This window comes from Somniosus microcephalus, unplaced genomic scaffold (genome assembly GCF_052327205.1).
Source record: "Somniosus microcephalus isolate GS21.2 unplaced genomic scaffold, FLI_Smic_1.0 unresolved_chr4, whole genome shotgun sequence".
NCBI lineage: Eukaryota > Metazoa > Chordata > Chondrichthyes > Squaliformes > Somniosidae > Somniosus > Somniosus microcephalus.
In genome coordinates this window covers 42,640,920-43,087,626 of record NW_028225182.1, presented here as the reverse complement: position 1 = coordinate 43,087,626, position 446,707 = coordinate 42,640,920, and the positions used below count along the sequence as shown (strand labels likewise).

Genomic DNA, 446,707 nt, shown 5'->3' with positions numbered 1-446,707 from the left:
GGTGGAGCGGGGAGGGGGGAGGGAGGGGTGGAGCGGGGAGGGGGGAGGGAGGGGTGGAGCGGGGAGGGGGAGAGAGGGGTGGAGCGGGGAGGGGGAGAGAGGGGTGGAGTGGGGAGGGGGAGAGAGGGGTGGAGTGGGGAGGGGGAGAGAGGGGTGGAGTGGGGAGGGGGAGAGAGGGGTGGAGTGGGGAGGGGGAGAGAGGGGTGGAGTGGGGAGGGGGAGAGAGGGGTGGAGTGGGGAGGGGGAGAGAGGGGTGGAGTGGGGAGGGGGAGAGAGGGGTGGAGTGGGGAGGGGGAGAGAGGGGGGTGGAGTGGGGAGGGGGAGAGAGGGGGGTGGAGTGGGGAGGGGGAGAGAAGGGTGGAGTGGGGAGGAGGGAGGGGTGGAGCGGGGAGGGGGGGAGGGAGGGGTGGAGCGGGGAGGGGGAGAGAGGGGTGGAGCGGGGAGGGGGAGAGAGGGGTGGAGCGGGGAGGGGGAGAGAGGGGTGGAGTGGGGAGGGGGAGAGAGAGGGGTGGAGTGGGGAGGGGGAGAGAGAGGGGTGGAGTGGGGAGGGGGTGAGTGTGGAGGAAGAGAGGGATGAGGTGGGTAGGGGGAGAGGGGGGGTTGGCTTGGGAGAGGGGCGAGTGGGTTCATGAGTGAGGGAGCGTGCAAATTAAAATGCTCTGTATCCAGCAGGAACAGACCGACACTGCTCGACAAAATATCCCCATACCCATTGCTGCCCACTATTAGAATATTGTGAAGCGCAGGGTAAAGCTGTGTCCAATTCCAACTGTGTATCTCGACATGTCCGCTCATGCCCCCTATTCACCCACCTACCCAATGTGCGCCAGCCCACACAAAAGGCGCCCCACCTACTGCGCCAGCATGGCACTCCGCCCCAGCCATCGAGCGTCCTATCAGAGTCAGGCTGGCGTGTTGTGCCAATTAGCCCCAGACCGCGACGGTTTCACGCTAGCGGCCTGTGCCCACTAGGCACTGGATTGAGACTGCCCAACTCATCTCACGGAGAGCCCTGGCAGCCAGCAGAGAGAGAGGACGGTGACAAGTCTGCTCGCTACTGACAGACGAGTGAGTGAACGAGAGATTTTATAGGGCCGTGCCAGATACGTGAACTAGTTTTTATGCCCAGGGACAATGAATGGGTTGGTATTCTTGGCCGCTAAGCGAACAGTTAATCTACAACACCATTGACAATAGGACATAAGAAATAGGGAGAGAGATCGGCCTTACTGCCCCTCGAGCCTGCTCCACCATTCAATAAGATCCTGGCTGATCTTCGACCTCAACTCCACTTTCCCGCCCTATCTCCATATCCCCTGATTCCCTAGAGTCCAAACATCGATCTCTGTCTTGAATAGACTCAACGACTCAGCATCCACAGCCCCCTGGGGCAGAGAATTCCAAAGATTCACAACCCTCTGAGTGAAGAAATTCCTCCTCATCTCAGTCCTAAATGGCCGACCCCTTATCCTGAGACTGTGACCCCTGGTTCTAGACACTCCAGCCAGGGGGAAACATCCTCTCAGCATCTACCCTGTCAATCCCCCTCAGGACAAGGTGTAAACTAGTAAAAGGCAAACAAGCCGATGTCAAGAACCATTTCGTGCAGTGATTAACGCTGGAAATGGGGTCCCAGGTGGGATGCAAAACCCTCCTGGAATCATTCAAGAGCGAGTTGGACAGTGCGATGGGAAGAACTGTAGGTTAGTATGGAAGGGTGAGCTAGATGAGCCGAACTGCCTTCCTCACCTGTACTTAGTTTGTGAAGGGACTTTCACCCTGTAGGCTTTGAACCTGATCGCAGGAGTGCCGTACTCAAGCTATCACCCAGTGCCTCGTGACAGTTTCCTCCTTTAATCCGACGCCGCAGCCGTTTGCATTTGACTTTCACCCCCTTTTTATTTCTTTCCCCACCCCACCGATTATCCTCTAGGAACATAGCAACGGGAGGAGGCCATTTAGCCCCTCGAGCCTGCTCCGCTATTCAATGAGATCGTGGCTGATCTGTGACCTAACTCCATATACCCGCCTTTGTTCCATATCCCTTAAGAGTGTAATGTAGCCAAGTTTGCGGATGATACAAAGATGGGTGGGAAAGCAAGTTGTGCAAAGGACTCAAAGAATCTGCAAAGGGATATAGACAGGCTAATTGAGTCAGCAAACATTTGGCAGATGGAGTGTAATGTAGGAAAGTGCGAGGTTATCCACTTTGGCAGGAAAAATAAAAAAGCAAATTATTATTTAAATGGCGAGAGATTACAAAATGCTACAGTTCAGAGGGACCTGGGGGTCCTTGTGCATGAAACACAAAAAGTTAGCATGCAGGTGCAGCAAGTAATCAAAAAGGCAAATGGAATGTTGGCCTTTATTTCAAGGGGGTTGGGGTATAAAAGCAGGGAAGTCCTGCTACAACTGTACAGGATATTGGTGAGACCACACCTGGAGTACTGCGTACAGTTTTGGTCTCCGTATTTAAGGAAGGATATACTTGCATTGGAGGCAGTTCAGAGACGGTTCACTAGGTTGATTCCTGAGATGAAGGGGTCGACTTATGAAGAAAGGTTGAGCAGGTTGGGCCTATACTCATTGGAATTTAGAAGAATGAGAGGGGATCTTATTGAAACATATAAGATACTGAGGGGGCTCGACAGGGTAGATGCAGAGAGGATGTTTCCCCTTGTGGGGAAATCTAGAACTCGGGGGCACAGTCTCAGAATAAAGGGTCGCCCTTTTAGAACGGAGATGAGGAGGAATTTCTTCTCTCAGAGGGTCGTAAATCTGTGGAATTCTCTGCCCCAGAGAGCCGTGAAGGCTGGGTCATTAAATACATTTAAGGTGGAGATAGACAGATTTTTGCAAGATAAGGGAGTGAAGGGTTATGGGGAGCGGGCGGGGAAGTGGCTTTGAGCCCAAGATCAGCCATGATCTTACTGAATGGCGGAGCAGGCTCAAGGGGCCAAGTGGCCTATTCCTGCTCCTATTTCTTATGTTCTTAGAGTTCCAAACCTCTACCACCCTTTGTGTGTAGAAGTGTTTCCAAATTTCACTCCTGAAAGGTCTGGCTCTAATTTTTAGACTATGCCCCCCAGTCCTAGACTCCCCAACCAGCGGAAATAGTTTCTCTCTCTCTACCCTATCAGTTCCCCTTAATATCTTGAAAACTTCAATCAAATATCCTCTTAACCTTCTAAATTCCAGGGAATACAACCCTAGTTTGTGTAATCTCTCCTCGTAATTTAACCCTTGGAGTCCGGGTATCATTCTGGTAAACCTACGCTACATTCCCTCCAAGGCCAATATATCCTTCCTAAGGTGTGGTGCCCGGAACTGATCACAGTGCTCCAGGTGTGGTCTAACCAGGGTTTTGTATAGCGGTTGCATAACTTCTACCCCCTCCTCTCATCAGTACACCACACGGGTAACCTGTGCCTAAGTTTCTTACAAGTGTCACCGGGCAGTACCAGGGGGAGGACCAAGGGGAAAATAGGAACATATATTAATGATCTAGACAAGGGAACTAGATGTAATATCTCCAAATTTTCAGACGACACAAAGCTGGGTGGGCGAGTGTGCTGCGAGGAGGATGCCGAGAAACTCCAGGATGATTTGGACAGGTTGGGTGATTGGGCAAAAGCATGGCAGATGCAATATAATGTGGATAAATGTGAGGTTATCCACTTTGGTGGCAAAAACAGGAAGGCAGATTATTATCTGAATGACAATAGATTGGGAGAAGGGGCAGTGCAACGAGACCTGGGTGTCCTTGTGCACCAGTCGCTGAAGGTAAGCATGCAGGTGCAGCAGGTGGTTAAGAAAGCAAATGGTATGTTGGCCTTTGTAGCGAGAGGGTTCGAGTACAAGAACAAGGATGTCTTGCTGCAGTTGTACAGGGCCTTGGTGAGACCACAGCTTGAGTATTGTGTGCAGTTTTGGTCGCCTTATTTGAGGAAGGATATTCTTGCCATGGAAGGAGTGCAGCGAAGATTCACCAGGCTGATACCTGAGATGGCAGGAATGACGTATGAGGAGAGATTGGGTCGATTGGGCTTGTACTCGCTGGAGTTTAGAAGAATGAGAGGGGATCTCATTGAAACTTATAAAATACTGGCAGGACTGGACAGACTAGATGCAGGAAGGATGTTCCCGATGGTCAGGGAGTCCAGAACCAGGGGTCACAGTCTAAGGATAAGGAGTAAGCCATTTAGGACAGAGATGAGGAGGAATTTCTTCACCCAGAGAGTGGTGAACCTGTGGAATTCTCTACCACAGAAGGCAGTTGAGGCCAATTCATTAAATATATTCAAGAAGGAGTTAGATATATTTCTTAAGGCTAAAGGGATCAAGGGATATGGGGAGAAAGCAGGGACCGGGTACTGAACTTGGATGATCAGCCATGATCGCGTTGAATGGCGGAGCAGGCTCGAGGGGCCGAATGGCCTACTCCTGCTATCTTCTATATGTTTCTATGAGGCGGCCATTCAGCCCCTCGAGCCTGTTCCGCCATTCAATGAGATCATGGCTGATCTGTATCTTGCCTTCATTCCTTCATTTACCCGGGAAGAGATAGCATACGAGACAAGAGGTCCAATTGCCTCGTCCTTCCTCTCCGCCCTATACTACCTATCATGGCTCCCCCCTCACAAGATCTGGATCCCATTGCAGAATGCTGTCGAAGACACTGGGCGCCCGTGCCACGGGACGGTCACCGCACTGGCGCTCATTTCTGCGGTGGGCCCGCAAGCTTTGGCCAACAGAAGGTGCGCTTCAGCCCACGGGCCTGGTGGCCTGCGGGCTACCAGGGGCTAACCTTGAGGGGGGTGAGAGGTCAGAGGGGGGACGGGCTGTAAACGCGCCGCGCCAGGCTTCCACTGCCGTCCACTTACCCAGCCGGTGAGGAGTCCGCCACCGGGTGAAGCTGCATGGTCAGCTCTCCGAGTTTGGTGAAGGCGGCCCCGGCCGCAGAAAATATCTCGCCCACCTGCAAGGTCAAAGGGCGGGTGAGTGTTCAGCGTGAGCCGCAATCTGATCAGACAGTGCACCGGGAGGGGCGAGAGGCAAAACAAACCCTCCTCCCTCACCCCCAACTCCACTGCCCCACAGACACAGTCTCTCCGCACCTCGGCTCCCCCTCCATCCATTGCCAATTGGGCAGCCTCCGCCCGATCTACAAGCACGCCTCGTCCCCAGGCTCAAGTGCACTGTACCAGGCCGTGATCTATCTCTCTACCTCCCCTACCACTGTGTACAGATGCTCTGCTGGACCATGGCAGTAAAGCCTCACTGGCGCACCTGGCCCGGGTGGTGAGCCCAGGGCAGTGCCACGCATAATATGACCCGGGGCCACTTGCAATTGGCCTCCCCTCCGAATCTGCCTCCTCCCCCACCGACCTGCAGCCCAAGGTAGGCTCACTGCTCCAGGTACCCCTGGATTTCAGTCACAGTCTCCTTCATTGGGTGACATTTAGAGCGGGGATTCTGTGCTGTTCCCTCTGGCAAGAGGCGAGGAGGGCTTCCTACAAAAGGGTATGTCCATCGAAGGTTCCATAAGGCAACTGAAAGGGCCCCGATAAATCTTAGGACTCATAGCGGGAAGAAGTGCCACCGATTGGCAACTGCAGAGACAGATCACTGTGTGTGGGGGAATCACAGGCACAGCCTCCCCGTCCCATCACTGTGAGTGGGGGGAATCACAGACACAGACCCCCGTCCCATCACTGTGTGTGGGGGAATCACAGGCACAGACACCCGTCCCATCACTGTGTGTGGGGGAATCACAGACAGACCCGTGTCCCATCACTGTGTGGGGGGGAATCACAGACACAGACCCACGTCCCATCACTATGTATGGGGGAATCACAGAGACAGACCTGCATCCCATCACTGTGTAAAGTCAACATCTTAAGCAAATAACAGAGTCCTTTTGTGTCCAGTCTGTACACTCAGCTGCTCAGATACAAAACTGAAGCAGAGTTCAAAGGGTCTTGCAGTTTGGCGTCCGCTTTTCTCAACTCTTAACCCCCACCCCACCACAACTGGATGGCACAGTAATGTGGAGCTTCAGAGCAGAGATCTTGGCCACGATTCACCAAGCAGCACCATACAATGGGGGCAGCCAAATACTTCTGCACTGGGGGCAGGGGAAGGAGGGGATGAGGAAAACACTGCTACACACAAAGGGTGGTAGAAGTTTGGAACTCTCTTCCGCAAAGGGCAAATGATACCAGATCAATTGTTAATTTTAAACTGGAGATTGATAGTTTTGTTAACCAAAGGCATTAAGGGATATGGGGCAAAGGTGGGTACACCGAGTTAAGTCGCAGATCAGCCATGATCTCACTGAATGGTGGAGCAGGCTCGAGGAGGCTGAATGGCCTCCTCCTGCTGCTGTGTTCCTACGAAAGACAAGGGGGAGAGGAACGTGGTGGGGAGGTGCACAAGGGAGAGGGGAATGCATGTGCACGCTCATAACTCTCAATTCGAGGCCGCCGTGCACTAAGCCGCCATCATTCGACTTAACCTCACGTCCTCCTCGACTCTTTTCGCTGCATTTATAGGCTCGCCCGGGTATAACCGGTTTTAAGACGGCGACCCTTACCTTCGTCGACGCCGAAGTCATCCTGAGGGTCGCCCTTCTGACCTTTCTACGTGCAAGTCGGGCAAAACAACGGGCGAGCGAGCGGATTCGATCACGGTTTGCAGTCGGTCTAAAACAACTTCGGCACGGACCAAAATTCGAACCGGGCTGGTGCCAACGATGACGACTCGCCAAATGCCTGGCGTGGGGAGGGGAGTGGCACAAGTGCAAAAATATTCCCTTACCCTCTTGTTAAAAAGCTCAATTTAAACTCAATGCTGCAAATGGGATTTATTTATTTATTAAACTCCCACAAGATTTTGCAAAGTGTGGGTCCCAAAATGCTGCTTCTTATATATATATATATGCAATCTTTAATTTCTTCCTGGTGCAATTGGCAGGGATTTCTTTTTGCCAATGCAGTTAGCAGGGTTTTATTCTCAGTTTTACCCCCTCCACAGCCCTTTTGCAATGTAATTTTAGATTGTAATTAGGATTAAATGTTACTGAATTCACTCAGCGGGTTTGCAATGCACCAGGAGCTGTCGTCAGGGCCCCGGATCCGCAAATCAGGCACTCTGCCCTCCCCCAGGCTGTTTTCCCCGCTCCCCCGCTCAAAAAACAGTCCCAGGATTCCCAGCCCTGGACTAGGCCGCGTCTCCCACAGCAACAGCCCGCCTCCAACCCAGGCTTCGGTCTGATTGGACCGCCACCCGCCATACTCCGTGTTGATTGGCTAGCTGGCACATCAAGAGTCAAACGTTTCAGGTCTCTGACCCTTCGTCAGAATGTTCTCATTGGACCTCCTCGCTCCATTCTCAGCTTTCATTGGCTACGCTGCACGTCAATCACTAATGAAACACGCCCTCTCAACCCAGACGCGTTCTCATTGGACTGCCTCCCTCCATTCTCCACTATGATTGGCTACAGTCCACGTCAATCAATAGTCGATCCGCCTCCTGAAACCAGCTTCGTTCTCATTGGACCGTCTCCCTCCAGTCTGCCCTTTGATTGTCTCAACTGCATGTCAATCAATGAGCAAACCCGCCCACTCTCCCCGACCCCAGTCTCGTCCTCATTGGCCTGTCTCCCTGCGCGCTCCTTCTTGATTGGCTAGCTTGAACGTCAATTGAAAAATCAAAACCCCACGTCAATTGAAAAATCAAAACCCCGCCTTTATCACCGCGCTTATCGGAATATTTACAAAGCGGGATCGGAGGTCCCGCCTCTTCGACTGTGCCCAATGAAAGGTGAGCATTGCGTTGATTGACAGAGAATCTTTCCCAGTTGATTGGCATCTACGACTGCCCAATCAAAGAGCTAGCCCCGCCCTCTCTGGGCAAGGTAGCAGCGCCACCAGGCGCTGGGAGGCCGGTAAGAGCAGACAGGCTGGCAGGACTTGAAATAGTCAACAGGCCTCATGTCAAAGTTCAATTCATTACTGGCATAGGTAGAAGCATAGAAGATAGGAGCAGGAGAAGGCCATTCGGCCCCTCGAGCCTGCTCCACCATTCAATGAGATCATGGCTGATCATCCACATTCAGTACCCTGTCCCTGCCTTCTCCCCATATCCCTTTAGCCTTAAGAAATATATCCAACTCCTTCTTGAATATATTTAATGAATTGGCCTCTACTGCCCTCTGTGGTAGAGAATTCCACAGGTTCACCACTCTCTGGGTGAAGAAATTCCTCCTCATCTGTCCTAAATGGCCGACCCCTTATCCTTAGACTGTGACCCCTGGTTCTGGACTCCCCCGCCATCGGGAACATCCTTCCTGCATCTAGTCTGTCCAGGCCTGACAGAATTTTATAAGCTTCAATGAGATCCCCTCTCAATCTTCTAAACTCCAGTGAGTACAAGCCCAATCGACACAATCTCTCCTCATACGTCATTCCTGACATCCCAGGTATCAGCCTGGTGAATCTTCGCTGCACTCCCTCCATGGCAAGAACATCCTTCCTCAGATAAGGTACTACTTATATCATTCTTTATAGAATAGAATCTTACAGAACAGAAGGAGGACATTCGGCCTGTTGTGCCAGTGCCGGCTCTTTGTAAGAGCTATCCAATCAGTCCCACATACAAGAACATAAGAAATAGGAACAGCAGGAGGTCAGTTCAGCCCCTCGAGCCTGTTCCGCCATTCAATGAGATCATGGCTGATCTGCAACCGAACTCCATAAACACGCCTTTGCCCCATATCCCTTAATACCTTTGGTTAACAAAAAGCTATCAATCTCCGATTTAAAATTAGCAATTGATCTAGCATCAATTGCCCTTCGCGGAAGAGAGTTTGAAACTTCTACCACCCTTTGTGTGTAGAAGTGTTTCCTAATTCCACTCCTGAAAGGTCTGGCTCTAATTTTTAGACTATGCCCCCCTAGTCCTAGACTCCCCAACAAGCAGAAATAGTTTCCCTCTATCTACCCTATCAGTGCCCCTTAATATCTTGAATACTTCAATCAAATCACCCCTTAACCTGCTAAATCCCAGGGAATACGAACATATGAATTAGGAGCAGGAGTAGGCCACTCGGCCCTTCGAGCTGCTCTGCCATTCAATAAGATCATGGTTGATCCGATTACCCCACATTCCCGCCTACCCCCGATAACTTTTCACCCCCTTGCTTACCAAGAATCTATCTACCTCTGCCTTAAAAATATTCAAAGACTCTGCTTCCACCGCCCTCTGAGGAAGAGAGTTCCAAAGACTCACGACCCTCTGAGAAAAAAATTTCTCCTCATCTCTGTCTTAAATTGGCGACACCTTATTTTTAAACAGTGACCCCTAGTTCTAGATTCTCCCACAAGAGGAAACATCCTCTCCACATCCACCCTGTCCAGACCCCTCGGGATCTTATATGTTTCAATCAAGTCACCTCTTACTCTTCTAAACTCCAGCGGATACAAGCCTAGCCTGTCCAACCTTTCCTCATAAGACAACCCGCCCATTCCAGGTATTAGTCTAGTAAACCTTCTCTGAACTGCTTCCAACGCATTTACATCCTTCCTTAAATAAGGAGACCAATACTGTACACAGTACTCCAGATGTGGTCTCACCAATGCCCTGTATAACTAAAGCATAACCTCCCTACCTTTGTATTCAACTCCCCTCGCAATAAACAATAACATTCTATTAGCTTTCCTAATTACTTGCTGTACCTGCATACTAACCTTTTGCAATTCATGCACTCGGACACCCAGATCCCTCTGCATCTCAGAGCTCTGCAATCTCTCACCATTTAGATAATATGCTTCTTTTTTATTCTTCCTGCCAAAATGGACAACTTCACATTTTCCCACATTATACTCCATTTGCCAGATCTTTGCCCACTCACTTAACCTATCTATATCCCTTTGTAGCCTCCTTGTGTCCCCTTCACAATTTACTTTCCCACCTATCTTTGTGTCATCAGCAAATTTAGCAACCGTACTTTCGGTCCCTTCATCCAAGTCATTTATATAAATGGTAAAAAGTTGAGGCTCCAGCACTGATCCCTGTGGCACACCACTCGTTACATCTTGCCAATCAGAAAATGACCCATTTATGCCTACTCTCGGTTTCCTGTTAGCTAACCAATCTTCTATCCATGCCAACATGTTACCCCCTACACCATGAGCTTTTATTTTCCGCAATAACCTTTGATGTGGCACCTTATCAAATGCCTTCTGGAAACCTAAGTACAGTACATCCACCGGTTCCCCTTTATCCACAGCACATGTTACTTCCTCAGAGAACTCCAATAAATTGGTTAAACATGATTTCCCTTTCACAAAACCATGTTGACTCTGCCTGATTACTTTGAACTTTTCCAAGTGCCCTGCTAGAACGTCTTTAATAATAGCTTCTAACATCTTCCCTACGACAGATGGTAAGCTAACTGGCCTGTAGTTTCCTGCTTTCTGTCTCCCTCCCTTTTTGAATAAAGGAGTTACATTCGCTATTTTCCAATCTAACGGGACCTTCCCCGAATCTAGGGAATTTTGGATAATTAAAACCAACGCATCAACTATCTCACTAGCCACTTCTTTTAAGGCCCTAGGATGAAGTCCATCAGGACCCGGGGACTTGTCAGCCCGCAGCTCCAACAATTTGCTCAGTACCACTTCCCTGGTGATTAAAATTTTCCTGAGTTCCTCCCTCCCTTCCATTTCCTGATTTGCAGCTATTTCTGGGACAATCCGGGACAAAATTTACAGTCACTTGGACAACTTGACTATCAATCTAAAACCTTGTGTCGAGTGTTGGTTTAAATTACTCCACAAGGTTCAGCATAACTTCCTTGCTATTTCTTACTCTAGTGCTATCTGTCTCTCCCAATCCTTTGTGCACCTTGTTTCTCCTTTCTAATGCTACATCCTGGTGCCCATCCCCCTGACAAATTAGTTTAAACCCCCCCCCCCGCCCCCCACGAGGACATTGGTCCCAGTTCTGTTGAGGTGCAACCCGTCCAGCCTGTACAGGTCCCACCTCCCCCAGTACCAATCCCAATGTCCCAGGAACCTAAAGCCCTCCCTCATCTCTCCAGCTACGCATTCATCTGTTCTATCCTCCTACTTCTATACTCACAAGCTCGTGGCACCGGGAGTAATCCGGAGATTACTACCTTTGAGGTCCTGCTTTTTAATCTCTTTCCTAGCTCCTTAAAATCTACCGGCAGGACCTCATCCCTCTTTCTACCTATGTCGTTGATACAGATTTGGGCCACGACCCTTCCCCCTCAGAATGTTCTGCAGCCGCTCAGTGACATCCTTAACCCTGGCACCAGGGAGGCAACATAGCATCCTGGAATCACTTCTGCGGCCGCAGAAACGCTTGTCTGTTCTAACTATCGAATCTCCTATTACTATTGCTTTCCCGATCTTCCTCCTTCCCCCCTCCTGTACAGCTGAGCCACCTGCGGTGCCATGGACTTGGCTCCTGAAACGTGCTGTCCACGAAGCTCTCAGCCTCGCGGATGCTCCGCAGTGACGCCAGCTGCTGCTCAAGCTCCGAAACCCGGAGCTCGAGCTCCTCCAGCGGACGTCACTTCCTGCATGTGGTTGTCCAGGACACGGGATGCATCCTGGATTTCCCACACGGCACATGATGTGCATTCCACGGGACTGAGCTGGCCTGCCATGCCTCTACTTAATAGACTATTAAGTAACTTAACAGAAATAAACTTAAGGCTTAAAAAAAATCCCTAACTACTCACCAATCAGCTCCTTCCTTTGCACTGACGTCACTTACCTCGCTCCCCGACGCTCGCGCTCCCTCCGGGTTTGTGGGCCTACCTTTATCTGAGGCCACTCCTCTCGCTGTTCCGCTCTCGTGTCTATTAACTTAGAGACCTTGGGTTCTGTGGCTCCACTCCTCCTTTTCAGTCAGACATCTCCACCGCCTTCCTCCTCTCCACCGATTCCTGCGCTCACAAAATTCCTCCACGCTGCTTGCGATTCACTCAGTTTGCGTTCTCCCAGCTCTGTGCTCAAGCTCAATTTTAAAATTCTCATCCTCGTTTTCAAATCCCTCCCCCTCCCCATCTCTGTAATCTCCGACAGCCCCACAACCCTCCGCGATCTCTGCGCTCCTCCAATTCTGCCCTCTTGAGCTTCCCCAATTTTAATCGCTCCACCATTGGCGGCAGTGCCTTCAGCAGCCGCCGAGGCCGAGCTCTGGAATTCCCTCCCTGTACGTCTCCGCTTCTCTCTCTCTCTCCTCCCTCCCCCCCCCCACCCACCCCCCCCCCCCCTTTAAGCCGTTCCTTAAAACCAACCTCTTTTCTGCCCCAATAGCTCCTTATGTGACTCAGTGTCAAATTTTGTTTAATAATCGCTCCTGTGAAGCACCTTGGGTCGTTTTATTACGTTAAAGGCACTGTATAAATGCAAGTTGTCATTGTCATAATACTGCTCTGTGAAGAATAGCTATACAGGAAACTTTCGATTTACCGGCACCTAAATAACCCGAAATCTCGGTTAACCAGCAAAATTCAGGAGTAGGTTCAGGTAAGTTTTATTACTTGCCTTCCTCCATCTGTTGCTGTGCAAGGGTGTGGCTGCAGCTGTTGCTAAGCTACAGAGACACTTGGAACTTGTGGCCATTGTTCTGAACCTGTTGCTAAGCAACAGGGTTTGTTGCTTTATACGGAGCTCTCAGCTCTCCGTATCTTTTACTATAGCTTTCGGTTATCCGGAATTTTTGATGAACCGGCACCGAAAAAAAGCTTCCTGTACATTACATCCTGAGGACGACCCAATTTATTTCAGGAAGGGTCAGAACAGGCGAAAAACTGCTTAACCGAAAGAACTCCAAATTTCATCCATTTTATTGCATCTCTCTGGTTTCCAAATAATGGATCATTTATATGTGAAAGAACAGGTGGTGTTTTCCCACACCATTAACATCAAGACATAAAGCTATTCATCAATTCATAGATCTAAAAAAAGACCCAAAAATAACACCTACACAGCTTCTCATACACAGATACTGCCTCGTGACACACAAGGTCCTACATCAACATTTGCGGACTTCTGTCGCTTAGAACAATTGGTCGTGAAGGAGTGGGATTGAAGAGGAAAGGGGGAGTCTCCTAAAAATCGATGGGAGGGGGAAAACACGGGGCTGCACACGAGACACAGTGGGATGCAAGCTCGGTGCTCCGACAGGTACAGGACAGGCAACGTTTGGTGCCCATGGGAATGTAAGCCAGTCTTCTCTTCCCCTCTGGCTTTAATCTTCAGGGAAAGGGGGTGGAAGGGAAAACAAAAAGAGGGACTTCCTCGGCAGCAACATTCCCGCCGCACCCATTCAGGACCGATCGGGCCTGCGGGCTCTCGTCCCCAACTCCAAGGAAGCCCGTCTCCATGGCAACGAGTGCCAACCGATTGAGAGGAGGCCACGGATATGCGACTCAAAAGCCTGCTCCCATTCCCCAACTTTCGTAGAAAGACGAGGGGAAAAGAGACGGCAGCTGCCGTGGTCCATTTACGGGGTTAGCATTAGACCCAAACACTACCCCAGGTCTTTCATTTCACCCCCTCCGGCCTTCCCTCAGCGCCCTGCATTTTAGGCTTTCAATACCACTGGTCTGCCATGGCCTACGGGCGGCCATTTTAGGTGGGTGGGATGAATGGGATCAGAGGGGTGGGATGAATGGGATCAGAGGGGTGACTGAAGGACATCCGAGGGAGGGAGCGAGAATCTCTCGACAAGGGGCCGCCCCCTTCCAATTCAATCCCCACTCCGCACACGATATCACAAACAAACAGTTCATTAAATTTATTTGAACACATCTTGGTTTCCCCCACCCCCCATATTATTTAATTTTCAAGTACAATTTTTTTTTTAAATCAAAAACACACCACTTTATTTAAAAGGTAACAGCGGTCGCTTAAAGGGGGGGGGGGGGGGGCGGCGGGTTAAATAAATAACACAGCGGGCTAGCGCACCATGTACTCCTTGCGTTTGTTGAGGCGGATCTGACAGAATGAGAAGCCGCCCAGGACGATATAGATTCCGGCCGCAATGAAGCAGTTGTAGCTGACTTGTTCGTAGAGCCGGTAGATTCTCTGCGGGGGAGTTTTACTGTGGGAGGGGCACAAACAGCAACAAAATGGGTTAAGCACAGAACTACAGAGCTCTAATTTGAATATCTCGCACCCCCCTCACCCCAAACCCCGTTCTGGATTCCTCCCCACCCCCCCCAAACTCCACTAGATCATAAAGAACAAGAGAAGGCCCTTCAGCCCCTTCGAGCCCGTTCCGCCATTCAATTAGATCAAAGCTGATCTGTAGCTTAACTCATCCACCCGCCTTGGTTCCGTATCCTTTTAACACCCTTGCCTGACAAAATTCCATCAATCTCAGTCTTGAAAGCTCCAATTGACCCCCAGCCTTGACAGCTTTTTTGGGGGGGGTGGGGAAAGAGTTTTCCAGATTTCCACTACCCTTTGTGTGAAGACGTGCTTCCTGACATCAGCCCTGAACGGCCTGGCTCTAATTTTAAGGTTCTGCCCCCTTGTTCTGGACTCCCCCAACCAAAGGAAATAGGGTCGAGAGAGAGAGAGAAACTATCAACTCCTTTAATCATCTTGAACACCTCGACTAGATTACCTTAATCTTGTATACTCGAGGGAATACAAGCCTAGTCGGTGCAACCTGTTCTCGTAATTTAAGCCTTTTAGCCCCCTTATCATTCTGGTGAATCTGCGCTGCCCCCCCTCCAGGGCCAGTATATCCTTCCTGAGGAGCGGGGCCCAGAACTGAAGGCAGTTACTCCTGATGGGGTCTGAAGCATAAATTCCACCCCTTTGCATTACAGTCCCCTTTGAGATAAAGGCCAACACAGCATTACATAAGAACATAAGAAATAGGAGCCAGGAGTCGGCCATTCAGCCCCTCGAGCCTGCTCCGCCATTCAATAAGATCATGGCTGATCTGATCTTGGCCTCAACTCCACTTCCCTGCCCGCTCCCCATAACCCTCGACTCCCCTGTAGCTCCAATATCTGTCCATCTCCACCTTGAATATCTTCAACGACCCAGCCTCCACAGCTCTCTGGGGTAGAGAATTCCAAAGATTCACGACCCTCCGAGAAGAAAAAATTCCTCCTCATTTCCGATTTAAATGGGTGACCCCTTATCCTGAAACTATGCCTCCTAGTTCTAGATTCCCCCACGAGGGGAAACATCCTCCCTGCATCTACCCTGTCGAGCCCCCTCAGAATCTTATGTTTCAATAAGATCCCCTCTCATTCTTCTAAATTCCAATGAGTATAGGCCCAACCTGCTCAACCTTTCCTCAAGACAACCCCTTCATCTCCGGAATCAACTTAGTGAACCTTCTCTGAACTGCCTCCAATGCAAGTATATCCTTCCTTAAATAAGGAGACCAAAACTGCACGCAGTACTCCAGGTGTGGTCTCACCAACGCCCTGTACAGTTGTAGCAAGACTTCCCTACTTTTATACTCCATCCCCCTTGCAATAAAAGGTCAATATTCTATTTGCCTTCCTAATTACTTGCTGTACCTGCATGCTAACTTTGTGTGTTTCATGTACAGGAAACTTTCGATTTACCGGCACCTAAATAACCGGAAATCTCGGTTAACCGGCAAAATTCAGGAGTAGGTTTTACTTCATATTGTACTTGCCTTCCTCGATCTGTTGCTGTGCAAGGGTGTGGCTGCAGCTGTTGCTAAGCTACAGAGACGCTTGGAACTTGTGGCCATTGTTCTGCACTTGTTGCTAAGCAACAGGGTTTGTTGCTTTATACGGAGCTGTCAGCTCTCTGTATCTTTTACTATAGCGTTCGGTTATCCGGAATTTTTGATGAACCGCCACCACATCGGTCCCGGATAAAAAAAAAAAGTTTCCTGTACGAGGACACCCAGATCCTTCTGTACCGCAGCATTATGTAGTCTCTCTCCATTTAAATAATATTTTGCTTTTTATTCTTCCTCCCAAAGTGGATAACCTCACATTTTCCCACATTATACTCCATCTGCCAAATTTTTGCCCACTCACTTAACCTAATCTATATTAGCCTTTTTAATTGCTTTTTGTACTTGTGCACAATTCCAACCTGTAACCCCCCTCAGCTGCCTGGCCATAATTCACAATTGAGTCCCAACAACTGTCGTCGGACTATTTGACCACGAGGGGAGAAAGGGTGCCTCACAGTCAAACCTAATCTTGCCCCACCCCACTCCACTTACTCTTGAAAGTCCTCCTCGGTGAATGGAACATCTTCAATCAAGACGGCCGAGTGGATGTTAAAGAAGATTCCCAGGAGGACCTGGAATACGACGGTGAAAACAGACCTGTTAGACGGTCGGCCTCAGACAACACCGCCAACAGTCCCCCCCTGCCCCCACCCCACAAATAGCGCCAGCTTAAACCCTCCGCCCCCGTGGACAGCACCACATAACAACACCAACACCATTTGGCCCATCAAATCCGTCCCTTTTTGACACGTCAACTTCCTCTCAGCAAATCCGCCAATCCCTATTCTCTCCAGAAACACAACTCATTCCGACTTATTCCATAACCCAGTTGGGGTGGGGGTGAGGAAGTTCTGCTGAGATGCAGACAGAAGCAGCCCCAGTCGCCTAGCTTTTCAATTCCGGAGAAACCGGGGAAATCACCTTCACATAGAAACATAGAAGATAGGTGCAGGAGTAGGCCATTCGGCCCCTCGAGCCTGCTCCGCCATTCAATAAGATCATGGCTGATCATCCAAACTAAGTACCCTGTCCCTGCCTTCTCCCCATATCCCTTGATCCCTTTAGCCTTAAGAAATATATCTAACTCCTTCTTGAATATATTTAATGAATTGGCCTCAACTGCCTTTTGTGGTAGAGAATTCCACAGGTTCACCACTCTCTGGGTGAAGAAATTCCTCCTCATTTCTGTCCTAAATGGCCTACCACTTATCTTTAGACTGTGACTCCTGGTTCTGGACTCCCCCACTGTTCACTATTGTCCCCCTCCAGGGGCTCCCAGCCTCGCCCCCGGCACAAAGGGGCTCCCGGCCTCATCCCATCACACCCGGCCCTGCCCCAGCACAAAGGGGCTCCCGGCCTCTTCCCATTGTTAGAAGCCCGAAACTACCCACAGTCATTTTTTTTTTTTTTTTTAATAAATTTAAATTTATTCCACAGATTCTGAGTGACGTTAGCAAGTCCACATTTCGTTCTCATCACCGGCTACCCAGAGAGTGCTCTCGGTGAAGTCTGAGCAACACGTTATACACAACATTCTGTCCCAATTCCTCCTCTGATATAATCCATTACCTCGCTGGTCTCCTTGCTGCAGTTAGTGAAGCATTCTGCCCCACTCCAGAGACTGGAGCACAAAATCCAGGCTCACACTCCCAGTGCCGCACTGTCGGAGGTGCCGAATTTTGGATGAGATGTTAAAACGACTGACCTCTCAGGTGGACGTAAAAGATCCCGTGACGCTATTGGAACAAGGTGGGGCGGGGGAGGAGAAGGGAGTTCTCCTCCGTGTCCTGGGCCAATATTTATCCCTCAATCAACATCACAAAAACAGATTATCTGGTCATTATCTCATTGCTGTTTGTGCGAGCTTGCTGTGCGCAAATTGGCTGCCGCGTTTCCTACATTGCAACAGTGACCACACTTCAAAAAGTACTGTAAAGCACTTTGGGATGTCCTGAGATTGTGAAAGGCGCTGTAGAAATGCAAGTCTTTTTTTATAACGTATAAATATCTTAAAAATTCCAGAGAGGCCGAGAATAGATTCATACTTTTCTGACTTTTACCCCATCCTAGCTTGAAATCTCAGAAAGCCTGAAGGGAGTGCGAAGGGGAGAAGAACAAAGGGAAGGACATCAGCACTGTAGGGAGCTGAAACCGTTCACCATAAACGGAGGGGGCGTGGGCTGCCTCCAGTGACTCGGCTCCCACGCAATTCTCTCCAGATTTGGTCTGGGGATGTGGGCGTCACTGGCAAGGCCGCATTTGTTGCCCGTCCCTCGATGCCTCATAGAAACATACAAACATAGAAGATAGGAGCAGGAGTAGGCCATTCGGCCCCTCGAGCCTGCTCCGCCATTCAATGAGATCATGGCTGATCATCCAAATTCAATACCCTGTCCCTGCTTTCTCCCCCATATCCCTTGATCCCTTTAGCCTTAAGAAATATATCTAACTCCTTCTTGAATATATTTAATGAATTGGCCTCAACTACCTTCTGTGGTAGAGAAGGTGGTGGTGGCCGACCCTTGAGGATTGCCCTGGCATCTCCCGGGGGGGAGGCCGTGTGACTGGATGATTCTTGAGTGTCAAATCGGGTAATGAAGAGTCTACGGGAAGGCGGGGCACCACGAGGATGGGCACTTTGGGCGAGCAAGGGCGGGAGCGGGGCAGTTGGAGGTCAGAGGTCATGCGAAGACACTTCCAGGCATACGTTCAACCAGAGTTCGCAACCCCTGGGTAGCAGTGGGCCTTCTGCTCGCTCGGGTCACTCGACCACCAAGTCAACCTCATTGTGGGGTGGGATGGGAGCCCAGAGCGGGTTCCCTTCCCTGAAGGACAGGAGCGATACAGTTGGCTTCGAGACACAATGTGGCAGCTTTCAGGGTCACATTTTCCTGACCAGAATTATTGAACACACGATCTAGGCCGACATACCAGTGCAGCACTAGACCGGTTTTGATCGCAATGTAGCATAAGTCCCGGGGTCAGTGCTTGACGGAGCTGGTTCCTGGATGGACTGATCTGGTTTAGACTCCAAACACAGAAGTCCCGTATTGAGCAGGGCATTCTCCAGTTCTCCTGGGTTTTCCTTGCTGTGGGAGCTGGTGTTTTGGTTAGTGAGAGAGTCCTTGCTGTGGGAGCTGGTGTTTTGGTTAGAGAGAGTCCTTGCTGTGGGAGCTGGTGTTTTGGTTAGAGAGTCCTTGCTGTGGGGAGCTGGTGTTTTGGTTAGTGAGAGAGTCCTTGCTGTGGGAGCTGGCGTTTTGGTTAGAGAGAGTCCTTGCTGTGGGAGCTGGTGTTTTGGTTAGTGAGTCCTTGCTGTGGGAGCTGGTGTTTTGGTTAGCGAGAGAGTCCTTGCTGTGGGAGCTGGTGTTTTGGTTAGCGAGAGAGAGTCCTTGCTGTGGGAGCTGGTGTTTTGGTTAGCGAGAGAGTCCTTGCTGTGGGAGCTGGTGTTTTGGTTAGCGAGAGAGTCCTTGCTGTGGGAGCTGGTGTTTTGGTTAGCAAGAGAGAGTCCTTGCTGTGGGAGCTGGTGTTTTGGTTAGCGAGAGAGTCCTTGCTGTGGGAGCTGGTGTTTTGGTTAGCGAGAGAGTCCTTGCTGTGGGAGCTGGTGTTTTGGTTAGCAAGAGAGAGTCCTTGCTGTGGGAGCTGGTGTTTTGGTTAGCGAGAGAGTCCTTGCTGTGGGAGCTGGTGTTTTGGTTAGCAAGAGTAAATCAGTTTCTAGGTCTGTCTCTCTCTCTCCGCACCACTGGACACAGTGAATGAGGCGCTCAGGAATGCCCGACGCCTGGAGACACCAGAGCAGAGTCCAGTGCCATCAGCTCGCCGGAGGAGCAGGCCGAGAACACCAGCATCGTAGTGAGGGAGTTCTGCCCGTTGGAGCCGACACATTCGGACTGAATAAATCAAGATCCCGTTGTGGCGGATTTTTAACACTTTCTTTTAAATGACACCGAGGGTTGTGGAATGCACTGGTGACTGAAGCAGAGACCACATCAACATTGAAGAATAGAATCAGAGAATGAACCAGCACAGAAGGAGGCCATTCAGCCCATCGAGTCTGCACTGGCTCTTTTGAAGAGCAATCCAGTTAGTCCCACTACCTCCCCCCCCCCAACCTTTTCCATATCCCGGCAACTTTTTTCTCCCTTCAAGTATTTATCCAAGTCCCCTTTGAGGACTACTATTGGATCTGTATCCACCGCCCGATCGGGCAGCGCATTCCAAATCCTAACCGCTCGGTGAAGTTTTTCCCCCCCTCGCGTCACTTACTGGGGGCTGATTCGCACACAAAGCAGTCCGCCCGCATCCCACACCCTCTCCCCCCCCCAGCTGTCCCTGCACCAGACAGAAAGCCTCTCACACCTCACTCCCGGGCACCCTGTTTTGGGGGGGGGGGGGGGGGGGGGGGGGGGGGGGGGGGGTGGGGGGGCAGGCAGTGGGGGAAAGCAGAGGACCACAGAGTGTTAGACTCAATGCCGGTTGCAGGGCAATGAACCATCTGCATTTCAAGAGGGCATCTGCGCCGAGAACAGACAGTGGTTTACACAAGAACACGAGAACTAGGAGCAGGAGTAGGCTGTACGGCCCCTCGAGCCTGCTCTGCCATTCAATAAGATCATGGCTGATCTTCGACCTCAACTCCACCTTCCCACCCAATTCCCATATCCCTTGATTTCCTTAGAGTCCAAAAATCTATCGATCTCTGCCTTGAATATACTCAACGACTGAGCCTCCACAGCCCTCTGGGGTAGAAAATTCCAAAGATTCATCACCCACTGAGTGAAGAAATTTCTCCTCATCTCAGTCCTAAATGGCCGACCCCTTATCCTGAGACTGTGCCCCCTGGTTCTAGACTCCAGCCAGGGGGAAACAATCTCTCAGCATCTACCCTGTCAATCCCCCTCAGAATCTTATAGGAGATCACCTCTCATTCTTCTAAACTCCAGAGAGTATAGGCCCATTCTACTCAATCTAAGCAACTAGTTTTTGAATAAAATAAACAAATAATAAATTTAGCACATCAGAACCTGGACTGCACTCATCAAGTGTGTGTGGGGTGAGGATAGGTCTTGCTACGATGGATCACCTGGTTGACCAGCCGGCTCAAGTGTCTGTGATCATACTGGGCTGACTCAGGCGAGATACCATAGGGTGGCTGGCACCACTTGAAGGAGAGGCAGGAATCACCACGGGGGTTGAGTCACCTGTGCGGTGAGGGCCCTTTAATCCGCCTCGCCCACGCAATACTCCCTTCAGCTCCGACTGGCACGGAGCAAGTACAAGGCGTGCTGGAAGTGCGGGGGGGTGGGGGGGAACGGTTAGCCTTAAAAAGGAACTGTGCTCACCCAGCACGTCGCACCCGCACACAGCCCTGCACAGTTAAAGCACAGCCGAAAGTGCAGGCACAAAGTCGGCCTTCGATTCAGCCCCAGCCGCCCTCCAGCACGCCACAAGTCCACACTGCCTCTTGCTGTGATGGCTCACTTGGTTGAACAGGCTCAGTAACGATTCAGTCAACACACAGGCATTTGACTGTAAGGGACATGCCTAGGAAACAAATGAGGAAGAGCGGGAGAGAAAGACAAGACTTGCATTTATATAGCGCCTTTCACAACCTCAGGACACCCCAAAGCACTTTACAGCCAATGAAGTACTTTTTTTTTTGAAGTGTAGTCACTGTTGTACCGATATCTTGTTTTGCACACTTTGTACAAAAACAATAAATTGCAGGACAACGGAGTATTACAGTTTAAACAATTTTAATGAAGCATCAGGTTTGACCTGACTCACAGCAGTACAGCACCGTGTGGACAAGATGGAGTCAGGACCCTGGGTCCTCCAAAACAATAGCAGTCCTTACAGATGCCTGCAGACCAGTGACAACTCAGCATGTGAGCATGTGTACCGATATTGTTTTCTTGTTGGCCTCTGCGGAGCAGGCTCGAGGGGCCGAATGGCCTACTCCTGCTCCTATTTCTTATGTTCTATGGTTTGGATTCAAGAATTGGGCGGTTGGGCTGGGCAAGGAGGAGGTTGCCCCTCGAGGTGAAGTCACCAGTATCAGGCCGTTGAAGACTCGAAGCTACAAGGTGCCCCTGCTGTCAACGGGGCAGTCGAGGCCGGCCTGGGCAGGTAGTGACTTTACAGTAAACAGACAGCAGGCTTTTCATTGTGTGTTGCGGAGGGGAGGGAGGGGGGGATGTGGGTCACCCAGGCCAAGCAGGAACATGCAGAAGAATTCAGACCAGATTTGATCCCACACAGCAGGCCTGGCCAGGGCCCAGAAGCAGGTCACCTGGTCAGTCCCTGCAGAGAGCATGGCTTGAGGAACATCGAGAATGAAGAACAGAAACTAACATTAAAGAGGAACTCTTTCGCTGGAGAGAGGCTTCACAGGAGAGTAAATCAGACAAAATGTTGACACCGAGCCACATAAGATAATATTAGGGCAGGTGACCAAAAGCTTGGTCAAAGAGGTCGGTTTTAAGCAGCATCTAAAAAGGAGAGAGAGGAGCTTAGGGCTGAGGTAGCTGAAGGCACGGCCACCAATGGTGGAGGTGAAGGAAATCGGGGATGCTCGAGGCGCCAGAATTGGAGGAGCGCAGATATTGCAGAAGGTTGTGTGGCTGGAGGCGGTTAGAGATAGGAAGGGGATGAGGCCATGGAGGGATTTGAGCAAGAGGTTGTGAATTTTAAAAAATCGAGGCATTGCCAGACCAGGAGCCAATGTAGGTCAGCGAGCCCAAGGGGTGATGTGTGCCCAGGATTCTGACATAGGGTCATCGACCTGAATCATTAACCCTTCCATTCCCCTTCTCCACAGCTGCTGCCTAACCTGTGGAGCATTTCAGGCATTTTCTCTTTTTATTCCCCTAGATGCTCAAAATGTGCTCGCTGACACACACTGGCTCCCAGTCCGGCAATGCCTCAATTTTAAAATCCTCACCCTGGTTTTCAAATCCCACCATGGGCTCGCCCCTCCCTATCTCTGCAACCTCCTCCAGCCCCACAACCCTCCGAGATCTCTGCGCTCCTCCAATTCTGGTCTCTTGCACATCCCCGGTTTTAAAAATCGCTCCACCATTGGCGGCCGTGCCTTCAGCTGCCTGGGCCCTAAGCTCTGAAATTCCCTCCTTAAACCTCTCCGCCTCTCTCTCTCCTCCAAGAGTCTCCTTAAAATCTACCTCTTTCCTGTCCCAATAGCTCCTTGTGGTTTGGTGTCTAATTTTGCCCGATAACTCTCCCGTGAAGCGCCTTGGGACGTTTTACAATGTTAAATGCGCTGTATAAATGCAAGTTGTTGTTATATTCAGGGAGGGCTGGCTGGGCACACCAGCAGTTCGAGATTTACTAGTTTTATTCAGCGAGCCTTCCTGAAGGAAACCTCCTCTGGCCAAGTCGGGTAAGCAACAGTTGAGGATGACAATTGGGATAGGAGGTGGATCAGCCAGTCCTACTCCTCATCCAATGACCGCGCCCCCCCCCCCCCCGGCCGCCTCTCCCACCTCCCCCCAACATGTGTAGACATGAGTCAAGGGCAGGATTGGGCTCAGCTGTGATGGCCTCCGCAGTCGAAGAGCCTGCCAATTCATAGGGCGATGGGAGGGGAGAAGGCACGTTTGGGAATTAATCCCATCGGCAGTCAGCACAGAAAAAGGAAGAAAAGGGCTTGTATTTATATTAGCGTCTTTCACGACCTCGAGACGTCCCAAAGCCCTTCACAGCCAATGAAGTACTTTTGCATTCACGATAATAAAAACCAGCTGGCACCAAGGGAGCCACAAATTACCTGTGTCTACCTCACCCACGCCAAGAACACCTCTCACAACCAGCAAGCTCGATGCACAGAAACAAGCAGCACCTCCCTATGAAACCCCCCCCCACACACACATTGCACTGATAATGGAAATAATCAGGGGAAACAGCACTGAAATTCCACAGGGCAAATCACCCTCAAAATTCTGGGCACTGAGGGGGGGGGGGGGGGGGGGGTGTAGTAGTCCTGGGTACCCTGGACAACCAGGGGGGGTTCGATATGGACTGTGGGTTTAATTTTTTCCTCCAGTCTTGTTTCTCACTATTACTTCCATTATCAAGGCAGATTGCCTCCAGTTTTGAGCTAAACCATCAGCCCCTTGCAGAAAAAAAAACCAAAGTACCATTGGCGAGGAGGAAGGGGGGGGCAAGACCAGGGGAAGAAGTGAAATTGACACAGGACAGGGCCTTTGCCCAAGTCAGTTTCCTCTCTATTGCCCAGAGTGTTGGGGAGGGGAGAGAGAGTGCAATGGACTCACCAGCATGATGACTCCCCAGATACTGAGGACAATGCCACAGGCTGCCAACTTGGGTCCACAACACAGCAAAGACGCCATCTCCCAGTTGCCCAGCTCCAGTCCCTCTCTGCCTCTTCCTAGGAAGAATTATGCTACAAACTCCAGCTGATTGTGAAATGTATCAACCCTGGCACCACTCACTAACAGAGAGGAGAAGGGGGGGGTGGATTTGCACCAACAAGTACAAACACAACAGGACCAACAGACAGCCGCACCCCTCACCAACACAGCCCCCGCTGAATCCACTGCGAACAAGCTGCATTTGGATATCAATTATTTTATTCAAGAGAGCTCCTTTTCCTGCCTGAATTGACGTTGCTTTGAGCCTGGCCTCCCCTCCCTGCCTGTAAAGTGGTACAGTCCTAGACCGGATCACATGATCCAGGAAGCTGTCATGTGATATTTAAAGGGGGAATGGTGGTTTGGGAAGGGGAGCGTTTGTAGGAGGGGATTGGGTTTTTGTTTTTGCTGTTTGTTTTTAATAACCATATGTATTTCAGTTTAAAATTAATTTTATTTGTTATGTTCATTTTTTTAATTGAAGAATTATTGTCTATAGACCAAAATTGTAGTGCTCCCAGGAAGAACGTGTTAACAACGAGTTCCAGTTGATTTCTTCCTATTTCTCCAAGATTTTATAATAGTGAAACAGAATTCTGTGTATAATCTGTTAATTGCTATGTGTTTTTGGTGAGACCTGTCTTTTGCTTTGTGAAAAATTGCCTTCTGTTTTTAGTCTAACAGTAAATGTTAAAGGGCATAACAACAGAAAATGCTGGAAAAACTCAGCAGGCCAGGCAACATCCGTGGAGAGAAATTAGAGTCAACGTTTCGGGTCAAACCCTTTGTCAAGACTGGAAAGGCACAGGAAATGAAATAGATCGAAAGGCCGGGCTGGGAGAGAACAAAAGAGAAGAGACATTAAGAGGTATTCAAAACGAGACGAGATGGTGATCGGACTAGTGGAGACAAAAGACGGCTCTAGATTAGGTGTGAAACGTGCTGGCAGAATGGGAGACAGTTGCCATGTGGGAGAGAGGAAAAGTGGGGGGGGGGAAAGGCCAAAACAAAAGTGTGGATAAAAAGTAAGTAAAAATGTAATGGGGGCCGAGGTTATGATCTGAAATTGTTGAACTCGATATTGAGTCCGGAAGGCTGTAAAGTGCCTAATCGGAAGATGAGGTGCTGTTCCTCGAGCTTACGCTGAGCTTCAGTGGGACAATGCAAGAGTCCGAGTACAGTGAGGTCTGAGTGGGAATGGGGCGGTGAATTAAAATGACAGGCGACCGGAAGTAAAGGGCCTTTATTGCAAGGGGTACAAGAGTGAGGAAGTCTTGCTACAATTGTACAGGGCCTTGGTGAGACCACACCTGGAGTACTGTGCACAGTTTTGGACTCCTTATCTAAGGAAGAATATACTTGCCTTGGAGGCGGTGCAACGAAGGTTCACTAGATTGATTCCTGGGATGAGAGGGCTGTCCTATGAGGAGAGATTGAGTAGATTGGGCCGATACTCTCTGGAGTTTAGAAGAATGAGAGGTGATCTCATTGAAACCAATAAGGATCTGAAGGGGGGATTGACAGGTGGACACTGAGAGGCTGTTTCCCCCTGGCTGGAGATTCTAGAACCAGGGGTCACCGTCTCAGGATAAGGGGTCGGCCATTTAGGACTGAGATGAGGAGGAATATCTTCACTCAGGGAGTGGTGAATCTTTGGAATTCTTTGCCTCAAAGCGCTGTGGATGCTGAGTCTTTGAGTATATTCAAGGCTGAGATTGATTAGATTTTTGGACTCTAGGGGAATCAAGGGATATGGGGATCGGGCGGGAAAGTGGAGTTGATGTCAAAGGTCAGCTGTGATCTTATTGAATGGCGGAGCAGGCTCGAGAGGCCGTATGGCCTACTCCTGCTCTTGCTACTTATGTTATTCTTACCCTGCTAGTAGTCAGTGCTTTCAGGTTAGGGGGAACAACAGGCAGTACAAGAAACTTTCGATTTACCGGCACCTAAATAACCGGAAGTCTCGGTTAACCGGCAAAATTCAGGAGTAGGTTCAGGTAACTTTTATTACTTGCCTTCCTCCATCTGTTGCTGTGCAAGGGTGTGGCTGCAGCTGTTGCTAAGCTACAGAGACGCTTGCAACTTGTGGCCATTGTTCTGAAGCTGTTGCTAAGCAACAGGGTTTGTTGCTTTATACGGAGCTCTCAGCTCTGTATCTTTTTTACTATAGCTTTCGGTTATCCGGAATTTTTGATGAACCGGCACCACGTCGGTCCCGTCGGTGCCGGATAAAAGAAAGTTTCCTGTATACTGTTCCAAATACTATTTCTCATCTCTGCTGTAACATTCACTGCGCTGCTAAGTGTGCTCTGGGATCATTGCATGCTGTCTACCTGTTAAATCAGTAATCTACAGGCTCCACTTAAATACGTAACCAGAGACGACAAGATAAAAGCATCTGAGTGCGGAATTACATAGAAAATCACAACACAAACAGCTATTTCGGCCAAACCCGGTCATGCCAGAGAATCCCCTGCAATGGCTTCTCTTCCCGCTTCTGCACCATTACAACAACAACTTGTATTTATATGGCGCCTTTAACGTAGTAAAACGTCCCAAGGCGCTTCACAGAAGCGTTACCAAACAAAATTTGTCACCAAGCCACAGAAGGAGATATTGGGGCTGATGACCAAAAACTTGGCAGGCTTTAAGGAGCGTCTTAAAGGGGGAGAGAGAGGTAGAGAAGCGGAGAGGTTTAGGGAGGGAATTCCGGAGTTTGGGGCCTTGGCAGCTGAAGGCACGGCATCCGATGGTGGGGCGATTAAGATAGGGGATGCTCAAGAGGCCAGAACAGGAGGAGCGCAGAGATCTCGGAGGGTTGTGGGGCTGGAGGGATTTGAAAACCAGGATGAGACTTTCAAAATCGAGGCGTTGCTTAACCGGAAGCCAATGTAGGTCAGCCTACTAGAAACAGCCTACCCCGTCCCATCCTTCCATAATTTTACACACTTGAATCACATCACCCAGAAATCTCCATTGTCTAACGAAAAAAGGCCCATTTTTCAATCCCTTTTTGGATTTGGATTTCCTCATACCAGGCAGCATCCTAGTGAATCTGTATTGTCCGCTCACTAAAGCCGCAATATCGGTCCATTTGTGTGAAGCCCAATGCTGCACACACTACTCTAACTGAGGTCTTATTATGGTTTTATATAGAAGGAAGATGGTAAACAAATAACAAACTGTACAACAGCTTTCACACCTTCAGGAAGTCCCAAAGCACATACAACCAATGAAGTACTTTTGAAGCGCAGTCATGTCGGTGAATACAGCAGCCAATTTGCACACAGCAAGCTCCCACAAACAGCACTGAGAGAAATGACCAGATAATCTGTTTTTAGTGATGTTGGTTGAGGGATAAATGCTGGCCAGGATATGGGGGAGCACTCCCCTGCTCTTCTTCGGATCTTTTACATTCACCTGAACAGGCCGGCGGAGCCTCGGCTTAACGTCTCACCTGAAAGACAGCACCTCCGACCGTGCGGCACTCCCTCAGCACTGCACCGAAGCGCCAGCTTGGATTGTGTGCTCAAGTCTTTGAAGTGGGGCGTGATCCCATGACCTCTTGGCTCGGAGAAGAATGCCTACGAGCAAGTAAGTGGTCCAAGTCCTCCCCAGGGCCACCGTAAACTGCCACGGCGGGTGTTCTGAGGATCTCCCTGCCTCCTCGACCTGCAGATTTGCTTTTTAATCATAACAAAAGTGCTGTTTGTTCAATCTCTGATGCTGAGGGGTGATCTAGTAGAGGACTTTAAGACCATGAAAGGGTTTGAGAGATGTTTCCACTTGCTGGCGAGACCAGAACGAGAGATCACTAATAATTCGAATCAGGAATTAAGGAGTAACTTCTTTACCCAGAGAGTGGTGAGAATGTGGAACTCGCTACCACAGGGAGTGGTTGAGGCGAATAGCAGAGATGCATTTAAGGGGAAGCTGGATAAACACATGAGGGAGAAAGGATATGTTGATATGTAAAAAGTTGGGAGCATAAACCCCGGCATAGGCTGGATGGCCTGTTTCTGTATTGCGAATACCATGTATGTAAAACTATATAAAACCTTCTGTGTGTTTGACAGCATGGCGGACCAGTCACAGAGTGAGCCTTCACTTCCTGTTCGCAAACCCTGCCCTACCAATCCAGTGCCGAGAGACAGAATGGGAAACGTGGAGCAAAAACACAATGCGGGAAATCTGAAGCAAAAACAGAAAATGCCGGAGGCTCTCGGTACATCTGGTGGCAGTTCTGACGAAGGGTCATCGACCTGAAACGTTAACTCGGTTTCTCTCTCCACAGATGCTGCCTGAGTTGCTGAGTGTTTCCAGCATTTTCTGTTTTTATTTCAGATTTTCAACATCCGCAGTATTTTGCTTTTGCAGTCTGGGAGTTGTAGTTTCCCAGGGCCACACTGGTGCAGTCTGGGAGTTGTAGTCTCCATGGGTGCCACTGGTGCAGTCTGGGAGTTGTAGTCTCCCAGGGCCACACTGATGCAGTCTGGGAGTTGTAGTCTCCCAGGGCCACACTGGTGCAGTCTGGGAGTTGTCGTCTCCCAGGGCCACACTGGTGCAGTCTGGGAGTTGTAGTTTCCCAGGGCCACACTGGTGCAGTCTGGGAGTTGTAGTCTCCCAGGGCCACACTGATGCAGTCTGGGAGTTGTAGTCTCCCAGGGCCACACTGGTGCAGTCTGGGAGTTGTAGTCTCCCAGGGCCACACTGTTGCAGTCTGGGAGTTGTAGTCTCCCAGGGCCACACTGATGCAGCCTGGGAGTTGTGGTCTCCATGGGTGACACTGGTGCAGTCTGGGAGCTGTAGTCTCCCAAGGCCACACTGATGCATTCTGGGAGTTGTAGTTTCCATGGGTGACACAGGTGCAGTCTGGGAGTTGTAGTCTCCCAGGGCCACACTGATGCAGTCTGGGAGTTGTAGTTTCCATGGGTGACACTGGTGCAGTCTGGGAGTTGTAGTCTCCATGGGTGACACTGGTGCAGTCTGGGAGTTGTAGTCTCCCAGGGCCACGCTGGTGCAGTCTGGGAGTTGTAGTCTCCATGGGTGACACTGGTGCAGTCTGGGAGTTTTGGTCTCCATGGGTGACACTGATGCAATCTGGGAGTTGTAGTCTCCCAGGGCCACACTGATGCAGTCTGGGAGTTGTAGTCTCCATGGGTGACACTGGTGCAGTCTGGGAGTTGTAGTCTCCCAGGGCCACACTGGTGCAGTCTGGGAGTTGTAGTCTCTATGGGTGACACTGGTGCAGTCTGGGAGTTGTAGTCTCCATGGGTGACACTGGTGCAGTCTGGGAGTTGTGGTCTCCATAGGTGACACTGGGGCAGTCTGGGAGTTGTAGTCTCCCAGGGCCACACTGATGCAGTCTGGGAGTTGTAGTCTCTATGGGTGACACTGGTGCAGTCTGGGAGTTGTAGTCTCCATGGGTGACACTGGTGCAGTCTGGGAGTTGTGGTCTCCATGGGTGACACTGGTGCAGTCTGGGAGCTGTAGTCTCCCAAGGCCACACTGATGCATTCTGGGAGTTGTAGTTTCCATGGGTGACACAGGTGCAGTCTGGGAGTTGTAGTCTCCCAGGGCCACACTGATGCAGTCTGGGAGTTGTAGTTTCCATGGGTGACACTGGTGCAGTCTGGGAGTTGTAGTCTCCATGGGTGACACTGGTGCAGTCTGGGAGTTGTAGTCTCCCAGGGCCACGCTGGTGCAGTCTGGGAGTTGTAGTCTCCATGGGTGACACTGGTGCAGTCTGGGAGTTTTGGTCTCCATGGGTGACACTGATGCAATCTGGGAGTTGTAGTCTCCCAGGGCCACACTGATGCAGTCTGGGAGTTGTAGTCTCCATGGGTGACACTGGTGCAGTCTGGGAGTTGTAGTCTCCCAGGGCCACACTGGTGCAGTCTGGGAGTTGTAGTCTCTATGGGTGACACTGGTGCAGTCTGGGAGTTGTAGTCTCCATGGGTGACACTGGTGCAGTCTGGGAGTTGTGGTCTCCATAGGTGACACTGGGGCAGTCTGGGAGTTGTAGTCTCCCAGGGCCACACTGATGCAGTCTGGGAGTTGTAGTCTCTATGGGTGACACTGGTGCAGTCTGGGAGTTGTAGTCTCCATGGGTGACACTGGTGCAGTCTGGGAGTTGTGGTCTCCATAGGTGACACTGGGGCAGTCTGGGAGTTGTAGTCTCCCAGGGCCACACTGATGCTGTCTGGGAGTTGTAGTCTCCATGGGTGACACTGGTGCAGTCTGGGTGTTGTAGTCTCCCAGGGCCACACTGATGCAGTCTGGGAGTTGTAGTCTCCATGGGTGACACTGGTGCAGTCTGGGAGTTGTAGTCTCCCAGGGCCACACTGATGTAGTCTGGGAGTTGTAGTCTCCATGGGTGACACTGGTGCAGTCTGGGAGTTGTAGTTTCTCAGGGCCACACTGGTGCAGTCTGGGAGTTGTGGTCTCCCAGGGCCACACTGATGCAGTCTGGGAGTTGTCCAGGGCCACACTGGTGCAGTCTGGGAGTTGTAGTCTCCCAGGGCCACACTGATGCAGTCTGGGAGTTGTAGTCTCCATGGGTGACACTGGTGCAGTCTGGGTGTTGTTCAGGGCGACACTGGTGCAGTCTGGGAGTTGTAGTTTCCATGGGTGACACTGATGCAATCTGGGAGTTGTAGTCTCCAAGGGCCACGCTGGTGCAGTCTGGGAGTTGTAGTCTCCAAGGGCCACGCTGGTGCAGTCTGGGAGTTGTAGTCTCCCAGGGCCACACTGGTGCAGTCTGGGAGTTGTAGTCTCCCAGGGCCACTCTGATGCAGTCTGGGAGTTGTAGTTTCCCAGGGCCACACTGGTGCAGTCTGGGAGTTGTAGTCTCCCAGGGCCACTCTGATGCAGTCTGGGAGTTGTAGTTTCCCAGGGCCACACTGATGCAGTCTGGGAGTTGTAGTCTCCCAGGGCCACACTGATGCAGCCTGGGAGTTGTGGTCTCCATGGGTGACACTGGTGCAGTCTGGGAGTTGTAGTCTCCCAAGGCCACACTGATGCATTCTGGGAGTTGTAGTTTCCATGGGTGACACAGGTGCAGTCTGGGAGTTGTAGTCTCCCAGGGCCACACTGATGCAGTCTGGGAGTTGTAGTTTCCATGGGTGACACTGGTGCAGTCTGGGAGTTGTAGTCTCCATGGGTGACTCTGGTGCAGTCTGGGAGTTGTAGTCTCCCAGGGCCACGCTGGTGCAGTCTGGGAGTTGTAGACTCCATGGGTGACACTGGTGCAGTCTGGGAGTTGTGGTCTCTATGGGTGACACTGGTGCAGTCTGGGAGTTGTAGTCTCCATGGGTGACACTGGGGCAGTCTGGGAGTTGTGGTCTCCATGGGTGACACTGGTGCAGTCTGGGAGTTGTGGTCTCCATGGGTGACACTGATGCAATCTGGGAGTTGTAGTCTCCCAGGGCCACACTGATGCAGTCTGGGAGTTGTAGTCTCCATGGGTGACACTGGTGCAGTCTGGGAGTTGTGGTCTCCATAGGTGACACTGGGGCAGTCTGGGAGTTGTAGTCTCCATAGGTGACACTGGGGCAGTCTGGGTGTTGTAGTCTCCCAGGGCCACACTGATGCAGTCTGGGAGTTGTAGTCTCCATGGGTGACACTGGTGCAGTCTGGGAGTTGTAGTCTCCCAGGGCCACACTGATGCAGTCTGGGAGTTGTAGTCTCCATGGGTGACACTGGTGCAGTCTGGGAGTTGTAGTCTCCCAGGGCCACACTGATGTAGTCTGGGAGTTGTAGTCTCCATGGGTGACACTGGTGCAGTCTGGGAGTTGTGGTCTCCATAGGTGACACTGGGGCAGTCTGGGAGTTGTAGGCTCCATAGGTGACACTGGGGCAGTCTGGGAGTTGTAGTTTCTCAGGGCCACACTGGTGCAGTCTGGGAGTTGTGGTCTCCCAGGGCCACACTGATGCAGTCTGGGAGTTGTCCAGGGCCACACTGGTGCAGTCTGGGAGTTGTAGTCTCCATGGGTGACACTGGTGCAGTCTGGGTGTTGTCCAGGGCGACACTGGTGCAGTCTGGGAGTTGTAGTTTCCATGGGTGACACTGATGCAATCTGGGAGTTGTAGTCTCCAAGGGCCACGCTGGTGCAGTCTGGGAGTTGTAGTCTCCAAGGGCCACGCTGGTGCAGTCTGGGAGTTGTAGTCTCCCAGGGCCACACTGGTGCAGTCTGGGAGTTGTAGTCTCCCAGGGCCACTCTGATGCAGTCTGGGAGTTGTAGTTTCCCAGGGCCACACTGGTGCAGTCTGGGAGTTGTAGTCTCCCAGGGCCACTCTGATACAGTCTGGGAGTTGTAGTTTCCCAGGGCCACACTGATGCAGTCTGGGAGTTGTAGTCTCCCAGGGCCACACTGATGCAGCCTGGGAGTTGTGGTCTCCATGGGTGACACTGGTGCAGTCTGGGAGTTGTAGTCTCCCAAGGCCACACTGATGCATTCTGGGAGTTGTAGTTTCCATGGGTGACACAGGTGCAGTCTGGGAGTTGTAGTCTCCCAGGGCCACACTGATGCAGTCTGGGAGTTGTAGTTTCCATGGGTGACACTGGTGCAGTCTGGGAGTTGTAGTCTCCATGGGTGACTCTGGTGCAGTCTGGGAGTTGTAGTCTCCCAGGGCCACGCTGGTGCAGTCTGGGAGTTGTAGACTCCATGGGTGACACTGGGGCAGTCTGGGAGTTGTAGGCTCCATAGGTGACACTGGGGCAGTCTGGGAGTTGTAGTTTCTCAGGGCCACACTGGTGCAGTCTGGGAGTTGTGGTCTCCCAGGGCCACACTGATGCAGTCTGGGAGTTGTCCAGGGCCACACTGGTGCAGTCTGGGAGTTGTAGTCTCCATGGGTGACACTGGTGCAGTCTGGGTGTTGTCCAGGGCGACACTGGTGCAGTCTGGGAGTTGTAGTTTCCATGGGTGACACTGATGCAATCTGGGAGTTGTAGTCTCCAAGGGCCACGCTGGTGCAGTCTGGGAGTTGTAGTCTCCCAGGGCCACACTGGTGCAGTCTGGGAGTTGTAGTCTCCCAGGGCCACTCTGATGCAGTCTGGGAGTTGTAGTTTCCCAGGGCCACACTGATGCAGCCTGGGAGTTGTGGTCTCCATGGGTGACACTGGTGCAGTCTGGGAGTTGGAGTCTCCCAAGGCCACACTGATGCATTCTGGGAGTTGTAGTTTCCATGGGTGACACTGGTGCAGTCTGGGAGTTGTAGTCTCCATGGGTGACTCTGGTGCAGTCTGGGAGTTGTAGTCTCCCAGGGCCACGCTGGTGCAGTCTGGGAGTTGTAGACTCCATGGGTGACACTGGTGCAGTCTGGGAGTTGTGGTCTCTATGGGTGACACTGGTGCAGTCTGGGAGTTGTAGTCTCCATGGGTGACACTGATGCAGTCTGGGAGTTGTGGTCTCCATAGGTGACACTGGGGCAGTCTGGGTGTTGTAGTCTCCCAGGGCCACACTGATGCAGTCTGGGAGTTGTAGTCTCCCAGGGCCACACTGGTGCAGTCTGGGAGTTGTAGTCTCCCAGGACCACACTGGTGCAGTCTGGGAGTTGTAGTTTCCCAGGGCCACACTGGTGCAGTCTGGGAGTTGTAGTTTCCCAGGGCCACACTGGTGCAGTCTGGGAGTTGTAGTTTCCCAGGGCCACACTGGTGCAGTCTGGGAGTTGTAGTTTCCCAGGGCCACACTGATGCAGTCTGGGAGTTGTAGTCTCCCAGGGCCACACTGGTGCAGTCTGGGAGTTGTCTCCCAGGGCCACTCTGATGCAGTCTGGGAGTTGTAGTTTCCCAGGGCCACACTGATGCAGTCTGGGAGTTGTAGTCTCCCAGGGCCACACTGATGCAGTCTGGGAGTTGTAGTCTCGCCGGGCTGCACTGATGCAGTCTGGGAGTTGTAGTTTCCCAGGGTGACAGTGGTGCAGTCTGGGAGTTGTAGTCTCCCAGGGCCACACTGATGCAGTCTGGGAGTCCTGTTTGAGCCTCTCCACCCAGGGACTTGGCAATAAGCAAAATTTAAGTCTTGGGCTTTTAATCCAGAGATAAACCTCTGTACGAAAACCATCAGAAAGACATTTCAAATGCATAAAAAATCAACTGAATAGGTCAGTTTAATAAAATTATTGTGAAGAGCTGTCCAATTAGTCCCACTCCCCAAAGCCCTGCAAATGTTTCCTTTTTGAAGTATTTATCCAAATCCCTTTTGAAAGTTACTATTGAATCTGCTTCCACTGCCCTTTCAGGCAGCGCATTCCAGATCACAACAACTCGCTGCGTAAAAAAACAATTCTCCTCATCTCCCCCTCTGGTTCTTTTGCCAATGATCATAAATCTGTGTCCTCTGGCTACCGACCCTCCTGCCACTGGAAACGGTTTCTCCCACTACTCTATCAAAACCCTATATAATTTTGAACGTCTGTATTAAATCTCCTCTTAACCGTCTCTGCTCTAAGGAGAACAACCCCAGCTTCTCCAGTCTCTCCACGTAACTGAAGTCCCTCATCCCCTGGTACCATTCTGGTCAATCTCCCCTTAACCTTCTCTGCTCTAAGGAGAACAACCCCAGCTTCTCCAGTCTATCCAAGTAACTGTAATTCCTCATCCCCTGGTACCATTCTGGTCAATCTCCCCTTAACCTTCTCTGCTCTAACGAGAACAACCCCAGTTTCTCCAGTCTATCCATGTAACTGAAGTCCCTCATCCCCTGGTACCATTCTGGTCAATCTCCACTTAACCTTCTCTGCTCTGAGGAGAACAACCCCAGTTTCTCTAAGTCTCTCCACGTAACTGAAGTCCCTCATCCCTGGTACCATTCCAGTAAATCTCCTCTGCACCATCTCCAAGGCCTCGACCTCCTTCCTAAAGCCCGGTGCCCAGAATTGGACCCAGTCCGCCAGCTGAGGCCTAACCAGTGATCTATAAAGGCTTAGCATATTACAGGACTTGTGGTATCGGGATCCACACAGCTTCATATCACCTCTCATCAAAGACACAACAGTTGGAATTCTGTACTTTATTGATTATCAACAGTTCAGAAAGGAAAGTGGAAAATCACAGTAAATAGTATTCTTAAATCAACAATTCAGAGGTAGTGCTGGCACAGATACCTTCTAATCCATGTTAATAGTACTGAAAGAATCACTGTAGTATCTGTGCCTTACGTCACGTCAACACTTATCGTTCCGTAAGTGTAGGGGATTGATTCACTGATCGATGATGGCGTTCATGAGGAAAAGGCGTCGCAATTCTATAGCATCTTATCACAAACCTTGGCAAAAACCGCTTCGCATACACCATGAAGTGCGGTCATTGTTGTGCGTTCAAACGCTGCAGCCATTTTGAATAATCAGGCGATCGGCTCGTGTCCTGTTTCTTCAGGTGGTGTTGGTTGAGGGAGGAATGTTGGCCCAGGTCACCAGGAGACCCCCCCCTTGCTCTTCTCTTGTCGTGGGATCGTTAGCCCTCCACACTGAACAGGCAGTTCGGCCTGAGGTACCATTACAGACCTCGGTCTCCCGCGTCCCTTTCCAAACAGCTATTTGGACCTCCACTTACTTTCTGTCTCTGTCTGGAAACTTTCTTTTACACCTGCTACGGTTCCCCCAGCTATCAGTCTTGCCCAAATCCCCTCACTTAAATGGCAATGATTATTGTGAAGGGCTGTGCAATTCGCCCCACTCTCCCAGCTCTTTCCCCGCGTAATACGTTCCACACGCTGCACTAGCTTCTGATTTAATAACTTCAACCTGATTTCCACTGTTAGCCGTGCATTCTGCTGAGTCCCTGATCTGGATTCAGTTCCGTTCCTCGGAGAACACTGATGAAATCTTTCTTTGGGCCAGGTGACAGCAACTTGGCAGGCTTTTGTTCAGGCCCACCATGGCGAGTGGGGTGTTGGGTTGAGCAGCCAGGACCTTGCGCAGGCCTACGAAGGGGTGGGGTGGGAGGTGGAAATTTTCCCACCCCACCTCACCAAAAATTGCTGTTTAGCAGGCACTACAGAGGCCACCTTCATTTAGAGGCTGTGGGAGGCCCCTTCCCCCCCCCCCAACTTTCTCCTTCTCCCCTCCACCCGCCCTCCTCCCCATCTCCCTCCCTCCCCCACCCTCCTGCCCTCTCCACGCTCCCCCGCCCTCATCCCCTCCTTCACCCCTCCTCCCATCTCCTTCCTCCGCTCCCCCGCCCTCCTCCCTCCTCCCCATCTCCCTCCCTCCTCCCCATCTCCCTCCCTCCTCCCCATCTCCCTCCCTCCTCCCCATCTCCCTCCCTCCTCCACCTCCCCCATCCTCACCTCCCTCACACCCACCCTTCTCCCCTCTCCTCCCTCCCCCCGCCCTCATTCCCTCCTTCACACTGCCCTCCTCCCCACGCCCTCCTTCACCCCTCCTCCCCCTCCTCCTTCACCCCTCCTCCAACCCCCCACCCTCCTCCCCTCTCCCCCATCACCCCACCCTCCTCTCTTCTCCCCCATCCCCCTCCCTCCCCCCACCCTCCTCCAACTCCCCTGCCCTCCCTCCTTCTCACTTCCCTCTTCTCTCCCCCCCCCAGCTCAGATACTGACGCTGTTTTCGACGTTGGAAGGCTGCAGGTATTGGTACTTGAGGGCCAGGCTCTCGTTGCGTTCCTGGATATGTCTTTCAATCTGCTTCAGCTCTTCCTGAAACTCCGTAATGACTTTCTTGGCACCTTCCTCGGTGAAGTATTCCTCCTCAAAGTAGCCCAGCAACAGCTGAAGATACATTGGGTGGATCTTATTATAGATGCTCATCACAAGCTCGATCCCCAGCTCCCAAACCTCCCAGCCCCAACGCTTCAATGTTTAATAGACCGCACTGCTCCAGCATCATTCAAAGGACCCTCAGCTGTGTATGTATATGTGGTGTGTGTCATTTAACAGGGTACATAAGAACATAAGAACAGAAGAAACAGGAGCAGGAGTAGGCCAATCGGCCCCTCGAGCCTGCTCCGCCATTCAATAAGATCATGGCTGATCTGATCCTAACCGCCAATCTACTATCACAGAACCATCTCCTGAATCTAACAGAATTAGACACACGAAATAGGAGCAGGATCAGGCTACACGGCCCCTGGGCCCGCTCCGCTACCCACAGGGCCATGACCGATCCGAACCCAGGCTCATGTCCAAATTCCTGCCCGCTCCCCGTAACCCTTAATTCCCTTTACTTCTAGGAAACTGTCTATTTCTGTTTTAAATTTATGTAATGATGTAGCTTCTACAGCTTTTTGGGGCAGCATATTCCATGGACCTACCACCCTCTGAGTGAAGTAGTTCCTCCTCATCTCAGTTTTGAAAGAGCAGCCCCTTATTCTAAGACTATGCCCCCTAGTTCTAGTTTCACCCATCATCGGGAACATCCTCCCCGCATCCACCCGATCCAACCCCTTCACAATTTTATATGTTTCAATAAGATCGCCTCTCATTCTTCTGAACTCCAATGAGTAGAGTCCCAATCTACTCAACCTCTCCTCATATGTCCATCCCCTCATCCCCGGGATTAACCGAGTGAACCTTCTTTGTACTGACTCGAGAGCAAGTATGTCCATTCTTAAGTATGGCCACCAAAACTGTATGCAGTATTCCAGGTGCGGTCTCACCAATACCTTGAACAACTGAAGCAATACCTCCCTATTTTTATATTCTATCCCCCTAGCAATGAAAGCCAACATTCCATTGGCCTTCTTAATCACTTGCTGCACCTGCATACTAACCTTTTGAGTTTCGTGCACCAGGACCCCCAGATCCCTTTGTACTTCAGTACGGTAGCATAGTGGTGATGTTACTAGTAATCCAAAGGCTTGGACTAATAATCTAATGGACAAATGAGTTCAAATCCCACCACAGCAGCTGGGGAATTTAATTTTTTTTAAATATTCGTTCATGGGATGTGAGCGTCGCTGGCAAGGCCAGCATTTATTGCCCATCCCTAATTGCTTTCGAGAAGGTGGTGGTGAGCCGCCTTCTTGAACCGCTGCAGTCCGTGTGGTGAAGGTACACCCACAGTGCTGTTAGGGAGGGAGTTCCAGGATTTTGACCCAGCGACGATGAAGGATCGGCCAATATACTTCCAAGTCAGAATGGTGTGTGTGACTTGGAGGGGAACTTGGAGGTGGTGGTGTTCCCGTGCGCCTGCTGCCCTTGTCCTTCTAGGTGGAAGAGGTCGTGGGTTTGGGAGGGGCTGCCGAAGAAGCCTTGGCGAGTTGCTGCAGTGCATCTTGTAGATGGTACACACTGCAGCCATGGTGCGCCGGTGGTGGAGGGAGTGAATGTCTAAGGTGGTGGATGGGGTGCCAATCAAGCGGGCTGCTTTGTCCTGGATGGTGTCGAGCTTCTTGAATGTTGTTGGGGCTGCACTCATCCAGGCACGTGGAGAGTATTCCATCACACTCCTTAATTAAATAAACCCGGGAGTAAAAGAAAAGCTAGTTCCAGTAATGGTGACCGTGTAACTACCGGATTGTCGTAAAAACCCATCTGGTTCACTAATGTTAGGGAAGGAAATCTACTGTCCTTACCCGGTCTGGCCTATATGTGACTCCAGACCCACAGCAATGTGGTTGACTCTTAACTGCCCCTCTACAATGGCCGAGCGAGTCACTCAGTTGTCAAGAAGGCGGCTCACCACCACCTTCTCAAGGGCGATTAGGGATGGGCAATAAATGCCGGCCTTGCCAGCGATGCCCACATCTCATAAATGGATAAAAAAAAATGTGTGTGTGTATGTGGTGTGTGTATATGACTCTATATGCACGAGGGCAGCTGTGCAATACACCCGTGAGCGTTTCCATTGAGAGACGTCACTTCTTGTCGGCTCGTGTGGGTTCCTCACCTTGTTGGGAAGCGGTCGGCCCAGGTGCCACGTGAAGGCCATCTGGATGGCGGACTGGCTCATGTCGGGTAAGGTTTCCATGAGGTGCTCGATTGGGAAGTCGTCCTTGACGGCTGGGGGAGGCTGCCGCATTGTACAGGGGCTGTTTGGCACCCAGCAGCTCCAGTCATACTGCCAGGAGAAGGGAGTCAAAGGTCAAGGGTCATAGTGTAAAGCAACCACATTAAGAAATCGGGCTGGGGTGTCCAAAATTATAAGGGATTTTGATAAGGTACAACTGAGAGGGAAATGGCTGTTTGGTGAGTCAGTAACTAGAGGGCATCAATTTAACATCATCATCACACGAACGATGGGAGAGGTTAGAATGGAAGCTCTTTCAGAGAGCCAGCACAGGTAGGAAGGGCCGAATGGCCTCTTTCTGTGTTATAAGATTCTCTGATTCTATGCCAACAACAAGCATGGCAGTTGGGGTCTGATATTACAGTATCAGCTTTTAACCGTTCACCTCTTCCCCCATCCTACCTGGCCTCCCTCCCTTGACCTCATCTAAATCCTGCCCCTCACCCTATTCTCCCTCACCCTATCCTCTCTCACCCGCCCCTCACCCTATCCTCTCTCACCCGCCCCTCACCCTATCCTCTCTCACCCTATCCTCTCTCACCCGCCCCTCACCCTATCCTCTCTCACCCGCCCCTCACCCTATCCTCTCTCACCCGCCCCTCACCCTATCCTCTCTCACCCGCCCCTCACCCTATCCTCTCTCACCCTATCCTCTCTCACCCTATCCTCTCTCACCCTATCCTCTCTCACCCTATCCTCTCTCACCCTATCCTCTCTCACCCGCCCCTCACCCTATCCTCTCTCACCCGCCCCTCACCCTATCCTCTCTCACCCTATCCTCTCTCACCCGCCCCTCACCCTATCCTCTCTCACCCTATCCTCTCTCACCCGCCCCTCACCCCATCCTCTCTCACCCCATCCTCTCTCACCCGCCCCTCACCCCATCCTCTCTCATCCCTTCCCGCCCCTCACCCCATCCTCTCTCACCCCATCATACCCCTCAGCCCATCCTCCCTCACCCTAACCTACCTGATCTAGCCCCCCCTCAGCCACACCACCCCTGACCCCTTCCCTTGCCCCACCCTCCCTGACCTCTCCCCTTGCCCCATCCTCCCTGAACCTCACTCCCCTGCCCTCCCCGCCCCGAGCTTCCATCTTCACTGATTTCCCCATCTCTCAGGGCACTGAGGTCGAGATCATCGCCCTTTTACAAGCCCTCATAGGGCCTCTGCCTCACCCCCAGCCCACCTCTGCAACCTGCTCCACCTCTCCATCCCAGCTTGACCCCGCCATGCCTCCAGTTCTGGTCTATTTGAGCATTCTCCCTTCACCTGCTCCAGCATCATTCAAAGAGCCCTCAGCTATATAGAATTTTCCCACCCTCTTCATTACCTCACTGCCCACCTTCCAAAATCTCCTGGAAATCTACCTTCGACTGTGCCTTTGACCTCCTCCCCTACCCCTTCCGCTTACTGCTCAGTGGCCATTCCCCACATGAAGTGCCTTGGGCTGTTTTGGCACATTGAACTCTCTCTATAAGTCTAAGTTGAGGTTGAACTGTTGAACTAACCCCCGATGAGGCCATTCCTTTCATGGCTGTCAATGCTTCTCATGATTTTTTCCTCACCATTTTCCTCCGAGCTCCATCTCTCCGATTGGGGCCTGGGTGCAGCACATGTAGTGGGTTTGGACGGAGGGGGAACGCACATATACGCAAGGGGAATCCACCTGATTTAGCTCCGCTCTCCGTGCCCGGGCCATCCTACAGGACCAGGAAAATCTGTCCCGGAGACTCCATGCTGGGTTGTGTTCCCACCGGTGTCCAATGCCATCCCGCACTTTGCCCACTCAAGAGCATCGGCAGGCTACTCATCCATGGGGACCATCACAGCCACGCCCGAGTGTGCGTCTGCCCGCGCACTTCCGTCAGGGGCCACAGGGCGAGCGGGCAAGAGTCCTAACCCTGGCTGGATTCGCCCTCCCTGGTGTTAGGGTGCTGAGGGCACACTATTAGGGCACCCTAACTGCTGCCCACCTCCAGGCTTGATATCAGACAACTCAGCACAGACCAGGGGCTCGAACCTGGGCTTGCTGGTGGTCTATCACTTCCACATTGGGCTTCCATACTCACCAAAAATGGACAATAGCGGGGGGGTTTCGGAGGGGCCGGGGGGGGAGTTAAGCCAAAGCCTTAGAGCCAACTGACATTGAACATTCAGTAAGTGGATGTAAATCTTTCTTCAGGACAGATGGCAGCAATTTGACAAGCTTTTGTTCAGACCCACCATGGGGGGTGGCGGGAGCTGTGCTGGGGGGGGGGTTGGGGGCTGTGCTGGGGCGGGTGGGGTGTTGGGATTGAGCAGCCAGGGCCTTGCACAGGCCTAGAAAGGGGTGGGAGGTGGAAATTGCCCCACCCCTCAAAAATTGCTGTTTAGCAGGCAGTACAGAGGCTGCCTTCATTTAGATGCCGTGCGAGGCCCCCTCCTTCCCTATTTTCTCCTCCTCCCCTCCCCTCCCCCGCTCCCTCCCCTTCTCCTCCCCTCCCTCCTTCTCCCCTCCCTCCTACTCCCCCCCTTCCCCACTCCCTCCTTCTCTCCCTCCCTCCCCTCGTTCCTCCCCTCCTTCCCCCCGCTCCCTCCTTCTCTCCCTCCTCCCCTCGTTCCTCCCCTCCTTCCCCGCTCCCTCCTTCTCTCCTCCCTCCCCTCGCTCCTCCCCTCCTTCCCTGCTCCCTCCTTCTTCCCTCCCTCCCCCTCGCTCCTCCCCTCTTTCCCGTTACCTCCTTCTTCCCTTCTCCTCCCCTCCTTCCCCGCTCCCTCCTTCTCCCCTCCCTCCCCCTCGCTCCTCCCCTCTTTCCCGCTACCTCCTTCTCCCCTCCCTTCTCCCTCCCCTCGCTCCTCCCCTCGCTCCTCCCTCTTTCCCGCTACCACCTTCTCCTCTCCCTTCTCCCTCCCTTCGCTCCTCCCCTCCTTCCCCGCTCCCTCCTTCTTCCCTCCCTCCCCTCGCTCCTCCTCTCTTTCCTGCTACCTCCTTCTCCCCTCCTTCTCCGCTCCCTCCTTCTTCCCTCCCTCCCCTTCTCCTTCACTCCCTTCCCTCATCTCCTCCCTCTAAATCCCTCCCCCCTCCCTGTAAAGTCGTTACCTGCCCGTTATTCACGGCAGCGTGTTGAGCGGAGCACGTGAAGATCACCATGGTGAAGAACTTGAGCAGCTCTTCTCTGGAGCGAAGGGTCACTGGGATTTCTGAAACGACCCCACAAAATAAAGATACGTTAGACGAGACACAACAACGATTGGATCGGAGGAGACTCAAGGATCTGTCTTCGGGGACCCCAATGGCACAAATCCTTTTGCTTTGTTTTTTTTTGTTACACAGAGCTACAAAGAACTTGCAGCACAGAAACAGGCCATTCGGCCCAACTGGTCCGTGCCGGTGTTTGTGCTCCACACCAGCCTCCTCCCACCCCTCTTCATCTCACCCCATCAACATAACCTTCTATTCCTTTCTCCGTCATGTATGTATCTACCATCTCTGCTGTTCACCTCAACCACTCCCTGTGGCGGCGAGTTCCACATTCTAACCACTCTCTGGGTAAAGAAGTTCCTCCTGAATTCCCCATTGGGTGTGGTTGGGGTTGGGGGTTCAAACACCCACCCCCTCCCCCCCCCCTCCCAAAATTGTGCCTTCCCTTGATCCCTCCGCGATCTCTGCGTTCCTTCAATTCTGGCCTCTTGCCCATCCCCGATTTTCATTGCCCCACCATCAGCGGCCGTGCCTTCAGTAGCCCAGGCCCTAAACTCTGGAATTCCCTCCCTAAACCTCTCTCCCTCCCTCTCCTCCTTTAAGACGCTCCTTAAAGTCTACCTCTTTGACCAAGCTTTTGGTCACCTGTCCTAATATCTCCTTACGTAACTCAGTGTCAGATTTTGTTTGATAAACGCTCCGGTGAAGCGCCTTGGGATATTTGACTACGTTAAAGGCGCTATATAAATGCAAGTTGTTGTTTATTTGAATTGTTAGAGTAACATGAAGTAATAATGATACCATTGAAACTGAGATTCCAATTTGAAAAATAGATCTTTTGAAGCCGCTTTGTTTGGCCTGGCAAACATTACCCCTCCCCCACCCCCAGAGAAACATCTTACCCCCGTCCTAAATGGCCGACCCCTTCATTCTGAGATTGTGACCCCTGGTTCTTGACTCCCCATCCAGGTGAAACAGCCTCTCAGCATCTACCCTGTCAAGCCCCTTAAGAATGTTATACCTTTCAAGGAGACCACCTCTCATTCTTCTAAACTCTAGGGAATATAGGCCAATGTTACTCAATCTCTCCTCATAGGACAATCCCCCCATCCCAGGAACCAGTCTGGTAATAGTGAGCATCCGCAGGCCGTTCCACCACGATTGGCAAATGTAAGAAGTCACACAACACCAGGTTATAGTCCAACAGTTTTATTTGAAATCAGTCATCAGATTTCAAATAAAACTGTTGGACTATAACCTGGTGTTGTGTGACTTCTTACACTTGTCCACCCCAGTCCAACACCGGCATCTCCACACCATGGCCACGATTGGCATCACAGCTGAGCTAGGGTCACCAGGAGCAGTAACCCCGGCTGATATTTCACCCATCCTTTCCCCAAGGTACTCTGGCCAGATGAACTGTCCCAACAACTGTCCCGGCTGAGCATGGGCTACGGGACCCAACGGAGACCTTCCTATTCTGCATGGCTCACTGGGAGGCACATTTAACCCCCGAGGCATCGGCGGAGCCATAAACCGCTCCTCAAATCACACCGATCTTGCTATCCCCTTAGAGCATAAGAACATAAGAAGTAAGAGCAGGAGTAGGCCATATGGCCCCTCGAGCCTGCTCCTCCATTCAATAAGATCATGGCTGATCATCGACCTCAACTCCACTTTCCTGCCCGATCTCCATATCCCTTGATTCCCCTAGAGTCCAAAAACCTATCGATCTCGGCCTTGAATATACTCAAAGACTCAGCCCTCTGGGGCAGAGAATTCCAAAGATTCACAGCCCTCTGAGTGAAGAAATTCCCCCTCATCTCAGTCTTAAATGGCCGACCCTTTATCCTGAGACTGTGCCCCCTAGTTCTAGACTCTCCAGCCAGGGGGAAACAACCTCTCAGCATCTACCCTGTCAATCCCCCTCAGAATCTTGTATGTTTCAATGAGATCACCTCTCATTCTTCTAAACTCCAGAGAGTATAGGCCCATTCTACACAATCTCTCATCATAGGACAGCCCTCTCATCCCAGGAATCAATCTAGTGAACCTTCGTTGCACCGCCTCCAAGGCAAGTATATCCTTCCTTAGATAAGGAGACCAGAACTGTGCACAGTACTCCAGGTGTGGTCTCACCAAGGCCCTGTACAATTGCAGCAAGACTTCCTTACTCTTATACTCCAGCCCCCTTGCAATAACGGCCAACATACCATTTGCCTTCCTTATTGCTTGCTGTACCTGCATGCTAGCTTTCTGTGTTTCTTGCATGAGGACACCTTGTTCACACTCTGCCTCCCTCTACCTCGATGCATTTGCTCCTCTTCCCAATTATTCCTCAGACGGTTGCTTTCACTTACCAATTCCGGGAAGGTCCTCAAATCCCTCCTGGACGAGGTCCTTAAGCCAAGCCTGTAGCTCCACGTCCTCGAGCACTTCCTGGTCACTTTTGTAGTAGAGCCCCGTAATGCCTTTGACATACCTGGAGAACAAGGCATCTGTTAGATGTTTTCCTCCCCCTCCAATTGTCTCCCGCTCGCCCAGCGCTGACTCTTCCTGGGGTGGGGGCTGGGAGGTCCTCCATAGATACAGGCAGACCTCCACATCCTCACTCTCATGGGCAACGATGAGTTTCACGTGGGCATTTAACTTGTGGGGGTGGCATCCAGTGGCTCACTGGGTAGCACCCTCGCCTCTGAGTCAGAAGGTTGTGGGTTCATAGTCCCACTCCAGAGAGTTGAGCACAAAAATCTAGGCTGACACTCCCAGTGCAGTACTGAGGGAGCGCTGCACTGTCAGAGGTGCCGTCTTTCGGATCAAATGTTAAACCGAGGCCCTGTCTGCTCTCTCAGGTGGATGTAAAAGATCCCATGGGACTATTTCGAAGAAGAGCAGGGGAGTTCTCCCCGGTGTCATGGCAAATATTTATCCCTCAATCAACATCACTAAAACGGATGATCTGGTCATTATCACATTGTGGGAGCTTGCTGTGCGCAAATTGGCCACCGCACTGCCTACACTCCCCTCCCCCCCACTCTCTTCAGCACCTTGCCTCACCCTGATAGAGCTGGATGAACATAGGAACAGGAGGAGGCCATTCAGCCCCTTGAACCTGGTCCACCATTCAATGATATCATGGCTGATCTGTGACCTAAACTCCATTTACCGTCTTTGCCCCGTATCCCTTAATACCCTTTGACATGAACCTTGTCATTCATGTGGAAAGACTTATGAAATGATACTGGGCGGCCTGCTGGTGGCGCTGTCCAGGGAGAGTATAAATACTCGGGCATGGGCCCAGCTTGCTCAGGACATTCTTTAACAGGAACTAGTGAAGGACACAACTAGACCTCCATGTTGAAAAACAGTTGATTAAAGCCTTGTTTAATACTCAGGCCAAGTGCCTAGTAGTTTTCTTAAGTCACCTTTGGTTAACAAAAATCTATAAATCTCAGATTTAAAATTAATAATTGATCTAGGCATTTACGGAAGAGAGTTCCAAACCTCTGCCACCCTTTGTGTTTCCTAACTTCACTCCTGGCTCTAACTTTTAGGCTCTGTCCCCCTAGTCCTAAACTCCCCAACCAGCAGAAATAATTTCTCTCTATCTACCCTATCAGTTCCCCTTAATACCTTGAAAACTTCGAGACTAGGATCTCACCACCTAAAAGGAGGGGAGATTGCGGCTGTAATGACACCTATTTGTCCAGCACCTGTGGTTACATTCAGTTGTTAAAGGCACTAGATAAATGCAAGGTTCTTGTAATCCAGGACAAAGCATCCATCCACCACCTTAAACATTCACTCCCTCCACCACCGGCGCACCGTGGCTGCAGTGTGTACCATCTACAAGATGCACTGCAGCAACTCGCCAAGGCTCCTTCGCCAGCACCTCCCAAACCCACAAACTTTACCACCTAGACGGACAAGGGCAGCAGGCGCACGGGAACACCACCACCTCCAAGTTCCCCTCCGAGTCACACACCATCCTGACTTGGAAATATATCGGGCCATTCCTTCATCGTCACTGGCTCAAAATTCTGGAACTCCCTCCCTAACAGCACTGTGGAAGCACCTTCACCACACGGTCTGCAGCGGTTCAAGAAGGCGGCTCACCACCACCTTCTCAAGGGCGACTAGGGGATGGGCAATAAATGCCGGCCTTGCCAGCGACGCCCAAATCTTGTGAATTAATTCATAAATAATCCAGCTCCCTGAGTCTTAGAAGGAACTTACCTGTTTATTGCAAACCAGAGTTGGAGGCCATCCTCTTGGTAATAGTATTCTTTTAACCCCTCGACCCCACGCACCATCAGGTTGTCTGGCAGGCACAGGGCTTTGTAGGTGAATGATTGAAACGCTCTCTGTGCAATCACATCCTGACCAGCTCCTCCAGAAGCAACCACCTTGAGAACGGAAGTGGGAGGGAAAAGAATAGCATAAGATGGATACCCTATTCGCTTGTACATAGGGTTAGGATTTGGTTTAATCTCATGTGATTAAGGTTTTTTGTTTTCTTTTAATTTGTGGATGGCTTGCGGGTTTGGACGGTAGCTGGACATAATGGCGCGGATTTTTGCGATAGGACTAACGGTGAGGCTATCAGCACTCACCGTTATTAAGGAGTAAATCGGACAGCAACTTCTGGCGCCGGCACATACGCAATGAGACGCGGAAATTTGGACGTTGATCTCTGAGCTGCCCCGCTCCGCCACAAGCTTCACTACACCAGTATCTCGCCAAGAGGCCCGACGTTAAAACGCATGAAGGGCCTGAATCGCGGTACTTACCCAAGAGATACCCACTAAGCACGCTGTTGCTTGTCCTGCTCACACCTGCCACATATCCTCCTGTAGCGGGCGCTGCGCTGAAAAGATGCTCTAATAACCGTAAGTTGCCACTCAAAATCCTGCGAAAAGTCTGGGGCAGCTGTCAGCGTGATGAAAGTTAGGGCTGGTGCAATCAGGTGGAAGTGAATATTTAACAGTGTGTTAAGTCTTAATTACTGTCAAGCAACCTCTCTGGCTAGGTGTAAGTGAATATTTAACAACGTGATAAGGCTTAATTATTGTCAAACAACCTCTCTGGCCCTGAAAACGAAATGTTACAAGTGTGGAGTCTCATTCCCTCGGAATTTAATTATTGTTGGAGATTTTTAAAAAATTAAAATAATTAGTTTTTTTACTTTTTCTTTCTGTCTCTTTTATCTCTCTCTCTCTCTTAATATCATATTTCTTTCTGACTCATAGTTGACTCAGAGACTAGGGTCCTGAATTTAAATAAAGGAAACTACGATGGTATGAGGCGCGAGTTGGGTAGGATTGATTGGGGAATGTTACTCAAAGGGTTGACGGTAGATAGGCAATGGCAAACATTCAAAAATCGCTTGGATGAGCTACAGAATTTGTTCATCCCCGTTTGGCATAAAAATAAAACAAAAAAGGTGACTCAACTGTGGCTAACAAGGGAAATTAGGGATAGCATAAGATCCAAGGAGAGGACATATAAATTGGCCAGAAAAAGCAGTAAACCTGAGGATTGGGAGCAGTTTCAGATTCAGCAAAGAAGGACAAAGGGATTAATTAAGAGGGGGAAAATAGAGTATGAGAGTAAGCTTTCAGGGAACATAAAAACTGACTGTAAAAGCTTTTATAGATATGTGAAGAGAAAAAGATTGGTGAAGTCTAACCGGACTAGACAGACTAGATGCAGGAAGGATGTTCCCGATGGCGGGGGAGTCCAGAACCAGAGGTCACAGTCTAAGGATAAGGGGTAAGCCATTTAGGACAGAGATGAGGAGGAATTTCTTCACCCAGAGAGTGGTGAACCTACGGAATTCTCTACCACAGAAGGCAGTGGAGGCCAATTCATTAAATATATTCAAGAAGGAGTTAGATATATTTCTTAAGGCTAAAGGGATCAAGCGATATGGGGAGAAGGCAGGGACAGGGTACTGAATTTGGATGATCAGCCATGATCTCATTGAATGGCGGAGCAGGCTCGAGGGGCCGAATGGCCTACTCCTGCTCCTATCTTCTATGTTTCTATGTTTCTATGTTTAAGCAGCCTTTTATACAACATTTTGGTACATGGTTCTGGACTCCCCGGCCATCGGGAAGATCCTTCCTGCTTCTAGTCTGTCTAGTCCTGTTAGAATTTTATAAGTTTCAATGAGATCCCCTCTCATTCTTCTAAACTCTAGCGAGTATAAGCCCAATTGACCCAATCTCTCCTCATACGTCATTCCTGCCATCCCAGGTATCAGTCTGGTGAATCTTCGCTGCACTCCCTCCATGGCATAAAATTTTGTATCATTGGAGAGAAGCCTGGCTAGACCGATAGCCGGTTGTCTCCCCACCGGTGCGAATGAAGACTGCTCGAACCCTCGAACGCAGACCTGGTGTCGAGTGATCATTTCAAATACTCCACTTCACAAGGGTTCCACACAAATTCTACAGAAGAGAAGAGAGAAGAGATGGCTTACTCTGGTAATGACGCCGGTCTTGCCCAGGAGGTCGCTTCTGGCCCGGGTGTTTATCTCCAGCGTGTACTTCGTGTGCGGCATCAGGAGCTGAAAACATTGAGAGGCAAAAAAAAGCGTCGTGAGGTCAACTTGATCCAGAGCAACTTCGCGGACCAGCTTTGTAACTGCAATCTTTCCTCACAACTCAAGTCTCCCTCTGACATTAGGGGATGGGATAGTCTTATTCAAAATCACCAGAGAAGGGGGTGAAATTGGGAGGCGATGCCTACCATTGGCTCACCACCCGACCTGAATTTCCCTCCCCTTGGCCCTGCTGTTTCCCCCACCCGCAGATGGAATGGGCAGGACCATGGTTCAGGCCTATCTCCCTACCGTTTGCCGCTCCCTAGGATGAGCACGGAGGAAGGCCCAGGGTAGCACCGGAACTGGGCCCAGAATGGAGGGAGAAAGCCCAGTAATGCCTCACATGCTGAAGGCCCGTGGTTCAGTCGACCACCGGGAGCTGTCTTGGTTTGGCCCCCCGCCACTAGGCACCCCCGTGTACCTTCCTGCGGGGGGGCAGTTGGCAGACTCCTACTTGGTGACAGAAATCCTAGTGGCAGCTCAGCACAGAGAGATAGAAAGACACATCCCACCCACTTCTCGCCTCCCTTGCCTACCGTCCCTCTCACTCCTCCCCCCCCAGGGTGAACCAAACCAATCTTGTCTCAGTGGGTCGCACTCTCACTCTCTGAGTCAGACGGATGTGGGTTCAATCGCACTCCAGAGACTTGAGCACATTATCCAGGCCGACGCTCCCAGTGCCAGTACTGAGGGAGTGCCGCACTGTCGGAGGAACGGTCTTTCAGATGAGACGTTTGTTCAAGAAACATAGAAACATTGAAGATAGGAGCAGGAGTAGGCCATTCGGCCTCTCGAGCCTGCTCCGCCATTCAATGCGATCATGGCTGATCATGGAAGCTCAGCACCACCTTCTCAAGGGCGATTAGGGACGGGCAAATCTGCATGCTGAAGGTAAGCATGCAGGTGCAGCAGGCGGTGAAGAAGGCAAATGGTATGTTGGCCTTCATAGCGAGAGGGTTTGAGTACAGGAGCAAGGATGTCCTGCTGCAGTTGTACAGGGCCTTGGTGAGACCACACCTTGAGTATTGTGTGCAGTTTTGGTCGCCTTATCTGAGGAAGGATGTTCTTGCCATGGAAGGAGTTCAGCGAAGATTCACCAGACTGATACCTGGGATGGCAGGAATGACGTATGAGGAGAGATTGGGTCGATTGGGCTTATACTCGCTGGAGTTTAGAAGAATGAGAGGGGATCTCATTGAAACTTATAAAATTCTGACAGGACTAGACAGACTAGATGCAGAAAGGATGTTCCCGATGGCAGGGGAGTCCAGAACCAGGGGACACAGTCTAAGGATAAGGGGTAAGCCATTTAGGACAGAGATGAGGAGGAATTTCTTCACCCAGAGAGTGGTGAACCTGTGGAATTCTCTACCACAGAAGACGGTTGAGGCCAAGTCTTTAAATATATTCAAGAAGGAGTTGGATATATTTCTTAAGGCTAAAGGGATCAAGGGATATGGGGAGAAGGCAGGGACAGGGTACTGAGTTTGGATGATCAGCCATGATCTCATCGAATGGCGGAGCAGGCTCAAGGGGCCGAATGGCCTACTCCTGCTCCTATCTTCTATGTTTCTATGTTTCTAGCGCCCGGGCACGGCGATGTTTGCGCCGCTCGTGAAATTAGCTAGACATTTTGCGGCGGCGCTAAACACTGCCGCAATGATCTCCTGCGCCGGCAGATTGTGACGTCAGTTGAGTGCGCAACGCCCCGGTAGCGCCCCGGACCGGATATTGAGTGGCGCCCCCTGCCTTACCGCCTGCCGCTAGCAACGACAGGTTGAGGGGGAGCGTTTTGCAGTCGGGAAGGGACTGGGGGAGCGCTATTTAAAGGTGGCCACTTCCTGCCTTTTTTTGTTGGTGACATTTTTGCACCACGCAGTCTGAGCGAGAGAGAGACTTCTGGAGAGATTCAACGCTGTGTGAAGGAGTTTTGGGTACAGAGCAGCACTTTGCAGGTTTATTTTGATTTGCCCTTCCTTGCTTCGCCAGCGCTCTGAGGTAGCGCCTCGCTCCTCGGCCTTTGCGCCTTAAGACAGGTGTGAAGCGCCTGATTTAGCGCTGCAATCACCTCCAGGGGCGATAAAAGCCAAGTTTGTTGTCGGAGGCGATAATTAGCGCCAGACGCTAAACTTTGTGCCCGGCCGATAATGGTGCCCCAAACGGGGCGATACTGAATTATTCCCCCATTATCTGGCCATTGATTTCATTGCTGTTTGCTGTCCGCAAATTGGCTGCCGCGTTTCCTACACTGCATCAGTGACCGCACTTCAAAAGTACTGCACTGTTATGAAGCGTTTTGGGAAGGCCTGATGTTGTGAAAGGCGCCGTAGAAATGCAAGTCTTTCTTTTTTAATATTCTTCATGGAAGACTGACTGAAGGGCGTGTTATGTTATAGAGAAGCTTGGCTGATAATATTAATCGTATTTTGTTAAATTACCATGACTGGATCAAATTGCCCACAGGCTACAGGTTCTCAGTCACCGGTGGCGTCTCGCATGTCCCTTACCTTGAAGATAGGGTGCACAGCAGGCAGCTGCCTCAAGGTCGCGATACAGAAGGCTTCCCCCATCAGGTGGGTTGCGCACAGGTGGTAGACAATCTGATGCACCTGGAAATCGGAACTCCGCACCCAGATCTTGGCCAGAAGCCAGGCATTTTCCGGATCCGAGGGCAGGAAAATGGGATTATTGATTCCCGGGACTTGCCCAAGCTGTTGATGTAGAATGTTTAAGAAATTAGTGAATTTTGAGGATTGAACTGGAAAGATTCCCCCCCCCCCCCGTCGCACCCCCGCCGATTTCTGCTCCTCCTGAAGGTGCTGACTCACACATTCTCTCTTTCTCTGTCTGTCTCTATCCCTCTCTCTTTTCCTCCTTCTGTTTTCTGAATTGTTTTCCTGTCTTTTTCTTCTCATCTGTTTTCATTCTCTGTGTCACTTGGTTGCTCTCTCTCCCCGTCCCTGTCTGTCTCACTCTGTTTCTTTGTGACCTCTGCCTATATATCCCCCTGCGTGTGTCTGTCTCTCTTTTTCTCTCTCCCCCTTTCCACTATCTTTGTGTCTTTCTATCTCTCTCACTTTCTGCCCGGTATGTGTCGTTCTTTCTGCCACTCTCCCTTTCTCTCTGTTGTCTATCTGTTTCTCTCTCTGTAAATGTCTCTCTCTCTGTTCTCTTCTGTCTTTCTAGCTCAGTGTTTCTCTCTCCCTCTCTCCCTATGTGTCTATCTGTCTCTCTTTCTCTCTCTATTTCTCTGTCTCTCACTCTCTCTCTCCTCTCCCTGTCTTTCTATCCCATTCTCTCTCTCTCTGTCTATTTGTCTCTCTGCACTCTCTCTGCCTTTTTAACTCGCTGTTTCTGCCTCTGTTTCTCCGTATGACTCTCTCTCTCTCTCTCTCTGCTCTCCCTCTCTCTCCTTCTCTCTGTATGTCTATCTGTCTCTCTCTTTCTCTGTATGTCTCTCTCTGCTTGCTCTGTCTTTCTATCTCGGTGTCTCTCTCTTTCTCTAAGTCTATCTGTCCCTCTTTCTCTCTCTGCTCTGTGTCTTTCTATCTCTCGGTGTTTCTTTCTGTCTATCCCTTTACCTTAAGTTCTACACCCTGAGGGGTAGAGTGGCCCACCTGCGGCGAGACTGGTACAGAAGGAAATGGCATTTAAGAAGCCCGATCTGTCCCACCACCTACCTGGATAGCGATGGGCATCAGCCTGTTCTTGGGATCCTGGTACAGCAGGCAGATTGGTGCTGCCATGTGCTGCTGACTTCCTTTTATCACATTGGCAGGAACTCCATCCAAGATCTTGTAATCCACGATGTAAATGTTTCCTTTCTGTAACGAACAAAGGAAAGTCCAGACTGTTTGTACATTGAGCAGGCGTGAGGCAGGATTCGCCAACAGGGAGAAGACGGGATGAATTTTTGTCTTCAGCAATCCTTGCACAGAACATCACACATTCGGGAATTCAGCTGGATAAAATGATCTAACCCGTGCTGTACCTGCCCTGGGAGTGTTTGATGGGACAGTGTAGAGGGAGCTTTACTCTGTATCTAACCCGTGCTGTACCTGCCTGGGAGTGTTTGATGGGACAGTGTAGAGGGAGCTTTACTCGGTATCTAACCCGTGCTGTACCTGCCTGGGAGTGTTTGATGGGACAGTGTAGATGGAGCTTTACTTTGTATCTAACCCCGTGCTGTACCTGCCCTGGGAGTGTTTGATGGGACAGTGTAGAGGGAGCTTTACTCTGTATCTAACCCGTGCTGTACCTGCCTAGGGAGTGCTGGATGGGACAGTGTAGAGGGAGATTTACTCTGCATCTAACCCGTGCTGTACCTGCCCTGGGAGTGTTTGATGGGACAGTGTAGAGGGAGCTTTACTCTGCATCTAACCCGTGCTGTACCTGCCCAGGGAGTGTTTGATGGGACAGTGTAGAGGGAGCTTTACTCTGTATCTAACCCGTGCTGTACCTGCCCAGGGAGTGTTTGATGGGACAGTGTAGAGGGAGCTTTACTCTGTATCTAACCCGTGCTGTACCTGCCCAGGGAGTGTTTGATGGGACAGTGTAGAGGGAGCTTTACTCTGCATCTAACCCGTGCTGTACCTGCCCTGGGAGTGTTTGATGGGACAGTGTAGAGGGAGCTTTACTCTGTATCTAACCCGTGCTGTACCTGCCTGGGAGTGTTTGATGGGACAGTGTAGAGGGAGCTTTACTCGGTATCTAACCCGTGCTGTACCTGCCTGGGAGTGTTTGATGGGACAGTGTAGATGGAGCTTTACTTTGTATCTAACCCCGTGCTGTACCTGCCCTGGGAGTGTTTGATGGGACAGTGTAGAGGGAGCTTTACTCTGTATCTAACCCGTGCTGTACCTGCCTAGGGAGTGCTGGATGGGACAGTGTAGAGGGAGCTTTACTCTGCATCTAACCCGTGCTGTACCTGCCCTGGGAGTGTTTGATGGGACAGTGTAGAGGGAGCTTTACTCTGCATCTAACCCGTGCTGTACCTGCCCAGGGAGTGTTTGATGGGACAGTGTAGAGGGAGCTTTACTCTGTATCTAACCCGTGCTGTACCTGCCCAGGGAGTGTTTGATGGGACAGTGTAGAGGGAGCTTTACTCTGTATCTAACCCGTGCTGTACCTGCCCAGGGAGTGTTTGATGGGACAGTGTAGAGGGAGCTTTACTCTGCATCTAACCCGTGCTGTACCTGCCCTGGGAGTGTTTGATGGGACAGTGTAGAGGGAGCTTTACTCTGTATCTAACCCGTGCTGTACCTGCCCAGGGAGTGTTTGATGGGACAGTGTAGAGGGAGCTTTACTCTGCATCTAACCCGTACTGTACCTGCCCTGGGAATGTGTGATGGGACAGTGTAGAGGGAGCTTTACTCTGTATCTAACCCAAGCTGTACCTGCCCTGGGAGTGTTTGATGGGACAGTGCAGAGGGAGCTTTACTCTGTATCTAACCCGTGCTGTACCTGCCCTGGGAGTGTTTGTTGGGACAGTGTAGAGGGAGCTTTACTCTGTATCTAACCTGTGCTGTACCTGCTCTGGGAATGTTGGTGGGACAGTGCAGAGGGAGCTTTACTCTGTATTTAACCTGTGCTGTACCTGCCCTGGGAGCGTTTGATGGGACAGTGTAGAGGGAGCTTTACTCTGTATCTAACCCGTACTGTACCTGCCCTGGGAATGTGTGATGGGACAGTGTAGATGCAGCTTTACTCTGTATCTAACCTGTGCTGTACCTGCTCTGGGAATGTTTGGTGGGACAGAGTAGAGGGAGCTTTACTCTGTATCTAACCCGTGCTGTACCTGCCCTGGGAGTGTTTGTTGGGAGAGTGTAGAGGGAGCTTTACTCTGCATCTAACCTGTGCTGTACCGGCTCTGGGAATGTTTGGTGGGACAGTGCAGAGGGAGCTTTACTCTGTATTTAACCCGTGCTGTAGCTGCCCTGGGAGCATTTGATGGGACAGTGTAGAGGGAGCTTTACTCTGTATCTAACCCGTGCTGTACCTGCCCTGGGAGTGTTTGATGGGACAGTGGAGAGGGAGCTTTACTCTGTATCTAACCCGTGCTGTACCTGCCCCGGGAGTGTTTGATGGGACAGTGTAGAGGGAGCTTTACCCTGTATCTAACCCGTGCTGTACCTATTCTGAGAGTGTTTGATGGGACAGTGTAGAATGAGTTTTACTCTGTATCTAACCCATTCTGCACCTGCACTGGGAGTGTTTGATGGGACAGTGTAGAGGGAGCTTTACTCTGTATCTAACCCGTGCTGTACCTGCCCTGGGAGTGTTTGATGGGACAGTGCAGAGGGAGCTTTACTCTGTAGCTAACCCGTGCTGTACCTGCCCTGGGAGTGTTTGATGGGACAGTGTAGAGGGAGCTTTACCCTGTATCTAACCCGTGCTGTACCTGTTCTGAGAGTGTTTGATGGGACAGTGTAGAGTGAGTTTTACTCTGTATATAACCCATTCTGTACCTGCACTGGGAGTATTTAATGGGACAGTGTAGAGGGAGCTTTACTTTATATCTAACCCGTGCTGTACCTGCCCTGGGAGTGTTTGTTGGGACAGTGTAGAGGGAGCTTTACTCTGTATCTAACCTGTGCTGTACCTGCTCTGGGAATGTTGGTGGGACAGTGCAGAGGGAGCTTTACTCTGTATTTAACCTGTGCTGTACCTGCCCTGGGAGCGTTTGATGGGACAGTGTAGAGGGAGCTTTACTCTGTATCTAACCCGTGCTGTACCTGCCCCGGGAGTATTTGATGGGACAGTGTAGAGGGAGCTTTACTCTGTATCTAACCCGTACTGTACCTGCCGTGGGAATGTGTGATGGGACAGTGTAGATGCAGCTTTACTCTGTATCTAACCTGTGCTGTACCTGCTCTGGGAATGTTTGGTGGGACAGTGTAGAGGGAGCTTTACTCTGTATCTAACCCGTGCTGTACCTGCCCTGGGAGTGTTTGTTGGGAGAGTGCAGAGGGAGCTTTACTCTGTATTTAACCTGTGCTGTACCGGCTCTGGGAATGTTTGGTGGGACAGTGCAGAGGGAGCTTTACTCTGTATCTAACCCGTGCTGTACCTGCCCCGGGAGCATTTGATGGGACAGTGTAGAGGGAGCTTTACTCTGTATCTAACCCGTGCTGTACCTGCCCCGGGAGTGTTTGATGGGACAGTGTAGAGGGAGCTTTACCCTGTATCTAACCCATGCTGTACCTATTCTGAGAGTGTTTGATGGGACAGTGTAGAATGAGTTTTACTCTGTATCTAACCCATTCTGCACCTGCACTGGGAGTGTTTGATGGGACAGTATAGAGGGAGCTTTACTCTGTATCTAACCCTTGCTGTACCTGCCCAGGGAGTGTTTGATGGGACAGCGTAGGGGGAGCTTTACTCTGTATCTAACCCGTACTGTACCTGCCCTGGGAATGTGTGATGGGACAGTGTAGATGCAGCTTTACTCTGTATCTAACCCAAGCTGTACCTGCCCTGGGAATGTTTGGTGGGACAGTGTAGAGGGAGCTTTACTCTGCATCTAACCCGTGCTGTACCTGCCCTGGGAGTGTTTGTTGGGACAGTGTAGAGGGAGCTTTACTCTGTATCTAACCTGTGCTGTACCTGCTCTGGGAGTGTTTGATGGGACAGTGTAGAGGGAGCTTTACTCTGTATCTAACCCGTACTGTACCTGCCCTGGGAATGTGTGATGGGACAGTGTAGATGCAGCTTTACTCTGTATCTAACCCAAGCTGTACCTGCCCTGGGAGTGTTTGTTGGGACAGTGCAGAGGGAGCTTTACTCTGTATTTAACCTGTGCTGTACCTGCCCTGGGAGCGTTTGATGGGACAGTGTAGAGGGAGCTTTACTCTGTATCTAACCCGTGCTGTACCTGCCCCGGGAGTATTTAATGGGACAGTGTAGAGGGAGCTTTACTTTATATCTAACCCGTGCTGTACCTGCCCTGGGAGTGTTTGTTGGGACAGTGTAGAGGGAGCTTTACTCTGTATCTAACCTGTGCTGTACCTGCTCTGGGAATGTTGGTGGGACAGTGCAGAGGGAGCTTTACTCTGTATTTAACCTGTGCTGTACCTGCCCTGGGAGCGTTTGATGGGACAGTGTAGAAGGAGCTTTACTCTGTATCTAACCCGTGCTGTACCTGCCCCGGGAGTATTTGATGGGACAGTGTAGAGGGAGCTTTACTCTGTATCTAACCCGTACTGTACCTGCCGTGGGAATGTGTGATGGGACAGTGTAGATGCAGCTTTACTCTGTATCTAACCTGTGCTGTACCTGCTCTGGGAATGTTTGGTGGGACAGTGTAGAGGGAGGTTTACTCTGTATCTAACCCGTGCTGTACCTGCCCTGGGAGTGTTTGTTGGGAGAGTGCAGAGGGAGCTTTACTCTGTATTTAACCTGTGCTGTACCGGCTCTGGGAATGTTTGGTGGGACAGTGCAGAGGGAGCTTTACTCTGTATCTAACCCGTGCTGTACCTGCCCCGGGAGCATTTGATGGGACAGTGTAGAGGGAGCTTTACTCTGTATCTAACCCGTGCTGTACCTGCCCCGGGAGTGTTTGATGGGACAGTGTAGAGGGAGCTTTACCCTGTATCTAACCCATGCTGTACCTATTCTGAGAGTGTTTGATGGGACAGTGTAGAATGAGTTTTACTCTGTATCTAACCCATTCTGCACCTGCACTGGGAGTGTTTGATGGGACAGTATAGAGGGAGCTTTACTCTGTATCTAACCCTTGCTGTACCTGCCCAGGGAGTGTTTGATGGGACAGCGTAGGGGGAGCTTTACTCTGTATCTAACCCGTACTGTACCTGCCCTGGGAATGTGTGATGGGACAGTGTAGATGCAGCTTTACTCTGTATCTAACCCAAGCTGTACCTGCCCTGGGAATGTTTGGTGGGACAGTGTAGAGGGAGCTTTACCCTGCATCTAACCCGTGCTGTACCTGCCCTGGGAGTGTTTGTTGGGACAGTGTAGAGGGAGCTTTACTCTGTATCTAACCTGTGCTGTACCTGCTCTGGGACTGTTTGATGGGACAGTGTAGAGGGAGCTTTACTCTGTATCTAACCCGTACTGTACCTGCCCTGGGAATGTGTGATGGGACAGTGTAGATGCAGCTTTACTCTGTATCTAACCCAAGCTGTACCTGCCCTGGGAGTGTTTGTTGGGACAGTGCAGAGGGAGCTTTACTCTGTATTTAACCTGTGCTGTACCTGCCCTGGGAGCGTTTGATGGGACAGTGTAGAGGGAGCTTTACTCTGTATCTAACCCGTGCTGTACCTGCCCCGGGAGTATTTGATGGGACAGTGTAGAGGGAGCTTTACTCTGTATCTAACCCGTACTGTACCTGCCCTGGGAATGTGTGATGGGACAGTGCAGATGCAGCTTTACTCTGTATCTAACCTGTGCTGTACCTGCTCTGGGAATGTTTGGTGGGACAGTGTAGTGGGAGCTTTACTCTGTATCTAACCCGTGCTGTACCTGCCCTGGGAGTGTTTGTTGGGAGAGTGTAGAGGGAGCTCTACTCTGCATCTAACCTGTGCTGTACCGGCTCTGGGAATGTTTGGTGGGACAGTGCAGAGGGAGCTTTACTCTGTATTTAACCCATGCTGTACCTGCCCTGGGAGCATTTGATGGGACAGTGTAGAGGGAGCTTTACTCTGTATCTAACCCGTGCTGTACCTGCCCTGGGAGTGTTTGATGGGACAGTGTAGAGGGAGCTTTACTCTGTATCTAACCCGTGCTGTACCTGCCCTGGGAGTGTTTGATGGGACAGTGTAGAGGGAGCTTTACCCTGTATCTAACCCGTGCTGTACCTATTCTGAGAGTGTTTGATGGGACAGTGTAGAATGAGTTTTACTCTGTATCTAACCCATTCTGCACCTGCACTGGGAGTGTTTGATGGGACAGTGTAGAGGGAGCTTTACTCTGTATCTAACACGTGCTGTACCTGCCCTGGGAGTGTTTGATGGGACAGTGTAGAGGGAGCTTTACTCTGTATCTAACACGTGCTGTACCTGCCCTGGTACTGTTTGATGGGACAGTGTAGAGGGAGCTTTACTCTGTATCTAACCCGTGCTGTACCTGCCCTGGGAGTGTTTGATGGGACAGTCTAGAGGGAGATTTACTCTGTATCTACCCCGTGCTGTACCTGCCCTGGGACTGTTTGATGGGACAGTGTAGAGTGAGTTTTACTCTGTATCTAACCCATTCTGTACCTGCACTGGGAGTATTTAATGGGACAGTGTAGAGGGAGCTTTACCCTATATCTAACCCGTGCTGTACCTGCCCTGGGAGTGTTTGTTGGGACAGTGCAGAGGGAGCTTTACTCTGTATCTAACCTGTGCTGTACCTGCTCTGGGAATGTTGGTGGTACAGTGCAGAGGGATCTTTACTCTGTATTTAACCTGTGCTGTACCTGCCCTGGGAGCGTTTGATGGGACAGTGTAGAGGGAGCTTTACTCTGTATCTAACCCGTGCTGTACCTGCCCCGGGAGTATTTGATGGGACAGTGTAGAGGGAGCTTTACTCTGTATCTCACCCGTACTGTACCTGCCCTGGGAATGTGTGATGGGACAGTGTAGATGCAGCTTTACTCTGTATCTAACCTGTGCTGTACCTGCTCTGGGAATGTTTGGTGGGACAGTGTAGAGGGAGCTTTACTCTGTATCTAACCCGTGCTGTACCTGCCCTGGGAGTGTTTGTTGGGAGAGTGTAGAGGGAGCTTTACTCTGTATCTAACCTGTGCTGTACCGGCTCTGGGAATGTTTGGTGGGACAGTGCAGAGGGAGCTTTACTCTGTATTTAACCCGTGCTGTACCTGCCCTGGGAGCATTTGATGGGACAGTGTAGAGGGAGCTTTACTCTGTATCTAACCCGTGCTGTACCTGCCCTGGGAGTGTTTGATGGGACAGTGTAGAGGGAGCTTTACTCTGTATCTAACCCGTGCTGTACCTGCCCCGGGAGTGTTTGATGGGACAGTGTCGAGGGAGCTTTACCCTGTATCTAACCCGTGCTGTACCTATTCTGAGAGTGTTTGATGGGACAGTGTAGAAGGAGCTTTACTCTGTATCTAACCCGTACTGTACCTGCCCTGGGAATGTGTGATGGGACAGTGTAGATGCAGCTTTACTCTGTATCTAACCCAAGCTGTACCTGCCCTGGGAATGTTTGGTGGGACAGTGTAGAGGGAGCTTTACTCTGCATCTAACCCGTGCTGTACCTGCCCTGGCAGTGTTTGTTGGGACAGTGTAGAGGGAGCTTTACTCTGTATCTAACCTGTGCTGTACCTGCTCTGGGAGTGTTTGATGGGACAGTGTAGAGGGAGCTTTACTCTGTATCTAACCCGTACCGTACCTGCCCTGGGAATGTGTGATGGGACAGTGTAGATGCAGCTTTACTCTGTATCTAACCCAAGCTGTACCTGCCCTGGGAATGTTTGGTGGGACAGTGTAGAGGGAGCTTTACTCTGTATCTAACCCGTGCTGTACCTGCCCTGGGAGTGTTTGTTGGGACAGTGTAGAGGGAGCTTTACTCTGTATCTAACCTGTGCTGTACCTGCTCTGGGAATGTTGGTGGGACAGTGCAGAGGGAGCTTTACTCTGTATTTAACCTGTGCTGTACCTGCCCTGGGAGCGTTTGATGGGACAGTGTAGAGGGAGCTTTACTCTGTATCTAACCCGTGCTGTACCTGCCCCGGGAGTATTTGATGGGACAGTGTAGAGGGAGCTTTACTCTGTATCTAACCTGTACTGTACCTGCCCTGGGAATGTGTGATGGGACAGTGTTGATGCAGCTTTACTCTGTATCTAACCTGTGCTGTACCTGCTCTGGGAATGTTTGGCGGGACAGTGTAGAGGGAGCTTTACTCCGTATCTAACCCGTGCTGTACCTGCCCTGGGAGTGTTTGTTGGGAGAGTGTAGAGGGAGCTCTACTCTGCATCTAACCTGTGCTGTACCGGCTCTGGGAATGTTTGGTGGGACAGTGCAGAGGGAGCTTTACTCTGTGTTTAACCCGTGCTGTACCTGCCCTGGGAGCATTTGATGGGACAGTGTAGAGGGAGCTTTACTCTGTATCTAACCCGTGCTGTACCTGCCCTGGGAGTGTTTGATGGGACAGTGTAGAGGGAGCTTTACTCTGTATCTAACCCGTGCTGTACCTGCCCCGGGAGTGTTTGATGGGACAGTGTAGAGGGAGCTTTACCCTGTATCTAACCCGTGCTGTACCTATTCTGAGAGTGTTTGATGGGACAGTGTAGAATGAGTTTTACTCTGTATCTAACCCATTCTGCACCTGCACTGGGAGTGTTTGATGGGACAGTGTAGAGGGAGCTTTACTCTGTATCTAACCCGTGCTGTACCTGCCCTGGGAGTGTTTGATGGGACAGTGTAGAGGGAGCTTTACTCTGTATCTAACCCGTGCTGTACCTGCCCCGGGAGTGTTTGATGGGACAGTGTCGAGGGAGCTTTACCCTGTATCTAACCCGTGCTGTACCTATTCTGAGAGTGTTTGATGGGACAGTGTAGAAGGAGCTTTACTCTGTATCTAACCCGTACTGTACCTGCCCTGGGAATGTGTGATGGGACAGTGTAGATGCAGCTTTACTCTGTATCTAACCCAAGCTGTACCTGCCCTGGGAATGTTTGGTGGGACAGTGTAGAGGGAGCTTTACTCTGCATCTAACCCGTGCTGTACCTGCCCTGGCAGTGTTTGTTGGGACAGTGTAGAGGGAGCTTTACTCTGTATCTAACCTGTGCTGTACCTGCTCTGGGAGTGTTTGATGGGACAGTGTAGAGGGAGCTTTACTCTGTATCTAACCCGTACCGTACCTGCCCTGGGAATGTGTGATGGGACAGTGTAGATGCAGCTTTACTCTGTATCTAACCCAAGCTGTACCTGCCCTGGGAATGTTTGGTGGGACAGTGTAGAGGGAGCTTTACTCTGTATCTAACCCGTGCTGTACCTGCCCTGGGAGTGTTTGTTGGGACAGTGTAGAGGGAGCTTTACTCTGTATCTAACCTGTGCTGTACCTGCTCTGGGAATGTTGGTGGGACAGTGCAGAGGGAGCTTTACTCTGTATTTAACCTGTGCTGTACCTGCCCTGGGAGCGTTTGATGGGACAGTGTAGAGGGAGCTTTACTCTGTATCTAACCCGTGCTGTACCTGCCCCGGGAGTATTTGATGGGACAGTGTAGAGGGAGCTTTACTCTGTATCTAACCTGTACTGTACCTGCCCTGGGAATGTGTGATGGGACAGTGTTGATGCAGCTTTACTCTGTATCTAACCTGTGCTGTACCTGCTCTGGGAATGTTTGGCGGGACAGTGTAGAGGGAGCTTTACTCTGTATCTAACCCGTGCTGTACCTGCCCTGGGAGTGTTTGTTGGGAGAGTGTAGAGGGAGCTCTACTCTGCATCTAACCTGTGCTGTACCGGCTCTGGGAATGTTTGGTGGGACAGTGCAGAGGGAGCTTTACTCTGTGTTTAACCCGTGCTGTACCTGCCCTGGGAGCATTTGATGGGACAGTGTAGAGGGAGCTTTACTCTGTATCTAACCCGTGCTGTACCTGCCCTGGGAGTGTTTGATGGGACAGTGTAGAGGGAGCTTTACTCTGTATCTAACCCGTGCTGTACCTGCCCCGGGAGTGTTTGATGGGACAGTGTAGAGGGAGCTTTACCCTGTATCTAACCCGTGCTGTACCTATTCTGAGAGTGTTTGATGGGACAGTGTAGAATGAGTTTTACTCTGTATCTAACCCATTCTGCACCTGCACTGGGAGTGTTTGATGGGACAGTGTAGAGGGAGCTTTACTCTGTATCTAACCCGTGCTGTACCTGCCCTGGGACTGTTTGATGGGACAGTGTAGAGGGAGCTTTACTCTGTATCTAACCCGTGCTGTACCTGCCCTGGGAGTGTTTGATGGGACAGTGCAGAGGGAGCTTTACTCTGTAGCTAACCCGTGCTGTACCTGCCCTGGGAGTGTTTGATGGGACAGTCTAGAGGGAGCTTTACTCTATATCTACCCCGTGCTGTACCTGCCCTGGGACTGTTTGATGGGACAGTGTAGAGGGAGCTTTACCCTGTATCTAACCCGTGCTGTACCTGTTCTGAGAGTGTTTGATGGGACAGTGTAGAGTGAGTTTTACTCTGTATCTAACCCATTCTGTACCTGCACTGGGAGTATTTAATGGGACAATGTAGAGCGAGCTTTACTCTATATCTAACCCGTGCTGTACCTGCCCTGGGAGTGTTTGTTGGGACAGTGCAGAGGGAGCTTTACTCTGTATCTAACCTGTGCTGTACCTGCTCTGGGAATGTTGGTGATACAGTGCAGAGGGATCTTTACTCTGTATTTAACCTGTGCTGTACCTGCCCTGGGAGCGTTTGATGGGACAGTGTAGAGGGAGCTTTACTCTGTATCTAACCCGTGCTGTACCTGCCCCGGGAGTATTTGATGGGACAGTGTAGAGGGAGCTTTACTCTGTATCTAACCCGTACTGTACCTGCCCTGGGAATGTGTGATGGGACAGTGTAGATGCAGCTTTACTCTGTATCTAACCTGTGCTGTACCTGCTCTGGGAATGTTTGGTGGGACAGTATAGAGGGAGCTTTACTCTGTATCTAACCCGTGCTATACGTGCCCTGGGAGTGTTTGTTGGGAGAGTGTAGAGGGAGCTTTACTCTGTATCTAACCTGTGCTGTACCGGCTCTGGGAATGTTTGGTGGGACAGTGCAGAGGGAGCTTTACTCTGTATTTAACCCGTGCTGTACCTGCCCTGGGAGCATTTGATGGGACATTGTAGAGGGAGCTTTACTCTGTATCTAACCCGTGCTGTACCTGCCCTGGGAGTGTTTGATGGGACAGTGTAGAGGGAGCTTTACTCTGTATCTAACCCGTGCTGTACCTGCCCTGGGAGTGTTTGATGGGACAGTGTAGAGGGAGCTTTACTCTGTATCTCACCCGTGCTGTACCTGCCCTGGGAGTGTTTGATGGGACAGTGCAGAGGGTGCTTTACTCTGTAGCTAACCCGTGCTGTACCTGCCCTGGCAGTGTTTGATTGGACAGCCTAGAGGGAGCTTTACTCTGTATCTACCCCGTGCTGTACCTGCCCTGGGACTGTTTGATGGGACAGTGTAGAGGGAGCTTTACCCTGTATCTAACCCGTGCTGTACCTGTTCTGAGAGTGTTTGATGGGACAGTGTAGAGTGAGTTTTACTCTGTATCTAACCCATTCTGTACCTGCACTGGGAGTATTTAATGGGACAGTGTAGAGGGAGCTTTACTCTATATCTAACCCGTGCTGTACCTGCCCTGGGAGTGTTTAATGGGACAGTGTAGAAGGAGCATCTACCAAGAGGATGACTTAGGTCTTGCCAATGTCTTTTTACTCTGAGCATCAATTTAATAATCCAATTTATTAGCTGTGAAGGGCTTTGGGAAATCCTGAGGATATGAAAGATGCTAAATAATTGAAGGTGCGGGGCAGGCATGATGGACCAGCTGGTCTTTTCCTATCCAACAACTTTGTATATTTCTAAAGAAGTCACAGTCTGTCTCCATTTCCTTCTCTCGCTGAAGTTTCAAGGGACAGAGTTGGAAAGAAAAAGAAAGACTTGCATTTATATAGTGCCTTTCACCACCTCAGGACATCCTGAAGTGCTTTCCAGCCAATTAAGTACTTTTGAAGTGGAGTCACTGTTGTAATGTAGGAAACACAGCAGCCAATTTGCGCACAGCAAGCTCCCACAAACAGCAATTTGATAATGACCCGATAATCTGCTTTAGGTGTTGATTGAGGGATAATTATTGGCCCCAGGACACCAGACAGAACTCCCATGCTCTTCTTCAGAATACTGGCCACCGGACCTTTTACGTCCACCTGAGAGAGCAGGCGGGGCCTCGGTTTTACGTCTCATCCAAAAGACGGCACCTCCGACAGTGCGGCACTCCCTCAGCACTGCAGCGTCAGCCTAGATTTTTCCTGTCAAGTCCCTGGAGTGGGACTATGAACCCACAACCATTCTGACTCAGAGGCGAGAGTGCTACCCACTGAGCCATGGCTGACACTGTAAGGAAAAAGAAAAACTTGCCTTTCACCACCTCAGGACGTCCCAAAGCGCTTTACAGCCAATGAAGTACTTTTTTTCCCCCCAAGTGTAGTCACTGTTGTAATGTAAGACAGGTGACGTCACACACACACACCTTAATTTCCTGTTCCAGTGTGGATCCCCCGAGCGACTTGCAGACCATGTCATTCGTTACCGGAAACTTCTTTGGCATTTCCCTGCACCTCTCGATCATGCATGGGTTGCTGCCGTTTTTGAACTGGTAGCCAAAAAACCAATCTTCCTTCCAGTGATTCACCACAAAGTCTGGGCAGGAAAAGAGTGGGACGGGGAAAAATAAATTCATTAAAGGAGCAGTATGGCTTCCAGGCGCAGTACATTCTACTGAATTGTCCCATGACCCTAAATGCAAGGAAGAGATAAAGCCACATAGTGGGCCCCGATTTTAACTCCAGGTGGATTCCCCGCTCAGGCCTGAGTTAAAATTACAGTCGGGGCGCAAAGATGTCATCGGGCCGCAACGTGCATGTGTAAAGGAGGACCCTGTTGGCTCCGGGTGCCTGTCCTTGCTACCTGCTCAGGAGAGCAGGTTAAAATTGCAGATGTTGCGATCATGGCGGCTTTCAGAGCGGTTAAGAGCCAGGGCGATTTTAACTGCCCGCCCGCCAGATTTCTGCTGAGCGAGTAGGGTTAAAATTGCCCCCCCGTGCGATCTCTGCTGTGTTGGAGCTCTGATTAGAGGCAGCCATTTTGTGCAGAACCTGTCTTCCTGTGACATCATGGAGTCACAGGTATTGTGGGTAGATTTCCCCACTCTAAACAATGTCCTCTCGCGCAATTACTGTGTGCAGGCCTCACCCTTCCAAATTTCTTTTCCTGGTAAATCCCAGGTGAAGAGTCAAGGCCCTTAGTGTAGGACACCCATGGTTGATGGTAATAGGAGTGAAGATGAGGTCAGTCAGAGACTCATGGTTAGATGACTCCCAGGTTGGGATTCAAAAGCCTGTCGATTGTAGGATGAAGGCAACACTGAGGGAAGTAAAGAGTTCCACAGTTTTGAGATTGTGGGAAAGATTAAGTAGGAGATGGTGCATTAAGTCTTGATTTTAACTGAGTGAAGATCCAGGGAGACGGAAGAGTGTGTCGGGGGGGGGGGGGGTGGATTTGGAGTTTAGGAGGAACAAGAGAGGCAAGTTCAGAGAGATGACCATAGTAGGGTTGATAAAAGAGAGCGAGAGATAAGAAAGGTTGTAAGGGAAAGAGAGGACGTGGGGGCCGCAGAGAAGGTTGAAGACATTGGGCTAGAAATTCAGTAGGCTTTGCGCCCAGTTTTCGCCCAAAGAGGGCTTTTGCGCCACATGCTGAGATTGCGCCGATATTCAGCGCTGCGGTAATGGCGGTGTTAGCCAGTAGCGCTGCGCCGCCACTGATGACGTCATCGGTGTGCGCAGTGCCCCGCTACCGGCCCGACCGCCATATTTAGTTGCGGCCGCCTCTCCCGCAGCGGCCGCAAACAGTGATCTGAAAACGGGGCCGTCCTCCAGCCTTAGTGGGGTGAGTTAAGGCGGAGGTGCGGCCGGCCGCTTTTTCGGCGGCTGCCTGCCCGCACCTCCTTCCCCGGCCTCCTCCACCACCCCCCCGCGCGGCATTGCCGGCTGTTTTCCGGGAGCCCGGCACTTCTCCGTGGTGCTGGGCTCATTTGCCGGCACAAGCGAGCGGCGATCTCGCTGTTGCAGGCACCTCCCCCTTAAGAGAGGGAGGAAGGCCTGCAGTACCGCAGCCTGCCGCTCCGCAGCGGGTGGCGCTGCGGCACCTAGCGCGCCGAAATTCAGTTTCAGCGCCCCAAGCGGGGGCGGCCACACCCTTGAATAGCGGCCGGCTTCGACTTGGGGCGCTGAAACTGAATTTCCGGCGGGCGCAAGTGGCTCCACGCACAGCGGTAAATTCTGGGCGCAAGCGAGCTGGCGGGCCCAAACTGAATTTCTAGGCCATTGTCTCTGAAATTCTAACAAGGGTTTCCCAGGTCTACCGTCAGAGTTGGGGCGGAATATACGTGGAATCTGCAAGGAAATTTGAGGTCATTGTGTCAGTCTATAGAATTCCCAATCTCAGGGTCTTTATGTTAGTCTATAGAATTCCCAATCTCAGGGTCTTTATGTTAGTCTATAGAATTCCCAATCTCAGGGTGGTTGTATTAGTCAATAGAATTCCCAATCTCAGGGTGGTTGTATTAGTCAATAGAATTCCCAATCTCAGGACCATTGTGTCAGTCTATAGAAATCCCAATCTCCGGCCAATTGCATTAATCCATACAATTTCCAATCTCTTACTTCCTGTAGGACTCTTAACTCGCCAGAAAATCTTCTGAAAACTTTCCAGACTATCCCAGGAATTTCCAAACATGTTCACAAACTTCTTCAGGAAAAGTTCCCCTAAACTGAGCAAACGGACAATGATTAACTTCTTCAGCATCACGTCTTGCACTCTGCTCCTTACCGCCTGTCCCAAGGATGCTTGTCCCATGTGGCCCCCCTTCCTCCGATACCTCACCAAAATGGTCAGTGTGTGGCTAGATAGTCATCAGGCTATTTGACCATAGAAGGATCCAAAACCGAGCTCAACATCCAGATACCTTGCACTGGTCTACAATGACCTACATTGGCTCCAGGTTAAGCAACGCCTCGATTTCAAAATTCTCATCCTTGTTTTCAAATCCCTCCATGGCCTCGCCTCTCCCTATCTCTGTAATCTCCTTCAGATCCACAACCGCCGCCCCCCCCACCCCGAGATATCTGCGCTCTTCTAATTCTGTCCTCTTCAGCATCCCTGATTATAATCGTTCAAGCATTGGTGGCCGTGCCTTCTGTTGCCTGGGCCTTAAGCACTGGAATTCCCTGCCTAAACCTCTCCGCCTCTCTTTCCTCCTTTAAGATGCTCCTTAAAACCTACCTCTTTGACCAAGTTTTTGGTCCCCTGTCCCAATGTTATTGTTGTTGGTGGTGATCCCCCTCCCTAGAACAGGGGTGCTGAGGTCAAGTGTAGCACTCCAAGTGCTGCCTTGAAGGAGATCAGCCAACCCACCATCGAACCTGGGTCCTTCCTCATCCATATGGCTGTGTCCATGCCAGGACCCACTGAGCCATTCTGGGTTGTTTCTCCAAAAGCCTTTGGGCCAATCAGGACCTTGAGAGTGTCAGCCTTGGCTCAGTGGGTAGCAACCTCGCCTCTGAGTCAGAAGGTCGTGGGTTCAAGTTCCACCCCCGAGACTTGAGAGCAAAATCTACGCTGACACTCCCAGTGCAGTACTGAGGGAGTTCCACACTGTCGGAGGTGCCGTCTTTTGGATGAGACGTTAAACCGAGGCCCCATCTGCTCTCTCAGGTGGACATAAAAGAACCCATGGGCACTATTTCGAAGAAGAGCAGGGGAGTTCTCCCCGGTGTTCTGGGGCCAATAGTTATCCCTCAACCAACATCACTAAAAACAGATGATCCGGTCATTATCACGTTGCTGTTTGTGGGAGCTTGCTGTGCGCAAATTGGCTGCCACGTTTCCTACATTACAACAGTGACTACACTCCAAAAATTGGCTGTAAAGGACTTTGGGACATCATGAGGTCATGAAAGGCGCTGTAGAAATGCAAGTTCTTTCTTCCTTTATCACTCCCTGCCTGTAACGTCCTCCTTCCTGTTTCTGTATTCTGACTGCCATGTGAAGGGGGAGTACTGCATGACTATGACACTCACGCTAGGTGCAAGGAGTTTTCGAAGTCAGAGCGCTTGTCGTTGTCAAATTTGACGTCTTGGTGAAGGTCATCCTCTGTCTCTGCGTCAATGCACTTGGTCACACCTTGCTTCCAGACTTTCCACCTACAATACGTGAAGGAATTCTTGTCAGCACCTTCTGTGGACAACGGGTACACATTTACTCCCCTCATATCAGCGACCCCGAGGGGGCTGGGCTGTGGGATGATTGTCATGGTTCCTCCCACCCTAGGGTTACCAACTCTGATTGGGCATCTTCCTGGAGGTCTGATCACATGACCTTCTCTGCCTCCAACCGCCCCCCACCCCCACACTCCCGCCATTGGTCAAGCAACATGTCCATCCTCACGAAGCCCCGCCTTCCTAATCAAATCGGAAATTCAATAGACTCTTCCTTATCTAATTGGATGATTCTTGACTGTCAGTCAAATGGCCCTTTCCCCCCCCCCCCATGTCCAATATTTTTATCACTAAAATATTTAATAAAAAACACAATTCTTTAATTCTTTAATGTTTCTCCTGGGTGTTACTTGCAGCAGTGTCCTGGGGACTAGTCTCCAGTTCCTGGAGTCTCCAGGCCATTCCTGGAGCGTTGGCGACCTCTATCCCATTCCACTTGGGAGGAGGAAGTTGGGTATACAAGGCAAGAATGAGAAGGGTCTAGGAATCAGACCACAGCACTTTGCCTCTTACTCCTCTCTCTTACATCCATCTTCCCCCTTCTCTCCCAGAGTGAGAGGAGCTACAATCCCATCTTGGCGCTGCACCCAGGATCTTTACGGTGAGCAGAACTCCCTTGCCTTCTCTTCCGCAACTCTCTCCATCGGTCCCTTATTCATCCACTATCTGTCCATCTTATTGTCTTTCCTCCTCTGTCTCTATCATTCTCTCTCCATTTCTCTCTATCTTGTTCATCATCTCTGTCGCTCTGACTCCACCTTCCTCTCTCGCCCCCCTCTCCATCTTTCTCTCTCACTCCCGCTCCGCCTTTCTCTCTCGCTCTCTCTCTCTCATCATTTTTTCACTCTGTCTCCCCCTTTCTCAGTCTTTATCTCAGTCTCCCTCCCTCTTTCTTTACGCAATCTCTCAATTTCTTTCTTTCTCTCTCTCTCCGTCCCACTATCTGCCTCCACTTCTCTCTCGTTCAGTCTCTTTCTCTCTCAAACTGATTTTCTCTCTCTGCTTCCCTCCTGCTGACTGCTTCCTCCCGCCCCCAGTGTAATAGGAGCAGTCGCTCACCACCCAGCTAAGATCAGCGAACTCAGCAAAGAGCAGGAGTTGAACCTGCGAACATTCCACTCTGCGCAGCTCTCCCACTGCGGGAGCAGCAACAATGGCCCAGAAATTCGGGTCGGGGGCTTCCCGCGGGTGCAAGCCCCCGACCTGCACTTACCTACCGCGCCGGCCGTTGAGCTGTGACCCGCGTGGAATTCCGATCCTGGGCCTCCTCCAACTGCCGGCGCGCAGTGCTTGCGTATCCCAGGGGCGCAGTTAGTTCGATGCGTCCCCTGGCATCACGTGGGCCATGGAGAGCCAATGGTAGCAGGGAATGCTTCATTCATAAGTTTGACAGGAAGAGCTGTCAAACCTATAAATACTATAAGCCCCAAAACATCACTAAAACTTCAAATTAATTTTTTTTTTAAATCACATTTTTAAAATAACTATAAATTACATGAAATAACTATTTTAAACAATAATTTAAATTTTTGAAAAAATGAATTACATTTTCTAACGGGGCTAAAAATAAACTTACCTTTCTTTAAAGTATTTAAAAATAATAAACTTGTGGAAAAAATGTTTTAATTTTAATTAATTCACCACTTACCTTGTTAAAAGCAGGCCTTGCGACTGCTTTTTACATGTCTAACTCATGGAGACTTACCCTCCCGGAGAAACCTGGAAAAAAAACGTTAGTTCAATGCGCACGCGCTGCCTCTCCCGTGCACGTGTTCCACCTCTGAACCCCTTCTTTCAGGGGAACAGAAGTTCCGGTTTCCCGCGCATGCGCAGTGCATGCACGAAACCGGCACTTCCATTGGGCCTACGGGTGAGTACCCCGTGCGTGCTCACCCGTGGAGACCCGAATTTCTGGGCCATTGTTTTAAGTGAATTTTCATGGTGAACTAATGCTTTTCTTCCAACTAATATTTCAGAGGACCGTCCCCTGCCACCACCGCCCCCACCACCATCCCTCCCCCACCCCCGAACTCTACTGACACCTCCAATATCCACACAAAGGAATATTAGAATTGCTGAACAACAAAAGACCAAGGTTCTTCTAGTCCACCTTCTACCATCCTGGTCGTCGCACGATACAACGATAATGGATAGCAAAATACTGCAGATGTTGGAAATCCGAAATAAGAACAGAAAATGCTGGAAAAACTCAGCAGGTCAGGCAACATCCGTGGAGAGAAATTTGAGTTGACGTTTCGGGTCGAACCCTTCTTCAAAACTGGAAAGAAAAGAAAATAGATCGAAGGCAGGGCTGCGATTGGACAAAAGAAGTGAAAGAAACAAAAGAGCTAGCCGAGATGGTAATAGGCTGAGATTAGGTGTAAAGTGTACTGGCAGGGCAAGAGATAGCTGCCAGGTGTGAGAGAGAAACAAAAGGAAAGGGGGGGGGGGGAAAGGAGTGGAAAAATTACAAGAAAAAATGTGTAATAGGGGCCGAGGTTATGATCTGAAATTGTTGAACTCTTTCATTCACTTTGCCTCCAATTTACACCCTTCCCTCACCTTCACATGGTCCATCTCTGACTCTTCCCTTCCCTTCCTCGACTTCTCTGTCTCCATCTCTGGGGATAGGTTATCGACCAACATTCACTACAAGCCCACTGACTCCCACAGCTACCTGGACTACACTTCCTCCCACCCTGCCTCCTGTAAGGACTCTATTCCATTCTCCCAGTTTCTCCGTCTCCGCCGTATCTGCTCCGACGATGCCACCTTCCACACCAGTGCTTCAGACATGTCTTCCTTTTTCCGCAACCGAGGATTCCCCTCTACCGTGGTTGACACTGCCCTCGACCGTGTCAGTTCTATCTCCCGCACTTCTGCCCTCACCCCTGCCCCTCCCTCCCGGAACCATGATAGGGTTCCCCTTGTCCTCACCTTTCACCCCACCAGCCTCCACATTCAACGGATCATCCTCCGGCATTTCCGCTACCTCCAAAGTGATCCCACCACCAAACGTATCTTCCCCTCCCCTCCCCATTCCGTAGGGACCGCTCCCTCCGAGACACCCTAGTCCACTCCTCTATCACCCCAAACAGCCCTTCCCCTTCGCCTGGCACCTTCCCGTGCAAGCGGAGGAAATGTAACACCTGCCCCTATACCTCCCCCCTTCCCACTGTCCAGGGCCCCAAACACCCCTTCCAGGTGAAACAGCGATTTACTTGTACTTCTCGCAATCTAGTATACTGTATTTGCTGCTCACGATGCGGTCTCCTCTACATTGGGGAGACCAAACGCAGATTGGGCGACCGCTTTGCGGAACACCTCCGTTCAGTCCGTAAGGGTGACCCCGAGCTTCCGGTCGCCTGTCATTTTAATTCACCGCTCCATTCCCACTCGGACCTCACTGTCCTTGGCCTCTTGTATTGTTCCATGGAAGCTCAACGTAAACTCGAGGAACAGCACCTCATCTTCCGATTAGGCACTCTGCAGCCTTCCGGACTCAATATCGAGTTCAACAATTTCAGATCATAACCTCGGCCCCTATTACACATTTTTTCTTGTAATTTTTCCACTCCTTTCCCCCCCCTTTCCTTTTGTTTCTCTCTCACACCTGGCAGCTATCTCTTGCCCTGCCAGTACACTTTACACCCAATCTCAGCCTATTACCATCTCGTCTAGCTCTTTTGTTTCTTTCACTTCTTTTGTCCGATCGCAGCCCTGCCTTCGATCTATTTTCTTTTCTTTCCAGTTTTGAAGAAGGGTTCGACCTGAAACGTTAACTCAAATTTCTCTCCACGGATGTTGCCTGACCTGCTGAGTTTTTCCAGCATTTTCTGTTGTTACAACGAAAATGGAGTTGTGGACCAATCATGGCAATCAATCTCTCTCATTTAGTCTACAACAGACCCAGACAGGAGGTGAGGCAACTCCCAGCGGTGGAGACCTTTGGGAACCCGAGGTCCAAAGTCACCTCCTCGCCGAGCATGCAACACTCACCAGACATCCTGTCTCCAATTACTCAGATACTCTCTCTCAAATTGTTAACTGACACTGGCTAGATTGGGCGGCTCTCTGAGAGCGATTCTCAACGTTAATTTGTGCCATGGTTTAGCTAAGTTGGTGCTGTGGACTCGTACACACTGAATTCAGGCTGCCCGATATTGATGTCAGATGGGAGCCTGCCAGAGGGAGGAGATTCTCATGGCAAAAGACTGGGCTGGACACGACGTGAAAGTGGGCTCCCGCCTGCACCACATGGAGGTTAGATGCCAGAATCAATTTACGGTAAATACTGATGGGGAACACCTTTCTCCTGGTTCCCAATGAGCTGCCATTCCGCAGGCCCAAGGGTCGCACCATTCGGCATTACCTGTACAGCTTCTGTCTCTCCTCCAGTTCCTTCTGACGATTGGACTGAAGTATGGGCAACTTGTCATCGTAGGGTCGCTTGGCTGTGGAAACCAAAGCATTATTAATATATACATATATAAGGGCTGGTATTCTCTATAACATACACAGGGGCTGCTATTCTCTATAACATACACAGGGGCTGCTATTCTCTATAATATACACAGGGGCTGCTATTCTCTATAACATACACAGGGGCTGCTATTCCCTATAACATACACAGGGGCTGCTATTCTCTATAATATACACAGGGGCTGCTATTCCCTATAATATACACAGGGGCTGCTATTCTCTATATTATACAGAGGGGCTGGTATTCCCTATAATATACACAGGGGCGGCAATTCTCTATAATATACATAGGGGCTGGTATTCCCTATAATATACACACAGGCTGGTATTCTCTATAATATACACAGTGGCTGCTATTCTCTATAATATACACAGGGGCTGCTATTCTCTATATTAAACAGAGGGGCTGGTATTCCCTATAATATACACAGGGGCTGCAATTCTCTATAATATACACAGGGGCTGCTATTTCCTATAATATACACAGGGGCTGCTATTCTCTATAATATACACAGGGGCTGCTATTCTCTATAATATACACAGGGGCTGCTATTCCCTACAATATACACAGGGGCTGGTATTCCCTATAATATACACAGGGGCTGCTATTGTCTATAATATACACAGGGGCTGCTATTCCCTATAATATACACAGGGGCTGCTATTGTCTATAATATACACAGGGGCTGCTATTCCCTATAATATACACAGGGGCTGTTATTCTCTATAATATACACATGGGCTGCTATTCTCTATAATATACACAGGGGCTGCTATTCTCTATAATATACACAGGGGCTGCGATTCCCTATAATATACACAGGGGCTGGTATTCGCTATAATATACACAGGGGCTGCTATTCTCTATAATATACACAGGGGCTGCTATTCTCTATAATATACACAGGGGCTGCTATTCTCTATAATATACACAGGGGCTGCTATTCTCTATAATATACACAGGGGCTGCTATTCTCTATAATATACACAGGGGCTGCTATTCTCTATAATATACACAGGGGCTGGTATTCTCTATAATATACACAGGGGCTGGTATTCCCTATAATATACACAGGGGCTGCTATTCTCTATAATATACACAGGGGCTGCTATTCTCTATCTATAATATACACAGGGGCTGCAATTCTCTATAATATACACAGGGGCTGCTATTCTCTATAATATACACAGGGGCTGGTATTCCCTATAATATACACAGGGGCTGCTATTCTCTATAATATACACAGGGGCTGCTATTCTCTATAATATACACAGGGGCTGCTATTCCCTATAATATACACAGGGGCTGCTATTCTCTATAATATACACAGGGGCTGCTATTATCTATAATATACACAGGGGCTGCTATTCTCTATAATATACACAGGAGCTGCAATTCTCTATAATATACACAGGGGCTGCTATTCTCTATAATATACACAGGGCTGCTATTCTCTATAATATACACAGGGGCTGCTATTCTCTATGATATACACAGGGCTGCTATTCTCTATAATATACACATGGGCTGCTATTCTCTATAATATACACAGGGCTGCTATTCTCTATAATATACACAGGAGCTGCAATTCTCTATAATATACACAGGGGCTGCTATTCTCTATAATATACACAGGGCTGCTATTCTCTATAATATACACAGGGGCTGCTATTCTCTATGATATACACAGGGGCTGCTATTCTCTATAATATACACAGGGGCTGCTATTCTCTATAATATACACAGGGGCTGCTATTCTCTATAATATACACAGGGGCTGCTATTCTCTATAATATACACAGGGGCTGCTATTCTCTACAATATACACAGGGCTGCTATTCTCTATAATATACACAGGGCTGCTATTCTCTACAATATACACTGGGGCTGGTATTCTCTACAATATACACAGGGGCTGGTATTCTCTATAATATACACAGGCTGGTATTCTCTATAATATATTGCATGGTAAATGCAGTATAATGTGGATAAATGCGAGGTTATCCACTTCGGTGGCAAAAACAGGAAGACAGATTATTGTCTGAACGTCAATAGATTGGGAAAAGGGGAAGTGCAACGAGACCTGCGTGTCCTTGTGCACCAATCGCTGAAGGTAAGCATGCAGGTGCAGCAGGTGGTTAAGAAGGCAAATGGTATGTTGGCCTTCAACGCGAGAGGGTTCGAGTACAGGAGCAAGGATGTCTTGCTGCAGTTGTACAGGATGGTGAGACCACACCTTGAGTATTGTGTGCAGTTTTGGTCACCTTATCTGAGGAAGGGTGTTCTTGCCATGGAGAGAGAGCAGCGAAGATTCACCAGACTGATACCTGGGATGGCAGGAATGACGTATGAGGAGAGATTGGGTCGATTAGGCTTATATTCACTAGAGTTTAGAAGAATGAGAGGGGATCTCATTGAAACTTATATAATTCTAACAGGACTAGACAGATTAGATGCAGGAAGGATGTTCCCGATGGCAGGGAAGTCCAGAACCAGGGGTCACAGTCTAAGGATAAGGTTTAAGCCATTTAGGACAGAAATGAGGAGGAATTTCTTCACCCAAAGAGTGGTGAACATGTGGAATTCTCTACCACACAAGGCAGTTGAGGCCAATTCATTAAGTATATTCAAGAAGGAGTTGGATATATTTCTTAATGCTAGAGGGATCAAGGGAGATGGGGAGAAAGCAGGGACAGGGTACTGAATTTGCATGATCAGCCATGATCTCATTAAATGGTGGAACAGGCTCGAGGGGCCGAATGGCCTACTCCTGCTCCTATCTTCTATGTTTCTATGTTTCTATACATAAAAGCTGCTATTCTCTATAATATACTTAGGGGGTACTATTCTCTGTAATATACACGGGGGTACTATTCTCTATAATATATAGAGGGGCTGGTATTCTCTATAGTTTGCACAGGGACTACGATTCTCTATAATATACACAGGGGCTGCGATTCTCTATAATATACACAGGGGCTGCTATTCCCTATAATAAACACAAGGGCTGCTATTCTCTATAATATACACAGGGGCTGCTATTTCCTATAATATACACAGGGGCTGCTATTCTCTATAATATACACAGGGGCTGCTATTCTCTATAACATACACAGGGGATGCTATTCTCTATAATATACACAGGGGCTGCAATTCTCTATAATATACACAGGGGCTGCTATTCTCTATAATATACACAGGGGCTGCAATTCTCTGTAATATACACAGAGGCTGCTATTCTCTATAATATACACAGGGGCTGCTATTCTCTATAATATACACAGGGGCTGCTATTCTCTATAATATACACAGGGGCTGCAATTCTCTATAATATACACAGGGGCTGCTATTCCCTATAATATACACAGGGCTGCAATTCTCTATAATATACACAGGGGCTGCTATTCCCTCTAATATACACTGGGGCTGCTATTCCCTACAATATACACAGGGGCTGCTATTCCCTATAATATACACCGGGGCTGCTATTCTCTATAATATACACAGGGCTGTTATTATCTATAATATACACACGAGCTGCTATTCTCTATAATATACACCGGGGCTGTTATTCTCTATAATATACACAGGGGCTGCTATTCTCTATAATATACACAGGGGCTGCTATTCGCTATAATATACACAGGGGCTGCTATTCCCTATAATATACACAGGGGCTGCTATTCTCTATAATATACACAGGGACTGCTGTTCCCTATAATATACACAGGGACGTCTATTCTCTATAATATACACAGGGGCTGCTTTTCCCGATAATATACACAGGGGCTGCTATTCCCTACAATATACACAGGGGTTGCTATTCCCTATAATATACACAGGGGCTGCTATTCCCTATAATATACACAGGGGCTGCAAATCTCTATAATATTTACAAGGGCTGCTATTCTCTATAATATACACACGGGCTGCTATTCCCTATAATATACACAGGAGCTGCTATTCCCTATAATATACACAGGGGCTGCTATTCCCTATAATATACACAGGGGCTGCTATTCTCTATAATATACGCAGGGGCTGCTATTCTCTATAATATACGCAGGGGCTGCTATTCTCTATAATATACACAGGGGCTGCTATTCTCTATAATATACACCGTGCCTGCTATTTCCTATAATATACCCAGAGGCTGCTATTCTCTATAATATACACAGGGGCTGCTATTCGCTATAATATACACAGGTGCTGCTATTCTCTATAATATACACAGGGGCTGCTATTCTCTGTAATATACACAGGGGCTGCTATTGTCTATAATATACACAGGGGCTGGTATTCTCTATAATATACATAGGGGCTGCTAATCTCTATAATATACATAGGCTCTGCTATTCTCTATAATATACACAGGGGCGGCAATTCTCTATAATATACACAGGGGCTGCTATTCTCTATAATATACACCGGGGCTGCTATTCTCTATAATATACACAGGGGCGGCTATTCTCTATAATATACACAGGGGCTGCAATTTCCTATAATATACACAGAGGCTGCTATTCGCTATAATATACACAGGGGCTGCTATTCTCTATAACATACACAGGGGCTGCTATTCTCTATAATATACACAGGGGCTGCTATTCTCTATAATATACACAGGGGCGGCTATTCTCTATAATATACACAGGGGCTGCTATTTCCTATAATATACACAGAGGCTGCTATTCGCTATAATATTCACAGATGCTGCTATTCTTTATAATATACACAGGGGCTGCTATTCGCTATAATATACACAGGGCTGATATTCTCTATACTATACACAGGGGTTGCTATTCGCTATAATATACACAGAGGCTACTATTCCCTATAATATACACAGGGGCTGCTGTTCTGTATAATATACACAGGGGCTGCTATTCCCTTAATATACACAGGGGCTACTATTCCCTATAAAGAAACGGGGGCTGCTATTCTCTGTAATATACACATGGGCTGCTATTCCCTATAATGTACACAGGGGCTGCTATTCTCTACAATATACACAGGGGCTGCTAATCTCTATAATATACACAGGGGCTGCTATTTTCTATAATATACACAGGGGCTGCTATTCTCTCTAATATACACAGGGGCTGCTATTCTCTATAATATACACAGGTGCTGCTATTCACTATAATATACACAGGGGCTGCTATTCCCTATAATATACACAGGGGCTGCTATTCTCTATAATATACACAGGGGCAGCTATTCTCTAATATACACAGGAGCTGCTATTCTCTATAATATACACAGGGGCTGCTATTCCCCCTAATATACACAGGGGCTGCTATTCTCTATAATATACACAGGGGCTGCCATTCCCTATAATATACACAGGGGCTGCTATTCTCTATAATATACACAGGGGCTGCTATTTCCTATAATATACACAGGGGCTGCTATTCTCTATAATATACACTGGGGCAGCTATTCCCTATAATATACACAGGGGCTGCTATTCTCTATAATATACACGGTGCAGCTATTCTCTAATATACACAGGAGCTGTTATTCCCTATAATATACACAGGTGCTGCTATTCTCTATAATAAACACTGGGGCTGCTATTCCCTATAATATACACAGGGGATGCTATTCTCTATAATATACACAGGGGCTGCTATTCCCTATAATATACACAGGGGCTGCTATTCTCTATAATATACACAGGGGCTGCTATTCCCTATAATATACACAGGGGCTGCTATTCTCTATAATATACACAGGGTCTGCTATTTCCTATAATATACACAGGGGCTGCTATTCTCTATAATATACTCTGGGGCTGCTATTCCCTATAATATACACAGGGGCTGCTATTCTCTATAATATACACTGGGGCTGCTATTCCCTATAATATACACAGGGGCTGCTATTCTCTATAATATACACAGGGGCTGCTATTCCCTATAATATACACAGGGACTGCTATTCTCTATAATATACACAGGGGCTGCTATTCTCTATAATATACACAGGGGCTGCTATTTCCTATAATATAGACAGGGGCTGCTATTCTCTATAATATACTCTGGGGCTGCTATTCCCTATAATATACACAGGGGCTGCTATTCTCTATAATATACACTGTGGCTGCAATTCCCTATAATATACACAGAGGCTGCTATTCTCTATAATATACACAGGGGCTGCTATTCCCTATAATATACACAGGGACTGCTATTCTCTATAATATACACAGGGGCTGCTATTCTCTATAATATACACAGGGGCTGCTATTCTCTATAATATACACAGGGGCTGTTATTCTCTATAATATACAGAGGGGCTTCTATTCCCTATAATATACACAGGGGCTGCTATTCTCTATAATATACACAGGGGCTGTTATTCTCTATAATATACAGAGGGGCTGCTATTCCCTATAACATACACAGGGGCTGCTATTCTCTATAATATACACAGGGACTGCTATTCTCTATGATATACACAGGGGCTGCTATTCTCTATAATATACACAGGGGCTGCTATTCTCTATAATGTACACAGGGGCTGCAATTCTCTATAATATACACAGGGGCTGCTATTCTCTATAATATACACAGGGGCTGCAATTCTCTATATTATATACAGGGGCTGCTATTCCCTATAATATACACAGGGCTGCAATTCTCTATAATATACACAGGGACTGCTATTCCCTCTAATATATACTGGGGCTGCTATTCTCTATAATATACACATGGGCTGCTATTCTCTATAATATACACAGGGGCTGCTATTCCCTATAATATACACAGGGGCTGCTATTCCGTACAATATACACAGGGGCTGCTATTCCCTATAATATACACCGGGGCTGCTATTCTCTATAATATACACTGAGGCTGCTATTCCCTATAATATACACAGGGGATGCTATTCTCTATAATATACACACGGGCTGCTATTCTCTATAATATACACAGGGGCTGCTATTCTCTATAATATACACAGGGCTGCTATTCTCTATAATATACACAGGGCTGCTATTCCCTATAATATACACAGGGGTTGCTATTCCCTATAATATACACAGGGGCTGCTATTCCCTATAATATACACAGGGGCTGCTATTCTCTATAATATACACAGGGGCTGCTATTCTCTATAATATACACGGGGCTGCTATTCTCTATAATATACACAGGGGCTGCTATTCTCTATAATATACACAGTGGCTGCTCTTCTCTAATATACACAGGAGCTGCTATTCTCTATAATATACACAGGGACTGCTGTTCCCTATAATTTACACAGGGACTTCTATTCTCTATAATATACACAGGGTCTGCTTTTCCCTATAATATACACAGGGGCTACTATTCCCTATAATATACACAGGGGCTGCAAATCTCTATAAGGTACACAGGGGCTGCTATTCGCTATATTATACACAGGGGCTGCTATTCCCTATAATATACACAGGGGCTGCTATTCCCTATAACATACACAGGGGCTGCTATTCTCTACATTATACACAGGGGCTGCTATTCTCTATAATATACGCAGGGGCTGCTATTCTCTATAATATACACAGGGGCTGCTATTCTCTATAATATACACCGTGGCTGCTATTTCTTATAATATACACAGAGGCTGCTATTCTCTATAATATACACAGGGGCTGCTATTCTCTATAATATACACAGGGGCTGCTATTCTCTATAATATGCACAGGGGCTGCTATTCTCTATAATATACACAGGGGCTGCTATTCCCTATAATATACACAGGGGCTGCTATTCCCTATAATATACACAGGGGCTGCTATTCTCTATAATATACACAGGGGCAGCTATTCTGTAATATACACAGGAGCTGCTATTCTCTATAATATACACAGGGGCTGCTATTCCCTATAATATACACAGGGACTGCTATTCTCTATAATATACAGAGGGGCTGCTTTTCCCTATAATATACACAGGGGCTGCTATTTCCTATAGTATCCACAGAGGCTGCTATTCTCTATAATATACACAGAGGCTGCTATTCTCTATAATATACACAGCGGCTGCTATTCTCTATAATATACGCAGGGGCTGCTATTCTCTATAATATACATAGGGGCTGCTATTCTCTTTAATATACACAGGGGCTGCTATTCTTTATAATATACACAGAGGCTGCTATTCTCTATAATATACACAGGGGCTGCTATTCTCTATAATATACACAGGGGCTGCTATTCTCTATAATATACACTGGGGCAGCTATTCCCTATAATATACACAGGGGCTGCTATTCTCTATAATATACACGGTGCAGCTATTCTCTAATATACACAGGAGCTGTTATTCCCTAAAATATACACAGGTGCTGCTATTCTCTATAATATACACTGGGGCTGCTATTCCCTATAATATACACAGGGGATGCTATTCTCTATAATATACACAGGGGCTGCTATTCCCTATAATATACACAGGGGCTGCTATTCTCTATAATATACACAGGGGCTGCTATTCCCTATAATATACACAGGGGCTGCTATTCTCTATAATATACTCTGGGGCTGCTATTCCCTATAATATACACAGGGGCTGCTATTCTCTATAATATACACTGTGGCTGCAATTCCCTATAATATACACAGAGGCTGCTATTCTCTATAATATACACAGGGGCTGCTATTCCCTATAATATACACAGGGACTGCTATTCTCTATAATATACACAGGGGCTGCTATTCTCTATAATATACACAGGGGCTGTTATTCTCTATAATATACAGAGGGGCTTCTATTCCCTATAATATACACAGGGGCTGCTATTCTCTATAATATACACAGGGGCTGTTATTCTCTATAATATACAGAGGGGCTGCTATTCCCTATAACATACACAGGGGCTGCTATTCTCTATAATATACACAGGGGCTGCTATTCTCTATAATATACACAGGGGCTGCTATTCTCTATAATATACACAGGGGCTGCTATTCTCTATAATGTACACAGGGGCTGCAATTCTCTATAATATACACAGGGGCTGCTATTCTCTATAATATACACAGGGGCTGCAATTCTCTATATTATATACAGAGGCTGCTATTCCCTATAATATACACAGGGCTGCAATTCTCTATAATATACACAGGGGCTGCTATTCCCTCTAATATATACTGGGGCTGCTATTCTCTATAATATACACATGGGCTGCTATTCTCTATAATATACACAGGGGCTGCTATTCCCTATAATATACACAGGGGCTGCTATTCCGTACAATATACACAGGGGCTGCTATTCCCTATAATATACACCGGGGCTGCTATTCTCTATAATATACACTGGGGCTGCTATTCCCTATAATATACACAGGGGATGCTATTCTCTATAATATACACACGGGCTGCTATTCTCTATAATATACACAGGGGCTGCTATTCTCTATGATATACACAGGGGCTGCTATTCTCTATAATATACACAGGGGTTGCTATTCCCTATAATATACACAGGGGCTGCTATTCCCTATAATATACACAGGGGCTGCTATTCTCTATAATATACACAGGGGCTGCTATTCTCTATAATATACACGGGGCTGCTATTCTCTATAATATACACAGGGGCTGCTATTCTCTATAATATACACAGTGGCTGCTCTTCTCTAATATACACAGGAGCTGCTATTCTCTATAATATACACAGGGACTGCTGTTCCCTATAATTTACACAGGGACTTCTATTCTCTATAATATACACAGGGTCTGCTTTTCCCTATAATATACACAGGGGCTACTATTCCCTATAATATACACAGGGGCTGCAAATCTCTATAATGTACACAGGGGCTGCTATTCGCTATATTATACACAGGGGCTGCTATTCCCTATAATATACACAGGGGCTGCTATTCCCTATAACATACACAGGGGCTGCTATTCTCTACATTATGCACAGGGGCTGCTATTCTCTATAATATACGCAGGGGCTGCTATTCTCTATAATATACACAGGGGCTGCTATTCTCTATAATATACACCGTGGCTGCTATTTCTTATAATATACACAGAGGCTGCTATTCTCTATAATATACACAGGGGCTGCTATTCTCTATAATATACACAGGGGCTGCTATTCTCTTTAATATGCACAGGGGCTGCTATTCTCTATAATATACACAGGGGCTGCTATTCCCTATAATATACACAGGGGCTGCTATTCCCTATAATATACACAGGGACTGCTATTCTCTATAATATACACAGGGGCTGCTATTCTGTAATATACACAGGAGCTGCTATTCTCTATAATATAAACAGGGGCTGCTATTCCCTATAATATACACAGGGACTGCTATTCTCTATAATATACACAGGGGCTGCTTTTCCCTATAATATACACAGGGGCTGCTATTTCCTATAGTATCCACAGAGGCTGCTATTCTCTATAATATACACAGAGGCTGCTATTCTCTATAATATACACAGGGGCTGCTATTCTCTATAATATACGCAGGGGCTGCTATTCTCTATAATATACACAGGGGCTGCTATTCTCTTTAATATACACAGGGGCTGCTATTCTCTATAATATACACAGAGGCTGCTATTCTCTATAATATACACAGGGGCTGCTATTCTCTATAATATACACAGGGGCTGCTATTCTCTATAATATACACAGGGGCTGCTATTCTCTATAATATACACAGGGGCTGCTATTCTCTATAATATACGCAGGGGCTGCTATTCTCTATAATATACACAGGGGCTGCTATTCTCTTTAATATACACAGTGGCTGCTATTCTCTATAATATACACAGAGGCTGCTATTCTCTATAATATACACAGGGGCTGCTATTCTCTATAATATACGCAGGGGCTGCTATTCTCTATAATATACACAGGGGCTGCTATTCTCTTTAATATACACAGGGGCTGCTATTCTCTTTAATATACACAGGGGCTGCTATTCTCTATAATATACACAGGGGCTGCTATTCTCTTTAATATACACAGGGGCTACTATTCCCTATAATATACACAGCAGCTGCTATTCTGTATGATACACACAGGGGCTGCTATTCCCTTAATATACACAGGGGCTACTATTACCTATAATATAAACGGTGGCTGCTATTCTCTGTAATATACACAGGGGCTGCTATTCCCTATAATATTCCACAGACTCCTCGATCGGTACAAAGATTTTAATACAAACCAGGAAAAGGCTCCAGACGCCTTCATTACGAGGCCTCCTGATTGGCCTAATCCCCATTAAGCAGGGACTTGCATTTATATTGCGCCTTTCACACTCTCAGGACACCCCAGTACACTTCACAATGAACTACTTATGAAGTGGAGTCAGCACTGTTTTGTGGGGAAATGCCAATTTGTGCACAGCAAGACCTCACAAATGAGTTGAATGACTGTTAATCTGCTTTTGATAGTGTTGGTTGATGGCGGTGTGTTGGCCCAGGATGCTGGGTGAACTCCCCATTTCTTCCTTCAATGGTTCCATGGGATCTTCTGCGTCCACCTGAGTGGGCAGGAGAGGCCTCGGTTTCAGGGCAAATTTTGTCTGACAGCACTCCTGTGAAGCGCCTTGGGGCGTTTTACTACGTTAAAGGTGCTGTATTAATGCAAGTTGTTGTTGTTAACGTCTCATCTGAAAGGCGGCACCTCTGACAATGCAGAACTCCCTCAGTGCTGCACTGGAGTGTCAGCTCACGTGCTCGAAGTGGGGTCTGAACCCACAACCAGTCCGACTCAGTGTTGAGAGTGCTGTCAATCGAGCCAAATTGGCACTTGCCCAATTAAGGAGAATGTAGTTGTCGATGGTTATAGGACCAGTGGAAACCATTGCAGTCCATCTGGCCAGCCCCAAAATTCGACTCTCTCCACTCCTCCCTCTGTCTCATACCCCTCGCCAGCCTTTGCGTCAAGTACTGGAGTTTGAGCCAACGCTATTCCAATGCCGTCCTGGCTGGCCTCCCATCTTTCTCCCTCCATAAACTTGAGCACATCCAAAGCCCGTGTCCTAACTCGCACAACGTCCCATTCACCCATCACCCCTGTGCTCGCTGATTTACGTTGGGTCCCCGGTCCAGCAACCCCTCGATTTGAAAATTCTCATCCTTGTTTTCAAATCCCTCCATGGCCTCACCCCGCTCTCCCCCCCCCCCCCCACTATCTCTGTAACCTCCTCCAGCCCTAAAATCCTCCGACATCTCTGCACTCATCTAATTCTGGCCTCTTGCGTGTCCCCGATTTTAATCGCTCCACTATTAGTGGCCGTGCCTTCAGCAGCTTAGGACCCAAGTTCTGGAATTCCCTGCCTAAACCTCTCCGCCTCTCTCTCTCCTCCTTTAAGACGCTCCTTAAAACCTACCTCTTTGACCAAGCTTTTGGCCACCTGTTCTGATATCTCCTTATGTGGCTAGGCGTTACATTTTGTCTGATAATCGCTCCTGTGCTGCACCTTGGGATGTTTTACCACGTTAAAGGCGCTATATAAATGCAAGTTGTTGTTGCTGTTGTCCCACGCTGTTCTGTATTCACAGTCTTACCTGTTCCTTCTCGAACACAGACAGCGACGTTCTCACTCAGCCACCTGTAGCAGGGGAAGTGGAGTGTGTCACCCGAGGGGGTTTGCACTGTCACATATCGGCAAAACCAGTCGTCCTCCACCAGGAACTTCACTTTGTCCAACAGCACCCACCAGATGGAACCCAGGTCCTTCTCACTTTTGACTTCGTATTCGTCCACCTGGCCAATCAAAGCAGAGCGCATGTTAGAAAAGAAAGGATAGCGAGGCACTGGAGAAAGTGCAAAAAAAATAAAGATTGACAAGGATGAGAGCAGAACTGAGAGGGTACAGCTGTCAGGAACGACTGAACCAGCTGGGGCTCTTTCCTCTAGGAAAGAGCCAACTGAGGGGTGACTAATGTTCCTTCTAATTTGCACCCTAAGTGCACGGCCCCATTACAATTGGTGGAGTGGTAAATAGCGAGGAGGGAAGTCTCAGGCTACAGGACGATATTAGATGGGTTGGTCAGATGGGCAGAACAGTGGCAAATGGAATTTAACCCTGAAAAGTGTGAGGTGATGCATTTTGGGAGGACTAACAAGGCAAGGGAATACACAATGAATATTAGGACCCTAGGAAGGACAGAGGATCAGAGGGACCTTGGTGTGCACGTACATAAATCCCTGAAGGCAGCAGGACAGGTAGATAAGGTGGTTAAAAAGCCACATGGGATACTTGCCTTCATTAGCCGAGGCATAGAATATAAGAGCAGGGAGGTTATGATGGAGCTGTACAAAACGCTAGTTAGGCCACAGCTGGAATACTGTGTGCAGTTCTGGTCGCCACACTATAGGAAGGAGGTGATTGCATTGGAGAGGGTGTAGAGGAGATTCACCAGGATGTTACCTGGGCTGGAGCGCTTCAGCTATGAAGAGAGACTGGACAGGCTGGGGTTGTTTTCCTTAGAGCAGAGAAGGCTGAGGGGGGACCTGATTGGGGTGTACAAAATTATGAGGGGCATAGATAGGGTAGATAGAAAGGAACTTTTCCCCCTTAGTAGAGGGGTCAATAACCAGGGGGCATAGTTTCAAGGTAAGGGGCAGGAGGTTTAGAGGGGATTTGAGGAAAAACTTTTTCACCCAGAGGGTGTTTGGAATCTGGAACTCACTGCCTGAAAGGGTGGTAGAGGCAGGAACCCTCAACATTCAAGAAGCATTTAGATGAGCACTTGAAACGCCATAGCATACAAGGCTACGGACCAAGTACTGGAAAATGAGATTAGAATAGACAGGGCTTGATGGCCGGCGCGGACACGATGGGCCGAAGGGCCTCTTTCTGTGCTGTATAACGCTATGAATCTATGACTCTTGCTGTGCATGCGCTGTGCCTTCCAGCGGAACAGCTGGCGAGCGACCTGTGTGGGACCTCCTGACTGCTGTGCGGCCTTACATTGGGGGCGACCTGATAGAGGTCTTCAAAATTATGAAGAGGGGTTCGCTAGGGTAGACGTAGAGGAGATGTCTCCACTTGTGCGGGAGACCAGAACTAGGGTCCGTGAATATAACATAGTCACTAATAAATCCAATCGTGAATTCAGGAGAAACTTCTTTACCCAGAGAGTGGCGAGAATGTGGAACTCGCTACTACACGGAGTGAGTGGTGAGGCGAATAGTATAGATGCATTTAGTAGGAAGCCAGATAAGTACATGAGGGAGAAAGGAATAGAGGGATATGTTGATACGGTTAGATGAAGCAGGGTGGGAGGAGAATCGTGTGGAGCACAAACGCAGGCACAGGCAAGTTGGGCCGAATGGTCGATTTCTGCGCTGTGAATTCTATCTAATTTGTGCACAGCAAGCTCCCACAAACAGCAATGAGATAAATGACCAGATAATCAGTTTGAGGTGGCGTTAGTGGAGGAGGAACTGTTGGCCAGGGCCACCTTACAGAAAGGGCTTGCATTTAGATGGAGCCTTGCACAGCTTGAGCCACCGTGGGCCACTCGCACAAGCTCATGGGGTGAAGTGTTGCGTGGCAACATCCCGGGAATGTCAGCCGAAAACGGGCTCAGGGCGACCGCCGGTCGGACTGGGAAACCCGGCAGCGAGCGGGTCTCTCACCGCTGCCCCGACCTCCAAAAGACAGTGGCCTAGAAATTCAGTATAGCCACTTTTGGGGCGGTAAAGTCGGGCGGGCGCTAAAGTTAGCGCCCGCCGGAAAGTGGAGGCCACTTCGCCGAAATTCAGAGGCTTTGGCCAAGGAGTTTGGGCGAGCGCTGAAACTGGCGTTGCACTCCTATCTTTAGGCGCTAAGCCGGCGGTGCGGACTGATAACGCCGAGGCCGGGCGCAGTGCAGGTGCGGTCATGTTTTGATTGACAGCAGACACCCTGACGCCGGCCAGCTCTTAAAGGGGGAAGGGTCGACTTTGTCTGCAGCCACGCCCTGGATAGTGGAGCCCTGCAGCTAGGCCTGAACACTGCTGGTGGACCCAAATAGCGCCTGAAGCCATGCAGAAGGCCCGTGAACGAGCGCAGCGCTTCTCGGAGCATGCTTTGAGGGTGCTGCTTAGGGGGTTGGAAAAGAACAGAGAGATCTTGTGCCCGGACAGTGGCAAGAAGGCTCCCAGGAGGCAGTACAGGAGAGCCTGGAGGGAAATCGCCCTGAGGGTGTCAGCCAACAGCGATGCCCCCAGGACTGCTGACCAATGCCGCAAGAAGTTCAACGACCTCAGTCGGTTGGTTCCAGTGTCCTCCTCATCCTTGCATGTGCACCTCACATTATGGGCAAAGGGACCTCAAAGGCCTAATGGCCAGCCCTCCTCCCGCAGCTATGGCACTGGCATGATCATCAATAGCACTCTCTGCACTTAACACACTGGCCAAGCTATTCAACCATGGGAGGCAGTGCACACAACAACAGGGCACCACACTGTACTTAGAGGCCATCCTTTCTCTTGCAGGCCAAGCTGGCGCGGAATTTGAAGAGCCAGACTGTCACCGGGGGAGGCCGTCCCCAGTTCCAGCAGCTCAGTCAGCTGGAGGAGAGCGTGGCTCGACTCGTGCGTGGCCGGGTGACTGGCCCCGTTGCTATTGGAGATGCTGACCCTGTGCTGGGACCCAATGGTAAGGACATGACCATTTGGACCTCTCTGGTTCCCCTTGCGCTTCAGATCTACATCCTTTGCCACTGTCCCACCAATGCGCATAATGGCACTACTCATGCCTCCCTCGCTGGCGCCCTGTCCTCACTCTAAAGCTACTCTTGTGCCTTCCTGCTTTCAGCTGGTGAGGAGGAGGTCCCTGAAGCTGAGAGTGCCAGTCCCTCGGAAGAGGAGGACGACGAGGACCAAGAGGAAGGCGGCACATCGGGGGAACCCTCATCCGCGCCAGGGGATGGCAATGGAGGGGACACGTCTTGCCTGGAGGAGAGCCAGGGGGAAGTGTTGCAGGGGGGTGTAGCTCCTGGGCCCAGTGGCGTCCAGGCACGCGGGAAGGGTCGGGCAGCTCGGCGGCCTTCTCCCCAGAGGGAGAGTCCGCCCTCCAGTCCGGAGACGGTCCTCGCCCAGGAGGTGCGCCTCCTTGATGAAATGTCCGCGGCCTCGGAGCAGCGCCACAACGAGTTCATGGGGGTTGTGGGACAGTTGCCTCAGGCCATTGAGTCCCTGGCTCATAGTGTGGCCAATTTCGGGGACTCACAGGCCAGGGGTGTCGAGCAACTCGCGGCAGCACAGGCCAGGGGTGTCGAGCAACTCGCGGCAGCACAGGCCAGGGGTGTCGACCAACTCGCGGCAGCACAGGACGCGAGTCGCGAGTTCATGAGTGGTGCCGTCCAGACACTGGCTGATCTGATGCGGGCACAGACCAGGGCAGTTCGCGCACTCACTTCTGCCACACTCGCTGTGTCACGGCAGCATCGCCAGGGCACCCGCCGCCCTGCTGCAGCACAGCGGTCTGGCCTCCACCAGATTGCTGCGCTTGCTGCAGTGCCAGGCCGGCCGAGTGCCAGTGTCTCTGGCGACCAGCGAGCGCCTGGCATCAGCCAGCTTGCCCCCATTGCTGCAGCTGCCACTGCCACTCCCCCAGCCAAGGTGCGACGAGCTGCTGGAGAGACTGATGCTGGCCAGCCACAGCTGCAGCAGTCAGCAGCCGGCCCCTCCAGGGCCGGACCTCGTCTAGGCCGACCCCCAAGGGCATCTGCCGTCACGCATTGTGCCCCTCAGGAGCCTTCCCCCAGCCTTGCAACACCCACAGGGCCCAGGTTGAGGCGGAGCAACAGGTCGGGCAGGGGCCGGAGAAGCCTGCACAAGGACTCGCCCTCTCGGCACACCAAGTAGAGTGTGTTGCCAACTGTTTTTTTTATATGGGGGTGTTTGTGTTCTGGAGGGGGGGGGCTTATTTTGGTAAGGCCGAAGATGAAGGCAAATGTTTTTTTATATGGGGGTGTTTGTGTTCTGGAGGGGGGGGGCTTATTTTGGTAAGGCCGAGGATGAAGGCCAATTGGAAGGACAATTTTTGTTATTCCTCCCCAGGTTGTGGGAGTGAGATATGTTTTTGACTGTTTTTTGGGGGTCTTGTCTGTTTTTCTGTTTCATGTGGGAAGGGCCCTGAGTTTGTTCAATAAAGCTTTTTATTTATTCAGCTTGTCCAGGTGTCATGTTTCAAGTGGTTGTTGCGTTAACCGGCTGAGGGCTTGCGGAGCGGCTGCATTCAGGTGCGTTCATTGCCACAAGCCATTCCCTGACAGGGGGCCTAGAAGTGTCGTTCAATAAGCCGCCGGCGGACGGCCCTTGGACCTTGTGGCTCCCTCCTGGGCTGGTACTCCTCCTCCTCCTCCTCCTCCTCATGGTCCTCCTGCTCGTCCTCCTGAGGTGGTGGTCCAACGCGAGGTGGCAGTGCCTGAGTCCTGCGGATAGCCAGGTTGTGCAGCATGCAGCAAGCGACGACGAACTGGGAGACTCTATCCGGCGAATACTGTAGAGATCCGCCGGAACGATCCAGGCAGCGGAACCGTTGCTTGAGGACGCCAATCGTTTGCTCTATGATGTTCCTTGTGGCTTGATGGCTTTCGTTGTATGCCTCCTCCGCAGGGGTCCTGGGCGCGCGGAGCGGGGCCATGAGCCATGTACACAAAGGGTAGCCCTTGTCCCCAATAAGCCATCCCCTTGGTGGAGGCTGTGCCTGGAACATGTCAGCCACAGTAGTCTGGCGCAGGATAAATGCATCGTGGCTGCTTCCTGGAAAGCGGGCATTGACAGCTAGGATGCGCTGCCTGTGGTCACACACCAGCTGTACATTGAGGGAATGGTAGCCCTTCCGGTTGCGGTAATCCTCGGCATTGTCGATAGGTGCCCGCATAGCCACATGCGTGCAGTCAATGGCGCCCTGCACCATGGGGAAGTCGGCGATCCTGGCAAATCCGACTGCACACTGCTCCTGCCTCTCTAGGGTCATGGGGAAGGAGATGAATTGGTGTCTCCTTGCGAAAAGGGCATCGGTGACCTGCCGGATGCAGCGATGCACGGCGAACTGGGAGATGTTCGCTATGTCCCCAGCAGCGGCTTGGAAGGAGCCGCTTGCATAAAAATTCAGAGCCACCGTGACCTTCACTTCCACCGACAGAGACGTCCTGCACATCAGCTGTGGACGCAGATCTCTGTGAAGCAGCTGGCAGATCTCTGCAGCCACCTCCCTTCTGAAGCGCAGCCTCTTAACACAATGCACAGCAGTCATGGTGAGATAGGACACCTGCTGCCGGTATTCCCTGAGTGGGTAAGGCCTACGTTGCCGACGCCTGATGGCCCCTCTGCGTCTAGGCATGGCTGGCCCTCCCACACAGCATCTGCGAGCCCTTCGCACATAATGCTGGAACTGAGGGTTGGAACCCCATGCAGCCCCCATAATAAACTTGCAAACAGTGAAATCACAATGAGTCTAATTTCCAAGCTCTGGCCAGAAGCCAAAAATACCTCTCCTATGTTGTCCCAAATCAGTAAGGTCTGTTCCTTGGTCTCTGTCCCGAAATCCAAAGCACTAAAGTCATGGCAGCAAAATGGCTGTCCTTTATAGTTCAGTCTAAGTGCCCTTTAATTAGCGCTCCCCGAGGCCCGCAGGGCCTCTGCTGCATTCCAGTTCACAGTTCTTAACAGCGCCACGCCCACATTGGGCGGGCGCCACTGAATTTCCGGTTTGGGGCGCACAAACAGCGTTGCATGACGAAATGACGTCATAAGCTGCGCGTGCAGCTGAGCGGGCGCAAACACTTTGCGCCGGCGCTAAATGTCAACTGAAGTTGGGCGTAGGCGCAGTTCGGACTGCGCCCGGGCGCTAAGTGCCTAGCGCTGGAAATCTACCCCTCTTAAGGCGTTAACGGCTGGCGAACGCTACTGAATTTCTAGGCCGGTGACTTTACCCAGCGCCATTGCCGTTTTGAGTGAGACAGACATGACGGGGAGGAATTGAGGGCACAGTCAATGTGAGAGCACCCGGGGGGGGGTGGTGGGGGGGGCACGTGCTTAGTCAGGGCAGGATGTTTCTCAAGTCAGGTTATGGCTCTCATTTGTTAAAAGGGTTAATTGCACCAGACTTGTCCTGACCTGCATAAGAGAGCAAAGCATACCTCACACACGCGATCTTTCCGATTCGCCAGCATTACTCGCGAGTGACCTGGGTTCTGGAGCGTGGCTGCTCATCTGGCAAGCCGCCCTACCCTGTTAAGGCCACCGCCGAACTGCTCCTTGTGAGGAGGTGGTGCTCTAAATCGGCAACCCCCGGGGGTGGGGTGGGGGGAGTGGTGACTGTAACCGTTTGTAAACTCCTGAGCTCAACCAGAGGCTAATTGGTTGCCGCGTGTAAAAATCTGCCTCCAGGTCAGGAGAGCCCAGCAGCAAATAAGCTTCTTTCTTTTTTCTCTCTGGAGATCTGTTTTTGCACCCGTGACAGAGTGCGAGACTTTGGAGCGTGCCGCCTGGATTCTGGCATCTGGAAGGTGCCGCCGAGAGTGTGGCCCCGCGAGTGTGAGAGAAGGACTGTGACAACAGCACTGTGACACCCCGGAGTGTGACACCTTGGAGTGTGACAACAGCACTGTGACACCCCGGAGTGTGACACCTTGGAGTGTGACAACAGCACTGTGACACCCCGGAGTGTGACACCCCGGAGTGTGACACCTTGGAGTGTGACAACAGCACTGTGACACCCCGGAGTGTGACACCCTGGAGTGTGACACCTTGGAGTGTGGCAACAGCACTGTGACACCCCGGAGTGTGACACCCTGGAGTGTGACACCTTGGAGTGTGACAACAGCACTGTGACACCCCGGAGTGTGACACCCTGGAGTGTGACACCTTGGAGTGTGACAACAGCACTGTGACACCCTGGAGTGTGACACCTTGGAGTGTGACAACAGCACTGTGACACCCTGGAGTGTGACACCTTGGACTGTGATGCCTGGAGTGTGGTGTTCACTACCTGAAAGACTTTTATATTTATATAGTAGATAAATGTGAAGCAAGTTGAGATTAAAATGCTTCAGAGACGTCGTTAGACGCTTTTGAAATGCAAGCCTCCCTATGCTACAACTTAAATTCCATGGAACTGCATCTGGCTGCAAAGTAAGCACAGATTGTCCAAACCAATTCCTGTTTGTACAGGACTCCTGATCCAAATGTAACACTGAGAGGCTAAGTGTTGGTCATCTTGTTTTCAAATCTCTCCATGGCCTCGCCCCCCCCGCCGCATCCCTATCTCTGTAACCTCCTCCAGCCCTACAACCCTCCGAGATCTCTGCGCTCCTTCAATTCTGGCCTCTTGCGCAACCCCGATTTTAATCATAGAAACATAGAAGCATAGAAGATAGGAGCAGGAGTAGGCCATTCGGCCCCTCGAGCCTGCTCCGCCATTTAATGAGATCATGGCTGATCATCCAAATCCAGTACCCTGTCCCTGCTTTCTCCCCATATCCCTTGATCCCTTTAGCCTCAAGAAATATATCCAACTCTTCTTGAATATATTTAATGAATTGGCCTCCACTGCCTTCTGTGGTAGAGAATTCCACAGGTTCACCACTCTATGGGTGAAGAAATTCCTCCTCATTCCTGTCCTAAATGGCTTACCCCTTATCCTTAGACTGTGACCCCTGGTTCTGGACTCCCCGACCATCGGGAACATCCTTCCTGCATCTAGTCTGTCCAGTCCTGTCAGAATTTTATAAGTTTCAATCGCTCCACCATTGGGGGCCGTGCCTTCAGCTGCCCGGGCCCTAAGCTCTGGAATTCCCTCCCTAAACCTCTCCACCTCTCTCTCCTTCTTTAAGACGCTCCTTAATACCTCCCTCTTTGATTAAGCTTTTTGTCATCTGTCCTAATGGCCCAGGAATTTGGGTCGGGGGCTTCCCGCGGGTGCAAGCCCCCGACCTGCACTTACCTAGCGCGCCGGCCGTTGAGCTGTGGGCCCGCGTGGAATTCCGATCCGGGGCCTCCTCCAGCTGCCGGCGCGCAGTGCTTGCGTATCCCAGGGGCGCAGTTAGTTCGATGCGTCCCCTGGGATCACGTGGGCCATGGAGAGCCAATCGGAGCAGGGAATGCTCCATTCATAAGATTGATAGGAAGACCTGTCAAAACTTAGAAATACTACGGCCCCAAAACATCACTAAAACTGCAAATAAATTTTTTAAAAATTACATTTTTTAAATAAACTATAAATTACATGAAATAACTATTTTAAACAATAATTTAAATTTTTGAAAAAAATAATTTTATTTTCTAACGGGGCTAAAAATAATCTTACCTTGCTTTAAAGTATTTAAAAATGATACCTTTGGAAAAAATGTTTTAATTTTAATGAATTCACCACTTACCTTGTAAAAAGCAGGCCTTGCGACTGCTTTTTACACGTCTAACTTCTGGAGACTTACCCTCCCGGGAAAACGTGTAAAAAAAACGTAAGTTCGATGCGCACGCGCAGCCTCTCCCACGCACGCGATCCACCTCTTAACCCCTTCGTTCAGGGGAACGGAAGTTCCGGTTTCCCGCGCATGCGCAGTGCATGCAGGAAACCGGCGCTTCCGTTGGGCTTACGGGTGAGTACCCCGTGCGTACTCACCCGTGGAGACCCGAATTTCTGGGCCATTATCTCCTTAATGTGGCTCGGTGTCAAATTTTGTTTGATAACGTCTTGGGAAGTTTTACTATCTTAAAGGCGTGGTATCAGTGCAAATTGTTGTTATCGTTGTTGGTCGCAGGGTAGAACGTTCCAACAATTGGCTCTTTGTGACTCCACACACTTTGCGTCTTCTCTTTAAATGGCTCCCTCGGGGAGCAGAACGTTCTAGAAGGCGGATAGGGAAGTTTTTTTTTTCTGCGAACAAAACCTGTCTGTTCGGCCTGTTTACCATTTGGCTGGTACGCCAAGTCAAACATCCCTGGAGAAGTCGGCCTGTGTGTGCCTGCAGGGTGCGGTTTTAAGGCATTCAGCGGTACACAGGGGCCACTCTGTACCCAACCTCTTTCACGGTTCATTCACAAAAAGCAACCCGTCTGGTAGGAAACCAGGGTCATTCAGGGGCTCGGTGGTCACATGACTGTGAGTGGGTCAGTCGCAGAATTAACTCATGGAGGAAAAATTCAGTGTCGCCCCGTTTGGGGCGCGATTATCGTCCGTGCGCAAAGTTTAACGCTAAGTATCGCCTCCAACTGCAAACTTGGCTTTTATCACCCCTGGAGGTGATTGGAGTGCTAAATCAGGTGCTACCCACCTGTCTTAAGGCGCTAACACCGAGGAGCGAGGCGCTACCTCAGAGCGCTGGCGAAGCTCATGTGATGTCAGTCAGCAATGTAACACAGACACACTGGCGCCGGCCAGTTCTTAAAGGGGAGGGTCGATCTTGCTCTCCAGCCACACCCTGCTCATTGCAGCCTTGAATCTCGGCCTGGAGAGACCTGTACATCAAATCTGCTGGAAAGAACAATGGAGAGGCCCAGGGAAAGAGCTCAGAGTGCAGCCCCCACCGTCTCTTCTAAATCGATACAAGGAAGGGCAACTCAAAATGAACCTGCAAAGTGCTGCTCAGTACCCAAAACTCCTTCACACAGCGTTGAAACTCTCCAGAAGTCTCTCTCTCTCTCTCTCTCAGAATGCGTGGTGCAAAAATGTCACCAACAAAAAAAGGCAGGAAGCGGTCGCCTTGAAATAGCGCTCCCCCAGTTCCTTCCTGACTGCAGGACGCACCCCTCAACCTGTCGTTGCTAGTAGCAGGCGGTAAGGCAAGGGGGCGCCACTCAATATCCGGTCCGGGGCGCAACCGGGGCGTTGCACGCGCGACTGACGTCACGATCTGCGGGCGCAGGAGATCGTGGCGGTAGTGTTTAGCGCAGCCGCAAAATGTCTAGTTAATTTCGTGAGCGGTGCAAACATCGCCGTGCCCGGGCGCTAGTTGTTGTGCGCCCCATTAGCGCCCTCTTAAGGCGCTAACGGGTGGCGCAAACCAACTGAATTTTTCCACCATGGAATTTTAAAGCAAGAAAGAACTTGCTGCCTTTAACGTAGTAAAACGTCCCAAGGTGCTTCACAGGAGCGTTAGCGAACCAAATTTGACACGGAGCCACAAAAGGAAATATTGGGACAGATGACCAAAAGCTTGGTCAAAGAGGTAGGTTTTACGGAGTGTCTTAAAGGAGGAGAGAGAGGGGGGAGAGAGGCGGAGAGGTTTAGGGAGGGAATTCCAGAGCTTAGCGCCCAGGCAGCTGAAGGCACGGCCGCCAATGGTGGAGCAATTAAAATCAGGGAAGCGCAAGAGGCCAGAATTGGAGGAGTGCAGAGATCTCAGGCCAACTTCAAAGATGGCGGCGGGCGGGGGGTGGCGGGGGGTCTTGTCCTCAGGATAATTTTTTGAAGAAGCGATTTTGTACTCGTACCCACTTTGAGGGGTCTCTAATCAGTCCAGAAATGAACTTGTCTCCACCCCATTTCATCAACTCCCTAGCCAGACTTGGATGTCGGGCTGATGCAGTATTTGAAAGGGATCGCCCGGATATGCAAACAAGTTTGATCAAACAGCAATCACCAATAAAGATAATGGCCCTTGTAATTCATTCTTTAAACCCCTGCTGAGCTTATCTCACGTGGAAATCTTATTCTTTCTTGGTGTGTGGGCGTCGCTGACAAGGCCAGCATTTATTGCCCATCCCTAGTCACCCTCGAGAAGGTGGTGGTGAGCCTCCTTCTTGAACCGCTGCAGTCCATGTGGTAAAGGTGCTCCCACAGTGCTGTTAGGGAGGGAGCTCCAGGATTTTGACCCAGCGACGATGAAGGAACGGCCGATATATTTCCAACTCAGGATGGTGTGTGACTTGGAGGGGAACTTGGAGCTGGCGGTGTTCCCATGCGCCTGCTGCCCTTGTCCTTCTAGGTGGAAGAGGTCGCGGGTTTGGGAGGCGCTGCCGAAGAAGCCTTGGCGAGTTGCTGCAGTGCATCTTGTAGATGGTACACACTGCAGCCACGGTGCGCCAGTGGTGGGGGGAGGGAACCTTTGAGGACTCACTCTAGCAAAGACCCACTCCAACGCCTCACAGTCATAGGCTAGTCATCCCCTCCGGCCTGTTCCGCCATTCAATTAAATTAAACCTTAACTCCATTTTCCTGTCTTAGCGCCATATGCCATGATACACAACCTTTAAGGGGGAAGAGTTCAGACTTCCACAACCCTTTGTGTGAAGAGGTGCTTCCTGATTTTACTCCTAAACAGCCTGGCTCTAATTTTAAGACTATGCCCCTTCGTTAATGATTCCCCCCACCAGAGGAAATAATTTCTCCACATCTACCCTATCGAATCCTTTTAACATCTTCAACACCTCGATCAGATCACCCCTCAATCTTCTAAACTCAAGGGAATACAAGCCAAGTTTACTCATCATTTAACCCTTTTAGTCCCGGTATCATTCTGGTGAATCTGCGCTGCACCCCCTCCAAGACCAATACAGATAGAATTATAGACCAGTACAACACAGAAGGAGGCCATTTGGACCATCGAGTCTGTGAACATAAAAAACAGGAGCAGGAGTAGGCCATTCGGCCCCTCGAGCCTGCTCCGCCATTCAATAAGATCATGGCTGATCAGACCTTGCCCTCAACTCCACTTTCCCGCTCTCTCCCCGTACCCCTGGACCCTCCTGTAGTTCAACTGTCTGTCAATCTCCGCCTTGAATATATTCACTGACTCCGCCTCCACAGCTCTCTGGGGTAGAGAATTCCAAAGATTCCCGACCCTCTGAGTGAAGAAATTCCTCCTCATCTCCGTCTTAAATGGGCGACCCCTTATTCTGAAACTATGCCCCCTAGTTCTAGATTGCCTTGTCAGCGACGCCCACACACCAAGAAAGAATAAGATTTCCATGTGGGATAAGCTCAGCAGGGGTTCAAAGAATGAATTACAAGGGCCATTATCTTTATTGGCGATTGCTGTTTGATCAAACTTGTTTGCATATCCGGGCGTTCCCTTTCAAATACTGCATCAGCCCAACATCCAAGTCTGGCTAGGAAGTTGATGAAAGGGGGTGGAAACATCCTCTCAGCGTCTACCCTGTCGAGCCCCCTCAGAATCTTATGTTTCAATAAGATCCCCTCTCATTCTTCTAAACTCCAATGAGTATAGGCCCAACCTGCTCAACCTTTCCTCATAAGGCAACCCCCTCATCTCAGGAATCAGCCTTGTGAACCTTTTCTGAATGGCCTCCAATGCAAGTATATCCCTCCTTAAATAAAGGTGACCAAAACTGTACGCAGTACTCCAGGTGTGGTCTCACCAACGCCCTGTACAGTTGTAGCAAGACTTCCCTACTTTTATATTCCATTCCCTTTGCAATAAAGGCCAATATTCCATTAGCCTTCCTAATTACTTGCTGCACCTGCATGCTAACTTTTTGTGTTTCATGTACGAGATCTCTGCCGGCTCTTTCGAAGAGCAATCCGGTTATTCCCACTCCCCCCGCTCTTTCCCTGTATCCCTGCAATTTTTTTTTTCTCCTTCAAGCATCAATACACCCCAACTCTTTACAATCTACATTAACGATTTGGAGGAGGGGACCGAGTGCAACATATCCAAGTTTGTTGACGATACAAAGATGGGAGGGAAAGCAGTGAGTGAGGAGGACATAAAAAACCTGCAAAAGGACATAGACAGGCTAAGTGAGTGGGCAGAGATTTGGCAGATGGAATATAATGTTGGAAAGTGTGAGGTTATGCACTTTGGCAGAAAAAATCAAAGAGCAAGTTATTATCTAAATGGAGAGAAACTGCAAAGTGCTACAGTACAAAGGGATAGAGTCATAGAGTCATAGAGTCATAGAGTTTTACAGCGCAGAAAGAGGCCCTTCGGCCCATCGTGTCTGCGCCGCCCATCAATCCCTGTCCAGTCTAATCCCATTTTCCAGCATTTGGTCCATAGCCTTGTATGCAATGGCATTTCAAGTGCCCATCCAAATGCTTCTTGAATGTTGTGAGGGTTCCTGCCTCTACCACCCTTTCAGGCAGTGAGTTCCAGCTTCCAACCACCCTCTGGGTGAAAAAGTTCCTCCTCAAATCCCCTCTAAATCTCCTGCCCCTTACCCTGAATCTATGCCCCCTTGTTATTGACCCCCCTACTAAGGGGAAAAGTTCCTCTTTATCTACCCTATCTATGCCCCTCATCATTTTGTACACCTCAATCAGGTCCCCCCTCAGCCTCCTTTGCTCCAAGGAAAACAACCCCAGCCTGTTTAGTCTTTCTTCATAGCTGAGGCGCTCCATCCCAGGTAACATCCTGGTGAATCTTCTCTGCACCCTCTCCAAAGCAATCACATCCTTCCTATAGTGTGGTGACCAGAACTGCACACAGTACTCCAGCTGTGGCCTCACCAGTGTTTTGTACAGCTCCATCATAACCTCCCTGCTCTCATATTCTATGCCTCTGCTAATGAAGGCAAGTATCCCATATGCCTTTTTAACCACCTTATCTACCTGTTCCGCTGCCTTCAGGGATCTATGTACATGTACACCAAGGTCCCTCTGACCCTCTGTACTTCCTAGGGTCCTACCACTCATTGTGTATTCCCTTGCCTTATTTGTCCGTCCAAAATGCATCACCTCGCACTTTTCCGGGTTAAATTCCATTTGCCACTTTTCCGCCCATCTGACCAACCCGTTAATATCGTCCTGTAGCCTGAGGCTTTCCTCCTCGCAATTTACCACCCCACCAATTTTCGTGTCATCCGCGAACTTACTGATCATACCCTTTACATTCTCATCCAAATCATTAATGTAGATCACAAACAGCAAGGGACCCAGCACCGATCCCTGAGGTACCCCACTGGACACAGGCTTCCAGTCACAAAAGCAACCTTCGACCATCACCCTCTGCCTCCTGCCACTCAGCCAGTTTAGGATCCAACGCGCCAAGGCCCCCTGGATCCCATGGGCTCTTACCTTCTTGACCAGCCTCCTATGCGGGACTTTGTCAAAAGCTTGGATCTGGGGGTCCTGGTGCATGAAACACAGAAGGTTAGTATGCAGGTACAGCAGGTGATCAGGAAGGCCAATGGAATCTTGGCTTTTATTGCAAGGGGGATGGAGTATAAAAATAGGGAAGTCTTGCTGCAGTTATACAGGGTATTGGTGAGGCCACACCTGGAATACTGCGTGCAGTTTTGGTTTCCATATTTAAGAAAAGATATACTTGCTCTCGAGGTGGTTCAGAGAAGGTTCACTCGGTTGATTCCGGAGATGAGGGTGTTGACATATGAGGAAAAGTTAAGTAGGTTGGGCCTCTACTCATTGGAGTTCAGAAGAATGAGAGGCGATTTTATCGAAACATATAAGATTGTGAGGGGGCTTGATCGGGTGGATGCGGTGAGGATGTTTCCACTGATGGGTGAGACTAGAACTAGGGGGCAATAATCTTAGAATAAGGGGCTGCCCTTTCAAAACTGAGATGAGGAGAAACTTCTTCACTCAGAGGGTGGTAAATCTATGGAATTTGCTACCTCAGAGAGCTGTGGAAGCTGCGACATTAAATAAATTTAAAATGGAGATAGGCAGTTTCCTAGCTGATAAGGGAATTAGGGGTTACGGGGAGAGGGCAGGGAAGTGGACGTGAGTCTAGGTTCAGATCGGCCATGATCCTATTGAATGGCGGAGCAGGCCCGAGGGGCCGTATGGCCTACTCCTGCTCCTACTTCTTATGTTCTTATGTTATGTTCTTCCTGAGGTGTGGTGCCCCGAACTGAACGCAGTTACCCCAGATGGGGATCGGACCATGGCTCTATACTACTGAAGCATCACTTCCTCCACCTTTGTAATCAGGCCCTCCTTGAGATTAAGGCACCCAGGCCAATCAAAATGCGGGGTGGGGGGGTGGGGGGTCATTCAAGAGCGGGTTTCCGACAAGCTGCCAGCCCAGGACGGATGAGGCTGGCGCGCGCTGCCCCTGCCCTTTTGACAGATGAGGCAAAAAAACGAGCAACCGGCCGTCTCCGGGGTATGGGCACTGCCCACACTACAGGTTGCATAACACAAAACAGCTCAGGAATGCGCGAGTGTGCCCTGCCAAATTGGGACCGGTGCAAAAAGCAAACATGAATGTGATACATTTTACAACCGCCCTGTATTTACCAAGGGCTCAGGGAACAAAAATTCTGGAGGTAGGAATCGCCCTTCTCAAGCAGAAAGATAAGAAGAGATTGCAGAATTTCGCCCTAACTAACAACCCGCTAGCAAACTGGCAACTTTCACCAACACGCGTTCTGCTGCGAGCTGTTCATTAACGGGGAAAGTTCATTCATTAACGGAGGGAAGGGCTCCCACCTCCACAGGGTTCGATTGCACCGAGCTTGTTCCAAATAGTAACACTTCCCTCTCCCGAGCCGGGCTGGGGAAAGATCAGCAGGACGGCAGCACAGCGTGTGAAGGTTCAGTACTAAAGATGCTATCATTACACACTCACACTCACACTCACACTCACTCACACACACAAACTCACTCACACACTCACTCACACACAAACTCACTCACACACAAACTCACTCACACTCACTCACACACTCACACAAACTCACTCACTCACACAAACTCACTCACACTCACTCACACACTCACACAAACTCACACTCACTCACACTCACTCACACTCACTCACACTCACACACACTCACTCACACACTCACTCACACTCACTCACACTCACTCACACAAACTCACTCACACACAAACTCACTCACACTCACTCACACTCACACAAACTCACTCACACATTCACACACAAACTCACTCACACACACTCACACTCACACACAAACTCACTCACACACACTCACTCACACTCACACAATAATTCACTCACACACACTCACACTCACTCACACTCACTCACACATTCACACACTCACACTTACACACACTCACACTCACGCACACTCACACTCTCTCTCACACTCACACACACTCACAAACTCACTCACACTCACACATACTCACACACTCACTCACAGGCACACACACACACACTCTCACACACACTTACTCACACTTACTCACACTCACGCTTACACACTCATACACTCACATTTAATCACACACATTCGCACTTACACACACACACACATTCACACACACTCACACTTACACACACTCACTCACACTCACACTCACTCACTCACACTCACACTCACTCACACTCACACACTCACACACACATTCACACACTCACACTTACACTCACTCACACTTACACTCACTCACACGCACACTCTCTCTCAGACTCACACACACTCACTCACACTCACTCACACACTCACTCACACTCACACTCACTCACACACTCACTGGCACACACACACACTCTCTCTCAGACTCACACACACTCACACACTCACAAACTCACTCACACTCAGAATCACAGAATCACAGAAACCCCACAGTGCAGATAGAGGCCATTTCGGCCCATCGAGCCTGCACCGACACATATCCCACCCAATCCCCATAACCCCTACATCAACACATATCCCACCCTATTCCCGTAACCCCACGTATTTAATCCCCCTAACACTAAGGGTCAATTTATCATAGCCAATCAACCTAACCCGCACATCTTTGGACCGTGGGAGGAAACCGGAGCACCCGGAGGAAACCCACGCAAACACGGGGAGAATGTGCAAACTCCACACAGACAGTCACCCGAGGCCGGATTCGAACCCGGGTCCCTGGCGCTGTGAGGCAACAGTGCTAACCACTATGCCACCGTGCTGCCCTCACACATACTCACACACTCACTCACAGGCACACACACACACACACACACTCTCACACTCACACACACTCACACTCAAACACACTCTCTCACACACACTTACGCACACTTACACACACTCACGCTTACACACTCATACACTCACATTTAATCACACACACTCGCAGTTACACACACTCATACACACATTCACACACACTCACGCACACTCACTCACATTCACTCACACACACACACTCTCTTTCACACACACACACACTCACTCACACTCACACACTCACTCACTCACAGGCACACACACACACTCACACACACTCACACTCAAACACCCTCTCTCACACACACACTTACTCACACTTACACACACTCACGCTTACACACACTCACTCACTCACACACATGCACACGCACACACATGCATGCACACACTCACGCTTACATGCACACACACACTCACTCAAACACTCTCTCACACACACACTTACTCACACTCACACTTACACACACACACTCATACACTCACGTTTACACACACACTCACATTTACACACACACACCACACATTTACACTCACACTTACACACTCACCACACACTTTCACACACTCACACACGCAGACACACACACACGCACTCAAACACACACACTCACATCCACTCACGCACAGACACGCTCACACTTACACACCCACCACACACTTACACACACTCAAACACACTCACACACACTCACATCCATTCACACACACTCACACTCACCCACTCAAACACACTCACATCCACTCACACGCACAGACACACTCTCACACAGGCACACTCACACTCACTCACACACACACACACACACACACACACACACACACACTCGCACACTCTCACCCTCACACAAACTTACACTTCCCCTCTCCAGGTCATTCTGCAGCCACTTATCCAGGTTTGTTCTCTGGCTCGCTCCGCCCTCTCCTATCAGCGTGACGTAGATGTAGTTGTTTGTTCCCGAGTAGTACGATGTGCCTGTAGCCACTGTGACTTTGTAGGTGAACATTTCCACAAGGTGTGGGGAATGGTAAGAAAGTGCTCCTGGCCGTAGTAGAAGCAGCTCCAGAATGAATCAGTACGAGGGCAGGACTAGTCCACACACAGTCAGTACTGGGTAACATCATTGGGCAAAGCTTCGATAGGCAGGGCTAGCAACCATTGGACAGATCCCAGGTGTGAGGTGAAATGCATACCTGCTGGTACAGGCACTTCTTTGTTCTGTAACATGAGACGCCCACTGCTATTCCTGGATTGTAGGATCAGCCCTCATGGTTTAAAAGGTCCATCTGCTGCCCTGCCTACCACAATCCTTCATTACTCTTCGACCTTCCTGCTCTCCTGCCATCCTCCCAGGCTTCACTCCTTCTTCCACAGCTTCCCTCTGTGCCTCCCTTGGCATCCTACGAAGGGCCCATCGAGGCACTCGTCGCTGCCACCTTACGAGCAGCAACTGTCCCATCCTACTCTCTCGTCGACCTCCCCGCCCAGCACGCCCACTGGGGGCTAATCTTGCCAATCTCCTCCCCGTCCAACTCACCCCTCCCCAGCGCTGACCCTGTGGACGCTGGCAGTAGATCAGCCATCACCGACCCTCTCCGCATCCCCCTCCAGAATGTCGGTTCCCTTGCAAACAAGGCCCCTTGCCATCCATGAGCTTATTGTGGATGATTGCAACGACATCATGGCCCTGACGGAAACTTGGCTGAGGGGTGATGACACCTTCCACTTAAATGAAGCTTCCCCGCCCGGCTATACCTTCCACCACTTGCCCCGCTCAGACCGCTGTGGTGGCGGTGTGGATCTCATCACCAAATCACACCTTGGTCTCTCCCCCTACTCCTCCGACACTTTCTCCTCCTTTGAGCATCTCACCTTATTCCACCCCTCTCACCTCTCATTTAAAATTCTCGTTCTCTACCGCCCACCCAAGTACCATAAAAATTTTATTACCAAGATATCTTCACTGTTCTCCTCCCTCAGCCTCTGCACCGAACGACTTCTCATCCTCAGCGATTTCAACCTCAATCTCAAATCATCATGCTCTCTCTCCACCAGCCTCCTATCCTCCCTTAGTCTCTCCCTCCATGTAAACTCCCCAACTCATATTCATGGCCACCCCCTCGACCTTGCCGTCTCTCGTAGCCTCGCTACTCCCATCATGCCAATCTCAGATAAGGCCATCTCTGACCACATCCTCGTATCGCTCTCCACCCACATCCCCCTTCCACACCCCCTCCAACCCTGTGTCCACCCCTGGAAAAAACTCTCTCCCAACTCTCTTACAACTGCACTTGTGAAATCCCAACTGTCCAGTCTTTGGCCCTCCATTCACCATGACATTCCTGCAGCTACCGATCTGCTCAACCACACCCTCACCACCACCTTTGATGCCCTAGTCTCTACTAAAACAACTACCTTCTCTCACCCTGGCCATTCCCCCCTGGTACGGTCCCCATCTTCACTCCCTTAAGTCCAAGGGACGCAGACTCGAACGGATATGGCGGACAACAGGTTTAGCCATTCACCGCCAGATCTGGCTGGACCACATAAAGCACTATCGGGCCCTGCTCTCCTCTGCTAAAATTGCCCACTATAGTAATCTGGGATGTTATGATTAAGGTTATCCACCAGGTGGTGCTGTAGCCAATTCGGCTGCTAAGGTCAGGGGTTGCTTCCTGTTAAGGTCAGGGGTTAGCTTCCTGCTAAGGTCAGCAAAGGTGCAATGCCTGGAAGAAGGCCTGCCTGGCTGTCTCGCAGTCGTTCAATAAAGTACTCGTCTTAATCCTCATACCTCGCCTCTTCGAGTTCCTTGTCTCACTACATGGATTTATCACATTTGGCGATGAGGTAAAACAGGACCCTGAATAAGAGAGCATGGCTGCCACGGTAGGAACGGTCTCCGCTTTTGATATTCAAGCACAAACTTGGGAGGAATACTGTGAAGTGTTGGGTTATTTTTTCGAAGCAAATGAAATAAATGATGCCGGAAAAAGGAAAGCCATTCTGCTTAGTTCAGTGGGAAGCCAAACCTACAGTTTGATGAAGAACCTGCTCAGTCCCGAAAAGCCTGGAGACAAATCATTTGTTGAATTAGTGGCTGTGCTAAAAGAACATTTCAACCCTAAGCCTAGTGAGATTGTACAGCGGTTGAAGTTTAATTCAAGGAACAGGAAAGAGGAAGAGAGTGTAATGGACTATGTAGCAGTGTTGCATAAATTGGCACAAGATTGCAATTATGGGAACAACCTGAAGGAAATGCTGAGAGATAGGCTAGTTTGCGGAATAATGGACGACCGAATGCAGCGCAGATTATTATCCGAGACTGGGCTTACTTATGAAAAAGCATTGGAACTTGCTCAAGCCATAGAGACAGCGAACCGAGATGTAAAAGAAATACAGGGTTCAGACAGGGCTAATGCTACGCAAGTTGCAGGTCAGGTTGTTGTGCACAAGTTGAACATGCGTCAGAAACCACAACGTGAGCATGTGAAGGCATGTTATAGATACAAGGGCGATCACCTGGCGAGTGAATGCCGGTTTCTGGAGGAAAAGTGCTACAAGTGTGGGGAAACAAGGACACATAAAACGAGCTTGCAGGGCGAAATCACCTGTGGAGGAATCCAAACCAAAAGGGGGAGGACAGCAAAACCATGGAGAAGATTGCACTTAGATTATGCGGGTCCATTCATGGGGAAGATGTTCCTCATAATCATTGATGCACATTCCAAATGGATGGATGTTTATCCTGTAAATTCTGCTTCCGCCACTACTACTATAGACTGCCTGCGTCGGAGCTTCAGTAATCAAGGGCTACTGGAGATCGTGGTGAGTGACAATGCCACTTGTTTTGTGAGTACAGAGACAAAAGAGTTCTTGAGAAAAAATGGCATAGTGCAGGTGACCTCGGCCTCATATCATCCATCCTCAAATGGACTTGCGGAGAGAGCCGTACAAACATTTAAAGAGATGATGAAAAAAAGTGCAGAAGGGAGTTTAGCAGCCAAAGTGTCACGGGTTCTGTTCAGCTACAGAATAACACCTCAATCCACCACAGGACCCTCTCCTGCTGAGATGTTATTAGGTCGTAGACTACGCTCCACTCTTGACCTTGTCCACCCAGACCTAAAAAGGAAAATGGAAAACAGACAAAACAAGCAAAAAGAGAACCATGACAAAAGAACAAAGAGCCGAAGTTTTGGAGAAGGAGATGTGGTCCTTACCAGGAATTTCAGTTATGGACCCAAGTGGATCCCTGGTTTCATAGACTCAATGACTGGTCCCGTATCATACAAGGTCATGTTGGGTGATGGTAGGGTAGTACGCAGACATGTAGATCAGATACTTACCAGACAAGGGGAATTTGAAATGAAGGTTCCAGATGCAATGACTGAAGACAGGGTTGCCCCCAGTTATCCAAGTGCATCTGTGGTGCCACCACCAGGGACAGAGACAATTTCACAGAAACCCATTCATCAAGAGGAAACCATCGTTGCAGAGTCAGATACTCCGAGCACTGCTCAGGAGCAGCTGGTGGCTTCACCACAAACAAGCAGGGACTTTACTGACAGACGTTCACAAAGGGCTCGCAAGCCACCAGAGAGATTGATACTGACCTGTTAGATTCGTCAAGTATGGAACATGGTGAATGGAGACTTCTTATGTGACCCTTAGGAATGGTTGTTTGTTAAGAAATTCATACTGAAATCTTAAGGGGGGAGGGATATAGTAATCTGGGATGTTATGATTAAGGTTATCCACCAGGTGGTGCTGTAGCCAATGCTGCTGCTAAGGTCAGGGGCTGCTTCCTGTTAAGGTCAGGGGTTAGCTTCCTGCTAAGGTCAGCAAAGGTGCAATGCCTGGAAGCAGGCCTGCCTGGTTGTCTCGCAGTCGTTCAATAAAGTACTCGTCTTAATCCTCATACCTCGCCTCTTCGAGTTCCTTGTCTTACTACATGGATTTAGCACACCCACTATTCCAGAATCATTCTGGAATGCAAAGATAGACCCCGGCTTCTATTCTCTACTACTAACCGTCTTCTTAAACCCCTCTCCCCTGTCTCCTCCACCCTAACCTCCGACAACAAGTGTGAGGAGCTCATGGACTTTTTTGTCTCTAAGATTGAGCGCATCTGTTCAGCTGCCTCTGCCACTTCCCTTCCTTGCCCTAACCCACCGGGCCAAATTTCCTCTAAGGTTCCCCCCCTGCCCTAGCCCTGAACTCATATCTTTCTCCAGCTTCTCTCCGATCTCCCCTCATGACCTCTCCATGCTCATCTTGTCCATGGGACCCACTTCCTGATCCCTCGACCCTATTCCCACCAAACTGTTGACCACCCAACTTCCTTTTCTGGCTCCCTTGTTAGCTGACATTGTTAACGGTACTGTCCCTCTCTCCCTCAAATCTGCCATCAGCACGCCCTCCTCAAAAAAACAACTCTTGACCCCACAGTCCTTTCAAACTATCGCCCCATCTCCAACCTCTCTTTCCTCTCCAAAGTCCTTGAACGTGTTGTCGCCCCACAAATTCATGCCCATCTTTCCCGCAACTCCATGTTTGAATCCTCTAATCAGGTTTCCGCCCTTGCCACAGTACCGAAATGGCTCTCATTAAAGTCACAAATGATATCCTTTGTGACTGTGACAAAAGTAAACTATCTCTCCTCATCCTTCTTGACTTGTCTTCAGCCTTTGACACGGTTGACCACTCCATCCTCCTCCAACGCCTCTCCGCCGTCGTCCAGCTGGGTGGGACTGCACTCGCCTGGTTCCAGTCGTATCTAACTAATCGTAGCCAAAGAATCTCCTGCAACGGCTTCTCTTCCCGCTCCCGCATCGTTACCTCTGGTGTCCCCCAAGGATCTATCCTTGGCCCCCTCCTATTTCTCATCTACATGCGGCCCCTTGGCGACATCATCTGAAAACACAGCGTCAGTTTCCACATGTAGGTTAACTACACCCAGCTCTACCTCACTACCTCTTCTCTCGACCCCTCCACGGTCTCTAAATTGTCAGACTGCTTGTCCGACATACAGTTCTGGATGAGCAAAAATTTTCTCCAATTAAATATTGGGATAACCGAAGCCATTGTTTTCGGTCCCCGCCTCAAACTCTGTTCCCTAGCCACTGACTCCTTCCCTTTCCCTAACATCTGTCTGAGACTGAACCACACTGTTCGCAACCTTAGACCCTGAAATGAGCTTCCGGCCACATATCTGCAGCATAACAAAGATCGCCTACTTCTACCTCCGTAACATCGCCTGTCTCCGCCCCTTGCCTCAGCTCATCCGCTGCTGAAACCCTCATCCATGCCTTTGTTACCTCTAGGCTTGACTATTCCAACGCACTCCTGGCCGTCCTCCCACATTCCACCCTACGTAAACTTGAGGTCATCCAAAACTCAGCTGCCTGTGTCCTAACTCGCACCAAGTTCCGTTCACCCATCACCCCTGTGCTCACTGACCTACATTGGCTCCTGGTTAAGCAGCGCCTTGATTTCAAAATTCTCATCCTTGTTTTCAAATCCCTCCGTGGCCCTCGCCACCTCCCTATCTCTGTAATCTCCTCCAGCCCCACAACCCCCCGAGATATCTGCGCTCCTCTAATTCTGCCCTCTTGAGCATCCCTGATTATAATCAACTATTGGTGGCCGTGCCTTCTGTTGCCTGGGCCCTAAGCTCTGGAATTCATAAGAACATAAGAAATAGGAGCAGGAGTAGGCCATTTGGCCCCTCGAGCCTGCTCCGCCATTTAATAAGATCATGGCTGATCTGATCTTGGGCTCAGCTCCACTTCCCCACCCGCTCCCCATAACCCTTCACTCCCTTATCTTGTAAAAATCTGTTTATCTCCACCTTAAATGTATTTAATGAGCCAGCCTCCACGGCTCTCTGGGGCAGAGAATTCCACAGATTTACGACCCTCTGAGAGAAGAAATTCCTCCTCATCTCAGTTTTAAAAGGGCGACCCTTTATTCTGAAACTGTGCCCCTGAGTTCTAGATTCCCCCATGAGGGGAAGCATCTTCTCTGCATCTATCTTGTCGAGCCCCCTCAGTATTTTATATGCTTCAATACCCTGCCCAAACATCTCCGACTCGCTACCTCTCTTTCCTCCTTTAAGACGCGTCTTAAACCCTACCTCTTTGACCAAGCGTTTGGTCACCTGCCCTAATTTCTCCTTATGTGGCTCGGTGTCAAATTTTTTTGTCTTATAATACTCCTGTGAAGCACCTTGGGACGTTTTACTACGTTAAAGGCGCTATATAAATACAAGTTGTCGTTGACGTCTCCTTTTGATCTACAGTGAAGTCAGTCTGTGGACGGACAATCAAAAATCGCCTTCATCGCCGTTAGATTGCGCTTTTTCGCACCCAGAAATGACAGGATGAATACTTACTGAGCTGCTGTGACACTCTGTCCTTTTTTTAAAATAATTCATTCTCGGGATGTGGACGTCGCTGGCAATTTTTGCTCCCACAAACAGCGATTTTAGCCCTGAGAAGCTGGTGGTGGGCCCCCTTCTTGAACCGCTGCAGTGTGGCGGTTTGACAGAACGGAGTGGCCTGGCGAGGCCACTTCAGGGGGCTGTTAGGAGTCAATGGTAGAGTGAACCCATTTATAGCCCCAGTGCTTGCTGAGTGTCTGTGAGCTCTTTTTGGCCAACTGCCCTCTCCCTGGGCCTTGGTGTCAAATACTGACCTACGCCTCTACGTGAATTCAATTTGGCAAATGTAACCCATCAAGGGAGCTTAAATAAAAGAAAGAGTTGCATTTCTAGAGCGCCTTTCACAACCTCCGGCTGTCCCAGAATGCTTTACAGCCAATTAAGTACTTTTTTGAAGAGCAGCCACTGTTGTAATGTGGGAAACGCAGAAGCCAATTTGCGCACAGCATGATCCCACAAACAGCAATGTGATAATGGCCAGATAATCTGTTTTGGTGAAGTTGGTTGAGGGGTAAATATTGGCCCCAGGACACCCCTGCTCTTCTTTGAAATAGTGCCGTGGGATCTTTTACGTCCACCTGAGAGGACAGACGGGGTCTTGGCTTAATGGTTCAGCCAAAAGACGGCACCTCCGAGAATGCAGCACTCCCCCAGTACTGCCCCTCCGAGAATGCAGCACTCCCTTAGTACTGCCCCTCCGAGAATGCAGCACTCCCTTAGTACTGCCCCTCCGAGAATGCAGCACTCCCTCAGTACTGCCCCTCCAAGAATGCAGCACTCCCTTAGTACTGCCCCTCCGAGAATGCAACGTTCCCTCAGTACTGCCCCTCCGAGAATGCAGCGCTCCCTCAGTACTGCCCCTCCGAGAATGCAGCACTCCCTTAGTACTGCCCCTCCGAGAATGCAGCGCTCCCTCAGTACTGCCCCTCCGAGAATGCAGCGCTCCCTCAGGACTGCCCCTCCGAGAATGCAGCGCTCCCTCAGTACTGCCCCTCCGAGAATGCAGCACTCCCTTAGTGCTGCCCCTCCGAGAATGCAGCACTCCCTCAGTACTGCCCCTCCAAGAATGCAGCACTCCTTCAGTACTGCCCCTCCGAGAATGCAGCACTCCCTCAGTACTGCCCCTCCGAGAATGCAGCACTCCTTCAGTACTGCCCCTCCGAGAATGCAGCACTCCCTCAGTACTGCCCCTCCGAGAATGCAACACTCCCTCAGTACTGCCCCTCCGAGAATGCAGCACTCCCTCAGTACTGCCCCTCCGAGAATGCAGCGCTCCCTCAGTACTGCCCCTCCGAGAATGCAGCACTCCCTCAGTACTGCCCCTCCGAGAATGCAGCACTCCTTCAGTACTGCCCCTCCGAGAATGCAGCACTCCCTCAGTACTGCACTGGAGTATCAGCCTGGATTTTTGAGCTCAAGTCTCTGGAGTGGGACTTGAACCCATGACCTTCTGCCTCAAAGGCGAGGGTTGCTACCCACTGAACCATGGCTAATAAGGAATAACTATTAATCATTTCACACAACGTGCACTTGGTTGGGATCAGTCACACATTGGTATCACCTACAGCTCTAGAGAGAGTCTAGGTTAAAGCCAGTGTCTTCCTTGAGCACAGGCAAGGGGACTGGATGACTGGAGGCTGGCAGCTTGTCGGGCCACCTGCTCTTGACTGGCGCTCTCGAGTGCCCCCCCTTGTTTGACATGGGGGCCTTGATCTCAAGGGTATCAGTGATACCTGCCCTGCTGTATGCCTCAGAGACATGGACCATGTACAGCAGGCACCTCAAAGAACTGGAGTGGTACCACCAACGCTGCCTCCGCAAGATCCTGCAAATCCATTGGCAGGATAGGCGCACCAACGTCAGTGTTCTTGCTCAGGCCAACATCCCCAGCATTGAAGCTCTGACAACGCTCAATCAGCTCCTGTTTGGACACCATTCACACCTTTGATTGCTGTGATTATCTCTCTGCCGAGGTGTGATAAATGGCAGTTAGAAAGATTACCTGTAATCATCTGGCAATATTCTCTGACTATATAATCTGTGTCTATAGGCATCTCTCCACTTCACCTGACGAAGGAGCAGCGCTCCGAACGCTCGTGATTTCAAATAAAACTGTTGGACTATAACCTGGTGTTGTGTGACTTCTTACATCTGTCCACCCCAGTCCAACAGCAGCATCTCCGCACCTTGAATGTACTCAATGATTCAGCCTCCACAGCCCATGGAGTAGAGAATTCCAAAGATTCTCAACCCTCTGAGTGAAGAATTAACTGTGACAAGTGCGGCGTCTCATTCCTTCAGCTTTTAACTGTTGGAGATTTTTTAAATGTCAAATTCTTAAATTGAATTTTTTCTTACTTGTCCTTTCCGTCTTTTTTAAAAATCAGAATCATAAGAAATAGGAGCAGGAGTCGGCCATTCGGCCCCTCGAGCCTGCTCCGCCATTCAATAAGGTCACGGCTGATCTTCTACCTCATCTCCACTTTCCTGCACTATCCCCATATCCCTTGATTCCCTTAATATTCAAAAATCTATCGATCTCTGTCTTGAGTATACTCAACGATTCAGCCTCCACAGCCCTCTGGGGTAGAGGATTCCAAAGATTCTCAACCCTCTGAGTGAAGAAATTTCTCCTCATCTCAGTCCTAAATGGCCGCCCCCTTATCCTAAGACTGTGACCCCTGGTTCTAGACTCCCCAGCCAGAGGAATCAGCCTCTCAGCAGCCACTCGCTCAGAATCTTAGATGTTTCAATGAGATCACCTCTCATGCTTCTAAACTCCAGAGAGTATCGGCCCAATCTGCTCACTCTCTCCTCATAGGACAACCCTTTCATCCCGGGAATGGCAGGAATGACGTATGAGGAGAGATTGTGTCGATTGGGCTTATACTCACTGGAGTTTAGAAGATTGAGAGGGGATCTCATCGAAACCTATAAAATTCTGTCAGGCCTGGACAGACTAGATGCAGGAAGGATGTTCCCGATGGCCGGGGAGTCCAGAACCAGGGGTCACAGTCTAAGGATAAGGGGTAAGCCATTTAGGACAGAGATGAGGAGGAATTTCTTCACCCAGAGAGTGGTGAACCTGTGGAATTCTCTACCACAGAGGGCGGTGGAGGCCAGTTCATTAAATATATTCAAGAAAGAGTTGGATATATTTCTTAAGGCTAAAGGGATCAAGGGATATGGGGAGAAGGCAGGGACAGGGTACTGAATTTGGATGATCAGCCATGATCTCATTGAATGGCGGAGCAGGCTCGAGGGGCCGAATGGCCTACTCCTGCTCCTATCTTCTTTGTTTCTATGTTTCTAGTGGACCTTTGTTGCACTTCCTGTAAGGCAAATATATCCTTCCTTAGGTAAGGAGACCAAAACTGTACACAATACTCCAGGTGTGGTCTCACCAAAGCCCTATATAATTGTAGCAAGACTTGTATACTCTTATACTCCACCCCCCTTGCAATAAAGGTTAACATACCATTTACTTTTCTAATCGCTTGCTGTACCTGCATGTTAACTTTCTGTGATTTGTTGTAGAAGGACACCCAAGGACATGAGCTGACATTCCTGTACAGTACTGAGGGGGGAGTGCTGCGTTGTCAGAGTTACCGTCTCTCTCTTGGATGGGACACTCAACTGAGGTCAAATGGGCGTTGAAGATCTCATGGTGCTATTAGAAGAAGAATCCTCCTGACGTCCGGCCAATAACCAAATGGCTCCAGAGAATTCTACTCAATCTCTTCTCATAGGACAACAAAGATAAAAACATGACTAAGATATTCCTGGGAAGAATTTTTTTTTATTGACAAATGTGGGCATCATTGGCAAGGCCAACATGTGTCGCCCATCCATAATTGCCCTTGAGAAAGTGGTGGTGAGCCGCCTTTTTGAACCACCATAGACCAATTCTTACTGTAATTTTTCATAGTGGTTTGATGCAACAGAGGGGTTTGCTAGGATAGTTCAGAGGTCAGTTAAGAGTCAACCACATTGTTGTGGGTCTGGAGTCACATATGGACCCAGACCAGATAAAGACAAAGAACTTAAGAACATAAGAAGTAAGAGCAGGAGTAGGCCATACGGCCCCTCGAGCCTGCTCCGCCATTCAATGAGACCATGGCTGATCTTCTACCTCAACTCCACTTTCCTGCCCGATCTCCATATCCCATATCCTAGAGTCCAAAAATCGATCTGTCTCAGCCTTGAATATACTCAAAGACTCAGCATTCACATGGGGCAGAGAATTCCAAAGATTCACAACCCTCCGAGTGAAGAAATTCCTCCTCATCTCGGTCCTAAATGTTCGACCCCTTATCCTGAGACTGTGCCCCCTAGTTCTAGACACTCCAGCCAGGGGGAAACAGCCTCTCAGCATCTACCCCTGTCAATCTCCCCCTCAGAATCTTGTATGTTTCAATGAGATCACCTCTCATTCTTCTAAACTCCAGAGAGTACAGGCCCATTCTACACAATCTCTCATCATAGGACAACCCTCTCATCCCAGGAATCAATCCAGTGAACTTTCGTTGCACCGCAGATTTCCTTCCCTAAAGGACATCAGTGAACCAGATGGGTTTTTACGACAATCACGGCCACCATTACTGATACTAGCTTTTTATCCCCGATTCACAAACTGCTGTGGTGGGATTTGAACTGACGTCTACTCAGATTATTAGTCCAGGTTTGCTGGATTACTAGTCCAGCAAGCACTACACTACCGTATCACCCTTTGCCGACATAACAATACTATTCAAAGGTGTGAGCTGCTTCAGTGGAGCAAAAGAGGAACGAAAAATGAAAGAACTTGCCTTTAGCCGGCGCTTTTCACATCCGTGGGACGTCCTGCAGCGCTTCACGTGGCAGCCAGTTTGCGCACAGCAAGCTCCCACAAAACAGCAATGAGATGGAGAACCAGCTGAAAACAGAAAATGACGGAAACACTCAGCAGGTCAGGCAGCGTCAGTGGAGAGAGGAAGGTAGAGTTAACGTTTCAGGTTGCTGAACTTTCGTCAGAATAGATAGTCTGCGCTTGGCGGCCTTGGTTGAGGAATAATGGTTGGAGCACTTCCCCTGTTACGCTTCGATAAAGTGGCAGGTAACATTCGCGCCACTCAAGTGCCAGGCGATGACTGTCTCCAACAAGCATGAGTCTAAACACCACCCCTTGACATTCAACGGCATTAACATCGCCGAATCCCCCACCATCAACATCCTGGGGTCACCATTGACCAAAAACTTAACTAGACCAGCCATATAAATACTGTGGCAACAAGAGCAGGTTAGAGGTTAGGTATTCTGCAGCGAGTGTCTCAACTCCTGACTCCCCAAAACCTTTCCACCATCTACAAGGCACAAGTCAGGAGTGTGATGGAAAACTCTCCACTTGCCTGGATGAGTGCAGCTCCAACAACACTCAAGAAGCTCGACACCATCCAGGACAAAGCAGCCACGCTTGATTGGCACCCCATCCACCACCTTAAACATTCACTCCCTCCACCACCGGCGCACTGTGGCTACAGTGTGTACCATCTACAAGATGCATTGCAGCAACTCGCCAAGGCTTCTTCGGCAGCACCTCTCAAATCTGCGACCTCTTCCACTTGGAAGGACAAGGGCAGCAGGCCCATACCACCACCTCCAAGTTCCCCTCCAAGTCACACACCATCCTGACTTAGAAGTATATCACCGATCTTTCATCGTCGCTGGGTCAAAATCCTTGAACTCCCTACCTAACAGCACTGTGGGAGTACCATCGCCGCATGGACTGCAGCGGTTCAAGAAGGCGGCTCACCACCACCTTCTCAAGGGTAATTAGGGATGGGCAATAAATGCTGGCCTTGCCAGCGATGCCCACATCCCATAAACGAATTTAAAAAAATGCTCAAAACCTCATTTGTTTTCTCTCACTCTCCTCTCTGAAGTGAAACTTCACCAGGGAGCATGTCCGAGCATGAAACAACAAGCTATTAGGAATTAGCCAGTTGACTGGGTTTATGGATTCCTCCATGGCCTCGCCCCCTTCCTATCTCCGTAACCTCCTCCAGCCCCTACAACCCACCCTGAGATCTCCACGCTCCTCCAATTCTGGCCTCTTGCGCAACCCCGATTTTAATCGCTCCACCATTGGCGGCTGTGTCTTCAGCAATGTGATGAAATATTCCATTCATCACTCATCAGTATTTCTCTGCCGGTGACTGTGGTTGGTTTCAGTTTCATTTCCATTGTATTGTACTGTGTGTAGGACTCCGCCCATACCTGGCTCCTATGTAAGCTGGCCCAGCCTGCAGCACATCCAGTACGGCAGACCTCTGGATGGAAGATACATTCTCCTCTGTGTGTTACCTTCTAAGTCAATAAAAGCCTTGTTTTGTTTCGCTAACATCGAGTCTCGGATTTATTGAGGCACATCAATTTTATTGACTTAATTTTCAACACAATGGATCAACTCTTGAAACCCGAACGTTTGGATTTGGACCAGCATGCTTCGGACGCATTGGCACGCTTCGGACACTGGTTTATGTGTATGGAATTCTTCCTGGACAATTCCGCAGCCGTCAAAGACGCTACGGACGCTGCGAGTATGAAACTCGGAATTCTGCGGAATTGGGTAAGCCACCGGGTTTACCCCCTCATCCAAGACGCCGACACGTACCCGGCCGCCTGCGACATCTTAAAGGCGCATTACCAGCAGCCTACGAATGAGGTGTATGCTAGGCATCTGCTCGCTACTCGCGCACAGCGACTTGGGGAATCGGTGGAGGAGTTCCTAGGCACCCTGAAAACGCTTGGCAAAGACTGCAAGTGCCAAGATGTAAAAGCCGCAGTGTACACTGACGAGCTTGTTCGCGATGCCTTTATCACAGGCCTCAGCTCCACTTACATCCGGCAGAGACTGCTGGAAAAAACGGGATTGGACCTGAAACAGGCTGCGGACACAGCACGATCCCTGGATGTGGCCCAGAGAAACTCGGACGCCTACTCTTCAGCCCGCGCCATCCACGCCGCCACGTGTGCACCAAGGGCGCCGCCATCTTGGAAGGCATCTTCCCCGCCCAGCAGCCCGACACCGTCGGGGCCCCGCTCTCCCCCCAGAAGCCCTACGACAGCCGCGACGCGTCGGGGACCCAACTGCTACTTCTGCGGGCAGCCGAAGCACACCAGAAACCTGTGCCCGGCGAAAGGCACCACCTGCTTTAAGTGCGGTAAGAAGGGGCACTTCGGGAAGGTGTGCAGAGGGAACCCCACCGGAAAACCCGCCACCGCCGCATGTGCGCCGTGGGAGCGGCCATCTTGGACGCCATCTTGCCCGACCTCGTGGGGTCCGCCATTTTGTGAGCAGACAGCGTGGACGCCATCTTGTCTCGATCAGGGCCCTACAGTGGCATTGGTCACAGTGGACCAGACCAGGCCGCACCCGCTATCCAAATCAATGGTGGACATCGAGGTAAACGGGTGCAGGGTTAAATGTTTAATTGACAGTGGAAGCACGGAGAGTTTTATTCACCCTGAACTGGTACAACAACTCTCCCTAAAGGTGGTCCGTACTCAGGGTAACATCTCTATGGCTGATAAAACCCAGACATCGACCATTATGGGTTACTGCACGGTACAATTGTCCGTTAACGGAACTGTATACGATAATTTTAAAGTATTAATCATGAAGAATCTATGTGCGAGCGTGATCTTGGGCCTGGATTTCCAGTGCTACCACCAAAGCATCACGCTCAATTACGGTGGGTCCCAGCCGCCCCTCACAGTGTGCGGTCTGGCTACCCTGAAGGTAAAGCCGCCTTCGCTATTCGCGAACCTTACCCCTAACTGCCGGCCAATAGCGACCAAAAGCAGGAGGTACAGCTGGGAGGACAGGCGGTTTATCGCGACCGAGGTAGACAGGCTCCTGAAAGAGCGCATTATTGAACGCAGCAATAGCCCGTGGCGCGCCCAAGTGGTGGTGGTAAGGGGTAGCGAGAAGAAACGGATGGTGATCGACTATAGCCAAACGATCAACAGGTACACCCAACTAGACGCCTACCCGCTACCCCGCATATCAGAAATGGTGAACCAAATCGCCCAATACCGGGTGTTCTCCACCATCGACCTCAAGTCAGCGTACCACCAGCTCCCTATCAGACCAGAGGACCGCCCGTACACCGCCTTCGAGGCGAACGGACGCCTCTACCAATTCCTCAGAGTCCCCTTTGGGGTGACGAATGGGGTCTCGGTCTTCCAGAGGGAGATGGACCGCATGGTCGATGACCACCACTTGCAGGCAACCTTCCCCTACCTCGACAACGTCACCATCTGCGGTCACAACCAGCAGGGTCACGACTCGAACCTCGAGAGGTTCCTGAAAACCGCACAAAAACTCAACCTCACCTACAATGAGGACAAGTGCGTTTACAACACCACGCGCCTCTGCATACTAGGCAGTGTGGTGGAGAATGGGGAAATCAGACCAGACCCCGACCGATTGCGCCCCCTACGGGAGCTGCCCCTGCCCAACACTCCCAAAGCCCTGAAAAGGTGCCTGGGGTTATTTTCTTATTATTCCCAATGGGTCCCCAACTACTCCGACAAAGCCCGCCCCCTCTTGAAAGCATCCTCTTTTCCGCTCTCTGCTGAGGCCCATGCCACCTTCAAAAGCATTAAGCAGGATATTGAGCGGGCCACGCTACAGGCAGTGGACGAGAACACCCCCTTTCAAGTGGAAAGTGATGCGTCTGACTTTGCCTTGGCGGCCACCCTCAACCAGGCGGGGCGGCCCGTAGCTTTCTTCTCGAGGACCCTCCAAGGGCCCGAGATCAGACACTCCTCCGTAGAAAAGGAGGCCCAAGCCATCGTGGAGGCAGTGCGCCACTGGCGCCACTACCTAGCCGGCAAACGCTTCACCCTACTTACCGACTAGCAGTCGGTAGCGTTTATGTTCAATAATAAACAGAGGGAGAAGATTAAAAATGATAAGATTCTTAGGTGGCGGATCGAGCTCTCCACCTTCGATTATGACATCATTTACCGGCCAGGGGCCCTTTACGAATCCCCCGACGCCCTCTCAGGAGGGATGTGTGCCAGCGCCACCGGGGATCGGCTACAGACCCTCCACAATGACCTCTGCCACCCAGGGGTCACGCGGCTGTTCCACTTCATAAAGTCCCGCAACTTACCCTACTCGATTGAGGAAGTTCGGTCCCTGACCAGGAACTGTCGCACTTGTGCTGAGTGCAAGCCTCGGTTCTACCGCCCAGATAGAGCCCACTTAATCAAAGCTACACGGCCCTTTGAGCGGCTCAGCTTAGATTTCAAGGGCCCCCTCCCGTCCGTCGACCGCAATGTTTACGTCCTGAACATTGTGGACGAATACTCTCGTTTCCCATTCGCCTTCCCCTGCCCAGACATGACCAGTGCCACGGTCATTAAATGCCTCAACAGCCTGTTCTGCCTGTTCGGTATGCCGAGCTACATCCATACGGATAGGGGGGCGTCCTTCATGAGTGAAGAGCTACGCCAGTACATGCTGTCCAGGGGGATCGCCACGAGCCGTACCACAAGCTACAACCCCCGGGGTAACGGTCAAGTGGAGCGAGAGAACGGGACAGTATGGAAAGCAGTCACTCTAGCTCTAAGGACCAAAGGCCTCCCTATCTCCCGCTGGCAGGAAGTCCTCCCAGATGTGCTCCATTCGATACGGTCGCTATTGTGTACTGCCACTAATGCCACGCCTCACGAGCGAATGTTTGTCTTTCCCCGGAAACCCACCTCAAGCGTATCCATGCCATCATAGCTCTCCACCCCAGGTCCGGTATTCATGCGAAGGCATGTGAGGGGCCACAAGACGGACCCTCTCGTGGAGTCAGTGCAACTACTCCACGCCAACCCCCAATACGAGTATGTCCGGCACGCCGACGGAAGGGAGGACACCGTGTCCATAAAAGACGTCGCCCCAGCCGGTAACGACAACAACCACGACAACAGCAGCAACAACGACCACAGCAACTCTTACCCACCCACTACTCTTTCATCACCCCCGGAAGAACATCGACCAACGGTACCCCGACGAACTACCCCTTCAACAACCCTGGCGGCACCCCCGGCAGAGACCCAGGAGGCCACCGGGGACACCCAGCCGACACCCGCGGCACCACAACAGCCACGTCGGTCGCAGAGGACTATCAAACCCCCGAACATACTAAATCTATAGAAGGGGTGAATGTGATGAAATATTCCATTCATCACTCATCAGTATTTCTCTGCCTGTGACTGTGGTTGGTTTCAGTTTCATTTCCATTGTATTGTACTGTGTGTAGGGCTCCGCCCATACCTGGCTCCTATGTAAGCTGGCCCAGCCTGCAGCACATCCAGTACGGCAGACCTCTGGATGGAAGATACATTCTCCTCTGTGTGTTACCTTCTAAGTCAATAAAAGCCTTGTTTTGTTTCGCTAACATCGAGTCTCGGATTTATTGAGGCACATCAAGCTGCCTAGGCCCTAAGCTTTGGAATTGCCTCCCTAAACCTCTCCGCCTCTCTCTCCTCCTTTAAGTCGCTCCTTAAAACCTGAGTTTATGCGGCACCGATGATTTTGTCTTGGTGTCTCTCAGGAGCAGAGTCAGATTAAGAAGAGGTCACTGCAGTGATGGGATGGCTCAAGATTTGGCCCGTGTTTCTCAATAACAACAACTTGCATTTATTTAATGTAGTAAAACATCCCAGGGCACTTCACAGGAGCGTTACCAAACAAAATGTGACCCGAGCCACGTTAGGAGATATTAGGACAGGTGACCAAAAGCTTGGGCAAAGAGGTAGGTTTTAAAGAGCAACTTGAAAGAGGCGAGAGAGGCGGAGAGGTTTAGGGAGGGAATTCCAGAGCTTGGGGCCAAGCGGTTGAAGGCACGGCCGCCAATGGTGGAGCGATTAAAATCAGGGATGCGCAAAGAGGCCAGAATTGGAGGAGCGCTGAGATCTCTGAGGGTTGTAGGGATGGAGGAGGTTACAGGGATAGGGAGGGGCGAGGCCGTGGAACTGCGTGTGAGAGATTACAGAGACCACAACTTACCCTGTCTCACGCGTTATGTGTTTTTTTTCCAAGAATAAAGGAAGTAATTTGAGAGGAGGCCTTGAATGCAATATTTACAGAAATTGCTGGGTGCAGTTAAATGTGCCTTAATTGCAAATTCAATTCAAAGGAATATCTCTTGCCCCAACACGCAGGGAACTGCAGGGCCTCTGAAGCAGTACTGGAGCCGCTGTACCTGCATCAAGATCAGGCCCGCACTGATCTTGAAGGGTCAGAGGATCTCAGCATTATGTTTCTGGCCACCACAATGCCCAGTGGGGCTCCTCACGAGGCTAGAAATCTCCAAGTGTCTCATCTCCTGACTCCCCAAAGCCTTTCCACCATCTACAAGGCGCAAGTAAGGAGTGTGATGGAATACTCTCCACTTGCCTGGATGAGTGCAGCTCCAACAGCACTCAAGAAGCTCGACACCATCCGGGACAAAGCAGCCTTAAACATTCACTCCCTCCACCACCGGCGCACCGTGGCTGCAGTGTGTACCATCTACAAGATGCATTGCAGCAACTCGCCAAGGCTTCTTCGGCAGCAACTCTCAAATCCGTGACCTCTTCCACCTAGAAGGACAAGGGAGCAGGCGCATGGGAACACCACCACCTCCAAGTTCCCCTCCAAGTCACACACCATGCTGACTTAGAAGTATATCGCCGATCCTTCATCGTCGCTGGGTCAAAATCCTGGAAATCCCTACCTAACGGCACTGTGAGAGCACCTTCACTTAGAAACATAGAGACATAGAAGATAGGAGCAGGAGTAGGCCATTCGGCCCCTCGAGCCTGCTCCGCCATTCAATGAGATCATGGCTGATCATCCAAATTCAGTACCCTGTCCCTGCCTTCTCCCCATATCCCTCGATCCCTTTAGCCTTAAGAAATATATCTAACTCCTTCTTGAATATATTTAATGAATTGGCCTCCACTGCCTTCTGTGGTAGAGAATTCCACAGGTTCACCACTCTCTGGGTGAAGAAATTCCTCTTCATCTCTGTCCTAAATGGCTTACCCCTTATCCTTAGACTGTGACCCCTGGTTCTGGACTCCCCGGCCATCGGGAATATCATTCCTGCATCTATTCTGTCCAGTCCTGTTAAAATTTTATAAATTTCAATGTGATCCTCTCTCATTCTTCTAAACTCCAGCGAGTATAAGCCCAATCGACCCAATCTCTCCTCATACGTCATTCCTGCCATCCCAGGTATCAGTCTGGTGAATCTTCGCTACACTCCCTCCATGGCAATAACATCCTTCCTCAGATAAGGCGACCAAAACTGCACACAATACTCAAGATGTGGTCTCACCAAGGCCCTGTACAACAGCAGCAAAACATCCTTGTACCTGTACTCGAACCCTCTCGCTATGAAGGCCAACATACCATTTGCCTTCTTAACCACCTGCTGCACCTGCATGCTTAATTTCAGCGACTGGTGCACAAGGACATCCAGGTCTTGTTGCACTTCCCCTTCTCTCAATCTATTGCCGTTCAGATAATAATCTGCCTTCCTGTTTTCGCCACCAAAGTGGATAACCTCATTTTTATCCACATTATACTGCACCTGCCATGCTTCTGCCCAATCACCCAACCTGTCCAAATCATACTGGAGTTTCTCGGCATCCTCCTCACAGCACACATGCCCACCCAGCTTTGTGTCGTCTGCAAACTTGGAGATATTACATCTAGTTCCCTCGTCTAGGTCATCAATATATATTGTGAATAACTGGCATCCTAGGACCGATCCCTGCGGTTTTCCACTAGGCACTGCCTGCCACTCGGAAAAAGACCCGTTTATTCCAACTCTTTGCTTCCTGTCTGCCAACCAGTTCTCTATCCAAGTCAGTACCTTGCCCCCAATCCCATGTGCCTTAAATTTACACGCTAATCTCTTATGCGGGACCTTATTGAAAGCCTTCTGAAAGTCCAAATACACCACATCCACTGGTTCTCCCTTATCTATTCTACCAGTTACATCCTCAAAAAATTCCACTAGATTAGTCAAGCATGATTTACCTTTTGTAAATCCATGTTGACTTTGTCCGATCCTGTCACTGTTTTCCAAGTGCTCTGCTATTACATCTTTTATAATGGACTCTAGCATTTTCCCCACTACCGATGTAAGGCTTACCGGTCTATAATTCCCCGTTTTCTCTCTACCACCCTTTTTGAATAGTGGGGTAACATTAGCTACCCACCAATCCATGGGAACTGTTCCAGAGTCTATCAAATTTTGGAAGATGACTAGCAATGCATCTACTATTTCTGGGGCCACTTCCTTAAGCACCCTAGGATGTAGATTATCAGGCTCTGGGGATTTATCGGCATTCAATCCCGTCAATTTCCCTAACACCATGTCCCTACAAATACTGATTTCATTCAGTTCCTCCCTCTCATTAGACCCTATGTTCCCCGACATCTCTGGGAGGTTATTTGTGTCCTCCTTTGTGAACACAGAATGTATGTATTTAATTGGTGTGCCATTTCTTTGTTCCCCATTATAAATTCCCCTGATTCTGACTGCAATGGACCCACGCTTGACTTCACCAATCTTTTTCTCTTCACATATCTATAAAAGGTTTTACAGTCAGTTTTTATGTTCCCTGAAAGCTTACTCTCACACTCTATTTTCCCACTCTTAATTAATCCCTTTGTCCTCCTTTGCTGAATCCTAAACTGCTCCCAATCCTCAGGTTTACTGCTTTTTCTGGCCAATTTAAATGTCCTTTCCTTGGATCTTATGCTATCCCTAATTTCCCTTGTTAGCCACAGTTGAGTCACATTTTTGTTTTATTGTTATGCCAAAAAGGGATGAACAAATTCTGTAGTTCATCCATGCGATCTCTGAATGTTTGCCATTGCCTATCCACCGTCAACCCTTTGAGTAACATTCCCCAATCAATCCTACCCAACTCGCGCCTCATACCATCGTAGTTTCCTCTATTTCAGTTCAGGACCCTAGTCTCTGTGTCAACTAATTCACTCTCCATCTTCATGAAGAATTGTATCATATTATAATCGCTCCGACCGAAGGGACCTCGCACAACAAGATTGCTAATTATTCCTTTCTCATTACATAATACCCAGTCTAAGATGGCCTGCTCTCTAGTTGGTTCCTCAACATATTGGTCCAGGAAACCATACACTCCAGGAATTCCTCCTCCACAGTATTGTTACTAATTTGGTTAGCCCAATCTATATGTAGATTAAAGTCAACCATGATAACTGCTGTGCCCTTATTGTACGCGTCTCTAATTTCCCATTTAATGCCATCCCCAACCTCCGCGTTACTGTTTGGAGGTCTGTATACCACTCCCACTAACGTTTTCTGCCCCTTGGTATTTCTCCGTTCTAACCGTACAGATTCCACATCATCAGAGCTAATACCCTTCCTTTCAATTGTGTTAATCCCCTCTTTAACCAGCAATGCTACCCCACCTCCTTTACCTTTTTGCCTAACTTTCCTGAATATTGAATACCCCTGGATGTTGAGTTCCCAGCCTTGGTCACCCTGGAGCCATGTTTCCGTAATCCCTATCATATCATATCCGTTTACCTCTATTTGCGCAGCTAATTCATCCACCTTATTACGAATGCTCCTCGCATTAAGACAGAAGGCCTTCAGGCTTGTTTTTTAACACTCTTACACCTTTTAGAATTATTATTTACTGTGGCCATGTTTGATTTAAACCCTTGATTTCTCTGACTGCCATCTTTGTTTTTCTCTTTCCTGTCTTTTGCTTCTATCCTTGTTTCCCTTTCCTCTTTCTCCCTGCTCAGTTTCCCAACCCCCTGACATTTTAGTTTAAACCCTCCCCCAGAGCACTAGCAAACACTCCCCCTAGGACATCAGTCCCGGTCCTGCCCATGTGCAAACCGTCCAGTTTGTACTGGTCCCACCTCCCCCAGAACCGGTTCCAATGTCCCAGGAATTTGAATCCCTCCCCCTCACACCATTCCTCTAGCCACGTATTCATCTGAAATATCCTTCTATTTCTACTCTGACTAGCATGTGGCACTGGTAGCAATCCTGAGATTACTACCTTTGAGGTCCTATTTTTTAATTTACCTCCTAACTCCCTATATTCAGCATTTAGGACCTCATCACATTTTTTACCTATATCGTTGGTACCTATATGCATCACAACAACTGGTTGTTCACCCTCCCCTTCCAAAATGTTCTGCAGCCGCTCTGAGACATCCTTGACCCTTGCACCAGGGAGGCAACATACCATCCTGGAGTCACATTTACGGCCGCAGAAACGCCTATCTATTCACCTTACATTAGAATCCCCTATTATTATTCACCACATGGACTGCAGCGGTTCAAGAAGGTGGCTCACCACCACCTTCTCAAGGGCAATCAGGGATGGGCAATAAATGCCGGCATTGCCAGCGACGCCCACATCCCATAAACGTATTATAAAAAAAGCTCAGAACCTTATTTGTTTTCTCTCACTCTTCTCGCTGAAGTGAAACTTCACCAGGGAGCATGTCCGAGCACGAAACAACAAGCTATTAGGAATTAGCCGGGTGACTGGGTTTATGGATCCCTCCACGGCCTCGCATCCTTCCTATCTCCGTAACCTCCTCCAGCCCCTACAACCCACCCCGAGATCTCTGCGCTCCTCCAATTCTGGCCTCTTGCACATCCCCGATTTTAATCACTCCACCATTGGCGGCCGTGCCTTCAGCTGCCTAGGCCCTAAGCTTTGGAATTGCCTCCCTAAGCCTCTCCGCCTCTCTCTCCTCCTTTAAGTCGCTCCTTAAAACCTGAGTTTATGCTGCACCGATGATTTTGTCTTGGTGTCTCTCAGGAGCAGAGTCAGATTAAGAAGAGGTCACGGCAGTGATGGGATGGCTCAAGATTTGGCCCGTGTTTCTCAATAACAACAACGTGCATTTATTTAATGTAGTAAAACGTCCCAGGGCGCTTCACAGGAGCGTTACCAAACAAAATGTGACCCAAGCCACGTTAGGAGATATTAGGACAGGTGACCAAAAGCTTGGTCAAAGAGGTAGGTTTTAAGGAGCAACTTGAAAGAGGAGAGAGAGGCGGAGAGGTTTAGGGAGGGAATTCCAGAACTTGGGGCCAAGCGGTTGAAGGCACGACTGCCAATGGTGGAGCGATTAAAATCGGGGATGCGCAAAGAGGCCAGAATTGGAAGAGCGCAGAGATCTCTGAGAGTTGTAGGGATGGAGGAGGTTACAGGGATAGGGAGGGGCGAGGCCGTGGAACTGCGTGTGAGAGATTACAGAGGCCACAACTTACCCTTTCTCAAGCTTTATATGTTTTTTTCCAAGAACAAAGGATGTAATTTGAGAGGAGGCCTTGAATACAATGTTTACAGAAATTGCTGGGGGCAGTTAAATGTGCCTTAGTTGCAAATTCAATTCAAAGGAATATCTCTTGCCCCAACACGTAGGGAACTGCAGGGCCTCTGAAGCAATACTGGAGCCACCGTACCTGCATCAAGATCAGGCCCACACTGATCTTGAAGGGTCAGAGGATCTCAGCATTATGTTTCTGGCCACCTCAATGCCCAGTGGGGCTCCTCACGAGGCTAGAAATCTCCAAGTGTCTCATCTCCTGACTCCCCAAAGCCTTTCCACCATCTACAAGGTGCAACTAAGGAGTGTGATGGAATACTCTCCACTTGCCTGGATGAGTGCAGCTCCAACAACACTCAAGAAGATCGACACCATCCTGGAAAAAGCAGCCTTAAACATTCATTCCTCCACCACCGGCGCACCGTGGCTGCAGTGTGTACCATCTACAAGATGCATTGCAGCAACTCGCCAAGGCTTCTTCGGCAGCAACTCTCAAATCCGTGACCTCTTCCATCTGGAAGGACAAGGGAGCAGGCGCATGGGAACACCACCACCTGCAAGTTCCCCTCCAAGTCACACACCATCCTGACTTAGAAGTATATCACCGATCCTTCATCGTCGCTGGGTCAAAATCCTGGAAATCCCTACCTAACTGTAGGGCGTTTCTCTTGCTTGTTCTGGGCTCCTGCCAGGCTTTGTGCAATAATTACCCTTGAGTGGTTCGACCCACTCTCCCCTACGGTTCTAGACCTTGGACTTAGATGCAGAGAACTGTAGTGCAGAGAAAGGACTCAATAGACCAGGTTGAATAGCACGAAATGGATGCTTTTATTTTTAAACAGTTTGAAGCATTACAAAATACATGTCATAGGCACAGATTAAAGTAACTACAATCATGCACAAATTTATGAACTTGACTCTATGGAAATGGGAAACACATGGCACTTCGTAAAAGGGGAAACACATTACGATTTAACCTTACTCCCTCCCCTAAATACCTAAACTAAGTTTCGATTTGAGGAACTCGGGATCATGCTCACCACTATCAGAATCGCAAAAAGGGGTTCGCAATCTTTTAGCGCAGCTTTCCGTCGTCACGTGGACCTGGAAACTTCTGGCGCAGTTGATATTCTCTCTCTCTCTCTCGAGGCGGCGGGGTAGACACAGCCTCGATGAGCGCTCGTCAAGGTTGAGATCCACTATTGTGGATTTGGGTTCATGGAGCAGTCCCTGCCACCAATGTGATATTGAAGAAATGGATGCACGTGTTGAGGCCTTGCCTGGCTAGGCTCGGAACGTCCTTTTTATCCGACCTGGATCGTCGTTTTTTTCCCGAGGGTGTCTTCTCCTTCGGCCTGGGTCGTCGATGATCTCCCGACAACAGCACCCGGGCCACCCTCGTCGTCTTCCCGTCGTGGCCGAGCCTTGTCTGGCTGAACACCGATCGTGTCCCGAAATCGAAGTGCTGCCTTGCACTGAAAAGTCCGTCCGAAGTGTCCTCGAAAAGAAGAAACGTCTTGGTCGAATTCCGAAGAAGTGAAACGTGAACTTGATCCTGGATCTGTGTAACCGTAACCGCAACTTTGATGGACTTTCAATCCATAGTTATACCCTTTTGGGACAGTCTTATCTCCCGCCAAATCATAGTCCTGTCTTTGTATTAATTTTGGCGGGCAGAAATCTCTGCAGGGCCTTTTTGTCTTGTAACGGGAGCCGGTGATAACTTAACTGGCCTTCCTGGCCGATAATGTCTTTTAATGTCTTTTACATTGTCACCGTGACTCGGTTCGCATATTGAATGTTTGCCATTGCCTATCCACCGTCAACCCTTTGAGTAACATTCCCCAATCAATCCTACCCAACTCGCGCCTCATACCATCGTAGTTTCCTCTATTTCAGTTCAGGACCCTAGTCTCTGTGTCAACTAATTCACTCTCCATCTTCATGAAGAATTGTATCATATTATAATCGCTCCGACCGAAGGGACCTCGCACAACAAGATTGCTAATTATTCCTTTCTCATTACATAATACCCAGTCTAAGATGGCCTGCTCTCTAGTTGGTTCCTCAACATATTGGTCCAGGAAACCATACACTCCAGGAATTCCTCCTCCACAGTATTGTTACTAATTTGGTTAGCCCAATCTATATGTAGATTAAAGTCAACCATGATAACTGCTGTGCCCTTATTGTACGCGTCTCTAATTTCCCGTTTAATGCCATCCCCAACCTCCGCGTTACTGTTTGGAGGTCTGTATACCACTCCCACTAACGTTTTCTGCCCCTTGGTATTTCTCCGTTCTAACCGTACAGATTCCACATCATCAGAGCTAATACCCTTCCTTTCAATTGTGTTAATCCCCTCTTTAACCAGCAATGCTACCCCACCTCCTTTACCTTTTTGCCTAACTTTCCTGAATATTGAATACCCCTGGATGTTGAGTTCCCAGCCTTGGTCACCCTGGAGCCATGTTTCCGTAATCCCTATCATATCATATCCGTTTACCTCTATTTGCGCAGCTAATTCATCCACCTTATTACGAATGCTCCTCGCATTAAGACAGAAGGCCTTCAGGCTTGTTTTTTAACACTCTTACACCTTTTAGAATTATTATTTACTGTGGCCATGTTTGATTTAAACCCTTGATTTCTCTGACTGCCATCTTTGTTTTTCTCTTTCCTGTCTTTTGCTTCTATCCTTGTTTCCCTTTCCTCTTTCTCCCTGCTCAGTTTCCCAACCCCCTGCCATTTTAGTTTAAACTCTCCCCCAGAGCACTAGCAAACACTCCCCCTAGGACATCAGTCCCGGTCCTGCCCATGTGCAAACCGTCCAGTTTGTACTGGTCCCACCTCCCCCAGAACCGGTTCCAATGTCCCAGGAATTTGAATCCCTCCCCCTCACACCATTCCTCTAGCCACGTATTCATCTGAAATATCCTTCTATTTCTACTCTGACTAGCATGTGGCACTGGTAGCAATCCTGAGATTACTACCTTTGAGGTCCTATTTTTTAATTTACCTCCTAACTCCCTATATTCAGCATTTAGGACCTCATCACATTTTTTACCTATATCGTTGGTACCTATATGCATCACAACAACTGGTTGTTCACCCTCCCCTTCCAAAATGTTCTGCAGCCGCTCTGAGACATCCTTGACCCTTGCACCAGGGAGGCAACATACCATCCTGGAGTCACATTTACGGCCGCAGAAACGCCTATCTATTCACCTTACATTAGAATCCCCTATTATTATTCACCACATGGACTGCAGCGGTTCAAGAAGGCGGCTCACCACCACCTTCTCAAGGGTAATCAGGGATGGGCAATAAATGCCGGCATTGCCAGCGACGCCCACATCCCATAAACGTATTATAAAAAAAGCTCAGAACCTTATTTGTTTTCTCTCACTCTTCTCGCTGAAGTGAAACTTCACCAGGGAGCATGTCCGAGCACGAAACAACAAGCTATTAGGAATTAGCCGGGTGACTGGGTTTATGGATCCCTCCACGGCCTCGCATCCTTCCTATCTCCGTAACCTCCTCCAGCCCCTACAACCCACCCCGAGATCTCTGCGCTCCTCCAATTCTGGCCTCTTGCACATCCCCGATTTTAATCACTCCACCATTGGCGGCCGTGCCTTCAGCTGCCTAGGCCCTAAGCTTTGGAATTGCCTCCCTAAACCTCTCCGCCTCTCTCTCCTCCTTTAAGTCGTTCCTTAAAACCTGAGTTTATGCGGCACCGATGATTTTGTCTTGGTGTCTCTCAGGAGCAGAGTCAGATTAAGAAGAGGTCACGGCAGTGATGGGATGGCTCAAGATTTGGCCCGTGTTTCTCAATAACAACAACTTGCATTTATTTAATGTAGTAAAACGTCCCAGGGCGCTTCACAGGAGCGTTACCAAACAAAATGTGACCCAAGCCACGTTAGGAGATATTAGGACAGGTGACCAAAAGCTTGGTCAAAGAGATAGGTTTTAAGGAGCAACTTGAAAGAGGAGAGAGAGGCGGAGAGGTTTAGGGAGGGAATTCCAGAACTTGGGGCCAAGCGGTTGAAGGCACGACTGCCAATGGTGGAGCGATTAAAATCGGGGATGCGCAAAGAGGCCAGAATTGGAAGAGCGCAGAGATCTCTGAGAGTTGTAGGGATGGAGGAGGTTACAGGGATAGGGAGGGGCGAGGCCGTGGAACTGCGTGTGAGAGATTACAGAGGCCACAACTTACCCTTTCTCAAGCTTTATATGTTTTTTTCCAAGAACAAAGGATGTAATTTGAGAGGAGGCCTTGAATGCAATGTTTACAGAAATTGCTGGGGGCAGTTAAATGTGCCTTAGTTGCAAATTCAATTCAAAGGAATATCTCTTGCCCCAACACGCAGGGAACTGCAGGGCCTCTGAAGCAGTACTGGAGCCGCCGTACCTGCATCAAGATCAGGCCCACACTGATCTTGAAGGGTCAGAGGATCTCAGCATTATGTTTCTGGCCACCTCAATGCCCAGTGGGGCTCCTCACGAGGCTAGAAATCTCCAAGTGTCTCATCTCCTGACTCCCCAAAGCCTTTCCACCATCTACAAGGTGCAACTAAGGAGTGTGATGGAATACTCTCCACTTGCCTGGATGAGTGCAGCTCCAACAACACTCAAGAAGATCGACACCATCCTGGAAAAAGCAGCCTTAAACATTCATTCCTCCACCACCGGCGCACCGTGGCTGCAGTGTGTACCATCTACAAGATGCATTGCAGCAACTCGCCAAGGCTTCTTCGGCAGCAACTCTCAAATCCGTGACCTCTTCCATCTGGAAGGACAAGGGAGCAGGCGCATGGGAACACCACCACCTGCAAGTTCCCCTCCAAGTCACACACCATCCTGACTTAGAAGTATATCGCCGATCCTTCATCGTCGCTGGGTCAAAATCCTGGAAATCCCTACCTAACTGTAGGGCGTTTCTCTTGCTTGTTCTGGGCTCCTGCCAGGTTTTGTGCAATAATTACCCTTGAATGGTTCGACCCACTCTCCCCTACGGTTCTAGACCTTGGACTTAGATGCAGAGAACTGTAGTGCAGAGAAAGGACTCAATAGACCAGGTTGAATAGCACGAAATGGATGCTTTTATTTTTAAACAGTTTGAAGCATTACAAAATACATGTCATAGGCACAGATTAAAGTAACTACAATCATGCACAAATTTATGAACTTGACTCTATGGAAATGGGGAACACACGGCACGTCGTAAAAGGGGAAACACATTACGATTTAACCTTACTCCCTCCCCTAAATACCTAAACTAAGTTTCGATTTGAGGAACTCGGGATCATGCTCACCACTATCAGAATCGCAAAAAGGGGTTCGCAATCTTTTAGCGCAGCTTTCCGTCGTCACGTGGACCTGGAAACTTCTGGCGCAGTTGATATTCTCTCTCTCTCTCTCTCTCTCGAGGTGGCGGGGTAGACACAGCCTCGATGAGCGCTCGTCAAGGTTGAGATCCACTATTGTGGATTTGGGTTCATGGAGCAGTCCCTGCCACCAATGTGATATTGAAGAAATGGATGCACGTGTCGAGGCCTTGCCTGGCTAGGCTCGGAATGCCCTTTTTATCCGACCTGGATCGTCGGTTTTTTCCCGAGGGTGTCTTCTCCTTCGGCCTGGGTCGTCGATGATCTCCCGACAACAGCACCCGGGCCACCCTCGTCGTCTTCCCGTCGTGGCCAAGCCTTGCCTGGCTGAACACCGATCGTGTCCCGAAATCGAAGTGCTGCCTTGCACTGAAAAGTCCGTCCGAAGCGTCCTCGAAAAGAAGAAACGTCTTGGTCGAATTCCGAAGAAGTGAAACGTGAACTTGATCCTGGATCTGTGTGACCGTAACCGCAACTTTGATGGACTTTCAATCCATAGTTATACCCTTTTGGGACAGTCTTATCTCCCGCCAAATCATAGTCCTGTCTTTGTATTAATTTTGGCGGGCAGAAATCTCTGCAGGGCCTTTTTGTCTTGTAACGGGAGCCGGTGATAACTTAACTGGCCTTCCTGGCCGATAATGTCTTTTAATGTCTTTTACATTGTCACCATGACTCGGTTCGCATATTGATCGGTCTGGAGATTTCCCTTGATGGCTGTTAAATGGTTTCTCCTTTTTACATTAAATGGGTATAAGTGTTCATGCATTATCCGCCCACATCTTGATGGGCCCCATCCTGTTTGCCTGAAACCGTCCTGTACTTAGAATCCATTGAATATGTATGCTGTTTCCCTGAGTTTCGGTTTCCCGATACTGGCTTTCGCGGGCTTACTGTTTTCAATCCACAAGCCTGTCTGGCTTGCAGTAACAGAAATCAAATGGTCCAGAAACTGATCACGAGGCCCCGCGGCCATTTTGTATGCCCGTTTATCAAAGGTTTTTCTGTGCAAGCTTACTTTGGTCAATAAACTGTCTTATTTTATCCTGTTTTCTTGCGTGATTATTGCTGAAAATTTCGAATCTTACAAACGGCACTGTGGGAGTACCTTCACTTAGAAACATAGAAACATAGAAGATAGGAGCAGGAGTAGGCCATTCGGCCCCTCGAGCCTGTTCCGCCATTCAATGAGATCATGGCTGATCATCCAATTTCAGTACCCTGTCCCTGCTTTCTCCCCATACCCCTTGATCCCCTTAGCCTTAAGAAATGTATCTAACTCCTTCTTGAATATATTTAATGAATTGGCCTCAACTGCCCTCTGTGGTAGAGAATTCCACAGGTTCACCACTCTCTGGGTGAAGAAATTCCTCCTCATCTCAGTCCTAAATGGCTTACCCCTTATCCTTAGACTGTGACCCCTGGTTCTGGACTCCCCGGCCATCGGGAATATCATTCCTGAATCTAGTCTGTCTAGTCCTGTTAAAATTATATAAGTTTCAATGAGATCCCCTCTCATTCTTCTAAACTCCAGCGAGTATCAGCCCAATTGACCCAATCTCTCCTCATACGTCATTACTGCCATCCCAGTTATCAGTCTAGTGAATCTTCGCTGCACTCCCTCCATGGCAATAACGTCCTTCCTCAGATAAGGTGACCAAAACTGCACACAATACTCAAGATGCGGTCTCACCAAGGCCCTGTACAACAGCAGCAAAACATCCTTGTTCCTGTACTCGAATCCTCTCGCTACGAAGGCCAACATACCATTTGCCTTCTTAACCACCTGCTGCACCTGCATACTTACATTCGGCGACTGCTGCACAAGGACATCCAGGTCTTGTTGCACTTCCCCTTCTCTCAATCTATTGCCGTTCAGATAGGAATCTGCCTTCCTGTTTTTGCCACCAAAGTGGATAACCTCGCATTTATCCACATTGTACTGCACCTGCCATGCTTCTGCCCAATCACCCAACCTGTCCAAATCATACTGGAGTTTCTCGGCATCCTCCTCACAGCACACACGCCCACCCAGCTTTGTGTCGTCTGCAAACTTGGAGATATTACATCTAGTTCCCTCGTCTAGGTCATCAATATATATTGTGAATAGCTGGGATCCTAGGACCAATCCCTGCAGTTTTCCACTAGGCACTGCCTGCCACTCGGAAAAAGACCCGTTTATTCCAACTCTTTGCTTCCTGTCTGCCAACCAGTTCTCTATCCAAGTCAGTACCTTGCCCCCAATCCCATGTGCCTTAACTTTACACGCTAATTTCTTATGCGGGTCCTTATTGAAAGCCTTCTGAAAGTCCAAATACACCACATCCACTGGTTCTCCCTTATCTATTCTACCAGATACATCCTCAAAATATTCCAGTAGATTAGTCAAACACGATTTACCTTTTGTAAATCCATGTTGACTTTGTCCGATCCTGTCACTGTTTTCCAAGTGCTCTGCTATTACATCTTTTATAATGGACTCCAGCATTTTCCCCACTACCGATGTAAGGCTTACCGGTCTATATTTCCCCATTTTCTCTCTACCACCTTTTTTGGATAGTGGGGTAACATTAGCTACCCTCCAATCCATGGGAACTGTTCCAGAGTCTATCAAATTTTGGAAGATGGCTAGCAATGCATCTACTATTTCTAGGGCCACTTCCTTAAGTACCCTAGGATGTAGATTATCAGGCCCTGGGGATTTATCGGCCTTCAATCCCGTCAATTTCCCTAACACCATTTCCCTACAAATACTGATTTCTTTCAGTTCCTCCCTCTCATTAGACCCTATGTTCCCGACATCTCTGGGAGGTTATGTGTCCTCCTTTGTGAACACAGAATGTATGTATTTAATTGGTCTGCCATTTCTTTGTTCCCCATTATAAATTTCCCTGATTCTGACTGCAAGGGATCTAAGCTTGACTTCACCAATCTTTTTCTCTTCACATATCTATAAATGCTTTTACTGTCAGTTTTTATGTTTCCTGCAAGCTTACTCTCATACTCTATTTTCCCACTCTTAATTAATCCCTTTGTCCTCCTTTGCTGAATCCTAAACTGCTCCCAATCCTCAGGTTTACTGCTTTTTCTGGCCAATTTATATGTCCTCTCCTTGGATCTTATGCTATCCTGAATTTCCCTTGTTAGCCACAGTTGAGCCACCTTTTTTGTTTTATTGTTATGCCAAACAGGGATGAACAAATTCTGTAGTTCATCCATACGATCTTTGAATGTTTGCCATTGCCTATCCACCGTCAACCCTTTGAGTAACATTCCCCAATCAATCCTGCCCATCTCGCGCCTCATACCATCATAGTTTCCTTTATTTAAATTCAGGACCTTAGTCTCTGTGTCAACTAATCCACTCTCCATCTTCATGAAGAATTGTATCATATTATGTTCACTCCGACCCAAGGGGCCTCGCACAACAAGATTGCTAATTATTCCTTTCTCATTACATAATACCCAGTCTAAGATGGCCTGATCTCTAGTTGGTTCCTCAACATAGTGGTCCAGGAAACCATACACTCCAGGAATTCCTCCTCCACAGTATTGTTACTAATTTGGTTAGCCCAATCTATATGCAGATTAAAGTCACCCATGATAACTGCTGTGCCCTTATTGTATGCGTCTCTAATTTCCTGTTTAATGCCATCCCCAACCTCCGCGTTACTGTTTGGAGGTCTGTATACCACTCCCACTAACGTTTTCTGCCCCTTGGTATTTCTCAGTTCTACCCATACAGATTCCACATCATCAGAGCTAATATCCTTCCTTTCAATTGTGTTAATCCCCTCTTTAACCAGCAATGCTACCCCACCTCCTTTTCCTTTTTGCCTATCTTTCCTGAATATTGAATACCCCTGGATGTTGAGTTCCCAGCCTTGGTCACCCTGGAGCCATGTTTCCGTAATCCCAATCATATCATATCCGTTTACCTCTATTTGCGCAGCTAATTCATCCACCTTATTATGAATGCTCCTCGCATTAAGACAGAAGGCCTTCATGCTTGTTTTTTTAACACTCTTACACCTTTTAGAATTATTATTTACTGTGGCCATGTTTGATTTAAACCCTTGATTTCTCTGACTGCCATCTTTGTTTTTCTCTTTCCTGTCTTTTGCTTCTATCCTTGTTTCCCTTTCCTCTGTCTCCCTGCTCAGGTTCCCAACCCCCTGGCATTTTAGTTTAAACCCTCCCCCAGAGCACTAGCAAACACTTCCCCTAGGACATCGGTCCCGGCCCTGCCCAGGTGCAAACCGTCCAGTTTGTACTGGTCCCACTTCCCACAGAACCGGTTCCAATGTCCTAGGAATTTGAATCCCTCCCCCTTGCACCATTCCTTTAGCCACGTATTCATCTGAAATATCCTTCTATTTCTACTCTGACTAGCACATGGCACTGGTAGCAATCCTGAGATTACTGCCTTTGAGGTCCTATTTTTTAATTTACCTCCTAACTCCCTATATTCAGCTTTTAGGACCTCATCCCATTTTTTACCTATATCGTTGGTACCTATATGCATCACGACAACTGGTTGTTCACCCTCCCCTTCCAAGATGTTCTGCAGCTGCTCTGAGACATCCTTGACCCTTGCACCAGGGAGGCAACATACCATCCTGGAGTCACATTTGCGGCCGCAGAAACGCCTATCTATTCCCCTTACATTAGAATCCCCTATTACTATTCACCACACGGACTGCAGCGGTTCAAGAAGGCGGCTCACCACCACCTTCTCAAGGGCAATTAGGGATGGGCAATAAATGTCGGCCTTGCCAGCGACACCCACATTCCATAAACGTATTTAAAAAAAGCTCAAAACCTTATTTGTGTTCTCTCACTCTCCTCTCTGAAGTGAAACTTCACCAGGGAGCATGTCCGAGCACGAAACAACAAGCTATTAGGAATTAGTCGGGTGACTGGGTTTATGGATCCCTCCACGGCCTCGCCCCCTTCCTATCTCCGTAACCTCCTCCAGCCCCTACAACCCACCCCGAGATCTCCGCGCTCCTCCAATTCTGGCCTCTTGCGCATCCCCGATTTTAATCGCTCCACCATTGGCGGCCGTGCCTTCAGCTGCCTAGGCCCTAAGCTTTGGAATTGCCTCCCTAAACCTCTCCGCCTCTCTCTCCTCCTTTAAGTCGCTCCTTAAAACCTGAGTTTATGCGGCACCGATGATTTTGTCTTGGTGTCTCTCAGGAGCAGAGTCAGATTAAGAAGAGGTCACTGCAGTGATGGGATGGCTCAAGATTTGGCCCGTGTTTCTCAATAACAACAACTTTCATTTATTTAATGTAGTAAAACGTCCCAGGGCACTTCACAGGAGCGTTACCAAACAAAATGTGACCCGAGCCATGTAAGGAGATATTAGGACAGGTGACCAAAAGTTTGGGCAAAGAGGTAGGTTTTACAGAGCAACTTGAAAGAGGAGAGAGAGGCGGAGAGGTTTAGGGAGGGAATTCCAGAGCTTGGGGCCAAGCGGTTGAAGGCACGGCCGCCAATGGTGGAGCGATTAAAATCAGGGATGCGCAAGAGGCCAGAATTGGAGGAGCGCTGAGATCTCTAAGGGTTGTAGGGATGGAGGAGGTCACAGGGATAGGGAGGGGAGAGGATGTGGAACTGCATGTGAGAGATTACAGAGACCACAACTTACCCTTTCTCAAGCTTTATATGTTTTTTTCCAAGAATAAAGGAAGTAATTTGAGAGGAGGCCTTGAATGCAATGTTTACAGAAACTGCTGGGGGCAGTTAAATGTGCCTTAATTGCAAATTCAATTCAAAGGAATATCTCTTGCCCCAACACGCAGGGAACTGCAGGGCCTCTGAAGCAATACTGGAGCCGCCGTGCCTGCATCAAGATCAGGCCCACGCTGATCTTGAAGGGTCAGAGGATCTCAGCATTATCTTTCTGGCTGCCTCGATGCCCAGTGGGGCTCCTCTCGAGGCTAGAAATCTCCATGTGTCTCATCTCTTGACTCCCCAAAGCCTTTCCACCATCTACAAGGCACAAGTCAGGAGTGCGACGGAATACTTTCCGCTTGCCTGGACGAGCGCAGCTCCAACAACACTCAAGAAGCTCGACACCGTCCAGGACAAAGCAGCCCGCTCGATCGACACCCCAATCCATCAACTTGGACACGCGTAGCCAGAAGAAAGATGGCGGCCTCCCCACACCAAGCCCTGCAGCGGGTAGTCAAAACTGCCCAGCGCATTACCGGCACCCGGCTACCAACCATAGAGCACATATACCAGAAACGCTGTTTACGGAGGTCACGGTCCATCATCAAAGACCCTACCCACCCCAGCCACAGTCTGTTCGCCCTCCTGCCACCTGGGAGACGCTACAGGTGCATTCGCACCCGTACAACCAGATTTAGGAACAGCTTCTTTCCCAGGGCTATCATCCTACTGAACTCCACAAATAAACTCTAAAGCCTGCACATCTGCCAATGCACTTTATTATGGTTATGTTTATGTTAATGTATTACAAGCCAAATGTATGTTGAATGTTTAAATGTCTTAATCTAAATGTACACTCTCGGGAGCCGCAAGCCTACATTTCGTTGTACTGCACTTGTGCACTAACAATGACAATAAAAGTTGATTTGATTTGATTTGAGTCCCTTGTCATTCGTTGCCTTTGGGCGCACCAGCGTCACCTAGCTCACTCTGTGGAACTGCGATTAGATTCCACTGCCACAACACAACCACGGGGCTTGGGATCACAAGCTGAAGCTGGGCAGGAGGAGGGCCACTCGGCCCATCTTAACTCATCTGTCCAAGACACTGACAGCAAAGGCTGCTCAAACTGTGCCCTTGCGTCTCATACAGCCCCAATCACTACCAGTCAGGCCAGTTTGGAGTTCATGGGATCAGAGGTTTGGAAAAGGCTGTTGCCTGAATTGGTGGACAAATCCTAAATCTGCCCCAAGATCTGTTAGTATCAGCAAGTTGAGACATCTGGCAAGTAATGGGGGGGGACGGAGATTTAAACTTTATACATGTTACACATCTAGTGACCCTCAAAGACGCTCCTGACCCACAGCATCCAATGGGCCATGACTCCAGGGATTTGAGCACAAAAATCCAGACCAACATTCCCGTACAGTTACTGAGGGAGTGCTGCACTGCTGGAGGTGTCGTCTTTTGGATGAGATGTTAAACCAAGGCCCCCACGCCCCCCCACCGTCTGCCCTCCCAGGCGGATGTAAAAGATCCCATGCCGCTATTTTGAGTTCTCCCTGGTGTCCTGGGGCCAATATTTATCCCTCATCTGACATCACTCAAAAACAGACGATCTGGTCATCATCACATTGCTGTTTGTGGGAGCTTGCTGTGCGCAAATTGGCTGCCACATTTCCCACATTACAACAGTTGACTACACCTCAAAAAAAGTACTTCCTTGGCTGTAAAGCGCTTTGGGAAGTTCTGAGGTTGAGAAAGGCGCTATAGAAATGCAAACTCTTTCTTTTTATTTCTTTACACAAGGCTGTTTCCAGAGCGGGACTCCCCCTAGAGTTGGTGTCCCCTTTTTGCACCCCACCTCGGGGGGAGCAGGTCCCACTCGGGCTGCTGGGCTCCGCCATTGAGACTGAGGCTCGGGGTGAAAACTGTCAGGACCGGTTCCGCGCATTTACCTTTGGTTAAAACCAGCGGCCTTGGCCAGGCGGGTTGAGGGTCTGCGATGCCGTCGGTTCAAGTCCCACCGTGGCAAGTCATGAGACTGAATTCAGTAAATCTGGGGGCTGGTCCGATGAATAAAAGACCGTTTTACTACCTTAGAGGCGCTGCATAAATGCAAGTTGCTGTTGTTGCATGATACATAGGGTTCAATAATACTGAGGTGCGCCAAACACGTGTTCCCCATGTGGCGAGACCATGGAGGGATTTGAAAATAAGGATGAGGATTTTAAAATTAAAAAAAAGACTTTGGATGTCCCAAAGCACTTTACAGCCAATTAAGTACTTTTTGAAGTGTGTTCACTGTTGTAATGTAGGAAACGCAGCAGCTAATTTATGCACAGCAGGATCCCACAAACAGCAATGTGATAATGGCCAGATAATCTGTTTTGGTTATGTTGATTGAGGGATAAATATTGGCCCCACGACATAACTCCCCTGCCCTTTGTCAAAATAGTGGCCGTGGGATCTTTTACGTCCAGCTGAGAGAGCAGACAGGGCCTCAGTTTAATGTCTCATCCGAAAGGCGGCACCTGCCAACAGCGCAGCGCTCCCTCGGTACTGCACTGGGAGCGTCAGCTTAGATTTCCGCGCTTGAGTTTCCGAAGCAGGATTTAAACCCACAACAATTCTGACTCAGAGACTAGTGGGCTACCCAATGAGCCACAGCTGACACTGTATTAAGGTGCTGCCGGACCGGACCAGCAAGCACAGGGGTGATGGGTGAATGGGACTTGGAGTGAGGTAAGATACGGGCAGCAGAGTTCTGGATGAGCTTAAGTTAGCAGGACAGGTAGATAAGGTGATTAAGAAGGCATACTTTCCTTTATTAGCCGAGGCACAGAATACAAGAGCAGGGGGGATTATGCTTGAACTGTATAAAGCACTAGTTAGGCCGCACCTAGAGTGCTGAGTGCAGTTCTGGTCACCACATTACAGGAAGGATTTGATTGCACCAGAGGGGGTGCAGAGGAGATTTACGAGGAAGTTGCCAGGGCTGGGGAATTTTAGCTATGAGGAAAGATTGGATAGGGTGGGGTTGTTTTCTTTGGATCAGAGGAGGCTGAGGGGAGATTTAATTGAGGTGTATAAAATTATGAAGGGCCTAGATAGAGTGGATGGGAAGGACCTATTTCCCTCAGCAGAGAGGTCAGTAACCAGGGGGCACCGATTTAAAGTAATTGGTCGGAGATCTAGAGGGGATTTGAGGGGAAATTTCTTCACCCAGAGGGTGGTGGGGGTCTGGAACTCACTGCCTGAAAGGGTGGGAGAGGCAGAAACTCTCATCACATTTAAAAAGTACTTGGATGTGCACTTGAAGTGCCGTAACCTACAGGGCTACGGACCAAGAGCTGGAAAGTGGGATTAGGCTGGAACGCTCTTTGTCGTCCGGCACGGACACAATGCTGTAAATTTCCATGATTCTACGAAGTTTATGGGGATTATTAAAAGAAAAAGTTTTACTGGACCGGAGATAAGAAGGCTGGTGTTTTGTCACCGGGGTTTGCTTGAAAGGAGTGGCAGCTGTTCTTGTTGATTCTTTAAATACCTTTACGTTCGGAAAGTCACATCAAGGTGGGTTGAACTTTGGAACGCCTGCTGACAGGACAATTATCACGGCCAGACACTGCAACTTCACACCTGAACAAACCAGTCCCACCGCCAGAGGGGAACGGATCGCCTCCCAACCCCTTAAGGTCAACCCGACTCGCTTGCTGTGGGGGTTAAGGTGCAGTCGCTCATGCTGGCTACACGGAGCAAAATCTAAAACCCAGTGCTACCTTAAAAGAAAGAGTCCTCGCCTCACAAGAATTAGCACAAGGCCGGTTACAAGTGCAAAAAAAAAGTCACAGTCAAATTGGAAAACTGCTAATGTAACACCCTTATTTAAAAAGGGTAGTAGGCAGAAGGCTGGAAACTATAGACCTGTTAGCCTTACATCTATGGTTGGTAAAATTTTGGAGTCCATTATTAAGGAGACAGTAACGGGACATTTGGATAAACATAATTTAATAGGACAAAGTCAGCATGGTTTTATGAAGGGGAAGTCATGTTTGACAAATTTAGTTGAGTTATTTGAGGACGTAACACACAGGGTGGATAAAGGGGAACCAGTGGACGTAGTGTATTTAGACTTCCAAAAGGCATTTGACAAGGTGCCACACAAAAGATTATTGCTCAAGATAAATAATCACGGGATTGGGGGTAATATTCTGGCATGGGTGGAGGATTGGTTATCTAACAGAAAGCAGAGAGTTGGGATAAATGGTTAATTCTCAGACTGGCAATCAGTAACTAGTGGTGTTCCGCAGGGGTCAGTGCTGGGTCCCCAACTCTTTACAATCTATATTAACGATTTGGAGGAGGGGACCGAGTGTAACATATCAAAGTTTGCAGATGATACAAAGATGGGAGGGAAAGTAGTGAGTGAGGAGGACATAAAAAACCTGCAAAGGGACATAGACAGGCTAAGTAAGTGGGCAGAGATTTGGCAGATGGAATACAATACTGGAAAGTGTGAGGTTATGCACTTTGGCAGGAAAAATCATCGAGCAAGTTATTATCTTAATGGCAAGAAACTGGAAAGTACTGCAGTACAAAGGGATCTGGGGGTCCTGGTGCACGAAATTCAAAAAGTTAGTATGCAGGTGCAGCAGGTGATCAAGAAGGCCAATGGAATGTTGGCTTTTATTGCTAGGGGGATAGAATATAAAAACAGGGAGGTATTGTTGCAGTTATACAAGATATTGGTGAGACCGCACCTGGAATACTGCATACAGTTTTGGTGTCCATACTTAAGAAAAGACATACTTGCTCTCGAGGCAGTACAAAGAAGGTTCACTCAGTTAATCCCGGGGATGAGGGGGTGGACATATGAGGAGAGGTTGAGTAGATTGGGACTCTACTCATTGGAGTTCAGAAGAATGAGAGGTGATCTTATTGAAACATATAAGATTGTGAAGGGGCTTGTGTATTGATTTCTTTGTGGGTTCAATGACGAGACATTTATGAAAGAGAATGTCTTTTAATCTAAAGTCTGTTCAACTCTTTTAACAGCATTTACAGGAGACATCAAGCTAGTGATGCATCTAGAACGAAACTGAAACTAAACTGAACTGCCTTGCTTGTCTCGGTCACATGCCCTCTGCTGGTCAGGCAGAAGCAATCAATACATGCAAACATGCTGATAAGGCATCGTAATCAAACAGGCAAATACCATCTCTATTTGCTGATATCATTACATCTCCTTTTCTTAAAACAAAAGTATTTTACTTTTAACTAACAACATGTTTTCTTTGTATTAATCTGCATTTTAACTGTAACACTTAATGAACTTACATTATCATTATCATGATCAAGGTTTTTTAACCTTGCTTTGTGTGTTCACATGAAATATGTCAATACACTAGAACTTGAAGAAAGAATAAGATAACATTAGTTCCTTCTATAACAATAGTCCTTAAATTTGCTCAATGAGTCTCTCAGGAGTCTCCACATGTCTTGAGGATTTTCTGATTGATTGTCCTTGAATCTGAGTTGTTGCCTCAGATGATTGGTTCTCAGCTGTGTGATCAGGTTGTTCAACAGTATCAGTCTCTTGACCTGCTGTGGCTGGTCCCATGAGAAGATCTTGATGATTTCTTCTCAAAACAGCACCCTCATCTGTCTGAATGGTGTATGATCTTGGTTGAACTTCACTCAGGACAGTTCCCTTCTGAGTCCATGTGTTTGTTTTGTCTTTCAACCTTACTTGGTCACCAGTGTGGAGTTCAGGTAGGTTTTGTGTTCCTCTGTCATAGTAGTACTTTTGCTTTTCTTTCTGTTGCTCTTTGAACTTCCTCACTTTCTCCCCCTCTTTTGTTTTCAGGAGGTTCTCCGGGATGGGTAGGTTTGACCTTAGCCGACGTCCCATCAGGAGTTGGGCTGGTGACTTACCACACTCGTGCGGCGTTGTGCGGTATACAAGCATGCTTTGGTAGAAGTCAGTTCCACTGTCTTTTGCCTTGTACATCAGTCTTTTCACTGTCTGGACCAATTTTTCCACTAGTCCATTGGACTGTGGCTAGTGAGGACTTGACGTTGTGTGGACAAAGTCCCACTCTTTGGCAAAGTGTCGGAAACTTGCATTGTAAAACTGGGGTCCGTTGTCTGTGAAGACCTCGCTTGCCACGCCATGTCTGGAGAACATGGCTTTCATACATGTTATCACAGCATCTGCAGTGGTGGTGTACAATCTACAAACCTCTGGATACAGGGAGTAATAGTCTGTGACTACAAGATAGTCCTTCCCTTGACATACGAATAGGTCAGCGCCTACCTTCTGGTAAGGTCTGTCTGGCGCTGGGTGTGGCTTTAGTGGTTCTACCGGATTGCTTGCTCGATATTTCAGGCACATTGTGCAGTTTGACACCTCATTTGTCACATCTTGGTTGATTCGTGGCCAGTACATCACCTCTCGTGCTCTTTTCTTACACTTTTCGATTCCCAGATGTCCTCCATGGATCTTTTTTAACATCTCTTTTCTCAGACTCTTTGGGATAACTATTTTACTTCCTTTGTAGATGATGTCTTCGACCACTGATAGTTCCGCCCTGCAGTTCCAGCACTCTGCCATGTCAGGTGAGCAGTCTTGCTTCATGTTGGGCCATCCATCCAAGATGCTTTTCCCAGGTCTAGATCTTGCTCTCTTAGCAGTCTTTCCCTTAGACCCTTATCCGGAATACCACACACCAGTCTGTCTTTTATCAGCGAGTCTGTCAGTCCCCCAAATTCACACGATTTGCTTCTGTTTCTCAGTTCAGTCACATACTGATCAATAGTCTCTCCCGTTTTCTGTACACATGTGAAAAATCTGTGCCTCCCAAACGTCACGTTACGAAATGCAAACATGCTGATAAGGCATCATAATCAAAGAGGCAAATACCATCTCTATTTGCTGATATCATTACAGCTTGATCGGGTGGATGTGGTGAGGATGTTCCCAATGATGGGTGAACTAGGGGGCATAATCTTAGAATAAGGGGCTGCTCTTTCAAAACTGAGATGAGGAGAAACTTCTTCACTCAGAGGGTAGTAGGTCTGTGGAATTTACTGCCCCAGAAAGCTGTGGAAGCTACATCATTATATAAATTTAAAACAGAAATAGACAGTTTCCTAGAAGTAAAGGGAATTAGGGGTTACGGGGAGAGGGCAGGGAATTGGACATGAGTCTAGGTTCGGATCGGTCATGGTGCTGTGGGTGGCGGAGTGGGCCCAGGGGCCGTGTAGCCTGGTCCTGCTCCTACTTCTTGTGTTCTAATTCTGTGTTAGATTTCAGGAGATGGTTCTATTCACAGGGATTAGTGGAGACCTTGGGAACAGGCTGCCAGCTAGGAGTCCTTCAAAAGTAAATTGGGCCTGTTCCTGGCTGGGGTGGAGATCACCTTTTACAGAAGGTAAGTACTGCAGGAAATACAGGGACAGAGTGATCTTCTGGACGAGTTTCTATCGCCTAGATGGGTCAGAGAGGAATTTCCCAGATTTTTTCTCCCAAATTGGCCATTGGGTTTTTTATCTGGTTTTTCGCCTCTCCCGGGAGATCACATGGGTTCGGGTGGGATGGAGAGTGGAAGTAGATTTGAGGTTAGGATCAGATCAGCCATGATCTTATTGAATGGTGGAGCAGGCTCGAGGGGCCGATTGGCCTACTCCTGCTCCTATTTTTATGTTCTTATGTTCTTATGTAAAGTAAAGAAACCACTTCATTTGTAGAATGCTCCAGAATGCAGGCAGTTTTATTTTAATTCAATGGGTTGTGGGTTCGAGTCCCACTTAACATCCAGTAATCAGCACTCATTGTCTCCAGCAGCAGCAGACGACGATATCTGTGATATTTCTGGTTTTGGTGATGAAATATCAAAGGGGGGAATGTAGCACCTGCTTTCTGGCCATTTTTATGAACCATATTTTATATCCAAAACCCCAAGAAAGAATTGTACTGTTGGGCAAGCTTGTGGGAGTGGCTTAGGGAATAGGATTGCAAGCCAGGCTAACCTGACTAAGGTGCATTCACATGCAAATGGCCATCTCACACGGACAGGCTGGGAACCCAGGTCGATTGACGTCATCACCATCTAACATGATTACTGGGACCAATACCCCGAGAGGTAACTCAGAGACACTATCAATAAAACACAGTCCCAACCGAAACTGGTGGAAGGCAGGAGATGGCCAGGCCATTGTCTTCCAAGAGATAAGCCAGTTAAGCAAGTTCGGTTTGAGATTGAAACCCATTACCTGCTAATGGGGGCCATCAACTCAGGAAATGACAGACATTCAGTAATCAGCACTCATTGTCTCTCCAGGTGCCAGGCCTGGGAACGGGGAAATGGAATATCATTTTTCACAAAGATTTCAAAGGTCATGAGTCACTCCAGGCCACAGGGGGGTCCAGACAGATCACCTGAGTCAATACATCGATCAATATTGGCGGGAGGAAAAGGCGATGGGTTTTGGGTATATCAGGAGCCGTTCGGGGGCTGCTCTTTTTCTCCTCCTCAGCGTCAGTCTGACACCACCAGGAGCTGAGCGCTGCTCTTCATCCCTCCTCAACGGACCTCGACTCAAACTGGAACTAGGATACCGCGTCGGCGGTACGGAACCAGGAGCGAGACGTACAGGAAGAAGCTGCAAGCAAGACAATGAGGGTGAGCATATTGCCTGTGCCTACACATCCACAAGACCACTTAGCTGTGTGAGGGAGTGATTGTAAGTTCCAACCAAACCTTAGAGGGGATTAGTGCTGGGGTCCTGTGTTAGTTTATTTCATGGGAGGGTTCTTTTATTAGACAGCGGTAATTTAGCACGGTAAGACTTGTTGGACAAGCCAGGGTTGTATTGTTTTGTACTGTTACGAGTGTTAGTGTTAATCCTATTAAACACAATATGGTTGAGCTCAAACGGGTGTCCGAGGCTGATCTGTCCATCTAATCCCTATCGTCCAGAACTTGTAGTAAGAGGTGTGGTTTTCGGTGCGCTCGAGAAAACTACTTATATCTCTCAACCAACACCTAAAACAGATTGGGGGAGAAACTCGGTATCGCCCCGTTTGAGGCGCAATTATCAGCCGGGCGCAAGGTTTAGCGCCTGGCGCTAATTATCGCCTCCGACTGCAAACTTGGCTTCTCTCGCCCCTGGAGGTGATTGGAGCGCTAAATCAGGTGCTGCACACCTCTCTTAAGGTGCTAACGCCGAGGAGCGAGGCGCTAATTCAGAGCGCTGGCGAAGCTCATGTGATGTCAGTCAGCAATGGAACACGGACACACTGGCGCCGGCCAGTTCTTAAAGGGGAGGGTCGATCTTGCTCTCCATCCACACCCTGCTCATTGCAGCCTTGAATCTCAGCCTGGAGAGACCTGTACATCAAATCTGCTGGAAAGAACAATGGAGAGGCCCAGGGAAAGAGCTCAGAGTGCAGCCCCCACAGTCTCTTCTAAATCGATACAAGGAAGGGCAACTCAAAATGAACCTGCAAAGTGCTGCTCAGTACCCAAAACTCCTTCACACAGCGTTGAATCTCTCCAGAAGTCTCTCTCTCTCGCTTAGAATGCCTGTTGCAAAAATGTCACCGACAAAAAAAGGCAGGAAGCGGCCGCCTTTAAATAGCGCTCCCCCAGTCCCTTCCCAACTACAAAACGCTCCCCTCAACCTGTCATTGCTAGTGGCAGGCGGTAAGGCAGGGGGCGCCACTCAATATCCAGTCCGGGGGGCTACCGGGGCGTTGCACACTCGACTGACGTCACAATCTGCGGGCGCAGGAGATCGTGGCGGTAGTGTTTAGCGACGCCGCAAAATGTCTAGTTAATTTCGTGAGCAGCGCAAACATCGTCGCGTACGGGCGCTAGTTGCTTTGCGCCCCATTAGCGCACTCTTAAGGCGCTAACAGGAGGCACAAACCAACTGAATTTTCCCTCATTATCTGGTCATTGTCACTTTGCTTGTTGTGGGAGCTTGCTGTGTACAATTTGGCTGCCGCGTTTCCCTAACAGGTCCCACCTCCCCCAGAACCAGCCCCAATGCCCCAGGAATCTGAAGCCCTCCCTCCTGCACCATCTCTCTAGCCACGCATTCATCTGTTCTATCCTCCTATTTCGATACTCACTAGCACGTGGCACCAGGAGTAATCTGGAAATTACTACCTTTGAGGTCCTGCTTTTTAATCTCTTTCCTAACTCCCTGCAATCTGCCTGCAGGACCTCATCCCTCTTTCAGCCTACGTCGCTGGTACCGATATGGACAACAACCTCTGGCTGTTCACCCTCCCCTCTCAGAATGTCCTGCAGCCGTTCAGTGACACCCTTGACCCTGGCACCAGGGAGGCAACATACCATCCTGGAGTCACGTCTGTGGCCGCAGAAACGCCTGTTGTAATGTATATACCTTTAAGGGGGGAACTATCATGTATACTGCAGTACCGGCAGTGACCACACCTGTATATAACACTGAGTAGTAATCTGTACAGATCAGTTCCAGTGTGAGCCACGTTTAGTAAACACCTGTTATACCGTTCTCCTGCAGTCTGTGTCTTATTATACACAGACACAACATTGGCGACGAGGCAAGTTCGAACCTACCTGCAACTCTGCATCACCTCCCAGGGATTCGTTCCTGGAGATCAGTGGATTGGAGGTCAAGGCCAGAGACTCGGGCGTCGACCACGGGCAACCACCCAGTCATCCAGCAGAGACTCGAGAATTGCAGGGGAGGCTGTCGAGAGCCAGGCTTGGCTTTCCAGTCGAGGTGGTCCAGCAAAACGGGCTGGCAACAGGCAGTGCGCTGACCCTTCACGGACAGCGGCAGACTAGAGCCCGACCAAGCGGCACAGCAAAGGGCCGAGCAGCGTCGACGGGGGAGAGAGAGAGAGGGCAGAGCGCACAGGGCGCAGCCGGTGTTCAGGGGCCAAGCAGCGTCGAAGAGAGGGAGAGAGAGACGCGCAGAAACCCGCGAGCTGCCGCCATTGCCACGAGGACCGCCGAGAGCGGCGTTGGCAGCAGTGCGAGAGAAGCGTGCGAAACCTACAGGGCGCCGCCATTGCCAAGAGAACCGCTGGGAGCAGCGTTGGCAGCAGCGGGGGAGGAAGGAAAGCGTGGGAGATGCCATTTAAGCCATTGGGAGATGCCATTTTAAACCACACCCAAAATGCCGAGGAGTGGCAGTATCACCGCATTTGACAATGAAGTCGAAGATTGGACTACATATGTCGAACGAATAGAGGTATACTGCAAGGCAAATAAGGTGTCAGATGACAAGAAAGCGTCGGTATTGTTAAATTTAATGGGTGCAAAGACGTATGGTTTATTACGAAATCTAGTAACCCCAACGAAGCCAATGGAAAAGAGTTTTGAAGACATAGTAACGATACTACAGGAACATTTAAACCCCATGTAATGATATCAGCAAATAGAGATGGTATTTGCCTGTTTGATTATGATGCCTTACTAGCATGTTTGCATGTATTGATTGCTTGTGCCTGACCAGCAGAGGGCATGTGACCGAGACAAGCAAGGCAGTTGAGTTTGGTTTCAGTTTCGTTCTAGATGCATCACAAGCATCGTGTCTCCTGTAAATGCTGTTAAAAGAGTTGAACAAGCTTTAGATTAAAAGTCATTCTCTTTCATAAATGTCTCGTCATTGAACCCACAAAGAAATCAATACACCCCACACCGCTGCTGATAGCAGAAAGATTCAAGTTTCACAAACGGAACCAGCATAAGGATGAAAGCAATGCTGATTATTTAACAGAACTGTGCAAACTATCGAAACACTGCCAGTTCGGAGCAGGACTGGCAGACACCTTAAGGGACAAGTTTGTCTGCGGGCTCCAGAGTGAAGGAATCCAGAAACGACTACTTTCAAAAAAGGACCTGACGCTAGAACAGACTTTCAGCATGGCAGTATCCTATGAAGCAGCAGCACGGGGAGCTGCGGAAATACAACAGAAACCACAAGAATACAGCGCTAACGAAATGGCGTATGGAGCCGAAAAGTGCTATCGCTGCGGCAGAACAACCCATGAGCAGAAGGACTGCTGGTTTAAAGACAAAATATGCAGGCAATGCGGGAAAATGGGACATATAGCAAGAGTCTGCAGGTCAGGAAAGAAGACCAACATGACAAGAACTACTAAGGAACAGTACAGGAAAGTAAAGAAACTGACAGATAGTAGTTCAGAAGATCAGGAGAGTGATAAGGACTCCGGGAGCAGGCGACTAAGTTGTTTAAAGTTACACAACGTGATCGCAAAAGAAGATCACCGAACCATTTGGGTCACCCTCATGATAGCAGGGTCCCCAGTGAAGATGGAATTGGACACAGGATCAGCCCTAACTGTCATGAATCGACGAGACTATGAGCGGCTATTCTCACACATACCCTTAAAGGACACGTCCATTGTATTGAAGACATACACGGGGCAAAAGGTCTACCCCAGAGGAAAAATAAGGGTGCCAGTTGAATATAACGGAAAGGAAACACAGAAACTATACATGTGTATACTACGAGATGGAGGACCACCATTATTGGGACGTGAATGGATCCGAAGACTACAATTGGATTGGCATTCCATTGTGGCACTAACTGTGACTGACAAAAAAGATGGTGACGTCGCACCTGGACGTCTGTCACAAATTCTATCTGACGCGGAAGAGGTGTTCCAACAAGGACTTGGGACTCTAACAGGAGTAAAGGCAACCATAAAGATTGAGGATAACGCAACCCCAAAATTTTTCAAGGCCAGACCGGTGCCATACGCGATACACCCAGCTGTGGAAGCTGAACTGGAGAGTCTGGAGCGTTCGGGGGTGCTGTCTAAGGTGGACTGGAGCGAGTGGGCCACACCCATCGTTCCTGTAATGAAGAAAGCATTGAGCAGCACGCCTGGGGAGCCAAGGAAGGTTCGCATCTGTGGGGACTTCAAGGTGACTGTGAACCCAGTCCTGCACACAGTACAGTATCCGCTTCCGCGGATAGAAGATATTTTCGCCTCACTATCTGGAGGGAAACGTTTTACAAAGATTGACCTGGCTCAAGCGTATCTACAAATGGAGGTGGAAGAAGGATCTAGGAAATACCTCATGATAAACACTCACAAAGGCCTTTACCAGTACAATCGACTGGTATTTGGGGTAGCATCGGCCCCGGCTATGTGGCAGAGGGCAATGGAACAAGTCCTGCAAGGGATCCCGGGGACCCAGTGTTATTTGGACGACATCCTGGTTACAGGCGAAAATGAAAATGAACACCTTGCCAACCTGGAACAGGTGCTCACGAGATTGCAGGAATATGGGCTACGAGCCAACCGTCTCAAATGCGAGTTCTTCAGGAGACAAATCTCGTATTGTGGCCACATAATTGATGAGGAAGGGTTGCATAAGTCGCCGGACAAGATTGAGGCTGTAGTCAAGGCTCCAGCACCAGAAAATGTGTCGCAACTGAGGTCGTTCCTCGGGTTGGTGAACTACTACCATAAGTTCTTGCCGAATTTATCTACAATTCTGCATCCACTGAACGCCCTCCTTCAAACTGGTGTAACATGGAAATGGAGTGATGAGTGTAAGCGTGCCTTTCAGGAATGTAAATACCAAATCACTTCAAAAGAAGTATTGGCCCACTACAACCCAACACTACCGATTCGGTTGGCATGTGATGCGTCACCTTATGGCATTGGAGCGGTGCTGTCACACAAATTCCGTGACGGTTCAGAGAGACCAATAGCCTTTGCATTGCGCTCGCTAACCTCAGCCGAGCGTAACTATGCCCAGATTGACAGGGAGGCCCTCAGCCTGGTGTGGGGGGTGAAGAAGTTCAATCACTATCTGCACGGGCAGAAATTCACCCTACTGACTGATCATCAACCCCTGGTCTCAATTTTTAACCCAAAGAAGGGCGTTCCGGTGATGACGGCGCAACGGCTGCAAAGATGGTCACTTTTTCTAGGGGCACATCAGTATGACATAGAGTACAAAGGTACGAAACAACATGGAAACGCTGATGGGCTGTCGCGCCTACCGTTGCCTACGGCGGAAGAAGCACCTGCAGTGGACCCGGTGGAGATATTCCATGCGACCATAGTCGAATGTTTGCCTGTTACAAACGCAAGTATTGAGAAGGAAACCCGAAATGACACGACACTCTCTCGGGTCTATGATTTGACGGTGAAGGGATGGCCAGCATATGGCGACTCACTGTTGCCAGCATTCTCGCCAAGGAGGGAACAGCTGTCAGTGTGCCGGGGAACCTTGCTGTGTGGATCCCGAGTGGTAATTCCACCCAAGTTGAGAGATAGAGTACTCAATGAGCTTCACGAGGGTCATCTGGGAGGGGTAAAAATGAAGAGCCTAGCCAGGGCGTTTGTGTGGTGGCCGGGAATCAATAAAGAAATCGAGGATATGACCAAGAGATGCACAGGATGCCAGAAGGTCCAAAACGCTCCACCACAGGCCCCGCTACATCCATGGGAGTGGCCCTCATCTCCATGGCAACGGGTACACATTGATTTCGCTGGTCCATTTATGGACTCAATGTTTCTACTCGCTGTGGACGCCCATTTGAAATGGCCAGAGGTCATTAAAATGTCCTCCACCACCACGGAGAAAACTATTGCAGTCCTAAGGACCATCTTCGCCAGGAATGGGTTGCCAGAACAGATCTGTTCCGACAATGGCCCACAGTTTGTGTCTGAGGATTTCCGGAGGTTCCTGAAGAATAATGGGGTAAAACATTACACATCTGCCCCACATCATCCAGCCACAAATGGATTGGCTGAGAGGTTTGTTCAGACCTTTAAAAAGGCCATAAAGGCAATGTATAATGATGACATACCACTGCAACACAAGGTGGTGTAAGATTCAAAATTTTCAGTAATTAATCACGCAAGAAAATAGGGTTAATAAGACAGTTTATTGACCAAAAGAAGCTTGTACAGAAATACCTTTGATAAAAGGGCATACAAAATGGCCGCCGGACCTCGTGATCAGTTTCTGAGACCATTTGATTTCTGTTACTGCAAGCCAGACAGGCTTGTGGATTGAGGACAGTAAGCCCGCGAAAGCCAGTATCGGGAAACCGAAACTCATGGAACTGAGCATACATACTAATTAGATTCTAAGTACAGGACAGTTTTGGGTAACAGGATGAGGCCCATCAAGAAATGAGCGGACAATTGAACGAACACTTAAACCCATTTACTGTACAAAGGAAAACCGTTTGACAGCCATCGAGGGCAATCTCCAGACCGATCAACATACAAACCGAGTTACGGTGACAAAGTAAAAGACATTATCGGCCCAGGAAGGCAGTTAAGCTATCACCGGCTCCCGTTACAAAGACAAAGCGCCCCTGCAGAGATTTCTGCCCGCCAAAAATATTACAAAGACTAGACTATGATTTGGCGGGAGATAAGACTGTCCCAAAAAGGTATAACTGGATTGAAAGGTCCATCAGGGGGCTTCACTTCGGTTTTCATTTCTTCAACGCTTGGGAGTACGCTTCGTAGCTTGGCTTCACTTCGGTTTCGGAACGTGGTCGGTGTTCGGCCAGGCAAGGCTCGGCCACGACGGGAAGACGACGAGGGTGTCCCGGGTACTTTTGTCGGGAGATCATCGACGACCCAGGCCGAAGAAGAAGACACCCTCAGAAGGATAATTATGACGGTATAAAGAAAGCTTTTTTTGGGACCAGCGACCCGCCCCGAGGAAGACCATCGGGAGATCGACGACCCAGGCCGAAGAAGAAGACACTCAGGGCCTAGCACTCCAGTGCCTCAACATCCCATTCGGTAACGGACCTTCCGTGTGCATCCATTTCTACAACATCACATCGGTAGCAGAGTCTCCAAGGTGCATCCAGTTCTTCGGCAGCCTTTCAGTAAAGGTAACACAGGTTTAACGGATTCATCCATGACGAGCGCTCATCAAGGCTGTATCTGCTGCTGCATCGCGTAAGAAAAACAAGCTGCGCCAGAAGTTTCCAAAGCCACGTGACGATGGAAAGCTGTGCCAAAAAGGCTGCGAACCCCCTTTTCGCGAATCTGAAAGTGGTGAGCATGATCCCGAGTTCCTTAAGTCGAAACTTAGTCTAGGTCTAGGGGAGGGGTTTAAGGGTAATCGTAATGTGTTTCCCCTTTTACGATGTGTCGTGTGTTTCCCATTTCCATCGAGTTAAGTTTATCGATATGTGCATGCTTGTAGTTACTTTAATCTGTGCTTATGACATGTATTTTGTAATGCTGCAAACTGTTTAATAATAAAAGCATCCATTTCGTGCTATTCAACCTGGTCTATTGAGTTTTTCTCTGCACTACAGTTCCCTGCACCTAAGTCCAAGGTCTAGAACCGTAGGGAAGAGTGGGTCGAACCACTCAAGGGTAATTATTGCACGAAGCCTGGTAGGAGACCAGAACGAGCAAGAGAAACCCCCTACAGTGGATAACTTCCTGTTTGCTTACCGGAATGCGACACATGCAGTAACCAACCAAACTCCAGCTGTACTGTTTTTCAACCGGAGACTAAGATGTCGCTTGGATTTGCTCAAACCAAACATAAGACGAGATGCTGAGGATAAGCAGTTCCAGCACATAAATGAGAAGCCAACCAGGAGCTTCAAGATAGGGCAACCAGTCTTGGCCTGCGACTACCGAGCAGAAAAATGGCAGCCAGGCACGATATGCGCACAGCAGGGACCACTAATGTACACAGTGGACGTTGGAGAGAGCATCGTGAGACGCCATGCTGACCAGATTCTAGAGTCACAGGAACAAGCCAAACCTGTACCACAAGCATGTGCACCTGGTAATGAGCCCGAAGTACAGATTGCGTCTACCTCAGAAGCAGGGGTATTGGAAGCTGACGTACCAACCAATGACAATGAGCCAGAATTGACTCCACCGCCAGAACAGGATACTCGAGAAAGGCGCTATCCAGTCCGGATCAGGAAGCCTCCTCAAAGACTGAACTTATAAATGACTATTTCAGTTAATGTATATATTACTGAGAAAATTGTAATTGTAATTAGTTATTATTTCAAATCAAATCAAATCAACTTTTATTGTCATTGTTAGTGCACAAGTGCAGTACAACGAAATGTAGGCTTGCGGCTCCCGAGAGTGTACAATTTGGATTAGGACACTTAAACATTTCAACATACATTTGTACATATATATTAGCATAAATATGACCATAATAAAATGCATCGGCAGATGTGCAGGCTTTAGTGTTTATTTGTGGAGTTCAGTAGGATGACAGCCCTGGGAAAGAAGCTGTTAAATGAATGTTATGTACTGTTTATCTAAAAGGGGAGGAATTGTTGCGTATGTACCTTTAAGGGAATAACTGGTCTTAGACTGCAGTACCAGCAGTGACCACCCCTGTATAAAAGGCCCTAGCAGGCTTCTGTAGTTTCAGTTTCAAGCTGCCTCTTGTTCAGTAAAGTACCTGTTAAACTGTTCTCCCGAAGTCCATGTATTATTGAGGCGCGGACTTTACACATCCACAGTGCTATTCTACATCAACAGTTGCGTCGAGGTCGTCACGACCCACAAAAATATCAGGACATACCCCAACCAGAAACCCTGGATGAATGGGGAGGTCCGCTCGCTGTTGAAAGCACGCGACGTAGCATTTAAATCTGGCGACGCGGCGGCTTACAGTGCAGCTAGGACCAACCTAAAAAAGGGTATCAGGACTGCCAAAAGGAAACAGACACTGCAGATTGAGGATTATTTCCACAACAACTTGGACCCCCGGCGCATGTGGCAAGGCATCCTGTCCATCACTGACTACAAGAGTAAAAACACCAGCCCCCCGGTTAGTGATGCCTCCCTTCCGGAGGAGCTTAACAACTTCTATGCTCGCTTTGACAGGGACAACAGGGAGCCGGCTACCAAAGCCTCACCACCCCCGGAAGACCAGGTGCTCACTCTGTCGACCTCCGACATAAGGGGTGTTCTACGCGGAGTGATCACACGTAAGGCTGCTGGACCTGATAGCATCCCTGGACGGGTACTCAAGGAATGTGCTGATCAGCTGGCTGATGTCTTCACCGCCATCTTCAATCTGTCATTGGCCCAGGCAGTAGTCCCTACATGCTTCAAGACCGCTACCATTATTCCTGTGCCAAAGCAAACGGCTGTGACGTGTCTGAACGACTATCGACCTGTCGCACTCACACCCATCATAATTAAATGTTTCGAGAGACTGGTCCTGGCTCACATCAAAGCCAGTGTTCCCGCCTCTCTTGACCAACACCAGTTTGCCTATCGTGCAAACAGATCAATGGAGGATGCAATCACAACTGCTCTACACTCTGCATTGAATCACTTAGACGGTAAAGAGACCTACATCAGAATGCTGTTCATAGATTACAGCTCAGCATTCAACACTATCGTCCCCAACAAGCTGGCCACCAAACTCCACACTCTTGGCCTGAACACTTCCCTTTGCAACTGGACCCTGGACTTCCTAACTAACAGACCCCAGTCTGTCAAATTAGGTAACCACACCTCCCCCCCCCGACCCTGAACACGGGGGCCCCACAGGGTTGTGTGCTGAGCCCCCTCCTCTACTCCCTCTTCACCCACGACTGTGTGGCTGTTCATGGTTCCAACACCATCATCAAGTTTGCGGATGATACCACGGTGGTAGGCCAGATCACCAACAACGATGAGTCAGCCTACAGGGAGGAGGTCCAGCATCTCGTGAAGTGGTGCGCCGATAACAACCTGGCCCTTAACATCAAGAAAACCAAGGAAATCATTGTGGACTTCAGGAAGTCTAAAGGCGGAAATCACACCCCCATCCACATCCATGGGGCTGTGGTGGAAAGGGCGGACAGCTTTAAGTTCCTCGGAGTCCACATCACGGAAGACCTCTCCTGGTCCCTCAATACCTCCTCTCTGGTGAAGAAGGCCCAGCAGCGCCTATATTTCCTAAGGAGGCTGAAGGGATGTAACCTGTCACCCCTGATCCTCTCTAACTTTTACCGCTGCACAATAGAGAGCATCCTGACGAACTGTATCACAGTATGGTATGGCAGCTGTAGCTCCTATGACCGGAAAGCCCTACAGCGGGTAGTCAAAACTGCCCAACGCATTACCGGCACCCGGCTACCGACCATAGAGCACATATACCAGAAACGCTGTTTACGGAGGTCACTGACCATCATCAAAGACCCTACCCACCCCAGCCACAGCCTGTTCGCCCCCCTGCCATCTGGGAGATGCTACAGATGCATTCGCACCTGAACGACCAGATTTAGGAACAGCTTCTTTCCCAGGGCTGTCATCCTACTGAACTCCACAAATAAACTCTAAAGCCTGCACATCTGCCAATGCACTTTATTATGTTTATGTTAATGTATTACAAGCCAAATGAATGTTGAATGTTTAAATGTCTTAATCTAAATGTACACTCTCAGGAGCCGCAAGCCTACATTTCGTTGTACTGCACTTGTGCACTAACAATGACAATAAAGTTGATTATATTATTATATTATCTATGGCTCGCCTCTGAGCCACAGTCCCCTGTATTCGGATGTCCCAGGCATATCCCAGCCTGCTTGTCGGGACCTCTGCCTTGGCCGAAAATGTTGGTTTTAAACTGTATAGGGCAATCCAATTTTTGGTAAAATGTGGTTGTGGATTTTCTAACCCTACACTAGCTATACTGTCACCTACTACAACCACCTTCCTTTTTACTCCCCCCACTTGAACGGCTTCCTGTACCAGCTGTTGTCCAAAAAAATGGGGGTAGAGGTTGTGATCTGAAATTGTTGAACTCGATGTTGAGTGTGGAGGGCTGTAAAGTGCATAATTGTTGGAACAGTGTAGGAGGACGAGGACAGAGAGGTCAGAGTGGGGGTGGGGCGGAGAATTAAGTGACAAGCGACAGGAAGCTCGGGGTCATGCTTGGGGACCGAAAAGGCCATCTGGCCCATATATTCTCACTGCTCTCCAGTGAGGAAGACAAGCAAAGAAGAAAAGATATACTTGCTCTCGAGACGGTTCAGAGAAGGTTCACTCGGTTGATACCGGAGATGAGGGGGTTGACGTATGAGGAAAGGTTGAGTAGGTTGGGCCCCTACTCATTGGAGTTCAGAAGAATGAGAGACGATCTTATCGAAACATATAAGATTGTGAGGGGGCTTGATCGGGTGGATGCAGTGAGGATGTTTCCACTGATGGGTGAGACTAGAACTAGGGGGCATAATCTTAGAATAAGGTTTATTTGAAATCACAAGCTTTCGGAGCGCTGCTCCTTCGTCAGGTGAAGGAGCAGCGCTCCGAAAGCTTGTGATTTCAAATAAAGCTGTTGGACTATAACCTGGTGTTGTGTGACTTCTTACATTTGTCCACCCCAGTCCAACTCCGGCATCGCCACACCTTAGAATAAGGGGCTGCCCTTTCAAAACTGAGATGAGGAGAAACTTCTTCACTCAGAGGGTAGTAAATCTATGGAATTTGCTACCCCAGAGAGCTGTGGAAGCTGCAACATTAAATAATTTAAAACAGAGATAGACAGTTTCCTAGCAGATAAGGGAATTAGGGGTTACGGGGAGAGGGCAGGGAAGTGGACGTGAGTCTAGGTTCGGATCAGCCATGATCCTATTGAATGGCGGAGCAGGCCCGAGGGGCCGTATGGCCTACTCCTGCTCCTACTTCTTATGTTCTTATGTTCTTATAACACTGAGCTGGGTCCCCTGAAATTGCAAGACCAGTTATTGTGCCCCGTGTCCTAACTCACACCAAGTCCCGTTCAACCATCGCCCCCTGTGCTCGCTGACCTACGTTGGCTCCCGGTCCGGCAACGCCTCGATTTTACAATTCTCGGTATTGTTTTCCAAATCCCTCCATGGCCTCGCCCCCTCCCTATCGCTGTAGTCTCCTCCAGCCCTACATCCCGCCCCCCCTCCCCGAAATCTCTGCGCTCCTCCAATTATGGCCTCGAGAGCATCCCCGATTTTCATCGCTCCACCATTGGCGGCCGTGCCTTCAGCTGCCTGGGCCCCAAGCTCTGGAATTCCCTCCCTAAACCTCTCCCGCCTCTCTCTCCTCCTTCAAGACGCTCCTTAAAACCTACCGCTTTGACCAAACTTTAGGTCACTTGCCCTACTGTAAGTTGATGAAGGATCAAAACACTTGGTTGTATCCCATTAACTGCTCCCTGAACGTCCAAATTCCCATCCACTACTCCATCTCTCAGACCCTCAGTCAATTTCTCTATCCAGTTTCCGCGGAGGGTCATGTTGAGGCAAGTGGGATGTCGAAAATTCTCTCCTCGGTCAGGCCTGTTCTTTGCTGCCCTCTACTGGCTCCTCTGCGTCAATGCAAAAATTCTTCTGCCTGTTCACAAATTCCTCCAAGGCCTCATTGCACCCCTCTGCTGCATCGCAGCTTGCACCCCGCGACCCTGGACAGCTCTGTGCGTTGCCTCTGCTCCGCCATCCCAGCCCTGCTGTCTCCCTGATCCGCTACCGCCCCACCCTTCATTCTTCCAGTGTCAGCCACGGCTCACGGGGTAGCACCCTCGCCTCTGAGTCACAAGCCTGCGAGGTTCAAGTCCCACTCCAGAGACTTGAGAACAAAAGTCGAGGCTGACACTGCAGTGCAGTGCTGCACTGTTGGAGGTGCCGGCTATTTGGCACCATTTTGAAGAAGAGCAGGAGGAGTTGTCCCATTGTCCTCTCCAATATTAATCTCTCAATCAACATCACTAAAAAAAACAGATGATCTGGGTCATTATCACATTGCTGTTTGTGGGAGCTTGCTGTGCGCAAATTGGCTGCCGCGTTTCCCACATCACAACAGTGACTGCGCTTCAAAAAAAGTACTTAATTGGCTGTAAAGCGCTTTGGGACGTCCTGAGGATGTGAAAGGCGCTATAGAAATGCAAGTCTTTCTTTCTTCCCCCTGCAGGGACAGGGACTTCCCGCATTGGAGTGCAGCTCGTAGGCTGCAGGCGTGCGTGCGACTAACCGGCACACGCTCCCAGGGGGGCGAGGCTCCGTGGCGTGAGGGCGCACTTGGAAACTTCACCTAATTGTACATGTGACGGCCAGAGAGCTTAATGGTGTCATGCAGAATCAAAGATGGCTTATTATTACTTAACCCACCGGCATGGACCTCAGTGGGGAGAACATAAGAACATAAGAAATAGGAGCAGGAGTCGGCCATTTGGCCTCTCGAGCCTGCTCCGCCATTCAATAAGATTATGGCTGATCATCGACCTCATCTCCACTTTCCTGCACTACTCCCATATCCCTTGATTCCCTTAATATTCAAAAATCTATCCACCTCAGCCTTGAATATACTCAATGACTGAGCCTCCACAGCCCTCTGGGGTAGAGAATTCCAAAGATTCACCACCCTCTGAGTGAAGAAATATTTCCTCATCTCAGTCCTAAATGGCCGACCCCTTTGTTACATTGTTATGGTATCACATTGTTAAATGGAACTACTTTGGTATGGAACTACTTTGGTATGGTGTAGTTATATTGCTATGTGGCACACTGTGCACGGGCAGTGCACAGTGCAGCGTCGGACATCTTGTATCACTCCGCACCATGCAGCAGCACAGAAACAAAGCAGAAATACAGCTAAGTAAAAGCAGTAACTAAAAGGAGCTAAAAGTGTCTGTATTATTTATAGTATAAGAACACAAGGAGACACAACATGGTGGCAGCGGTATAAGTGAGTACAAATTGTGCTAAACGAACTACGAATAAGACGAAAAGTGATTTTATGAGCTGCTTGTGAGTGCCGGTGTCTGCGTTGATTGAGATTGAATAGTACGGGAAAGTAAAATGATGGCTGCCGCTGCACTGACTGTGCAAATGCAACCCCTCATGAACTGGGAAGCCGACGATATAGTAGAAGCATTCCGCAAGTTCAAACAGAAATGTGAGCTTACATTCAAAAGCTTCCTGAAGGGTACTACCAACGAGGAAAAGGTTAGTTACATTCTGTTGTGGACAGGAGAAAAAGGCCTAGATTTGTATAATAGCTGGAGTTTGACTGAAGAGGAAAAAGAAAACCCTGCGACAATTTTTGACAAATTCAGCAACCATCTAGAGCCTAAATCCAATCACCGTATACACAGATACAAATTCCAGAGTCTAAGACAGGAACCCGGTGAAACAGCTGACAATTTCCTGACAAGGCTGAGAAATGAAGCCAGCAAGTGTAAATTTAAGGAAATGGAGGAAAGGCTTGTGGACCAGCTGATATGGGGGTCAGCGCATGTAGAGGTACAAAAAGCTCTGATAGGAAAAGAAAAGCTCGGAATAACAGAGGCTATGGATACTGCGAGAGCTCATGAAGCCATGAAGCAGCAAATTAAAATGCTGATTTCTCAAATGGCTGACATGCGGATGGCTTCTGAGATGGACAACAGAGTGGATGCATACATAGAAACAGAGAAACATAGAAGATAGGAGCAGGAGTAGGCCATTTGGCCCTTCGAGCCTGCTCCACCATTCAATGAGATCATGGCTGATCATTCAAATTCAGTACCCTGTCCCTGCCTTCTTTCAATATCCCTTGATCACTTTAGCCTTAAGAAATATATCCAACTCTTTCTTGAATATATTTAATGAACTGGCCTCCACAGCCCTCTGTGGCAGAGAATTCCACAGGTTCACCACTCTCTGGGTGAAGAAATTCCTCCTCATTTCAGTCCTAAATGGCCTACCCCTTATCCTTAGACTGTGACCCCTGGTTCTGGACTCCCCGGCCATCGGGAACATCCTTCCTGCATCCAATCTGTCTAGTCCTGTTAGAATTTTATAAGTTTCAATGAGATCCCCTCTCATTCTTCTAAACTCCAGCGAGTATAAGCCCAATCGACCCAATCTCTCCTCATCAAAGAGTGTACAGAGTTTGAGTTCATGAGTTTGATTCAGAAGTCTTATGTGAGACAATTCTAAAAATATATAGATTTATTAAAGAACCGACATGTAATTTATAGTTGGTGAGTCAATTGCAACATTAACAGTTCCAAAAAGAGAAAGCTTACAATTCTATTATCAGAGAACCTTACTCTCAAATCTTAACTTCACTACAGTTTTACAGTTCTTAGTTTTATTCAGGATATCCACCAAAATCAAATACCTTTGATCCCTGAGGTACAAAGAGTTGGAGACTTACAGAACCGCCTCTGAAGCCGAGAATTGCCTTGCTCCTTTAAAGTGAGTCTACTATCCCATTTGAGAGTTCAATATTTATACCCTTTTCCAGTGGCATTTCCTTTAAGGTTTTCTGCTGATGTAAGCTAATTATCTCTAGTCATTTTTCTGCTGACCCCTGCAATTCTTAGTCACCTCAGCTGGTAGCACTACAGAATTATGTCTCTTCTCTAGGTGTTCTAAGTTTACCATAAAAAACGGTGTAACAGCAGGTGTGTTTTACTTGATGTCATTTTTACCTAGGCAGATGTTTGTGCTTCTTTGCGAAGTGTAAATTAGAACACCTTGTACAGGGTGAACCATTGTCCTGTTCCCAAAGGTTCAGCCTACCGGAGCCTTTAACCTTCTGTTTCAATAAGGTTATTGATTCAGTGTCAACAACTTATCTTATCTCTATAGCCAGAATGCTTTCACAGCTTTTTCATAGTTAGGTTTCTAGATTTCCAGACCCAGTTTGTCATGTTTTAATAAGTCCAGAATTCTTTCATCGAATGGTGTATTTTTCTGAATAGGTTAGATGGCTTATTCCTTCACAACCACACCAACCTCCTCCAACGCCTCTCCTCCATTGCCCAGCTGGGTGGGACTACATAGGCCATACGGCATTGAAACAAACCATTTGGTCCAACCAGTCAATGCTGGCATTTATGCTCCACTCGAGTCTCCTACCCTCTTTCCTCATCTAACTCTATCAGCATAACCCTCTATTCCCTTCACCCTCATCTGCTTATCTAGCCTCCTCCTGGTTCCATTCTTATCCATTCGGTCATAGCAAGAGAATCCCCTGCAATGGCTTCTTTTCCTGCTCCCACACCATTACTTCTGTTAGCTCTATCCTTGGTCCCCTCCTATTTCTCATCTGCATGCTGCCCCTCGACGACATCTTCCAAATAACACAACGCCAGGTTCCACATGTAGGCTGACAACACCCAGCTCAAACTCACCACCACCTCTCTCGACCTCTCCGCCGTCTCTGATTTGTCACACTGCTTGTCCGACGTCCAGTATTGGAGGAGCAGAAATTTTCTCCAATTAAATATTGGGAAGATCGAAGCCATTGTCTGTGGTCGCCACCACATCTCCGTTCCCTGGCCACTGACTCCAGCCCCCTCCCTGGCAAATGTCTGAGGATGAACCAGACCGTTCGCAAGCTTGGTGTTGTATTTGACCCTGAAATGAGCTTCCGACCACATGTCCGCTCCATCAGCAAGACCGCCTGCTTTCACCTCCGTAATGCCGCCCAACACCGCCCTGCCTCGGCTCATCCGCTGCTGAAACCCTCATCCTTTGTTACCTCTAGACTTGACTTTTCCAAAGCTCTCCTGGCTGGCTTTCCTTCTTCCCCCCCGACATAAATTGAGCTCATCCAAAACTCTGCTGCCCCGTGTCCTAACTCACACCAAGCCCCCTTCACCCATCACCCCTGTGCTTCCTGACCAACACTGGTTCCTGGTCAAATTCCACAGGAACTTTCAAAGGGCATTTGAACATGTACTTGAAGAGGACTAATTTGCAGGGCTATGGGGAGAAAGCTGGGGGAGTGGGACTAAATTGGACAGCTCTTTCAAAGAGCCGGCGGTACAGGCACGACGGGCCGAATGAACACAAGAACATAAGAAGTAGGAGCAGGAGTAGGCCATACGGCCCCTCAGGCCTGCTCCGCCATTCAATATGATCATGGCTGATCCGAATCTAGACTCACGTCCACTTCCCTGCCCTCGCCTCGTAACCCCTAATTCCCTATCTGCTAGGAAACTGTCTATCTCCGTTTTAAATTTATTTAATGTCGCAGCTTCCACAGCTCTCTGGGGTAGCAAATTCCATAGATTTACTACCCTCTGAGTGAAGAAGTTTCTCCTCATCTCAGTTTTGAAAGGGCAGCCCCTTATTCTAAGATTATGCCCCCTAGTTCTAGTCTCACCCATCAGTGGAAACATCCTCACCGCATCCACCCGATCAAGCTCCCTCACAATCTTATATGTTTTGATAAGATCGCCTCTCATTCTTCTGAACTCCAATGAGTAGAGGCCCAACCTACTCAACCTTTCCTCATACGTCAACCCCCTCATCTCTGGAATCAACCGAGTGAACCTTCTCTGAACCGCCTCGAGAGCAAGTATATCTTTTCTTAAATATGGAAACCAAAACTGTACGCAGTATTCCAGGTGTGGCCTCACCAATACCCTGTATAACTGCAGCAAGACTTCCCTGTTTTTATACTCCATCCCCCTCGCAATAAAAGCCAAGATTCCATTGGCCTTCCTGATCACCTGCTGCACCTGCATACTAACCTTCTGTGTTTCATGCACCAGGACCCCCAGATCCCTTTGTACTGTAGCACTTTGCAATTTCTCTCCATTTAGATAATAACTTGCTCTTTGATTTTTTCTGCCAAAGTGCATAACCTCACACTTTCCAACATTATATTGCATCTGTCAAATCTCTGCCCACTCACTTAGCCTGTCTATGTCCTTTTGCAGGTTTTTTATGTCCTCCTCACTCACTGCTTTCCCTGCCATCTTTGTATCGTCGGCAAACTTGGATATGTTGCACTCGGTCCCTTCCTCCAAATCGTTAATATAGATTGTAAAGAGTTACTGATTGCCAGCCCGGGAATGAACCATTTATCCCAACTCTTTGTTTTCTGTTAGATAGGAGGTTATGGCCTCCTTCTGTGCTGTAAGATTCGATGATTCTAGGACACTGCTGTTAACTCTGTCAAAGGAGCAAACTGTTAATCTGAACTCTTACACGGGATTGTTGTATGACATCTGTTACCTCGACGGAAGCTATGATTCTCAGAGGGGCGCATCTCAGCACTTTGGCACATAAGATGCACTGCAGACTGTCAGCCTCTGTCGGACCATGGCTCAGGGTCAGCCTTACTTAAAGTAACAGGTGAACAATAGCGGGAGACGATACAGCAGCTCGCACCGTCGTTTACAGAATTGTTAACACTTGCTACAAAAACAGCCAAAACTACTGGTTAGCTGAGGCCTAACCAGGGGTCTGTGAAGGTTATCCATGACTCCCTTGTCTGTGCAGTCAATGACCCATGATCTCCACCATTGACCCTTGTCATAGTTCATGGGGTCAAGGGGTAGGTCATCCTATTTGCCTGCTTTCAGCAAGGCTGGGTGGGGTGGGGTGTTTCTAGACTTTCCTCACAAAGTGACTGGAAAGTTCAGCAAAGTGTCTCAGGCCAGAGGGCTCCAGATGCCCCCGTACAAAGGGGCCCATTTTAAAATGGTGAAAATGTTATTTTTTTTACTTTCTTTTGTTCTTTGGGGGTCCAGGCCGCATTCCTGGTCTCGATTGGCAGGTGGGGCCCTCCAATGCCAGTATACCTGCTCTCACCAGGGGCACCAGTCCCGGCCATACACTGAGTGCCTGAGTAGGCATGGGAGTCAGGAACACCGATGTTCCAAGACCCTGCCCCCCTCACGCTCCCCTATATAGAACTGAGAGCTTACACCTGTCATACATCGCAACTTCTAAAAGAAGTAACTCAGGAAGTACTACTGAACGGCCAGCTGAGGGTGCTGTCCGAGGAGTATAAATACTCGGGCGTGGGCCCAACTTGGCCAGAGACAATCTGGAAACAGGAAGCTAGTGACTACTAACTAGACCTCCATGTTTTGTTACAAGTCGATTAAAGCCTTGCTTTATGTACAACCAAGTGCGTAGTGAGTCTTTATTACGTCAACACCCATCAGGAAAGATCGACCAGAACTGAGAGCTTATACCCATCGAAAAGATCGACCAGAACTGAGAGGTTATACCCATCAGGCAAGATCGACCAGAGCTGTGAGGTTATACCCATCAGGCAAGATCGACCAGAGCTGTGAGGTTATACCCATCAGGCAAGATCGACCAGAGCTGTGAGGTTATACCCATCAGGCAAGATCGACCAGAGCTGTGAGGTTATACCCATCAGGCAAGATCGACCAGAGCTGTGAGGTTATACCCATCAGGCAAGATCGACCAGAGCTGTGAGGTTATACCCATCAGGCAAGATCGACCAGAGCTGTGAGGTTATACCCATCAGGCAAGATCGACCAGAGCTGTGAGGTTATACCCATCAGGCAAGATCGACCAGAGCTGTGAGGTTATACCCATCAGGCAAGATCGACCAGAGCTGTGAGGTTATACCTGTAATGATATCAGCAAATAGTGATGGTATTTGCCTGTTTGATTATGATGCCTTACCAGCATAGTTGCCTGATTGATTACTTATGCCTGACCAGCAGAGGGCATGTGACAGAGACAAGCAGTTTAGTTTTGTTTTTGTTTTATATGGTGTCTCCTGTAAATGCTGTTAACCAGAGTTGAACAAACTTTAGATTAAAAGACATTCTCTTTCATAAATGTCTCATCATTGAACCCACAAAGAAATCGATACAGTACCCATCAGGCAAGATCGACCAGAACTGTGAGGTTATATCCATCAGGCAAGATCGATCAGAACTGAGAGGTTATACCCATCGAAAGATCGACCAGAACTGAGAGGTTATACCCATCAGGCAAGATCGACCAGAGCTGTGAGGTTATACCCATCAGGCAAGATCGACCAGAGCTGTGAGGTGCTACCTATTATACCTACAGTTAGAAGGACTTGTTTCTGAGTTTGAAGTTAAGGTGCATTGTAGGAGCAGAGTTGACGGAGCTTTAGTGTGCATCTGACCCATTATACCTTGGATATAGTTATATTAAACTTAAGTAGAACCTTTATTAGACCACACTTGAAAAGTTCTGATCTCCATATTGTGAAAAGGATATAGAGGCACTGGAGAAGGTGCAAAATAGATTTACTAGAATGATACGGGAACTGCGAGCTTATACCTAGCAGGAAAGACTGAACCGGCTGAGGCTCTTTACTCTTAAAAGGGGAAGACTTGAGGGGGTGACCTGATCGAGGTCTTTAAATTATGAAAGGGTTTGTTAGGGTGGACGTAGAGAAGATGTTTCCACTTGTGGGGGAGACCAGAACTAGGGGCTATAAATGTAAGATAGCCACTAATAAATCCAATAGGGAATTCAGGAGAAACTTCTTCACAAGTAGAAATATCTTCTTTACTCAGAGAGTGGTTAGAATGTGGAACATGGAGTGGTTGAGGCGACAAGCGTAGATGCATTTAAGGGGAAGCTAGATAAACACCTGAGGGAGAAAGACAGAAGAATATGTTGATGGGGTGGGAGGAGGCTCGTGTGGAGCAGAAACACTGGCACGGACCAGTTGGGCCGAATGGCCTGTTTCTGTGCTGTAAATACTATGTAAGATTGCTATGGGGGAAAAATTGGGTTGATTTGCGCCTCCCATTAGCGCCCCCGGGGCCCTGGGCTCGGCGCCACTTACGCCTCCCGCATAATTCAGCGGGAGGTTAACGGTAGCCGGTAGCGACCCGTAGCACCGCGGCTCCAGCTATTACGCCATCGCCGTGCGCAACGTCCCGCTCACACCCCCTGACCTACCGCCGGACGATATGTCCGACAGGGTCAGGGTGGTGTTTTTGCAGCCGCGGCGGCGCAAACTAAAGGGCAGGTGCCGGGCGGCCATTTTTGTTTTCGGCCGCATGCCAGCACCCGCCCCCTTCCACTTTTTCATGCGGGGTGCCGGCCGTGATTGGTCAACCTGGCACCCCTCTCCCCAGTGGTCCAGTAGGGCCCAAGTGCGTGCTGCACGAGGCCCCTCCCCTTTAATCAGGGGTGGTAGGCCTGTAATACCGCCGCGCTACGTGCCGACGCATGTGGCACCGTTGCATTGAGCGCGGCGATATTCAATGGTAGCGCCCCAGGAAGGAGGGGCTGTGTCCCTGCTTGGGGCACTACCACTGAATTTACGGCGCAGGGGTGCTAACTTTTTCGCAGCGCTAAAAGTAGCGTCCCGGCAAAGTTAGCGCCCCAAAGGGGGCGCCACTGAATTTTTCCCCCTATGTATGTTACCATTCCATATTTTTACAGACACACTGGAGGTGAAACTATGGCATAAGGTGTGTCACACAGAAAAAATTACTACATTGTAGGAATGTCTAGTTCCAATCAAAAAGACTGAGGTCCACTCAGGCGATCAAATAAACGAGGTTTAATGAAAAGTAACAGAGTTTAACGGATAACTACAGGAGAACATCGAATATAGGTCTAGTCAGTTCGGAGACTCCACGAGGACTGCTAGGGCGGTCCCGTGGCTGACGTCATGACGTCATCACGTTTTTCCCGCCGGTGGGGGATCACGTGATGAACGGCGTGACGTCATCGCGTTTACCCGCGCTATTAAAGTGATCGCGCTCTGTACATGTAAACAGTGAAAACAAAGATACAGACTCAGGCTGTAGCCAACATATTATTAAAGGGAATTATATACTGGTATACCTATCAATTCGTCCAATGAAAAGCGACGAGTTAGGAAAGTAACTATAGGTTTTTATTGACTAAATAACAGAGCCCACCCTCATGGGCGATCGGATCCAACAAGGAGGAATACCAGCCAGTCGACTACCTTTATACCTGGGCAGGTAGGTGGAGCCATGGGCGGAGTCAGTGATGGTCAGCCCAGGTATAACAGTGTGACAAGAGGCGACCTCGTATAGTGATACAACAGTGAGAACAGTGATAACAATATAACAGTGAAACTATAGTGTAACGATAGTGAACGATAAAAGTGGTTTACCACATTCACCCCTTCTTTAGATTTGAGTCCGGCGGGGTGAAGTGTACTACCAGTTCTGGTATGTCAGTCTGTCCGGAGGCCTCGTAAGCCGCTCCGATCGTCACAGTGGCGGTGTTGCATTATCCGGTGTTAATGCTGGTGTCTGCGTGGTCGGCGAAGGCTCGTGGGGTTCCGGCATGCCGTCTACCTGGGCTGGAATTGGGGGGGGGGTGGGGGGGGTAAAGGTGGTGTCTCCGGAGTGCCCGAGGGTGCGAGGTCTCGTAAGGAGACAGTATCCTCCCGCCCGTCTGGGTAAGCCACGTAGGCGTACTGGGGGTTGGCGTGCAGGAGGTTCACCATCTCGACCAGGGGGTCCGTTTTATGGGCCCTCATGTGCTTTCGCAGCAGGACGGGCCCCGGAGAGGTCAGCCAGGTTGGTAGAGTGGTTCCCGTAGTCGACTTCCTGGGGAAAACAAACATTCGTTCATGGGGGGTGGCGTTAACGGCAGTGCAAAGTAGTGACCGGATGGAATGCAGCGCTGTCGGGAGGACTTCCTGCCAGCGGGAGGTTGGGAGGCCCTTAGACTTTAAGGCTAAGATGACGGCCTTCCAGACAGTCGCATTCTCTCTTTCCACCTGGCCGTTCCCTCGGGGGTTGTAGCTGGTGGTCCTGCTTGCTGCAATACCTCTCGCTAGTAGGAACTGGCGGAGTTCCTCGCTCATGAAGGAGGAGCCCCGGTCACTATGTATATAGTTCGGGAACCCGAACAAGGCGAAGAGTTCGTTCAGGCATTTAATGACCGTGGTACTGGTCATGTCTGGGCAGGGGAAGGCAAAGGGGAAACGGGAGTACTCATCAACGATGTTGAGGAAGTACACATTACGGTCGGATGACGGTAGGGGCCCCTTAAAGTCGATGCTCAGGCGCTCGAAGGGGCGGGTGGCCTTGATCAGGCTTGCTTTGTCCGGCTGATAGAAGTGCGGTTTGCACTCGGCACAGGTCTGGCAGTTCCTGGTCATGGTCCTGACCTCCTCGATGGAGTAGGTCAGGTTGCGGGCCTTAATGAAATGGTAAAGTCTGGTGACCCCGGGGTGGCAGAGGTCGTTGTGGAGGGTCTGAAGTCTATCAATATGCGCGCTGGCGCATGTAATTCGTGAAATAGCATCAGGGGGTTCGTTCAGCTTACCTGGCCGGTACAAGATCTCATAATCGTAGGTGGATAGCTCGATTCTCCACCTCAAGATCTTGTCATTCTTGATTTTGCCCCTCAGCTTGTTATTAAACATGAAAGCGACCGAACGCTGGTCGGTGAGGAGGGTAAATCGTTTGCCTGCCAGGTAATGCCTCCAGCGTCGTACTGCCTCCACGATCGCCTGGGCTTCCTTCTCGACCGACGAGTGTCGGATCTCAGGGCCCTGTAGGGTCCTTGAGAAGAAGGCCACCGGCCTCCCCTCCTGGTTAAGGGTAGCGGCTAGGGCGAAGTCGGATGCATCGCTCTCCACTTGGAAGGGGATGGACTCATCCACTGCGTGCATTGTGGCCTTGGCTATGTCTCCCTTAATGAGGGAGAAGGCCGCGCACGCCTCCTCCGTGAGGGGGAAGGATGTGGACTTCATGAGGGGTCTGGCTTTGTCCGCATAATTGGGCACCCATTGGGCATAGTAGGCGAAGAGTCCCAGGGTTCTCTTAAGTGCCTTAGGACAGTGGGGGAGGGGTAGCTCCATGAGGGGGCGCATTCTTTCGGGGTCGGGGCCGATGACTCCGTTCTCTACTACACAGCCGAGGATAGCAAGGCGCGAGGTGTTAAACACGCATTTCTCCTTATTGTAGGTGAGGTTCAGCCGTTGGGCCGTACGGAGGAATTTCTCCAGATTCACATCATGGTCCTGCCGGTCGCGGCCGCAGATGGTGACGTTATCTAGATAAGGGAACGTGGCCTGCAGTCCGTTCTGGTCGACCATCCGGTCCATCTCCCTTTGGAAGACCGACACCCCGTTGGTGACACCGAAGGGGACCCTAAGGAAGTGGTAGAGGCGCCCGTTCGCCTCGAAGGCGGTATACTGGCGGTCCTCCGGGCTGATAGGGAGTTGGTGGTAGGCCGACTTAAGGTCGATGGTCGAGAATACGCGGTATTGTGCAATCTGATTGACCATGTCAGATATGCGGGGAAGGGGGTATGCGTCCAGCTGGGTGTACCTGTTTATGGTCTGGCTGTAGTCGATGACCAAGCGATTTTTATCGCCGGTCTTAACGACCACGACCTGGGCATGCCAGGGGCTGCTGCTCCCCTCGATGATGCCCTCTTTCAAGAGGCGCCGCACCTCATAGCTAATGAAGGCCCTGTCCCCGGCGCTGTACCGCCTGCTCTTGGTAGCGACGGGTTTGCAGTCGGGGGTTAGGTTAGCGAACAGGGAAGGTGGCGGGACCTTGAGGGTGGATAGGCTGCAGGTGTTACACGGTGGGCGGTTTAACATCCGCTGGTTGTCGACTGTGAGTGGGGGGAGGGGTCCACCGTATGCTAGGGTGACACTTTGGAGGTGGGATTGGAAGTCCAGCCCTAGTAGGATGGCAGCGCAGAGCTGGGGGAGGACGAGGAGTTTAAAGTTTTTATACTCCGTACCCTTAACCGACAGGGTCACAACACAGTAGCCACTGATGTCCGTGGCGTGGGACCTTGATGCCATCGAGATTCGGTTGCGCGTTGGCAGGACGGGGAGGGAGTAGTGGCTCACCGTGTCTGGGTGGATGAAGCTCTCCGTGCTTCCGCTGTCGAACAGGCAGGTCGTGGTGTGGCCGTTTACTTTGATGTCCATCATCGACTTGGACAGGTGGTGCGGGCGGGTTTGATCCAGAGTGACGGAGGCTAGTGTGTAGCTGAGCGAGTCGTTGTCGTCTGCGGGTGAGGCGGTCGTCGGGTCTGGAGGCACGGTGGCAGTCGAGCGTGGTGGGTAAAATGGCGTCTCCCACGAGGTTGGACAAAATGGCTGCCCCCATAACTCACATGAGGCACTATTGGGGTCGGTTGCCTTGATCAAAGATGGCCGCCCCCATGACTCACGTGTGGAGATGCTGGCCTCTGTTGCCTTGAAGGAAGATGGCCGCCCCCACAGTTCGCATGCGGCACTGCTGGCCTCTGAAGATCCACTTCTGCAGGCCTTAGCAAGGTGGCCTTTCTTCCTGCAGGTTGAGCAGGTGGAGTTCCTAGCTGGGCAGCGCGACCTCGGGTGTTTCTCCTGGCCGCAGAAAAAGCAGCCGCGGGGGTCCGATGTCGGAGCCGGTACCGGGGGTGGCGGTCCCGATCGGGTCCGGGACGCCGACGCTGAGGTAGGTCCCGGGGGCGGCGTGGTGAAGGGTATTGCGGTAGGGGTCGGGCCCGAGTCCCAGGGTCGCGAACAGTACCTGGAGAACGCCTCCTGGTCCCGATGGGCCACCTCCAGGGAGAGAGCGAGGGCTGCAGCTTTGTCCAGGTCGAGGTCCTTTGCTTCCAGTAATCACTGCCGTGAGTAGTCGGACCGTAGGCCTTTCACGAAGGCATCGCGGACGTTGTCTTCCGTATTTTCTGCCGCCGTTACTGCTTTAAAGTTACAGTCTCTGCCGAGTGCTTGTAGCACCCGTAAAAATTCCTCCACCGGCTCCCCTGGCAGTTGCGGGCGGGACCTTAGGAGGTGCCTGGTATACATGGGGTTTACCGGGGTTTGGTACTGTCTTTTCAGCCGGTTGATGGCGTCCTCGTATGTTTTAAGGTCCCGGATGAGCGCGAATACTTTAGGGCTCAGTTGGGCGTTCAGAACTTTTAGCTTGGATCTCTGAGGCACGTTGGACTCTTCCAGGTAGGCTTCAAAGCAGCCCAGCCAGTGATCGAAGTCGAGGGCTGCGTTCGCTGCCCGTGGATTTAGATCCAGGTACGGTGGTCTGAGGGCTCGCAGCCAAGCCGGCTGTTGTGATTGTTGCGGCTCGGCGTCTGAAGGCTGCTGTGGCTGTTGTGGCGGGGCGTCTGGATGAGACATCTTAAAATTTAGTCAATAAAATTGATATACCTATCAATTCGTCCAATGAAAAGCGACGAGTTAGGAAAGTAACTATAGGTTTTTATTGACTAAATAACAGAGCCCACCCTCATGGGCGATCGGATCCAACAAGGAGGAATACCAGCCAGTCGACTACCTTTATACCTGGGCAGGTAGGTGGAGCCATGGGCGGAGTCAGTGATGGTCAGCCCAGGTATAACAGTGTGACAAGAGGCGACCTCGTATAGTGATACAACAGTGAGAACAGTGATAACAATATAACAGTGATAACTATAGTGTAACGATAGTGAACGATAAAAGTGGTTTACCACATATACAATTGATTGGAGTCCCTTAGTGGCTTCGCCATAACATCACAATAATCCTAACATTGCTTTACAGGGTTGAAAGCTCCCGGGTAACTTATCAGGGATCTGGGAGGCACCCGCACTACCTTCCCCGAGCCTGGCCGCTCTGCCCATTAGATGGTGATGCTGTTCTCGATGTTCACGGGACGCAGGTAATCGTATTTCAGGTCCAGGCCCTCGTTGCGCTCCTGGATTGCGCGATCGATTGTCTTCAGCTCTTCCTGAAACCCCCTGATGACATCCTTCACCGCCCCTTCGGTGAAATACTCCTCATAATCACCGAGTTCTCTCTGCATGAAAAAATAAATGATTTGTATTCAGTCGGGGACGGGCACGGTCAGCTAGAAATTGGGGCAGCTTCATACTGCGGGGACCACACTCACTAGGAACTGGGGCGAGGCCGACAAACTCATTTCACACAGGGTCCTTACATCCAGCGGACCAAGGTAATGTTCATCCCCACAGTCTGACCACTGAACACACTGCACCTGAATTTCTTTAAAAGGGTCCCGACATTGACACATGACCGATTGCTTCAATTTCCCTACATATGGATGTTACTCTAACTGGTCTGTAATTACCAACCTCATGCCTTACTCTTTTTTCCACCATTGGCACTACATTTGCCTTCCTCCAGTCCTCAGGAACTGCTCCAGTATTTATGGAGCTGTGAAAAATACCAACTGGGGAACTTCACCACCGGCACAACGTGGCTGCATTGTGTACCGTCTACAAGATGCACTGCAGCAACACGCCAAGGAACATAAGAAGTAGGAGCAAGAGTTGGCCATATGGCCCCTCGAGCCTGCTCCGCCATTCAATAAGATTATGGCTGATCTTCAACCTCATCTCCACTTTCCCGCCCTATCCTTCCCCAGAAATTAGCTAAAGTTCCTTAGAGAATGGGACTGGGGAATTAATAATGGGAAACCGGGAAATAGCAGAGACTTTGAACAAATATTTTTTATCAGTCTTCACGGTAGAAGACACTTAAAGCATCCCAATAATAATTGATAATCAAGGGGCTATAGGGGAGGAGGAACTTAAAACAATGACCATCACAAAAGAAAAAGTACTAGGCAAACTAATGGGACTGTAGGCTGACAAGTCCCCTGGACCTGATGGCCTACACCCTAGGGTCTTAAAAGAAGTGGCTGCAGAGATGGTGGATGCATTGGTTGTAATCTTCCAAAATTCCCTAGATTCTGGAGAGGTCCCAGCAGATTGGAAAACTGCAAATGTAACACCCTTATTCAAGAAAGGAGGGAGACAGAAAGCAGGAAACTATAGACCAGTTAGCCTAACATCTGTCATTGGGAAAATGCTGGAATCCATTATTAAGGAAGTAATAGCAGGACATTTAGAAAATCATAATACAATCAAGCAGAGTCAACATGGTTTTATGAAAGGGAAATCGTGTTTGACAAATTTACTAGAGTTCTTTGAGGATGTAATGGGCAGGGTGGATAAAGGGGAACCAGTAGATGTAGTGTGTTTGGAGTTGCAGAAGGCATTCGATAAGGTGCCACATAAAAGGTTACTGCACAAGATAAGAGCTCACGGGGTTGGGGGGAATATATTAGCGTGGATAGAGGATTGGCTAACTAACAGAAAACAAAGAGTTGAGATAAATGGGTCATTTTCCGGTTGGCAAACTGTAACTAGTGGGGTGCCACAAGAATCAGTGCTGGGGCCTCAACTATTTAAAATCTATATTAATGACTTGGATGAAGGGTCATGTGTACTGTAGCCAAATTTGCTGATGATGCAAAGATAGATGGGAAAGCAAGTTGTGAGGATGACACAAAAGGAATGATTTTGCCAGCCCTGGGGAGGTGGGACTACCGGGAAAATGGCAGAACCTGGGGGCAGGTACCCATCACACCCCTAACCCGCACCCGTGCTGGGTCCCGTCTCCTGGAGGCGGGAAGGGGATGACAGCCACTTAACTGCTTGTTAACAGGTAGTTACCAGGCAGTTAAGAGGATTATCCCCATTTTTGCAGCAGAGGTGCGGGCTTCCCGATGTCGGGAAACCCCGCCAGGGTCACCGAGGCGAGCAGTGGGTCTGCGGGGGTCGAGGGGTGCAAAAGTGCGCTGTGAAGGTAAGTGATGGGTGCAAATGTGGAGAGGTAAGTATGTGAGGTGAGTGGAAAGTGATAGGAAAAGTTTCCTTACCTTGCAGGCATCAACTGTTGGGGAACCGGAGACTCCCCGCATCTCACCGGCAGAGATGACAGATGGCTGCTGTATTCTCCGATGCAACAACCATCTAATTTCTGCTCACAAAGAGGTTTGATGAGGTCTTGAATACAAGGACTCACCAAACAACGTAGAATGTCAGTGTTTGAGAGTTTCACAGAGCTGTCAAACGATGACAATTCATCTGTCAAAGATTTCTCTGTAACCGGCTTCCCTTTAATTGGCCTGCTAAACCCGCTGGGCGGGCTTAACAAGGTCAATCAAGGGAAAATAGCGTGGGTTGGCCACAAGTTGATGGAGGCGGGGCTAAAACCTGACAAGCAGCAGTCCCGCCTCCAACACGCCCCCATTGGCAAAATCGCCTCCAAAGAGTTTGCAAAGGAATGTAGAGAGGTTAAGTGAGTGGGCAAAAATTTGGCAGATGGGGTATAATGTGGGAAAATGTGAGGTTATCTACTTTGGTAGGAAAATTAAAAAAGCAAATTATTATTTAAATGGAGAGAGATTACATAATGCTGCGGTACAGAGGGATCTGGGGGTCCTAGTACATCAAACACAAAAAGTTAGCATGCAGTTACAGCAAGTAATTAGGAAGGGAAGTGGAATGTTGGCCTTTATTGCTGGGGGATGGAGTATAAAAGTAGGGAAGTCTTGCTACAACTGTACAGGGCGCTGGTGAGACCACACCTGGAGTACTGCGTACAGTTTTGGTCTCCTTATTTAAGGAGAGATATACTTGCATTGGAGGCAGTTCAGAGAAGGTTCACGAGGTTGATTCCTGTGATGAAGGGGTTGTCTTATGAAGAAAGGTTGAGCAGGTTGGGCCTATACTCATTGGAGTTTAGAAGAATGAGAGGGGATCTTATTGAAACATAAGATTCTGAGGGGGATTGACAGGGTAGATGCTGAGAGGATGTTTCCCCTCGTGGGGGATTCTAGAACCAGGGGGCATAGTTTCAGGATAAGGGGTCGCCCATTTAAAACAGAGATGAGGACGAAATTCTTCTCAGAGGGTGGTGAATCTTTGGAATTCTCTACCCCAGAGAGCTGTGGAGGCGGAGTCAGTGAATATATTCAAGGCGGAGATAGACAGATACTTGAGCTACAGGGGAGTCAAGGGTTATGATCTTATTGAATGGCGGGGCAGGCTCGAGGGGCCGAATGGCCTATTCCTGCTCCTATTGCTGATGTCTTATGTTCTTATATCCCTTGATTCACTTAGTGTCCAAAAATCTATGGATCTCAGCCTTGAATATACTCAATGACTGAGCGTCCACAGTCCTCGGGGGCAGAGAATTCCAAAGATTCACAACCCTCTGAATGAAGAAATTTCTCATCTCAGTAGTAAATGGCCGCCCCCCTAATCCTGAGACTATACCCCGTAGTTCTAGACTCTCCAGCCAGGGGGAAACAACCTCTCAGCATCTACCCTGTCAAGCTCTCTCAGAATCTTACATGTTTCAATGAGATCACCTCTCATTCTTCTAAACTCCAGAGAGTATAGGCCCATTCTACACAATCTCTCCTCATAGGACAACCCTCTCATCCCAGGAATCAACTAGTGAACTTCTTCGACAGCACCTCTTAAACCTGCAACCTCTACCACCTAGAAGGACAAGGGCAGCAGGCTCATGGGAACACCACCACCTCCAAGTTCCCCTCCACGTCACACAGCATCCTGACTATATCGCTGTTCCTTCATCGTCGCTGGGTAAAAATCCTGGAACTCCCTCCCTAACAGCTCTGTGGGAGTACCTTCACCCCACGGACTGCAGTGGTTCAAGAAGGCGGCTCACCGCCACCTTCTCAAAGGGCAATAAACGCTGGCCTTGCCAAAAACACCCATATCCCGTGAATGAATAAATAAAAAATATATAATTTCCTTGAGGTTTCTGCGATGTGTCCGTCTGGTCCAGGAGCCGTGTGGATATTCAATCTGTCCAGTTCCTGTTACTAACTCCTACATATTTTATGGATCGCTTTGCCCCATATGCTATGACTGGAATTCTCTGCGGTCCTCCTTTGTGAAAACTGACATGAAGAATCCATTCAATATAACGGACACATCCTGATCTGTAAAAGCCTCACCCAGTTTATCCATTAAAGGAAAGAACTTGCATTTATATAGCGCCTTTCACCACCTCAGGATGTCCCAAAATGCTTTACAACCAATGAAGTAATTTTTGAAGTGTGGTCGCTGTTGTAATGTCAGAAATGCGGCAGCCAATTTGCGCACAGCAAGCTCCCACAATCAGCAACGTGACAACGACCAGATCATCTGTTTTGGTGATGTTGATTAAGGGATAAAGATTGGCCACATGTTCTTTGACCTTCCTTCTGTCATTAACAAAGTTGGAAAAAAAAATTCTGGTCCCTCTGCGTCAGCAGAGCACCCCCTCCTGTGACATTTTTCCATTTCCCACACCAGCTGCCCTGTGGTCTCCCTGAAGCTGCGATTTTAATGCCAATTATTACAAAGTATGTACAGCACAGAAACAGGCCATTCAGCCCAACAGGTCCAACCCAGTGTCATACCACATGAGCCTCCTCCCACCTCTCTTCATCTAACCCCATCAGCATATCCTTCTATTCCTTTCTCCCTCATGTGTTTATCCAGCTTCCCCTTAAATACATTTATACCATTCGCTTCAACCACTCCCTGTGGTAGCGAGTTCCACATTCTCACCACTCTCTGGGTGAAGAAGTTTCTCCTGAATTCCCGATTGGATTTATTAGTGACTATCTTACATTGATGCCCCTAGTTCTGGTATCCCCCACAAGTAGAAACATCTTCTCTACGTCTACCCTAACAAAACCCCCTCATAATCTCAAAGACCTCTATCAGGTCACCCCTCAGCCTTCTCTTTTTCAAGGGAAAGAGACCCAGCCTGTTGAATCTTTCCTGATGGGTAATTAGTGTTGAATTAGGGGTTGTTGGTCCAGATTCACATGGACTGAATTGACACTGTCCAACCCATTTTCAGATGTTTATTTGTCGATTGATATACAAGGAGTGGAGAATCAAAATTCAAGTAGGACCCCTACAGCCCACTGGGAGGAGACTTTAGTCTCACCAGGCTGGGCTGGATCAGAAACAAAGTCAGTACCACTGCCCCAGGACACAGACTGTTGAAAACATAACAGCAATGGACAGGAAGAAATATCATATTGTAAATGCATTTCAGAGTCTACTTTGAGCAGGATTCCTGATAGGACGCCCTCCCTTCCTTCAGAAGTGGGTAAGACCTCACAGCCACGCCTTTGTTATCTCTAGACTTGACTCTTCCAACACTCTCCTGGCCGGCCTACCATCTCCCACCCTCCATAAACTTCAGCTCATCCCAAACTCTGCTGCCTGCATCCTAACTGGCACCAGGTCCCGTTCGCCCATCACCCCATGTGGTCACGGACCTACATTGGCTCCCGATCCGGCAACGCCTCAGTTTTAAAATTCTCATCCTTGTTTTCCATGGTCTCGCCCCCCTCCCTATCTCTGTCACCTCCTCCCGCCCTACAACACTCCGAGATCTCTGCGCTCCTCCAATTCTGCCCTCTTGAGCATCCCTGATTTTAATCGCTCCACCATTGGTGGCCGTGCCTTCTGTTGCCTAGGTCCAAAGCTCTGGAATTCCCTCCCTAAACCTCTCCGCCTCTCTACCTCTCTCTCCTCCTTTAAGACGTTCCTCAAAACCTACCTCTCTGACCAAGCTGTTTGTCATCTGTCCTGATATCTCCTCGTGTGGCTCGGTGTCCAATTTTGTTTGATAACGCTCCTGTGAGGCACCTTGGGATGTTTCACTATGTTAAAGGCGCTGTATAAATGCAGGTTGTTGTTGTTGAGTTGACTTGTCTATTCCTTACCTTTCCAGGCGATGGGCGACTAAGGGTCCAGGTGATTGCCATCTGGATGCAGGACTGGGTGATCTCCGGCAGGGATTCCATGATGTGCTCCATAGTCACTGTCCCCTTGGTGGTGGGAGGAGGTTTCCTTATCGAGCAGGGCGAGTTAGGCACCCAGGCACCCCAGTCGTACTGTTGAGTGACGGAAGGAAAATCAAATTCAGTAAGTTGGAAAGACAGAAATATTCTTTGTTTACAACCCATCTTTCACAATCTCAGGCCATCGCAAAGTGCTTCACAGCTGGCGCTGCCAAACTTCTCGAATTGTCCAGGAGTCTTCAGAATGGGTGGGCACCGCCGCTAGCAACCCAGGAGAAAAGTACTTTGCGTTCACACTTGCGTGCCTGTGTACATCTTTTGTTTCTTTACTTGTCCCATTACCACCCACTTTTGACTTGAACCATCATCCCGTTTGTCATTTAATCACTTCCGCCTTCAACCCGATCTCAGACTTTCCCTTTTGTTCTTTCCCCCCCCCCCCCGCCGCAACCTTCCTCATTGAAGCACATAAGATTATGAGGGGGATTGACAGGGTAGATGCTGAGAGGTTGTTTCCCCTGGCTGGAGTGTCTAGAACTAGGGGGCATAGTCTCAAGATAAGGGGTCGTCCATTTAGGACTGAGATGAGGAGGAATTTCTTCTCTCAGAGGATTGTGAATCTTTGGAATTCTGTGCCCCAGAGGGCTGTGAATGCTCAGTCGTTGAGTATATTCAAGGCTGAGATAGATAGATTTTTGGACTCTAGGGGAATCGAGGGATATGGGGATCGGGCGGGAAAGTGGAGTTGAGGTCGATGATCAGCCATGATCTTTTTGAATGGCAGAGCAGGCTCGAGGGGCCGTATGGCCGACTCCTGCTCCTAATTCTTATATTCTTATGTTCACCCTCTTTCCCTGCCTCTGTGCTTGCTTAAAACCTGGTACATCTGCTGAAGGGCCGATCACCAGAGGTCACAGATTTAAGGTGATTGGCAAAAGAACCAGAGGTGACATGAGGAAAGACATTTGTATTTGTACTGATAATGCTAGAGACACAAAATCTTCTTTACTGTTATTCCCATCCCCTTGGAAAACCTTTCCCCCTCTAGCCAGCCTCTCATCTTCCATAGAATCATAGCATCATCGAATGGTTACAGCACAGTAGGAGGCCATTCGGCCCGTCGAGTCCGTGCCGGCTCTCTGCAAGAGCACTTCAGCCAGTCCCACTCCCGCGCCCTTTCTCCGTAGCCCTGCACATTGTTTTCCTTCAGGTACTTATCCAATACCCTTTTGAAAGCCGTGATTGAATCTGCCTCCACCACCCTCTCAGGCAGTGAATTCCAAATCCTAACCACTCGCTGCGTAAAAAAGTATTTCCTCCTGTCGCCTTTGGATCTTCTGCCAATCTCCTTAAATCTGTGTCCTCTGGTTCTCGACCCATCCACCAATGGAAACAGTTTCTCTCTATCTAATCTGTCTAGACCCCTCGTGATTTTGAACACCTCTATCAAATCTCCGCTCAATATTCTCTGCTCCAAGGAGAGCAACCCCAGCTTCTCTAGTCTACCCACGTAACTGAAGTCCCTCATCCCTGGAACCATTCTTGTAAATCTTTTCTGCACCCTCTCTAAGGCCTTCACTTCCTTCCTAAAGTGCAGTGCCCAGGATTGGACACCGTACTCCGGTTGTGGCTGAACCAGTGTTTTATAAAGGATCATCATAACTTCCTTGCTTTTGTACTCTATCCCTCGATTTATGAAGCCCAGGATCCCGTATGCTTTTTTAACCACTTTCTCAACCTGCCCTGCCGCCTTCAACGATTTCTGCACATATACCCCCAGGTCTCTCTGTACCTGCACCCCCTTTAGAATTGTACCCTTCAGTTTATATTGCCTCTCCTCGTTCTTCTTACCAAAATGTATCATTTCTCACTTTTCTGCGTTAAACTTCATCTGCCACCTGTCCGCCCATCTCACCAGCCAGTCTATGTCTTCTTGAAGTCTGTCACTATCCTCCTCACTGTTCACTATACTTCAAAGTTTTGAGTCATCTGCAAATTTTGAAATAGTGCCCTGTACACCCAAGTCCAAATCATTAATATATACCAAGAAAAGCAGCGGCCCCAGTACCGACCCCTGGGGAACACCACTGTGTACCTCTGTCCGAAAAACAACCGTTCACCACTACACACTGTTTCCTGTCACTTAGTCAATTTCCTCGCCAATTTCATATCCATGGGCTTCAACTTTGCTGGCAAGTCTATTATGTGAAACTATCAAACGCCTTTTGGAAGTCCATGTACACCACATCAACCACATTGCCCTCATCAACCCTCTCTGATACCTCATCAAAAAATTCAATCAAATTAGTTAAACACGATTTGCCTTTAACAAATCTGTGCTGGCTTCCATTAATTAATCCATACTTGTCCAAGTGACTGTTAATTTTGTCCCGGATTATCGTTTCTAAAAGCTTCCCCACTGCCGAGGTTAAGATGACTGGCCTATAGTTGTTGGGTTTATCCTTACACCCTTTTTTGAATAAAGGTGTACTCATTTGCAATTCTCCAGTCCTCTGGCACCACCCCCGTATCCAAGAAGGATTGGAAGATTATGGCCAGTACCTCCGCAATTTCTACCTTTACTTCCCGCACCATCCTAGGATGCATCCCATCCAGTCCTGGTGACTTATCTATGTGAAGTACAGCCGGCCTTTCTGGTACCTCCACTTTATCAATTTTTATCCCGTCCAATATCTCAATACCTCCTCTTCCACCCTTCATAAACTTCAGCTGCGCTGCCCATATCCTAACTCGCACCAAGTCCCGTTCACCCATCACCCCTGTGCTCGCTGACCTACATTGGCTGCCTCTCCGGTAAAACCTTGATTTTAAAATTCTCATCCTTGTTTTCAAATCCCACCATGGCCCCACCCCATCCCTATCTCTGTAACCTCCTCCCGCCCTACAACCCTCCGAGATCTCTGTGCTCCTCCAGTGCTGGCCTCTTGCGCATCCCCGATTTTAATCGCTCCACCATTGGCGGCTGTGCCTTCACCTGCCGAGGCCCTAAGCTCTGGAATTCGCTCCCTAAACCTCTCCACCTCTCTACGTCTCTACCTCTCTACCTCTCTCTGCTCTAAGAGGCTCCTTTAAACCAACCTCTTTGACCAAGCTTTTGGTAATCTGTCCTAATATCTCCTTATGTGGCGCAATGTCAAATTTTGCCTGTCAGTGGTCCTGTGGAAGCGCCTTGGGACGTTTTGCTGTGTTAAGGGAAAGTTGTTGTTGTTATTGTTGTTGTTGTCTTCAACACGCACAGAAACCAGCAGTTCCCCTCATCCACCATTATCTTGGCCTAATGACCACTCTTTTGTGCGAGGCTGGTCTATCTGTCTGTGTGTCTGTCTGTGTGTCCCCCTCTCTGCCCCTCTCTGTCTCCATCTCTCTCTGTCACTCCCTCTCTTTGTCTGCATGTGTGAATGTTTGGCGACAACAGGTTGGAGCTCAATTGCGATGATTCTGCAGTTCAACAGCCCACCAACACTCAATCTCTAGGCCTCACTCAGCAAGAATGGTCACTTGAGTGAGGTGCCAAAGAGTGCCAGCGTCAGTAGAATTGTAACTCACCCCTCGAGGAGAGAAGGGGAGAAAAGGGCAGGTAAAGTTAAATAAACCAACAACAAAACTGCACAGAGAGTCTGAGCAATGTGGAAGGGTTACCTGTCCATTATTCACGGCCGTGTGCTGGGCACTGCAGGTGAAGATCACCATGGTGAGGAACTTGCAGAGTTCAATCCTGGTACTGAATGATGTCGGAATTCCTAAAAATATCAACACAGTTTGAAAAACAAAATTGACTGGTTGCCTTGGAGACCAAATCGAGGGAGGTTCATTCTGCACCTACCTGGGCAGCACTTGCACTGGGAGTGCTGAGTGAGGGGGTGTTCACGATTGTCCCTCAATCTTTATGAGGACAAAAACAAGTCAAACCTCCCTCAATATCCATAAGAACATAAGAAATAGGAGCAGGAGTCGGCCATTCGGCCCATCGAGCCTGTTCTGCCATTCAATGGCTGATCTTTGACCTCAGCTCCACTTCCCCTTCCGATCCCCGTATCCCTTGATTCCCTTAGTGCCTCTACTGTCCCATTGAACTCTCTCACCCAGGGGAGGAACATCCATCATTGCTTAAAACCTATGGGGAAATGAGGAGAACTTTCTTCACACAGAGGATTGTTAAGATCTGGAACACACTGCCGCAAAGGCTGGTGGAATCAGAGTCCATAGGAACTTTCAAAATTGGATAAGAACATAAGAAATAGGAGCAGGAGTAGGCCAATCGGCCCCTCGAGCCTGCTCCGCCATTCAATAAGATCATGGCTGATCTGATCCTAACCGCCAATCTACTATCACAGAACCATCTCCTGAATCTAACAGAATTAGACGCACGAAATAGGAGCAGGATCAGGCTACACGGCCCCTGGGCCCGCTCCGCTACCCACAGGGCCATGACCGATCCGAACCTAGACTCGTCCAAATTCCTGCCCGCTCCCCGTAACCCTTAATTCCCTTTACTTCTAGGAAACTGTCTATTTCTGTTTTAAATTTATGTAATGATGTAGCTTCTACAGCTTTTTGGGGCAGCATATTCCATGGACCTACCACCCTCTGAGTGAAGTAGTTCTTCCTCATCTCAGTTTTGAAAGAGCAGCCCCTTATTCTAAGACTACGCCCCCTAGTTCTAGTTTCACCCATCATCGGGAACATCCTCCCCGCATCCACCCAACCCAACCCCTTCACAATCTTATATGTTTCAATAAGATCGCCTCTCATTCTTCTGAACTCCAATGAGTAGAGTCCCAATCTACTCAACCTCTCCTCATATGTCCATCCCCTCATCCCCGGGATTAACCGAGTGAACCTTCTTTGTGCTGACTCGAGAGCAAGTATGTCTTCTCTAAGACAACCAAATGTGTATTTGAAGAGGACTAATTTGCAGGGTTATAGGGAGAAAGCCGGGGCTTGGGACTTATTGTTTTTTGCAAAGAGCCGGCACAGGCACGATGGGCCGAAAGGCCTCCTATGCTGTACGATTCGATGATTCTATGATATCAGAGAGAGAATCCTGGTCCTGAGACTCTTTGAAAGGTAAGGGCTCCATTGGCAGCAGTTTCCGCTCAGGCACCAGTTTACATTCACTTACCCGAGTTTTTAAGATCTTGAAATCCAACTTCAGTGAGGTCCTTAATCCAGGCCTGAAGCTCAGGATCATCCTTTACCTGCTGGTCATTCTCATAGTAGAACGACACAATCTTGGTGACAAACCTGAAGGTCACATTCAGACGTGTAAAGGATTAGTCGCGAGTGCAAAAACACTTTACACGCTATGTACAGTCTTCAGCTTTTTCAAATTCATTCTAGGGATGTGGGCATTAATGGCAAGGCTGGCATTGATTTACAATCCCTAGTTTCCCTGAGGAGGTGGTGATGAACTGCCTGCTCGAGCCACAGTAGACCATGTGGTGAAGGTGCTCCCACAATGCTGTTAAGTCGGGAGTTCCAGGATTTTGACCCACCAACGGTGAAGGAACGGCCGATATATGTCCCAAGTCGGGGTGGTGTGTGACTTGGAGGGGAAGCTGGAAGTGATTGTGTCGCTATGCACCTGCTGCCCTTGTCCTTCTAGGTGGTGGAGGTCGCGGGTTTGGGAGATGCTGCAGTGCATCTTATAGATAGTGGAGGGATGGACCTGTGTCAGCCGTGGCTCGGTGGGTAGCACCCTCGCCTCTGAATGACAAGGCTGTGGGCTCGAGTCCCACTCCAGAGACTTGAGCACAAATATCTAGGCTGACACACCAGTGCAGTACTGAAAGAGATGTGCTGTCTTTCAGATGAGCCGTTAAACCGAGGCCTCCTCTGTTCTCTCAGGTGGACGTAAAAGACCCTATGGCACTATTTCGAAGAGGAACAGGGAAGTTATCCCTGGTGTCCTGGCCAATATTTATCCCTCAATCAAAATCACTAAAACAGATGATCTGCTCATTATCACATTGCTGTTTGTGGGAGCTTGCTGTGCACAAATTGGCTGCTGCGTTTCCTACATTACAACAGTGACTACACTTCAAACAGTACTTCATTGGCTGTAAAGCGCATTGAGACATCCGGTGGTCGTGAATGGCACTACATAAATGCAAGTCTTTCTATCTTTTTATGGACATTTGTGATGAGTGGACAAGGTGCCAATCACGTGGACTGCTTTGTCCCGGATGTTGTTGACCTTCTTGAGTGTTGTTGCAGCTGCATCTATCCAGGCAAGTGGAGAGTATTCCATCATAGGAATAGGAACATAGGAACAGGTGGAGGCCATTCAGCCCCTTGGCTGTGTTCCACCATTCAATTGGATCACGGCTGATCTGTATCTTGACTCCATTTACCTGCCTTGGTTCGGTAACCCTTAATACCCTTGCCTAACAAAAATCTATCTCAGTTTTGAAATTTTCAACTGACCCTCAGCATCAACAGCTTTTTGGGGGCGAGAGTTCCAGATTTCCGCTGTCCCTTGTGTGAAGAAGTGCTTCCTGACATCACCCCTGAGCGGCCTGGCTCTAATTTTAAGGTTACGCCCCAATTGTTCTGGACTCCCCCCACCAGAGGAAATAGTTTCTCTCTCTCTACCCGATCAAATCCTTTAATCATCTTAAACACCTCAGTTAGATCACCCCTTAATCTTCTACACTCGAGGGAATACAAGCCCAGTCTCTGCAACCTGTTCTTATAATTTAACCCTTTTAGTCCCGGCATCATTCTACGCTGCCCCCCCTCCAAGGCCAATACACCCTTCCCGAGGTGCGGTGCCCAGAACAGTTACTCCAGATGAGCTCTAACCAGAGCTTTATACAACTGGAACATAACTTCCACCCCTTTGTATTCCAGCCCCCTCGAGATGAAGGCCTACATTCCATTAGCCTTTTAAATTATTTTTTGTACCTGTCTACTAGCCTTTAGTGGTTTATGTACACGGATCCCTAAATCTCTCGGCTCCTCCACAGTTCCCAGCTCCTCACCATTTAGTAAATACTCTGATCGATCTTTCTTGGGTCCAAAGTGGACGACCTCACACTTTCCCACATTGAACTCCATCTGCCACAGTTTTGCCCACTCGCTTAATCTATTAATGTCCCTCTGCAACTTTCTGCTGCCGTCTACTGTGCCACCTAACTTAGTGTCATCAGCAAACTTGGATATACGGCTCTCTATACCTTCATCTAAGTCTTTGATAAATATAGTGAAAAGCTGATCCCAGTACAGATCCCTGGGGGACACCACTAGTCACATCCTGCCAATTGGAGTAAATAGCCATTATCCCTACTCTCTGTCTCCTACCTCCTAACCAATTCCCTATCCAAGCCAATAGGTTGCCTCCAATCCATGCGCTTCCATTTTTCCTAACAGTCTCTCGTGTGGAACCTTATCAAATGTCTTCTGGAAGTCCATATAAATAACATCCGGAGACACTCCCTTATCTACCACATTAGTGACCTCCTCAAAAAATTCAACTGGGTTAGTTATACATGACTTACCCTTTACAAATCCATGCTGGCTCTCTCTGATCAGTTCATAGTTGGCCAAGTGCTCAGTCACTCTGCCCCTATTAACAGGTTCTAGTAACTTCCCCACACCTGACGTTAGACTAATAGGTCTATAATTTCCTGTGAGACCTCTCCCGCCATTCTTGAATAATGGAGAGACATTGGCAATTTACCGATCCAAGGGGACAATTTCTGAATCAAGGGAGTGTTGGAAGATCACACTCCTGACTTGAGCTTTGTAGGTGGTGGAGAGATTTTGGGGAGTGATGAGGTGAGCCACTCGCCGCAGAATACCCAGGTTAAAGGTCATCAGCATTTGGAGTGATAAAATATCCACTAAAGGACCGTCACACATGATGAGAACAATAATCACGGAACAAGAAAAGGCCATTCAGCTCAACCAAACCATCCGAGGAGGGGACCGGAATCAAGCTTTTGGTCTCCAGTCCTAATATCTCCTTATGTGGCTCGGTGTCAAATTTCCTCTGATTACACGCCTGTGAAGCACCCTGGGACGTTTCACTCCATTAACGGTGCTTTATAAATGCAAGTTGTTGTTGTTCCATGGGTGATAGAGCCTTTACAGGGGAACAAGGCTTTGATTGTTCTTTTGTAATGTTTACTGAACCTTTCAGTCTGTATTTTGATGAGACCTTTTTCCATATTCATAACATTTGTTATTCCAATGAAAGAAATCTTTACACGAGGCTGGGGTGCTTTTCTCTAGAAAAGAGAAGACTCAGGGGTGACCTGATAGAGGTCTTTAAGGTGACTAATAAATCCAATAGACAATTCAGGAGAAACTTCTTTACCCAGAGAGTGGTGAGAATGTGGAACTCGCCACCACAGTGAGTGGTTGAGTCGAATCACATAGATGCATTTAAGGGGAAGCTAGATAAGTACATGAGGGAGAAAGGAATACAAGGATATGCTTATGGTGTGAGATGAAGAAGGGTGGGAGCATAAACACTGGCATGGACCAGTTGGGCCGAATGGCCTGTTTCTGTGCTGTAAATACCTAGGGGTAAAATTTGGGTAGCAGTCCCCTTTGGCACTAATTTTAGCGCCCCAAAAAAGTTAGAGCCCCCACGGCCGATTTTTCCAGGTAGCGCCCCGAGAGGGAGGAGTAGCGTCCCGCCTCCCTCTTGGGGCGCTGCGAGCCAATATCGCAGCGCTATGTGCCACAGCGCCATGCGCTGCAGCACGTCGCACTGTGGTACTGCAGGCCTTCCTCCCCTTCTTAAAGGGGAGGGGCCTGGCGCAGCGCGACCCGGCGCCCAGCTGGGCCGCCAGGGATCGGGAGAGCCGGCAAAAGAGCCAGGCACTCCTCTTGAGTGCCGGGCTCACGGAGAGCAACCGGCACCCCGTGGGGGGGCTTCACGGGGGCCGGGGATGGCAACGGGGGCAAGTGCTGGCAGGCGGCGAGCAAGAAAAATGGCCGCCCACCACCTTTCCTTTAACTAGCGCTACCCTGGCCGCTGATAGGTCTCCATGAACCCGGCGGACGTACTGTCCAGCGGTAAGTCGGGGAGCGCCACCCAGTATTTCAGCTGGGGCGTGAGCAGGGCGCTGCGCACGGCGATGACATCATTGCCAGCGGCGCAGCACAGCGCCGTGCCGCGCTAACAGTGAGTGCCATCGCTAACCTCCCGCTGAATTTCAAGGTGCAAATCAATCGAATTTAGCCTCCCTAGTAATTTAGTACAATTCTGCAAGAGGTTTGTTCTCTTTTTCCGTCAGTGTCCATTTGGAATGGGAGCTCTATGGGTGATGGAGCCCTTACAGAGGAACAGGCTTTGAGTGTTATTTTTGTTGTAATGTTTACTGTACCTTTGAGTCAGCGTTTTGATGAGGCAGTTTTTTTTCATATTTCTAAAACTTTTAATCAAAATATTCTTGTGAAAGAAATTTGGGGGTCACTTTTTTTCCTACTCCTCAAAATTCTGTTTTTCGTAGTTGAAGCGGCACAAGACAAACGAAGGCATGCGAGGGAGGTCACCAGGCACCGCATCATATATTCACACTTTGGCGCACTTACCTGCCCGTGACTGAGGAGAACTACCTCAGATTGCTCACCATCAGCAGGAGGCCGGATATAGCACCTGCAGAAAGGTCACCGACAGTCCAGAGACTCCATGCTGGAGCCGAGTCTTGGAAAATTCACTCTACTGCGTTCTGTAGAGTTAGTGATTACCATGGGGTTTGAATTATGGCAGCGAATATTGTCTATACACTGGGCCCTGGGAGCTTTCCACTCACAAACACCTCACTGGAAGAACCCTCATCTATCACTTACTTGTGAATCGCAGACCATATCTGCAGACCGTCATCTTTATAATAGTAGCCCTTTAGTTCACTGACTCCACGGTGTTCCAGGCTGTCTGGTAGGCACAATGATTGGTAGGTGATGGCGAGGAACTCTCTCTGACATAGCAAAAGGTAACCCTTAGCTCCGACACTAAATATCTTTGGAGAAAACAAAAGAGACGATTAAAGTCTACATGTTGGCGGCAACAGGTCAGGCTTGTGCTGAGATTGGATGGACACTGGACTGTACAGATTGTTTTGTTTATTTTACTGAGAAACTGAGGTAAAAGACTGAAGAGCACAGTGTGAGATGCCATGGTGCAAAAGAAATATTGAATGAGATTTACAACAACAGCTTACATTTATATAGCGCCTTTAGCGGAGTAAACCGTCCCAAGGTGTTTCACAGGAGTGATTAACAAACAAAATTTGACAGCGAGCCACTTGAGGAGATATTAGGACAGGTGACCAAAAGCTTGGTCAAAGAGTTAGGTTTTAACGAGCGTCTTAAAGCAGGAGTGAGAGACGGAGCAGTTTAGGGAGGGAATTCGAGAGCTTAGGGCCCCGGCAGCTGAAGGCACGGCCGCCAACGGTGGAGTGATTTAAATTGAGGATTCAAAAGAGGCCAAAATTGGAGGAGTGCAGAGATAGGGAGGGGCGACGCGTGGAGGGATTTGAAAACAAGGATGACAATTTTAAAATCGAGTCGTTGCTTAACCGGGAACCAATGTATATCAGCAAGGACAGGGGTGATGAATGAACGGGACTTGGTGTGAGTTAGGACACGGGCAGCAGGGATTTGGATGTGCTCAAGTTTATGGAGGGTGGAAGCATAGAAACATAGAAACATAGAAGATAGGAGCAGGAGTAGGAGTAGGCCATTCGGCCCCTCGAGCCTGCTCCGCCATTTAATGAGATCATGGCTGATCATCCAAATTCAGTACCCTGTCCCTGCTTTCTCCTCATATCCCTTGATCCCTTTAAGCTCAAGAAATCTATTCATCTCCTTCTTGAATATATTTAATGAACTGGCCTCAACTGCCCTGTGTGGCAGAGAATTCCACAGGTTCACCACTCTCTGGGTGAAGAAATTCCTCCTCATCTCTGTCCTAAATGGCTTACCCCTTATCCTTAGACTGTGACCCCTGGTTCTGGACTCCCCGACCATCGGGAAAATCCTTCCTGCATCTAGTCTGTCTAGTCCTGTAAGAATTTTATAAGTTTCAATGAGATCCCCTCTCATTCTTCTAAACTCTAGAGAATATAAGACTAATCGACCCAATCTCTCCTCATACGTCATTCCTGCCATCCTAGGTATCAGTCTGGTGAATCATCGCTGCACTCTCTCCATGGCAAGAACATCCTTCCTCAGATAAGGCGACCAAAACTGCACACAATACTCAAGGTGTGGTCTCACCAAGGCCTTGTACAACTGCAGCAAGACTTCCTTGCTCCTGTACTCAAATTCCCTCGCTATGAAGGCCAACATACCATTTGTCTTCTTAACCGTCTGGTGCACCTGCATGCTTACCTTCAGCGACTGGTGCACAAGAACACCCAGTTCTCATTGCACTTCCCCTTTTCCCAATCTGTTGCCGTTCAGATAATAACCTGTCTTCCTGTTTTTGCCACCGAAGTGGATAACCTCGCATTTATCCACATTATACTGCATTTGCCATGTATTATGTCCGTGAATAATTGAGACACGGACTGCAGGAGTGGAACAAAATAAGTCTTTACTGGTGGAAGTCAATAGTGAAGCTAAAAACACAGAGGCTCACTAGTGCCTTTTATACAGGGGTGGTCACTGCCAGTACTGCAGTCTAAGACCAGTTATTCTCTTAAAGGTACATACACAACAATTCCTCCCCTTTTAGATAAACAGTACATAACATTCATTTAACAACTAAATGATAACTAATTACAATCACAATTACTGTTGCTAGATACATTGGTTAAGTTTAAGCAATTATAAGTTCAGTCTTTGAGGAGGCTTCCTGATTCTGTCTGGATAACGCCTCTTTGGGGTATCAGGTTCTTCTGGCAATGTTGAGTCGGGATCAATGTCGTTGTTTGGTTCATCTGCTTCCAATATTACCGGTTCTGCGGTAGCTGCAATTGGAACATCGATTTCATTACCAGGTGTGTCAGATCGTGGTGTGGAGTTGACGTTTTCCAGTGACTCTAGAATCTGGTCAACATGGCGTCTTACAATGCTCTCCCCAACATCCACGGTATACATGAGAGGTCCTTGCCGTGTACAAATCGTTCCTGGCTGCCATTTCTCAGTGCGGTAGTCCCGGGCCAAAACTGGTTGACCTATCTTAAAACTCCTGGTCGGCCTTTCATTCATATTCTGAAACTGCCTGTTCTCCACATCTCTTCGGACGTTTGGCTTAACCAAATCCAAGCGGCATCGTAGTCTTCGATTGAAGAACATCATGGCTGGAGTTTGGTTGGTAACCGCATGTGTCGCATTCCGGTAGGCAAACAAGAAGTTGTCCACCTTGTGTTGTAGGGGTATATCTTCATTACACATTGCCTTGATAGCCTTCTTGAATGTTTGGACAAACCTCTCGGCCAATCCAATAGTGGCTGGATGATATGGGGCAGATGTGTAATGCTTAACACCATTGTTCTTTAAGAACCTCCGGAACTCTTCAGACACAAACTGTGGTCCATTGTCAGAGCAAATCTGTTCAGGCAGCCCATTCCTGGCGAATATGGTTCGTAAAACTGTGATAGTTCTTTCCGTGGTGGTTGAGGACATTTTTATTACCTCTGGCCACTTTGAATGTGCATCCACCGCAATTAAAAACATCGAGTCCATGAAGGGACCAGCAAAATCAATGTGCACCCTTTGCCATGGAGATGAGGGCCACTCCCATGGATGCAGAGGAGCTTGTGGTGGGGCGTTTTGGACCTCCTGGCATCCTGCACAGCTCTTGGTCATCTCTTCGATTTCCCTATCGATTCCCGGCCACCACACAAACGCTCTGGCTAAGTTCTTCATTTTTACCCCACCCAGATGACCCTCATGAAGCTCATTGAGCATTCTATCCGTCAACTTAGGTGGAATTACTACTCTGGATCCACACATCAAGGTTCCTCTGCACACTGACAACTGTTCTCTTCTCGGCGAGAATGCTGGCAGCAGTGGTTCGCCATGTGCTGGCCATCCCTTCACCGTTAAATCATAGACCCGTGATAGTGTCGGGTCATTCCGTGTTTCCTTTTCTATGTTTGCATTCATCACAGGGAGACATTCGACTATGGTCGAGTGGAATAACTCCATTGGATCCACTGCAAGGTCTTCTTCTTCCACCGTCGGCAACGGTAGACGTGACAATCCATCAGCATTTCCATGCTGTTTAGTTCCTTTGTACTCGATGTCATATTGGTGTGCCCCTAGGAAAAGGGACCATCTCTGCAGCCGTTGTGCTGTCATTATCGGTACGCCCTTCTGAGGGTTGAAAATGGAGACAAGAGGTTGATGATCGGTTAGTAGAGTAAATTTTTGACCGTGCAGGTAGTGATTGAACTTCTTCACCCCCCACAATAGGCTGAGGGCCTCTCTGTCAATCTGGGCGTAGTTACGCTCGGCAGAAGTTAACGAGCATGACGCAAAAGCTATCGGCCTCTCTAAACCATCAAGGAATTTATGTGACAGTACCGCCCCAATGCCGTAGGGAGATGCATCACACACCAGTCTGATCGGCAGTGCTGGGTTGTAGTGAGCCAATACTTCCCTTGAAGTGATTAAGTCCTTACTCTTCTGAAAAGCACGCTTACAATCATCGCTCCATTTCCATGCTACCCCCGTTCGTAGCAGGGCGTTCAGTGGGTGCAGAATTGTCGACAAATTCAGCAAAAACTTATGATAGTAATTCACCAATCCGAGGAATGACCTCAGTTGCGACACATTTTCAGGCGCTGGGGCCTTAACAACCGCTTCAATTTTGTCAGGGGACTTATGTAGCCCCTCTTCATCAATCACGTGGCCACAATACGATATCTGTTTCTTAAAAAATTCGCACTTGGGGCGGTTGGCTCGCAGCCCATGTTCCCGTAGTCTAGTGAGCACCTGTTCTAGGTTGTTAAGGTGTTCACTGTCATCTTCACCTGTCACAAGGATGTCGTCCAAGTAACACTGAGTCCCTGGAATCCCTTGCAGTACTTGTTCCATCGCTCTTTGCCATATCGCCGGAGCCGATGCTACTCCGAATACCAATCGATGATACTGGTAAAGACCTTTGTGAGTGTTTATCGTGAGATACTTCCTAGAGGACTCTTCAACCTCCATCTGCAAATATGCTTGTGCTAGGTCAATTTTTGTAAAACGCTTCCCTCCAGACAGTGAGGCGAAGATGTCTTCTATCCTTGGAAGAGGATATTGTACTGTGTGAATGACTGGGTTCACCGTCACCTTGAAATCCCCACAGATGCGAATCTTCCTTGGCTCCCCGGACATATTGCTTAACGTTTTCTTCATGACAAGAACAATGGGTGTCGCCCACTTGCTCCAGTCGACCTTAGACAACACGCCCACCTTCTCCAGATTCTCCAGCTCTGCCTCGACGGCTGGGCGAATTGCATATGGTACCGGTCTTGCTTTGAAAAACTTGGGAACTGCATTCTCTTCTATTTTTATCGAGGCGGTTACACCTTTAAGCGTGCCCAGTTCTTGTTGAAATACCTCTTTGGCGTTAGCTAAGATTGTTGACAATCGTCCAGGAGTGACGTCTTTATCTTTTTTACCGTCCACCGTCATTGCATGAATGGAGTGCCAATCTAAGTTTATCTTCCTGATCCATTCCCATCCCAATAACGGCGGTCCACCATTTGGCAGTATGTAGAGATACAATTTCCGTATTTTCTTGCCATTGTATTTGACAGGCACCCTTATTTTCCCTCTGGGGTATACTTTTTGCCCCGTATACGTCGTCAAGACGATGGATGTCTCTCTCAAGAGTATGTGTGAAAATAGCCGCTCGTAGTCTCGTCGATTCATGACGGTTAGCGCTGATCCTGTATCCAATTCCATTTTAACTTGGGACCCTGCTATCGTGAGGGTGACCCAAATGGTTCGGTGATCCTCTTTTGCGATTACATTGTGAAGTTTGAGACAGCTTAGTCTCCTGTTCCCGGATTCACTATCGCTCATCTGGTCTTCGGAACTACTGTCCGTCATCTTTTGTACTTTCTTGTACGGTTCCTTAGTAGCCTTTTTGTTGTCGCTGGTCTTCTTCCCAGACCGGCAAACTCGTGCAATGTGTCCAATCTTCCCGCATTGTCTGCATATTTTGTCTTTGGACCAGCAGTCCTTCTGGTCATGGTTAGTTCTGCCGCAGCGATAACATTTTGCAAATCCCCGTGTCATTTCGTGGGTGCCGTATTCCTGTGGTTTTTGTTGAATTTCTGCAGCTCCCCTGGCTGCTGCTTCATACGATACTGCCACGCTGAAAGCCTTATCTAGCGTCAGCTCTTTCTCTGCGAATAACTTCTTCTGTGTTCCTTCACTCAGGAGTCCACAGACAAATTTGTCCCGTAGGGTATGTGCCAGTCCTGCTCCGAACTGGCAGTGCTTTGATAGCTTGCGTAGTTCCGTAAGATACTCAGCATTGCTCTCATCTTTGTGCTGAGTTCTCCTGTGGAATTTAAATCTTTCTGCTATCAACAGCGGTGCAGGGTTTAGGTGTTCCTGTAGGACAGCAACAATTTCGTTAAAACTCTTCGTCTTCGGTTTGGCTGGAGTAATCAGGTCCCGCAATAGGCTGTACGTTCTAGCGCCCATTAAGTTTAGCAATATCGATGCCTTTTTCTGCTCCGCTATTTCGTTTGCCTCGCAATATACCTCGACTCTTTCCACATACGTGGTCCAGTCCTCTATTGTATTATCAAAAGCAGTGATACAGCCAGTCTTCAGCATCTTGCAAATCTAAAATGGCGGCTCCTGCGCTTTGCCTTCTTCCCCGCTGTTGTTAGCGCTGCTTTCCACGGTTTCTTGCGCGTTTAATATTTTTAAAAAATTATTTTCCCATCGTGGAGCGGACCCTCTGGGACACTTCCCTCCCTCTTCTTCGGTCCGAACGCTGCCCGGCTTTGAAGCACCGGCCGCGCCCTGTGTGCTCCACCCTCTCTCTCTCTTTGCTTCCCGACTCGCTGCCCAGCCCTGTTACAGAGCCACCCGATCGAGCTCTAGCCCGCCGCAGCCCAGGAAGGATCAGTGCACTACCTGCCACCAGCCCGATTAGCTGGGAAACCACAGACTGGGAAACCAAGCCTGGCTCTTGACAGTCTCTCCTGCAAGTTTTCAAACCGACGATTTGGAGGGCGGTTGCCCACGGTCGACGCCCGTTTCTCGAGTTTCTGTAGATTCTATTTTTTTCTTTCTTCTGGCTTCGACCTTCAAAAACGTCGTCTGAGGTGCTGCCGAGTTGCAGGTAAGTTCGTTTCTTACTCGTCGCCAGTATTACGTCCGTGAATAATTGAGACACAGACTGCAGGAGTGGAACAAAATAAGTCTTTACTGGTGGAAGTCAATAGTGAAACTAAAAACACAGAGGCTCTCTAGCACCTTTTATACAGGGGTGGTCACTGCCGGTACTGCAGTCTGAGACCAGTTATTCTCTTAAAGGTACATACACAACACCATGCATCTGCCCAATCGCCCAACCTGTCCAAATCGTACTGGAATTTCTCTGCTTCATCCTCAAAGCACACACGCCCACCCAGCTTTGTGTTGTCTGCAAACTTGGAGATATTACATCGAGTTCCCTCGACTAGATCATTAATATATATTGTGAATAGCTGGGGTCCAAGGACCGATCCCTGCGGTACCCCACTAGTCACTGCCTGCCATTCGGAAAAAGACCCGTTTATTCCAACTCTTTGCTTCCTGTCTGCCAACCAGTTCTCTATCCAAGACAATACCTTACCCCCAATCCCATGTGCTTTAAATTTACATGCTAATCTCTTATGCGGGACCTTATCGAAAGCCTTCTGAAAGTCCAAATACACCACATCCACTGGTTCTTCCTTATCTATTCTACCAGTCACATCCTCCAAAAGTTCCAGTAGATTAGTCAACCATGATTTACCTTTTGTAAATCCATGTTGACTTTGTCCGATCCTGTCACTGTTTTCCAAGTCTGCTGCTATTACATCTTTTATAATGGACTCTAGCATTTTCCCCACTACCGATGTCAGGCTTACCAGTCTATAATTCCCCATTTTCCCTCTACCACCCTTCTTAAATAGTGGGGTTACATTACCTATCCTCCAATCCATGGGAACTGTTCCAGTGTCTATTGAATTTTGGAAGATGACCAGCAATGCATCTACTATTTCTAGGGCCACTTCCTTAAGTACCTTAGGATGTAGATTATCAGGCCCTGGGGATTTATCGGCCTTCAATCCCATCAATTTCCCTAACACCATGGCCTAGAAATTCAGTTGGTTGCGCCAGCCGTTAGCGCCTTAGGAGGAGTAGATGTCGGGCGCTAGGCGGCTAGCGGCCGGGCGCAGCGCGATCTGCGCCTCGCCCCAACTTCACTAGAGATTTAGCGGCGGCGCAAAGTCTTTGCGCACGGTCAGCTGCGCGCGCAGATCATGACGTCATTTCCTCGTGCAACGCCCTTTGTGCGCCCCCAACCGGAAATTCAGTCGCGACGCCCCATTGTGCGCCTGGCACCCCTAGCGACTGTTAGAGTGGAACGGTGCTCAGTCGATGCGGGGCGCGGGGGGCGCAATTTAAAGGGCACTCCCCCTGCACTATAAAAGGCTGCCATTTCGCAGCACTCCTTCTTGAGAAACGGATCTTTGGAGAGAGACCAATGTAGTGTATGTAACCGTTCTACCTTTAAGAGAACTATTGTATGTAACCGTCCACCTTTAAGAGAACTATTTTAGGTGTTGCACTACTTTATCTTGGCTGCGGTATACTTTAATACCGGTGGTGACCACACCGGTATATAAGTGCTGTGTAATGAGTGATTGGGCAGATTCGCCCTGACCTTCGAATAGTAAAGTCCTGTTAAAGTTACTCTTGTAGTCTGTGTATTAATTCACCATATAACCCACAGACTTTACAGTGGCGACGAGTTCGATCTTACCCTGTGGCAGCGATACATCCGAAGCAGTTAACGAGCGTCGAGAAGAGGCATCCGCCCTCGTCGTTCTGCTCAGAGAAGACTCGAGTCTGCAGAGCAAGGAAGAAGGAAGGATTCAGACACGAAGCCTTCCATCAGCAACAGGCTGTTATTGTCCCTTCTGCCACGGCGGTGAGTGAGCCGATCAGCCAAGAGAAGCAAGTCGGCCACGTTGACTGTGAGTAGGGGGAAAATAAAAAGAAACGGAGGATAAGGGCGGTGAACTCGACCACGGTCGGGGGAAAGGAGCCGGACAGAAGTCGGGCCCAGAGGCGCTGAGACTGGGGCAGCGTAGGGCACGGAAGCCGTGGTACAAGCGGGAACGCAGCCGGTGTGAGAGACCGGGCTACAAGCGGGAACGCAGCCGGTGTGAGAGACCGGGCTACAAGCGGGCTGGGAGACGCAACAGCGTCGTGAGACAGCTCGACCGCGACCGGCGAAAGGCCGGGCAGCTACCGAGGCCGCGAGGCGCTGCGACCGGGATCGTAAGGCGCGGGAAGAAATAAAAATAAGAAACCGCGGAGAACTCAGCCGCAGCCGGGGGAGGAAAGGACCGGACTGCGAGAGGGCTGGGAGGCGCGATTGGAAGCCGCTGAGGGAGAGACAGAGCCCGAGCGAACGGGAGAGACAGAGCCGAGCGAGGGAGACCGAGGAGATTCAGCCAGCGGCTGGAACTGTTCACCGTCAACGGGTTGTCCCCAGCGCCGGTTGCCCTGCCGAGAAAAGGGAACAAGGAACGCACTGAAGCCGGCGCGCAGGCTGCGAACTCCAAAAGCCAGCGGTCGTCGCCCGAAGGAAAGCTTACCCCTCCCGCCAGGGGAAGAAACGCGGGAAGCCGCCAGTAGGCGGGGAAGAAGACAGAAGCGGGAAACCGCCATTTTGAAAGTGGGCGGGGAAGAAGACAAGCGCGGGAAACCGCCATTTTTGGAAAAAAAAAGTAACGAACAAATTCGTTGTGGTTTCTCAAAAAGATAGTGAAGATGCCTAAGCATGGTAACATCAACAACTTCGATTCCGAGGTGGAAGATTGGGCCACGTACGTAGAACGCATCGAGATATATTGTGAGGCCAATAAAATAGCAGATGATGATAAAGCTCTCACCTTATTAAAAGCAATGGGGGCAAAGACATACGGGCTATTGAAGCATCTTCTATCACCAGCTAAACCGGCGGATCAGACTTTCGCTGATATTGTTGCTGTCCTGAAGGATCATTTGAACCCCACACCGCTGATTTTGGCGGAACGATTCAAATTTTATGCGAGAACGCAACAGAAAGAGGAAAGCAACGCGGAATACTTGGTCGAACTGCGTAGACTAGCGAAATACTGCCAGTTTGGGGAAAATCTGACAGAGGCATTGAGAGACAAGTTCGTGTGTGGGTTGTCGAAGGAAGGAACACAAAAGCGACTGCTCGAAGAGAACGATCTTACACTTGACAAGGCTGTCCTTATTGCAGCATCACACGAAGCAGCCGCGAGAGGCACTGCGGAAAGGCAGCTGAAGGCAGCGGTACTCAGCGTGGATCAAATGACTTCGGGTACAACAAAATGTTATCGTTGTGGGAAGACAACACACGACCAGAACCAATGCTGGTTTAAAAACCAGGAATGTAGAAAATGTGGCAAGCTTGGTCACATAGCTAAAGTATGCCGGTCAGGAAAGAAGACCAACAACAGAAAAAAGTCACCGCAGGAAAAGTACAGCAAGGTACACAAGGTGGCTGAGAAGAGTTCAGATGAACAGAATTCGGATTCAGACCCGAACGGCCAGGAACTGGGTAGTCTGAGAATTCACAATGTGAGTAAGGAAGCTGACCTACAAACTATCTGGGTCACACTAAAAGTAGCCGGAGTCCAAGTGAAAATGGAATTGGACACAGGATCAGCCCTATCAGTCATAAATCGAAGGGATTACAACCGGCTATTCTCACATATACCCTTGAGAGATACCAAGATCGTATTGCAGACATACACGGGGCATAAAGTATACCCCATGGGAAAGATACAAGTCAAGGTGAGAGACAGGGGCAAAGAACACCAAGGAATGGACTTATATGTACTACCTGAGGGAGGTCCACCACTTCTGGGATGGGAGTGGATCAGGGAAATAAACATGGAATGGCACTACCTAAAAGCAATAACGAGTGAGAACTCGGTGAAGACAATCAGCTCAGACTCTGAAACGGATGACGACAAGACCAGCCCAGGTGCGAAAGGCAAGTCTAAAATGGACTTGCTGACTAAGGTTGGAAAAACGAAGGAGTGCATAAATACTGATGCTTCAAAGGAGAACAAAGTTTCAGAACAGAATTCCACTGAACAACAACAACATAGTTTGGCAGAGAATTCTGAGTCTGTCCAGTCTACAGACATGCACAAGTCTGAGGAACACTGGGCTCGAACTCAACTCCATTTCAAATTACAACAGCAATTAGAACAATTGAGTTGCCGTCTCGAGCAAGAGATAAAAGCAATGAAAACGTTCTTTGACACAGAGTGGGAGAATCTGGAAAGACAACAGAAACAGCTGAGGGAGAAAAGGGAGCAGGAGCACACAAACCGTCTGCGCAAGGAGGCCAAACGAATCAAAGCTGATTCGGTTTCTGAAGGTGCGTGCTCTAATCTGGTGGAGCAAGATGTTCAGCAACTGAAGGCGCTTGTTAGCAGATTGCAGGCAGAAAAGGCTGAGTTGGTCGCCATGAATTCCGAGCTCCTACTGAAGTTGGGTGCAGCATCACCGGACGATTCATTTGTGGAAATTCGAATGGTGGAGGCTGCGGATGATGGCGAAGTAGAAACAGCAAAGGAGCCCCAGGGCAAGGTTATAAACAACCCTGCAGCTACTGGGAAACGGATGAGGTCAGAAGAGTCAACGGTCAGCCAACTCCTTCATATGCTGAGGGACAAGACTCTGAAATGGGAACAATTTGGACATGAGTCTAAATCTTCAAAGGAGAGGGGTTTGGAGCTCCCAAAAGTTATTGGAATAGCTGAGGTTGCAACACAGACTGAGAAGATGGCAGCAGAGCAAACCTTGGATGCCAAAAGTACGCTGATTCACGTCAATGTTGAACAACAGAATGCTGAAACAGCTGCTCCAGTAGAGGGATTGAATAATACGATCAATCAATCTCCGAATGAAGTTGAAGTATTGAAATCACGAATGAGGTCATTAGTAAAAGACTTGCAGGAAGCCCAGAAAAAGCTGGAGGAAGCTGAACACATGAAGAAGTCTCTTCAGGAGAGATGTCTGGAATTGGAACAAAAGCTGACTAACGTCCAGCTGGGCATGGAGGAAATAAAAGACCCTCTCGCTGGCCTAGCTCAGGACGACACCGATTATTACCACGTCCTGTTGAACGACACCGAATATAACGATGACCTGTTCTGCCCAGCTTGTGGGGAAATCTTCCGAAGTGCAAAAACCCTGAAGAATCACAAAAAGTCTAAGAAACACCGGGAGATGGTGGCACTGCTAAGGCAACAGGAGAAAGAGGAGGAGGAACTGTGCATGCGGCTGGCAGCGGAGCACAGAGAGTCTCCAAGAAGCAGGAAAGGAAAAGACAAAACAGAAGAAGATGACCCATCTGAACCATTATCACCCCTACCAGATCACGCACGTGGTCCCTCCGAACGGAACCAAATCAGTTTGGAAGTAGAAAAACTTCCCAAGGTACTCAAGCTTTTAGAAGCCAGCAATGCTGGTTCAGAAGTGACGGAAGTTCAAGCTGTTAAGTCCAGTGAAGGACTATTGGATGAGTCACCCCAGCAAAGTGAACCGACTACACCACAGGGAACTGCTACACCACCGAGGCGTTGTCCAGACCGAGCCAAGAAGCACAGGAGGCGCCTCCACAGAGACTGAATCTGTGAACTGTTTTCCACAGAGACTGAATCTGTGAACTGTTTTCCGCAGAGACTGAATCTGTGAACTGTTTTCCGCAGAGACTACATCTGTGAACTGTTTTTACATGAAGTTGGATATATGTTATGTTTAATGGGGAATAAGTATGTTGTAAGCTAAAAAGGGAGGATTGTAGTGTATGTAACCGTTCTACCTTTAAGAGAACTATTGTATGTAACCGTCCACCTTTAAGAGAACTATTTTAGGTGTTGCACTACTTTATCTTGGCTGCGGTATACTGTAATACCGGTGGTGACCACACCGGTGTATAAGTGCTGTGTAATGAGTGATTGGGCAGATTCGCCCTGACCTTCGAATAGTAAAGTCCTGTTAAAGTTACTCTTGTAGTCTGTGTATTAATTCACCATATAACCCACAGACTTTACAACCAAGGTAGAGAGCTTTCTGCTTTGGCCCAACACTCGGACAGGTACTTGTGGCTTCAGGCCACAGCTTTCCACTTGTCTTTGCCTTCATTGACATCTCATTGTTTGCCAGCATATTATGGGGGCTGCAATGGGTGTAAACGCTGGCTTTCTCAATTACATCCAAAGGGCTCACAGATGCCATGAGAGAGTGGCAGCCCTGGCTAGACGGAGAGGGGGCAACAGGCGCCGGCAAAGGAGGCCTTACCCACCCAGGGTATACCACCAGCTGTTCTCCTATCTCAACATGTCTGACGAGCAGTGTGTTCAGAGGCTGCGATTCAGAAGGGAGGTGGTCACAGAGATCTGCCACCTGCTTGGCGGTGATCTGATGCCACAGCTGAGGAGCAGGACGTCTCTGTCGGTGGCAGTGAAGGTGACGGTGGCTCTCAACTTCTATGCCACCGGCTCCTTCCAATCCGCTACTGGGGACATTGCCAACATCTCCCAGTTCGCCGTGCATTGCTGCATCCGCCAGGTGACCAATGCCATTTTCAAAAGGAGACGTCAGTTCATCTCCTTCTCCATGGCCCTTGCCAAGCAGCAACAGCGTGCAATGGGCTTTGCAGCATTCGCGGGCTTCCCCATGGTGCAGGGCGCCATTGACTGCACGCATGTGGCTTTGCAGGCACCTCTGGAGAATGCCGAGGATTACCGCAACCGGAAGGGCTACCATTCGCTGAACGTCCAGCTGGTGTGTGACCACAGGCAGCTCATCTTAGCTGTCAATGCCCGCTTTCCAGGCAGCAGCCACGATGCCTTCATCCTGCGACAGACTTCTGTAGCAGACATGTTCCAGGCACAGCCTCACCCACGAGGATGGCTTATCGGGGACAAAGACTATCCTTTGTGTACCTGGCTGATGACCCCGCTCCGTGCGCCCAGCACCCCTGCTGAAGAGGGATACAACGATAGCCATCAAGCGACCAGGAACATCATCGAACAAACAATCGGCGTCCTGAAGCAACGGTTCCGCTGTCTGGATCGTTCCGGAGGAGCCCTACAGTATTCGGCGGAGCGAGTCTCCCATTTCGTGGTCGTTTGCTGCATGCTGCACAACCTGGCTATCCGCAGGATTCAGGCACTGCCACCAGAGATTGGAGGACCACCTCAGGAGGAGGAGGAGGAGGAGGAGGAGGAGGACCAGCACAGGAGGGAGGCAGAAAGTACAAGGGCCGCCCGTCGCCGGCTTATTGAACGTCGGTTCTAGGCCCCCTCTCAGGGAATGGCTTGTGCCAATGTCAGCAGATGAATGTAGCCGCTCCACAAGCCCTCAGCCGAGCAGGGCAACCAGGACTTAACCAAAAAACCATGCACACTGCAATTTAACAACAATAATTTATTGCAAACCTCTGCCCTTCCCACATTACATCCTCATGTGGAGAAGCCCCCTCCAAAAACACAAAACTACCAGTCTCGGCCTTACAAAAAGAAAGAAAGACACCGGTCTCGGCCTTACAAAAACACAACTGCACCAGTCTCGGCCTTACAAAAAGCACCAGGCATTTGTGCATACCTTCTACTTTTTGCCCTGCGAGGGCGATGCCTTTTGCATCCTTGCCTGGCCCCTGCCCGCCCTGCAGCTCCTCCTCAATGGGAGCCCAGTGGCTGCAGCAAGGCTGGGGGAAGGCTGCTGAGGGGCAGATGGCGAGACGGCAGATGCCCTTGGGGGTCGGCCTGCACCAGCTCTGGCCTTGGTGTGGCCGGCTGCTGACTGCTCCAACTCTGGCTGGGCGGCAGCAGTCTGTCCAGCGGCTCGTGGTAGCTGCAATGGCGGAGTGGCAGTGTCGGCTGCAGGAATGGTGCCAACCTGGCAGATCGCAGGTGCTCGCTGGTCGCCTGAGATATTGGCACTCGCACGGGCCAGCACTGCAGCATGCGCAGCAAACAGCTGAAGAACAGACTGCTGGGCTGCTGCTGCACGGCGAGTGCCCTGGCGATGCCTGGCTGATCCAGCGAGGGTGGCAGCAGTTAGTGCCCGTGTGGCCCTGGTCTGTGTCCGCATGACAACAGCCAGTGAATGGACGGCACGACTGAGCACTTGGCTCGACGCAGCCTGTGCTGCCGCGAAGTCCTGTAGACTCCTGGCCTGTGCTGCTCCAAATTGCTGCACACTCCTTGACAAAGACTCAATGGAGTCAGGCATCCTTGCCACTGCAGCCATGAGCTCATTGTGCCTGCGCTCAGCCTGAACGGCCATTTCCTCCAGGAGCCGCACCTCCTCTGCGCTGACCGTCGCAGGACTGGAGGCCGCACTCACCCTCTGGGGAGAAGTCCGCCGAGCTTCCCCACCCCTCCCGCGTTGCTGCAGGCCGCTGGGCCCCGGAGCTTCACTCTCCTCCGACCCTTCCCCCCGGCTCCCCTCCAGGGAAGATGTGTCCCCTACATCGCCATGGGCTGGTACGGCTGAGGGTGGCACTGATGGGCCGGCTTCCTCTTCCTCCTCCTCGTATTCCGAAGCGCTGACAGTGGCAGCTTGAGGGCCCGCCTCCTCACCTGGCGATTCACCATCTGAAAGCGGGAAGGCACAAGAGTAGCTTTAGAGTGAGGACAGGGCGGCAGCGAGGGAGGCATGAGTGGTGCCATTCACCGCATTGGTCGGACAGTGGCAAAGGATGCTGATCTGAGGTGCAAGTGGAACGAGCGAAGTCAAAAAGGTGATGCCCTTACCATTGGTGCCCAGAACAGGGTCGGCATCTCCACTGGCGATGGGTCCAATCAGCCGGCCTGCCATAATGCACTCCACACGCTGGTCGAGGTCGGAGAGCTCTTTTACGTCAGGACGGCCTCCCCCGGTGTCAATTTGTTTCCGCTGGTTGTGCGCCACCTTGGCCTGCAAGAGAAAGGACGGCCTCTAAGTACAGTGTGAAGCCCTGATCTTGTCTGCACTGCCTCCCATGGTCGAATAGCTTGTACGGTGTGAAGCCCTGATCTTGTCTGCAATGCCTCCCATGGTCGAATAGCTTGTACAGTGTGTAAAGTGTTGAATGTGCAAGTGATTTTCATGACAGTCCCATAGCTGCTGGATGAGGGCTGGCCATTAGGGCTTTCAGGTCCCTTTGCCCATAAAGTGAGGTGCACATGCAGGGATGAGGAGGACACTGGAAAGGGTACTCACCCTGACAACCCGAGTGAGGTTGTTGAACTTCTTCCGGCATTGCAGAGGAGTCCTGGCAACCACGCTGTTGGAAGACACCCTGTTTGAGACCTCCCTCCAGGCTTTCCGGTAGGCACTGGGCAGCGGCCTCTTGCCACCTTCTGGGAACAGAACATGGCGCCTGCGCTCCACTCCGCCAACCAGCAGCCTCAGGTCACCGTCGCTGAAGCGCTGCGCTCTCTCCCTGGCCTTCTCCATAGCCCTGGGCGTTGTGCAGGTGAAGCTGAAGTGGTCAGGCCTAGGTTGAGGGCTGCAGTGTGCAGGGCGTGGCAGGCAAACAAATCTACCCTCCCCCTTTAAGAGCTGACCGGCGCCAGAGTGTCTGCCGTCAATCAACAACTCGCCGCACCGGCGCTGCGCCCGGCCTCGGGGGTATCGCTCAGCACCGTCGGCTTAGCGCCTAAAGACAGTCGTGCATCGCCTGTTTTAGCGCAGCAGCAACCTCTTGGGGCGATGCGACTGAATATCGGCGAAGGTGGCGCGAATTTGCGCCGGGCGCAAACTTTAGCGGCCGCCCGACCTTACCGCCCCAAAAGTGGCTATACTGAATTTCTAGGCCAAGGTTCCCCAACATCTCTGGGCGGTTATTTGTGTCCTCCTTTGTGAAGACAGAACCAAAGTATGTATTTAAGTAGTCTGCCATTTCTTTGTTCCCCATTATAGATTCCTCTGATTCTGACTGCAAGGGACCTACGCTTGACTTCACCAATCTTTTTCTCTTCACATATCTATAGAAGCTTTTACAGTCAGTTTTTATGTTCTCTGCAAGCTTACTCTCTGATGCACTATCAACAACACCAAAGACTATGGCCTAGAAATTGAGTTGCCTTAGCGCCGCTTTTGCGGCGCTAGAGGGCCTAGCGCTGCAATTGGCGCCGGCGCCGAAATTGCCTGGGGCCCTTCCGCCGCGCTAGACCGGTAGCGCTGCGCCGGCACCGATGACGTCATCGGTGTGCGCAGCGTCCCGGTTGCCATGGCGACGGGCCCCAGCGCCGAAATTCAGTTGCGGCCGCCTCGCCCGTGGCAGCCGCAACTAAGACTCTGGCAACAGAGTCTTACCTGACTTTGCGCCGGCGCATTAAAGGCCCCGCGGCGGCCGGCCGCTTTCCCGCCGGCCGCCTGGCCGCAGCTCCCTCCCCGGACTTCCCCCCGCCCCCCCCCCCCGGAACAGAAGCAAGCCCGGCACTTGTCCGAGGTGCCGGGCTCATTTTTAGAACGATTTTCGCGGGCCGCGGCCGGGTGCAGGCAGCTCCTCCTTAAGGGAAGGAGGAGGCCTGCACTTCCCGAACCTGCCGCACCGCAGCGGGCGCCGCAGCGCCGGAATAGCGCCGATATTCAGCACGTAGCGCCAGTTTTCAGGCGCAAACACCTCTCAGCAGCGCCGGCAGCCGTTTGGGCGCAGAATTATTGAATTTTGGGCCCGACCAGCGCGACTTAGCTCCGGCACTAACTTCCGGCGCTAAAGCCCTGGCTGCGCCAAAACTCAATTTCTAGGCCTATGAGTTGGACTTATACGAAGTAGGCTTTTATTGACTAAGAACTGGAGCATGCCTCTGCTAGTGGATCCATCCTAAGAGCTCCCGGGGGAAGGGTGATGAGTCACCTTTATACCCGGGCTTAGGGGTGGAGCCAGGGGCGGAGACATGCCCGGACCTGTACAGAGTTAACAGTGGTTTACCACATTCACCCCTCGTTTAAAAAAGAGTCCGGCGGGGTGAAGTGTTTCAAAAGTTCATATACGAAAGTCTCTCCGGGGGTCTTGTCTGCCGTAATGATCTTTGTGGTGCCGGTTGCGGCGGTTCTTTGCCCGCGGCCGCTTCTCGCGTGGGACGGAGCACTGGCGTGTCGTCCTCTCGGGGTAGGGATGGCACCGGCATGTCGTCAGTTCGTGGTAGACACCCCGGTGGTGCGTCGTGGGTAGTGGTGGTGGGTGGAGGTAGTGGATGGTGATCGATGGTGTTTCGGGTGGTACCTGAGGGTGCGAGGTCTCGAATTGAGACTGTGTCCTCCCGCCCGTCAGGATACGCCACGTAGGCGTACTGTGGGTTGGCGTGGAGGAGGTGAACCTTTTCGACCAGGGGGTCCGTCTTATGGCTCCTCACGTGTTTCCTGAGCAGGACGGGTCCCGGAGACGTCAGCCATGGTGGTAGTGATGTCCCCGAGATGGATTTCCTGGGGAAGACGAACATCTTCTCGTGAGGGGTGGCGTTTGTGGCAGTACAGAGCAGTGATCATATGGAGTGGAGCGCATCGGGGAGGACATCTTGCCAGCGGGAGATTGGGAGGCCCTTGGATTTCAGGGCGAGCATGGCGGTCTTCCACACCGTTGCGTTCTCCCTCTCTACCTGTCCGTTACCCCGGGGGTTGTAGCTGGTAGTCCTGCTCATGGCTATGCCCTTCTCGAGCAGGTACTGGCGTAGCTCGTCGCTCATGAACGACGAGCCCCTGTCGCTGTGGATGTAATTGGGGAAGCCAAATATGGCGAACAGGTCGTTGAGGCACCTGATGACTGTGGCGCTGGTCATGTCCGGGCAGGGGATGGCGAAGGGGAAACGGGAGTACTCGTCAATAATATTGAGGAAGTACGTGTTGCGGTCAGAGGAGGGAAGGGGCCCTTTGAAATCGACGCTGAGACGTTCGAAGGGGCGGGTGGCTTTAATCAGGTGTGCCCTGTCTGGCCTATAAAAATGCGGTTTGCATTCGGCGCAGACCTGGCAGTTCCTGGTCATGGTCCTGGCCTCCTCGATGGAGTAAGGCAGGTTGCGAGCTTTAATAAAATGGAAGAACCTGGTGACCCCCGGGTGGCAGAGATCATTGTGGAGGGTCCGTAGCCTATCGACTTGTGCGTTGGCACATGTCCCACGGGATAGGGCGTCTGGGGGCTCATTAAGTTTCCCGGGCCGGTATAAGATATCGTAGTTGTAGGTGGATAACTCGATCCTCCACCGCAATATCTTATCATTTTTGATTTTCCCCCTTTGTCTGTTGTTAAACATAAATGCTACTGACCGTTGGTCAGCGAGCAGGGTGAAACGTTTACCGGCCAGGTTATGCCTCCAGTGCCGTACAGCCTCCACTATCGCCTGGGCCTCCTTCTCGACTGAGGAGTGTCGAATTTCGGGGCCCTGGAGGGTCCGTGAAAAAAAGGCCACGGGGCTCCCCGCCTGGTTAAGGGTTGCGGCTAGGGCGAAGTCGGATGCATCGCTCTCCACTTGGAAAGGGATGGACTCATCCACTGCGTGCATTGTGGCCTTCGCAATGTCCTCTTTTATGAGGGTGAAGGCTGCACGGGCCTCTGCCGTCAGAGGGAAGGAGGTTGACTTGATGAGGGGCCGGGCTTTGTCCGCATAGTTGGGCACCCACTGGGCGTAGTAAGAGAAGAACCCTAGGCATCTCTTCAGGGCTTTTAGGCAGTGGGGGAGGGGTAGTTCCAGGAGGGGGCGCATTCGGTCGGGGTCGGGGCCGATGACTCCGTTTTCCACCACGCAGCCAAGAATAGCGAGGCGCGTGGTGCGGAACATACATTTTTCTCTGTTGTATGTCAGATTCAGCCGTTGGGCCGTACGGAGGAATTTTTCTAGGTTGGCGTCGTGGTCCTGCCGGTCATGGCCGCAGATGGTGACGTTGTCTAGATAGGGGAAGGTGGCCTGCAGCGCGTTCTGGTCAACCATCCGGTCCATCTCCCTTTGGAAGACCGAGACCCCGTTGGTGATGCCGAAGGGGACTCGGAGGAAGTGGTAGAGGCGACCGTCGGCCTTGAAGGCCGTGTACTGGCGGTCCTCAGGCATGATGGGGAGCTGGTGGTATGCCGACTTCAGATCAATCGTCGAGAATACCCGGTATTGTGCTATCTGGTTGACCATGTCAGATATGCGGGGAAGTGGGTATACGTCTAATTGCGTGTATCGATTGATCGTCTGGCTGTAATCAATAACCAGGCGCTGTTTTTCGCCGGTCTTCACTACCACCACTTGGGCTCGCCATGGGCTGGTGCTGCCCTCGATAATCCCTTCCCTCAGGAGTCTTTCTACTTCTGATTTAATAAAGCTCCTATCCCCGGCACTGTACCGCCTGCTTTTAGTAGCAATTGGCTTGCAGTCTTTGGCGAGGTTAGCGAACAACGGGGGGGGTTTGACCTTCAGGGTGGACAGGCTGCATACTTTGCGCGGCGCCGTGTTTAAATTCTGCCGGCTGCAGACTGTAAGTGGGGCCAGGGGCCCGCCATATGCCATCGTGACGCTCTCCAGATGGCACTGGAAGTCTAATCCTAACAGTGCGGGAGCGCAGAGCTGTGGCAGGACGAGGAATTTAAAATCTCTGTACTCCATGCCGTTCACTGTCAGAGTCGCTACACAGTAGCCGCCGACGTCCGCCGTATGGGACTTTGAGGCCATAAAGACCTGGTGGCGTGTGGGCATAACCGATAGGGAGTACCGTCGCACTGTGTCGGGGTGGATGAAGCTCTCCGTGCTTCCGCAGTCGAAAAGGCAATTTGTGGCATGGCCATTTACCTTTACGTTCATCATGGACCTGGCTAGTTGATGGGACCTAGATTGGTCCAGGGTGATGGAGGCCATCGTCGAGGTCAGTGGGTCGCTGTAGTATTTGCCCGCGCCGGGGGCCTGGTCTCGAAATGGTGTCGAAGATGGCGGCTCCCCCGCGGCTGGTGGTGCCCAAAATGGCGGCCCGCATGGCTCACACGTGGTTGGTGGGGTCCAAAATGGTGGCCTGCACGGTTCACACGCGGCGCTGCTGGAATTGGGGGTCGATTTCGCCCTGCACACTCTCGCGTAGTGGCCTTTCTTGCCGCATTTGGAGCAGGTCGCGTCCTTTGCTGGGCATTGCTGTCTGGGGTGCTTGGCCTGGCCGCAGAAGTAGCATTTCTGGCCTCTGCTCATTGCAGCTGTAGTTGGGCTGCTGGCGGCTTGTGGCCTTACCGGGTCCCAAGATGGCTGCTCCCGTGATATCCACGTGGCCATCCGGTCAGGGGGGTAGGCGCCCATGTTCTGGAGGGCCACGTCTAACGAGTTAGCGAGGGCCACCGTCTTCTGCAGGTCGAGCCCCCTCTGTTCCAGCAGCCACTGCCGAGTATAGTTGGACCTGATGCCGGCTACGTAGGCGTCTTGGATCAGGTCTTCCGTGCATTCCTTGGCCGTCACCGCTTTGCAATTACAGGCCCGGCCGAGGACTCTCAGTGCCAGTAAATATTCGGCGCCCGATTCCCCAGGGCGCTGTTTTCGGGTAGCCAGGAGGTGTCTGGCGTAGACCTCGTTAACAGGCCTCACGTATTGTTCCTTTAGCGTCGCGATGGCGGCCGCGTAAGTTGTGGCGTCTCGGATGATCGAGTAGACTCGGTGGCTCACCCGTGAGTTCAAGACAAGCCGTTTCGCGTCATCTGTAGTGACGGTAGTGCTGGAGGCCTCCAGGAAGGCTTCGAAACAGCTCAGCCAGTGTTCAAAGTTATTGGCTGCATCTGCTGCTTGAGGATCCAGGTCTAAATGTTTCGGCTTCAAGATTTGCTCCATGTCAAAAATTTAGTCAATAAGATTGATGCACTATCAACAACACCAAAGATTACGAGTTGGACTTATACGAAGTAGGCTTTTATTGACTAAGAACTGGAGCATGCCTCTGCTAGTGGATCCATCCTAAGAGCTCCCGGGGGAAGGGTGGTGAGTCATCTTTATACCCGGGCTTAGGGGTGGAGCCAGGGGCGGAGACATGCCTGGACCTGTACAGAGTTAACAGTGGTTTACCACACTCTCATAATCTATTTTCCCCCTCTTAATTAATCCTTTTGTCCTCCTTTGCTGAATCCTAAACTGCTCCCAATCCTCAGGTTTGCTGCTTTTTCTGGCCAAATTATATGACCTATCCTTGGATCTTATGCTATCCCTAATTTCCCTTGTTAGCCACGGTTGAGTCACATTTTTTGTTTTATTGTTATGCCAAACAGGGATGAAAAAATTCTGTAGTTCATCCATGCGATCTTTAAATGTTTGCCATTGCCTATCCACCGTCAACCCTTTAAGTAACGTTCCCAAATCCATCCTAGCCACCTCGTGCCTCATACCATCGTAGTTTCCTTTATTAAAATTCAGGACCCTAGTCGCTGAGTCAACTACTTCACTCTCCATCTTAATGAAGAATTCTATCATATTATGATCGCTCCTCCCCAAGGGGCCTCGCACAACAAGATTGCTAATAATCCTTTCTCATTACATAATACCCAGTCTAAGATGCCCTGATCTCTAGTTGGTTCCTCGACATATTGGTCCAGGAAACCGTCCCGTATACACTCTAGGAATTCCTCCTCCACGGTATTGTTACTAATTTGGTTAACCCAATCTATATGTAGATTAAAGTCACCCATGATAACTGCTGTGCCCTTATTGCACGCATCTCTAATTTCCCATTTAATGCCATCCCCAACCTCAGCATTACAGTTTGGGGGTCTGTATACAACTCCCACTAACATTTTCTGCCCCTTGGTATTTCTCAGCTCTGCCCATACAGATTCCACATCATCAGAGCTAATAGCCTTCCTTACTATTGTGTTAATCTCCTCTTTAACCAACAATGCTACCCCACCTCCTTTTCCCTTTTTCCTGTCCTTCCTGAATATTGAATACCCCATGATGTTGAATTCCGAGTCTTGGTCAACCTGGAGCCATGTCTCCGAATTCCCAATTATATCATGTCCATTTACAGCTATTTGTGCAGCTAATTCATCCACCTTATTACGAATACTCCTCGCATTAAGACACAAAAGGCTTGATTTTTTAACGCTCTTAGCCCTTTTAGAATTCTTATTTACTGTGGCCCTGTTTGATTTACACCCTTGATTTCCCTGGATTCCACTTTTGCTTTTCTCCTTCCTGTCTTTTGATTTTGTCCTTGCTTCCCTTTCCTCTGTCTCCTTGCACAGGTTCCCAACCCTCTGCCATTTTAGTTTAAACCCTCCCCAACAGCACTAGCAAACACGCCCCCTAGGACATCGGTCCCGGTCCCACCCAGGTGCAAACCATCCGGTTTGTACTGGTCCCACCTCCCCCAGAACCGGTTCCAATGTCCCAGGATTTTGAATCCCTCCCCCTTGCACCATTCCTCTAGCCACGTATTCATCTGAAATATCCTTCTATTTCTACTCTGACTAGCACGTGGCACTGGTAGCAATCCTGAGATTACTACCTTTGAGGTCCTATTTTTTAATTTACCTCCTAACTCCCTATATTCAGCTTTTAGGACTTCATCCCGTTTTTTACCTATATCGTTGGGAGACCGGCCATGAGTGCGTTGGAATAGTCAAGTCTCGGGGTAACAAAGGCATTCAACTGCCTTATAGAGCACCCATGTCACACACTGTCACCAAGGAGATGCAGAGAGGTACTCCAACTACGCACTCGCACACAACGGGATCAATTTTCCTCTGCTTTGTGCCCAAGGGAAGCTTATTTCACGAATACAAAGTCGTAAAAATGGGGCAGAAACCTGTGATGCTGAGTCAGCTCAATGGGTAGCACTCTTGCCTGAGTCAGTAGCTCGTGGGCTCACGTCCCACTCCAGAGACTTGAGCACAAAAATCCGGGCTGACACTCCCAGTGCAGTACTGAGGGAGTGCTGCGCTGTCGGAGGTGCTGTCTTTCGAATGAGTTGTGTGCTCTCTCAGGTGAATGTAAAAGATCCCGTGGCGCTATTTCGAAGAAGAGCAGGGGAGTTATCCTCGGTGTTCTGGCCAATATTTATCCCTCAATCAACATCACTAATAAAACAGACAGATTATCTAAGTCATTATCACATAGCTGTTTGTGGGAGCTTGCTGTGCGCAAATTGGCAGCCGCGTTTCCTACATTACAACAGTGACTACACTTCAAAAGTACTTCATTGGCTGTAAAAGCGCATTGGGACGTCCTGAGGTCAGAGGTGAGAGTGCGACCAACTCAGCCACGGTTGACACACATGTAGCTCAGCGCCTAGCAACCCTGGATGACCAGGTCACGTGGGGTGGGTCGGATGGAAACAAGTTACACCGCGGAAGTGACAGAAAATAGCACGGACAACTTTAACAACATAATTTTGGCCTCATATACATGCAACCACGCACAACCTGGCAGGAGCTTCCTGCAGACATTGTGGGTGCGATCTTACCATTCGGTGCGAGTTGGGAGCGTGTCAGCTGACTTGCGGGTTCCGATCCCGCCCCCAACGACGCCTGACGCACAGACGTAATTTTTCCGTCAATTGGCCTTGTTAAGCCCGCTCTGCGGGCTTGCCGGCCAATTAAGAGAAAGCCGGTACCGGTCAGATGACATCGGTTAATGACGCGTCATCTGTCGGTTTTCTTAAAGGGGACACGCATATTTTTTTTGACAGCTGATTTTTCACTGTTTGACAGCATTGAGGTGCTGCAAACACTGCCAATCACTGGAGAAAGGTGAGTCCTTGCACCCAGGCTCTCCAGTGAATCTCTCCTTATGATAAATCAGATGGCAGCTGCAGGTGAGCTTACAGAAGCGATCTGTCACTGGTGAGAGAGCTTCTCCCAATGTGGTGGGACTACACAAACACTTCAAGCCTTGTTACCTACAGAAAAGTCTAAATACATTAAAAATAATTTCCCCAACATTTTCTTACCTCTGAAACTCACCAGTGTACCATTGGATCCTTCACACCACTTCTACAGCTATCATCAATGCACAAACCTTACAGTAGACCCACAACACGCCACGCTTACCCTGGCGTGGTGTCTGGACATCGGGAAGCCCGCAGTCGACCTGTCAAAATTGAATAAAGCCTTTTAGCTGCCTGTTAACTACCTGTTAACAGGCAGTTAAGTGCCTATAATCCTCTTCCCGCCGCTAGGTGTCGGGTCCCTGCGCAAATCGGGGACCCAACACTTGGAAAGATTGTGTGGAGGTGGGTTGACAGCGGGTTCGGGACCCGCTGTCAATCTTTGCAATTTTGCCAGCAGTCCTGCCTGCAAACCCGCCCCCTGAGCGCTGGCAAAATTCCCCCCCTGTAAGTCCCATTGCAAAATCGGACAAAGCAAGAAATGTGTGGAGATTCCGCACAACAATTCTCCACCCAATATTCACCTAAAAATCAGACACTGCTGATCAGAAAATCTACCCTTGGGTGCTTGAAATCAAAAGCATTTTAACATCCCACCATTAATATCCTTCACCTTAACAAGCACAAAATGAATTAAAATATATTTGGTGTGCAAAAGAGGAGACAGAACAGAGATTGTGTAAAGCAAGACTCACTTTGTTGATAGCTCCGTCCGTAGCTATCAGGCTAGTTCTGCTTTGGGTGTTTATCTGCATCGTGTACCTCGTGTGAGGAGCCAGAAGCTAAAACATAAGCATAGATCAATGAAATTAGAAACTGGAAAACATGACTCGTCCTGAACAATCAAACCAAGGGAAGGAATACAGTGGGGTCCAAGGACATTCATGGCTCAAGGAAAATTGTATCCCAATTAACTACCGGAAGAATGTAAGTCATAAGAAATAGGAGCAGGTGTCTGCCATTTGGCCCTTTGAGCCTGCTCCACCATTTGATAAGATCATGGCTGATCTTCTACCTCATCTCCACTTTCCCGCACTATCTCTATTATGTCCGTGTATGATTGAGACACGGACAGCAGGAGTTGAACAAAACAAGTCTTTACTGAATGGAGTCAATCGGGAAACTGAAACTACAGAGGCTTGCTAGCGCCTTTCATACAGGGGTGGTCACTGCCGGTACTGCAGTCTGAGACCAGTTATTCTCTTAAAGGTACATACACAACAATTCCTCCCCTTTTAGATAAACAGTACATAACATTCATTTAACAACTAAATGATAACTAATTACAATCACAATTACGGTTGCTAGATACATTGGTTGAGTTTAAGCAATTATAAGTTCGGTCTTTGAGGAGGCTTCCTGATTCTGTCTGGATAACGTCTCTTTGGGGTATCAGGTTCTTCTGGCAAGGTTGAGTCGGGATCAATGTCGTTGTTTGGTTCCTCTGCTTCCAATATCACCGATTCTGCGGTAGCTGCAATTGGTACGTCGATTTCATTGCCAGGTGTATCAGATCGTGGTGTGGAGTTGACGTTTTCCAGTGACTCTAGAATTCGATTTCTCTATCGATTCCCGGCCACCACACAAACGCTCTGGCTAAGTTCTTCATTTTTACCCCACCCAGATGACCCTCATGAAGGTCATTGAGCACTCTACCCGTCAGCTTAGGTGGAACTACTACTCTGGATCCACACATCAACGTTCCTCTGCACACTGACAGCTGTTCTCTTCTCGGCGAGAATGCTGGCAGCAGTGGTTCGCCATGTGCTGGCCATCCCTTCACCGTTAAATCATAGACCCGGGATAGTGTCTGGTCATTTCGTGTTTCCTTTTCTATGTTTGCATTCGTCACAGGGAGACATTCGACTATGGTCGAGTGGAATATCTCCATTGGATCCACTGCAAGGTCTTCTTCTTCCACCGTCGGCAACGGTAGGCGCGACATTCCATCAGCATTCCCATGCTGTTTAGTTCCTTTGTACTCGATGTCATATTGGTGTGCCCCTAGGAAAAGGGACCACCTCTGCAGCCGTTGCGCTGTCATTATCGGTACGCCCTTCTGAGGGTTGAAAATGGAGACAAGAGGTTGATGATCGGTTAGTAGAGTAAATTTTTGACCGTGCAGGTAGTGATGAACTTCTTCACCCCCCACACTAGGCTGAGGGCCTCTCTGTCCATCTGGGCGTAGTTACGCTCGGCAGAAGTTAACGAGCGTGACGCAAAAGCTATTGGCCTCTCTAAACCATCAAGGAATTTATGTGACAGTACCGCCCCAATGCCGTAGGGAGACGCATCACACGCCAGCCTGGTCGGCAGTGCTGGGTTGTAGTGAGCCAATACTTCTCTTGAAGTGATTAAGTCCTTGCTCTTCTGAAAGGCCCGCTTACAGTCATTGCTCCATTTCCATGCTACTCCCGTTCGTAGTAGGGCGTTCAGTGGGTGCAGAATTGTGGACAAATTCAGCAAAAACTTATGGTAGTAATTCACCAATCCGAGGAATGACCTCAGTTGCGACACATTTTCAGGTGCTGGGGCCTTAACAACCACTTCAATTTTGTCACGGGACTTATGTAACCCCTCTTCATCAATCACGTGGCCACAATACGATATCTGTTTCTTAAAAAACTCGCACTTGGGGTGGTTGGCTCGTAGCCCATGTTCCCGTAGTCTAGTGAGCACCTGTTCTAGGTTGTTAAGGTGTTCACTGTCATCTTCACCTGTCACAAGGATGTCGTCCAAGTAACACTGAGTCCCCGGAATCCCTTGCAGGACTTGTTCCATCGCTCTTTGTCATATCGCCGGAGCCGATGCTACTCCGAATACCAATCGATGATACTGGTAAAGACCTTTGTGAGTGTTTATCGTGAGATACTTCCTAGAGGATTCTTCAACCTCCATCTGCAAATATGCTTGTGCTAGGTCAATTTTTGTAAAACGCTTCCCTCCAGATAGTGAGGCGAAGATGTCTTCTATCCTTGGAAGAGGATATTGTACTGTGTGAAGGACTGGGTTCACCGTCACCTTGAAGTCCCCACAGATGCGAACCTTCCTTGGCTCCTCAGACTTATTGCTTAACGTTTTCTTCATGACAGGAACGATGGGTGTCGCCCACTCGCTCCAGTCGACCTTAGACAACTCGCCTGCCTTCTCCAGATTCTCCAGCTCTGCCTCGACGGCTGGGCGAATTGCATATGGTACCGGTCTTGCTTTGAAAAGCTTGGGAATTGCATTCTCTTCTATTTTTATCGAGGCGGCTACGCCTTTAAGAGTGCCCAGTTCTTGTTGAAATACCTCCTTGGCGTTAGCTAAGATTGTTGACAATTGTCCAGGAGTAACGTCTTCATCTTTTTTACCATCCACCATCATTGCATGAATGGAGTGCCAATCTAAGCTTATCTTCCTGATCCATTCACGTCCCAATAACGGTGGTCCACCATTTTGCAGTATGTAGAGATACAATTTCCGTATTTTCTTGCCGTTGTATTCGACAGGCACCCTTATTTTTCCTCTGGGGTATACTTTTTGCCCCGTATACGTCGTCAAGACGATGGATGTCTCTCTCAAGGGTATGTGTGAGAATAGCCGCTCGTAGTCTCGTCGATTCATGACGGTTAGCACTGATCCTGTATCCAATTCCATTTTAACTTGGGACCCTGCTATCGTGAGGGTGACCCAAATGGTTCGGTAATCCTCTTTTGCGATTACATTGTGAAGTTTGAGACAGCTTAGTCTCTTGTTCCCGGATTCACTATCGCTCATCTGGTCTTCGGAACTACTGTCCGTCATCTTTTGTACTTTCTTGTACGGTTCCTTAGTAGCCTTTTTGTTGTCGCTGGTCTTCTTCCCAGACCTGCAAACTCGTGCAATGTGTCCCATCTTTCCGCATTGCCTGCATATTTTGTCCTTGGACCAGCAGTCCTTCTGGTCATGGTTAGTTCTGCCGCAGCGATAACATTTTGCAAATCCCCGTGTCATTTTGTGGGTGCCGTATTCCTGTGGCTTTTGTTGTATTTCCGCAGCTCCCCTGGCTGCTGCTTCGTACGATACAGCCACGCTGAAAGCCTTATCTAGCGTCAGCTCTTTCTCTGAGAGTAACTTCTTCTGTGTTCCTTCACTCAGGAGTCCACAGACAAATTTGTCCCATAGGGTATCTGCCAGTCCTGCTCCGAACTGGCAGTGCTTTGATAGCTTGCGTAGTTCCGTAAGGTACTCAGCATTGCTCTCATCTTTATGCTGAGTTCTCCTGTGGAATTTAAATCTTTCTGCTATCAGCAGTGGTGCAGGGTTTAGGTGTTCCTGTAGGACAGCAACAATTTCGTTAAAACTCTGCGCCTTCGGTTTGGATGGAGTAATCAAGTCCCGCAATAGGCCGTACGTTCTAACGCCCATTAAGTTTAGCAATACCGATGCCTTTTTCTCATCGGCTATTTCGTTTGCCTCGCAGTATACCTCAACTCTTTCCACATACGTGGTCCAGTCCTCTATTGTATTATCAAAGGCAGTGATACAGCCAGTCTTCCGCATCTTGAAAATCTAAAATGGCGCCTCCCGCGCTTTGCCTTCTTCCCTGATTTAACAAAATGGCGCCTCCCGTGCTTTGCCTTCTTCCCCACTGATTAAGATGGCGCCTCCCGCGCTTTGCCTTCTTCCCCGCTGTTGCTAGCGCTGCTTTCCGCGGTTTCCGTTGTAACCTGCAGCTCCTCGCGGTTTCCTGCGTGTTTAATATTTCTTTTTTTATTATTTTCCCGTCGTGGAACAGCCCTGTGGGACTCTTGCCTCCCTCTTCTCAGGTCTGTACGCAGCCCGGCTTCGTAGCACCGGCCACGCCCTGTGTGCTCCACCCTCTCTCTCTCCTCTTCCCGACAATGCTGCTCGGCCCCGTTGCAAGCCACCCGCTTGAGTTCACGACCGCCGCAGCCCAGGAAGGATCAGTGTACTACCTGCCACCAGCCTGATTAGCTGAAGCTCCGTCGACAGGAACCAGGCCCCGCTTTCGACAGCTTCTCCAGCAATCTTCAACTCCGCTAACTCAGGGGCGGATGCCCACGGTCGACGCCCGTTTCTACTGCTTCTTTCTTCCTTCTGGCCTCGACCTCTGCTCACTTCGCTTCAGGAATGGATCCCAGGAGGTGGTGCCGACTGTAGGTAAGTTCGTATCTGCTCGTCGCCAATATTATGTCCATGTATGATTGAGACACGGACAGCAGGAGTTGAACAAAACAAGTCTTTGCTGAATGGAGTCAATCGGGAAACTGAAACTACAGAGGCTTGCTAGCACCTTTTATGCAGCGGTGGTCACTGCCGGTACTGCAGTCTGAGACCAGTTATTCTCTTAGAGGTACATACACAACAATCTCCATATCCCTTGATTTCCTTAGTATCCAAAAATCTACCGATCTCTGTGTTGAATATACTCAATGACTGAGCATCCATAGCCCTCTGGGGTAGAGAATTCCAAAGATTCACCACCCTCTGAGTGAAGAAATTTCTCCTCATCTCAGTCCTAAATGGCCGACCCCTTATCCTGAGACTATGTCCCCTGGTTCTAGACTCCCCAGCCAGGGGAAACAGCCTCTCAGCATCTACCCTCTCAAGCCCCTTAAGAATTTTACACGTTTCAGTGAGCTCCCCTCTCATTCTTCTAAACTCTAGGTAATATGGGCCTAGTCTATTCAATATCTCCTCATAGGACAATCCCCCAAACCCAGGAATCAGTCTAGTGACCCTTCGTTGCACTCCCTCTATGGCAAGTATATCCTTCCTTCGGTAAGGAGACCAAAACTGTACACAATACTCCAGGTGTGGTCTCACCAAGGCCCTATATAATTGCAGTAGGACTTCTTTACTCTTATACTCCAATCCTCTTGTAATAAATCTAACATACCATTTGCTTTCCTAATTGCTTGCTGAGCCTGCATGTTAACTTTCTGTCATGACTCAAAGTTCAAAGTGCCTACATCACGATGCTGCATTGTCAATGCTAGGAGGTAGTAATGTTATGGTTCTGGTGTCTTTTTAGGCCCATGTAGGAAGAACCCGACATTGGATCTTCTGTGTGCCGGACTCCAGATGATTTCTGGTTGACGAGCTCAGTGGGTTCTAAGCTGAAACCATCCATCACCTTAACCAAAGAAACAAGGGGCGATTTTAACCTGGCAGCCAATGTTCCCTTTAATTTTTTGGGGGGTGCATGACCCCTTTAAGGGGCTGCGCAGCCCATTCAAAATTACGAGCATGCGCGGTTTTTCCTGTTTAAAAGTCGGTGAGCCGGCTGCGCAGGAGCTGCAGAGCGCTGCTCGGCCGTGCAGTTTAAAGGGAACGTTGCTGGCGGCCCAAAAGAAACCCGGCGGGCAGTTAAAACTGCGGCGGAGCTGTGGAGGGGCACTCGCCCGCCGATGTCCCACTCTCTTCCCAGAAGCTGCGATTTTAACCTGCTCTTCTCAGCAGGCGGGAAGGGCGCCCGCTGGAAAATGGAGGGATCCTTCTTTAGATCCGCAGATCGGGAACCGATGGTGTCCGCCCACCTCCGCCTCTGCTCCCGAGTTAAATACATACGAACAATGACTGACAGGTAAAAGAGCCGCTGGTCCATCCAGCCTGTCCCACATAATTGCGATACCTTGCGTATCACAATATATACGCTCCACCCCCTCACCCGAAACCATGTGATCTTCTGGGAGAGGCAAAAAAAAAAAACCAGAAAAAAACCCATGCCAATTTAGGGGAAAAAATCTGGGAAATTCCTTTCCAACCCACCTAAGCGATTGAAACTATTCCAGGAGATCGCCCTGGCCCTGAATTCCCTGTAGTACCTCCCTTCTGTAGGAGGTGATCCTCCGCCCCAACCAGAAACAGGTCCAGCTCTCGCTCGAAGGAATTCAGCGAATCAGCGCCCGCCGCACGAGCCGGCAGCCTGTCCGAGGCCCACTATTCTCTGGGAAAAAGAACCACCTCCTGACATCTGACCCAGACCTGGCCTTAGACAACTTAAAATTGTGACCCCTGGTCCTCCCTAACCTGTTTAATTGGAACAAACTGTCAACTCGAACACAATCTATTCCTTTCATCATCTTATGAACCTCAATCAGATCACCTCTGAGTCTACGCTTCTTTAAGGTAGAAAGTCTCAACTCTTTCAGCCTATCTTGATAACTCAGGTGCTTTAGACTGGGAATTAGTCTAGTGCCTCCTCCTCTGTACCCTTTCCAAAGCCTCACTATCACCCACCATCTGAGGAGACCAAGACTGGACCCGGTATTCCAAGTGTGGCCTGACTAAGGTCTTGTACAAGGACAAAACAGTATGCCTAGTCTTGTACTCCATTTTCCTATGGATACAACCCCAACATCCTATTTGCTCTAGCTATCGCTACACAGCATTGCTCATGATCTTTAAGGATGTATGCACTAGAATGCCCAAATCTCTTTCTATCTCCACCATCTTTTAATGCTTTTCCCTGAAGGGTGTATGAATGTTGAGCATTTGCCCTGCCCACATGTCCACTGCGCGTATCTAAGTTATACATCATTTTCCAGCCTTGAGCCCAATCTCCCAACACATTAAGATCTGCCTGAAGCAGACGATCATTGTCTACAGGTCTAACACTCGTACAGATCTTAGTATCATCTGTAAATTTGCAGATTGTGCCCCCAACACCTACATCCAGATGATTAATAAAAGTAGTAAAGAGGAATGGTCCCAACACTGATCCCTACGGGACAGCACTGGTGACCAGTCCTCAAACAGTTCCAAATCCATCTAGAACTACTTTTTGCCTCCGTCCTGCCAGCCAGTTCTCAATCCAGCTCAATATATTACCACTAATACCAGAGGCTTTGCTTTTATAGAGAAGCCTCTTATGCGGTACCTTATCAAAGGTTTTTGGAAGTCTAAGTAGACAATGGCCCAGAAATTTGGGTCGGAGGCTTCCCACGGGCGCAAGCCCCCGACCTGCACTTACATAGCGTGCCTGCCATTGTGCTGTGGGCCTACATGGAATTCCGATCCTGGGCCTGCTCCAGCTGCCGGTGTGCAAGGACACGCGTATCCCAGGGGCGCAACTAGTTCGCAGCATCCCTGGGATCACGAGGGCCATGGGGGAGCCAATTGGAGCAGGGAATCTCCATTCATAGATTTGACAGGAAGACCCAAAACCTAAGTAAAACTTCAAATACATTTTAAAACATCACATTTTTAAAATAACTATAAATTACATAAATTAACTATTTTAAACAAAAATTTAAATTTTTGAAAAAATTAATTAAAATTTTTAACGGGGCTAAAAATAAACTTTCTTTAAAGTATTTAAAAATGATAAACCTGTGGAAATTTTTTTAAAATTTTACTTACTTCACCTTGCGCCTGCTTTTTCCACGCACAGCTGCTAGGGACTTACCCGCACTGAAAAACCTGTGGAAAAAAGCGGAAGTTCCAGGTCTACGCGCTACCTCTCCGGTGCACGCGTTTGACCTTCGAACCCCTTCCTTCAAGAGAACAGAAGTTCCGGTTTACACAGCGCGTACTCACCCGTGGGGACCCGAATTTCTGGGCCAATGTCTACTGGACTTTCCCTCATCCATCAACTTTGTAACTTCTTCAAAAAATACAATTAGATTTGTAAGACATGACATTTTTATGAAGCCATGTAGGTGGTCCTTAATATTCCCCTCCTTATCCAGGCATTCATATATTGCATCAGTCATGATTCCCTCAAGCATCTTACCTATTACTGATTTTTAAAAATTCATTCCTGGGATGTGGACGTCGCTGGCAAGGCCAGCATGTATTGCCCATCCCTAATTGCTTTCGAGAAGGTGGTGGTGAGCCGCCTTCTTCAACCGCTGCAGTCCGTGTGGTGAAGGTACTTCCATAGCGCTATTAGGGAGGGAGTTCTAGGATTTTGACCCAGCGACTATGAAGGAAGGCGATATATTTCCAAGTCAGGATGCTGTGTGACTTGGAGGTGGTGGTGTTCCCATGCGCCTGCTGCCCTGGTCCTTCTAAATGGAAGAGGTCGTGGGTTTGGGAGGTGCTGTTGAAGAAGCCTTGGTGAGTTGCTGCAGTGCATCTTGTAGATGGTACACACTGCAGCCACGGTGCGCCGGTGGTGGAGGGAGTGAATGTTTAAGGTGGTGGATGGGGTGCCAATCAAGCTGGCTGCATAGCCCTGGATGGTGTCAAGCTTCTTAAGTGTTGTTGGAGTTGCACTCATTCAGGCAAGTCGAGAGTATTCCACCACACTCCTGATTTGTGCCTTGTAGATGATGGAAAGGATTTGGGCAGTCAGGAGGTGAGACACTCACCACAAAATACCCAGCCTCTGACCTGCTCTTGTTGCCACAGTATTTATGTGGCTGGTCCAGTTAAGTTTCTGGTCAATGGTGACCCCCAGGATGTTGATGGTGGGGGATTCGGCGATGGTAATGCCGTTGAATGTCGAGGGGTGGTGGTTAGATGTCAAACCAATGGGCCGATAGTTACCTGGGACCATCTTGTCACCCTTTTTAAAAATGGGGACAACATTAGCCTCCTTCCCGTCTACAGCAACCATCCCAGATTGCAGTGAGCTATTAAAAATATAGGCTAGGGGCTCGCACATCACATGTCCCATGTTAATTCTTTCTAAACACTATGTTCATCTATGTTAACATTACTTGTTTTGTTAGTAACATTATTCAATTCTAATAGTCGTGTATCATCTTCAAAGGTGAAGACCGATGCAAAGTACTCATTTAATATTTCTGCCACACCCAGTGAGTCCTTTGTAACCTGTCCTTGAACATCCTTCAATGTCCCAATACAGTCTTTGACAATTCTCGGACACTTCCCATAATTGCTAAAGTATTTCCCATTATTTCCACAGTTGTCATAGAGTCATAGAGTCATAGAGTTTTACAGCACAGAAAGAGGCCCTTCGGCCCATCGTGTCTGCGCCGCCCATCCATCCCTGTCCAGTCTAATCCCATTTTCCAGCATTTGGTCCATAGCCTTGTATGCAATGGCATTTCAAGTGCTCATCCAAATGCTTCTTGAATGTTGTGAGGGTTCCTGCCTCTACCACCCTTTCAGGCATTGAGTTCCACATTCCAACCACCCTCTGGGTGAAAAAGTTCCTCCTCAAATCCCCTCTAAATCTCCTGCCCCTTACCCTGAATCTATGCCCCCTTGTTATTGACCCCCCTACTAAGGGGAAAAGTTCCTCTTTATCTACCCTATCTATGCCCCTCATCATTTTGTACACCTCAATCAGGTCCCCCCTCAGCCTTCTTTGCTCCAAGGAAAACAACCCCAGCCTGTTTAGTCTTTCTTCATAGCTGAGGTGCTCCATCCCAGGTAACATCCTGGTGAATCTTCTCTGCACCCTCTCCAAAGCAATCACATCCTTCCTATAGTGAGGTGACCAGAACTGCACACAGTACTCCAGCTGTGGCCTCACCAGCGTTTTGTACAGCTCCATCATAACCTCCCTGCTCTTATATTCTATGCCTCGGCTAATGAAGGCAAGTATCCCATATGCCTTTTTAACCACCTTATCTACCTGTTCCGCTGCCTTCAGGGATCTATGTACATGTACACCAAGGTCCCTCTGACCCTCTGTACTTCCTAGGGTCCTACCACTCATTGTGTATTCCCTTGCCTTATTTGTCCGTCCAAAATGCATCACCTCGCACTTTTCAGGGTTAAATTCCATTTGCCACTTTTCCGCCCATCTGACCAACCCGTTTATATCGTCCTGTAGCCTGAGGCTTTCCTCCTCGCAATTTACCACCCCACCAATTTTCGTGTCATCTGCAAACTTACTGATCATACCTTTTACATTCTCATCCAAATCATTTATGTAGATCACAAACAACAAGGGACCCAGCACCGATCCCTGAGGTACCCCACTGGACACAGGCTTCCAGTCACAAAAGCAACCTTCGACCATCACCCTCTGCCTCCTGCCACTCAGCCAGTTTAGGATCCAACGCGCCAAGGCACCCTGGATCCCATGGGCTCTTACCTTCTTGACCAGTCTCCTATGCGGGACTTTGTCAAAAGCTTTACTGAAGTCCATGTAAACCACATCCACAGTATTTCCCTCATCCACCCCCCTAGTCACCCCCTCGAAAAATTCAATCAGATTTGTCAGACGTGATTTACCCTTGACAAAGCCATGCTGACTATCCCCGATTAATCCTTGCCTCTCCAAGTGGAGACTAATTTTGTCCCTCAGAATTTTTTCCAATAATTTCCCTACCACAGATGTTAGGCTCACTGGCCTGTAATTCCCTGGTTTATCCCTGCTACCCTTCTTGTATAATGGTACTACATTAGCTGTTCTCCAGTCCTCTGGTACATCCCCTGTGGCCAGAGGGGTTCTGAAAATTTGTGTCAGAGCCCCTGCAATCTCCTCCTTTGCCTCCCACAGCAGCCTGGGATACATCTCGTCCGGGCCTGGGGATTTATCCACTTTTTGGCCTGCTAAAACCGCTAGCACCTCCTCCCTCTCAATGCTAATATGTTCAAGTATGTCACAGTCCCCTTGCCCGATTTCTATGTCCGCATCGTCTTTCTCCATAGTGAGCACAGATGCAAAAAATTCATTTAAAACCCCGCCTACATCATCTGGCTCTACACACAGATTGCCACTTTGGTCCGTAATGGGCCCTACCCTTTCCCTGGTTATCCTCTTGCCCTTAATATACTTATAAAACATCTTAGGATTTTCCTTTATTTTGCTCGCCAGTGTTATTTCATGGCCCCTCCTCGCCCTCCTAATTTCTTTTTTAAGTATGCCCCTGCACTTTTTATACTCCTCTAGGGCTTCTTCCGTCTTTAGTCTTTTGTAACTGCCAAAAGCCCCCCTTTTATTTCTAATGCATTTTTGTATATCCCTTGTCATCCAAGGTTCCCTTTGCTTGTTGGTCCCACCCTTGACCTTTACAGGAACATGTTGGCATTGTACTCTCTCTATTTCCCTTCTGAAAGTCTCCCACTGTTTTGATGTGGATTTTCCTATAAGTAGCTGCTCCCAGTCCACTTTGGCCAGATCCTGCCTTATCATATTAAAATCGGCCTTCCCCCAATTTAGAACCCTTATTTCCGGGCCGTCTTTGTCTTTTTCCATGACCACCTTAAATCTCACCGAATTATGGTCACTGTCGCCAAAATGCTCTCCTACTGATACTTCCACCACTTGCCCGGCTACATTCCCCAGAATTAGGTCCAGTACCGCCCCCTCTCTTGTAGGACTTTCTACATGTTGGCTCAAAAAGCTCTCCTGGATGCACTTTAAGAATTCTGCACCCTCTAAGCCTTTCACACTCTGACTATCCCAATTTATATTGGGGAAGTTGAAATTCCCCACTATTATTACCCTATTATTTTCACACTTCTCTGAGATTTGCCTACATATCTGTTCCTCTATCTCCCCCTGACTGTTTGGGGGCCTATAGTACACTCCCAGCAAAGTGCTTGCCCCCTTTTTGTTTTTAAGTTCTACCCATAAGGCCTCATTAGAGGAACCCGCTAATATATCATCCCTCCTTACAGCAGTAATTGACTCCTTAATTAATATTGCAACACCCCCTCCCCTTTTACACCCCCCTCTGTCTCGCCTGAAGATTCTATACCCCGGAATATTGAGCTGCCAGTCCTGACCCTCCCTCAACCATGTCTCCGTGATAGCAACAATATCGTACTCCCATGTGCTCAACAACAACTTCAGTTCATCCACCTTATTTGCAAGACTCCTTGTATTAAAATAAATGCCTTCCAGCCCTGCCATATTCCCTTTTGCCTTCACATATTTGCTCTGCCTTCCCAGCTGACTTGTTTTTTCCTCTGTATTTGGCTGTAAATCACCCCCTACTATAGCTCCACTCTGTACCCCATCCCCCTGCCAAGTTAGTTTAAACCCCCCCCAGCAGTGCTAGCAAACCTCCCCGCAAGGATATTGGTACCCCTCTGGTTCAGTTGTCTACAATCCTTTTCCCATTAGCCTTTTTGCTGATCTAATAGCAGCCTTTGTTTACTTTAGCTTGCTGTGCACAAATTGGCTGCCGTGTTTCCCACATTACAACAGTGACTACACTTCAAAAAGTATTTCATTGGCTGTAAAGCCCTTTGAGGTGGTCGTGAAAGGCGCTACATAAGTGTAAGTCTATCTCTTTTTCTTTCTGCATAGCCAGTCAGCCACCTTGGCTTCTTCTTACCACACTTCCTTCTTTTGACTTTGGGCACATATTTGTTTTCCACATTTTTTATCTTGTTCTTAAAACAATGTATTCTGCTTCGGTCACTTCACCACCAAGTTGGGTTAGCCAATTCACCCATTCTAAATCGTCCAAAACGGGAGCGACATTCTGTCTCGTACCTTGTAAATGGGATGCACGGATGGTAGTTGTCTTAGGGTGGCCAGGCAGAATGGCTCGGCGATCAGGTGAGTCTTCAGAAGATGGGAGATCAGTGCAACGTGCTGAACGTCTGCACAACGCACCCACATCTTGGCCAGCAGCCAGTCAAGCTCGCCGTCCGAGGGAAGGAAAATGGGATTGTCTCCACCTGGGGTTTGCTTCAACTGCAAGAAAGAAACAAGAAAGATTAATATGGATAACGATAGTTATTCAGCTCACTTTTATACCCGGCACCTGGACTCGTATTCAACCCAGATCTGTGGGATGAAGGTGTTCCCCACTGCAGATTCTAAGGGCTATCCCTCAACCAACATCACTAAAACAGATGCTGTTTGAGGGAGCTTGCTGTGCGCAAATTGGCTGGCGTGTTTCCTACATTACAACAGTGAATGACTGCACTTCAAAAGGTACTCCATTGGCTGTAAAGCACTTTGGGACATCCTGAGGTGGTGAAAGGCGCTATATAAATGCAAGCCTTTCTTCCTTTTCATGGGAGAATTGTGTGTAGGGCTATCTCGAACAGGTTCCTCGGGGATCCAGGCCAACTGCCCTTATTTGGCACTAAATGGGCAATCTCAACCAGATCTGGGAAATGGATAAGGAATGACACTGGCCCAATTAGCTGGTGCTCTCTCGTGGCTGGGCTGCAGCATAATTTTAGGGGGCAGAGTTCAGGAAACATTCACGTTACATCTCACCGTTCCCGGTATGGGTGGAGGGGGCACCAGATATAGGGAAGGAGGGGGTACATATCAATGGGGGCATGGGGAGAGCACTGGGCAAGTGGTGCCAAGCAACAAGAGGCAGAAGTGTCAAGATTTTTTTTCCTATAATCACAGTGACTGGAGTCTTTCAGGTCCATCGTGTGGCAACGCACAACTTAAACCCAACTTAGGGGCCTAGAGGGCCAAGTACTAAGCTCGTGCACAGGGTTCCAGCCCCCATTGCATTGGGTGTCTCCGCAACAGTGCAGGCCTCAGCTTTAACACCCGAGTGTGAAAACCAAAGTGGTATTGGTTAATGGACACCCAGTAGAAGGTAAAGTAAGGAGCCTTACTATATAATTGAGAATGATTTGTTGTACAGGGTGACCAGTGAGCATGGGGTAGAGAGAGGACAACTATTGGTTCCAGAACCCTTTCGATGGCGGGTGTTAAATCTGGCCCATAAATGCTTCTTGGGCAAACATCTCTGGTAGAAAAAACCCAGGAGAAAATCTTGCAATGCTTCTTTTGGCCAGGGTGCTAATGTGTTGTAATTCCTGTCCAAAATGTCAGTTGTCAGGACCTAAGCCTCCGTGCTCCATTAGTCCCCCTACCCATAGCTGATGTACCTTTCGAACGAATTGCTGTGGACCCGGTGGGGCCTTTGGAAAGGTCTGCCAAGGGACAGCAGTATATTTTAGTAATAGTTGATTATGCGACCAGGCACTCAGAGGCTGTTCCCTTACGGAACATGGCATCAAAAACATTGCTAATGAATTGGTACGGGTATTTTCCAGGGTAGGAATTCCAAAAGTGATTTTGACAGATCAGGGCACTCAGTTTATATTATAAACTAATGAGAGACCGATTTGTGTTGTTAAAGATCAAGGCTCTGCGAACCTTGGTATATCATCCCCAGACCGATGGGTTGGTAGAGCATTTCAACATAACTTTGAAACGTATGTTAAAGAAAGTAGTAGACAGGGTTGGCAAGAATTTGGATGCCTTGTTAATGTACTTAATGTTTGCAATTCGAGAAGTTCCCCAGGCCTCCACGGGGTTTTCACCTTCTAAGCTTCTCGAAAGGAGACGACACCATGAACTTATCTGTTATTAGAGAGGAATGGGAGGAAAAGAATAGCCCTTCGCCAACTAACTTGATTGAGTGTTTTGATGAGATAACAGAGAGGGTTGATGAGGGAAAGGCGGTTGATGCGGTGAACATGGACTTCCAAAAGGCGTTTGATAAAGCGCCACATAACAGGCTTGCCAACAAAGGTGAAGCCCATGGAATAAAAGGGACAGTGGCAACAGGGATACGAAATTGGCTAAGCGACAGGAAGCAGAGAGCAGTGGTGAACAGTTTTTTGGACTGGAGGAAGGTATACAGTGGCGTTCCCCAGGGGTCGGTTTTAGGACCACTGCTTTTCTTGATATATATTAATGATTTGGGCTTGGGTGTACAGGGCACTACTTCAAAGTTTGCAGATGACACAAAATTTGGAAGTATAGTGAACAATGAGGAGGATAGCGATAGACTTCAGGAAGACATAGACAGGCTGGTGGAATGGGCGGACACGTGGCAGATGAAATTTAACGCAGAAAAGTGCGAAGTGATTCATTTTGGTAGGAAGAACAAGGAGAGGCAATATAAACTAACGGGTACAATCCTAAAAGAGGTGCATGAACAGAGAGACCTGGGGGTATATGTGCACAAATCATTGAAGGTGGCAGGGCAGGTTGCGAAAGCGGTTAAAAAAGCTTACGGGATACTGGGCTTTATAAATAGAGGCATAGAGTACAAAAGCAAGGACTATGTGATGAACCTTTATAAAACACTGGTTCGGCCCCAACTGGAGTATTGTGTGCAATTCTGCGCACCATACTTTAGGAAGGATGTGAAGGCCTTAGAGAGGGTGCAGAAAAGATTTACAAGAATGGTTCCAGGGATGAGGGACTTCAGTTACGTGGATAGACTGGAGAAGCTGGGGTTGTTCTCCTTAAAGCAGAGAAGGTTGAGAGGAGATTTGATAGAGGTGGTCACAATCATAAGCGGTTTAGACAGAGTAGATAGAGAGAAACCGTTCCCATTGGCGGAAGAGTCGAGAACCAGAGGACACAGATTTAAGGCAGAAAAACCAAAGGCGACTTGAGGAAAAACTTTTTTACGCAGCGAGTTATTAGGACCTGGAATTCACTGCCTGAGCAGGTGGTGGAGGCAGATTCAATTGTGGGTTTCAAAAAGGAATTGGTAAAGTACCTGAAGGAAAATTCTACGGGGAAAGGGCGGGGGAGTGGGACTAGCTGAAGTAATCTTGCAGAGAGCCGGCATGGGCTCGATGGGCCCAATGGCCTCCTTCTGTGCTGTAACCATTCTATGATGCTATGATAATATGGGGAACAGGTGCTCTCGCACTTTAGTATTGTTCAACCCTATATATCCTGCAACAACAACAACTTGCATTTATATGGCGCCTTTAACGTAGTAAAACATCCCAAGGCGTTTCACAGGAGCGTTATCAAAACAAAATTTGACACCGAGCAACACAAGGAGATACAAGAGCAGGAGACCAATAGCTTGGGTCAGAGGTAGGTTTTAAGGAGCACCGTAAAAGAGGAGAGAAAAGTGTAGAGAGGCGGAGAGGTTCAGGGAGGCAATTCCAGAGCTTAGGGTCTAGGCAGCTGAAGGCACGGCCACCAATGGATGAGCGATTGAAATTGGAGATGTGCAAGAGGCCAGAATTGGAGGAGCGCAGAGATCTCGGAGGCGTAGTGGCATAGTGGTTAGCACTGTTGCCTCACAGCGCCAGGGACCCAGGTTCGAATCCGGCCTCGGGCGGCTGTCTGTGTGGAGTTTGCACATTCTCCCCGTGTTTGCGTGGGTTTCCTCCGGGTGCTCCGGTTTCCTCCCACAGTCCAAAGATGTGCGGGTTAGGTTGATTGGCTAAGATAAATTGACCCTTAGTGTTAGGGGGATTAAATACGTGGGGTTACGGGCATAGGGTGGGATATGTGTTGGTGTAGTGGTTACGGGGATCGGGTGGGATATGTGTCGGTGCAGGCTCGATGGGCCGAAATGGCCTCTATCTGCACTGTGGGGTTTCTGTGATTCTGTGATTCTGTGATTGTAGGGCTGGAGGAGGGGGGCGAGGCCATGGAGGGGTTTGATCACGAGGATGAGAATTTTAAACTGAAGGTATTGCCGGACCGGGAGCCAATGTAAGCCAACGAGCACAGGGTTGATGGGTGAACAAGACTTGGAATGAGTTAGGATACAGGTGCCCCGCGATGTGTAAATAAACGGATGAATAACGTGAGCTAAAGATGAACAACTGTCTCAGGGTGTTTTTTGCCTAAAGAAGCCTTTCACATCACAGGTGTTATTAGGACAGTCTTTACAGATGACCGCTCTCTCTCATTTTTACATCTTCACACAATCTGAGGAATTAAACAAACCGTCCTGTCCTGATCGGCGTTTGTCTATAAACAGAAGGCAGGTACATCCCTCTGAAGACAGATCTTTTAACCCCAGATAGTGCTCCTGTGTCGCATCGCCTGCCCCACAACTCACAAAGATGAAAGAGTTCTGTTACGAGTGCTGCTAGTTGAAACCCACAGTTTTAAATTGTCACAATGCTTGACCGAGCTACTAATTCATATAATAGGATATAATAAAGACATTAAAATCAGGGATGCGCAAGAGTATAGAACTGGTGGAGTGCAGAGATCTCGGAGGGTTGTAGGGCTGGAGAAGGTTACAGAGATAGGGAGGGGGTGAGTCCATGGACCAAGAGCCAATGGAGGTCTACAGCTCCTACCTGGATGGCAATGGGCATCATGTGGTCCTGTTTGTTGAGGTACAGCAGGCAGATGGGCGCTTCAATGTACTGCTGGGCACCATTAATGACATTGGCAGGAATCCCATCCAACATCTTGTAGTTCACAATGAAGATATTCCCATTCTGCAACAAACGGGATACAACAGAAATAGTTCAATAGTTGGCCATTGTTGTCCTAATACAGTATCTATGTAGGAGATCGGCACCCCATCCACCACCTTAAACATTCACTCCCTCCACCACCGGCGCACCGTGGCTGCAGCGTGTACCATCCACAAGATGCACTGCAGCAACTCGCCAAGGCTTCTTCAACAGCACCTCCCAAACCCGCGACCTCTTCCACCTAGAAGGACAAGGGCAGCAGGCGCATGGGAACACCACCACCTCCAAGTTCCCCTCCAAGTCACACACCATCCTGACTTAAAAGTATATCGGCCGATCCTTCATCGTCGCTGGGTCAAAATCCTGGAACTCCCTCCCTAACAGCACTGTGGGAGCACCTTCACCACACGGAATGCAGCGGTTCAAGAAGGCGGCTCACCACCACCTTCTCAAGGGCAATTAGGGATGGGCAATAAATGCCGGCCCTACCAGCGACGCCCACATCCCATAAATGAATTAAAAATAAATATCATCTGCAACCGAAGTATTCCAATGCTCTCTTGGCCAACCTCCCATCTTGCAGCTACATAAACTTGAGATCATCCAAAACTCTGCTTTCTCATATCCTAACTCGCACCAAGTCCCGTTCACCATCATCCCTTATGCTTGCTTACCTACATTGGCAATGCCGCTTTTTTAAAATTCTCATCTTTTATTTTCAAATACCCTCCATGGCCTTGCGACACCCTATCTCTGTAACCTCCTCCAGCCCCACAATCCTTCGAGATCTCTGCGCTCCTCTAATTCTGGCCTCTTGCGCACCCTCGATTTTAATCGTTCCATCATTGGCGGCCATGCCTTCAGCGCTCTGGAATTCCCTCCCTGAACCTCTCCGCCTCTCTCTCCTCATTTAACGAGCTCCTTAAAACCAACTTCTTGGACCAAGTTTTTGGTCACCTGCCCTAATATCACCTTATGTGGCTCGGTATCAAGTTTTGTTTGATAATCGCTCCAGTGAGGCACCTTGGGATGTTTTACTATGTTAAAGGTGCTGTATAAATACAAGTTGTTGGATTGATAATGGGGTGTGAGGCCCATTTGCGCCCCACCTCCTCTTCACCAGTGGCCCTCTGCAGACTTCCTGCTCCATGCCTCTCTGGGTGTCCATTCATACTTCACTAGACTGTGGGGATATTGATCCAGCTGGGATTCAGTGCTGTTCCATTGTCTTTCTGTTTGTCTCATCAAAAACAGGCAAGGGTCAGCAATGAGAAGCCAGCGCCATCCCAGCTTCCACAGGTCCAGTGAAAGAGCGCCACTAAAGGGAATGAGTGGACCCAGTCTTTTAGTTCTTCTTTCTTGTAATCTGCGCTGCTCCCCCTCAAAGGCCAGTATATCCTTCCTGACATGTGGGGCTCAGAACTGAATGCAGTTACTCCAGGTGGCGTCTGACCAAGGCTCTGTAGAGCTGTCATGTGGAATTGACTAGTGGGATTGACGAATCGCTTAGGGCACTAAGGGAATCGAGGGATATTGCGATAGTGCGGGAAAGTGGAGTTGAGGTAGATCATCGGCCATGATCTAATAGAATGGTGGAGCAGACTCGAGGGGCCGGATTATCTACTCCTGCTCCTATTTCTTATGTTCTTATAAACCCTGACAGTGCCTGATGCTGACTGACATGGGATTCAAATGAGGTTTGTTTTTCCAACACTAACATCCCTGACTGGACACAAACATTTCCCAGGAACTACAGGTAGAAAATTGAATTCCTGCTTGTTCCTCGACAATGTCCCTGGATTGGCCATGTCCCAGTTTAACCTCCGACCCTCAAAGTCAAAGGTGAAATAGTTCATGTACCTTAATTTCCTGTTCCAGTGTGGATTTCCCGAGAGATTTCCTGACCATGGCATCTGTCACAGGAAAATTCTCCGGGATTTTCCCGCATTTCTGTATCAGGACTGGGTTGAAACCATTCATGAACTGGTATCCGAAAAACCAGTCCTCCTTCCAATGTTCCTTGGCAAATGCTGTGGGAGAAAAACACAGGAAAAATCAGTAATCCGGAAACACCTGGATCCCATTAACAATAACTTAAAGCCAACCCGGTGTAACATAACAGAGCACGGCCAATTCCTGTTCACTGGCGGGAAGCTCTACAACTAAATGTTAGCAGTCAACCTCCTTCCTCCTCTGGTTCACAACAACACGTTTCGAGTAAGTACGAGGCACTTCATGCTGCAGTATGCGGAATAGACTTTACTTATACCTAGGATGAGGGATCAAACCAACGCGGATCAGAGAGTGGCTTCGGATTCAAGTTCTATCTTTTGAGTCCTCAGAATTGTAAAGTCTGTAGGTATTATGGCGAATTAATACACAGACTACAAGAGTAACTTTAACAGGACTTTACTATTCGAAGGTCAGTGCGAATCTGCCCAACAAATCCTGACACAGCACTTATATACCGGTGTGGTCACCGTCGGTATCACAGTATACAGCAGCCAAGATAAAGTAGTGCCACACCTAAAATAGTTCTCTTAAAGGTGGACAGTTACATACAATAGTTCTCTTAAAGGTAGAACAGTTACATACACTACAATCCTCCCTTTTTAGCTTACAACATACGTATTCCCCATTAACATAACATCATAACATATATACAACTTATGCAAAACAGTTCACAGATTCAGTCTCTCTGGAGGCTTCCTGACTCTGTCCGGATAACGCCTCGGTGGTGTAGTAGTTTTCGGCGGGGTAGTAGGTTCTTCTGGCAAGGTCGATTCGGCTTGAAGGACAGTGTCAGGTTCATCTGATTCCAGTATTACCAGATCGGAGGTAGGTGCTCTGGGTATCTCTGCTTCAACATTAGCCGTGTAAGGTTGTGGAGTAGGTTGGTCCTTTGTGGATGACCCTATGATCTGGTCAACATGGTGCCTTATTATGCTGTCACCAATGTCCACGGTATACATCAGCGGCCCTAGCCTTTTCCCAATAGTTCCAGGCTGCCATTTCTCGGTACGGTAGTCCCGGGCCAAAACTTGTTGACCTATCTGAAAGGATCTAGTTGGCCTTTCATTCATGCCCTGAAATTGCCGGTTCTCTACGTCCCTTCTGACGTTTGGCTTAATCAAATCCAGCCGGCATCTTAGTCTTCTATTGAAAAACATCATGGCGGGAGTTTGGTTTGTGACCGCATGTGTTGCATTCCTGTACGCCAACAAGAAGTTATCTACCTTATGTTGTAGGTTGATGTCTTCATTACCCATGGCCTTTATGGCCTTCTTGAAGGTCTGGGCAAACCTTTCAGCTAATCCATTGGTGGCGGGATGGTATGGGGCTGACGTGTAGTGCTTGACCCCATTCCTTTTTAAGAACTTCCTGAATTCTTCGGACACAAATTGCGGTCCATTATCAGAACAGATCTGTTCCGGCAGCCCATTCCTGGCAAATATGGTCCTTAATACTGTGATGGTTTTTTCCGTGGTGGTGGAGGACATCTTTATTACCTCCGGCCACTTGGAGTGTGCATCCACCGCGATTAGAAACATTGAGTCCATAAATGGACCAGCAAAGCCGACGTGTACCCTTTGCCAAGGAGATGAGGGCCACTCCCATGGATGCAGAGGAGCTTGTGGTGGCGCGTTTTGGACCTTCTGGCATCCTAGACAGCTCTTGGTTATTTCTTCGATGTCTCCATCAATACCTGGCCACCACACAAACGCTCTTGCTAGGTTCTTCATTTTCACTCCACCCAGATGCCCCTCGTGAAGCTCCTTTAGCACCTTATGCTGAAGTTTGGGTGGAATCACCACTCTAGATCCACACATCAAGGTTCCTCGGCACACTGACAGCTGTTCTTTTCTTTGCAAAAATGCGGGCAGCGTTGGTTCGCCATGTGCTGGCCATCCCTCCACTGTTAAATCATAGACTCGTGAGAGAGTCGGGTCATTTCTTGTTTCATTTTCGATCATCGAATTTGTTACTGGTAGACATTCCACTATGGATGAGTGGAACATCTCTACCGGGTCCACTGTAGCCGCCTCTTCTACTACTGGCAATGGTAGGCGCGATAACCCATCAGCATTTCCATGCTGTTTGGACCTTTTGTATTCAATGTCATATTGGTGTGCCCCAAGTAACACGGACCACCTCTGTAGCCTTTGCGCTGTCATAGTGGAAACGGCCTTGTTAGGGTTGAATATGGACACCAACGGTTGGTGGTCTGTCAGTAATGTGAACTTCTTGCCCTGCAGGTAATGATTGAATTTCTTTACTCCCCACACAAGGCTGAGGGCCTCCCTATCTATCTGAGCATAATTTCGCTCAGCGGAGGTCAATGATCGGGACGCAAATGCGACTGGCCTTTCCGAGCCATTTGGTAACTTGTGTGAAAGTACTGCTCCAATTCCATAAGGGGAAGCATCACAAGCTAGACGAAGAGGTAACGTTGGGTTGAAATGAGCCAACACTTCCTCAGAGGTAATCAACGCCTTGCTTCTGCGAAAGGCCTTCTTACAGTCCTCGCTCCACTTCCATGGTACTTCTTTCCGCAACAGAGCATTCAGCGGATGCAGCACCGTGGATAGATTTGGCAGAAACTTGTGGTAATAATTAATCAATCCCAGAAACAATCTCAACTGTGATACATTTTCCAGAGCGGGGGCCTTCACGACAGCTTCTATCTTGTCAGGTGACTTGTGCAGCCCCTCTTGGTCAATGACATGACCGCAGTACGAGATCCGTTTCTGGAAGAACTCACATTTCTGGCGATTAACTCGAAGGCCATATTCCTTCAACCTGGTGAGCACCAGTTTCAAATTTGTGAGGTGTTCCTCCTCGTCTTCTCCCGTAATCAGGATATCGTCCAAGTAACACTGCGTGCTTGGAATACCCTGTAAGACCGGCTCCATGGCCCTCTGCCAAATTGCTGGAGCTGAAGCTACTCCAAAAACCAGCCTATTATAACGATACAAGCCTCTGTGTGTGTTGATTGTGAGATACTGGCGCGACTCTTCCTCAACTTCCATTTGTAAGTATGCTTGTGCCAGGTCTATCTTGGTGAAGTGTTTCCCGCCAGACAATGAAGCAAAGATATCCTCAATCCGCGGAAGCGGGTATTGTACCGTGTGAAGCACCGGATTAACTGTGATCTTGAAGTCTCCGCAGATGCGGACCTTTCCCGGTCCCCCTGGCTTGTTACTTGATGAAGACTTCATGACGGGAACAATGGGCGTGGCCCACTCACTCCAGTCCACCTTAGATAGTACCCCTGAACGTTCAAGCTCTTCCAGTTCTGCCTCCACAGCAGGTCGTATCGCGTAAGGTACCGATCTGGCTTTGAAAAATTTTGGGCTTGCATGTTCTGCAATCTTGATTTTTGCTTTAATTCCTCTCAGTGTTCCCAGTCCTTGCTGGAATACCTCTTTAGCTTCGTCCAATATTCTGGACAACCGTTCAGGTTTGACATCTTCCTTTCCGGAATCTACCGTCATTGTGTTTAGTGAATGCCAGTCTATCTTTATTTTCCTGATCCACTCCCGTCCCAGAAGTGGTGGACCTCCCTTGGGCAGCACATACATGTCCATCCCTTGGTGATCTTTGTCCTTGTATCTCACCTTGACTTTTATCTTTCCGATGGGGTATACTTTGTGCCCCGTGTATGTCTGCAATACTATCTCCGTATCCCGTAGGGGAATATGTTTGAATAACTTTTTGTAATCTTGCTTATTCATGACCGTCAACGCCGATCCGGTGTCCACTTCCATCTTCACTTGGACTTTTGCAATCTGTAGTGTGACCCAGATAGTTTGTCGGTCAGCTTCTTTACTCACATTGTGAATCCTCAGACTACCCAGTTCCTTGCTGTTGGAGTCTGAGTCCGAATTCTGTTCATCTGGACTCTTCCCAGTCACCTTATGTACCTTTCTGTACTTCTTCTGCGGTGACTTATTATTGCTGGTCTTCTTTCCTGACCGGCATACCTTAGCTATGTGACCAAGCTTGCCACATTTTCTACATTCCTGGTTTTTAAACCAGCATTGGTTCTGGTCGTGTGTTGTCTTCCCACAACGATAACATTTCGTTGTACCCGAAGTCATTTGATCCACACTGAGTACCGCTGTCTTCCGCTGCATTTCCGCCGTGCCTCTCGCTGCGGCTTCGTGCGATGCTGCAATAAGGACAGCCTTATCAAGTGTAAGATCATTCTCTTCGAGCAGTCGTTTTTGTGTTCCTTCCTTCGACATCCCGCACACGAACTTGTCTCTCAGTGCCTCTGTCAGATTTACCCCAAACTGACAGTATTTTGCTAGCCTACGCAGTTCAACCAGGTACTCTGCGTTGCTTTCCTCTTTTCGTTGTGTTCTCACGTAAAATTTAGATCGTTCCGCTAACATCAGCGGTGCGGGGTTAAAATGATCCTTCAGGACAGCAACAATATTAGCGAAAGACTGATCCGTCGGTTTAGCTGGTGATAGAAGATGCTTCAATAACCCGTATGTCTTCGCACCCATTGAGTTTAGTAAGGTTAGAGCTTTGTCATAATTTGCTATCTTATTGACCTTACAATATATCTCGATGCATTCTACATACGTGGCCCAATCTTCCACATCGGAATCGAAACCGTTGATGTTACTACGCTTAGGCATCTTCACACTCTTCCTGAGAAACAACAACGAAATATTTCTTTAACTTTTTTTTTAAATGGCGGTTTCCCGCGCTTGTCTTCTTTCCCCGCCCACTTTCAAAATGGCGGTTTCCCGCTTCTGTCTTCTTCCCCCCCGCGGGAGGGGTAAGCTTTTCCCTCGGGCGACGACCGCTGGCTTTCGGGGTTCGCAGCCTGCGCGTCAGCTTCAGTGCGTTCCTTGTTCCCTTTTCTCGGCAGGGCAACCGGCGCTGGGTACAACCCGTTGACGGCGAACAGTTTCAGCCGCTGGGCTGGATCTCGCTCAGTCTCCCTCGCTCGGGCTCTGTCTCTCCCGCTCGCTCGGGCTCTGACTCTCCCTCAGCGGCTTCCAATCGCGCCCCCCCGCCCTCTCGCAGTCCGGTGCTTTCCTCCCCGGCTGCGGCTGAGTTCTCCGCGATTTATTTATTTTTATATCTTCCCGCGCCTTACAATCCCGGTCGCAGCGCCTCGTGGCCTCGGTAGCTGCCCGGCCTTTTTCGCCGGTCGCGGTCTAGCTGTCTCACGACGCCGTTGCGCCTCCCAGCCCGCTTGTACCGCGGCTTCCGTGCTCCACGCTGCCCCAGTCTCAGCGCCTCTGGGCCCGACTTCTGTCCGGCTCCTTTCCCCCGACCGTGGTCGAGTTCACCGCCCTTATCCTCCGTTTATTTATTTTTTTATTTTCCCTTTACTCACAGTCACCGTGGCCGACTTGCTTCTCGTGCTGATCGGCTCACTCACCACCGTGGCAGAAGGGACAATCAGTGCCTGTTGCTGATGGAAGGCTTCGTGTCTGAATTCTTCCTTCTTCCTTGCTCTGCAGACTCGAGTTTTCTCTCAGCAGAACGACGAGGGCGGATGCCTCTTCTCGACGCTCGTTAACTGCTTCGGAAGTATTGTTGCCACAGGGTAAGATCGAACTCGTCGCCACTGTAAAGTCTGTAGGTATTATGGCGAATTAATACACAGACTACAAGAGTAACTTTAACAGGACTTTACTATTCGAAGGTCAGTGCGAATCTGCCCAACAAATCCTGACACAGCACTTATATACCGGTGTGGTCACCGTCGGTATCACAGTATACAGCAGCCAAGATAAAGTAGTGCCACACCTAAAATAGTTCTCTTAAAGGTGGACGGTTACATACAATAGTTCTCTTAAAGGTAGAACAGTTACATACACTACAAGAATTACTCGTGAAAACCATGCTCATGTATACACCATATTTTGTCCACATCAAAGGTACTTGTAACAGATAAGGCCTCATGATGTATCTATTCCCAAATCCTTTGAAACAGTCTATTCACATAAACACTTGTAATTGTTGACTCTAAAGCTACTTCCTTAAACAAGACTTCTTGACCTAACTGTTCTTAACCTCTTTGAAGAACAGGCTTTATTAACTGTTATCTTTCTATACCACAGTTAATGGATCTTTCTACCTATGTTTATTACCCTAGCCCCTAAAGTTACATTTTAATCACTCATGGCTGACGTCATTACTGCCATGTATTTCTTTGCACAGGCACTTTGCTTATCAGAAGACAAGTATCTCCTGACAGTTCAAAGCCATCCTGTTTATCTTGGAGGATCTGCTGCTCCAGATACAATGAAGTTTGACCATTACCCCTATGCTCTCCAAGATGTCCAACATACAACTCTCCGGGATGTCCAACACTAAGGACCATCACAGAGGGCAACCACCTCCGAAGACTGCACCAATGCAACTCTGAGGTTGGTGTCAGATCACTGGGTTTCAGTACCCCGTCAAATAGAGGGCAAGAAGCCAGAGAATTCCATAAACCCCTCGCCTTTCCTCCTCACTAAGGAACTATTTGGGGCTTTACCGCCCCATGTTAGGTCTACATCAAATCACATACAACTTACAGTCACGAAGAAGATGTTTCCACTAGTGGGTGAGTCTAAAGCTATAGGCCGTTAATATAAGATAGTCACTAATAAATCCAGTAAGGAACTCAGGAGATACGTCTCTACGCAGGAAGTGGTGAGAATGTGGAATTCTCTACCACGTGAGTGGTTGAGGTGAATCACATAGATGCATTCAATGGAAAGCTAGATAAAGCCAGCATTTATTGCCCATCCCTAATCTCCCTTGAGTAGCTGGTGGTGAGCTGCCTTCTTGAACCGCTGCAGTCTGTGTGGTGAAGGTACTCTCTCAGTAGCAGAGAAACAGGCCATTCGACCCAACTGGTCTATGCTGGTGATTATGCTCCACACGAGCCTCCTGCCATCTTACTTCATCTCACCCTATCAACATATCCTTCTATTCCTTTCTACCTCATGAACCATCCACAAGATGCATTACAGCAACTTGCCAAGGCTTCTTCGACAGCACCTACCAAACCCACGATCTCTACCACCTAGAAGGACAAGGGCAGCAGGCGCATGGGAACACCATTACCTCCAAGTTCCCCTCTAATTCATACACCATCCTGACTTGCACGTATATTGCCGTTCTTTCACCCTCGCTGGTTCAAAGTCCTGGAACTCCCTCACTAACAGCACTGAGAGAGTACATTCACCACACGGACTGCAGCGGTTCAAGAAGGCGGCTCACCACCAGTTTCTCTAGGGAAACTAGGGATGAGCAATAAATGCTGGCCTTGCTAGTGAAGCCCACATCCCATGAATGAATAAAAAACCTTATCTAGCTTAACTTTAAATGCATCTATGCGATTCACCTCAACCACTCCACGTGGTAGAGAATTCCACATTCCCACCACTCTCTGCGTAAAGACGTATCTCCTGAATTCCTTACTGGATTTATTAGTGACTATATTATATTGATGGCCTATAGCTTTAGACTCACCCACAAGTGGAACCATCTCCTTCTTGACTACCCTATCACACAATCATACAGCACAGGCGGCCACTCGGCCCATCGTGTCAGTGCTAGCTCTTTGAAAGAACTCTCCAATTAATCCCACTCCCCTGCTCTTTCCCCAGAGCCCTGCCAGTTTTTCCTTTCCAAGTATTTATCCAATCCCCTTTTGAAAGCTACAATTGAATCTGCTTCCAGTGCCCTTTAAGGAAGTTCATTCCACATCATAACAACTCGCTGCATAAAGAAAATTCTCATCTTTCTTTTTTTCCAGTTGGTCTCTCCAGTGTGATTAATATCGTATTGTTGAATTTGTAATGGTGCTGTATCAGATTATGAATCCAATCACCCCTTTCCCAATTGTTGGTCGCTCACCATTACCTGCAATGGGACTGTCGACTTTCCTGAAGATCTTATCAAAGTCCTCTGGGGTGGTCCAGGATTGTTCAAACATGTGCAGAAACTTCTTCAGTTGCAGCTCTCCAATACTAAAGAAATAAACACACAATGGTGCAGCGTTATACAAAGGCTGTGGCCTCCGTCACTGTCTGGAGGCTGAGTAACTCCTCTGACTATTAACGCTGACTCCTAGTTTGGAATTTGGCTCTGTTGCCACAAATATACTCCTCAGGAAAGATGTCCAGGCTTTGGAAAGGGTTCAGAGCAGGTTCACCAGGATGTTACCAGGGATGAGGGACTTTAGTTACGTGGAGAGACTAGAGAAGCTGGGATTGTTCTCCTTGTTATGAGGAGAGGTTGGAAAAGTTAGGACTGTTCTCCTTGGAGCAGAGAAGGTGAAGAGGTGACCTTATAGAGGTTTTCAAGATGATGAGAGATTTTAATAGAGTAGATAAAGATAAACTATTCCCTCTGGTGGCTGGGTCAAGAACCAGAGGTCACAGATTGAAAAACCTGAAAAGGCGCTGGAAGCTGATGCCATCAATAATTTTAAAGGGGTGTTGGACAGGTACTTGAGGATGAGGAACTTACAGGGTTAGCGACAAAAAGTGGGGGGTGTGGGACTCAGCATGACTGCTCTTTCAAAGAGACAGCACAGGCACGACGGGCCGAATGGCCTCCTTCTGTGCTGTAAGTTTCTATAATTTGATGATAAACCATCTGTTCTGATAGGACCTCCTCCTTGGGATCTGATCTGGAACATTGTATACAGTGAGTATGGGGGTACATGGGTACCAGTATCAGGCCCTGACTGAGTGAGAACTCAGGGACTCCAGCACCAGTAACAGACCTATTCCCAGAGCCTAGAGAAGATCAGTCAGGGCCAGGCCTCAGGCTAATGAAGTTTGCCGCGGTAGACCAGCCATTACCCGGTTTCTACGGTGCCTCACAACTATCAATGTGATACCTACGCCAATACCAAGTTGTATTTGAAATCTCGTTGTTTCTCGGAACTGAACCTCAAATCCACGGGAAGGTCATCGACCGAATCGGCATCAATGTACCTTGGCATATTGGGGGCCCAATCCTTCCACCTGGAACACAAAGGGAAGCATTGTTAGACCATGAGGCAGAGACAAGTCTGTGTTCAAATAAAATCTTTCAAATGGATCAGGATTTTGTTTCCACATTACAACAGTGACTACACTTCAAAAATACTACAGTGGCTGTGAAACGCTTGTGAAAGGCGCTATAGAAATGCAATTTCTTTCTTTCTTTGCATCTATGAGGATTTAACATTAAATTGAAATACCTTCCGTATTCTATGTACTTGTAGAAAGGGAGAATGAGGGAGGGAAGGAATTCCACAGTTTGGAGATCTTGGCAATGCACCAGTTCACAGAATCACAGAATCACAGAAACCCCACAGTGCAGATAGAGGCCATTTCGGCCCATCGAGCCTGCACCGACACATATCCCACCCGATCCCCGTAACCCCACGTATTTAATCCCCCTAACACTAAGGGTCAATTTATCATAGCCAATCAACCTAACCCGCACATCTTTGGACTGTGGGAGGAAACCGGAGCACCCGGAGGAAACCCACGCAAACACGGGGAGAATGTGCAAACTCCACACAGACAGTCACCCGAGGCCGGATTCGAACCCGGGTCCCTGGCGCTGTGAGGCAACAGTGCTAACCACTATGCCACCGTGCTGTGATTGCATGTGGCGGTGACCCATTGTTAGGCGCCTGTTGCCTGTTTAGAAGACAATCTCCTTGGGCAATGACATTCCATAACTTTATCACATGGACTCTCGGTCAGAAAATTAACCGGCAGTCCCGTTGGTACTGGCTGTGTGACTGAGTCTCTCTATAAATACAGCTGAGATACCTGGGAATTACCTGTAGAGCTTCTGTCTCTCCTGCAGTTCTTGCTGGCGATGGGACAGTAATATGGGCCACTTGTCATCGCAGACTCTCTTAGCTGCAAAGGAACATTCAGGTGTTAAATAGAGAATGAGATATCCAAGGGTGAGGAACAGGCTGCAATCTAATCGAGGGCTTTAGAAAAAAAGACTATAGCACCTTTCACAACCTCAGGACGTCCCATAGCACTTTACAGGCAATGATATATTTTTGATGTGTACTCACTGTTGTAATGTAGGTGTATATATGTATAGAATAATGGATACCCAGGAGTGAGTTAGAGGTTGGAATCTAATCCAGGGGTTTAGATAGTTTATGTATATATAGGTAAAAAAATATATATATATAAAGATAGATACAATAATTTTTTTTTATTCGTGCATGGGATGTGGGCATCGCTGGCAAGGCCAGCATTTATTGCCCATCCCTAATTGCCCTTGAGAAGGTGGTGGTGAGCCATCTTCTTGAAGCGCTGCAGTCCGTGTGGTGAAGGTGCTCCCTCAGTGCTGTTAGGGAGGGAGTTCCAGGATTTTGACCCAGCGACAATGAAGGAATGGTGATATACTTCAAAGTCAGGATGGTGTGTAACTTGGAGGTGGTGGTGTCCCCGTGCGCCTACTGCCCTTGTGCTTCCAGATGAAAGAGATCGCGGGTTTGGGAGGTGCTGCCAAAGAAGCCTTGGCGAGTTGCTGCAGTGCATCTTGTAGATGGGACACACTGCAGCCACGGTGCGCCGGTGGTGGAGGGAGTGAATGTATAAGGTGGTGGATGGGGTGCCAAGTTTGGACCAAGGTTGTAATGAGGTCGGGAGCCGAGTGGTCTTGGCGGAACCCAAATTGGGCATCAGTGAGCAGGTTATTGGTGAGTAAGTGCCGCTTGATAGCACTCAGGAATCAGTTACTCACTGAAATCTAATGAAAGGATACGAATGATTTATCTACACAATATTCGATACCTGGAGTGAATCTAATCATGGGTTCGGATGGGTTATACTAACATCTGGGGTCTTGTGCCAACACTGGGAGTGATGTCCCACAGACTAGTCAAGAAACAGCCTGATATAGTCATAGTCACAGAATCATACCTTTCAGCCAATGTCCCAGACTGCTCCATCATCATCCCTGGGTATGTCCTGTCCCACCAGCAGGACAGACCCACCAGATGTGACGGCACAGTGGTATACAGTCGGGAAGGAGTGGCTCTGGGAGTCCACAACATTGACTTCAAACCCCATGAAGTCCCACGGCTTCAGATCAAGCATGGGCAAGGAAACCTCCTGCTGATTATCACCTACCGCCCTCCCTCAGCTGATGAATCAGCACTCCTCCATGTCGAACACCACTTGGAAGAAGCAATGAGCGTAGCAAGGGCACAGAATGTACTCTGGGTGGGGGACTTCAATGTCCATCACCAAGACTGGCTCGGCAGCACCACTACTGACCGAGCTGGCCGAGCCTTGAAGGACATAGCTGCCAGTCTGGGCCTGCGACAGGTGGTGAGAGAACCAACATGAGGGAAAAACCTACTTGACCGCGTTCTCACCAATCTACCTGTCGCAGATGTATCTGTCCATGACAGCGTTGGTAGCAGTGACCACCGCACAGTCCGTGTGGAGACAAAGTCTCGTCTCCACAGTGAGGACACCCTCCATCGTGTTGTGTGGCACTACCACTGTGCTAAATGGGATAGATTCAGGACAGACCTAGCCGCTCAAAACTGGGCATCCAAGAGGTGCTGTGGGCCATCAGCAGCAGCAATCTGTAACCTCATGAGCCAGCATAACCTTCACTCTACCATTACCAACAAGCCAGGGGACCAACCTGGGTTCAATGAGGAGTACAGAAGTGCGTGCCAGGAGCAGCACCAGGCGTACCTAAAAATGAAGTGCCAAATTGGAGAGGCTGCAACACAGCATGCTAAATAGCGGAGGCAGCATGCCAGAGACAGAGCTAAGCGATCCCACAATCAACATTTCAGATCAAAGCTCTGCAGTCCTGCCACATCCAGTCGCGAATGGTGGTGGACCATTAAACAACTAATGGGAAGAGGAGGCTCGATGAATATTGTTGTGTATGTAATATGTATGTTACTTTAAACCTATGGCCAGGGCAGGACTACTTTGTAGGGCGCAGTGATACAGTAGTACCACTCCTGGCCATAGGGGTATAAATAGTACTGTGGGTACTGATCTCCCCTCAGTTCCCGCCTGTTGGTATGAAGTAAAGACTTACGTCGAACCTTCTAAGCTGTCTCTTCCTTATTGTATATTAAGTATATTCGCATACTTTACACTGGCGACGAGTAACGTTCGAACTCACCAGTACAAGGTGCAACAAAGGATCGGTAGCAGTACGGGGAGAGAAGCTTCTTACCAGCCTGCAGAGTCCAGCGTCGACCGAAGGAGGCCGCCCAGTTCAGGAGGAGCGGCAGCAACGGAGCGAGAGAGAGAGGTTTCCAGCGGAGGCTGCGGCAGCTGAGAGAAGAGGCTGAACGGGCGTTCCAGACACGGGGCAAAAATCCACCCAGGGCCAGGTAAACTGCAATCCTTCCCGGGGAACGCGAGCTGCAAGGGCCAGAATGGGCAGGCGATCTGGGGAACAAACGGAGCCACGAGGACTAGCGGGCCACGAGAGGGGAAGGTATTTGTAATAGCGGCGGTGGCAATAACGGGAGCTGCAAGGGCCAAAAATAACGAACCTGGAGAGACGTCGTTGACAGCAGAGGGAGAAAAGGCGGGAAAAGCGCCATCTAGTGGACAAAGGGGAAAAGTTTTTCTCTTCAGCAGTTTAAAATAAAAACAACAGCGCCATCTAGTGGAAAAAGGCGGGAAAACTTCTTCAGCAGTTTTAAAAATGGCTAAAGAAGCTCGGTTGTCAGAATTTGTTGCCGACATAGAAGAATGGGATGCATATGTAGAAAGGCATGAACTTTATTGCATAGTAAACAAGGTGAAAGATGACGAAAAGGCAGCAACCTTATTAAATTCTATGGGGGCAAAAACATATGGTCTGCTGAGGAATCTTCTTACTCCAGAAAAGCCAGCAGACAAAACGTATGCCCAAATTGTTGATACGTTAAAGGAACATTTAAACCCTAAGCCACCATTTATAGCGGAAAGGTACCGCTTTTACAGACGCGACCAAAGGAATGATGAGTCGCAGGCAGCCTATTTGGCTGAGCTCAGACGGTTGTCCAAACATTGCCAGTTTGGAGCCTTTTTGGCGGAAGCGATCAGAGACAGATTTGTCTGTGGCATGTTAAATGAGAGTACACGAAAACGGTTGCTAGCCAAGAAACAGCTCAGCCTAGATCAGGCGATGGAAATAGCATCGTCACATGAAGCAGCAGCACAGGGTGCTGCTCAAATACGACAACATACAACCGGCTATGACACCCATGAGGTGACATTTCACAAAGGTAAATGCTACCGTTGTGGCAAAACCACCCACGACCAAAGTAATTGTTGGTTTCGTGATAAAATATGCCGGCAGTGTGGGAAAAAGGGGCATATAGCGAAAGTTTGTCGGTCGGGTACGAAACCCAATAGTGGGGGCAATCCAAGCAGTACCAAGGCAAGGACAAAAATACATAAGATATCTGACAGTAGCTCAGACGAGTCACAGGAAGGCACAAAAGCAGAGCCTAAAGGTCTGGGATGTCTCAAGTTATATGGTGTAGACAAAACGGAGGACCACAGCACAATGTGGGTTAAAATGAAGGTAGCAGGCATCGAAGTTAATATGGAGCTGGACACAGGTTCAGCCCTATCAGTAATTAATGAACAAGATTATAACAGGCTGTTCAAACGCATTCCCTTAAAGGATACCGAAATCAAATTAAAAACATATACGGGACAAAAAGTTTACCCGAAGGGAAAAATGCAAATAACAGTTAAATACAACGGCAGAAAAGTGCCAGGACTTTATTTATACGTCCTACCAAACGGTGGACCACCACTTTTGGGTAGGGAATGGATAAGAAAAATCCATTTCGACTGGAAGTCGATACACGAGATAAAAGTAGAGACCACCAAGGATGATACAACCATTACAAACAGGCTGTCGAAAATATTGGCAAAAACGCCAGAGGTGTTCCAACAAGGGCTGGGGACCTTAAAGGACATTAGAGCAAAAATAACTATTGCTCAAGATGCAAACCCCAAGTTTTGTAAGGCCAGACCGGTGCCTTACGTCATTCGGCCAGCTGTGGAAGCAGAACTGGATGCCTTAGAGAGTGCAGGTGTCCTTACAAAGATTGAGTGGAGTGAGTGGGCCACGCCCATCATCCCAGTTATAAAGAAATCTGCAAATAACACGCCGGGGGAACCAAAGAAGGTTCGCATTTGCGGGGATTTTAAGATAACTATTAACCCAGTCCTGCACACGGTACAGTATCCGCTGCCGCGGATAGAGGACATATTCGCATCGTTAGCTGGGGGTAGACACTTTACGAAGATTGACCTTTGTCAAGCTTATTTACAGATGGAGGTGGAGCAGGACTCGAAAAAGCTCCTAACGATTAACACACACAAGGGATTGTACCAGTACAATTGCCTGGTATTTGGTGTGGCGTCCGCCCCAGCCATATGGCAGAGGACCATGGAACAGGTCCTACAGGGCATTCCAGGAACGCAGTGCTACCTGGATGACATCCTGGTGACAGGACAAACGGATAACGACCACCTCGCTAACCTGGAGCGAGTACTTCTGCGGTTGCAACAATACGGACTCAGGGCGAACAAGCAGAAATGTGAGTTTTTCCAGGAACGTATCTCATACTGTGGTCACATTATAGATAAGGAAGGCCTGCATAAGTCCCCGGAAAAGATCGAGGCAGTAGTGAAGGCCCCGCCCCCTGAGAATGTATCTCAGTTACGATCATTCTTAGGCCTTATAAACTATTACCATAAGTTCCTCCCGAACTTATCGTCCATTTTACATCCACTAAATTCATTGCTGCAAAAGGGAGTCTCCTGGAATTGGGACGAAGTGTGTGAGGCTGCTTTTAAAAAGGGTAAACAACTCATTACATCAAAGGAAGTGCTCGCACACTTTGACCCAAAAATGCCAATGAGGTTGGCATGTGACGCCTCCCCGTATGGTATAGGGGCAGTGTTGTCACACAAATTTCCCAATGGGACGGAGAGGCCAATAGCATTTGCCTCAAGGTCGTTAACTACAGCCGAAAGAAACTATGCGCAAATCGACAGGGAGGCCCTCAGTCTGGTGTGGGGTGTAAAAAAATTCCACCACTATCTACATGGGCAACGTTTCACACTACTGACGGATCATCAACCGTTGGTGTCCATATTTAATCCAACAAAAGGGGTGCCCCTGATGACGGCCCAAAGGCTACAGAGATGGTCACTGTTCTTAGGAGCACACCAGTACCTTATCGAATATAAGGGTACCAAACAGCATGGCAATGCGGATGGCCTGTCGCGGCTACCCTTGCCTACCGAGATCGAAGAGATAGTACAGGACCCCGTGGAAATATATCATACGGCGGTTATGGAACACTTGCCCATCACCAGCCAATGTATCGAGCGGGAAACACAGAACGACCCGACACTGGCAAGGGTTTACGAATTGACCGTGAAAGGCTGGCCGGCGCAGGGTGACGCATCATTGCCAGCGTTTTCGGCAAGGAAGGACCAGTTGTCCGTATGCCGGGGCACATTGATGTGCGGAGCCAGGGTGGTGGTCCCTCAAAAATTACAACATAAAGTGTTGCGGGACTTACACGAAGGTCATCTGGGGGGTGTCAAAATGAAAAGCCTCGCCAGAGCCTACGTCCGGTGGCCCGGCATTGACAGGGACATCGCGGAAGTAGCAAAAGCATGCCAAGGGTGCCAGATGGTACAGAACGTACCACCCCAAGCCCCACTACATCCGTGGGAGTGGCCCTCAACGCCGTGGCAAAGGATCCACGTGGACTTCGCTGGGCCCTTCATGGATGTGATGTTCCTTATTGTAGTGGACGCCCACTCAAAATGGCCGGAGGTCATAAAGATGTCATCAACGACAGCCGAAAAGATGGTCGCAGCCTTAAGGACCATTTTTGCCCGAAACGGGGTGCCCGAGCAAGTCTGTTCGGACAATGGGCCACAATTTGTGGCAGAAGAATTTCAAGCATTCCTAAAAAGGAATGGAGTGCGACATTATACGTCCGCACCATATCATCCGGCTACAAATGGGCTGGCAGAGCGATTTGTACAGGCTTTTAAAAAGGCCATCAAGGCAATGGGGGAGGAAAGGTTGCCACTACAACATAAGGTGGACAATTTCCTATTCGCGTACCGTAATGCTGCACATACGGTGACCAACCAGGCCCCCGCCGTCATGTTCTTTAATAGAAGGTTAAGGTCTCGCCTCGAATTGCTCAGACCAAACATCCGGAGAGATGTGGAAAACCGAGTATTTCGTAGGGCTCCTGACAGACAGACACGGAGCTTCGAGGTGGGGCAGCAAGTGTTGGCCCGTGATTATAGAAATGAAAAGTGGCGGTCTGGTACGATAAAGGCCCGCCAGGGACCTTTGATGTACACAGTGGATACTGGGGATGGCATAATCAGACGACATGCTGATCAACTTGTGGAGTCCAGAAACCCAACTGATTCACTACCTCAAACGTCTCAGCACATTGTTCCAGCGGAATCACGGCCCAGCTCGTCGCTACAGAAGTCTCAGGATTGCGAGGAGTTCATCACTCCAGTGAGCTCCACGGCACAGGATGTGCCATCAGACACCGACGACTCCAGCGGTGAAGTGGTGACGGAAGTACCGCCGCCTACACCGAGACCGACTAGAGAAAGATGTTATCCTAGTCGAGACAGGAGGCCTCCTCAGAGACTGAATCTATAACATGTTTCTTTTTATATATATATAGGTAGACAACTCTGATGTAAATATGTTATGTATGTTGTGTTACCAAATGTTATTAGCCCTAGTTATGGGGCATCTATTGACTTAATTGCACGGGTACGTTTTAATTAAAAGGGGAGGAATGTTGTGTATGTAATATGTATGTTACTTTAAACCTATGGCCAGGGCAGCACTACTTTGTAGGGCGCAGTGATACAGTAGTACCACTCCTGGCCATAGGGGTATAAATAGTACTGTGGGTACTGATCTCCCCTCAGTTCCCGCCTGTTGGTATGAAGTAAAGACTTACGTCGAACCTTCTAAGCTGTCTCTTCCTTATTGTATATTAAGTATATTCGCATACTTTACAAATATCTCCATACTCAATAATGACGGAGCACAGTACGCGAGTGCAAAAGACACGCCTGAAGCATTTGCAACCATCTTCAGCCAGAAATGCTGAGTGGATGATCCATATGTATATGTTCGGATATCAAGAAGTGGGGATGTTCGCTGATGATTGCACAGTGTTCAGTTCCATCGCAACTCCTCAGATAATGAATCAGTCCATGCCCGCATGCAGCAAGATCTGGATGACACTCAGGCTTAGGCTGGTAAGTGGCAAGTAACATTCACGCCACTCAAGCGCCAGGCAATGACTATCTCCAACAAGCGAGAGTCCAAACCCCGCCCCTTGACATTCAACGGCATTACCATCGCCGAATCCCCCACCAACAACACGCTGGGGGTCACCACTGACCAGAAACTTAACTGACCAGCCACGTAAATACTGTGACCACAAGAGCAGGCCAGAGGCTGGGTATTCTGCGGTGAGTAACTCACCTAATTCCCCAAAGCCTTTCCACCATCTACAAGGCACAAGTCAGGAGTGTGATGGAATACTCTCCACTTGCCTGGATGAGTGCAGCTCCAACAACATTCAAGAAGCTCGACACCATCCAGGACAAAGCAGCCCGCTTGATTGGCACCCCATCTACCACCTTAAACATTCACTCCCTCCACCACTGGTGCACCGTGGCTGCAGTGTGTACCATCTACAAGATGCACTGCAGCAACTCACCAAGGTTTCTTCGGCAGCACCTCCCAAACCCGCGACCTCGACCACCTAGAAGGACAAGGGCAGCAGGTGCATGGGAACAGCACCACCTCCAAGTTCCCCTCCAAGTCACACACCATCCTGACTTAGAAGTATATCGCCGATCCTTCATCATCACTGGGTCAAACTCCTGGAACTCCCTACCTAACAGCACTGTGGGAGCACATTCACCACATGGACTGCAGCGGTTCAAGATGGCGGCTCACCACCAGCTTCTCAGGGGCAATTAGGGATGGGCAATAAATGCTGGCCTTGTCAGCGACACCCACATCCCAGAAACGAATAAAAAAAAAATATATCAACTCCGATTATACAAGACACTGAAAAAATGGATCTATGCCAGCAAAACGTGCTGTCACAGCTGTTCCGCTGCCTAAGGAGTGTGGCTGTACTGGATTTTGATGTTCAAGGCCCATCCCTTATTCTGAATATGCTACAGGCACAGGAGCTTATCCAGTAACCTGGGCTGGTGTTGGAAAAATGCTCCGTAACGTGCTCAAAATGTAATTTAAGCTTGAAAGGTGCCGTCTTTCAAATGAGACGTTAAACCGAGGCCCCATCAGGTGGACGTACAAGATCCCACGGCACTATTTCAAGGAAGACCAGGGGTAGTGCTCCCCGGTGTCCTGGCCAATATTTATCCCTGAACCAACATCACAGAAATACAGTTAATCTGGCCATTATCACATTGCTGTTTGTGGGAGTTTGCTGTGCGCAAAATTGTCTGTCAAGTTACCTACAGTACAACAGTGACTACACTTCAAAGGTACTTCACTGGCTTAAAACGCTTTGGGACGTCCTGAGGCCGTGACAGGTGCTATATGAATACAAGTTCTTTCTCTCTTTGGGTCAGCTTTACCAACCCTCCAACGATCCTGGACTCTACCATCTCACCTGCTCCTTCCCGGAGGCGTACGGTGCAGTTGTCCAGCCACCTGTAGCAGGGGAAGCGGTAGGTCTTTCCCGAGGGGGTCTCCACCGTCACAGAGCAGCAGAACCAGTAATCTTTCCCCAGGAACCAGTAATCTGGTGGCAGGTGTGGAGTCACTTCCAGCTCCACAAACCAAATGGTCCCAAGGTCCTGGTCGCTGGTGATTTCATACTCATCCACCTGCAAATGAAGTTAGACCGGGGTGGGGTGGGGGTTAGAATGCAACATGTAAGGCAAGAGCGGGATAACCCAGTGCATAACTGCGCTGCCCGGTACTACTACAGACCAGAAGGTGCAGGTTTGAACCTCTGGTCTGTACTGAGTTACTTGACCTCAGGCGGCAGTAGGAGTGATATAATTGCTGTCAGCATTCTAAGCATTTGCCTCCCGATCACAACATAGTGATGCAATGCTGGAAACAACGTGTGACGTAAGACAACTACTAGGCACTTGGCCTAAGCGTTAAACAAAGCTTTAATCAACTGTTTTACAACATGGAGGTCTAGCTGTGTCCTTCACTAGTTCCTGTTAAGAATGTCCTGCGCAAGCTGGGCCCGTGCCCGAGTATTTATACTCTCCCTGGACAGCGCCACCCGCAGGCCGCTCAGTATTATTTCAGAAGTCTTTCTTTCATGAATGACTGATTCAGGTCAACGTGTGTGTTAATGTCATGCAAGAACAGCACAAGGCTCGGTGGTGATGCCTTCTATAGTCGCATAGACCAACAGCAACAACTTGCAATGATATAGCACCTTTATTATAGTAAAGGCGTTTCACCGGAGCGCTATCAAACAAAATTTCACTCCGAGCCACATAAGGAGAATTAGGACAGATGACCAAAAGCTTGGTCAAAGAGGTAGGCATTAAGGAGCGTCTTAAAGTGGGAGAGAGCGGTGGAGAGGTTTAGGGAGGGATTTCCACAGCTTACGTCCCAAGAGCTGAAGACAAGGCCGCCAATGGTGGAGCGATTCAAGTCGGAGTTGCGCAAGAGGACAGAATCGGAGGGGCGCCGAGATCTCGGAGGGTTGCAGGGCAGGAGGAGGTTGCAGAGGTAGGGAGGGGCGAGGCCATGGAGGGATTTGAAAACAAGGGTGAGAATTTTAAAATCCAGCTTTTCAAAAAAACAAAATTGTGTTTGGGCATCAACCGATGAAAGTCCACCTCCAAAATATTATCCTGTCTTTTCTGGTCACAGGTGCTGATAGATCTGCTGTGTATTTCCAACAGCTTCTGATTTTATTTCAGATTTCCAGCACTGGCCGTGCTTTCAGCTGCCTGGAATTCCCTCCCTAATCCTCTCCATCTCTCCACTTCTCTCTCCTCCTTTAAGGATAAGGGGTAAGCCATTTAGGACTGAAATGAGGAGGAATTTCTTCGCCCAGAGAGTGGTGAACCTGTGGAATTCTCTGCCACAGAGGGCGGTGGAGGCCAGTTCATTAAATATATTCAAGAAAGAGTTGGATATATTTCTTGAGGCTAAAGGGATCAAGGGATATGGGGAGAAAGCAGGGACAGGGTACTGAATTTGAATGATCAGCCATGATCTCATTGAATGGCGGAGCAGGCTCGAAGGGCCGAATGGCCTACTCCTGCTCCTATCTTCTATGTTTCTAAGCTCCTTAAAACCTATCTCTTTGACCAAGACATTAAAGACACTATATAAATGCAAGTTGTTGCTGTTTTCCTTTTCATTTTATACCGAGATTAAAGCACCAGCACTCTGCCTCGAGGCCCAATGGCTGCTTTCTGTGTTTTGACGTTCTGCGGTTCTACTTACATCTCCCCTTTCCAGGTCATTTTCCAGCCACTTGTCCACACTGGTTTTCCTGCTCTCTCCCCCCCCTCCAATCAGGGTGCAGTGCACGGAACTGTCTGTTCCGGCAAACTCAGAACTCCCAGTTCTGAAAGTGACTTTGTAGGTGACCATTCTCACAGTTGGAGAAATCCAGATCTCGAGCTGTTCCAATCTAGACTGCAGCAACACTTGACACACTGTGTTCCTGGGCGTGTGGATACAAGACTTATACATTTAAAAATAGAAGGGCGGAGATTCAAGTGATGCAACTAACTGGTTAGTTCACTGCACTGGGAGTAAAAGCAGGTGACTAGGGAGGAAGAGACTTTTAAATCATCCCATTCTGGAGATGGCCATCCAGTAAATTTGACTGGATTGATTTCTGGGATGAGAGGGTTGCCCTATGAGGAGAGATTGTGTAGAATGGGCCTATATTCTCTGGAGTTTAGAAGAATGAGAGGTGATCTCATTGAAACGGATAAAATTCTGAGAGGGCTTGACAGGGTCGCTGCTGAGAGGCTGTTTCCCCCTGGCTGGAGAGTGTAGAACGAGGAGGCATAGTCTCAGGATAAGGGGTCGGCCATTTAGGACTCAGATGAGAAATTTCTTCACTCAGAGGGTGGTGAATCTTTGGAATTCTCTGCCCCAGAGGGCTGTCGAGGCTCAGTCACTGAGTATATTCAAGACAGAGAGTGATAGATTTTTGGCACTAAGGGAATCAAGTGATATGGGGATAAGGCGGGAAAGTGGAGCTGAGGTAGAAGATCAGCCATGATTTAGTGATCTAAAATTACTCAGTCTGGACTTCATTTACACGCCACTTGGACAGCACTTAACCGAGCTAAGGCTGAAAGAGAGGCGGGAGCTAGATGCAATGCTGGAAATGAAGGGACAGTGTATGAAGTCACTGCCCTTGCTTCAGTCAAACTAAATCTGGTGACGTGCCCCGTTTCATATTTTCAGCTGTTTCTCACAGAGTAACAGAGCCTGTATGTGCTCCCGGTGTGCGATATTCTGCGCCCAAACCCGCCACCTCCACCACCTAGAAGGACAAGGGTCAGCAGGCGCACGGGAACACCACCACCTCCAAGTTCCCCTCCAAGTCACACACCATCCTGACTTGGAAATATATCGGCTGTTGGAGGCCCAGAGGGTTGGTGCAGACATCAGCAGAAACTGCTGGGAACAAGCACTGGCCTGTGAGGTTTTGGGCCCTGATAACCTCATTGCATCAAAGTAAAATCAACTTGCATCAGGTTATAGAAAAGTAGCAAAACCTGATTAATGGCTTCTCACCCAGTTGAGGCGAATCGCATAGATGCATTTCAAGGGAAGCTGGATAAACACATGAGGCCAAAAGGAATAATGGGATATGTTGATGGAGTGATATGTACAGGGCCTTGGTGAGACCACACCTTGAGTATTGTGTACAGTTTTGGTCGCCTTACCTGAGGAAGGACGTTCTTGCCATGGAAGGAGTGCAGCGAAGATTCACCAGGCTGATACCTGGGATGGCAGGAATGACGTACGAGGAGAGATTGTGTCGATTGGGCTTATACTCACTGGAGTTTAGAAGATTGAGAGGGGATCTCATCGAAACCTATAAAATTCTGTCAGGTCTGGACAGACTAGATGCAGAAAGGATGTTTCTGATGGCCGGGGAGTCCAGAACCAGGGGTCATAGTCTAAGGATAAGGGTAAGCCATTTAGGACTGAGATGAGGAGGAATTTCTTCACCCAGAGAGTGGTGAACCTGTGGAATTCTCTGCCACACAGGGCAGTTGAGGCCAGTTCATTAAATATATTCAAGAAAGAGTTGGATATGTTTCTTGAGGCTAAAGGGATCAAGGGATATGGGGAGAAGACAGGGGCCGGGTACTGAATTTGGATGATCAGCCATGATCTCATTGAATGGCGGAGCAGGCTCAAGGGGCCGAATGGCCTACTCCTGCTCCTATCTTCTATGTTTCTATGTTTCTATGAGATGAAGAGGGGTGGGAGGAGGCTTGTGTGGAGCATAAACACCAGCATGGACCTGTTGGGCCGAATGGCCTGTTTCTATGCTTTAAATAAGTTGTAAGATTACTATGTATATAACCATTCCATATTTTTACAGACACACTGGGTGTCAGACCAGAGCTTGAGAAAGCACAGAAACAATTACTACATCGCAATAATGCTAACATTGTTTTATTTAAAACACACTGGGGATGATATTCTCAACAAAAGAATGTCCCTTTAGATCCCCCTCCCCTCCTGAGTAAGTAACCCAGAGGGTTGAAAACCCAGAGGTAACCATCAAGGATCCGGGAGGCATCCGCACTCCCTTCCCCGAGCCTGGCCGCTCTGCCCATTAGATGGTGATGCTGTTCTCGATGTTCGCGGGACGCAGGTAATCGTATTTCAGGTCCAGGCCCTCGTTGCGCTCCTGGATTGCGCGATCGATTGTCTTCAGCTCTTCCTGAAACCCCCTGATGACATCCTTCACCGCCTCTTTGGTGAAATACTCCTCATAATCACCGAGTTCTCTCTGCATGAAAAAATAAATGGTTTGTATTCAGTCGGGGACGGGCACGGTCAGCTAGAAATTGGGGCAGCTTCGTACTGCGGGGACCACACTCACTAGGAACTGGGGAGAGACGGGCAAACTCATTTCACACAGGGTCCTTACATCCAGCGGACCAAGGTAATGTTCATCCCCACAGTCTGACCACTGAACACACTGCACCTGAACTTCTTTAAAAGGGTCCTGACATTGACACATGACTGATTGCTTCAATTTCCCTACATATGGATGTTACTCTAACTAGTCTGTAATTACCAACCTCGTGCGATACTCTTTTTTCCACCATTGGCACTACATTTGCCTTCCTCCAGTCCTCAGGAACTGCTCCAGTATTTATGGAGCTGTGAAAAATACCAACTGGGGAACTTCACCACCGGCACAACGTGGCTGCATTGTGTACCATCTACAAGATGCACTGCAGCAACACGCCAAGGAACATAAGAAATAGGAGCACGAATTGGCCATATGGCCCCTCGAGCCTGCTCCGCCATTCAATAAGATTATGGCTGATCTTCGACCTCATCTCCACTTTCCAGCCTGATCTCCATATCCCTTGATTCCCTTAGCATCCAAAAATCTATGGATCTCAGTCTTGAATATACTCAATGACTAAGCCTCCACAGCCCTCTGGGGCAGAGAATTCCACAGGTTCACCACCCTCTGAGTGAAGAAATTTCTCCTCATCTCAGTCCTAAATGGCCGACCCCTTATCCTGAGTCTGTGACCCCTGGTTCTAGACTCCCCAGCCAGGGGGAAACAACATCTCAGCATCTACCCTGTCAATCCCTCTCAGAATCTTATATGTTTCAATGAGATCACCTCTCATTCTTCTAAACTCCAGAGAGTATAGGCCCAATCTACACAATCTCTCCTCACAGGACAACCCCCTCATGCCAGGAATCAATCTAGTGATCTTCTTTGGCAGCTCCTCACAAACAGGAAGATGCCTTGGCATGTTGCTCCTCTACCAGCTAGAAGGACGATGGCAGCAGGCACATGGGAACACCACCATCTCCAAGTTCCTCTCCAAGTCACACAACATCCTGACTTGGACATATAATCGCTGAATCAAAATCCTGGAATTCCCTACCTAGCAGCACTGTGGGAGTATCTTCACCCCACGGACTGCAGCGGTTCAAGAAGCTGGCTCAACACCGCCTTCTCAAAGGGCAATTAGGGACGAGCAATTAATGCTGGCCCTGCCAACGACGCCCACATCCCATGAATGAATAAATAAAACACTTACATTTCCTTGACTTTTCTGTGTTGTATGCGTCTGATCCAGGAGCCGTGTGGTTATTCAATCTGTCCAGTTTCTGTTACTAACTCCTACATATGTTATGTATTGCTTTGCCCCATATGCTATGACTGGAATTCTTTGCAGTCCTCCTTTGTGAAAACTGGCATGTTGGGGGTGATTTTGCCAATGGAGGCGAGACTGCTGCTTGTCGGGTTTTATTCCTGCCTCCATCGACATCCGGCCAACCCACACTATTTTCCCTTGATTGACCTTGTTAAGCCCGCCCAGCGGATTTAGCAGGCCAATTAAGGGAAAGCAGGTTACTGGTGACGTCAGCGAGTGACGTTTCATCTGTCAAGAGCTTTTGACAGATGAATTGTCATTGTTTGTGAGCTCTGTGAAGCTGTCAAACAGTGACAATCTGCCTTCTAAGTTGAAACCTGGGACACAGGCTCAGTTAGAGATCTGTCCTGAGCAAAAAGCAGAAGGCTGATGCATTTGAGAATGCAGAGGCCATTCTGCTTTCTCTGCCGGTGAGATGAGGGACTCCCGAGACCTGAAGGGATGAAGCCTGGAGGAAGGAGCAAAGGTAAGTAAAGCTTTAAAAACACTTAACACTCACCTCTCACACTTACCTCTGCACACATGCACCCATCACTCACCTGCACACCGGACATCTCGGCCCCTCCGACCCCCACAGACCCACGGCTCGCCTCACTAACCCTGGCGAAGTTCGGAGCCGTCGGGAAGCCCACACTTTAGGTGGCAAAATAGGAATTATCCAAAAAACTGCCTGTTAGCTACCTGTTAACAGGCAATTAATTGGCACTATTCCTCTTCTCACCGCAAAGAGGCGGCTCCCAGAACAGGTCGGGTACCCGCCTCCTGGGAAGATGGCATGGAGGCGGGTTGGGGGCAGGATGGGCACCCGCCCCCAGATTCTGCCATTTTTCCGGCAGTCCCGCCTCCCCAGGGCTGGCAAAATCACCCCTGTTGAATCCATTCAATATAACTGACACATCCTGACCTGTAATAGCTTCACCCAGTTAAAGGATAGAACTTGCATTTCTATAGCGCCTTTCACGACCTCAGGACATCCCAAAGCGTTTTACAGCCAATGAAGCGATTTTTCCAAGTGTAGTCGCCATTGTAATGTAGGAAACGCGGCAGCCAATTTGCGCACAGCAAGCTCCCACAAACAGCAATGTGATAATGACCAGGTCATCTGTTTTAGTGATGTTGATTGAAGGATAAACGTTGGTCATGTGTTCTTTGACCTTGCTTCCGTCATTAACAAAGTTGGAAAATGTTTTTTGGTCCCTCTGCTCTGCCCAACAACCAGCGTCAGCAGAGCACCCCCTACTGCACTGATGTGACATTTTTCCTGTTCCCACACCAACTGTCCTGTGGTCTCCCTGAAGGTGCAGTTTTAATGGCAATTATTACAAAGTATGTACAGCACAGAAACAGGCCATTCAGCCCATAGGGTCCTGGCTGGTATTTATGATCCACACGAGCCTACTCCCAACCCTTCTTCATCTCACCCCATCAACAGATCTTTCTATTCCTTTCTCCCTCATGTGCTTAACTAGCTTCCCCTTAAATGCATAGGAACATAGGAACAGGAGGAGGCCATTCAGCCCCTCGAGCCTGCTCCGCCATTCGATGAGATCATGGCTGATCTGTGACCTAACTCCATATACCTGCCTTTGGCCCATATCCCTTAATACCTTTGGTTAACAGAAAGCTATCAATCTCCGGTTTAAAATTAACTATTGATCCAGCATCAATTGCCATTTGCGGAAGAGAGTTTCAAACATCTACCACCCTTTGTGTGTAGAAGTGTTTCCTAATTTCTCTCCTGAAAGGTCTGGCTCTAATTTTTAGACTCTGCCCCCCTAGTCCTAGAATCCCCAACCAGCGGAAATAGTTTCTCTCTATCTACCCTATCTGTTCCCCTTAATATCTTGAAAACTTCAACCAGATCAACCCTTAACCTTCTAAATTCTAGGGAATACAACTCTAATTTATGTAATCTCTCCTCGTAGCTTAACCCTTGAAGTCCGGTTATCATTCTGGTAAACCTACGCTGCACTCCCTCCAAGGCCAATATCTCCTTGCTCAGGTGTGGTGCCCAGAACTGCTCCCAGTGCTCCAGGTGTGGTCTAACCAGGGTTTTGTACAGCTGCAGCATAACTTCTACCCCCTTGTAATCCAGTCCTCTCGATATAAAGGCCAGCATCCCATTAGCCTTTTTGATTATTTTCTGTACCTGTTCATGACATTTTAATGATCTATGTACCTGGACCCCCCAAGTCTCTTTGGACCTCCACTGTTTTTAGCCTTTCACCATTTAGAAAGTACCCTGTTCGATCCTTTTTAGGTCCAAAGTGGATGACCTCACATTTGTCTACATTGAAATCCACTTGCCACAGTTTTGCCCATCCACTTAATCTGTCGCTATCCCTTTGTTATGCTTCAATATACACTGCCTACGATTCCACCTATCTTTGTGTCATCGGCAAATTTGGATATATGATTTTCTATGCGATCATCTAAGTCATTAAATATTGTAAATAGTTGAGGCCCCAACTCAGATCCCTGCGGGACACCACTAGTCACATCCTGCCAATTTGAGTACCTACCCATTATCCCTACCACCTGTCTCCTGCCACTTAGCCAATTTCCTAATCAGGTCAATAATTTGCCCTCAATTCCGTGGGCTTCTACCTTAGTTAACAGTCTCCTATGTGGTACTTTATAAATGCCTTCTGGAAGTCCATATAAATGCTCTGATGATGTGGAATCTATATGGGCAGAGCTGAGAAATACCAAGGGGCAGAAAACGTTAGTGGGAGTTGTATACAGACCCCCAAACAGTAATGCTGAGGTTGGGGATGGCATTAAACAGGAAATTAGAGACGCATGCAATAAGGGCACAGCAGTTATCATGGGTGACTTTAATCTACATATAGATTGGGCTAACCAAATTAGTAACAATACTGTGGAGGAGGAATTCCTAGAGTGTATACGGGATGGTTTGCTGGACCAATATGTCGAGGAACCAACTAGAGATCAGGCCATCTTAGACTGGGTATTATGTAATGAGAAAGGATTAATTAGCAATCTTGTTGTGTGAGGCCCCTTGGGGAGGAGCGATCATAATATGATAGAATTCTTCATTAAGATGGAGAGTGAAGTAGTTGACTCAGAGACTAGGGTCCTGAATATAAATAAAGGAAACTACGATGGTATGAGGCACGAGTTGGCTAGGATGGATTGGGGAATGTTACTTAAAGGGTTGACGGTGGATAGGCAATGGCAAACAGTTAAAGATCACATGGATGAACTACAGAATTTGTTCATCCCTGTTTGGCATAAAAATAAAACAAAAAAGGTGACTCAACCGTGGCTAACAAGGGAAATTAGGGATAGCATAAGATCCAAGGAGAGGACATATAAATTGGCCAGAAAAAGCAGCAAACCTGAGGATTGGGAGCAGTTTAGGATTCAGCAAAGGAGGACAAAGGGATTAATTAAGAGGGGGAAAATAGAGTATGAGAGTAAGCTTGCAGGGAACATAAAAACTGACAGTAAAAGCTTCTATAGATATGTGAAGAGAAAAAGATTGGTGAAATCAAGCGTAGGTCCCTTGCAGTCAGAATCAGGGGAATTTATAATGGGGAACAAAGAAATGGCTGACCAATTAAATACATACTTTGGTTCTGATTCACAAAGGAGGATGCAAATAACCTCCCAGAGCTGTCGGGGAACATAGGATCTAATGAGAGGGAGGAATTGCTTGAAATCAGTATTTGTAGGGAAATGGTGCTAGGGAAATTGACGGGATTGAAGGCCGACAAATCCCCAGGGCCTGATAATCTACATCCTAGGGTACTTAAGGAAGTGGCCCTAAAAATAGTAGATGCATTGCTGGTCATCTTCCAAAATTCTATAGACTCTGGAACAGTTCCCACGGATTGGAGGATGGCTAATGTAACCCCACTATTTAAAAAAGGTGGTAGAGAGAAAACGGGGAATTATAGACTGGTAAGCCTGACATCGGTAGTGGGGAAAATGCTAGAGTCCATTATAAAAGATGTAATAGCAGAGCACTTGGAAAACTGTGACAATTCTGTTCATATTATGGTGCATCTTTTTGAAATATGGCGTATTCCCTCACAAAGTGGGGATGTTTGCTGATGACTGTGTAGGATTCGCAAAATTGGACTTTGTATTAATAAGGGTCAAATGGCAGAAGAGGCCGTGATTTTAAAGACTGTTTTAAAAGAAGTCCAGGAAAAGGGGCATACAAAATGGCCGCCATACCATGTGACCAGCTTATTGGGACACTTTAAAATGGTTCCTGCTCAACCTCAGACAGCTTTGTGGATTCAACCTACAGCAAGTTCTGGAAGCCGTTTCTGAGAGAACGAAACCAGACCCACACCTATGCATATGGATTAGATGCAGATCCAGTCAAGATCGGCCTGGAGACAGAGGCCATCAAAATGTTGACCCAGACAAAAGGGGACAATTTCATATTCATGAGAACAGCACCCAGGACTAGATAACGAGATCAGCAGGACATTAAAAACAATGAAGGTCATTCCAGACCAGAGATGGGCCATTACCGGCCATCGAAAACATTTTAAAATATAATAACTACCCCGCTGTGCTCCCAGCCGCCAAAAGTAAAACAAAGACTAACCTGATTTTGGGCAGGAGACGGAAGCTTCTGGAAGAAAGGTATATCTGGAAGACTTTTCGGCAGTGGGGGAGAGCTCAGACGGAAGACACACTTGGAAGAAGACACATGACTGAGTGACAGTGGGTGAAGAGGAGTCACTTCGGGAGAAGATCAGCAAACTCCTCTCCACCATCGGAGGAGGAAAAAGAACCAAGCCAACATCAAGAAGGCCATCTCGAAGCCGGCGTCCCACCCTGGGGAAACACATCGGGAGATCATCGACCATCCCCGGGCCGTTGCCAAAACGAGAGGCCATCGACCCAACTTGGGAGAAGAAACAAAAAGATAAATACCCCAAGAGGAGCAACCTTCCAGCCACCCCAGCTCGGGAGAAGAGAGAAAAGGAAACTGAAGAAGCGATGGGAGCCAGCCCAAGGCTCCTCTAACCAGGGTCGAGCCGACGATCCTCGACCCTGCCGACATCCAGGCCCGCCGGTGTCTAGCCACCCCCGACCCCCACCTCAGGAGAGAGGTGTGGCGCAGCTCGCAGGGGCTCCACGATCCACGTGGAGACAAAACGCCTGAAAGGACCAAACACAGACTCGATTTCAAAACCTTGCACTTCCTAGTGGGATTGGTGAGCATGTTTCTGGCCCTTCACAATCAGATCTAGATAGGTTTAATAAGGGGGTGGATTTAAGGGTACAATTAACATGAGTTGTTGTCCCTCGATGTTCCATGTGTTTCCTTATTTCATGATGATCTTTGTAGAGTATAAGATGCCTGTATTTGCCCTAGTTAGTACTGTGTCATTATGATTTGCTTGTGTGTTTTTCCCTCCCATGTACTCTCTTATCTGCTTGCATTTGATTTGATATTTTTCCTTATGCAATAAAATGTCATTTTGTTTCATCAAACTTGGTCTACAAGAGTTTTCTCTACATTGTAGTTCCTGCCCCTAAGTCCAGAGTATAGAATCTAAGGGGCGAGTGGGTCAAACCACTCAAGGTTTTACTGTGCAAGAGAGAGAGGCCTCTGGAGAGAGAAACCTCAGGGAAATCTCTCAAGGAAAACCCCTTACAGAAAATGGCGACCACGGCAGGACTCTGGCGGCAGGATTGCAATGTAGTAGATCCAAGTTTGAATGGTCGAAATGCAATGGATGAGAGGATAGCGGATTATGTCTTTGGCAAGGTAAATCTCACTAAAAAGTGCATTTCCGATCTCTTGCTGGATGGACGTCCGGTGGACGCAGCCATCAGGTGGACAGAGAGCAAAGAGCATAAGAAGTCAGTGGAAAAGGCAATGTGGCTGATGTGTTACAAGAAGCAGGTCCAGATCTTGGGCCGAGTCGTTGCAGCACAGGCAGCCAGGACCACAACCCAGGCAGCAGAGATAGAGGAAAAGGCCATGGGTGGGGAAAAACTCATCACAGCGCTTCACGCGCTGAATCAGGAACGCCAAGTGGTAGCTAGTCAACATCAGGCTAGGATAGAGTACCTGGAGTGCCAGGTTACTGAGGCAAAGATTAATGAAACGAGGATACGGGAGAAAAACGCCCGCCTCGCACAACAGCTAAGAGCGCAGGAGAAGAGAGTAGTGGAGGTTACGGCAGCTTACAAGCTAGCCCTCGAGCACGGGTTTGAGAGCACAGACCACGGCCCCTGCCAAAAGACCATAGAGGACCTAAGAACGGCCCTGGTTAAGGCAAAAGGCATGGTGTGTCTCGTCAGCCCGAAAGCTAGTCACATGGACTTTTTAAAGGAATCAAAACAGCCGATTCCAGCTGAGGTAATTGTGGTACCAGCCACCGAGCCCTCAGCACCGCTGAGTTATAGTGAGACTTGGCCGGAAAAGGAGGGGGTAGTGAAAGAAGAGGTAGCCGAGGTGGAGTGTGTGGAAGAGCCACTGGTCGCAAAGCCGGGACCGGCACCAATGTGTCCCGCTCGGCACCAAAGGTTCAGTCCCAACGCTGCCGATGGCAGTATCGGACCCCACCAGAACCAGCTCGTGGTGCTCTACGCTGGCCCGCAATTAAAGTCCATGGTGAGCCACCTCGCACGACTCACAGTAAAGGGAGATCCCTCGATTCATTTCAGGGAGATAGAGGAAACAGCAGCCATTAATGACTGCGATGGTCAGGAACAGGTGAAACTGTTGCTTTTCTCCCTGGATTCCACAATCCTTCAGTGCCTCTCAGAGGATGGTAAGAGGGGACGGAAAGGGTATGCGGATCTCAGGGAGGAAGTTTTAGAAGTAATGGGAGTGGACGACAGTAGTCCTTTCGACCGTGTAGAAGGGACCCTGCAGCTATCTGGAGAACCCCCACGGGTTTTCGCAGGAAGGCTGTGGCCAGTGTATCGACGCAGCTGTCTGGGTATGCCTGAACGGGCTTTAATGAGCAACGAACAGCGGGTTCATTGGCTCCGTTGCTTGGTTACCAACAGCTTGCCAGAGATACGGGCCCTAGCCAGATCTTGGTTTGATCTCCAAGGTCCCGGCGTCACGGAGGAGACGGTACTCCGTCAGCTTAATGTAGCGTACAAGAATTGTAGAGGTCAGGAAACACCTCCCCAGAAGGGAAAGGTGCATGAGGCAAAACCCGCAGCCCCAAGCAAGAAGGAGTGGCGTCAGGAGGGGAATCGCTCTGTCCAAGCCAAGCTCAATTGCTACGGGTGTGGGAAGGATGGACATTGGCGCAAGGACTGTAGAAATCCATGGAAGGATAGTAAAGGGAGATTTCCCACAGCCCAAGCCCAAGCCCAGACCGCCGCCCCAGCACCAGCCCAAACCCAAGCCGTAGCTCCTGCCCCAGCACAAGGAGCTGGTGCAGTTATGGATCCCGCTGCGATTGAATCAATCATAGAGACAATGCGGTCTCTGATGATTTCGCAGGGGAAGATGGCCGTCACCACTGGTCTTGTTGCTCCCGAAACCCCGACCACTGTGGCCCAATGACTAGAGCCAGTGCAGCCTGTCGACCTGTGTCCCCCAGAAAGACATGCACAGCAAGAGACCTCCTGTAAAATGGAGGAATACCTGCGGTGCCAGGTTGCGGAGGCTAAGTTAGTTGAGCAGGCTTTAAGGGAGGAGAACACTAGGTTAACAGCGAGGGCTGGCAGTTTAGAGGGTCAGCTAAAGGCTTGTAAATGGTTTCACATCAATCAGTGTAAACTGTTTAAACCAGGTGCAAGAGTATCAGCAACCGAAGCCAGGTCTGAGGGTAAAAATCCTCAGCCTGAGGCGTGCGATGAGTCACAGACCACACAAGCTGGCGTTGTAGCCTGCTTGGAAGGAGAAGCTGTCCAGCCCACCAGGGGGAAGGCTTCCCTTATAGCCTGGGACTCGGACGAGGAGGGGCCCGAACGACAAGGTCCCGCCCTCGACACGATTCTGGAAGAGGTGGAGTCGGAGGACGGAGGTCCCACCCTCGACTCGAGCGTGGGGGAGGTAGAAATTGGGGGCAGAGATTCTCCACCTGTAGGGACAGGTGAGGAGGAGCCGTCTGCCACAGGCCCAATTCCCGAAGGGGCGGAGCCTGAGGGGAGGGAGCCGAAGCCTACAGTCGTGGAAGAGCCACGGGCTGTGAGAGCTAAAGTCCCACCCGAAGGTCCACTCGCCAAGGGAGCCTGCCCAAATCCCAAAGGGGCGGAGCCTGAGGGAAGGGAGCCGAAGCCTACAGTCGTGGAAGAGCCATGGGCTGTGAGAGCTAAGGTCCCACCCGAAGGTCCACTCACTAAGGGAGCCACGCCCAAAGTACCTTTTCGCAGGTCAACTCGAACGCCTCAGCCTGTAAAACCTTGGCCCGATTCCCCCGCTCCCAGTAGACGCCGACTTCAGAAATCCTTGAAAAAACACAGTCCCCGATTAACAGCAAAAGGCTGCGGGGAACCAGAGCCACAGGTCACTGCAGCCCCGGCACAGGGAGCGGCGAGCTGCAGTCCAATCAGGGATTAGGCAAGCTGCCCGGGGACGGGCGGCGCTGTACATAAGTTTAAGTTTAAGTTTAAGTTTAAGGCGTGTAAATATTAAATGATTAGAGTTTAAGTCGGTGTTGTTTTGGATCGAGGTCGAAAGACCCGATCATGCCGTCACCTAAGCCAGAATCTCTCAGGAGCCTGGCTATATTGTTTGATTTATTGCAGGGACCAGGAGAAAGATGAGAGGGATCCTCGTCGCGTTCGTGATAATCGGATGGAGCTGGGCCTATCGGGGCCGCACCAAGGACTCCACGATCTATGGGTGCTCTGGAAATAGAGGCCCCATCGCGACTGACGGAACTGGCTCACGGGACGCTGAAGAGACTGCTGCCTACTTCCATGAAGGAAGATGGCCAGGCTGGCTGGGGTCGAACTCTACTGAATACTCCAGCCAGACGGGGTTTGCATACAGAGAAATGTCTCTGATGTGCCCCAGGGTGCGGATCATTGCACCCAGGATCAGCGTTACCGTGGGCAAGAAGATTTGCCTTGTTTGCCATGGACATGTACCTTTGGACCGCTGGTGGTGGCTGCGCAAGTTGAGCAGCACCATGAAGAATTCCACTGTGGAGTGGGAGAGATTGGGTAATAACACCCATCGGACAATAACGGGAACTCATGGGGGGTTGAGTGTCTGTTGGGACAAATGGTGGGAACCAGATGAGGGGATCTACATCTGTATATGGAGTTCAGAACGCGTTTGCCCCACAGGCGTCTCCATCTTTTTCCAAAGACAGTGGCAGGATGCTGGACAAGGAATGAGGTGGGACGTCAGCTCACGGGCATGCGGAGTCCCCTACTCTCAGATCCCAGTAAATGCCACTGAGCTCACCACCCGACCCCGCAAGCCCCTGCCCACAATTCCAGTAGCTAAAGCCCTCAAGGAAGGGTGCCCCACCACGACAAAGGGACCCGGGAACGGATTGGTATTGGTACCCACAGGTCAGGTACTGTACCAAGGGGTCCACTACGCGGTGGCTTCGGTGATTTTAAACCTCACCGAGGTACGATTGCCAGAGTGATGCCCCAGGGAAACGGAGCAATTATACCAGGTCCTGTTAACAAACATGTTTAAACAGTTTTACGAATTCGACCTTGCCGATGTCGACAGAGCCGAATTGTACGCCACACCACATGAGGTCTTGGACAGAATAGGGAGGCAAAGAAGGGGTGCAGTAAATGATATTTTCACAGCTTTTAACACAGGAACTTCCGTCATCAACACATTGGATGACGTGGAGCTGCAAACCCAGATCAATGGTTTGAAAACACAGTTAAGAAAGATACTGACTGATGAGAATAAGGTAGTGGGTTCTGAGTTACATGAGGACCAGGCCATGACACTACACTTAAAAGAGATTATAGCTGAGCTGGAGAAACACGCCAGAACGGTAAATGCCCTCATTAGGGAGGATCGGAATGCGTCCGATCAGGCTGCGCAGAACGAAGCTTGTGTGCTATACAGGGTGTGGTTACTGGGCGAGGGCCGCAGTAATCTGGAGGATTTAAAGCAAGGTTTAGTCCCCTCCTGGATCAGCAACAAGCACCTCGCAGCCCTCCACCCTTTTGAGAATACATTGAGTCCGTGCCAGCTCAGACTAGCTTCAGAGGCCTACCCAGTCCCAGTGGACTGTGGACGGTCTAATCACACCATTATGGGTATAGTGGTAAGAATGCCGGTGATGGGAAAGACAGCTAAACCCGCCCCGGTATACAGGGTGGAGAACATTGGAGTCATTCGGGGGGTGCGCACATTCACTACTCGGGGGTCCCACCTTACGTCATTCGATGGGAGCATGCAATGATGGGTACCGACCTCTCGGGGTGCCGGAGCCGGGGAGCACACATCATCCTGTGTCCCCAGCACTTGAATGCCCATTCAAAACCACAGTGTGGGTTCAGAACAGCCGGTGCGAAGCCTATAAATTGCACCATGGAGGCAATGGCAGAAGGCCATGTGCCCCCACAGGTGGCATATATAGGAGGTGGGACATACTGTGTCACCACTGCAGCGCCCCACTACCAGCATGGACAGCACGGTTGGTGTCCGGTTAGTGACAGCAGCTTCTGTTTCAAGCCCAGGGCAGAAGTTCAAGTGGCCCACGAGTGAATTGTCCCCATTCCTGAACCTTCCACTGTTCACATCACTGTTAAAGAAAATTTCACTGATCTCGAGCGATTCGTTGCACATTTTGGATATATCATTCACCCTCTCCCTGAACACCTCACCAAGATATTAAAAGCCGTTGTTGTTTCACAGAAACACTTCTACACACTGGAGCAGAAGACTTTAGAGATAGGGGCAGATATATTGGACATAGTGACCCCACCGTGGTGGGACCTGTTCACTAATATAGAAATCCCTTCCTGGATTAGGATAGCCTCCCACATTCTTGTAGTGTGCCAGGTTGTCATTGTAGTTTATTTACTGTTTGTACACTGTAAAAAGGTCAAATATTTGCAAAAGTATGACAATAGAGGGGAATGGAGGGAGCATTATGTGCGGGTAGAAGAAGAGACACCCATTTAGATTTTGCTGCTTTGTATAAAGTTAAAGTTTTCCCTCCCTCCTCTGCATTATTTATGTATTCATGTGCATTTTTGAATTTTTCGTGTATGTACTTTATTTTATAATTGAAGTTTTATTAGATGTGATGTTAGTATTAGAAGGTAATGTGTATGCACTAGGTGATGTAGGGGTATAAGGACCCCCTCCATGCCTGGAAGTAAGTTGTTAGATTTTTAACTCCAAGGTATTACCATCTATAGCTGCTTAATGTACACTAGATTTTTCTGAAATGGGAAATGCATGTGTCGCGGGGTCATGGATAGGTAAATACTGGGGATGGTTAGATTGTGGAAAGTCAGAAAATTTTGCTCACCCAGAATTATGATACTTCAAGCAAGTTACAGTATCATCAGGGGGGAGTGTAGGATTCGCAAAATTGGAATTTGTATTAATAAGGGTCAAATAGCAGAAGAGGCCGTGATTTTAAAGACTGTTTTAAAAGAAGCCCAGGAAAAGGGGCATACAAAATGGCCACCTTACCATGTGACCAGCTTATTGGGACACTTTAAAATGGTTCCTGCGCAACCTCAGACAGCTTTGTGGATTCAACCTACAGCAAGTTCTGGAAGCCGTTTCTGAGAGAACGAAACCAGACCCATACCTATGCATATGGATTAGATGCAGATCCAGTCAAGATCGGCCTGGAGACAGAGGCCATCAAAATGTTGACCCAGACAAAAGGGGACAATTTCATATTCACGAGAACAGCACCCAGGACTAGATAACGAGATCAGCAGGACATTAAAAACAATGAAGGTCATTCCAGACCAGAGATGGGCCTTTACTGGCCATCGAAATCATTTTAAAATATAATAACTACCCCGCTGTGCTCCCAGCCCGCCAAAAGTAAAACAAAGACTAACCTGATTTTGGGCAGGAGACGGAAGCTTCTGGAAGAAAGGTATATCTGGAAGATTTTTCGGTAGTGGGGGAGAACTCAGACGGAAGACACACTTGGAAGAAGGCACATGACTGAGGGGCAGGGGGTGAAGAGGAGTCGCTTCAGGAGAAGATCAGCAAACTCCTCTCCACTATCGGAGGAGGAAGAAGAACCAAGCCAACATCAAGAAGGCCGTCTCGAAGCCAGCGTCCCGCCCCGGGGAAACACATCTGGAGATCATCGACCATCCCCGGGCCATTGCCGAAACGAGAGGCCATCGACCCAACTTGGGAGAAGAAACAAAAAAATAAAAACCCCAAGAGGAGAAGCCTTCCAGCCACCCCGGCTCGGGAGAAGAGAGAAAAGGAAACTGAAGAAGCGATGGGAGCCAGCCCAAGGCTCCTCTGACCAGGGTCGAGCCGATGATCCTCGACCCCGCCGACATCCAGGCCCGCCGGTGTCTAGCCACCCCCGACCCCCACCTCAGGAGAGAGGTGTGGCGCAGCTCGCAGGGGCTCCACTATCCACATGGAGACAAAATGCCTGAAAGGACCAAACACAGACTCGATTTCAAAACCTTGCACTTCCTAGTGGGATTGGTGAGCATGTTTCTGGCCCTTCACAATCAGATCTAGATAGGTTTAATAAGGGGGTAGATTTAAGGGTACAATTAACATGAGTTGTTGTCCCTCGATGTTCCGTGTGTTTCCTTATTTCATGATGATCTTTGTAGAGTATAAGATGCCTGTATTTGCCCTAGTTAGTATTGTGTCATTATGATTTGCTTGTGTGTTTTTCCCTCCCATGTACTCTCTTATCTGCTTGCATTTGATTTGATATTTTTCCTTATGCAATAAAATGTCATTTTGTTTCATCAAACTTGGTCTACAAGAGTTTTCTCTACATTGTAGTTCCTGCCCCTAAGTCCAGAGTATAGAATCTAAGGGGCGAGTGGGTCAAACCACTCAAGGTTTTACTGTGCAAGAGAGAGAGGCCTCTGGAGAGAGAAACCTCAGGGAAATCTCTCAAGGAAAACCCCTTACAACTACACAGTGTTCAGCGCCATTCGCAACTTCTCAGATAATGAAGCAGTCCATGCCCACATGCAGCAAGACCTGGACGGTATTCAGGCTTGGGCTCATAAGTGGCAAGTAACATTCGCGCCACACAAGTGCCAGGCAATGGCTATCTCCAAAAAGCAAGTGTTTAACCACCGCCCCTTGACATTCAACAGCATTACCATTTTTGAATCCCCCACCATCAATATCCTGGGGGTCACCATTGACCAGAAACCTAACTGGACCAGCCACATAAATACTGCGGCAACAAGAGTAGGTCAGAGGCTCGGTATTCTGCAGTGAGTGTCTCACCTGCTGACTCCCCAAAGCCTTTCCACCGTCTACAAGGCACAAGTAAGGAGTGTGATGGAATACTCTCCACTTGCCTGGATGAGTGCAGCTCCAACAACACTCAAGAAGCTCAATACCATCCAGGACAAAGCAGCCCACTTAATTGGCACCCCATCCACCACCTTAAACATTCACTCCCTCCACCACCGGCGCACCGTGGCTGCAGTATGTACCATCTACAAGATGCACTGCAGCAACTCGCCAAGGCTTCTTCGGCAGCACCTCCCAAACCCACAACGTCTTCCACCTAGAAGGACAAGGGCTGCAGGCGCTTGGGAACACCACCACCTCCAAGTTCCCCTCCAAGTCACACACCATCCTGACTTAGAAATATATCGGCTGAACCTTCGTCGTCGCTGGGTCAAAATCCTGGAACTCCCTCCCTAACAGCACTGTGGGAGCACCTTCACCACATTGACTGCAGCGGTTCAAGAAGGCGGCTCACCACCACCTTCTCAAGGGTAATTAGGGATGGGGAATAATTCACACAGCCCACAGCCCAGGAACAAATACATTTTTAAAAAGGTTACCTAAAGTCCAGGGACTCCATTGTAGATTAGTCTTGAAAATTCACTCTGCTGTGTTCTGTAGAGTTAGTGATTTCCATGGGGTTTGTATTATGGCAGCGAATATTGTCTATACACTGGGCCCTGGGAGCTTTCCACTCACAAACACCTCAGTGGAAGAACCCTCATCTATCATTTACTTGTGAATCACAGACCATATCTGCAGGCCATCATCCTTATAATAGTAGCCCTTTAGTTCACTGACTCCACGGTGTTCCAGGCTGTCTGGTAGGCACAATGATTGGTAGGTGATGGCGAGGAACTCTCTCTGACATAGCAAACGGTGACCCTTAGCTCCGACACCAAGCATCTTTGGAGAATAATAAAAGATGATTAAAGCCTACTTGTTGACGGCAACAAGTCAGACTTGTGCCGAGATTGGATGGGCATTGGACTGTATAGAATGCCTTGTTTATTTTACCGAGAAACTGAGGTGAAAGACTGAAGACCACAGAGTGAGATGCCATGGTTGAAAAGAGCAGAAGAATTATTGAATGAGATTTACAACAACAACATCTTGCATTATTATGGCGTCTTTCGTGTAGTAAAACGTCCCAAGGCGCTTCACAGAAGCGATTCACAAACAAAATTTGACTCTGAGCCACATAAGGAGGTATTAGGACAGATCACCAAAAGCTTGGTCAAAGACGTAGGTTTTAAGGAGTGTCTGAAAGGAGGAGTGAGAGGGAGAGAACAGAGAGCTTTAGATAGGGAATTCTAGAGCTGAGCCAATGGTGGAGCGATTAAAATCTGGGATGTGCATAAGGCAGAATTGGAGGAGCGCAGAGAACTCGAAGGGTTTGTAGGGCTGGAGGAAGCTACAGAGACAGGAAGGGGCGAGGACATGGAGGGATTTGAAAACAAGCTTGAGAATTTTAACATTGTACTAGATGCTTGTTGAAACTTTTTTACATTAAATCTGGGACCTTAATGAGGCTCGAGCACAAAGAGCTCTTGCACTGAGCCGCAAATGGGAATATTGTGCAAGAAAGTTAGCGCCCAGTTTTGTGCCCTTTCAGTTTCAATGGACAGAACACAGAGCAGGGCACACAACCAGTGCACGAACAATTAAAATTGGGGATGCTCAAGAGGCCGGAATTGGAGGAGTGCAAAGATAGGGAGGGTTATAGGGCTGGAGGAGGTGACAGAGATTGGAATGGGGCGAGGTCATGGAGGGGTTTGAAAACAAGGATGAGAATTTTAAAATCGAGGCGTTGTTTAACTGGGAGGTCAGCGAGCACAGGGGTGATGGGTGAATGGGACTTGGTGCCAGTTAGGACACTGGCAGCAGAGTATTGGATGACCTCAAGTTTATGGAGGATGAAAGATGGGAGGCCGGCCAGGAGTGCATTGGAATAATCAAGTCTCGGGGTAACAATGGCATTCAACTATCTTATACGTAGGATTCGCAAAATTGAACTTTATATTATAGAGGGTCTATGGCAGAAGAGACCATGATTTTAAAGACTGTTTTAAAAGAAGTCCAGGAAAAAGGGGCATACAAAATGGCCGCCAGACCCCGTGACCAACTTATTGGGACACTTTAAAATGGTTCCTGCAGCTCTCAGACAGCTTTGTGGATTCAACCCACAGTAAGTTCTTGAAGCCGTTTCTGAGAGAACGAAACCAGACACCCACATATGCATATAGATTGGATGCAGATCCAGTCAAGATCGGCCTGTAGATAAAGGCCATCTAAATGTTTCCCCAGACAAAAGGGAACAGTTCCATATTCATAAAGAACGCATCAAGGACCCGTTAAGGACATCACCAGGACATTAAAAACAATGAAGGTCATTCCAGACCAGAGATGGCCCGTTACCGGCCATCCCAAAGTATTTTAAAATATAATAACTACCCCATTGTGCAACAAGCCCGGCAAAAGTTAAAACAAAAGACTAACCTGATCTGGCGCGAGATAAGGGCTCCTGATGAAAAGTATAATTGGGGACCCCGGGAAAGACAAAGTGTGCTTCTACTACGACTATTGCGGTGGCTGGTTGAAGAATGCTTGTGATAGCTAATGGCCATTGAGAAGAAGGACCTTCGATAGCAGCTGGAGTTCGGAGAAGAAGACGATTCGAGCCGGCGTCCCGCCCCGGGGTAAAACATCGGGAGATCATCGACCAACCCCGGGCCGTTGACGAAACGAGAGGCCATCGACCCACCCCGGCTCGGGTGAAGAGACAATAAAAAACAACAGAAGAAACCTTCGAAAAGGCCAGCCGGTGTCCAGTCGTCCCCGACCCCCACCTCAGGAGAGAGGTGTGGCGCAGCTCGCTGGGGCTCCACGAACCACGAAGAGACAGGACGCCTGAAGGGATCAAAACGCAGGCCTGTTTCAAAACCTTACACTTCCTAGTTGGATTGGTGAGCATGTTTCTGGCCCTTCATAATCAGGGGGGAACCAATATCCTTGCGGGGAGGTTTGCTAGCACTGCTGGGGAGGGTTTAAACTAACTTGGCAGGGGGTTGGGGTACAGAGTGGAGCTATAGTAGGGGGTGATTTACGGCCAAATACAGAGGGAAAAACAAGTCAGCTGGGAAGGCAGAGCAAATATGTGAAGGCAAAAGAGAATATGGCAGGGCTGGAAGGCATTTATTTTAATGCAAGGAGTCTTGCAAATAAGGTGGATGAACTGAAGTTGTTGTTGAACACATGGGAGTACGATATTGTTGCTATCACGGAGACATGGTTGAGGGAGGGTCAGGACTGGCAGCTCAATATTCCGGGGTATAGAATCTTCAGGCGAGACAGAGGGGGGTGTAAAAGGGGAGGGGGTGTTGCAATATTAATTAAGGAGTCAATTACTGCTGTAAGGAGGGATGATATATTAGCGGGTTCCTCTAATGAGGCCATATGGGTAGAACTTAAAAACAAAAAGGGGGCAAGCACTTTGCTGGGAGCGTACTATAGGCCCCCAAACAGTCAGGGGGAGATAGAGGAACAAATATGTAGGCAAATCTCCGAGAAGTGCGAAAATAATAGGGTAATAATAGTGGGGGATTTCAACTTCCCCAATATAAATTGGGACAGTCAGAGTGTGAAAGGCTTAGAGGGTGCAGAATTCTTAAAGTGCATCCAGGAGAGCTTTTTGAGCCAACATGTAGAAAGTCCTACAAGAGAGGGGGCGGTACTGGACCTAATTCTGGGGAATGTAGACGGGCAAGTGGTGGAAGTGTCAGTAGGAGAGCATTTTGGCGACAGTGACCATAATTCGGTGAGATTTAAGGTGGTCATGGAAAAAGACAAAGACGGCCCGGAAATAAGGGTTCTAAATTGGGGGAAGGCCGATTTTAATATGATAAGGCAGGATCTGGCCAAAGTGGACTGGGAGCAGCTGCTTATAGGAAAATCCACATCAAAACAGTGGGAGACTTTCAGAAGGGAAATAGAGAGAGTACAACGCCAACATGTTCCTGTAAAGGTCAAGGGTGGGCCCAACAAGCAAAGGGAACCTTGGATGACAAGGGATATACAGAAATGCATTAGAAATAAGAGGGGGGCTTTTGGCAGTTACAAAAGACTAAAGACAGAAGAAGCCCTAGAGGAGTATAAAAAGTGCAGGGGCATACTTAAAAAAGAAATTAGGAGGGCGAGGAGGGGCCATGAAATAACACTGGCGAGCAAAATAAAGGAAAATCCTAAGATGTTTTATAAGTATATTAAGGGCAAGAGGATAACCAGGGAAAGGGTAGGGCCCATTAGGGACCAAAGTGGCAATCTGTGTGTAGAGCCAGAGGATGTAGGCGGGGTTTTAAATGAATTTTTTGCACCTGTGTTCACTATGGAGAAAGACGATGCAGACATAGAAATCGGGCAAGGGGACTGTGACATACTTGAACATATTAGCATCGAGAGGGAGGAGGTGCTAGCGGTTTTAGCGGGCCAAAAAGTGGATAAATCCCCAGGCCCGGACGAGATGTATCCCAGGCTGCTGTGGGAGGCAAGGGAGGAGATTGCAGGGGCTCTGACACTAATTTTCAGAACCTCTCTGGCCACAGGGGATGTACCAGAGGACTGGAGAACAGCTAACGTAGTACCATTATTCAAGAAGGGTAGCAGGGATAAACCAGGGAATTACAGGCCAGTGAGTCTAACATCTGTGGTGGGGAAATTATTGGAAAAAATTCTGAGGGACAAAATTAATCTCCACTTGGAGAGGCAAGGATTAATCGGGGATAGTCAGCATGGCTTTGTCAAGGGTAAATCATGTCTAACAAATCTGATCGAATTTTTCGACGGGGTGACTAGTGGGGTGGATGAGGGAAATGCTGTGGATGTGGTGTACATGGACTTCAGTAAAGCTTTTGACAAAGTCCCGCATAGGAGACTGGTCAAGAAGGTAAGAGCCCATGGGATCCAGGGTGCCTTGGCGCGTTGGATCCTAAACTGGCTGAGTGGCAGGAGGCAGAGGGTGATGGTCGAAGGTTGCTTTTGTGACTGGAAGCCTGTGTCCAGTGGGGTACCTCAGGGATCGGTGCTGGGTCCCTTATTGTTTGTGATCTACATAAATGATTTGGATGAAAATGTAAAAGGTATGATCAGTAAGTTCGCAGATGACACGAAAATTGGTGGGGTGGTAAATTGCGAGGAGGAAAGCCTCCGGCTACAGGACGATATAAACGGGTTGGTCAGATGGGCGGAAAAGTGGCAAATGGAATTTAACCCTGAAAAGTGCGAGGTGATGCATGTTGGACGGACAAATAAGGCAAGGGAATACACAATGAGTGGTAGGACCCTGGGAAGTACAGAGGGTCAGAGGGACCTTGGTGTACATGTACATAGATCCCTGAAGGCAGCGGAGCAGGTAGATAAGGTGGTTAAAAAGGCATATGGGATACTTGCCTTCATTAGCCGAGGCATAGAATATAAGAGCAGGGACGTTATGATGGAGCTGTACAAAACGCTGGTGAGGCCACAGCTGGAGTACTGTGTGCAGTTCTGGTCGCCTCACTATAGGAAGGATGTGATTGCTTTGGAGAGGGTGCAGAGAAGATTCACCAGGATGTTACCTGGGATGGAGCGCCTCAGCTATGAAGAGAGGCTGGACAGGCTGGAGTTGTTTTCCTTGGAGCAGAGAAGGCTGAGGGGGGACCTGATTGAGGTGTACAAAATAATGAGGGGCATAGATAGGGTAGATAAAGAGGAACTTTTCCCCTTAGTAGGGGGGTCAATAACAAGGGGGCATAGATTCAGGGTAAGGGGCAGGAGATTTAGAGGGGATTTGAGGAGGAACTTTTTCACCCAGAGGGTGGTTGGAATGTGGAACTCAATGCCTGAAAGGGTGGTGGAGGCAGGAACCCTCACAACATTCAAGAAGCATTTGGATGAGCACTTGAAATGCCATTGCATACAAGGCTATGGACCAAATGCTGGAAAATGGGATTAGACTGGACAGGGATGGATGGGCGGCGCAGACACGATGGGCCGAAGGGCCTCTTTCTGTGCTGTAAAACTCTATGACTCTATGACTCTATGAGATCTAGATTGGTTTAAGGGGGTGGACATTTAAGGGTATAATTAACATGAGTTGTTGTCCCTCGATGTTCCGTGTGTTTCCCCATTTCATGATGATCTTTGTAGAGTATAATATGCCTGTATTTGCCTTAGTTAGTATTGTGTCGTTATGATTTGTTAGTGTTTTCCCCTCCCATGTACTCACTTATCTGCTTGCATTTGATTTGTTTTTCCTTATGCAATAAAATTTCATTTTGTTTCATCAAACTTGGTCTATTAGAGTTTTCTCCACATTGTAGTTCCTGCCCCAAAGTCCAGAGTATAGAATCTAAGGGCCGAGTGGGTCGAACCACTCAAGGTTTTACTGTGCAAGAGAGAGAGGCCTCTAGAGAGAGAAACCTCTGCGATCAAAACCCCTTACATTATAGAGCACCCATGTCACACACCGTCACCAAGGAGATGCAGAGAGGTAATCCAACTACGCACTCGCACACAACGGGATCAATTTTCTCCTGCTTTGCACCCGAGGTGCTCCAGAGATTTGAGCATAAAAATCTTGGCAGTGCAGTACAGAGGGAGTGCTGCATTGTTGGAGGTGGCGTCATTCGAATGAGCCGTTAAACCGAAGCCCCGTCTGATCTCTCAGATGGCCTTACAAGATCCCGTGGCGCTATTTCAAAGAAGTGCAGGGGAGTTCTCCCCGGCGTCCTGGCCAATATTTATCCCTCAATCTCTCAATCAACGTCACTAAAGGACAAAGGCCATCAACCTGAACCATTAACTCTGTTTCTCTCTCCACAGATGCTGCCTGACCTGCTGAGTGTTTCCGGCATTTTCTGTTCTTAGCTCTAAAAACAGATTATCTGGTCATTATCACATTGCTGTTTGTGGGAGCTTGCTGTGCGCAAATTGGCTGCCACGTTTCCTACATTACAACAGTGACTACGCTTCAAAAGTACTTCATTGGCTGTAAAGCGCTTTGGAATATCCCGAGGTCGTGAAAAGCGCTGTATAAATGTAAGACTTTCTCTCTATATACTAGAGTAACTATAAAAGAACCAGGTAAAAAAGCTGCCAAATTGTCAAGCCAAATCTCAGCCGTTCTTCAGTTTCCCCCTTCCTGTCACTTGATGTTCAGGAGCATCGGCGGCAAATGGTGCGGTGAAGCCTTTTAAAAAAAAAAACTAACAGCTGCCATACTATCACAATCGGTTTAACGTCTCATCCAAAAGACGGCACCTCCGACAGTGCAGCACTCCCTCAGCACTGCACTGGGAGTGTCAGCCTAGATTTTTGTGCTCAAGTCTCTGGAGTGGGACTTGAACCCACAGCCTTCTGAGTCAGAGGCAAGAGTGCTATCAGCTGAGCCTCTGGATGCCACCCCCACAAGTTAAATGCCCACGTGAAACTCATCGTTGTCCATTTGGGTGAGGACATTTGAATTGCAAACGAGGAGACGGAACAGAGATTATGTAAAGCAAGACTCACTTTGCTGATTATTCCATCTGTAGCTATCAGGCTAGTTCTGCTTTGGGTGTTTATCGGCATCGTGTATCTCGTGTGAGGTGCCAGAAGCTAAAACATAAACATAGATCAATGAAATTGGAAGCAAGAAAATGTGACACGTCCTGAACAATCAAACTGAGGGAAGGAATACAGTGGGGTCCAAGGACATTCATGGCACAAGGAGAATTGCAGTAATCTAAACCATTCAGTCCTTGACTCTCAAAGGGTCAAACCATGTTCCATTCACTTTACATCTTTCACCAGTTATGACACTTGATGAAGAAAAGCCAACAGTCATTCACTAAGATCATGGCTGATCTTCGACCTCAACTCCACTTTCCCGCCCGATCTACATATCCCTGATTCCCCCTAGAGTCTAAAAATCTATCTCAGCTTTGAATATACTCAACGACTCAGCATCAAAAGCCCTTTGGTATAGAGAATGCCAAAGATTCACAACCCTCTGAGTGAAGAATTCCTCCTCATCTCAGTCTTAAATGGCCGACCCCTTATCCTGAGACTATGCCCCCTAGTCCTAGACTCTCCAGCCAGGGGGGAAACAACCTCTCAGCATTTACCCTGTCAACTCCCCTCAAAACCTTAAATGTTTCAAAATCACCTCTCATTCTTCTAAACTCCCGAGAGTATAGGCCCAATCGACTCAATCTCTCCTGGTAGGACAACCTTCTCAACCCAGGGATCAATCATAGAAACCTTTGTTGCACCGCCTCGAAGGCAATTATATCCCTTCTCAGATAAAGGGGCCAAAACTATGCACAGTACTCCAGGTATGGTCACACCAAGGCCCTGTACAATTGTAGTAAGACTTCCTCACTCTTATACTCTAACCCTCTAGCAATAAAGGCCAACATGCCATTTGCCTTCCTTATTGCTTGCTGTATCTACATGCTAACTTTCTGTGTTTCCTGCACGAGGACACCAAAATCCCCCTGGACACCAACATTTAATAATTTCTCACCATTTAAAAATATTCAATTTTTTTATTCTTCCTATAAATAACCTCACATTTCCTCACATTATACTCCATCTGCCACCTCATTGCCCACTCATTTAACCTCTCTATATTCCTTTGCAGGCTCTTTGTGTCCTCCTCACAGCTTACTGTCCCACCTAGCTTTGTATCGTCAGCAAACTTGGATACGCTGCACTCGGTCCCTTCGTCTAAGTTATTAATATAGATTGTAAGAGGCTCACGCATTGATCCTTGTGACACCCCACCAGTTACAGCCTGCCAACCGGAAAATGAACCGTTTATCCCCACTCTGTTTTCTGTCCATTAACCAATCCTCTATTCATGCGAATATATTACCCCCAATCCCATGAGCCCTTATCTTGCGTAGCAACCTTTTATGTGGCACCTTATCGAATGCCTTTTGGAAATCCAAGTATACTACATCTACTGGTTCCCCTTTATCTACCCTGCTAGTTACATCCTCAAAAAACTCTAATAAATTTGTTAAACATGCTTTCACTTTCATGAAACCATATTGACTTTGCCTAATCATATTATGATTTTCTAAGTGCCATGTTACCACTGCCTTAATAATGGATTCCAGCATTTTCCCGATGACTGTGTCAGGCTAACTGGCCTGTCGTTCTCTGTTTTCTCTCTCCCTCTTTTCTTGAATAGCGGGGTTACATTTGCTACCTTCCAATCCGCTGGGACCATTCTAGAATCTAGGGAATTTTTGAAGATCGTAGCCAATGCATTCACTGGGCTGGATTTTGATACTGGGGCGGGCTGGGGTCGTGTAATCCACATTTCGTGTTAGCCACCCGATTCTAAATCGATGTGGGAGAATGATGCGATTTTATCTTAATTGGCCAATTGAGTTCCAACGTGTGGGAACCCATGGCCAATGAGTTTTTCCAGTCTGAAAGTCGCCTCTGATGACGTCATCATTGCTGCTGCATTTAAGGTCTGCAACAAGCCTTGCTTCTTCTGCAGACTGCCAAGCTTTTGCCCTTGCAGTGAGAGGCACCTGCAAGAAGAATGGCCAGCCAGAGACCTAGGTCTGCACCCCGCTTTGATGACGTTGCCCTGCAGGCTTTAGTAGAGGGAGCAAGAGCTCATAAGGAGGTGCTCTTCCCTTCTTCAGGGAGGAAGAAGCCTCCCCAGCAAACCAAGGCTGTGTGGATCCAGGTGGCAGAGGAGGTCAACTCATTATCAGTAACCCGCAGAACCTGGCTTCAGTGTAGGAAGAGATTTCATGACCTTCTGCGCACTGGAAAAGTGAGTATGAATTTCCCATCACCCTCAATCTGATCCCCTTTGCCTCTCCTCACCAGCACTCAGCTTTAGCAATCTCTTCCTCCACATCCCACTTGACACTGACATCCATGCACCCTTACCCTTTCTCTCTCTCTCTATGGTCACACGACTATGCAGCCCTCACACTCCCTATCACTGTGATGCAATTACAACTTACAACACACAGGGAGGGCCCTTGGTCTAGCCACCTTGTAAGATTAGGATCACAGGCTCACACACAGATTACCCAACAGGGCTTTAGAAGTTGTAAGGCTTTTATTAAAGAGCTACAGTTTTAAAGCATAATCAGATATTACATATGGTTTAAACCAAGTATAATAGACATACAACCCGTGGCAGTAGGAGCGATCTACGACTCCCGAATCGGAATGCCACGACCGGACGGATGGGGAGGCAGTACGGCGGTCTCGGATTGGGTGGATTCCTGCAGCCTGCTGCAGTGGTCACTTCCGTTGGGTCATCTCTCAAGCTGTCAGCCACCTCAGAGGCTAAACTTGACCAAGGTGTTAGGCCGTAGCCACCTCGGGGAAGCCTTTGCCCCTGACTGCCTGATTTCCTCTCTCGGTCGTCTATATTTATAGTTATTTCGGTGGGCTGGTAATCACCTGGTGTCAATCATTTGATCCCCATCCTATTGTCCAATTGTGAAGCAGGAAGGCACCCCTCACCGTCCCTTTCTGCATGGCTGACGAGGCCTCCCTCTTAACTTTCTGAGGAATGTTTTGTTATGTTTCTTTAAGGACATTTTATGACTTTTCGGCTCCATTTTTGTCTATTATCCCCCACCCGGTGTTGTTTTGCATTTTACGATTTCCTTATCACTTCTATTTGTCTTTTGATGCTTGATATTCGACCTTGCTGGCATTTCTGCTCTCTGTTCCCGGCTGCATGTTGCCAGGTCTCTGTTCTAAGAATTAAAACCCATCTTTGAATCTAACAGTTATTTCTTACAATTCCTTTCTTTGAGAAGGAAATATCCTTCTTGACTTCTCACAATCGGCTGTTAACTAATCTAGCTAGTTCTTATTGCTCTCTCAACTTGGGCGTTAGTTAATAGGGAGTCTTGAAGATTTCTCCCTTCCTTACAGTCCATTCCTTTGAGGAGATGAATCAACCTCTGACCCCTTACTCAAATTCAATTCACTGTTCCGATGTTCCAATTCTGCCCCGCCTGGGATATTCTCTGTTTCTTCTATCTTTCCTGATGTTACCCCACCTGGGGTCTCCTTTACATTGCTTCAGATCTTCTCTTTCGGTGTACTCAATTAATTTGTTGGTGCTGGTTAGTCATAGGCATGAGTATACAATTGGCTTATGTATCAAAGTTTTACTACATAGTGTATACATATATCAAATACACTATCATTACAAGATGGAGAACTACCAGAGCGTGTAAAATAATACAAACCTAAGGATGTGCTGATGTATTAAGCCCAATATCCCACCATTCTCAAGTTGTCTTGCTCCAAAACATAAAAATGCTTTAGGGAGGAGTTCAGTCACATCACGAGCTTACTGAATCCCTCAGACAACAGGGGAATGTCGTACTTGAATTGTGCCACATAATTGTGCAGCTCATACTTAAGTATCTCATTTACTGTCAGTTTCACTTGAGCATAGGTTTTGATATTATGTAAAACATGTTGATTGATGGGACACGTCCTGTTAGACCTGTAAAGCATGGTAGTTGCGGTAGTAGTGACACAGGAGGCACCACCAAAATCACCTCATACTGGATTCGTACTGTAAGGGGTGGTGTGTGGGTTGTTTGTCAGCTTCACCTCTGACTCCTTTGAGTGGCTCAAATCGCTCCCACTCCCTTTTGTTCTAGACTTTGGACTTATTTGGGGGTTGTAATGAACTTGCAACAGACACCTGGGTTGGTCAAAAGAATTCAGATCTTTATTTTGAGACAGGAAAATATACAATACAATAAAGCTTATACTCTAAAAGGGTGGGGAACACACAGAATAAGCAAGGGAGAATTACAATATACAAAATCCCTTACCCTCCCAACCCCACTACACTAGCTAGGCTGGAATCCAGAGGACCAGGAAACGCTCAACAAAGCGGCTTTCTTGACAGGTTGCAGAGGTTCGCGATTTTGGGGTTCTCCTTAGTTGTGGCGGTTGGGGCCTGCCGTACCCCGGGTGTGGTAGAAGACTGCACCTGCGTTGGGTCTTCAATTTGGGTTGGTCCGCTGATGCAGTTAGTCGCGCTGTTGGATGTATCGGGTAAGTACCCAATTTTCTTTGGTTAGGGCTAGTTTTAGGGTCTTTTGTGTCCAAATCTTACTCAGGGGTAAGTCAGACTAGCCTGCAGAATGGAAACAAGTCTTTGGTTCGTGAGTTTTTCGGCGGTTGGTTTCTTGTTGGTCGCGGTGGCCCAATATTACCTGGTTGGTGGTAATATGGGTGGTTGTTGGTTTCTTTAGGCCTTCGGTTGCCGCGACTTTCGTTCTCCTTTTGTTCCTTCGAGTCACCGATGATGGTGATCTGTTGAGCTGTACTGTGCTCTCATTGGCTGTGCTGAACTTGAACTTCATCTCCGATGATGAGCTGAACTGAACACTAAAAAGGCAGGCCTCAATTATACTAGTTTGAGGCCTGGCTTATCTGACCACCAAATCTCAGGTTCCTTTGTTAAATTTGGCGGGCTCGTTATTTTTAATAGGTTTTAAAACTTTAACGAGCTTCGGGGATGGCCCATCTAAACTTAACGAGTTTCGGGGATGGTCCATCTAAATCTTAATTGACTTTTAACTGGTTTCGGGATTGCCTTGAAACTAGTTTAAAAATGAAAATCATTTGGAAATCTCTTTGATTGGTTTTGGACTGCTGTTTTAATGTTGGTTCCTGTTGGACTATGTTCTTTCCTTTGTGTTGCTGGGGACATGTACTGTTTTATTCATGTACCTTGGCTCCATGGTTTCGGCGGGAGACAGGTTTTATTGTCTTTATGTAAAAGGCTGAGGTGGCCTAGGACATTCCCAGACTGTCCAATATCAAAACTCGGGGGCCCACCCCACCTCCCCTGTGTCACAGCCTTTTGCAAGCCTGAACATGTCTTTTAAACCAGCCAAATCTTCCTGGGATTTTTATTTTAAATCCCTTTGGCCCAATAATTCCTTAAAACAGTCCAAAATCTCTTCCTTCCTTACGTTTAGGGAAAATGTATAGTTTAACTCTTTGAATTCTTCTGGTAGGCCCAACCATACAATTTATCCTTTTTATAGATTTCTTCTGTAATGTTCCAAAATCGTTTTAAATAGGGTTATCCTTCTGTTTTGGGGTGCTGCAGAATTTTGCGAACCTTACAGTACTGGTTTTTCCCACACTCTGTTACCTACAAAATACAATTATTACAGTCACAGTTAAATTCAGTCTTACAATCATTTCAAGCGACATTACAGTTTAACATCTAATCAACAAATCATGGACTTAAAAGATTCTCCAGATCTCTCTTTTACTCACATCCATCTTGTGGATAATTCTTATTAAACATAATTTCTCCTTAGCGCTCAATTGCCCCAATCCAGATTCCATGTAACTCTCCACTTCAACTTCAATTTCAATCCCTCTAACAGGTACCAGCGTGTTTAACTCTATTCTGATTGTTTCATCAATTAGATAGTTTCTCAATGGAGTATGTGTCAATGATATAAAAGTTGTCATGCTCTCCTGAACCACATTAACCATTTCATGTCTTGCTGTCATCAAACAACTGAGCAGGTCTGAGACCCGTACTTCAGTGCAGATGTACCATACATTCCCGGATGGTAATTGCCTCATACGTAACGAATCACATTTGCACATTCATATCAGTATCTCAATATTGTATCAAGCCCTGTCTAATCTAATCCCATTTTCCAGCACTTGGTCCGTAGCCTTGTATGCTATGGCATTTCAACTGCTCATCCAAATGCTTCTTGAATGTTGTGAGGGTTCCTGCCTCTACCACCCTTTCAGGCAGTGAGTTCCAGATTCCAACCACCCTCTGGGTGAAAAAGGTTTTCCTCAAATCCCCTCTAAAACTCCTGCCCCTTATCTTGAATCTATGCCCCCTTGTTATTGAACCCTCTACTAAGGGGAAAAGTTCCTTTCTATCCACCCTATCTATGCCCCTCATAATTTTGTACACCTCAATCAGGTCCCCCCTCAGTCTTCTCTGCTCCAAGGAAAACAACCCCAGCCTGTCCAGTCTTTCTTCATAGCTGAAGCACTCCAGCCCAGGTAACATCCTGGTAAATCTCTGCACCCTCTCCAAAGCAATCACATCCTTCCTGTAGTGTGGTGACCAGAACTGCACACAATACTCCAGCTGTGGCCTTACCAGCGTTTTGTACAGCTCCATCATAACCTCCCTGCTCTTATATTCTATGCCTCGGCTAATGAAGGCAAGAATCCCATATGCATTTTTAAACACCTTATCCACCTGTTCTGCTGCCTTCAGGGATCTATGTACATGCACACCAAGGTCCCTCTGATCCCCTGTCTTTCCTAGGGTCTTATCATTCATTGTGTATTCCCTTGCCTTGTTAGTCCGTCCAAAATGCATCGCCTCACACTTTTCAGGGTTAAATTCCATTTGCCACTGTTCCGCCCATCTGACCAACCCATCTATATCATCCTGTAGCCAGAGGCTTCCCGCCTCGCTATTTACCACCCCACAAATTTTCGTGTCATCTGCGAACTTACTGATCATACCGTTTACATTCACATCCAAATCATTAATGTAGACCACAAACAGCAAGGGACCCAGCACCGATCCCTGCGGTACCCCACTGGACACAGGCTTCCAGTCACAAAAACAACCTTCCACCATCACCCTCTGCCTTCTGCCACTCAGCCAGTTTTGGATCCAATGTGCCAAGGCACCCTGGATCCCATGGGCTCTTACCTTCCTGACCAGTCTCCTATGCGGGACTTTATCAAAAGCCTTACTGAAATCCATGTAAACCACATCCACTGCATTACCCTCATCCACACACCTAGTCACCCCCTCGAAAAATTCAATCAAATTGGTCAGACATGATCTTCCCTTGACAAAGCCATGCCCTAATTAATCCCTGCCTCTCCAAGTGGAGACCAATTCTGTCCCTCAGAATTTTTTCCAATAATTTCCCTACCACTGATGTTAGGCTCACTGGCCTGTAATTCCCTGGTTTATCCTTACTACCCTTCTTGAATAATCATTTGATCCCCATCCTATTGTCCAATTGTGAAGCAGGAAGGCAACCCTCATTGTCCCTTTCTGCATGACTGACGAGGCCTCCCTCTTATCTTTCTGAGGAATGTTTTGTTATGTTTCTTTAAGGACATTTTATGAGTTTTCGGCTCCATTTTTGTCTATTATCCCACCGCCCTGTGTTGTTTTGCATTTTACAATTTCCTTATCACTTCTATTTGTCTTTTGATGCTTGATATTCGACCTTGTTGGCATTTCTGCTATCTGTTCCCGGCTGCATGTTGTCAGTCTCGGTTCTAAGAATTAAAACCCGCCTTTGAATCTAACAGCTATTTCTTACAACTTCACTCCATCTTTGTCTCCTTCTAAGCATCTATGCTATGGATTCTCTACACTCACTCCTTCATTCTCACTCAAACTCCACTTGTCTCCCTCATTGCAGGAAAAGAGAGCTCACAATAAAAGGGAAAGAACGAGGACAGGAGGAGGGCCACCCTCAGTAGCCCAGCTCACCCCCTGGGAGGAGGCGGTCCTGGAGATCGTGGGAGTGGAGGACGATGCGCAAGTGGGGGACGGACAGACGGGCGCATCACACCAAGCTGGTGACAGAATAGTTTTCCATCTCTCTCATTGACATTGCATGAGTTGCTGATAATGATTCTGAAGCTCTAACAGATGGACTAATGATTATCTGCAATATGCAATGTGCATGTAACCTTGGCATCACATCTCTAACTCTTTCCATTACTCCCCCACAGGACCATCGCAAGCATCCATCCCCACTAGCTAGGAGGAACAGGCTGAGCCTCCAGACTCCTCAGAGGAAGCTGCAACATCTGAGGGCACAGCATCAGCAGAATTCAGCACACCCAGCACCAGCGCAGACACTCACACCTCGGTGGGACCTTTGCGAGATAGAGTAGTGTTGTCACCTGGTGTATCACAGCTCACAAGTGAGCATCAGCAGATTGTGGAGACAGGGATAGCAGTGGAGAGTCCTAGTCGGAGGGCGCAGGACTCTGCCAGCTTGGATCAGCTGCATGTCGACCCTCTGCCTCTGGGTCCATCCATAAGATCAGCGGTGCTGGAACTCCAGGAACAGATGCAGGAGTCTCTGGCAGTTTTTATCTCCAGGGCCGCTGCGAGTGTGGTGCGAATAGAGGAGTCCATTGCGAACATGAGCAGAGTCTTTGTGGAGTCATTGGCGCATGAATGCATCACCATGGAAAGGATGGCAACCTCCATGGAGGTGATAAGTCGCCAGAGTGCAGAAAACATGGTGAGTGTTCTGAATAGAATGACATCTCTGGAGGAGCGAAGGTCATCTATTGAACATAGAAACCAGACCTTCATGGAAGTCCTTCTGAACAGGATTGCCAGTGCAGATACAAGTCCCCATGGCCCCCCTGATGTGCAGCAAGGTGCTCTCAAGCCACTTGCAAGCGCTGAGGGGGACCTGACCCATGAGGGGGAAGTTGGTGGCAGACATCAAGGAAGTGGGTGCTCCTCTCCAAGTGCTCACACTTCCATGCTACTGCAGAATCCTTGGTCAGAGCCCCATCAGAGTCCACACCCAACTGAGATCGGCGTCTCAACCCCTGCACAGCCGCAGGAGCAGCAGACTGTTGCCGAACCCTCACAGGTTCACAACCCCAGAGGACGCCCGCCAAAGGAGTCGAGACAGGAGCAGCAAGAAAGTGAGCAAGGGGCCTCCACATCTGCTGAAGCCACAGGGGAAGCACCACGTAGGAGCATGTGTAAGAGGAAGATACTGCACAAATAGTCACAAGGGTAGTCACTTGCGTGAAATTTGATGTTTTATGTTAAAAAGCCATCAGATGATTACTGTAAATAAAAAATCTGATGGCTACTGCTGTAGTTGTGGCGTGTGTCATTTCGCAAATGGGACTTCCACATTGAGGGCTTAGGATTACTTACATTTGTCAGTATGGTGGTCAAATTGCTAGGAATCTGCTGGTCCTTGGCCATTGTCGATGCTCAGGTAAGAAGCTGCGAGGCAAAAGTGCTTGATTGGCTAGGCTAAGCAAATCTGGCCAAGATGAGTGCGTTCCTTGCATCCCGGGCAGCAATGTTCTCGCGTACTGCTGCCGCTGGTTGATGGGCCTCTGCAAGATGTTCATTTTTGCCCTCCTCCTCCTCTTCCTCATCTGAGGAGGCTATGTGATGAGCCACTTGGTCCTCAGGAATCTGCAAGCCACGACGCTGTGCCATGTTATGAAGTGCACAGCAAACCACGACGATTCTGGAGACCCTGGCTGCTGAGTACTGCAGGGTTCCACCTGATCTATCCAGGCATCTGAAGCGCATCTTCAGCAAGCCAATGGTTTGCTCGATTATGTCTCTGGTGGACATGTGGCTGGAGTTGTATCTCTCCTCAGCTTCATTGGATGGGCTCCTGAACGGCGTCATTAGCCACGTCTTATGGGGATAGACCTCGTCTCCAAGTAGCCATCCGTTAAGTTGGTCTGGTGGACTGAATAGCGGAGGCACACTAGACTGGTGCAGTATGAAGGAGTCATGGCAACTGCCATGGTACTTGGCACAAACATGCAAAATCTCCTTCTTGTGGTCACACACCAGCTGAACGTTAAGGGAGTGGAAGCCCTTGCGGTTGACAAAAATACCTGGATTGCGATGGGGTGCCTTAAGGGCCACATATGTGCAGTCAACGATGCCCTGCACCCTTGGAAAGCCTGCCAGATTAGCTAATCCAACCGCACGCGCCGTGACACTTGCTCGATCCTTGGTGAAATGGATGTGACTGTGCGCGATGGCAAAGAGGGCATCGGTTACCTGCATGATGCAAGAATGTGGGGCCGCCTGGGAGATGCTGCTGATGTCTGCTGCTGATCCCTGGAATGAGCCTGAGGCAAAAAAGTTGAGTGCGGTGGTGACTTTGATGGCCACTGGTAAGGCTTGTCCACCAGGTCCTCTGGGCTGCAGGTTTTGTTGCAGCATTGCGTAGATGTCTCCCACTACCTCTCGTGAAAGTCGGAGCCGCCTTTGGCACTGCTGTTCATACATGTTGAGGCAGCTGACCCTGTGTCTGTAGACCCTGTTTGGGGGGTGATGGGCCTTCAATAACCACAAAACTAGAAGTTATAGACTTAAACAAGTTGGCTTTTAATCACTAAGATCAGAGCTAACATCTCAACACGCCAACTGGTTCACAGGAATGAGTCATACAGATCCTGGGATCTTTATGTAAGAGAAGTCAGGGGCGGAGCCAAGAGCCAAGATCTGGAACCTCCCAGGTTAGTCGGGAAAGAGGAAGTGAAACTATACACAGTGGGGGAGGGTAATATACATGAGTGCAAAATGAATACAGGATCAAGACAAACAGATTTCATTACATTCACCCCTTCTATAGATTTAGTCCATCGGGGTGATGTTTCTTAAAAGTTGGTATAAGTGAGTCTGTCAGGAGGTTTTGCAGCTCTCAGTGATCGGCGCAAAGCCGGTTGGGGTGCCTCTAGGGGAGTGGATTCTGGTTCCTCCACTGTCCGGGCCTCCGCAGTGTCTTCCAGGTTATCTGCAGTGTCCTCCAGATTAAAGTTGGGTATTGATACCTCTGGGCGTCCTGTCTCTTTGTAGTGTAGGTCTTCATCGGGTAGTCCCCCATCATTCTCTCCACTCCCCGAGGGAGTGAGGTCTTTTATGGAAACAGTGTCCTCTCACCCGTCAGAGTATTCGATATAGGCGTACTGAGGGTTTTCCACAAGGGGGTCCGTTTTATGGCCTCTCACATGCTTCCGCAATAGTACTGTCCCCGGAGACGTCAGCCACGCGGGTAGAGATATGCCCGAGGTGGATTTCTGGGGGAAAACGAACATCTTTTCGTGAGGGGTAGCGTTAGTGGCAGTCCATAACAGAGACCTTATGGAGTGGAGCACGTCTGGGAGGACTTCCTGCCAGCGGGAGGTCGGAAGGCCTTTTGACTTTAAGGCTAACGTGACAGCCTTCCAAACAGTAGCATTCTCCCTTTCCACTTGCCCATTACCCCGGGGGTTGTAGCTAGTGGTTCTGCTAGTGGCTATCCCCTTCGAGAGCAAGAACTGGCGCAGCTCGTCACTCATGAATGACGTCCCCCTATCGCTGTGTATGTAGTTTGGCATGCCAAACATGCAAAATAGATTACAGAGACACTTGATGACCGTGGCACTGGTCATGTCTGGGCAGGGAATGGCGAAGGGGAAGCGAGAATATTCATCAATGATATTGAGGAAGTATACGTTACGGTCGGCAGAGGGAAGGGGTCCCTTGAAGTCCAGACTTAGGCGCTCGAATGGCCGTGTGGCTTTGATAAGGTGTGCACGGTCAGGCCTGTAGAAACAAGGCTTGCATTCCGCACAGATGCGGCAGGCTCTGGTCATTGCCCTGACCTCCTCGATGGAGTGGGGCAGCTTGCGGGACTTTATAAAATGGTATAGTCGGGTGACCCCTGGGTGACAGAGGTCGTTGTGGAGACCCTGTAATTTGTCCGTATGAATGCTGGCACACATCCCCCGCGATAGGGCATCTGGGGGTTCATTAAGGGCTCCCGGCCTGTACATAATATCATCGTCGAACGTGGATAGTTCGATCCTCCACCTGAGTATTTTGTCATTCTTGATTTTCCCCTTTGTTTGTTATTAAACATGAAAGCCACCGACCGCTGGTCGGTGAGCAGGGTGAAACGTTTGCCGGCTAGGTAGTGTCTCCAGTGCTGCACTGCCTCCACTATAGCCTGTGCCTCCTTCTCGACAGAAGAGTGCCTGATTTCAGGCCCCTGAAGGGTTTGGGAGAAGAAGGCCACAGGTCTCCCAGCCTGATTGAGGGTCGCAGCTAAGGCAAAGTCTGACGCATCACTTTCGACTTGAAAGGGAATACATTCATCCACTGCACACACAGCAGCCCTTTCAATGTCCTGTTTAATACTGGTGAAAGCCTCCCGAGCTTCAGCTGATAGTGGGAAGGACGTCGATTTAATGAGGGGTCGGGCCTTATCAGAGTAATTGGGCACCCATTGGGCATAATACGAAAAAAATCCCAGGCACCTTTTTAAAGCTTTGGGATTGTGTGGCGGGGCAGTTCCTTTAGGGGGCGTAATCGGTCAGGGTCCGGTCCAATTACCCCATCTTCCACCACACAGCCGAGGATGCAGAGACGGGTTGTGTTCAAGACACATTTGTCTTCGTTGTAGGTTAGATTCAGCTTTACGGCAGTTTTTAAAAATCTCGCAAGATTTAGATCGTGGTCTTGCTGGTTGTTGTGGTGTATGTAACCTGTACCACCTTAAGAGACTACCTTAAGAGATGGACTACTTTCTCTGGCTACTGTATATTGTAGTACCGGTGGTGACCACACCGGTATATAAACTCTGTGTAGTAATTTGCTAAGCAGTTCAGCCCTAACCTTCGATTAGTAAAGACCTGTTTAAGTTATTCTTGTTGTCTGTGTCCAGTGATTTAGAATAAGCATATCTGGGACACTCAGACTCAACAGTGGCGACGAGTCCGATCTTACCCTGCGGCAGTTTTGCATCCAAGGCAGCTTCGTCCTCAGAACGGGTGTCGAGAAGAGGCATCCGCCCTTATCAGCCTGCTGAGCACCGCATCGCACGGGAGGCATCGAGAACCCGGGTTGAAATTACTGACCACGAAGTCCTCCATCAGCGACAGGCAGTGATCATCCTTCTACCACGGTGGTGGGTAAGCCGATCTAGCGACACGGGCAGAAAGTCGGCCGCGTTGTCAGTGGAGAAGGGGAGGGAAACCGGAGGAAAAAGGGCGGAGAACTCGACCGTAGCTGGTGTAAAGGGCCGGGCTGCAATCGGGGCCGAGAGGCGCAGCGACAAGGGCAGCGTTAATGCCACGAGAACCGCGGAGAACTCGACCGCAGCCGGTGTAAAGGGCCGGGCTGCAATCAGGGCTGAGAGGCACAGCAACAAGGGAAGCGTTAATGCCCACGAGAACCGCGGGGGAACAAAAGCAGCGTCGGGGAAATTAAGAACCGCTGGGAGGCAAGAACGGCAACAGCGCGGTAATCGCCATTGTAGCCAGCGGGGGAAGAAGACCAGCGCGGGAAGCCGCCATTGTAGTCGGCGGGGGGAAGAAGACAAGCGCGGGAAAAGCCGCCAAGCGCGGGAAGCTGCCATTTTAGTAGGCAGGGGAAGAAGACAAGCGCGGGAAGCTGCCATTTTGGGAAAATAAAATATTTAAGGAAACTCTCAAGGATGCCTAAACATGGTAACATCACTGCTTTTGATAGCGATGTTGAAGATTGGGCCACGTATGTAGAACGCATTGGAGTTTATTGTACAGCAAATGAGGTACCAGATGATAAGAAAGCAATAACCTTATTAAACTCAATGGCCTAGAAATTGAGTAGCCTTAGCGCCGCATTTGAGGCGCTAGAGGGCCTAGCGCCGGAGTTATGGCCAGTTTAGAAATTCCCTGGGGCCCTAGAATCGGCGCTAGACCGGTAGCGCTGCGCCGGCACCGATGACGTCATCGGTGTGCGCAGCGTCCCGGTTGCCGTGGTGACGGGCCCCAGCGCCGAAATTGAGTTGCGGCCGCCTCGCCCGTGGCAGCCGCAACTAAGATTTTTTCAACCGAGTCTTCCCCGAGTTAGCGCCGGCGCATTAAGGTCGCGCGGCGGCCGGCCGCTTTCCCGCCGGCCGCCTGCCCGCACCTCCCTCCCCGGACTCCTCCACCCCCCCCCCGCGGAACAGATGCGTCTGGCCTGCAAGCCCGGCACTTGTCCGAGGTGCCGGGCTCATTTTTTTCAATATTTGAACGGACAGCGGGCGGGAGCAGGCAGCTCCTCCTTAACTGAAGGAGGAGGCCTGCACTTCCCCAGCCTGCCGCACCGCATCGGGTCCCGCAGCGCCGGATTAGCGCCGCAATGCGGCAGTCAGCGCCCATTGGGAGGCGCTCACGCCCGCCAGTAGCGCCAGCAGCCGTCTGGGCGCGGCGCTACTGAATTTTTGGCACGCGCAGGGGGACTTAGCGCCGGCGCTAAATTTCCGGCGCTAAAGCCCTGGCGCGGCGCCAACTCAATTTCTAGGCCAATGGGTGCGAAGACGTACGGGTTATTGAGGCACCTTGTAACACCAGATAAACCGGCGGATCAGACTTTCGTGAATATTGTTACTATCCTGCAAGAACATTTAAACCCCACGCCGCTGCTGATAGCGGAACGATTTAAATTTTACAGAAGAACGCAGCTGAAAGAGGAAAGCAACGCTGAATTCTTAATTGAACTGCGCAAGCTATCAAAGTACTGTCAGTTTGGTACAGGACTAGCAGACGCTCTGAGAGATAAATTCGTGTGTGGATTACTAAAAGAAGGAACTCAAAAGCGACTGCTAGAGGAAAAGGACCTTACGCTTGATAAGGCTGTCACCATTGCAGCATCGCACGAGGCCGCAGCAAGAGGCACCGCGGAAATGCAGCTAAGGTCATCGGAACTCAGCACCAATCGAATGGCATTGGGTGCAGTAAAGTGTTATCATTGCGGAAGGACAACGCACGATCAGAGATCAGAACCAGTGCTGGTTCAAAAATCAGGAATGCAGAAAATGTGGCAGGCTAGGTCACATAGCTAAAGTATGCCGGTCAGGAAAGAAGACCAACAACAAAAAGTCACCGCAGGAAAAGTGCAAAAAGGTACACAAGGTGACAGAGAACAGTTCGGATGAACAGAAGACGGATTCAGACTCCAGCAGTAAGGAACTGGGTTGTCTAAGAATACATAATGTGGGTAACACAGCAGACCACCAAACTATCTGGGTCACACTTCAGATAGCAGGAGTCCAAGTGAAGGTGGAATTGGACACTGGATCGGCACTGACGGTCATGAATAAGCAAGATTACAAAAGGTTATTTCCACACAGTCCCCTAAGGGATACGGAGATTGTATTGAAAACATACACGGGGCAAAGAGTATACCCCATCGGAAAGATAAAGGTAAAGGTGGTCCACAAGGGTAAAGAAAGCCGAGGAATGGACTTATATGTGTTACCTGAGGGAGGTCCACCACTACTGGGACGGGAATGGATCAGGAGAATAAATATGGACTGGCATTCATTGAGTGTATTAGGGATGGGTTTCTTGAGCAGTATGTAACTGAACCAACCAGGGGGCAAGCAACCTTAGATCTGGTCCTGTGTAACGAGACAGGATTAATTAAAAATGTCCTAGTAAAGGATCCCCTTGGAATGAGTGACCATAACATGGTTGAATTCCATATTCAGTTGGAGGGTGAGGAGGCTGTATCTCAAACAAGCGTGCTAAGCTTGAATAAAGGAGACTATGAAGGTATGAGAGTGGAATTGAGTAAAGTGGATTGGGAAAATAGGTTAAAGGATAAGACGATACATGATCAGTGGTGTACATTTAAGGAGTTATTTTACAAATTCCAAAAGAAGTATATTCCACTGAGAAAAAAAGGGTGTAAAAGAAAAGACAGCCATCCGTGGCTAAGTAAAGAAATTAAGGATAGTATTCAACTAAAAACAAGGGCATATAAGGTAGCCAAATCTAGTGGGAGGATAGAGGATTGGGAAAACTTTAAAAGACAGCAAAAAATAACAAAAAGATTGATTAAGAAAGGGAAGATACATTATGAAAGTAAATTAGCAAAAAATATAAAGACAGATAGTAAGAGTTGTTATAGTTATATAAAAAGAAAAAGGGTGGCTAAAGTAAATGTTGGTCCCTTAGAGGATGAGACCGGGAAATTAATGGTGGGAAATATGGAGATGGCAAAAACACTGAATGAATATTTTACATCAGTCTTTACAGTAGAGGACACCAAGAATATCCCAACACTTGACAAGCAGGGGGCTATAGGGGGGGAGGAGCTAAATACGATTAAAATCACTAAGGAAGTAGTACTTGGTAAAATAATGGGACTCAAGGCGGATAAATCACCTGGACCTGATGGCTTACATCCCAGGGTTTTGAGGGAAGTGGCGGTAGGGATTGTGGATGCATTGGTAATAATCTTCCAAAACTCCCTGGACTCAGCAAAGGTCCCGGCAGACTGGAAAACTGCTAATGTAACACCCTTATTTAAAAAGGGCAGTAGACAGAAGGCTGGAAACTATAGACCGGTTAGCCTAACATCTGTGGTAGGTAAAATTTTGGAGTCCATTATTAAGGAGACAGTAACAGGACATTTGGATAATCATAATTTAATAAGACAAAGTCAGCTTATGAAGGGGAAGTCATGTTTGACAAATTTGCTGGAGTTCTTTGAGGAAGTAACATATAGGGTGGATAAAGGTGAACCAGTGGACGTAGTGTATTTAGACTTCCAAAAGGCATTTGACAAGGTGCCACACAAAAGATTATTGCTTAAGATAAAAAATCACGGGATTGGGGGTAATATTCTGGCATGGATAGAGGATTGGCTATCTAACAGAAGGCAGAGAGTTGGGATAAATGGTTCATATTCAGACTGGCAATCAGTAACCAGTGGTGTTCCGCAGGGGTCAGTGCTGGGTCCCCAACTCTTTACAATCTATATTAACGATTTGGAGGAGGGGACCGAGTGTAACACGTCAAAGTTTGCAGATGATACTAAGATGGGAGGGAAAGTAGTGAGTGAGGAGGACATAAAAAACCTGCAAGGGGACATAGACAGGCTAAGTAAGTGGGCAGAGATTTGGCAGATGGAATACAATACTGGAAAGTGTGAGGTTATGCACTTTGGCAGGAAAAATCGTAGAGCAAGTTATTATCTTAATGGCAAGAAACTTGAAAGTACTGAAGTACAAAGGGATCTGGGGGTCCTGGTGCACGAAACTCAAAAGGTTAGTATGCAGGTGCAGCAAGTGATTAAGAAGGCCAATGGAATGTTGGCTTTCATTGCTAGGGGGATAGAATATAAAAATAGGGAGGTATTGCTTCAGTTGTACAAGGTATTGGTGAGACCGCACCTGGAATACTGCATACAGTTTTGGTGTCCATACTTAAGAAAGGACATACTTGCTCTCGAGTCAGTACAAAGAAGGTCCACTCGATTAATCCCGGGGATGAGGGGATGGACATATGAGGAGAGGTTGAGTAGATTGGGACTCTACTCATTGGAGTTCAGAAGAATGAGAGGCGATCTTATTGAAACATATAAGATTATGAAGGGGTTGGATCGGGTGGATGCAGGGAGGATGTTCCAGATGATGGGTGAAACTAGAACTAGGGGGCATAGTCTTAGAATAAGGGGCTGCTCTTTCAAAACTGAGATGAGGAGGAACTACTTCACTCAGAGGGTGGTAGGTCCATGGAATATGCTGCCCCAAAAAGCTGGCGAAGCTACATCATTACATAAATTTAAAACAGAAATAGACAGTTTCCGAGTAGAAAAGGAAATTAAGGGTTACGGGGAGCGGGCAGGAATTTGGACATGAGTCTAGGTTCGGATAGGTCATGGCCCTGTGGGTAGCGGAGCGGGCCCAGGGGCCGTGTAGCCTGATCCTGCTCCTTTTTTCGTGTGTCTAATGCTGTTAGATTCAGGAGATAGTCCTGTCATAGTGGATTGGCGGTTAGGATCAGATCAGCCATGATCTTATTGAATGGCGGAGCAGGCTCGAGGGGCCAATTGGCCTACTCCTGCTCCTATTTCTTATGTTCTTATGTTCTTATTCCTTAAAAGCACTAACTGTAGATTCCGGTAAAAAGGACGATGTCAAACCTAAACGACTGTCCAGAATATTGGACGATGCTAAAGAGGTGTTCCAGCAGGGACTGGGAACACGGAAAGGAATTACGGCAAACATCAAGGTTGAAGAACATGCAAACCCGAAATTTTTCAAAGCTAGACCGGTACCTTATGCGATACGACCTGCTGTGGAAGCTGAGCTGGAGGGACTAGAACGTTCCGGAGTACTGTCAAAGGTGGACTGGAGTGAATGGGCTACGCCCATTGTTCCCATCATGAAGCGTTCATCGAGTAACAAGCCGGGGGAACCGGGGAAGGTTCGCATCTGTGGCGATTTCAAGATCACTGTTAATCCGGTGCTTCACACGGTGCAGTATCCGCTTCCACGGATTGAGGATATCTTCGCTTCGTTGTCTGGCGGGAAACACTTCACCAAGATAGACCTGGCGCAGGCGTACTTACAGATGGAAGTTGATGAAGCGTCACGCCAGTATCTCACGATCAACACGCATAAGGGCTTATATCGGTATAATAGACTGGTTTTTGGAGTGGCATCGGCTCCAGCGATTTGGCAAAGGGCCATGGAGCAGGTATTACAAGGAATTCCTGGCACACAATGCTATCTGGACGACATTCTTATCACAGGAGATGATGATGAGGAACACCTTGCTAATTTGGAACAGGTGCTCACCAGATTGAAAGAGTATGGACTTCGAGTTAATCGCCAGAAATGTGAGTTCTATCAGACGCGAATCTCGTACTGTGGTCACGTCATTGACCAGGAGGGGCTTCACAAGTCACCTGACAAGATCGAAGCTGTTGTGAAGGCTCCTGCTCCGGAAAATGTATCCCAGTTGAGGTCGTTCCTAGGGTTGATTAACTATTACCATAAGTTTCTGCCAAATTTATCCACGGTGCTACACCCGCTGAACGCCCTTTTGCAGAAGGGAGTGCCATGGAAGTGGAGCGAGGACTGTAAGCGGGCCTTTCACAAAGGCAAGGCATTGATCACCTCTAAGGAAGTGTTGGCTCACTTTAACCCAACGCTGCCTATTCGTTTAGCTTGTGATGCTTCTCCATATGGTATTGGGGCAGTGCTCTCACATAAGTTGCCAAATGGCTTGGAAAGACCAGTCGCGTTCGCATCCAGATCATTGACCTCCGCTGAGCGCAACTATGCTCAGATAGATAGAGAGGCTCTCAGCCTTGTGTGGGGAGTAAAAAAATTTAATCATTACCTGCAAGGGCAAAAGTTTACGCTGCTGACAGACCACCAGCCGTTGGTTTCCATTTTTAACCCTAAGAAGGGTGTTTCGGTGATGACAGCGCAGAGGCTCCAGAGATGGTCCCTTTTCCTAGGGGCACATCAATATCAGATCAAATTCAAAGGTACAAAGCAACATGGTAATGCTGATGGGCTGTCGCGCCTGCCACTACCTACAGCGGAAGAGGCACCGACAGTTGACCCTGTTGAGTTATTTCACTCGACCATCATCGAATGTTTACCAGTCACCAATGCAAGTATTGAGAGAGAAACCAGGAATGACCCGACACTGTCTCGGGTCTACGAATTGACAGTGAAGGGATGGCCAGCTCATGGTGAACCACTGTTACCGGCATTTTCAGCCAGACGAGAACAGCTGTCCGTCTGTCAAGGAACATTGATGTATGGAACAAGGGTGATTATTCCTCCTAAATTAAGGGAGAGAGTTCTAAAGGAACTGCATGACGGTCATCTGGGGGGAGTCAAGATGAAAAGCCTTGCTACGGCTTATGTGTGGTGGCCAGGTATCGACCAACAAATAGAGGATCTGACTAAAAGCTGCTCAGGGTGCCAAAAAGTTCAAAATGCACCTCCAATTGCACCACTGCATCCATGGGAATGGCCTTCAACCCCATGGCAACGTGTACATATTGACTTCGCAGGTCCATTCATGGACTCCATGTTTTTAATTGCGGTAGACGCACATTCTAAATGGCCAGAAGTGATTAAGATGGCGACCACTACCTCGGAAAAGACGATCGCAGTTCTAAGAACGATATTCGCAAGAAATGGATTGCCAGAACAAATATGTTCAGACAACGGACCGCAGTTCGTGTCAGAAGAATTCCAGAAATTCATGAAGAAGAATGGGGTGAAACATTATACCTCTGCCCCATATCATCCGGCTACAAATGGGTTGGCCGAGAGATTTGTACAAACGTTCAAAAAGGCGATAAAGGCCATGAGCGAAGACCAGATTCCACTACAACACAAGGTGGACAATTTCCTAATGGCATATCGAAACGCCACTCATGCAGTGACAAATCAAAGCCCTGCCATGATGTTCTATAACAGGAGGTTGCGGTCCAGGTTGGACTTGTTAAAACCAAATGTGCGGAGGGAAGTCGAAAACAAACAGTTCCAGCATATAAATAACAAGACCACTCGGAGTTTCGAAATAGGACAACCAGTGTTAGCCCGGGACTATAAGAATGAGAAATGGCAATCTGGAACAATTCGTGCCAGACAAGGACCCCTGATGTACACGGTGGATATTGGTGAAAACGTAATACGACGTCATGCTGACCAACTTGTAGAATCGAGAACAAGGGCCGAACCCATGACTACGACAGAGACACCAGTGGAAGAAGTTAGTGAACCTGAAGCATCTACCTCAGACGCCAATGTACCTGATGATGTCCAATCCATAAGAGATCAACTAGATGAGTCACCCCAGCAACGAGAATCAGAGACCCCTGAAAGGCGTTATCCAACTCGGATCAGGAGGCCTCCTCAGAGACTCAATCTTTGAACAGTTTTGCATGAAGTTGTATATATGTTATCCATGTTATGTTTAAATTGGGATGTACACTGTTAAGCTAAAAAGGGAGGAATTGTGGTGTACGTAACCTGTACCACCTTAAGAGACTACCTTAAGAGATGGACTACTTTCTCTTGGCTACTGTATATTGTAGTACCGGTGGTGACCACACCGGTATATAAACTCTGTGTAGTAATTTGCTAAGCAGTTCAGCCCTGACCTTCGATTAGTAAAGACCTGTTTAAGTTATTCTTGTTGTCTGTGTCCAGTGATTTAGAATAAGCATATCTGGGACACTCAGACTCAACAGTTGTGCCCACAGATAGTGGCATTGTCCAGATAGGGGTAGGTAGCTTGTAGTTTATTCTCATCAACCATGCGGTCCATCTCATGTTGGAAGACCGAGACCCCATTTGTTACCCCGAAGGGCACTCTGAGAAAATGGTAGAGGCGCCCGTTCGCCTCGAAGGCGGTGTATGGGCGGTCCTCCGTTCTAATGGGGAGCTGGTGATACGCGGATTTGAGGTCGATAGTCGAGAAGACTCGGTATTGCGCAATCTGGTTGACCATTTCTGATATGCGGGGTAAAGGGTAGGCGTCCAGCTGGGTATAAATATTAACAGTCTGGCTGTAGTCAATTACCATCCGTTTCTTTTCGCTATTTTTAACTATGACTACTTGGGCACGCCACGGGCTGGTACTGCATTCAATAATGCCTTCCCGCAGGAGTCTGTCCACTTCCGCCTTGATAAAGTGTCTGTCTTCCAGACTGTACCGTCTACTTTTGGTCGCTATGGGCCTACAGTTCGGAGCGAGATTAGCGAATAAAGAGGGCGGGCTGATTTTTAAGGTTGATAGGCCACAGACTGTGAGTGGCGGCTGGGACCCGCCATATGCTAGCGTGACACTTTCGTGGTGGCACTGGAAGTCCAGGCCCAAGATTACATTAACACAGAGTTCTGGCATCACGAGGAGTTTAAAATCCTTGTAGTCCGTGCCTTTTACAGTCAGTGTTACCACACAGTAGCCCAAAATGTCCGAAGTGTGGGGCTTAGCAGCCATAGCAATTCTGCTCCGTGTAGGGGTTACTGTTAATGAGTGCCGCCGTACCAGGCTAGGGTGGATAAAACTCTCGGTACTCCCACAGTCAATTAAACATTTCGTTAAATTCCCGTTTACCTGTATGTCCATCATGGATTTTGTCAACGGGTGTGGCCTGGATTGATCCACCGTGATCGAAGCCACTGTTGGGCCCTGGGCAGCCGTTGAGTCGGGAAAAGATGGCGGATCCCAAGATGGCGGCCCGCACGGCACGCACGAGGCGATGACGGAGTTGGAAATCGGATTCCCCCTGCAGACTTTGCTAAAATGCCCCTTTTTCTTACATTTGAAGCATGTAGTGTCCTTCGCTGGGCATCGTTGTCTGGGGTGCTTTGCCTGGCCGCAGAAGTAGCATTTCGGGCCTCGAGACATTGCCGCTGTAGTAGGACTCCTGGGTGAACTTCTGTGTGGGGACTCCGGCGGCGTAGAGCTGGTCTGAGACCTGGATGGGGAAGATGGCTGATTCCAAGATGGCGGCCCCCTTGGCACGCACGAGGCGGTGAGGGCCGCATGGCCGGAAGAATAAGAGTCAGAGTTTTTCTGGGCCACGTCCAGCGATCGCGCAGTGGCCACTGCCTTTTTTAAGTCCAGGACCTCCTTCTTCAGCAGTCTCTGCCGGATATAATTCGATTTGAGGCCCGTGATGAAGGCATCGCAGACCAATTTGTCAGAGTACGCGTTGGCCGTCACGGCCTTGCAGTTACATTCCAGGACCAGGTCCTTTAGGCCCTGTAAGAAATTGTCCATTGATTCCTCTGGTCGCTGCCTGCGTGTAGCCAGCAGATGTCTGGCGTACACTTCGTTTACCGGCCTCTGGCATTGGGCCTTCAGGATAGTGATGGCCTCCGTGTAAGAGGTGGTGTCCCGGATGAACGAATAAATCCGATGACTTACGCGAGTAGTCAGTTGACTCAGTTTATCTACCTCGCTAGCGGATGAGGCCCCCGCAAAGAGTTCGAAGCATTTGAGCCAGTGTCCAAATTGATTTGATGCTTCAGCAGAATGTGGATCCAAGTCCAGACGCTCTGGTTTTAGGAGTCGATCCATCCTAGTATTCTTTAGTGATTGAAATTGATGGGCCTTCAATAACCACAAAACTAGAAATTGTAGACTTAAACAAGTTGGCTTTTAATCACTAAGATCAGAGCTAACATCTCAACACGCCGACTGGTTCACAGGAATGAGTCATACAGATCCTGGGATCTTTATGTAAGAGAAGTCAGGGGCGGAGCCAAGAGCCAAGACCTGGAACCTCCCAGGTTAGTCAGGAAAGAGGAAGTGAAACTATACACAGTGGGGGAGGGTAATATACATGAGTGCAAAACGAATACAGGATCAAGACAAACAGATTTCATTACAGGGGGTATCTCCTGTGCCTAGTTCTAGACTCCCCAGCGAGGAGGAGAGAGAGAGAGGTAGTGAGGCGGAGACGCTTAGGGAGGGAATTCCAGAGCTCAGGGAGCTGAAAGCGGAGCGATTAAAATCGGGGATGCGCAAGAGGCCAGACTTGCAGGAGTGCAGAGATCTCGGAGGGTTGTAGGGCTGGAGAAGGTTACAGAAATAGGGAGGGGCAAGGACATGGAGGGATTTGAAAACAAGGATGAGCATTTAAAAACTGAGGCATTGCCAGACCAGGAGCCAATGTAGGTCAGCGAGCACAGGGTTGATGGGTGAACCGTTCTGTCCTGATCTGCGTTTGTCTAGAACCAGAAAGCAGTTACATCCCTCTGAAGCCAGATCTGATACCCCAGATAGTGCATCTGTATTGCAACTCAGAAGGAAAAAAAAATTCTGTTACGAGTGCTGCTAATTGAAACCCACAGTTTTAAATTGTCACAATGCTTGACCGAGCTATTAATTCATATAATAGGATATAATAAAGAAATTAAAATCAAGGATGCACAAAGGATAGAAGTGGAAGGAGCACAGAGATCTCGGAGGGTTGTAGGGCTGGAGAAGGTTACAGAGATAGGGAGGGGGTGAGTCCATGGACCAAGAGCCAATGCAGGTCTACAGCTCCTGCCTGGATGGCAATGGGCATCATGTGGTCCTGTTCGTTGAGGTACAGCAGGCAGATGGGCGCTTCAATGTACTGCTGGACATCTTCAATGACATTGGCAGGAAGCCCATCCAACATCTTGTAGTTCACAATGAAGATATTCCCATTCTGCAACAAACACAAATAGAGGGAAACAATGGAAATAGTTCAATAGTCGGCCATTGTCCTAATACAGTATCTATGTAGGAGATCACCTATAACAGCGGGATTCCAAAGCTCTCTTGGCTGGTCTCCCATCTTCCACCTAAATAAACTTCAGATCATCCAAATCTCTGCTGCCCCATGTCCCAACTTGCACCAAGTCCCGTTCACCCATCACCCCTTGTGCTCGCTGACCTACATTGGCTCCCAGTCCGGCAATGCCTCATTTTTAAAACTCTCATCCTTGTTTTCAAATCCCTCCATGGCCTCGCCCCTCTCTATCCCTCCTCCAGCCCTACAATCCTTCAAAATCTCTGAGCTCCTCCAATTCTCACCTCTTGCGCGTCCTCGATTTTAATCGTTCCACCATTTGCGGCCATGCCTTCAGCTGCCAAAGCCCGAAGCTCTGGAATTCCCTCCCTAAACCTCTCCGCCTTTCTCTCCTCCTTTAAGATGCTCCTCAACTGCCTTCTGTGGTAGAGAATTCCACAGGTTCACCACTCTCTGGGTGAAGAAATTCCTCCTCATCTCTGTCCTAAATGGCTTACCCCTTATCCTTAGACTGTGACCCCTGGTTCTGGACTCCCTGACCATCGGGAACATCCTTCCTGCATCTAGTCTGTCTAGTCCTGTTAGAATTTTATAAGTTTCAATGAGATCCCCTCTCATTCTTCTAAACTCCAGCGAGTATAAGCCCAATCGACCCAATCTCTCCTCGTACGTCATTCCTGCCATCCCAGGTATCAGTCAGGTGAATCTTCGCTGCACTCCTTCCATGGCAAGAACATCCTTCCTCAGATAAGGCGACCAAAATTGCACACAATACTCAAGATGTGGTCTCACCAAGGCCCTGTACAACTGCAGCAGGACATCCTTGTTCCTGTACTCAAACCCTCTTGCTACGAAGGTCAACATACCATTTGCCTTCTTAACCGCCTGCTGCACCTGCATGCTTACCTTCAGCGACTGGCGCACAAGGACGCCTAGGTTTCGTTGCACTTCCCCTTCTCCCAATCTATTGCCATTCAGATAATAATCTGCCTTCCTGTTTTTGACACCAAAGTGGATAACCTCGCATTTATCCACATTATATTGCATCTGCCATGCTTCTGCCCAATCACCCAACCTGTCCAAATCATCCTGGACTTTCTCAGCATCCTCCTCACAGCACACACGCCCACCCAGCTTTGTGTCGTCTGCAAACTTGGAGATATTACATCTAGTTCCCTCATCCAGATCATTAATATATATTGTGAATAGCTGGGGTCCAAGGACCGATCCCTGCGGTACCCCACTAGTCACTGCCTGCCACTCGGAAAAAGAGCCATTTATTCCAACTCTTTGCTTTCTGTCTGCCAACCAGTTCTCTATCCAAGTCAATACCTTGCCCCCAATCCCATGTGCCTTAACTTTACACACCAATCTCTTATGCAGGACCTTATCAAAAGTCTTTTGAAAGTCCAAATACACCACATCCACTGGTTCTCCCTTATCTATTTTACCAGTTACATCCTCAAAAAATTCCAGTAGATTAGTCAAGCATGATTTACCTTTTGTAATTCCATGTTGACTCTGTCCGATCCAGTCACTGTTTTCCTTGATTATTTTATTTTCCTTCCTAATTGTTTATTTGACTTCTCTCCTAATCTCTTCATATTCTCCCTTATTGTGCTCTGCCCTGCTGTCCATGTACTTAATGTATGCCTCTTTCCTTACTCTCAATTTTTCCTTTATATCTTTAATCATCCATGGTGTCTCATTAGTATTTAGCTTGTTCTTTTTTTTTAGCGGAATATATTTTTCTTGGACTCTGTTGAATACCGTTTTAAATATTTCCCATTGCCGTTCTACATCATTGTTTGCCAATATTGTTGTCCATTTTATTTCCCAAGTTCTATTCTCAGCCCCGCAAAATTGACTTTTCTCCAATTTATTACCCTGGTCTTTGTCACACTTCTGACCTTCTCAATTATTATCTTAAAGTGTGTTATATTATGGTCACTATTGCCTAGATCTTCCCCTTTTACTTCTTTTATCTGCTCTGGTTCATTTCGAATTACTAGATCCAGTAGTGAATCCTCCCTTATCAGGCTTCTTACATATTGGGTTAGAAAGGAGTTCTGTACACATTGTAGGAACTCCATGCCCTTATCCCCTTTACCTACCTCTTCTAGTCAATTAATATCGAGGTAGTTAAAATCCCCCATGATTATTATTCTATATTTTTGACACATTTCCCTAATTTGTTTGCATATTTCTTCCCCAACCTCCCTTCCACTATTAGGTGGTCTGTAGATTACCCCTATTGGTGTGATTGATCCTTTATTATCTTTTATCTCTATCCACATGGAATCTATTTCTCTCTTGCTGATAGCTGTGTCAATTTTTTCTACTGCCATTATGTTATCTCTAATAAGTACATCTACTCCACCTGCCCTTTTACCCTCTCTATCTTTTCTAAATATGTCGTACCCTACAATGTTTAATTCCCAGTCCTGATTTTTCTGTAGCCATGCCTCAATAATCCCTATTATATCTGGTTCTTCACAACATATTATTGTCTCCAGTTCCCCTGTTTTATTATTGTGTGCATTGCTGTACAGACGGTTTAACTCATTTATAATAGCAGTTCCTCTCACTTTACAGAGTCATAGCGTTATACAGCACAGAAAGAGGCCCTTCGGCCCATCGTGTCTGCACCGGCCATCAAGCCCTGTCTATTTTAATCCCATTTTCCAGTCCTTGGTCTGTAGCCTTGTATGCTATGGCATTTCAAGTGCTCATCTAAATGCTTCTTGAATGTTGTGAGGGTTCCTGCCTCTACCACCCTTTCAGGCAGTGAGTTCCAGATTCCAACCACCCTCTGAGTGAAAAAGTTTTTCCTCAAATCCCCTCTAAACCTCCTGCCCCTTACCTTGAAACTATGCCCCCTGGTTATTGACCCCTTTACTAAGGGGAAAAGTTCCTTTCTATCTATGCCCCTCATAATTTTGTACACCTCAATCAGGTCCCCCCTCAGCCTTCTCTGCTCTATGGAAAACAATCCCAGCCTGTCCAGTCTCTCTTCATAGCTGAAACGCTCCAGCCCAGGTAACACCCTGGTGAATCTCCTCTGCACCCTCTCCAATGCAATCACATCCTTCCTATAGTGTGGCGACCAGAACTGCCAGAACTTTAACAACCAGAACTCTATTTTTAACCATCTTTTTACACTCCTGTTCTATAACTGTATTTATTCCCTGGCCATCTATGTCCTCCCTTAGTTTAGTCTTTCTATGCTCTCCTTTCCTGTTTTGTTTATATTTAGGCTGGTTTCATGTCTTGTAGATCCCTTTTTATGAATGTTTCGTGCATTCAGATAAAGAGCCTTTCATCTTAACTTTCCCGCCTTTCACCTTAAATCACTGATGCCCTATTACCATTAAACTCTCTGTCGGTTCCTGTCACACTTTACTTATCTTTGCCCAAATCACTACGCTGCTCTATTGCCTTGACATTTCTCTTTAGAGTTCCAAATTCCTCCTCAGCTGACCCCTCCCCACCCCCTCCTTTTTAGTTTAAAGCCCTATCTACAGCCCTAGTTATTCGATTTGCCAGGACATTGGCCCCAGTTCTGTTTAAGTGGAGCCCGCCCCAACAGAACAGCTCCCTCGTTACCCAGTACTGGTGCCAGTGCTCCATGAATTGAAATCCCTTCCTCCCACACCACTCTTTGAGCCACGCATGTAACTCTCTGATCTGCTTGTCCCTATGCCAATTTGCACGTGGCTCAGGTAACAATTCTGAGACTATTACTTTTAAGGCTCTGCAGTTTAATTTGGACCCTAGCTCCTCAAACTCACTCAGCAGAATCTCATTCGTAGTTCTACCTATGTCGTTGGTTCCTATGTGGACCACGTCAACTGGATCCTCCCCATCCACTCCAAATTATTCACCAGCCATGAGGAGATATCCTTAACCCTGGCACCGGGCAGGCAACACAGCCTTCGAAACTCCCGGCCATGGCTGCATAGAACAGTATCTATCCCCCTGACAATACTGCTCCTGACAACTATAACCTTTCCACTCTCCCCACTTGAATGGCCTCCTGTACCACAGTGCCGTGGTCAGTTTGCTCATCCACCTTGCAGACTTTGCCCTCATCCAAACAGGCAACAAGAACCTCATAAAGGACAAAGGCTGAGGCTCCTCCAACAGTGCACCTGGGGTCCCCTTACCTGCCTGAGTTGCAGTCACACCCTCCTGTCCCTGACCACTAACCAGACCTGTACCACCACCTGCCTCCTGGATCAAAATGTCCAGATATCTCTCCCCCTCCCTGATGCCCCGCAATGTCTGCACCTCTGACTCCAGCTCAACAACTCTAAGCTGAAGTTCCTCGAGATGCAGGCACTTACTGCAGACGTGGTTGTCAGGGATCGCGAAGCTTTCCACAAACTCCCACATGCTGCGGTTGCGGCATGCCACCTGCACTGCCATCCCTGTGTAACCATGTTTTAGTTATTTAATTAATTAAAGTTTATGTATTTAATTAACTTAGCTTATAGTTTCATTTTTAACTAATAACTAGATCCAATTTAAGTTATAGGTAGATGAACTTAAATATTTACTTGTAACACAAAACACAAGTATTGGAGGCAAAAAGCAACACCTATTTCCCCCTCTGCTCCGAATTCCCACTCTCTCCAAATTCCCAACTCGAACACTCTATCTGCTGACACACAGGGCTAGATTTTCGGGGAGCCATCAGGCGGGGTTTCAGGCGTGTGGGGGGGGAGGGGGGAAATCCCGAATTTGGGGGTCCCGACACCATCCCGCCCAAAACCCCGCCCCACGTAAGTTTCAGGGGCGGCGGGTACCCGCCCCGCACTGGGACCCACCGAAACCAGGCGGGAAGGGATTAGTGCCAATTAACTGCCTGTTAACAGGTAGTTAACAGGTAGTTAACAGGCAGTTTTTAGCCTAATCCCTATTCTGAGGGGTTTCGTGTGGTTTTCCCGACGGCTCCAATCCACGCCAGGTAGAGCAGGCGGGCCGTCGGGTTGAAGGAGTTGGAGGGGTCGTGATGTCGGCGCTCAGGTGAGTGATGGGTGCATGAGTGCAAAGGTAAGTGTGTTTGGTGTGTCTAAAGTGTGTAAAGAACTTTTACTTACCTGTACTTACCTTAACAACCTTTCTTCCTGTAGCCGTTGGGAGCCCATCACTCAGCCGGAACTGAAAGCTGAACGGCTGCGATCTGTCAAAAGTGACAGCCTGCAGCTTTGAGTGCCAGTGAGAGTTCTAACTGAGTCTGTGCAGAATGACTCAGCTTAGAACTCAGTCTGTCAGTGTTTCACAGCTTCAAACAGCTGTGAGACACTGATATTTCATCTGTCAAGAACTTTGACAGATGAAATTTCAGTCTGTGACGTCACCTGTTGCCAGGTGGCCCTTAATGGGCCTGCTGAGCCCGCTGGGCGGGCTCAACAAGGTCAACCAAGGGAAAATCGCGCGGATTGGCCGGACGTCAAAGTAGGCGGGTCAAAAACCCGAAAGGGGAAGTTCCGCCTTCTTCCCGACAGGTTCGGCAAAATCTGCCCCACAGAGTTCACGAAAACAGAGTTTACTTTTATATCCTTGGAACCTTACCCAAGTTACAAGTGCTGACTCCTCTTCATGTGGCAATTGCCAATTAAAAGTCAACAAGGGGCACAACCAATAAAAACTGTAACATGAAACAAATAAAAAGGAACCTTAACAAATCAACTTAAAATTCCATTTCCAGTGGAGATGCTGCACTCCAGTCCCTGCGGTGCCCACCAGTTGCAGAAGGCCTCGAGCGTGCCGGCGGACACCGCGTGCTCCATCTCCAGGGCCAGTTAGAAGTGCTGACTAAGCTCCCTCCTCACAGTAATTAGCACCTATTCAAGACAAACACTTGCAGCTGACTGACAGTTAACTGCCGCTGACAAGACAGGTTCTGGTAACCTCAGTTTTTAAAGTTCGAAGTTAAATTCAAAATTTCACTTTTAAAGCTAGTACTCACCCAGTAATTAGCAGAGGCTTCCACTCTCCCCAAATTCCCAACTTTAAGACCACTCTCAGAGTAACCGCAGTCTCCTCCCTGATTGTCTCCAAACAGTTCAGAGGCACATACAATCAAATCCTCTGGATTTGATTTTGTCAATGGGGAGCTTTTGGAGGCGGGACTCCCACTTTTTGGGTTGTAGTCCCGCCTCCATTGACTTGTGGCCAACCCACGCTATATTCCCTTGATTGACCTTGTTAAGCTCGCCCAGCGGGCTCAGCAGGCCGATTAAGGGACACCTGGTTACTGGTGACGTCAGCGATTGACATTTCATCTGTCAAGAGCTTTTGACAGATGAAAAATCAGCGTTTGACAGCTCTGTGAAGCTATCAAACACTGACAATCTGTCTTCTAACGTGAGTCCTTCTACTCAGACTCAGTTAGAGATCTCTCCAGACCAGAAAGCAGAGGCTGCAGCTTTTGACAGTTCAGCGGCCATTCTGCTTTCTGTGCCGGTGAGCTGAGGGACTCCCGAGAACTGAAGGAAGCCTGCAGGAGAAAGTAAAGGTAAGTAAAACTTATTAAAACACTTTACACTTACCTCACACACTTACCTCTGCACACATGCACCCATCACTCACCTGCACAACAGACATTTCGACCCCTCCAACCCCTGCAGACCGACGGTCCGCCTCGCTAACTTGGCGTGGTTCGGAGCCATCGGGAAGCCCACACTTCAGGGCTAAAAATAGGGATTATGCAAAAAACTGCCTGTTAACTACCTGTTAACAGGCAGTTAATTGGCACTATTCCCCTTCCCGCCTCAGGGAGGCGGCTCCCAGCACAGGTCGGATACCCACCTCCTGGGACATTGGCATGGAGGCGGGTTGGGGGCGGGATGGGTTCCTGCCCCCCCCAACCGATTCTGCAATTTTCCCACCACTCCTGCCTCCAAACCCGCCTCCACGGGGCTTGGAAAATCGAGCCCTCTGAGCCTCACTAAAATCATCAATTCAATTCAATTCAATTCAATTTTATTTGTCATATATGCAGCAGACATGTGTACTGCACAATGAAATGTTGATTTTTACGAGTCCTCCCAACATTGAAATAAATATGGCATAGCAATGATAAAAATACTAATAGAAATACAGTAATAATAAATAAACAACAGTAATAAATAATAATAAATTATTCGTTCATGAGTCTTATGGCCTGGGGGTAGAAGCTGTTTCGAAACCTGCTGGTACAAGACCGTATGCTTCGGTATCTCTTACCGGACGGGAGCAGGGCGATGAGGTTGTGGCTGGGGTGGCTCGCGTCTTTGATGATTCTCAGGGCCTTCCTCCAGCACCTCTCGGGGTAGATATCCTGGACAGCAGGTAGTTTAATTCCTATAGTATGTTGTGCAGCTTTCACCACCATCTGTAGAGCCTTGCGGGGTGATTCTCTGTATGGACGGATAATTAGCCTCAGTTCATTTTAGGTGCGTAATCCCCTGTGCCCATATGTGCTCCCAGTGTGCGATAGTCTGTGCCAAATCCACGACCTCTACCAACAAGAAGGACAAGGGCAGAAGGTGCATGGGCACACCATCCGAGTTCCCCTCCAAGTCACACACCATCCTGATTTGGAAATATATCGGTTGTTAGAGGCCCAGAAGGTCGGTGCAGACATCAGCAGAAACTGTTGGGAACAGGCACTCGCCTGTGAGCGATTGGGCCCGGGTAACCTCTTTGCATAAAAATAAAACCAAACGAGAGCTGCATCTCATTTGAAAACAGACTACAGTGTAGTGTATGTAACCGTCCACCTTCAAGAGTTGTAGTGTATGTAACCGTTCCACCTTTAAGAGAACTATTTTAAGGGTTGCACTACTTTATCTTGGCTGCTGTATACTGTAATACCGGTGGTGACCACACCGGTATATAAGTGCTGTGTAATGATTTATTGGGCAGTTCCGCCCTGACCTTCGACTAGTAAAGACCTGTTAAATGTTACTCTTGTGGTCTGTGTAGTAATTCTCAATATAACACACAGACTTAACAGTGGCGACGAGTACGATCTTACCCTGCGGCAGAGATACATCCAAGGCAGTTTAACGGGCGTCGAGAAGAGGCATCCGCCCTCATCATTCTGCTGAGAAAAGACTCGGGTCTGCAGAGCAACGGAAGAATTCTAACATGAAGCCTTCCATCAGCAACAGGCAGGATCATCCCTTCTATCACGGTGGTGGGTAAGCCGATCAGCGACGAACAGCGAGTCGGCCACGTTGACTGTGAAGTAGGGGAGGGAAAAAAAATGGAGGATATAAGGGCGGAGAACTCGACCACGGCCGGGGAAAAGAGCCGGACAGAAGTCGGGGCCAGAGGCGCTGAGACTGGGGCAGCGTAAGGCACGGAAGCCGCGGTGAATGCAAACGCAGCCGGTGTGAGAGACCGCAGCGAATGCAAACGCAGCCGGTGTGAGAGACCGGGCTGCAAGCGGGCTGGGAGACGCAACAGCGTCGAGAGCAAGCTCGACCGCGACCGGTGAAAAAGGCCAGGCAGCTACCGAGGCCGCGAGGCGCAGCGACCGGGACAGCGAAAGGCGCGGGAGAAAATAAATTTTTAAAAAACGCGGAGAACTCAGCCGCAGCCAGGGGGGAAAGGACCGGACTGCAAGAGGGGCTGGGAGGCACGATTGAAAAACCGCTGGGGAGGGCGAACGCAGCAATACGGCAATCGCCATTACAGCGAGCGGGAGAGACAGAGCCCGAGCGAGCGGAAGAGACAGAGCCCGTGCGAGTGAGACCGAGCGAGCGGGAGAGAGAAGAGACCGAGCGAGCGAGGGAGACCGAGCGAGGGAGACCGAGACCGAGCGAGGGAGACCGAGTGAGCGAGGGAGAACGAGACCGAGCGAGAGAGTGAGAACTCGGTGAAGACAATCAGCTCAGACTCTGGAACTGATGATGGTAAGACCAGCCCATGTGCAAAAGACAAGTCTAAAATGGACTTGCAGTCTAATGATGGAAAAACAAAGGAGTGCATAAATGCTTCAGAAGAGAACAAAGTATCAGAACAGAATTCCACTGAACAACAACAACATAGTTTGACAGAGAATTCTGAGTCTGTCCAGTCTACAGACATGCACATTTCTGAGGAACACCGGGCTCGAACTCAACTCCATTTCAAACTACAACAGCAATTAGAACAAATGATTCGCCGTTTTGAGCAGGAGATGAATGCAAAGAAAAAGTTCTTTGACACAGAGTTGGAGAATCTGGGAAGACAGCAGTAGCAGCTGATTGAGAAAATGGAGCAGGAACACACAAACCGTCTGCGCGAGGAGGCCAAACGAATCAAAGCTGATTCAGTTTCTGAAGGTGCGTGCCCTAATCTGGTGGAGCAGGATGTTCAGCAACTGAAGGCGCTTGTTAGCAGGTTGCAAGCAGGAAAGGCTGATTTGGTTGCCATGAATTCCGAGCTCCTACTGAAGTTGGGTGCAGCATCACCGGACGATTCATTTGTGGAAATTCGAACGGTGGAGGCTGCGGATGATGGCGAATTAAAAGCAACAAAGGACCCCCAGTGCAAGGTTACAAACAGCCCTGCAGCCTATACGTCAAAAACACATGACGACGATACTGGGAAACGTCTGATGTCAGAAGAGTTAACGGTCAGCCAACTCCTTCATATGCTGAGGGACAAGACTCTGAAATTGGAAAAACTTGAACACGAGCTTCAATCTTCAAAGGAAAGGGTTTCGGAGCTCTCAAAAGTTATTGAAACAGCTGAGGTTGCAACACAGACTGAGAAGATTGCAGCAGAGCAGCCCTTGGATGCCAAGAGTACGCTGACTCATGTCAATGTAGAACAACAGAACGCTGAAACAGCTGCTCCAGTAGAGGGATTGAATAGTCCGAACAATCAATCTCCGAATGAAGTTGAAGTATTGAAATCACAAATGATGTCATTAGTAAAAGACTTGCAGGAAGCCCAGAAAAAGCTGGATGAAGCTGAACACATGAAGAAGTCTCTTCAGGAGAGATGTCTGGATTTGGAACAAAAGCTGGCTAACGTCCAGCTGGGCATGGAGGAAATAGAAGACAATAGAGAAGAAGCAGAAGATGATGACTCATCTGAACCATTATCACTCCCACCAGGTCACGCACGTGGTCCCTCTGAACCGAGCCCAATCAGTCGGGAAGCAGAAAAACTTCCCAAGGTACTCGAGCCTTTAGAAGTCAACAATGCTGGTTCTGAAGTTACGAAAGTTCAAGCTGTTAAGTCCAGTGAAGGACTATTAGATGAGTCACCCCAGCAACAAAAACCTACTACACCACCGAAAACTACTACACCACCGAGGCGTTATCCGGACCGAGTCAGAAAGCGCAGGAGGTGCCTCCGCAGAGACTGAATCTGTGAACTGTTTTTACATGAAGTTGTGTATATATATGTTATGATGATGTTATGTTTAATGGGGAATATATATACTATTAAGCTAAAAAGGGAGGATTGTAGTGTATGTAACCGTCCACCTTCAAGAGTTGTAGTGTATGTAGCCATCCACCTTTAAGAGAACTATTTTAAGGGTTGCACTACTTTATCTTGACTGCTGTATACTGTAATACCGGTGATGACCACACCGGTATATAAGTGCTGTGTAATGATTTATTGGGCAGTTCTGCCCTGACCTTCGACTAGTAAAGACCTGTTAAATGTTACTCTTGTGGTCTGTGTAGTAATTCTCAATATAACACACAGACTTAACATACAGGAAACTCTTTTTTTATCCGGCACCGATGGGACCGGTGTGGTGCCGGTTGATCAAAAAGTCCGGATTACAGAGAGGTATACTTACTAAGGTACGAGAGCCCCGTACACGGCCACAGATCCAGGCGTCCCTGTTGCATGGCAACAGGTGCAGGAACCCCGGTTACACGGCCACAGATCCAGGCGTCCCTGTTGCATGGCAACAGGTGCAGGGACCCCGGTTACATGGCCACAGATCCAGGAACCCCGGTTACACGGCCACAGATCCAGGCGTCCCTATTGCATAGCAACAGGTGCAGGGACCCCGGTTACACGGCCACAGATCCAGGAACCCCGGTTGCACGACCAGTAACATGAAGTAAAACTTACCTGAACCTACTCCTGAAATTTGCCGGTTAAGAGAGATTGCCGGTTATTTAGGTGCCGGTAAAAAGAGAGTTTCCTGTAGTTACATCAGATCATTAAAAAGTCGCAAAACGTGATTAACGGCTTCTTTACCAAGAGAGTGGTGAGAATACGGAAGAAGGAGTGGTTGAGGCGAACAGCAGAGATGCATTTAAGGGGAAGCTAGCTGAACACACGAGGGAGAAAGGGATATTGGGATATTGCAAGATCCTCCTTTTTGGGATCTTTTATTCCAAAAGATTCGACGTTGACCCAAATTGGTAGCAGAGATTAAAACTTTATTTCTTGATTTTATTCAGTACAATCAAGGATCAACAAGCCTTAAGCAGCAGTAACAAAGCATAAAGCATAGTCATACTACCCCGCTATGCCTTGGGAAAAGTCGCGGTAGGAGTTGTCTGGCCCCTCCGGCACGTCTGAGTCTGCTATTATTGCACCTTCCTGCACGATCCACCGAGTCTGGTATCCGCGCCTCCAGTGTCAGACTACTGTCTTTTACATTTAACCCTTACTGGGATCTCCTTTGTTAATGCCCTTTCTTTCCATCCAATCCTATGGAGGTTCCCTGGTCCAATCACTAACTTGCACTTAAACCTTCTCCTTTCTTTCTATAGGGTCTCCTGTGCCACCTGACCGTACCCAGGTTAATTCTTGCGTGTTTTCCCACTAAGTTATTTTTAAAGAAACAAAGCATAAAACATTCATTTTTTTTAAAGTCTTGTGCGAACCCCTTCCTTATCTGTCTGTTTGGCTACCTTAACAGTCCGGTTTCTATGGTTGCATAGGTACCAACCCCAGCCACTGCCTTGTTTTTCTTGAGTTATTATAACTCCCATCTTTTCAAGCTCTGTGGCTTCCTGTCTTTTAGTTTGAATGCTCTATTGTCTATGCCGCTTTATTCAACTCAGTCAAGTTAGCTCATTTTCCCATCTATCATTGCTGCAAGCCGGTTATGATTGGTTACTTTGCTTTGCGATTGAATTGTGATTACATATATGTGTGTTTATATAAAGTATTAATTGGCAAAATCAATGAGTTAACTAATAAGGAAATTAGCTATTATCTCACGGTCTGCTCCTTGAAGGGGAGGAGACTCTTCTCCGACACCTCACTCAATCTTATTTCTTATCCTTCTGCAGGAGGCCCATTAATTCTAAGTTATTAGCATGTCAATCAAGGCTTCTAAGCATAGGTCACAAGCAAAACATTATGCTACAGTGTACAGAAGACTGCAGCTTAACACATAATTGAGAAATCATGGACTTAAGGATTCTCCAGCGCTCTCTTTTTATCTGCATCCATCTTGTGGCTAATTCTTGCCATGTTTAATTTCTCCTTCACCCTCAGTTGTCCCAATCCAAATTCTATGTCACATTTTTTTTACATAACTTTTAACTTCAATCCCTGTGACAGGTACCAGTGTGGTTAGCGCTATTCTGATTGTTTCAAAGTCAGTTTCTCTATGGAATATGTGTCAGTGCCTTGATGATTTAAAAAGCTGTCTCACTCTCCTGTGCCACATTAACCATTTAATGCCATGCTGTTGTCAAGTAACTGAGCATGTCTGAGACTCGTTCTTCAGTACAGATTCACCATATATTTCCGCATGTTAGTTGCTTCATACGTAATAAATCACATCCGCGCACACATACCGGTATCTCAATATCATGCCACATGTATTACAAATGTATTACAAATGTATTACAAGCCAAATGTATGTTGAATGTATAAATGTCTTAATCTAAATGTACACTCTCGGGAGCCGCAAGCCTACATTTCGTTGTACTGCACTTGTGCACTAACAATGACAATAAAAGTTGATTTGATTTGATTTTGATGTGCCATCTGATACAATCCATTCTTGGGCTTTCAGGTGATCTTATCAACAGATCAGGAGGGCTGTCTGGAGATCTTTGCTCATCTCCCACTGCATGGTCCCGATGTCTCGGGTAGTGACCAGGCTATCAAATTCAGTTTTCTTAGAGTTCATAGGCAAGGACACAAACCGCTCCAAGAGAAAGCTTTCAATTTACTATTTTCACCTGCACGTTTCTGACTTTCACTAGAATGTACATTAATGCCAGATTGATACCTTTCGCTGAATTGCACCCAGGTGATTTATTCTAATTCAACTAAGAAAATGATTTTTTGGGGGGGAAAATTCCCATTTGGTGGTGTAAGTAAACATTTCCTGTTTCTATCTGACATGCTAAGTGGGGCATCTCATTAATTACCATTCTATCTCATTCATGATCCCTGGAGGAACTTTACTGTTCAATACAATATTCTCAAAATATCTTTAAAACAAAAATCAAATGTTCCCACTTGGTCCACGTTATTAACATTATTTTGTTTGTTTTTCCTTATTTTAGAGGACCTTTGATTTCCCAAAAATAACCCAATATATTGTGTCCGAGTCCATTTTATCAGTTCAGCAGTTAGATGAAGGAGGGTGGGGGGAGGCTCGTGTGGTGAATGGCCTGTTTCTGTGCTGTAAATATTAGTTAAGAGTACTATGTGTATTACCATTGCATATTTATACAGACACACTGGAGGTGAAACTATGGTGTAAGTTGTGTCACACAGAAACGATTACTACATCGCAATAATCCTAACGTTACTGGGAATGGTAATTTCAACAAAAGATGTCCCTTTAGACTCCCCCATCCCTCCTTAGTAAGTAACTGCCCCAGAGGGTTGAAAGCTCCCAGGTAACCATCAGGGATCCGGGAGGCATCCGCACACCCATCCCCGAGCCGCTCTGCCCATTAGATGTTGACGCTGTTCGCGATGTTCGTGGGACGCAGGTAAAAGTACTTCAGGGCCAGGTACGCGTTGCGCTCGTCGACTACGCGATCATAGATACATAGATACATAGAAGATAGGAGCAGGAGTAGGCCATTCGGCCCTTCGTGCCTGCTCCGCCATTCAATGAGATCATGGCTGATCCTTTAATTCAGTATCCCGTCCCCGCCTTCTCTCCGTAACCCTTAACCCCTTTTGCCCGTAGAAATATATCTAATTCCCTCTTAAATATATTTAATGAGCTGGCGTACACTGCCCTCTGTGGCAATGAGTTCCACAGGTTCACCACTCTCTGAGTGAAGAAATTCCCCCTCATCTCTGTCCTAAATGGTTTAGCCCTTATCCTTAAATTATGTCCTCTAGTTCTGTTCTCACCCGCCAAGGGAAACATTCCTTCTGCATCCAGTCTGTCTAGACCTGTCAGAATTTTATACACTTCTATGAGGTCCCCTCTCAATCTTCTAAACTCCAGTGTGTACATTCCTAAACTACATAGTCTCTCCTCATAGGTCATTCCCGCCATTCCTGGTATCAGCCTGGTGAATCGCCGCTGCACCCCCTCCATGGCAAGAACATCCTTCCTCAGATGAGGCGACCAAAACTGTACACAGTACTCGAGGTGTGGTCTCACCAGTGCCCTGTACAGCTGCAGCAAGGTATCCCTGTTCCTGTATTCTAACCCTTTTGTTATGAAGGCCAGCATACCGTTTGCCTTCTTGACCACCTGTTGCACCTGCATGCTCGCCTTCAGTGACTGGTGTACAAGAACACCCAGGTCTCTCTGTACTTCCCCCTCTCCCAATCTATTGCCATTTAAATAATAATTTGCCCTCCCGTTCCTGCACCCAAGGTGGATAACTTCGCACTTGTCCACATTATAGTGCATCTGCCATTTATCCGCCCAATCGCCCAGTCTGTCCAAATCGCTCTGGAGCTTCCTGGTCTCTTCCTCTGAGCCCACCCCCCCTCCTAGTTTAGTGTCGTCTGCAAATTTGGAAATGCTGCATCCGACTCCCTGATCCAGGTCATTAATGCAAGATCGATTGTCTTCAGCTCTTCCTGAAATTCCCTGATGTCATCCTTCACCGCCTCTTCAGTGAAAAACTCCTCATAATCACCGAGTTCTTGCTGCACAAAAAGAAATGGTTTGTATTCAGTTCGGGACGAGCATAGTCAGTGATAAATTGGGGCAACTTTGTACTGCGGGAACACGTTCACTAGGACCCAGAGCGAGATGGACAAACTCATTTCACACAGGGTCCTTACATCCAGCGGACTGAGGTAATGTTCATCCCCACAGTCGGAGCACTGGAACCACTGCACCTGGACTCCTTTGTGAAGAGGGTCCCGACATTGACACATAAACTATTGCTTCATTTTCCCTACATATGGATGTTACTCTAACTGGTCTGTAATTACCAACCTCGTGCGATACTCTTTTTTCCACCATTGGCACTACATTTGCCTTCCTCCAGTCCTCAGGAACTGCTCCAGTATTTATGGAGCTGTGAAAAATACCAACTGGGGAACTTCACCACCGGCGCAACTTGGCTGCATTGTGTACCATCTACAAGATGCACTGCAGCAACATGCCAAGGAACATAAAAAATAGGAGCAGGAGTAGGCCATATGGCCCCTCGAGCCTGCTCTGCCATTCAATAGGATTATGGCTGATCTTCAACCTCAACTCCACTTTCCCGCCCAATCCCCATATCCCTTGATTCACTTAGAGTCCAAAAATCTATCGATCTCAGTCCTGAATATACTCAATGACTAAGCATCCACAGCCCTCTGGGTCAGAGGATTCCCAAGATTCACAACCCTCTGAGTGAAGAAATTTCTCCTCATCTCAGTCCTAAATGGCCGACCCCTTATCCTGAGACTGTGCCCCCTAGTTCTAGACTCTCCAGCTAAGGGAAACAGCCTCTCAGCATCCAACCAGTCAATCCCCCTCAGAATCTTATATTTTTCCTTGAAATCACCTCCCATTCTTCTAAATTCCAGAGATTATAGGCTCGTTCTACTCAATCGCTCCTCATTGGAGCCAAGAATTAATCTAGTGAATATCTTCAACAGTACCTCACAAACCCGTGACCTCCACCACCTAGAAGGACAAGGGAAGTAGGCATGTGGGAACCACCACCTCAAAGTCAAACAGCATCCTGACATGGAAACATATTGGCCATTCCTTCACCGCCGCTAGGCCCAAATCCTGGAACTCCCTCCCTAACAGCACTGTGGGAGCACCTTCACCATACGGACTGCAGCGGTTCAAGAAGGTGGCTCACCACCACATTCTCAAAGGGCAATTAGGGATGGGCAATAAATGCTGGCCTTGTCAGTGATGCCCACATCCCGTGAATGAATAAATAAAAATTATATAATTTCCTTGAGGTTTCTGCGATGTGTCCGTCTGGTCCAGGAGCCGTGTGGATATTCAATCTGTCCAGTTTCTGTTACTAACTCCTACATATTTTAAGTATCGCTTTGCCCCATATGCTATGACTGGAATTCTCTGCGGTCCTCCTTTGTGAAAACTGACATGAAGAATCCATTCAATATAACGGAAACATCCTGATCTATAATAGCCTCACCCAGTTTATCCATTAAAGGAAAGAACTTGCATTTATATAGCGCCTTTCACCACCTCAGGATATCCCAAAGCGCTTTTCAGTCAATGAAGTAATTTTTGAAGTGTGGTCACTGTTGTAATGTAGGAAATGCGGCAGCCAATTTGCGCACAGCAAGCTCCCACAATCAGCAATGTGATAATGACCAGTGATGTTGATTGAAGGATAAAGATTGGCCACTTGTTATTTGACCTTCTGTCATTAACAAAGTTGGAAAATGTTTTTTGGCCCCTCTGCTCTGCTCAACAATCAGCGTCGGCAGAGCACCCCCTCCTGCACCGATGTGACATTTTTCCATTTCCCCCACCAGATGTCCTGTGGATTCCTGAAGCTGTGAATTTAATGTCAATTATTACAAAATATGTACCGCACAGAAACAGGCCATTTAGCCCAGCTGGCCCGTGCTGATGTTTATGCTCCACACGAGCCTCCTCCCACCTCTCTTCATCTCACCCCATCAGCATATCCTTCTGTTCCTTTCTCCCTCGTGTGTTTATCTAGCTTCCTCTTAAATTCGCCTCAACCACTCTCTGTGGTAGCGAGTTCCACATTCCCACCACTCTATGAGTAAAGACGTGTCTCCTGAATTCCCTATTGGATTTATGAGTGACTATCTTATATTTATGGCCCCTAGATCTGGTCTCACCCGCAAGTGGAAACGTCTAGTCTACATCTACCCTATCAAACCCTTTCATAATCTTAAAGACCTCTATCGGGCCCCTCCTCTGTCTTCTCTTTTCCAGGTGAAAGAGACCCAGCATGATCAATCTTTCCTAATAGGCAGTTTGTGTTGAATTAGGGGTTGTTGGTCCAGATTCAGATGGACTGAATTGACACTGTCCAACGTCCAACCCCTTTACAGGTGATAATTCAACTCGGACCCCTGCAGCCCTCTGGGAGGAGACTGCAGTCACATCAGGCTGGGCTGGATCAGAAACAAGCTCAACGTGCTGAATAGCCAGAGTCTACGCCACTGCCCCAGGACACCGACTGTTGAAAACATAACAGCAATGGACAAGAAGACGTCTATTATTGGAAAATCCTTTCAGAGTCTGCTTTGAGCTGGATTCCTGATAGGACGCTCTCCCTTCCTTCACAAGTGGGTAAGACCTCACAGCCACACCTTTGTTATCTCTAGACTTGACTATTCCAAAGCTCTCCTGGCCGGCCATCTTCCACCCTCCATAAACTTGAGCTCATCCTAAACTCTGCTGCCTGCATCCTAACTCACACCAAGTCCCATTCGCCCATCACCCCCTGTGCTCGCTGACCTACATTGGCTCCCAGTCCGGCAATGCCTTCATTTGAAATTCTCATCCTTGTTTTCAAATCCCACCATGGTCCCATCCCACTCCCTATCTTTGTCACCTCCTCCAGCCCTACAACCCTCCGAGATATCTGCGCTCCTCCAATTCTGCCCTCTTGTGCATCCCTGATTTTAATCACTCCACCATTGACGGCCATGCCTTCAGCTGTCTAGGCCCAAAACTCAGGAATTCCCTCCCTAAACCTCTCCGCCTCTCTACCTTTCTTTCGCTCCTCCTTTAAGATGCTCCTTAAAACCTACCTCCTTATGTGGCTCGGTGTCAAATTTTGTTTGTTAATCACTCCTGTGAGGCACCTTGGGACGTTGTACTACTTTAAAGTTGTTGAGTTGACTCGTCAATTCCTTACCTTTCCAGGCTGTGGGCGACTAAGGGCCCAGGTGATTGCCATCTGCATGCAGGACTGGGTGATACTCGGCAGGGTGTCCATGATGTGCTCCATAGTCACTGCCCCCTTGGTGATGGGAGCCGGTCTCCTCATCGAGCAGGGTGAGTTAGGCACCCAGGCAGCCCAGTCGTACTGTTGAGTGGCGGAAGGAAAAGCAAATTCAGTAAGTTGGAAAGAACATATTAGCATCGAGAGGGAGGAGGTACTAGCGGTTTTAGCAGGCCAAAAAGTGGATAAATCCCCAGGCCCGGACGAGATGTATCCCAGGCTGTTGTGTGAGGCAAAGGAGGAGATTGCAGGGGCTCTGACACAAATTTTCAGAACCTCTCTGGCCACAGGGGATGTACCAGAGGACTGGAGAACAGCTAACGTAGTACCATTATACAAGAAGGGTAGCAGGGATAAACAAGGGAATTACAGCCCAGTGAGCCTAACATCTGTGGTAGGGAAATTATTGGAAAAAATTCTGAGGGACAAAATTAGTCACCACTTGGAGAGGCAAGGATTAATCGGGGATAGTCAGCATGGCTTTGTCAAGGGTAAATCATGTCTGACCAATCTGATTGAATTTTTCGAGGGGGTGACTAGGTGTGTGGATGAGGGAAATGCTGTGGATGTGGTTTACATGGACTTCAGTAAAGCTTTTGACAAAGTCCCGCATAGGAGACTGGTTAAGAAGGTAAGAGCCCATGGGATCCAGGGTGCCTTGGCGCGTTGGATCCTAAACTGGCTGAGTGGCAGGAGGCAGAGGGTGATGGTCGAAGGTTGCTTTTGTGACTGGAAGCCTGTGTCCAGTGGGGTACCTCAGGGATCGGTGCTGGGTCCCTTGCTGTTTGTGATCTACATAAATGATTTGGATGAGAATGTAAAAGGTATGATCAGTAAGTTCGCAGATGACATGAAAATTGGTGGGGTGGTAAATTGCGAGGAGGAAAGCCTCAGGCTACAGGACGATATAAACGGGTTGGTCAGATGGGCGGAAAAGTGGCAAATGGAATTTAACCCTGAAAAGTGCGAGGTGATGCATTTTGGACGGACAAATAAGGCAAGGGAATACACAATGAGTGGTAGGACCCTAGGAAGTACAGAGGGTCAGAGGGACCTTGGTGTACATGTACATAGATCCCTGAAGGCAGCGGAACAGGTAGATAAGGTGGTTAAAAAGGCATATGGGATACTTGCCTTCATTAGCCGAGGCATAGAATATAAGAGCAGGGACGTTATGATGGAGCTGTACAAAACGCTGGTGAGGCCACAGCTGGAGTACTGTGTGCAGTTCTGGTCGCCTCACTATAGGAAGGATGTGATTGCTTTGGAGAGGGTGCAGAGAAGATTCACCAGGATGTTACCTGGGATGGAGCGCCTCAGCTATGAAGAAAGGCTAAACAGGCTGGGGTTGTTTTCCTTGGAGCAAAGAAGGCTGAGGGGGGACCTGATTGAGGTGTACAAAATGATGAGGGGCATAGATAGGGTAGATAAAGAGGAACTTTTCCCCTTAGTAGTGGGGTCAATAACAAGGGGGCATAGATTCAGGGTAAGGGGCAGGAGATTTAGAGGGGATTTGAGGAGGAACTTTTTCACCCAGAGGGTGGTTGGAATCTGGAACTCACTGCCTGAAAGGGTGGTAGAGGCAGGAACCCTCACAACATTCAAGAAGCATTTGGATGAGCACTTGAAATGCCATTGCATACAAGGCTATGGACCAAATGCTGGAAAATGGGATTAGACTGGACAGGGATTGATGGACGGCGCAGACACGATGGGCCGAAGGGCCTCTTTCTGTGCTGTAAAACTTTATGACTCTATGACAACGCAGCTTTCACAATCCGAGTGCTTCACAGCTAGAGGTGCCAACCTTCTCGGAGTCTCCAGGAGTCTCCCAGAAAGGGTGATTAATCTCCTGGGCACCGCTGCTAGCAACCCGGGAGAAAAGTACTTTACGTTCACTCTTGCGTGCCTGTGTACATTATTTGTTTTTTTCTTGTCCCATTACCGCCCCGTTTTGCCTCGCACCATCATCCCTTTTGTCATTAATCACTCCTGCCTTCCACCCTATCGCAGACTTTCCCTTTCGTTCTTTCCCCCCGTTTCCTCATTGAGACATACAAGATTCTGAAGGGGATTGCCAGGGTAGATGCTGAGAGGTTGTTTCTTCCCCTGGCTGGAGAGTCTAGAACTAGGGGGCACAGTCTCAGGATAAGGGGTCGGCCATTTAGGACTGAGATGAGGAGGAATTTCTTCACTTGTGAATCTTTGGAATTCTCTATCGCAGAGGGCTGTGGATTCTCAGCTGTTGAGTATATTCAAGGCTGAAATCGATAGATTTTTGGCTCTAGGGGAATCAGGGATATGGAGATCGGATGGGAAAATAGAGTTGAGGTCAAAGATCAGCCATGATCTTATTAAATGCTCGAGGGGCCCTGTGGCCTACTCCTGCTCCTATTTCTTATGTTCTTATGTTTAATTCCTTTCCCTGCCGCTGTGTTTGTTTAAATCCTGCTACATTTGCTGATGGGTCGATAACCAGAGGGCATAGATTTAAGGTGATTGGCAAAAGAACCAGGAGGAAACACTTTTGTAGTTGCACTAACAACATCAGAGACACATATTCCTCTTTACTGTTATTTCCATCCCTTGGAAAATCTCGATTGCCCGTGTCCTAACTCGCACCAAGTCCCGTTCACCCATCACCCCCTGTGCTCGCTGACCTACATTGACACCCGGTCTGGCAATGCCTCGATTTTAACATTTTCATCCTTGTTTTCAAATCCCTCCATGGTCTCACCCCCTCCCTAACTCTGTAACATCCCCCCGAGGTATCTGCGCTCCTCCAATTCTGCCCTCTTGCGCATCCTCGATTTTCATCGCTCCACCATTGGCGGCTGTGCCTTCATTTGCTCTGGAATTCCCTCCCTAAACCTCTCCGCCTCGCTACCTGTATCTCCCCTTTTAAGAGGCTCCTTAAAACTTAGCTCTTTGACCAAGCTTTTGGTCACTTGTCCTACTATCTCCTTATGTGGTCGCTGTCGAATTTTGTCTGACAACGTTCCTGTGAAGTGCCTTGGAATATTTAAATGCATTAAAGGCACTGTATAAATGCAAATTGTTGTTGTCTTCAACACGCACAGATGCCAGCAGTTCCCCCCTTCCCCCAGTATCTTGGCCTAATGACTGCTCTTTTGTGTGAGGCTGGTCTCTGACCCGCTCTATCCCCGTGTCTGTCTCTCTCTCTCTTTCTCTGCCTCACTCCTTCTCTCTCTCTGCCTCCCTCTCCCTCTCTTTGTTGGAAAGTCTGCATGTGTGAATGTTTGGCGACAACAGGTTGGAGCTCAATTGCGATGATTCTGCAGTTCAACAGCCACCAACACTCAATGCCTAGGCCTCACTCAGCAAGAATGTTCGCTTGAGTGAGGTGCCAAAGAGTGCCAGCCTCTGTGGAATTGTAACTCACCCCTTGAGGAGAGAAGGAGAGAAAAGGGCAGGAAAAGTTAAATAAACCAACAACAAAACAGAGAGCCTGAGCGATGTGGAAGGGTTACCTGTCCATTGTTCATGGCCGCGTGCTGGGCACTGCAGGTGAAGATCACCATGGTGAGGAACTTGCAGAGTTCAATCCTGGTACTGAATGACGTCAGGATTCCTAAAAAAAATAGACTGTTTCAAAAACAAAGTTGACTGGATGTATCGGAGACCAAATCGAGAGAGCTTCACTCTGCACCTGCCTGGGCTGCACCTGCGTTGGGAGTGCTGAGTCAGGGGATGTTCGCGATTGTCCCTCAACCTTTATGAGGCCAAAAACAAGTCAAACCTCCCTCAGTATACATAAGAACATAAGAAATAGGAGCAGGAGTCAGCCATACGGCCCCTCGAGCCTGCTCCACCATTCAGTAAGATCATGGCTGATCATCAGCCTCAACTCCACTTTCTCGCCCTATCCCCATACCCCCTGATTCCCTTAGTGCCTCTACTGTCCCATCGAACACTCCCACCTAGGGGAGGAACATCCATCATTGCTTTGGGTGTGCTCCAAAGATAAGAGATCATTGAATAATGAGGGGTTCTGATAGAGAAAGGAGCTAGAAACTTTCATTTGCCAAGTGGGTAGTTGACTCAGAGACTAGGATCCTGAAATTAAATAAAGGAAACTGCGATGGTATGAGGCGCGAGTTGGGTAGGATTGATTGGGGAATGTCACTCAAAGGGTTGACGGTGGATAGGCAATGGCAAACATTCAAAGACCGCATGGATGAACTACTGTCAGGGTGGCTGTCACGGGGCCATGTAGACATGGGGCCATGCTGTCCGGGCGAGGCTGGTTCTGGACCCAAGTGCAGACAGACGAGGCGAGAAGCAGATATGCAGTCTTAAATAACAGTACTTTACTAGAATCACACAGGTAAACAGTTACAAAACATAGGAGCTCAAGACAAGCTACCACATAGGCAAATGGCTAGTCAAGATAGGAACTCAAGACAGGCTACCATGTGGCAACCAGCTTGTCAAGACTGAGCTCAAGACAAGCTACCCCAGGGCAACCGGCTTGTCAAAATAGGAACTCAAGACAAGCTACCGTGAGGCAACTGGCTTGTCAAGACTGAGCTCAGGACAAGCTACCACAGGGCAACCAGCTTGTCCAAACTGAGCACCTTATCAAGACTGAGCAACTTGTCAGCACCTTGTCAAGACCGAGAACAAAGGGAAGAACCACAGAACTTAAATACAAGCAAAACAGAACACAGATAAACAGTTATAGACATAGGAGCTCAAGACAAGCAACCACTAAGGCAACCGGCTTGTCAAGGCAAGCTACCACATAGGCAACAGGCTTGTCGAGACTGAGTACCTAGTCAAGACAGAGCACCTAGTCAAGACAGAGCACCTAGTCAAGACTAACTCCCTTGTCAGGACTGAGCACAGAGGGAAGAACCCACAGAACTTAAATACAAGCAAAACCAGGTGAAACCAATGAACCTGATAAAAGGCAGTTAAGTAAACAAGTAACAATTTAGCAAAAGGAAACCAACCAGTGAAGGTGCCATCTAGGGGTTACTGAAGGAACTGACCGGCACCCTCACAACTACAGAATTTGTTCATCCCAGTTTGGCATAAAAATAAAACAAAAAAGGTGACTCAACCATGGCTAACAAGGGAAATTAGGGATAGCATAAGATCCAAGAAGAGGACATATAAATTGGCCAGAAAAAGAAATAAACCTGAGGACTGGGAGCAGTTTAGGATTCAACAAAGGAGGACAAAGAGATTAATTAAGAAGGGAAAATAGAATATGAGAGTAAGCTTTCAGGGAACATAAAAACTGACTGTAAAAGCTTTTATAGATATGTGAAGAGAAAAAGATTGGTGAAGTCAAGCATAGGTCCCTTGCAGTCAGAATCAGGGGAATTTATAATGGGGAACAAAGAAATGGCAGACCAATTAAATACATATTTTGGTTCTGTCTTCACAAAGGAGGACACAAATAACCTCCCAGAGATGTCGGGGAACATAGGGTCTGATGAAAGAGAGGAACTGAAAGAAATCAGTATTTGTAGGGAAATGGTGTTAGGGAAATTGACGGGATTGAAGGCCGATAAATCCCCAGGGCCTGATAATCTACATCCTAGGGTACTTAAGGAAGTGGCCCTAGAAATAGTAGATGCATTGCTGATCATCTTCCAACATTTGATGGAATCTGGAACAGTACCCATGGATTGGAGGGTAGCTAATGTTACCCCACTATTCAAAAAAGGTGGTAGAGAGAAAATGGGGATTTACAGACCGGTAAGCTTGACATCGGTAGTGGGGAAAATGCTAGAGTCCACAATAAAAGATGTAATAGCAGAGCACTTGGAAAACAGTGACAGGATCGGACAAAGTCAACATGGATTTACAAAAGGTAAATCGTGCTTGACTAATCTACTGGAATTTTTTGAGGATGTAACTGGTAAAATAGATAAGGGAGAACCAGTGGATGTGGTGTATTTGGACTTTCAGAAGGCTTTTGATAAGGCCCCGCATAAGAGATTAGCATGTAAAGTTAAGGCACATGGGATTGGGGGCAAGGTATTGACTTGCATAGAGAACTGGTTGGCAGACAGAAAGCAAAGAGTTGGAATAAACGGCTCTTTTTCCGAGTGGCAGGCAGTGACTCGTGGGGTACCGCAGGGATTGGTCCTTGGACCCCAGCTAGTCACAATATATATTAATGATCTAGACAAGGGAACTAGATGTAATATCTCCAAGTTTGCTGACAACACAAAGCTGGGTGGGCGTGTATGCTGTGAGGAGGATGCTGAGAAACTCCAGGATGATTTGGACAGGTTGGGTGATTGGGCAGAAGCATGGCAGATGCAATATAATGTGGATAAATGTGAGGTTATCCACTTTGGTAGCAAAAACAGGAAGGCAGATTATTATCTGAATGGCAATAGATTGGGAGAAGGGGAAGTGCAACGAGACCTGGGTGTCCTTGTGCACCAGTCGCTGAAGGTAAGCATGCAGGTGCAGCAGGCGGTTAAGAAGGCAAATGGTATGTTGGCCTTCGTAGCGAGAGGGTGTGAGTACAGGAACAAGGATATCTTGCTGCAGTTGTACAGGGCCTTGGTGAGACCACATCTTGAGTATTGTGTGTAGTTTTGGTCGCCTTATCTGAGGAAGGATGTTCTTGCCATGGAAGGAGTTCAGCAAAGATTCACCAGGCTGATACCTGGGATGGCAGGAATGACGTATGAGGAGAGATTGGGTCGATTGGGCTTATACTTGCTGGAGTTTAGAAGAATGAGAGGGGATCTCATTGAAACTTATAAAATTCTGACAGGACTGGACAGACTAGATGCAGGAAGGATGTTCCCGATAGTCGGGAAGTCCAGAACCAGGGATCACAGTCTAAGGATAAGGGGTAAGCCATTTAGGACAGAAATGAGGAGGAATTTCTTCACCCAGAGAGTGGTGAACCTGTCGAATTCTCTACCACAGAAGGCAGTTGAGGCCAATTCATTAAATATATTCAAGAAGGAGTTGGATATATTTCTTAATGCTAAAGGGATCAAGGGGTATGGGGAGAAGGCAGGGACAGGGTACTGAATTTGGATGAGCAGCCATGATCGCATTGAATGGCGGAGCAGGCTCGAGGGGCAGAATGGCCTACTCCTGCTCCTATCTTCTATGTTTCTATGTTTCTATGGGTCGGCAACTAAAGGTCATAGATTTAAAATAATTGGCAAAAGGACGAGAGGGTGAATAAGGAGAACTTTCTTCACACAGAGGGTTGTTAAGATCTGGAACGCACTACCTCAAATGGTGGTGGAGTCAGAGTCCACAGGAACGTTCAAAAGGCAATTGGACTTGTATTTGAAGAGGACTAATTTGCAGGGTTATGGGGAGAAAGCCAGGGTGTAGAACTAATTGGCTCTTTCAAAGAGCCGGCACAGGCACGACGGACAGAATGACCTCCTATGCTGTACGATTCGATGATTCTATGATATCAGAGAGAGAATCCTGGTCCTGGGACTCTTTGAAAGTTAAGGGTTCCATTAGCAGCAGTTTTTGCTCACGCACCAGTTTACATTCACTTGCCTGAATTTTTAAGGTCTTGTAATCCCACTTCAGTGAGGTCCTTAATCCAGGCCTGAAGCTCAGGATCATCCTTCACTTGCTGGTCATTCTTGTAGTAGAACAACACAATCTTGGTGACAAACCTGAAGTATTAAGGATCGGTCATGAGTACAAAATCTCTTTACATGCTATGTACAGCCTTCAGTTTTTTCAAATTCATTCTATGAATGTGGGCATTAATGGCAAGACCGGCATTGATTTACAATACCTAGTTTCCCTGAGGAGGTGGTGGTGAGCCGCCTGCTTGAGCCACAGTAGACGGTGTGGTGAAGGTGCTTCCACAATGCTGTTAGGTCGGGAGTTCCAGGATTTTGACCCACCGACGGTGTTATAACCGAGTCGTAAGGTCCAATTAATTGATATAAGTGAGACTTCAGGAACTCAAAACTTTACTTTTAATTGACACAGGATAAGGAGAGAACAGAGCTCTCACAGCTACAGGCATGCACTCTGTATTTCTACTGCACGAGCAAACCAAAATGGATGATCCTATGAGTCATTCCCACAATGCAACATTACCTTAAAACACTGGTAAATGAACCCTTAACATTTGTCTCCCTCTGGTGGATAACTTAAGCATTACATCCGAGATTACTATATCCCCCCACTCTTAAGTTACAACAATTCTTAACAACATTCTTAAAAAGTCCATAAGGAAACTCCTTTAACGATAGTCCATCCTGAACAAATTTAGCAGGTCGTGATCAATCGCTCTGGCGGCTTGTGAGTCCTTGTTGAACGTCTTACAGTCAAGTCCCTGCTTGGTTGTGGTAAAGCCACCTGCTGCTCCTGAGCAGTACTCAGAGTATCTGACTCTGCTACGGTGGTTTCCTCTTGATGAAGGGGTCCAGGTGTAACTGTCTCTGTTCGTGGTGGTGGGACCACCAATGCATTTGGATAACTGGGGACCAACCTGTCCTCCAACCTTTCCCCTGGAACCTCCAGTTCGATCTCCCTTTGTCTGGTCAGTATCTGATCCACATGTCTGCGTACTACCTGACCAGTTCCCAACAACAAAACTCTGTCCTTTGGAGCTGCACGGATAGGTCTACCTGGTAGTGGAACACGGCTCATGGCATCTGCGTTCCCATGGTACTTGCCCGCTTTGTAAACGATGACATACTCATATGCCCTCAACGTCACTGCCCATCTCTGGATCCGGGGTGACACCATCTGTGTTACTGCTTTCATCTCATTAAAAAGAGATAGAAGAGGTTTATGATTGGTGCATATGGTGAATTTCCTGCCATATATGTACTTATGAAACCTCTGTAACCCAAACATTACTGCTAATCCCTCTTTATCCAACTGGGAATAGTTTTTTCCACTGGGGTCAGAGTTCGAGACATAAACCCGATCGGTCTTTCAGTTCCATCTTCCATACAGTGTGAAAGAACTGCCCCCACCCCATAAGGTGAAGCATCACAAGAGAGAATGATGTCTTTCTCTGCATTGTAGTGAACCAGCACATCCGAGGACAGCATCAGTTTCTTGGATTGTTCAAATGAAACCCTCTGTTCCTCTTCCCACTGCCACGGTGTCTCCTTGCGCTGTAGTTTGTGAAGAGGCGCTAACACTGTTGACAAGTTTGGCAAAAACCTGTTATAATTGTTTAGCAGTCCCAGGTAAGCTCTTAACTCAGTCACATTTGTAGAATCTGGGGCCTCCTGCAGTGCTTTTACCTTCTCTTTGATTGGATGGAGCCCTGTGGCATCCACTCTGTGTCCCAGGAACACGGCCTCATTCCCCATGAAAGTACACTTACTTCTCTTGAGCCATAACCCCGCCTTATCCAATCTTTGCAGTACCTCTCTCAGAGTGCTCAGATGCTCCTGGTCGGTTCTTCCCATCACCAGAATATCATCCAGATAGATGGAAACATGTGGAATCCCTTGCAGTATACCCTCGATAGTCCTCTGGAAGATAGCTGGACTAGATGAGACACCAAATGGCAAGCGGTTATAGGTAAACAAACCCTTGTGTGTGTTTATGGTTACATACTTCTTGGATTCCTCATCTAGTGTAATCTGCAAGTATGCATGACTCATATCCAGCTTCGTGAATTTCTTCCCTCCAGCCAGGTTTGCAAAAAGATCCTCAGTTTTCGGAATAGGATACTGTTCTGGTTTAGACACCCTATTTCAGTCAATTTATAATCTCCACAGATTCTTACCGAATTGTCCGGTTTTAAAACAGGTACAATGGGAGCTGCCCATTCTGAACATTTCACGGGTTCCAGAATGTTCTCCCACAAAAGACGATCAAGCTCAGCCTCTACCTTCGGCTTCATGGCTTAAGGCACAGGTCGTTGTTTAAAAAATCTTGGCAGTGCCTCCTTGTCTACATAAATCTTAGCTGGGGGGCCATTAAATGTTCCAAGTTCTTCCTTGAACACATTCGCATGTTCAATCAACACTTCTTGCAAAGACAACTGTTTGCCTCTCTCCATTTGATTTATTGCTCCCCAATCTAATTTAAGTTCTTTTATCCAGCCCCGACCTAACAAATTTGGTCCAGAACCTGATACTACAACTACAGGTAGCTGTTCCACGGTGTCCCTGTGTTTCACAGTTACAATAGCTGCACCCAATGTTGCCACTCATTCACCGGTATAGGTTTTAAGCTTCATAGAGCAAGACTTTAACTCTGGAACTTTTGCACGGTTCCACAATTTTGAGTATTCTTCCCTGTTCATTATGGTTACGCCACATCCAGTATCCACCTCAAAGTTGACCTTAGTGTCATTTACTATCAGTTGCAAAGTGATAGGATCCACTTTTGGAATGTCCTCTACCATACTATGCATTATGAACATGTCGTCTTCTTTCTCAGCTTCTCCACTGATGTGATGTGCTCCCTGTTTTGTCACTTCGCTTACTAGGTTTTGCTCTTCTCCCCCTTTAGGTTTATATACCTCCCGGGTAGCTTTTGCTCTACATGCACGTTTTATATGTCCTTTTTTTCCACACTTGTGGCACTGTTCCTCCAGAAACCTGCATTCCCTTGCCAGGTGATCTCCATTGCACCTATAACATGCCTTTAAATGCGCACGTTGTGGTGTATGACTCATATTTAACTTGTGCACCAGCGTCTGACCTGCAACTTGCTTTGTAGTAGACCAGTCTGAACCTTGTATTTCTTCTACATCACGGTTAGCTGTCTCTATTAATTGAGCAAGTTCCAACGCTTTTTCATACGTAAGCCCAGTCTCGGACAATAATCTCCTCTGCATTCGAGCATCCATTATTCTGCAAACCAGCCTATCTCTCAGCATGTCCTTCAAGCTGTTCCCGTAATTGCAATCATGTGCCAGTTTTCTCAACACCGCTACATAATCCAACACAGTTTCACCCGGTATCCTGTTCCGTGAATTAAATTTGAAATGCTGTACAATCTCACTCGGTCTGGGATTGAAATGTTCCTTTAGCAAGTCCACTAATTCAGTAAATTATTTATCTCCAGGCATTGCAGGACTGCATAAGTTTCTCAATAAACTATATGTCAGACTTCCCACTGAAGTTAGCAAAATAGCTCTCCTTTTTCCAACATCGACAATGTCATTTGCTACAAAGAAATGCTCCAATAACTCACAGTATTCTTCCCAAGTTTGATTTTGAACATCAAAAGCAGAAATCTCTCCAACTCAAGTAGCCATGATTCAGATGCAGTGATCTTGTATTTTCCCTTCTTCAAGTTGATATCTGTTAATTCTCGTCGCCAAATGTTATAACCGAGTAGTAAGGTCCAATAAATTGATATAAGTGAGACTTCAGGAACTCAAAACTTTACTTTTAATTTACACAGAACCAGGAGAGAACAGAGCTCTCACAGCTACAGGCATGCACTCTGTATTTCTACTGCACGAGCAAACCAAAATGGATGATCCTATGAGTCATTCCCACAATGCAACATTACCTTAAAACACTGGTAAATGAACCCTTAACATTTGTCTCCCTCTGGTGGAAAACTTAAGCATTACATCCGAGATTACTATAGACGGTAAAGGAATGGCCGATATACGTCCCAAGTCGGGATGGTGTGTGACTTGGAGAGGAACTTGGAAGTGATGGTGTTGCTATGCACCTGCTTCCCTTGTCCTTCTAGGTGGTAGAGGGCGCGGGTTTGGGAGTTGCTGCTGAAGAAGCCTTGGTGAGTTGCTGCAGTGCATCATATATATTGTGGAGAGATGGATATTTGTGATGAGTGGACAAGGTGCCAATCACGTGGACTACTTTGTCCTGGATGGTGTCGACCTTCTTGTGTGTTGTTGCAGCTGCCTCTATCCAGGCAAGTGGAGAGTATTCCATCATAGTGTAAGATTCTCAAAATTTAGCAGATCCCCCAAAACAAGAAGATACCCTAAAAGAAAATAACTTTGGACTCTTGCTAAAAATTTCAGGTGGATAAAAAAACATGTTGGGCTTAACAGGGAAATTCAAGTTCAAAAATAGATTTGGCATTTTAAAAGGGCATGTTTGGGCTTAGGGAAGAAAAGGCTGCAACAAAGAATTTGAGATCAACCTCTGTAATGGACAGTTTGAGTATTGGAGATGATCAAACTGCCTGGGGGAACTGAAAACGTCACTCAGCCCCTATCAAGAAATTTACATCCTAACAATAGACCCATGGAAGAACAGCCTCACCCAAAATACAGAACCCATCCAAAAACATGCATAAAACAAATCACTTCGCCAACCCACAAAGAATCTCAGGCCCCACAGGAAGACTCGAAGACTGAGGACAATCCCATACAATTAAATAAGAGTTCAACAACTCAGGAAACTATCCCAAAACCACTTCACACATTCTTAAAACAACTTCAACCGCCCATGGGGCCATCCCGAAACCACTTCACACATTCTTAACACAACTTCAACCGCTCATGGGGCCATCCCAAAACCACTTCACACATTCTTAAAACAACTTCAACCGCCCATGGGGCCATCCTGAAACCACTTCACACATTCTTAAAACAAATTCAACCGCCCATGGGGCCATCCCGAAACCACTTAAACAAATTAAACAACTTAATGTTAACAAGCCTGCCAAATTCTAACAATACACCAGGACTGATTTGGCGCGTAGATTAGCAGGCCTCATTTAGTATAATTGGAGGCCTGTTTTTACAACAAGAGAGAGAGTTCAGAGAAAGGCAAGAAGAGGAATTCAAGAAGAAGTAGTTCAAGAAGAGCAACATCAAGATCAAGGAGCAAGCATCTCGAAGCCATTCTCTCTCTCAAAGAAGTAACACACCATCGGACACCTCGTGGCATCAAGGGCCTCACGAAACAACCAACCGAATATTACCATCAGCCAACCGGGTAATATTGGGCCACCGCGACCAACGAAAAACCAGCTGGGAAGAAACCGAAGCTCCGCAAGTTTTTCCACTCTATAAACTATTCCTGACTTTACTCAAAAAGACTCTAAGACCTATTTCTAACCAAAGGAAATTGGGTACTCACCTGATAAATCCAATACACATCCTACCGCATCAGTGGACTCGAGAAGACTGACCAGACATGCAGGTGAAGTCCTCTACCGCGTCCGGGGCATAGCAGGCCCCAACCGACACATCTAGTGAACCCCAAAATCGCGAACCAGCTCAAGTATCAAAGAGTCGTTTTGGTCCCTGGTCCTTTAGAGCCCAACTTAGCTAGTAAGGTGGGATTGGGAGGGGTGAGGTATTTGTCTACTGTAATTTCCCTTGTATGTACCAAAGTGTTCCCCATTTTATTAGAGTGTTAAGATTACAGTATTGTATTTTCTTTTCTCAAATATAGATCAAAGTTCTTGCACCAAAACCAGTTGTCTGCTGCACTTTCATCACAACCCCCAAATAAGTCCAAGGTCTAGAACCAAGGGAGTGGGAGCGATTCGAACCACTCATAAGTCAGAGGTGAAGCTGACACACAACACCATCCCCTACAATAGGAATAGGAACATAGGAACAGGTGGAAGCCGTTCAGCCCCCCGACTGTGTTCCACCATTCAATCAGTTCATGGTTGATCTGTATCTTGACTCCATTTACCTCCCTTAATACCCTTGCCTAACAAAAATCTAGCGATCTCAGGTTTGAAACTTTCAAATCACCCCCCAGCCTCAACAGCTTTTTGGGGGAGAGGGTTCCAGATTTCCGCTATCCTTTGTGTGAAGAAGTGCTTCCTGACATCACCCCTGAACGGCCTGGCTCTAACTTTAAGGTTATGCTGCCCTGGTCTGGGTTCCCCCACCAGTGGAAATCGTTTCTCTCTCTCTAACCCTATCGAATCCTTTAATCATCTTAAACACCTCAATTAGATCACCCCTTAATCTTCTATAGTCAAGGGAATACAAGACTGGACTATGCAACCTGTCCTCATAATTTAAATATTTAAGCCCTGGTATCATTCTGGTGAATCTGCGCTGCTCCCCCCGCCAAGGTCAATATATCATTCCTGAGGTGCGGGGCCCAGAATTGAACGCAGTTACTCCTGATGAGCTCTAACCAGAGCTTTATACAACTGTAGCATAACTTACACCCCTTTGCATTCCAGCCAAAGGTATGAGGAGTGAGTTGGCTATGATAGATTGGGGAGCTTCATTAAAAGGCATGACGGTGGATAGGCAATGGCTAACATTTAAGGAACGAATGCCTGAATTGCAACAGTTCTACATTCCTTTCTGGTGCAAAAACACAAAAGGAAAAGCGGCCCAACCATGGCTAACAAAAGAAATTAAGGATAGTATTAGATCCAAAGAGGAGTCATATAAAGTTGCCAGAAAAATTAGCAAGCCTGAGGATTGGGAGCAATTTAGAGTTCAGCAAAAAAGGACCAAGAGATTGGTTAAGAGGGGGAAAATAGAGTATGAGAGTAAACTTGTGATATGCCTATCAATTAGTCCAATAAAAGGCGACGAGTTAAGAACGTAACTGAAGGTTTTTATTGGCTAAATAACAGAGCCCACCCTCGTGGGTGATCCGATCCAACAGGGAGGAATACTAGCCAGTCAGCTACCTTTATACCTGGGCAGGTAATGGGCGGAGTCGGAGGTGGTCAGCCCAGGTATAACAGTGCGACAAGAGGCGACCTCGTGTAGTGATGTGACAGTGAGAACAGTGAGAACAATATACAGTGATAACTATAACAGTGGTTTACCACATTCACCCCTTGTTTAGATTAGAGTCCGGCGGGGTGAAGTGTATTACCAGCTCTGGTATGTCAGTCTGTCCGGAGGCTTCGTTAGCCTCTCCGATCGTCGCAGCGGCGGTGTTACATTATCCGGTGTTAAAGCTGGTGTCTGCGTAGTCGGCAAAGGCTCGTGGGGTTCCGGCATGCCGTCTACCTCGGCTGGACTCGGGGGGTTGGGAGGGGGGGGTGAGGGTGCGAGGTCTCGTAAGGAGACAGTGTCCTCCCGTCCGTCTGGGTAAGCCACATAGGCGTACTGGGGGTTGGCGTGCAGGAGGTTCACCTTCTCGACCAGGGGGTCCGTTTTATGGGCCCTCACGTGCTTTCGCAGCAAGACGGGTCCCGGAGAGGTCAGCCAGGTTGGTAGGGTGGTTCCCGTAGTCGACTTCCTGGGGAAGACAAACATTCGAGCATGGGGGGTGGTGTTAATGGCAGTGCAAAGTAGTGACCGGATGGAGTGCAGCGCAATCGGGAGGACCTCTTGCCAGCGGGAGGTTGGGAGGCCCTTAGACTTTAAGGCTAAGAGGGTGGCCTTCCATACCGTCGCGTTCTCTCTTTCCACCTGGCCGTTCCCTCGGGGGTTGTAGCTGGTGGTCCTGCTTGCTGCAATACCCCTCTCCAATAGGAACTGACGGAGTTCCTCGCTCATGAAGGAGGCGCCCCGGTCACTATGTATATAGTTCGGGAACCCGAACAAGGCGAAGAGTTTGTTCAGGCATTTAATGACCGTGTTACTGGTCATGTCTGGGCAGGGGAAGGCAAAGGGGAAACGGGAGTACTCATCAACGATGTTGAGGAAGTACACATTACGGTCGGATGACGGTAGGGGCCCCTTGAAGTCGATGCTCAGACGCTCGAAGGGGCGGGTGGCCTTGATCAGGCTTGCTCTGTCCGGCTTATAGAAGTGCGGTTTGCACTCAGCACAGATCTGGCAGTTCCTGGTCATGGTCCTGACCTCCTCGATGGAGTATGGCAGGTTGCGGGCCTTAATGAAATGGTAGAGTTTGGTGACTCCGGGGTGGCAGAGGTCATTGTGGAGGGTCTGAAGTCTATCACTTTGCGCGCTGGCGCATGTAATGCGTGAAAGAGCATCAGGGGGGTCGTTCAGTTTACCGGGCCGGTACAAGATCTCATAATCATAGGTGGAAAGCTCGATTCTCCACCTCAAGATTTTGTCGTTCTTGATCTTGCCCCTCAGCTTGTTATTAAACATGAAGGCAACCGAGCGTTGGTCGGTGAGGAGGGTAAATCGTTTGCCTGCCAAGTAGTGCCTCCAGCGCCGTACTGCCTCCACAATTGCCTGGGCTTCCTTCTCGACCGACGAGTGTCGGGTCTCGGGGCCCTGTAGGGTCCTTGAGAAGAAGGCTACCGGCCTACCCTCCTGGTTAAGGGTAGCGGCTAGGGCGAAGTCGGATGCATCGCTCTCCACTTGGAAGGGGATTGACTCATCCACTGCGTGCATTGTGGCCTTGGCTATGTCTCCCTTAATGAGGGAGAAGGCCGCGCACGCCTCTTCCGTGAGGGGGAAGGATGTGGTTTTCAGGAGGGGTCTGGCTTTGTCCGCATAATTGGGTACCCATTGGGCATAGTAGGCGAAAAGCCCCAGGGTTCTCCTAAGTGCTTTTGGACAGTGGGGGAGGGGTAGCTCCATGAGGGGGCGCATTCTTTCGGGGTCGGGGCCGATGACTCCGTTCTCTACTACACAGCCAAGGATGGCAAGGCGCGCTGTGTTAAACACGCATTTCTCCTTATTGTAGGTGAGGTTCAGCCGTTGGGCCGTACGGAGGAATTTCTCCAGATTCACGTCATGGTCCTGCCAGTTGCGGCCGCAGATGGTGACGTTATCGAGATAGGGGAAAGTGGCCTGTAGTCCGTTCTGGTCAACCATCCGGTCCATCTCCCGTTGGAAAACCGAGACCCCGTTGGTGACACCAAAGGGGACCCTAAGGAATTGGTAGAGGCGGCCATTCGCCTCGAAGGCGGTGTACTGGCTGTCCTCCGGGCTGATGGGGAGTTGGTGGTAGGCCGACTTGAGGTTGATGGTCGAGAATACGCGGTATTGTGCAATCTCATTGACCATGTCCGATATGCGGGGGAGGGGGTATGCGTCCAGCTGGGTGTATCTGTTTATGGTCTGGCTGTAGTCGATAACCAGGCGATTTTTGTCGCCGGTCTTGACTACCACCACCTGGGCACGCCAGGGGCTGCTGCTCCCCTCAATAATGCCCTCTTTCAGGAGTCGCTGCACCTCAGAGCTAATGAAGGCTCTGTCCCCAGCGCTGTACCGCCTGCTCTTAGTAGCGACAGGTTTGCAGTCGGGGGTGAGGTTAGCGAACAGGGAAGGTGGCGGTACCTTGAGGGTGGATAGGCTGCAGGTGTTACGCGGTGGGCGGTTTAACTTTCGCTGGTTGTCGACTGTGAGTGGGGGGAGGGGTCCACCGTATGCTAGGGTTACACTTTGGAGGTGGGATTGGAAGTCCAGCCCTAGTATGACGGCAGCGCACAGCTGGGGGAGTACGAGGAGTTTAAAATTTTTATACTCTGTCCCTTTAACCGACAATGTCACGACACAGTAGCCGCTGATGTCTGTGGCGTGCGACCTCGATGCCATCGAGATGCGGCTGCGCGTTGGCAGGACGGGGAGGGAGTAGTGGCTCACCGTGTCTGGGTGGATGAAGCTCTCCGTGCTTCCGCTGTCGAACAGGCAGGTCGTGGCGTGGCCGTTGACTTTGATGTCCATCATTGAGCTGGCCAGGTGGTGCGGGCGGGCTTGATCCAGGGTCACGGAAGCTAGGGTGTAGATGAGCGCGTCGTTGTCATGACAAGATGGCGGCGAAGATGGCGGCCCCCGTAGTTCATATGAGGCTCTGTTTAAATCGTTTGCCCCGCACAAAGATGGCCGCCCCTGCTGTTCCCATGAGGCTCTGCAGGCTTCGGCTGCCCCGCACAAAGATGGCCGCCCCTGGTTTTCCCATGAGGCTCTGCAGGCTTCGGCTGCCCCGCACAAAGATGGCCGCCCCTGGTTTTCCCATGAGGCTCTGCAGGCTTCGGCTGCCCCGCACAAAGATGGCCGCCCCCAGGGTCCGCATGAGGCACTGCTGGCTTCTGAGGATTTGCTTCTGCAGGCCTTGGAGAAGTGGCCTTTCTTGAGGCAGGTTTTGCAGGTCGAGTTTTTGGCTGGGCAGCGCGACCTCGGATGCTTCTCCTGGCCGCAAAAGAAGCAGCCAGCGGCCCGATCGGGGTTGCCTGATGTCGGGGCCGGTACCGGGCCTATCAATTAGTCCAATAAAAGGCGACGAGTTAAGAACGTAACTGAAGGTTTTTATTGGCTAAATAACAGAGCCCACCCTCGTGGGTGATCCGATCCAACAGGGAGGAATACTAGCCAGTCAGCTACCTTTATACCTGGGCAGGTAATGGGCGGAGTCGGAGGTGGTCAGCCCAGGTATAACAGTGCGACAAGAGGCGACCTCGTGTAGTGATGTGACAGTGAGAACAGTGAGAACAATATACAGTGATAACTATAACAGTGGTTTACCACAACTTGCAAGGAACATAAAAGCGGATCGTAAAAGCTTCTACAAGTATGTAAAAAGAAAAAGATTAGTGAAGACAAATGTAGGTCCCTTACAGTCAGAAACGGGAGAATTTATAATGGGGAACAAGGAAATGGCTGAGCATTTAAACAAATACTTTGGTTCTGTCTTTACAGAAAAGGACACAAATAACTTCCCAGAAATGCTAGGGAACCAAGAGTGAGAAGGAGGAATTAAAGGAAATTAGTATAAGTAAATAAATAGTGCTGGAGAAATTAATGGGATTGAAAGCTGATAAATCCCCAGGGCCTGATAATCTGCATCGCAGAGTATTAAAGAGGTAGCCATGGAAATAGTGGATGCATTGGTTGTCATCTTCCAAAATTCTATAGATTATGGAACAGTTCCTGCAGATTGGAGGGTGGGAAATGTAACCCCGCTATTTAAAAAAGGAGGGAGAAAGAAAACAGGGAAGTACAGACCGGTTACCCTAACATCAGTAGTAGGGAAAATGCTGGAGTCTATTATAAAGGATGTAATAACAGGACACTTAGAAAATATCAATGGGATTAGGCAAAGTCAACATGGATTTATGAAAGGGAAATCGTGTTTGACAAACCTACTGGAGTTTTTTGAAGATGGAACTGGTCGAATAGATAAGGGAGAACCAGTGGATGTGGTTTATTTGGATTTTCAGAAGGTCTTTGATAAAGTCCCATATAAGAGGATAGTGTGCAAAATTAAAGCACATGGGATTAGGGGTGATATACTGGCATGGATTGAAAATTGGTTAACAGACAGAAAACAGAGAGTAGGAATAAATGGGTCTTTTTCAGGGTGGCAGGCGGTGACTAGTGGGGTACTACAGGGATCAGTGCTTGGGCCCCCGTTATTCACAATATATATCAATGATTTGGATGAGGGAACCAAATGTAATATTTCCAAGTTTGCTGACAACACAAAACTAGGTGGGATTGTGAGTTGTAAGGAGGATGCAGCGAGGTTTCAAGGTGATTTAGACAAGTTGAGTGAGTGGGCAAATACATGGCAGATGCAGTATAACGTGGATAAATGTGAAGTTATCCACTTCGGTAGGAAAACAGAAAGGCAGAGTATTATTTAAATGGTGATAGATTGGGAAATGTTGATGTACAAAGGGACCTGGGTGTCCTTGTACACCAGTCACTGAAAGCAAACATGCAGGTGCAGCAAGCAGTTAGGAAGGCAAATGGTATGTTGGCCTTCATTGCAAGAGGATTTGAGTACAGGAACAACGATGTCTTACTACAGTTATACAGGGCCTTGGTGAGACCACACTTGGAGTACTGTGTGCAGTTTTGGTCTCCTTACCTAAGAAAGGATATACTTGCCATACAGGGAGTGCAGCGAAGGTTCACCAGACTGATTCCTAGGATGGCAGGGATGCCGTATGAGGAGAGATTGGGTCGACTAGGCCTGAATTCACCAGAGTTTAGAAGAATGAGAGGGGATCTCATTGAAACGTATAAAATTCTGACAGGGCTAGACAGACTGGATGCAGGGAGGATGTTTCCCCTGGCTGGGGGGTCTAGAACGAGGGGTCACAGTCTCAGGATACGGGGTAGGACATTTAGGACTGAGATGAGGAGAAATTTCTTCACTCAGAGGGTGGTGAACCTGTGGAATTCTCTACCACAGAAGGCTGTGGAGGCCAAGTCACTGAATATATTTAAGGAGACAGATAGGTTTCTGCTCACAAAAGGAATCAGGGGGTATGGGGAGAGAGCGGGAATATGGTATTGAGATAGAGAATCAGCCATGATCATATTGAATGGTGGAGCGGGCTCGAAGGGCCGAATGGCCTACTCCTGCTTCTATGTTTCTATGTTTCTAGCCCCCTCGAGATGAAGGCCTACATTCCATTAGCCTTTTGAATTATTTTTTGTACCTGTCTACTAGCTTTTAGTGATTTATGTACGCGGATCCCTAAATCTCTCGGCTCCTCCACAGTTCCCAGCTTCTCACCATTTAGTAAATACTCTGATCGATCTTTCTTGGGTCCAACGTGGGCGACCTCACACTTTCCCACATTGAACTCCATCTGCCACAGTTTTGCCCACTCGCTTAATCTATTAATGTCCCTTTGCAACTTTCTGCTGCCGTCTACTGTGCCACCTAACTTAGTGTCATCAGAAAACTTGGATATACGGCTCTCTATACCTTCATCTGAGTCTTTGATAAATATAGTGAAAAGCTGAGCCCAGTACAGATCCCTGGGGGACACCACTAGTCACATCCTGCCAATTGGAGTAAATGCCCATTATTCCTACTCTCTGCCTCCTACCTGGAGAATGAGAGGCGATCTTATTGAAACATATAAGATTGTGAAGGGGCTTGATCGGGAGGATGTTCCCAATGATGGGTGAAACTAGAACTAGGGGACATAATCTTAAAATAAGGGGCTGCTCATTCAAAACTGAGATGAGGAGAAACTTCTTCACTCAGAGGGTGGTAGGTTTGTGGAATTTGCTGCCCCAGAAAGCTGTGGAAGCTACATCATTAAATAAATTTAAAACAGAAATAGATAGTTTCCTAGAAGTAAAGGGAATTAAGGGTTACGGGGAGCGGGCAGGAAATTGGACATGAGTCTGGGTTCGGAATGGTCATGGCCCTGTGGGTAGTGGAGTGGGCCCAGGGGCCGTGTAGCCTTGTTCTGCTCCTAGTGTGTTCTAATTCTGTTAGATTTCAGGAGATGGTTTTATTCCTGTTCCTGGCTGGGGTGGAGATCGCCTTTACAGAAGGTAAGTACTGTAGAAAATATAGGGACAGAGTGATCTCCTGGAAGAATTTCGATCGCCTAGATGGGTCGGAGAGGAATTTCCCAGATTTTTTTCTCCCAAATTGGCCATTGGGTCTTTATCTGGTTTTTCGCCTCTCCCGGGAGATCACATGGGTTCGGGTGGATGCAGAGTGATAGAAGATTTGAGGTTAGGATCAGATCAGCCATGATCTTATTGAATGGTGGAGCAGGCTCGAGGGGCCGATTGGCCTACTCCTGCTCCTATTTCTTATGTTCTTATGTTCTTATGTACCTCCTAACCAATTCCCTATCCAAGCCAATAGGTTGCCTCCAATTCCATGCGCTTCCATTTTTCCTAACAGTCTCTCGTGTGGAACCTTATCAAATGCCTTCTGGAAGTCCATATAAATAACATCCGGAGACACTCCCTTATCTCCCACATTAGTGACCTCCTCAAAAAATTCAGCTGGGTTACTTATACATGACTTACCCTTTACAAATCCATGCTGGCTCTCTCTGATCAGTTCATAGTTGGCCAAGTGCTCAGTCACTCTGCCCCTATTAACAGGTTCTAGTAACTTCCCCACACCTGACGTTAGACTAATAGGTCTATAATTTCCTGTGAGACCTCTCCCGCCATTCTTGAATAATGGAGAGACATTGGCAATTTACCGATCCAAGGGGACAATTTCTGAATCAAGGGAGTGTTGGAAGATCACACTCCTGACTTGAGCTTTGTAGGTGGTGGGGAGATTTTGGGGAGTGATGAGGTGAGCCACTCGCCGCAGAATACCCAGGTTAAAGGTCATCAACATTTGGAGTGATAAAATATCCACTAAAGGACCGTCCCACATGATGAGAATTCTCTACCAAAGAAGGCAGTAGAGGCCAATTCATTAAATATATTCAAGAAGGAGTTGGATATATTTCTTAAGGCTAAAAGGATCAAGGGGTATGGGGAGAAGGCAGGAACAGGGTACTGAATTTGGACGATCAGCCATGATCTCATTAAATGGCGGAGCAGGCTCGAGGGGCCGAATGGCCTACTCCTGCTCCTATCTTCTATGTTTCTATGAGAACATACATCACGGAACAAGAAAAGGCCATTCAGCTCAACCAAACCATCCGAGGAAGGTACTGGAGCAAGCGTCACTGGATAGTGATCAGTCGCGAGAACCCTGGCTCCCAAATAACTGTCTGGCGAGCCCCAAGTGTGCCGGGGCCAACTCTAGGGCCCCGATCGCTTCCATGCCTGAGATCTAAGAACTCCGCACAGACCAGAACAGTTTTGATAGAGTAATTAAGGAGAAACTGTTTCCAGTGGCAGGAGGGTCGATAACCAGAGGACGCAGATTTAAAGTAATTGGCAAAAGTGCCAGAGGGGGAGATGAGGAGAATTTATTTTTTACACAGCGAGTTATTACAATCCGGAATGCGCTGCCTGAAAGGGCGGAGTAAGCAGATGCAATAGTAACTTTCAAAAGCAAATTGGATAAACACTTGTAAAGGAAAAATGTGCAGGACTATGGGGCAAGATCAGGGGAGTGGGATTAATTGGACAGTTCACTCAAAGAGCTGGCACAGGCACGATGGGCTGAATGGCCTCCTTCTGTGCTGTATGATTCTGTCCACACTGCAATGGACTCACCCAGATTCACCTAATCCCCTGAAGGAGGAGAAGCATTCATGAGGGAAAACGGCGAGACTGCTCCCTGACTCAAAGACAACAGGGCAGATTCTGCGGTGCTATGTCCCAGGCACAGGGAAGGAGCGGGGGGCCAGTTCAGTGAATCAGGAGAACAAGCCCTGTGCCCATTTCCTACTGGGCAGCAGTTCTGCGGCTTGGTGCAACTTGTGTGCTGAAATGCTTGCGCCTCTTGTGTGCAGGTTTTTTTTTATTCGCTTATGGGACCTGGGCGTCGCTGGCAAGGCCAGCATTTATTGCCCATCCCTAGTTGCCCCTTGAGAAGGTGGTGGTGAGCCACCTTCTTGAACCGCTGCAGTCCGTGTGGTGAAGGTACTCCCACAGTGTAGGTAGGGAGTTCCAGGATTTTGACCCAGCGACAATGAAGGATTAGCGATATACTTCTAAGTCAGGATGGTGTGTGACTTGGAGGGGAACTTGGAGGTGGTGGTGTTCCCAGGCACCTGCTGCCCTTGTCCTTCTAGGTGGAAGAGGTCGCGGGTTTTGGGAGGTGCTGCCAAAGAAGCCTTGGCGAGTTGCTGCAATGCATCTTGAAGATGGGACACACTGCAGCCATGGTACGCTGGTGGTGGAGGGAGTGAATGTTTAAGGTGGTGGATGGGCTGCCAATCAAGTGGGCTGCTTTATCCTGGATGGTGTCGAGCTTCTTGAGTATTGTTGGAGCTGCACTCATCCAGGCAAGTGGCGAGTATTCCATCACACTCCTTACTTGTGCCTTGTAGATGGTGGAAAGGCTTTGGGGAGTCAGGAGGTGAGACACTCGCCACAGAATACCTAGCCTCTGACCCGCTCTTCTTGCCACAGTATTTATGTGGCTGGTCCAGTTAAGTTTCAGGTTAATGGTGACCCCCCAGGATGTTGATGGTGGGGGATTCGGTGATGGTAATGCCATTGAATGTCAAGGTGAGGTGGTTAGACTCTCGCTTGTTGGAGATAGTCATTGCCTGGCACTTCTGTGGCGCGAATTTTCCCTGCCACTTATCAGCCCAAGCCTGAACGTTGTCCAGGTCTTGTTGCATGTGGGCATGGACTGCTTCATTATCTGAGGAGTTGTGAATGGCGCTGAACACTGTGCAGTCATCAGCGAACATCCCTATTTCTGACCTTATGTTGGAGGGAAGGTCATTGATGAAGCAGCTGAAGATGGTTGGGCCTGGAACACTGCCCTGAGGAACTCTTGCAAGGATGTCCTAGGGCTGTGATGATTGACCTACAACCACCACAACCATCTTCCTTTGTGCTAGGTATGACTCCAGTCAGTGGAGCATTTTTCCCCTGATTCCCATTGACTTCAGTTTTACTAGGGCTCCTTAATGCTGTAATGATATCAGCAAATAGTGATGGTATTTGCCTGTTTGATTATGATGCCTTACAGCATAATTGCATGTATTGATTATTTATGCCTGACCAGCAGAGGGCATGTGAGAGAGGCAGTTTAGTTTAGTTTTAGTTTCGTTTTAGATGGATCTCTAAGATGGTGTCTCCTGTAATGCTGTTAACTGAGTTGAACATACTTTAGATAAAAAGTCATTCTCTTTCATGAATGTCTCGCCATTGAACCCACATACAAATCGATACAAATGCCACACTCGGTCAAATGCTGCCTTGATGTCAAGGGCAGTCACTCTCACCTGACCTCTGGAATTCAGCTCTTTTGTCCATGTTTGGACCAAGTCTGTAATGAGGTCGGGAGCTGAGTGGTCTTGGCGGAACCCAAGCTGGGCATCAGTGAGCAGGTTATTGGTGAGTAAGTGCCGCTTGATAGCACTGTCGATGACACCTTCCATCACTTTGCTGATGATTGAGAATAGACTGATGGGGCAGTAATTGGCAGGGTTGGATTTGTCCTGCTTTTTGTGGACAGGACATACCTGGGCAGTTTTCCACATTGTCTGATAGATGTCAGTGTTGTAGCTGTACTGGAACTGTTTGGCTAGAGGCGCGGTTTGTTCTGGAGCACAAGGTTTGATTAAGTATCACTCCCAATGTCAAAACGCTAATTGGTAGATTGTACGTCAAAGGTAACGCATTGGCTGTGTGCCATCTCTGTGTTCCATCCATTGAAACTGAAAGCGCACAAAACTGGGTGGGGGCGCTAACCTACTTACCGGATATTTGAATTTGTGGTTCGGTGCAAGGACTCTTTGTGCTCAAGTCTCAATAAGGTGCAAAAATATTTAAACAAGCCTCTCGTGTAATTTTTAAATTCTCAACCTTGATCTCTTAGCCCTCCAAGGCATCGCACTCTCCCTATCTCTGTAACCTCCTCCAGCCTTACAACCATCCAAGATCTCTGCACTCCTTCAATTCTGGCCTCTTGCACATCCCCCAATTTTAATCACTGCACTACTGACGGCCGTGCTCTGGAATTCCCTGCCTAAACCTCTCCAGCTCTCTACCTCTCTTTCCTCTTTTAAGACGCTCCTTAAAACCTACCTCTTTGACCAAACCTTTCGTCACCTGTCCTAATATCTCCTTATGTGGCTCGGTGTCAAATTTTGTCTGATAATCGCTCCTATTGAGGAAATCTACATGATATAAGGGGTTAATTTCAAGTGCTTGCTGGGTAAAAGTTTTCAGACTTGACACTGGGCAAGTGTCGATGTGTAACTAGAGCTATTGCACATACTCGAACTACAGCCAAGAACAGATGCCTGCCCACCTAATGAGAATGTAGAAGTGGAATAATGAGTTTCTTTGATGTACCAATGACCTGATAACTTGTGACCGAAAGCAAAGCTTGCCTCCCTTATATATGATTAAAGAGGACCTCCGGTTACACGATTCATGCCCTGTTATAGATTAACGGTTGACTTATGTGTCCAGGATCCTTCTGTCAATATGTTATTTCTACCTGATGATTAATCTAAAATGTATCCTGATAGAGGAACAAAGGGATTTCAATCAAACTTGTTTGTTACACTGTATAAATATAGAACGTTTACACTGTATCATTGGAATAGTAGCCTCACCCCTTGAGTGGAGGTGCTGATTCCCCTTGCAAGAGAAGTTAAATAAAAGGCCTGTCCGTCTGACGAATCCAAGTGTGTATTGAGTCATTACCCAGAGCTAAGAAGTAAGGCACTTCTACAATTTGGAGGTTCCACCGAGATGGCTTGCTGTACCAATTGGTGAGTTAACAGACGCCGAGTACGTTGCTCGGTTGGGAAAATCCCATCGGCCGAAGGTGGTGTTTTGCCACATTTTTGGGACTTTCCCTGCCAGAAGCATAGCTGCGCACAGTCTGTTTATTACATTGGACAGCACTGCCATCGGGTAATTGACTCACAAGGTTCGGGGGTTAAACTGCCGTTGTGACTGCTTCCCTTTCAGAAACGGAACAGAGGACCAGCCATGAGGCGCTGACGCCCCGCGAGCAGGATCGTGCAGAAAAGGACTGTAGGAAGCGCTGAAATAAAGGTACCAGAGAGAGAAGGTTAAGTCAGGAATTTGATTAACTAAGGAGCTAGCGATTTATTGGAAATTGAACTAGCAAGGTTCCAGCTTGCTGAGAGAGAAGGTTAAGTCAGGAATTTGATTAACTAAGGAGCTAGCGATTTACTGGAAATTGAACTAGCAAGGTTCCAGCTTGAAGTTAGCTGGGACAAATTGAAGGCCCTTTTTGCTAAAGATTTGGCTAAAGGGAGTAGGGTAGAAGGAGAGAAGAGCTTGAAGTTAGCTGGGACAAATTGAAGGCCCTTTTTGCTAAAGATTTGGCTAAAGGGAATAGGGTAAAAAAAAAAGAGAGAAGAGTGGGCGGATGTCTGAAACACAGTGTCAATGTTTAATGTTTATGAGAGTGAGTATTTAACTACTTGTTATTATCAATCAACTTTGCAGCTTTGTCCAGTAAGGCTGCATAGGTTGGGGATTTAGTAACACTTTGGTTGTTGTTTAACAAGTGTATTGTTTATTGTTTATTGTTATATGTATTAATGTTTAGTCATGTCTGATCTGTAGAGGCGTCCCACGCAGATCATAGAGTGTTACGGAATTGTTGTATGTTTTAACTAAAATATTTAAGCTGCTACAATGGGTTCTAGTAACAGTAAACTGCCTGAAAAAGGCACGCCAGCCGCTTTTATGTTAAAACATTGCGGTCAGTCAGCTATTGACCACTTACCAAGTTGGTCCAAATGGACCTCAGGCAGTAATCACCCCTTTCCACCAGATGGAACGTTTAATATAGACAGAATTACTTGTCTCGAGGAATGCCTGTTAGAAAGAGACCCCGGAAGAAAAAGGAATAAGGGTGTGGATTGGTCTGCATTTTGTGATTGGAAAAGAGAAGCCGAGAAAAGAAGGGAGATGAGTGTTATTGTCAGCAAAAGGGGGAGAGAGCAGGAAAAGCAGAAAAAGATCCCTCAAGCTCTGCAATGCCCATTAAGTAAAGAGAAGAAATCCCCCACGGAAGACGAAGAAAAGGAGGATAGTGATGATGATTTAGTCCAAACAACTAGGAGGTTATATCCTCAGTATGAGCCACTACCAGCAGTATTGCCAAAACCCTCCCCACGTCAGTCGGTGTCATCACCCCTTCCATATAGAGAGCGGGCTCCGGCCCCCCACTTATCATCACCATGGCCACATACCAGCCCGGGGGTATCATCTAGAACCCGAAGTAAGGACCCCCGTAGTCCGGATTTAGAGGTGCCTCCCACGGCCCCTTCCTCCCCCGTGGAATTAGAATCACCGGTTTTACCGGTTAGACAGGCCCCCATGAAATTATTTCACCGTCCATGGTCCCCGTCTGAGTTGCGAACTATAATGAGTGAACTTCCAGATCCAGAATTAGAATTAGAAAAAGCAATAGCAAACTTAAAAATGATTGTTCTGTGTCACCAACCTAGTATTTTGGATATGGAAATCCTTTGTAAAGGTTGGTTGAAGGAATCTCAGTTTAAGAAATTAGAAGAAACCTTTAAGGGTTTCTCTACCCATCGTAGTTTAGCCACTGCAGGCCCAGCTAACCCTCCAGCGGAGGGACTATGGAGCCAGTTGTATACCGACTTGCATACTACCTTCCCCAAAAGAACTAACTGGTCAAAAATAATGGAAACTACCTAAAGGAAGGATGAGGATGTAGAAGATTATATAGAGCGAGTAGAATCACAAATGAAACAGTTTTCAGGATTGGCTGAAAAAGAATCACGAGGCCCCTTGGTTAGTGCTCTTGTAAATGGCCTCCGCCCGGAATTGAAAGAACCATTACAATTGATTTGTTTGGGGTGGAGGCAGAAGAAACTTCCCGAATTGACTTCTATACTTAAAGATTTACAAGAAAGAAATAGAGAGCAAAAAGGGAAAAAGATTTATAATATGTTAGTGGAGTATGAGAAAAGTGAACCACTGGGAGAACCGTTCCCCATAGCGGCCCAACAACAATATCAACAACAGCAATATCGGGGAGGATATGGAAGGGGCAGAGGAAGAGGTAGATACCGGGCAGGAAGGGGAGGAACTTATAGAGGCAGAGGATCAGGTCAACAGGGAGGTTTTGGAGGATTAGGCCAGCAGGGATGTTTTGAATGTGGACAAATGGGCCATTGGAAGGCCCAATGCCCAAATAAGGGAATGGGAGGTGGAATACAGAATCCCGATTTTATCACTTCCAATCCTTTCGCTACAAGAGGTACTCAAGGACAGAGCCAGTGACAATTAGACCCAGGTGCACCAGAAACCCAAATGCCCGTAGTTTCCAAAGATGCCCGAAGTGAACCTGAAATAGAGATTGAAGTGGCGGGACAGCCAACCACTTTTTTGGTAGATACAGGAGCTACTTTTTCCATGATAGGAAAAGACTTGGCCAAGAAAATCCCAACAAGCGGAACAAAGGTTTCCATAATAGGAGTGACTGGGATTCCCCAAAGTTTAAAAAGATCAGCGCCAATAACAATACAATTTGATCAATATGAACAAGGACATACGTTCTTACTATCTGAAGATTCCGGTATGAATTTATGTGGGAGAGATTTACTGTGCAAGATGAACGCGACTATAATATGTTCCCCCACGGGAATAACGGTGCAAATCCCAGAAGAAAAGGCTTGTATTTGCCCAATGAAAGAGACCCAACACCCTGTTCTGTATACATGGGAAGTGCTACAAGGAAATCTACGATCAGATCTAGTAGACCAAATAGAGGTATGGGAAGGAATGACATCCGTCTTGTCTGACTATATTAATACCTCAAACATAAGAAGCTGGCACTACGATTTGCATTGTACCGTTTATTATGATAAAACTGGACACGATTGGAAATTGGAAAAGTTTTACCAACCGTTTTTAAAACGAAGTTACCTTTTATCTACCGAGATGATTTTTGTTGGGCCAGAAGGAATCGCAGCCTTAGTTAATTTAACCATGACTTCAAGGTCGTTGTTCAGGATAAAACATTCTAAGCCACATCTGACTTTAGCTGTGGCACAAGGATACCGTTCAAAGGACTTAGGGCCAATGGTACTGAGAATGAGCTTACTACCAGTAACGTATACATGGTATAAAGAGGGAGCCGCCCTTCTCCAGTACGGTAGTGATGGATTTGCAGTAAAGTTAGCTACAAAGGAAATTTTTAATGGATTTCTCGAAAGAAGAGAGTTGGGACACAATGGAGTATGGTTATCTAAACAGGTTGAAGAATGGCTTGAACAAGTCCCAGGGAAATTATGGGCACAACATCCTAATGAAGTAGGAAAAATGTATACGGCACAACCTTATAAAGTTACCATAAATTCAGCGGCACCATTACCGCGAAGACAGCAGTATCCATTGTCTGAAAGAGCAGAAAGGGGGATACAGCCAGTAATTGAATCACTTTTAGAACAAGGTATTATTGTTCCTACTAAAAGCCCTTGCAATACCCCGATTCTGCCAGTAGAAAAGGCGGAGTCCCAAAAATGGAGGTTTGTGCAAGATCTAAGGGCAGTAAATGAAGCAGTCTTCCCTACCTATCCGGTGGTCCCCAATCCAGTCACAATTTTAATCAGCATACCGGCAGATACTACTTTTTACACGGTAGTCGATTTATGTTCCGCTTTCTTTTCAATACCAATACACCCGGAGTCACAATTTTTATTTGCATTTACCTATAAAGGCCAGCAGTACACTTGGACTAGACTCCCACAAGGATTTACCGAAAGCCCTACGATTTTCTCTCAATGCTTAAAGAAGGATCTGGATGATGTAATCCTAGCGGCGGGTTCAACATTAATTCAATATGTAGATGATTTGCTATTAGCTTCACCAAACCGAGAAGCCTGTGTCCAAGACTCTTTAACTTTGTTAACGGCGTTAGCAGATAAAGGACATAAGGTTTCCAAAACCAAGCTACAGATGGTTCAAGAAAAGGTAAAATATCTGGGACATCAGCTAGAACGAAATACCAGGCAGCTAACAAGTGATCGAGTAGCGGCAATTTGCAATTCACCTAAGCCAGTGACAAAAAGGGAAATGAAACATTTCCTAGGAATGTCTGGCTATTGCAGACAATGGATTTTAAATTATTCCGAGATGTCCAGACCATTACTTGATATCAGTATGCCAACCATGCCAGAAAAATTAAAATGGACCCCAGGTACCGAGGAAGCCTTCCGGCAAGTTAAGCAAGCTATGGTATCGGCCCCAGCTTTGGGACTCCCAGATTACAGCAAGCCATTTAACTTATTCGTACATCAAAAATCAGGGTTCGCACAATCAGTCCTGACGCAGCTGCATGGGGATAAACAGCGGCCGGTAGCATTTTTTAGCACTCAATTAGATCCAGTAGCAAGAGGATTACCCGGGTGTCTGCCTGCTTTAGCAGCAGCGTATTATGCCGTTCAGCAGGCACAGACGATCACTCTAGGTCACCAGACCGTTTTGTATGTTCCTCATGCGGTTGAAATTCTTCTCACCAAATGTGCTACCCAACATCTAACCTCAGCCAGGTTAACTAAATATGAGGTAGAACTTTTGTCCAATACAAGATTGGTAATTAAAAGATGCAATACCCTGAATCCAGCTACTTTATTACCTACAGAGGAAGAAGGAGAACCACACTCCTGTGTAGAAATCACCCAGTTGGTTTCTAAACCAAGAATAGATCTGACTGAAGACCCTATACTAAATCCAGATTGTATATTTTACGTAGATGGATCAGCATTGAGAGACTTGAAGGGAAGTCCAAAAACAGCATATGCAGTGACTACCCAGAACGGAACAATAGAAGCGTTTCGTCTCCCAAGTTCATTTTCAGCACAACAAGCGGAATTATTTGCGCTAACCAGAGCATGTATATTGGCTACAGATCAATCTGTTAATATTTATACAGATTCTAGATATGCGTTTGGAGTAGCCCATGATTACGGACAGATTTGGAAACTTCGTGGTTTTTTAACATCTTCAGGAACCCAAATTAAAAACGCACAAGAGGTGAAAAACCTTTTATTGGCAATCCAAAAACCTAAACAAGTTGCAATTATTAAGTGTCAAGCGCACACAGGGCATTTGGATGAGGTTGCACTGGGAAATGCAGCAGCAGATCAAGCTGCTAAAACCGTAGCCTTATCACAAATAGGATCACAGGTTAAGACTTGTCCAGTTAAAGAAAGTACAGATCAACAACAGACCCCGTCCCTGAATGATGTGCTAGCCCATCAAGAAAAGGCTAGCCCTGAAGAAATAGCGGAGTGGAATGTTAATCATTGTTTTAAAAACACTGACGGCTTATGGGTTCATCATGACGGCCGCATGGTGGCACCCAAATCATTACTATCACCAATTGCCCGATGTGTTCATAAATTCACCCATGCGGGCAAAGGGGGGATGGCGGACTATATCCTCAAGACCTGGTATGCACCAGGAATCTCAAAGTTGGCAAAACAAATATGTGAAAATTGTACTATCTGCCAGACCATAAATGCAGGGAAAATAAAGAAGGTACAGCCCGCATCCCACCCAAACCCCATGGGCCCTTTTGTACACTTACAAATGGATTTTATTGAATTACCTGTATGTATGAGCTTTAAATATATATTAGTTATTATTGATATGTTTTCAAGATGGATTGAAGCGTTTCCTTGTAGAAAGAATGACGCTACTACTGTTGCTAAATGTTTATTGAAGGACATTGTACCTCGCTTTGGGATACCAGCAAAACTGTCAAGTGACAATGGGTCCCATTTTACGGGAACAGTGATTAAGGAACTATGCAAAGCTTTACAGATTAACCAGCACCTTCATTGTAGTTATCATCCACAGTCGGCTGGACTAGTGGAAAGATATAACGGGATGCTGAAAAACAAGCTTGCAAAACTGTGTAAAGAAACTGGACTTAAATGGGTTGATTTGTTACCCATAGCTTTAATGACAATGCGGTCTGCTACCAACAGAATTACAGGATTGTCGCCTCACGAGATCGTCATGGGAAGACCACAAAGATTGCCTTTTTCGGCACCTTTAACAGCTAAACAAATGGACATTCATAAAATGGAGGAAGATATGTTGAGTTATTGCATTGCACTAACCAAATGCATTTCTAGTTTCCATCAACAGGTGAAGGAAGCCCAGGTCGATCCCGCTGAAGGAAAGTGCCATACTTTCGAGCCAGGAGATAACGTTTACATAAAAATCTTCAAACGAAAGAATGGCCTTCAACCCAGATTTGAGGGACCCTTCCAAGTACTCCTGACCACAAACACCGCTGTAAAAGTAAAGGAGCGACCAACATGGATACACGCGTCCCATTGTAAGAAGGCATCAGTTGAAGACAATACACTACCAAGATGAACTGGATTTGGACTCTGATGAGATTGTTCCTTTTGTTAACGATAATTGAAACTGCCATATGGATTTACTCAGATCCTCTGAAAGGCAAACCATGTATAGAAGAATGTGTACTTTTAACCAAAAATCTCTTTTATGTTATATGCTATAATGAGACCATGAAAGTTCAGCTTCAGGACCATACTATGCAGGTACCCCCGTATCAACCCCTAAATCTTAGGGTAAGACAGGGTAAGATAGTAGAAGAAGATAGTGGACAGAGGCTTGATAAGCTGTGGGTCACATGCCCTGATACTGTATTACCAAGTGACAAAACTGCGAACGGAGGGGTTTTCTGCAATGGTAATTCAAGAGGAGGACTGGCCCTGACAGCTAAGTTAATGTTTTGTGATAATCCTTTTACACAACCCCTCGTTTCAACATCAATTACTCAGAAAAGAAAAATTAATAGGACCGCTAGGAAACAAGGAGGGAGAAGTAGAAGACTGTTAAATAAGCATAACTATCATCAAGTTAATACCTTTGTATACATGAGCTATCTGTATGCTAAAAAACAGAACCTTGCCAAATGCTGGATATGCAGCCACATCCCTGTGCATGCAGAGGGTGGAATACCTCTAAGGCCCATTCCCTTCGAGATAGAAGAGATGGTAGGGTGGTTATTACAGTCTAATACCACCTGGAATAAGGAGGCAGCCAGTACATTTCAGACCCAAAATAGTTTAAACCCAGATCAGTTGGAAAATGAATGGAAAAATGCAGGATACAACCTTATAAAATTTGAAGGGTGGTTTCATCCCCTATATGATAATTGAAGGAATCCAGAGAGTCTATTAGTTACGTCAATGGGAACCATAAATAAAACAAAAGGAGAAGTCTGTCTTGTAAACGACAATGGAGAAGGATTGATGGTTGGATGGAGTGAGTGCAAATGTAACTACACTTTGACTAAAACTACTACTAAACCACCAGGTGCAATCGAATGGCCTTATTGGGGATGGTGGAATCTGTCCACAGTACAAAATTTGACTAGCAAAAAAATCTGGAAAGGAGAATACGGAATAGGAATGATGCACCAGATATGGAACAAATTTGAAGCCTATAATAACACCTATTTCATCTGTGGGCATAAAGCATACCCCTGGTTACCACAAAATTGGACTGGGTCATGTTATTTGGGATATGTAGTGCCTTATATACATCACATTTCATCTTTGGATAGCCACCCTGGGACACGAGCAAAACGAGCCATTACAGAAATTGAAAGGTTCTTTGCTATAGCATTTCCCTGGTATGGAACAGGGAAGTTAACAAGAGAATCTATAAACATGGCAGCAGTGTTGGAACAAATAGCCAATGATACTGCAGATGCTCTTAGTGATGTAAACGCAGAAATGGTGGCTTTGCGCACTGTTGCCTTACAAAACCGCATGGCTCTGGACTATTTGTTGGCAAAAGAAGGGGGCACATGTGCAATCATAAAAACCGAATGTTGCACCTATATCCCAGATAGCTCAGAAAATATCACCAATCTGGTAAACCACATAAAGAAGGCCGTAGAGAAACTACGTCAACCTGAACCATGGTCAATGTGGGATTGGATTTCAGGATGGGGAGGAGCATTGGGAAAGCAAATTTTGGAAGCTTTTATCGCAATTGTGATGATAATAATTTTAATTAGTTTATTGATTGGTTGTTTAAAATTATTGTGTACAAAAGTCCTTTCCTTATTAGCGTCAACTCCTCCAGTACCAATGATGTCTGAATATGAGGATATTAAGGGTGAGACCTTTGATGTAGAGTTTCTTAAACTTAGCGAGATAGATTGTCCTTAGAAAGGACAAAAGGGGGGAATGAGGAAATCTACATGATATAAGGGGTTAATTTCAAGTGCTTGCTGGGTAAGAGTTTTCAGATTTGACACTGGGCAAGTGTCGATGTGTAACTAGAGCTATTGCACGTACTCGAACTACAGCCAAGAACAGATGCCTGCCCACCTAATGAGAATGTAGAAGTGGAATAATGAGTTTCTTTGATGTACCAATGACCTGATAACTTGTGACCGAAAGCAAAGCTTGCCTCCCTTATATATGATTAAAGAGGACCTCCGGTTACACGATTCATGCCCTGTTATAGATTAACGGTTGACTTATGTGTCCAGGATCCTTCTGTCAATATGTTATTTCTACCTGATGATTAATCTAAAATGTATCCTGATAGAGGAACAAAGGGATTTCAATCAAACTTGTTTGTTACACTGTATAAATATAGAACGTTTACACTGTATCATTGGAATAGTAGCCTCACCCCTTGAGTGGAGGTGCTGATTCCCCTTGCAAGAGAAGTAAAATAAAAGGCCTGCCCGTCTGACGAATCCAAGTGTGTATTGAGTCATTACCCAGAGCTAAGAAGTAAGGCACTTCTACAATTTGAAGCACCTTGGGACGTTTTACTACATCAAAGGTGCTATATAAATGCAAGTTGTTGTTGTTCCATGGGTGATAGATCCTTTACAAGGGAACAAGGCTTTGATTGTTCTTTTGTATTGTTTGCTGAACTTTTCAGTCAGTGTTTCGATGAGGTCTTTTCCCATACTCATGACATTTTTATTCTGATGAAAGGAATCTTTAAACGAGACTGGGGCTCTTTCTCGAGAAAAGGGGGGATGGAGGGGTGACCTGATAGAGGTTTTTAAATTATCAAAAGGGTTTTGATAGGGTAGACGTAGAAAAGATGTTTCCACTTATGAATGAGACCAAAACTAAGAGTCATAAACCATGTCCCCCGTAAGCTGCACAGCCTCCTGCGCAGACTGCCTCCCCAGCTACATTTTTGCGCCCGTCTTTCTGGTTGTAATGTTTACTGTACCTTTTAGTCTGTGTTATGATGAAGTAGTTCTTTCATATTTCTAAAATTTTTATTCCTAATATTCGACTGAAAAAAATTCGGGGTTCTTTTTCTTCCTATTCCTCAAAATTCTTCAAAGATAAACGAAGGCATGCGACGGAGGTCACCAGGCAGCGCATCATATATTCACACTTTGGCGCACTTACCTGCCCGTGACTGAGGAGAACTACCTCAGATTGCTCGCCATCAGCAGGAGGCCGGATGTAGCACCTGCAGAAAGGTCACCGACAGTCCAGAGACTCCATGCTAGAGTCGAGTCTTGAAAAATTCACTCTACTGCATTCTGTAGAGTTAGTGATTACCATGGGGTTTGAATTATGGCAGTGAATATAGTCTATACACCGGGCCCTGGGAGCTTTCCACTCACAAACACCTCACTGGAAGAACCTTCATCTATCACTTACTTGTGAATCGCAGACCATATCTGCAGACCGTCATCTTTATAATAGAAGTCCTTTAGTTCACTGACTCCACGGTGTTCCAGGCTGTCTGGTAGGCACAATAATTGGTAGGTGATGGCGAGGAACTCTCTCTGACATAGCAAAAGGTAACTCTTATATCCGAGACCAAATGTCTTTGGAGAAAAACAAAAGAGACGATTAAAGTCTGCTTGTTGACAGCAACAAGTCAGACATGTGCCGAGATTGGATGGACACTGGACTGTATATAACGTTTCATTTATTTTACTGAGAAACTGAGGTGAAAGTCTGAAGACCACAGAGTGAGTTGCCATGGATGAAAAGGGCGGAAGAATGATTGAATGAGATTTACAACAACAACCTGCATTTATATAGCACCTGCAACATAGTAAAACGTCCCAAGGTGCTTCACAGGAGCGTTATAAAAGAAAATTTGACACCGAGCCACATCAGGAGATATTAGGGCAGGTGACCAAAAGCTTGGTCAAAGAGGTCGGTTTTAAGGAGCGTCTTAAAGGAGGAGAGAGAGAGACGGAGAGGTTTAGGGAGGGAATTCCAGAGCTTAGGGCCTAGATAACTGAAGGCACGGCTGCCAATGGGAGGACGGCCAGGAGAACATTGGAATTGTCGAGTCTAAAGGTATCTTATAGAGCACCCATGTCACACCCTGTCACCAAGGAGATGCAGCCAGGTAATCCAACTACGCACTCGCACACAACGGGATCAATTTTCTCCTGCTTTGCGCCCAAGGTACGCTTATTTGCCGAATATAAAGTAGAAAAACGGGGCAGAAACTGGTGAGTCAGCCGTGGCACAGTGGGTGGCACTCTCTCCTCTGAGTCAGAGGTCGTGGGGTCAAGTCCCACTCCAGTGCCGTGCTGAGGGAGCGCTGCACTGTCGGAGGTGCCGTCTTTTGGATGAGACGTTAAACCGAGGCCCTGTCTGCCCTCTCAGGTGGACGTAAAAGATCCCACGGCCACTATTTTGAAGAGCGGCAGGGGAGTTCTCCCTGTTGTCCTGACCAATATTTGTCCCTCAATCAACATCACTAAAAAAAAAACGAATTTTCTAGTCATTATCACATTGCTGTTTGTGGGAGCTTGCTGTTTGCAAGCTGGCTGCCACGTTTCCTACATTTCAACAGTGACTACACTTCAAAAGTACTTCATTGACTGTAAAGCGCTTTGGGACATCCTGAGGCCAGAGACGAGAGTGCGACCAACTGAGCCACAGTTGACACACATATAGCTCAGCGCCTAGCAACCCTGGATGACCAGGTCACGTGGGGTGGGTCGTATGGAAACAAGTTACACCGCGGAAGTGACAGGAAATAGCACGGACAACTTAATGACATAGGCCCAGAACTTCGGGTCTCCCCGGGTGAGTACGCATGGGGCACTCACCCGTAGGCCCAATGGAAGTGCCGGTTTCCTGCATGCACGGGAAACCGGCACTTCCGTTCCCCTGAAAGAAGGGGTTCAGAGGTCGAACGCATGCGCAGGAGAGGCAGCGCGGGCGCATCGAACTCACGTTTTTTTTGCAGGTTTTCCCGGGAGGGTAAGTCTCCAGAAGTTACACATTTAAAAAGCAGTCGCAAAGCCTGCTTTTTACAAGGTAAGTGGTGAATTAATTAAAATTAAACATTTTTTCCACAGGTTTATTATTTTTAAATATTTTAAAGAAACGTAAGTTTATTTTTAGCCCCATTAGAAAACAAAAAATTATTTTTTTCAAAAATTTAAATTATTGTTTAAAATAGTTATTTCATGTAATTTATAGTTTATTTAAAAAATGTGATTTAAAAAAAAAATTATTTGAAGATTTAGTGATGTTTTGGGGCCCGTAGTATTTATAAGTTTTGACAGCTCTTCCTGTCAAACTTATGAATGAAGCATTCCCTGCTCCGCTTGGCTCCCCATGGCCCACGTGATCCCAGGTGACGCATCGAACTAACTGCGCCCCTGGGATACGCAAGTACTGCGCGCCGGCAGTTGGAGGAGGCCCAGGATCGCAATTCCACAAGGGCCCACAGCTCAACGACCGGCGCGCAAGGTAAGTGCAGGTCAGGGGCTTACACCCGTGGGAAGCCCCCAACCCGAACTTCTGGGCCATTATTTTGGCCTCATACATGCAACCCTCACAACCTGGCAGGAGCTTCCGGCAGACATTGTAAGTCCCATTGCAAAATCGGACAAAGCAAGAAATGTGTGGAGACTCCACACAACAATTCTCCACCCAATATTCACCTAAAAATCGGACACTGCTGATCAGAAAATCTACCCTTGGGTGCTCGAAATCGAAAGCATTTTAACATCCCAGCATTAATATTCTTCACCTTAACGAGCACAAAATGAATTAAAATATATTTGGTGAGCAAAAGAGGAGACGGAACAGAGATTGTGTAAAGCAAAACTCACTTGGTCGATAGTTCCGCCTTCAGGTATCAGGCTAGTTCGGCTTTCGATGTTTATCTGCAACGTGTACCTTATGTGAGGCACCAGAAGCTAAAGCACAAACATAGATCAATGAAATTGGGAGCAGGAAAACATGACTCATCCTGAACAATCAAACCGAGGGAAGGAATACAGTGGGGTCCCAAGGATATTCATGGCACAACATCAGAACATAAGAAATAGGAGCAGGAGTAGGCCATTCGGCCCTTTGAGCCTGCTCCTGCTCCTAATTCTTATGATTTGTGGAATATATCAACGATCTTGACTTGAATATAGGGGGTATGATTAAGAAGTTTGCAGATGATACTAAAATCGGCTGTGTGGTTGATACTGAAGAAGGATGCTGTAGACTGCAGGAAGATATCAATAAATTGGTCAGGTGGGCAGAACAGTGGCAAATGGAATTCAATCTGGAGGAGTATGGGGTAATGCATTTGGGGAGGGCTAACAAGGAAAGGGAATACACATTAAATGGTAGGACACTGAGTAGTGTAGAGGAACAAAGGGACCTTGGAGTGCATGCCCACAGATCCCTGAAGGTAGCAGGCCAGGTAGATAAGGTGGTTAAGAAGGCATACGGAATGCTTGCCTTTATTAGCCGTGGCATAGAATACAAGAGCAGGGGGTTTATGCTTCAACTGTATAAAACACTAGTTAGGCCTCAGCTAGAGTACTGCGTGCAGTTCTGGTCACCACATTACAGGAAGGATGTGAGTGCACTAGAGAGGGTACAGAGGAGATTTACAAAGATGTTGCCGGGAGTGGAGAATCTTAGCTATGAGGAAAGACTGGATAGGCTGGGCCTGTTTTCCTTGGAACAGAGGAGGCTGAGGGGAGACCTTATTGAGGTGTATAAAGTTATGAGGGGCCTAGATAAAGTGGATAGAAAGGACCTATTTCCCTTAGCAGAGGGGTCAAAAACCAGGGGGCACAGATTGAAAGTAATTGGTGGAGGGTTTAGAGAGGATTTGAGGGGAAATTTCTTCACCCAGAGGGTTGTGGGGGTCTGGAACTCACTGCCTGAAAGGGTGGTAGAGGCAGGAACCCTCACCACATTTAAAAAGTACTTGGATGTGCACTTGGGATGCTCTAACCTGCAGGGCTATGGACCGAGAGCTGGGAAGTGGGATTAGGCTGGATAGCTCATTGTTGGCCGGCGCGGACACGATGGGCCGAAATGGCCTCCTTCCATGCTGTAACTTTCTATGATTCAATGATTCAGCTCCGCCATTCAATAAGATCATGGCTGATCTTCTACCTCAACACCAGTTTCCCGCCCAATCCCCATATCCCTTGGTTCCCTTAGTACCCAAAAATCTATCGGTCTCTGTCTTGAATATACTCCACTGAGCATTCACAGCCCTCTCGGGCAGAGAATTCCAAAGATTCACAACTCTCTGAGTGAAGAAATTTCTCCTCATCTCAGTCCTAAATGGCCGGCCCCTTATTCTGAGACTGTGACCCCTGGTTCTAGATTCCCCAGCCAGTGGAAACATCCTTGTATTGATTTCTTTGTGGGTTCAATGACGAGGCATTTATGAAAGAGAATGGCCTAGAAATTCAGTTCGGATGCTATTGCGGCGCTAAAGTCGGGCGCTCGTCAAATTTAGCGGCCGCCGGAAAGTGCAGGCGAGCTCGCCGAAATTCAGTAGATTTGGCCAACTTTTTGGCCGAGCGCTGCAAAAGGCGTTGGAACCCTGTGTTCAGGCGCTAATCCGGCGATGCAGCCTGATAACGCCGATTCCGGGCGCAGCGCAGGTGCGATCATGTGGTGAGTGTCAGCAGACACCCTGACGCCGGCCAGCTCTTAAAGGGGGAAGGGTCAACTTTGACTGCAGCCACGCCCTGCATGCTGTAGCCCTGCAACTAGGCCTCAGGACTGGTTGTGTGCCATATCAACGCCTGGAGGTCATGGAGAGGGCCCGTGAAAGAGCCCAGCGGTTCTCTGAGCATGCGCTGGGTGTGCTCCTTCATGGGGTGCGCAAAAGAAGACGGGTCGTGTGCCCGGCTAGTGGCAGGAAGGCTCCCAGGAGCCAGTTCAGGGAGGCGTGGACCAAAATTGCCCGGAGGGTCTCCTCCAACTCCGATGTTCCCAGGAGTGCGGACCAGTGCCGCAAGAAATACAATGACCTATGTCGGCTGGTCAAGGTGAGTACCCTTTCCAATGTCCCCCTCATCCTTGCATGTGCACCTCCCATTAGGGCCAAAGGGACATCCAAGGTCTAATGCCCAGCCCTGCTGCCGCTGCAATGGCACTTGCATGTTAATCAATAGCTCTTTCTGCACTTACCACACTGTGCAAGCTATTCCACCATGGGAGGCCTCACACACAGCTACAGGGCACCACACTGTGCAAGCTATTCCACCATGGGAGGCCTCACACACAGCTACAGGGCACCACACTGTGCAAGCTATTCCACCATGGGAGGCCTCACACACAGCAACGGGGCACCACACTGTGCAAGCTATTCCACCATGGGAGGCCTCACACACAGCAACAGGGCACCACACTGTGCAAGCTATTCCACCATGGGAGGCCTCACACACAGCAACGGGGCACCACACTGTGCAAGCTATTCCACCATGGGAGGCCTCACACACAGCAACAGGGCACCACACTGTGCAAGCTATTCCACCATGGGAGGCCTCACACACAGCAATGGGGCACCACACTGTGCAAGCTATTCCACAATGGGAGGCCTCACACACAGCAACGGGGCACCACACTGTACTTAGACGCCCTCCTTTCTCTTGCAGGCCAAGCTGGCGAGGAACGCCAGGAGCCTGCGTGTCACTGGTGGAGGCCCTCGCGATTACCAGGAGCTAACGGCTCTGGAAGAGAGGGTGGCCCGACTGCTGCGTCACCCGGTGATTGGGCCTGTGGCGCTCGGCGACGCCGACCCTATACTGGAACCCACTGGTAAGGACAGGACCGGGTGCACCTCTCTCCTTGCCCTCGCGCATCAGATCTACATCCTTCCCCACTGGCCGAAAAATGCGCATAATGCACCAGTGCGGCCTCCCTCGCTGTCGGCCTGTCCTCACTCTAAAGCTACACTTGTGCCTTCCTGCTTTCAGCTGGTGAGGAGGAGGTGCTCCCTGAAGCCCACACAGCCAGGCCCTCGGAGGAGGAGGACGTCGAGGAGCAGCAGGAAGGCGCCACCTTGGGGGAACCCTCCTCCGCTCCAGGAGATGGCAATGAAGGGGAGACGTCTGGCGTGCCGGAGAGCCAGGGGGAGGCGGGGGAGGGGAGCCCCGAACCTGGTCCCAGTGGCATGGACGCACGCGGCAAGGCTCCGGCGGCACACCAGCCTTCTGCCCAGAGGGGGGAGGCGGTGGAGGGGAGGGCAGAACCTGCTCCCAGTGGCGTGGCCGCACGCGGCAACGCTCCGGCGGCACGCCAGCCTTCTGGCCAGAGGGTGGAGGCGCCCTCCAGTCCGGACTCGGACGTCGCCCAGGAGGTGCGCCTCCTGGACGAGATGTCGGCGGCGTCGGAGCGCCGGCACGTCGAAATCATGGAGGTGGTGGCACAGATGCCTCACGCCATCGAAAGCCTCGCTCAAAGTGTGGTGGCTTTCGGCCAATCCCAGGCCAGGGGCCTAGAGCTATTCGCAGCAGCGCACGCCAGGGGGGTGGAGCTCCTTGTGGCAGCGCATGAGAGGGGGGTCGAACAGCTCGAGGCAGCGCAGCACGCCAGTCGCCAGCTGAGAGGTGCTGTGCAGACAATGGCACTGCAGATGCGGGGACATGCCGGCGCAGTTGGGGCACTGACTTCTGCCACCCTCGCACTGGCGCGGAGGCGTCGCCAGGCCAGCCGCCGCCCTGCTGCCGCACACCGGTCTGGCGACCAACAGTTTGGCGCGCTTGCTCCCCGGCCAGGCCGGCCGAGTGCACGTGTGTCTGGCGACCAGCGCGTGCCTGGCATCACCCACCTTGTCCCCATTGGTGCAGGCGAGCCTGCGACTCCCCCAGCCAGGGTGCAAGGAGCTACTGCAGCCAGTGAAGAGGGCCACCCACAGCTGCAGCAGCCACCAGCCGGCCCCTCCCGGGCCCGCCCTCGTGTAGGCCGACCCCCAGGGGCATCTGGCGAGACGCCTTGTCGCCCTGAGGATCCTTCCCCCAGCCTCGCCACAGCCTCACGGCCCAGCTTGAGGCGCAGCAGCAGGACCGGGCCGGGGCAAAAGACGGCTGTCGCCAGACTCGCCCTCTCGCCACACCGAATAGAGTGTGTTGAGCGAGGGTTTGGGTGATGCGGGGGCTTCTGTTCTGGGGGCCATTATGTGGTTTGGTTTTATGGGGGTCTTTGTGTTGTGGGGGGGGCTTGTTTTTGTTAGGCCAGTGACGAAGGCCATTTGGATGGTGATGTTATGTTAGTCCTCCCCAGGTTTTGGGAGTGACAGAAGTTTGTTACTGTTTTTTGGGGGTCTTCTCTGTTTCGCTCTTCCATGTGGGAAGGGCCCTGAGTTTTTGAAATAAAGATGTTTATTTATTCACCATGTGCAGGTGTCATGTTTCAAGTGGTTGTTGGGTTAACCGGCTGAGGGCTTGCGAAGCGGCTGCGTTCAGTGGGCCAGGCCATTCCCTGACAGGGGGCCTAGAAGTGTCGAGCAATAAGCCCCCGGCGGACGGCCCTTGGACCTTGTCGCTCCCTCCTGGCCTGGTGCTCCTCCTCCTCAGGGTCCTCCTGCTCGTCCTCCTGAGGTGGTGGGGCAATGTCAGGTGGCAGTGCCTGAGTCCTGCGGATAGCCAGGTTGTGGAGCATGCAGCACACCACGACGAACTGGGAGACTCTATCCGGTGAATACTGAAGAGACCCGCCCGAACGATCCAGGCAACGGAACCGTTGCTTGAGGACGCCTATCGTTTGCTCTATTAGGTTCCTTGTGGCTTGATGGCTTTCGTTGTATGCCAGCTCCGCTGGGGTCCTGGGCGCGCGGAGCGGGGTCATGAGCCATCTGCACAAAGGGTAGCCCTTGTCCCCGATAAGCCATCCCCTTGGTGGAGGCTGTGCCTGGAACATGTCAGCCACAGTAGTCTGGCGCAGGATAAAGGCATCGTGGCTGCTTCCTGGGAAGCGGGCATTGACAGCTAGGATGCGCTGCCTGTGGTCACACACCAGCTGCACATTTAGGGAATGGTAGCCCTTCCGGTTGCGGTATTGCTCGGCATTGTGGATAGGTGCCCGCATAGCCACATGCGTGCAGTCAATGGCGCCCTGCACCATGGGGAAGGCCGCGATCCTGGCAAATCCGAATGCACGCTGCTCCTGCTTGTGTTGGGTCATGGGGAAGGAGATGAATTGGTGCCTCCTCGCGAAAAGTGCTTCGGTGACCTGTCGGATGCAGCGATGCGCGGCGAACTGGGAGATGTTCGCGATGTCCCCAGCAGCGGCTTGGAAGGAGCCGCTTGCATAAAAGCTGAGAGCCACCGTGACCTTCACTTCCACCGAGAGAGACGCCCTGGACATGAGCTGTGGCTGCAAATCTGCATGAAGCAGCTGGCAGATCTCTTCAACCACCTCCCTTCTGAAGCGCAGCCTCTTAACACAATGCGCCGCAGTCATGGTGAGATATGAGACCTGCTCCCGGTATTGCCTGACTGGGTAAGGCCTACGTTGGCGACGCCTAATGGCCCCTCTGCGTCTAGGCATGCCTGGCCCTCTCTCAAAGCGTCTGCGAGCCCTTCGCACAAAATGTAGGAACTGAGGGTTGGCCCCCCATGCAGCCCCCATTACAAAGTTCCAAACAGCAAAATCACAAGGATGCAAATGTCAAAGCACTGGCTAGAAGCCAAAAATACCTCTCCTATGGTGTCCGAAATCAGTAATCTCTGTGCCTTGCTCTCTGTGCAGAAATCCAAACCAGTCAAGTCATTGCAGCGAAATGGCTGGCTTTTATGGGTGAGTGGATGTGCCCTTTAATTAGCGCTCCCCGAATCCCACAGGGCCTCTGTTGAGTTCCATTTCACAGTTCTTAGCAGCGCCACGGCCACATCGGCCGGGCGCCACTGAATTTCCTGTTTGGGGCGCACAAACGGCGTTGCACGACGGAATGACGTCATAAGATGCGCGCGCAGCTGAGCGGGCGCTAACACTTTGCGCCGGCGCTAAAGCCCAGCTGAATTTCGGCGTAGGCGCAGATCCGGCGGTGCCCGGGCGCTAAGTGGATAGCGCCGGAAATCTGGTGCTAACGGCTGGCGCAAACAGCTGAATTTCTAGGCCAATGTCTTTTAATCTAAAGCTTGTTCAACTCTTTATACAGCATTTACAGGAGACATCATGCTAGTGATGCATCTAGAACAAAACTGAAACTAAACTAAACTGCCTTGCTTGTATCTGTCACATGCCCTCTGCTGGTCAGGCACAAGCAATCAATACATGCAAACATGCTGTTAAGGCATCATAATCAAACAGGCAAATACCATCTCTATTTGTTGATATCATTACATCTCCTTTTCTTAAAACAAAAGTATTTTACTTTTAACTAACAACATGTTTTCTTTGTATTAATCTGCATTTTAACTGTAACACTTAATGAACTTACATTATCATTATCATGATCAAGGTTTTTTAACACTGCTTTGTGTGTTCACATGAAATATGTCAATACACTAGAACTTGAAGAAAGAATAAGATAACATTACTTCCTTCTATAACAATAGTCCTTAAATTTGCTCAATGAGTCTCTCAGGAGGCTTCACGTGTCTTGAGGGTTTTCTGATTGATTGTCCTTGAATCTGTGTTGTTGCCTCAGATGATGTATTCTCAGCTGTATGATCAGGTTGTTCAACAGTATCAGTCTTTTGACCTGCTGTGTGATCAGGTTGTTCAACAGTATCAGTCTTTTGACTTGCTGTGGCTGGTCCCATGAGAAGATCTCGACGATTTCTTCTCAGAACAGCACCCTCATCCATCTGAATGGTGTATAATCTTGGTTGAACTTCACTCAGGACAGTTCCCTTCTGAGTCCATATGTTTGTTTTGTCTTTGAACCTTACTTGGTCACCAGTGTGGAGTTCAGGTAGGTTTTGTGTTCCTCTGTCATAGTAGTACTTTTGCTTTTCTTTCTGTTGTTCTTTGAACTTCCTCACTTTCTCCCCCTCTTTTGTTTTCAGGAGGTTCTCCGGGATGGGTACGTTTGACCTTAGCCGACGTCCCATAAGGAGTTGGGCTGGTGACATACCACACTCGAGCGGCATTGTGCGGTATACAAGCATGCTCTGGTAGAAGTCAGTTCCACTGTCTTTTGCCTTGTACATCAGTCTTTTCACTGTCTGGACCGATTTTTCCACTAGACCATTGGACTGTGGAAAGTGAGGACTTGACGTTGTGTGGAAAAAGTCCCACTCTTTGGCAAAGTGTCGGAAACTTGCATTGTAAAACGGGTCCATTGTCTGTGAAGACCTCACTTGCCACGCCATGTCTGGAGAATATGGCTTTCATACATCTTATCACAGCATCTGCAGTGGTGGTGCACAGTCTACAAACCTCTGGATACAGGGAGTAATAGTCTGTGACTACAAGATAGTCCTTCCCTTGACATACGAATAGGTCAGCGCCTACCTTCTGGTAAGGTCTGTCTGGTGCTGGGTGTGGCTTTAGTGGTTCTACCGGATTGCTTGCTCGATATTTCAGGCATATTGTGCAGTTTGACACCTCATTTGTCACATCTTGGTTGATTCGTGGCCAGTACATCACCTCTCGTGCTCTTTTCTTACACTTTTCGATTCCCAGATGTCCTCCATGGATCTTTTTTAACATCTCTTTTCTCAGACTCTTTGGGATAACTATTTAACTTCCTTTGTAGATGATGTCTTCGACCACTGATAGTTCCACCCTGCAGTTCCAGTACTCTGCTATGTCAGGTGAGCAGTCTTGCTTCATGTTGGGCCATCCATCCAAGATGCTTTTCTTCAGTCGTCTCATTGTTTCATCTTTGTTTGTCTCAGTCTTTATGAGCTCCATTTTTGCATCTGCTATGGGCAGTGCACTTGGGATCATGTCCACGTAGGCGTTCACTTTTTCATCCATTTTGGTGTTTGCGGGCTCACTTGGGTCTACAGCTCTGGACAACGTGTCTGCTGTATACATCAGTTTACACGGTGTTTTCGCAACATTCAGTGTATAGCGTTGCAGCCTGATCATCATTCTTTGTATTCTAAGCGGACAGCTATTTAGTGGCTTTTGGAACAATGCAATCAAGGGCTTATGGTCAGTCTCTACACTGATTGCTTGTCCTGCCACAAACTGGTGAAATCTTTCACAGGCGTATGTGATGCTGAGCAGCTCCTTTTCTATTTGTGCATATCGCGTCTCCGCGTCTGTCATTGAGCGCGATGCATATGCAGTAGGTTGCCAGTAGTCATATTTTTGCAGAAGAATGGCACCGAACCCACTCTGTGATGCATCTGATGATATCTTGATGGGTCTCGCTGGGTCATAAAACCTCAGAACTGGTTCCTCTGTGAGCAGTTTCTTTAGATCGCTCCATGACTTCTCATGCTCATGATTCCATTCCCATTCTATGTTCTTTTCAGTTAGTCTTCTCAGTGGCGCCATCTTTTCTGAGAGGTTGGATATGAATTTACCCATGTAGTTGATCATTCCATTAAACCTCTGCACATCCTTTTTGCATTGTGGCTTTGGCACATTCTCAATGGCGGACACCTTTCTGGGATCTGGTCTGATGTCCTCACTGCTAAGGATATCTCCCACGAATGTCAGTTCTGTCACCCCGAGCTGGCATTTCTCTCTATTCAGCTTCAGGTTTGTTTTCCTTGTTGCTTCCAGCACTTTTTTCAGTCTCTCGTCATGCTCAGTTCTCGTGGTTCCCCATACTATGATGTCATCCATTGATGTATCAACTCCCTCCAGGTGCTCATAGATCATATGGATAGTTTTGTGATACACTACAGGAGCTGAGGCAATGCCAAATGGTAACCTTAGGAATCTGTATCTGCCAAATGGACTGTTGAACGTGCACAGTCTTGAACTTACCTCGTCCAATTTCATCTGCCAAAATCCTGATGATGCATCTAACTTGCTGAAATACTTTGCATTTGCAAACTGTGCCATGATTTCCTCACGTGTAGGAAGCTTGAAGTGCTCTCTCTTTATTGCTATGTTTAGATCTCTTGGATCCAGGCAAATTGTGAGCTTTCCATTCTTTTTGTCCACAACGACGAGGGAACTCACCCATTCAGTTGGCTCATCTATCTTCTGAATCATGTTCAGGCTTTCCATCCTGTCCAACTCTGCCTTCAGTTGCTTTTGAAGAGCAAACAGAACTTTTCTGCATGGATGTATGACCGTTGGCATACTTTTACCTACTCTGATCGTGTGTTCTCCTGGAAGGCAGCCTAGACCCTTAAGTAGGTCGTTGTACTCTTTCATGAGTTCATCATAGACTGTCTCTCCTTCACTTTCCACAACGAGGACTCTCTTTACCAGGTTCAGTCTCTCACAGGCTTTTAAACCTAGTATGGCTTGCACATCCTTTGGCACCACGATTAATGCTAGCGTGTGCTCTCTGTCCTTGTGTGTCACTTTGACAATGCATCTTCCTTTCACTGGTATATCAGTACCTGAGTATCCTGTCACTTTCACTTTTATTCCATGTATCTTTGGTCTGGGTCTAATTTTCTTAAAATCAGTCTCTGATATCACATTAACTTGTGCTCCAGTATCCAATTTAAATGGAATGTGTATGTCATTCACTTTTAGTGTCAACATCCAGTCTCTTTTTTCTTCTTTGTTTTCAGACACAACATCTACATTGAACTCCTCTATCTCGCTATCATCTACTGCATGGACCTTGCTTTGTTGCGCTTGGTTCTTGCAGCAACGGGCATAATGGTTGTTTTTGTTGCAACTATTGCATGTTTTACCATATGCTGGACACTTTCTTGGTGGATGCTGTGTACCGCATCGACTACATGACTTTCGATTGTCCCTTTCATTTTCGTTCGCTGGCCACGCCTCTTTTTTCACACTGGCGCTCTTTTTGTCAAACGGTTTGTGTCCGTTCTTTCTCACTGCATCCACGTTGCAGCTACTGCCACTGAACAGCTCTTTTGCCTGCAACTTCACAGTCTCTGTAGCCCTACACAGTGCTATGGCTTTTCCCAGGTCTAGATCTTGCTCTCTTAGCAGTCTTTCCCTTAGACTATTATCTGGAATACCACACACCAGTCTGTCTTTTATCAGCGAGTCTGTCAGTTCCCCAAATTCACATGTTTTGCTTCTGTTTCTCAGTTCAGTCACATACTGATCAATAGTTTCTCCCGTTTTCTGTACACATGTGAAAAATCTGTGCCTCTCAAACGTCACGTTATGTTTAGGTATGCAGTAGGCCTCAAACTGTTCCATTATTTTATCTAGCTTCATTTTGTCTCCATCAGCAGCGAATGTGAAGTTATTATACACCTCCAGCACTTCATCACCCACGACATGTAAGAACAGTGACGCTTTTATTTTATCACCTTTCTCGTCAGCTCCGATTGCTGATAAATACAACTCTAAACGTTGTTTGAATCTCCTCCAATTTTCAGCCACATTACCTGTCAACTGAAGCGTCGCCGGTGGGTGTAAACCTACCATTTTTTCACTTCATTAGCTATTCTCCAATGGTAAGCAACAATGTTCTCTTTTGGCTTGCTAATTTGTGGAGAGCTGATTTAACTTCAGATTTTTTCTCTTCATCTCTTTCAATCACTTCTGACACCATGTATTGATTTCTTTGTGGGTTCAATGATGAGACATTTATGAAAGAGAATGGCTTTTTTGATCTAAAGCTTGTTCAACTCTTTATACAGCATTTACAGGAGACATCATGCTAGTGATGCATCTAGAACGAAACTGAAACTAAACTAAACTGCCTTGCTTGTCTCTGTCACATGCCCTCTGCTGGTCAGGCACAAGCAATCCATACATGCAAACATGCTGTTAAGGCATCATAATTAAACAGGCAAATACCATCTCGATTTGCTGATATCATTACAATCCTCCCTGCATCTTCTCTGTCAAGTCCTGTAAGAATTCAATACATTTCAATGAGATCACCTCTCATTCTTCTAAACTCTAGGAAATATAGGCCTAGTCTACTCAATCTCTCCTCATACGACAATTCCCCCATCCCAGGAACCAGTCTGGTGAACCTTCGTTGCACTTCCTCTATGGCAAGTATATCCTTCCTTAGGTAAGGAGACACACAATACTCCAGGTGTGGTTGCATCAAAGCCCTATATAATTGCAGTGAGACTCCTTACTCTTATACTCCAATCCTTTTGTAATATTGGCCAACATAGCATTTGCTTTCCTAATTGCTTGCTGTACCTGCATGTTAACTTTCTGTCATGGTTCAAAGTGCATCTATCAAGATGCTGCATTGTCAATGCTAGGAGGTCATTATGTTATCGTTCTGGTGTCTTTTCAGGCTCATGTAGGAAGAATCCTACATTGGATCTTCTGTGTGCCAGACTCTAGATGATTTCTGGTTGACGAGGTCACTGGGTTCAAAGCTGAAACCATCCATCACACTAACCGAAGAAACAAGGGGCGATTTTAACCTGGCCGGCCAGTGGAAACCAGGCGGGCAGTTAAAATTGCAGACGTCCCACTCTCTTCCCAGAGGCTGCGACTTTAACCTGCTTTCCTCAGCAGGTGAGAAGGGCACTGGCCGGAAAACGGAGGGATCCTTCTTTAGATCCGCAGATAGGGAACCAATGGCACCCGTCCACTTGGCCTCTGCCACCCACTGCAATTTTCCCGAGTTTAAAACGGGAGCGACATTCTGTCTCCTACCTTGTAAATGGGATGCACGGATGGCAGTTGTCTTATGGTGGCCAGGCAGAATGGCTCGGCGATCAGGTGAGTTTTCAGAAAGTGCGAGACCAGTTCAAAGTACTGAAAATCTGCACTCCGCACCCACATCTTGGCCAGCAGCCAGTCAAGCTCACCATCCGAGGGAAGGAAAATGGGATTGTCTCCACCTGGGGTTTGCTTCAACTGCAAGAAAGAAACAAGAAAGATTAATATGGATAACGATAGTTATTCAGCTCACTTTTATACCCGGCACCTGGACTCGTATTCAACCCAGATCTGTGGGATGAAGGTGTTCCCCACTGCAGATTCTAAGGGCTATCCCTCAACCAACATCACTAAAACAGATTATCTGCTCATCATCACGTTGCTGTTTGTGGGAGCTTGCTGTGCGCAAATTGGCTGCCGCGTTTCCTACATTACAACAGTGAATGACTGCACTTCAAAAGGTACTTCATTGGCTGTAAAGCACTTTGGGACATCCTGAGGTGGTGAAAGGCACCATATAAATGCAAGCCTTTCTTTTCATGGGCGAAATGTGTCTAGGGCTGTCTCGAACCCATTCCTAGGGGATCCAGGCCAACTGCCCTTATTTGGCACTAAATAGACAATCTATGACAGGCCTCTGGGAAATGGATAAGGAATGACACTGGCACAATTAGCTGGTGCTCTCTTGTGGCTGGGCTGCAGCATAATTTTAGGGGGCAGAGTTCAGGAAACATTCACGTTACATCTCACCGTTCCTGGACTGGTTGGAGGGGGCACCAGATATAGGGAAGGAGGGGGTACATATCAATGGGGGCATGGGGAGAGCACTGGGCAAGTGGTGCCGATCAGCAAGCGGTAGCAGTGCTAAGATTTTGTTTTCTATACAGGAAACTTTCGATTTACCGGCACCTAAATAACCCAAAATCTTGGTTAACCGGCAAAATTCAGGAGTAGGTTCAGGTAAGTTCTACTTCATATTGTACTTGCCTTCCATCGATCTGTGGCTGTGCAATGGGTGTGGCTGCAGCTGTTGCTAAGCTACAGAGACGCTTGGAACTTGTGGCCATTGTTCTGAACCTGTTGCTAAGCAACAGGGTTTGTTGCTTTATACGGAGCTCTCGGCTCCGTATCTTTTACTATAGCGTTCGGATATCCGGAATTTTTGATGAACCGGCACCACGTCGGTCCCGTCGGTGCCGGATACAAAAAGTTTCCTGTAATCGCATTGACTGGAGTCTTTCAGGTCCATCGTGTGGCGACGTGCAACTTAAACCCAACTTAAGGGCCTAGAAGGCCCAGCACTAAGCTCGTGCACAGGGTTCCAGCCCCCATTACATTGGGTGTCTCAGCAACAGTGCAGGCTTCAGGTTTAACACCTGATAACAGGTGCTCGCTCACTTTAGTATTGTTGAACCCTATATATCCTGATGGGACAGCCTTTACAGATGACTGCTCTCTCTCATTTTTACATCTTCATGCAATCTGAGGAATTAAACAAACCATTCTGTCCTGATAGGCATTTGTCTATAAACAGAAGGCAGGTACATCCCTCTGAAGACAGATCTTTTACTCCAGATAGTGCACCTGTGTCGCATCGCCTGCCCTCAACTCACAAAGATGAAAGAGCTCTGTTACGAGTGCTACTAATTGAAACCCACAGTTTTAAATTGTCACAACCGTTTGACCGAGCTACTAATTCATATAATACAGAAATTAAAATCGGGGATGTGCACGAGGATAGAAGTGGTGGAGCGCAGAGATCTCGAAGGGTTGTAGGGCTGGAGAAGGTTACAGAGATAAGGAGGGGGTGAGTCCATGGACCAAGAGCCAATGGAGGTCTACAGCTCCTACCTGGATGGCAATGGGCATCATGTGGTTCTGTTTGTTGAGGTACAGCAGGCAGATGGGCACTTCACTGTACTGCTGGATATCTTCAATGACATTGGCAGGAAGCCCATCCAACATCTTATAGTTCACAATGAAGATATTCCCATTCTGCAACAAACACAAATAGAGGGAAACAACGGAAATAGTTCAATAGTCGGCCATTGTCCCAATGCAGTATCCATGTAGGAGATCATCTATAACAGCGGGATTCCAAATCTCTCCTGGATGGCCTCCCATCTTCCACCTAAATAAACTTCAGATCATCCAAAATTCTGCCGCCAATATCCTAACTTGCACCAAGTCCCATTCACCGATCACCCCTTGTGCTCGCTGACCTACATTGGCTCCCAGTCTGGCAAGGCCTTGTTTTTAAAATTCTCTTTCTTGTTTTCAAATGTCTCCATGGCCTCGCCCCTCTCTAACCCTCCTCCAGCCTCACAGTCCTTCGAGATCTCTGCGCTGCTCCAATTCTGATCTCTTGCACGTACCCGATTTTAATCATTCCACATTTGGTGGCTGTGCCTCCAGCTGCCTGAACCGAATCTCTGGAATTCCCTGCATAAACCTTTCCGCCTCGGTACTCCTTTAAGACACTGTTTAAAACATACTCTCAAACAGATGTACCACTTTGGATATTGTTGAGGGAGATGGCTCCAACTTCCTGGCACAGTGGGTGGTTTTGCTGCACAGGACGGGAGGAAAAAGAGTGGGAGAGCTATAGGGATAGAGGATTCTATTGTAAGGGGAATAGGTAGGCGTTTCTGCGGCCGCAAACGAGACTCCAGGAGGGTATGTTGCCTCCCTGGTGCAAGGGTCAAGGATGTCTCGGGGAGGCTGCAGGGTGTTCTGGAGGGGGAGGGTGAGCAGCCAGTTGTCGTGGTGCATACAGGTACCAACAATATAGGTTAAAAAATAGAACAAGGTCCTAAAAGCTGAATATAAGGAGTTAGGAGGTAAATTAAAAAATAGGACCTCAAAGGTAGTAATCTCAGGATTGCTACCAGTGCCACGTGCTAGTCAGCGTAGAAATAGAATGATATTTCAGATGAATACGTGGCTAGAGGAATGGTGCAAGGGGGAGGGATTCAAATTCCTGGGACATTGGAACCAGTTTTGGGGGAGGTGGGACCAGTACAAACTGGACGGTTTGCACCTGGGCAGAACCGGGACCGATCTCCTTGGGGGAGTGTTTGCTAGTGCTGTTGGGGAGGGTTTAAACTAAAATGGCAGGGGGTTGGGAACCTGTGCAGGGAGACAGAGGAAAGGGAAGCAAGGATAGAAACAAAAGACAAGAAGGAGAAAAGCAAAAGTGGAAGGCAGAGAAATCAAGGATGTAAATCAAACAGGGCTACAGTAAATAATAATTCTAAAAGGATTAAGAGTGTTAAAAAAACAAGCCTGAAGGCTTTGTGTCTTAATGCGAGGAGCATTTGTAATTAGCTGGATGAATTAGCTGCGCAAATAGATGTAAATGGATGTGATATAATTGGGATTACGGAGACATGGCTCCAGGGTGACCAAGGCTGGTAATTCAACATCCAGGGGTATTCAATATGCAGGAAGGACAGGCAAAAAGGAAAAGGAGGTGGGGTAGCATTGCTGGTTAAAGAGGAGATTAACACAATAGTAAGGAAGGATATTAGCTCTGATGAGGAGGAATCTGTATGGGTAGAGCTGAGAAATACCATGGGGCAGAAAACATTACTGGGAGTTGTATACAGACTCCCAAACAGTAATGCTGAGGTTGGGCATGGCATTAAATGGGAAATTAGAGATGTGTGCAATAAGGGCACAGCAGTTATCATGGGTGACTTTAATCTACATATAGATTGGGCTAACCAAATTAGTAACAATAGTGTGGAGGAGGAATTCCTAGAGTGTATACGGGACGGTTTCCTGGACCAATATGTTGAGGAACCAACTAGAGATCAGGCCATCTTAGACTGGGTATTATGTAATGAGAAAGGATTAATTAGCAATCTAGTTGTGCGAGGGGAAGAGCAATAATAATATGATCGAATTCTTCATTAAGATGGAGTGTGAATTAGTTGACTCAGAGACTAGGGTCCTGAATTTAAATAAAGGAAACTACGATGGTATGAAGCGTGAGTTGCCTAGGATGGATTGGGGAGCATTACTTAAAGGGTTGACGGTGGATAGGCAATGGGAAACATTTAAAGATCACATGGATGAACTACAGAATTTGTTCATCCCTGTTTGGCATAAAAATAAAACAAAAAAGGTGCATCAACCGTGGCTAACAAGGGAAATTAGGGATAGCATAAGATCCAAGGAGAGGACATATAAATTGACCAGAAAAAGCAGCAAACCTGAGGATTGTGAACAGTTTAGGATTCAGCAAAGGAGGACAAAGGGATTAATTAAGAGGGGGGAAATAGAGTATGAGAGTAAGCTTGCAGGGAACATAAAAACTGACTGTAAAAGCTTCTATAGATATGTGAAGAGAAAAAGATTGGTGAAGTCAAACATAGGTCCCTTGCAGTCAGAATCAGGGGAATTTATAATGGGGAAAAAAGAAATGGCTGACCAATTAAATACATACTTTGGTTCTGTCTTCACAAAGGAGGACACAAATAACCTCCCAGAGATGTCTGGGTACATAGGGTCTAATGAGAGGGAGGAATTGAATGAAATCAGTATTTGTAGGGAAATGGTGTTAGGGAAATTGACGGGATTGAAGGCCAATAAATCCCCAGGGCCTGATAATCTACATCCTAGGGTACTTAAGGAAGCGGCCCTAGAAATAGTAGATGCATTGCTGGTCATCTTCCAAAATTCTATAGACTCTGGAACAGTTCCCATGGATGGGAGGGTAGCTAATGTTACCCCCACTATTTAAAAAAGGTGGTAGAGAGAAAACAGGGAATTATAGGCTGGTAAGCCTGACATTGGTAGTGGGGAAAATGCTAGAGTCCATTATAAAAGATGTAATAGCAGAGCACTTGGAAAACAGTGACAGGATCAGACAAAGTCAACATGGATTTACAAAAGGTAAATCATGCTTGTCTAATCTACTGGAATTTTTTGTGGATGTAACTGGTAGAATAGATAAGGGAGAACCAGTGCATGTGGTGTACTTGGACTTTCAGAAGGCTTTCGATAAGGTCCCGCCTAAGAGATTAGCGTGCAAAGCACACGGGATTGGGGGTAAGGTACTGACTTGGATAGAGAACTGGTTGGCAGACAGGAAGCAGAGTTGGAATAAACGAGTCTTTTTCCGAGTGGCAGGCAGTGACTAGTGGGGTACCGCAGGGATCAGTGCTAGGACCCCAGCTATTAACAATATATCTTAATGATCTAGATGAGAGAACTAGATGTAATATCTCCAAGTTTGCAGATGACACAAAGCTGGGTGGACGTGTGGGCTGTGAGGAGGACGCAGAGAAACTCCAGTATGATTTGGACAGGTTGGGTGATTGGGCAGATGCATGGCAGATGCAGTATAATGTGGATAAATGCGAGGTTATCCACTTTGGTGGCAAAAACAGGAAGACAGATTATTATCTGAATGGCAATAGATTGGGAAAAGGGGAAGTGCAACGAGACCTTGATGTCCTTGTGCACCAGTCGCTGAAGGTAAGCATGCAGGTGCAGCTGGCGGTTAAGAAGGCAAATGGTATGTTGGCCTTCGTAGCAAGAGGATTCGAGTACAGGAGCAAGGATGTCTTGCTGCAGTTGTACAGGGCCTTGGTGAGACCTCACCTTGAGTATTGTGTGTCGTTTTGGTCACCTTATCTGAGGAAGGATGTTCTTGCCATGGAGGGAGTGCAGCGAAGATTCACCAGACTGATACCTGGGATGGCAGGAATGACATATGAAGAGAGATTGGGTCGATTAGGCTTATATTCACTAGAGTTTTGAAGAATGAGAGGGGATCTCATTGAAACTTATAAAATTCTAACAGGACTGGACAGACTAGATGCAGGAAGGAAGTTCCCGATGGCGGGGGAGTCCAGAACCAGGGACCACAGTCTAAGGATAAGGGGTAAGCCATTTAGGACTGAGATGAGGAGGAATTTCTTCACCCAGAGAGTGGTGAACCTGTGGAATTCTCTACCACAGAAGGCAGTTGAGACCAATTCATGAAATATATTCAAGAAGGATTTAGATGTATTTCTTAAGGCTAAAGGGATCAAGGGATATGTGGAGAAAGCAGGGACAGGGTACTGAATTTGGAAGATCAACCATGATCGCATTGAATGGCGGAGCAGGCTTGAGGGGCCGAATGGCCTACTCCTGCTCCTATCTTCTATGTTTCTATTTTTCTACCTGTTGGACCAAGCCTGTCCTAATATCTCCTTATTTGGCTTGGTGGCAAATTTTACACAGGATTACACAGGATATACTGCACAGAAACAGGCCATTCGGCCCAACCAGTCCATGCCGGTGTTTATGCTCCACTCGAGCCTCCTCCCGCCTTTCCTCATCTAACTCTATCAGCATAACCCTGTATTCCCTCCTCCCTCACATGCTTGTCTAGCCTCCCCTTAAATACATCTACACTATTCGCTTCAACCACTCCCTGTGATAGTGAGTTCCACATTCTCACCACTCTCTGGGTAAAGAAGTTTCTTCTGAATTCCCCATTGGATTTCTTGGTGACTATCTTATATTGATGGCCTCGAGTTTTGCTCTTCCCCACAAGTGGAAACATTCTCTCTGTATCCACTCTATCAAAACCTTTCATAATTCTAAAGACCTCTATTAGGTCACCCCTCAGCCTTCTTTTTTCAAGAGAAAAGAGACCCAGCCTGTTCATCCTTTCCTGATAGGTATACCTCGCATTTCTGGGATCATCCTTGTAAATCTTCTCTGCACCCTCTCCAGTGCCTCGATATCCTTTTTATAATATGGTGACCAGAATTCCACACAGTGTGGTCTAACCAAGGTCGATACAAGTTTGGCATAACTTTTCTACTTTTCAATTCTATCTCTCTGGAAATAATCCCTAGTGCTCGGTTTGCTTTTTTATGGCCTTGTTAATCTGTGTCGATACCTTTAGTGATTTGTGAATTTGTACTCCGAGATCCCTTTGCTATTCTACCCATTTAGATTCTTATTTTCCAAGATAATATGTGCCCTCCCTATTTTTCTTAACAAAATATAACACCTCACATTTAACTGTGTTGAATTTCATTTGCCATTTATATGCCCATTCTACAAGTTTATTAATGTGTAAGAATTCGCAATAATTTACAGTTCTGAAGATTAATTTTTTGATTAAAGAATCCCTGGGCGTTGTGCTTTTAAATTTCCAGGGATAAAAATGGCTGCCATACCACATGGCCGAAGACAAAGGGGCTTGGAAAGCAGCTTTCTGTGTCTGGAAGTAAGGTTCAATGGAGACAAAACGTTACCACATGACAATGCTTTGTTTACAAAGTAATTGAATGCTATTAGCATTTGTTTGTACATCGAGTGGATACATCTAAACTTCAGAAGAGACTTTTGGATCTTGAATGGGGACCGTTTAAGAACTGAATGGGTCTAAATCACCTAGCATTCTGGACAATAGAGCAGTTGTATTTCCCTTTTGTTTCAGCCCAGGGAGCTCCGGAAGACACATTAACCCAGTCCAACCACTCTGAGTTAGCCAATCACAGCTTTCTCTTGTGTATTGGACCCTTTGGGTGGGAATTGTGCACACAGACTTGCAAGGCAGAACGGCAAGGGGCTCACCAGGTATATAAGATAGCTGCTGAGAAGCTATTGCTCTCTTTTTACTTTGCTGGACCACAGGTGAGCAGGGTGTTCTGACTCCTCGGCAAGGCAACGTAGCAGGAGTTAAGGGGTGGTGATTTGAGGGTAATTGCTAAGATTGTTTAAGTAACATTGGAGCCATTTTATCCCTCATTTTTGCCATCTGCAACCCCCTGTTATATAGTTTTACTGTAATTACTGTGTTCGTGTGGTATAGTTTATTCTTTTGATTGTAGTTTATTTAGGTAATAAAACTTGATTTTTCTCTCATCCAAACCACTTGTCCATTTTATAATCATTAATTATAAGTTCCTCCACTCAGAACTGAAGGAGGGGGTAGCGATTCAAAACCGCTGTTTGTAAATTGGTTTAGAGTGCAGCAGCAAAAGGCTACTGACCAGGTGAATTACCGTAAACCAGGTGAAAGTTTGGAATTGGTCAGAGCTCAGAGGCAAAGGCTGCTGGCCAGGTAAATTACCATAGACCAGTTAAAAGATGCCCCCCCTTACAAATGGTGAGCCAGGTAGGAGTGGAGGCAGTTTTTGATTTAATAAGTGGTCTGGATCTGGAGAAAGTACCAGCTCTTGTTTCTCTCGTTTTCAGTATGTGGGTAGCCCTGCGAATTTTAGCGGCAGTGTGTAGGCTGACCTATCAGGGTATAGGTGGCTGGTTTAGGAAGGATGAGATGAGGGTGCAGGAGGAGGTTAAAGATGCCAAGAATCGGGAGTCCGAGCTTGAAAAATGCCAGGCGGAGGTAGAACACCTCAGAGAGGTGTATGAGGCCAGAGCTAGTGGAATGAGGGTGCGGGAAGAGAATGCACGCCTCACACTAGAGGTCACGAAATGCCAGGCATTTATAGAGCGCCTTGTGCAGGAAGTCACAGAGACAAGGGGCTGTGAGATGAGGCTACGGGAGGAAATCGCACACCTCACCCAAGAAGCTAGCGAGGGGAAAAGCCATGCAAGGAACGAGATAGAATTCCTAAAGTACCAAATTATAGAAGCAAAGAGGAGTGAGATGAGACTGCGGGAAGAGAATGCCCGCCTCACCTCAGATGTAACAGAGCAGGAGGAGAAGGTTAGGGGGGTAAAGGCAGCTGATAAGCTGGCCTGCAACCTAAGGTTTGAGGAAGCAGATCATGGCCCCTGTAGGGCAGAGATAGAAAGCCTTAACATGGCTTTAAATGCATCAAAGGGGATGATTTGTCTGATCAGCCCGAAGGCAGGTCAGCTGGACTTTACTGGCAGCCCAAGTCGAACCATCCCACAGGCAGCACCCAGAACGGTGCTGGATTGGGAATTAGAGACCCCAAGACCGCAGCCCACAGCTCCGAGTCTTGAGGAGCTCTGGCAGTGAGGAGGGGTGGACAATGGGGTGGTAGGAGATCACCAGCAGGTCCCGCTAGGCAGGCGGAGACCAGGACCAGTGTACCCCCTCCAACAACGGAGGTACGGTCCGCCCGTGAGGAGTGAGCCTGAGAATAGGAATCCTCAGCCCACAGCAAGTTCGAGTTCACAGGTAAGCACTGTGGCTTGTCATAGAGTCATAGGGCTAGAAATTCAGTAGGCTTTGTGCCCAGTTTTTGGCCAAAGAGGGCTTTTGCGCCACTTGCTAAACTTCCCCCGATATTCAGCGCTGCGGTAATGGCGACGTTAGCCAGTAGCGCTGCGCCACCACCGATGACGTCATCGGTGTGCGCAGTGCCCCGCTACCGCCCCGTTACTGGCCTCTTCCGCAGCGGCCGCAAACAGCGATCAGAAAACGGGGCCGTCCTGCAGCGTTACTGGGGCGAGTTAAGGCGGAGGTGCGGCCGGCCGCTTTTTCGGCGGCCGCCTGCCCGCACCTCCTTCCCCGGCCTCCTCCACCCCCTCCCCGCGGCATTGCCAGCTGTTTTCCGGGAGCCCGGCACTTCTCCGTGGTGCCGGGCTCATTTGCCGGCACTAGTGAGCGGCGGTCTCGCTGTTGCAGGCACCTCTCCCTTAAGAAAGGGAGGAAGGCCTGCAGTACTGCAGCCTGCCGCTCCGCAGCGGGTGGCGCTGCAGCACCTAGCGCGCCGATATTCAGTTTCAGCGCCCCAAGCGGGGGCGCCGAAACCCTTGAATAGCGGCCGCCTTCGACTTGGGCCGCGCAAACTGAATTTCCGGTGGGCGCAAGTGGCTCCGCGCCCAGCGGTACTTTCTGGGCGCGAGCGAGCTGGCCGCCCCAAACAGAATTTCTAGGCCTATTTATACAGCACAGAAAGAGGCCTTTCGGCCCATCGTGTCTGCGCCGTCCATCAAGCCCTGTCCAATCTAATCCCATTTTCCAGCATTTGGTCCATAGCCTTGTATGCAATGGCATTTCAAGTGCTCATCCAAATGCTTCTTGAATGTTGTGAGGGTTCCTGCCTCTACCACCCTTTCAGGCGGTGAGTTCCAGACTCCAACCACCCTCTGGGTGAAAAAGTTCCTCCTCAAATCCCCTCTAAACCTCCTGCCCCTTACCTTGAATCTATGCCCCCTTGTTATTGACCCCCCTACTAAGGGGAAAGTTCCTCTTTATCTACCCTATCTATGCCCCTCATGTGTGGGGGAGGAGCCATTCATGTTCAGAGTAAGCTGTTTAAGCCAGGGAACAGGGAAGGAGAGTTCTGGGACCCCTGTAGAGCAGGTCAAGTAGCAGAAATCCGGGACATGGGAGGCACACAGGGGATAGTTTTGGCCCCAGACGAAAGGCAGGTCCAAAATTCCCCATTTAAAGCCACCTGGGTGAGGGAACATGAGTTTGCTGTCCAGGCAAGTTCAAGTTCACAGCCTGTAAAAACAAGCACAGTGGCATGTTCTAAGGGAAAAGTTGTCCAGCCCACAAATTGGGACACTTCCCTACCCCAGTGGGACCCTAGTTTTGCCAAAAGTTCGAATTTGAGCAAGTTAGGTGGCTCAGAAACAAAGAAACAGCAGCCTGGGATTAGAAATCAGCAGGCTGCTGCCCATTCATTCACTGAAACTGCTCGCGCATGTGCAGGCGCTGGTCTGGAGACAGGAATCCCCCAGTCTTCCAAGCAGCAGATTCACGCAGGTGCTTTGGCCTGTTTAAAGGGACCAGCTTCCCAGCCCGCTTCTAGAGTGGTCCCCCCCATGATGTGGGACCCTGGGGGGGGGGGCAGGGATAGCAATTCCTCTTGCAGGGGGGCTGGTAACCAGTTTTAAACATGGGGGAGAAGGTTCCCAGCCAGCTAGGGCTGCGACCCTGGCTCAGGGTCCGCCAGCCAAAGTTTCCCCCACTGAGACGCCCCTCAGAAGGTCTCAGCGGGCCCGCGAGCCCGAGACAAGATGGTCACCCACTTTACAGTGGAGTAGGGCGGTCTCCCGAGCCAGGGAGAAGCCAGAGAACAGAGGTCCCCACTCAACAGCCATAAGCTGCGAGGGACCAGAGACAGGAGGCAGTCCAGCTTCGCTGCAGCCAGCAGCAATCTGCGACAGTGCCAGAGATTAGCCTGGCCGTCCGGAGACGGGCGGCATCTGTATTATAGCTATGTGTGTGTATATAGCGTGCTTTAAGGTGTAAATTTTAGTTTCATATAACTAGTCTTAAGTTTAAGTTTAAAGAGATTGGCCTAGAAATTCACTGGCCTTAGCGCCGCTTTTGAGGCGCTAGAGGGCCTAGCGCCGAAGTTATGGCCAGTTTAGAAATTGACAGGGGCCCTAAATCGGCGTTAGGCCGGTAGCGCTGCGCCGGCACCGATGACGTCATCGGTGTGCGCAGCGTCCCGGTTGCCATGGTAACCCGCCCGAACTCGGAAATTGAGTTGCGGCCGCCTAGCCCGTGGCAGCCGCAAGCAACGTTCTGGCAGAGGTGCCTTACAGAACTTTGCGCCGGCGCATTAAAGGCCCCGCGGCGGCCGGCCGCTTTCCCGCCGGCCGCCTGGCCGCAGCTCCCTCCCCGGACTTCCCCCCCACCCCCCCCGGAACAGAAGCAAGCCCGGCACTTGTCCGAGGTGCCGGGCTCATTTTTAAAAAGATTATCGCGGGCCGCGGCCGGGTGCAGGCAGCTCCTCCTTAACGGAAGGAGGAGGCCTGCACTTCCCGAGCCTGCCGCACCGCAGCGGGCGCCGCAGCGCCGGAATAGCGCCGCAATGCGGCGCGTGGCGCCAGTTTTGAGGCGCTGAGACCCCTCAGTAGCGCCGGCAGCCATTTGGGCACGGCGCTACTGAATTTTTGGCGCGCACAGGGGGACTTAGCGCCGGCACTAACTTCCGGCGCTAAAGCCCTCGCTGCGCCAAAACCGAATTTCTAGGCCATTAAGTTTACATGTGTGCCAAATGTTTGCATTTTGGTCCGAGGTCGAGGGACCCGACCATGTCTCCACCTAAGGCAGCAGGTCAGTGAGACCTGGCTGCATGTCCTTTTAAGTTCTGCAGGAGATTGGACCATGAAGCAGCCATGTTCGCCCAGCCCGAGCTGGACACCGAATGAAGATACGGATACGGAATGTTGGGGATCACCTCGCCACTGGACGAATCCAGAGGGAAACCCCGCAGCGATCTTCGGGAAAAACCGGACAGGGTCCGGAGGAACTTGCCTACTCCTCCTATGGGGAGGAGATGGCCCCAGCTGGGTGGGGCACGGCCCCCAACCCAGCACTGTCCTGACCGAAGTTCACTTGCGGGAGACCTCGCTGTTGAGGAGTCACGATGGGGAAGCGCGGGCACCTTGTGATAGGGACGCGTTCCCCGGGGGTGAGTGATGATGGCCCGGGAAAGATTGTATAGGGGAGGGGGATACCCAAGAGTCACGTGGGTGTGTTCGGGGAAGGGAGGAACTCACCCGGGGGCCCACGGGCAAAGAGGGTAAGTGTGGCTGGGAAGGATGAGTGGGTGGCCGGATCTGGGATCCAAGTTTGTGTGGGGCCAGGGAGTGCTGCCACACAGGCACCCATCATTTTCTGCAGCCAGTCGCGGGAAGACGGGAGGGGGAGGGACTGGGAGTCGTGATCCCATGCTCCCCGGTCTCGGTCTGTGCTAAGGTATATTTTAAACAGGAGGGGTACCCTGCCTCCACAAAAGGACAAGGGAACGGCTCGGGGCTGGCGGAGCAGGCTGGTCTGTAAATCCATTCTGCATGTTTTAAAGTTTAAGACAATCAACAGGGGGGTAGAAGGTACTTTTACTGCCCGGGTGGGAGGAGCAATACCCACTCGAATTTCGCGACCCATCATCGGCACGTGATGGTCAGGGTTTTATTTAAGCATGTTGTTTCAAATGTTTAATGTTTTTTTTGTATCTTGTGTTACAGCCCCAAGTTGAGCAGAGGCGTAGGATCCTCTCCGTGCTTGGGAACATTTTGTGACAACTCCAAGTTGAGCAGAGGCGTAGGACCCTCTCCGTGCTTGGGATCATTTTGATTACATTTTGTAATAAGTTATAATGTAAAAGGTGTTTGTAAATTTGGTTTACATTGTATAATTTTACAAGCGCGTAGGGGTATGAGACCACTTATTGAAAACTGAAGTATCTGTAAGATGCCTACCGTACCATGGTTTTTTTATCTTGAATTTAAGGGGAATAGATGGGACAGGCATCAGTGGCAGATAGCTATTAGGTAAATATAGGGGATGGTTGTTTGTGAGGGGTCAGAAATTATTGCTCATTTCTTCAAGAGCATACTACAAGCAAGCTGGAAGTATCCAAGGGCGGACTGTAAGAATTTGCAATAATTTACAGTTCTGAAGATTAATTTTTTTGATTAAAGAATCCCTGGGCGTTGTGCTTTTAAATTTCCAGGGATAAAAATGGCTGTCATACCACATGGCTGAAGACAAAGGGGCTTGGAAAGCAGCTTTCTGTGTCTGGAAGTAAGGTTCAATGGAGACAAAATGTTACCACAGGACAATGCTTTGTTTACAAAGTAATTGAATGCTATTAGCATTTGTTTGTATATCGAGTGGATACATCTAAACTGCAGAAGAGACTTTTGGATCTTGAATGGGAACCGTTTAAGAACGGAATGGGTTTAAATCACCTAGCATTCTGGACAATAGAGCAGTTGTATTTCCCTTTTGTTTCAGCCCAGGGAGCTCCGGAAGACACATTAACCCAGTCCAACCACTCTGAGTTAGCCAATCACAGCTTTCTCTTGTGTATTGGACCCTTTGGGTGGGAACTTTGCACACAGCCCTTGCAAGGCAGAATGGCAAGGGGCTCACCAGGTATATAAGATAGCTGCTGAGAAGCTATCTCTCTCTTTTTACTTCGCTGGACCACAGGTGAGCAGGGTGTTCTGACTCCTCGGCAAGGCAACGTAGCAGGAGTTAAGGGATGGTGATTTGAGGGTAATTGCTAAGGTTGTTTAAGTAACATTGGAGCCATTTTATCCCTCGTTTTCGCCGTCTGCAACCCCCTGTTATATAGTTTTGCTGTAATTACTGTGTTCGTGTGGTATAGTTTATTCTTTTGATTGTAGTTTATTTAGGTAATAAAACTTGATTTTTTTCTCATCCAAACCACTTGTCCATTTTAAAATCATTAATTATAAGTTCCTCCACTCAGAACTGAATGAGGGGTAGCGATTCGAAACCGCTGTTTGTAAATTGGTTTAGAGTGCAGCAGCAAAAGGCTGCTGACCAGGTGAATTACCGTAAACCAGGTAAAAGGTTGGAGTTGGTCAGAGCTCAGAGGCAAAGGCTGCTGGCCAGGTAAATTACCATAGACCAGTTAAAAGATGCCCCCCTTACAAATGTCTTCTTGTAATTTGTTGCAGTCCTCCTCAGTATTGGTTTCGCCCACAATTTGGTGTCGTTCGCAAATTTAGAAGTTGTGTTTTTGATTCCAAGGTCTAAATCGTTAATATAAATTGTAAACAGCAGTGGTCCCAGCACTGATCCTTGTGGAACGCCACTTCCCACCTTCTGCCACTGTGAATAGCTATCCTTTACCCTACTCTCTGGTTTCTGTCCTGAAGCCAGCCAGCAATCCATTCTGCTACTTGTCCCCTGAGTCCACATTCCCTGACCTTATTCATTAGTCTATTAGGTGGTACCTTATTGAAGGCCTTTTGTAAATCTAGATAAATTACATCTACTGCATTATCCTTATCTACTCTCTCTGTTACCTCATCAAAAAATTCAATTTGGTTGGTTAAGCAAGACTTTCCCTTTTGAAATCCATGCTGACTATTTATTATTATATTTTTTGTTTCTCGGATTCTATTATTTTTCCTAAGCTGGCTGGCCTATAGTTCCCTGGACATGTTCTATCTCCCTTCTTAAATATCGGCATTATGTTAACTATCGGCCAGTCCTCTGGTACAACATCTTATTCTAACAAATTATTAAATATGTGTAGTAATGCATCTGCTATTTCTTCCCTAGGTTCTTTTAAAATGCACAGATATAATCCATCTCGACCAGGGGTTTCATCCTCTTTGAGTTTCATTAGTTTATTTAGTACATCTCCTCATTTTATTTTAAATGCAGTTAACTTATTACTAATCTCATTGTCCGATGCCATCTCCACCTGTTCTTTCTCCCTGGTAAATACTGAAGCAAAGTAATTATTTAATATGTCTGCCATTGCTGCCTGTGGGATCCTTTCCATCCCTTCATGGCCCTATTCCCATCCAGACCTTCCTTTTTTTATTTATGTGCCTGTAAAATATTTTACTATTTTGTTTTATGTTCCTTAATAATTTAATTTCATAGTTCCTCTTTGCCTTCCTAATTGTTTTTTGACTTCTCTCCTAATCCCTTCATATTCTCCTTTATCATGCTCTCCCCTGCTATCCACGTACAGGAAACTTTTTTTTATCCGGCACGGACGGGATCGACGTGGTGCCGGTTCATCAAAAATTCCGGATAACCGAACGCTATAGTAAACGATACGGAGCTGAGAGCTCCGTATAAAGCAACAAACCCTGTTGCTTAGCAACAGCTTCAGAACAATGGGCACAAGTTGCAAGCATCTCTGTAGCTTAGCAACAGCTGCAGCCACACCCTTGCACAGCAACAAATGGAGTAAAAAAAGTAATAAAAGTTACCTGAACCTACTCCTGAATTTTGCCGGTTAACCGAGATTTCCAGTTATTTAGGTGCCGGTAAATCGAAAGTTTCCTCTACTTAACGCATGCCTCTTTCCTTACCCTCAATTTTTCCCTTATAGCTTGATTCATTCCATGGTGTCTCATTAGCGTTTAGCTTGTTCTTGTTTATTAATGGAATATATTGTTCTTGCACTCTCTTGAGCATCGTTTTAAATGTTTCCCACTGCTGTTCTACATCATTGTTTGCCAATACTGTTGTCCATTTTATTTTCCCAAGTTCTATTCTCAGCCCCACAAAATTAGTTTTTCCTCCAATCTATAACCCTGGTCTTTGTCATACTTATGTCCTTCTCAATTATTATCTTAAAACATATTGGCCTAGAAATTGAGTTGGCGCCGCGCCAGGGCTTTAGCGCCGGAAATTTAGCGCCGGCGCTAAGTCCCCCTGCGCGCGCCAAAAATTCAGTAGCGCCGCACCCAGACGGCTGCCGGCGCTACTGGTGGGTGTCAGCGCCTCGCAATGGGCGCTGACTGCCGCATTGCGGCGCTAATCCGCCGCTGCGGCACCCGATGCGGTGCGGCAGGCTGGGGAAGTGCAGGCCTCCTCCTTCCGTTAAGGAGGAGCTGCCTGCACCCGACCGCTGGCCGTTGATCTGTGGAGAAAAATGAGCCCGGCACCTCGGAGAAGTGCCGGGCTCGCGGCCCACACGCATCTGTGCCACGGGGGTTGTTGGAGGAGTCCGCGGAGGGAGGTGCGGGCAGGCGGCCGCCGGGAAAGCGGCCGGCCACCGCGCGACCTTAATGCGCCGGCGCTAAGACCCGTAGCAAACTTCTGAAAAATCGTTGGTTGCGGCTGCCACGGGCGAGGCGGCCGCAACTCAATTTCGGCGTTCGGGCGCGTTGCCACGGCAACCGGGACGCTGCGCACACCGATGACGTCATCGGTGCCGGCGCAGCGCAACCGACTAACGCCGATGGCAGCGCCCAAGTGAATTTCTCAATCGGCTGTACTTGCGGCGCTAGGCACTCTAGCGCCTCAAAATGGGCGCTAACCCCACTCAATTTCTAGGCCATTATATTATGGTCAATATTGCTAGATGGTTCATTCTGCTCTGGTTCATTCCCCATCACTAGATCCAATAGCGAATCCTCCCTTGTTGGGCTTTTTACATATTGGGTGAGAAAGGACTCCTGTACACATTGTAGGAACTCCATTCCCTTATCCCCTTTACCTACCTCTTTTGTCCAATTAATATCTGGGTAGTTGAAATCCTCCATGATTATTATTCTATGTGTTTTTACTCATTTCCCTAATTTATCTGCATATTTCTTCCTCCACCTCCCTTCCACTATTAGGTGGTCTGTAGACTACACCTATTAGTGTGATTGATCCTTTATTATCTTTTATATCTACCCATATGGATTCTATTTCTCTCTTGCTGATAGCTGCATCACTTCTTTCTACTGCCATTATCTTATCCCTAATTAGGAAGGCAAAGAGGAATTATGTTATCCCTAATAAGTACAGCTACTCCACTTCCCCTTTTCCCCTCTCTATCTTTTCTAAATATGTTATACCCTGCAATGTTTAATTCGCAGTCCTGATTTTTCTGTAGCCATGTCTCAGTAATCCCGATTATGTCTGGTTCCTCGCAACGCATGATTGCCTCCAGCTTCCCTGTTTTATTACGTGCAAACAGATTAATACATTTTTAATAGGATTTCCTCTCACTTTATGTTTAACCATCTTTTTAAACTCCTGTGAATCAGCTTGGGACGTTTTACTATGTTAAAGGCAAGTTGTTGGATTGATAATAAGGTACGAGGCCCATTTGTGCCCCACCTCATCTTCACCAGTGGCCCTCTGCAGACTTTCTGCTCCATGTCCCTCTGGGTGTCCATTCATACTTCACTAGACTGTGGGGATATTGATCCAGCTGGGATTCAGTGCTGTTCCATTGTCTTTCTGTTTGTCTCATCAAAAACAGGCAAGGGTCAGCAATGAGGAGCCAGCGCCATCCCAGCTTCCACAGGTCCAGTGAAAGAGCGCCACTAAAAGGAAGTGATTGGACCCAGTTTTTTGTCTCTTCCTACCTCTTTCTTGTAATCTGCGCTGCACCCCCTCCAAGGCCAGTATATCCTTCCTGAGGCGTGGGGCTCAGAACTGAATGCAGTTACTCCAGGTGGCGTCTGACCAAGGCTCTGTAGAGCTGTTATGTGGAATTGACTAGTGTCAGTCATGTGGGATTGACTAATAGTTTAGGGCACTAAGGGAATCAAGGGATATTGCGATAGTGCGGGAAAGTGGAGTTGAGGTAGATCATCGGCCATGATCTAATAGAATGGTGGAGCAGACTCGAGGGGCCGTATGATTTACTCCTGCTCCTATTTCTTATGTTCTTATAAACCCTGACAGTGCTTGATGCTGACTGACATGGGATTCAACTGAGGTTTGCTTTTCCAACACCAACATCTCTCACTGGATACAAACTTTTCCCAGGAACTGCAGGGAGCGAATCGAATTCCTACTTGCTCCTCGGCAGTGTCCCTGGATTGGCCATGCCTCAGTTTAACCTCTGACCCTCAAAGTCAAAGGTTAAATCATACATGTACCTTAATTTCCTGTTCCAGTGTGGCTTTCTCGAGAGATTTCTTGACCATGTCATGTGTCACAGGAAAATTCTCCGGGATTTTCTCGCATTTCTGTATCAGCATTGGGTTAAAGTTGTTCAAGAACTGGTATCCGAAAAACCTGTCCTCCTTCCAGTGGTCCTTGGCAAAAACTGTGGGAGAAAAAGACGGGAGAAGTCACCATTCCAGAAGTACCTGGATCCCATTAACAATAACTGAAAGCCAACCCGGTGTAACATAATAGAGCGCGGCCAATTCCTGTTCACTGGCAGGAAACTCGACAACTAAGTGTTAGCAGTCAACCTCTTTCCTCCTCTGGCTCGCAACAACACATTCCGAGTAAGCACGCGACACTTCATGGTGTAGTATGCGGAGCAGACTTTACTGACACCTAGGATGAGGGATAAACCCAACAACAACAACTTATATTTATACGGCACCTTTAATGTAATAAAACATCCCAAGGTGTTTCACAGGAGTGTTACCAAAAAAAGAAATTGACACCGAGCCACATAAGGAGATGTTAGGACAAGTGACCAAAAGCTTGGTCAAAGAGGTAGGTTTTAAGGGGAGTCTTAAAGGAGGAAAGAGAAGTGGAGAGGCTGAGAAATTTAGGGAGGGAATTTCAGCGCTTAGGGCCCAGGCAGCTGAAGGCATGACCACCAATGGAGGAGCATTTAAAATCAGGGATTATCAAAAGGCCAGAATAGGCAGAGCGAAGAGATCTAGGGGGATTATTGGGCTGGAGGAGATAACAGAGATAAGGGGGGGCAAGACTATGTAAGGATTTGAAAACAAGGATAAGAACTTTAAAATCGAGGCATTACTTAACTGGAAGCCAATGTAGGTCAGCAAGCACAGGGGTGATGAGTGAACAGGACTTGGCGCGAGTCAGGACATGGGTGGCAGAGTTTTGGGTGTCCTCAAATTTATGGAGGATAGAACTAGGGAGAACTAGCGGGGACTACTGGAATAGCCAAGTCTAGAGGTGATAAATGCATGGATGAGGGTTTCAGCAGCAGATAAGTTGAAATAATGGCGGGGACGGGTGATATTACGAAGATGGAAATGGGCGGTCTTAGGGGATGATTTTCTGAATGGGAAGCTTTTGGAGGCGGGACTCCCACTTGTCGGGTTTCAGTCCCGCCTCCATCAGCTTCTGGCCAACCAGCGGGATTTTCCCCTGATTGACCTTGTTAAGCCCGCCCGGCGGGCTCAGCAGACCAATTAGGGCGAAGCCAGTCGCTGAGCACATCAACGTCTGACGTGTCATCTGTCAAGAATTTTTGAAAGAAGGAATGTCATCGTTTGACAGCTCTGTGAAGCTCTCAAACACTGACAATCTGTGTACAGGAAACTTTGTGCTATCTGGCACCCACGGGACCGAGCTGCTGCCGTTGCCTCAAAATTGCCGTACTCTCCAGAGTTAATGTTGAGAGATACGGAGATTCTTATCTCCGTATTTGACAACAAACACTGTTGCTTAGCAACAGCTTCTAAACACTCGGGTGTGGCCTGCAAGCTCTGTAGCTGAAGCTGTTGCTATAGCTACAGACCTTGCACAGCTTGACTGTTCAAACAAAGCAAAAAAAACAAACAAAAAGAATAAAAGACGGCTGCTCATTTTTGCCGGTGGCTCCAGATTGCCGGATAGCTCACCTCCGGATAGCACAAAGTTTCCTGTAGTTTGATGAGTACTTGTGCTCAGGACTCATCAAACCTTTCTACTTTGCAGAAATCAGCTGGCTGTTGGATCGGAGGATCCAACAGCCAGTCTGTGATCTCTACAATGGAGATGTCGGGGACTCTGGCTCCACAGCGGCTGAAGGCTGTAGGAAGAAACAAAGGTAAATTAACATTTTCTAACACTTTACACTCGCCTAAACATGCTTACCACTCCACACTTGCACCCATCACTCACCTCTACATCGCACTTTCAAACCCCTCCCACCCCCGCAGACCTCCTACTTGCCTCTTACACCCCGGTGGGGTTCCTTCAGGTCGGGAAGCCCGCACTTCGGGACATAAAATGGGGATAATCCTATTTTCTGCCTGTTAACTACCTGTTAACAGGCTTTAATCCCTTCCCACCTCCAAGGAGACGGGACCCGGGGCAGGACGGCTTCTCACCTCCTGGCAAGAGGGTACGGAAGCGGGTTGGGGGCGGGTTTGCTGGCAGTCCTGACTCCACACCTGCCTCCTTGGGGCTGAGAAAATCGCCCCCTTAATGATAGAATGGATCAGAGAGTGGCTTTCGGCTTCAAGTTCTATCTTTCAAGCCCTCTGAATTATTATGGAAAATCATGCTCATGTATACACCATATTTTGTCTACATCAAAGGTACATGTCATAGATAAGGCCTCATGATGTATCTATTCCCAAATCCTTTGAAACAGTCTATTCACGTAAACAATTGTAGTGGTTTACTCCAGAGCTACTTCCTTAAACAAGACTTCTTGACCTAACTGTTCTTAACCTCTTTGAAGGACAGGCTTTATTAACTGTTATCTTTCTATACCACAGTTAATGGATCCCTCTACCTATGTTTATTACCCTAGCCCCTAAAGTTACATTTTAATCACTCATGGCTGACATCATTACTGCCATGTATTTCTTTGCACAGGCACTTTGCTTATCAGAAGACAAGTATCTCTCGACACTTCAAAGCCATCCTGTTTATCTTGGAGCATCTGCTGCTCCGGATACAATGAAGTTCGGCCATTTCCCCTATGCTCTCCAAGATGCCCAACATACAACTCTCCGGGCTGTCCAACACTAAGGACCATCACAGAGGGTAACCACCTCCGAAGACTGCACCAATGCAACTCTGAGGTTGGTGTCAGATCACTGGGTTTCAGTATTCCGTCAAATAGAGGGCAAGAAATCCATAAACCCCTCGCCTTTCCTCCTCACTAAGGAACTGTTTGGGGCTTTACCGCCCCATGTTAGGCCTACATCAAATCACATACAACTTTCAGCAGAGAAACAGGCCATTCGGCCCAACTGGTCTATGCTGGTGATTATGCTCCACACGAACCTCCTCCCACCCCTCTTCATCTCACCCCAACAAAATATCCTTCTATTCCTCTCTCCCTTGTGTACCATTCACAAGATGCACTGCAGCAACTCGCCAAGGCTTCTTCGACAGCACCTCCAAAACCTGTGATCTCCGCCACCTAGAAGGACAAGGGCAGCAGGCGCATGGGGACACCACTCCACGTGGTAGAGAGTTCCACATTCTCACCACTCTCTGCGTAAAGACGTATCTCCTGAATTCCTTACTGGATTTATTAGTGACTATCTTATATTTATGGCCCAAAGCTTTAGACTCACCCATTAGTGGGAACATCTTCTTCATGATTACCCGATCCCAGAATCGTACAGCACAGGAGGCCATTTGGCCCATCGTGTCAGTGCTGGTTCTTTGAAAGAGCTCTCCAATTAGTCCCCCCCCCCTGCTCATTCCCCAGAGCCCTGCCAATTTCTCCTTTTCAAGTATTTATCCAATTCCCTTTTTGATAAGTTACTCTTGAATCTGCTTCCACCACCCTTTCAGGCAGCGCGTTCCAGATCACAACTCGCTGCGTTAAAAAAAATTCTCATCTCCCCTCTGGTTCCTTTTGCAAATGATCTTAAATCTGTGTCCTCTGCTTAATGACCCTCCTGCCAGTGGAAACAGTTTCTCCCTATCTACTCTATCAAAGCCCCATATTATTTTGAACACCTCTATTAAACCTCCCCTTAACCTTCCGTTCTCTACGCAGAGCAGTACCAGCTTCTCCAGTCCCTCCACATAACAGAAGTCCGACGGCTGCGGGAGATTCGTGATAGCCTGCATTCCCTAACCGAGGCTGTCAGGCATGGCCAGCAGTCGGTTTCCGCACAACCTCCAGCATCTAATCCTCGACAAGACAAGGATCCAGACCTTCCAGCTCCCGAACGATACGACAGTCACCCGGGCAAGTGTAGCGGCTTCCTCATACAGTGTTCCCTGACATTCGAGCTCCAGCCTTCCAGATTCCCCTCCGATTGCTCTAGGGTCGCCTACATCATCTCCCTGCTCACCGGGAGAGCCCTCGCTTAGGCCACGGCCATGTGGGAGCGACAAATCCCTGCCTGCTCCAACTGTCGGATGTTCACCGAGGAGATGAGGCGAGTCTTCGACCATTCAGTTAGTGGGCGAGAGGCGGCCAATAGACTGCTCCATCTCCATCAGGGGAATCATAGTATATCGGACTACGCCATAGAATTCCGTACTCTCGCCACAGCATTTTGAATCAACTGGGTGTAATGAATCTCCTGGGCATATTGAATCTCCTGGGCATATTGAATCTCCTGGGCATATTGAATCTCCTGGGCATATTGAATCACCTGGGCATAATGAATCACCTGGGTGTAATGAATCACCTGGGCATAATGAATCACCTGGGCATATTGAATCACCTGGGCATATTGAATCACCTGGGCATATTGAATCACCTGGGCATATTGAATCTCCTGGACATATTGAATCTCCTGGGCATATTGAATCACCTGGTCATAATGAATCACCTGGGCATAATGAATCACCTGGGCATATTGAATCACCTGGGCATATTGAATCACCTGGGTGTAATGAGGTCCATTCAAGATACTCCGGAAGATAAATCCAGTTATCTACCATCTCCTGCTGCCTCGATCCATGAGGATCCATCCTTCCTTCCATGCCTCCTGTCTCAAACCTGTGCGGACCAGTCCCCTATCTCCAGCCACCAGACCACCTCCAGCCCCTCGACTATTAGGGGGCCATCCCGCCTACACTGTCCGCCGTCTCCTTCGCTCCCGCCGGGTCTGCGGGGATCTCCAGTGTTTGGTGGACTGGGAGGATTACGGCCCCGAGGAGCGCTCCTGGGTTCCGGCTCGGGACATCCTGGATCCTGGGCTTATCCGGCAGTTCCACCGGCGCCAGCCAGAGGTTACTGTGGGTACGTCAGGTGCCGTCCCTAGGCGGGGGGGGGGTACTGTCAGGGTCCCAGCTACACGTTCCTCTGCTGGCCGCCAGAGGGCGGTTTAGGAGGCCTCAGTACACTGCTGCCATGTCTCTGTACCTCTCTCCTCACCTGTGTCTCATTGGAGTAATTGTTTCATCAGAGTAATCAGGCCTGTTATTTAAGCTGACTATTTCCGGCCCCAGGCACTCAGTCTTGAGTTCTCATGCCTGCAAGTCGCAGGTTAGTTTCTAGTCCTTGCCCTGCGTTTTGTCTACTCGCTTTTGTTTCTTTTGAATTGTTACTTTGGTCTTTTGTTTTAAGAATTCTATGTACGTCCTGTATTTGAAGAGCCTTCTACTAAAGCATCTTTTGAGTTTTACTCCATCTCAGGTTTCTGGCTGTCTGTCTGCATTTGGGTCCACTACCACACCCGTAACAGGGACGTCCTGAGACTGTGAAAGGTGCTATACAAATGCTATATGAGTTCCTTCTTGCTTTTGTCCTTTCTAGTTGGTCTCTCCAGTGTGATTAATATCGTATTGTTGAATTTGTAATGGTGCTGTATCAGATTATGAACCCAATCACCCCTTTCCTAATTGTTGCCCGCTCACCATTACCTGCAATGGGACTGTCGACATTCCTGAAGATCTTATCAAAGTCCTCTGGGGTGGTCCAGCGTTCTTCGAAGATGTGCAGAAACTGCTTCAGTTGCAGGGCTGCAATACTAAAGAAATAAACACACAATGGTGCAGCGTTATACAAAGGCTGTGGCCTCTGTCACTGTCTGGAGGCTGAGTAACTCCTCTGACTATTAACGCTGACTCCTAGTTTGGAATTTGGCTCTGTTGCCAGAAATAAACACTCAGGAAATATGTCCAGGCTTTAGAAAGGGTTCAGAGCAGGTTCACCAGGATGTTACAAGGAATGAGGGAATTTAGTTATGTGGAGAGACTAGAGAAGCTGGGATTGTTCTTCTTGTTATGAGGAGAGGTTGGAAAAGTTAGGACTGTTCTCCTTGGAGCAGAGAAGGTTAAGAGGTGACCTTATAGAGGTTTTCAAGATGATGAGAGGTTTGAATAGAGTAGAGAGAGAAAAACTATTCCCTTTGGCGACTGGGTCAATAACCAGAGGTCACAGGTTCAAAACCATTGGCAAAAGATCTAGAAGGGAGTGGAGGAGAAATGTTTTCACTCAGAGAGTTGTCGGGATCTGGAATGCTCCACCAGAAAAGGCGCTGGAAGCTGATCCCATCAATAATTTTAAGGGGGAGTTGGACAGGTACTTGAGGCAGCACGGTGGCATAGTGGTTAGCACTGTTGCCTCACAACGCCAGGGACCCGGGTTCGAATCCAGCCTCGGGTGACTGTCTGTGTGGAGTTTGCACATTCTCCCCGTGTTTGCATGGGTTTCCTCCGGGTGCTCCGGTTTCCTCCCACAGTCCAAAGATGTGCGGGTTAGGTTGATTGGCTATGATAAAATTGACCCTTAGTGTTAGGGGGATTAAATGCGTGGGGTTACGGGGATAGGGTGGGATATGTGTTGGTGTAGGGGTTACGGGGATCGGGTGGGATATGTGTCAGTGCAGGCTCGAAGGGCCGAAATGGCCTCTATCTGCACTGTGAGGTTTCTGTGATTCTGTGATTTCTGTGATCAGGAACTTACAGGGTTAGGGACAAAAAGCGGGGGGTGTGGGACTCAGCATCACTGCTCTTTCAAAGAGGCAGCACAGGCACGATGGGCCGAATGGCCTCCTTCTGTGCTGTAAGTTTCTATGATTCTATGATAAACCATCTTTTCTGATAGGACCTTCTGATAACAAGGGAAATTAGGGATAGCATAAGATCCAAGGAGAGGACATATAATTTGGCCAGAAAAAGCAGCAAACCTGAGGATTGGGAGCAGTTTAAGATTCAGCAAAGGAGGACAAAGGGATTAATTAAGAGGGGGAAAATAGATTGAGAGTAAGCTTGCAGGGAACATAAAAACTGAGGCCCCGATTTTCGGCTTCTGTGGGAAATGGTCGGATTTCCCTGAATGTGGGGTTTCTGACACACATAAAAAAGTGTCAGCCAGCCCCATGCAATTTTCCCTCAATTGGCCAGTTAATTCCCAGCATGTGGGAAGCCTTGCTAATTGTCTAAATCGAGTCAGAAATCCCCACAGTATGATGTCATCATTCGTGGTGCTGTCAAGGTCCATGGCAAGCACTGCATCCTCTGAAGGCTTCCAAATGAACCATACAGGATGGCAGAGGAGCCTGCAGCAGCTGTGGCCAGTGCCAGACCCCGAGCTGCCTTCAAATTCGACGAGGCTTCACTGCAGGCATTATTGGATGGGGTTAGGGCCCACAGGGAGGTCCTCTTCCCTAGGTCAGGGAGGAAGAGGCCTCCCACTGAGACCAATGCTGCATGGATGCAGGTGTCAGCAGATGCCAACTCGCTGGGAGTCACCAGAGGAACCTTGGCATTACATCTGTAACTCCTTCCTTTACTCCCCCACAGTACCATCCAGAGCCCCCCGTCCTCACTGTGGAGGAGGAAGAGGCTGTGCAGCCAGACTCCTCAGAGGAAGCTCCAACCTCTGAGGGTGCAGCGTCACCCAGCACCAGCGCAGACACTCACACCTTGGGGGGACCTTTGGGACATAGAGTAGTGTTTCACAGCTGACAAGTGAGCCTCAGCAGAATCTGGAGACAGGGACAGCAGTGGAGAGTCCTCGTCGGAGGGCGCAGGGCTCTGCCAGCTCAGCTCAGCTGCGCTGCATCTCGACCCTCTGCCTCTGGGTCCATCCGCAAGAGAAGAGGTGATGGATCTCCATGCACAGATGCAGGAGTCTCTGGCAGGTTTTGTCTCCAGGGTCGCTGCGAGTGTGGAGCGAATGGAGGAGTCCATAGCGACCATGAGCAGAGCCTTTGTGGAGTCATTGGTGCATGAAGGCAGCACCATGGAAAGGTTGGCAACCTCCATGGAGGAGATAACTCGCCAGCATACGGAAAACATGGTGAGTGCTCATAAGAGAATGACATCTCTTGAGGAGCGTTGGCCATCTGTTGAACAGAGAAACCAGATCTTCATGGAAGTCCTTCTGAGTAGAACTGCCAGTGCAGAAACGGGTCCCACTGGCCCCCTAAAGCGCAGCAAGGTGCTCTCAAGCCACTTCCAAGCGCTGGCCCCTTCTGGCTTATGCAGCTTCAGGTGAGTGAGCAGCAGCCTGGTGCTCTTGGTAATCATCCTGCTGTTCCTGGTTCTGCTGCTGCCACCTCTGCTGTTGGAGATCCTCTAATGCCAGGAAGGGAAGGTGCCAAAGGCCTCCCATGCTTCTAGCAGATGCCTCGGTTGAGGAGGTCCTGAGTTAGGGTGGTGAGAGGGGCTTCCCAGGAGCTCACACTGAAGAAGTGTGCGAGGCTCCAACTTTCTGCAGCTGCTCCTAAGGCTTCAAATAGTTCCCCCAAGCCTTGATCAACAAGGTCCTGCAGCCTACAAATGCTGCCTCTTTAAATATCTTCAGCCCTCAGCGACCTGCTGCTGCAAGCAAGCAAGCCAGCTGTTTTCACGCCAGCTCTCATCGGCGGGGTTCCCCGCAGGCGGGTTTCAGGTGGGGAAAGCCCCAAAGTCGCAACGGCACGGGAAAATCGTCCTTAACAAGGTGATCATTGGTGATTAGTGCGCCGACGAGCAGTCCCGCCAGCGGCGGGCGGGACTGAAGCGGGGCGCGTGGAAACGGCGTTCCGAAAGTCAGACGGGGCGGGGAATCAGGCGGGGGGGGTCCCGACCCGCTTTTTCCGCGATTTTCGGACCACGGCCGCATGAAAAGCTGCCAGACAGCTGCCCGAAAATCGGGGCCTGACTGTAAAAGCTTCTATAGATATGTGAAGAGAAAAAGATTGGTGAAGTCAAACATAGGTCCCTTGCAGTCAGAATCAGGGGAATTTGTAATGGGGAACAAAGAAATGGCTGCCCAATTAAATACATACTTTGGTTCTGTCTTCACAAAGGAGGACACAAATAACCTCCCAGAGATGTCGGGAAACATTGGGTCTAATGAGAGGGAGGAATTGAATGAAATCAGTATTTGTAGGGGAATGGTGTTCGGGAAATTGACGAGATTGAAGGCCGAAAAATCCCCAGGAACTGATAATCTACATCCTAGGGTACTTAAGGAAGTGGCCCTAGAAATAGTATTTGCATTGCTAGTCATCTTCCAAAATTCTATAGACTCTGGAACAGTTCCCATAGATTGGAGGATAGCTAATGTAACCCCACTATTTAAAAAAGGTGGTAGAGAGAAAACAGGGAACCATACATCAGTAAGTCTGACATCGATAGTGGGGAAAATGCTCGAGTCCATTATAAAAGATGTAATAGCAGAGCACTTGGAAAACAGTGACAGGATCAGACAAAGTCAACATGGATTTACAAAAGTTAAATCATGCTTGACTAATCTACTGGAATTTTTTGAGGATGTAACTGGTAGAATAGATAAGGGAGAACGAGTGGATGTGGTGTATTTGGACTTTCAGAAGGCTTTCGATAAGGTCCCGCATAAGAGATTAGCGTGCAAAGTTAAAGCACACGGGATTGGGGGTAAGGTACTGTCTTAGATAGAGAACTGGTTGGCAGACAGGGAGCAAAGAGTTGGAGTAAACGGGTCTTTTTCCGCGTGGCAGGCAGTGACTAGTGGGGTTCCACAGGGATCGTTGCTAGGACCCCAGCTATTCACAATATGTATAAATTATCTAGACGAGGGAACTAGATGTAATATCTCCAAGTTTGCAGACGACACAAAGCTGGGTGGGCGTGTGTGCTGTGAGGAGGATGCAGAGAAAGTCCAGTATGGTTTGGTCAGGTTGGGTGATTGGGCAGATGCATGGCAAATGCAGTATAATGTGGATAAATGCGAGGTTATCCACTTTGGTGGCAAAAACAGGAAGACAGATTATTATCTGAATGGTTTAGATTGGGAAAAGGGGAAATGCAACGAGACCTGGGTGTCCTTGTGCACCAGTCGCTGAAGATAAGCATGCAGGTGCAGCAGGCGGTTATGAAGGCAAATGGGGCCTTTGTAGCGAGAGGATTCGAGTACAGGAGCAAGGGTGTCTTGCTGCAGTTGTACAGGGCCTTGGTGAGACCACACCTTGATTATTGTGTGCAGTTTTGGTCATCTTATCTGAGGAAGGATGTTCTTGCCATGGAGAGAGTGCAGCGAAGATTCACCAGACTGATACCTGGGATGGCAGGAATGACGTATGAGGGGACATTGGGTCGATTAGCCTTATATTCGCTGAAGTTTCGAAGAATGAGAGGGGATCTCATTGAAACTTATAAAATTCTAACAGGACTAGACAGACTAGATGCAGGAAGGATATTGCCGATGGCCGGGGAGCCCAGAACCAGGGGTCACAGTCTAAGGATAAGGGGGTAAGCCATTTAGGACAGAGATGAGGAGGAATTTCTTCACCCAGAGAGTGGTGAACCTGTGCAATTCTCTACCACAGAAGGCAGTTGAGGCCAATTCATTAAATATATTCAAGAAGGAGTTAGATATATTTCTTAAGGCTAAAGGGATCAAGGGATATGGGGAGAAAGCAGGGACAGGGTGCTGGATTTGGATGATCAGCCATGATCTCATTAAATGGTGGAACAGGCTTGAGGGGCCGAATGGCCTACTCCTGCTCCTATCTTCTATGTTTCTATGATATGTAGTATTGTATACAGTGAGTATGGGGGTACATGGGTACCAGTATCAGGCCCTGACTGAGTGAGAACTCAGGGACTCCAGCACCAGTAACAGACCTATTCCCAGTGCCTAGAGAAGATCAGTCAGTGCCAGGCCTCATGCTAATGAAGTTTTTCACAGTAGGCCAGCCATTACCCGGTTTCTACAGTGCCTCATGACTATCAATGTGATACCTACGCCAATACCAAGTTCTGATTAAAATCTCGTTGTTTCTCGGAACTGAACCTCAAATCCACGGGAAGGTCATCGACCGAATCGGCATCAATGCACCTTGGCATATTGGGGGCCCAATCCTTCCACCTGGAACACAAAGGGAAGCACCGTTAGACCATGAGGCAGAGACATGTCTGTGTAAAAATAAAATCTTTCAAATGGATCAGGATTTGGTTACATTCAGTGCCCACATTACAACAGTGACTATATTTCAAAAATACCACAGTGGTTGTGAAACGCTTTGGGATGTCCTGAGGTTGTGAAAGGCGCTATATAAATGCAATTTCTTTCTTTCTTTGCATCTATGAGGATTTAAAATTAAATTGAAACACCTTCCATATTCTACGTACTTGTAGAAAGGGAGAATGAGGGGGGAAGGAATTCCACAGTTTGGAGATCTTGGCAATGCACCAGTTGGACGACTAGATGTGAATGCATGTGGTGGTTGTTATGTTCATTAATAAATGGACATTCTTATTATGAACACAGCTAGCTTTTGCTAGTTACTTTATTGAGCCATGTGGACTTGGTACAGTATCTGTAGAGATGCAGCATTGTGCTCCTGTGTGCAGGCTGCCATCTTGACTGTTGCCTTGTGGGTAGCCTAGCCTCATGGGTAATGTAGTCTTAATGTATGTATAGCTGGGTAGTGTAGTTTTATGCATACAGCTATATACAGCTCTACTGCTCCACCTAGTGTCCACCACAGAATGACATGTTATTGATCACTACATCCCCCTTTCTTTGGAGGTTTAACAATATCAATATCAATCAACTTTCAAGAAAACAATAAAGATAATATCAGTAACACTTTTGTTAGTGCTCTATAAACATAAACATTTTCAAAACAGTCAACACATTTTCAAAGCTTTACATTGTACTCAAAGATTAAGTCCATCAGGCTCTTTTACTTCACGTGTGGATCTTCTCAACATGGGTAAGTCTGATGTGTCTTCATGAGATTGTTCTGGCGGTGAATGACAAGATGCAGTTGCGGCATTGTCATCAACCTGCTCTTGTATAGATCGAGGTCTCCTTGCGATCTTTGCATGGAGAGGGTTTCAGTGTTTCCTTCACTCTTCATGCCATAACTCTCAATGTAGTCAATGCACTCTCGAAAAACTGCTGGCAGCTGGATCCCATCATACAGCATAGTCCTCTCAGCAGCCTCGGCTAATGGAACACCAAAGATTGGCGTGAGGGAAGGAGGAGTATCCACCGGAAATGCTTCCTGCTCTGGTGCAGGCTTCTTCTTTTTCTTTTTCTCTTTCCACTGCTTAACAACATCTGCTGCGATTATATCTTTGGACTTTTTCCCCTTGTGTTTTTTCTCTTTGTGCTTTTCTTCCTTTGGCTTCTCTTTGACCTTGAAGTATTTTTCTTTCTTCTTGGAGAAACTAGGCTTTTTGAAGACATGGATACCCTTTGGCCTTTTCATCCTTGATGGGCTCGCTGCTTCATCACCTGAGTCATCTGGTCTGCTTATGGCACAGTTTATACGGTAGACTCTCTTGACCAGTTCTGAGTCTTCACAAGCTTTGTCACCTAATAATGAATCAAGTCTTTCAGCCACAACAGAAAACATGAGATGATGCACTTTGTCTTTGATTGTCACTTTAAGTCTGCATACACCTAAGCTATCTATTTTCTGTCCATTATAGTCCTTCAGTAGTACTGACTTTTTCTGTATTTTGGGCTTTTCTTTCATATTGTTAATGTCACTCATACTGATTAAGTTTGCTTTTGCCCCAGTGTCCAGTTTCAATGTAACTAATGCTTCATTTATCTGCAGTGGGATCATCCATTTGTCCTCTTTTACTGCATTAACTTTATGTTCAGCATTGTCTATTTCTGAGGGCTGCACATTTTCTGTATCTTTTTTGATATCGTCACATGACATCATTCCTACAAAAAATGTCTCACTTACATCAGTGTCCTCAATCACATTAACTCGTTGCCCTTTCTTAGTTTGTACTTTTGAAAAGCATTGTTTGGCAAAGTGATTCTTTCCATTACACTTTGTGCACATTTTTCCAAACGCTGGGCATTGTCTTAACTGGTGTTTGTAACCACAGCGTTTACAATTAAAAATTTCATCCTCTGATTGCTTTTCATTTCTGTTCTGCCCACGTTTCTTCCCCTTGTAGGACACAGCACCGACAGCAGCATTATCACTCATTACATTTGCATCATTATTGATTTCACTGAAAGTCTTCGCGTGATTTCGAGCTAGCTCGCTGGCTTTGCATATTGTCACAGCATTTTCCAATGTTAGTTCGGTTTCTCTCAACAGACGTTCCCTGACTTTTTTATCATGAATACCAAACACAATCTGGTCACGAATCATGGATGCTTTGAGCGCAGAGAAATTACATGTCTGTGCTTTCAGTTTCAGATCAGTTATAAAGCTAACAAAAGTCTCATTTTGTTGCTGTGTCCGAGAACGGAAGATGTATCTTTCATACGTCTCATTCTTTTTGGGAGAGCAATGCGCATCAAATTTTTTTAGCACATCTTCTAATTTTTCTCTGTTCTCCGCTGGATTAAATACAAATGTATTAAATACCTCTATCGCCTGTGGGCCTGCAACCGTAAGCAGCAACGCTATCTTCCTTGCGTCTGGCTTTGTACCGAATCCGATGGCTGCAATGTAGAGTTCGAATTGTTGTTTAAAAATCCGCCAATTGTAGTCGACATTTCCCTCGAGATTCAAACCTCCTGGTGGCTTCAAATTCTCCATGTCGCTTTTCACAATTTTCAGCAGATCTTCACCACCCTGGTACCATGTTATGTTCATTAATAAATGGACATTCTTATTATGAAAACAGCTTGCTTTTGCTGGTTACTTTATTGAGCCATGTGGACTTGGTACAGTATCTGTAGAGATGCAACCTTGTGCTCCTGTGTGCAGGCTGCCATCTTGACTGTTGCCTTGTGGGTAGCCTAGCCTCATGGGTAATGTAGTCTTGATGTATGTATAGCTGGGTAGTGTAGTTTTATACATACAGCTATATACAGCTCTACTGCTCCACCTAGTGTCCACCACAGAATGACATGTTATTGATCACTACAGCGGTGACCCATTGTTAGGCGCCTGTTGCCTGTTTAAAAGACAATCTCCTTGGGCAATGACATTCCATAACTTTATCACTTGGACACTCGGTCAGAAAATTAACCGGCAGTCCCATTGGCACTGGCTGTGTGATTGAGTCTCTCTATAAATACAGCTGAGATATCTGAGGGATTACCTGCAGTGCTCCTGTCTCTACTGCAGTTCTTGCTGGCGATGGGACAGTAATATGGGCCACTTGTCATCGCAGATTCTCTTAGCTGCAAAGGAACATTCAGGTGTTAAATAGGGAATGAGATATCCAAGGGTGAAGAACAGGCTGGAATCTAATCGACGGCTTTGGAAAAAAAGACTTGCATTTACATAGTGCCTTTCACAGCCTCAGGACATCCCAAAGTGCATTTCAGCCATTTAAGTACTTTTGAAGTGTAGCCACTGTTGTAAATCTAATGAAGGGATACGAATGATTTATCTATACAATATTAGATACCTGGAGGGAACCTAATTGTAATGTATGTACCTTTAAGGGGGGAACTACTTTTTACAGCTCATGTATACTGTAGTACCGGCAGTGACCACACCTGTATATAAGGCTGAGTAGTAATCTGTACAGATCAGTTGCAGTCTGAGCCACGTTGAGTAAACACCTATTGTACCATTCTCCGCAGTCTGTGTCTTCTTATACACGGACGTAACATTGGCGACGAAGCAGGTTCAAACCTACCTGCAACTCTGCATCACCTCCCGGGGATTCATTCCTGGAGATCAGTGGATTGGAGGTCAAGGCCAGAGACTCGGGCGTCGACCACGGGCAACCGCGCAGTCATCCAGCAGAGACTCGAGAATTGCGGGGCAGGCTGTCGAGAGCCAGGCTTGGCTTTCCAGTTGAGGTGGTCCAGCGAAACGGGCTGGCAACAGGTAGTGCGCAGGCCCTTCCCAGACAGCGGCGGGCTAGAGCCGACCGAGCAGCACAGCAAAGGGCCGAGCAGCATCGACGGGGGAGAGAGAGAGAGGCCAGAGCGCACAGGGTGCAGCCAGTGTTCAGGGGCCGAGCAGCATTGGAGAGAGGGAGAGAGAGATGCACAGAAACCCGCGAGGCGCCACTATTGCCACGAGGACCGCCGAGAGCGGCGTTGGCAGCAGCGCAGAAGAAGCGCGCGAAACCTACAGGGCGCCGCCATTGCCATGAGAACCGGCGGGAGCGGCATCGGCAGCAGCGGGGGAGGAAGGAAAGCATGGGAGACGCCATTTTAAGCCATTGGGAGACGCCATTTTAAACCACACCCAAAATGCCGAAGAGTGGCAGTATCACCGAATTTGACAATGAAGTCGAAGATTGGACTACATATGTCGAACGAATAGAGGTGTACTGCAAGGCAAATGGGGTGTCAGATGACAAGAAAGCATTGGTATTGTTTAATTTAATGGGTGCAAAGACGTATGGTTTATTACGAAATCTAGTAACCCCAACAAAGCCAATGGAAAAGAGTTTTGAAGACATAGTGGCGATACTAAAGGAACATTTAAACCCCACACCGCTGCTGATAGCAGAAAGATTCAAGTTTCACAAACGGAACCAGCATAAAGATGAAAGCAATGCTGATTATTTAACAGAACTGCGCAAACTATCGAAACACTGCCAGTTTGGAGCGGGACTGACAGATGCCTTAAAGGACAAGTTTGTGTGTGGGCTTCAAAGTGAAGGAACCCAGAAACGGCTTTTAGCTGAAAAGGACCTTACGCTAGAAAAGGCTTTCAGCATTGTGGTATCATATGAAGCAGCAGCACGGGGTGCTGCAGAGATACAACAGAGACCGCAAGAATATGGCACAAACGAAATGTCATATGGAACAGAGAAGTGCTATCGCTGCGGCAGAACAACACACGACCAGAATGATTGCTGGTTCAAAGACAAAGTGTGCAGACAGTGTGGAAAAGTAGAACACATAGCACGAGTCTGCAGGTCGGGAAAGAAAACCAGCAATAAGAAACTTACCAAAGGAAAGTACCAGAAGGTACATAAGATGACGGAGAATAGTTCAGGCGAACAAAAGAGTGATAATGACTCCGAAAGCAGGGAACTGAGTTGTCTGAAATTACATAATGTGATCACAACGGAGGATCACCGAACCATTTGGGTCACTCTCAAGATAGCAGGAGTCCAGGTAAAGATGGAATTGGACACAGGATCAGCCCTAACAGTCATAAACCGACGGGACTACGAGCGGCTATTCTCACACATACCCTTGAGGGACACAAAAATTATTTTGAAGACGTACACGGGGCAAAAAGTCTACCCCAAAGGAAAAATAAGGGTGACCGTTATATATAACGGTAAGGAAACACCAAAACTAGACCTGTATGTATTGCAAGATGGAGGACCACCATTACTGGGACGTGAATGGATCCGGAAAATACAACTGGATTGGCATTCCATACAGGCACTGACTGGGCGACTGTCAAAGATCCTAACTGATGCGAAAGAAGTGTTCCAGCAAGGACTCGGAACACTAAAAGGCATAACAGCGACGATTAAAATTGAAGAAAACGCAAGCCCAAAATTTTTTAAGGCCAGACCGGTAACTTATCCGATCCGCCCAGCTGTCAAAGCAGAGCTGGAGAGCCTGAAACATTCAGAGGTACTGTCCAAGGTAGACTGGAGCGAGTGGGCTACACCCATTGTCCCTGTAATGAAAAAGTCGTTGAGCACCACGCCTGGGGAACCAAAGAAGGTTCGCATCTGTGCGGACTTTAAGGTAACAGTGAACCCGGCCCTTCACACCGTACAATATCCACTTCCGCGGATTGAAGATATTTTCGCCTCGCTATCTGGAGGGAAACGCTTCACTAAGATTGATCTGGCCCAGGCGTATCTGCAAATGGAGATAGAAGAAGCATCAAAAAAATACCTCACAATCAACACCCATAAAGGTCTCTACCAATACAACCGGCTGGTATTCGGGGTAGCATCAGCTCCGGCTATTTGGCAGATGGCAATGGAACAAGTCCTGCAAGGGATCCCAGGGACCCAGTGTTATTTGGACGACATCCTGGTCACGGGCGAAAATGACAGTGATCACCTTGCCAACCTGGAGCAGGTGCTCACTAGATTGCAGGAATATGGGCTCCGAGCTAACCGCCCCAAATGCGAGTTTTTTAGCAAACAGATCTCGTATTGTGGCCACGTTATTGATAGAGAGGGGTTACATAAGTCCCCAGAGAAGATTGAGGCAGTAGTCAAGGCTCCAGCACCGGAAAATGTGTCACAACTGAGGTCGTTCCTCGGGCTGGTGAACTACTACCATAAGTTCTTGCCAAATTTGTCTACAATACTACACCCACTGAACACCCTACTGCAAACTGGGGTGCCATGGAAGTGGAGTGACGAATGTAGACGAGCTTTCCAGAAGAGCAAAACACTAATCACATCGAAAGAGGTATTGGCCCATTACAACCCGGCATTACCAATTCGGTTGGCATGTGATGCGTCACCCTACGGCATTGGAGCGGTGCTGTCGCACAAATTCTCAGACGGCTCAGAGAGGCCAATAGCCTTTGCGTCACGATCACTAACCTCAGCCGAGCGTAACTACGCCCAGATTGACAGGGAGGCCCTCAGCCTAGTGTGGGGAGTGAAAAAGTTCAATCACTATCTGCACGGGCAGAAATTCACCTTGCTGACTGATCACCAGCCTCTTGTCTCCATTTTTAATCCGAAGAAGGGCGTTCCAGTGATGACTGCGCAACGACTACAAAGATGGTGGTCACTTTTTCTAGGGCGCACCACTATGAGATTGAATATAAGGGCACGAAACAGCATGGAAATGCTGATGGGCTATCACGCCTGCCACTGCCTACTGCGGAGGAAGCACCAGCAGTGGATCCTGTCGAAATATTCCATTCGACTATAGTTGAATACTTACCGGTAACTAATGCTTGTATCGAAAAGGAAACCTGAAATGACCCGACACTGTCTCGGGTATATGATTTGACGGTGAAGGGATGGCCAGCACATGGCGACTCACTGTTGCCAGCATTCTCGACAAGGAGAGAACAGCTGTCAGTGCGCCGGGGGACCTTGATGTGTGGATCCCGAGTGGTAATTCCACCCAAGTTAAGGGATAGAGTGCTCAATGAGCTTCATGAGGGTCATCTGGGAGGGGTAAAAATGAAAAGCCTAGACAGGGCTTATGTGTGGTGGCCGGGAATCGATAAACAAATCGAGGACCTGACCAAGAGCTGCTCAGGATGCCAGAAAGTCCAAAATGCACCACCACTGGCCCCTCTACACCCATGGGAGTGGCCCTCATCTCCACGGCAACGGGTGCATATTGATTTTGCTGGTCCATTCATGGACTCAATGTTTTTAATAGCCGTGGATGCGCACTCGAAATGGCCTGAGGTCATCAAAATGTCCTCCACCACCACGGAGAAAACTATTGCAGTCCTATGGACCATTTTTGCCAGGAATGGCTTGCCAGAACAGATTTGCTCCGACAACGGACCACAGTTTGTGTCCGAAGAGTTCCGGAGGTTCTTGAAAAAGAATGGGGTAATGCATTACACATCTGCCCGTATCATCCAGCCACAAATGGATTGGCTGAGAGGTTCGTACAAACCTTTAAGAAGGCAATAAAGGCTATGTACAATGACAGCATTCCGCTGCAGCACAAGGTGGACAATTTCCTGTTCGCCTACCGGAATGCGACACATGCAGTCACCAACCAGGCCCCAGCCATGATGTTCTTTAACCGAAGGTTAAGATCTCGCCTGGATTTGCTCAGACCAAACGTACGAAGAGATGTTGAGAGTAAGCAATTCCAGCACATCCATGAGAAGCCAACAAGGAGCTTCAATGTAGGGCAACCAGTCTTGGCCCGCGACTACCGAACAGAAAAATGGCAGCCAGGAACGATATGCACACGGCAGGGCCCACTAATGTACACAGTGGACGTTGGGGAGAGCATCGTGAGACGCCATGCTGACCAGATCCTAGAGTCACAGGAACAAGTCAACCCCATGCCTCGCCCATACGTACCTGGTGATGAACCCGACGTACAGGTAGCATCTACCCCAGAAACACTAGCATCGGAAGCTGATGAACCAACCGACGACAGGGGGCCAGAATTGCCTCCGCACCAAGAGCAAGACACTCGGGAAAGGCACTATCCAGAAAGGATCAGGAAGCCTCCCCAAAGACTGAATTTATAAATAGACTATTTTCAGCTAATGTTGCATGTTAAAAGTGTTAATTGTAATTAGTTTAATATTTAATTGTTAAATGAGTGTTATGGTACTGTTAATCTAAAAGGGGAGGAATTGTAATATATGTACCTTTAAGGGGGGAACTACTTTTTACAGCTCATGTATACTGCAGTACCGGCAGTGACCACACCTGTATATAAGGCTGAGTAGTAGTCTGTACAGATCAGTTGCAGTCTGAGCCACGTTGAGTAAACACCTATTGTACCGTTCTCCGCAGTCTGTGTCTTCTTATACACGGACGTAACACTAATCATGGGTTCGGATGGGTTATTTATAAACTCCAGTTTAAGACGGTCAAAAAATGGAGCTAAGCCAGCCAAACATGCTTACACACGTGTTCCACTGCCTACGGAGACGGACTGCACTGAATTTTGTCATTCAAGGCCCATCCCTTAGTTTGAATACGCTGCAGGCACAGGAGCTTAACCTGTAACCTTGGCTGGTGTTGGGAGAATGTCCCATAATGTGCTCAAACTGTAAGGCCAGGTCAGGTGGACATAAACGATCCCACGGCCACTATTTTGAAGAACAGCAGGGGTAGTTGTCCCTGGTTTCCTGGCCAATATTCATCCCTCAGCCAACATCACTAAGAAACAGCTGATCTGGCCATTATCACATTGCTGTTTGTGGGAGCTTGCTGTGCGCAAATTGTCTGCCAAGTTTCCTACATTACAACAGTGACTGCTCTTCAAAGGTACTTCACTGGCTTAAAACGTTTTGGGATGTCCCGAGGCCGTGAACGGGGCTATAGAAATGCAAGTTATTTCTTTCTTTGGGTCAACTTTACCAACCCCCCAACGATCCTGGACTTTACCATCTCACCTGCTCCTTCCCGGAGGCGTACGGTGCAGTTGTCCAGCCACCTGTAGCAGGGGAAGTGGAAGGTCTTTAGCAATGGGGTCTCCACCGTCACAGAGTTGCATAACCAGTAATCTTGTTGCAGGTATGTAGTCACTTCCAACTCCACAAACCAAATGGTCCCAAGATCCTGGTCGCTCATGATTTTATACTCATCCACCTGGAAATGAAGTTAGACCGGGTGGGTGGGGGTTAGAATGCAACATGTAAAGCAAGAGCGGGATAACCCAGTGCATACTTGCGCTGCCCGGTAGTACTACAGACCAGAAGGTGCAGGTTTGAACCTCTGGTCTGTACTTGAGTTACTTGACCTCAGGCGGCAGTAGGAGTGATGTAATTGCTGTCAGCATTCTAAGCATTTGCCTCCTGATCACAACATAGTGATGCAATGCTGGAAACAACGCGTGTGTGAATGTCATGCAAGAACAGCACAAGACTCGACGGTGATGCCTCCTATAGTCGCATAGACCAACTGTTGAGATTAACTTATCTCTGGTCTTTCAAATAATCGGGATTGAGTGCAAACCAATATGGGACGGAATATAACACACTAGTTATACAGCAAAAAGATACGACCGTGACAAGTAGCTGGTACCATCACCGATCAGACAGACAGCTGGCGTGCGCGAACAGCTCTTCGGCTTACTGCTTTTCTCCCTCTCTTTCTCTCTTCTAGAACCACCAAGAATGTTAGACACTCTCAGAAGCTCTTCACTCCACCGTCTGTGCTAAAGGCTCATTAAGTCTTCCTTTTATTCTCTTTTTAGGGGTGGGCCTGGGGTAGAATATGAACTGGACCATTTAACCTATAGAGGTTGTTATAAATCTCATCATCATAAAGAAACTACTCATGAATTAACACTGGACAGCCAGCTGGTGGCGCCGCCCAAGGAGTATAAATACTTGGGCGTGGGCCCAGCTTGCTCAGGGACATTTTGTAAGACAGGAACTAGTGAAGTACAACTAGACCTCCATGTTCTGAAACAAGTTGATTAAAGCCCTGCTTTATACTCAAACCAAATGCATAGTGAGTTTTATTACGTCAATTTAATCAACTTGATATCGACTCCACGCTCTGAGTGATTTCGGGAAGAGACAGCTACGACTTGAACCGTAGAAGGGAACTCAGAGAAGTAATCGATCCATCATGGAGAAACTACTCAGACCCGCCCATCTCGACCTGGACCCGAATTCACTTACAGCTGCTAAGGTATGGAAACACTGGTATCGTACCTTTAGCAACTTCCTTGAGGTGTGTGGTGAGAATGTTCCTAATAAGTTACGAATGCTTGCGAATTATGTATCCCCTCATGTGTTTAATTATATCAAAGATTGTGTAGACTATGATGCCGCTATCCAAATACTACAGCAGCTATATGTCAAGTCCCCAAGCAACATTTTTGCTCGGCATCTACTGGCCACAACTCGACGACAACCCGGTGAATCACTTAAGGAATTCCTTCAGAAACTTCGCAGGCTCAGCAAGGAATGTAATCTTAAAGCTGTCACAGCTGAGCAGTACCAGGAGGAGTTAATTTGTGATTCCTTTATTAATGGGATTGCGTCTCCCTTCATAGGTCAGTGTCTGTTGGAGAATAAAATCCTCAAGTTACAGGCTGCCTATGATCAGGCATGTTCTCTGGATTTAGCAAAGAGGAATGCAGATACCTATCTTTTACCACGTGCACGGGCTGCTGCTATCACTTTTAGTGACTCATTCGATAGGCCTTGGGCAGAAGCCCTCACGGATGACGACTCCAACCTGGCTGATGACAACCCTACCCTAGAAACCTTCACTGATGACGAACCTGCCCTAGCGGCATCTTGGCAATCTGGAAGGAAGTGTTTCTTCTGTGGAGGTGCGTTCCATTATCAGAAATTTTGTCCTGCTCGTAATGCAACCTGCAATCATTGCAGCAAGAAAGGTCACTTTTCTAAGGTATGCCAGTCAAGAGCCTCCGTTAGTAAGAAAGGCCACCTTTCTAAGGTATACCGGTTGAGAGCTCCTGTTAGTTTTGCAGCTACTATCTATAAAACTGCTCCTCCCCCAAGAGCCACTACTAAGGTTACAGCTGCTATCTATGAAACTGCTCCTCCCCCAAGAACCACTACTAAGGTTACAGCTGTCAAGGGTAAATCTGCCCCTCCTCCCATCACAGCTGTTTTTCCTCAGTCTGTCCCATGCAGCCACGAAGGTTTTGGTAAATGGACACATTTTGAGCGCACTAATCGACTCATGCAGCTCTGACAGCTTCATTAGTGAGCGGGCTGTCAGTAAGTTAAAACTGCGTATTTACCCCTCGGACAGGGAAATTGCAATGGCTCTGACGACACTGACCATCAATTCTTCCGGCTTTTGTCTTGTCGACCTTATTCTCAATGGCCGCGCTTATTTCTCCACTCGGCTCGGGGTGCTCAAAAACCTATGCAGCGATGTGCTCCTGGGACAGGATTTCCAGAAACAACACAAAAGCGCCCGGGCACTAGTTGCTTTGCACCCCATTAGTGCCCTCTTAATTTGTTTGTGTAAAAGTTCCCATGGCAAAGCTCATTCAGGAAAAAGGGAGGGAACCATAGACTGTACTATTGAAGGTCAGGAATTATCAACAGGAATGATGAGATAGCCCAAGCAGCTGCAAGTTGCTATTTATTTTGAAGGGAAAAAACGGTATAAAGGAACAGCTATTGAACACTGGAGGCAACGCGAAACCAGAGGATGAGAAGCTTCAGTCAACAGAACACAGCAAGACTGAGGAAAAGAGACGGCGCTGCAGTCACCCGGTGGGCACTCTACTGGGGTTTCAAGGAACGGATTGTGAGTATCATCTTGTTAAGTATTACTTCTTTGTACTGGATGTAATGTGCTTAATAAATCTGTTGTACTTATACACAATACACCTGTACCAGGAGTGGTCTGTTATAATCACGGACAATTTAAATATACATTTCAGATCTTGTAAATATTGCAAATCTTACAATTATCAAACAAAATATGACACTGAGCCACATAATGAGATATTAGGACAGGTGACCAAAAGCTTGGTGAAAGAGATAGGTTTTAAGCAGCATCTTAAAGGAGGAAAGAGAGGCGGAGAGGTTTAGCAAGGGAATTCCAGAGCTTAGGGCCTTGGCAGCTGATAGCATGGCCAACACGGAACGATTAAAACCGGGATGCGCAAGAGACCAGAACTGGGGGAGCGCCGAGATCTCGGAGGGTTGCAGGGCTGGAGGAGGTTAGAGAGATAGGGAGGGGCGAGGCCATGGAGGGATTGGAAAGCGAGGGTGAGAATTTTAAAATTGAGATTTTCTAAGAAAAATTAGTTTTTTGGGCATCAACCGATGATCTCCCCACCCCTGACCCCCCACCCCAGTCGCCTATTCAGTTTTGTTCAGTTCTATTGAAGGACTGACCACGTAACTTTCAGCTAAGATAAAACAGCCACCTCCAAAATATTATGATAGCAAAACACTGCAGATGCTGGAAATCCGAAATAACAACAGAAAATGCTGGAAAAACTCAGCAGGCCAGGCAACATCCGTGGAGAGAAATTAGAGTCGACGTTTCGGGTCAAAACCCTTTGTCAAGTCTTGATAAAGGGTGTTGACCCGAAACGTTGACTCTAATTTCTCTCCATGGATGTTGCCTGGCCTGCTGAGTTTTTCCAGCATTTTCTGTTGTTATTACCAAAATATTATCCTGTCTTTTCTGGTCACAGGTGCTGAGAGATCTGCTGTGTATTTCCAAAAGCTTCTGATGTTATTTCAGATTTCCAGCACTGGCCATGCTGTCGTCTGCCTGGAATCCCCTCCCTAAACCTCTCCGCCTCACTCTCCTCCTTTAAGACGCTCCTTAAAACCTACCTCTTTGACTGAGCTTTTATCTCCTCCATTATGCAGCTCGGTGTCAAATTATATTTGATAATCGCACCTGTGAAACACCTTGAGGACGGTTTACTACATTAAAGATGCTGTATAAATGCTCGTCGTGGTTTTCTTTTTCGCTCAGAGATAAAAACGCCAGTGCTCTGTCTCGTGGTTCTACTTACAGCTGCACATTGCAGGTCATCGTGGAAGTGCTTGTCCAGAATGGCTCTCTGGCTCTCTCCCCCTTCTCCGATCAGCTTACAGTGCACGTAACTGTCTGTTCCAGCAAACTCTAAACTCCCAGTAGTGACAATGACTTTGTAGGTGGTCATTTTCCCGGTTGGAGAAATCTAGATCTTAATCTGTTCCAATCTAGACTGCAGCAAGAACCTGACACACTGAGTTCCCGGGTACGTGGATGCAAGACTTATACATTTTAGAACAAAAGGGCGGAGTTTCAAGCGATGCAACTAATTGGTTAGTTCGCTGCACTGGGAGTAAAAGCAGATGACTAGGGAGGACGGGACCTACAAGCCATCCAGTAAATTTGACCGGATTGATTCCTGGAATGGGAGGGTTGTCATATCAGGAGAGATTGAGTACAATGGGCCTGAATTCTTTGGCATTTAGAAGAATGAGAAGTGATCTCATTGAAACATAAATATTCTTAGAGGGCTTGACAGGGTAGATACTGAGAGGATGTTTAATTCTAACTTTCAAAAGCTCTTTAGAATAATTTGTCCACAAACCACTCTGGGTCCAGGTATATTGTGTATCAGTAAAACAGGTTTATTGAGGATTAAACATCCAATACAAAGAAGTAATACTTAACAAGAAGATAGTCACAGTTTGATCATTGAACCCTGAAGTGGGGCTTTAGAGCTCTACTATGATTAAAGGGTTAAGAATGGGTCTCGGGAAGTAAATGAGCTAATAAGTCTCTTTGCAGAAGTACGCATTCTACAGAAGTAAGCTGTCTTATGTTGCTGAACTGATGGTTGAGATAATGATGTTGATTTCGCAGTAGTGTTAGAATCATTAACTGCTGCTAGCTACGAAACTTGGAGATAATTGCAACTATTCGAACCGTTGAACCACAAGAGGCCTAGAGAGGCAGATAAGCAGAACGTTGAGTAATCAGTCTTCTTAGAAGAATGTACAATGATGGTGAAACCCCACTCGGCATAAGCACAATGTCATAGTTGCAACAACAGCTTGCGGTGATAACGGTCATATGCTTTTTCGATAATGAAGATAGTACCTTGATGTCACGCATTTGTAGGTGGCGTTAATGTAAGCTCTGCTTTATTTTGTATAACCATCAGTAAATGTGCAGTAAATGGGTGAAACCCAATTAAATTGCTAAGATGGATCATGCACGAGACTAATCATGAACCTATATTTTGACTGCTTAAAACTTTGTATCATTGCAGAGAAGCCTGACTAGACCGATAGCAGGTTGTCTCCCCACTGGTGCGAATAAAGACTGCTTGAATCTACGAACGCAGACCTGGTGTCGAGTGTTTATTTCAAATACTCCACTTCAAAACCCGGCGTTCCTTCCGAGTGACTGTGGCGCAGTCTCTTTAACTCTTGCTGTGTTCTGTTGACTGAAGCTTCTCTTCCTCTGGTTTCACATTGCTTTCAGTGTTCAATAGCTGTTCCTTTTTACCATTTATTCCCCCCTTCAAAATACATAGCAACTTGCAGCTGCTTGGGCTATCTCACCATTCTGACCTTTGCTAGTACGGTCAATGATTCCCTCCCCTTTTCTGCTGTGAGTTTGAGTATGAGAACTTTTATATAACCAGACTTCCCATGAATTAGAGAGGTCTTTTGCCTTTCCCATAGCCCATTATCTAGACCGGTCTGAAACTTCAGCGATAAGGGATGTTAGGTATTGAAAACCCTCGATCTTACTTTGAGGCTTAATTAATGTTTTGTCCTTCACTGGAATCTTGTATTTAACATAACAGAAAATCTACACGACCTCCGCACTATTCTCGCAGATAACATAATGTTGGCTTAATTTTACCATCATGCTTTGCTTCCCAGCCATTCACCATTTTATACAGGGTTTTTAGGTTTCTAACAGGCGGTTAAGAAGGCAAATGGTATGTTGGCCTTCGTAGCGAGAGGGTTCGAGTACAGGAACAAGGATGTCTTGCTGCAGTTGTACAGGGCCTTGGTGAGACCGCACCTTGAGTATTGTGTGCAGTTTTGGTCGCCTTATCTGAGGAAGGATGTTCTTGCCATGGAAGGAGTGCAGCGAAGATTCACCAGGCTGATACCTGGGATGGCAGGAATGACGTATGAGGAGAGATTGGGTCGATTGGGCTTGTACTCGCTGGAGTTTAGAAGAATGAGAGGGGATCTCATTGAAACTTATAAAATTCTAACAGGACTAGACAGATTGGATGCAGGAAGGATGTTACCGATGGCGGGGGTGTCCAGAACCAGGGGTCACAGTCTAAGGATAAGGGGTAAGCCATTTAGGACAGAGATGAGGAGGAATTTCTTCACCCAGAGAGTGGTGAACCTGTGGAATTCTCTACCACAGAAGGCAGTGGAGGCCAATTCATTAAATATATTCAAGATGGAGTTGGATATATTTCTTAAGGCTAAAGGGATCAAGGGATATGGGGAGAAAGCAGGGACAGGGTACTGAATTTGGATGATCAGCCATGATCTCATTGAATGGCGAAGCAGGCTCGAGGGGCCGAATGGCCTACTCCTGCTCCTATCTTCTATGTTTCTATGTTTCTTTTCTGCTGTGAGCTTTGAGTATGAGAACTTTTACATAGCCAGACTTCCCCTGAATTACGACAGTGGCCTTTTGCCTTTCCCACAGCCCATTATCTAGACTGGTCTGAAACTTCAGTGATAAGGGGTGCTAAGTATTGAAAACCCTCGATCTTACTTTGAGTCTTAATTAATGTTTTGTCCTTCGCTGGAATCTTGTTTTTAATATAACATGTAGTGTATGTACCTTTAAGAGAGAACTACTTTTACAGCTCCTGTATACTGTAGTACCGGCAGTGACCACACCTGTATATAAGCCTTGAGCATGCCTCTGTACCCAAGTCTTGAGACTACCCTACTCCAGTAAATACCTGTTGATTGTTAAGTTACAGCATCCGTGTGGTTATTGAAAAACATCATACTCTCAGAATCACGGATCTAACAGTGGCGACGAGTGTCGATTCGAATCTACCTGCAACTCTGCATTTCCCTTCGAGGATTCGCTCCGGGATGGCGGTGGAAGAAAGTCGAAGCCAGAAACACGGGCGTCGACCACGAGCAACCGCCCAGTCATCCGGCAGAGAGTGAACATCGCAGGGGAGGCTGTGGAGAGCCGGGCTTGCTTCCCCAGCCACGACGACCAGCAATAGACTGACGACAGGTACAGCGCAGACCCTTCCTGGACAGCGGCGGCTGGAGCCAACCGACAGCGGAGAGAAAGCCGAGCAGCGTCGACGGGGTAAGACAGAGGGTGAAGTGCACAGGGCGCAGCCGGGGGTTCAAATCCAAGCGGCGTTGAGGAAAAACAAAACGGAGAGAGAGAGGGTAAAGCAACAGCCGGGTTCAGGACCGAGCGGCGGAAACGGGAAAGGCGCACAAAAAAAAAAGAACGCGCAGAGCGCAGCCAGGGCTCAAGGGCTGAACAGTGTCCGTGGGGAGAAGAAGGGAGAGCGCGGGAGACGCCATTGAGCCACGGAGAAGAAGGAAGGGCGCGGGAGACACCATTTTTTGAAGCCGCAGCGGAGAAGATTTGCGAGCGCGGGAAGGAAGGAAAGCATGGGAGACGCCATTTTGTGCCAGCGGAGAAGAAGGGGAAGCGCGGGAGATGCCATTTTTGACAGTTAAATCACACCCAGGGATGCCGAAGAGTGGCGGTATCTCTACGTCCTACAATTAAGTCGAAGATTGGGCGACATATGTGGAACGTATTTAGGTGTACTGCAGGGCGAATGAAGTGCCAGATGCTAGGAAAGCACTGGTTTTGTTAAATTCCATGGGTGCAAAAATTTAGGGGTTACTGCGAAACCTAATAACCCCAGAGAAGCCTGTGAACAAGAATTTCGAAAACATAGTAGAAATCCTACAGGACCACTTAAACCCCACACCGCTGCTGATAGCAGAATGATTTAAGTTCCATAAAAGGAGCCAACACAAAGACGAAAGCAATGCTGAGTACCTAACGGAACTGCGCAAGCTATCGAAACACTGCCAGTTTGGAGCGGGACTAGCAGATACATTAAGGGACAAGTTTGTGTGTGGGCTGCAAAGTGAAGGAACCCAGAAACGGCTTCTATCAGAAAAGGACCTTACGCTGGACTAGGCTTTCAGTATGGCAGTATCACACGAAGCAGCCGCAAGGGGCGCTGCAGAGATACAACGGAGACCGCAAGAATATGGCACCAATGAAATGTCCTATGGAACAGTGAAGTGCTATCGCTGCGGCAGAACAACACATGACCAGAAGGATTGTTGGTTCAAGGACCAAGTGTGCAGACAGTGTGGAAAAGCAGGACACTTAGCAAGAGTCTGCAGATCTGGGAAGAAAACCAACAGTAAGAAATCTCCACAGCAGAAGTACAAAAAGGTACACCAGGTGATGGACAGTAGTTCAGACGAACAGAAAAGTGACACAGACTCCGGAAGCAAGGAGCTGGGTTGTCTGAAACTACATAAGGTAACCAAAATGGAGGATCACCAGGCTACCTGGGTTACACTCAAGATAGACGGAGTCCAAGTGAAAATGGAATTGGACACAGGATCAGCCCTAACAGTCATAAACCAAAGGGACTACAAGCGGCTATTTTCACATATACCCTTGAAAGCTACTGAGATTGTCTTGAAGACGTACACGGGGCAAAAAGTCTACCACAAAGGAAAAATAAGGGTGAAAGTGATATATAAAGGCCAGGAAATACCTAAAATGGATATATATGTATTGCCAGATGGAGAACCACCACTGCTAGGACGTGAGTGGATCCGGAAGATACAATTAGATTGGCATTCCATACAGGCACTGAAGGTTGAGGCCAAAAAGGATGACGACGTCACACCTGGATGACTGTCAAAAATGCTAACTGACGCAAAAGAAGTGTTCCAGGAGGGACTCGGAACACTAAAAGGCATAACAGCAACGATTAAAGTGGAGGAAAATGCAAGCCCAAAGTTTCTTAAGGCCAGACCAGTGCCTTATGCGATCAGACCAGCTGTCGAAGCAGAGCTGGAAGGGTTGGAACGTTCAGGAGTCCTGTCCAAAGTAGACTGGAGCGAGTGGGCTACACCCATTGTTCCTGTAATGAAGAGGTCGTTGAGTAATACGCCTGGGGAACCAAAGAAGGTCCGCATCTGTGGGGATTTTAAGGTGACAGTGAACCCAGTCCTTCACACGGTACAATATCCACTTCCACGAATTGAGGATATTTTCGCCTCGCTATCTGGAGGTAAACGCTTCACCAAAATTGACCTAGCCCAGGCGTACTTGCAAATGGAGGTAGAAGAAGCCTCGAAACAATACCTTACGATTAACACTCATAAAGGTCTGTATCAATACAACCGGCTGGTGTTCGGGGTAGCCTCGGCTCCGGCTATTTGGCAAAGGGCGATGGATCAAGTCCTGCAAGGGATTCCAGGGACCCAGTGTTATTTGGACGCCATCCTGGTCACGGGCAAAAATGACAGTGATCACCTCGCCAACTTGGAGAAGGTGCTCACCAGATTAAAGGAATATGGGCTACGAGCTAATCGCCACAAGTGCAAGTTTTTCCAGAAGCAGATCTCGTATTGTGGCCACGTCATCGATGAGGAGGGTGTATTGATTTCTTTGTGGGTTGAATGACGAGACATTTATGAAAGAGAATGTCTTTTAATCTAAAGTCTGTTCAGCTCTGTTATCAGCATTTACAGGAGACACCATGCTAGTAATCCATCTAAAATGAAACCAAAACTAAACTGCTTGTCTCTGTCACATGCCCTCTGCTGGTCAGGCATATGTAATCAATACATGCAAATATGCTGGTAAGGCATCATAATCAAACAGGCAAATACCATCACTATTTGCTGATATCATTACATCTCCCTTTCTTAAAACAAAAGTATTTTACTTTTAACTAACAACATGTTTTCTTTGTATTAATCTGCATTTTAACTGTAACACTTAATGAACTTACATTATCATTATCATGATCAAGGTTTTTTAACCTTGCTTTGTGTGTTCACATGAAATATGTAAATACACTAGAACTTGAAGAAAGAATAAGATAACATTACTTCCTTCTATAACAATAGTCCTTAAATTTGCTCAATGAGTCTCTCAGGAGGCTTCACGTGTCTTGAGGATTTTCTGATTGACTGTCCTTGAATCTGTGTTGTTGCCTCAGATGATTGGTTCTCAGCTGTGTGATCAGGTTGTTCAACAGTATCAGTCTTTTGACTTGCTGTGGCTGGTCCCATGAGAAGATCTCGACGATTTCTTCTCAGAACAGCACCCTCATCTGTCTGAATGGTGTATGATCTTGGTTGAACTTCACTCAGGACAGTTCCCTTCTGAGTCCATGTGTTTGTTTTGTCTTTGAACCTTACTTGGTCACCAGTGTGGAGTTCAGGTAGGTTTTGTGTTCCTCTGTCATAGTAGTACTTTTGCTTTTCTTTCTGTTGCTCTTTGAACTTCCTCACTTTCTCCCCCTCTTTTGTTTTCAGGAGGTTCTCTGGGATGGGTAGGTTTGACCTTAGCCGACGTCCCATAAGGAGTTGGGCTGGTGACTTACCACACTCGAGCGGCATTGTGCGGTATACAAGCATGCACTGGTAGAAGTCAGTTCCACTGTCTTTTGCCTTGTACATCAGTCTTTTCACTGTCTGGACCGATTTTTCCACTAGACCATTGGACTGTGGAAAGTGAGGACTTGACGTTGTGTGGACAAAGTCCCACTCTTTGGCAAAGTGTCGGAAACTTGCATTGTAAAACTGGGGTCCGTTGTCTGTGAAGACCTCGCTTGCCACGCCATGTCTGGAGAATATGGCTTTCATACATTTTATCACAGCATCTGCAGTGGTGGTATACAGTCTACAAACCTCCGGATACAGGGAGTAATAGTCTGTGACTACAAGATAGTCCTTCCCTTGACATACGAATAGGTCAGCGCCTACCTTCTGGTAAGGTCTGTCTGGTGCTGGGTGTGGCTTTAGTGGTTCTACCGGATTGCTTGCTCGATATTTCAGGCATATTGTGCAGTTTGACACCTCATTTGTCACATCTTGGTTGATTCGTGGCCAGTACATCACCTCTCGTGCTCTTTTCTTACACTTTTCGATTCCCAGATGTCCTCCATGGATCCTTTTTAGCATCTCTTTTCTCAGACTCTTTGGGATAACTATTTTACTTCCTTTGTAGATGATGTCTTTGACCAGTGATAGTTCCGCCCTGCAGTTCCAGTACTCTGCCATGTCAGGTGAGCAGTCTTGCTTCATGTTGGGCCATCCATCCAAGATCCATTTTCTCAGTCGTCTCATCGTTTCATCTTTGTTTGTCTCAGTCTTTATGAGCTCCATTTTTGCATCTGCTATGGGCAGTGCACTTGTGATCATGTCCACGTAGGCGTTCACTTTTTCATCCATTTTGGTGTTTGTGGGCTCACTTGGGTCAACAGCTCTGGACAACATGTCTGCTGTATACATCAGCTTACCCGGTGTGTACGCAACATTCAGTGTATAGCGTTGCAGCCTGACCATCATTCTTTGTATTCTAAGCGGACAGCTATTTAATGGCTTTTGGAACAATGCAATCAAGGGCTTATGGTCAGTCTCTACACTGATTGCTTGTCCTGCCACAAACTGGTGAAATCTTTCACAGGCCTATGTGATGCTGAGCAGCTCCTTTTCTATTTGAGCATATCGCGTCTCCGCGTCTGTCATTGAGCGCGATGCATATGCAATAGGTTGCCAGTAGTCATATTTTTGCAGAAGAACGGCACCGAGCCCACTCTGTGATGCATCTGATGATATCTTGATGGGTCTCGCTGGGTCATAAAACCTCAGAGCTGGTTCCTCTGTGAGCAGTTTCTTTAGATCGCTCCATGACTTCTCATGCTCATGATTCCATTCCCATTCTATGTTCTTTTCAGTTAGTCTTCTCAGTGGCGCCATCTTTTCTGAGAGGTTGGATATGAATTTACCCATATAGTCGTTCATTCCATTAAACCTCTGCACGTCCTTTTTGCATTGTGGCTATGGCATATTCTCAATGGCGGACACCTTTCTGGGATTTGGTCTGATGCCCTCACTGCTAAGGATATCTCCCACGAATGTCTGTTCTGTCACCCCGAGCTGGCATTTCTCTCTATTCAGCTTCAGGTTTGTTTTCCTTGTTGCTTCCAGCACTTTTTTCAGTCTCTCGTCATGCTCAGTTCTCATGGTTCCCCATACTATGATGTCATCCATTGATGTATCAACTCCCTCCAGGTGCTCATAGATCATATGGATAGTTTTGTGATACACTTCAGGAGCTGAGGCAATGCCAAATGATAACCTTAGGAATCTGTATCTGCCAAATGGACTGTTGAACGTGCACAGTCTTGAACTTGCCTCATCCAATTCGATCTGCCAAAATCCTGATGATGCATCTAACTTGCTGAAATACTTTGCATTTGCAAACTGTGACATGATTTCCTCATGTGTAGAATGCTTGAAGTGCTCTCTCTTTATTGCTCTGTTTAGATCTCTTGGATCCAGGCAAATTCTGAGCTTTCCATTCTTTTTGTCCACTACGATGCGGGAACTCACCCACTCAGTTGGCTCATCTATCTTCTGAATCACGTTCAGGCTTTCCATCCTGTCCAACTCTGCCTTCAGTTGCTTTTGAAGAGCAAACGGAACTTTTCTGCATGGATGTATGACCGTTGGCATACTTTTATCTACTCTGATCGTGTGTTCTCCTGGCAGGCAGCCTAGACCCTTAAATAGGTCGTTGTACTCTTTCATGAGTTCATCATAGACTGTCTCTCCTTCGCTTTCCACAACGAGGACTCTCTTTACCAGGTTCAGTCTCTCACAGGCTATTAAACCTAGTATGGCTTGCACATCCTTTGGCACCATGATTAATGCTAGCATGTGCTCTCTGTCCTTGTGTCTCACTTTGACAATGCATCTTCCTTTCACTGGTATATCAGTACCTGAGTATCCTGTCACTTTCACTTTTATTCCATGTATCTTTGGTCTGGCTCTAATTTTCTTAAAATCAGTCTCTGATATCACATTAACTTGTGCTCCAGTATCCAATTTAAATGGAATGTGTATGTCATTCACTTTTAGTGTCAACATCCAGTCTCTTTCTTCTTTTTTGTTTTCAGACACAACATCCACATTGAACTCCTCTATCTCGCTTTCATCTACTGCATGGACCTTGCTTTGTTGCGCTTGGTTCTTACAGCAACGGGCATAATGGTTGTTTTTGTTGCAACTATTGCATTTTTTACCATATGCTGGACACTCTTTTGGTGTATGCTGTGTACCGCATTGACTACATGACTTTCGATTGTCCCTTTCATTTTTGTTTGCTGGCCACGCCTCTTTTTTCACATTGGCGCTCTTTTTGTTAAAAGGTTTGTATCCGTTCATTCTCACTGCATCCACGTTGCAGCTACTGTCACTTAACAGCTCCTTTGCCTGCGACTTCACAGCCTCTGTAGCCCTACACAGTGCTATGGCTTTTCCCAGGTCTAGATCTTGCTCTCTTAGCAGTCTTTCCCTTAGACCATTATCTGGAATACCACACACCAGTCTGTCTTTTATCAGCGAGTCTGTCAATCCCCCAAATTCACATGTTTTGCTTCGGTTTCTCAGTTCAGTCACATACTGATCAATAGTCTCACCCGTTTTCTGAACACATGTGAAAAATCTGTGCCTCTCAAATGTCACGTTACGTTTAGGTATGCAGTAGGCCTCAAACTGTTCCATTATTTTATCTAGCTTCATATTGTCTCCATCAACAGCGAATGTGAAGTTATCATACACCTCCAGCACTTCATCACCCACGACATGTAAGAACAGTGACGATTTCTTTTTATTACTTTTCTCGTCAGCTCCGATTGCCGCTAAATACAACCCCACACGTTGTTTGAACCTCCTCCAATTTTCAGCCACATTACCTGTCAACTGAAGCTTCGCCGGTGGGTGTAATCCTTCCATTTTTTCACTTCGTTAGCTATTCTCTAATGGTAAGCAACGATGTTCTCTTTTGGCTTGCTAATATGTGGAGAGCTGATTTCACTTTAGATTTTTCCTCTTCATCTCTTTCAATCACTTCTGACACCATGTATTGATTTCTTTGTGGGTTCAATGACGAGACATTTATGAAAGAGAATGTCTTTTAATCTAAAGTCTGTTCAACTCTTTTAACAGCATTTACAGGAGACACCATGCTAGTAATCCATCTAAAACGAAACCAAAACTAAACTGCTTGTCTCTGTCACATGCCCTCTGCTGGTCAGGCATAAGTAATCAATACATGCAAATATGCTGGTAAGGCACCATAATCAAACAGGCAAATACCATCACTATTTGCTGATATCATTACAGAGGGGTTACATAAGTCCCCTGAAAAGATTGAGGCAGTAGTCAAGGCTCCAGCACCGGAAAAAGTGTCACAACTGAGGTTGTTCCTCGGGCTGGTAAACTACTACCATAAGTTCTTACCAAATTTGTCCACGGTATTACACCCACTGAACACCCTACTGCAAACAGGGGTACCATGGAAGTGGAATGACGAGCGTAGATGAGCTTTCCAGAAGTGTAAAGAATTGATCACATCAAAAGAGGTGTTGGTCCATTTCAACCCAGCACTACCAATTCATTTGGCATGTGATGCATCACCCTATGGTATTGGAGCGGTGCTGTCGCACAAATTCCCAGACGGGTTGGAGAGGCCAGTAGCCTTTGCGTCTCGGTCAATAACCTTAGCCGAGCACAACTACGCCCAGATTGACAGGGAGGCCCTCAGCCTAGTATGGGGAGTAAAAAAATTCAACCACTATCTGCATGGGCAGAAGTTCACCTTGCTGACTGACCTCCAACCACTTGTCTCCATCTTTAATCCTAAGAAGGGCGATCCAGTGATGACAGCACAACGGTTACAAAGATGGTCCCTGTTTCTAGGGGCGAATCAATATGAAATAGAATATAAAGGCACGAAACAGCATGGAAACGCTGATGGGCTATCGCGCCTGCCACTGCCTACTGTGGAGGAAGCACCAGCAGTGGACCCTATCGAGATATTTTATTCGTCAATAATTGAACGATTGCCAGTAACGAACACGGATATAGAGAAGGAGACCCGCAATGATCCGACGCTGTCTCGGGTATATGATTTGACAGTGAGGGGATGGCCAACACATGGCGACTCACTGTTGCCAGCATTCTCATCCAGAAGAGAACAGCTGTCAGTATGTAAGATTCGCAATTTTCAGCAAAAATCACGCAAGAAAACTGGATAAAATAAGACTGTTTATTGACCAAAGTAAGCTTGCACAGAAAAACCTTTGATAAAAGGGCATACAAAATGGCCGCCAGGCCCCGCGATCAGTTTCTGAACCATTTTATTTCTGTTACTGCAAGCCAGACAGGCTTGTGGATTGAAGACAGTAAGCCCGCGAAAGCCAGTATCTGGGAACCGAAACTCAGAGAAACAGCATACATATTCAATGGATTACAAGTACAGGATGGGGCCCATCAAGATATGGGCGGACAATGCAAAACACTTATACCCATTTATTGTACAAAGGAAAAACTGTTTAGCAGCCATCAAGGAAAATCTCCGGACCGATCAATATGCGAACCGAGCCGCGGTGACAATGCAAAAGACATTAAAAGACATTATCGGCCAGGAAGGCCAGTTTAAGTTATCACCGGCTCCGTTACAAGACAAAGCGCCCCTGCAAAGATTTCTGCCCGCCAAAATTAATACAAAGACAGGACTATGATTTGGCGGGAGATAAGACTGTCCCAAAAGAGTATAACTATGGATTGAAAGTCCATATACGTTACTTCAACTTCTTCGGACAGCTTCGGACTTTGGGTTACTTGAGCAACTTCGCTTGACTGAACGACAGCTGCTTCTTCTTCTTGGACGACTGTGGCATCGATGAAAACGTTTTCGTCTTTTTAAAGATGGACGGCTTCGGAAAAAGGACAACGTGGTCGGTGTTCAGCCAAGCAAGGCTCGGCCACGACGAGAAGACGACGAGGGTGGCCCGGGTACTGGGTGATGTGCCTCAATAATTCCGAGACTCGATGTTAGCGAAACAAAACAAGGCTTTTATTAACTTAGAAAGTAACACGTAAGAGAGAGAGGTATCTTCCTTCTGGAGACTGAGGCCAGACTGAGCTAGCTTACAAAAAGGGGCCAGGTATGGGCGGAGCCCTACACACAGCACATACCAGCACATTCCAATAAACAATACAATTAGGACTGGGGGAAGGGAAATGACACTGAAACCGACCACAGTCACAGGCAGTGATGAATGGAATATTTCATCACATTCACCCCTTCTATAGATTTAGTCTGTTCAGGGGTATGATAGTCCTCTGCGACCGACGTGGCTGTTGTGGTGCCGCGGGTGTCGGCTGGGTGTCCCCGGTAGCCTCCTGTGTCTCTGCTGGGGGTGCCGCCAGGGTTGTAGAAAGGGGTAGTTGGTGGGGGTGCCGTTGGTCGATGTTCTTCCGGGGGTGATGAAAGAGTAGTGGATGGGTAAGAGTTGCTGTGATCGTTGTTGCTGCTATTGCCGTGGTTGTTGTCGATGCCGGCTGGGGCGACGTCTTTTATGGACACGGTGTCCTCCCTTCCGTCGGCGTGCCGGACATATGTGTATTGGGGGTTGGCGTGGAGTAGGTGTACTGGCTCCACGAGAGGGTCCGTCTTGTGGCCCCTCACATGCCTTCGCACGAGTACCGGACCTGGGGTGGAGAGCCATGACGGCATGGATACGCCTGAGGTGGATTTCCGGGGAAAGACAAACATTCGTTCATGAGGCGTGGCATTAGTGGCCGTACACAATAGCGACCATATCGAATGGAGCACATCCGAGAGGACTTCCTGCCAGCGGGAGATAGGGAGGCCCTTGGTCCTTAGAGCTAGAGTGACTGCTTTCCATACTGTCCCGTTCTCTCGCTCCACTTGGCCGTTACCCCGGGGGTTGTAGCTGGTGGTACGGCTCGTGGCGATCCCCTTGGACAGCATGTACTGGCGTAGCTCTTCACTCATGAAGGACGCCCCCCTATCCGTATGGATGTAGCTCGGCATACCGAACAGGCAGAACAGGCTGTTGAGGCATTTAATGACTGGGCTGGTCATGTCTGGGCAGGGGAAGGCGAATGGGAACCGGGAGTATTCGTCCACAATGTTCAGGAAGTTAACATTGCGGTCGACGGACGGGAGGGGGCCCTTGAAATCTAAGCTGAGCCGCTCAAAGGGCCGTGTAGCTTTGATTAAGTGGGCTCTATCTGGGCGGTAGAACCGAGGCTTGCACTCAGCGCAAGTGCGGCAGTTCCTGGCCAGAGACCGAACTTCCTCAATCGAGTAGGGTAAGTTACGGGACTTTATGAAGTGGAACAGCCGCGTGACCCCTGGGTGGCAGAGGTCATTGTGGAGGGTCTGTAGCCGATCCCCGGTGGCGCTGGCACACATCCCTCGTGAGAGGGCATCAGGGGATTCGTTAAGGGCCCCTGGCCGGTAAATGATGTCGTACTCGAAGGTGGAGAGCTCGATCCGCCACCTAAGAATCTTATCATTTTTAATCTTCCCCCTCTGTTTATTATTGAAGATAAACGCTACCGACCGCTGGTCGGTAAGTAGGGTGAAGCGTTTGCCGGCTAGGTAGTGGCGCCAGTGGCGCACTGCCTCCACGATGGCTTGGGCCTCCTTTTCCACGGAGGAGTGTCAGATCTCGGGCCCTTGGAGGGTCCTCGAGAAGAAAGCTACGGGCCGCCCCGCCTGGTTGAGGGTGGCCGCCAAGGCGAAGTCAGACGCATCACTTTCCACTTGAAATGGAGTGTTCTCGTCCACTGCCTGTAGCGTGGCCCGCTCAATATCCTGCTTAATGCTTTTGAAGGCGGCATGGGCCTCAGCAGAGAGCGGAAAAGAGGATGCTTTCAGGAGGGGGCGGGCTTTGTCGGAGTAGTTGGGGACCCATTGGGAATAATAAGAAAATAACCCCAGGCACCTTTTCAGGGCTTTGGGAGTGTTGGGCAGGGGCAGCTCCCGTAGGGGGCGCAATCGGTCGGGGTCTGGTCCAATTTCCCCATTCTCCACCACGCTGCCTAGTATGCAGAGGCGCATGGTGTTGAAAACGCACTTGTCCTCGTTGTAGGTGAGGTTGAGTTTTTGTGCGGTTTCCAGGAACCTCTCGAGGTTCGAGTCATGATCCTGCTGATTGTGGCCGCAGATGGTGACTTTGTCGAGGTAGGGGAAGGTTGCCTGCAAGTGGTGGTCATCGACCATGCGGTCCATCTCCCTCTGAAAGACCGAGACCCCATTCGTCACCCCAAAGGGGACTCTGAGGAATTGGTAGAGGCGTCCGTTCGCCTCGAAGGCGGTGTACGGGCGGTCCTCTGGTCTGATAGGGAGCTGGTGGTACGCTGACTTGAGGTCGATGGTGGAGAACACCCGGTATTGGGCGATTTGGTTCACCATTTCTGATATGCGGGGTAGCGGGTAGGCGTCTAGTTGGGTGTACCTGTTGATCGTTTGACTATAGTCGATCACCATCCATTTCTTCTCGCTACCCCTTACCACTACCACTTGGGCGCGCCACGGGCTGTTGATGCGTTCAATAATGCACTCTTTCAGGAGCCTGTCTACCTCGGTCGCGATAAACCGCCTGTCCTCCCAGCTGTACCTCCTGCTTTTGGTCGCTATTGGCCGGCAATTAGGGGTAAGGTTCGCGAATAGCGAAGGCGGCTTTACCTTCAGGGTAGCCAGACCGCACACTGTGAGGGGCGGCTGGGACCCACCGTACTTGAGCGTGATGCTTTGGTGGTTGCACTGGAAATCCAGGTCCAAGATCACGCTCGCACATAGATTCTTCATGATTAATACTTTAAAATTATCGTATACAGTTCCGTTAACGCCCAATTGTACCGTGCAGTAACCCAGAATGGTCGATGTCTGGGTTTTATCAGCCATAGAGATGGTACCCTGAGCAGGGACCACCTTTAGGGAGAGTTGTTGTGCCAGTTCAGGGTGGATAAAACTCTCCGTGCTTCCACTGTCAATTAAACATTTAACCCGGCACCCGTTTACCTCGATGTCCACCATTGATTTGGATAGCGGGTGCGGCCTGGTCTGGTCCACTGTGACCGATGCCACTGTAGGGCCCTGATCGATACAAGATGGCGTCCACGCTGTCTGCTCATAAGATGGCGGACCCCACGAGGTCGGGCAAGATGGCGTCCAAGATGGCCGCTCCCACGGCGCACACACGGCGGTGGCGGGTTTTCCGGCGGTTGGTTTTCCGGCGGGGTTCCCTCTGCACACCTTCCCGAAGTGCCCCTTCTTACCGCACTTAAAGCAGGTGGTGCCTTTCGCTGGGCACAGGTTTCTGGTGTGTTTTGGCTGCCCGCAGAAGTAGCAGTTGGGTCCCTGACGCGTCGCGGCTGTCGTAGGGCTTCTGGGGGGAGAGCGGGGCCCCGCCGGTGTCGGGCTGCCGGGCGGGGAAGATGCCTTCCAAGATGGCGGCGCCCTCGGTGCACACGTGGCGGCGTGGACGGCGCGGGCTGAAGAGTAGGCGTCCGAGTTTCTCTGGGCCACATCCAGGGATCGCGCGGTGTCCGCAGCCTGTTTCAGGTCCAACCCCGTTTTTTCCAGCAGTCTTTGCCGGATGTAAGTGGAGCTGAAGCCTGTGATAAAGGCATCGCGAACAAGCTCGTCAGTGTACACTGCGGCTTTTACATCTCGGCACTTGCAGTCTTTGCCAAGCATTTTCAGGGTGCTTAGGAACTCCTCCACCGATTCCCCAGGTCGCTGTGCGCGAGTAGCGAGCAGATGCCTAGCATACACCTCATTCGTAGGCTGCTGGTAATGCACCTTTAAGATGTCGCAGGCGGCCAGGTACGTATCGGCGTCTTGGATGAGGGGGTAAACCCGGTGGCTTACCCAATTCCGCAGAATTCCGAGTCTCATCCTCGCAGCGTCCGTAGCGTATTTGACGGCTGCGGAATTGTCCAGGAAGAATTCCATACACTCAAACCAGTGTCCGAAGCGTGCTGATGCGTCCGGAGCATGTTGATCCAAATCCAAACGTTCGGGTTTCAGGAGTTGATCCATAGTGTTGAAAAATAAATTAATAAAATTGATGTGCCTCAATAATTCCGAGACTCGATGTTAGCGAAACAAAACAAGGCTTTTATTAACTTAGAAAGTAACACGTAAGAGAGAGAGGTATCTTCCTTCTGGAGACTGAGGCCAGACTGAGCTAGCTTACAAAAAGGGGCCAGTTATGGGCAGAGCCCTACACAAAGCACATTCCAATAAACAATACAATGAGGACTGGGGGAAGGGAAATGACACTGAAACCGACCACAGTCACAGGCAGTGATGAATGGAATATTTCATCACACTGGGGTCGGGAGATCATCGACGACCCAGGCCGACGGAGAAGAAACCCTCTGGAGAACCGGCGATCCAGGCCGGAAAGATTCTTCCATGTGCATGCACTTCTTCAACAACCTGCATCTAGGTCTGCTACATGAACCCAAATCCACATAGTGGATCTCAACCTTGACGAGCACTCATCAAGGCTGTGTCTACTCCGCCGCTTCGAGAGAGAGAGAATATCGACTGCGCCAGAAGCTTCCAAATCCACGTGACGACGGAAAGCGGTGCCAAAAGGCTGTGAACCCCCTTTTTGCGATTTCGAGAGTGGCGAGCATGATCCCAGGTTCCCCAGGTCGAAACTTAGTTTAGGTATAGGGGAGGGAGTTAAGGGTATTCGTAATGTGTTTTCCCTTTTACGATGTGCCGTGTGTTCCCCATTTCCATAGAGTTAAGTTCATAAATTTGTGCATGATTGCAGTTACTTTAATCTGTGCCTATGACATGTACTTTGTAATGCTTCAAACTGTTTAAAAATAAAAGCATCCATTTCGTGCTATTCAACCTGGTCTATTGAGTCCTTTCTCTGCACTACTGTTCTCTGCATCTAAGTCCAAGGTCTAGAACCGTAGGGGGAGTGGGTCGAACCACTCAAGGGTAATTATTGCACGAAGCCTGGCAGGAGGCCAGAACGGGCAAGAGAGCAAAGACCCCCTACAAGTATGCCAGGGGACAGTGATGTGTGGATCCAGAGTGGTGATTCCACCCAAGTTAAGGGAGAGAGTGCTAAATGAGCTACATGAAGGTCATCTGGGGGGAGTGAAAATGAAAAGCCTTGCTAGGGCTTATGTGTGGTGGCCGGCAATCGATCAACAAATTGAAGACCTAACCAAGAGCTGCTCAGGATGCCAGAAGGTCCAAAATGCACCACCACATGCCCCTCTACACCCATGGGAGTGGCCCTCCTCTCCATGGCAATGGGTGCATATTGATTTTGCTGGTCCATTCATGGACTCAATGCTCTTAATAGCAGTGGATGCTCATTCGAAGTGGCCTGAGGTGATAAAAATGTCCTCAACCACTACAGAGAAAACGATTGCAGTCCTACGGACCATATTTGCCAGAAACGGCTTGCCAGAGCAGATTTGCTAACCATTGTGGTTCCGTGAGAAATCGGTTAATGGTATTTCCTTTTACTACTCCTATGTTCTCTATTCTGAATAGGGGGTTGGGCCTGGTTCGATTCATCAGACTAGGAATTTGTAGTATTAGCCTCATCAACTTTTGACTCCCTACCTCGTGGATCCTAATCAAACTTCCGATCCTACATAGTTCTGCATCATCGTAATATCTGGATAGCCCTGATAAGTGTTTATTAGTGACCCAAATGGGGAGACGTCCCTTATTGATGGTCTGAAGGTTTTCCCCAGTTTGCTCCATCAGCCAATTCCCGTACATGACACAGACGTCATTATGGGCTGCTTGATCAGAGCCATTTCTGTTTTCTCTAATCAGATCATTAAATCTTTTGGTGTGATCCTCTGTCTCGTGTATGATGTCCCACAGGTGTATGGTCATTACCTGATCCTCCCTTAGCTCCTCGCTTTCTATACTGTTTTCCTTACTGAGTATCTCCTTCAATTTCTCCCTTACCGTTTGTAATTATCTCTGTAAATCTGCGGAGTCCATCGAGTTAACTACTGAGGTTACTGTGCTGAAACCCGTGAGCCCAACATTTATCAATCCTCTTCTCCGCCTACTCTTTCCCTGGCTTTCCTCTTGTGTGGTACGAAGCTCGTGGCAGAAGGTCCCTTCTGTTTTCTCTATGCTCGTCGACAATGTCGCCTTTTCCCAGTATTGGCTAAAAACCTACTGCAGCATTCTTTGAGTTAATTCTGCTGTTTTGTCAGGGCACCACTTTGGTAGTGTTAAGTCTGTTAAATTGAGGATAACGGGGACCACTTCTGGTATTATTGATGATACACTGCTTTATAGGTAGGAATGATTACAAGACCATTCCCAGGTCCCGCTTTTAATTGGGGACATTGTTTCTCGAGTACCCCCTCTTGGGGTTCTGAATGGTTTGTTTTCTCATTGGGTGCGAGCCTAATGCTATAGAAATACCCATCCTCCCTTACACATCCGGTTATCCCATTTCTGAATTCTAATATGCTGCTATCTTTATTCCAGGGGTCCTTATAATTTCCCCAACGTTTAAAGGTTGTCATTACCCTGCTGAGGTAATCTTTATATTATCTTCGGGGATAGGAGGCCAATCATCACTCTGATTTTTAAGGTCCAAGATAACATTTGACCCAATACATGAATACTGGCCGGTGTGTTTCTTCCACCACCGAGGCCAGCGTAATTGTACGTATTCCTCGCTCTCTGAAGCTACTGGGCCCTGGTTTGATTCTTGTACCTGGTCCCAGATTCCATTATTTTTCTTCAGGAATTTCCACACATTTGGGCCTTTGCTGTCTCTTATCCCGCACCTGATACACACACCAGATCCTTCTTTTATTTCCCAACTATACACCTTTTCTTGTAATGTACCCCAACCCGTCACATATGTTGTTGTTTCATTATCTTTTGTACTGTTTCTGATCCAAACCGGAACATCCCCCCCCCCCATATGTCTCAGATGAACCACTATGGTTCTTTGATTGTTTATGTCGGCCAATAATTTGAGGTTCTGTTCCATGGATGGGGAGTGGAGCACCTTCGCCTCCTTGATCCAGTGTACAGATGTTGCTGGTAAAGTCAAAAGTTATTGTCACCTCCGTAGAGCTCTCTGCACATCCAATCATCAATATCAGTATACAGAGCCACATCTTTAACCTGTGGGTAGATCAAAATGTAACATCTTAATCCTTAACAGTTTTCATCTGATTGATATGGAACCATTTTAGTTTAGGTTCTCCCTTCGGACCATATAGCACATTCAGTAGATACACAGCTGGATTTAATTTAACTACTATGGTATGAGGGCCCATCCATTTTACCTCGAATGAATGTTTCTTTGGAGAGAAATGTTGTAACATTACCTGGTCCTGTAGGGTTTTTTTTGGCATGTGTGCCTAGTCAGCTCTGCCTCTGACTGTCTTTGAGCGGTTCGAATCGCTCCCACACCCCCTGGGTTCTAGTCACCGGACTTAGGTACAGGCAGCGATACAGAAAATCGAGTAGACAAGTGGCTTGGTGCAAGAAAATCAAATTTTATTAAAAAGGCACAATAAAACACAATACTACTGAGAATTACTGGTATAGTTACAGGCATAAAACAGTTAATACACTTATATGGAAATGGGGAATACATGGCACATCGAGGGAAACAAATACATTAAAAATCCCCTTATCCTTATCCCACCCCCTATACCTAACTAGATTAAGCTATGAGGGGCCAGGAATTCATGCTCACCAATTCAAAACCTGTTGCTTTAGATGGTGGGTTTTGAGGTCCGCTCTTCCTGTCCTTTGGGGTATCCCGTCGCCACGTGGTCACAGGGCGTGGCGCTGAAGTTGTTTGTGCAAAGGCACCCTCCTTTTCCTCAGCTAATGTCGTCATCGAGTCGCGTCTTCGTCGTCTTCTTCTTCCTCGGGCGGTTTAGCTGCTGACGATATTGTTGCGGTTGGGGGTCTTTACCGTTTAATAATTTTGCTAGCCATGCTTCGAACACCAGCTTATTCTTCAACTGGGCTATTACTGTCCATGTGACAAATGCCAGCTTATAACTAGGCCGTTTGTCTTGATTTTGCTACCCATTCTTTGAACGCCAGCATATTCTTAAATTGGGGTTTTACTGTCCATGCATGTAATGCCAACTTATTCACAAAACGCCAGCTTATAACCGGGTGTTTGTTCCCCAACGCGTCTTTCGCTGCCCTTCTCTGCTCTTATCGGTTTACCATATTCTTCATCTCGTCTCGTCTCGTCTGCCCGTTTGTGGCCTGTGTGGTTTCGAACTCGGGTCTCGTTCTCCTCCCGCGTTTGGGCCCTCGGTGTAGTATTGGGCGTCCTTGGTGTTGAGCGGCGCGGGGAGCGAGAAGAGAGCCCGCCACGAGGCCAGGGCACGAGAACGAGCAGCAGCAGGCCAAAAGCCAAACGATAAGAGGCCAGAGCAAGAGAGAGATCACTACCGATGGGCCTACAATTATACCCGATTCTTCCTTCCTTATCTGCGCGCCAAATCAGGTCAGTCCTTTGTCTAACTTTTGGCGGGCTCGTTTAAGCTGATTACAGCCATTTACTTTAACGACCCTGAAATGGCTGTCTCTGTGTTTTAATGGTTTCGATGTCCTGGTTGTTGGTTATGTATGAGACTTAATCGGGTTTTCCTGACTTGATGGCTTCTGTGAGCTGTTACCGATTAAATATGCAGAAACCTGATGACCTCGATTATAGGCCCATTCTAACCTGATCTGTTTCAAGGCGAATGGAATGCATATTCTGTGTTTGCACTGTCTGGCCCCACAGGGTCTATTCACAGGTCTATGCATTTTAAGTTTCGTTCCAGGCTTGAAGAAAAGGTGTCTGCCTGTTTGCAGAGCCTTGCTTTTAAAATCCTGTCCTTTCGGTCACGAGGTTGCAGAAGCCATTTTGGGTACCCTGTCTTTTTCATAACTTATCCATACAGGGTCCCTTTATCAGTAACTTTGGGGAATGTGGGAATTTTGAGAACCCTACAGTCCCCAACCTCATACTCAAATGGTTCTACCCTCTTATCATAATATCGCTTGACTTGTTCACGTGATTTGCCTGTGTTAATGGCCACCAGCCTGTTCACCTCGTCCATATGATCGATCAAGGTTTGTAACCATTTTTGGCTACAGGGTTGTAACTTTAATGGTGTGTTATTTCACAATGTTACGTGTCCTGGTATCCGCGTTTGTCTCCCAGTCATAGCCTCATATGGACTTACCCTCGTAGCCCCGTGTGAGGTAGAATGTATTGCCCTCAAACAAAAGGGCAACATGTTAGTCCACTGAGTGGGGTGTTCTGTACACAGCTTCTGCAGCATTGTTTTTAGAGTTTGATTCCCCTTCTGTACAATCCCTGATGATTGTGGATGGTGTGCAGTGTGCAATTTTTATTTTATCTGTAACATTTCTTGTAGGGTGGTGAAAACTGCCCGTGAAGTGCGGACCCTGATCACTATCCACTTGTAGTGGTACTCCCCAACTACAGAACACCTCGCGCAGGAGAATTCGGGCAACAGCGCACGCTTTATTGTTTCTTGTGGGAAACGCCTTGTGCTGTCTCTCTGTAGCAATTTATGTTAGTTTTCCAGTTAATTCAGGCGTTTGAGTAAGTTGGGTCGATTCCCATCGTGTGCTGCCACCTAGTGGCTATTTGGTACCTAGCAACTGCAGTAAAAGTGCAGTAAAGTGCTGTAAAGCACAGTAAGTGCAGTAAAGTAAACTACAGACCTACAGCGGCACATGCTCTGAGAAGTTGTATTGTTCCCATGCCCGAGTCTTGGATATTATTTGTCTGTAAGTACTTGAGAATGTTATAGATGATTAGTGTACACTGTATGTTGCAGAAAATGTTTAGTTTGTAACTTTTCTCTGTAAGCAAACTTACACAGCTAGCCGTGAAGTGCTCGCTCTCTGTCTAGCTGGTTAACTAGTAGCTGTATTTTGATGCACTATGTACAGGGCTAATTTAAAGAGAATGCCTTCCAGTTTGCTAAATGTATATTCACAGTAAGCTGTGTTTCCACGTGTTTGGTAATTTACATGCCAAATGTACTGTGTTGCGCAGGCGTACCTAAATTTGTGTATGCATATCAGTTATGCGCTTGTATACTAATGTGTGCTTCCATTTCTGTGTTGTATTTCAGTTTTACAATAAGAATCTTTCAGTAAAGCTTTACAAGAAAAGTCAAGCCTTGTGATTTTTATGGGAAGATATCAAGTTGTTAGCTACCTGTCTAGCTCTGCATAGGAACGCACTGCGAGGGCAGAAAACGCCTTGATCCATTTAGCGAACTGATCAATTACCTCGAGCGCGTACTCGTAAAGTCAATCTGTCGGTGTGTCCATGATCCCTCGGGAGGGGGATGTGACCTAAGCAAGGCACGATTAGAACATGAAGGAGGGTTTGTTTGTGGGCGTGGCAGGCAGCGATTAACATGTTGTTCCACATGCTGCTCCACATCAGGCCACCAGCAAATGGGTAATAACTTTTGTAGTGTAGTGGCTGCTGAGTAATGTCCCGCCGTCGGGTGAGAATGGAAGAGGGCCAGAATTTCTTCCTTCAACTGAGGAGGAATACAAACTACTAAGTCTGCCTCTTTATTTTTAACCATTAGCAGGGGAGGGTTTTTATCCGCACCATGTTGTACTATATTTGCGTTTGCCCATGGGATGGGTGCTGATAGTGGGCGTCCCTGTTCATGCCAAGCTATTACTTGCGCATAGGGAGCATGTGAATCCTGTAGGGCCAAAAGATCAATGGTTTTGGTTTTAGTTACCGCCCCCACTACGGGTGTCATGAGTGTCATTCATCACCCACCAAGGCAATAGACAGCCGTTCTCGGCAGCTTCCTTAGCAAGGCGATTGGCTGCCTGGTTACCTCAGGAGTGGGGAGATGAATCTTTCTGATGGGCTGCTACCTTTCCTACATGACAAGGGGCGACTCGCTCCTGGAGCGCTTTCCATAGCTTACGGAGGAGACCAGAATGTAACAAAGATTTACCATCTGATGAGCAAAACTCATTTGTATGATATAGGGGAAGGGGCATAACTGCATTACAGACATAGCTGCTGTCCGTTTATTATTAGTTTCATCCGTAGTCGTATAGTGAGCGGCGAGAATTACAGCAATTAGTTCTGCTTGTTGGGAGGAGTGGGCGGCAACCTGGAATCCTACTGACCAATCGGGAGCATCCATATCAATGAGGGCACATCCAGTTCTAGGATGGCCGTCTACAGAGTATGATGATCCGTCTACGGACACATTTCGAGCTCTAGGTATGGCGCTGGCCTTTACCGGGTTTGGTTCCATATCTAGGGCTGGTAGTGGATACTGGTGTGGGCTTCCCTCATAGGCGAGCATAAGAGGCAAGAGTGTAATTCATTTAGGAGTAATGTCCAGGTCTCGCTGTAACAATTCAAGTGTCCATTTACTGATTCGCTGAGAGGACACCTTAGCCTCACTTGGTTTTAGCAACAGGTTAAGGGGCGTGTGTGGTGAATGCAAAATCACTTTCTGCAGTAAGTAAAATGATTGACTGCCCAAAATGTGGCCAACAGGTGGCGCTCGCATGCTGAGCATGTGCTTTCTACCCCTCGTAAGATACGTGAGGCGTACGCGATGGGGCGTAGTGTCTCACTGATTGCTTGGGTCCGACTTAAAACGACAGTTAGGCTGGTAGGGGTGGAGCCTACTTCAAGATGGAAGGGCTGGCTGTGACCCGGGGAAATGAGAGCAGTTGCCTGCATTGTGGCTTGTTTCAAAACAATAACTTGCAGCAGTATGGTGGTCTTCCCATTCAGATTGTATCTCTTCCGCATCACCCTTTAAAAGATCATACAAAGGTTTAGCCAAGTCTGCAAAGTTTGGAATAAAATTTTGCTGATATCCAACCAAGCCTAAAAAGGATCGCAGTGCAGTCTTTGAACCTGGTCGGGGAAGTCTCTGAATAGTTTCTACCTTTTGGTGGTCTGGGCTGAGGCCGGTCGCTGAAATCTTTACTCCCAGAAAGGTAACCTCATCCTTAGCCAGCTGAGCCTTTTTTTGGATGTATTTTCAGCCCTGCCTTCCGTACTAACCCTATCAACTCATCTGGAGGTTCTAGGTGTTCCTCCATTGTTTCGGTAGCCAGGAGCTGGTGGGCAACATACTGCAGATGGGCTGATCGTTTAGAGACATCTTTAACTGCTCGTGCCATACAGGAAACTTTTTGTTATCCGGCACGGACGGGACCGACGTGGTGCCGGTTCATCAAAAATTCCGGATAACCGAACGCTATAGTAAAAGATACGGAGCTGAGAGCTCCGTATAAAGCAACAAACCACAGCTTCAGAACAATGGCCACAAGTTGCAAGCGTCTCTGTAGCTTAGCAACAGCTGCAACCACACCCTTGCACAGCAGCAAATGGAGGAAGGCAAGTCATAAAAGTTACCTGAACCTACTCCTGAATTTTGCCGGTTAACCGAGATTTCTGGTTATTTAGGTGCCGGTAAATCGAAAGTTTCCTGTATATTGATGAAAGATTGATGGTGAGTTGTGAAACCCTTGCAGTAAACATGTAAACGTGTAGCTCTGCCCCTCAAACATGAAAGCAAATTTGTACTGGTCCTCCTGAGCAACTGGGATACTCCAAAAACCATTCGCTATGTCCAGGGTAGAGAAGACAGTAGCTTTGGGAGGGTACGGATGTCAATAGCGAAGGGGCTTGACTAACAGTCGGACTCTGACGTGGGGAAGCTTTCTTCAGGGCTTGGTAATCAATAGTAAGCCTCCAGGATTCATCTGGCTTCCTAACCGACCATGCATGGGAATTGATGGTAAATGAACCTTTGCGCAGCACTCCCTGCTCTTCTAATGAGGCAATGACTGTTCGCAAACACGGAATGCTCTCCCGGGGAATCGGGTATTGTTTACATGCACGATGGGGGTGGACCATTAATTCGCGTTTCCCCCTTCCATTCTCCCGCAGTCGTGTTTAGACTTCGCAAAGGCTGCTGCGCGTTCAGTCACTAAGGAGTTAACAGCAGGCAGGGAATGTGTCGGCAGTGCGATCTGCTCAGGCTTCTTTATAGCAAACACTGAGTTGGTGCCTGAAATATGCACATCACCTCCCGGTTTAAGTTCAACCCACAAACAGTTCTGATTGTAATCTATAATAATATATATTAATGATCTGGGCGAGGGAATTGGATGTAATATCTCCAAATTTGCAGACAACACAAAGCTGGGTGGGAGGGTATGCTGTGAGGAGGAGGTCGTGAAACTCCAGTACGATTTGGACAGGTCGGGTGATTGGGCAGAAACATGGAAAATGCACTATAATGTGGCTAAATGTGAGGTTACCCACTTCGGTGGCAAAAACAGGAAGGTGTAGGAATTGACGAATTCCTAACTAATAACTGAGGTCGACTCAGGAGATCAATCAAACAGGTCTTTAATGTAAAACTAAACGAGTTCAAACAGTTTGATGAGATCGATACAGGAGAACCACGAAAACAGGTCTTAACAAGATGGAGATTCCACGAGAGCTGCCTGGGCAGTCACGTGGTTTGCGACGTGACGTCATCGCGTTTGCCCGCGTTTTCCCGCGCTCTTAAAGGGGCCATACCCCATGCATACAAACACTATATACAAAACAAAGTAATGTCTAACACCATGGTACAGGCTTAGGCTGGTGTTAGATCATCGTTAAAGGGAATTATATACAATTGCCCAGAGTCATTCAGTGGCTCCGCCACATGCGCCCCCCCAGAATTCGCTTCAACAGACAAAGTCAAACGGTGAGGGTGTCTGATGAGCCTGTCGGAACGACTCCTGTACCACTGAGGCGGAGGCTGCTGGGCGGCTGGCGGTCTGGCGGGTGGTTGCGTTTGGTCTGCCATAACGATGATGGGTGGCCGACCTCGTCTCAGCGGTTGTGCTGTCTCGACGGGGCGGTCGCGGTCCAGATGTGCAGGCTTTAATCGATCAACTGAAATGTGGTCCGGCTTACCACCGACATGTACCTTGAAGGTTTTGTCCCCTGCCTCCAACACGCGGAAGGGACCAGTGTATGGGGCCTTGAGTGGATCCCGGTGAGCATCGTGGCGAATAAAGACATATTCTGCCTTGTGAAGCTCCTTTGGCACGTGCGAACACTGCAGCCCGTGGTGCGAAGTGGGCACCGGCGCGAAACATCTGGCCACCTCCCGGTGACTAGTAAGCTGTTCAGACGCGGACCAAGGTTTCGTCGATTCTGGTAGGAAATCCCCTGGGACTCGCAACGGTTGCCCGTACACCAGCTCCGCGGATGAAAAGTGAAGGTCTTCTTTGGGGGCCGTGCGAAGGCCCAACAGGACCCATGGTAGCTTGTCTGCCCAACCAGCGTCCTGGAGGCTGGCCCTCAGGGTGGCTTTCAGTGACCGGTGGAAACGTTCACAGGGACCATTCGCCTGTGGGTGGTAGGCTGTGGTGCGGTGTAATTTGACACCGAGTCCTTGGGCCACTGCATTCGAGAGTTCGGAGGAAAACTGTGGTCTCCTGTCTGAAGAAATATCAGCGGGCACGCTGAAACGGGCGACCCAGGAGGAAATGAACGCCCTGGCCACGTCCGCCGAAGTAGTGGATGATAGGGGAACCACCTCCGGCCATCTGGTGGTGCGGTCAACCATGGTCAGGATGTGTGAAAAGCCATGGGAGGGTGGGAGTGGACCCACCAGGTCCACATTGACATGGTCAAACCGTCGCTCCGGAACTGTGAAGGTGGCCAACGGAGCTTTGATGTGACGCTGTACTTTGGCCTTTTGGCAGACCACGCAGGTGTTGGCCCAGTCACGGACATCCTTGTGCATGCCGTGCCATACGAATTTCGCTGACATCAGCTTCTGCGAGGCCTTCATTCCTGGGTGTGACAACCCATGTATGGCGTTGGACACTTTGCAGCGCCAGACGGCCGGTACGACAGGGCGAGGGTCCCGTACGGAGACGTCACACAAGAGCGTGGTACCTGCCGCATGGAACTTGACGTTGGCCAACTGGAGGCCAGAGACGGTGGTTCTGTAGGCTTGGACTTCTGGGTCCGAGGCTTGATCCGCTGCCATGAGGGTGTAGTCAATGCCTAAATTGACTGTATTGACGGTCGCGCGGGAGAGGCAGTCTGCCACCAGGTTGTCCTTACCGGCCACGTGCTGTATATCCGTGGTGAACTCGGATATGTAGGTCAGTTGACGTTGCTGTCGGGATGACCACGGTTCGGCGGTCTTGGCCATGGCGAAGGTGAGCGGCTTATGGTCCACGAAAGCGGTGAAGGGACGTCCTTCCAGGAGGAAGCGAAAATGGCGGATGGCCAGAAAAAGAGCGAGCAACTCCCGGTCGAACGTGCTATATGTTCTCTCGTTCTGCCGTAGTTGACGGCTGAATAATGCCAATGGCTGCCAGGTCCCGTTCACCCACTGCTCTTGCACGGCGCCGATTGCCTAGTCTGACGCGTCGGTGGTGAGGGCGATGGTGGCTCCTGGCAGCGGGTGCGCCAGCATAGTCGCATTGGCCAAGGCGCTTTTGGTGTCGGCGAACGCCCGGGCCATGTCATCTGTCCAGTCTACCTTATCTTTGCCAGTCTTGCCATTGAGGGCCTTGTACAGGGGCTGCATGAGTAGTGCTGCCTTAGGCACGAAACGGTGGTAAAAGTTTACCATGCCTAGGAATTCCTGCAGGGCCTTAATGGTTTGCGGGCGTGGAAAGGATGTCACCGCCTCTACCTTCGCTTGTAAAGGAACCGCTCCCTCTGAAGTGATGCGATGCCCCAGGAAATCAATTTGTTGCAGGCCAAACTGACACTTGGCCGGGTTGATAATCAGGCCATGTTGGCTGAGACGCCGAAAAAGGGTGCGTAGGTGACAGATGTGTTCTTCTTTGGTGAGGCTGGCAATGAGAATATCATCCCGATAGACGAAGAGGAACTTGAGGTCCCACAGCATGGAGTCCATCAGGTGTTGGAAAGCCTGGGCGGCGTTCTTTAAGCCAAACGGCATTCTTAAAAACTCGAAAAGGCCGAATGGGGTGATGACTGCGGTCTTCTGAACATCTTGGGGATGAACGGGGACCTGATGGTAGCCCCGGACGAGGTCGACTTTCGAGAAGACAGTGTTCCCTGCTAAATGGGCGGAGAAATCCTGGATATGGGGATTCGGGTACCGATCAGGAGTGGTGGCGTCATTGAGGCGTCGATAGTTGCCGCGTGGCCGCCAGGCTTCGGGACGACGTGGAGGGGTAAAGCCCAGGGACTGTTCGACCGGCGAATAATCCCTAACCGTTCCATTGTCGCGAACTCCGCTTTTGCGACCACCAGCTTGCCAGGTTCCAGGCGCCGGGCCCTCGCATAGACCGGGGGGCCGTTGGTGGTGATGTGGTGTTCCACACCATGTTTCGTGGCCGTGGAGGAAAACGTGGGTCTTGTCAGGTCGGGGAATTCGCCGAGCAGGCGAGCGAACTCATCCAGAGCCGGAAAAGCACAGGCGACGGTGCGCGACTTAGTGTTACAGCGGTAACAAGGGATAGAATGAAAAGTTGCCGCGTTGATCAACCGTCGGTTCCTCACGTCAACCAGGAGGCTGTTGGCGCACAGGAAATCCGTGCTGAGAATGGGTTGCGAAACCTTGGCCGTCACAAACTCCCAGTGGAAACGTTGGCCCCCGAAACATAACTGCGTCTGCCGAAAGTCCGAATTGCTGCGCCATTGGCCGCTTCAAGGGCGAGGCCGTGAATCCCGGTCTGCACATCGAGGGCGGACGCGGGTAATATGCTGCACTGCGCCCCGGTGTCGCACAGAAAACGACGACCGGAGAGAGTATCGGTGATAAACAGCAGCTTGCCCGCATTGCCGATCGCCATCGCGGCCACGGGGCGCCCGTTAGACCTGCTCCTCGGTGGTCGTAGCCATGTTTTTTTTTGATGGAAACTGCAGGGAGGGCAGCAACGTCTCGCTTTTGCGCCGAACTGTGCGTGGTAGGAACACAGGCCAGCAGGCTGACGAGCTGGGACGGCGTCTGTGGTGGATGGGTGCCTCGTGGCGGCGCAGAACTGCTGAGTAACCGCGAAAATTTTGTCCGCCTCTGCCGCGAGTGCTGCGCAGTCCTCAACTTCGGATCCGGCCAGAGCGGCTTGCACCTGTTCCGATAGCTGGCAGAGGAATAATTCCCGGAATAGAAAGCATTCCGGTTCGGAGCCAAGGAGAGCGAGCATTTGGCTCATTAACTCCGAAGGCTTGGAGTCCCCGAGCCCGGGCAAAGCGAGCAGTCGACGGGCGCACTCCGACTTAGTGAGCCCGAAAACTTGCAGCAACCGCGTCTTGAGGGTTTCATACTTGCGCTCTGTTGGAGGGTTCTCGAGGAGGCTGACGATCCGTGAGGTGGTAGAGCCATCGAGGACGGAGACCACATAGAGATATCTGGTCTGATCCGCAACGATGTCCCTCAGGGCGAATTGAGCCTCGACCTGAATGAACCACGAGGTCGCTTGCTGCTCCCAGAACTGCGGTAGTTTCAGCGAAACAGCGTTGGCCTCCATGCTGTGTCCTTTTTGCGAAAAACATTCACAAAAAATGGGGTCACCAATGTAGGAATTGACGAATTCCTAACTAATAACTGAGGTCGACTCAGGAGATCAATCAAACAGGTCTTTAATGTAAAACTAAACGAGTTCAAACAGTTTGATGAGATCGATACAGGAGAATCACGAAAACAGGTCTTAACCAGATGGAGGTTCCACGAGAGCTGCCTGGGCAGTCACATGGTTTGCGATGTGACGTCATCGCGTTTGCCCGCGTTTTCCCGCGCTCTTAAAGGGGCCACACCCCGTGCATACAAACACTGTATACAAAACAAAGTCATGTCTAACACAATGGCACAGGCTTAGGCTGGTGTCAGAACATCGTTAAAGGGAATTATATACAATTACTCAGAGTCATTCAGTGGCTCCGTCTCATGGGCAGATTATTATTTGAATGGCAATAGATTGGGAGAAGGGGAAGTGCAGAGCGACCTGGGTGTTCTTGTGCATCAGTCGCTGAAGGTAAGCATGCAGGTGCAGCAGGCGGTTAAGAAGGCAAATGATATGTTGGCCTTCGTAGCAAGAGGGTTCGAGTACAGGAACAAGGATGTCTTGCTGCAGTTGTACAGGGCCTTGGTGAGACCGCACCTTGAGTATTGTGTGCAGTTTTGGTCACCTTATCTGAGGAAGGATGTACTTGCCATGGAAGGAGTGCAGCGAAGATTCACCAGGCTGATACCTGGGATGGCAGGAATGACGTATGAGGAGAGATTGGGTCGATTGGGCTTATACTCACTGGAGTTTAGAAGATTGAGAGGGGATCTCATCGAAACCTATAAAATTCTGTCAAGCCTGGACAGACTAGATGCAGGAAGGATGTTCCCGATAGTCGGGGAGTCCAGAACCAGGGGTCACAGTCTAAGGATAAGGGGTAAGCCATTTAGGAGAGAGATGAGGAGGAATTTATTCACCCAGAGAGTGGTGAACCTGTGGAATTCTCTGCCACAGAGGGTGGTGGAGGCCAGTTCATTAAATATATTCAAGAAGGAGTTGGATATATTTCTTAAGGCTAAAGGGATCAAGGGATATGGGGAGAAGGCAGGGACAGGGTACTGAATTTGGATGATCAGCCATGATCTCATTAAATGGCGGAGCAGGCTCGAGGGGCCGAATGGCCCACTCCTGCTCCTATCTTCTATGTTTCTATGTTTCTATAATGGCTGTCGTTCCCCGTAGGGTGTCATTGCCAAGTATTCCCATTTTGTTGATCATACACCATATATAACGGATCAGTGATTTTTATGGGGAATGTACCGAGGACAATACCAACTTCCTTTCCCGGGTATGCTGGTACCTGTGTGCCGGTGACTCCTATTACTACGAAGCTACTTTTGCCTTTTTCAAGCTGGCGTTCAGGGTCTGGGAAAGGCAGGATTGTAACAGATGAACCGATGTCTATTAGCATCGTCTGCTGTCGGGCCCCCAGGCAGCAAAGCTGAGACCACCGGTCGACCATGGCCACCTCGTCTGAACCCCACTTCAGACCAGGCTTGGTGGGGCCGGACCCCGTCATTGTGGGCCATTGGGTTGTTGGGGCAATGGTGGGGGCGGGAATGACAAGCTGATAGTTGAGCACCCCGACATCTAGGTCAATGCAAGAGTTTGCATAATACGTGACATTCTCTCCATACATGAGCCTAGGGTGTCCATTTTACTCTCCATTGGATTGGGTGAACGGGACGGACCATATCGCGAGTAATTATTATTATTCCTCCCACCTCCAGAGCCTGTCTGTCTAGGACCTCAGCAATCCTTTGCAAAGTGTCCCACCTTTCCGCAGTTATAACATCTCAAGGGTTGCTTATGGGGTGGTGACGCTGGGTGGGCCTGGGGTCCCTCAACTACATGCACTAGTGTCTCTGCTGTTGGTACCTGGACCTGGGTTTTAGCGTTAGTGTCTCTTACAAGTCTGTCCATTGTGAGTTGTGGCTGACAGTGTGCCCGCAGGCTGCTCGCAGTGAGGCCTGAATATTCTTTTAGTATATTTTCTGAAATGTTGCCTCATTCTTCCTGTTTAAGACATTATCATTGGGGCGTGCCTGCATCATCTCATAAACAGCGTACAACCGATCCACGAATACAACAGGGGTCGCAAGAGGCCCTTGTTGAGACTGGTTTAATTTCTGAACCAGATCAGTAGTGTCCAAGCCCAGAGCTGTTTGTATAGTTGTGATTAAGTTATTCAGGGGGCTCCCCACATTACAGGCCATGAAGGGGAGACTGGTTCTTGGGTCTGGGGTCAGGGCAGACAGTATAACATTTTTCATGTCACTGTCCTCAAAATTAGGATGGTAATTCCGGAACCCCACTATACGTTGCCTTAGCTCTATGGGGCATGTTCGTGGTTTAACTGGTCCGAATTGCTGGACACATGCCTGTAGTTCTGCATAGTTCAGGGGCCGGGATCGTTCATCAGTACCCGCTGAAGGATTCAAAAATTTCATACATCTCCCCCCCCACCCCGAAGATTTATTTGGTTTTTAAAAGAAACCCTGGTCAGACTGAGTTTTAAAATCCAGGGCACAACAAAATGGCTGTGGTCAGACCTCGTGACCGACAAGACTTTTGTATATGCATTGGGGACAAACCCAATTACAATCAGGCCTACGCATAGAGGTCATCAAGGTGTTTTGCTCAAAGAATCAAAATAATCAGCGGGGCCATCGAGACGGGGCTGGCCCCCAGCAAAGAACCTGTTGGACAAAGGAGAGCCATTGCAGAACCGGCAGGAACCGATTACCGGCCATCCAAGTCAATGGGCCAAGATCGATACGTTTTGTTTAAATCCAGCCCGCTCAAATCAGACAAAAGAATGAGCTGATTGAGCGTAGAGATAAGGGCTACCGAGGGGGGTATAACTATGGCCTCTCGAGAAGCCATTCTCTCTCT

The 446,707-nt window shown here is 48.4% G+C and overlaps 4 protein-coding genes and 1 pseudogene across 6 annotated transcripts in view; all 5 read right to left on the bottom strand.

Annotated features, from left to right (window-relative positions):
• The window catches only part of LOC147090644 (BPTF-associated chromatin complex component 1-like), a 30,608-nt gene extending 23,368 nt beyond the window's left edge, over positions 1–7,240 (bottom strand). The window contains exons 1-2 of one of the 3 annotated variants that reach the window (XM_085977407.1): positions 6,596–7,240; positions 4,884–4,978 (exon numbers count right to left, since the gene is read on the bottom strand). In XM_085977407.1, coding sequence (XP_085833533.1) covers positions 4,884–4,978; positions 6,596–6,616 — 116 coding nt within the window. In that variant the 5' untranslated portion in view covers positions 6,617–7,240. The remainder of the gene's footprint in view (positions 1–4,883; positions 4,979–6,595) is intronic. The other 2 variants (XM_085977406.1, XM_085977408.1) reach the window with 2 other exon arrangements.
• Positions 7,241–12,868: 5,628 nt separating this feature from the next.
• Positions 12,869–24,248, bottom strand: rnaseka (ribonuclease, RNase K a). The gene is made up of 3 exons (XM_085977409.1): positions 24,072–24,248; positions 16,276–16,355; positions 12,869–14,145 (listed from the first exon to the last, which is right to left on the bottom strand). The coding sequence occupies exons 1-3, from the start codon at positions 24,147–24,149 to the stop codon at positions 14,001–14,003; spliced, it is 303 nt and encodes a 100-aa protein (XP_085833535.1). The 5' UTR covers positions 24,150–24,248; the 3' UTR covers positions 12,869–14,000.
• Positions 24,249–36,672: 12,424 nt separating this feature from the next.
• alox12 (arachidonate 12-lipoxygenase) lies at positions 36,673–104,361 on the bottom strand. Its single transcript, XM_085977405.1, has 14 exons — positions 104,078–104,361; positions 85,952–86,150; positions 73,306–73,387; positions 68,736–68,858; positions 67,320–67,426; positions 65,126–65,295; positions 52,605–52,748; positions 51,432–51,635; positions 48,802–48,888; positions 46,554–46,723; positions 44,678–44,799; positions 42,216–42,316; positions 39,018–39,188; positions 36,673–36,898 (listed from the first exon to the last, which is right to left on the bottom strand). Exons 1-14 carry the CDS (start codon positions 104,225–104,227, stop codon positions 36,719–36,721), a joined length of 2,010 nt encoding a protein of 669 aa, XP_085833531.1. The 5' UTR covers positions 104,228–104,361; the 3' UTR covers positions 36,673–36,718.
• A 68,258-nt stretch (positions 104,362–172,619) lies between these two features.
• Positions 172,620–254,317, bottom strand: LOC147090641 (polyunsaturated fatty acid 5-lipoxygenase-like). The gene is made up of 14 exons (XM_085977404.1): positions 254,107–254,317; positions 252,293–252,509; positions 243,395–243,476; positions 242,460–242,582; positions 241,471–241,577; positions 233,443–233,612; positions 231,460–231,603; positions 226,898–227,101; positions 214,236–214,322; positions 189,322–189,491; positions 184,640–184,761; positions 183,157–183,257; positions 179,419–179,589; positions 172,620–173,646 (listed from the first exon to the last, which is right to left on the bottom strand). The coding sequence occupies exons 1-14, from the start codon at positions 254,254–254,256 to the stop codon at positions 173,470–173,472; spliced, it is 2,025 nt and encodes a 674-aa protein (XP_085833530.1). The 5' UTR covers positions 254,257–254,317; the 3' UTR covers positions 172,620–173,469.
• Positions 254,318–256,477: 2,160 nt separating this feature from the next.
• LOC147090640 (polyunsaturated fatty acid 5-lipoxygenase-like) lies at positions 256,478–414,266 on the bottom strand (annotated as a pseudogene).
• Positions 414,267–446,707: the final 32,441 nt, after the last annotated feature.

Excerpts from the sequence above, each read along its gene's own strand:
- LOC147090641 (XM_085977404.1), bottom strand. The coding sequence starts at position 254,256 with ATGGTCACCTACAAAGTCACTTTCAGAACTGGGAGTTCTGAGTTTGCC. Across the intron at positions 252,510-254,106 it reads ATGACCTGGAAAGGGGAGAT|GTGGATGAGTATGAAATCAC; the intron begins GTAAGTAGAACC and ends CTTCATTTGCAG. Across the intron at positions 173,647-179,418 it reads GTCGCCCATCGCCTGGAAAG|AGAGAACTCGGTGATTATGA; the intron begins GTAAGGAATAGA and ends TTTTTCATGCAG.
- rnaseka (XM_085977409.1), bottom strand. The coding sequence starts at position 24,149 with ATGGCGTCTTTGCTGTGTTGTGGACCCAAGTTGGCAGCCTGTGGCATT. Across the intron at positions 16,356-24,071 it reads TCTGGGGAGTCATCATGCTG|GTCCTCCTGGGAATCTTCTT; the intron begins GTGAGTCCATTG and ends GTCGTATTCCAG. Across the intron at positions 14,146-16,275 it reads ACCGAGGAGGACTTTCAAGA|TAAAACTCCCCCGCAGAGAA; the intron begins GTAAGTGGAGTG and ends CCCCTCCCACAG.
- alox12 (XM_085977405.1), bottom strand. The coding sequence starts at position 104,227 with ATGTTCACCTACAAAGTCACAGTGGCTACAGGCACATCGTACTACTCG. Across the intron at positions 73,388-85,951 it reads CTGTGTTCGAGAAGGAACAG|CCAAGCGACCCTACGATGAC; the intron begins GTAAGACTGTGA and ends TGGTTTCCACAG. Across the intron at positions 65,296-67,319 it reads AGTTAAGAGTCCTACAGGAA|ACTTTGTGGTGAATCACTGG; the intron begins GTAAGAGATTGG and ends TTTCCTGCCCAG.